The sequence below is a fragment of the Myotis yumanensis genome, unplaced genomic scaffold (assembly GCF_028538775.1).
Source record: "Myotis yumanensis isolate MYYU_CA2020_CCGP unplaced genomic scaffold, mMyoYum1.0.hap1 SCAF_17, whole genome shotgun sequence".
NCBI lineage: Eukaryota > Metazoa > Chordata > Mammalia > Chiroptera > Vespertilionidae > Myotis > Myotis yumanensis.
This window is the reverse complement of record NW_027223768.1, coordinates 4294122-4870837: the sequence shown is the minus strand read 5'-3', so window position 1 is coordinate 4870837 and position 576716 is coordinate 4294122. Positions and strand designations below refer to the sequence as shown.

The window sequence follows — 576716 nt, the reverse complement described above, 5'->3', positions numbered from 1 at the left end:
TGAACTCTACCCTGAATGTTTCCTCTCTGTTAGGAGAGCAGGACTTCCATCCAGCATGGTCTCCCTGGAGCACGCCCACAGCCGTTTAATTTGTGTTCTTTCTCTTCCAACCTCAGCTCAATGCGTTCTAATTTGCATGTATTATCAGAAACCTGGATTCCCAGCCAGGGCTTTCCTGATTTACTCTGGAGTGTTGCCACGTCTCTGCCTCATTTGCTTTTTATTAGTAAGATAAGCCCTTCCAATATTGTGTTATGAGTTCCATCTTTGCAAGTCTGAGATTGTGTTTACTGCACTCTGTTCAGATTCCAATTTTACTTGGCCTGTCTCCAGTCCCTCGTGCTTTGAAAGGGAACACCCCACCACTTTTCTTTGGTTAGGATATTACAACTCATTAGGCTTGAAGTGGCACAGTTGTATTCCGTAGGGTAAGAAATGCTGGCTGTCGAGCAAACCGCCCAACCTCAGGGGCTTCATACAGTAAAGATTCAATTCTCGCTTCCACCAAGTTCTTAGCAGAGAGTTCTGCTTGGAGGGTAGCTTTCCCTGTGGCTGTTTGGCGATCTAGTCTCCTTCACTCTGTGGCTCTGGCCTCCCCTCTGTCCTGGGAATCCTGTCCATTCAGCTGGTAGATAAGGAAAGGCAGAGGGAGGACAGAGAATCCCACAGGAAGTTTTTATGGGCCAGATCTGGAAGTGGAGTTGCACTGCTTTTGCCCTCGTTACATTGGCCAGAACTCAGTCACATAGCTACACCGAACTGCAAGGGAGTCTGGGAAATGTGGACTAGCTGTGGGTGCAGGACAGAAGTGCAGTCGAAATGGTGAACAATCACCGGTCTCTGCTATGACTAGTTACATTTATATAATCATCTCTCATATGAAAGGTCCGTGGCTGTCACGCCGTCACGACCAAAGGAGCAGTGGCTCCTGTGGGTGGGTGCGAGCTACTAGTGGCGGAGGGTAGGGCAGCGAGCTACAAGCGGTGGTGGACGGAGTGGCCAGTTGAGGCAACTGGAAGCGAGCTACTCTGGGCCTCTAATATAAACTATAAGATTGGTTAAGAGTTTTGCCTTTTGCTTTAATTTTCTAGTGGCCTTTTGTGTTTCCCCTTCATGCCTGAATTGTAGCAAAAATGTCACAATGACCTCCCCGTTTTCAGTTTATACTTTTGTAACTACATCCCCCAGTAGATTTATCTTCTTGAAATACTGTTTTCTTCATGCCCCTTTCCTGTCTTTCCTCAATGCTCATCTCTTTTTTCACCATAATTTGGTGAAAGTCAAATTTCACTGTATTTTGGCTCCATTTTACTTATCCAATATTATCTCTTATTAACTCATAGTTATAAGTTTATTTGGCCTGAGAGCCAGACACCTAAGTCCTGGGATGCTGAATCCAAGGAAAAAAGTGTATCAGTTTTTGCTGCATAACAAACAGTTCCAAAACTTAGTTAAAGCAATTAGCATTTATTATTCCTCAGGATTCTGTGGATTGGATGGTCGGTTCTTTTGCTCTTAGCTGGCTAAGCTGGAGGGAATGGTCTAGAATAGCCTTGCTCACATATCAGGGGCTTCAGCCAGGATGGCTGGGAATAGCTCAGGCTCCTCTCTACATTGTCTTTTTTTTTTAAAAAAAAAAAATATTTTTATTGATTTTAGAGAAAGGAAGGGATAGGATAGAGAGATAGAAACACCGATGAGAGAAACATTGATCGGCTGCTTCCTGCACACCCCGTACGGGGATCAATTCTGCAATTCAGACGTGTTCTGACCTGGAATCGAATTGTGACCTCCTAGTTTATAGGTTGACATTCAACCACCAAGCCACACCGGCTGGGCTAGCACAGCCTTTAGAGCAGTGGTTCTCAACCTTCTGACCCTTTAAATACAGTTCCTCATGTTGTGACCCAACCATAAAATTATTTTTGTTGCTACTTCATAACTGTAATGTTGCTACTGTTATGAATCGTCATGTAAATATCTGATATGCAGGATGGTCTTAGGCGACCCCTGTGAAAGGGTCGTTCGACCGCCAAAGGGGTCGCGACCCACAGGTTGAGAAACCCTGCTTTAGAGCCTCTCACATGTCTCATCTCCCTCATGAGGCCTCTCTACTAGTATTTAATAAGTATTGATCTTCTCTCCTTCCTCATTGCTACAGCACCCCCATTTACAATATGGTGTATTCGTTTCCTCTTGCTGTTGTAACAAATTACCGCAACTTTAGTGGCTTAAAACAACATAAATCTGTTATTTTACAATTCTGGAAGTGAAAAATAAAAAATGAGTCGGCCCTGGCCAGATGGCTGAGTTAGTTGGCGCATTGTCCCGTACACAAAGGATGGCAGGTTCGATTCCTGGTCTGGGTGCATACCTAGGTTGCAGATTCCATCTCTGGTTGGGGTACGTACAGGAGGCAACTGATTGATATTTCTCTCTCACATCGATGTTTTTCTCTCTCTCTGCCTTCCTCTCTATCTAAAAATCAATAAAAACATATCTTCAGGTAAGGATGAAAAGTAATAATACAGAAATACAATGAGTCGGCAAGGCTGTGTTCCTTCTAGAGATTCTAGGGGAGAATCATTCCTCGGCCTTTTCTAGTTTCCAGAGACAGCCTACATTTTGTGGCTTGTCACCCACATCATTCCAACCTCTGCTGCTTTGGGCGTCCCTGACTCTCCCGCCACCCTCTTGTAAGGACCCCTGTGATTGGAGCGAGCCCACCAGAACAATCCAGGCCAACCTTCAAGACCCTTCCCTTAATCACACCTACAAAGTCTCTTTGGTCATGGGAGGTGAAATAGATTCAGGTTCTGCGATTAGGACATGGGCCTCTTTGGGGGACCATGATTCTGCCTACCAGATATGCCCTATGTCTGTATATCTGTAATGCATTTTAATCTATAATTGTACTTAATTTCACTCTGGATTTTTTAAAAATTTATCTTTATTGTTGAAAGTATTATAGATGCCCTGCTTAGTTTCCCCCCTCGATCCCCGCCCCCTGTCTCCTGCCTCCCCCACCTCCCCCAGGCCTTCATTGCACATTGTCTGTGTTCGTGGTGCTCTGTGTTTTTATCATGGCTAATTATTTTGTGTGTAATTGTCTTTTTCTTGCCCAAGTATTACTCCCTTGGGGGTAGATACTGTTCACAGAGCTGGGCACATGTCTGTTGGTTTTAGACTTCCATCCTCTTCATTTGGTGTCAACACAAACACCAACTCATTTTTATATTTAATTGACTACAATATAAATTTATTCCCTCTTCTTATTTCCTAGGAGTCTGAGTTCTTATCATGTAATAAAAAATATCAACTCTTCTAATAAGTCTAAGATAGAAAGCCGTCTATATTAGTGCCTTTTAACCAAGTTTTCAAAGAGTCTTAATGATATTTGGTTCTATTGGGTACCAACTAATGGGATATTTGCATTATATTGCCTTTGTACAGTTTGTTTTAAATAGTTCTTGTTTGATTAACATTAAAAAATTGCAAAAAAGTAGAAAGAATTAACAGAAAAGTAGAAAGAATTGTCCAATGAATACCCATTCATATGCCCACAACCTAGACTGCACAACCTATACATATATACATGATATTTTGGCCAACCCACTTTAAGGAAATTACAAATAACTGATTTTTATTCAATGTCATAAAAAAGCAATAATTCATGTACATTTCCTCTGTTTCTTGAGACTCATCAAAATATAGTTGGAGTTGGAGAACAGCTTGTGGTATTGTAGGTTTTCTCTTTTTAAAAAATATATGTGATGTGCTTCAGGTCATTGTGGACTATGGCCCTTTTCTCACCCATGAGAACATCTGTAAACAATTGCTCTTCTCTTTTAAACACATGATTGATTTGAGCTAAATTTTATTTTAATAACCATAGCCTCCACATTCTTCTTAATTTCTTAGCTAGTTTTCTGGGGGAAAAAATGCTTAATTCCCATTTTTGAGGGGTCAAATCTCATTCCAACTTGTACAGCAATGACTGCATGCTAGGAGACTGAAGGGTAATTGCTTTGGTCTTGATGTTTTATGTGCTGTCACATTGGTTCCGCATTTGTACCAGTTTTTAGCGGCTTTGTTTCTTTCCCAGAAAAAAGAATTTGGACGTCATTCAAGTTAATATCCACTTAGGCAGTGCCTTTCCTCTGCCTTTTCTAAGGGAAGCGTGAGTGCTCTTCCCTGTGTCCAAGAATTGTTGGCATCAGAATTGCCCAATCTCAGCGTTAAAAGTGATGAAAGTTTAGTTTCCAAGGAAGGAAAACATTGGTGTTTTATGCTAACTCTCCCATTTCAGGTCATCTCTAACACACACACACATCTTGCACTTGAGAGTTTAAATTCAGCTGAAGTCTCAGAGATAGAGACTTTATTAGTAAGTCATATTATTGCTGGGTTGTCTGGATGAGCCAAGCATACTGCTCATGACAATACTTGGGAGATGGAACTGGGTGGTATTCTCCTCTCGCTTCCTGTTTTTCTCCATGTCTAGGTGACGACCCAGAGTGATTTCACCCCATGCCTAGGGTGATCATTATTCTGAAATAATGATTGTTGTCTTTCTACATGTAAATCTGTTTCTATGCTTCATCTAAGACATTCTCACACTCAATTCCCTCTTTCTGTCTCAAGACTTGAGCTCGGCCTGGCGTGGCTCAGTGTTTGAGCGTTGACCTATGAACTAGGAAGTCAGGGATTTGATTCCCGGTCAGAGCACATGCCCCAGTTCGGACTCAGTCCCTGGTATGGGGTGTGCAGCAGGCAGCTGATCGATGCTTCTCTCTCATCAGTGATGTTTCTATCTCTCTCCCCCTCTCCCTTCCTCTCTGAAATCAATAAAAATACATTAAAAAAAAGAAAAGACTTAAAACTATTTAACCAATGATTATAGGAAAATTCTACCAGCATGGTCACTTAGCATATTTTACACAGTAATCTGGATCTTTTATTATCGGTGGTAACCCTTCTTCTTTTTAGCATATCTGTCTTTAATTAGTCTAAAACCCTCGAGTCCTTTTTGTTTCTAAGTGTCCTTGTGTTATCTTTAAAAAACCCAACCATATACATTAGAGTTTGAATCTATATATCGTAATCCCTTCCTTACTGTTCTCGTTATTGTGCTCTGTCTCTAATACATCCTCCACATGGCAGCCAGAAAGTTAAAAACTCAAGCCGGGTCCTGTCATTCTCCTGTTGGAGGTCCTTCCCCGCCCCCGCTCTCCCGTTGCACTCAGGATAGAGCTCCAACCAGGAAGGAAGGCCCTGCATTGCCCCTCCGACAGCCCTCCCTCCATCTACACCCCCTGGGCTCCAGCCCCGCTGGCCTGCTGGCTGCTCCTTGAACTTCCTGTGCTTGTTCTGGCCTTTGTCCTGTTGTGTCCCCTCTTGGAACGTCTGCCGCGTCTCCCCATGGCCCACTCCCTCCCGTCAGCCACATCTCACCTCAAAGGACACCTCCTCAGAGAGTCTCCCCTGAACACCAACCTGAGGGACTCACCCGGCAGCTAGGAGTGGTTCGTCCTGTGTTATTTTCTTCATGGCACCATATTTCCTGTTGGTTTTTGAAATGCCATGTTTACTGTCTGTCTCCCTGGACTGGGTATTGCCCCCCCCCCCCCCCCCCCCCCGCCCCAGCAGGTGCTGTCTGTGTCCTGTCCAGCAGTTGCCCGCAGTGTCCGGAGCTGAGCCAACAACTATGAGGAACTTACGAAGGATTTGTAGCGTAAGCGAAGGAATGATTGAATGATGGTCTTGATAATGACACCCGATTCAGACACAGATCAGGTTCTATCCCGAGTTAAAAGCGCTTTGGTGGAAAAAGCACTCTGGTTAGATGGAGCACTGACGGTGGAGTTGGGAATCGATGGAATCGTATGGCCTGCCCGTTTCTGGGCTGATTGTCTTTATACTGAAAGGTTGCAGAGTGACGGGTATTCCCCTCGGACATACAGGGTCTGGAGCAACTCAAAGGCTGCCGTAGCGCACAGGGATGTCACAGATGACAACTCAGCGGAGCAAGGCAAAGGCACTGCGGTGAGACCAGTGAGCCATGGGCCACAGGCAAACCCCCCTGGAGAAAAGGACCTACTCCTTCCTCTTTCTGTGTCTGACGCACGTACACCTCGAATGTCACTTGTGAAACACGACTGTTCAGCAGCTCCAGTCCTTTCTTCCCCAGGCAGCCCGTCACCCCTTTCCTTCCGCTGGGTCATGTCGGCGCAGCCAGTCAGGATGCACTACTCCTCTGGCTGTTGCTACAACTGAATTTTCTGAATAGACACAGGCAACCAAGTTTTAACCGCAGTGATAAAATATACATACTTTTAAATTCTGCAGGCAAAGGGCCACGGCAGTGGGAGGGCTTGACACACAGATCATGCTCACCCTTTGATCATCCGCCATTCCGTTAGAAGAAAGCACATGCCCGCCTTTGCTCTGTTTTTAAAATAGACTCAGAGGAAGTGAGGAATTAATCTTACCCCTGAACACATTGAGCCCCGTATTTCCTATCCAACTGGAGAATGCGCTATCTAGTTTCCTACACCTCGCCCTGGCTAAGTTTAGGTTCTCGGGGGCCAGCTGTTAAGAAGGAAACGGAGGGGTAAGGAGCATGGCTGTCCGTGGAGAAAGCATTGCACGCTGCTCGGCCCTCACCATCCCTGGTGTGTTTCCTCCCCAGGCCACGCCCCCCTCCCCACAGGGACAGAACCAGGCAGGGCTGGAGCTGGGGACCCGGGTGATGGGTCAGACGTCTGCTGCAAACAGGATTGGCATAACTCGCTTTCTCACTGTGCTCTCCACTTGGCCGTCATGTAGTATGAACACCGGAAATCAGCCTTCCGCAGGGCAGAGCGTATCTTGCCCATCTTGGTTTTCTCCCGCAGAGCAACGTTTGCCTGGCTCTTTAGAAATTGTTGCTAAGGAAGGAGGCTAGCGTCCCGTTGACTCCCCTGCTGGGCTGCAGCAACATTTGGAGAATTTGTCTTTGAAGATTTCTCTTCATTAGGTTAACACTTCTACAATGACTGACTTTGCAGACAATTTGAATAGTCAGTGTTCTTCAGGGAGAGAGCTAGAAACATCAGTGATGAGAGAGAATCCTTGATCGGCTGCCTCCTGCATGCCGCACACTGGGGATCAAGCCCACAACCCGGGCATGTGCCCTGACCAGGAATCGAACTGTGACCTCCTGGTTCAGAGGTCAATGCTCAACCACTGAGCCACGCCAGCCGGGCAGCTCTTAAAGAGGACCAAGCTTCAGCTAGCGCGGAGAGTGGACCTTGTTTATAGTGTTGTCTGTGCTTAGCACTCAGACGCGGCTCATGATGGGTGCACAATGGAAGCGTTGTGAACTGAACTTGAGTTAGTGTCTACGTGTCCCTGGGGGTGCTGGTGGCCCCGTACTAGGTGAACTGAGCCCAGAGTGCAGACTTTTCTGTGCACGTCAGAGGAGGGGCTGCTCTGCGCTGCTTTTTTCAGCCGCTTCAGCCTGCTGCCCGGTCATTCCCTCTCCCCCTGGTGGCTGGGCACCACCCTTCTTCTGCCAGGCAGGCTTCTCCTTCCACAGAAGCTGAGAGAGTCTGAGCAGGCTGGGCAGTAAGTGCACGGCCTCTGGGTCCCATGACTGAAGGGCCCCAGGGTCGATTCTGGTCAAGGGCACATACCTCAGTTGCAGGTTCTCCCTGGTCAGGGCGCGTACAGGAGGCAACCAGTCGATGGGTTTCTCTCACATTGATATTTCTCTGTCTTTCCTTCTCTCTTCCACTCCCTGTAAAAATCAGTGGAAAAATATCCTCTGGTGAGGATTAAAAAACAAACAAAACACACAAACAAGAGTCACTATGGACTGTTTTGTGGCGATGCCCTATTTTTAGGTCCCGGGACTGGCAGTTCCAGGATGTTTCAGTTAATGTGAGGAACGGAGAAAACAGCCTTTCTCCCAAGGCCTCATGTCCCCTCCATCAGTGGCTGGCGGCCACTTCCTTCTGCTTGACTGAATTCCTAAGCGTGTCCCCTCCTGGTGGGCCGCCTGTGGACTTGTGTTGCTTGGCCGGTCTGTCTGCCTCTGGCACACACACTCTGCAACTACAAATTTCCTTGGGGCGTTTGAAACCAACCAGGTTCCAACTTCTCTTAATTGTGGCGTTTGCAGTGAATGTCCTTTTGTCCCAGTGCAATGACCCATTTTTCCCCCAGCCACGGAGCCGATGGGGTGGGCTGCCAGGTCGCGGGGAGAATGGCGCAGAGGGGGCAGCGGTGGGCAGCAGCCCGCACACCCGATGGCCCGGGCAGAGCTCGCTGTTTTGGGACTTTCATTTTGCAGATTGCTTTCTGAGACTGGTGCTGCTTTTGAGAAAGATAAGCTGATGTCATCTGTTTCGATTTACATGCAAATAAAATAAGCGAAATCAAGCGGAGTCCATAAACTTACCAGACCATCTCATGAAAATGACTTCTTGGCCAAATGTCGTCCGTGGCTCGCATGAGTAATGATGACTGTGAATGGACCAGGAGAGGATGCGCCTTGTTTTTAGGACATGCATGTGCCTGTGGCTGCAGAGGGTTCCACATGCCTCTCTTTTTCCCACTTGGATGAAAACAAACTTAACAGGAAGGGTTACATACCAAGGGTTTAACATGAAATTCATTCAGAAGAATAAGTTTCAGATGTGCATTCGAGCACGAGCTTCCCACGGGGTGGGGAAGGATTGCACGGGCCTTGGCACGCGTCCCCAGATCCTTGCCTTGCCCTCCCCTTGCTCTCCTGGCTTCTCTGCGGGGTTCACTAGTGGGGAGATGGAAGTGTGGGAAGCAGGGATAAGCCGAGTGTATTAGTTTCCTGTTGCTGCTATAACAGTGACCACAAACGTGGTGACTTAAACAACAGCAGTTTATTATCTTCCATTCTGGAGGTCAGAAGTCTGAAATCAATCTTATGGGGCTGGAACCGAGGTGTGGGCAGGGTGGCATTCCTCCCGGAGGCTCTAGGTAGAACCTGTTTCCTTCTTAGTAGCTGCCTGCATTCCTTGGCTGGTGGTCCCATCACCCTGACCTCTGCTCTGTCCTCACATTGCTCTCTCTGGCTCAGACTCTCCTGCCTCCCTCTTCTAAGGACCCTGGAGATGACACTGGTTCCATCTGAATAATCTAAGGCAGCGGTTCTCAACCTGTGGGTCGCGACCCCTTTGGCGGTCGAACGACCCTTTCACAGGGGTCGCCTAAGACCATCCTGCATATCAGATATTTACATGACGATTCATAACAGTAGCAACATTACAGTTACGAAGTAGCAAAGAAAATAATTTTATGGTTGGGTCACAACACGAGGAACTGTATTTAAAGGGCCAGAAGGTTGAGAACCACTGCTCTAAGAGAAGCTGTCAAAAGCATATGTGGGCATTTCTTCTAGTCTGAACGCTTAGCTTTATGTTCTTCCACTTATTTTCTGCCTGGTCTTGAACAAATCACCTCGTTTCTCAGCCTCAGTTGAATTTATTTTTACAAAAATTTTTATTGACCAGTTTTATTAAATTTGTTCCCATGATTGCAGCCGTGTATCCTCAGTTAGGAAAATGTGAAAGCTCATAGGGAAGAGAAGCCTCCTAGCCCCCTGCTCAGAGACCACTGTTAACACGGGGTATCTTTCCTTTCAGCCTGTCCTCTCTATACACTTCCATGTAGTTGTGATTTTATCTGTCCCATAACGTCTTATCCAGCTTTCTTTCCAATAACATTCCAACATGCTCACTTTTCTGTTATTAAAAACTCCATAAGCATATTTTGGTAAATGGTTACTCTCTAATGGAGATAAACCTTTGTTAGCATACTTTTCTCTTTTGTCTTCCTGAGCCCTTGGCCTACATCTCTTTGCCTGGGGGGATGGGGGGGTGTAGGGGGGCGGGGGGCAGGGGGGTTGTTTAGTGTCAAGAGTAAGACTGAAGTCTTCCTGAGTTTCTGACGTGCGAGTAGGACGATGCTGCAGGAGATAGGGTTTGCTGGTCCTTTGGCCGATGATGCTGGAGGACCCAGACCGGAGGGTTGTCCGTGGTGTGAAGACGCTCTGAAGGGCAAAGATGAGGCTTGCTCATCTCTGGGCACCCTCCCAGGTTTACAACTAGAGGGAGTGTGAAGGCTCCTGGAAGCCCCCCCCTGCCGGGCCCTGGGCTGTGCTCACTGGCAGCCCAGAGACCCCACATTTGATCTCTTCAGAGTACAAACGGCCAGTGCTCAGCACTCAAGTGTGTGGGGAGACCGGTTTTCCTTGAAGCATCTTGAACACTGAGACGTCGCCACATCATGTGACTCATCCACTCAGAACAGGGCTGTCAACATAGGCTGAGAATATTGCCAAGGAGAGGAGGTTACAGATTAGCCCCCAAAGAGTAAGCTTAATTTAAAAAAGGACTAAACTTCGTAAACTGCTGACACCCTTCAACAGACTTTCCGAGCCACAGTCAATTCAGATTCCTTGACTCTTGCGTTGAGCATCAAGTGTACTTGGCAGAGCAGCCTGGGAATGAAAGGCCCTGCCGGTCCTGCCAGCGGCCGTTTATCTGTCAAAAGCCTGGAGCTGGAAGTAGCCCGAGAAGCGGACTGTGGGCACCCGGAGGCCGGCATTATTGCCTCCCCTGAGGTTCTTGGGAGGATGATGACAGACCTGATTGGCAGACCGCCCTTGCCTTCCTCGAGGTGCGGATGGAAACAGTGTGTGAAGAACGGGAAAGCATGGGCCCTGGATGATGTCACTTTCAGAAATCAGAAGGTGGAGGAGATTGGAAGGGTGGGAGCCTGAAGACGGACAGAAAGCCACGATGACGCTGTAGAGCAAATATCCACGGGAAGTTGCCTTGGGCTGAGGCACCTCCAGTAGGTCAAGTTCAAAGGCGTGCTTTTCAGCTCATGAACTTCATTTCTCCTTCCCTCCTTCCTCTTACAACAATACATGTTTAGTGGATGGATTGAAGTCTTTCTGCTCTACTGTTTGTTAATGTCGTAACATTGAATCATAAGATCAGATTTCAGTGTCCACCAGAATGCCCCAGAGGCTTGTTTAGACACAGAGAGCTGGACCCCACCCCCCAGCTTGGGGCTCAGTAGGGCTGAGGTAGGCTGGAGAACGTTCTCGTCTCGCAAGTTCCCTGGTGACACGAAGGCTGCTGGTCCAGGGTCCCACTTTGAGAGCTACTCTTCGGGGAAGGAAGGCTCCCTTGCCGGGAGAAAGCCTAGAAGAGCCTCTAATTTATTAATAAACAAAAGTGAAACAAGATTTTGAAATGCGTTCAGGTGTTTAAGATACAATAAAGATAAAACAAATCTAAACCAGGGGTTGCCGTCATCATCAAATAAGATGAAGAATGGAGGTAGCACTGCGCTAAGCGCTCTCTACAAAGGACGCCCGCCAGGCACAGCTCCTGGTTCCCTACGGGAAGGCTGGGACTGGCAGCGTCCTGCAGCTTCCTTCTCCTGGGCCGTCTGCTTTTACCCCAGAAAACACTGAGAAAGCATATCTGAAGCCGAGCTAGAAGTGGCCAGACATTCTGAGGTTTTCACCACAACTATTCTGTCACGTTGGTGACATTTCAGGGCAGAGGGAGGAAGTAGGCACCATCTTACATGCGACAAAACTGCCTTATGACTAAGAATCACCTGACGATGAATCGATGAATCGGTGGAAGCGGAGAGAAAACCCAGGAGCTGAGTAACAGCAGGAGCGCCGGCAGGGTGGGGAGCCGATCCTGTAAGGAGTGTGAGAAGCGGCAGGGCGTTCCGTTTGTTCGGAAGGTGGATGTCTCCCAGGAATTCTTTCCTTGGACTCTGTTCTGGGCTGCGGTTTCCTCGTCTGGGTGATGGACAGCTGCCTCTGACCATGCCAGTGGGTTTTAGACGAGTCTTCCGGCTTCAGAGCGACTAACCCTCTCTGACCTTCAGGTTGCACCGTTCCTGCAGAGGCTGTTTCATGCAATATTGATAAAGACGATTACCCCAGAGCCACACGCAGAATGAATGGTGATGCTTCGATGTGTTAAGCCGTCTTCCTGCCTTAAAGACGGGGAGGCAGGAAATAGCCATGACAAGAAACCATTCTCAGAAGGACTGCTCACTCGATTGGCACTCCCACTTCAGTATGCAGGACGGATTGCAGACCCCTGTTCTCCCAAGTAGCACTAACCACCCCCCCCCCCCCCCCCCCCCCCCCCGCTCCCCGCCCCGTGTAACACCCCACAGCCCTGGCGCTGCTGGTTGCTCTGTCCGCTGTGAGTGAGGAGAAGACGCCTGGATGACTGCAGTCACTGGCACCTAATGTGCCTGCCCCTGGTTGTCCTTGTCTCTACTCCACTCTCTCAGATCAATTCTTTTCACCTGCTGTCTCCAGACAGAGGTGGACTTGAACCCATTACAGATAGCGAGCCAGATTTTTCCATATACGGGGTGGGGCAGAAGTAGATTTACCATTGATTGTATGGAAAATAATTCAATCATTAATACATACTAATACAGGAATAAACTCTGTTCCACATACTCAACTATATACCTACTTTTACCCCACCTGGTATGCTTTTTGAAGACATTGTAAATTTTATTTTAAATATTTTTAATTGATTTCAGAGAGGAAGGGAGGGAGGGAGAGAGAGAGAGAGAGAGAAACATCAATGATGAGAGAGAATCATTGATCGGCTGCCTCCTGCATGCCCCCTACTGGGGATCGAGCCCGCACCCAGGCCTGTGCCCTGACCGGGAATGGAACCCTGCTTGACCTGCTGGTTCATGGTTGATGCTCAGTCGCTGAGCCGTGTTGGTTGGGCTGTACATTTTTTTTAAGAGTTTATAATTTTTGAACATTTAAAATTGTATAACTGGCATCGTGCATCTTAATCCCTTCCTTTCTTTCACCCACCTTCCCAACACCCCCTCCCATCGGCAACTGTCAATTTGTTCTTGGTATTTATGAATTTATTTTGTTTGTTCATTTATTTTGTTTTTTAGATTCCACAGTAAGTGAAATCATAGGGTATTTGTCTTTCTCTTTCTGATTTATATCATTTAGCACAATACCTCTAAGTCAATCCACGTTGTCACATATGGCGACTTCATTATTTTTTATTACTACATAATATTCCATTATATATATAATATTATTGTTTATTACTACATAATATTCCATTATATATATAATATCACATATAGGCATACATATGTGTGTGTGTGTGTGTGTATATATATATATATATATACATATATATGTATATATATACACATATATATATATAAAATGATGCCTTTTGTATCCAGTTTTCTATTGATGGGCACTTAAGTTGATATAAAGCCAAATTTTGATTAGGTGAAAAAAATTGGCTACCACTAAATGTAACCATGGCAATAGCAGCACCAACTAACATTATGTAACCCTTACTAGTTGTCAGACTCCCAGGGGGTCCTGGCAACCTGTCAAGGCTGAGTCCACAGTGGGATCTTTTTTGTTGTTGTTAATCCTCACTCAAGGATATTTTTCCCATTGATGTTTTAGAGAGAGTGGAAGGGAGGGGGAGAGATATATAGAGGGAAACATGGATGTGAGAGAGACACAATAACTGGCTGCCTCCCGCATGTACCCCACCCGGGGTTGGGGATCGAGCCTGCAGTGGAGCTACGTGTCCTTGACCGGAATCAAACCTGGGACCCTTCAGTCCACAGGCCGACACTCTGTCCACTGAACCACACCAGCTAGGGCCACAGTGGGATCTTTGAGCTGGTGTCCAATAGATAACGGGCCCATCTAGGATTGTGGTTACTTGGGAGCTGGGGTTTTAGCTTGTGACCGTTTTAAGCTAGAGATTGAAATAAAAACCACACCAAATGACATAAGGAATTATAATATCCGTGTGAGGAAAAAAGAAATAAATGCCTTGCTCACATTATAGAAAGACTTGGGAGAACCCATAACACATCCCATAAAACCTTGCACATTTGTGGCAGGCTTATAATTAGGATCCTGCTCAGATCGCTCTCTGGTCTGTGTTCCAGCAAATAAAAGAGCATAATAACACGACTGTATTTTAATGAAATCTGTCACCTTTCCCTTGATAGTTGATTATTCTTTCTCATCTGATTACTCATTCATAAATGAATATTTATTGAATGTCTGCTTTGTGCTAGGCTCTACCTTTTACTGAGAAAATTATATTTTTATTGGCCAATACAACAAAGACCCTAAAAGATGGAACAATTGCTACATGAGGTGATAACTAGCTGATTTAACTTATTTTTAAAAAAATCTTGGTCCTGGTTCCTCCTTAATTGCAAGAAAAAGTCTTTAAAAATAGTGCAGCTCATGGCATTGTGTGTATTTGTGCTTCTTACTGGATAGGAGCAAGGTCTGGGAAAAGCACAAGAAATAAAAATGACATCGGGTATGGCCAAGTCCTGGAGCCAGCGATGCCCTCATTTCAGCTCTGATTAGGTTTTTAAGACGACTTCTTACTGCGAAACTGTTCCACTTAGGGATCATGGTGTGTGTGTGTGTGTGAGTGTGTGTGTGTGTGTGTGTGTGGAAGGGGGTGGGAGTGCTAAGTCCATATCAAAGCCAAGATCTGAGCGATGTGTTTTTATTTCTGTTTCTGTGGGAGAGGGACGTGTTTCCTGCTGTGAACCCCAGAGCTGGCAGCAGGCACTCAGCATCACGTTTTCTCTCCTAAGTTTAGTCTGTGAGGCTGAAAACTAGTCGGAACATTGAGTAGGTTGAGTGTACGGCCTCTGTGCCAAGTGCTGGGACGGACGGGCTTTCTAGTCACCCCAGGGAGGCCCCGGGGCGCAGGCCTCTCCTCCTCCTTTAGAATTAGGTCGTGACTCAAGAGTTCCCCATGTCGGGTGACTGCCTTTTCCACATTGGCTGAGGTGTGGCTCTGGGAAGGCAGGCAGCCCCAAGAACACCCTGCGGGCTGTTTACAGAGGAAACGGCAAACACGGGGCGAGGACCCGGCTGGCAGCTGGCTGTGCTGCGTCTGGTTGGGTTTCGTGTGGTTGGATTTTGTGCGTTTGTGGATTTGCTTAGAGGCCCGCTTTCCGAAGCTGTGTTTTCTATCTGAGGACGAGGAGGCGGCTGCAGGCCCCGAGTGGCAGCCTGTCCCCGAGGTGGAGGCAGGACTGCAATCAGAGCCGGAAAAGCCCAGCCATCTAGTGCCAGCCCCAGACAGGAAAACTGCTGCGTCTGTCCTGTCCTTCGACGTCTCTTCCGCTTCTCCCTTTTGTTCCCGCAGCGATTCAGATTCAGAGCGTGAGCGCCGCTTTCCAGCAGAGGAAGTCTAGGTCACATCCTGTGTGCACCGGGCAGATGCTCCTTCTCTTCCCCCTTATCTGAGATCCGGCCGCGGCTTCGTTGTTATTGTAACTCCCGCATTCCACTGTCCTGTGAACATCTGCTAGGTTGGCAGGCGAGGGGCATCAAGGGCGGAGCTGGGCCTGGGAGATGAATGAGCATCATCCTGTCTTCAGGAAGCTCACCGCTCCATTGAGGAGACAGGCAGACAGACCCTAGCAATCCATGGAGGAAAATGCCTCTGGATGGAGACAGACTATGAACCACGGAGGGAGCAATCCCTGTATGTAGGAGGGTTGAGCAAGGCCCCGCCCAGCGTGGAGGGGCCTCTCAGCAAATGTTGGAGGAAGAGTTGAGTTTGCCAAGCTCAACAGAATCCTTTCCTCTGTAGGTGACTCCACTATGTAGGCATCACGTCACATCAGGATGTGGTGGTGTCATGCTTTCTTTGTCTCTTAGCCAAGCGTCTCTGGTTCTGGGATAGAGACCCTGAAGCACAGGCTTGGAGTCACAGGACCGGGCACCATGGCTCTGACCCTCTAGTTCCCTGACTCTAGGGGATTTGCGTGTGCTCAGCCTCTCTTTCTCCCTTAATAAGATGGGAGAAACCTCATAGGAGTGGGCTGCGGCTTTACGGAGATAATGACTGAAGGGGAGGGAGCACCTAGAAAGGCCACATTCACGTGACCTCCTCCCTACCTGCTTCTCTGTCCACCAGGGAGTGACGCGGGGCCGCCTGTACAACAGTCTATACTTGCCTCGGATGTAGCCACTAGATGGTTGGACTCGGCTTCTAATTTCAGTTCCTTGGAGAGACGTAAACTTTAGAGTTTTCACAAACTGGATTACTTCACAGTAATTCAATTTATGCAACATGGACAAAAGCATAAATAGATTCACTAAGCAATCAAAACAAACATATGTAGCTCATTATGGTCTTATATTACCATCAACAGGCTGCATGACTGTAAGCCGAGCTTTCACCAGTCCCGCCTCACTGGGGAGCTGGTAACATTAATGGCCAAGAGTAAGAAGTCTGTGTTTTAGTCCAATTCTTTGGCCTCTTAGCCTTCGGACAGCAACAACAACAACAACAACAACAACTCCTCCTCCTTCTCCTCCTCCTTTTTCTTCTCCTTCGATATGCCATGTTATCCTTTGATTTCATTCACTGAATTGACCATCTCATAATGGTATTTTCGTCATATTAATAGGTTACTATGGCAGCAGATATTCTCTCCCATATTGCACAGTCTTCATTCGCAGCTTTATTCATTCACTCATTCATTCAACCACTCTTTAAATATTGAACATACAGAAAATACCTACTGCAGGGCTGTAAGTCTGGGCGACTCAGTTCCCAGCATCCCTTGCCAGCAGCAGGCTGCCTTAGGTCTGCCAAGGAGAGGCATTTGTGTGGGATTTGGAAGGTGGAGAGAAACAGAAGTTACTTTCCCTCTGACGATGGCAGGCACGGTGTGTGTGTGTTTATTGCCACCTCCAAACATTCTCTTGCAAATCATTACCTCCATACAGCAGGTAGATCGGCTCAAGAGTTTTTGCAATTTCTTAATTTTCCGAAAGATAGCGGTACATCTGAAGGCCACATTCCCTGTTCTCCACATTTTCTGATAGACTGTGTCAATCCCTTTGAGCTCTGCCACTGCTTTGATTTCTTTGTCAATGGAAGTAGCTTTGAATGAAGCTGAACATTGAGGGTTATCCCTGGGCTTCCTGGAAGAGACTTACTTTCCTGAGTGCAAGGGAATAATGGAGGGTCCTCAGGAAATGTGGTTGTACCTCGAGAACCGACTTCTCATACCCAACACTTTTCCCAGGAAGTGGCCTGAATTTCCACGGCATGTGGGATGCAGGCTCCTGGGTCCTCTATCTGCACTATGCAGGCTCTGATGGGCTAGTATGCAGTGACCGCCGGACTTCATGATAATTTCCCTGAGGCTCTATAAAATGTAGACGCCTCCAAAGAGATTAAAAACTCGCAGAGGCTAGATGTGAATCGAACCCCCTAAAAAGTTTGTAACTTCTCAGGTGCTCCCATGCCGGACAGAGGAAGCCACGTGGCACATGGGCGGTGTGAGAAAACAGTGATCAGCTTTCCCAGGATGGCATTTGGCTTTGTCTCTGTAGCAGGACGCTTATCTCTCTGCAGTGGTGACTCACTCGCCTTCACTGACAGCTGGGATAATGGTGGGTAGGAGAGAGAGGCCTGGCCCCCCAGCCAGAGATTAAACAGCTGGCTCAGGTGAGCTTCAGGGGATGTGTGAGCAAAGCGGATGACTGCTAAGTTTTTATCGTCGGCTCTCGTTGGACCCTCCTCTGCTGCTCCTCCGCCTGCGCTGGGACAGTGAAGCCAGCAGCTATGTCGGTTGTAGCTGTCGCCCATCGCCTTGGTCACAGTGTAGAGAGCCATTTTCTATTGGGAATGACCCCACCGTGTTTAGCAGAGTCCAGGCAGACACTTCTGCCAGAAGGTGCTATTTATTTTGGGCGTTTATCAACTTTGAGAGCCCTGGGCCTCGAGGATGTAGTGTTTCTGCCTGAAAAAGCAGAGACAGAGGACTTGGCCGAGTTGCTTTGATCCTCACATGTCACCTTCTTTTTGGATTTTCCCTTAAATCTTCTCAGCTCCCTTTCCTGGTGATGATACCTCAATCTGGCCAACCATTTTCAACATTGGATTATAGATGTGTAAATACAAGTGCAGAATCTTTGATATATAAACTTTAGGTCATGTTGCATATGTATGGTTTATCTTTGTAGCTATTTTCTTTGTGGAAGTAGTTATATGTGATTTTATTTTACCCACCTTAGAGTGAGAATGAGGATGGAGCCTATTTGTAGGCTAATCACTTGCCTTTTTTTTAAAAAAATATATTTTATTGATTTTTTACAGAGAGGAAGGGAGAGAGATAGAGAGTCAGAAACATCCATGAGAGAGAAACATCGATCAGCTGCCTCCTGCACACTCCCCACTGGGGATGTGCCCGCAACCCAGGTACATGCCCTTGACCGGAATCGAACCCGGAACCCTTCAGTTCGCAGGCCGACGCTCTATCCACTGAGCCAAACCGGTTTCGGCGTGTCTTTTTAAAAAATATATTTTTGTTGATTTCAGAGAAGAAGGGATAGGGAGAGAGATATAGAAACATTAGTGATGAGAGAGAATCACTGATTGGCTGACTCCTGCATGCCCACTACTGGGGATCAAGCCCACAACCCGGGCATGTGCCCTGACTGGGAATTGAACTGTGACCTCCTAGTTCATGGGTCGACACTCAACCACTGAGCCACATCAGCCAGCCAGACTAAGTACTTGTTTTGAAGGACTGATCCAAGAGCCTCTCTACTTGCCTATCTTTCTCCACGTTCTCCTGCACAGTGGCTGATATTCTTCAATTACTCTGAGTTTTAAATATCTTGTAAAAATGAAAGTCATTTTGGTATGGGTAGCACCCTAAGTAATTTTTTTACTGTAAGCATTCTAGAAAAAAGTCCAAGTTTGCTAAATATTTGAAACTCAACCTTTTCGATATCATGAACTATAGGGAATTGAGATGCTGGAAGCTTGGATCTTCTTGGGTGGACCAGGCAGGAAAGGAAACATCTGGAAGCACATTTCTATGGGGCTCTGGTCACAGTAGAGTCATCATGGACACATCTCATGTTCACCTGTCAGCGTCTGGTCTGGTTTGAGCAGTGTTTACTCTGATTTTGCTTAGAAAGAACCACTGCCTCTCATTGATTTATGTCTGGCAACAGTCCATGCAGGTGCCGGCTCTTCCCTGTCCAGGTCTGGGCCAGTCACATACACCCTCTCTAGATTTGGATCCCGGGAGAGATACAAAGATCCCATCATCCCAAGGGCATCTCCCTCCAGAAACCCTTAAGTAGGTCCTACCACCAGCATTCCCAGAGCTGCTCTGTTCCTGTCCATCAAAGTCCACATCTGCACCCTCCTCCAACACACGAATTAACTCAGGCCCTTCTAGTTGGTTTTTGTTTGGTCTAAGTGAGCCTGAGTTGGTTTCTGCTGGTTGCAACCACAGAATCTCATTGACATTGGGGTGCACCTCTTGGAGGGCTTGAGTCAGCAGGAGGCAGTTGACTGGCCCTGGGAGACTAAGGGCTCAGGGTGAGACACCTTGAAAAGAGGGTAACTGAGAGAAGAAGAGGGGGGCACCAGTGGTATCCGCGACCTTTGGAATTTTGCCCAGAGGTAGCCCTGGGTGACAGTCTCTTAGATACTAGGTCACACAACATCTGACCAAGACATGAGGAATCAGGGTGGGCTTCTAGAAGGTGATGGAGCTGAGATCAGAGCAGCAGGTGGAGTGCCCAGGCTGGGGCAGGGGAAAACCGTCCATATAGAGACAGCCACACATATAAGGGCCCCCAGTGGACCAAGGTCAAGCTAAAGGGCACTCATATACCTGGCTGGGCAGGGAAGGAAGGCCTTGGAAAGCTGTGTGGCCTCACGCTGTGTTTTGCAGACCAGCCCACTCTCACTTGCACGTGCTGATGATCCTGAGGGGACTATAGGACCCTTTACTTTGACATGGTAACGTGAGGGTCTGTGTGCCCAGCTTGGGAGCACTAGGTCACGGGAAAGGCATCTGCTGGATGAGAAGCCAGCGGGTTTGGGTTTGGGCAAAGTGAGAGCAGGTGGGCCCGACTGGCATGGCTCAGTGGTTGAGCATCGACCTATGAACCAGGAGGTCACAGTTCGGACACATGTCCCCCAGCAGGGGGCGTGCAGGAGGCAGCTGATCAATGATTCTCTCTTATCATTGATGTTTCTCTCTCTCCCTCTCCCTTCCTCTCTGAAATCAATAAAAATATATACATTAAAAAAAGTGAGAGCAGTGGGAATAGGAAGTGTGACTTGGAGCACTGAGGCTGCCTCCTGAAACCCAAGTAAACCACCTCTACACCTCAGCCCCTTTATACGTCAAGCCAGCTCCTTTCTCTGATCAGCACCCAAGTTAAGGAAGCTGCAAAATTTGTTTTACAAATAGTGGCTTTCTTTTTCCATTTCAGGGTTCGTTTCTTGAACCTGAGTATGCTCACTGGAGGCTCTGGGCTCATTGAACTGCTCTGCGTTATGTTTAAAGCGTTGTGCTGGTTTCCATGGAAATAAAGATGAGGAGCTCAGAACCGTCTAGCTTTGGATTAAATTATACTGCCACAAGGAAAGACTGCCTGAGAGGGAGACTCCAAGCCCCGGGAAGACCAGGGCCTGTTTGTCGGGAAAGGAAAAACTGGTACTTGTTGGGCACCTGCTCTGTCCCCATGGGTTTCATCAGCACTCGCTCTGATCGCCCCACGTCTCCCCAGGGAAAGAGGAGGGACCCCAGCCCTGTAGCTCTGCCCGGGGTGCTGGGGAGCATAGAGCTACTCAGTGGGGACACCTGTGTGTGAGTGACTGTGGATGGGAAAAGACACACGTTTTCCTCTTAGTCTGATGCCCCTTTCTGCCCCATCTCAAGTCTCCTGGGGACAGGCTTCTTGCTGTCCTCATTCCAGTTCTTGGCAGAATCCCTACACAGCACTGCATGCCTGCATGCATTTAATGTTGGTTTCGGGTCCACATGCAGAGTGACTGCATGTGGTTATTCAAGGCCCCGTCCACTGTACTTCTGCAGGACAATGAGCTCTTAGTAAGTCTTAGGGGGTAATACTTACTTTGAAGCTTTATGTTATTATAGTCTTCTCCACCGCTCAGACAGGTCTTAATAGCAGGTGTAACCATATATTCTACATTTCTGAGTCAGTCATCGATAAGGTTACTTACTTCTCAGGTTCAAGTTCTGCTATTACATTATTCATCCATGCACGTAATCCCGAGTTAAGAAATAGAAAGTACTAGTCCAGCCGTGGGCAAACTACGGCCCGTTTGAAATGAATAAAACTAAAAAAAAAAAAAAAAGACCATACCCTTTTATGTAATGATGTTTACTTTGAATTTATATTAGTTCACACAAACACTCCATCCATGCTTTTGTTCCGGCCCTCCGGTCCAGTTTAAGAACCCATTGTGGCCCTTGAGTCAAAAAGTTTGCCCACCCCTGTACTAGTCAGTTCCTTACTTCTAAAACCAAGTTTCTGGATGGTGGGGGTGGGCGTGGGGTGGATGCACCTCTGCTGGGGTAACCCGACCCCAAGGAGACCTTTGCTTGGCTCAGCTCTCTCTGTGGCTCTGGAAATCCAAGGTGAGACTTTTCCTGGCGTTTCACCAAGAATGCCTGTTACTTCTGAGGCATAAGAAATTTATAAAGTTATCCTACAAAGGGGAGAGAGGGATGCTATACATGATCCTGTAAAAGGGAAATCACTCTCTGACATGATGTTAGAAGAGCAATCATGGACGTTGCTATAGATCAAATTCTTGAGCGCACAGTACCATGAAGCTCCTAGAGTGAACAACCTGCCCGCCCCCTCCTCCACCTCCTGATTGTGCAGCGTGGCAGACCCACTTCAGGAGCCGGTGGGGTAGGACGTTCTGACGTGTGGGGGAAAGACCAGTTCAGTCTGTGCTGCGGGAGGAAGACAGCATGGGCAGCAGCTCTGTCCTTGCAGAAAATGTCCTTCTTTCCAAAGGTTGGTCAGAACTTAGGTACACTCATCCCTTTCTGGCTGACGCCAAAGGAAGCTGCTGGGGTCTTGTTTAGGGTGATTCAGCAGGAAAAATAAGCTAATTTTACTGTAAGGCGATTGGACCTGAGGGATCTATACCTGTCGTGTTCTTCAGGCATTCAAAGACGGCACTAAAGTAGAGTTAAAACATTATTCCATTGATTAAAAGAGAAGCTTCTCTGTAGCCCCTCCATCCGCACACTCCAAGTACATCCTTGAGCCGGAGCCTCGCGAGCCAGTGCTGAGTCTAGTTCTGTTTGTTGATTTCCTAGGGCACCTGGCCTGATGCATTCTGACCCTGAGCTGTGCGGGTTCACTTGGCTGCACTGGAAAGCTTGTTGAATTGTTTGGGGAGCAATGACTCTCCCTTTCTTTTCTCAGTAGAAAGTTCAGGCTTTATTTAAAGCTTGCTTCCTGTATGTGTCAGAGACCACCTGCAGTATTCAACCTCTTTTTTATTTTTTATTTTTTCTTATCCAGTATTGCTTCTCTCATTCCTTGAACAGCTGCAGATTCAGACTTAGCCCCACACAGACCCTAATTCTTGCCCTTACAGGAAATAGTATATTAGGAGCCGCTAGCCTGGATGCCCTTTGCCCTGGTGTCAGGTGGGTCTATATCTATCTTTAATATTTCACTTCCTGGATTCAAACTCCCCACCTGTTCCTAACGTGGAAAACTGCGCTCCTCTTACTAAGAACTAGCTAATTACACCGGTGTCAGTCCTATTTATAGCACTGGAATCTGCTGGGCCAAGTTCTCCAGACTGTAAGAAAGATATTGCTCTTTTTCTTTTGCTGGCTACCACATAGAATAATCTCTCCATCTGCACGTAAAGAAATTTTCCAGGAAATTACGTAACCGATGGAGTAAACATCAAGTGCTAGGTTATAGTGCTTCCATCGAATTGCGGCCATCACCCAACTGGGTTAGACATTGATGGGCAGAGCAGTTATTGTTTTATATGTCTTCGTTTTTCTGTGTCCTCTTGCTAATCAGAGTTCTTTTGATTGTTTTCATTGAATGGTCCATATGTTATGCTGGGGAATATATACACTATTATTTCTGAAACCTACTTATTTCTATTTTGTTTTTTACTTTAATTGTTGGCTCTCAATAGAAATATATAAGGAAAAAGCCAGGCCAGCCGTATTGTAAAACATTTCCCTTCTCACAGCCTTGCCAGTTGTTGAAGATGGGAAGTCTCCTTCTTTCCCTCTTAGTTCTCCTGGCTGGTAAAATTACTAGACTGAGTCGAGGTAGATTAACAGGAGAAAATCAGGTTTTAATACATGCACATGGGGACTTCACATGGGCATAAAAATTTCCAAGACAGTAAGGCAAAATGAGGTGTGCATGTCATCCTGGACCAAGGGGGAGGAAGCAGGAATCTAGGTCCTCAAAGGGAAGCCAGGCAAATTTGCAAGGGGATAAAAATAGTTAATGTTTAGTAAACAAATGTTTGCTGGGCCTCTTGAAACAATGGGAGCCAGGGAGGGCTTGCTGGGTTCCTGCCCGTCTCCCACACCTAGTTTAGATGAGACTCTGGTTATGAGGGGTGATGAGATCCCTTCTCCCCAGAGCAGGGCCCCTCTCGGCAGTTCTTTTAGGCAGTGAAGGGAAGGCCAGTTTCTCCCTGAGCTAGCTGGGCATTGATTGTTTCCAGTTTGAAATAATCTGAGTGGCAGTGGCACCCTTTAGGGAGACTCATTCTGAACCCCACCTCCCCACTCTACATGATCAAGCATGATCTGACATCCTTATGAACCGGACCACCAAGGGGTCTGGGTGCCTGTCGTTACTTGAGCCAATTCAGCAGAGACAGGGTTGAGTCATATATGAGCATTTATTCCATTAGTGCCGGTGGTATGGGAGAGCAGCAGGTCACCCACAAAAATCTGCTCTGCAGCACCCCCATAAGCCAGCTCCTTATATAGGCTGGGACAAAGATGATATGGGGAAGTAGGGTTTACAGGCTTGGGAAGTAGGCAAGGTGGGCTGGGTGGGACTCACTGTTTGGGCAACAAGGTTGTTAATCTTTCAGTGATAACAGGCAGTTCTTGAATGAGAATGGGCTGCATTCCAAGGTTGACTCCCAGGTCCCTGGGAGGGGTCGGGGTAGCATAGACTCCCAGCCAGGGTAAATGTCCTTTCTTTAACCAGAACAAGGCAATCACAGTTAACAGCCTGTTTAATATTTCCCATAACCATAGCTAGTCCCCAATATAGTGGGGCCTTGACTTACAAGTGTCCCGACTAATGAGTTTTTCGAGATACGAGCCGTCTCTCGGCCGATTTTTTGCTTTGAGCTGGGAGCTAAATTCGGGTTATGAGCCAGCTTCAGATACCCCACCGCTAGTTGGCGCAGTGAACGTCACAGTGAACGCCACAACATCAGCCCAGCATCACGTGTCTCACTCCTTCACTTCTTGATTTGACATACGAGTAATTTGAGTTATGAGCTCCGTCACAGAACGAATTAAACTCGTAAGTCAAGGCCCCACTGTATTCTATTTTTGCCCCTAACACTTATGCTGCCTGTTTTACTTATCAAATCCAAACCCGAACTGCAAAGCTTCAGTGTCACCAACGCTATAAATTATAATCTCCAGGAGAGAGGAGCCTGGTGGCTAAGGCGGTGACACTCAGAATGCCTCTGCATGTTTGGTGCAGGAAGCTGGATGGTGCTTTTTATATGCTTACCTTTTTGTATTGGATTTCTAACCAGCTAGTTTCTAAAAGGTAAAAGCAAAGGAACAGTAAAAAAACAATGAACTCATGGGGGTGAGGAACTGGAGCCGGGTAAGAGAGGGGGGAAATGTTGGAAACGCAGAAGAAAAAGCCGATAGTTGCTACCTCAGCATTTTTAGAACTCTCCAAGAATTTTATGAGCAATTTCAGGAGCAGAACGTAGCCAATTTCCATTCATAACCAGAATTCGATGGGAAAGTGTGAGGCATATAATTTCCCTAAATATTTGTTCTTCAAACCACGGGTGCTCCCGAGCAGAGCTGGTTTATGCAAATTGGGAAGTGGGCACCATTTCTGATTTCAGCTTAATCTGTGTTTTGTCTTTCAAATACCAGAGCTTTCACTTAATCTATTCCCATGCCTTGAAGCTCCTTAAAGCTTTAGAACCTCAAGTACCTTACCATTTGTAGAAACCTTCATTATCTTATACACGGTACTAGCCACTGGCCACGGGTAGCTATTTAAATTAGTTAAAATTAAAAAACATGATGTCTTCGGTCACGACAGCCACATTTCAAGTGCTTAAAAGCCACTTGAGTGGACAGTGAAGATGTAGATTATCCCGTCCTCACAGCACGTTCTGTGGGGCAGCATTGGGTACATAACAGGGGCTCCACACGCTGAGTCACTGCCCTTCCCCTTCCATGTTATTCCTCAAGGGCGTGGCTCATAGAGGGTAACACTGCTCTTGAATTAATTTTAAGTAAACTCATTGGGCTTATGTCCCAGCCTCCATGGTTCACTTTCTTTTTTAAAAAAATACATTTTTATTGATTTCAGAGAGGGAGAGGGAGAGAGATAGAAACATCAATGATGAGAGAGAATTATTGATCAGCTGCCTCCTGCACGCCCCCCACTGCGGGCCAGGGATTCGAACGGTGACCTCCTGGTTCATAGGTCGACACCCAAACACTGAGCCACGCCAGCCAGGCCCAGAGTTCATTTTCAACAACAACACCTGGATTTAATGTATCTTCCTTTGTTACCTCTTGAAAAGTTTGGAATTTGAGGTCAGGATAAGGAGGAGCCTGCTGACCCTGAGGCTGAGGAAGGGGATCTGGTGGGGGAGGTAAGGCCTCGAGGCTGCTCCTCAGGGTAGAGTCATCTCCCTAATTTCATAAACAATCTTGCAAAGCCTCAGATTCACTCACTGTACAACTGCAGAGTAACTATCTGCTCTTTCTTTCATCCATAACTGCTGTGCTCTTCCTGGCCATCCCTGCTCACGATGTAGGATGAAAAACCCAACTCACGTGTACTTTTCAATGGTTTCCAATTTAGCCTCCATCGCTGAAGCAGCCCTGTGGGGGATTTCAGTCCCTCCGGAATAGTTGCTTCCTCAGTCATGTCTCCACTCCCACATCCTCTTGGAAGGTGAACTAAGGGCAAATAGATGGCGCCTGCGCACACTGGCAGCCAGGTGTGATGTATGTAAACTCAGGCGGCACATTTCCCTACGCCTTGTATTTGCTAGATGGGACCGCTGATGTCCTAGAGGCAGGAAGGACAGAGCCAGGACCCAGACCCAGAAACTCCACCATTTGTTGTCTCCGTGCATCTATTCCCTTCCCTCCTGTGATGTTCTAACTTCATCTATTATCCATCCCTCCCTTCACTGCCGCGCTCTCTGCATGGCATCCTGAACATGTGTGCCTCCATATCTTGTAATTTAGTTATTGATAAGCTGAGTGGGACTTTGCAAAAACATTTCTACAGGTTTTCCACTTCAAATTCACCCTTTTGCAAGTTGCAAAAGGGTGAATTTGCTTTGCAAAAGGGTGAATTTGAAGTGTAAAACCTGTATAGCCTTGCAATGGGGCATTCTTCTGACTCGATACATAGCAGCCAAAAGATGGACATTCTTATGTTACAGTATGAATATAAAACACTGACCACTTTACCCCAGAGAAGCCGCAAGAAGGCCCTCACGTGATGTGGTGCCTGACCTCCTTCGAGGACAAGGTGTGGGCCCAGTCATTCGGCTCAGTCACGAGGTCAGTAGGCCAGGCCCTCCCTGCGAGTCTCCTGACCTGAGGGGCAGCGTGACTCAGCGCTGGCTGCTCTCCCTCCTCCTCCGGGGCTTCCCCAGCCTGGGGCACTGAGGCGGCTGCGACGTGGAAAAGCACAGTCTGGTGGGGCCGCTGCCAAGTCTCCCGCCTGCATGCTCGTTCCTCTTGGCTGGTGTCCAAGCAACAGGAAAACATACAACAGACCCGGAGTGAGTGATGGGTTCCTCAGGCTCTCGGAGTTTGTCTGCAGACAGACGGGGAAAGATCTGGTCTGGAGGGCTCCCTGGGAGGCCCCGGGCTTCTCAGAGGTGGGTCTGTTTCCCAGGCCACTTGGGACCCTCAGCAGGACTGCTTCACTGACTCCTAGCGGAATAGATTTAATAAGGGGATTGCCTTACCCAGGCCCTTAAAGAATGGTTCAGGTCACTTAAGGGCTCTTCACCTGCAGTGTCGCAGGCCGGCCGGCTCTCCGCGGCGAAAATGAACAGAAATGAGGGATGGCCAAAGGGGCCAGGATGCTGTTGTTGCTTTCATTCCTGATAGTAAGGCAGTGCACAGTGGGGGTGCCTGGGGAGAGGCTTCATCCAGAAATGCCCCCCCCCCCGCCCCCCGGATTTCAGTCCTGCAGCCCCAGCTATGCCAGCGCACAGTTGGCTGGCTTTTGCATCCACCACGAAGGAAACTGCTTAAGTGTTAGCACTAGGCTGCCCATTCTTTCCTGTGCTCGCTCTCTTTGCTCATTCACACAGCCTTCTAAAGTAGCTGTGGTTTAAGAGCTACCCCCGCGTGGCTGAGGCAGGGCAAGGAAAAGATGAGATCGGGCTTTAAGCGTGTGAAAGCTCTGTACTCAGCCTGGTGCTCCGACCGCGAGGCCTGCAGATGTGCATTGTCAGGAGAGTGGGAGAAAGAGGCTTCCTAAGGATGACCCGGGAGAGAGTCACTTTGGGAGAAACTCCATGCGCTTGGAGGGCGCTGAAGGGGAGGGTGAACGAACAAGTACAGGGAGGGCAGGAGTGACGGGAGAGGAGGGCTTTCCTTCCACCTTCCTGAATGCCCTGGAGAGCGGAGCTTTTCCAGTTTTGTAACTAAGGTGGAATACAGGAAACCCAGCACTTGAGATGGATGGGGGGCCCAGATAAGAAAGACTGTTTCCACAGTGACTGTGTGTGTGTGTGTGTGGGGGGGGGGGGGGGGGCGGGAGTGGGGGGGAGCGGGGTGTGTGTGAGGGGTGTGTGTGGGGGCGTTTAAATGAAATTGCCTGGCTTCAGAGTGGAAATAACAGTAAAGGTAGATTCCAAAGGCTGGATCCTATCATTTCATCAGTATCCCTGTGGGGTAAACTGATCTTTCCTCAACGTTTAGACAATAACATTGCATGGAGGAGTTATGATTTTCAAACATCTACAAAATGATGATATATGATATAATGATATTATGATTATTATATAGTATACCCTCATTGTAAATGTATACACACATATTCATGCATTTATACCTAAGATCTAATATCTTCCTTTTTTTATAAAACAAAAAAGTAGAGAGAGGGGGAGGGAGGGAGGAAGGGAGGGAAGAGAGAGAGAGAGAGAGAGAGAGAGAGAGAGAGAGAGAGGCCGGTCCAGGGAAGTTAGTAAGTAAATGATGTGGCCCAGATAGCAAACCTGGCAAAGAATGCCAGGTGCCTACAATGAGGTCACACTGTCTTGCCACAGTTCCTGGAGTGATGGCTTTTTTGGCTTCCTTTTCCAGGCCTCCTTCAAAGCATGGGAAAGAAATGTTGCTCTACTTTCCCCAACCTGCAGGACTCTGAGCAGAGCCCGTCATGAAAACTTATATGTAAACCGGAAATTCAGTTCTTGCTGAAAATGCAGGGATGAGAGGAATGAGATGCTGATTTAAATTTTCTAAAGGAATCACCCTTATAAATGATAATACCTGTAATTATTATCCCTCAAAGGAAAGAACTTAATATTTCTGGAACCTTCCAAGACAATTCTAATTTTAACCTCTGTTTTCCTGCTGTTCAGAACAGTGACCTTTCTCCATCAGGATGGTCACCTGTGAGTAATAGGAGAGGGGAACAAAGAATTCTTTTTTAAAAAATATATATTTTATTGATTTTTTACAGAGAGGAAGGGAGAGGGATAGAGAGTCAGAAACATCGATGAGAGAGAAACATCCATCAGCTGCCTCCTGCACACCCCCCAACTGGGGATGTGCCCGCAACCAAGGTACATGCCCTTGACCAGAATCGAACCCGGGACCTTTCAGTCCGCAGGCCGACGCTCTATCCACTGAGCCAAACCGGCCAGGGCCAAAGAATTCTTATAATTAACACAAACAGTCTCTAGAACCCACTTACACCTGTTGCTCCTGGTTCTCCTGAGAGGAGAATGTCCTTGGCATCTCTTAAAAGAATCATGCCTGCCAATCTGGCTGGATCCTCTGTCCTTGTCTATGAGTCATAAACTCTGTTTCCCAAAATACTAGCATTTTCTAAGCAAGTCTAATAAAAATCATGAAAGAGTAAATAAGAAACAGGACAATCATTTGATACTAAAACATGCACCTACCTATCTTTCTTGTTGTTGTTAGTCCTCACCCAAGGATATTTTCCCATTGATTTTTAGAGAGAGTGGAAGGGAGAGGGAGAGACAGAGAGAAACATCGATGTGAGAGAGACACATCGATTGGTTGCCTCCTGCATGCACTCCGACCAGGGCCGGGGAACCTGTAGCCAAGGTACGTGCCCTTGACCGGAATTGAACCCTGGACCCTTCGGTCTACAGGCCAATGCCCTATCCACTGAGCCAAACAGGCTAGGACCCTACCTGACTGTTTAAATGAAGGGAAATGTCCCCTGTGGACCCAGGAGTTCCTGAGCCCGTGAACCATCTCCATAGTATGTCTTTGGAATCTGGACAAGCTAAGTGCTCCCAGGGCTGAAGGACTATCATTCTTAGTTATATGTAATATATATATTCCTCTAAGCTTTGCAACACAATGCAAGCATAGTAGCTGCTGCACACTCTGGATAGCTAATAGAATGGACCAGCCCATATGCTAACGTCATTACCACCAGTAGTTCCCCATTATATGTTGACTAGCAAGCATTTATATGGCTCTAAGAGCCAAGCACTGTTTTAAGCATTTGCACATGTTCATACGTTGAATACTTACAACAGAACAGAGAGGTAACTTGCCTAAAGTCACATGGAGCCAGGATTCACACTCAGGAAGTCTGGCTCTTAATTGCTACTCAATATTGGGGTGAGGCTCTGTGGGTCTGGTTTCTATTTCTAACCTTGACTCTTACTAAAAAGCCCTCGAGTACCCGTGCGTATATGGCCCAAACAGATCTTGGCACAGAGTTGGCGGGGAGGCGGGGGGAGGACTTTTTGCTTCTCTTTACCCACCTGCACACACGTTGCTCTGTCACAGCCCTGTTCTTTCTGGAGAGCACAGATAAAGTCTCCTCTCTTCTTTTTTCAATATATATACACACACACATACACACACACACACATACATACATACATACATAAATATTTTTTATTGACTTCAGAGAGGAAGGGAGAGGGAGAGAGAGACAAATATCAGTGATGAGAGAGAATCATTGATCGGCTGCCTCCTCACACCCCGCACCGGGAACTGGGCATATGGCCTGACGGGGAATTGCACCGTGACCTCCTGGTTCATAGGTCAGTGCTCAACCACTGAGCCACGCCGGCCGGCCACGTCCCCTCTCTTCTGAGACGTCTTTCTGGATTCCTCAGGCACCATTAAATTTCTCCTTTGGATAGTCCCAAAGCATTGCTAGAACCGCTGGCTTGGCGCCTAGGGTAGTTGTTTATATTTCCGTCTTCCCGAGTAAGTGCGGTCAGTGGTGAGATGCTAGGGGACCAGGGACCGTTCCTTTCTGCCTCTGTAGTCCACTCATCACCAAGCACATCGTCGGCACCTGCTGTAACACATCCTGTGTGGACTGTTTGCATGGAGCCATTTGCCTCGGGTTGTGTTTAATTACTGTGCTGGGTGTATGTGTGCGTTTCACAGTGAGGATGGAAATGCAGGGGAAATAGCCAGTATAATCCCATGTCCAAGGCGGGGGCCAAGGAGTGCTCCATAGATCGTCACTGGTCTTAGTGTAACTGCTGAAAAAACGAAAGAAATTGAAAGAACTCTTGGGAAATCTGTAGGGCTTCGTGGCCCTACCAATCCTTGCTGCTTTCCTCGGTTACCTTCTGTCGTTGTGTATATGGCACATTCCCCTTGTGGGCGCCTTGGAAAGGGTGTTCCTTTGTGTTCACTGTGCCTGATAGTGTCAGGTGCTCAAAATAGCAATGTGTAATGTTGATGGTTCTGGTCATGTCAAGATGGTATCATCAAACACTGGAACATTGTGTTGATAAAAATACTGATATTTATGGAAGGAATGAATGCTTGCATGCCCACCCCGTAGATGGGGACTTAGAGATCATCTGACTCTAACTCATGATTTCGTTGATGGGGAATCGGATATCCCAAGAGGTAAGGCCCAGTCGGTGGTCCTATGGAGCCGGGATTCAAACCTTGGGCATTTTGCTTCATCACCCATCGCACTTGACCTCAGCTACATGGTAAAATGTGAGCCTCTGGAAGGACGGAATGCTTCTTTAAAAACCCATTTAATTACATAGACTGTAACCTACACAGTCAAGGAATTATATAATGGAGTTTTCTAGATAGGACCCCCGCCTGATCCCCGCCCCCCGCCAATTCTTCTAGCTTGCTGCCAAAAAACTTGGGGAAAATCATCAGTCCATTCCCTGCCTAAGTACTATGGTCTGAATTTAACTTAATCTTTCTTCAATAATTTAGAATCTGGCAATGCTGTGGGCTCATGTCAGCAAGCCCTGCTAGCCGTGTAATGGAATAGGTTTCGGAAGTTGGGTTAAATATGATCTTACCTCACAGCAGACCTCAAGGTTAAAGACAGAGGGCCCTGCTTGTTTGGTCAAGGCTCCTGCACGTTGAGAAAGTGATAGCAGCAGATAGGTCGGGATGGGAGACAAAGACCATATAATTCAAAATACTGATGAATTGGGTTCCGACTAGTCTAAATTTTGCATGTTTCTATAATTATGTATGGCTGAATAGTCCCAGGTATATATGCAAGTGATGTGACATAAACATCAGTAGGATTTGGTAATAGAAAGAATGGAGGTTTTGGAATCAGACAGCCTTGGCTTTGAATCCCAGCTCCACTCATCTCTGAGATATAGGACTGTTTTTTTCACTTCTCAGAATTTTGTTTTTTTGTGTTTTTTTATTCATAGAAGATGGAGATCATAAAAAGTATCTCATAGACTTGTGTAGGTTCCTTTCCCAAATCCTTCACCCCTTATCCTCTCAGCAAAAGAGAAGGTGAATTTGTGATGTAAATATACTACAAATCAGGGTAAAAACAGAACATGAGTTTTATATGAAACTGCTGGCTGAACTAGAGTGGTAATTAGATTAATATTGCTTGGTAAAAAAGTCTTTCAAGGAAATTAGGAAGACTCAGACATTTGTAGAGAAAAGACAAAATGTTAATGGGATATCTTCTTTGGTTCTATTGATATTTTTGACTACAAGTGATGAATATTACAGAATGGGAGATATTAAAGTTGATTCTATGTAAGTTTCCTTTTTTAACCAAATATTTTTATTGATTTCAGAGAGGAAGGGAGAGGGAGAGAAAGAGATAGAAACATCAATGATGAGAGAGAATCCTTGATTGACTGCCTCCTGCATGCCCCACACTGGGGATCCAGCCCGCAACCCCAGGCATGTGCCCTGACCAGGAATCAAACCATGACCTCCTGGTTCATAGGTCGACGCTCAACAACTAAGCCACGAGGCCGGGCTCTACTTAACTTTTCTTTAGTAAATTTGAGGAACTGCCTTTGGGGTCATGTGTCAGCTGCTAGTAGAAGTTTGAGAGCAACTACATGAAATGACAGCGATGTGTACATGTACTACCAGCACAGTGATCCCACCTTGCTGTGGCCCTCTGTCCGCTTCTCTTTGGGGAGATGTGGAAGGGGTAGGAGTCCAGCGTGGGGCAGAAGGGGCGTCCAGGGCAGAAGGGGAGTCCTGGATCAGCCGAGTGCATTTCTCTGTGGGAGAGAGGAGTCCAGTTTCTATGACGATCCACAGCTGCTGTGCCAAGACTGCCAGCCGGGGTGCCCAGCAGCGCTAATTGCCATGCGGACATCCGCTCATTAGACTGACCTAGAATGACTGTCATCTTTCACAAGGTCCACAATGAATCCTGGGCTTGGCCCTGGCTGAGTCTCCTTCATCCTGGTTTGATTTGGGTCAGACATGCAGCTTTGGCAGGTCAGTACCGACCTTGGTCGGGAAGGGTAACTTTGAAAGCAGGCGAAGGTTTTATTGGAAACAGAATATGAGCTAACAGTCCAAGAGCTTGGAGGGAACTGGTGGTAGCCCGCTCTGCCGGCAGCGACTCTGTGATCTTGGGCAAACTGCTCGGCTCCCATGAGCCAGTCGTCTCATCAGTAAAATGAGGACAAGATATTCTCATCTCAGAGTGTCGCCCTGAGGTGTGGGCAGGGCTGAGGCGGAACGGATCTCTCATACCTGTGTTGGCATCTGGAATGAGGAAGTGCAACCCAATGAATGGAGCCTCCATGGCCGGCGCCTGAGTCCCCTGACCTGCGGCCAGCCACCACCTGGACCATCGGTTCTACCTATGGAGGCTGCATCCTTAGTAACTCAATTTCTTTCCCTTCATCCTCTACCTTCCTCTGTAATCAATGAAAAGGGTTCAGTTTATGTTTTTGTGTAACTCTCATTTTATACTCTCATCTTAATTCTAGAATTGTAGACAGAGCGACAGAGGTTGAGTGCTTTACTTTGGTTAGCTTGAGATGGAGCAAGCTAGGAGGAGGGATGTTTGGGTGTATATTACCCAAAGAACTAAACATTTTTAAAATCATTGATTGGCTACCTCCTTCACGCCCCCCACCAGGGATTGAGCCCGCAACCTGGGCATGTGCCCTGACTGGGAATCAAACCGTGACCTCCTGGTTCATAGGTCGAAGCTCAACTACTGAGCCACACCAGCTGGGCAAGAACTAAACATTTATTGAGCACCTAATATATGCCAGATTCTGACACGGGGGTTGTGAAAACATGGCCTTCTATCAAGGTCACACAACAGTTGCAGAGTGAGGCCAGCTCTCCCACTTACCAGCCCAGCGTTATCTCCTTTCTGAGCCTTATATATGTAATTTGCAAAGTTAGACAGGGCTTGGCGTAGGTTCTGGGCTCCTAGGAAATAACAGCACCCATTTTTTGAGCCGGGCACCCATCGGAGGTCAAGTATGAAGTCACACAGAACGAGTGCTGAGGGTCCTCCCGGGAGCGTTTCAGAGCGAGATGGGAAGCAGCTCCACTCCCTTCCCATGGATGTTTCCAAGCAGCAGTGCGATGACAGAACAGTTTCCAAGTGGGATTTTATTGGTGTAAACACAACTGGACAGTGAGCAGGGGAAAGACTCTTGGAAGTTTTTGTATTTTAAAATTTGTAGTGCCAATACCCACGTGAGTTTAATCCTCCCCCTGGGGTTGCATCGTGACTTTGAATGAAATCAATTAATTCCCACTGTGTCCAGCTCCACACCCTGTGCCACTGATGCTGGCGCAATGCTGTGCGGGCGTGACTCACTGGGAACTCGTGGGGGAGGGGTGATGCCTCCCTGCATTGTTAGCTGTTGCAGATTCTGGGTTTGCTCTGTGCACATGGCTCCTAGTCTCCTCTGAACATGGGCATTTCCTCCTGCCGCCACACTCAGAACTCCTACATGTCAAGTGTATTCCCTCTCCCCACCTGCATTAAAAAAACAAAAAACGATGATTGTCCAGCTGGCGTGGATCAGCGATTGAGCATCAACCTATGAACCAGGAGGTCACGGTTTGATTCTCGGTCAGATCACATGCCTGGGCTGCAGGCTTGATCCCCAGTGGGGGATGTGCAGGAGGCAGCCAATCAATGATTCTCTCTCATCAACGTTTCTCTCTCTCTCTCCCCCTCTCCCTTCCTCTCTGAAATAAATAAAAATATATATTTAAAAAAAAGACAATGATTAACCCTCCCACCCCCATTTTTTCCTGCTGGTGCTGTCTGCCTCTTGAGAACTCGGCTCCCAGGAGTGCAGGGAGCGGGCAGCAAGGCCCGGGCGTGCTCCCGGTGTGGGCGGGGTTCCACGAGAGCCCTTTGGTCGGCACATCTGGGGGCGGCTGCGTGATGAAAGGTGGCAGCTGCGGTGCTGAGCGAGGAGCGTTTCCGGGAGGCAGGGCCGGGCTCCTCTCTCATTCCTTCCACCTCCATCCAAATGCCATTTGTGTGAATCAGCTGCCACTTGGCCTCCAGGGACGTTGCTGCCAGATGCTCCCTTCCCCCCTCTTGACGTGAGAGCCAACCCCCTCCCGGCTCCTCCAGCCCCAGGGTCTTCTAGGGCCGCTTGGTGGCCACACAGCTGCCCGCTTCCTTTTGAGGCAGAACGTGTACAGGGCTTTGACAGTGACTGTGAAGGGCTTGGAGCTGCTCCCAGGTGGTGCCAGCGAGCACCGGGGCTCCCCTTTCTCTGCAGGGTTGACACTGTGCATGGTCTGTGCCGCCTCACCTCTGCTCCTGGCCCCCATCTGAGAGAGAGGCCAGCGTGCTCCTGTGGGCGTCCCTGCTGGGGCAGAGGAGGCTGGCTTCAGTCAGGTCCGCTTAGTCCTCTCCTGCGTAGACATAGACTCGAGAATGGGGGCACTGGGATCCCGCTCTTGTAGGCCTGAGCGTGCAGGGTGCAGAGGAACCGAGTGTCCCGAGGTTGGTCTGTGCCTAGTGGTGGAGGTCAATGATGGTGGAATGAGTTCCTTCAGAAGGCTGCCATCCCCTGGGAAGACTGCCTGGGGTGGGGGTGCGGGGGTACCAAGTCCACCTGCCTGGCCCGCTGCGGTGGCTGCTGCGGTGGCTGCTGCTCAGGGTTCTTGGCCTCGCCCATCGGCCGCCCTGAGCGACTCCAGAGGTGAGTGCACCTGGTGGGCGGACCCCACCTCATGGCTGCTCCCCTCACCTAGTGCCAGTGGTGACTCAGCCGGTCTGCAGGACTGCCCTCACTCACCGCCACGCCTGCCCATGGTGCTGCTCCTGCCCTGGACTAGCACCCGAGATGGCCTCTATGGGAACACGCCTGCAGATTCCCATTCCACACCCCGGCTTTGCCGCCGCCGCCGCCTCCTCACACACCATCCTGAAGCAACTTGGAAATCCTGGTGATTCTGTTCAAAGCTGCACACGTGGTATCTCTGCCCAAGTCCCCCTGTTGTCTTTCCCTTGTCGTTGCCCTTCTGGTCATTAAACTGCCTTCACCAGATTTCGGAGATGCATGAACTGCGGTGCTATTTACGATTCTTTGGCCGTAAGCAAAAAGCCTGGCTAACTTCACACACTGGAGAAGGAGGGGGAGTGGGAGTGGGAGGGGGAACCATAGATGTGAGAGACACAGCGATTGGTTGCCTCCCCCACGCACCCCAAACAGGGCTGGGGAATTGAACTTGCAGCCTAGGTACGAGGTACGTGCCTTTGACCAGGAAGAGTATTTTCTATGTGCCTAGCCTTGTTCAAGGCCGAGGAGCCGGGACGTAGCAGGGGGATTATAGGGAGAAACGGGGCTCGTGGCATGGTGAGTTTTGGCATCTGACAGACGTGGGTTTGAATTCTGGTTCTGCTGCCCACTGGCTCAGTTGTGTGGTAGTGGGCAATGTATTGAATTGCTGTAAGCTTTAATAAAAAGCTTAATAAATCCACCCTCCAGCGTGGTAGTGAACACAACGCACATGCGTGTCTGGCATAAGACTCTGGTGAGCCGGGGAAGAGAACCAGGATGAGGCGTGAAATGGTCCTGGGAGGGGAAGGGAGGAAGGAAGAGGTAGTTGAAATGGACAGCAAACCATTCCCACTGGGGTTTCGAGGACCCTTGTATGCTGAAGACCTTTATTTAAATAACCTTTCACTCTTCTTTTTCTGGGGATGACTAGTACTTGTTCTTTAGTCTTTCCTATAGTAACCATCACTTTCCAACCCTTTCGTCATCATTATGGTTTTCCTCGGTAGTTTCAGACTTTTCTCTCTAGTTGTGGATGGGTACTGGGAGTTTGGACGGTACTCTGTGCCCCTGGAGAGTGGAAATCAGAGGGACATCTCTCTTGCTCGCCCTTCTCTTTAAGTCCAGTCAAGAGAAAGGGAAGTGAACGCAGATGACCATTGGAGTGTGTCTTACGGACGGAGCCTGCTGCAGGGCGCCACTGTGATGGCGAAAGCAAACGCTTCTATTCTGTCTCCTGTGTGCCAGGACCTTCCAGGAACGAATTCAGACACCCGAGGCCACGGCTGGAGATGAGGAGAAGACGTGAAAGGATTTGGTTAAGAGCAGTACCAACACGTCCTCTCCTGTTCATGCTCTGCTAAGTGATTTGACCCCTTCTCCGAATGACCTGCAATCACGTTAATGAAAAGTGCTCACAGGCTACACATGGCTGATAACCCGGGTTTTTCAGGGATGATCTCCCTAGACGGGCAACTCAGCTCCTTTCAACAGCTGGAAGGACTTCTCTCTCTCACACAAGTCATGTCGAGGTCAGACGTGATGGAGAAAACCACCCAGCTTGCACCTTGTATCAGTGAGCTGTGACGTAGGCTTATTGGAAAAGGAACTCAGACTTCTAGTACACATTTGTCTTAGGGCACATTTTTATTTGTGATAGTAATTGGTTTCTAGTAACAAGATAGACAGCATCTAACACCACAATTGCACTAGATATTTTATCTTCTTTAGCACTTTTGGAATGATTTTGTTTTTAAATGGATTGGGTCGAACCATTTCTGAATTAGAGTTGTTCCCTGTCTCCAGCCACCACTGCACCCTACACCGCTCCTTCTAGGCTGATCCTTACACTCTTCTCCAAACTTTTATTTTTTTCTTTATTTTAAAAATATATTTTTTATTTATTTTTAAAATAAGTATATTTTTATTGATTTCAGAGAGGAAGGGAGAGATAGAGAAATATCAATGATAAGAGAGAATCACTGATTGGCTGACTTCTGCACACCCCCGCCACCCGGGCATGTGCTCTGACCGGGAATGGAACTGTGACCTCTGGGTTCATAGGTCGATGCTCAACCACTGACCATGCCGGCCAGGCTCTTCTCCAAACTTCTAGAGAAAACTGTTCTAATTAGGTAAAGTCTAGGCAACAGAGGATTAAATAGGCACAAGAACGCTGGTCATGAAAAGGTTTTGTAGCTTCAGATCAGAGAGAGCATCATCTATAGTAATAGGTCTGAGAATGTTAATTCCTTTGTTCATTCATTCAATAAATATTTAGTGAGCATTTGGGAATTCCAGATCAACTAGACAACGTATTTCCTTCAAGATTCTTCTTCAGACCAATAAAAATAACTATAAGATGACCCTGGTGGGGATGGGTGGGTGGTAGTGGTGGTGGTGAGGCAAGAATGAGGTTGTTTGTTAGTCATTATTAGGGGGGGCCTACCTGAGGAGGCAGCCGTACCTGGGCTTGTGGGGCTCTACTGTGGGCAGAGGAAGACACCCGGCCTAATCGAATACTCCCATCCATTCGTCCTCTGCATCGGCTGCAGGTCTGGCTCAGTTGAGAGCTGCATTCTTTGGCTGGGAGCATAGCAAGGCTTAGGTGGCTGATGTAGGAACTGAGGCCACGGGCAACATTGATTTAACCTCTGCTCATTGGCCACAAGGTGCAACTTGAATGAAATGCCAGCTTTCTTTTTAACCCTGCTGCAAACTGACCACTGCTTAGCTCACTCCTGAAAGATCCTTTGAAAAGTGGAATTCAGGGCTTTTGCATTTTCTCCAGTTTATCTGCAGAGTATGAAAATATCGTGGCAAATTTTGGGGTGGACTATTTGGAAGAAAAGACACACAAAAAAGACAATGTATAGTTTTTATTTTAAAAAAAAAGTTTAAATTTTATTTTTTAATTATAGTTTTCATTCAGTTTTACTTTGTATTAGTTTCAGGCATACAGCACTATGGTTAGACAGTTAAGTAATTTATAAAGTGATCCCTCTGATAATTCAATTACCCACCTGACACCATGCTTAGTTATTACAATATAGAGGCCTGGTGCACGAAATTCATGCACTGGGGGAGGGGTGTCCCTCAGCCTGGCCTTCGCCCTCTTGCAGTTTGGGACCCCTCGGGGGATGTCCACCTGCCGGTTTAGGCCCGATCCCCAGGGGATCCGGGATTCCTTGCTCCTTACCACCTGCCTGCTTGCTCCTTACTGCTAGGCTTGCCGCTCCTTAGTGCTGCTGTGGAGGCAGGAGAGGCTCCCGCGCTGCACTCTCCAGCCGTGAGCCTGGCTTCTGGCTGAGTGGCCTCTCCCCCTGTGGGAGCGCACTCACCACCAGGGGGCAGCTCCTGTGTTGAACGTTTGCCCCTGGTGTCAGTGAGCATCATAGCGACCGGTTGTTCTGGGTTGTTCTGCCTTAATGGTTGCTTAGGCTTTTATTATATAGATTATTGACTACATCCCCGGGACTATTTTGTAACTGCTAATCTGTCCTTCTCAATGCCTTTACCTTTTCCGCCCGGTTCCCCAACCCTTTTCCCTTCTGGCAGCCACCACTCTGCTCTCTGTGCCTATGAGTCTGCTTTATTTCTGTTTGTTCATTTATTTTGTTCTTTCGATTCCACATTTAAGTGAAATCATATGGTGTTTGAAAAAAGACAGTATCTTTAAACCCAGATTTTCATTGGATCAGTTTTCCCAAACAGCAAAATATTATCTATGTCCTTAAATGCAGAGATGTGGAAAGGGGTCGTTCCGCTGACTTAAAAAATAATTAGATTTTTAAAAGACATAGAGTTTTTTCTTCACCGATGCTAGCTCTGGCTCTTTAGAGTTGAGAAATGCTTTTTAATCTATAATGAAACTATTGCCACCTTCATAGATACTCAGGACGTTATGAAAGAAGAGTTTAAGTTTTCATCCCTGAATATGAGACAAGTGATGAGCATGAGAAAAACAACAATTAGGCAGGTGTCTGCCCTAAAAGTCCAAACCGGATGGGGCCCTGGAGCAAGGACCTTTCCAATCATCCTCATTCTAGGGCCGGGGACCACTGGCTTTGGGTCAGCAGTATCTGTCTCCTCTTCACTGTTACTGAACATGAAACTGTGGCCTCACCGGAGTGGGGCGGGGATGGGGGGGTGGGGGTGGGGAGAAGGGGCACGGTGACCCGCCATTCACATGCAGATCACAGCAAGCAGCCGTGAAGAGAAATTTCAGCCGGCTGCCACATCTTCCCAGGCACTTGCATATAAGAGACGGATCAAAATGAAAGGCACTGATAGCCAGCCGCAGGGAAACCTCATTCACTTTGATTCAAGTAACTCGATTCCCCAGCCTGGAGATAGGCTGGGGGCCAGCAGCCCGGGCTAGTATTGATCACCTGTCTTCCCAGCAGCGGTGGCTGCCCCTCACCCATGGTGTTGTGAGGAAGCTGGACCACTTAGCAGGAGCAGGGTAGCTTGGGAGATTCGTGATGATCCTGGGAGGGGTGGGTGGGAGTTCACTGTGAATTATGCAGATGAGTCAGGATTTTCAACATTTTGGAGTTCTTTTTTAAAAATATATTTTTATTGCCCTAGCCAGTTTGGCTCAGTGGATAGAGTGTCAGCCTGCGGACCAAAGGGTCTCGGGTTCAATTTTGAGGATATTTTTCTATTGATCTTTTAGAGAAAGTGGATGAGAGAGGGAAAGCCAGAGAGAAACATCTATGTGAGAGGAACACATGGATTGCTTGTCCCCTACATGTGCCCCGACCAGGGCCCGGGCCGGGGAGGAGCCTGCAACCAAGGTATGTGTCCTTGACCAGAATCGAACCTGGGATCCTTTGGTCCACAGGCCGATGCTCTATTCACTGAGCCAAACGGGCTAGGGCAGTCCCTCCTATTTTAAAGGAAAAAGGCTGTGGCTGGCAGCTCCACAAAGCTCACTGCCATTTTTGCTGGCGCCCTGGTTTCTGACACTTGAATGGGCTCCACAGGAGCCCCCTCTGGCCACCCCCCTCCTGTTTACTTGAAGAGCCCTGCTCTTCCTTCTCTTCGGGCCTTCCATACAGCATCTTCCTCTTGCCCTCCCCTCCACTTGCTGGTTTACTGTATTGGACTAGTGTTATGTTTTGAAGTTGTCTTATGTATGTGCTATAATATAGATGAGTTGTAAGACATTCAATAGCATTTATTTGGACACTGCTGCCTTTTCGGAAACTGAAAGCGATGGGCTAATGTGAATGGAGCACTTACTAAGCGGCAGGCACCCCACATGTTACGGGTTACATAGGTGCTCCTCGGACTTTAATGCAAATCTCTGTCACCTGGGGGTCTTGTTAAAAGGTAGGTTCTGATTCATTTGCCCTGGGCAGGGCCCTGGAGCTCCTGGGCAAAAAGGCTGGGCCACAGACTGCATTCTGAATAGCAAGACATTGTATCATTCAATGCTGGCTACACTCTGAGGTAACTATTATTTTCCATTTTCCATACGTTGGGAGCTGAAGGTTAGAGGACTTAGATGATTTTCCCAAGGCCATGTTGCCAGAAACCAGCAGAGCTTGGACTCCAACCTAAGGCTGCCTCCTGGCATAGTGAATGTTACCTGGGGTTGGAAATGTCCTATAGCACCCACGGGTGTTTTGAGGCAACCCAAAACAGAATTGATATGTTTAGTTAACTGTTTCTTTTCTTTTTGTTGATCCTCACCTGAGGATATATATTTTTTTAGAGCGAGTGGAAGGGAGGGGGAGAGGTAGAGAGAGAAACATTGATGTGAGAGAGACACAGCGATTGTTTGCCTCCTGCAGGCACCAACCGGGATTGGGGATCCAGCCAGCAACTGAGGTACATGCCCTTGACCAGAATTGAACCTGCTCCCCTTAAGTCGAGGATGGACACTCAATCCACTGAGCCAAACCGGCTAGGGCAACTGTTTCTTGTTTTATGAAGCTTCTTTTCCAGTTTAATTCCTCTTTATGCAGGATCTTGGGTTACATGGTGATTCAGATGTGTTGGATTTTGTTTCTGAAGATGAGATGTAGAGTTTAGGGTGATGCGTTGGCCAGAGTTCTAGTTTAGAAAACACCATGTCACGGCGCAGTCTGGACTGAGCACAAGCGGAAATGGATGGGGAAGGTGGGGGTGGGGTGGGGGAGGAAATCCTCGGGTAACTGGCACTTGAACACCGGGGGCACTCAGTGTGCTACCTCGTCACAGGCCCGTGGAGGAGGCAGTCCCTGCCCACAGATCAGACACTTTTAAAAATAACATTTGACCTGCTTATAAAATTCATGTTTTCTAACAAAAAAATGGGAACTGCAGTCATGTAACCATAAAACATCTGAAATCCAACTAGCAGGGTTTCCTATTTTACTTTTCTCTTCATCTTTTAAAAGACCTCACCTTTAAATGTAAAAGGCGGAGGACCACATGTACACAGAACAGCAAGAGTTCAACGTGGCGATTTCTTGCCATAAATAATTTAAACACTATTTTTGGTTTTGAGGGGCAGCGGGAGTAAAAGGGGCAGCTTTAAGACTCCCCCCTCCTCGCCCCCAGGATTTAAGAGATGCCAGTGCGCAGCTTCTGGAGGCGTGTTCCAACTTCCACCGGGGGTCCCAAGCTGGGCGCACCCCCGCAGCTGGGGGCCGATGCTAATTGCTCTCCGACCAGATCCCGGGTCACCGGCGCATGCGCAGTGTGTGGCCGCCGGGCTCCTTGGGCGCCGCAGGCCTATTTCTCTGGGGCAGGTTCTGTGCGGTCAGCACAAGGGCCAGGACCGCGACCAGGAGCAGTTCTGCACCTGAGCAGGGAAACAGCATCTCTAAGTGGCAGTCACCTCGCGGCCGAATAGGCCCTGGGGCTGGGGGCGGGTTTCCGCAGGCGTGTGTACATACAGATACACATACACACATACATATATACATACACACGTTTACGGTGCCAAAAACATCCTCACGCGCTGGTAACCCCGAGGAGGAGCGATTACGGGCTGGGAGAGAAATGTAGGGGCCAGAACGAGGAGGGTGAGGGGTGCCCATCTCTCAAACTTTCAGCGCTGCGTCCTCCAGATGCTCTGCGCCCCGTTTGCGTGTGTCTGGTGGGGCGGTCCGGGTGCCCCAATTCCTCCTTTGCTCTTCGCAGACTCTTTACGGGACCGCAACCGCCTTTGGTGGGTTCCCTGTAGGAAGCCCATCGTGCCGCCGTCCCCCAATCCGGGAAGCCGCCCCGGAGACCATCCCGTGGCGCCCCGGGCTGTGCCGCTCCGCGCCCCAGGGGCCGTGCGGGGTGGGCGGAGGCGTGGGACGCCCCGATCCGCCCCCGCTCGGCCGCCGACCCCGGGCCAGGGCGGCGCGCGCTCCCACCCGCGCCTCCGGGGACTCCGCCGACAGCCGGGCGGCGCGCTGGGCATGCTCAGTGGCCGGGCGCCGGCTCGCGAGTCGGAAGCCTGTGCGCCGCCGCCGCCGCCGCCGCCGCCGAACCGGCCGGGGAGCGCGCGGGACTCGCTGCAGCGGCGGCGGGCGCGGGGCGGGGAGCGAGCCGAGCCCCGCGCGGGGCCCCGAGACGCGGCCACCGCGGCGCCGGCCCCCTCGCCGGGAAGGGGCCGGCCCTGCTGGCGTCGGCGGGGCGCGCAGGAACCAGAGCGGCGGCCGCATCCTCGCCGCCCGCCCCGGCCGGGCCGCGTCCCCTAGCCGTCGGGCATGGAGCCGTGGAGGCAGTGCGCCCAATGGCTCATCCACTGCAAGGTGCTGCCCGCCAACCACCGGGTGACCTGGGACTCGGCGCAGGTGTTCGACCTGGCGCAGACCCTGCGCGATGGAGTCCTCCTCTGCCAGCTGCTCAACAACCTCCGGGCGCGCTCCATCAACCTGAAGGAGATCAACCTGAGGCCGCAGATGTCCCAGGTGAGGAGGCCGGCGGGCGCCTCGCTCCCCGGCCCGCTGCTCCCATTTAATCACCCGGCTAATGTCTTTGTGTGGATGCAAACCTCTAGGTGCGCCCGGCTTGCCCTCCCTCCCAGCCTCCTGCTTGGGGGACCACCTCGGCTTTTCAGACCTCCGCCGGGGAAGGTTTGGCTCTTTAGCTGAACGCTAAAGCCCAGCGTCCGGAGGTGGTAGGAGGGTTTCGGAAAGGCGTTGTGTGCGGCGGGAAACAATACTACCGGAGGGGCCCCCTCACCTACTTTGGTGTCTGTGTGTGTGTGTGTGTGTGCCCTCGCGCGTGTGCAACAAAAGGACGCGAGCCAGCCCTGTATAATAGCGAAGGGGTGGGATGTACCGAGGTGATGGGCTGAGGCTGCTTTTAGTGCAAGTCTCTGGCTTGCGTCTCGTCCCCATGTTTTCTTGAAAGAGGAACCATGACTTCAATGAGGACTCGAGGAAGTGGAGGGCGTTCCGACCGTTATCTGTACCGGGATGACCCTGGGCGAAGGGAGGCAAAGGGGGCACCGCAGGGAGGCGCCCCGAGAGCCCCCGAGCGTGGGTCCGGCTGGAGCGAGCGGCTCTGTTTACAGTTCTGGTTGAGCCATGTGAGAAGGAACGAGGCCAGCCTCTCTCGGCAGGCAGCGACAGGAAGCGAGAAGTTTTGCTCGAGATTCCGCTTTCCCTTGCTCAGGGCCGCTCGCTCTGCTGCTGCGGTGCAGGCTTGGCTCCCGCGGCTGCAGGCGCCTCTGGGGGGTGCACCCTACAGTCAACTCGGAAGCCCCAGCTCAGTGGGACAGTGCCTCTGGGTCCCGGCAGAAAGTGTTTGCACAGAAAGTTGGTGAACCCGACTGGGCACACCCATTTTCTCTTTCACAGTGTAAGAAACCCACTTTCAACTTAAAAGGGAGGGGAAAGAGGCCCTCCGCGACACATCCTGAATGATAGGGAACCTCGGCTGCCTAGCAACCAGAGCAGTGCCTTTTACCGCCAAGTGACTTTATAGACTTTGCTAATTATGTAGTCATCCCTTCTTCCGGATGGCAGTGTCTTATCAGGGTCCCCCAGCACCTCCAATGCGGCTCCCTTGCCTTCAACCTGCTGGCTAGCACCCCCAAGAAAGGACAGGCTTGTCCGCAGTGAGAGGCATATGCATGTAGAAGTGAGGTCAGTTGTTTTCGACTCTCCCATAGTCCTGGGTGGTGATTGCTGATTCCTTGGACCCCTTTTGAGCTGCCCCAGTTCTGGCTGTTCTGTCCTGGGGGTCAGCAGACATCTCCATTACACTGGGAGCCCACGGATGCCCCCTCTCCCCTGGCCTCCAGCCTCGGAGGCAGAGCAGGTCAGGATGCACGGCCCACCAGCAGGAAGAGCGGTGCTGAGTGCATTTCCTGAAACTCCAGTGTCCTGGAACCCTCGGGGGCTGTTCTCTAAGCTGTTCTCTATAATCAGTTTTTCTGGACAGCTGCGGATCTCTCTCTCTCTCTTTAACGTTCTATCCCTTGTTCCAATGTCAACAATCATAGGAAATCTTTTCAAATGTGTTTTTGCTGTTCTCTTTGTAGCACATATTAGATATAATTGAATCCTTTTGAGAACTAAGGACCGTCATTATAAGCATCCCTAATGAAAATTGAGCACTTACGATGCTCTACAAAATCTGTTCCCTACGGGGGAGAAGGGGGGAACCACAGCGAGCACAGCAGGATCCGAGCCCTAAAGGAATCACTACTGTGCTATCAGATAAGCCATCAGGTTATAATGAGCTAAACAGCCCAATGGCCCTCCTTAGGTTGTTGTGCTTTTTGGTTCTCTTCAGTCTGACCCTGAACTTCCTGGTTCCAACTTCAGTGCAGTTTCCTCTCTAGTGTCTTATGGGTGAGGGCCTCTCCCAAAAGTGAACCCTGGACAGCTGGCACCTGAATATGGTGGTCAGTTTTCTTCTTGGTTCTTGGCCTCATTTCAGAGAGAGAAGGTTTCTAAACAGCTGAGTGCTGGACAGGCGAGTTGGTATTATACACGTTATCATTAAATCCTCAAATGAGACTTCATTCAGCAAGCTGACATATTTAACACGCCTGCAGGTGTCCAGCACATACTGTGTAACTTAATTGACATTCACTATTAGCAAAATGATTTGAAACATTTCCCCCCTGCTGTTGTCATAGATTATAACACAAATTTTAAAACACTTGCAAAGCTTACAGATTTTTTTTGAAGGATGACATCTCCAAATATCTTTGCCTTTAGCTACTCATATATCTTTCTTGGTAAAGGTTCTAGATGCTTCTGTCATAAGGTTCTTACTGCATCGGCTCTATTCATACTCAATAGTGAATAACCTAGAAACCCTGACATGCGTCCCAGCAGACTTACCCTTCTGAATTTAGAGATGTCAATACTAGTACTTGTAGCTTTTGCCCTAAGAGCCATTCTGTCCACCTGATTGAGGTTCCACTGAAGGTATTAATTTGAAATGGATACAGAGCCCACGATCTTCTAAGCCAGGAAATAGCTGGAAGCTCTCACTTTCTAGGTTTGTGGTATTTGAGACTGCTATGAGCAGATGTTGACAAATGAAATTTTAGTTGATTTTTAATTTATTTTTTAAAATACATTTTTTATTGATTTCAGAGAGGAATGGAGAGAGATAGAAACATCAGTGATGAGAGAGAATCATTGATCTGCTGCCTCCTGCATGCCCCCTCCTGGGGCTTGAGCCTGCAACCCATGCATGTGCCCTTGACCGGAATCGAACCTGGGACCCTTCAGTCTGCAGGCTGATGCTCTATCCACTGAGCCAAACCAGCCAGGTTGAGCCAGGGCTGAAATTTTAGTTTATTGATGTTTGGCTTGAGCTGTGGGACATGCCCATGTGTCAGGGTTAGAGAGATGAGAACCTGGAGAGGAGTGGAGATGGAGGGGGCAGGAGATAGGAGGGAAACCGGTAAAATGTGGTTCCAGGAATCCAAGTGAGTGAAGTGTTTGAGGAAGGAGTGACCAGACCTGTCAAATGCTGCCAATGGAGTGAGTAAAACGAATTGAGGATGGAGTATTGCATTAGGCAAAATAAAGTTCTTTGGTGACCTTGAAAGACAGATTTGGTAAGTGATGGTCAGACACCCAATTGGAGAGCCGGGAGGAGAGGATGGAGACAGCAAGCATAGACCTCTCCCCGGGAGGGACTTTGCTGTAAATAGAGCAGAAAAACGGGGTCATGGCCAGTAGGGGAAGAGGGATCGAGAAAGCATTATTTTCTTGTCACATAGAATTCGTACTTTATACCTATTAAAAGAGCTCTTTTAGGTTGAGACAGATTTTATCATGTCTACATGTGTGTGTATGTGGGAAAAAGACATGTGTATATAGATAAGAAAATACAGGGGAAATAAACCTACTGTGTTCCTACAACTTCCCTTCCCTCACATGCTGTTCTTCTGAAGACCATTTCCTCTCAACATTTGATTTCCATTGATTATGCTTTTTCCCCCCATATAATCTTTTATTCTGAGGACCAAGGGTTGGTGATGTAGCATTTCTAACAGAATACACTACTATTGTCCCCACCCTTCCCTTCCAAGCTGGAGTTGGGTTTTGATGCTATTACTGCTTTAAAAAAGTTAGAGAACTGTATTTCTGCTCACTGGTGACCTTGCAGACGGAGGAGGGCTCCCACCTTCCTGCTCCTGCGCCCACAGATGATGCTTCCTCTCCTGTTCTGTGGGTGAATGATCAGAGCTCCTCACTCCCTCCCCGTGCTTCCTGCATCCTCAGATCGCCCCTGGATCTGCCCACGTGCATGCAATTATGTCCATAGTCCCCTCGCTTGATTTGGGAAATGTTTCCAAGGTAGAGCCACAGACTAGCCGAACCTTGGGTGTGATGGAGAGTGACTCCTAGGAGTTACCAGAACTCCCGGGGCAGGTGTCAGAGTCAACCTTCTTATAGCTGTTTAATGGATAATGGATGTCTATGGATCATGGGATGGAGTCCAGATGCCTTTGCAAGCATGCAAGGGCCCCTGGTCTGGACCGGTTTATCCTCGAAGCTCTTTTCCCCTCTGTGCCTGACCTTTTGGTGGCTCTCCGCGTTGTTAAAAGGCTCTGAACCATTGCACATGCCTTTTTCTCTGCTTGAGATGCCCCTTCTCATTCTGCTGGTTGAAAATTTGGTTCAAGGGTCACCCTTGCAGTGAGGGCTTCCCAACTTCTCCCTGAGGCGTGGCTGGTCACGTGCTGCTTTGTCTGGGGCTCATGGGTGGAACCCAGCATTTCCCCCCCTATTTGGCAATATTTTCCTCATCTGTCTCCCTTCCAGGCTGTGACCGGCCTGAGGCTGCCCTAGACGTCCTTGTTTATATGCACCTGTAGGCACTGCCACAGGGACTCATCCATAGCGCCCGTCCATAAGCAGGCATGCACCAGTCCATTGATAGTGGGTTGCAAATGAAGACTCTGTGTACCGCCTTTTCAAATGTACAAGGTCATTAAAAACAAAAACCGCCTGTTCACTAAGTGGCCTTACTACACTGCTTACCGTCAGGTGAGTGGCCGAACCCGTCTCAGAAATAGGCACAATAAAAGAACCCACCTCCCAGCGTGCATTGAGGACAGGGCATGAGTCAGCCTGTGGCCCACACATGGACATTTGCAATACAGGTTGACTATTTGTATACAGTTATGACTACGGCTGCTGCAGAAACAAACGAGGTTGTGCGTTCACACCCACCGTGCCTGAGCGGATCGTCACACACGGTGAGAAAGCTTTGTTGTTGATCCCCATGCGTTAGGTCCTCTCCCGGGCCAAGGGGAGGAGGTGACTTGTACTAACACGCAGTTCTCGGCGGAGCCCAGATTAGCATCACAACATGCGAAGGGCAGTGTTTCCCATCAGCCGGGCACTGGCCCCTCTGCATGTGAACCGCAACGACGTTCTCTTTTTTCACTGTGTGGCGCTCTTGCCGTGTTCCCTTGGAGAATGTTCTGGTTGGTTTTGTGGCTGTTGAAAACAGCACCCCCTTGCCAGTTGGATATTGGGTCATAGTTTTGGTTCAGGGCATTGAATGTACCAACTGGGTGACTTTATATACACGGTACTGTTCCGTGTAAAGTGGGAGGTAGACCTTTGACATGCATGTGATGGTTACAGGAAATAAAACCAGAGAGAAAAACTCAGGAGAGTTAATGAGAGGGAAGGGAAAATGAGGGGAGCTGGTCCTCTTTGGCCTTTTAATACTATGTCCCTGACAGCTGGCCTCTTCTTTGTCTTCATTTAAAATTTTATTTTTCAATTACAATTTACATTCAATCTTATTTTGTATTAGTTTCAGGTGGAGAGCATAGTGGTTAGACAATCATATGCTATAAAATAATCCCCCTGATAATTCCAGCGCCCACCTGGCACCAAACATAGTTATTCCGATTTCATTGGCTCTGTTCCCTGCGCTGTACTTCACACCGTGGCTACCACTCTGGACTTCTCCGCCCCTTCACCTTTTACACCCAGTTCTTCATCCCCCACCCCCTCTGGCAACCGTCAGTCTGATCTCTGGATCCATGAGTCTGTTTTTGTTTGTTTGTTAATTCTCGCCAGAGGATATTTTCTCCATTGCTTTTCAGAGAGAGTGGAAGGGAGGGAGGGACAAGAGGAGAGAGAGAAACAATGACGTGCGAGAGACACATCCACTGGTTGCCTCCTGCTTGCACCCTGAACCTGAGTGAACCTGCTACTCAGGTTCGTGCCCTTGACCGGGAATTGGTCTAACCACTAGCCACACCAGCCAGGGCCATGAGTCTGTTTCTATTTGTTTGTTCGCTTATTTTGCTCTTTAGATTCCACAGAGGAGTGAAATCATATGGCATTTGTCTTACTCTGTCTGACATTTCACTTAGCAAATACCCTCCAGGTCCATTCCTGTTACTGCAAACAGTAAGTTTTCATTATTTTTTTTTAATGGCTGACTAATACTGCATTGGGTATATGCACCCTGGCTTTTTTATCCGCTTGTCATTGATGGGCACGTGGTTGCTTCCGGTGCATGGTTATTGTAAATCGCACCGTGACAGCGGACCTTGAGCGCATGGTGAGTGCTCTCCTGAGCTGGGTTGGGAGTGCCTGCGTTTTCCTGGGCAGCAGGGACACTGGTGTTTTAAATGAGATCCTTCAGACAGTGGTCATTTTTCTTTTCTGTATTATAACCATTCTTGTAAATCCACAGACACTTGTTACAAGCTCTTGTTTATTTACATATTTTAAACATTTTATTACATTTATTGGGGCGCCATTGGTTCATAGGACTATATACGTTTCAAGTGTACAGTTCTGTACATTCTTCTGCACATCGCAGTGTGTTCTCACCACCCACAGCCTAGTCTCCTTCTGTCACCACATTCTGACCCTCTTTACCCTCTTCTCCCCCTCCCTCCCCACCCATTTCCCTCTGCTAATCTCCATACTGTTCCTGTCTAAGTTTTCTCTTTGTTTTTGTTGCTTCATCTGTTGCTTTCAGTTTTATATCCCACATATGAGTGACATCATATGGTGCTTGTCTTTTTTCCGTCTGACTTATTTCATGTAGCATGATGCTCTCAGGATCCATCCGTGTTGCCCCAAATGGCAGCATTTCATCTTTTCTTAGGGCCGAGTAGTATTCCACAGTGTATATGCACCGCTCTTCTTTATCCAGCCATCTGTCACTTCGGTGCTTCCATGGCTTGACCACTGAGAATAATGCTACGATGAACATAGAGCTACATGCCTTTGTGAATAATGTCTTCAACTTTTTCGAGTAAGTACCCAGAAGAGGGATTGCTGGGTCGTAGGTATTATTAGCTGGCTGTTTAGGATACAGTAGGTCCTCACTTAATGCTGTTGATCGGTTCTGTGACCTTAAGTGAAATGACATATAAGGAAGGCAGTTTTACCGTAGGCTAATTGATATAAATGAGCCGAGTTTCCAAGGCATCTCATCAGTGGTATTTGAGGACCTGCTGTATTATTATATCCCTTTTCACCCCGTCAGCACAAACCCTGCATGGTGTTAAGTCCCGTCACAAGTTCACCTCCTGCCTCTCCATAGTCCCACAGTCTTGAGCATTTAGTGAAAGAACATTGAGCAGCAAAAGAGTAGCTACTTTGGACTTTTCTGGAACGTTATTTAGAATTGTACCGTGTGCTGCTATCAGAGTGTGCTTTCAAAATCTGTGATGCAAGAAGTGTAGTCAGCTTTCGAGCTGCTTGCTTAACAGGAAGTCAGCAGCACATGTCGCTCACATGGGAGTTCTCTAACGGGTCAATTAATATGGAATATTTAATGAAACACTCGATACCCACCTCCCAACTGCAAGTGCTTGTCTTAAAATAGATCTGAAGCAGCTGCTCTAACAGACGTGCATCCCGCCCTTGTGCCCGTGAATGGCAGGAGCCCTTCCCCGCAGTGCGGGCAGCGTGGGGCAGATTTCTCACCAAAAGGCACCGGAGGTCAGGAGGCTAAGCTCTGGTCCCATGCCTGCCTCTGAGTGACTCAGCCGATACCCCTTCTCTTTGTCTCCGCCTTCCATACTCACAGCTGTACCAGCAAACACTGACACACACAGCCACGTGCTAAAGAGCAGCTCATTTTTTTTTTTTTTTTACACGTGTTTAGTTCTTACTCGGGAGGCCTGTGGTTCTACCCAGAGAGCTTTGGGACAAGGCACACACGTTGGGGTCCATTTTTACTTGTGGAGTCTCAGTACCCTCACATAACAGGCGAGAAATAGTCAAACCTCGGCAGCACCGTAGGGAGAATGAGACAATACTTGTAAGATGCCTGCGGCATAGTAGAAATCACACAGGATTTTAATTTCTTCCTCCTCCCCCACTTCCTGGATCCTCACCCGTCCAAGAGGCAGGAAAAACAAGATCTTATCGCCCCTGTACAGAGGAGGAAATTGAGATGCGCACCCGGCCGAAGGACGATTCTCAAGGTCATACAGACAGGACGTGGTGAGGACAGGACTTGAGTCCAGTTGTCCTAATTCCACATGCTGCGAGGTTCCTCGTTCCTGCCACCGAGCTCAGTGGATGGATGGATGGTGAACGGCCTGAACAAATGGCTGGGAAGAGGCTTGGAAAAAGCAAGACCTGCTCAGCACCCGGACAGTGACACTGCATTATTTTGCCCTGAAATTTGCTGTTTTTAAGATAGAAACATCTGAAATAACAAAACCCGATTCACTTATTATCTGGTCCGATTATCTACTTGGTGGACGATTTGCTTTCTAGTAATTTCCTAGCTGCTGTCCTTTCTGTGTGGTTCTGTCTTCATGGGAGTCGGTGCATATGATGTGATTGATTCATTAAATCGTTCATTTGTCTACTAAGTATTAGGTGTCATAATGGATGCTGAGGATTCAAGGGTGGATCCTGTGTTGCCTTAGTCTACATGGCATGGATTTTACCTCCGACCCGTCTTTGTAAGCGGAGCTGGGCAGGGAGATTTGAGTTGGAGAGAATGGGCTTGGCGGGTGTTTGATGGGTGGGAGATGCTCTTTTGGATGCAGTTAGTTTTCTATATGGGAGGTATGACACTAATGTCACAAAATGGTGTGTGTGTGTGTGTGTGTGTGTCCTTCCCATAGACATTTATCTAGTGTATCCTCTGTGCAGGGCACTGGAGGCATAAAGGTAAATCCTATGAAGATGCTGCTTTTGGGGGGTTGGGAACCAGGCTTGACCTTGGAATCCGGCTTTTGCAAGGAAACAGAGAGAAAGTCAGTCAGTGGATGCTACAAGGCTGGTGCACAAGTGCAGGCAGCTGAGTGAGCCCGATGAAACCAGGAAGAGGACAGAGGCAGGAGTGGTTACTGGAGAGGAAGAAGGTTTGAGGAAGAACACGGACGGGGTGGGGAGAGTGTGTGTGAGATGAAGAATGTGCAAAGACCTTCAGACCTCAGCGATGTCCCCAACCAGGCAGCCATCCTGAGCAGTGATGACATTTCCTTAATAACCCGGGCCCTGGGATATGGCCGTACCGTTTGCATTTGGCAGTGAAGATGGTGAAGCAGTGTCTTTGGTGGGTGGCCTGGGGCCTTGGAGGATGGCCTGTTCCCTTGAATAAGCATTTAACTATCAGAACCGCTGTCCAGCTCCACATTTTAGAATCTACCGAGACAAAACTAATATTAACAGCAGCTGTGTCACACTCTCTCCTTACCTGTGTCTCTGGGGGGAAACCACGTCTTTCATGTTCATTCTGAGCTTCAGGGACCTCAGTTCCCGCTCCCCCCTCACTGAGGACCAGTAGCTATATTCTCCTGAATCAACGATGTTCGATGGGCAAGTGCAAGATTCCGTTTCCACGTTCTCTGCCGTCAGGAAGAATCTGAAGCCAAGCCTTTCTTGGGCGGCTGACTGTGCCCTGAGCTTACTGACTCTCTTAGCCAACAGATGCTTTCTTCTGTTTGAAGGTCCACTGAGTCTACACTCTGGATTACCAATAAGCAACAGAATCATTCTAGCTTCATTCTCCCTGTCGGCACTGCGTGCACGATTAAGTGAAAGTTGCGCTAGTTGAATGATAACATCACAAGAAACGAAAAAGAGCAGATACTGCGAGCTGGCTGCAGAGGGGACAGGCGGCCTGGGCCCTCCTGGGAACTGACAGAGGTGACTCGAGCTTCTGGTTTCTTGGTGGATGCTCGCTCAGGCGCACCAGGGGCCTCTGGAGACCACAAACCAGAAGCAGTACTGCTGGTGTGTCGCATCCAGCTTCTCAAAGTTTTCATGACACCTGGTCCTCTCTGGGACTCCAGTGGACTCAATATTCCCTTCAAGACCCCAAAATCTCTCTTGGGGATCAGAAAGCAAAAAACAAAGCAAAACAAAACCCCAAAACAACAAAAAACAAACAAACAAAACCAAACCCTGTGCATTTCCCACCGGGGCCAGCTCTTTGTCTCGTGCAGTTAACTTCTGCAAGTTCAAAACTGCACTGTGTTCACCCAGAAGTAGAGTCCCTTCTTGCCCTCCCTCCCTCATTCAGCCAGCATTTATTGAAACATCACGTCCAAAGCTCTGGCGAGGTCCTGAGTCGTAACGCGGGACTCGGGCTGGAAGAGCAGTGGGCGGTGGAGGCTGAGCTCCTCACACTTCTCCGTGCTTCCCTGTGGAGGAACTTCTAAGTGAAAGTCTTGGAGGTGACTCAGCCTCCTCCCGTCTTCTCTCAGACCTACCTACTAGCCCGGCGAATGGCGAATGGCGGCTATCTGGTCTCATCCATAAGGGAGGCCTGCAGAGTGGGTTCTGTCTTCACGGAGGAGATTCACAGCCAATTGTTTGTTTGTTTACTTGTTTTGCTGGAGTGAAGGAGAGGAGAGCCTGCGTCCTCGAAGCGACATTTTCTAGTATATGTTAGCTTTTACCAGTAAGAAGTTCCCACTTTCATCTGATTCCTGTATGTATTGTACCTATTGCTCATTGGGCTTCTCCGAGCAGTAGGAAAGGGGAGCGTTTATTACTTTGACCTTGAGGGGCTGTGAAGCATCTGCGGCCTAGCCCACAGGCAAGTGGCTTCGCCACGCACAGTTGTTTGTGTTGTTGTCTAGGCCTGAGCAAGTGCAGGATGCACCGGTCCTGGCTGGGCTTCGTGGGTGGGCAGAGGTGCTGATAATTGGGGGTTTGTGGGTTCAGCTTGGACGGGTGTTGTAGGTGAGGCTGAGGGAGGGGTTGGCCCTTTTTAGTCATTTGCGGAGGAATAGCATTTGCTGCTCTGACTGCTTTAGCCAAAGCTGCAGGCCAGGACTTCAGACTGCAAAGTCACAAAGATTTAAGGATCTTGTGTACGGTTCTTCCTTTAAATTGTGAGAATGAGGCCATGGTAGGGAATGAAACATTGGCTTCACCACATTCAGTTCATGAAATTCAGTCCAGGCCGAAGGAAGGCCCTGGAGGGAATAACCTCATGTGATTTTGTAATTTACCTAAGATTTTAATAGAACATCCATCACAGGACCCACCTCCATGGACCCACTCTGAGCAGACGGAGAAAGCTCCCTCTGTGCAGGTGGGTGGGCCTCTGGCGGGCCCTGGACTGGGCTGAGCTCCACACAACCCCGGGGACAGAGGCAAGACTCTCGTTCTCCGGCTGAGCATCCTCCACACTGAACATGAGTGATGTCTGCTCTGGATTTGTTGACTGTCAGTTCTGCCCATTGGATCATTGAACTGTGACCACTTACCAAAAAGTTGTAGATTGAAAAAAAATTTCCCTTTTCAATGACAATTTACATTCAGTAATATTTTGTGTTTGCTTCAGGTGAAGAGTTGTAAATTTTCTTAATAAGCAAATAAAAGGTAATGCAATTGTCCTGGCTGGTGTGGCTCAGTGGTTGAGCATTAGCCTGTGAACCAGGAGATCACGGTTCAATTCTCCATCCCCAGTGTGGGGTGTGCAGGTGGCAGCTGATCAGTGATTCTCTCTCATCATTGAGGTTTCAATCTCTCCCTCCTTCCTTCCTCTCTGAAATCAATACAAACATATCCTATAGAATAAAAGGCTAATATGTAAATTGTCCTCTCGACTGGAAGTTCAACTGGGAGTTCCACTTGGGGGCCAGACCCCACCTGTGCACGAATTCGTGCACCGGGCCTCTAGTATTTTTAAAAAAAGGTAATGCGACCATCCTCACCTTAAGCTGTATTCCTGGGTGGGGATAGACAATCCCCACGAGCCAGTGAAATAAATGATTGCAAACCCAAACAGGAAAGTGATGGTTATAAAGGTCTGAGCCTGAAACCCTCTGATTAAGGAGAAACTACAGTGATTGGAAACTTTGCCAGAGGGGATGGGTGGCCTGGCACTGCTGGGAACTGACAGAGGTGACTCAACAGTTTCTGGTTTCTTGGTCTTATCCGAAAAGGAGCAGGGTTAGAAGAAGATGAAGTAAGCTAGGACAAAGGTTGACACATCTGATGAGAGAAATGAAGGGAACAGTGAGCTCAGGCCAGAAGAGAGAGAGAAAGAGAGAGATCGAGATCGAGATCCCCTCCGGTGGTCCTGATAAGAGAGGGCCAGGGGCCTGGAGGAAAGGAGTGTGACAAGGTCTGAAAGGCTTCCACAAGGATCCTTGGGAGATTCAGGCAGAGGCTGAAGTAGGAAGAGCTGGAAATTGGTTTTGCATAGCTCAGGGCTGAGTGTGGGTTTGCATTTTGTGCCTTGCCTAAAGGTTTTTGCTGGTGCAGGTTGAAACGCAACTGACTTGTTTTTCCACTGTGGAAGCCACAGGGCTTATGTGTGCCCTGTGGGGACACCTTCTTCTAGCTGTGGCCCTGAGAGAGAACACTAGCATGTGAGAAGGAAAGCCCTGAGTTTATTGGGGTGACATTGGTTAATAAGATTATATACGTTTCAAGGGTACAGTTCTATAATACATCATGTATATATTGTCAGATCCCAAAGGGTCTTGTTCAGGATTTCGGACGCCACCCCCTAGTCACCATGGACAACTTTTGAGAAATGGTGTTCAGTTGAGGCCTACCGATACCGTGTAGGTCAGTGATGGTGAACCTCTGACACGCGTGCCAGAGGTGACACGCGAACTCATTTTTTTGGTTGATTTTTCTTTGTTAAATGGCATTTAAGTATATAAGATAAATATCAAAAATATAAATCTTTGTTTTACTATGGTTGCAAATATCAACAAATTTCTATATGTGACACGGCACCAGAGTTAGGTTAGGGTTTTTCAAAATGCTGACACGCCGAGCTCAAAAGGTTTGCCATCACTGGTGTAGGTGTTACAATGATATCTACGTTATATGAAAGCCTCATCCTGAGTCTTCTTGAATTTGATGAGGATGTTGGATCTTCCTCTGAAAACTGTAGGATGAATGTTCAGAGCTTTTGGCCAGTGGATCATCATATACTTTCATAGGTGTTGTGTGGACATGGTGGTCAGGAGGTAAACCGTTGTAGGCGTTCCCTACTCACTTGGCATTCAACGTACATTTCATGAGTGCTTTCTGTGTAAATGGTGGAGGACACCATCCATGTCAGTCTACGCATGACACACGTGGTCCTTGTCCCCGAGAAGCCATTGAGTCCAGCAGGAAGGAAGTGACATGTAGCTGCTGTAGTCACTCCCCACATTCCTTGTGCAAAGGCCAGAGCGCTCCCCAGTCGGCATGGAGGGACCCAGTTAGTGATACGCTGGTTTCACCCCTGCCTCCCAAAGGAGGAACACCTCCAGGTGGGGGTGGCGGCGGTTGCTTTTTTTGTTTTTGGTAAATAATCACATATATTTTGTGGCATCTGTTTTTCAGATCTCCGGACACTGTGATTGTGTGGTCACATGCCCATTAGTTATTGAACTAGAATTGTAGTGTGAATGATGGCGCTTTCTGGGGCGGGGGAAGGAGAATGGGTGTGTACAGACTCTGTGTCACCCCGGCCTGGCAGCCTGTGCCCGCCTGCTTGTGAGGCGTGACCATCAGAGCTGTCCCCATGGCCCTCGAGTTTTGCAGTGAGAGGGATGCCCTCTTGGCGTCCCTTCCTTTTAACGAATGACTGTGTACAAAGTCGCAAGATAGTTGGGGAGGGAATGCACTGGGAGGAGGTGTGTCTATTCTGGGTGGTTAGAGGGGAGCTGCCAGCCCAGATTCCATTCTGGCAGGGAAGCCTGCTCCAAGGCGTTGCTCTGGCATCCTCAGCAGCCCTTGGCCCTCTCACACCCAGCATTCTTCTTCAACTTGAAATTCAGGCTCCGTGCAGTGAGCCACAGCCAGGCTTGTGGCTACCCCAGGAGGTGGGCTGTGACTCATTCATGACTCACGTGGCCAGCTTCGGTTTCCTCCCAGTCAGTTCAGCAAATGAATGAAAGGATCAAAAGCCCAAAATGCAGAGTGAAGCTGAAGAAAAGGAGGATAGTGATTTGTACACTATCTGCTGTTTTTCTAGACCAGTGGTTCTCAACCTTCCTAATGCCGCGACCCTTTATTACAGTTCCTCATGTTGTGGTGACCCCCAATTTCATTGTTACAAATTGAACATAATTAAAGCATAGTGATTAATCACAAAAACAACATGTAATTATATATGTGTTTTCCTATGGTCTTAGGCGACCCCTGTGAAAGGGTCGTTTGACCCCCAAGGGGTCGCGACCCACAGGTTGAGAACCGCTGCACTAGACGGTGAGTCAGTAGGCCATGTTTTCTTTCTTCTCCTTGTCGTTGTAAATGCTACTCCTTCTAACCTACTGTCCTTTTACCTTTCCCTCCGGGTTTGTTGGGTAGTTAACTCCCAGGTGTTTATTATATTGGGTTAAAGAATGGCAAACTATCCCACTCTGTTCTGAGGGTTTTGGTCCAGACTCACATTTTTCATGATTATTTCTTAGCAGCTAAAGAACTTACGATTCTGAGCTAAGTAGAGGTGTATCTATTTTTTGTCCTAGAGATGACATCTGAGAAAGTCTGGAGTTGTGCAAAACTCATATCGAGCCATTTCAGAAGATAACTTCAGAGAGTTTGCTCTTACAAGTTTTCAAGGATATTCATATTTTTAAAATGAAGTACACCATAGAGTTCTTACAGTTCCAAGATAAGCATATAAGGCCCTTTGAAAATTTCCTTGAGTAAATCCAAGTTTTTCTTGGATTGGAATAAAGAAATAGAGCCTTCTGAGTATGGTTGTGATGATAATGTCAAAAACCATTTTGCACTCTCTGTCCAAACAAGGCTGCCCTGAGACCTGCGGTAGTGCTCTCAGATTTTAATCGGATCACTCTTGCGAGCCAAGCTCCGCGAAGGCCATAGAAGGATATGGAACACGTGCCCCACTTACTTAGGACTGTGAGAACATTGCTCTGTTACAGACAGTGTGCTTTATTTTTTCCACATTTTTCAAGCAACAAGATTCAAATTTTATCTTTCAATTAAAATTTAAAGCATTTGCAAATACCATGGCAGGAAATGGGCAGAGGAGCCTTCACTTTTTCCTCCCTCTAATCTCTGAACTTGCAAGTGAGCTAATGCACGTGAGTCGATTCTGAGGACGTTTGTACCCAGAATTTGACATGAACATATTTTGAGGAGAAGTGGGTCTCAGATACCCCAAACTCCTCCCAGTTGAACCGTATTACAAATGCAGGATGTTTATTTTATTTAAAATTGTTTCCAATTACAGTTTACATTTAATATTAGTTGGTATTAGTTTCAGGCATACAGCATAGTGATTAGACAATCACAGACTTTACCAAGTGGTCCGCCCCTGATATTTCAAGTACCACCTGCCACCAGTAAGCTTATTTTCAAAGGCCATCAAATGCAAACAAGAAGAGAAAGGTCATTTGCAATCTCGCCTGCTACAGATCACCCTTGTTTCCTTTCTGGGTAGAACAGGAAAGCAGAAAGCACTGTCAGTGTTTCAGCAGGAAGAGGGTTAAGTGGGGAATGACACAGGGAGCGGGTATTGGAAATACCTGATATATGACTGTTGGGAGGCCAGGAAGAGCCGGAATCACAGGAAGCCACCACCTACCAGCTCAGCGACCTGCAGCCCCAGAGTGGATGATTGCCAGGCCTGTCACCCGCAGCTGCGCAAACATCAGCCTGACATTCGTCCCCACTTCTGCCTGCCACTGTTGGGGGAGAACCCTGCTTCTCCTTTCTAGCCAGCTCACTCACAGGCGCGCCTCTCGTCCACCCAGCCCACACCGAAATCCCGCTGGCACGGAACCTGGGAGATGTAGTTCCCAGGCTTCCAGCCCCTGGGAAAAGCTGAAAGGGAGGCATGATAGTGAGGACTCAGCCAGGAAGTTGTTATGGAGACAGGGGTGTCCGGGGGCGGGGGGGGGGGGGGTAGGCCCAAGCCCTTTTCATTTTGGAGTTCCACCCCAAACCATGCAGGATACATGCACATCCACTAATGCTTCATTCATGTTCGATGCCATTTTCGAGAAATAAGGAAGCGTGGTGTGGTGGTGAAGAGCAAAATTAAGTGGAAGAGCGCTGTGAGATGAAAGGTGATGTCTGTAATGTTACAGGCTTCGTACTGAGTTTAAAGCAACAGCAAAAATAAAACTGCTAATGAAATCAGATTGCAGTCTGAGATCTCAGCATATTCTTAAGTGACGTGACCTCAGGCCAGAGGCTTAGGTTCCCTTATCTGTAAAATGAGGAAGACCTTATCTCCACCCTGACTATCAGGGAACCCGACATAAGGCACGCGGTACGCCCTCACTCAACCAAGGCGAACTAAGTAGTTCTAGATGCGATTTCTCATTCTGATTTATGCGGCACTGGCTGCATTCCCTGAGGGGCCGTGGTGGTCTGTGTTCTGCCTGGTGTTAGACAGGAAGTGGGCCAGGGTTGCCCGCTTCCTGCCCCAAAGAGATGGGGATGGCCTGAGACTCTTGGAGTGGCAGCTCTGGTGTGGGATTCTCCACTTGGTTGGGTGATAATGACAGCTTTCTGCTTTATGAATCGCATTTGAAGTCTGAATTCACAAAAGTGTCTCAGGAATGGTAATTAGAGAGCATGAAACCAGGATTTTCTCACCGTGAATGTCCTGAGAACTGCCCTGGTGCAGAGGAAGCCGTGCTGAGCCAGGTGTGTGATGAGAGGGTGTGGAGATCCACACGGCCTGTCATTTGCTCATTTGAGTGCTGGGAAGAGACAAAAGTATTGTTTAAGTCTGGAGGGGAAGGTACTTTCGGTAAGGAAAAAAATCAGATAATATCCTTTAACCGTTTGAGTCCCAGGCCTCAGGAAGCAGCCTGTGGTTGAGAAGCTCTCGCTCGATCGTGGCTGTGGCCACCATAACAAGCCTCTGCGTTTCTGGAAGTGGCTGTGATGGGCTTGATAATAGCCATTCTTAAAGGATATTATTCAGTGGCTGTGAGGGCCCTTCCTGGCCTTTCTGGGCATCATCAGTGCATCTCCTAGGAATGGGCACTTTATCAGAGGCGCTAAAACTTCAGGAATCAGAATACAATGAGCAACTTAAAAAAAATATATTTTTTTATTGATTTTTTTTTTTAAAGAGAGGGAAGAAGAGGGAGAGAAAGAGAGAAACATTGATGTGAGAGGGAAACATTGACCGGCTGCCTCCCACACACCCCCTATCAGGGATTGAGCTCTAAACCTGGGCATGTGCCCAAACCAGCAACTTTTTGGTGCATGGGATGACGCCCAACCAAACGAGCCACATGGGCTAGGACACGATGAGAAACTTTTTTTTTAAAATTAAATCTTTATTGTTCAGATTACATTTGTTCCTCTCCCCCCCCCCCCCCCAACTCCCCTTCTCCCAGTTCCTGCCCCACCCTCCGCCCTCACTCCCCACCCACTGTCCTCATCCATAGGTGCACGAATTTTGTCCAGTCTCTTCCCGCATCTCCCACTCCCCATCCCCCCCCCCCCCCCCGCCAAGAATAGTCAGTCCATTCCCTTTCTATGTCCCTGATTCATTATAATCACCAGTTCATTCTGTACATCAGATTATTTATTCACTTGATTCTTAGATTCACTTGTTGATAGATGCATGTTTGTTGTTCATAATTTGTATCTTTACCTTTTTCTTCTTCTTCCTCTTCTTAAAGGATACCTTTCAGCATTTTGTATAATACTGGTTTAGTGGTGATGAACTCCTTTAGCTTTTCCTTATCTGTGAAGCTCTTTATCTGACCTTCAATTCTGAATGATAGCTTTGCTGGATAAAGTAATCTTGGTTGTAGGTTCTTGGTATTCATCACTTTGAATATTTCTTGCCATTCCCTTCTGGCCTGCAAAGTTTCTGTTGAGAAATCAGCTGACAGTCGTATGGGTATTCCCTTGTAGGTAACTGAGTCTCTTTCTCTTGCTGCTTTTAAGATTCTCTCTTTGTCTTTTGCTCTTGGCATTTTAATTATGATGTGTCTTGGTGTGGTCCTCTTTGGATTCCTTTTGTTTGGGGTTCTCTGCGCTTCTTGGACCTGTAAGTCCATTTCTTTCACCAGGTGGGGGAAGTTTTCTGCCATTATTTCTTCAAATAGGTTTTCAATATCTTGCTGTCTCTCATCTTCTGGCACCCCTATTATTCTGATGTTTGTACGCTTGAAGCTGTCCCAGAGGCTCCTTACACTATCTTCGTATTTTCGGATTCTTTTTTCCTTTTGCTTTTCCAGTTGGGTGTTTTTTGCTTCTTTGAATTTCAAATCTTTGACTTGATTCTTGCGCTCCTCTGGTCTGCTGTTGGGTGTCTGTATAATATTCTTTATTTCAGTCAGTGTATGCTTAATTTCTAGTTGTTTCTTTATCATAGCATTGAGGGTCTCATTAGTTTTCATGAGTCTCTCATCAAGTTTATTGGCTGCTTCTAGCACATTATTGCAAGCCCTCAAAATTGCGTTTTTTAGCTCCATATCCTCCATTTCTGTCATGTTTTTTTGTCTCTGCATTTTTTATGCTTTCTTGGTGCACCCCCTTGTGGTCTTTGTGCGCAGTCTTATTATAGTTAAGCCTTAATTGTTGTCAGCAATACTAGGGGTGAATTGACTTCCAGGCTAACTGGCTATGAGAGTCAGCTCTGTCTGCAGTGGGAGAACTTCTGTGCTGAATCTCTAGGGCGGTGCTAATCTAGCCTTTGCCTGAGGCTATCCAGCAAATGCTTCCGTGCAGGGCTTGGGCGGGGCGGGTCCCAGGGGACCTACAGGGCGGGCGGAGGGAGCAGTTATGGCTGCTCTCAGTTCCGTCCCCAGCGGCTCTGCAACTGCTGCAAACCTCGGAGAGAAAGCTGCCTTCCCGCTTCTCCCGTTTGAGTCTGGGTCCCTAGAGACTCGCCCGGATCTGGAGCTCAGAGTCTGAAACTCCCTCCCGATTGAAACCAACAACCTCGCCCTCTGCCGCCGGCCCGCTCCACATGCACCTCCACACCTTAGTATTTCACCTCCGCACTGCACCTCCTCTGAGTCTCGGTATGGATTTCTCTTTACTTCTAGTTGTAGAATCTCTCCTCAGCCAGCCTTCCTGTGGTTCTGGGTGATGTCCGTTCCGTCTTTTAGTTGTATTTTTGAATTGGTTGTTTGAGGTGGCAAACTCCGGCGTTAACCTATGCCACCATCTTGGTTCCTCCGATGAGAAACTTTTGATCTGGGAATTTTCCTTTTAGGATATAGGAACAATCCTTTAATGATCTCAACATTCCAGTGGCATTTTTGTCTTCAACAAGCTCTTGACTTGTATATGAAGCAGCGTTTACAACACGAGTTTCTGTCTAGTGCAGCAGTTCTCAACCTGTGGGTTGCGACCATCGGAAAACAAAACACATATAGCATATCAGATATTTACATTACGATTCATAACAGTAGCAAAATTACAGTTATGAAGTAGCAATGAAAATAATTTTATGGTTGGGGGTCACCACAACATGAGGAACTGTATGAAAGGGTCGCGGCATTAGGAAGGTTGAGAACCACTGGTCTAGTGCTTCCTTGGGTGGCCATGCTTGACTTGAATATATTTGTTAGGTTGGATTATCACATGAATCTTTAACCTGTCCTTACAGAAGGCAAAAAAGCAAGCAAGCAAGCGAGCAAACAAAAAATCAAAAAAAAAAAAAAAAAAAAAATAAGGCAATATTTTATTTTTTAAAGAAGTGGCTTCATTTTATTAAGATTATAGATTTTCTATCTTAGAAAGCAGTATTAAAAACCAGCAGCAAGCCGTAACCGGTTTGGCTCAGTGGATAGAGCGTCGGCCTGCGGACTGAAAGGTCCCCAGGTTCGATTCCGGTCAAGGGCATGTACCTTGGTTGCAGGCACATCCCCAGTGGGGGGTGTGCAGGAGGCAGCTGGTCGATGTTTCTCTCTCATCGATGTTTCTGACTCTCTTTCTCTCTCTCCCTTCCTCTCTGTAAAAAATCAATAAAATATATTTAAAAAAACAAACAAAAAACAAACAAAAAAAAACCAGCAGCAAAACTTCAGTATTTGAAATATAAATGATGAAGTTCTTTCTTAAAATCAGTAACTTTGAATCAACTGAAAAATCAATGTGCTTTATAAATATGCCTTTGAGAGTAGTTTCCATTTCATCGTGGTGAGTATATAGGCTCAGTGGATTGCAATCTGAGTTCACAGTATACTGTTCCATTTATAAAAAGTATAAAAGTATTGAAATGTCGGAGGCCGTTAGTAGCATCCTCAGTGAACAGTTCTGAGCCTACTGTGTGAAAGCATTTTTGTTTTTAAGTTGTTAGTTCTAGACAACTTCATGGTTGTTTGGGAACGAAAAAAATATAGCCCTAGCCAGTTGGCTCAGTGGATAGAGCGTTGGCCTGCAGACTGAAGGACCAACCCCAGGTTTGATTCTGATCAAGGTCAGAGGCCTGGGTTGTGGGCTTGATCCCCAGTAGGGGAGCGTGCAGGAGGCAACCAATCAATGATTCTCTCATCGTTGATGTTTCTGTCTCCCTTCCTCTCTGAAATAATAATAAAAAATATGTATTATACATACATACAGTATATATACACACACACACATATATATATTTATACATATACATACTAGTATATGTTTTTAAAAGAATACAGACAAATTGAAAGGAAAAAGGTTTTACTTTTTATTTCCTTCTTAAATACCCATAGCTACTTACCTGTTGGGCATGGCACAACTTCCCTCATCACTCACACCCCGGCACCCCCCACTTCTGGTACTGCATTGATGGGCTCTGTATTGCTTTCTAATCACAGCAGCTGCCGTGCACCCAGCTTCACAGAGGCAGGCCGTGGTAGGAGCACCGTGCGACCTACTGGTGGAACTTCGCACTGATCTGAACCAGTGGTTTGTGTCGCGTCTGATGGGTGTGGAGTATTTCTGTGATTTTCTTGAAAATCTGAAATCCCCTGCAGTGTCCCTGGGTGTTTGCTCTGGTGTTCCAGGGCACGTTGGTGCGCAGTTTGGGAACCACACCGTGATCTTACATCTCCATCATGGGAGAGAGACTGGAGATGACTTGCCTCCTGGTCTGGGTAGTGACCCAGGTCGGTTGTCAGATGGCCCGGCTGGGTGCCCCTCCCTTGTCACAGCACCCGTGTTTATAGCTGCATTTCCCCTGCTGGTCTGACTTCTGTTTACAGCCCAGTCACCCTAGCTGAGTCCAGCATCCCGCATTTGATAGCCGGTTGTTCGGTTTTGTGTGCAAGTGGGTGACACAGTTATTCCCGAGTCTCCTGTGTGGAGCTGATGCTTTACATAAACTGTGTTCACCTAAAGCACACAGGGCCAGGGACGCTCAGACAGCACGACTGAGCGAGTCTAGGATGTGTGGACTAGTTCCCTGGGAGCCGAATCACACAACAACATACATAGTGTGTGGAAATGACGCGTCGGTCAGTGCACGGAGGCCACCAAGTCCCCGCCGTGATGTCGGAACCTCTGTTCCCTGAGGACGTTAGAGAGCAGTGAGGCCGACCTTACTTGCATCACCTCTTTCTGTCCCAAGTGACAGATGCTGAAGCCAAGGGCGGAGGGGCTGGTTCTTCTGACAGAACTGGCCCGTGTAATTGGCCCATGTGACCTGGGAGCAGCCTGGTGCTCAGACTTGGGTTTCTAAATACCATTTGCAGGTAAATGGAGACAGATCTGCTTGGAGAAATGGCTGATTCCAGAACCAGAGCAGAGGAACTGGGAGGTGGGCCTGGGACAACATGGTTGCAGGAAAGAGAGTCATGTCCAAAGGACACTGGGCGTGGTTTGAAGGCACCCCCAGTGGTCAGATTTGGGACAGTCTGAACATCAAACAGAATGACGGCAATTGATTGTTACACAAGAAAAAAAGTGCATGGAGGAGTAGAAAGGCGGAGACGGAATGAAAGAATTAGAAAAAGCACTATTTTGCAGTCCCAAAATGGAATAATGGAGGCAACAATTATCAACGAATGCTATAAATCCATGATGAAAAATAATTGGGAATAGGACTGCCACATGATTCCAAATTCTCACCCCAGGTTTTTTTTTGTTTTGGGTTTTTCTTTTTTCTTTTTACTGATATAAAGGGGGACATGTACCTTTACAACAGAGAGATATGGCAGTATCCTCTAAACCAAGTGATCAAGCTTAGCATCAGTAATAACAGGATAGCATAACATTCCGTGTGCTCTGATGTAATGAAAGAGAAAGTTCACAATAGGAGAGTATTTTGCCAAAAAGTGTTTAACTTGTGTCTAGACGTAGCTTTTGGTTCACAGGAAATACAAGGGGTGGACGAACAGATTTCAATAATAAGACTGACAGAGGACGTCGATTAAGGGGTGATCAAATCTGAGGAGCGCCTGGAAAAGCGGGAGGGTACAGTGACCTTTGTCAAACCCAGCAAATATTTGTGGGATGCAGTGGAATCGAACTAGTTAAGGGGTGAGTCAGGCGAAGACTGGTTCTAGACAGAAGGGAAGGCCTGTTTTACAATCCACTTCTCTGCCTGCAATAATGGCCACATTTCACAGTATATACAGTATTTTACTTTCAGCGGTAATACTTGCTTTCTGAATCCAGGGCCAGAGCGCTGCAGGGAAGTCCCTGTCACCTTTCCCACAGCGGGGCCTCTGGCTTGGGCGAGGGCTCTTCGGGAGGGGGCGGGTGCAATTATGTTTGGCTCCTGGGTGAGCGATGAGTCGGGCACTTAATTACGTCCAAAGAACAGTTGCAGAAGCCGCAGGAGAGTCGTTATTGTCCGTCTTGGCTGCATGCACGGCTTTTAATCTGTAAAGAAGCGCTTCTGTGCGGAAGGGCTGCGTGCAGAGCCACGCCGCGTCCTGACGGTCTCCCCGGGATGATCAGAGTGAACGCAGTCCCTGCGTCTGCCAGGGCTGCTGCCTTCCGGGCTTCAAAGGGCTGGTGCTTCCCTGTGGCTCTAGCCCCTGCGGCCTCAGCATCTGAGAGGGGTTCCTCTTAAAGGGTAACGGTCCGTGTCTGAGTTAAGCCCCTGGAAAAATCTGGATGTTTCAAGTGCAGAGGAAGTAAAATGTGCCTCTTGAGAATTCAAGGACAAACAAAGGTGAGACACAAAACAACCAAATGAAACATCCACGGCGCTGAAAGGAAAGAAACGGCGGCCGCAGTCATTAGCTCAGGGGCCTCTTACGTTCTGGAGGGGGATAAGTTTATGTCACCTGCCTCATGGCAGGGGATATTTCCACCCAGGATGCGTTCACTGAGAGGTGTGTGCACCTGCTTAGGTGGGTTGGTGCTTTTGACAATGACACTGAGTTCTGTTGGTGTTTGCAGCGTCCCTGGCATCTGCCTGCCCTCGGCGCCCCAGGGCTGTGGATGAGCCGCGTGGGCTCTTGTCCAGGCTCCGCTTTTCCACTTGGCCATTCAAGGGCTTCATTGGGGTGACTGTCCCTCTCTGCTCCCAGGCCTCCTGCCTCACTCGGAGTACAGACCTGTCCAACAGGGTCCTTCATTCTCGATCCCATTTCCCTCTGCTCACCTTCCCCCTCTGTGGTCACGCAACTGCCCTGCCATGTCGCCCCTTCCTCACACATCCTCAGTCACTGCTGCCGCGGGGCCCTGGGTAGAGGCTGCGTTAGGCAGGAGGCGCTGTCCTGGATTCTTCGTGGCCTCACCACCTCGGGTCCCTGCTTACCTGTCCTCTTCTCTCTGACACCTTCCTTCTCCAACCGTCCCATTGAAGCTCCCCACCACCACCCTGATCAGCCCTCCCAAATCCTCCTCCTGGCTTTATTTTTATTATTTTTATAAAATATATTTTCATTGATTTCAGAGAGGAAGGGAGAGGGAGAGATAGAAACATCAGTGATGAGAGAGAATCATCAACCAGTTGCCTCTTGCATGCCCCCTGCTGGGGATCAAGCCACAATCCTGGCGGGCGTGTGCCCTTGACCTGGAATTGAACCACGACCTCCTGGTTCATAGGTTGACACTCAACCACTGAGCTACGTGGGCTGGGCCCGGCTTTATTTTTTCTACTGCGCTTATCACCACATGAAAATAAAAATACTAACGTTTTTGTTGCTGGGTTTGTTCTTGTCTGTCTTCGTAGAACATGAGTTTCACGAGGACAGACATCTCGTCTGCCTTGGTCACAGCATGTCCCCTGTGCCCAGGACGGGTGGGTGCTTGGTAAATCCTGCTGCAGGCGCATTGAACAGCAGCCTTGGAGCCTGAGGGCTTCCTCCTGGTCGATTTTTAAGGCGTTCTGGTGCGACCGAGGGCAGGCAGCGTGGGCATGCACGACATATTAATAGCTATTTCTGTCCCTCAGTTTCTCTGTTTGAAGAACATACGGACCTTCCTCACGGCCTGTTGCGAGACGTTCGGAATGAGGAAAAGCGAGCTCTTCGAGGCCTTTGACCTGTTCGATGTCCGGGACTTTGGAAAGGTAATGTTGCATTTTATTTTTTCATGTATTTTTTTTTTTTTTTAATTGGAGAACCTTTAAGCAAATACTTGTTTCTTATCTTGTTGAAATAGGACACGTGACTTAAGTGGCCTACATGTCTGAGGACCAGTATCGTTTCCCTCCAGTCCTCTCTCTACCCCAAAGACTCCACATGTTTGAAGTTGGGGATGTTCTGTTGCCCCTCTCTATTTTGACTTGGGGAGGTGACTTGGGGAGGACACGAATCACTGAGATGTTTGAGATGGTTAAATAACTCCTTCACTAATAGCTATTTCCAAGGACGTTTGTTACAGGGAATGTTTAAATGTTTTGGTTCTCGTGTGTGTACGAGGTGACTGGAATCACCCTTTCAAAAGTGATGGTCACTTATTTTGTAGTCTTTGGGCATAAAGTTAAACTTCTTACGTGTAAGAAGCCATAAAAGAGACAGGCAATGACGTGAGTCTCCATCCCCCGCCTCCAGTCCTCCTGTGAGCTCTGAGGCCCCCCTTCCACCCCTCCCCCCCAAAGCCCCACATGCATCCGGCAGGACAGGGGCAACCTGTGCTGGTGTCCCCCTCCCTGTGTGTCCCCCTGGGACTCTGCCTGGCCTCCGGTCACAGGAAACTGCCCCCCACCCAAGGCTCCCCCGCTTGGCTTGTGGTGGGCGCAGGGGGCCTCGGGGGCCTCCCTAGGCCTGGCTAGTAAGATCCTTATTGGCTAGTGCCTGCCGTGGATCAGCCACTAAAACATGTCCCATCTATTTTTACTGCCCAGGATGAAGCGTTTGACATGTAAATCTCTCTTTTTATAATTATCTGTTTGAACTCCCACTCTTATTAGAAGTTTGATGTTTCTTCCTCGAAGTATTTTCCATCCTGAATTATTCAAGAGTCTCCGGGGTGTTTGTGGCCCACGGGGCCCTAATTAGCCTCACTTCCAAGCACCACGTGGCACTCCCTCTTCAGCCCAGGTCTGCCAGCCGGTGCCCTTGAAGATGGGTCCTGCGAGGTTCCTTGGACGGCTCTGACACCCCCCGCCCGGCTGCCTTCGGCGCCCGCAGCACTTTATTTAGCCTCCATGGTGACCCGCTGGGCCACATCCCCCCCGCTCTGTGGCGAGTTCTCTTCAGGGGCTCCTGGGTGCTTTCCTGCCAGCACACTTGGGTCAGGGTCTCCTTATTAACCGGCTGCCTCCTGCACACCCCCTGCTGGGGATCGAGCCTGCAAGCCAGCCATGTGCCCTTGACCAGAATCAAACCCAGGACCCTTTAGTCCACAGGCCGATGCTCTATCCACTGAGTCAAACCGGCTAGGGCGGGGTCTCCTCATTCGACCTCTATGGAGGTACCGACTCCCACTGTCCGAGCAGCATTGGGGACCTCTGGTCTCCTTCCTCCCAGAAGGCCTGGACTTCCCTGCTCATCAGCCAACTGCCAGCCTGCAGCCGGCCCGGCCCACCAGGGTCCCCAGGAGACCGCCTCTGTCTGCCCACAAAGGCCGCCTTCACGCCTCCCCTCTGACAGCCGGGGGCTTGCCTGTATTTACATAACTAAGCTCTCCAGTGATTCCCTCCGGACAAAGAAAGCTTGGTCCAGGGCCTCCTTTGTGTCTGTTCCGGGCGGAGAAGGGGCAACAGCCTCTGCCCTTCCCGAATGTGGGGAAGCTAGCGCCATTGTGGCATCGTTAGCAGGATCCTCCTTTGTTTTTGCACAGAGCGACCTTTTGAGGAGCCTCTCCATCTCTTTCACTGTCTTTGCTGGTGTATTTCACCCGGGCAGTTAACACCAGGCAGATTTTTCCATTCTCACCTCGTCTTACAGAGCCCTGGTGCTCGGGCCATGCACGGGTCATTCTTCACACTCTAGTGATTATTCAAGTGCATGTTGGGTCTGCTTTCTAGTAGTTTTTGAGCCAGTTCACAAAACCCTTCACTGTTTTCGAACCTTAATACAGTTGAAAACTTCTAGAAGGGCATTGCCCAAGGAACCTCATTGTCTTGAGAAATGTGAATGGGTAGCTTCGGAAACAACACCCTTGTTCACATGAGTTGGGTTAACACTGCAGGCCATGTCCTCCCTCTGTGGGAGGGGTCTGGCACACTAAAGGCACTGACAAGTCCTGCTTATGAGACTGAAGCAATGTGGTTGCAAACTATGCAGACCTTTCCCAGAGCAGGGGCAAGAGGGGCCCAGGGTGAGCTCTCGTTAGGGCTGGATATGACCTGTGAAAGGTAAGGAGAGAAAACGAGGAAATAACGGAGCAGGTGCAACTTAGTGCTTTTCCTCCCCCCCCCCCCCCTTTAAATGAATATAAGAAAAATCTAATGGCATTTACACTCACTTTCTGTAGATCTATTTTGCAACCCAGTCAGTATTTCGTGTTTCATTTTTTTTCGAAGGTTTTCACTATATTTGTCCATTCTTCATTTTCCCTGTATTTCATTTTTGGTGTTTTTGGCACTTGCTGATTATCAGGTGGAGACTTGGTCTCTCTGGAACACTTCAAACCTTTTTTTTGGTGTGTGTGTGTGTGTGTGTGTGTGTGTGTGTGATTATTTCTTTTAAAAATTGAAATATTTGTTGTTTTGTACTAGGAAATGTTCTAGGAATAGGTTTCTGTGTTTCCGAGGTTAAGGCAGCTTAGTACATGCGTCCTTCTTCCATCTCAGCTGTGCTCAGAGACCCTCAGCCCTGTCCTAGTCCTTTCAGTGTAGTTTATCCAGGGCGCACACATACAGAGCTCACGGAGTCTAATCTGCTGCCGTCAGTGGTGAAGGTGATGGCTGGGAAGTCCACGGGGGCTTGGTTAATTCCATTAGGTGGCATTACAGTAGCCCATGGCTTGTCTGTCCCCGCAGCGGTGATGCAAACCCTCGGCCTTCAGTCCTTCAGCTGTTGTGCGTGTGTGTTTCCTATTAAAGGGCTCCTGTGGAAAAGGAGGGTGGTGTTTTCCGTGTTTATTCTCCCGGTTATCTTTTGGACGGCTGTGCACATCTGTAGGGCCTGGGAGCCCTGGCGCTGGCCCAGTGGGCAGAACGGAGCGGGGGTGGGACTGGATGCGTGCGCTCCTCTGCGCAGGGGCGGCAGGAAGTCAGCTCAGGAGCGTTCTGACCACCGAACAGCTGCAGGAAACAATTCTTGAAGCAGCTGCAGCGGTGGGTCAGCCCCGCACGCTTCCTCCGGAGAGACGCCAGCTCTGAGTCACTTGTTTTCCACCTGAGCACCGGGTCTTTGGAGGATTGCAGTGGAGACATGTGGGTTGACTCTGGATCTTCTGCTGCTTAGACAGCCCCTGGGGCCTGAAAGGTCCCGCTGAATCAGTGTGTCTGAGGACGGAAGGTGTCAGGACCAGCTGGTGGACGGGGCCGTCGGAATCATTGGGTTAGAATGAATGGATGGCATTTGCATCTCCCAGGTGTTCTCCTGGGAACTGTGTGCGCCCAGTTGCACACTCGGTGTGCTGGGTGACCCCGGCCTCTGCTTTACCTTGCTGGTCTCCTCCGGGGTTTCTGTGTAAAGGAGCTGAGGGGTGATGCTTGCCGCTTCTGAGTGGGCAGGTGCCTTAGAGATTGCTTCCACTCTGTAGCTGCCTCTCATAATGCGTCTTAGGATGACCACCCTAGCGTGGTTGTATTGTGGTATGGGAGGTTAGAGTCCACCATTGCTACTGGTCAAGTCTAGGTTAGGTTTTTTTTGTTGTTGTTAATCCTCACCCGAGGATATTTTTCCATTGCTTTTTTAAGAGAGAGTGGAAGGGAGGGGGAGAGACAGAGAGAAACATCGATGTGAGGGAGACACATCAGTTGGTTGCCTCCCACATATGCCCTGATCAGGCCTGGGGACTGAGCCTGCAACCCAGGTATGTGCCCTTGACTGGAATTGAACCAGGGACCCTTCAGTCCACAAGCCGACGCTCCATCCACTGAGCAACTGGCCAGGGCAATCGGTCAAGTTTTGATGATGATTGATAGCATCGGGTGTGGGTTGGGTAAAGTTACAAAAATGCACTAATGGCCAGATCCAGGTCGGAATGAACTCTGTGTGTCTGCCTCTGATGTCTCTGAAGCTTAACATCGCTTTAGCAAAATCACTGCTGCTGATTTTCTAGTAGCCTTTAGGTTTTTGGGAGGAAGCAGCAGAAAAACATGGATTTATTGACTGTCAGATGATAGAGTACAATTTCTTAGAGAGCTAATAAAGTATAATTTCATGACATTGTAGATAGTGAAACTACTATGAACTGTAATAAAAAGGAGACAGTACTAATGAACATTGCTTTTTCAAAACATTTGTTTTCACTTGGAATTTGGTCAGTAGACTGCCCCAAGACTTTCATAAGTAATCAGACATTTCGGTAGATAAATAAGCAGCCAAGCACACACATCACCTTTTCTACACTGTTCTGGCTCACAGTAGACTCCCTTCTATAGTACCTGGAAGGTTCTTAGTGAGGGCACAGAAGTTTCCCACGGAGCAACAGTTCCAGTTAGTGGATGGTGACTTATTTAGAAAATCATCATTAATAATCCATTTTTCTACCCATGGACCCTGGAACAGCATGGAATTAATTCATAACTCTTCCATGGGACAGTCCCTCAAACACATGAAGATCGTTATCATGCTCCGCTGAGTCCTTTCTGAAATCTTTCCATTTTGTTTATCACCTGCCCAAATCTGAGAATAACTTGAAATATCTTATCAAGACAGCGCATATCACATGAGCAGTTAAAGATTACAACATTTCAAACCGAGGAAGTGATGAGAAGCTAAATGGAGGACAGGGCGCTGTCATCAAACCCACGCGTCTGAGGATGAAAGTTACCGCCCAGCTGTCCTGAAAAGTCAAGGAAAAAACGTAATTCAGAAAGCGAGCTTCTGAACTAGCCGCAAAGCCTTTGTGTCCCGTGGACTTTGTACAGAACAAAATAAAAAGTCTCAGAATGAAAAAAAATTACAGAAATAAACCTACAAAGTAGCTGTGAACATTAGACATCTGCTTTATCTGCCATTGTTATATGCACATACTTTGCTAAGAGGATTAAAACGGATAAACGTTGTATATAAGGTTTTCAGCATAATGCCTAACACATGAGAGGGTGCTAGAAAAATGGGAGCTGATACAATATATATGTAAACATTATTGGGCAGAGGCAGTGACTTCTTATAAACCCACTGTTCCCCTTTCCTGACACGAAACCTCTTTCACTACTGTTTGCATTGCGTAGTGTGCATCCCTTTGAGGTCAGGGTATGGACTGAATTTCTCTGCGGAAGCAAACAAGAACGAGAGGAAAATGTAGGTAAAACAACCTGCAGGAAACATTTACTGCGGAGGGCTCTGTAATAATCAGCAGCCTCGCTATCATTTGTGACCCATTAGAATTGCATTACATGCAGGCTGAACCATGTGAAATTGCTAATATTTGACACGCGTGCAGTTTTACGCGGTTTAACCCGATATTTTGGCTCTAGATGGCTTATGAAGAAGATAAGTAATTGTTTTAAAACGAGAAGAGCTTTCAGTGTGGATGATGGAATTGATATTTTCTGCATGCTTTTGTTTTTTGTGTGTCTGTGGTAAAACTAGAACCAAACGAGCATATGTTGTAGGGTGTATGTTTTTCCTTCAACATAAAAACGGGAACTTGGAAACAGCAGCGGCACTACTTCTGTTTCAGTAATGGAAAAAGTTCTTGGAATTAGTCAGGGGACCTGGCTTTGCGTCATACAGAGCCCTCCAGTTCTGTCTCCTGGATTGGCGGGCCTGTCCTTGGTTAAATCATCTCGTGGCTCGTCAACCAAAATGGAGTGTTGACTATTTATTTGAAAATCCACACGGTCACAAATCTGGCTCACTTTTAGCAGGCTGTGTGTTAATTAACATAAGGTCTTTTTTTTTCTTAAATATATTTTTATTGATTTCAGAGAGGAAGGGAGAGAGAGATAGAAACATCAATGATGAGAGAGAATCATTGATTGGTTGCCTCCTGCACACCCCCTACTGGGGATTGAGCCCACAATCCGGGCATGTGCCCTTGACCGGAATCAAACCTGGGACCCTTCAGCCCACTGACGCTCTATCCACTGAGCCAAACCAGCTAGGGCACATCTACCCGATTCTTTATGAAATTGTAATTCTATCTTGACAAATGAATACACATGAGTAGTTACTGCTTAATATTGTTATGTTTTCTTCCCAAATTTTAATTTCCTCAAGAATAGTGAGCTGTGGTGTCAAAGATAGACAGATTTAAGTTTATTTTCTAGACTCTTCTTTTGTCTGGAAAGGAAAAAGTATTCTAAGCCAGAGATTGGGCATAAGAGCTTTGGAAAACATTGGATGCTGCTTCTATGTCCACCGATGGTAGCACCCAAGGTGGTGGGTACCAGGCGCTGTTTTTAGTAGCGCATTTGGGGATTTTGCACTTGCAGTGGCTCCACCCATCTAGCGAGTCTGTTGTTTCCCAGGCAGGCACCTCCCTGCGTCACCCCAACTTTACTGCCCATGCACCCATCCCCCCTTTGTTCATCCCTTCCCCCAGTGATCTGCAGGGAATGGACCGGCGGCTCCCTGGGGAGTGTGAAGTTGCAGCTCCTGGTGAAGCTGCCCAGATGACCATGCTTATACTGTCTGGCCTCCCCTTTGCTCTGTTCCTATTATTATTACCAATAAACTGGCTAATTATGACGATAACAAAGTGAGTAAAATGGAAGCAATTTCTCTGTAGTTCTCAAAATATTACATAGCACAAGCACTGCATTGATACGGCCATGCACTTTGCTGGTGGGTAAATTCCTGTTTGTTGAAGTACCTTTAGCTGATACCGCCGAAGGTTGACATCAGATACATTTTTAAAAAACAACTTATTTGTCATCTGCTTCATTCCAGCCACATCCTGACTGGCCGGAGTTCTGTTCCAGGGCCTGCTCCCTTCAGGGGCAGCATCCTGCGGGTCCCTTCTGTTTCCCTCTCACTTCCTGTGCATTTAAAGAGCCCTCACCGAGCACAAGGACAGTGCGGGGTGACTTTTTCTTTCTCTTACAAATAAAGATGGAAGCAGTCTCCTCCCGAGCCAGGGCTCAAATGAACACAATGCTTTCCACTTAATTGGCAGCACCAGTAAAATGAAAGGTAACATGCAGTTTATCATTGAGACATAAGACTGGCTTTTGTTTTTTTTCTTAGGGTTTTCCTGGTGAAGATGGGCTCGGTATTATAATTGAACTAAAACGGAATAGGTATGGGGGAGACCATTTCAGAGAATATCCTCTCAAGGCCAGAGGAAGCCGACACAGCAAGTGCATGCAGGCCAAGAGTGAGCCCTCCTCCCCCCTCCCTCTGCCTCCTGTCTCCTGCCCCTGACTTTGGGACTGCGGGGCTGTTCAGTTTCCGGGGGGCAGCGGCTTGGCTCCATCCCAGCTGCACCTTGTGCCTTTTCTGCTGTTGCTGCGTCACCATCTGGAGTCCTAGGGACCTCTTCTCCAGGTTCCGGAGCGGATGCCAAGGGTGCGTTTGCCTTGACGAATGCTTCATTGCCTGCCTCCCAGCTACCCGAAAGGAAGCGGGCGTGATAGACTTTGTTAGAGGCTTGGACACAGCAGGGAGAGTTCACGGTTAGGAAGCAAACCCTCAAAGATGGTTGATCATTCTGATCATTTTCTAAGTTCAAAGAAAGAAAACTTTGATAACACTTAAAACTGAAAGGTTAAAGTTGGTGGTGCGCGCGGACGGCCAAATAGCCATTTCAGATGGTGGATAAAGAAAAATTGAATTTATTTAAGGAAAAGGGATGGGGGATGGGACCATTGAAAGGGAAGGGATCCACAGCACTGAGCCAAAGGGTACTGGGCCCACGATGGCAGCAAAAACATACTTAGGTCAGTGCAACAAGGAAGGGCTCAGAAGCAACAGAGAGCCGAGGCGGGCTCTGTGGCTCACTGGGCAGTCAGAGAAAAGGGGCCTTGGACACGGGCTCAGGGGCTGAGCCCGGGACGAGCTGCCGCTGCCCATTGCTCCCCTGGTTGCAAGTCTCATGGGGTCCCTTGGAGGTTAGGGGATGAGTGCCTGTGGGGGAAGAAGAGAGGGAGGGAGTGGCATTGGGCCTTTGTCCTGAGAGTACGTATCCCTTTCCTGCAGGTGGAAATCTTGGGGGAGGGTCTCCATAGAAGATTCGTCAGCTTTGCAGGCTGCTCTCTCGGCGTGGTCTCCCCTGATTGGTCAGTGCCAGGGCAGGGTCATTAGTCAGCGTAGCTCAATTTACTTTCCTATGATTTTTTTTTTTTAAATATTCTTATTGATTTTTTACAGAGAGGAAGGGAGAGGGATAGAGAGTTAGAAACATCGATGAGAGAGAAACATCGACCAGCTGCCTCCTGCACACCTCCTACTGGGGATGTGCCTGCAACCAAGGTACATGCCCTTGACCGGAATTGAACCTGGGACCTTTCAGTCCGCAGGCCGACGCTCTATCCACTGAGCCAAACCGGTTTTGGCCCTATGATATTCTTTTTAGTTTAAATGTGAACATTTAAACAATGTTCGTGGTTTAAATATGGACATGGGAGCATAAAACACCTTAGAAAACATAGTTCATTTGGGAGGTGGAGAGGGGCGAGTTGCTTCAGGTGAGGTGTTAAGACACCGATTGTGTTACATCCTGTGGTTGGTCAGTGGGAAGCGTTCATAAATGAAACGAAACACCCTTAAGTCACTAAAGCTTTGCCTTTGAAATTCTCTCACATAAACATTCAGTTAACAGTGAAAGCCATGGATTTGAGAATGCTGCCGGGAAGGTGCGGGAGGGGGTCTGTGGGATGCCTCTCGGGTCGCCATAGGCTTCCTGCTGAGGGGTGGGAGCTCATTCCCGGCCAGAGCAGCGGGCTCGGTCACCTCATGACTCACACTGCCCTGCGGATGCTGCGGTGGACACTCTATCCGTTGAATGTAGAAGCTGAAGGAGACCCGAGACAGCTCCAAGTCTAACCTTTTACTTTTCTAGAGGAGGAGACTGAGGTCCAGAGAGGACCACTGACTTCTCCCTGGCCATTCTCTTGTGTTCTTTCTGAACTGTTCTTGCTCTTAGCACCTTCTGGCATCAAATACGTGATACCAACCCCCTCCCCCCCCACCCCAACAAAGTCTCCAACTTTCTGGAAGCCAACAAGGTGTGGTACCTTCCATTCGGTTCCTGGCGTCGGTGTAGCCCCCGAGGTTCAGGGCCCAGTCCACAGGCTGCTCCCACCTCAGGTGACAGCCCCAGTGTTGGAAGCTCAGGGTACCCACCCTTCTGTCCGACGTGGCTACGAAGTCGAGCGTTTGCACAACCCGCTCCTCAAGGCCGATCGTTTGCTGGGAGGCTCCCAGGACTCAGGGAGGCACTTCAGGTGCTATGGCCGGGTTGGTCAAGAGTGCCCTGAAGGACAGGAATGAACAGGCAGATGAAGAGGTGCACCTGCGAGGTCTGGCAGGGCCCGGAGGGCAGCACCCTCTGTCCCTTGGAGTGGGGGTGCCACCCTCTGATGTGTGGATGTGTTTACCAACCTGGAAGCCCCTGTCATTGGGGAGTTTCTTTAGAAGGCTTTGTCACGTCGGCATGACTGGTACTTAACTCAGTCCCTTCTCCTCTCTGCCCCCTGAGGTTGGGGTGGGGTGAAAGTTCCTAATCAAGGTTGGGCCTTTCTGGCGACCAGCTCCCACCTGAGGCTATCGAGGGGCCCAGCAAGAGTTGCCTGTTAGCTCCCCAAATCCTCCTATGGCTTGAGAAACTCCCAGGGATTAAGGAGCTCAGCGTCAGGATGGGGGTCAAAGGCCAACTGTCACCACAGAAGATGTCCCTTTCATGCCTTTCACTCAGAACACACAGGGTTTAGGAGCTCAGCATTGGGAGCGTGGAAGGAAGACCAAATATATGTGGTTATTGTGTCACTGTGTCACCCTCCGGGACTAGAGTCAGCCTCCATGGGGGACCTGTCCTTGTCAGCCCTTCCCTCTGCTGTCAGGCTTCCTGCTTCAGACGTGGGCGCCTGCACCTGCCTCCAGCGCCTCTGGTCGGTTCAGTGACTCCTGTGACCCAGTTCCGTGAGCTCTTCGGGGCTGAGCAGGTGTTCCAGGCAAGGCTCGGGGGCAGGCCCCACGTCAGCCACCGGCCAGGCCTCTTCCAGGAGCTTTGCCAACTGGGGGCGATTTCAGGACCCAGATTCGGCAGAGCTGCCCACTGAATGGTGGATACAGTTTTGGCTGTTGCTGTGGCTACTTGAACATACTTCTAAAACCACTTTAAATCTATTCTGAGTGTACTGGCGCCTACAGTACTAGCAGGATGTTGGGAGCCGGAATACCCTGACTGTAGTGGTTTAACGTGTAAGCTGTGTTTACATTCTCATGTGGATAAAACCTGCCCATGAGTGTTCAGGGAAGAACATATCCGAGCGTGCAAATTGAATAGGTGACCAAGAGGGCTGAAAACACGAGTTTCCAGATGGAATGAAGCTGGAGATGAGCTGTGAAGGTTAGCTGTGAATGGGAAAAAGGAAAGGGAAGACCATGCTGGAGGGGAAATACTGGGAATAAACTTTGGAATAAATACAGGGGAGATAATTTTTAATTATTAGCATGCATTTGCACATGAATTCTGCTTATCTTTGTTGATGTTGCATTTCAATATTTCATAGCCATCCTTTTTATCATAGGTAGTACTAACACAGTCTCAAGTCACTCAATTCCAGTAACCGCAAATTGGTTATATCAAGTCAGTATTACTATATTGGGATCGATGTCATATATAAATTTAAAGCAGCATTTCCCACTTATTCATAAGAACAATTTTGAAAGCAACAATTTTGAAATACTGGAAAGAAGTCCTAATACTCTTAAAAAACCCCACCTAAGTTCTTTACTAAGATCTTTAGAAACATTTGTGGTCAGGCCTTGCATCTGACTTGTACTTCTTTTGGGTAAAGATTTTAAATGAAAGTTCCTGGCATTAGTTTTGAAATAAACTGGCTTTGAATGAATACAGACATGCCCTTCTATACAAAGCAAGCCTTCCTTACTTGGCCTTGTAGTTTTTCAAGAGCACTTAACCGAGTGTTTATTTAATTTGATCTTATTCACAAAACAGTTTCTCCGTCTTGGGCCGGAGAAACTCCCAGGTTCCTGTGGTTGTCCGACTTCTCCACCCCTGCGTATCAAGTCCACCAACTGTTAAAAGCTAAAAGGAATGGAAGCCCCAGAATCCATCTTATTAGATGAAAGAACATTTAATACTCAACGTAACCCACTCAAAAATAATGAACTGAGAGGTTTGAAGATGAAGATAAAATCTAGGAGTCCCCCGAAGCCTCTAATCAGTTATTGCTTCTCTTAAGTTCGAGGTGTTTTTTTTACCATCTCACTTATGGGAGAAAGCTCCTCTTTTAACTTTTTCTAGATATTCTTTGCCTTTGTCATTTTGGTGCTCGGACACCTCCCCACTCTTGATATTTGGGTACAGTTTTTCTTCCCTTTTCTTTCTCTCTTTAAATCTATTACAAATTATCTGGTTATTTTCTGGTTGATGCTAAAAACTAGTATTTTTGCATATATTTTAAAACTTATTTGCACAGTTATCTCAGCTACCTTAAAAATGACCTGGTATAGCCCTAGCCGGTTTTGCTCAATGGATAGAGTGTTAGCCTGCGGACTGAAGGATCCCAAAATCGATTCCGGTCAAAGGCACATGCCCGGGTTGTGGGCTCGATTCCCAGTAGGGGGCGTGCAGGAGGCAGCTATTCAATGATTCTCATCATTGATGTTTCTATCTCTCTCTCCCTCTCCCTTCCTCTCCGAAATAAATAAAAATATATTTTAAAAAATGACCTGGCATAATAAAATTAGAAGCCGACAGGAGCCTGCTTCTAATGCTCCCGGTGTTTACTTTGGACGTGAGAGCTGGCTGGTTTCTCCTGTTGTACCTTCCTGTCATCTAGTGATGTCCTTGGCCTTGAGTGACATTCGTCCTGAAGCCCCATCCCTGGCCCAAGAGGAAGTGTTCCCGAATGGAGGCAGTGATCTTCCGTGAAGGAGTGACAGGTAGTTTTGCTACATTCACATGGAGTGCGTCCATCTAAGTTTTACTTAAATCTTAGTTCTTTCAGTGAAATAAAATGTGTGCATGGTGTGTGAATAGCAGACCTCCAGCGGAGAGGCTGCAAGCTCATTCAAAAGGGCCATGGGGAAGGCCCCTCATTCTGAGTGAGAGGTACAGATCCCAGAGCCCAAAATAATGGCCACTGATGCCCAGGGAGAGCTAGGCAGGGAGCAGATTTCCTGGCTGGACCTCATGAGCGCGCAGGAGGTGAAATTCTTAACTCTTAGTTCACCTAGATCCTTGTTCATAACACAGTGCTGTACACACACCAATGCCAAAGATTATATTAAACTTGTATTCATTACATTCACCTATTAAAATACAGAGAAAGCCTGTAATCTATTTTGACATTCAGTACATTCCTTAATTATATTACAAAAAATTGTAAGCCATACATTGGCATTATAAAGATGTTTTTTTTAAGACTTAAAAATCAAGGTTTAAAATGTTTAATTTTGTGTTCCTATGTGCAGTCGAGGTCTCGGGTGGATGTGTTGGGCTGCAGTAAGCGGAACTAATTTTGGTAGGTTACTTGCGACTTCAGCTGCCAAATGCCTCCACTTTGAGGACAAAAAAAGATGTGGTTCTTTCACAGGAAATACTGTACAGGACTGTGGTTTATGTAAAGGAAATGCCCACCGAGAAACAAAAGTGCTGTTAGTAGTTAATGGTGTGCTTGATGCTTGAGGTAGAGCTGAGTTGGTACAAAGAACCCTCACTCCTCAACTTTATGTTCAGAATTGATTCTAACCCTTTAGGGCTCGGTAGTGATAGTGACTCTGTGTTTTCACATGGCCTGTTAACAGAATGCAGGTAGGCGAGGGGACCGCATACAGGCTATGCAGATGGGTAAGGGGCTTTGGTTTGACTTGGACAGTGTCACACTACAAGTCGACCCAGATTTAAAGCTCCAATAGTGCTGTAGAAAGATTGAGTAATGGCAGGGCCATATCCCTTAGAAAACCTAAGCCAGGGACCTCCAATATGTGTCATCTCGTGTAAGTCTGAGCGGCTGGTCAGAGCTCTCTAGACCACTGTTGAGAAGGATTTGGTGTCTGTGGTCAAGCAAAAGAAGGGCGATTTGATCATGACTAATTTGTGAGCCTGGCTCAGGGCTTCTGGCTGAGCGGCGCTCCCCCTGTGGGAGTGCACTGACTACCTGGGGGCAGCTCCTGCATTGAGCGTCTGCCCCCTGGTGGTCAGTGCACGTCATAATAACCAGTCGTTCTGCTGTTCAGTTGATTTGCATATTAGCCCTTTATTATATAGGCTTTCCCCAGAGATAGCTTCACGAGCCAGAGAGGCAACTCTCAACATGACTTCCACAGATGGTGGCGTTTCCTCCCTGCCTTTCAGGCATCGAAGTCGTCAGGCAGTTTGCCTTGTGTTCTCTCTGCTGATAGGTAGTAACGAACACTCGCCCCTCACTGTCAACGAAAAGGGATAGTGACTACTGTTTTCTAAGTGTATTGGACTGGAAAGATTTTCAAGAATCGGTCATCAGAAACATGAGGGTCAGCTATTTTTGTCTGGCAACCCCAGACGTGAGGAGAGAACCAGGCATTGTTGTTCAAACTGTTGTCATAGAGTTTAATCCTGCAGTCATCACACTCTCTGATACAGCCTGAGGAGGAAGTGCCGGACAGCGCAGCTATTCTCACAGGCCCCTCAGAGAGCTTTGTAGCAAATTCCCCCACCCTCTCTTTTTCCACTGAAAACTTAGAAGTGATATATTTCTATTATTCTGACAAGTACAATATGAGGCATCCACACACTCATCGCTAAGGTTTCAGAGATAAGCACTTAGTTAGATTTGTTTCATATCATTTTCTTTTTTTGTTTGGTATAAAAGCTAAAGCTTCCATGCTACCCATACTTTTTATTCTCTCTCTCCCCAGAGCTGAAAATTGTGGACATATATTCAATCTGTGTGCTACCAAGAGAAAAAATAGTTCCTATTTGTAAGAAGTTGCTAATAATACATTTTGAAGGAGAAAGTGAAGTTGTTAAAGACAAACTATTTGGTTTCTTTGATGAAATATGTTTTGCTATTTCAACTCCAACCCTGTGTCAAAGGTTCAGAAAATTTCATAGCCTACTTTCCTCCCCACCCTTGAGTGGAAAACACAGATCACTAATCTATAATAATAAAAGGGTAATATGCTAATTAGACCAGTCGAATGTCCTTCCGGACGAAGCCGGGACTGCAGCCTTGGAATCAAGGCAGCGGCCGCAGCTGCTAAGGCCTACTCTTGCATGAATTTCATGCATCGGGCCTCTAGTATTTAAGATAACAAACAGAAAAAAAAAAATATCTACACAGTAATAGGTGATTTCTTTCTAGCATTTCTGGTGTCATAAAATCTAGTCGAACAAAAACTCCATATATATTTTGACTAAAAGAATCAAACTCCTTGGGGAAGTCAGGCCCTTGAGTGGAGGCCTATAGAATAAACTCCTTTTTATTTTTTGCCCCAATGATGAGAATGAAATGGTAAGAGGGATCAAGAGGGAGATGAATAACAGCTGCCTGGAGATCGGGCTTCATGGGAATATCCTTAGCTTTCACCTGTGTGATTGTTTTGTGCTTTTATGACTCACTAGAGGTGTGATGCACGAATTCGTGCATGGGTGGGATCAGGCCCGGCTGGTAGGGGGGAGGGGACACAGGAGGTTGGCCGGTCGGCCCTGCCCCCTATCAGGCTGCTTGGCCGCTGCAGTGTGCCTCATAGCGACTGGTCCTTCCATCGTTCCAGTTGCTTGGCTTTTATATATATGGATTATTGTATTCATAAATGTCATTGATACTGTTTGTGTCTTTTAAATACATCTATTATTTGCAAAAATGACACAATTCAGCTTATTTAAAAAAAAATGTTTTTGAGACGAATCTCTGTTTCTATATATATGGTATCCCCCCCAAAATGGATACACACACTTTGCATAATTATAAAGGCAGTGTTTATTAAAATACATTTCATTTTCAAAAGTGAGCCATCCGCTGTTACCTTGTGTATCCATTTTTTGGGATACCCTGCAGTTCTAGTTCATTCTTTTCACTATTTTAGCTAATACCAATTTAGAATATATCGTATTTTGTTTATCTAGTCTTTCTTCCGAGGAAGCAAATACACTTGAGTCTGTGGGTTCTGAGTAGTTATTGCTGAAAGCGGGACCAGCGTTTATGGTCAGACATGCTGGGGGTGCATGTCCACTGAGGCTAATTGAGGAGAATACGCCCTCGTTCTGGATGGATCCTCATTGATTGGTTTTGGGCCCTCGGAGACTGAGATTAAACGTGGACAGATAATCTTTCCTCTGGGAGACTTGCCTTTGGGTGTGTCCCTGAGCTGCTGACTCATCACCCATTCAGAACCCCTCTGAGGAGGGACCAGCCTGCCCCGCCCCCTCATGCCCCTGAACTTGACCCAGGTGGCAACCTGGTCACAGCCCTTGCTCAGGTCAAGAGTCCCTCTGTGCCATTTAGTGACAAGTGTGGGCCTGTGATCCTTTCTGAATTAATTGCCTCCATGTGAGCGGTGCACAGAGCTTGTAGGAGTGGCCCTTGGGAATCCCGGCTCTGAAGTCTCCAGATGCCTGATGAGAGTGTGGACTTGAGTCCAGAGAGCGAGCTTGGAGCAGTAAATTGCATTTTTCCCCTTTGAAAGCCATTCACTAATACATGCATCTCCCCTTTGCCCCCTTTATTTCTCTCCCTTCTGTAGTTTTTGGCCCAGGCATAACTGCAGACTTATGGTGGCTCCGAGAGGTTCTGTCCCACCTGTGGCCACTGCCCTCTTGGGCTCTGCCCGCCACTTGAGAGCATTCTCCTCAACCTCTGCCCGTGAAGGGCGTCCTCTCCTGCTCTTTGGGCCATGCCTGTGGTCATTGCTGACCTGCCTCCTCCATTGCTTTTGTCTCCTCTCTGATCCGGCCTCTCCTCTGCTCTTCCTGTGCCTCCGGTGGCTCCTCCCGCTGCAGGGAAAGCTCTTACCCTCCTCTACACGGCCTGGCAGGCTCCTCGTAATCCGGCCCTGACCAGCTCGGCCAGCTTCATGTCTTGTCTTCTCCACCCCAGGGGCCTCGCTGTGGCCACTGTTCCTCGTTGCCCAGACCTGCCAGAGGCAGACCAGGCCCCCTGCCTCTCCTGCTGCCACCACCCTGGCCCCAGGTGCTCTTCTCTGCCTGTGGCACTCGGACAACTATTAGTGACGAGCGTTGCTGTGGGGCTTGGTGTGAGGGAGTTAATTCAGTCGCTGGACGTGTAGTGGGGAGGATTTCTTTGTGTGGCCAAATGTTTGTTAAAGGGGAGAGACTATTACGGAAAATAAGGTCTTTATACATCTATAAACTAACAACATTTCGTAATTGAAAATGTGTTGTTTTTAATATATCATGTCATTTTCTAATACCAATAAATTATGCTATAGCTTGACTGTTACAAATTTCTCAAGTGCCCAGCTGGTGTGGCTCAGTGGTTGAGTATTGACCCATGAACCAGGAGGTTGATTCCCGGTCAGAACACATGCTCAGGTTGTGGGCTCGATCCCCAGTAGGGGGCGTGCCATCATTGATGTTTCTCTCTTTCTCTCTCCCTCTCCCTTCCTCTCTCTGAAATCAATCAAAGCATATTAAAAAATATCGCAAGTAATTTTCTTCACTGTCATGTACAAAAATAACAAGGGATTTTATAAATTATTGCTGTGATGCTCACTTTCATAACGTTTGTATCTTTTGGGAATGAAGCATGTGCGTCAGGTGCGGTATTCTAAGGCGTGTGATAAAACGGGACTTGGCCTATAAAAATGGGTTGTAATCTTGATTGATTGTGTAAGCTAGTGCCGCTGTGGACTGAGTTTGCTGTCATTGCTTTGGAATGTTGTTTAAATATTTTCTCCTCATTTTCAGGGCATTTTGAATGTATTTTTCTGGATTCTTTCCCTAGTTGATAAGGTCCTTGGTTTATAAGGTTTCTCTGTTTTTCGTAATATTTAGAATGGGGTCTTGTGTGTTGCACAGGCTAATCCAGTGTGATTTGATGTGACTATAAGTTAGAGGTGTAATGGGAACCCCGAGTCCAGATGCCATGTGGAGGGTCTTAGGGGGATGGGGGTGGTCGGACACCCGCTGCTGACACAGCACCCTCCCTTCTCCCTGGAAATGGGCTCTCCCTGCTGCACGTGTTCACTGTTTGATCCACTTGTGCTCCTCTCGGGGAATGAAGTAGGTCGGTTTCCCAGAGGCTTGGGTTGTGTCTGAGCACAGTAACCTCAACACACTGCTGAGTGACAGAGGCAGTGAGTGCTAGGGAAGGAACTGCAGGCATTGCTTTAATGGGGAGAAAACCGCCCGCCCCTGGGACACTGCGGAAGGATCACAGGCACAAGCTGCTAATGCAACAGCGCCTCCTCCTGGCAGGGTCAGCTCAGCCCCAGCCGGGGGACAGCTGATTTGTAGGGAAGCTGCTCGCGTACAAAAGGAGTCCCTACAGTTTGGCGGTATCCACGGGAGCTTTAAGATGTTCCTGCCCTTTGGCCCAGACACTTCACTGTTAGGACCTTACCATCAGGAAATAAATAGACACATGGGCAAATACTTATTTATCTACTTATTTGTTTATCCATTTATTTGTTGATGGATATTGGGTTGTTTTCACCTCTTACCCTTTAGTTCAGCTACAAACATGTGTGTACAGGTATTTGAGGACCTGTTTTCAGTTCTTTTGGTACATACTTAGCAGTGAAATTGCTGGGTCATATGGTAATTCTGTTTACCTTTTTGAGGAACTGCCAAACTGCTTTCTTTCCACAGTAGCTGTCCCGTTTACATCCCAGTAGCAACATACAGGGTTCCAGTTTCTCTGCATCCTCACCAATTTCTCTGCATCCTCCCAATTTCTCTGGATCCTCACCTTTTGAAGGAATGATAGCATCCTAATGGGGGTGAAGTGATTGGCATTTATTTCCCTGATGACTAATGATGTTGAGCATCTTTCCATGTGCTCAGTGGCCATTTGTACATCTTCTTGGGAGAAGTCCCTATTCAAGTTCCTTTGCCCATTTTTTAATTGGGTGGTTTATCTTCTTGTTGTTGAGTTGTAAGAGTTCTTTATATATTCTGGAGAGTAGACCCTTATTAAATACATAATTTGCAAATATTTTCTCCCATATCATAGGTTTTCTTTTCGCTGTCCTTACAGTATCATTTGATAAAGTCCAATTTATTCTTTCTTTTCTGCTCATGTGCTTTTGTGTCAGATCTCATTGCCAAATCCCAGGGAATGACTTACCCACATGTCGTCTTCTTGGTCTTAGCTCTTCTGTTGAGGTCCTTGATCCATTTTGAGTTCATTTTTGTATATGGTGTGAGGCATCCCAGCACCATTTACTCCTTCCCTGTGGAATGGCCTTGGCATCCTTATTGAAAATCAGTTCTTTATGTGTTTAAAGGTTTATTTCTGGACTCTGAATGATATCCCAGTGGGTGTGTGTTTATTCTGGTGCCTTTACCAGTTTTGATGACTGTAATTTTGCAGTAAGTTTTGAAATCAGGACTGTGTGTCCTCCAAATTTGTTCTTCTTTTTTAAACATTGTTTGCTGGTTGGAGCCCCTTAATTTCCACATGAAGTCGAGGATCAGATTTTCCATTTTGTTCAACTTGGCTCATTGTGTTCCCCACCCCATCTCCACCCTCCCAAAGCCTGCTCCGCACTCCCACATGGGCAGATGTTTAGATACAAAAGTAATTCTTATCATTGTCATTGTGAGAAGCTGGGGAGAAGCTGAACAATAGGGTGTTAATGTAGTGCTAGCTCTGTGGAGTACTGTGACCTTGAAAATATAGCCCTAAACACCATGTTATATTGAAAAAAAAAATGCTTTGGGTCATTGGGACAACATGTGAGTCGGGACCGGATCTAGGGCCTCTCCTGGCCTGTGTATAGTGTTTTGAAATGGAGGGTGACTCGTGGGGGCAGGCGGTCATTAATGGGGGCTTGCGTCATGATGTGTGCTCACTGGGAGGCTGGAGAGCAGGGGCCAAAAGTGCCCTCCAGCCGAATTAAAAGGACAGACTATTTCTTAGTTTTCACACTGAGTATAATCTCCTTTCCCCACCTCGTAGTCATGAAAAAATTACATGTCAACAAAAATATCAGACTGCAAGAAAAGAATGTTTAGCGCTGGAGAAGCCGGTCGGAAAGGACGTGGCTGTTTGGAAGTTTGCTGTTTTATGCACGTTCACTGCTTTTGTCTCTTTTTTTCTAATCACTTTTCATAAAAGCACTTTCTTAGGCCTGCCGTGTTCTTGTCATTCCTCCCCGTGATTCCCCTGCTCACTGACGGCCCTGCGTCGCGAGCACTTTCTCAGCATTAACGTTACTTACCCCACACGAGGCCCATATTCTACCAAAGATGCACGGTTTCGCATCACAGCTTTGAGAACGCCGGTGTCAGCCAAGCCGCCCAGCACAGTGGGGAAAATATCTCTATTTGGAGACCTGATTAAATATGTATGTTGAAAGCCTTTTTCTAAACAAGCCTGTGGATTCTGAGATCAATCAGCATCGTTCAAGGGTGTGATAAAATTATGTCTTGCCCGATTGCGGGAGCCCTGCATGTCTGTAAGTGATTCAGGCCCGGCGCTGGCTCCTTATTTGGGAACGTGCGTGCTTCTTTAGGGGAACAACAGAGACCGGGCTCAGCTCTGTTCCCGCTGCTCCCGGACCCCGACCCGCCATCCTTTGCCCCGCTCACTACAAAGAGGAAAGAGAAAACCCAATGAGCACCTTCTGTTTTATTATTTTTTTATTTATCCTCACCCAAGGATATTTTTCTTTATTTTTTTAATTTTGTTTTATTGCTGAAAGTATTACAAAGAGTAGTACATATGTCTCCTCCCCCCCCACCTTCCCCCGGCCTCCCCTCCCCCCCTACCCCCCCCAGTGTCTTGTGTCCATTGGTTATGCTTATATGCGTGCATACAAGTCCTTCGGTTGATCTCTTACCCCCCTCCCCCCAACTCTCCCCTGCCTTCCCGCTGTAGTCTGACAGTCTGTTCGATGCTGCTCTGCCTCTGTATCTATTTTTGTTCATCAGTTTATAATGGTCCAAGGATATTTTTCCATTGGTTTTTAGAGAGAGTAGAAGGGAGAGGGAGAGACAGAGAGAGACATCGACGTGAGAGACATCGATTAGTTGCCTCCTGAATGCACCCTGACGAGGGCCAGGGAACCTGCAACCAAGGTATGTGCCCTTGACTGGAATCAGACCCAGGATTCTCCAGTCCTGGGGCTGACGCTCTATCCACTGAGCCATACCGGCCAGGGCACCTTCTGCTGCTTTTAAAGAAACATTTCTCTGAAGTTGAGTTCCACTCAGTGCTTCTTCAAGGCAGAGTCAAAAGACCCAGGCTGTTTCTGGGCCAGCCCCGCACTGGTGGGTCCTGCCGGACACAGGTTCAGGCAGCGGCTCTGATGGGCGACACCCGCTCACAAGGACATCAGAGGCTCCTCAGAGTTCTGGGTCAGCTATTGTCCCAGGGCTGCCTTTTGCCTCCCCCTCCCCCCGCCCCCGCCCCCCGGAACAGAGCCACTTTTCTAACTGACGCCTGGATCTCACCCTCTGGCCAGTCCTTCTGCGACACTGTGACAAGCTAGAGTCAATTCAGCAACTGAGGCAGGAGACAGAGGGTGTGGACTAAGGCAGAGGGGAGGGCGGGCGGGAGGAGTGGGATCTGAGGTTCCGAGGATGAGTTGGGAGGACTTAGACCTGGGTGTGCAGGAGAAGTCTCCCAGCGTGTAGCCTGGGAGGAGCAGGTGGCAGGGGAGATGTCCTGTGGGGTCTTCAGAGGCGGGGGGCAGGGGCGGGAAGGCAGGTGGGCAGGGGAGATGTCCTGTGGGGTCTTCAGAGGCGGAGGGCAGGGGCGGGAAGGCAGGTGGGCAGGGGAGATGCCCTGTGGGGTCTTCAGAGGCGGGGGGCAGGGGCGGGAAGGCAGGCACCGCGAGCCCTCGGTGCTGTGGAGATAAATGCCTGAGACAAGGGCACGACTGTTTGGTTTAGAAAAAACTTTGCTTAGTGACCTCATCTCCGAGAGCTTGAACACTGTCCACTGTAAACCAAGTTGGAAAATATTACTCCGGAAACGGCCACTCTGCAGCTGCTCAGGCCGAGCAGTGCCAGTAAGTCCGCCGAGTGTCCTCACGGCGCCGGAGCCGGTGGGGCTGGCGTTCTGGCCCGTCAGGCGTCTGCGGACAGACAGACATGCAGACCCACGAAGATCCGGGAAGTTCCCCATGGCCCTTGCGTATGCAGCCAAGGTTACCACTTCTAAGAAGCCACTGGAGCCTCCGGCTCTGTCCCCAGCTGAGGGGACAGCTGGCCTTGCTCTCCCCGGGCTGTGGGTGGACTCGGCAGTACTAGGTGTGGGTTTCTGCCCACCACCTGGGTCTTTCCTGGTAGATGGGGGGTTTGAGAATAGGAAGTAAAAAATCTCAATTTTGTTACTTTACTGATGATGATGATGATGATGATGATGATGATGGTGGTGGTGATGGCATTAAAGGTTGTGGGCTCGATTCTCAGGGCACATACAAGAATCAACCAATGAGCCGAAACCGGTTTAGCTCAGTGGATAGAGCGTCGGCCTGCGGACTGAAAGGTCCCGGGTTCGATTCCGGTCAAGGGCATGTACCTGGGTTGCGGACACATCCCCAGTGGGAGATGTGCAGGAGGCAGCTGGTTGATGTTTCTCTCCCATCGATGTTTCTAACTATCTATCTCTCTCCCTTCCTCTCTGTAAAAAATCAATAAAATATATTAAAAAAAAAGAATCAACCAATGAATGCATAAAGTGCAACCACACATCAATGGTAGGAGAATGGTTGAATCATTGTGTTACATACATTAAATGTTATACAACATTAAAATCAACAAAGTAGATCTATGTGTATTGACACAACTGTCTTTTTGTTGTTAAGTTTATTGATTTTAGAGAAAGAGAGAGGGAGAGAGAAACATTGATTTGTTCTACTTATTTATGCATTCATTGGTTGATTCTTGTATGTGCCCTGACCTGGGATCGAACCCATAACCTTGGTGTATGGGATGATGCTCTACCCTACTGAGCGACCCGGCCAGGGCTGTGATATATTGATAAGTGACAAAAGCACTTGGAAAAATCTGTATAATAGGAACACATTTACCTGAGCTCTGGCTCCCTGTGGGCAGCAGGTGGGAGAGGCGTGTGTAGGTGGGACTGACTCTTATGTATTACTGTGTTATTTCATTTTGACAAAATCAACAGGAGTCCATTTGAAATAGTTGAAGCAGCGAATAAAAGGTGCTAGGTGCTAGGGCAGCGTTATGTCCAGAGTCCCATGGGGACCCAAGGACCCCGATTGGAGGTGGGAGATGGTCAGAGAAGGCTCTGGAGGAGGGATTGGCCTGGCGAGTTCAGGGTGTACCTGGTCAGCACGTGGAGGGGCCCAGAGAGGCTGAGAGCATCCTGCTGGGAGCATCCTCAGGCTCTCCGGTGGCGGTGGTGGCAGGGGAGCTGGCCACCTCCCAGCTTTCACAGCCCACCCTCACCCTCCACCCCCTAACCCCCACCCCCAGTTGTCCTAGTCCTTCCCTCCCCAGGGCATCAGCCACTTGTCGCCTCTCAGTCTGTACTGCTGTGGGCTCAGCTCAGACGTCCTGTTTCTCACCTGGACGATGGCGAACACCCCTAGCGTGTCTCCTGGTGCCTTGTCTGCACCCCAGGTCCTCCTGCCCGCCCTTCACTTTGCTGAGTGGTCTTCTCAGAATGCAGCTTGGACCCTGCCGTCTTCCTTCTTAGCCGTTTCCCTCGATCCTTCCCAGGTTCCGGGGTCTCACCCCCTTTCTGGAGCCCGGAGCAGCCCTGCCCACCTCCCCTCCTGCCTCCCACACTGACTCCTATTCATATTCCCTGGAATCTTTGTCACTTCTTTACAGATGCCACCATTTTAACAAACAGGGTGTAGACGGAGGTAAAGGAAGAGCATTGTGATGTGGTTTTAGTAGTTGGTTGTTGGGCTGTTATTACCTTGAACATGTTCTGACTAGTTACCCCTTTCTTGGCGTTAATGACCACAGTTTCATCTCATTCTGAGGCAGCCTTTTAGAAGTGAATACATTTCAGGGAAAACAGCGTCGTCTTTCCTGCCTTTGGCGCTGTTTTGTTCTGTCAATATTCGTCAATATTCTGGAGTCGGCATTTCCAGCGGCAGGGACCTGAGGGTCTGGTACTTGTTTGTACAGGGGTCACTCTGCCTTCATAGCAGACATGCTGTTCTGCAAACACGACTAGGACTGAACAGTCTCTGTTTGCTTTGGCTACACTTGGAGCTAACAGGGACAGGGAGGAGGAGGTGAGGGGCAGCGGGGAGGAGGGTGCTCCGTGTATCATCAGATGGGCCCGGAACCGAGAGAGGGTCCTGGGAGGTGCTCTCTAAGGCATGCTGCATAGTCTCTTGCCATGCTCCTCTCCTCCGAATCTGTGTCTTTATTTTTATATCACTAAATAGTGGGAAATGCTCCTTTTACAGAAATAGCAGGAGTTCGGTGCAGCTTGCTGACTTTCAGAAATGCTTGTACTACTTTATAAACTCATTCACCGCAGAAGGAAAGTGATGGAGTGCTGTTGTCTGGCTCCCTCTGGTGGACAATTGTATGGAAACATCAAACTCAAGTTTTGCAGGGGGAGAGGGGGACGGGTTGTGAATAGTTCTGGTTATTGGTAGCAAAAGGAACAGAAGATGCATCTTGTGGATGCATGGTCATTCTCATAGAAAGTCTCACCAATAATAGCATAGTAAAATGCATAGCAATACTAGTTTCCTTTTGATTGCATGCTGATACTGCTGAAACCACAGTGCCAAACAGGAGATTACTAGCTACTAATGCGACAGCCATGGCTGGGTATGTCTTCTTAAGGGACCTTGAAACAGGAGGATGAGCAGGGGCACATTTTCTTAAAGTTGGAGATTTTCAAGAATGGCTACCATTGAAATATTTTGCATGTGCTATCTTTGTAATCCTTACAGTAATCTAATGACTATAATAATCTATTGTTGTATGCCGTATCCTGATGGAAAAAAACTGCAGCCCGGAGAAATTAAGTCATTTGTCCTTAAGTCATTAAGGTTATGTGACTGATAAGTGGTAAAGCCAGGATTTGAACCGTGGGGTCTGGCCCCACGTGCTCCATCACATTGCTACCCAGCAGGCGGACCGGTGGAAGTTTCTGTGATGTTGGGAAAGTTTGCTGTCTGTGTGGCTATTGAGCATTTGAAGTGGGGTCACTTCAAGAAAGGGACAAAATTATACCGAAGGTGTTTATACTGCCACTCCCAGCTCTGCCATTCTGCACCTCTTTGGCGTCTGCAAATTCACGCGTCTGCTGCCATTTTTGACGTTAGATTGCTAAACTACTATTTTGTGAAAAGAACTTATCTTTCCTGAAACAGTTTCAATGAACACGTCCCTCTGTTCTCAGGTGATAGAAACGCTATCGCGACTCTCCCGAACACCCATCGCGTTGGCCACAGGAATCAGGTAAGCGTGTTTCTCCGCGGCCCATGGTCAGTGTAACGATTGCTTATTCAGTAGTCACTGTTTGCAAAGCATGTTGCACGCGAGGACTGCTTCTCACTCATGCAGGCTGCCTGGTATGTAAGTGCCAACACGCGTTTGACACGTACTGAGCAACTAAAAACGTATTCACGGAGCTGAATGAGACCCGTTGGCCAAACATGGTTCTCATTCTACTGGTGACTATCATTGATATAGTTCTTTTTTTTTTTAAGCTTCCTTCAAGATTTCTATATATGTGATTCATCAAGGCAAACACATGCTGGTGGCATGTAAAAAAAAAAGTAAAACGTTGCCTCTGAAGTCTGATTTCTGTGACTTTGTTAGACATGGATTTAGAGCATCATGTGCATGTTATCAAATGTGTCTCAGAAGCATGAGGCAAAAAGGGTGCTCATGGCAGGAATAGGGGATCAGTGACAGTGATTTCCTTTGAACAGGGAGCAGAGAAAACATCCTATTCTCCCTGAGGGCCGATTGACTCATTTACCCAATAATTGAAAAACACACACAACTTAAACACCTTTACTAATAAGTCTAAGTAGAAAAATATATCAGAGTCAATAATCATATATACAGGGCGCAGTATTCTTGCCTTCTAATAATTTTCATTATTAGGTTGTCACCCAGTTAATTGTCAAGAGTGATTGTCACCCAGCTATTTGTTAAGGGTGATTGCTACTCATTCATTTGTCAGTCACATCAGCATCCGTAAGTGAGAAGAGCTGGTGTTGAAGGCAGGCCTGCTCTCTGCCAGGAGGTGAGCCTGCAGAGTTGTGGCTGGTGGGGGATCCATTAAGCACAGCAGCCTGTCCCCAGCTGCTCAGAGGGCTGAGTGACCAGCAGACCTGCTGCTGATGCCCTGGGGTAGCAGGTGCTTGGTCTCCCCAGGGACCCCAGACCCAGCCACACTGGGAGAAACGCCAGACGCTGTCTCAGACGTGGTGACTGACCGGCCCGCGCTGGCGGCAGGCGGGCTGACACGGTTCATGGGAGGCAGTGTCTCTCTGGATGCCGCTTGCTCACCTTGTTTTTCTCTCCCTCCTTCTCTCCCTCTCTCCCCCCAGGCCCTTCCCAACAGAAGAGAGCGTCAGCGATGAGGACATCTACAAAGCCCTCCCCGACCTGATAGAGTACGTGAGCGCTTCCTTTGTGGGCCGTAGCTGGGGGTGTTGGCAGAGCGCTGTGAAGGGGACAGTGGCCAGGGGCTGAGGTGTGTAACCATCAACCCCAGGCCCGGAAGGGAAAGCGTCCGAGACAGTGGACTTCCCTGGGCTCCTGGTTGCCTTTGAGTGGCCCACGCGTGCAGGGCTCTCTGAGGAGTAGAGAGGCAGACTGTCGCCAAGTCAAATTTGAGCCCTTCCCAGGCATGTAGAGGTGGAGGCAGAGGAGTGAGGCCGTGAAGGGACATGAAGCAGACACTGCACTCCATTCCTGGAGAGGCAGGGCAGACGGTGCCCGCTTGGCAGGCGCAAGGAAGGTGCCCTCCAAAGGAACGTGGTCTGAAACCCACTGCATGAGGTCTTGGCAATGATAAGCCTGCAGAAAGTGAAAGACTGCCTGTCAGATGCTAGGTCCCCTTCAGCTCCCCATCTCTCCGTACCCTACCCTTCGATAGTGTGATCAGCACATCCGGAGTGTGAGGCAGACTTTTCAATCCGGCCCTGCACGGACCTGTGTTGTCTGGGGCAAGTCCAATGCCTTGCTGTCCTCTCGAAGTCTTGATCGCGATGCTGGATCCACTGACAGGGCCTGCCTCACAGCACCACCGATGCTGGCCTGGGGGGCGGCCGGCTCCTGCAGAGGGGTCACGGGGGCGTTGTGCATAGTCAGCACGTGCGGAATGTTCCTGTCGCTGCCTTTGCTGTCGGGTGCTGTTGTTGTCATTGTCCCTGTAGAAGGGACGGAGCCGTCACCTGAGCCTCCGACGCCACCAGTTCCATATTATGTCCCCTCTGGATTTCCATGGGAATCCGGGAAGCTGCTTCTAGCTCCTGCGTTTCCTACCACACAGTGACCTTTCTCCCGTGCCCTTCGTTCCAGCGAGACCCACGTGGAGGATGAGGAGGGCCTGTATGACTGTGTCTACGGGGAAGACGAAGGCGGAGAGGTCTACGAGGACTTGATGAAAGCGGAGGAGGCGCAGCAACCCGTAGGCACTCGCCTTGTTCTTTTTCTTTTTAGTTACTCTGGGTATTTTATTGGGAAAGTGACCATTTTAAAGATTCAATGTAATTATTTATGGAACTTCTGCTGGGATGGCTTTTTTGTTTGTTTCTTTTTCTTACCTTTGCCCGTTATGTGTATATTTGATGCGACATCGAATGTAAAAGAATGTTTACCTGCTTTGTCACAGAAGATTTTCTTTCTTAACAGTACAATTTCATGACTCCATGAAATTAAGTCCCATTGCTCCTCTGCTGTTGTTCTGCTGGTGACATGTCACTTATCGCTCAGATTTGGTTTCCTCACCAGTAAAATGCAAGGATTAGACCAGAGACTCCCAGGGTTGTTTTGACCTGTAACACGTTTCTATGGCTCCAGATGCAATAACAGGTCATGGTTACTAGTTATAACCATGCCGATCTCTCGGTTATGTGTTTTACTAGAAATGGAAAGCTTCAGAAAACCAGCAATGATTTTGATCTCTCTCTAGCTCCCGCCAGAGAGATTAACACATGAATTTGATTAACTAATTTTAATGGGATCATTCTAATTGCAGAAATGTCCAGAGAATGACATACGGAGTTGCTGCCTCGCAGAAATTAAGCAGACGGAAGAAAAATACACAGAAACGCTGGAGTCAATAGAGAAAGTAAGTGATCAGGTGTCACTCTTGAGGCCCCTCCTGCCCGACATGGTGAATGTGTTGGGCTCAGTGTTTTCTGTGTGTGTGTGTGTGTGTGTGTGTCTATTCTAATTTTCAGTAGAACTTTGGGTTTACAGATCTCAAAGCAGATTTAATCCTTCCACAACTATTTATTGATTGATTTCAGTATCTGTGTGCAGGGATCAATCCGAATATAACAGTGAACACAATAGAACTCTGGTTCTCGGTCATGGAAGTTAGAGAATTTTATAATACTTCATCTGTCTGCTCCATTGTGTGTTCACCACCCAAAGTATTTTATGCTTTAAATGTATTAACTTGTACTTATGTCTTTCTATCTCTGTTCAAGTCTGTGATTTGTAAGGCAGAGAAAATAGTTTCTGCTGTTTCTTGGACATTCATAATACTGATAAACAACCGACTTTCAGTAAATATTTATTGTTTGTTGATGACGATCTGTTATCTAGATTAGGATGAGTTGTCCTTAATTCTTATTCTCTCTCCTCTCCGGGTAGTACTTCATGGCACCACTAAAACGATTTCTGACAGCAGCAGAATTTGATTCTGTCTTCATCAACATTCCCGTAAGTGAAACTATGCTAGCTAAACGTGGGGTACTTCTGTAAAATTCTCATTGGGGTTCCAGATCCCTGTTGTAGCATTCTCTGGTATTCTTTAACAATTTTGACTCTATTTTCTGCCTCTTGAGTTCTTATAGCTATATTCTCAAGAAATAACTGATAAGTCATATGGTTAATCAAAAGTCACTCAGAATACATGCAGAAGACACATGGATAAGATTCATGTTGAGGGAGTCTTAGTTCAACAGTCCCTGGGCTTCTGTCTGTGTCTGGGGGAGCCCCCTTCTGGCCCACTCACTGCTCCATGGTTCCTCCAGCCCCTCAACCCCGTCTTACCGACACTGTCCTACCTCCTCCGTCTCCTCTACTCCTACCATTCCTCCACTGTCTTGGTGTCTCTTTTCTGCTTCCAGTTATATCAACCTTAACTCCAATTTCTGAAATATATGGCTTCCTTATGCTTCAACAGCCTATTCTATTTATTTATTTAGAATATATTTTTTATTGATTTCAGAGAGGAAAGGAGAGGGAGAGAGATAGAAACATCAATGATGAGAGAGAATCATGGATCGGCTGCCTCCTGCACTCCCCCTACTGGGGATGGAGCCCAAAACCAGGGCATGTGCCCTGACCAGGAAGCAAACCATGACCTTCTGGTTCATAGGTCAGTGCTCAACCACTGAGCCATGCCACTGGGCTCAGTAGTCTATTTTAATAGGTTTATGTAAGCATTTCAAGTTTCAGAGCACCTTCCAATGGTTTTATAATCCTAAAAGAATATTTACTTGGAAGCATGAAGCCAGGCAAACGCTATGCCAACTGAGGTCATGCTGGGCAAGACTCATGTTCCGAGGCCTCTGGAGCTGGCTGTAGTCTTATTGCACAGCTTTCATGTGTAATATGTCAGCCTTTGTTACAGGGGTGCTTGCATCACCTGACTGGCCCAGTCTGTTTTGCTTCTTTACGTACATTGCGGACGTGCCCCAGTCGGCTAGTTGTGGCACGTTGGTCTTGTCCTTGATTTGGGCCCAATGAAGACATTCTCATTGATGGTAACATTGCAGGAAGAAAGGTCGCAACGTCAAGTGAACGGTTAGGAAATAACCAAGTGCACGTTCTAGGAAGATGAGGCTCTTGAACCACCCAAATACGGTCATTGTAATCGAGGACCCCATTGGACAGGCCTTTTCATGAGCCTCAGCCAAAGGACAGGCCCGCCCGGCCGACATGGCTCAGTGATTGAGTGTTGACCTATGAACCAGGAGGTCACGGTTCCATCCCTGGTCAGGGCACAGGCCCAGGTTGGGAACTCAATTTCCCAGTGTGGGGTGTGCAGGAGGCAATGATCCATGATCCTCTCATCATTGATGTTTCTCTCTCCCCCTCTCCCTTCTTTTCTGAAATCAATAAAAAATATATAAACAAACAAATAACACCCCCCTCTCCCCCCAGAGCCAGAAGGACAGGCCCAACATATTCCTGGTTCCTTTGGGCAGTGAGGTCAGGGAGTCCCAGGGCACAGGGGAGGGGATAGTGGGGGACCGGCCCCTTGGTTCCATGGCTGTGACTGGCAGGACCATCTGACTGGAAATTACTTGCCTGTCAGGAAACATGTGACATCCTGCCTGTGAGGAGCTTGGTAAGCCTCCTTGTCCAATGTATTTGCTCCTCTTTCTGCCCCAGTTGTCTGGTGATTCAGCCTGACTGTTGTTAGCTCAGCCCTGGGACACCACTAATTGACCAAAGTGTAAATCTACATTTCCATGCCCCCCGGACACGAGTCCTCACTTATCTTGTCAATAAAACATTAAGCACTTGGTAGTTGAATTGAAACATTTACAGCAGTTACAAAATGAAAATGAGCCGTGCATATTTCTCTACGAGGAATAAATTACCCTTTAATAACCAGTGAAATCATTTCTCTCGCACAGGACATGGGCATTTCCAGTCAGATCTGAAATTGCTGTTTCATGTGGCCTGTCACTCTCCCGTCCTCTGCCCTCCCCTTCCCTTTCCTCCTTCTCTCCACTTCCTCCCGATCCTCCCCTCCTCTCCCTCCTCTTTTTACGGATGTGGATGTGAGCAGGTTTCTGTACTGAGTGCCTTTAGCGTGTCCTTGGATGGCAATTCTAGCAGCAATAGGGATTCTGGGGTCCGGTGATTTTTTTGTTGTTGTTCTGATTTCTAACTAACTTTGACCTTGCTTTCTTTTCTAAGGAACTTGTAAAAGTTCATCGGAACCTAATGCAAGAAATCCACGATTCCATCGTAAATAAGAATGACCAGAACTTGTATCAAATTTTCATTAACTACAAGGAAAGGTAACTTCTGAATTTAAAATGTTGGGTCTGTTCGCTGGTCATGGTAGTGAGGGTCAGTGTGAACACAGCTCATAGGTAGGAATCAGCACTGTTCACGTGGACACGTGGGCGGCGGGTAGAACTCGGGACCTGGGACCTCTGGTGGCAGTGAGCTCCACATGTGTGACAGAACAGTGAGCGAAAAGGAAAAACGGCTGCAGACGGCTGCCCTGCCCGTCGGTGCGGACTCTCCCACCCTGTCCCCGAGGCCTCTGGTTTCAGGAAGTCTCGCTAACTCGCCCGCCTCCTTCTCCCCACCTGTATGTGTCGGCTGTGGGTGAGCTGCTGCCCGGTGCTTTTTCCAACTCTTAATATTTTATCCTTCTCCCTGATGGGGTATTTGATTCACGACGCACGTCAGTTTCCCTTTGTAAGTTAGAGAAGAAAAATCTCCCCACCAGCTCACATGATTGGGAATTTAGCTTAAAATTTTACACCAAGCGCCATAGTTCCTAATGCTGACTCAGAAGTGGCTCATAAATTGCTTTGCATCAACAATTAGACAAACACGAACGTATCAGTAGAGTTAAAAGAAACATTAAATCCCCAGCCTCTTTGGGAAATTTCTGTGTCCTGCCGGGGCCCCTCTGTGGAGCAGGCTGAGTCCCTGCCCGGCGACGCATCTTCTACCCGCACAGTCCAGGCCCCTCGTCCCCACTTCAGAGAATGCATTTTCTTAATTAAAAAGGAGGACGGAGTGAATGGAGTCATAGTAATTATTACAGTACACTTGTAGCGTCACATCACCTGGTTTCTGTGTGTGAGTAGACAGTGAAACGTTGATCTCTAATAGACACTTTGCAGCTGACATGCGACGTTATATTAGTTTCCGGTGGACAGCATAGTGAGTAGACATTTATATAACAGGAGCTTAACCAGAAATTTTAAATTTTGTTTTGTGTGTATATTTGTACTCAACACCTACAGTCGTCAAGCCAGTTTTTAAAATCCACCTGCTGTAAAAATGTCCGTGCAATGAGCCCCGGTCAAATGTAGAAATAAAAGGAGTCATTTTTAATACCATCCCTGTGCGTGATCCTCCTTCGCTGGCTGCCTGTGTGGTGTGTGTGAGAAAGGAGTGAGAGGCTGAGCTGAGAGACTGGGAGGGAGCCGCTTGCCGGGGTTCCTAGGCAGCGGGGGTGCCGACAGGCGGGGTTTGCTCTGTGTCTCCCCCGCTGTGGGTGTAGAGGGGGAAGTCCCGCCTCTCCCCCTCCAGGTTCGTGCTCTGCTGTCCTAGAGACTTCCTCCTTGTCTCCTCCCTTCCAGGCTGGTGATTTACGGGCAGTACTGCAGCGCCGTGGAGTCGGCCATCTCCAGCTTAGACTACATCTCTAAGACGAAAGAAGATGTCAAGCTGAAGTTAGAGGTGCCTGTTGTTTTGTCTCTTGGTTTATGAACCACCCTAAGAGCCAGATATTCCTTTTCCCGACCAGTGCGTTAATGTCCCCATGTATTCTCAGTATAATTTCATGGCCATTTTATAAAGTGTATTAGTAGCTACCTCTATACCAGCAGTTCTCAGCCTATGGGTCGCGACCCCTTTGGGGGTCGAATGACCCTTTCACAGGGGTCGCCTGAGACCATCGGAAAACACATATAATTACATATTGTTTTTGTGATTCATCACTATGGTTTAATTATGTTCAATTTGTAACCATGAAATTGGGGGTCACCACAACATGAGGAACTGTATTAAAGGTCACGGCATTAGGAAGGTTGAGAACCACTGCTCTACACAATACAATGTGGAAATAACAGCTGTGGGACAGCCTGAGGCTGTGGCTGCCTTAGGAGCTTATCTTATCAGAGCCTCAGGAGTGAGGTGGATGCGGGTAATTTTTCCGGACTTTGGGGCTGAGAAAGCCTGTGGCTTAGAACTGAAAGGAACTAGTTTCCTGAAAACAGTTTTACACTGACTTCCATCACATCACAGCGTGAATAGTAGTGTATGGTACTTCTGCTCCTGACGCTGTGTTAGATGTCATAATATAGGAAGTGTCAGATACAACCTGTTTTAAGGAGCTGAACATGCAGAGTACGGTCACTGGGTGGGACTTCACTGGGAGAGGAGACCCATCCATGACCACAGAATTAACAGTTTAACCTCCCATTTGAGACCCATGACCCAGAGCGCTCTCTAATGTGTGGAAGCAAGCAGTCAGCGCCATAGTTACCTTTCCAGTGACCTGCAGCAATTGGCCAGGCCGAGCTGGCATTTCTTGCTTAAGATCCTCAGTCAGACACACTCATTAGGCGCTGTGGTCATTAGAGCTGATGGAGTTTGCTTTATCGCTTCTGGTGATAAATCGTTTTATGTTCCAGAAGAGCTAAGTGTGGGCACAGGGAAACCAAGTCATGAGCTAAGGAGAATTTCCTTGACTATAACTCCTTTCCTGAGCTCCTTCCCAAATTCCTTGGTCTGGGATGTGCAATTGTCTGAGGATTTTGGACTTACTAAGTTGCCCACTAATAATAATATTTTTATGAACTCTGTTTTTTAAATTGATTTTTAGAGAGAGAGGCAGAGAGGGAGAGAGAAACATCTATTGGCTGCCTCCTTCACACCCCGAACTGGGCATTGAAGTCACATCCAGGGCATGTGCCCTGACCTGTAATCAAACCGGTGACCTTTTGGTGCACAGGACGATGCTCAAACAACTGAGCCATTCTTTTTGAACGACACTATAGATCTGTGAGAAACAGTAAAATACTAGTTTGAAATACACTTTAAAAAAAGAATAGTGTGATGTTAAAAAAAATAGAAACCCGAGGCTTTTGAAACATTGAATCCTGTAGTAGGTTTACACTTGAGCATATTTTTGGAGTCAATCATTTCATTCAGTTCAACAAACACTTCAGCAAATACCAGATTCTTAGAGGTATGGGAGACATCTTGGGGAAGGGATTACGTACAACAAGAATGAAAAGACCCACAGGGCACAGAGAGAGCATCGTTTTGATTGGGGTTGTTACTAAAGGCCTGGAAGTGTAGCTCTTGAGAACGCTGGATTTTGCCGGGAACTGGCCAAGCACATGGCAGCTGGAGAGAACCGGGGTGTGTTGGTGGGGAGGCCCATGTGGGTTGGACGGGCCGGGGCTTGGATGAGATTGGGGACAAGGCCGAGCTGTCAGCCTGTGAGGAGGAAGATGCTGGAGGGCCCAGAGGAAAGAATCTTCATACATAAAGAGTTTTTCTTATCGGTTCATATTTAGAGCTGAAATGCTCCAAGGTTGGTTTGTTTTTGGTTTTTAATTGTAGGTGCTTTCTATTTTTTAGAAACAAGGCTTGTTAAGGAAAAGGAGATGTTTATCATGCAGTCACAGTTCTGTGTATGGCCTTTGCATCTTTTCGTGTTGGCTCTATGACCCCCTTTGACAAAGCTAACGGTTTTTAACGCACGTTTTAAAAACCACCTTTCACTAGGAATGTTCCAAACGCGCCAACAACGGGAAGTTCACTCTCCGAGACTTGCTCGTGGTCCCAATGCAGCGAGTGTTAAAGTACCACCTTCTCCTGCAGGTACGTCACTTAAACCCCTGTTCCTTCATTCCTTCAACCAAATACTCATGAGGCACCCACTGTGTGCCCAAGCCTCCGTGTCTGGGGCCCGAGCCCCTTGCAGTTCTCAATGATCAGTGGGGCGCAACGGGAAATAACAGCTGGAAACTTGCCTTCCTTGAAGCCAGGGTGATTCCCATTTTTCACAAGGTCACACTCCCTGTCCCTCAAACAGAGCTGGCTCCAGACAGACTTAAAAATTAAATAATCAGGTCAAAACAAATATGAAGACCCCTTCGGCCAAGTGCTTTGTAGTCCGTATTAATCACTTACTAGATTCCCGATAGTGCTACGTACCCGGATTCAGCAGGTTAATTCTGGGAGAACTTTTGCCCGATAACCATAACCTGAGGAGAGTTGTGTCATATTCTGGCTTGCTTTCTGCTCTAGTAGATTATAATAAGGCTACATGTATTTTGAAGGGATTCTCGTTATTACCCCAAAGCTTGCGGTTTCCACGGTTAGTCCTCTAATGAGGGTGGAGAGTCTTATAAATTTAATTTGATGGCTGTACCAGGAGACTCATTAGTTCTGCTCCAAAGGAATGTCCTACTGCATTAGCCTATCTCCTCTGCTGACGCTTGTGAAATGTTGTTTTAAACAGGTCTCCTACCTGCATGTGAAATATGATTTGGAGTCTTCTGTGCTTTGGACCTCTTTATATTACATTTCTTGCACTGAAGCCGCAGAATTATTAGTCATCCCTATTTTTGTTCTACTGAGAAATCAGAGAAATTCAAACCCTGATTATTTCTTTAAAATGCATTAAAACATGTATGAGACCTAAACTCAGAGCAACTCTACTCAAATTGGATTTTATGAAGAAATAATAAGGAAGACGAAGGCGATCAGTTTCTGAGACATCGTGGAACTAAAAACCTGTCCAAAATAAGAGAATAATTTATTTAGTAACTTTGGTTACTAAATACCAATGGAAGAGTTTAGAAGGTGCAGTTTTTAAGACACATCTGTTTATATCTAGGTTTTAGACAGACTTCTAAAAATATCAAATGTGACTATACTTTCATGAAATTTAGCAAACTTTTTCCTAATTCCTCTTGGATTGTTTTATACTTTAAATTTTGAAAGTATGTTTAGTCCCATGATGATGGGCACTTGGGTTGCTTCCAGATCTTGGCTGTTGTAAATTACACTGTAACTGGACATAGGGGAGCATATATCCTTTCAAATTAGTGATTTGGGTATCTTCGGATGTATTTCCAGAGCGGAATTGCTGAGCCTTATAAGGCAGTTCCATTTTAATTTTTTGAGAAATTCTCTACTGTTTGTGGCTGCGCCAAACCTACATAATGGGTTAATTTTTTAAATGTTTTCTTCCTTACGTTTGGGTGTTAATTTGATGAAAATAGTACTGAACTGTGTCTTCCAAATAGGAACTGGTCAAGCATACCACCGACCCCACAGAGAAGGCGAATCTGAAGCTGGCTCTGGATGCAATGAAGGTAAAGCGATGCGCCGTGACCTTGCTTGTGTTTGTTATTCTTGCCTGAAAACAAGAGAAGACTCTGCTAATCCATATGCATGGTATGCTAATATATTATAATATACATAAGTATTTGTGTAGTTTTGTTTCTGGTGGGGAGAGTTGAATAGTTTTTAACTGAAATAAATACACTTGTATGAATTTAATTTTTAGATAAAAACACATAAAACCAACAGGCGAATTAAAATAATTAAAAAAATATATATTTTTATTGATTTCAGAAAGGAAGGGAGAGGGAGAGAGAGACAGAAACATCAATGATAAGAGAAAATCATTGATCGGCTGCTTTCTGCATGCCCCACACTAGGGATCAAGCCTGCATGTGCCTCAGCTGGGAATCGAACTGTGACCTCCTGGTTCATAGGTCAATGCTCAGCCACTGAGCCACGCTGGCTGGGCGAAAAGAATTTTTGTTATTTGTGAATGTTATGACAACTTCCATAACCTCCAGGAATGATTTCATATCGTGGTTGCCTTCGACATTCTCTGCACGGTCGCCAATAGAACACTGCGGCTGTGTAAGCACCAGGTGGGCGGGAGCTTTCTCCGGTGAGGCCTCTGCCAGGCTTCCTTTTGCGGGTGCTGAGCGTCAGTGCATGTGAGGTTCAGGTTGGGTTTCTATGTTCAGGGAAACCAGGAAGTCAAGAATGATGAGTAGATAGAGGCAGACTTTCTGAGCACATGTGGGATCTCTAAGACCCAACTTCCACGCTGTGCTGAACTGTGAAGGAAATATTCATCCCTAATTTAAAACAGAAGCAAATGTGTCCTCAGAGCAAAACTCGAGGTGACTGTGAGACGGTGGTGATGCTTCTCCGTGTCTCTGGGCCATTTCCCAGCGAGCCCAGCTGTCCGCCGGCTCTGCACCCACCCCGTCAGGGCCCGTCACCCAGTTACTTACTGTTACAAAAAGTCATACCAAGGGTCTAATTTTAAGAGATCATTTATAGATACAGGCTCTGAAAAGTCAGACTTTCATTTAGAACAAAGTTCAGAACTGCCTTTTGTCCGAGTTCTGTTCCTGCTGCTTCAGATGAACTGAAGGGAACAGAGACGATGAAAAAGACCCCAGAGCACAGAGAATGGAGAGCGCGTACAATAAAAATAGCTGGTCACCGGGTGGAAGATGAGCTACCGTTTCCTCCGAAATGAGAGCAGACATTTAAAAATAGGTAGCGCCCAGGGAGCAAGGGGGCCGTGTTCATGGCACCCCGTTTCCCCGAGTTCTCTGCTCTCTCTCGCCTCTGTCCCCTCTGCTTCCAAAGGAGACGTGATGGAAGGCTCCCAGGAGAGGGCAGAGAACAGTCCTGCAGGTTCCTGGTCTAACTTAGTTCCCTTTCCCTCCCTCGCCGAGCCCTCCTTTCTGCCCTTACTCCAACCCGCGTGACATGTCCTCCTCTCGGGGTCGTTGTTAATGTCTTCGGAACGTACATTCTCCTGACCTGGTTCCCTTTCTGTTGTTCTGCGTGGGGTCACTTGTTTTTTTTTATCCTGTTCTTCTCAAGGGTGAGGTAAGTGACACCTCTTCGGTCTTCCCAGCTGTCCTCCAGACATTAAAAAACAACATTTCTATTGATCTCAGAGAGGAAGGGAGAGGGAGAGAGAGAAGCATCAATGATGAGAGAGAATCATTGATCGGCTGCCTCCTGCACACCCTACACTGGGGATGGAGCCCGCAACCTGGCATGTGCCCTGACCTGGAATTGAACCGTGACCTCCTGGTTCATAGGTTGATGCTCAACCCCTGAGCAACACCGGCCGGGCTGTCCTCCAGACATTTTTAACTTGCTCTGGTGAGCAGCTTTGGTTGATTCGATGGCCATTGAAAAGCCACGGGTGCTTTTGCCACTCCTGAAGGGAATGATGTGTTTTCTTTCGGACCGCTCTCCTCTCTCCTCCCATCTCATGGGCCTTCTTTTTGTCCCCTTCTCTTCGCTCCGCAGGACTTGGCACAGTATGTGAACGAAGTGAAGAGAGACAACGAGACCCTGCGTGAAATCAGGCAGTTCCAGCTCTCTATAGAAAACCTGGTAGGTCATGATCACTCCGTCCAGCTTCCCTACCCCACCACGTGTGGTTTTTGAAGAAAAGACACTTTACTTTCCATTTTCTAATTCTAGTTTATTTTCCCTGTTCCTGTTTGGCAACGTCCACACGGATGGCTCTGCCCTCACTGTCCCCTCACCTTAGTCACACAGCTTCCTCCCCAGCCATTCAGATCCTAGACCTCGGCGCCCTCACCGCCGTACATACTCCTGCTGATTCCCGTGCATTTACTCATTTCATGTGTATGTGCTGGGTGACTATTGTGCGCCTGACCTTGAGCCTGGGGCTGGAACTCTGAGCCCTGCGGTCTCAGGGTGAAGGAGACAGGGAAAGGAGAGTTTAAAGATGCTATTTTGAGATAGTGCTGTGAACAGGGCGAGACAACAGGGGGTGAGATGGGGAGGCCTCGTCTAGATATGATGGTTAGAAAAGCCCTTCTGAGGTGGTGGCCCCTGGAACCTGAAGCCTAAGGAGAAGCCGCAGCACAGGGATCCGGGGGAAGGGGTTCCAGGCAGAAGCCACAGTGTTACTGGTGGAGGGGGGGCACTGGGGATGGAGCCCACAACCCCGGCATGTGCCCCCACTGGGAATGGAACCGTGACCACCGGTCCATGGGCCGACGCTCAGCCACGGAGCCGGCGGGCTAAGTCAGAACTGGTCATTCCTGAGATCTCTGAGCAGGGTCACCCTCCTTGACTCTTTAAACCAAAGTGGGTCCCCGGCCCTGCATGCTGCCCTTCATGGCAGTCACGCATTTGTAAATACAGACTTACTTGTTTCCCCGCTGGCTAGTAGCTCCATGAGGGCTGGGTATATGTCATTTCACCCTGTTACAGTGGCTGAGCCAGAGCGGATGCTCAAGAAATACTAGTTCCTGCACCTTCCTCGTGACTTGAATTCTTAGGATGAATTCTCTCTTTCGGTAGCTGCCTTCCTCATTAGGGTTATAAGTAAAATTAGTTAATGTCCTCAGCCTGCCTCCAGGAGGACCAAGGACAGGCTGTTTTTGAAAGTGTATCATGTAGACCTGAGCCTTTTAGAGTAAGGGCGCTAAAAATGTGAAATGACAAAAGCTGTCAAGTAACCGTAGTTGTTCTTAATACACATCCTCACTGAGATTTTCTCTTTTTTTTAATGTGATTATGAAACACTGAGGTGTGTACATTTTCCGTTTTAGAACCAACCAGTGCTGCTATTTGGACGGCCTCAGGGAGACGGGGAGATCCGGATCACCACTCTGGACAAGCACACGAAGCAAGAAAGGTGAGGAAGAGGGGCGAGCACTTTCAGAATAAGCCGTTCGTATCCGAGCCTGGGGAGGCCTCAGAAACAGTTCCTCCGGGCAAAGCCGGGCCTCGAAGGAAGAAACCGAGGGGCAAGCCAGCCCCCGTTCCCTAACCGTTCCTCACGTAGATGGCTTAGTGGTGTCCCCTCTGCTTGCTGTCTGTTGGTTTGTCTAAGTTCTTAAGTAGGAAGTGGCAGCTAGAGAATGTCAGCTGGGGCCAAAGAAAGTGCACATGATGCTGAGAGGAGAGGTAGAGGCACCATAGCATAGGTAACTGCCACCACACAACTGTTTCATTTTGGGGTCTACATTTTAAAATAACAAAATGATAACAAATGTCCCAAGGAAGGTGTTTGCGTGAGGATCACTGCGGGAGTGAGCCTTTCTGGAGGGGAACTGGTCGGTGGGGTCCTTGGAGATGAGTGAGCTTGGCCTGGTGTCCCAAACTATATGTGATTATCACTGGGTTGAAATGGCCCTTTTCTGGAACCTTTGCAGATGAGGAAGCCAGCCAGCAGGGGGCAGCATCAGCTCTTGCTTCCACCTGATACCCAGGCTCCACAGGTAGCTTCCAGGAGACACACATCCTTTTAGCATCTCCGGGAAAATAGGCTTTGAAAGTGATGCAGGTGTTAAGGCTGCACGAATGTACCATTATCATCATTTCAAAAGTGTGTGCGTATAAATCACAGAGAGTTTTCGAAAAGGTACAAGGGTTGGTATCGGATGATGGGATGATAGTTTTTCTCCCCAGTTATGTTGTTTTTAATAAAAAAGGAGAAATAGCAGCATGCAAATTTAACCATAATTTCCTCTAGTTTGCGCTTTGCTCCTGTATCTCAGGCGGTGGTTCAGGTGGCTCCTGCCTGTAACCACCAGGCGCAGCCTGCAGGGGAAGAGCGCAGGGCCCACCGTTGGGCCAGGTGGGCACCCGCTCAGCATCTCACTAGCAGCGTGACCTTCAGCAGATGAGCTCCCCAAGCCTCAGTTTCCTCCACAATAAGTGACAATACTAACATCTCGCTCCCCAGATGGCCATGGGGGTTTAAATGGTGTCAGTCAACCTTGTGAAAGCCATTCGGGCTGACTCCTAATAACATCAGTAGAAGCTAGTTGCCGTTGTTTTCATTCACATTATTCTGTAAATGGTTAGCTTTTAAACTAAAACAAAAGTAATGGTTCAGGGGCAACACTTTTTATGGCTAATCTCAATTGTTTCTTTTTAAAAAATATAGTTTTTACTGATTTCAGAGAGAGAAAGGGAAAGGGAGAGAGATAAAACTATCAATAATCATGAGAATCATGGATCAGCTGCCTCCTGCATGCCCCCCTACTGGGGATCGAGCCTGCATCCCCCGGGTATGTGCCCTGACTGGGAATCAAACCCTGACCTCCTGGTTCATGGGTCAATGCTCAACCACTGAACCACACTGGCCTGGCTCAGTTGTTTGTTATAGCTATGTTGAGTGTAGCTGTGGTTCTTATTAAAATTTTCCTTTTTTTTTGCCCTAGCCAGTTTGGCTCAGTGAATAGAGCCTCGACCTGCGGACCAAAGGGTCCTGGGTTCGATTCTGGTCAAGGCATGTACCTTGGTTGCAGGTTCCTCCCTGGCCCGGGCCCAGTCAGGGTCGTGCAGGAGGCAACCAATCAATGTGTTTCACATCGATGTTTCTCTCTGTCTTTCCCTCTCCCTAAAAATCTATGGGAAAATATCCTCAGGTGAGGATTAACAAAAATCAAAACAAAACAAAAAAAACAAATAAACAAAAATTTCCCCCCTGTTTTTAAATAAGGAAACTGAGGAACAGCGAGGCCACTCATTTAGTTAAGGGTAGTGAAGGGTACGATGCTCACTGTTCATTCTTTTCAAGGTGCAGCATTGCCATTGTCTTCAACTCAAAGAAAAAATGTTTGTTTGGTTTAATTCATTTTATAAGGGAAGAACTAATACGTGCTTCCAACCCATTTTAAATCAGTCTCTCTCTCCCTCTCTCTCTCTCTCTCTCTCAGGCACATCTTCTTATTTGACTTGGCAGTGATTGTATGTAAAAGAAAAGGTGACAACTATGAAATGAAGGAAATAATAGATCTCCAGCAGTACAAAATAGCCAACAATCCTACAACGGATAAAGAAAACAAAAAGGTGAATTCTTGGAGATTCATAACTGTGGTTCACTCATGACTTTGAACATTCAAGGAAAATGTGCTCATCCATTCCCGGGAGAGGTAGCGCATTGATTCAGGAGTTTCTGTTTCTGGAATTGATTAGGGGAAAGAAGGGGACAGTGTCACAGCTGATAGGCTCATCCCAAATGCTAGCGACCAAGACAGGCGCCTTTGGCATAGAAACGGTTGTAGATGTGAAGTTGACTGCGGGGATCTTGATTGGTCACAGTCTAACGTTACGAGAGGTCTGTGGAGGATGCTGGTGGTGGTGTAGTGAATTTGGGAACGTGATGTTACTCATGCATGATTCGTATTAACCTGAGGAATATTAATTTTAACAGTGGTCTTATGGCTTCTACCTCATCCATACCCAAGGACACAATGGGTTAGAATTTTATTGCAAAACAAAAGATTTAAAGAAAAAATGGCTGGAACAGTTTGAAATGGCTTTGTGAGTATTTCTACTTTTAAAAGTGCTTCTTCCCTACTGCTTCCCTCTCTTATGAATATTGTGGCCCGTGTGTAGAGGCTGCAGGGACAGAGGCAGGAGCCTTGTGCTGCTGGCTCTCTGCTTAGCGACCTCGGTCTTCGAGGACAGAGGTTTGGGTGAATTTCTTCAAGAAAAAGAAAGAGGGCGCTCTGGTCTTCGGTTTGAATTTTCCTCCTGGGCGTATTTTAATTCTTCAGCTTTCAGCACCCACGAAAAGAATTATTCTAATGATAAACTTTTAATGTTATTACCATGTTTGTAATATATATGCATTTTTTAATTGAACAGAAATCACTCCCCCCAAACACATGCACACACACATATACATCCATGCACGTATTTTGTCTGTAATAGAAAGATTGATTCCCCTCCCACCTGTTTGTTTTTAACTCATTTACTGTTTGAATCCTGGAGAAATTGCTGGGCGGATTGAATGAAGGCTTTCAGAGCTTGGCTTCTTCCAGGCTTCTTTCCTTTGATGAAAGTCGCAGCTCAACAAAGAGGTGGGAATAATTCAGACCTGTTCCCAAAGGACGGGCGTGGGGAGATGTAATTACACAAGAACATGCCGTTCGGGGCCGGGGGGAAGGTGGGGGGGAAGGGGGGGAGGGAGCTCCTTTCCGTCTTGATGCTTATGGATGATGACCTGGCTGTGGAGGCCCACAGGTCACCCTGAAATGGAAACTGTTAGTGAAGGTGGGACTAAGAAAAACACCACCACCCACAGTCTGCCACCGGCTTCATTTGTATTCTAGCATTACTTACCATTTGCAGACAAGTTCTATCAGGTTCTTTTTCTGTCTTCTTTTCCTTTGCTTTGTTTTCAGAAATGCCCCTGTTTTTATAAAATGGAGGTAGGATTAGATTGTTTTATTGTAGTTCTGCAGTGAGAAAATACAACTGGTAGGATTGTGCAGGGAAAATATTTTAAAGCTTATAGACTGCCCTGGATTCGGCGATAATCACCACCACGAGCTGGTTGCAGAGTCTCGGCCAAGTTACTTGACGCCTCAGAGCCTCGGTTTCCTCCTCCGTAAAATAGGGACAAGAGTGATTTGAGCCGCGGAGGCCGGTGAGGTGAGGGCTGGCCAGGCAGCCCCACGGGCTCGTGGTACCCCACAGTCGCAGACCTGCTGTTCCCACTGTTACTAACATTGTTTTGTATTTAGGATCCCAGGGCTCTACAGTGGGGACTTCTAACTCTAGAGGGCGCCCCCTCACACTCCTCTAGTCCTTGCCATTTACTGTCCTTGGTTGCACTAATGAAACAAGAGGTTCATAGCTCTGGGCATTCACTCAGTGGCTGTGCTGCAGACCCCTTCGGTTTGGGGCACGAGTGGTGACCTCGGGAACATCTGCCCAGGCCGAATCCCAGACCTCGCTCGTGTGCTTCCTTCGTGAGGTTTCAGGTGGCAGAGGGCACCGGCGTCAGCAGGCGGGATGGGAATGGCGGGTGCTGGGCTGGGGCTGAGGTGCAGAGGCAGCGCCGAGCTTGCGCCCTTACTTCCGTGGGGAAGACGCGAGGCTGTGTTTGCTCCGGGGTCTTGTGCAAACGTGGCATCGTTAGGCGAGCAGAGGATCTGCAGTGGAGGGCAGTTAGGTTTCTTGCCCAGAGTAGACATACGGACTTGGCCTGCATGCTAGGGCGGGGCACAAGTAGGTTTACAGTTGTTCCTGTGGACAATAGAACGATAATTAATAAATAGTAATACAAGAACAAATCCTGGGTTTTGGTACTCACTACTGTAAGCCTCCTTCGGCCCCACCCTGTATTTTGTTCAGTTGCCATAAGTCAAGCAGCTAAACACTGCATATAAGACTCGACGAGGTGGGTGGTTATGGCTTGGCAGGTGTGGCTCAGTAGTTGAGCATCAACCTATGAAACAGGAGGTCAGAGTTCGATTCCCAGTCAGGGCACAGGCCCGGGTTGAGGGCTTGATCCCCAGTGTGGGTGTGCAGGAGGCAGCTGATCAGTGATTCTCTCTCGTTGATGTTTCTATCTCTCTCCCTCTCCCTCCCTCTCTATGAAATCAACAAATATCTTTAAAAAGGAAAAAGTTATTTAAAGAATAGCCTTAAGTAACACACTACTCAGGGTTGTGTTCAGGCGTCAGGATATTCTGTTCTTTCCTTCCCGCCCCTCTTCTTGGAAGCTCGCTCGGCGGGAAAGCCACGCATCCCCTTTTGCAGGACAGTGAGACCTCGCTTGTCTTGCGCTCGGAAGAATAGAATAATCTAGTAAGTCCGGAAGCTTAAGACGTCGCCCACGGCTCACATTTTGCTATTTTAATCCCATTATCTGTAGCTCTGGTGTTCTCACTCTGTAAGAATAAAAGAAAAACAAGGCACCCTGTGGTGCTCAGGAGGCCCCATGAAAAGCAGGGAGGCTTGGGGGGCTCCCCCGCCGGCTTCTTCAGTCCCTTTAGCATTGACACGGCCCCCGAGTCCTCCGAGGACATCTTGGAGGAGCGGAGCGCGGGGAAGGAGAGGGCGGCGTCAGGGGGAGGTCGGTGGGAAACCGAGGGAGGTGATTCTTTAAGGCCAAGGCCATGCTCGCCAGTTCTATGTAGAGGAAATGGCTGTTTTGCTGTTTATAGGATGAGTGGATCGCTTTTATTTTTTTAAAAAAAATTGCAAATCACTTCTAAGGCATGACCACAGCTCTTAATTTAGGACATCGAAAAAGACGCCAGGAGAGCACGGATGCCAATACACAGGCAGGACCCAGTAACGCAGATCCTCTCCCAGAGGCGGCCTCAACCTCAGCCCCTGAACCTCAGCCCGTCTCTCCAAGGACACCCTCCCTGCTGAGGAGCCGTGGGTGGGCGCTGGCCTTCTGCGGCCATAACCACCTCCAGCGGTGAAATGTGCAGGGAGCTGCTTGGCGAAGCTCCGCAGGACAGGCTGAGCAAAGGGAGAGCAGCAGCGACCTGCTTGGATAGGGCAGGAGAGGGATGCTTTGTTTTATTTTTATTTTTAAATATATTTTTATTGATTTCAGAGAGGAAGGGAGGGGGGAGAAAGAAGCATCAGTGATGAGAGAGAATCATGGATCGGCTGCCTCCTGCACGCCCACACTGGGGATCGAGCCTGCAACCAGGAATTGAAGCGGGACCTCCTGGTTCATAGGACGATGGCCAACCACTGAGCCACGCTGGCCGGGCTGTAGTTTATTTTTGCTGTGGAGGTTGCTGGGACAGCTACTGAGCTGAACAGTGTTTGAGAGCTGCAAATGGCCGTTGGCAGAAAGAAAGTTTCCCACCAGGATTTAAGGGAAAAGAGGTCAGTGCCCCTGACTAAAGAATCAGGTATTGCATGTTTTAAAAATTCTTGCGGCACACCACTTTAAAATCGCTGACCTAGAGCATCAGACAGTTTCTTTAACTGTCCCAGAAATAAGGCAAAGTTGGGTAAAATATGAAATAAAGAAAGTGAATAATAGAATAAGAAGACTTTTTAAATAAAGATTTTTTATTGATTTTTTAAGAGAGAGAGTAGGAGAGAGAAAGAGAAGCATTGATCGGCTGTCTCCTGCACACCCCCTACTGGGGATCGAGCCCAAAATCTGGACGTGTGCCCTGACCAGGAATCGAACCATGACCTCTTGGTTCATAGGTTGATGCTCAATCACTGAGCCATGCCAGCTGGACTGTATGTCAGTCCTTTTAAATAGCAATTCTAACAAATGAAGGCAAGCACAAACTTTTGAATAGAGGTTATCGTTGGATGAAAACAAATTCCCTAACGAAAGATTTTAATATAGTGCTATCAATATCTCTATCGCAGACACAGATGATGATGGGTGGGCAGCCTACCTTCAGGGCTGTTGGAAAAAAAAATCAATGATCTTTTAAAAATTTGAGCTCTGATATTTGCAAAGTATTTCTGCTTCCAATGAGGGAAAGCATAAGAGGAAGATGCAAACAGGAAAAATCCATCAATCTATTCCGAAAAAGAAGTGGCTCCCACAAGATAAGTCACTACAAAGCAGAATTGTATTAAATTGGACTGAGGTCCTGAGGTCCTGAGGTCCGGTCCTCACACAGGCTACAAGAATTCTCCTGGTGTCTGTGCTCTGGCCCCAGGGGGCATGTTTCGTGGAGCTGTGCTGCCCACTACTGGCCACTTGGCTCATTGCCGTTTCAGCACTGTCAGATGAAGTCACTGATTTAAAGCAGTGATTTTCAGCCTTTTTCTTCTCCTGGCACAATTAACCAACTACTACAATTCTGCGGCACACCAAAAATATATGTATTTTTCCAGTATGACAGAGGATAGGTATAACTTTTTGATGTGTTGGCTGTTGTGGTTTTTTGATTTGACAATCTAAGGGAAAAGAGGTCAGTGCCCCTATCTGAACGGACAGGGATTTCGTGTTTTAAAAATTCTAGCGGCACTCCGGGTGAAAATGGCTGGATTAAAGTAATCAATCCATTCTCTACACAATAATACTTTGGCTTATTAGGTGTTTAATATCCAAAAGCCCTCCTCGGTAAAAAGCTAGTCATTGGAAAGCCTCCTGGATCACACATTCGGTGTGCTTTTTGATCGAGGGTTCTCGGCCAATTCCTTTGGCTTTGCGAGACGATATGTTCACAGATTATTCCAAAAATAAGCATTTGGTGGTAATAAGTCTTAGCTTCTCTGATAAGGAACGTATACTACACAGTGACTGAGGCTGAGTGTCTGCATTTATCTCATTGTTTTTGGTCTCTAGGATGGCTTTGTGTATTCTCCTATTACTAAAGACTCAAAAAAACAAACAAACACAAAACCCCACAAAAGATGGTATGTTCGATCACATGGGCCTAGACCAGCCATGGGCAAACTACGGCCCGCGGGCCGGATCTGGCCCGTTTGAAATGAATTAAACTAAAAAAAAAAGAGACCGTACCCTTTTATGTAATGATGTTTACTTTGAATTTATATTAGTTCACACAAACACTCCATCCATGCTTTTGTTCTGGCCCTCCGGTCCAGTTTAAGAACCCATTGTGGCCCTCGAGTCAAAAAGTTTGCCCACCCCTGGCCTAGACTATCAATATCATTTTTGTTATGATTTTGAATGTAAGTAATGCCGTCATTATAATTAACCTAATTAAGCTAATTTTCTGTGTTATTTAATCATCATTCTAGTTCCACAGATGGAATAAGGATTATTAAATTTTCCTGATGGTTTACAGAACAGGTACACAGAATTCAAAGCGGAGCAATCACCTGTAGGGCATGGAAGCCTTAATCTTCCCAGAGGGACTACACATATCCTTGTCTGGTCTGTACATCCACACACATTCTTATAAACACACACACACGGTAATAACTGTCCGATGTACTTTTGAGAACCCAAAGAGAAAAGCACAAGAGAAAAACTTCCTAACTGTTGGGTAGGGAGAAAGGAGAACAAACTTGCGCTATTATTTTTGTGTCACAATTAGCTTCTGCACCTCCTCCAACTGCACTTGCCATTCACAAGCCTCCCACACCTTCAAGAAAGAGGCTGCATGGAGTCTGACGTAAGAGCAAAATTTCTAGTGATGCAAGAAAAAAACAGATCACCAACATTTTCCAACCCCCGCCCCTTTAACTGATGAGTGAATGCCAAGTCCCAGGGAAGGACTCAGACCTGCCTGGGTCACGTGGGCAAGCCCGTGGTAGGACCGGGGCCCTTCCTGATCTGGTTTCTCCTCGTCCCCCATGCTTCGAACGCCACGAAAACGTCTTTTCCATTTGGTTCCCTGCTCTGTTTGTAGGATGATGACTAAGGTCTACGCAGTGAAACCTCAGACTCTCTAAGCTTTCGTTACTGTTCATCGTTAACGTCATCCTCGCTGCCTTCCCTTTCCTCCAGATGATTCCAACGATTCCCAACGCTTACACTAATCATTAGGCACTTAACCTCCAAACACCTCCATGAAATCGGGTTTATCGGCAATTTTACATAAGAGTGAATTCTCAGTTTCCAAATGAATTTAAAACCCAATTGCGAACAGTTTACTAATAAACACCTAAAATTAATATTTGGCTGTTTCTCCAACAGTCAGATGGTCAGCCTCCCTGGTGATATATTCAGAATGGCCAGTCGCCGTACTTTAAGTTAAACTGAAGCCCTGAGACCAGCTGTAGCTCCGCTCACTCAGACGGTGTCAGTCTCTTACGCTGAAATGCCACAAAACCAGGGGTCTCTTAAAGCAGCAGTACCCTTTCGAGCCATTTTAAACCCCCAATAAACTCGATCTAAGGGGAGTTTTATTATCATTGATTATGGAATGGCCAAGTTGGGCTGTGCAACACATTCAACAATTGAACCAGCAAGAAGTTTAATTAAATTTCTAATTTGCTTTGGATTTCACTCGATCCTGCAACTGCAAGGTTTCATGCCAGAACCGAGGATGCAGGATCAGGCGCGCCTGTGGAAATACACCCGTGAGGCCAAATGGCTGGTGGACTAGCGGCCCGACGCCTCAGACCCGCTGGGGAAGGCGGGTGGAGATGGCCTCCTCCGCCCCAAGCCCACTGGCCCCCGGACAGGGAGAGGGGAGGAAGGTAGACGCCCAGTTTTATGGGAAAGGAACCCACTCATGAGAAGTAGCCCCGAGAGGAGAGAAATCATCACTCCGCGACTTGCCCATCCTGTTCCTTTCGGTAAGTGCCTCTGTAGACAGTGTGACCCCGGACAGCACGGCTGAGATGGGCCCGTCCTTGGGCATCAATTCATAGCCTGCGAATTGACCTGTCTGTACCGGGGCCGAGGTGAGGGTTGGGCATTGCCCCGGCCCCTGCAGCCCCGAATCTAGGGTTCTCTCCGGAAGAAAACGCTGGTCAGGAGAGACATGCCTGTGAGCGTGTTTGGTTCATGTAACTGTATGGGTAGACATGTGGGCATGTGTCCAACACAGAACGTCCCCACATCAGCTGTCCTGAGGGAAAGGCTCAGCGGGGACTCCTTACCCACTGGCACAGGCTGATGCCAGAAGCAAAAAGACTGCTCAGCTGCAGAACCAGACAGAATAGTGTTCGCAAGACCAGGGATGGCAGTGCCAGCCGGGGGCCCCATGTACAGTCATCGGGGTCACCAAGCATCATTTTCATCTTTTTAAAAATAATACTTGATCGTTGAAAATATTACATGTGTTCCCCCTTTTCCCCCATTGACCCCCTCCAGCCTGCGCCCCACCCCCGGCCCCAGGCCCTCACCACCCCTTGTCTGTGTCCATAGGTTATGCATCTATGCATATAAGGTCCTTGGTTGATTACCTCTCATCCACCTTCCCTCCCCCGCCTTCCCTCTGAGATTCCACACTCTGTTCCATGCTTCCATGTCTCTGGATCCACTCTAGTCATCAGTTTATTTTGTCACTTAGATTCAACATATGAGTGAGATCATGTGATACTTGCCTTTCTCTCACTGGCTTATTTCACTTAGCATCACACTCTCCAGGTCCCTCCATGCTGTCTCAAAGGGTAAGACATTCTTTTTAACTGTTGCATAGTATTCCACGGTGTAAATGTACCACAGCTTTTTTATCCACTCATCTGCTGATGGGCACTGGGGCTGTTTCTAGTTCTTAGCTATTGTAAATTGTGCTGCTCTGAACATAGGGGTGCATACATTCTTTCTGACTGGTGTTTCAGGTTCCTAGAAGTGGGAGCACTGGGTCAAATGGCAGTTCCATATTTAATTTTTTGAGGAAACTCCGTACTGTTTTCCATAATGGCTGCACCAGTCTGCATTCCCACCAGCAGTGCACTAGGGTTCCCTTTCCTTCCCATCCTCACCAAGGCTTGTCGTTTGTGGATTTGTTGGTGGTAGTCATTCTGGCGGGTGTGAGGTGATCCCTCATTGTCATTTTAATTTGCATCTCTCTGATGATCAGTGACTTTAAGCATTTTTTCATGTCTCTTGGCCTTCTGTATGTCCACTTTGGAGAAGTGTCTGTTTAGGTCCGTTGCCCGTTTTTAAATTGGATGGTTTGTCTTCTTTTGTTAAGTTGTATGAGTTCCTTATATATTGTGGATATTAACCCTTTATCAGATGTATCATTGCCAAATGTGTTCTCCCACACAGTGGCTCCCTTTTCGTTTTGTGGATGGTTTCCTTTTCTGTGCAGAAGCTTTGTATTTTGGTGTGGCCCCATTTGTTTACTTTCTCTTTAGTTTCCTTTGCCCTAGGAGCTGTATCATTAAACATATTGCTACGAGAGATGTCTGAGATTTTTCTGCCTATAGTTTCTTCTAGGATTTTTATGGTTTCACGACTTAACATTTAAGTCTTTTATCCATTTTGAGATTATTCTTGTGTATGGTGGAAGTTGGTGGCCTCGCTGCTGCTGCTGCTGCTGCTTTTTTGCATGTATCTGTCCATGGAAAAAACACCATCGTTTTCCTCTTGATACTTCCTGGCGGGAAGGACTCACAGTAGCGTTTAGTTCATTACCCTCAGCCTCTGTGGTGTGCAGACAATCCAGGAGGTTGCTCTATGGCAGTGGTTCTCAACCTTCCTAATGGCACGACCCTTTAATACAGTTCCTCATGTTGTGGGGACCCCCGATTTCATTGTTACAAATAGAACATAATTAAAGCATAGTGATTAATCACAAAACAATATGTAATTAGATATGTGTTTTCCGATGCTCTGAGGTGACCCCTGTGAAAGGGTTGTTTTGACCCCCAAAGGGGTCGCGACCCACAGGTTGAGAACCACTGGTCAATGGCGTTTCTTCTAGTAAATCACAGCCTGCAGAACAGCTTAGCCCAGGGGTGGGCAAACTTTTTGACTCGAGGGCCACAATGGGTTCTTAAACTGGACCGGAGGGCCGGAACAAAAGCATGGATGGAGTGTTTGTGTGAACTAATATAAATTCAAAGTAAACATCATTACGTAAAAGGGTACGGTCTTTTTTTTTTTTTTTTTTTTTAGTTTTATTCATTTCAAACGGGCCGGATCCGGCCCACGGGCCGTAGTTTGCCCACGGCTGGCTTAGCTCCTGCTCAGCCTGGACGATGGTCAGGTCACCGCGGCCCTTGAGAAACCGACCCAGCCCTCACCACAATTAAACAGGCCGGGGAGAGCCCGCCGTAGTGAGCCCTTACCTCGGGGCTGTGTGTTATGCCTGCAGCCCTCTTCCCACACCATCGGCTTTTAAAATGCACCCACAGCAACCGCTTTAATTTAAAAAGCCAGGGTTCGATATGTCAGAGCTCAAATATTCTCCGAGAAGGAGCTTTAATGCGCATATATTATTAATGCGCTATCAAAGCACAGATCCCCGAGTTGATTCCCACCAGCCAGTCATTAGTCAAAGGCTACACCAAGCAGGCCCCGTGCGTGCGGTAACAGATGCATTTCATTTCTGGTGGCCCTGACTATCGGGGAGAAGGGAAGGGAGAGGCAGGAAGTCGGCCTGCAGTTTCCAGTTAGGAGAGAGAAACGGAGTTGAATAGAACATCGGTTTTATTCCTTCCTGGCCATGGGGACAAGAAACTCTTTGGGGAAAAGCAGGCCTTACCACGAGGCATCCGAAAGGGCCCTGGGTGGTGGGGGGATTGGAGGGTGGGGGGGTCTCCAGCCCATTGGGAGCTGTGTGGCCCCTTCTAAGCTTTGTGTAGATTTACTGAGACAAATAACAAAAGTGTAGCACTGTGCTTAGAAATAGGAGGTTCCTGTCCTTGAATGCCAATTCTCTTAGAGGATGAGGCAAGGAACGACTTAAAGAATAATGAAGCCCGGCTGGTGTGGCTCAGTGGTTGAGCATCAACCTATGAACCAGGAGGTCACAGTTCGATTCCTGGTCAGGGCACATGTCTGGGTTGCGGGCTCCACTCCCAGTGTGGGCGTGCAGGAGGCAGCCGATCAACGATTCTCATCACCGATGTTTCTGTCTCTCCTATTTCTCCCTCTCCGTTCCTCTCTGAAATCAATAAAAATATATATTAAAAAGAAAAAGAAGGAAAAAACAACAGATCAAAGGCTCTGGTATAAAAGCTGGGAGAGACCCACACTCATTCAGCAGAGCCATTTTCGTTTTCACCAGAGCGATGCCGATTTGCTGATGGAAGCGGACAGGTGGCCATTCTCCCTCCTGCCTGTGACTTCGCTCTCCTTAAGAGCGTGCTTGGGGATGCCAGAGAAATGTCAAATAAGCATCACCTAAACCCAGAGAGAAAGCACAGGCGTGGATCCCCACCAGGCGACCACAGAGCAAGGATACTATGTCGTATTTGCTAGTGCTTTGTCATGCATGGCTTGCTTTTGCATGTTTCTGGATCAAACCGGCGACTCGAAGGCTCCCTTTAATGACAGCTGAGATGTTCTGAGCGCTGTCCCGTGTCCTGCTTCTGTCAGCGCTGCCAGCACAGGTCCAGTTCCCTGCGCGAACCATACGTGAGATTCGGGAGAGAGCGGCCGGCTCATCGTGGGAGATTTCACGCGACCAGGTCAGCACCCCGAGACTCAGCTCAGCCCAGGGCCGCGGATGGCGTCCGCCTGGATTTCATACCCAAAAACAAATCCTTCAGATTGAAAGCTGGCAACGAAAGCCTTTCAAGGAGAAAGAATAAAAGGTGGTTTTTAGAGCAAGTCATCTCTCCAAGACACAAACGTGCGTGTGGGCAACCAGCACGGAGATACTCTGTGGATGGTACCGTAGTAGTTATGCCCAGAAGGCGAACCAGTGTCCAGACAGACCCCGGCAGGCTTGGGACACCCCGAAAATGCCCAAGCACGTGCCGCCACAGTCAGAATGTTGCCTCACATGCGCCCTTCAGGAGGGCCCACGCTCGGGCCCACTCGTGACACCAGCATCGTCTCCCGTCTCCTCTCCCAGGTCTCCAGAAGGACACGTTCAGATGAAATGAGAGGCACGAAGTTGTTACTGCCGGGAAGGGGGTGTCTCAAGAGCAGGATGAGCCGTCACTGACCGCAGAGCGGTGTGGGGATGCGGATACAGGAGAGCTGGCCGGGCTGTCGCTGGCGGCCTTGATTCCTTCCCTGTAACCACGTAATACAACTTAATGAGCCCGGCCGGCCTGGCTCGGTGGTTGGGCATCAACCTATGAACCAGGAGGTCACGTTTCTATTCCCGGTCAGGGCACATGCCCGGGTTTTGGGCTCGATCCTCAATGTGGGGTGTGCAGGAGGCAGCTGATCGATGCTTCTCTCATCATTGATGTCTCTCTCTCTCTCTCTCTCTCTCTCTCCCTCCCTTCCTCTCTGAAATCAATAAAAATATATTTTTTAGCCCTAACTGGTTTGGCTCAGTGGATAGAGCGTCAGCCTGTGGACTCAAGGGACCCAGGTTCGATTCCAGTCAAGGGCATGTACCTTGGTTGCGGGCACATCCCCAGTGGGGAGTGTGCAGGAGGCAGCTGATCGATGTTTCTCTTTCATCGATGTTTCTCTCTCTCTCTCTCCCCCTTCCTCTCTGAAATCAATAAAAATATACTTTTTAAAAACACGCAGTGAGACCAGGCCCCTGGGAGGTGCAGCCCGCTCTGGGAGCAGGTATTTGCACCCTTCAGTTGGACGGCAGGAAGCGTGCCCACGGCAGCTCCTCCGCCCGGGTCTGGTTTCCGTGGAGATGGGCGCTTTCTGCAGCTGAAGCCTCCTGAGGGCCTCCCCAGGAGTTAGTGCCGATAAAGAAATAATGAAATAAATCCCTCTGAGAAGGGCCACGCCGCTGAGACCGTGGAGGGCAGCACTGCCTCCTTCCGTTCCCCAGGCCGAAGGCACTTTCCTTGGGCTGTAAGGTGGGGATCCGCTAACATGACTCACGGGTCAGACACGGCCGGCCCACCCCGAGTGATGGGACACATGTATGTACTACCTCTGTCTGTGTCATCACTACGGTGAGAGAACTGAGGCTGACACAGACCCCAGGGTCTATGGACGCTGGGCGCTTACAGAAGAAGTATGCTGCCCCCCGCCTCTCCTCCCTTCCCCCCATTCTAAGAGAGAGAAGTTACAACTTCCACAGACGCTTATGTATATATGTGGGAAGATCCAATCAGACCTCCTGATGGAGAAGACGAGGAAGAGGAGGGAGGAGGCACAGTGCCACCACCCGCCCGCAGCCCCAGCAGCAGTGCTCTCTCTGGGTTTGCTGGAGCCCTGACTCAGCTCTGTGATGAGAGAGAGAGAGTCATTGATCGGCTGCCTCCAACCCAGGCATGTGCCCTGACCGGGAATCAAACTCCTGGTTCCTAGGTCGACGCACACCCACTGAGCCTGTCCTCAGTGTTTGCATCCCCACCGGCTGTGGACCATGCGTGTTGACACCTCCCTTCAGTAGGCCCTTGATGTGACTTGGTGTAATTCCCGGGACTTTTTCATACACGTCCTCCCCGAGTGATCGAATTTCTTGCTGTGCTTCATTTGAATAATTACACACGGCTTCGGGTACAAGGACCCTGAGTATGTAGCAGCCTTCCTAAGGGGAGTCCTCTGGGACTCAGTCCCAAGGCTACCAAGGGACCCTTTGCCTCTCTCAGAGCACAAGGCTGACAACATCGTTGCTATGTGGGTTTGGAGTCAGCAATTCCCAAATGCTAGCCAGTCCTCATCGATCGCCAGGCCTGGGCCAGGCTGAGTCCTAAGCGCTTTCACGCCTCCCTCCCTGCAGGAGTCGGCGTTGATTAGTATTCCTGGGTGCTGCTGGCCCACTGCCCGAGGTCGCACTGCCGGTTCGGGAGCTGGGATTGCAGCCCAGGTGGAATTTCGGCCTCCTGCCCTCAGCTCTGCTTGCAGATTCCGCTGTGCCCCAGGAGCCGCCCGGGGTCAGGGAGTTAACTCTCACTCTCTAGCGTTTGATTTTAAATTTTAAAAGCCATGTGCCATTAGCGTTTTCAAGCATTTCAGCCGGTGCCCCCTGCTGTCCTACCTGCCACTTCCGGTCTCATCTCCCCCAGGCCAGCCACTCCTCGCGACATTTTCAGGATTATTTTCTCTATTATCAGACTTCCCTTCTTAACCTCCCGGTGCGATTCTCCTCTCAGCTTTTTTGGCTTCTGAAAAGTCAGCTTGTTCCTCGTTAGTGGGCAGAAGTGTTAAGTAGAAATGGTCCAAGGTCAACTTGAGTTGACCCCGAGAGAAAGGGGTTCCACTGGGTCCCAGGCCGGTTTCTAAAATGAATCCAGTTCTTCCCTCTTTGGGACCCATTGACACGAGTTTCTGCCTGAAGGAGACCTACTTAGAGCCCGAAACTCCAGGCTGATGAATTTTTCAAGTTCCCAGGACTGTGGCTGTTATTTGACAGTTCATCTATGACTCTTACTTTAATGCGCACAGAGAATGAACAACCCTTCCTGGCTAAGGGAATGGGGTTAGATGCGCCTTTCAAAGCTTAGCTTTATGGACTCAAGAATCAAATGTTGCCCAGCTGGTGTGGCTCAGTGGTTGAGCGTCGACCTATGAACCAGGAGGTCACGGTTCGATTCCCTGGTCAGGGCACATGCTCGGGTGGCAGGCTTGACCCCCAGGAGGGGGCGTGCAGCAGGCAACCGATCAGTGATTCTCTCTCATTATTAATGTTTCTGCCTATCTTCTTTTCCTTCCTCTCTGAAATCAATGAGAAAAACATATTTTTAAAAGAAGAATCCAGTATTTTCTGAACAATGTGAAGAGAGCTTTGTTTCCAGAGCCCTGTCTTTTCTCTGATGTGTCATCAGCAGCACCGAATGCCTCTGTGGAGACGGCTCAGCTTCTCAGCATGCATGGGAGCCGTCTCCTACAGAGAGAGGTCGCCTGGAGCCGGAGCGGAGGAATCCCCGGTGGCACTGATGCGCGATTGCATTTGTAGCAAGCTCCCCTTCAGCCCACGGGGTGGAGGGCTGACCTCTGACCCCTCTGCCCCTGCCCGCTGCTCCGATCGTCTTGGCTCATTTTTTTCATAAGGCTCTTCCCGGCCCCTCAGAGTCTGATGCCTGGTTGCCCGCCTGCGCTCTGCTTCGTTAGGCCAAGTTTCCGCGTGGCTGAGAGCTGCGAGTCTGGAAGAGGGGACATCCCCGCTCATCCGTGTCTCACGCTGTCCCTGCAACCCCACAAATTGCTGAGACACCCCAGAGAGCATCGTCTTGGCTCTCTAAGTGTAGCTCTGCTTCATATCCATATTTAACGTACCCTTTTCTAATTTTTCTGCTTTTGTCTGTGACCTGGGTAAACTGCGGACATGTAAAAAGTCCTCTAGACATGGCTAGACTTAGCTGTTTCCACAGAGCTACTAGTCACACAAGTCGAAGGATATTAAGGTGAAATTACCTTGAGCTAGAGGTTTGGCGGTGGGAAGCACAGACCGGGCTTGGAGGTCTTGGCCCTGCCATTTTCTTTGCTTTAACAGAAGCAACTGTGTCCTAGATTGTAAACAAGTGACATCATTAGCGTCCCCCCTCCCCCCGCCCCCAGCTAGGATCGGCGTGAAGGTCAAACAAAATAATGATCAGTGTGTGGTTGTCACCGTGTCTGTAAAGAGAAAATGCACTGAGAATGTCAGTTGGCAGTAGGCTTAGTGTATTTTTGTGTATGTGCACATAAAATATAAAACAGCCTGGCCAGTGTGGCTCAGTAGTTGAGTGTCAACTCATGAACCAGGAGGTCACGGTTCGTTTCCCAGTCAGGGCACATGCCTGGGTTGTGGGCTCGATCCTCAGTGGGGCGTGCAGGAGGCAGCCGATGGATGGTTCTCTGTTATCATTGATGTTTCTATCTCTCTCTCCCTCTCCTTTCCTCTCTGAAATCAATAAAAATATATTAAAAAAACATAAATGATAGCATTTCTTTGTTTAGTTTTACCTGGATTGTAAGGAAAGTGAATTGTTTGTCGAGGAGGAAGTTTTTGTTTTGTTTGTTTGTTTGGTTAAGCCTGCACTAGCTGCCTCCCTCCCTCAGTGAACTGCTTGCCTACACTTGAGGAAGTTTTTAATGATCAGACTGGTCCCGTGTTTCAAACGTTTTGTAAAATGATTTCATTCACTTTCATAGACCATCACAGCAGCCATGTGCCTCTGCAGAGGTGGGCTCTGTGGAGGGACCCTCTTCCCCACCCTCGCCCCCTCCAGCTAGTTTATAGCTCAGAGCTGTGGCCAGAGACAAGAAATGACTGTCTAGCCAGTTTTGTGTTTTCCCCAAAGGTTGACTTCCGTGGCTATTCTGGAAAGTTCTCTGGGAGCACTCGATTCTAGGGAGGATCAGGTTCCTTAACTCCTCACAGGCTGCTGGCTCTGACACAATGTAGATGAAAATGCCCAAGCACGTGCCGCCACAGTCAGATTTCGGTGCATGTTTTAAGGCAGAACACACCCTTGGCTTTTAGAAACGTTGCATATGGAAGAGCCTTTTTGCTCGAATCAGATCTCCACCCCATGGGAAGTTGAACTCACGTTTCCAATGACTGGACTGCTCCTTCCCTGGGAGCCTTTCTTTAGGAAGTTTCTTCTTTCCCTTCTTCCAGATCCAACATAAGGCCAGACCATGCCGACTCCAATTTCCACGAGTTTAAGATGCACACCTTCAGCCGGGTGACCTCCTGCAAGGCCTGCCAGATGCTGCTCAGGTGAGCTCCTCGCGGCCAGGGTCCAGCCTAAGGGAGCCGGCCTCGTTGCTGAGCGTTGCAGGCTTCCCTGACGTCCCAGCCCAAGGTTCCTGGGGGGTGGGCGGGGGGGTGAGGAGGGGGGGACATGGGGATATTGTCTTAACGGTGTGGACCCCACAGAGCTCTCCTGGGCCTTGAACCTGGACGGGTCCCCCAGGCCCGGGAGGTCCCCTGCCTGGGCTTCGCACACAGCACTCTGTTCCCGTTTTTGTGACTGTGTAAAGGCAGAGCTCAGCGCCTGCTCACCCCTCTGTCTCCCACTTCACCTTCCAGAGGAACCTTCTACCAGGGCTATTTATGCTTCAAGTGTGGCGCCAGGGCACACAAAGAATGTCTGGGAAGAGTCGACAACTGTGGCCGAGTTAATTCCGCGGGTAAGTCATGTCTCTTGGGGTGAATCTGCTGCTCATTGGGACACAGAACTTGCTAAACGTAATTCAGGCCCCATTGACTCCTGGGATGTGTTTATAGTAGCATCTCTTCTGTGACACTCATTGATGAGCACAGGTTAGAGGATTGTTGAAAGTCATGCGACTTCTCTACACACGTGGCAGGCAGAGGGTTCAATTTCCGGAGGAGTTGGGGAGGTTTCATGTCACCCATTTCACTCACCCCAACCCCCTCATCTCACTAAGGTTGGACCCATACCACCCAAACAGACACGTGGAGCAACAAAAACAAAACAAAAAATTCTTCTTCATTTCTATCTTCAGTTCCTGAATTCCTCCCTTATTCTCTTAAATACTCAGCTCGGAAATGCTAACAACGCCAGCAGTCAGCATCACGCAGAATAATTCATGAGTGAACGAATTGAATACATTGTCATTTCCCAGCATGGAACAAAGAGCAATGTTATTTGGATTTTGTGTAAATATTTCCCCCTTGGTTTTTAAAAATAACACCCCACGATTGTTTCACGGACCCGTCTCCAGCCGTCGGCAACCCCACGTTCAGGAGCCTTTCGCCTCTCCTCCTGGGCTCTCTCTTTCTTCTCTTTCTTTCCTGGCCTCTTTATTCTTTCTCTTTCTTCTCCTTTCTCTTTGTCCTGTTCCCCTGAGTTTCTCTCTCTGCGTTTTATCAATAAGACCTTTCAAAATCAGTGAAACTTTTTGAAGAGAAGAAAGGGATCTTGAACAGCTTGAGCTCAAAAGGCAGCCATGTCAACCTTTGATTTTCCCAAAGGGAAAGGTGGACATTGAATTATTTTGGATAATCTGAGGAGAGAGAATCTGAGGAAGAGAATAATAGCTCGTTTCAGGGCTGACTTCAGAAACCGGGCCATGGGGGCAAGGGGTGAATCCTATTAGAGGTCTGAGATCACAGCACGTTACTCACTTGGCTCCTTCAGCGGACATACGGCCAGGGCCCCAGGAGCCGTTCCCCGTGCCGGAGACGGGCAGCTGCTGGGAGAAAGTCTGCCATTAGCTGAGCACTTGCGCCATGCCTGCCCCACGGGCCTCTGTGTGTGGCGCCAGCGCACACAAAGAATGTCTGTGCTGGGTCAGGGTGCTCCTGCAACTCACTCGAGCTCTGTCAAGTGAAGGCGACAAGGTTAGCACCCACTACTATGTCTGAAGGTCAAGAACAGACTACAGCCTGGCCAGTGTGGCTCAGTGGTTGAGCATTGACCTATGAACCAGGAGGTCAGGGTTTGATCCCTGGTCAGGGCACGTGTGCCTGGGTTTCGTGCTCGATCCCCAGTAGGGGGCGTGCAGGAGGCAGCCGATCAATGATTCTCTCTCATCATTGATGTTTCTATCTCTCTCCCTTCCTCTCTGAAATCAATAAAAAATACTTAAAAAAAAGAACAGTCTACAAAGTTGTAAAATACAGAAGAAATGGTATATAGTGTTATTGCTATTTTTTGTCTACCTGACAACATTGATCACTTAAACTTTGTTGTTCATGTTCACGGGCCCCATTTTTTCAGGTCTTTGGGGAGTTCACATGTTATTTGCCCATAGAGGCTGGTGTGGTTTCTAAGCTCTGCAGCCCTGTTTGCTGAGTCTGGGCGGAATATAAAGGGGTTCCATGATTGAATTGGTTGGTGTGGCTCTTCGATCCTACAGGGAATAGTAAGAGAGTAGTTGAGAGTCAAGAGGTCTCATGGTTGGTTGGCATGGTTCTTCTGTTCTATGGGTTGCAAGTGTGGGAGAGTAGTGGAGAGTCAGGCAGAGATTCTTCTTTTTTTTAAAAAAAGATATTTTTATTGATTTTAGAGAGGAAGAGAGAATCATTGACTGGCTGCCTCCTGCACACCCCCTACTGGGGATCAAGCCTGCAATCCAGGCACGGGCCCTTGACCGGAATCTAACCAGGGACCCTTCAGTCCCCAGGCCAACGCTCTATCCACTGAGCCAAACCGGCCAGGGCTCAAGCAGAGATTCTTGAAACTCTCTGCTATTTCCTAGTTACACGAGTTCGCGGAAGTTAAACATTCTGAGCTCTCTTGAGTTTGTCTGTAAGATGGAAGTCTGAGGGTTCTTGCGAGGGTCAGATAAGATAACGTGATGCTCAGTGCAGAGCCCGGCGCAGGGGGGCTCAGTATGGGAACCCAAGGGGCTGTGTTGGAAAGTCATTTTTTTAAAGGACGGGCTTCTTCTGTAATTTCCTTCTTGTTTTGGGATGTGGAGCAAATGTGGATAGAAACACGAGTGAGCACCAAACTTAGAAGTGAGACACAGGAATGACATTCACGGACTTCTCACATTTTAACTTTTTTGTTTTTTAAAAAAAAGGTCAGTAGGAAGGGAGAGGGAGAGAGAAAGAGATAGAAACATCAGTCGGCTGCCTCCTGCACGCCCCCTACTGGGGATCCAGCTCGCAACCTCGGTATGTGCCTTGACCTGAATTGAACCAGTGACCTCTCAGTGCATGGGACAGTCACTGAGCCACACCAGCCAGGACTAAAAATATTTTTTTCTTTCTTTCTTTCTTTCTTTCTTTCTTTCTTTCTTTCTTTCTTTCTTTCTCTCTTTCTCTCTTTCTCTCTTTCTCTCTTTCTCTCTTTCTTTCTCTCTCTCTCTCTCTCTCCCTCCCTCCCTCCCTTCCTCCCTTCCTCCCTTCCTCCCTTCCTCCCTTCCTCCCTTTCTCTCTCTCACTCCCTCACTCCCTCCCTAAAAAATAAATATGTATGAAGTGTCAGGCACTGTTGAAGGACTTTACCACTGTCCACTCATTTAGTCCTACCAAGGTCCCATGAAGTTGGTTTCATTGCTTTTCTTGTCTTATAGATGAGAAACTGAGGAACAGGGACATAAGTAACGTGTCTAAGTTGTTTAATAATAGAACACAGATTCCTCCCCGGGAGGGCCAGGTCCTGAGTTTATCCTGCGCCCGGGGCTGTGCTGCGAGGCTGCGGACTCGCTGTGATGACACCTGCCGCACGTGTGACGGCACAGAGAGTAACCCCAGCAGAGGCAGGTGCTGCGTCTTCTCTGGGAAAGGGGGAGATGTCCTAACAGGTGTTTGTAAGCAGTAACACTTGTGAATTGGGCAAGTTAGTAGCTACCAACTGTGTGTAGGTTTACATGTGTTGAAGGGTGAGAAATGCAGGCATCCCTGAGGGTCATGCTGCCCGCTCTCAGGGGCTGTCTCAGAGCTGGACGGTGTAAACACCTTCAGTCCTCGGCCTCTCGTGTTGAGATGAGGAAACTGAGTCATGCACATAGGAAATAAGGTAACTTAGACTGTCGGGGCCCCACAGATCATAGATAATGTCACTTACACAGCCCCCCCTCACTGAAGGGCAGCGTCGCGCTCTCAGCTTGGTTGCAGGATTTATTATAAAGCAGGAAAGGGGGGCGTTCAGACCTCTGTGAATCCATTTTTAGAATTCTTGCCTGGCTCTTCCTGTTCCCTCTCCTTGAAACACACTTTCTTTTCTCCCTCCGGTTCCAAGATCTTACTCTTCCTTTCCTTCCTCTTCTCCACGCTCTCTGCCAATCATTTAACCTTCCTCCACTGCCCAGCGCTGGTCTGATGGAAATGGTTCTCCCGTTAGTTTTTGTGTGGGTTTTATGTATTTGCCACAGTTGGGCTGTGTTGTGGCACTAAACGCCCCCAGTCCCAATGCCTTTAACACGTACCCGTTTATTTCTCACACACATGGTGCTGCGGCCCTGGCCCTCGGGGGTAGCCCCCTTCTAGTTAATGGCTCGGGATCCAAACCAGCTCCATCCTGTGGCTCTGCCTCTTCAACACACGGCCTCCATCTAGGGTTACTGCTCTTCAGACCCAGTGACTGGAAGTGAGCAATGCCGGTTAGTTTGGTCACAGTCCACTGGTTAAAACCAGTCATGTGATCTCAACTGAAGGACAAGGGCAGCTGGGCTTGTGGTGGAACCCATGGCCTGTGTGTGGTGAGCCCTGCTCTCTGACGCTTTTAATTTCCTCTAGTAGATTGCACGGTCCTTCCTGATAGGGAGTGTGTTTCTCATTTGTCTCTCCCACTTAGTACCAGGTCCAAAGTCAGGATGCCTAAGACCCAGTAGGCAATCCTTTCCCCCCAATAGGAGTGTTTCCGCCCCACCGCAATCCTTGTATGTTGGATGTGGCTGAATACCAACCTTCAAGCATTTGAAGTAGCTGAGTCACCTCTTCTTGTGGACGTTAAGCCTTCTCTGGGTGCTGTCTTTCCAGGGCTCAGAAACCCTTTATACTTCATGCTCCGTATCCCTTAAATTTACCTCGTCTTCATTCATCCTTGAAATAATCACTTGGCAAAAAATGCCGCGAATTTCTGAGTGAAGGAAGTAATGCATTCTCATGAATATTCCACTCCGACAGATTATGAGCTCAAGTGCACATGAAGTATGGGAAAGGTCTTTTGATAAATGTTGGCTATTTGTAAGACCAACTGTGCAGCTTGGAAACAGATTGGAAGGTTGTGGGGTTAGTTTGTGTCTTCACATCTGGACACTCGCATGGGTGTAAAGAGCAGGCAGTCCGATCCAAGCCTCTTTGTCGCTGAACTTGAGCGGACGCCTCCCGCTCACCATGGCAACCTCAGCGATCAACACGCAGGGACTCGGAGGTGTGCTGCCAGCACTTCGCGCTCAGTAATGACTAGGTATGGCCTCCCTTGGACGAGAGTCTCCGAACAAGTCCCTGCCAAGCTGGCGTCATTCCCGAGTGGCATTTCTTTCTCACAGTGTCCCCCCGGGAAGGCCTTCCCCGGGACTGCAACCTCTGGGGACGATTGTGCTTTTCCCCTCCCGTAGCATCTGGTCAGACACCCTTGGGTCCCCTCTCGCCCTGACGTTGCTCTATACAGCTTGCTTTGCACCCTCTCCCTTTAAATACAGAAAGGGGACGCTGCCAGTTCAAGGCATCTTCCCGGGGAGTGGGTCGCAAGCCTCAGCTGCTCTGTATTTCACCAAAGTGCTCCCCACTTGCTTATCTGTTTAAAAACTGTTCCGGCTGCAGCCACTCCTACTGGAGAGAGTGGCTTTGGTGGCCAATTGGTTTAACCCTGCAAGGTTGCTACCCCCCCCAAATTGGCATCCAAAGTGGCTCTTTTATAGAGAGTATTGTAGTATTTTAACATGACCGAAGCCGTATGAATAGAATTTTATGTCAGCCCACCACCATTAGGTATTTTAACTTTTCTATGAACCAAGCCTTGATCGTCAATTCTGTAACCCCAACCTGGCTTTGGTTCTACTTTGTATTACTTAAATCCTATCACATAAGTCAGTCCTCCTTTTTAATCAATCAAGGCAATTCTATACTCAGGCCTTGCTATGATTCCTTCCACTTGCCTGTTTGGGTCAGTTGCATGATGCAGTAGTAATTATTCAAGTGAACTGGGATCTGTTATATGGTTGGATCCTCTTAGAGTCCGGAAAAGACTTGAACTCAAAGCCTCCCCCCAAGTATTGCTTATAGTGTTTCGTTTTCCAAGATTTTGCTGTAGATCTGAGTGGCGAGCATAGTATCCACACAACTTCCCCCCAATCTGGTTCAGTTCCCACTGTCTTCTCGTGTTACTGTTTCACAGAACCGGCCTGCTCTATCTATGATGACAAGGCATCGTCCAAAGCTACACGAGTAACGACTTGTCTGTGCCCCCTTTGGAGACCAGTGATTGTACTGAGTATTGATGTGCTTGGTTGTAAGAAATAGAACTTCAGGTAAAAGACCAAGCAGATTGCATCGTGATACATGCACCGGGAGCCACTTGTAGGGGACGGACACATATAATAGGGCCGGATTTTTGTGTAAGCAAATGAATCATGGGACGTGAGTGTACAGCCTCGGTGGAAACCATTTCTCTCACACACATGCCCGTGGCGCCCCGGGCTGGCTGCAGGCTGGAGCCCTGCACGCCCCGCCCTCAGCCGCACCTCGGCTCTGAGCCACAGCGAGCTAGTTGGGACCTGATGAAAGAACGAGAGGTCTGAGCCCCTCGCGGGCCCGTGAGTCACCACCTAGAAAGGTGCTTGAAAGGGCAGGAACATTTTACAGTTTGATCAATAGGAGCCCGAGAAGTAGACTGCAGGGGAAAGACACGTTGAGGATTAAAGACTTTTGGACAAAGTGGAAGAATTGACTTATTATCCTAAGGCCGTTCCCGGGAGAAAGAGACAGAGGGGGACTGTGTCTGCAGATCTCATCCAGCAGCCGTCCCAGCAGGTCAGAGTGGATTCGATGGTGATCGGCCCTCGGTGTCTTAGTCCTGATGTGGGACCGTGACTCAGAGTTGTGTAAGGATCTAGGCGCCCATGTTGCAGTTTGGGTGAAGCAAGAGGTGGAGGACGGATTGGCAGGCTGGAAATCAGAGCAGCGTCTCCATAGCGCCTCATCCCAGGAGGTCCTTTCCTGGCTTCCCGGCCGGCAGGAACTCTGACCTGGAAAACAGCCTGCCTTTGGGTCCCCCCCTCTCTCCTCCCTGTTATTTTAGTCGACGTTAACACACTGTTGCATCAGTACGGTGGTCAGGATGGAGCTTTTGTCTCTGAGTGAGTCAGTCCGCTCAATAATTAGAAATGTGTCAGTAAAGGGTCCTGGCTGAGAATTTCTGAACTCGGAACAGCTTCTAAGCGTTACTTCCAACCTGTTGGCTTTGGCCCTGTTCTCAGAAAATGTACAGAATCCTCCCACGAAATATGAGTGTAAGGTCTGACTCCCAAGAGCCATTGTTTACGTGATCATGCAGCCTGCACAGGTCAGGGTGTGAGCGGCCTTCCGCCAGTGCCAGGGAGGGAATGAGCCTCTCTCTGGGGGAGGGGGAGGAGGTAGAGTGCAGGGGAGGGTGGGGGCCGTGAGGCCTGGGAGTGGTGGCGAGGGCCAGGGTCAGCCCCAGCGCAGGGCCCTGGCCTTGGACTTGGATTTGCACCCAGCCCAAAGCCCCTTCTCCATTTTCCTCTGCGGGTTACACGGGGAGGCCTGTGGAGAGCAATTCTTAGTGCATCCAATGAGGAGGATAAGGAAAGCGGATCCTCAAAGTGGGGGCAGCAGGAAGCGGGAGGATGAAGGAGGAGCAGTGAGTGGGGTGGTTCCCCGAGTCCAGTCTGTTCCCACTTGTGGCTGCCTGCACCTCACACCCTTTTTCTTCTTCATTTTTCATTTTTTTTTAATTTCAAAGAGAGGAAGTGAGAGAAGGATAGAAACATTAATGATGAGAATCATGGATCAGCTGCCTCCAGCACACCCCACACTGGGGACCGAGCCCTCAACCCCGGGCATGTGCCCTGATTGGCAATCAAACTGTGACCTCCTGGTTTATAGGTGAACGCTCAGCCACTGAGCCACGCCGGTCGGGCCTCACACCCTCTTGATTTCTGTGAGAGAGGCTCACTCATGCAGGCGACTGGCCAGCGGGCACTCGAACCCTATTAAGATGCAGAGAGCTGTACACGAAGGTCTTTTTTGGGGGCCCGCTTTCAGGGTGAAGAGGCGCCAGTGTTTGCACAGCAACCTGCCACCCGGGAGGCCACGGTCCCCTCTTCCCGAGGGGCTCCCAGGTGCCCTCCTGGGCGCGGTGGGTTTACTGTTACATGTAAAGCGCATTGTGAAGGGCCTGCTTCCCCAGACACAAGAACACCCCCGTGCAGAGCCAGAAACAAAGGCTCCTCTGAGGTGGACATGAAGGGGCACCTTCCATGGGAACAAGACCCGGGAGACCTGGGATTTGCGATGTCAGAGGTCATCTGGAAGCATCGAGCTCTGCTCAGTCTCCGGGAAAGGCAGACGTGGACTCGCCTCCTGTTGGCTCGCTCTGCCTCTGATTGGAGGAGAAAGTAGCTCAGAGCTATTTGGGCAGATGGCTCTTTTTGGTCAAACCAGTGGGACAGGTATTACGACTGCTGTGAGGAACCCAGTTCACCTCGCCTGGGTCCTAGTCTGGGCCCAGAATCCAGCCAGATGGTGCGTGCACAGACCCTCTCCCCAAAGCCTCCCCCCTGCAGCCGGCCTCTTTCTAGAGGGAGGACAGGAGTGGAGTCGCTTCCTGTGCAGGAACCCTGGGCAGAGGCAGCTCCCACCTGACAGTGAAGCCGGGTGATGGGGGTGGAAATTGGATCAGGGAACGCAGATGCAGCTTTTCCCAGAAAGGTGCCTTTTCGCCCATGGGTTTCCTTTCCATGAATCAGGAGCAGTCAGTCCTTCAGATGAAAACAGAACGAGAGCAACCTCCTGTTGCCTGCCCCAGGCGGTCGTTCTGTGTGCACAACCTGTGGCCGCCGGTCGGGCTCTGAAGGTCAGGGCGCCCTTGAACTCTGCTTGGTGGGGCTCCTCGGCCCACAGAGCTCGCATTTAGGCTTCCCCCCTTTCTGCTGACTTTCCCCCCTTGGTTTCTTTTTCTCTTTCTGGTCCTTCTTTAGAGGATCGTGTTGGGTGGGAAAGTACAGGCATAGGAGAGAACGGCGAGGGGTTTCCCTTCACAGCGGAGGAGTTAGAACCTGCCCAGGCACCCCTGGGTGTGGGGAAAGGAGCGAAAATAGCCCCAATGGGCCTCCCTGTGCAGCCGGAGCCGCTAATTACAGGGCAGCCCTGTGCTTTCCTGTCGCGTCGCTCACCTGAAGCTCCTGGCCCTGCATACCTGCTAGTCATTTTCAGGAACTAAAATGGAATGGACGTCATGGTTTTATATATAGATGGGTCCACTGCCGAGGAGAGGAAACGCTGATTGGAATCCGACCCGCTGCTTTTTATTTCCATCTTTAAATCGAAATGTATTCCCTACCCCCTCAAAATTAAAAATAAGTGTTGTAGCCACTTAATGCAAAAAGAATGACATGCAGTATTGTCCTGTGTTCGATCTGCGATGCTTGCAGATAGGATAGCGCCTCTGTGACTTGGTGCGTGGAGGTTCTTAAAACCAGGTGTGTTGAAAGCTCCCAGCCAGCTTTCTCTTTGCACATAAATTTAGTGCAAGCCACCGTGTCCAGGCGCTTTCTGTGGTTGGACTGACATTGCTCCACAAGCAGTTGAAAAAGGTAAGCATAACCGAGAAGTCATTCAGGACCATGAGTCACTCTCCCGACAGCCAATAGGGCCAGGGAACTGGAGTTGCAAAACAATTCCCAGCCCAGCCCGAGGGACCCCGGAAAGTTATTGCAGGTACCGGGCCAGGCGGCAGAGCTGAGGCATCTGGCCGGCTGCACCCAGCCAGCGGAGGCTGCTAACCAAACGGAAACCTGCACTGACAATGCCCATCTTTACGTTTCTTTCAGAATCGGGGACGCTCAAAGCACCGGAGGTAAGAGGAACTTTTCAACCTCTTCAGATCACGTTTGCAGGTGGGGTTGTTTGCTAACGGGCGTGAGCTTTCAGCCTGTTAAATGTGCCTCTGAAAGTGGATGGAGACAGACGGGGGAGCAAGCAAGGGCGCATGAATGAAACGCACGGTTTAGTCAGAGGTGTTTTCACGGTCACCTGCGGGAGGTCTCACTGCAGGGAAAATGTGGATATTCAGCCTAAGCCTGGTGTGTGAACTGGAACTGTCAGCGTCTTATTGGTGCAGATGCAATGCGGTGGCATTAATGAGGGGTGCGTCCCCCGCTACAGAATTCCACAAACCCGGAGGTTTAGGAAACGCAGCGCCCCAGGAGGCATTTCCTTGGGAGGAGGAGCTTTGCCCTGTCTGCGCAGAAGGAAGCGTGGCCTCCTCCCAGGAGGCTGGGGGGCCGGTCGCTGTCACGCAGCCTGTTGCCGCCTGGGGTTCACTAGCTCGGAGGTTCCAGCATTGGCCACCCAGGCCTGTGCTTCATGTGTCTAGTGCTTTTACATTGGAACACAAAGTGATTCGTATGGATCGAACCAAGATCTGATAACCGTTTCCTTTTGGTTTAATACACTCTCACATCTAATGGCTTAGTGCTCTGTGGTCCCTGTCATCCCTTGGAATAAAGCAATTTAAAAAAAGGAGAAATAATGAAAAACAGGGCCAGTTCCAGGCAACCACTGCCTTGGCCTTCAACCCAAAGTAACACATTTCTTACCCGACTTCCCCCAAATAATGTCACAGCAAAGAAAATTAAAATAGAAACTATGTCTGTGGTGATGGGAACCTGAAGCCCATTTTCAGAGAATCTATATATATAAAAGCCTGAGCAACTGTTATGACCAGTTGAGCGGTCACTATGACGTGCACTGACCACCAGGGGGCAGACGCTTAACACAGGAGCTGCCCCCTGGTGGTCAGTGCGCTCCCACAGCCAACCTTCCATGGCTGGACAACCTCCCACGGTCCCCGTCCCACCCCCCCCCCCCCCCCCCCCCCCCGGCCTGCCAGCCCTGATGGGCCCTGATAGCCCCAATTGCCGGCCAGGCTGAGGGACCCCACCCGTGCATGAATTCATGCACCAGACCTCTAGTTTCAGAATAAAAGAATGACAAAAACATCCCATGCCAAATTATTTTAACACAATTGCATCTCATTAAGAGTGGTGTCATATTAGTATGCGTTTAATAGGCTGGTGTTCATATAGTTGGTAAAAATAATGAAAAGTACTGCAAGATGTCAATAAGAGGTAAGTTATTTTCTGCTTTTCTTTTGCAAAAGCACGCATTTTTTTTTTTTTCATCCAAGATAACAAGAGTGTGACGTGGACATTCAGGTATGCCTGTTCGATGTGTGAGCTGACTGTATTTTAGACTCTGGATCGAGGGAATGTGTAACAATATAATACTGACTTTGACATAGGCCACACAGGTTGTTCTAGGGTAAAATGAGTTACTGAGGAATTCCCTGTAGTGTGTAGCCGACAGGTGAGATTGTCATCAGGACTGTGAGGATTGTTCCGGAGGCGCAATGAAGACCTTGGCAAGCCGCCCCCTTCTCTCCCTCGCAGGCTGGTGGCAGGTTATTGGCACAGGTTTCCTTGCAGACCCTGGACTTCATCTCAGGGCTAGTCTGCCTCGATCCTGTTGGACACAGACATTACTTTGCTTTCTCTGGGAAGATTATGTCACTTGATTTGATTCAAGTTATGCCAAGAAAGAAAGTGTGCAGATGAGAAGTGGTTCATAATTTTCACAGGATGCTAAACAGTTTTCTCTGGGCACTTGTGTGTGTGTGTGTGTGTTTGTGTGTGTGTGTGCGCGCACACGTGTTCTTAAAAGTTACACGTGCGCCTATCATGAAAGGAATTCATTTTCACGTTGAGTTTTTAAAAATGTAGCATCAGTGTTTCAGCGACTTGCTTATTAACTTTTGAATATAATAAGTGTAATTTTTATTTCCTGTGTGAATCTGCTAGTAATCTCTACTTTGGATGGGTAATTATAGTAAGCTCTTATACTGGCCGATTTATCTGGGAACTTGAGCTCGATTTAAGGGAGAATCGGATGTTAGGAAGTGTCTTTCACTCCGTCCTCCCCACCAAGACTGATGCTGCTATGATGTTCAGGAATCTTCCCTGAACTGAACGATGAAGGCCTCTGTAAGCTCTGGAATGTTTATTGCTTTCCCTCCTTTCTCTCCATGTACCTGTTTGTAGTCCTATGTGGTTCCCCTTTTCCAGAGCCACGATTACACTTTTTACTGTTCATGTTATACCTCATTGTCAAGATGGGCCAGTTTTCAGTAGCCACAGGCCCCACGGGTCTCCTTAGCCTCCGGTGGGATGTGCACCTCACGTCCCATTCTAGCATGGGCCTTCAGGGGCCACCTCTGGCTCCAGGAAGCGTTGCCTACCTACTTCATACACACCTACGTTAAATCTGTTCCTTCACACAGGGCTTTCTGCCTTCAAAACAGAGACAGGAACCAAAGCCAGTTCCTTATGGCAAGTGAACCTGTGCTTGTTTTGTTGGCAAAATCAACAGAATTAGGTGTGTCCCAAAAGAGGCAAGAAGAGTCTTAGATGATCAAGATATTTCTTTTAGAGAGAGACAAGGTAAAAGGTAATGCACCAAGAAATAAACATAGGTTCTTCGGTTGTTGTCCCCCCCCCCTCCTTCCTCCCCCTGTAGATGAAAGGGGATGGAGAGGGCTCTGAAGGCGGACGCTCCCGACCTCCTGGGGCTGTACCTGAGCTCCAGGGACGCCCATTACATGAGCCCACCAGTCCCTGCTGGCGACAAGGTCAACTCCAGCTCGGTGCCAGGCTTTTGAGAATTTAGGCAGGAGGAGTGGAGTGTGTTTAAACATGCTCTGCTAAACATTTCCCAATATTTCATAACAAAACACTTTTTAGGTGCTTTTAAAGTACAATAAATCTCAACCTCTTTAAATGCACTTGTTCTGAGCTGAAGTTCCCTCTTTTTTTTTTTTTTTTTTTTAATTCACCAGATCATGGTTTGTTCCATTTCCCACTCTTGTTGTAGAGAAGTTTCTGTTCTCAAGGTCACTGGTTTTCAGTGATTTTCTAGAGGAAGAACCTAAAACATAAGCAGTAGGGCAATAACTTTAGTAGAAGAATTTGTCCTTTATATGAATTTAAACATTCCAAACACCATTAAGTTAATAAGGTCAATAAAAATAATAATAATAATAATATCTCACTTAATAATCCTTGCTATGTGTCAGGAACTGTTCCAAGCACTTAACATAAATGAACTCACTTAACTTTCAGCACACATGCTATGAAGTAGGCACTATTATTACCCCCGATGGGGATATAATCCCCATTGGAAATTGGGGATCCAGACAGGCACAAAGACGTTAACTAATTCACTATCAAACAGGTGCCTGGTGGTCTGAATTTGAACTTGGGCAGTCTGATGCTACAATTCATACTCTTAAAAATTGCCCCGTGTTCCAAATTTTAATCCTAATTTCTAAGGTAATGTGGAGTTACTCTTGAAATTGAGTGTTCTTTTTCACATTCTAAGTTGATAGTTTTTAAATAGTACTGGTTTAGGGATTCTAAGAGTAAGGCCCAACGGTTGAATTCCTTTTTTGCCTTCCAAGCCCTTTGAGATTAGATGGTGTAAGAGCAGTAGAAAAACAGCTCCTATTCTACGTGTAGAAGGAGGAGGGCTATGCAGGAAGTCACTAACAATGAAATACCCATCATTATATAGAAAATATTGTCAGTGGAGCTCGTTTATAGAGAGAGCTCCAAAACTTCTACATAAAATTTCAGGCAGAGAAGTGTCTTTCTTTGAAGGCAGTTTTCGTCCAAGTGATTGCATATGAATCTGTGACTCACGATGCTTCTCCTTTGTGCCTGGTTGACCAGATGGCCAGGATTGCACTGACTTCTCACTCCCAGCGGCTCTCTTCCTGACTGGTCTGTCCAGTACAGATATCCGTCTCGTTCGCCTGAGCTTCATCCCGTGGGCCTTTTCACAAATCCGTTTCGAAAGTAGTGGGGTGAAAAAGTTATATGTAAATGATTTCTCCAATGGGCTTTCACCTGAGAACCCTGAATGTCTGCTTACCACGGCGTGGCGGAGGCCCCCTGGCATCTGTAGGAGCCCATTTCCCCCATTTAACTTGTGAAAGGAAACAACAGGAGGAACCCAAGGAGGAACCCATGGCTAGTGTGTGCTGAGCAAAGCTGGGTGCGCCCCGAATGGAGCGCAGTCCCTGACACACGTCGGAAAAACTGCGGCGGTGAAAATCTGAGTGACATGGCCGTTACCCAGATGTGTAATACAAGGCGAAAATCTACTTTTGATCAGTGGGGCTACCATAGTTATTAGGTAGCAACAAATTCAATATGGAATCGAATTTGTTCCTATGCATTTTCAAAGCTTTAAAACCTTTTGTTTTGCATCTCCTCTGTAAATTTTGCAATGCACAGGTGTTTTTTCTCACGTAAATTTTTTTCTTTATTGATGAAGGTGCACAGTTTTCCTTACGGATTCCTTTTCTCTAATCAGAGTGGGCTTTTTTGGTTCACAGGCTGCATGCCTGTTTTGTTTCTTGAAGAATTAAAATACAACCGACCCACAGTTAGAATACCTTCCTCGTTTAAGTGTTTGCTAAGGTCGGAGCTTGAGGTCTTGGGAGCTGCATCTTCTCCAGGCGCTGGTCTGTCAGGCCTCAGAAATCACCGAGTTAGGGTTTTGGAGATCATGTTTTTGCTGGGAGCATGTTCTGACCGCTCTGGGCTGCCTGGGCTTCGCTCTCATCACTCCTGTAGTCATTCTGACTTCAAAAAAAATGAGTACTAATAACCACAGGTGGCAAGTGGAAGCCTCCTTCTCTCCCACAGTGTTCCAAGTATTAACAGAGCCAATGGAGTGTTGTTCAGGTGGAAGACTCATTGGAGAAACAGAAAGGTTGAACTATAAAAACAAGCTTTAGAACCAAATGTTTGGATCCAATTTAGTCATACTTTTTCATGGGAAAAGTACAACGTTCATTGGCTTTCCAAAGTGTCACAAAGTAATATACTTTAAAAAAATCAATTTATTCGGTTAAATTTTTTTATTGAAAATTTTAAACATACTTTTGAGATATTAGCGTAACAAGCCTGTAGATATCCATCATTGAAATGCAACATAACAATTTTATTTATTTTTAACAATTTATTTTTTAAGGTTTTACATTTTATTAGATCCTTCACAAAGGAATGCACTTTACTAATAGAAACTCTTTGTTTTGTCTTTCTGCACAGAAACGGACCAATGGACTGCGAAGAACCTCCAGGCAGGTGGACGCAGGTATGTTTCTGGTTGCACGTTTCTGGTTGTGACTTAGCAAGTGACTAGGACCATCTATGGGGATTACGGTAGGAAGGCAGAGTGTTGGCCTCTGTTTCCCGCAGTTTGGTATGTAATGTGTGACCAGGAGTCAACATCTCATGTGTCAATCATTTACCTGAGGGTGCCACCTCGGACAGGGTCACATGGTGAGTAACCTTCAGGAACAATCTTTCCCCGATCGGTAGTTAATCGCTTTACTGAGCAGCCTCAGGGGGCCTGGTTAATGCCAGTGTGTCCAGCACACTCCCCTGTTCCCTCCCAAATCGGGAAAGAAAACCAACCTGCATACTGGGGCTTAAAAATTAGCATTTTCTACGGGGATGGAGGGCTCATAAACCAGAGAGCTTCGGTACCCTCCCCATTTGGAAACGTGCTTTTCTTCATCCTGTATGTAAACTCTTTTATACATGAAGACAGAATGGAAGGACTCTGGCTGCAGGGAACACGCAGTTGTTTGTTTTCCATGTCACATGGTGAGGTCTGCCCGGCATTATTTTAGGGCAATTACTTCACCGTCCATTAAGCAATGCCTTCCACAGTTTACTTACCAAAGATTAGCTACCTACGCAGCCACAGTGTCATGGGTGAAAGGTGTTCGTGGCTCAAGGATCCCAACTCCATGAACTTGATAATAAACCAAGTGGGACATGAAAGGATATCTTGCTGGGACAGAATCCGGATCATGGGTTTGGTTTTCGCCTCATCGACAGTGTTTGCCTAGTTGTCGAGTTTAGCTTTCAAAGCTTTCTCACTTTTAACTGCAGCCACACCCATGGTCGCCACACCAGCTTGCGAGCTGTGTGGAAAGATTTATGGAGCTTTGTTGCCTCCGGTTAGAAATTGCCTCACGGGCTTGCTGAGATCCGTTCCAGTCTTTTAACCCCAGAACAGAATTGAGGCCATTAAAAAAATAGGGGTTCTAGTTGACTCTTAATAGTTGTAACTTTCCCAAGACGTTACTCCTTCCAGAGGATTCTGCAGTGATGTGTAGAGGTGACTTCTGTTTAGTAGGAGTGTGTGACTGAGTGTAATTTTTTCCTTATTTTGTGTGAGTTGTAATATTTTTGTTTCAAAAAAATTATCCTTTAGAAATGTTATTTTAAAAATATTTTCTCTCTGACTTTTTCATTTAATTCACCTCCCCCCAACAAGGAAATGCATTTCTTTGTTTATTATATCTGTAGGAACACGTTTGACTATTACCAATTTATAGCCCCAAATTTTAGGAGCCCTTAGATGATTCAAAGGGAGATATAGTGAATTCACAGATTATAAATATGACAAAGTGGACCCATCATAAAATAGTTTAGCTCCCTCTTTCCTAAAGGTGATGGCTTCGTAGAGGTATCACTCTTCTGATATTCCTGTTTGTCCAGAAGTTTGTCCAAAGATCATGAAAGACTTCATGAAGAATAGACTTAGAAATACAAAAGAAGTAGTATATGTTATGCTTGTAATTTTATCTATCTATCTGTCTGTCTATCTATCTATCTATCTATCTCTCTGAGAGATCTTTCCAGTAGGTGTAATAAATATATGAGTGTTTTCTCATTTTTTGACATTTTTGAAAAGAGCAAATAGTCGATGGCCTTTCGTGTTACAGCTCCTAATGTGATGGCAACTACTCCCTGTAGGTGGCTTCTGCCGTCAGCCTTGAATTGTGTGTGTGTCGAGTCTTTGGTATCTTTGTCTCTTTGTGTTGCAAGTTGCAAAGCCTTGTTCAGAGCTAACCCCGCTCGCTAACGGCCTTGCTCCGCGTCAGTCGCCATGTGACTACTGTTTGGCAGTCCCATGACATGTCTTACTCCCAAGATGTCTAAACCAGGGGCGGGTAAACCCAAGGCTTCCTCTGTACGGACAGACCGCTTCCCAGGGCATCATTTTCTGCTCGAGCCTTTCCTGGAAGTTCCTTGAAATGTTCTCTTCCAGCTAATTTCGTTGACTCCTCCAATTGCAATACCCGGACTGTGCTCTGGGGGCTTCTGGGGGGCGGGGCGGGGGGGGGGGGGTGGTTTGTAGGAAAAAGTGATTAAACAGTTTGGGGCTCAGATGTAACCACTGCATCAGATCCCAGTTTCAGGGCCGTTTTGAAGGTAAATGGTGGATCTTCTCTGGAGACCTTTTGTGTGGACAAGAACTTCTTTGTATATAGTAGGCGCCTAATACATATTTTTCAATGAATGGAGGAATGAATATAATTTTTCTGTGTGCGTTGGCTCTCGTGCAACATGGAATATCTAGTTGTAGGAAGCGTGGCTCCAAGCCACATTGCCTGGGCTGGCGACCCACCTTAGCTGTTGATTGCAGTTGACCTGGGGCAACTTGTGTCCTCTCTGCACTGCAGCTTCCCCCTTTGTCAAAGGAGACTAATGACAGTGCCTGCCTTACAGAGCTGCTGTGAGCATGACATGTGCTGGTACGTGAAAGTGCTCGCACCGGTGCGCGTACGCAGTAAATGCTAAGAGGTGACGATTCTTACAGGTGCTGTGAGGTAGAGCATGTTATTTCACACTGGACGTTTCGCCACGTGTAGGAGAACCAGTCATACTTGCCAGTCACTTCTTTTCAAACAGGCCCAGAATGTCATGCTGAATTTCCATTGAAGCTAGAAGGTACACAATCACAGGCATTTTCAGATTGGCTCGTCTTCTCTGCGCGTCTTATGGCCTCCGTGGTATTTTGCTTTTCTTTAAGAGGATGAACCGGTAACGTGGTTGGTTCAGAGTTTTGGATGAAGTTAGTGTAGTGTTTGTGATTACAATAAAGAAGAAAAGAAAGAGAAACTGCTAAGTTCAAAAAGTGATACAGTGCCTTGTGGAGTTCTTTTCAAACGGAGAAAGATATGAATTGTAGATTTGCAGCGTGTCTCCTTAGCACATTTAAAACATTTGCTCTTTATTAATAATGGTGGTGAATCATTATAAACAATATCTGCCCATGGTTTTGCAGTTTGGTTTACATTTTCTTGTCTTCCGTGCTAAGAAGTTTACCAATTTATGATCTTGGCCGTTTTTTATAAATGTAATAATGTGGTAGATGCAAATGCTGGTAGCTCTTCTGGGTTTTTTAAATATAGCGAGGTATTTTCATCAGCTTGTACTTTTCTTCCTGAGACATCAGATGTTAGATGCAGGAAAATACCACTTAGAAGAGACAGATCAATTATTTCAGGAACACGGAGGTGCTGGGCCTTTTTCAAGAACATGAGATCATAAATCTCAAGGAAGTCTGAGCACCGGTGTGGTATTTTTCACCTAAAGTGGCACTCAAGGTCAGAGCGACCAATTAAATTTTAACTGAGCTTTAAAAATGTCCTTCTGTCTAAGTATAGGAGATGCGAGATTGAGTTTGCTTGTGGCACATCTATCTACCAGGAAATGTGTTCTTTTAATGAAGTCCATGCTTTCAGACGATTGCAAAATTATCTTATATTTGCAGGACGCGTAGCATCTTACATTTAAGTCCACAGTCACTAGCGTTTAAAAAATCCCAGCCATTGTTCTGTGTTGGGCTTCCTGGAGATTAGATGAAGCAGAGGAAATAAGTGTGCAGCTACCTCATCTCTTTCTGATCATAGGCTACGCATCAGATTGGTGATAACCTTGAATAGCAAATGGACAGATAATGGTTGCATTGATAAGCGCTCTTTCTCGGGGCTCATCCTGATTGCGAAGCGACTGGCTTGGAAACACAGTCTCGTTCACAGAGATGTCTTGTGTGTCTCAGCAGAGCCATCTGCACAGGCGGCCGCCTCTGTCAGGTGGACAGCTTTGGTAGAAATGCTATTTCTGTTTCTCGTGGGAAGAAAGGGGCGCAAGGAACCTCACTTTCATGACCAACTCTGTGTCTTATAGAACCAGCAGACCTGCAGTGCCATCAATGAGAAAACACGGCTCCTCTCCGCAGGAATTTATATTCTGCCCAAGGAAGGAGCCGCAGGCAGAGGTCTTGATTTATGTATAAGAGTGGACATGTGAAAATATTTATTTTCTTTCTTTTTTTTTTTTTGCTATTGTTAATCCTCAATCAGGATATTTTTCCATTGACTTTTAGAGAGAGTGGAAGGGAGGGGAAGAGATACAGAGAGAGAAACATGAATTTGAGAGAGACACATCGATTGGTTGCCTCTCACAGGGGCCCCAACCACGGCCGGGGATTGAGCCTGCAACTGAGGTATGTGCCGTTGGCTGGAATGGAACCTGGGACCCTTCAGTCGGAGGGACAGCGCTCTATCCACTGAGCAAAACCAGCCAGGGCTAAGATATTTTAATGTTATATTGGTTCACTACGGTGTTGCATAGTGTCATGAAAACAGCGAATGAATAGTCTGATAAACACATAAAAAGATGTAATTATGTGGTAGGCACCAAAAAGCAAAGGAATTGGAAAACAGAGAAGCAAGTGTGGGCTCCAGTGGCTTGTAAGCTGGGTTGTCTCTATATGTTTTCATTGATATAAGTAAAACTTTTGCGATGCTGGTTTATTGTATTGAATTATAATTTATTATAGTTTTTCTTAATGTTTTAATTTCAAAGGATCGAAAAACTCATTTCAGATCTAGATGGGAGCGTTGATTTCTTTTAGATGTGCTCTTAAACATGCTGGCAACTTGTGCAATAGAGAATTTCATATTTTTAGTTTCCAAATAGAAAACATTGCAGAGAAAAAATGCCAACCTGGGATTTTAAAAATCACTGATCTAAAAATATCTTTCATCCTTTCTTTTTCTTTTTTAAGGAAACAGATGTGTATTCCTGAAGGCTTTATAGTAAATGAGCTTTTGTCGATAATAAATAAGCAATAACATATCCATATGTTACACTATTTCCATATTAATCAGTCAAACCTACTTTTGTCTTTTCTGTCACCTCTAAAACTAATTTCTCATCACATGTCAATCCTAATCTAAATATTGGGATCATAATTGTAAATGTGTAAACATACATTTTACACTGAAAGAATGAACTTGGCCCGGCCGGCAAGGCTCAGTGGTTGAGTGTCGACCTATGAACCAGGAGGTCACGGTTCAATTCCCGGTCAGGGCAGATGCCTGGGTTGCGCTCGATCCCCAGTAGGGGGTGTGCAGGAGGCAGCAGATTGATGATTCTCTCTCATCATTGATGTTTCTATCTCTCTCCCTCTCCCTTCCTCTCTGAAATCAAAAAAAATGCAGCGGCTGTGACTTCTGAACTAGGGGGTTGTTCTCAGGCTCCTATTCACTACGGGCAGCAAGGCGAGTTCTGCACTGGACCCTCCTGTGGTTATTTCTGGTGCCTCCTTTCTAATTCCCTTTGCCACGATGACCGGTTTCTGAAAGGTACATCCTGGTCCCTCGCTCACATCTTTTTCAGTTTGGGGAGGATTTATTTCTCCCTCTCAAGTCTCATTCTGAGCTCGCAAACGGTCATATTTCTGCCGCCTGGCAGGTGTGCCCGTGCCTGGCCCAGCCAGCCTTTCCCGGCGCGCGCGGGCCCTCCGGCCAAGGCGCGGGGCACAGGGATGCCTTCGGAGGGAAACAGGCTGGCTCATGCGATGACCGAGGAAGGCATTGGCAGTGTTTTCCACAGAACCCACTTCTGGGTCAACTATGCATCCCTCTCACGTCCCATTTGCAGCTCTTCTGCTTGATTGCTTTCTGGCAGCAAAAGAGGAAAATCTGGAGGGTCGAACCTAGAAGGGAAGCCGCCGAATCCCACCGAAGGGCATCCCGACCCTCAGCGTTGACTTGCAGGGGCGCCAAGCAGAGGGCAGTTCCTTGCCTCGCCGTAGCTCCGGGAACCCCATCGTTGACCTCAGACACCCATTTGGGGTTCGTTGGCTTTGGCGGGCACTGTGTTTCTAGGAGGGGGTGACACATCCCACTGTTTCCCGCTCACAAGCTAGTGTAGATGGTCCATCCGATTAGAGAACTGAGGAAATAGGAGCCGACAGCATGTTTGGTGGAAGGAAGTGGGGAGAAAGGTATCCCCTCCCCCTTTGCTGGAAGTGTCAGGGCGGGGATGTAGGCGAACCAGAGAAGGTAGCCCTCGAGGCATGAAGTTTAAGCCACAGCCTGCCTCTGTGGCAGTAAAGGAGTAACGAGAAGGGAAAGCTCTCTTAGATTTTTTGTCTGTATTAGGTCCTAGCACTGATAAGGGGCCCTTTTAACCTCAGAGGCAGCCCTGTGCAGTGGGGTCGCTGAGGGCTCTGTAGTGGGGGGATCGGGGTTCGTGTCCTGCCCCTCCACTTCCCAGATATATAATCTCTTGCTTTATCATCTCTAAAATGAGGCCAGTAGTAGCAGACATACTTCCTCCCATCATTGTGAAGGTTAAATGAGTTAATAGATAGAGCATTTAGCAACAAGGTTTAGCCCACCGTGAGTGATGGTTTTATTACTACTTCGTACACACTTCTGTATTCACTTTCTATTACTGTGTAACAAGTTACTATAAATTTAGCAGCTTGAGACAGCACACATGTATTATCTCTCAGTTTCTGTGGGTCAGAAATCTGGGCCCAGTATAGCTGGGTGCCCTGCTTCTGGGTTTCTCACTAGACCTCACTGAAGGTGTTAGCCAGGGCTGTGTCTCATCCAAAGGCTCAACTGGGGAAGGATGCACTTCGCAGCTCATGCAAGTACTTGTGGGCAGGATTCGGTTCCTTTGGGTTGTGGAACGGAGGGCCTCTGGTCCAGCTCACATTGGCCCGGGGCTGTCTTCAGTTCTCAGCCACATGGGCCTCCGCAGCCTGGCTGCTGCTTCACCAAAGTGTGCCAGCCAGAAGGTGACAGTCTCCTAGCCAGATGGAACTGAGCATCTTTACAGCACAATCATGGAGTGACATCCCATCACCTTTCTGTTGACAAGAAGCACGTCACAGGTCCCGCTCACATTCAGGGGAGGGGATCAAACAAGCCCTGAATACCCGGAGGAGAGATTGCTGGGGTCGATCTTTGGGTCTGTCTGCCACAAACCTAAGAGGGGACACTGCTATTTTTCAGTTGTGACAAGCAAAGCTCTGAGAGGTTAGGTGATTGACCCAAGGCTACACAGCACCTGGCTGGTCCCAGGACTTCATCGAGTGTTTGGCTCCCTGGACCTCGTTCCTCTCGAGGTCTTCTGGGTCCCCTTCTTAGTGCCCAGGCTGTGGACAGAGGAACACTCCTTTCCTGAAGCTTGTCTGTACAGTACAGTGCGAATAGCAGTGAGTCTGGTCTGTTTTGGAGGGTTCACTGGTGGCTGATGTTATGAAACAGACTTATGGGCGATTTTATTTTATGCGTTCTTAATCTTGAAAATGTTCATCTGAAATTGCTACAGCATTTCAATTAATTTGGACGGTAAGAGCTGAGCACCAGGAGATTCCCGGCAGAAGATGAGGCAGCTAATTAGAGGTTTGAAACAAGCAACCGTAGACACCGGCCCAGAGACACGCTGGGTGGTGACAGCCAGCAGCACTCGCTCTGCTGAGCAGGCTTGAGATGGAAGGAATGATTCCTGGCAGTCCGAGCAGTAAACTCCAGTGCCGCTGAATAAAGAAAGCCCTGTTAGGGAGTTACCTGTCTGGATTAATGTATAATTTTTAGTTCTCCTGCAGTTCTGGAAACCTGCTTTCTGATTATTTTGGAAGGTTTTCTTTTAGAAAACTCGAATAGTGGCAACAGAAACACAGTAGTTAATTGTCGTTAAAGTGTTTTTTATGTCATTTATGATATTTCATAAACTTGAAAAATATTACTTTTTTACTACTTTTTTCTGAATTTAAAGGTAGGATGGCACATATTTCTTTTAAAAAATAACTTTAGTGGAGAGTCGACCAAGATGGCGGCGTAGGTAAACACCGGAGACCGCTGCCGCAAACAACCATTTCAAAAATACAACTAAAAGACTGAACGGACATCACCCAGAACCACAGGAAGGCTGGCTGAAGAGAGACTCTACAACTAGAAGGAAAGAGAACAGCAAATCGAGGCTCAGAGGCGGCGCAGTGTGGAAAATACAAAGGTACCGAGGTGCGCGCGAAAGCGGGCTGGTGGCTGAGGGCACGGTTGTCGTTTTCTGTCGGGAGTGAGTCTCAGACTCTGGGCTCCAGATCCGGGCGAGTATCTAGGGACCCAGACTCAAACGGGAGAAGCGGGATTACCCGGCATCAGTTGGAACCTGAGGGCAGCTTTCTCTCCGAGGTTTGCAGCGGCTGCCGGGGTTCTGAGAAGCAGAGCCTCTGGGAACGGGACTGAGCGTCGCCATAACTGCTCCCTCCGCCCGCCCTGTTGATCCCGCCCCGCCCAAAGCCTGCGCACAGCCATTTGCCGATCGCCTCAGGCAAAGGCTGGATTAGCGCCTCCCCAGAAGACAGACTTTTCCGCACAGCTGATTCCTATAGCCAGTCGGCCTGAGGGTCAAATCCCTCTAGTGTTAACTACAACAATTAAGGCTTGGCTAGAACAAGACTGCGCACAGAGACCACAAGGGGGTGCACCAAGAAAGCATAAAAGATGCGGAGACAAAAAAACATGACAGAAATGGAGGATATGGAGCTAAGAATCGCAATTTTGAGGGCTTGCCATAAATTTGTGCAGAACCTCACGAAAACTAATGAGACCCTCGATGCTACGATAAAGAAATTAGAAAGTAAGCATACACGGACTGAAATAAAGAATATTATACCCAATAGCAGACCAGAGGAGTACAATAATCAAACCAAAGATTCGACAAAAAACACCCAATTGGAAAAGCAAAATGAAAAAAGAATCCGAAAGTGTGAAGATAGTGTAAGGAGCCTCTGGGACAGCTTTAAGCGGTCTAATATCAGAGTCATTGGAGTGCCAGAAGATGAGAGACAGCAAGATATTGAAAACCTATTTCAAGAAATAATGGCAGAAAACTTCCCCCACCTGGTGAAAGAAATGGACTTACAGGTCCAAGAAGCGAAGAGAACCCCAAACAAAAGGAATCCAAAGAGGACCACACCAAGACACATCATCATTAAAATGCCAAGAGCAAAAGACAAAGAGAAAATCTTAAAAGCAGCAAGAGAAAGAGGCTCAATTACCTACAAGGGAATACCCATACGACTGTCAGCTGATTTCTCAACAGAAACTTTGCAGGCCAGAAGGGAATGGCAAGAAATTTTCAAAGTGCTGAATACCAAGAACCTACAACCAAGATTACTTTATCCAGCAAAGCTATCATTCAGAATTGAAGGTCAGATAAAGAGCTTCACAGATAAGGAAAAGCTAAAGGAGTTCATCACCGCCAAACCAGTATTATATGAAATGCTGAAAGGTATCCTTTAAGAAGAGGAAGAAGAAGAAAAAGGTAAAGATACAAATTATGAACAACAAACATGCATCTATCAACAAATGAATCTAAGAATCAAGTGAATAAATAACCTGATGTACAGAATGAACTGGTGATTATAATAGAATCAGGGACATAGAAAGGGAATAGACTGACTATTCTTGGGGGAAAAAGGGGTGTGGGAGATGCGGGAAGTGACTGGACAAAAATCATGCACCTATGGATGAACACAGTGGGTGGGGAGTGAGGATGGAGGGTGGGGTGGGAGCTGGAAGGAGGGGAGTTATGGGGGGAAAAAAGAGGAACAAATGTAATAATCTGAACAATAAAGATTTAATTAAAAAAAAAAAAAAAAATAACTTTAGTGATAAGTTAGAATTTTGCAGTTTGAAAAATTTATTCTAAAAATAAAATTCAGACTCTATAAGGACGTCTAGAAAAGATTTCTGGACTAATTGCCTGTAATCACTCACTGATGTAATCACCTTAACCCTTTTGTTGCACTTTTCCCCCTCGTACTGTGTGTGTGTGTGTGTGTGTGTGTGTAGGCACATGTTTATAAAACCTTTGTATTTTCAATGTGGTATCTGCTTGTGTCACTTACTGTTGTCTCATGAGCATATTTGTTTATTCAGTTGTTCACTCACCCATTTGACAAGTCTGCAGGCTCCGTGTTAAGTTTACAAGGAGAACAATGTGTTTTCCTTACACAGCGCACAGGGACATGGGCCTGAGGTCGGCTCTGAGAGCAGGGAAAACATACGGGGTCTGCTTCAAGGGGCACAGCCTTCAGATAAGTGACATCTGGAAGTGGCGTCTGCGCTGAAACCCAGCGTGTGAGTAGGGGATCCACAGGATATGAATGGAGACGAGATGATGTCAGGCAGAGGCAGCAGCCCAGCAAGGCCCTGGTTTGAGAGGGAGAGCTATGTCGGATAAGAATTTAGGGGCAGCCAAATTGATCCTTATTCATTCACATCAAGACATTCGAGCCTTAGCCTGTTTGGCTCAGTGGGTAGAGTGTCAGCTTGCGGACTGAAGGGTCCCGGATGCGATTCCAGTCAAGGGCCTATGCCCTGGTTGTGGGCTCGATCCCCAGTAGGGGGCATGCAGGAGGCAGCTGATCCATGGTTCTCATCACTGGTGTTTCTATCTTCCTCTCCCTCCCCCTTCCTCGCTGAAATAAATAAAAATATATTTTAAAAAAAGAAAAAGAAATTTGACTTTGTGCTCATGAGCAGAGGGTGCCTCTGAACCAGAGGGAGCACAAGGTCAGCCAGGTTGGCTGCAGAGGTCATCTGAGCCACCTGGGAAGGAACCCTGCATCATTCAAGTCTTCAACAAAAAGTGAAACGGGTTCAGCATACTTTATTGTTGGACGGGAGTCTTTCTAATTTCATCATTATGAATGCAACTTGGAGGGATTTCTAGGCATGAATATCCTTGCTCAGGTGGCTGATCACTATTATATAAAATGGGGTCACAGAAGTAGAATTTCTGGGTCTAAACATGAATTCCTTGATTCTAGATATATATGTTGCCACATCGCCTGTTAGAAATATTACATTGATTTCCATCCCAGCCATTGTTGCTGCATGAGACTGTCTTACTTCTTGCTTACCAAGACAGTATAATTCTTTATACTTCAAGTCATTCCATAAGTGAAGTATATTACTGTTCATATGGTGTCATAGAAGTTCATAACATAATATGAACTTGGTTTCTAGAGATACAGATTCCTTCTAATGTTTATTGACTATTTGTATTATTACTCTGTAAACTATCTGTTTATCCCTTACCCATTTTTTTTTCTGTTTAGGATTTAGTGGTTCTATATGATATCAACCTTATATTGGTTGAAAAATACTTCAGGTTAATGACTTGTTTCTATGTAAAGCTTTAAATTTGCACGTGGTCACATCCATTGGTATTTATATATGGTCTTTCCCTCCCTGCTTTGATGCTTAGAAAGTTCTCGCCTTCTGAATGTTGTTAACTACTGACTCCTAGTCTTATTGCTTAATTTATGTAGCATATTGACCCATGCCGTCTAACTTATTTTTATTTAAGTAGTAGATTAAAATTCTGTGAGCAGTTGCAACATGGACATCAAAGCATTTTTAAGGATTTACAGTACAACATTCTACAAAGTGTAAATTTACCTTTTTATATGTTTAACAACCATATTCCATGCGCACTTTTTATTTCGTACTTTATTGCATACATATTTGGCTCAGATCATAAGTTATCTTGTATAAAACATGTCACAATACATGTTCTGTAGCGATAGTAAGGGAATGCTGTTTTAAACAAATACAAGCATTTAATGTTGAGATTTCCAGGCCTTTCTGTTTGTAAATTATGACAAACTAAGATTACTTCTCCCAGGCCTTTCGGAGGTAGGAGGAGGAAATATTTTGTGACTATTCATTTGAGTTCCGACTCTCTCCATTGCTCCCTTTTTCCCTTGCAAATATACATCATCCTTAATTTTATCAATCTCTTCTCATCTTAATTTATGCAACTACTCCTGGAGCCCAGACTGGACCTCTTATTTCAAAAGATCTATAGTTTTAACAATTTTTAAAAATCAAAATAAGAAAATTTCAACTTCTACTTTATTTAAAAGATGCGGTATAGGTATGTCCTCATTTCCAAACCAGTGTGGAAATTCTGTGTTTTGCAGCTTTAATCTAGGAAGCTTTATATGTTGCCATGAAAACATTAGGAGTTCTCCCAGCCGGTATGGCGGTGTGGCTCAGTTGATTGAGCGTCGACCCATGTCCTATGCACCAGAAGGTTGCCAGTTTGATTCCAGGTCAGGAAACATGCCTGGATTGTGGGCTCGATTCCCAGTAGGTGGCATGCAGCAGGCGGCCAATTGATGTTTCTCTACACTGATGTTTCGATCTCTCTTTTCCCCTCCCTAACTCTCTCTGAAATAAAAAAAAAAAAATGTAGGTGTTTAATATATAATCTTTCTTGGGGAAGCCAGTTGCAAACAGGTAGAATAACGGCTTTGGTGTCCTACCTGTCACATTGCTCCCGGTGACCTGTCCCGGGAACGTGCCTTCTGATGTCCAGATACCAGCAGTTCTGTTGGTAGCTTCCCGTGACTTTAAATGTCCCCAAGGAGTCTTGTGATCCCTTCAATTTAGGGCAAAACTTTCCTTCTTGAGCCTGAGAATTCTCTTCTGGTCTGTTTAGGGCACATGGTTAGGATGAGATGGATGAACGAAAATATTCAGAGATTTCTCCGCCGCCACCTGCTATTATATTGCTAATAGCATAGCTTTGAACTCCCAGAGGAAGCAACTTGCCATTTAAAACCTGTAATGCTATGCGCTGGGCATCCCATATCTTACAAGTTATGTAGCTTCCATTTTAAATTCAAGCAGCATCCAAGAACAGAATCTGGCCAATGGTTTTGAAAAAAAAAAATGAAATGGCAACACCTTCTTGGAATCTGACTGTTCAAGGATGTTTTTTTCCTAGCAAAACAGGAAGAAATTGGGGAAAAGCATATGGACTCACATTGAGCATATGATGTATTTTCAACTTGAATTGGCACTTTACTCATATTTGTAGTGTGACCTAAAATTAATTCTGGTGGAGCAGCTAGATTTGAGAGAGAAAAAAGATCTCTATCTGGGACTAAATCAACATTTGGGGCATCTCATTAATCACTGCCTTATGTAACTGCTTTTCCCACCTAAAGAGAAGCTACTGGGATGAGAAAAGTTTATAATATTAATGCCAAGTGCAGATCTTGCCTCCAAAAAGAGTTCATTAATCATCATCGAAGCACAAGAACAAACAGACTTCGTGTCTCTTGCCAATTTTTATCAATAACATTTCTGAAAGGCAAAAAACTCCCCTATTTTCTTATTTTTTCTCTTCATCTGAAAAGGTTTTAATTTGGCTGTTATTTGACTTGGGATAATGTTATGTAAATTTAACAAGCTCTGACAATGCCCATGCACGCTATATTGCAGCAAAGTGTATTCGTTGAGATTAGGTGCCTGGATCAGAGGAAACTAGATACCTAGGCCAGCTACTTCCTGCCGGTGTGGTCATCACATACACCGATGTGCTTGGTACAGGGTGACTGGCCAGTGCCAGGCATTGACGGAAATGCCTATCTTTCAGGTAGAAAGCAGAATGGGCTTCAAGTTTGAAAGCACGGGTTTCATTCCAGGCTTCTGTGTAAATCTCTGGGCAAGTTAATAGCCTCAGTTTTCCCCCCTATGAAACGGAGGTAGAAATGGTCGCCTTACCTTTATCATAAGATTACCAATTATCATAAATGAACTAATGCTCTAATCAAGATAGAAAACTGGACCTCGTCATGACATACAAATTAGTGTAACGAGATAAAAATAAGCGCCAAGTTGTGGACTCTTTATTATTTTCATAAATCTCAGCCTCTCAAAGTTAGAATTATGTGATGGATTAGTTGTTTGGATGAGATTTTAGGTCAGCCATATCATTATTTCATCATCACCATTTACTGGCAATTTTACTGCATTATTTTGGTAACTGAGTCTTTACATCTTTTTTTTTCCTGTTTCCTAATTTAAAAAATTATTTACAAATAAGAAAAATGAATGAATAACATGGCACTCAGTCAGTAGATGAAAGTGATGACAATCTAAAATAAAAAAAAGAAAGGAATAATACAAACCACATGTGAGAAAACAGATGTACCAACTGAAACGATCATAAATAGAAAAGAAATGGATGTGCAGGAGGAGGTGGCTCCTGTCTCCTTTGGCCTGTGATCTGGTGGCTGCCAGGCATCACAGGTAGGGATGAATCCATGGTGGCATTTTCAGGCACTTCGGAAAACCGTGTTACTTTCTTTCTTATCCCGATGAGAAGACGCACCCTTTGTTGTTCATTTCTGTGGTCCCCGTTGTTAGAAGCATTGTCAAAGCCAAAAGAATAACAGAACATTTTAAGGTCACGGTGGAAGATGCAGCTGTGAGTTTTTGGAAAATCACAGAAGCTAGGTGACCAGCAGCAGTAGTGGGGGGCTCTTTGTGTGCCCCATAAATAAAGGATATTAGAAGTAAAACGCAAAGCAAAAAGATTTTGGCTCGGCCGGTGTGGCTCAGTGGTTGAGCGGATCGACCTGTGAACCGGGAGGTCACGATTTGATTCCCAGTCAGGGCACATACCTGGGTTTCGGGCTCCATCCCCAGTGTGGGGCGTGCAGGAGGCAGCCGATCGATGATTCTCTGTCATCATTGATGTTTCAGTCTCTCTCTCCCCCTACCTACCTCTCTGAAATCAATAAAAATATATATTTAAAGAAGAAATCGTAAGGACACAGAGCCAGGCTTAGTTCATTTTTAGGTCAAATAGTCTGGAAAGAAGAGGGTGAGCCCAGTAGACTAGAAGGAGGGTTTTGTAAGGTGAAGGAGAACTAAAGTATAAGCGAGACTTTTTCTGTCTTCGAGTTTAAATGACACGGAGCTAACTCGCCTTTCTCTGTCCCTGTGATCTTCTTGACCTTCTTATCAGCTCTTGACTCTCCCCTGGGGCTGTTCTCTGCAGAGTCAGCACTGACGCCCTCAGAATCCCGGAGCCCCACCCCCTGATTGCAAAAGAGTAGGAGAGAGTTGGAATGAACGTAAGATGTTGAGTAGCTTGGGAACTCACTGTTCCAGGCACTCCTGCAACAAGACACGGCTAGCTTCATGCGCAACCATCCCAATTGTAGGTTCACTGAAAAATAGGAAGCTAATAGGAAGCCTTGGAAACTCCTACTGAGCCACCTGCATTCCTTTGAGAGCAAATTTTTCTAGAATGGTCACTTTTCCTCTTTCTGGGACCTTGCTCTAAGCCTCTCCTCTCACTGTAATAAGGGAGAAGTTAGTGGGTGGTTCCCTTACCTCTTATGCTCTGCATTTCGCATGCATATGCCACAACTTCCAGTTCTTAGAAATGACTTAATACGTTCATTGGCATGTTGAAGCAGCCATGGGGTGACTACTAGGGGGATATTCATGATACTCACGGACTAGGATGAATCTTTTTTTTAATCCTCATGAGAAGACCTCTGAGGTAGATGTTATGCCCACTTCACAGATGAGATTGCTGCCCTGAGAGTTTAAGGCAGGAACCGAGTTCACATAAGTTATAAACACTGAAGCTGAGCTTTTAACCACAGTTTCATAAAAAACTTAACAAATATTTAACAAGTGCCAGCATGAGACCTTTAATCTGGGGGCCTTGGCAGGGTGGGCGGGGGGGGCGAGGGGGGGCACGCTCACTAAATGTGTGCACTTTATGCAGAGATTCCTGTTGGGACCAGGGTGACCTCCAATGTGGATGGAGCCAGAGGCTCAGGGGAGGAGGGAGTGAGCGGGTCGGCTCTAGGGAGATGCTTCTAGGCCAGTGATGGTGAACCTTTTGAGCTCGGCGTGTCAGCATTTTGAAAAACCCTAACTTAACTCTGGTGCCGTGTCACATATAGAAATTTTTTGATCTTTGCAACCATAGTCAAACAAAGACTTATATTTTTGATATTTATTTTATATATTTAAATGCCATTTAACAAAAAGCAACCAAAAAAATGAGTTCTCATGTCTCCTCTGACACGCATGTCATAGGTTCGCCATCACTGTTCTAGGCACTCATTCCAGAGGAAGGAGGCAGCGACCTGCATGTCGGGCTCCTGGGCCATGGGCAGCTTTGTAATTGCACGAATGTCCGGGTCCTGGAGGAGAGGGTGACCGGGAGGTGACCGGATAGCCGGGAAGGGATTTTCTGAAGGGCACCCCCCCCCCCCCCGCCCCTATCTGCAAGGGGGAGTCGTAGGCAGGTCAGTGGCCCCTGGAGGACCTGCCTCCCGCCCTGGGTCACTGCAGGTCAGCAGGGAAGGAAGCTTTGACTTTAATAGGATTAGGTGATACAGTCATAGCCGGCCATCAGGAAGCAACCCACGCTAATGGGATCAACGCTGCGCTGTTTATTCCTTGTACACACGGCCTTTCCCCTTAATGCCTTCATGAGGATTTGTGTAGGAAAGGGTTTGGCCATGGCTTTGGCATCTTAAATAGTTCATACACGTCGACTATGTTTTCCTATCTCGTGCTTTACTGTTGGTCCCGTCTGTGTGCGTGTAGTCGCAGCAAACACCATTGCCAGCCAAGGGTCCGCAGCCTCATGACGGTAGTGCCCCTGTGATAACCCGTCTACACCATTTGGGTCAGAATCGCATGCATTTCCCCAGGCAGATCTGCCGGCCTCGTTGGCTTGTCTTTCCTGCATTGTTGCCCCGGCGCAGGCCTGCTCATCGTGGAGGGTGCGGGAGGGAAGACCATCCAAGGAATCAAGGCTTTGGGCTTTGCAGCTTCTGGTCACGGTGGCGGAGTGCTCACCTCCTCCCATCACCACACAAAGTCGCAGCTAAATCATGGAGCAATCGAGCTGGAGAAGCATCTGAAGACCAGCTGAACGAACTCTTAGAACTAAGGATAGAAAGAAGCAGCCACACCGAGATTGGATTTAAATTCAAAGAGATGAGGCTTAGTGGTTGGCGTTGCCAGCTCAGTGCTGAGCTCGCCCCTCCGAGGTGCAGCCCTGGGAGCTTGTTCAGCTTGTCCTGCCTCCCTCTGTCCTCTCCCGGGTGGGGTTCACTTGGTGTCCACCTTCCAGAATTGCCATGTGAGGCTTAACGGAGAGAATGCATTTGGAGCGCTTCAGCCCACTGCCTGGCTCTGTGTATGCCCTTAAGAGACGCTCACTGCTGTCATCGCCACCATCTTCAGGATTGGGGATCTGGGCGGGGGCAGGAGGCGCGCCGGAACCTGCAGAGGCAGGGCCCAGGCTCCAGACGCCCGAGGCCCACGGCGATGCTGTGGTCCGTGCACGCGGCCGGCTCCCGCAGCTCTCGCTTATAATGCTTCTATGAAAAGTCATGGTGCGTGGATTCCAGAGCTCGGCTGCCATGGATCTCCATTCGGGCTCTACTATTCACCAGCGCTGTGACTTGGCACCAGGCACTGAGCCCCTCTGAGCCCTAACTTCCTCCCCTGGAAAATGAGGGTCTTAATAGATTCACTGGATAGGGTTGTCGTGAGGCTTAAATGAGTTAATAATATACAGGAAGCTCTCAGAACAGGGCCCGGCACATGGTAAGCGCTAGACAAGTTTTCGCTAGCGTTACTTATTTCTATTTTTTTTAAAAACATTTCTATTTACTGATCTCAGGGAGAGAGGAAAGGAGAGAGAGAAACATCAATGTGAGAGCACAGCACTGAGCGGCTGCCTCTTGCACACCCCCCACCGGGGATGGAGCCACACCCGCATGTGCCCTGACCGGGAATTGCACTGTGACCTCCTGGTTCATAGGTCGACGCTCAACCAGTGAGCCACACCAGCCAGGCCAAGCTAGTGTTGCTTTGTAAAGTGAAGTATTTCCAGTTACCCTGAGACAGTGGTAGAAGAGTGTCATCCAGAGAGGTAATTACAGCATTGAAAAGGCCATAGATAAATGTTTAAAGATGCTGACAGCGAGCGGGCGGTTGGCTCAGCAGCCTCAGGGGAGAAGCCGGGCACGGCTGGGCTCAGTCCAGCGCCTCTGAAACCACTTACACAGCAGGAGGCAGCCGGTGAGGTTTCAGCCCAGCAGTTTAGGAGCGAAAGCAAGCAAGTCATTTACATTTTTATTTTATACTTTGGAAATTAAGGAAATGGTTTGTTATTGAGGCTAGCAGTCCTATTTTTTATTATACGCTTACTTTTCAGATGAGTGTACCTAAGCAATGGAAATCACTATCTGTAAATATTGGTGAGTCTACACCAGTTTTGTTAATTTTTCCCCAGACTTCAAGAACAATGAATAAAAGATTCTCAACCCACAGCAACATAGAACACAGACATGCTTATAAAGTGATACCCTGGTACGTTTGGCAGGAATCTTCAAGTGAAAATCATTTGTCTCTCATGTCAGCTGCTCAGAGCTAAATCGAAACAATAGGAGATTCATTTAGGATCCGTAAGAGCGGAACCAAAGCATCAGCATTTGCTCGGATTCTGGAAGGGAATTTGCTGGGACAAGAAGGCAAGGCCATCCAAGTTCTCAGCCGAAGTAAAATACTAGCACACTCTTCATTTTGCACATTTTCATTTTTCTGAAACAATTTTTTGGAAACACTTTTTTTTAGAAACACTTTTTTGGGCAATTGCTTTGAATCATATTGCATGTAATTCGCCCACCTTATAACTTTAATATGTTTGCTGAAAGAGGTTATACAGTCATGGTTTTGATTTTTACTATTTTTTTCAATCTAAATCTAGAGTTCAAGAGTCTAGAGAAAGTTCAAGCTTAGGGAGGCCACAGAAGACCCAGAGGTATTTTTAAAGCCCTTCCAATGGAATATTGTGCATGTTTATTTTATTAAGAGTGATATTTTTTTTTCTGTCAGAAATACTTGAATTAGCACAATGTATTTCTTAACTTTTTTATCATTAAATTTTTTTTATAAACCAAATTTATACAATGTTGTTCAACAATGTAAAATTTACTATGTTAAAATTCCATTTGAGTACTCACACAGGGAGAGCATATTTTAAGCTGTTGAATAGACGTGGCATTGGTAATTACCACCTCCCCAGAGGTTTCCGAGTCCCCACTAACCAGATGCACTACTGTAACACAGCTCAATGATAAATGCATTCATTGGTTTAATCAATAGTTTATGCCAGCGATTCTCAACTGCAAGAATGTTTAAAACATGCGATACCCGACTAGTCAGGGCCACTGACCTCTTTTCCCTTAGATTGCCAAGTAAAAAATGACAACAGCCAACACAATAATAGCCATCCTGTGTGAATGAATCAAATCATACCTATTTTTTTGGTCAGATCGGCAAAAAATATAGTTTTTGGTGTGCCGCAGAATTTCAGCAATTTGTGTGCACCATGAGTTGAAGAAGATTGAAAATCACTCGTTTATACAGTGGCTACCACAGATAACTTGAAAAGATGAACTCCCAGCACGTATAAAACATGATTAGGTTCATAGAGAACAAGAAGTGGGAACCCCAGGGAAGCTTCGGGGGGACCTAGCAGCCTTCGAAGCCTGGGCAGCTGTGTGCAGTCGCTGCTGTACGTCCTGGCGGGGGGGGGGGGGGGGGGGGGGGGTGTCTCGTTCTGGAGGGTTCCCTGCAGCTGATTGGCGTCTGCCAGGTTCTGAGCGCGCGCCTCACTGCCAGCATTTTAGCTGGTAGTCGGATGAGTTAGAAACTTTCAGCTTCCTTTCCTGGCCCATGGCTCACATGCCACTCTGTCCTTTTCTACCGTTGGGGGCACAGATAACCCTCTTGTTAGCCCTTCTCTCTACAGCGTGGGCTTATCTCAGAGCTTTCATCGGTTAGTAAATGTTCTTGCTAGAACCTCATCACAGGACCTGTCAGTCTGGTGGATGTGGGGCATAAGAAACGTTAACACTGGTGGCCTTGAATAAAATCCTTTCAACTCTCAGTGCTTTGAGTAGATTAGGAAAGATGACTATTGGGTCCCCAAACCATGGATCATCGAGGAGCAGCCGCACCTGGGCTCTGGGTGTGCTCAGTGATAGCTTGTGGCCCGTGACCGCATCTCTCTCTGGTTCCGGCAGATACCTTTTTATCACCCTATCGAGGTTCTTTAAGGAAAAATCCAAATTGAAGAGAATAAAAATCGAGACGGTATTTTTCCGTGCATGTTTTTTGAGTGACTCTAATGTCTCAGCCTTAACTATAACTTTTTTTAAAAAACAATTTTAAAATATACTTTAAACATGTTTTATTGATTTTTAGAGAGAGAGGGAAGGAGAGGGATAGAGAGATAGAAACATTGATGAGAGAGAAACATCATTGATCCGTTGCCTCCTGCACGCCTGCTACCTGGGATGGAGCCCGCAACCCAGGCATGTGCCCTGATTGGGAATTGAACCGGTGACCTCTTGGTTCATAGGTCAACGCTCAACCACTGAGCCACACCGGCAGGGCAAAATATCCTTCTAACTGGAGGAAGGGGGCTAGATGCATGTGGGAGTATTCATTCGCAGGCAGCCTCATTTTGTTGAGTGGACTCAGTGCTGAAAACTGCAGCTCATTTTTTAAGAAAATGACACAATCACTTTAAATACAGGGCTCTGGTTTTACAATTTCAGGGCTACGCCGTGGGGGCCGTTAGTCAGATTATGAATTTAAATTTCCCTTGCTTTCCGAGCTGTTTAATTCTTTGCTTATGGGCACATAATGACTTGAAAATCGAAACAATTATTGTTCATTTCGGAGGGAAAAACACTGCTCCCAGCCTGTCTGGAGGGTGCCAGCTTTACTCTCCTTGGCAGAGGCAGCGGGGAAGTTGGTTATTTCTGAGCCCCAGAGTGTGGCAGATACAGGCGAGAGCTGCAGTTGTCAGAGCCGGGAGGGGACTTGGCCGGTGGCACCTGTACACGGCCAATGGCCCTAACAGGCCACTAGATTTGTACAAGCAGAATTAGTCAAGAAGTACATTTTAAAAAGATGTTTATAAAATTATCTTTTTAACCTTTGTTCTCTGATGGTGAACATTGACGCGGCCTTCCACGTACCCACCGGGCATTTATCGAGAGACTGTTGGGGACCCAGCACCCTGGGACCTGTGACGGTGGCCTGATTCCTGGTCCGTGGCCTGTGAAGGTTGCATTTGAGGCGGGAGGAAACAAAATAACGACATCCGACTTACGTCCAGTGCAGTCATTTCTGTGACGGTCATTCAAAGGGGCGTGGAGCACAGTGGAACGGGGAAGGTCACAGTGCCCTTAGCTGTGTGCCGTGCCAGGGATGGGCTTCCACCAGCACCCCTCAGGGCCTGGCACGGAAGAGTGTCTTCCCAGAGCGGGGGAACACAGCCTTTTCTTTTATTTTTTACAATACATTTTTTTAAATTGATTTCAGAGAGGAAGAGAGAGGGAGAGAGAGAGAGAGAAACATCAGTGAGGAGAGAGAATCATTGATCGGCTGCCTCCTGCACGCCCCGAGCCTGCAGCCCGGGCATGTGCCCCGACCAGGCATGGAACTGTGACCTCCTGGTTGACACTCAACCACGGAGCCACGCTGGCCAGGTGAGGCAGCCTTTTCTTTCACAAATGTGCCACCTGCCTGCCAAGTGTGCCCAGAGGGGTGCTCATTCTAATCACATGTAGGTGCGGGTTGATGAGGGGCAGCCCCGGTGGCCGGTGACGGGCGACCAGAATGTCACGGTAGCCGACTGCTGCGCCATGCCTGTGTTTATGGTCAGGACAAGGAGTTTTGGACTGAATTTTGTAGAAAAACCAGGGTATCATTGAAGGATTTGAACAAGAACAAAAATACTTTCACTGAAAACTAGATAAAGGAAACAGATGTTAACTGTATAAAATTTAGATAAGCCGACAGTTTTTCTAATTTTGCACACCTTAACTGAACGCCTATTCACAGCGGGGCACGTGTCCTCACAGATTCGGTCTTCGGTGCTTCTCTCCCCATTTACGAACAGGAATTCGGTTTTCCTGTGTACACCACTGCTTTGTAACCTGCCTTCCCCCTTCACAACGTATTTGAATGTGATTCCACATCGTTAGGCCGTCTTCTCTAACGTTATTTTTAAGTTTCAGCTCACTGTGCAGTTATAAGGCGGTACCCTCCATTTAATCCAACCAATTCCCTATTGCTATGCATTTCGATTGTTTCCAATTTTTTTCATATAAGCGACTGGAATGAATGTTTGAAGGATCATCCTAATTATGTTGTGTAAATTAACTTTTCATTGTTATTTAAAATTCCATAAATTTTTATAATTTTAATGAGAACACGTCTTAAAGTCCCATTTTTTATAGAAAAACAATCTCCCCCACATCATGACACAGACAGGAGTCATGTGGCCACGCTCGCTTCGTACCAGGGCTTTCTCCCATGGAGGTTCCCTCCCCTGCACCCGCGGCGAGGTTCTTCTTGCCTCTTGCTCCCATAGTTCTTGCAGCTTTGGTACCGTCACACTCATGATGCTTTATAACAACTGCCTGCATATGATTTCCTTTTTCTCTGTGTTGTTGATCACTTCCATTCTAAGCACAAAGTAAACATTTGCTAGATTTAAAAAAATATTTTTATTGATTTCAGAGAGGAAGGGAGAGAGAGAGGGAGATAGAAACATCAATGATGAAAGAGAATCATGGACTGGCTGCCTCCTGCATGCCCCACACTGGAGATCGAGCCCACAACCCAGGCATGTGCCCTAATTGGGAATTGAACTGTGACCTCCTGGTTCATAGGTCGACACTCAACCACTGAGCCACACCACCTGGGCCATTTGCAATTTTTAAAAAAAATTAAACACAGGAATACAAGGATGCCTTAGGAAAAGACGAAGGTACAGAAGCTAAAAGCCAAAGTACTAACCAATGACCCCCAGGGTCGCTTTGCAGCCCTGGTGGAGGATGTGTCTCATGGGGGAGGGGGGTGGGTTTGGGGTCAGAGGGAAGCGTGAGGACCACGTGTACCATGTGTTTCTGTCTCTCTGTGAGGAGGGACACGGCTGTCGAGGAGAATTGGCACACGAGTTCATTTTTTTCCTAGTTCCCTTGTTTCCAAGCCAAGGGAGCTACATCTTCCAAACGCCTTCCCACTCGTGATAATTAAGATGAAAATGACAGTTACACAACTCAGCCCAGCAAAAGAGCCCTCTCCACGTGTGGCCCCTCGAGAGGCGGGTTCACTGTCAGTGCTGTTGTGCCAAGAGGAGGAGCCACGTGGTCGATGAGAGAAAGGCACCCAGGGGCAGGTCTCAGGACAAAAACGTCACGAAGAATTAAGTTCCTGTGTCTAAAACTTCTGATTACCTGTGATCGCCAGAAAGGGAAAAGAAAGAAAACATAGCCGAGGAAATTTGAAATGCTGCTGGGGGCAGATTCTTATTTTTCGGCCATGACCTGATAGATGTGGAATTTGCTCATACGTGTCACCTTCGCACCCTATCGACCTAACCTTTGTTAGATGGTTTTGTTTCCTACGCTGAAGTCTTCCTTTAATCACTTGAGACACAGAAATGACCGATTTCCCTGAGAAACGGGCGGTGGGAGAGACTGAGGCTGGAGGTCAGGCCTGCATGTGGGGTGACGCTGACTCATGTCCCACTCTCTGGGGACCGTCGCTGGGGGCATCATTGAGGGACCATGCCAGGTGGCGAGAGGAGAAGGGGACAAGGCAGCCAAGGGGAGCCGGGGCGAGTTCTCTCTCAGTGGGACTCCCATTTATTAACAGGTCAGTACTTCACTGCCATTCATTGCATTTCAGTCAGCAAATCCCAGCACAGTCCAGCGATGGAGATTGAAATGAAGTTCAAAGTGGCAACAGCATGTTTCAGTGAAAACAAGTTGTCTTTGCCAGCTCACGTTCACCGCAAACACTGCTTATTCTGCGTTTCTCACGGCAGTCTTGATCAATGCAGGACACGCCTCTTTTCACGGTCATTGAAAACCCTTCAAAGTAGTATTTCCTTAGACAAAGAACCTAGAGATACAATGAACCATCCATCCATTTGTGAAAGCTGAACTTCCTCACTTCACTGGCACTGACCTTTGCACCTGCAGTGACCTCTGCCCCTGGCTGCATTTCAGGCACCCCTTGGGCCTTGTCATCTCCGGGAGAGGCTCCATTTCTACCACTTCGCATCGGAAGATCTGGTTCTCACCGGCCTTGGAGACCCTCTGCGGGTCACCCGCCCCCTCCTGTGTCCACTGACTTGTCGCATCAGCTTAGTTTTGTGGCCCAACGTGTGAGTCACTCTATTGTCCGTGTGTGAACCCACCTGCTGGGGCCCAGCCGGCTGACCTGCAGAACCTGCTGGAGAAGGTCGCTCAAGCACACAGCTCTGTGCCTCTACTGTGGGGAGGTGGATACCTCCTCCCTCTGCCTGGCTGATGCCCACTGGACTCTAGAGCCTATTTCCCATGAAGACTTCTGAGCTCCCTGGTGTAGGTGCTAGTGCTAAGCGCTTTCCTAGCGACCTGTCTGGCACTGTCCCAGCAGTGTCACCCTGGGCCTTTATAATTATTCAGTGTGTGTGTCCGTTTTTCGGGACACCCACTACTGTTCACTGGAGAAGGGGCTTATGATTTATTTGTTTGATGAACGAGTCCCTAGAGAAATCTTAGAATCGAGGAGAAATGTGTTTCGTGAGCTGCTCAGGTGGACAGCCGGGTGTGTGTAGCTGTGTTCACCAGGGCCGCGGGATGCATGATGAAATGTGATGACTGAACAGCAGAAGTTACTGCCACAGCTTAGGTTTCTTAGCGGTTAAGTCAAAGCGGTTTTAAGAACAAATGTCATACATTGTTAAATCCTTGAAGATGATAGGAAAAATGTTAATTTGGTTTTGTCACCTACATTTGTGTTAAAATGAACACTCAACTCTCATAGTCAAACTTCCCCTTGAAAATTAAATCACTCGCCATTGCCAGGGTTTCATCACACGCTGAGCCCTATGCTTGGGGCTAATCAAATGAAGATGAATGATTTAGACAGTTTCTGCTCCAAAGAAAGAGAACATTTATGTTGTGATGTTTCGTAATGGCTAAAAAATATTTTTTTCTATAAAGAGGTAAAAAAAATTACAGAAAATTAAAAAAGAACTTTGCTGCCACAAATTATTCCCTGCAGCTTCGAAGGGCAGAGTGAGATATCCTTACTGTTGTTGAACCCCGAGAGGGAAATCCTGTAGCCGGGCTTTCAGAAGAGGTATAGCTCCTAGGCAGACGGGAGCAAGGACCGCAGCCAGAGTTTATTGGATTTATTGACCAGAGAGACACTAATTGATGCTGCTCCCCTCAGCCAAGGACCAGGTACAGATTTATGTGAAGTGTGCTTTTCCCGAGAATGACGCCTGCTTTTTGTCACGCTTCGACTTAATCAGACCTTTCTGCTGGGGTCTTGTTAGTATTAGGTACTCAACACATGTAAAGGACTGTTTTGGCACCTGTTAGGTTAAACCATAGGACATGGTCCTTGTACTTTAAAAAGAGTCAACAGCAGCCCTGGCCGGGGTGGCTTTGTCGGTTGAGGGTCATCCCGTGCACTGGAAGGTCGCCGGTTCGAATCCGGTCAGGGCACATGCCCAGGTTTTGGGCTCCCAGTTGGGGGTGCCTGCAGGAGGTAGCCGATCCGTGTTTCTGTCTCACATCTATGTTTCTCTCTCTGTCCCCCTCTCCCTTCCTCTCTCTCTAAAAGCAATATATATATTGAATATATATATATATATGTATATGTGTGTGTGTGTGTGTATATATATATATCTATATATATCTCCTCAGTCAGCAGCAGTGAGCTTCTCTGACCCACGGCTGCACGCCTCACAGTGCAATGTCGGGTGGGCCCTGGCGCGGCGAGAGAGGTGGGGTTCCTCGTCCTGGAGGATTTTGTCTTAATTAACGAGCAAGAAACATGTCAATGAGATGATCAGACTCTGTCCAAGAACCAGGGCCGGGGCTTTCAGGGCCAGCGTTGTTCCTGGTATGTAAGTTAGTGAGAAGCCAGCGCTCTGGTTTTAGAATTCAGTGCCATGTTAGTTGATGATGCATGGCCTGCAGGTGTTTTTGTGATCCGTGATTGCATGTGACCCGTGGTGTCACATGTTTTGAGAAGTGAGGCAGAACCAAGGTCAGGCTCGGGGTGCCTTTTCCATGCATCGTCCTGTTTTTACCAGTGTAACTACCTTGCGGATGTTTTGTGACTTCTTGGCACAATTTCTTATTATTTTAACATTTATATTTTTCTTCCTAGTCAGCAGTTTACATTTCAGTAATCATTACTTTTATATTTTTTATTACACTGTGGGATGTAGGCTCCATTTCATTTTATTATTTTTCGGATAATTAGAAGCAACAGTATGTCTAACCATTTAAATAGCATTTGATGCTAAATTTGAACATGTTGAAACCATAGCATAATTTTTATATTTAAGGTTATGAAAGAAGTTTCTGTAGGGATGAAAGATAGGAAGTGGAAAGTTTGGGGAGAGAATAAGGCTAAGGCAAAACTTAAGGAAGAACAGAAAAATAAAAAGACCAGGAAGAGTGGGAACATTTTTTGAATTGATAAGAGATGGAGAAAAAAAAAATTAAGATTTTTTTGAAGAGCAAAAAACGATTACTATTCCTAAAGTCAATATTCAGCATGCATTTCAAGTATTTTAAATTGAGAAATTATAGAGGACAACAGCTTAATAGGCTAATACCTTATTATTATTATTATTATTATTATTATTATTATTTTAGCAATCCCAGTTAATGGATAGGAAGGAGGAGGTATACATACTCCCAGTGTGATAACAGCGGGTCTGTGTAGAGATACTTGAAACAAAATCTCTGAACTTGCTTTCGGAGTCTGAAGGGTCTGTTGTTACTTACAAAGCACTCATTCTCACTGGAAGGTCTGGGGCCTGAGTCTTCCCAGCTCCCTCGGGAAAGGGTCGGATTCCGCTAATAGATCTGAACAATCAGACGTGGCCTTTCCATAACCTCCCCTAGTTTTCCTACTCAATCCAGGATTCTGCCCTCGCTGGGTGACCGCTCGGTGCTGGGAAGAGCACCTTTCATTTACTTAGTTTTTGCTTATAGCTGGCTATAAACAACTGGGCCCGCATTGTTTCACACGGAAAGGAAATGTTTGACTAAATTACCGAAGAGCCTTCTTCGATAGAGTCGCTGTTCCACCCCGATGCGTCCACCGGCTTTCGTGGCCAGAACAGTATCATCTCAAAACCACGCGCACCTCCGTGGGGCTCCTCTCCCCGGTTACAGTGTAAGAGGGGCTGTTCCTGAGCGGAACACGGTCTTCGCTCCTGTTAATCTTAGGTGGGTTTGTTGGTTGTGGATCCGCCGTGGAGGGGATGGAAAGCAGATACGCAGCTGGCCTCCTCCTGTGAAGCATGGCTGGAGTTTAGCAATAGTGATTCACTCGCTTGATTTCAAATGGATAAATTCATACATTCACTCTGCCCACATCAAATCCGTAAGATTGTAACTGACCGGTCCTGTCTGACTTTACTTTTTATTTCAGAAAAACCTTAAGTCGGAAAACGAATCAAAGTAAACAGCAGGGGAGGGACTCGGCCTCACCGTTGCCCATGGGACCCTGTGAGGCTGGGTCCGCGGGGCTGGAAAGTGTGTGCAGTCGGCGGGTTGGAACTTCTCCATCAGTCGTGTCAGCGCCATTTGTAAAGAGGCGGCAGCTCTTCGCCGTCCCCTGGGTCCTGTTCGGAAGTTTATTCTGGAAGAATGTTCCAGGGAACGGTGACGAGGGTGTTCGGTTTACATGCGTTTTTACAGAGACACCTTGGTCCTGGGGTTCTGACCCAGGGCTGGCTCCCTGGCTTCTCAGAAAACCAGCTCGTCAACTTGATGGGCCGAGTGCGAGTGCTTGGCTTCCCGAAGCTTTGGCCAGGGGTCCCCATAGCGACTCCCCACTTCCCTGCACAGACCAGTGAGCCTCGCACAGGGAGCCTTTGGGGCGCCGCCGGAGGCTCTCAGCTGCTGTGGGTGCATTGGGGGGGGGGGGGGGTCCAGGGAAGAGAGAGTGGAGAGCGAGGCGGTGAGGGGATAGAGCAGACTGTCCGCAAAAGCATTAGCTACTCTCGTGCTGGCACTTGGGGTATTTCTTCGCCGACTCGGCCGTGGAGTGTATGGAATCAGTGTGTTCTTGCCCCCTAAATGATGTAGCTCACTTCATTTAAAGGCTGTTCAGGATGAGTGTGGATTAGTAAGAGAGCCATTCTGAAGGGCTTTTGAGAAATATATTAGCAATGGTGCACATTACAAATAATTTTATTTCCCGCAAAATTTCAGTTACATGGAGCCTATTGGTAGTTATAGGTAGAAGCACAAATAAATACAAACCGTGTGAGAGCAAGCCACAACTAATGGTGACCTGGCGGCTGTCCAATAAAACCTGAGTACTTTTATTACTGAAAGCTACATTTGGTTATGAAAGTAGTAAATGTTTAACACGCACATGTATGCAGTACTAATATATAGAAAAGGAAAGGCGAGGAGGCCAGTGGGAAGCAAACAGCTCTATGAGTTACAAGCTGAAGGTCATAACAGACTGTCTTGGCTGCCCCCCCCCCAACACACACCAGCTCAGGGCATTTAAGCGACGCCAGAGAAGTCAGAATGACGAAGGACAGTGAGCGACTGTGAGCTTGGAGTAAGATGAGATGGAGAGTTACGGGGGCTAGAAAATAGATGGCTTTGGAGGCTGTGGCCAGGAATTCAGAGTCCATTCTAAGCGCAGTAGGAAGGGTTTTAAATAGGAGAACACTATTATATAATTTATGTATTTTTAATATATTTTTTTAATTTTTCAATTACAGTTGGCATATAATAGTAGTTTCTGGCACACGCCATGGGGACTAGGCATCTATATAACTTGCGAAGAGCTGGGATCGCCTGTTAAAGGACCAGGGCCGCCTAGCAGAGTGTAAAGGAAGCTCTCGCTCTAGGCATTTGCAGTGCGCAGGCCGGATCACACTCCACGGAGAAGAGCTGTGACTGTTGTTTTTGGGCAAGACAGAGTCTGCTGTTTGTGTCAGGGGCGCCACCTTGCAACATCTGGCGGGGCAGCGTGCCAAGAAGGACGTGGGATTCCGCCCCCGGTCCAGGGGCACCTGAGGGCCCAGGCGGGTGTGGCAAGGCGAACGTGTCCCAGCAGCTCGGCAGCTGAACTGGGCTGGAGGGCGCCTGCTCTGCCCTCTGTCTCTCACTGATCGGACGGATAAGAAGGTTTTGGCAAAAACCTGCTTTCCCCCTATGGGCTGGTTGTTGGGAGGGAGTTTTGAAGACATCGTTAAATGTTTGCTGGGACTTCATGGGGATACGGGGCCTTTTTTAGGTAACTTGGCCATCGGCAACTCAATGCCAGTCATCTTCCTTTCTGTAGTCGGTGCAGCCTTTTCTGCTGGTAACACTTTTACCACGGCCCAGCATTAGAATAGAAAGTTTTGAAGTGCTGCCCGGCCGGCGTGGCTCAGTGGTTGAACGTCAACCTATGAACCAAGAGGTCATTGGTTCGATTCCCATTCAGGGCACTTGCCCGGGTTGTGGGCTTCATCCCCAGTGTGGGGCGTGCAGGAGGCAGCTGATCCATGAGTCCCTCTCATCACTGATGTTTCTAGCTCTCTCTCTCTCTTTCTCTCCCTTCCTCTCTGAAATCAATAAAAACATATTAAAGAAAAAGTTTTGGAGTGTCGTTAGCAATGGCTTAAATCCACGGAGGTTCCACAGCCACATGCTCATGACCCTGTGTGGGGGGCAGCAGTTTCACCTCCAAATGAGAAGATGGCCGTGCGGTGGCGTTGTTGGTGCAGTTAGGTCCTTGTGCGGTTGAAGCTCAGCAATGAACTGCTGCACGGAGACCTTCACCGCAGTCAGGAAACACAGAGGCCAGGAGGCAGCTGGATTCCTAGTCTCTGTGGACGCTGTTGGCTTCGACACGTCCCCTGTCCTGGCTCTGTTTTGCAAGCCTGCATTTGAGCCTGGAGAATTTCTCCACATACATGTCTCAAGTCTGGCTCCGGCACATCCATCACCGCTTTGCTTTTGAATTACAAAGTTAACCTTAAGACGCGAGCCTTACGCGGGGCACCGCGCTGCCTGCAGACGGGGAGCCGCCTGCGGTGAGATCAGGGAGTGCGGGGAGGAAGGTAATAGCAGGAAGGATCGAGTGGATGAAAAAATGGTTCTTTTCCATAAACTGGACCTGATGTGTTTTTCATGAAGCAGGCGTCAGCTGAAAGAAATATTTTCTCAACCACAGATAGGCTGAGGGCGAGGGCGAGGGGCAGTGTGGAGGGGATGGGGGCATGCGTACGTGCCTTATTGCATCAGCATCTCAAATTGTGAGAAGGTTGAAACTCACTCCATGGTGGTGACTGCAGATGTTTACGTGGACGCGGGGCCAGGAAACCCTTCTCACGTTGGTAATGGCCTGTGTGTTGTTAGAAGGCACGCTTGGCCTTCACGTGTTGTTCTCTTCTCCATCTTCAACGCTGTGCTGCTTCTTTGCAGGTTTGCCAAGGATGCAGGTCATCAAGAACTATGCCGGGACGCCACCCCCCGCTCCCCACGCAGGGCCCCCGCTGCACATCCAGGCTGGGGACACGGTGGAACTTCTGCGGGGCGACGCGCACAGCCTGTTCTGGCAGGTACGATCTAAAGGCCGCCGGGCGGACGTAAGGGGTGGCCGGTCGCCGCTTCAAGCACATGGTGCTGTCCTTTCTTTACAAGCTGCATGTTTCAGCTTCAGAAATTTTACACGATGTGGTGGAAACTAGTTCTTATTAACCTTCCTCACATCGGCCGATGCCAACTCGGCAGTGAACGTTGGCACGCGCTGGTCACGCTCCTGCCGGTAAGGCTCCGCCTCAGGCTCCCCTGCCCCGGCAGGGCGCTGGGTCTGCGGAGGTTCCCCGGTCAGCCCCTGCTCTGTGGGCCGTGACTCCGTATCCTCGCCTGGCTGCCTCTCCCGTCTCGGGGCCCCGGTTTGTCCCGTGTCCTCCCCTCTTATGACCCTGGGAGGGGTGCTGACTTTTCAGTCTGTTCGGCTTCTTACTTGTTAGGCCGGAATGATGACTTCCGATCCTCTTACACTCGGGACTGGAGGCCGCAGCCTCTTTGTACCACGTGGTGCTGCTTCCTTCTCCTTCTTCGACATTGTTACCTGTCCTTCCTCTCGGCAGACTTGGGAGCATGGAGCTTTCCTGGGCTGATGGTAGAATAATGGCTTGGAAGCTCTCAGGAGGAATGTGAGCTGGTCGATGACAGCGCGTGTGTGTCTGATGGAGGGAGGATATGTGATAGGAACAGGGCAGCTCATGTCAGGACAGAGGAAAACAATTAGCACGTTTATTTCAGGCCAGCAAGGGTGTATTGAGTGTCAGCCCTGTCTTCACCACTCAGACACGGCTCGCACTCTGTACCGACTCCCACGGCTGCTTTGACATCAGGTCTCCAGTCTTTGGAAGGACCGTTCACACTTGCTGGCGCTAGCGATGTGTTTGAATTTTCAGAGATGAGTAAAAAGTTCATGTGGCATTTCCGGCAAAGAGGTGGCAGGAGTGGGAATTGTCCTACGGGTCCCTCTAAGCCAGGGGTCCTCAAACTACGGCCCGCGGGCCACATGCAAATACAAATATTGTATTTGTTCCCGTTTTGTCTTTTTACTTCAAAATAAGATATGTGCAGTGTGCATAGGAATTTGTTCATTTTTTTTTTTTAAACTATAGTCCGGCCCTCCAACGGTCTGAGGGACAGTGAACTGGCCCCCTGTTTAAAAAGTTTGAGGACCCCTGCTCTAAGCCAGTCAGAGGAATCGGCACGAACAGATGCTCTTCTTGGCTCTTGATCGAAAGGAGCCAGGGGAGAGGAAGGACAGCTGGGTTCAGGTCAGGCCTCTGCAGCCACTCAGCCACGTCTTCATTTGCTACTCGAGGAGGCCTGGGGCCCAGCGGTGCTCACATCTCTGGCTGAACCCGGTGGGAGTCTTTGCAAAAATGTCAACACATAACCCCCCTTCCAGGGGTTAGGCTGCAGTTGGTCTGGCTGAACCCAGGCGAGAATAATTTGTATGGAACCCCAGGTACATTTAACGTGAGCCACTGACTAGATGACAAGCCCATTGATAAGGTTCCATGGTAGTTATGGACATTAGCCCCAGCTCACCAGTTAGTTAGTCATCGGTAATAAACCAGCTTATTACACATACCTACAAAACATGGTGTTACAATAAACACTTTGGCTCTGATAATTACCAGACAAAGGGTACATTTTCAAAGAACTAGCATGCAATTAAAGTGTACTTGCCTCAGCCTTCATACTGAACTTGACTTACTTGTTTCCTTTGATTCACAAGGCACTTTGAGGCCTTCCAGTGCTCCCAGGCTGTCATGATACAGAATCAGACTTGGCTTTATGGTCGGTACCTATGGCAGGCACCTGTAGGAAACGGGCCTGAGTGTGGTCTGACCAATGGAATGATCTGGAATGACAGACTCTGTCCTCCTGTGAAAGACATTGCTGGTTGGACCGTTTGGAGTCATGTGAGTCTGTAGGCACGTTCACGGTGGACCCACATGCGTCATTTTGCCAGTTTCATGCTCACAGAAGACAGGTGCCTCGTGGTCTGCATCCTGCAGGAAGTGGTCTGCATCCTACAGGAAGTGACTCCTGCCTGGGCTTTAAAACCTGCTTCTGAGCAGATGGTTTCTCAGCACCTCTCCCGGCTGCTGCCCAGTCGGTTCGTCCTCGTTTGAGGTTGCACGGAGTTTCCACCAGGGGAGCCGGTGGAGGCTTGTCTTCCGGGGCTGGAAGGTAGGAGAGTGCAGCTCACTTTGCTGAAGGTTAGTCACTGACTCTGCCATGAACTAGCAGGATAACCTTCAGGAGATGATAGAACCACTGAGGGCCTCAGTTTTATCATCTGTAAAAGGCAGAATAAAGTAAATACGTGCTCATGACTGCATATGGAATGAAAGCTATCATGTGCACAGGAGTTCTGTCGCATTGCTCTTACACGGAAGCTCCTCCCTGTCAATCTGTCTATCATCCCATCCAAATACTAATAACATGCCTACTACGTGTCCAACTCTGTGTTTCGTACTGGCAGGATTCCCAAGAAGACAACTGGTGTCTAACCTCGTGGTCTTAACGATCTAAGGAATAATCGGAGCTCACGGATGATGAGATCTGTTTCTGTTCTAAGTTTTTGGTAGGGTTTTTGTCAGTCACCTTGTCACCCGCATATCTAGCGTTAAACCGGTGGAGAAGAATCTAGATTAGTTATTGGGATGGTACAGCGGCTTGGCATTGGAATGTCAAGCATGGCTTTCGTCCTGGTCACGTGCTTTGGCTTATTGGAAATGTTTAAGAAAGGATGTTTTGCGAACTAAACTGCTCTCTCTGTTTTTTCAAGTGAGTCACTTCCCACGTTAGCTTAGAAAGTCGGATATTGTAGACTGACACGCTTTCTGAATACTCTGTCCAAAGAATGCAGATCGTCCTCTGTCTATCAGGAACTTTCTCTGAATAGCTATTAGTCTCGTCTGTCTCATTATTATAACCACAGTAATTTCCAGTGCTATTGAAGCGGGTGGGCTATCTGCGGTTTTATTGTAACTTCTGTCAAACAATGAGTTGCCAATTAGCTGTAAAAAACGGTCTCCGTGAAATCTTTGCATTGCGGAGACATATTTGGCAACGTTTTCTTTCTTCTTTGTTCTCTTCTCTTTTCTTGAAAGTTCTGTGAAACTGTCTCCAAGTGAAGTGAGTAGAGAAGAGGAAACTGGCCAGTTAGGGCGGTTGCCCCGTTCAGGCGTGAGGCATTCTCTGGACTGAGTGTGACAACAGTGACAACGTGGAGAACAATTCTCATCATGTCACTGACTGAGGCTAAACCTGTTGCTTTCAAGTCATTCACAAGGGTTTAGTAACGAAGGAGAACATGCTTCATGACGAAAGAGATTGCTCAGATTAGAAACGTTATTTTCCCAGGGAAAAAAAATACAGAGTATTGGGGGGAGAGAAAGAGAGAGAGAGAGAGAGAGAGAGAGAGAGAGAGAGAGAAACAGGCAAGTGTAAAATCATCCATGTCTTATATGGTTTCTATACAGTAGAGTGCTTCATATGTGTTTTCTTCTTAGAATTAAGCTTGTGAACAGTGAGGGGTTTTATTTGCTCCACTGTCATTTATGAATGCCCATTGTTCCACAGGGAGAATTTTGTAAGCTAATTGGAACCAAAAGGCAATTATAAGTGGTAGAACTGTAATCTGGGTGCCAAAAAATAAATTTTTGGCCACGACGAAAGTTAAACAACCTAGAAAAATAGTCGTGATACTTCGCACTTGCAGATCAGGCATCCACATGGTCTTTAATCGAAGAAGTGAGCATGTGTTTGCACACATTCTGATTAACCCACAGACATCCCCAGGCAGAGGGTAGATTCGCTCTGTGGTTTCAAGGAGCCCAGAGCATCCATCCATAGGATGGCATTTGGGAATTAGAGTCAGGCTCTCCCCAGACTTCCGGTCCCCTCCCTTCACCCCAGGCGTTAGACCATCCTCCTCTGCTTTAGGCGGGTTGTTCATGATTGTTAGCGTGTCTGAGGAAAGCACGCCTTTAAAGCAGTCTCGTCCTGTTTGGTAGAACAGTCAGGAATCAGAACCTTGCTTTATGTAGCAGTGTTTTGCTGTAAAGATTTTTGTAAGTCTTTGCCTCTAAGAAAAGAATGAAAAGTTAGGAAATAAGTTGAGCTTTTGGAGAATCTCAGGAGGAAGGACGCACCCTGCCCACTGACTGCAGAGGCGAGGAGCCTGGCTGGGGTGGGGGGGGGGGGGGGGAAGGGGGGGTACGGAGGGGGGAGGAAGGGGGTGGCTCTTGCCTTGGCCCAGGCAACAAGGTGTTAAACTCCGCTTTCCCACCTCTTCACACACCAGACACTGTGTCCCCAGTGCAGCAAGGTGACCCCTGTCTTCCGTCACCTTGTCAAGGATTCCTGCTTCCCACATGACTGTTGTATTTCGTGTTCAAACAAACAACAATCCAGACTTTTTCTTTCTTTCTTTTTTTTTTTAAATAGATGTGTTTTTCTCACTTTAACCTGGGGGGGGGGGGGAAATGAAGGGTTCAGTGGGAGGAATCTTTTTCAAAAGAGGTATGTTTTCTCAGTCCTTTAGTCATGGACGTAAATTTTACCTTCTGCCTGAAATGTCCTTCTGCCTGTATTCTCTTAGCTACGTCCTTCTTTGTCATCGAGGCTCAGCTCGATTCTGCACCTTCTCTGAGCCATGAGGGCTTCCATCAGACCCCCCACTGTGCTGTATCTGGTGGTCTATTCACCCTTCTCCCTGCCTGGTTAGAGGACTCCGGGGAGCTGAGACCCGAGCTCCCGTCTCGTCTCTCCGTCTCTAGTCCCGAGACAAAAATAGGCATCCGTCCCCGGGCTTAGAACGATAACTGTTGAGAGCTGCTATTTTCAGAACATGTTATTTACAAGTTTTCACATTCACTGTTTATTAACTCAGGTTACTCTTTATGTTGTTATTTGAGAGACCATTAAAATAGCCATTCATCTCATCAGATCTGAATGCATTTCTGTTCCCTCGGGATAGGCTTAAAGCGGTTTAACCTTGTGGCCTCAAATTCCTCACCAATAAAACGGAGACTTGAGCACTTAAATGACACACGCACAAGGTGGTGTAAAAAGTCGCAGGAAGCAAACTTGAAAGAAAATGGAAAAGGAGCAAAAGTAGATGTCTGTGTGATCGCTGGTGGTTTTGAGAGCTATGCTTCATTTTCCAGAAGTGGGAAAATGATGGCCAGGTTGGTTTTTAATTTTTTTAAAATTTCATCTTCCCATTTATAACTCAAAGAGTTTCACACATATAAGGGCTCATAGAAGACCGCTCTACCGTCCCTGTTCCTGTACTCCACTCTTGAAATTCTTTGATCAGGAATTAAACGTTCTTTTTTATCATTAGACATAGAAGCACCGCGATGCATTCTGAAGGAAACAGTTGTAAATACACAGGCTAAACTCATGAGCCCTGGCCTCCGCCCATGCGTGAGGAGGCCTGAGCCCTCACGGATCGTGAAGGAGAAAGGGCGGGGGGGTGGGGGGGGGGACAGAAGGAGAGACAGGTTTACAGGAAGCAAACTCTGCCGAGGGAATGGTCTGCTGACCTGTGGACTCAGCTGTGGGACCTGTTGGTGTTTTGTGTGGGAGCCTCACGCGGGCCCTGACCCAGCCCCTCCGGGGGGCCGGGAAGGGCGGTGCGGGGGGTGGAGTGAGCGGGTCCTTCCTCCCAGGACCTCTCTCTGCAACCTTCGTAGTCAAGTCACATCCAAGGATTCTTTGCTTTGTCCTTGATGCAGAGACCTTTCTAGTCCCTTCTGGGCCACCCAAGACTATCAGCTACAATGAAATTTTCTAAAACGATGTAATTGTTTCCTCCTGATCTAAAATCCAAGTGTCCGGCTGCGCCATAGTCAGCGGCAAATAAAAACACGAAAGAACAGCTTTGCAAAGGTCAGATCTCTCCCTGCAGAAACCGGTTCCTGACCCGGGATGCCCCTCGCTGCGGCTTTATCAGTCGGGGAGGGAGCCTCTCTGGGAACGCGCTTTCCCAGCTCGCATTCCTGCCGCAGGGCATTCCTTTGTGAAATCCTGAACTTGGTGTTTGCTGGAGCACAGTTTCAAGGTGTTCCTCAGGTGACCTTGGCTTTGCTTCTGCACTGCCTCTCACCGCTTGCCTGCCTCTTGTGTAAAATCGGAGGAGCCAGGGCAGCGCGGGGCTGGTGCTGCGGGGATGAGCAGCTCTGTGCAAGGCTTGCTTGGCATTCGCATGTGCTGTCATCATGAGACCTTCGTCTGCACAGGCGTTTACCTGAAACACTTGCGTTACATCAGGGTCCCCGGTTACAGGAAAGGAGAAGGCAGAGTGTGCCTGTGATCGGGCGGGGGGCCGGGAGGGGTGATTATGGGAGATAATGGACGGTCGGCAAGGCCTGGAGGAAACATTTTCCCTGGGCGATTGCCAACTGGCTCTGATTGAATAGATCATAAATGGAGTTGGTGGGAATGTTTCCAAGTGGACAGACGGTATGTTTTCCGGGACTTGGCTAGGCTCCCGACAAAGTGGGTGAGGTCCTAATTGTTTACCCTCAAGATGGACATTTCCGGTTAACAATTCTTCCTGGTACTTTTCCTGTGTTTGGTCCAGGGCACAGTGCAGTTCACAATGCACCCAGAGGAGTCAGACAGGGAATATTACCTCTTCGTTTCCCAATAGAGAGGAGCATTATTAAGGGGGAAGTGCTGAGAATTCTGTGGTGGTCCCCTTTCTTCCGTTATTTTATCACCACGGACGCTAGGGTCTGCCATGATGATTAACAGTTTGTGTCAATCACAGGATCCCTTCACTGGGCCATCGGTCTGCAGTTGCATCTAGCATGACTATTGATTTGACACCACGGTGGTTTCAGTAGAGTGTGCACCTACCCTGAGTGGCGTTGGACAAAATAATTGATCAAATTATGATGTCCCCTGAATTTTAGTTATTCATGGTACTTTGATTTCCTGAAGAATGAAGGAATGGATGTAATTCCTAACAAGGCAAACCCCATGTGTCCCGGAAAATAGAGGACTTCACACTGGGTTAAAATGAAGGTCATCAAGGACCGGAACTGTCCTTACCTTCCATAAAGAAGTGCAGCCAGATTAAATTACCAACATACACTGTCCCTCATTAAGAATTTGTGGGTCAGATGCTTCTTGGTAACAGTAAATGGCCTGGAGGGGTTTGGGGAAAATGCTCATATAAGCAGAGAGCTTCGGTGGTAAAAGAGACCTCAGACATCCCTGGGTGTCCAACCGTCATTTCTCAGCTGAGGATGTTGAAGCCAAGAAAAGTTAAATGGCTTTCCCAAGACCGGAGGGCCAGTATTAGAACCCTAAGCTCCCTACTCGCTATCCATATCCGATGATTCCTCATCAGGCTTTTCTGACCCCAAATTCTGGAACAAACTAAGAAGACAACCAAAGCAAAGGCCAATGAAGGAAGTGGCATTGTCTGGGTGAGATCCTTGAAGATAGTAGCCAGGCCTGTTCCCTTTTAATCCGCTAGCCTCTAGCCCAGTGCCTCAGCCATACTGGGAAGTCAGTACACTTTGCATTAAAGCACTAATTCTGTTCTTGGTAGAAAATTAAATTCTTTAACAGTGTCTGATGCAGCATGAGCGTAATGTGTGTCGAGCTGTTCCTCAGAATATTTGCTCTGTGATCACGATGATTAAAGCCACCAAATATGCCTGTCTGGCGTGGCTCAGTGGTTGAGCGTCAGCCTATGGACCAGGAGGTCATGGTTCGATTCCCGGTCAGGGCACATGCCTGGGTTGTGGGCTTTATTCCCAGTGGGGGGTGTGCAGGAGGTAGCCATCAATGGTTCTCTCTCATCATTGATTTCTCTGTATTTTTCTCCCTCTTCCTTCCTCTCTGAAATCAATAAAAACATATTTTAAAAACAAACAAACAAACAAACAAAAAGCACACCTCCAAATGTAAGAAAACATTCATTGGTTGTTTGCCAGGATTAGAATAACAAATTTCTATATCTCAGACTGTTGTGAAGCCTGGTTTACTTGGGGTTACATGGCCTCTCCCCAAATAGGATTGCTTCCAAGATGTGGTAGGACCTTGCTCTGCTTCCCAGATTTAGTGTTAAGTAACCACATGGGCTTGGGTTTACCCACATGCAGATGGGCTTGCGCTTGCTGAGTTGTTGGTTTTTTTCTCTCTGGTTAACAATCAGAGGTATTCTCACCAGGAAAACACAGTTATAAGATTGGGATTTAGGATTGCGTCCTGGACGGTATCTTACCCAGTGAGTTCCCTTCCCTGCTGGGGAAGTCCAGGAATACATTTTTGGATAATAAGGAAAATGTTCCACAAAGTTTCACTCTGCTGTTATATTCATCTCACATCTCATAAGTGTAGACATACAGCTTATGGCTTTTTAGTGTTTTTTTTCCTTAGTGTGCATTTCACAACTTTACATTTTTTTTTTTTAGTTTTTGACACTTGCGTCTGCCAAAACTTCAGAGATGTAATCAACACAAACAATTGTGTGTTCGTTGGAAAAACCTTCCAATATCATTGAGGGATTAGTCCTATATTTTGATGACTTGATATAATTATAAAACCTTGCAAATTAAGGGTACACTTAATTTCAAAGATGTTAGATGGAGATGCAAGTGCATTTTTCTCTTCATTATTCAGAATTCTAAGCCATGACAGCCCCTTAACTACAAATGAACTAGACTAGCACTATGACTTCCATACCTCATGAGTGTTTACTGTGTTATGTATTGGACAAAAGTTGAAGATCCTATTCTCTTCTGACTAAGAGACGATAAAAGCTCATGGCTTACGGCTTTGTTCTGTGTGTGCGCATGAATATTTTGAAATTCATTGTAATGACCATTCAGTGTAACCATATGCAATTGTGCTTGGCACATTTTCAAGGTAATCGCTAGTGGAAAAATGCACATCTCACTTATCACAGGAGAAGCAATTACGATGGAGGAAGGGCCGACATGCAAGGAAGCATTAGGGCATTTGAGATAAAGAAATGGGCTATTTGGAATGCAGTATTTCCTGTTCAGGTGAAAATTCTGAGAGTCTGTTACTTGTGGCTCAGCAAAGTTGCCTAAAAGTAAGGAAGATGGTGGGCCTATACACAGGACCCGGTATTTCTGTTTAGTAACACCAATAGGCCAACTAAAAAATGAAAATTCAGAAGTGAAGCAATCCCTTGAGAGTAATTGAAAAGTGTATTGTCGGAATAACGGAAAAGAGGTCTTTTTAGCGCTTACCGAGTGTTTTCACACGTTAATTCTTTGACGCTTGTTGCCCTGGTGAGGCACGCGTGGCAGATCTTGTCATTACCCTTGTCTGAGGTCCCGCCATTTTTCAGGCCGAGCTGGGGGTAGAATGAGCAATTCCGATGGACCTCCCCACCGTCTGATGCTGCCTTTCCATGCTTCCTGGGACCCAGCACTGATAGGCATCCAGCTGAGGACAGCGGGGCCATGTGGCTGCAGCTGTAGCCACACATCACTCTTTACCAACGACCCTTACACACGGGGTCTTTGTCCTGGTCCTCTCTCCTTTGCCTGTCCTTTGGTTCTGTCGCATGCACTCACAAAACCTGTGAGAGTAATTCCCAAAATAGTGCTTGCTGCAAGCTATCCATCCACCCACCCACCCAGCACCCTCCTCCCCAGTCCATCCATCCATCGCATATCATCTATCATCTATCTATCTATCTATCTATCTATCTATCTATCTATCTATCTCTACCTACCTATCTATCCAGTCAGTAAGCTCATTTGTACATCTGCCTCTGTTCCCATCATTCAGGGCCACCCTGCATGTCTTGTTCCCCACACGCTCTGACTGCGTCTCTCCGGCAGTTGGAGAGACGGCAGGGTGACAGTTGCTCTGGCCATTACCCAGGGATGATAAATTGCGCAGTAATCTCCCCAGCACCATCGTGCATACGTTGGAAGTGTTTAGGGCATTGTAACTTGGGGGAATTTCCGATCTTTCATAAATAACCATGCATCTGTCCCTTTTATCAGGCAGCTTCCGACGTCTGTTTCCAATTGCTCAGCGCTGTTCCAGGAGTGCATTAGAGCCCGGCCGGGTGGTATTATGGGGATGAATGAGCCACGGGGAAAAGCCGCCGTATTTTTCTTAAAGCAATTCTGTCCCCTTTCTACAAAGTCAGAGCGAAGCAATTTGCAATTAAGATTTCTGTAGGATATTCTCTGTCAGGAAAGCCATCCCTGTCTGCGGGTTTTAAAAGTGCAGTTTTTGTACATTAAAGCTTTTCCCTGTACAGGTGGATTGTAAATATCACTTCTACCAGCAAATTCAAAATAGTCTTAATTCATTATGATTCACCGTGGATTCTTATAGAAGAAAAATGAAAAGTAGTTATAACCTGAGTTCAGTTAGAAATAATTAAGTGTGTGATATGCATTTATATGGATGAGGTTCAGGAATTCAGGGAAAATTGTCAATAATTTTAGTTTGATGTGCTTTTCTGCAGGAAACAATTTCCTTTTCAGGGAAAAATGGCATTGTTAAATGAATTATAATTTAAGATTATTTTGTTTCCTGTCTGTTCCCATGCATTTAATGAAAATTATGAAGTCACATCTTTTCTTACCATATACAGCCCATAACCTAGTTTCTCACATTCTTTCCAGAAGAAAATATTTTCATAGGAATGACCCAACCTTTGCTGCTCGATTTTACAAAAGTGCCATCACTATAATCTAGAGAACACCCTGCAGAATAAACGCACATAAAGATAGCGCCGTAGGGGACATCAGATGACACGTCACGGCAAGGAGACGTGTGTTCAGGCTGACCTTGAAGTTTCGAAGGGACTCGCAAGAACAAACATCAGATGGGAGGGTAACTGAGAGGAGTCTCGGGCATCCGGAGTCGGCATAGGAGGAATGGCAAGTGGGTTATCAGACCCAGAACAAAATGCCCACACATTCCTGGGGGCACAGGGGAAGGAGCCTCAGCTGCCCGTCTCCCTCTGCACACTCACAGCCACGCGCTCCGGGCACACAGGGATGCTGCTTCTAGGACAATGGTTCTCAACCTTCCTAATGCCCCGACCCTTTAATACAGTTCCTCATGTTGTGGTGACCCCCAACCATAAAATTATTTTCGTTGCTACTTCATAACTGTAATGTTGCTACTGTTATGAATTGTCATGTAAATATCTGATATGCAGGATGTATTTTCATTGTTACAAAGTGAACATAATGAAAGCATAGTGATTAATCACAAAAACAATATGTAATTATATATATGTTTTCCGATGGTCTTAGGCGACCCCTGTGAAAGGGTTTCTCGACCCACAGGTTGAGAACCGCTGTTCTGGGAGCTGTTCTCTGATCACTTTGTCTTGCTTTTCTTTGTGAAAAACAATAGAGCACGTAGCCTCCAGTCATAATGTGTGACTCATCTGAGGCTCCGAGAAACAGCAGTTGTTAAATAGCAAATCCAAACAAGCCCAGTTTCTTAAGAACTTCTTGATGACCCGTTCTGACGGTTGTAGTCTGCTTTGAGTAGAGTTTGTCTTTCTGGAAAAGGGAAACAGTTTTAAGGTTAGCGCCATGAGATTATTTTAAAAGAGGAATTTGATCAACGGTCTCCAAGAATACATTCTTCAGTATTTTATTTTGTCTATGTTGTGCTTCGGTTTTCCTTATTCTGCGATTTCTCTCTTCTCTTCTCATTTACAGTGCTATTCGGGTTAAGATCCTTTCCTCCAATGTCATCACTGTTCTCTTCCCTTAATCAGCATCCTATTCCTTTTCCCTAAATCTGAAATTCTTCGAAAACATCACGTTATGCTGTGTTTTCCATTTCTGCACATCTTGAACTGTCTCTTGTCCTGGAGGAATGTTCTCATGAGTTCTGCTAGCAACACCCATAATAACCACATAAATCGAATCCCTAATTAATTACGGAGCCTGCACAAAACCAATATGATCTGCTTGAATTAATGAATATGAAATTGAAAAAGAGAATATTGCTTACTGTCCCCGGGTAGGATTGAGGAATGTAAAGTTAACAAAACCGCATGGTAGATTGGAGAGTCAAGCTTGAATTCTTAGTTTATAATCATGATCTGAAACCACGTGTAGGGTTTAACAATCCTAAACGCTCTCTGCTCTTGGCTTCCGTTCCTGAGCCAGAATGAGTTCCCTGGATAGGGTGCGCCAGTCATTGAGGACCCCGAGTAACGGCAGGTACCTAGTGTTCCGGGGTTATCATTTGTGGTAAATTTGTTCTCAAATTGGCATTTTTCTCCTAATTCAGGGTAGAAATTTAGCCTCTGGAGAGGTTGGATTTTTTCCAAGTGATGCCGTCAAGCCTTGCCCATGCGTAAGTATGAGTCTTTTCTTCTATTTTGTTTTTGATGTTGTAATTAATTGTCCAAGGATGTACCATCGATGCTGGCCTGGTTGCTCGTTAATTTTGTTAATATTTTCTAGAGCGATCATACTATGGCGTGTTTGAATGCTTTGGCCAATGTTGTTAAAATTCCCTAATCATTATGATTTGATTGTCAGAAAATATTTTTTAAAGGTAGAAGAGTATAGGCAAGAAGACAATGTAACTTAGTAGAATTTATAAAATTAAATTGTCTACAAGGCTTTAGGAGGAATCACCAAAGCTACAGATTAGATGAACTGTACCAATTTCTCTTTTTCCCACCGAGGGGAGATGGGAGTCTAATCTAGTCCCTGTCACGCTGGGTTACAGAGAGATGTTACACTTGAACTAGTGTGTTGGAAAGCATCAAAGTCGACAATTCTTCAATCAAATCTCTAAATACATTTTACTGTGCTTTAGCTTGTCATTACTGTTGATTTAATGTTATAATGACATTTTACAAAATCATCAAACACATTAGGTTGATACACGGAGAATGAATGAGTACTCAAATATTATTACAGACGACTATAACATAACACGTACTGTCTAGTGCTTTATGAGATTTATAAATTTCTGTTTAGGGGTGACATTATTTTACCATAATTTGCTGTTTAGGGTGGATTTTTCTGTGAAACATTTAAAGTTCTTGATTCTAGGTAAATAAATGTTTTTACTAAAATAATGGAGTTGATGGTTTGGGAAAAACAAAACCACCCTTAATTTGTCTTGCTTGCCATATTTCAATCCTTCCTGGATCTCTATACTGGAGCATCTTTTTTTTTTTTAATATATTTTTATTGTTTTCAGAGGGGAAGGGAGAGAGAGCGAGAGCAAGAGAGAGAGAGAGAGAGAGAAATAGCAATGATGAGAAAGAATCATTGATTGGCTACCTCCTGCATGCCCCACACTGGGGATCGAGCCTGCAACCTGGGCATGTGCCCCGACCGGAATCGAACCATGACCTCCTGGTTCATAGGTCGACGCTCAATCACTGAGCCACACCGGCTGGCTGGAGCATCTTTTTAATGTCACACGCGTGAACGGCTGCCATCTTTTTTTTTTTTTTTTTTTTTTTTTAATATATTTTATTGATTTTTTACAGAGAGGAAGGGAGAGAGATAGAGAGTTAGAAACATCGATGAGAGAGAAACATCGACCAGCTGCCTCCTGCACATCTCCTACTGGGGATGTGCCCACAACCCAGGTACATGCCCTTGACCGGAATCGAACCAGGGACCTTTCAGTCCGCAGGCCGACGCTCTATCCACTGAGCTAAACCGGTTTCGGCGGCTGCCATCTTTGATTTCAGAATGTCACCTGTAGGATCATTCACTCCACTCACTCCTGCTTAATTAATTTCAAAAGCAGAGGGAATCCGGAAGCATGTGCTGATCTGTTGATTCTGTGATCGAATGTCGCATATTTTTTATCTTCTCTATAATCTTGAAAATCTGTTGAAGTTGACTCATCTAATCAGATAAGCAAAAAGGATTGTTAGCTCGTTTTCTGTCATTTGTATAAACAGGGTTCAGGCTTCCTGTGCTGAGAGCAGTGGTGTTCCCATGATGGCAGGTAGCGGGAGATTGTATGTTCTCACATGAGGACGTTGGGAACCTAAAATCATGCTTAGGTCACAGATACTAAGCATTTCATATTCCAAGTCCACACCGTTTCATTTCATTTAATCCGTACCTGAGCGCATGCTGAGGAAATTTCCGAGGCCATGTACATCTTCCCATCGGAAGGGAAACTGTTGAAGATTGATTCCTATTTGCAAAACAAAGGGCCTAAGATAATGTTTGCAGGATTCGAAGGGGCGTAACTTACTTCCAATATTATTTGCGATGTATCGAGATTTTAGAGGCGGTAAAGTTAGAAATGGAATTCATTGGGTCACAATATTTAAATGTTGATAGCTTTAGAGATATTCTGAACAGAAAGGTAATGCTTTGATATGTAACTCTTCATCTGAAAGGACAAAAGAGTAGCAGCCTATTATGAAACCAGGCATGTTCCCATTGGCCACACCTCTGAAATATGATTGCTTTCACTGTTAAAAATGATGCTAACAATATTTTCAATCACTGGATGTAAAAAGGCCCAGGAATATTCCATGGTGCGGATATATCACAGAGTCACATGATTCATGAAAAATTTGTGAACAGGAGGCAACCTGTCTGTACTCCTGGGTTTATCAACTTTGCCCATCTACAGAGTATGTCTTTTACTTGTTATTTCACGAATATTAGCATACCTGCATTGGCTTTGTTCATTTTCTAGGTTCCATAAGCAACCAGAGGAACTTTTCTTTCTTTTTCTTTCTTTGTGAGCTTAGAAAATGTACTATTTTTCTCTTTTGCGAAAAGAGGAAAAATGAATCTTTTCCATGACTTTTCCCTGAAAATCAGAGTTTAGACTTTGCGTTACAGATGAAGAGGCTACCTGCACTACATACTGTTGCTGGGCCTGTTTCCCAATGTCTTGAGAAAGCGGGGTGCTGTTTGGTTACCCTAACATTTTCCTTTTAATTTTCCATGATAAGACGAAGCTGCCTTGATAATAAATACCCAAAGTTTCCAGTTCATATTTCTCCTGTTATCGCTCCCCTTGGAAGTACAGTGGCAGCAAAATGAATGAAAGGATGGATTAAAGCGAGATGAATTATGTTCTGTTTCCCTGACATAGACCGTGATTCACTATGTGTGAAATGGCCGGTGGATAGACCCGGGGCTGTGCTACTGAGGGGTTTCTAGCTGAGTCAGCTGAACTGAATTAGTGATTGATTTCTAAAAGCTTCCCTTAAGTAAACTTAATCTATTTTGGCTTTTTTATATCCTAGGTGCCCAAACCAGTAGATTATTCTTGCCAGCCTTGGTAAGTATTAAAAATGTTTATGCAGCTGAGCTGACATGCCATAGCCGTAGTTCAAGGGCGCCATAAAGGAGGGGGGCGGGGTGCCAAACCACATTCCATGTCCATTTGTTGGATGGAGGTGTGTTCAAAGGCAACAACAAAAAAACTTTTAAAGACATATTTTACTCACTACTGCTAGTTTCTTAAGAAAATTGCTTAGCTAATGTGTGGGCTAACAGAATTCATCTTATATCCAAAAATTAGTTTAAAAAAATAATTTAAATGGTTACTGGAGTTTTCTTGAGAAAGATGCTCAAAGTAGATTTCATTTCATAGTGTACATAGGAAAGGTGAAGTTTTGGGGTTGTGTGTGTGTGTGTGTGTTCCCTAAACTCCCTACAGCTCTCTCTAACCTGGTACCTATTGGCTCCTCTCCTTGTCTCATTCATTTATTTGATAAATATTTCCTGTGTGTTAAGCATGGTTCATTTTACTGTTGTTAGCTTTGTGGAGCACTTGTGTTTGGAAGAACTAAAGGATGTCTCTGCATTGTTCCTTTTGAAGCGATGGAATTAGTTGGCACAGAAGTCAAGAGAGCTCAGCGCTGCCACGAAGTTAAAATCGTGGCAGGTGCCTACTTGTAGCCCCTGCTCTTTTCCAGGCACATCACAGATGCCTCTCCCTGTCTCTTCCAGGTACGCCGGGGCGATGGAGAGGCTGCAGGCGGAGACTGAACTTATTAACAGGCCCAACGGCACTTACCTGGTGAGGCTCCGGACCAAAGAGTCGGGCGAATATGCAATTAGCATTAAGTAAGTAGGACAAGCAATTTCACAGAAATAGAGCTCCTGTTTGCAACTGCGCAGACCCTGCGACATGTGTAACCCCGAAGTTGAAAACCAAGGATCTAATTACAGCAGGAATAATGCTTCTATCCAGACGGCACTGCTACTTGAAAACATCCGCTAGAAAAACACAATGAAGTGGTACAGGCTGCTAATTGGCATATTAGCTTTCGTCATAACATTGTATTTGGGTGACTTGACGTGTGTATGTTTTTGGTAAATTCTAAGAGTATAAATAACTAGACTTTGTTCTATTTTGTTTTTCTATATTCTCCAGTGGAACTTACTAAACACATTGAGCATAATGATTGGTCAAATCTAATTTCCCTTCTCCCTTCAAAGATTGGTTGTATCTTCAACCGATCTAGTAAATATATTTGGTAAATTAGTTGTCGCCACTGTATTGGCAAAGGTATATATTTTGTCTTCCGAATTAATTCCTGTAGCGTTATTGGGGCATGCCCTCTGGCCATTATTGATTTCTTCTGATTAAAACCACATTTATATTCATAAGTTATTCATTGCCCACAGGTACAATAATGAAGCAAAGCACATCAAGATTGTAACGAGAGATGGCTTATTTCACATTGCAGAAAATAGAAAATTTAAAAGTTTAATGGTAAGCATTGATTAGTTCGTTTCAATCTGTGGGCCTTATTTTTCTCTAATTGGGAAGGTCAGTTTAATTCTATAGTTTTATGGAAATTCTGCTCACTGAGAAGTTGTTTGAAGAGAATCATACTATCAATTTGCAGGAGATTCTGAAAATTCTAATTTTAGAAATTCCAATTGTTTTATAGTGCGCTAGTCATGGTTTTCACTGTAAAGCAAGTTTTAGATAGTATTTCAGAGTCTACACTCCTTATGAGTCAGAGTAATAGACAAATTCAAATGCAGTGACCTTTCGGTTCTCTGTGTGAGTTTTGCCTTGTGTTGGATGAAACCCAGCAAATGTTGAATATTCACCTCTGTCCTCCCCTTCCTTCCTCCACTTCTACCTCCTCATTCAGATAGAGGAAGGTATTTTAAATTATAGCACAAAAAGTCGTCACTGTAATTGGTGAAACACGTCTCACATTTAGGGTCATTTAATATGAAATGCAATATACTATCACATAGAAACACTTTTTGTATTTTCTGCGATTTTTTAAAAATATATTTTTATTGATTTCAAAGAGGAAGGGAGAGGGAGAGAGAGAAATATCAAAGGTGAGAGAGAACCATTGATTGGCTGCCTCCTGCATGCGCCCTACGAGAGATCGAGTCCACAACCCCGGCATGTGCCCTGACCGGGAATCAATCCGTGACCTCCGGGTTTACAGGTTGACACTCAACCACTGAGCCACGCCAGCTGGGCTGTTTTCTGCTATTTTAAATGCTCTGTGCTCTCCTTCATGACCTTGCACAATTAAACATGAACAAGGTACCATTTTTACCATAGAAGGATCTCATGGGAACTTTACATTTAAATTAAAATAGTATACATGCAATAGCTGCTTTACAAGAAAAAAGATTGTTTAATAAAATATACAATTTTAAATAATTTAATACAGTTATTTAATAAAATGTCCACTTTAAATAATTACAACCTAATAATTGTATTAGTAGCTAAGAATATTATGTCTATGCCATACAGATAACGCCTGTACCTCACTGTACTGTGTATGCATTGCTGATAGTACAAGAGCTCATGTTGCCGTAAGAGTGGTCTCGGGCCTGTTTCTCGGGTTGAGGGCGTTTCCCGAGATGATGAAAATTTGGACCCAGGACGTGCGATGCGTGGGGAGTGGTCTCCCGGGCACACTGAGTAGCATCAGGAAGGACCTCTTACTGATCAGGCCATCAATCCAGTGATCCAGGCTGCGGCCTTCCGGAAAACATCTCAAAACACTTTGCAGATGTCAGCATCAAAGCTAGAGCGGAGAGTAAGAGAGCCTCCACGCAGGCACTAGCAGGCCTGCTCTAACACCTGGCCCGGCGCCAAGGCGGGAACGGGGTTTCCCAGAAAGGGCAGCATCCCGAGTCAAAGAGAAAGTCAGAAACCTCTGCAGGGAAATCTCACAGTCCCTGTCCAACCTCGCAGGCGGGCAGCGAGATCGCGTCCTGGGAAGTGGGACCTCTGTTCCAGGCCCAGGCACCCCCCGGCGGGCTGTGACTCCCGTCCTGTGGGCACCGGCAGGCTGTGCACAGAGAGGGGTGGACCTGAGGACCTGGGGAAGCACCGATGCTGCGTGACAGCCCAGCCCAGACATGATCAAAGCGTGCAGAGGGCGGGGCATCTCCTCCCTGCAGGGCACGCCAGCTCGAGTCTGCACGTGCAGGGCTCCCGGGGATGGGAACGAGGCTGCTCCACGTGTCACAGTTACTAGGAGGCTTCAAACTGCTGTGGGGCCAACGATGAGTTCCAGCCCTGCCGACTGGGAAAGTAACAACAGCAACACCACCCCCCCCACCAGAGGAGCCGAGCAGACCGAAGGAAAGCAAGAGTCACTGGAAAGGGTTGAGCAGTGCAGCTCTGTGCCACCCAGTTCTGCTCCAGAAAGTTCTTGAGCAGCTGCGGTCCGATGGGAAAAGCCAAGATACCTCAGCGACTAGGCTAGTGACAGAGGTCCTTGGCTGGAGAAAAGCAGCAGAGACCCAGGACTCCAGTAGTTTGCACCAGAGAGCAATGCCCTCTTGCGCAGTGGTCTTCTGGAAAGGGGTTAAAAGGACCTGTCCCAGAGCTAACATGAGCAGCCCTCACATGAGGGCTGAAATGCCACTGCTAGAGACACATGGGTATGATTTCCTCCACATCCTGGATGGATCTTCTGGAAGGCAGGCAGCACAGTCGGTGCAAGGGAGGGCATTAAGAATTGTAGCAAAACTACGACGAAACCACAAAACATTAGCAAAGGATATACGGTTGTACCACGGACGGAACTCTTTCATTCCGTCGGTGACAGACCGCATCTGTAACGGTGGTCCCGTAAGATTAAAATGGAGCTGAAGCCCTAGCTGGCTTGTCTCTGTGGTTAGAGCTTTGCCCACGGACTGAAGGGTCTTGGGTTCGATTCCAGTCAAGGGTACATACCTCAGTTGTAGGCTTGATCCCCAGCCCTGGTTGGGGTGGGTGTGGGAGGCAACCAATCGATGTGCCTCTCTATCACATGGATGTTTCTCTCCCCTCCTCTCTCTCTCTCCCCCTCCTTCCACTCTAAAAATCAATAGGAAAATCCTCCAGTGAGAATCAACAACAACAACAAAAAAGGTGCTGAAAAATTCCTATCTTTTGGTGACATGGTAGGGCAACACCTGAACCCCATGTCTGTGGTGGTGCTGGTGTGCAGACCTACTACGCTCCAGGCCTCTAAAAAGCATAGGACATACATAATACTCAATAAGGACAGTAAACAACTGTGTGACTAGTTTATGTATTGACGATACATTTTTAAACTATATTTTTATTGATTTCAGAGAGGAAGGGAGAGAGAGGGAGGGGGAGAGAGAAACATCAGTGATGAGAGAGGACATTGATCGGCTGCCTCCTGCACGCCCCCCACTGGGGATGGAGCCTGCAACCTGGGCATGTGCCCTTGACCGGAATCGAACCTGGGACCCTTCAGTCCTCAGGCCAACGCTCTATCCACTGAGCCAAACTGACTAGGGCTTGACTATTCTTTTCATCATTATTTTAGAGTGTGCTCTTTCTGCTTTGGAAATATAGTTGGCTGTAAAGCAGTGTGCCGGGTTACACCCTGTCCATAGAGTCTCTCTACGCATGATTTTCTCTTGTGCTTGATTCAAACTCGTGTGGTTTTGCTAATGGTGTCCCCTGCACGTTAGCGTGATGAAATCGCCTAAGGATGCCTTTCTGAGAACCATCCCGGTCATTACTCCTGACAGTAATTGTAAAAGGAATGAAAGATAAGGAGCTGATAAGTCTTAGGAAAACACTTTGGCCCAGGTTAGCACCTGCCTGTAGCAGATGATGCCGAGATAGCTGAGCGTGCCTGGAGCTGCCCCGCCTGGTGCCTCTGTTCTTGTTGAGCATTGGCATGGAGTCCTCACTGTGAAGCCGCCGTGTGTTTGCAGGATTCAGAAGGGACGCCACTGTGTTCTAAAGATGCTTTCAAATCAGGACATCCGCCTGGTACCACAGTGCTGTCCTTGGACCTGAAGTAGGAAATACTATGAGGACCCGGGATCGGAGGGGCGGCTCCTGCCAGGAACCGGCCCCTTGGGAAGGAGGGGGAGGCCCACAGGCACCATCACCCTGGCAATGTGGGGGCCTCTCTAACCCGGGACCACACAGCTTCATGGCGTTGCCTTTTATGCTGTTGGTGTCCAATAGCACAATTCCCATATGAGTGGGGTCTGTGGTTTTGAGTTGTCTCTTCAGAATAGTTCACATCCTCCCATCTTGGTGGCCGGGTTCTGTTCTCCTACTTCGGAAGCTGCTTAGGGCCTGGAATGAAATTTTAATCTGGAATCGGATGTAAAGCACCGTCAGCCTCCAGAACTGGTGTTAAAGGAGCCAGTTCCCCAAAGAGAGGCTCGGCCTGCGGGGGCTGGGACCTCACTTGTTTCCCTTGGGCTTCCGTAACTCGGTGAATCAAGATTTTTGGTGTTTTCCTCATCATTAAATTCAAATTCTAAATGAATCTCTGCCTCCAGATTACAAGGCATTAATTTTGTTCTAATTGTCATGTGCGCCAGACCTTCCAGGGCCAAATGCTGTTTATAAATCATCCCCGGTGCCTGTTGCCTTGGTAACGGGAGTGACGGGCTCATTATTTCCGAGAGAGACTGGAGTTGCCGACACCTCTGTGTGAGTGTGAGATAAGGGAAGCTTAGCCATTGCTTTTGTTTAGAGTCGTCTTATTTACTTGTAGTACCTGAAGGTCAATGACTGTAAGCAGGGGCGGATTAGACTGAAAGGCAGGAAGCAGAAAGGCAGCCCTGGGAAAAGATCCAGGCGGCACCATTTCATTCTACCTGCTTAGGAACGTGTGGGAAGGCTCGCCCCCCTAAGACTGTAAAAATGGAGCTAGGATGTATCCCATGCTTAGTGAAGTGATAAAGAAGCGTTTTGCAGCTTACTCATTCGCATGACCCTAGGGCTTGGAAAATCCATTTTTCTTCACTAAAATGTGGAGGTGGGTAGGTATGAAATGATCCCCAAGACCTTCTCAGTACAATCACTCAAGCCAACTTCGCATAAACCTAAATTCATACTAATCTATATATATAAAAGCCTAAGCAACCGTTATGGCTGAACGACTGGTCGCTATGACGCGCACTGAGCAGGCAGGCAGGCAGGCAAGCAGTTAGGGGCAAGTGGTCCCAGATTGCGAAAGGGATGTCTGACTGCCGGTTTAGGCCCTATCCCTAAACTGGCAGTCGGACATCCCCCAAGGGGTCCTGGATTGCGAGAGGGCGCAGGCCGGGCTGAGGGACCCCTCCCCGCTCTCCCTCCCTCCCTATGTACTGGGCCTCTATCCAGAATTTCATGCATTGGGCCTCTAGTTTCTAATAAAATACATAAAATCTGTATTACCTCTAACCAAATCACATTGAAGTTCAAAGTTACTGGCTTATTCCTTTCCGGTTTATTTCCGTATTTGTTACATTTTACTCAGTTTAAGGAGCCTAAAAGAACAGCCCTCTGGAGTCATTGGAATCATCCTCACAGTGTATGTGAGCACTGCTCTTCCAGAGCCCTGGCAGGATTTCCCCTTTTTATGTGAAAAAGTTACATAGTAACATCCATCTCTAGAATTTAATTTCAGACTTGGCCTTTGCAGACCATGTTAAAAATCACTGTAATGCAAATGCCATATTCTGATCATTGAAACCATTTTGAGGATATAAATTTCTGTCTGATATTTTGTCCCTCCTCCTCCTCCTCTTTCTTCTTGTCAGATTACAAATTCCTTTTCTTCATCAAGGATCCCTGTAATCTGGATCCAAGAAGGAAGAAAAAATAAATAAATAAATAAATATATGTTTTTATTGATTTCAGAGAGAGGAAGGGAGAGGGAAAGAGAGAGAAATATCGACGATGAAAGAGAATCATTGATCAGCTGCCTCCTACACACCCCACACAGGGATCAAGCCCACAACCCCGGCATGTGCTCTGACTGGGTATTGAACCTTTAATTTCTGGTTCATAGGTCGGTGCTCAACCACTGAGCACACCACCTGCGCAGATATACATATACATATACATATACATATACATATACATATACATATTTCAAGTTATAGATATAATGTGTCTAAAAGCCTAGCACCCCAGGTCTACGTAAATAAAGTTCCTGGCCCATCACGGACTCTTGGCAAGTGCTCCTTCCCTGCAGCCCCCCTTGTGTGGGCTTACCTTTGCCAGGAACTGCTTGCTCATAGTGTGATGCAGGTGGGAGCACGGCGCTGGAGGCAGACACCAGCTCTGTGACCTGCACACGTGGGAGAAGCTCGCCGGGACTTGTGCATCCCTGGGGACAAGGCCCACCTCTCGTTTCTTTTGTGAAGATTGTGAGGAACTAAGTAAGCGCCTGGTCAGGGGATGGTGGCAGCTGTCATGATCCTCATATGTGCCTGGCACTTCAGACACTCTTTGCTATCCTCTGTGAAATTCTGTTATCCCCATTTCACAGATGTGAGAGTTGGAAAATCTCCTTTGCTTTATCCAGTGCTCAGCCCCACCGCGCTGCCTGTAGTCTGTGAGTGTGGTCTTCATCACCTCGTGTCTCTTCCCAGCCCGAAGCTCTATTTAAAGCAATCCGCTCGGCCGGCGTGGCTCACTGGCTGAGCGTTAACCTATGAACCAGGAGGTCACGGTTCGATTCTCGGTCGGGGCACATGCCCGGGTTGCGGCTTGTCCATCCATGTGGGGCGTGCAGGAGGCAGCTGATCTATGATTCTCTCTCATTATTGATGTTTCTATCTCTCTCTCCCTTCCTCTTTGAAATCAATAAAAATATACTAAAAAATAAAATAAAACAATCCTTTCCTCCTTCCTGGCTTTTGAAGTTGTACATGTTCTTCAATGTAAGCCAGGCTGTATCATGAACTCCTCTCATCCTCCAAAAAGGACTCACAAAAGGAAGTTCTCTGTCTTGCCTTTGGACTCCCATAATCCCTCACTTTCCTTCGAGGGTGAGAACCCCAGGAGGGCAGGGGCCTTACCTCCATAATCTTTGTGACCCAGGAACTCTCCACCCGGTGATCTTCCACAGCTCGGAATGAGGCCATAAATGATGCACAGATCATTGACGATTCTCCTTTTCTCCTTCCGGGTGATTTTGGCCCGATTGATTTGTTTTGGGAACTTTGAACATAACTACGGGATGGAGATACTAAGTTGATATCGGTGTGATTTTTAGAAGCCATGGTAGGTTCCACACTGTTTCTCAGCGACTGTACTGCAGTAGAAGCAATAAATAATTGAGTTAAAAGGGATTTTGCTTTTATTTTCATTTCAGCTGTTTGTAAGAGATGTTATAGCTCCAGTACTCATCCAATCATAATATACATTTTTCCCGTTATGAATTCGTTACTATTTAATTTCTGTTTAAAGTCAGCGGATTTGGATTTGTGTAGAATCCATGCAACCAGCATCTCATAAGAAATTCCCTGAAATTTTAGTGTGAAAGAAGATGGGAGGTGATTACATTGGGCTTGGTGTATTTAAGGCCAATGAGGTATTAGAGAAGATTGGAAGGAGCCACGTCAGGGACCTGTGTACGCGCCAGAGGCCACGCAGAGCTGGGAGATGGGCACCTGTGGACACTTCACCGTCAGCCACACGCAACGCCTAGCAGCACCCGTGGCTTATCGACGCTGGTTCACCGCGGAGAAGTGCATCGACGATCAAGTTTGCTCTTTGTGACGTTGGAAGGAAATGCAGGAAACTAGAAATTGCTGTATATTCAGCAAACAGCTGTTCCCTTTGTTTTTGTTTAGAAAAGCAAGGATTTCATAAATAAGAGCAATAATTACTGTTCTGAGACTGACGCTGAGCATGGTTTCTCTCCATGGAGTGTGGTCCCTCCCACGTCTGGCGGAGACTCACAGGATGCTCTCCATCCAGGAGGGACAATAGGGACAACTCCCATTACAAGGGGCCGAGTAACCAAGACAGTCACCGGGCAGGTGTCCCCAACGCGCAGACGGCAGGGGGCGACTGTTGCTTACTGTTCCGTAGGCTTATGGAAAGTTTCTCGCCGAATGGCCCATCCTCATACGTATGTCAGTGTATGTGAAGGAGTCCATGCGTTTGAGAACCGACCTGGCCTTATTAACAACGATCTTTTGTTCTTCTTGCCCTCAGGAACTTGTGGAGTATTACAAGCACCACTCCCTGAAGGAAGGGTTCCGGAGCTTGGATACCACCCTCCAGTTTCCATACAAGGAGCCAGAGCCCGCAGCTGGACAGAGGGGCAGCAGGGTGGGCAGCAGCTGTGAGTACTGCCCTCTAACGGGTGGGGGCACAAGAGCGTTCAGTTCTTTCTTCCAAAGTTTGAGATCTAAACCAGTTAACACGCTAATGCCTTTAGCAAGGGCTTTCTCCAGCTAAGCAGAGTCAGACGGACCGACAGGTTTAAAACGCTTCCAGATACGGTTCTTGGTGCCAAGTTAAAAACCATGTTTGTATTCAGAGCTCCAAATGTAAAGGGTATGTTAATATGTAAGTTTTGTACTTTGCAATGACTTTTACATCAGCCAAACTTTTTTTTAAACCCCTCAACAGAGGATATGTTTATTGATTTTTTTTTTTTAGAGAGAGGGGGAGGAGGAAGAGCAAGAGAGAGAGAGAGAGAGAGAGAGAGAGAGAGAGAGAGAAATATCAATCGGTTGCCTCCCATAAATGCCCCAACCTGGAATCGAACTTGCAAACCTGGTTATGTGCCGTGACCAGGAATCGAACCTGTGACCCTTCAGTGTACGGGATGATCCTCTAACCAACCGAGCCACATGGGCCAGGGCAGCCAGCCTCTTTTTCTTTTACACGTGTCTGCGGTCATAGCGCCATTTGGGTAGCAGTATTTAAGCAAGGCGCATGCCCAGCTCTCTCATCTCCTGCGATCCTGTTTAAAGATGACTTCCGGATCATGTTTCCTCTGTCGCCAGTATTGCTGAAAGCATACAGCAGCCACTGTCTTTTGGATCGAGCACTGGTCATCAAAGATTAGCACGCAGACTGCAAGCAGGTTCTGGTTGGATGTGAGCTCAAGGCGGACACTTTTTTCTCATCACCGCTTGATGTCATATGATCTTCCTGGAGGTAGACAGAGCTTGTAGAGAGACCATCCTGATGAAAAATGTTGGGAGTAAAGTGTGATTTCATTCTCTTAGTTTGATATCTTTTTTAAAAAAAACAAACATAAAACTGTTTTGGAGGCTGAATACAATTTTATTACTCCCAGAATGCTTAGCCTCAGCAAAACTGGGATTTCCAGAGGTATTTCAAAAAAGAATTTACATCTGTGCAATAGAACTTCAACTCCCACCACCCCCCAGAAGCAGAAACTGAGGGAGAAGTAGGTGTCGTCAGGGCTCTAACAGTGTCGGTAAAGTCTTATACATGTCCCATAAGCAAACGTTCAAGTGATTTGTCACACGCACTGACAGGCTTGGTGTTTATTTGAATAACGTCATAGCTATTCTCTTCGCAAGGATTCCTGACAGATGACCAATCAAGGTAGTCACAGCACACTCGAGATTGAAACTTCCAACACCGATTAGAAGTTATCTTTCTATCTTTTAGCCCAGTGTTACCCAGGTATCTTAGATTCTCAGACAGGTGGAGGAGTTTTATGTTTTTCTGTCCGGTGATCAGAGAGGAGGTCGCTCATGAAGTGACCGGGAAGAAACGAGTTAGTACTTCATTCAGTTAGGAATGCACCATAGTCTGCACTCCACGACCATCCGACCGTTCCCATGTCACAGGATTATAACCTTCACGCAAATCTGTGATTCCGCCCCGTGCTTTGTTTATTTATTTGTTTTTGTTGTTGTTAATCCTAAATTGAGGATTAGGATTTCCCACTGATTTTTAGAGAGAGTGGAAGGGAGAGGGAGAGACGGAGAGAAACATCGATGTGAGAGAGACACCTTGATTGGTTGCCTCCCACACACACTCTGACCAGGGCAGGGAACCTCCAACCGAAGTATGTGCCCTTGACTGGAATCAAACCCAAGACCCTTCAGTGTGAGGGCTGGTGCTCTATCCACTGAGCCACACCGGCTAGGCTGCCCCAATGCTTTATTGACCTGATGCTGACTCTTTCTGCTGCAGTGGCTGTACTGGGAACACTGTGCTGGCCCTGAGGGCTGCCCCCGGTGTTGGGTATGGAGCACTCAGCGTGGCCCTGCACGTGGTCACCCTCAGGAGACGGGGCCGCTACTCTCTCTACCTCTTCAGCTTTTACTGCTACTGCCACTCCTCCTCTCACACAGAAACAGTTCCCCGTGTTTGTAAGAGTTGTGTAGAATCACTGACTTTAACTCAGCAATTTAATCTTTGCCTTTATGATTTTTTAGATAGACCTTGCTTATCCAAGTTCTACAAGGGGTCACCCTGAGTGAAAGCCCTGCCTCTGTGTAGGTGCCTAGCCTTCGGGGCTGGCCCGGCTGTGGTCGGGGGGGATGTTAGGTATCCCGTATGGAACGTGTGTGTGGGATGTGTGTGCTCACCTCTGCTCAGTAGCACCTAACAGTAGCTTTCACCAAGAAGGGTTGCCGGGGACCATGCGTCCAAAAGGCCACCGAGCAGCCAGCTGCAGCCGAGAGCCACCCTGTGTCAGGGAGGCTGGACGGAAGTTCCCAGCTGAGACCTGCTGCTGGTTACTCTTTGGTTCGGCTGTGATAGGAGAGTCCCGGGCGTGTGGCAGAGGCTGCTCGCTTCTGCACTGTCCGGGTTAGAATGCTCTTACCAACGAGATTGCCAACTCGTTTTCAAGTCAGTGAAATATGACGCGGTTAGGACAGAAGGCCCTCATACCAATGCAAAAACAGAAACACCAAAAAGCACCATGGAAACATCCATAGATTGGAATTACCCAGGAGGCCAGGGGGCATCCAGCACTTCACGTTTGCAGCCCCTTGTCCACAGGCTCTGCGACTTTGTGTCGCTGGAATGACCTGAGTGTTTCCGAGGGAGAAGGAGAGAGAAAGGAGGAGGCGAGAATAGAGGGGGGACTCGGGCAGACGAGGGAGCCGTCTGCTTCCCTGGAAACCGCAGTGACTCCGTGGGAGCCCCTCTGCCCTGTGCTGTGGGCCTGTGAGCAGTGGTCCCAGCAAGCCCGCCCGAGGCCGCGGCCTGTGCCCCCGAGGGCTGGTGTGTTTGGAGGGCACCGGGCTGCCTTTGCCCGACTTGCTCCTCCGTGAATACTTAATGCTGTTCAGGTCGGACCTTCGGCAAGTGACTTAGCCCCCAGGGGCCTCGGCGCTCTCCTCCGAGGAGGGAGGGATGAGATTAGAGATGTTATTACGCGCTTTTAAAGATAGCGTCTTAGATTGCTTTCAATGTTAATGGACCAATTACACCGGGGAAAGTTGCACCATGAGCGATTTCATAACCACCAGCAGCCCTCCGACATTTTGCAAAGTTCTTAATTAATTGGACCACAGAGTAGAGTTGGCTAATTTTAAAAAAATGTTGGTTATCGTTATTTAGATAATAGCAAAGGATCTTCTCACAAGAACGTATTAGTTGGAAAAGTTGGAAAAATAGAAACCACTTAATCAAGTGATCAGAGGTAACATCACTAATGGGACAGACAGGTGTGATGCACCCCCAGACGTGATTCCCCCAAAACACAGCCCCGCCTCAGTGGTCTGTTTCCAAGAGGCTTCACCTGAGTCTAACCGCGAGGAAGCGCCAGATAAGGCCAAACGGAACAGGCCGGTATTCTGCGCTTAGGAAGTCCACACTGAAGTACTTGAACTCAGGGAGATTGTGTGTGCAGTGTATTCTAACATGGTTTAGAAAAACCCCAAACATTGGTAAAGGAAGGTCTCAAGAAGCAAAGTCAGGACCAGCGGCCCCTGGGAGACACAGCAGCCGTTAAAGCGCTGCGGTCGCTGACGTGTGAGAAAGCGTGGGAGGAAGGTAGGCTTGCAAACGAAGTAGAGATTACCCTGGTCCCCGTGATGTGGTGACAGATATTAGAGCCATCCTTCAAGCACTGCAAAGGCGGCCATGGTGGTTGCGACCAGACCAGTGACCTTGCAGGAAAAAGTGAAGGTCGGAGCCAGGGCTGAGCACGGCCGGAGCACAGGGGACAGTGACAGCAGCAGGGAGAGGTTGGAGCCGTAAGGGGGGCCAGACCACTGAGGCCTGACGGGACTTGACTCTGGAAGCAGTGGGAAGCCTTGGAGGGACGGAAGCAAAGGAGAGATATGGTCCCACTTAAGGTTTTCCAGGCGTCCTCTGGCTTCTCTGTTGAAACCAGGACCACGGGGAGAGGAACGAGGTAGAAAGATGGAGACCAGTTGCTCCTGAGCAATCCGTGACAGATGGTGCCACCGAGGGGCCATGCAGGTGCTATACTTGGAAGGTGACCCAGCAGGTCGTTCTCACACATCCTGTGTGAGCTGGAACAGCAAGAGACCGTTTGAGAAGGACTAAGGTTTTTGGCCTGAGTGACTGGAAGGTTGGAGGTTTCTTTTTAAAAAAATGTATTTTTATTGATTTCAGAGAGGAAGGGAGAGGGAGAGAGAGATAGAAACATCCATGATGAGAGAGAATCATGGATCGGCTGCCTCCTGCACACCCCACACTGGGGATCGAGCCTACAACCCGGGCATGAGCCCTGACCGGGAATCAAACAGTGACCTCCTGGTTCACAGGTTGACGCTCAACCACTGAGCCAGGCCGGCCGGGCAGGTTGGAGGTTTTGTAGGGAGGGACTCAGCTGGAGCCCAAAGGCTCGTCGGAGTTTTCTCGAAGCAGAATGAACAGTCCCCACATCTCCGTTTCCGTTTGCCTGTCTCTTCGCTGATTTGTAAGCTCCCGTGAAGTCAGACTTGTCTCACTTGTCGTGTCTCCTGTAGCTCCTAACACAGCACTTTGCAAGTTGGTAGTTATCTAATAAACGTCTGCCGACTCTTTTCGGAGAGTAAGGATTTGGACTCCATACACTTGATGCCTCTAAGTCATCTGAAACCCCTGGAGATGTCGGGTGACCTAATTTCCATATTAATAGGGAAGGCCTCAGACCTGGTGTTTCTCGTGGGTGGCCTCCCCTGTTGAGCACTGCATACAAAGCACCTGTTCCCTTTTTCTAATGATTCCAGATCTACGTTGTTCTTGTTATATCTGAATTTCATGTGAAAGGAGATTTGACCACTTACGTCCCCATTCAATGAAATGAAACCAATCTGAATTATTCCTTTTTTTTTTTCAGTGACAATATGTAACATAGATAGTAAGCCCTGAACCAGGGGTTTTCAGTTTGTTTCATGGAGGGAGGTGGGAGCAGATACCGAATGCTGCTGGGGTCTAAGATGCAGCCCACACTCTGAAACCACGCCAGGTGAGGGGTCACGTTTCCGATGAAACATTCATCCAGCATGTTCTCTGCTGCGGGCCATCTGTAGACAGTCCTGGTACCTCCTGGATGGCACATCAGAGGGCCCACTTAGCGCCCGGTTCTCCAGAAAACCTCTTGGCTGCTGCTGGGCAGCCGACTCCCAGGGATCCCTGCGCCGATCATCGGTCCAATTGCCTGACATTTTTACGAACAGCTTTTTATTATGCAAATGAGTGGACCCAAGTGGTTGCTACAACTTGGAGCTGAGCGTTAGGCAGTGTCTATCCCAGAGAGCAATGGGCAGGTGTGTAGGGCTGTGTTCACTTACACACGTCATGGAAGGAAAGTGGCAGTTCCGGAACACAGTGGGACTTGCTCACGGGGCCCGAGGAGCAGTGCTGATTGCACTTGGTCTCCACCGTGTGCACATGTTAAGCGTCACTGAAAATTGAATAGATTTTCATTCGCTCATGAACATGAGCTGCCTGATCAAGGCAGAGCTTATTAATTAAGGCAGCGACTAATTAGCCTTGACAGCCCTAGCCAGTGGTGTTCAGTGGTTAGAGCGCCAGCCTGTGCACCCAAGGGTTGTAAGGTTCAACTCCCCCCAGTCAAGGGCAATGTACTTGGGTTGCAGGTCCAATCCCTGACCCAGTCAGGGCATGTGCGGGAGACGACGAATCGGTGTGTCTCTCTCACATCGATGTAGTTTTTTTTCCTCTCTCTCTTCCCCTCCCTCTCTCCCTCCTTCCATTTCCACTCTCTCTAAAAAAAATAAATGGAAAAAAATATATCTTCTGGTAAGGATTAACAACAAAAACAACAAAATTAGCCTTAACAACAAAGGTATAGGTATCAGGCTGTCATTCATTACGTTTCTGTTCTGTAAACACTGTGCTCTTCTTGTATCTGGAGTACGTCTGTGCTGTGTGGCTCCCTTTCTTGGTCAAGTCTCAGAACTGAATAGCATTCTATAATGATTTGCCAATCAGTCGATTATGGCTATGCTGATAGATTCGATTCCCAGTGTATTTACTCAGCAGATGACTTCCGTTTCAGTTAGAGAGTCTCAGGACTTAGGATTTCGTTTGTTTAACTTGGAGATCATATTTTATTCTATTCTTAGAGAAAATGTTGTCACTAGACAATGGGCCACTTACTTGGCAGCGCTCCGTGAACGTTAGTGCGTACAAGGCACCAGGCGTGTGGGAAGTCAGCGGAGACACCGCCTGGATGTGGGGGTCTCGCCCAGCCAGGTCCTCCTGTCTGCGAACGGGAGCGAAACATGTTTGAGGAAGGAAGGGAGGCCCCCACCAGAGCATGCAGTTTGCAAATGACGACAGAGATCTCCGCACTGACTTACGGTGGTCTCGGTGGGTCCAGTTATGAATAAGAGACTTGTTTTTCGCAAGAAGGGTCCCCAAATGACGGGATGCCCAGCAGGCAGAACGTGCGCAGTATTGGGCGGTGACGTGCATGTCAGGCCAGGAAGACAAGGGCCGGGAGATAAGAGCCCCCTCCAGGCTCCTGTTCGAACTCCTCGGCTGGTTCTGACCCTCACATCGTCACGTGTTGGTAGAGCAGGTGGGGTCTGTGTGTGTGGGAATAGGTGGATCCGTTCCTAGTGTGGGTAGAAACACGTTCTGCAGGTTGAACCATGCTGCGCAATAGCTGTATCAGAACCACATTCTGACATTGCTCACATCTAGATCTAACCCACACTTCCCCAGGAGAACGTGTTATCTGGTACTGCTGTCGCCAGAGGCGCCAGGCATTTACAGGCTGTGTCGCCAGCTCAAGAATTAAGGACCCGAAGGCAGTGGAAATGGATGTCTCGGGAGGGTGGTGACGATAAGTCACGCGACTCTGCGTCAAAAGTGGGAAGCGTCCCGACCGGCCCTTCACCAGCTGCCTGAGAGCTGTAGCTGGACGGCGGGAGAACCGGAGCAGCGCGTCCCTCTCAGGCATCCAGTGTGGTTCATGCCAGGAGACCTCCCGTCTGTAATAGCCGGTCAGCAGCTCAGAAAAAATTACAGTTATTGTAGGAACATCATTGGTAGATGCAGGCTGTCAGGGACCCTGGGGAGTAAGACCCGAGCATAACTGGCCTTCTGCCCGGGTTGTGTGCTGGGTCTTGTTGGAATCTTCATGGAGCAGGTAAAGCGAGCAGGTGAGCCAGGCGAATAGGAGGAGTTCTGGGAGCTGGCAGAATGAAAGACCCCGCTGGGAGTCTTGTCCGCTCGGCAGCTTCAGTGTGTAGCCCTGGGCCCAACCCGCATCCAGTGGCGATGCAGAAGCCAGATAAGCTGGTCCCCGCTCCTCCCAATAACGGCCCATGGGGGAGGCGATGCAGGAGCACGCGGAGTCATTAGCAGCGGAGCCAGGATGGGCCATGACATAAGCGCCCAGCAGATGGCCGGGATGGACGGGGAGGGGACAGGTGTCCGGCTAGATCAGGGAAGGCTTGAGGACGGGACCCGAGCTGGGCATCAGAGACAAGGAGTAGGGTTAGCAGAGGAGCGGTGACGGAGCAACATTCCCGAGTGAGCAGACGCTTCGAGGTGAGAATCCAGCTGAGGGCAGCTGTGGCTTGTCGTGGGTTTCACATTCAGGAGAACATGGCGAGTCTGTGTTTATGGTGTGTGGCCAAGAAGCAATATTTAGAAAGAATGGAAGGAAAGAAAGTCCAAAGCAAGAAGGCCAGCTGGGAGGCCGTACACTGGTTTGCAAGGATGGTTTGCGAAGACAATGCAGAAGTCGTATCGAAAAAAGACAGAAATGTGGGAGACTGAGCGAGATGATGGGGAGGAAATGGTGTTTCAGGATGAGTTTGGTTTCAGACGAGGAAAATCAGAGATAATGGTCGTACCTCCCAGCAGCATCATGAAGATGTTTGAGCTCACAGAGTGGGATCCAGGGGAAGGGCAAAGGTACATCCAACAGTCCGTTCCACTCGTTGGGGGAAAATTCAGATTAGAGTGAAGCTAAGGCCTAACCCTGGGGAAATAACTCCCTTAAGATTATATTTTATTTTTAAAAAAAATATGTTTCTATTGATTTCAGGGACGAAGGGAGAGGGAAAGAGAAACATCAATGGTGAGAGAGAATCATTGATTGGCTGCCTCCTGCATGCCCCCCACTGGGGATCGAGCCGGCAACTCGGGCATGTGCCCTTGACCAGAATCAAACCCGGGACCCTTTGGTCCACAGGCTGACGCTCTACCCACTGGGCCAAACCGGCCAGCGCTTAAGGTGATCATGTTGTAGATGAGGTTTAAGAAGATCCTAATTGTAGCCACTTGGCACGGATGCCAATGCTGATGGCTCTGAAAAGCCTTTCTTTTGAGCATCCAGTTGCTTAATGTTTCTCTTCCTCCCTGAAACTTTGTGGGGGATATTTCCTTTCTCTCCCAGATGTGGTAAGATTCGGAGCGGTCTCTGTCTCATTTCTGGAGAAAGCTAGCATGCGCACGCGTAGTGGGGCGGGGGAGGGGTCCTAACACACCTGGACACGTGAGAGGATTTCTTGAGTTTGCGGAAGGCCATGCACTCCACCCTGCGGGCTCTTCTTCAGAAGTTTTGGCGGGAAGGATGTTTTACACGGAGAATGTGCAGGCTCCCGTCTCCCGGAGGTGACAAGGCGGGGACCCACCACATCCAGAGGAGACGGTGGAAGGGTTCCGGGTGGCAACACGGAGTGGGGTTCTGTGCTCACCCATAATGGGACAGACAGCCCCGAGTTGCCAGTCAGCACAGAAAAGGGTCTTCATTTAGAAACAATAAGACTCAAAGTGAGTGTGAGCGAAGGTTGAGGTCCCAGCTTTGACGAGACAGTTTTCCTGTGATTATAGACAACAGGGCAGTTGTGTCAAGATGTTTTTTTTTCTTTTGCCGATACCTAAATGTTCTTTTTGCTTCTCTCTCTCTCTCAGCCCCCTCTCTGTTCTGTGGGTTTTCTCTTGTCCCTCCTCCAGACTTCAGCTTTGTCCCCCCTTCCTCAACTCCTTTCTGGTCAGGTACTGCTCCACTGCTCCTGTGTGTCGTTTCCATTTGCTTCTGTTTGCAAAGAAAACAGTTTGCCTTCTGTGTGGCTTCTCATGTAGACGCATCTCTTCCCAAACAGCCCAGGTCACATTCGCACCTGCACCTCCCTCCCCTCTGTCGCCGCGTCACTGCTTGCCATGGCATTCCACTCCTCCAGTGCGTGTGCGTGTGTGTGTGTGTGTGTGCGCGTGTGTGTGTGCGTGCGTGCGTGTGTGTGTGTGTGTGTGTGTGTGCACGCTCCCATTCTGTATTTCAGCAAGACAGTTTCTGTTCAACCCGTCGGGAGAGATGGGGGAGGGATGAGGGCCGAGCGTATAAAAAGGGCGTGGAATACCCTATAAAACCATCAGTTTCTTTAAGGATCAGAAACTTTAGTTGAGAAAAGCCAGTGTTTAGAAAATAAATAGAACACAAACCCCAACTGGGACTCCAAATGTAAGAGTGAAATTCCGCACAGATGGCCTGAGGATGACTGTGCCCTTCGTTTTGTGTCTGGGTATTTTTGTCTCGGTTTCTGTCATTAGCCAGAGAACGGAATGGTTATTCATGGGACATCAAGGAGAGTACGTTATGGCTGGATAAAGGATGTTTCCTTACAGATTTAAAAACATTAACTTCTAAGTCCCAGCAGAACCATTTAGAACTAGAAGGGCCTTAGAAGTCAGTCAGCTCGTACACACCTCTCGTTTCACAGGTGAGAAAAATGTAGCCTCCAGAACCTCAGAGATGCAGGCCAGGCCTCGCGGCTCAGTCGATAATTGGCTTTTTCCATCACAGGGGTATTTTTATGTGAGCCCATCTAAGGCGTGCCCCATAATTCAGTAAGAAAACTATTCAAGTGGGTTTGTCTGAGCAGTAAAATAAAACGACCTGTTTTTACTCCCTTTATACTTCTGAAATCTACAGCATTGCTATTTGTTTACCTTGTGATTGACAGCTGGAGACTAAAAATATTTCTATCGTTGCAATGCCACGAATGCCAGGCCAGGGAGCCCTGTGGCCACGTGTGCAGGCTCTGCCAGGCGGCCCAGGTGGCCATCACGGCCGCCCGGGCTCTGGGCACTGTTACAAACACAGGCACGTGGTGTTTCCTGTTTGTTTCTTTTTCTCCTACTTCAGTTCCTTCCATCCCAGGTGAGTGATTCTCAGAATCACTGAACATATAATTGAAAACACTTTATAACCCCAAAGAGCGACAGGTAGAGAAGTGGATATAAAAACATGTTCTGAAACACGAATTGTGAGCAAATGTGCAGCTCGAATGCGTTTTCCTTTCAAGACAGGTTTGGGCAGGGAGTCAGGGAGCTCTTGATAACACAGCAGGTTAGCGTCAACCATTACAGCGATCTGAGTATAGGAGGTGAGCACGCTGACATCATTTTGTAAAGAAATATGTTCTTATTGATTTTTAGAGAGAGAGGAAAGGAGAGGGAGCAAGAGAGGGATAGAAACGTCAATAATGAGAGAGACTCTTTGATTGGCTGCCTCCTGCACACCCCCCCCCCGCTCCCCCCCCCCCCCCCCCCACGAGATCGAGGCTGCAACTGGGCATGTGCCCTGAACAGGAATCGAACCGTGAGCCCACCGACCTAGCTGACACCATTTTTAATTACATACGTCAGTGGAGGTTTTCTGTGAGGCAGGATTCATAGGAAAGAGAAGATAAATTGTGTTTGTGGAAACCTGATTTAAGCTTCTTCACCTAAGTGAAATTATATGTAAAATAGTAACTGAGTTTAGCCCCAAATAAGTTTAGCAATAACAGCAAAGAGGCCGGCTGGGGGAGGAAGTGCCATTTAACTGGAAGCGATGAACTGGACCCCGCAGGAGACCTTCTGAGCAAAACCAAATTGGTTGTTTTGAGTCTTAGTCCTAAAAGGTTCCAGGTAAACGGAAAGCTTTCTGCCTTCGCGGTTCTGGTTAGAGGCGGAATGTGTGGCAGCGGTAGGAAGTGTATGCTGGCTCTTTCAGGTCCTTTCTCCTCAGATAGGAACCTTTTCTAAACAAAAACTAGCCCCTGTTTTGTCGTTTTGAAGAATGTGAGAACAGAACCGTGGCCTTTAGACTTTAGGCAGGGACCTTGACCCCTGATTGCCCTAAAGCCATCCTGCTGCTCGCTCCCGGGCTGCCTGCCATTGTCGCTGTCCGTCCGAAGTCACACCTCCGCATGGTGACAGCATCACTGCCGCTCACCCACTCGGCCCCTCGGGGCCCTCACCCCGCAAACCAGCGACTCCCCGTCCTGTCTCCACAGTGCTGAGCCCCAAGGTGCTGGGCATCGCCGTGGCGCGCTACGACTTCTGTGCGAGGGACATGCGCGAGCTGTCCCTGCTGAAGGGGGACGTGGTGAAGATTTACACCAAGATGAGTGGCAATGGCTGGTGGCGAGGAGAAGCGAACGGCAAGGTGAGCTCTCCCTCGCGTGCGCTCGTGCCCGTGAACGAAGGTCGTGGCAGCTGCGGGCCCCCCTCGAGCTGCTGGGGAGCGGTCCTCCCCCGGCAGCCCTCCCCTCCCAGAACTCTGGCTCCGGGCCCTGCTGGTGTTTCTTACCCCCAATAGGCCTGCAAGAAAAATGCGCGGAGGGAACGTGATGGTGGCATAAGCGCAGGTCACCTGCGCACAGGCGTGGCTCCTGGTTGGGATGAGGGTTGAGGAGCGTTCGTCCCTCGGCCTCGGAGCAGAAACTTGCTGTGCAGAACAGACGGTCTCTCGGGGCCGCTGATCTCAGTTGGGAGGAATGGGAACCAGTACCTCTGTCCTCATAGCCCGCCCCGCTCTGTAGCAGAAGGAGGACTCATTCCCTACCAGAGCCTGTGTCCTCCTTCATTTGCATATTCATTTGTGTGCCAGCCAATGGGAACTCTGTCCCGCTCTAGGAGCCCCTAAGCCCGCCTTATCCGCCTGCACCGGGTATAAAACTCCAGCTTAACGGGGTGTCAGGGAAACAGCATGCCGGGCATAGACCCCTCGAGGGGCAGGCGTGAAGTCATGGCTCACTGGTTGCTTCTCTCCTGTAGGTGGGCTGGTTTCCGTCCACGTACGTGGAGGTGGATGAGTAGGTGCCGGTCCAGCGTGGCTCCGCCCAGACCCTTCCGTGGCGGACAGACCGAAGCCTGCACGGCTGTGAACGAACCCATGTGTTTCAAAAGCTGCATTTCCGGCTATTCCACGTCCCCCTCCTGAGTCTTAATCCCGGGGTCCACGTGCTGGTGCTGACAGCTGGGCACGGGACAGCGACCACTGGGTCATTGTCGGGGGCCAGGGCAAAGCCCGAGCTTTCTTTGTCCCCCAAAGAGCCCAGCAAACACACGGTTCGTCTTTCCACTTCCTCCATCCGACCCGACCCAGGATGCCGCCATCAGGAAATGCTTCCCACCGGTGTCTTCTCACCAGAATTCCTTCATGGTCCAAAGAAGCAGAGCTCAGTGTTGCCCTTCCCAGCACAGAGCCCGTGAGAGCTCCACCGTCGGCAGCTGGAGGAGGGTCCAGTATGACTCCTCGTCTTCAAGGGCCTCGTGGGGGCTCGTTGCGAACACTTTCCTTCCGTTTCTCATCGGTTGTCCTGGCCACAGCTGCGAGTCACTGTGCACAGAGGAGGAAAGTGCATAAGCGCGAGCGTCTCCTGTGAGGCCCTCCCGCCCCGTGGCCTCCTCGGGCTGTTTTGGAGACGTGGTCTCTCACTTGGTGAAGTCACCTTGGCTGGTAGGGGACAGGCGGCTGCAGGGAGCCTGAGTGAGGACGCCTTGTTTACAGAAGCAGATTAAGGGCTATCATGTCTATGAGGTCATTGGACAGGAGCGACAGCTATTAACACGGGCCTTCTTTCTCCCCTGTCCCCCCGCCCCCCAAAAGAAAAAGACCGAGGTAGGAGGGAGTTGCCGATCTCCCTCTTCCCGGAGTATTTGCAGCACAAGCACAAACCAGTTTGCTGAGGGTTTGGGAAGGAACGCACCAGTTTGCTGAGGGTTTGGGAAGGAACGCACAGCAGGGTCCTGCCTGCATTTCTGGGCCCGGAGGGTCACGAGGCATTTCCGGGCTTCCTCGGCATGGCCCCCGGCTTCCCACCGAGGGTCTCCCCACCCACCAGCAGCCCCTGCCGGGGGGTGTGAGCCAGTGGGAAGATGAGTTTCTGCAGTGGATTGATTTGACCAAACCTTCGCTTTTTATGTGACATGTTCTCTCTGTGATACACAGAGGCCCGGCCAAGGCAGTCAGGTGAAGACACTACGCGGCCCTTTCCCGATGAAATGGTTTCTCTGTAGCACAAAGTCCCGTCCAGATGAGATCCAGGGGGTGTTTTGGGTTTGAAGAGAGCCCAGCATGAGAAGCATTAACTTAAGGAGCCAAACTGGAAGCGCCCGTCGGAGGCTCTGGATCATGTCTGACGCCAGGGAGGTGCCACCTGCTTGCCCCCCGACCCTCTTGAATTCCAGAACCTAATGTTCAATGCCCGCCTCCCCCTGTAGAGACCCCGGGGCTAGGCCTTCTCAGATAGGATAGAGTCGGGACCTTTACCTCAGAATTATGTAAACTGTGATTGTGTTTTAGAGAAATTACTATTTGCTAAAGCCAGTTAAAGTTGATGTGTGTGTGTGTGTGTGTGTGTGTGTGTGAATGACCATGGAAGGGAATTTATAGACGTCTGTGCAGTAGAGTTGTGCCCTCACGGTGTGTCCCCGTCTTACCTGCAGCTGAGAGTCGGAGAAGGTTTGTCTGTCACTGTCTGTGGTCACGGAAGCAGCAGCGTCACGCGCGGAGACACCCCTGGGCGGGGTCGGAGTGGGTGTTGCTGTTGCAGCCGCTAGACTCCCTTCCTCACCAGTGCTGTGTGGTCTTCCTGTTGCATTTCATGGGCCTGGGGGCGGCTCCTAGCAGAGGGGGTCGGAGCCCCTTCTCACGACGCTGCCCAGGCGTCTTTGTCTGCGTTTGGCGCTCTGTATGGACACGGCCAGTGCGCGGGTTTGTGTAGATTTCTAATACCAAAGACAGAAGTCAGTGTGCGTCCACATACTTGGTCTTGCCCGTATGCAGCCTTGTGTACTATGGTGGGTTAGAGTGCTATTGCATTTTGTAGTATTTTGTAAATATGTCAATACAATAAATAGTTACTACATGCAATAAATGTCTCGAGAGCTGAAGAGTCTTTCCATTGAATGATTCCCTAATTCGACTTACAGCAGCCCCCCTCCCCTTACCCATGGGGGATAGATTCCAAGTCCTCCAGACCCCTATTTCATTTTTCCTATACATACATTCCCATGATAAAGTTTAATTTGTGAATTAGGCGCAGTAAGAGATGGACACTAGTAACTAAGAGTACAACGGGACAATTGAAAGGATTCACCGAGAGAAAAGGTACGTGGCCGCAGCCTCGTTGTGCAAACTACGGGCGACTTGAACACAAGCACCGTGAGACGTGACAGTTGATCCGGTCGCCTGACGGCCACTGAGAGACTGACCCTCAGGTAGCAGCCTTCACAGTGTGAGACGCTGGGCAAAGGATGAGTCGTAGCCCGGCCCGGACGGAGCAGAGCAGCATGGGGTTTCCTCATGCTGCATGGAGTGCGTGCACTTTAAAACTTAGGAATTGAAGACTTCTGGGATTTTCCATTTATTTTCATACCTTGGGTGACTGTGGGTAAGTGCTACCATGGAAAGTGGGGGGACCGCGGAATACCAACCTCAGCGTAAACATGGGAACGAAGCCCTGATTTTGATGGGGTAGCTCCCGGGTTGTGGCCGTCCCATGGCGCTCTCCCTGTGTTTGTCCAAATTCCCTCTTTATGACGGTGCCAGTGGTATTGGACTAGGGTCCCATTCTTCCGCAGTATGATTTCATCTCAATCAGGTGCATTTGCCACAACCCTCTTTCCACAGAAGGTCACATTTTGAGGTACTGGGGATAAGGATTTCAACTTATGAATTTTGGGGTACACAAAACCTAGAACAGCTCTCTCCCTGGCACGCTCAGATTGTTAGCTTCCTAAAGACACAAAAGCTTCAGCAGTGTGGCTCAGCGCTTGAGTCGTCCCATGCACCAGGAGGTCATGGTTCGATTCTCAGTCAGGGCACGTGCCCAGGTTGCGGGCTCAATCCCCAGTAGGGGCTGTGCAGGAGGCAGCCAAGCGATGCTTCTCTCTCATCGATGTTTCTATCTCTCCTCCCTCCCTCTCCCTTCCCTTTTCTGAGATCAATAAAAATATATTTAAACAAACAAAAGACCACAAAGACCAGCAGGGATGGGGTGCAGCGTGGGAAGAGAGACGTGTGCGCGGGAGAGGCGGAGCCACACGTGTCCACAGAACGTGTCCGGGTCTGTCCAGCTCAGCCTCAGGGGTGCGGTAAGGGACAGACTTCGGTGGAAGTGAAAGGAGTTGCCAACAGAAACAGCGCTTTTCCCGCTGCATTTCACAGCCTCTCGGGCTGTCGGCCCCACGTGAATCCCCCCTCGTTTTCTCACCGTCTGTGTCGGGATCACACCTTCTCACCAGGAGAGCGAAGCGCTTAACCACCTTCCTGGGATGAGCTCATTAGGAACAAGCAACCTGCTTCGATGAATTAATGAAACGCTCCCGGGTCCTGTGCAGAGTATGGCGAAGGGAGGAACAGTGGGAAGAGGGGCCGTGCCCTCAGCACGTATCACACTTGATGGTGAGGCGTTCTTGCCGGGGTGGTTTCCACCCATGAAGTGAGATGCAGTGAATCTACGTCAGTGCAGAAGTTGTCTTCTTCACCTTTACTCAGTCCGTCGGGTCTACGCATGCTGCTCAGTTCCTTTTGCGTTTTCCTGCTGGACATAATCCTATTTTTAAGTCTTGCCTCAAAGATGATACTGAGTCGACATCAGGGGGTGGGGGTGGGGGTGGGGGAGAGGGGGTACATGAAGGCAAGTGGAGGGTAAACCCTAAATTAGCAACCCTGGGTGCCAAGTTCGAAGCCATTGAACAGAAAGACCCAAGCAAAAAGCTGATGTACTCTCTGGGGACTTCTCAGCACAGCCCCAAATACAATTAAAATTGTGCAAGAAGCCAAACTTAAACTTGTAATCACATAGCAAGTTATTTTTAAAACAATTAGCAGTTTCAAAGTTCTTACGACGTTAAAAGTATATACATTTTTTTCCAAGACAGCTTTGCAGCGCAGCTAATGGGCAAGTGGAAAGAGCCCAGAAATGGGAATAAGTCAAAGCAGATGCCAGTGTTGGCCACTTCCACTAACGAGCTAGGAGACTCTGAGGGGTCCTGCAGGCTCCCCGAGGCTCAGTTCCTCGGAGGTAGAATGAAGGCATCAAAGCCAATCCCTTCTGGGCCTACTTCCGTTTGTCACATTCTCCCAATCTGCATCAGACATTTATCTGCTAAGTGTTTAGCTAGCGAATCAAGTTTGTACACAGACCGATAGAGAACTGAGGCGCCAACAAAATTGGGGTGCCTCCGTCTTTGTTAACACCTCCTCTCCCTCTACCTCACTCCAAAGTCAGCCTCCTCGCACCTGGGCAGGAGCCCCACCGGCATCCCTACTCCCATTTCTGCTCCCGGCCACAATTTGATTATGTCATTCTCCAGAACTCTGCAACAGCTTCTGTTTATTCAATGCGTGTATGGAGGACTGACCCACGTGCACGGGCGCTGGAGACACGTGGTGGGCAAAGCAGACAGTTTTCTGCTCTGATAGAGCCTCCTTTATACAGGGAAACAGACAGACAATGAATGCACGCGGCGGAATGCAAACAGGACGTGGTAGATGCAATGGAGAAAGTGGAAGCAGAGGAAGGAGACAGTGAGAGGACGGTGCTAATTTAGACACGGCCGCCGTGGAGGGCCTCTCTGGGGAATATTTGCACGGAGCCTGGAGAAGGGCGGGAAGGAGTCATGTGACTCCGGTGCTGACCTGCCGGTGGGGGAAGGGTTTGTGCAGAATCCTGGGGCGGGTGAGCTTGGCTTGGTTCCTCTGAGCATCGGCATGTGGGTCTGTTTGCAGAGCAGAGTGAACAAGGCAGTGGCAGGTGACGAGGGAGAGAGCTAATTTTGGGATCAGATCATGTCGGTCCTTGCAGGTAATGGCAAGGACTTTAGGTTTTATTTTTGGAAAAAAAACCACTGGAGAGTTTTGAGCAGGGAAGTGACATCACCAAACTGGCGTTTTCAAAGACTCATTTTGGCTCGTTGGTGGCGTGTCACTGACGGGAGAGGAGACGGGAGCGGAGAAGCCGTAAGAGCGGGTGCACACGCAGGCGAGGAGTGAGGGTGGCCGCACTGGGATGGCATCACGGGGTGAAAAGCACTGGGATTCGGGTATATTTTGAAGCCGGTTGGCCTTGCTAACGGCTTGAATATGGAATGAGGAGGAAGAGAGAACTACGAAGGCTGATGCCAACATCTGGCGTAAATGGGAGACGCTGAGGCGTCATCTGTGGGAGGGATAGAGGGGGGTCGCTGAGACTTAGATGCCGGCTCCTCTGTGATGTGTGCCACCCTCGCTGGGAGGCCAGGAAGTCAGGGCGTGGCCACCTTCTTGGGTGAAATGGAAGAGGAGGGGCCCTGAGCGCCCGGAGCAGGTGGCTGGGGCAGGCTGGGCCATCGGCATGGGCATCTCCACAGGCTGCTTCGTGGTCCCTTTCTGTTTGTTTGTGTGTTAATCCTCACCTGAGGGTATTTTCCCATTGATTTTTAGAGAGAGTGGGGGCGGGGGCGGGGGGAGAGACAGAGACATTGCTGTGAGAGACACATGGATTGGTTGCTCCTGCACGTGCCCCGACCAGAACCAGGGAACCTGCAACCGAGGTACATGCCCTCGACGGGAATCAAACCCAGGACCCTTCAGTCTGCCGGCCGACCCTCTACTCACTGAGCCACACCAGCCAGGACTGCTTCATGGTTCTTGCTTTCTCTGTGTTTTTCTGTGTGTGTGCTTTTTGTTGTTTGTTTTTTTTCTCTGTAATTTTACATTCCTTTTGAGCTTTAGCTTTCTGGACCAGCCCAGCCCGGCTCAGCTGTGTGCAGGATGGCCAGCGCCAGAAGATTCTGTCCCCATTTGTGCCGGAGGCCTGGGGGCGGGGGGGGGGGGGGGGGCAGGTGGCAGAGGTGTTTCCTGGGAGCCGGTCCCTTGGGTCCCTGGGCGAATGACTCCGCCCTGCCTGGAGCTTCACACTCCAGGGAGAAAAGTTTGATGCTTCAACCAGGGAGGCAGTGGCAGCCACGGGGCCTAAGCCGGAGGTCTGGCCGGATGGCCCCTGAGCCACACTCAACCGCAGCCCCGAAAGCCGCCTATGTGCGCGTCATGGGGGACTGGCGTGTGACCAGGTGGGAAGACGTCTCCCAGGTGTCATTGTGAATTTGCACAGGAATGACGGTCCTCTCCTGTAGTCAGAGAAAGGCAGCTCCGCCTGCTCTCCGTGAGGTTAATTTCTTTCCGCCCTTGAATGCGCGGGGTGGGTTTTCCCCAAGCAGCGGTGCCCTGGAGTAGTCACGCCCTGCAAATGTGCTCACTCCCAGGTCAGTCGGAGCGATGGGTTGTGTGGAGCAGCCTTTGTTGTGGCTGTTGTTTCCTGCCCAAGTCCCGCCCCTGACCCGGGAGCAGGTGGGAAAAATGAACCTTCAATCACTTGCTCCTCTCCCCTCCCCTCCCCTCCCTCCCCTCCCCTCCCCTCCCCTCCCCTCTCTTCCCTTCCCCCTGCTCTGCCTTCTCTCCTCCCCTCTCCCACCTCCCTGTCCTCTCATATACAAAACCTCCGCCCAGCTGATGATGACTGACAGGAACACGAAACCATCTGCTTTATCCATCCTCTCCAAACGGGCAAGTCAGAGGGGCAGGGAAGTGGAGAAAACAGGTGGGATTTGTCTTCCCTTTAGCGGTCGGCCTGCTGCTGCACTAACTCCTCCTCTTGGGGGAAGAAGATGACTGTTCACATATTCCTCTGGCGCCCTGGCCGGTGTGGTTCAGTGGATAGAGCGTCAGCCTGTGGACTGAAGGGTCCAGGATTCAATTCCGGTCAAGGGCACATGCCCAGGTTGCAGGCTCAATCCCCAGTACGGGCCATGCAGAGGGCAGCTGATCAATGATTCTCGCTCATCACGGATGTTTCTCTCTTTCTCTCCCTCTCCCTTCCTCTCTGAAAAAAAAAATCCCTCTGGCAAGGTAGTCCGCATTGAGCGTGACCCACCTTCCCTGCCCTTTGCCTTCAGAACCACGAGGTGGAGGGCCCGGGCTGGCGTGGTGCTGCGGGACCTCTGAGTGTGTAAATGGCAGCTTGCTCCGTCTCAGGTGGAAACCGGTGGCTTCTGGCCTCAGGGAAGGGCAGGGCCAGTGCCTGGATGCTCCTCAGGACCGTGGCTTCTTCAGGGAGAGGCGCCAAGACTTGAATCAGGATCAGTTCTCCGACCTGAGAATCCAGAATAGCCCGCCCTCCTCAGTCTGACCAGTGCGGCACCCGCAGGGCAGCTGCCGGGCCCAGGGCACGAGCCAGACCACAAGGACGCCTACGGAGCAGGACAGAGGGGTCCGCACGCAGAGAGGGCCGAGGCTTCTGGAACATGCCGCTGGGGCCCGGGATGAGGGGGGATGAAAGCATGCAAGACACCGGAGGGTCCGTGCTGGGGAGGATCGCCGTCAGAGGGAGGTGTAAGCAGGGACTGACGAGGGAAGGCTGAGTTACCCTCCTCACTTTAGTGCAGACGCCAAACCAGGGCCCATTTGGCTCCAGGAACAGCTGGGCTGGCGCCAAGGGCCTGGCTCTTGACGGGCCTGGGCTGGGCCAGAGCCCAGGGAGGGAGCCACATGCAGGGCCGAGGCTGGGAGGGTCGGGCAAGTGAGGGCAGGACTGAGGCTGGAGGCTCCTGGCCAGGCAGACAGGCAGGGCGGGGAGGGGTAGCCACTGGGCCCTGGCCAGGCCCTGCTCGGCTGGGAGTGTGTGTGTGTGCATGTGTGTGTGTGTGTGTGCATATGTGTGTTGGGAGTGTGTGTGTATGTGTTAGGAGTGTGTGTGTTGGGAGTGTGTGTGTGTGCATGTGTGTGTGTGTGTGTGCATATGTGTGTTGGGAGTGTGTGTGTATGTGTTAGGAGTGTGTGTGTTGGGAGTGTGTGTGTGTGCATGTGTGTGTGTGTGTGTGCGTGCATATGTGTGTTGGGAGTGTGTGTGTATGTGTTAGGAGTGTGTGTGTTGGGAGTTTGTATGTGTGTTGGGAGTTTGTGTGTGTGTTGGGAGTGTGTGTGTGTGCAGGTGTGTGCATGCATGTGTATGTGTGCATGCGTGTGCATGTGTGTGTGTGTGTTGGGGACCAGGTTCAGGCAGAGCGATGCTGAAGAGCCAGGAGGTGAGAATGAACGGATGTGTTGGGAGGCCCTGCGGCCCACCCACCAGGGCACGTCCCTGCGTCTGCGCGATGCCAAGCTCCTCAGAGACAGTCATTCATCAGGACCAGCGGCGGCTTCCCCGGTTTCCCGGGGACTTGGCGAGAAGACGGGCCAGCGCTGTCCGGAGCTGCTCCTCTCCGTGCGTGACTACCCGTTCCGTCCGCGTGATGACGACGACACGGCCGTCTGTCTGGTAATTACACAGCACTCTCATTTTACGGCCTCTCTTAATGTCCCCAATAACCCCGAGGAATAAATGTTATTTCTCCTCTTTATAGATGGAGAACCCGAGGTTGAGAAAGGTTAACGACGCATTAAAGGCCACCCCGCTGCTCGGCGTGGCGGTGGGTTACCAGGCCGGCCGTTCTGCTTCACGTCTCATCCTGTTCCCATCTTCCAGTGGTTTTCGGGGTCTTCCCTCCCCGGCCCGGGACTGGGAGACATCTCAGGGACCTGGGTGCTAACCCAGTGGAGCTCAGTCCCCTCCCCGAGGCAATCAAGGTCCCATTTTCTTTTCTGTTTTACGTGTACAGGGTCCCCCACGCAATGTGGTTTTGAACAAAATGTTTCTAGGGCTCAACCACAGAGACCACCAGGCACACCTCTCTCCCGTGGGTGTGGAAATGGAACCTTCACCCGTCCCCCGTGCAGTACTCGGAGGATTCTCGGCTCTTCATTCCAGCAGTGCCAGCTGGACACCCTCTCTCCCAGGGGGCTGGCTGCCGGCACTCCTCCAGGTCCAGAGAGCCAAGCTCTGAGTCGGTGGGTCTTTCACAGGAGACGTGCCTAGTTGACACCAAGCCAGATGATGTGCAGCCGGGACCGAGGCCCCATCCACGCCTGCCCGTGTTCCCGCTCGCCTCGAAACAGACAAAGAAAAGGCTGGCTTCCGTTTGAATGAGATGAAATAATTGCATGTCACACATCCGCTAAGCGGGCTTGTATTTGCTCTCGCTGTAATGACCACATCAGCATTCAGAGAAGCCGCCCGGCGCCCGGTGCAGATGTTGGTCTCTGAGACTGTCATGTTCTTGGTGGCCACAAGGTGTCAGGCAAACCTGGCCGTGGGAGGCAGGTGCGGGAAGGTGCCTTGGCTCCGAAAATGCCATTGATGAGTTCATTAGCGGAGTGAAACCCTTCCAGCACACTTGCTAGAGGGCGGCTGGGGGAGGCTGTGAGAGGTGCCATGTTGTTGCCCTGCTGATGGAGGTGCCGGACACCAGGGGCTGGAAATCAGATTAAGATGAGCAAATATTGATTGTCCATGCTGGCGTGATTAAGTCCTGAATAATTAAAGGCCGCCGAGTTTCCCAGCTCTTGCTCCTGTGCGCGTTACCATCAGCAACGGGCTACACTGACGGAGTCCCCGGAGCGGCCGGGGCTGAGAGCAGAAACAGGATCGGTCAGGGAAGCTGTCTCCTCGGAACATTTGAGAACCCGAGGAGATCAGAAACGGGTCTTAGCCACTATCCTGTAACTGTGACACGTGTCCTAGATCGAAATACATGACACAAACAAAGCCGTGTGTCTGAACGTGCGCATGCAGCTAATGCAGATTTCCTTACTCGGCGATTGATTTGAGGGATCGGTAGTAATTAGCAGCGAATCTGACACCCCACCCTCACTGTTCTCTTAGTCTCCTGAGTGGCTTTCTCGGGATGGGATGGAAGGAAGCATCTTCAGGTGGTTTTGTTCTCGTGTGGACATCATAGGACATACCCACCCAATCCTACAAGGTATAGCCTACTGCTCCCAGGCCTTACACAGGATGTAGCAGCCTTAGGCAGATGTCCCAATAAAACTTTATTTGCAAGAACAGGCAACAAGCTGGATTTGGTCCATGGGTCACAGTTGGCTTACACCCCTCCCTGCTTATGTCTTTGTCCGTGAAATCTTTCTCCAAAGAGGATTCAGTACTATTGATTTTTTTTTTCCTACTAAATCTCGATGATGTTCAAGGTCACCCTCCCCGAGTCAGCAGCCAGACAGATCTCATTGGAATTTGGGGAGTTTCTAAAGCTACGAGTCACAGAGAACCTCCTGGTTCATTGCCACGGGTGCTCATCAGCAACTCAGTCTGTCTCTATTCTCAAACCCATTTTACAGAAGAGCAATCCAAGTTAAGTGGTGCCAGCCAATGGCAGAGCAGAGATGGGGGGCCACTTTTCTGGGTTTGTTCTAACTCTGTGGGTACACGGTGTAGGCAGGGAAGTAGTGAATGGGTTTAACTTCGTGTCACGACAGCAGGGACATGTGGGAGAAAATGATCGGGATTTGGGGGCGCACAAACCAAACAACACTGAACTCTGAACCCAAGGCGGCTGCCCGGCACCCTCTGTGTCCGCAGCAAACGTGACCTTGTGGAGCAGGGAGAGGCGGCGACCTGGTCCCCGGCGTGGAAGCAGGTATCCGCGTCGGTGTGGGGTCGAATCTCCACACTCCATTAAGCACACGGTCGTGAGCAGTGTCTGCTGCTCACCTGAGCGACGAGGGGGATGAGGCCAGAAATAGCCCTCAGACATCTGTGAGTGGCACCTGGCTCTGGCGGGCTTGGCAGGCAGATTCAGGAAAGGTGACTCCGAGGTCCCTGGTGGTCACGGCAGCTGTCTGATGCCGTGGAGGCCCTCCTGCGGCCGATGGCTCGCCTACGACATTCTTCTGCCCCCGAGCCCCACCCCCGTGGGGTCAACCACACCCTCTTCTCTGTAAGTCTTGCTCTAATCATGGCGCATCCATTTATGCCTCGTCCTTGGTCTCTTTTTTTTTTTTCAAATATATTTCTTTATTGATTTCAGAGGGGAAGGGCAAGGGAGAGAGAGAGAGAAACATCAATGATGAGAGAGAATCATTAATCGGCTGCCTCCCATATGCCCCCTACTGGGAATTGAGCCCACAACCCAGGCATGTGCCCTTGGCCAGAATTGAACCTGGGACCCTTCAGTCCTCAGGCCGACACTCTATCCACTGAGCCAAGCCGGCTAGGGCTCGTCCTTGGTCTCTTTGGATACAGTAATTAATTTGAATCTTTCCACGAGCACAGGGCCTGGCTCTTGACAGTCTATAAGTATTTGAAAAGGGAAAGAAAGCTTCTCAATACAACTTTTTTTGCCCCCGTCTTTGTTCTTGGTATACTCTCTCCGGGCAACCGCCGCCTCTTCTTCTCCTCTGCCCGCTTGGTCTGTGCCGTTTGTCCCTGGTGGGACCACGTCTCCGCACTGAGCCTGCCATGTGCCAGGCAATGCACACGTCCGCTCACTTCAGCCCTTTCAACCTTCTCAGCCCCGCTCTGCCCCCACCGCAGGCCAGCGCTGGAGCTAGACAGCGTGGCTGTGGACGCTGAATTCTTCACGACGGAGCTGCACGACTCTCCGTGCCTCACCTCCCTGGACCCCGAGGTCCGCAGGGAAACGATAGCATCCAGCTCATCGGCCTCAGAAACTTGAAATGAGACGACACATGGGAGGTGCCTGGCACGGAGTCAGAGCTCCGTAGGTTTTAGCTCTTCCTGTTACGCGTGAGAGACGATCGATGTTCGCAAACGAGGGTCTGTTTACCGTTCAGAGGTTTAATGCTGAAGAATTATTTATGCAGCATCCACTCCTGTCAATGGAGCCGGGAACGCATGCCACAGACGTGTTCCGGGGGAGCCACCACTAGACGGAGCCGGGACCTTGGGGGGGGAGGGAGGGCAAAGAGACCGCAAGGAAGACGGAGAGAGGAAGAACAGCAGGCCTCCCTGTGAACAAGGAGAGAGAAAGGTGCTGTTCGCGCCATTCTCACCGCCAAGCATGGGCGTGACCGGCTAAGGGTGGGGCTGGATCCTCTCTGGTGGTGGATCATGTGACCTTCCAGATGTACCGGCAGGTTACAGACGTCTTGGGTCACGCAGCTGATCGGTAGTAATTTATTGTGAGCCCAGCAAAGCGCCCTCCTGAAAGCACATGCCCCTCCCCCCAAAAAGGGTCACCCCACTTTGTTGGAACGCCAGCGGAGGCGGACTGGGACGTGATCTCCAGGCACCTCAGCAAGGGAGGGGCTCCCGCCAGCAGCGACCCCAACGTGTAGTTCATGGGCAGGAGGCGGACTGTGGAGAGGATGCTGACAAGGGTAAGGCATTTCCCCACACGGAGGCCGCCTGACACCTACCGTTCAAATGGCAGTGAAAACCGTGACCAATGAGAGGAAATGGAATCCTCCTCTCCATCCTCTCCCCAGCAGGACCCGGGCCGCGGGGCACGGCCAGCGACACCGGAAGGAAGTGACGGAGACCACCCAGCGCAGAGAGAGCCCGGCCTCTGCGCGTCCCCTCCGTCCCCTGTTGTCCCAGTTAAAGAATTCACAGCCCACAGCTCCTCCCGCACAGGCAGGAGGCAGCCCAGAAGGGCAATGGAAGCACACCAGGCGCTTTTGATTGGGAATGAGAGGAAATCTCACACTACACACACGTACGCACACACATGCACACACACGGACACATGCACATACACACGTACACATGCACGCGTGCACACATGCACACACGTCTAATGGATACATAAATGAAAAATATGTGCATTAACTGTGGTTGTTTCTCAGTAGGGGGATCGTGGGAGACTTTAACTTTCTACCTTTTAGTTCATCAGTATTTTCTCTTTTCTCCCCTCCCGGGATATATATATTGATTTCAGAGAGGAAGGGAGAGGGAGAGAGAGATAGAAACATCAATGATGAGAGAGAATCACTGATTGCCTGCCTCCTGCACATCTCCTACTGAGGATTGAGTCCGAAACCTGGGCGTGTGCCCTGACCAGGAATCGAACCATGACCTCCTGGTTCATAGGCCAGTGCTCAACCACTGAGCCACACCAGCGGGGCTCCAGTGGTATTTTTAACCTCTGTCGTTGTGTAATCAAAAAGAGTAACTTTTTTCCAAAAAGAAATACGGGGTAAACTGCTGACTTATTAGTAACTTCTGATGCATGTCCGAGTGACCCACGCCATCGTAATGAAACCCTGGAAGACTTCGGTGAGCTTGCAGGATGCCCTGTGTGCTCCCAGGCTAAGTGTATTGGCTTTAAGGTAAGCTACGCGATTCTAAGTCACGGTGATTTATGGACTAATTAATGGCGCACAACAAAAATACTTATAGAAACTGGCTCTACCCCCAACCTGAAAAACCTCCCAACAACAGGGAAATGGGTTTTGCACGTTAGGAAATTAAATTCAATATATATTTATGAGGCCATTCAAAACGCAGAGTCCTTTCCGACAAGTCCCGAGTAAGCAGAAATGTCCATGTATCAAAACCTAATTGTGCCAGAGTCCACGGCTTGGGGAATAAATTAAGTCTTAAGCTACCGAAGACATCGGACATTAATTTTCGGGCTTATTATAGCTCTGATGAGATGGGCATTAATAAATCCAGCAGGGAGGAAAAGAAGGCAAAAGCAACAAGGAAGGCATACCTATTGGTTTTCCTCGGCCAGGTGTTGATTGTTGATAATTCATTTAAAGCGACAGAGGAATTTCCACATCGAGGCTTCATTGCCCCAGCGGCTGGTTAATAGGGCCCGAACAGGGTGCCGAGTATTTCATAGACTTTGAGGGGTTCGTGGCTTGTTTCTGAGGCGGGGAGGGAATGGAAAGGATTTCCTGGGATGCAGTAAGACAGTTACCGTCCATCCCACAAACCTTTCCTGAGCACTTTACATGATAAAGCGGTGGTGCCGGCCACGGGTGGAATTGGATGGGCAGTCAGAGGAGGGAGCCAGTATTTTGGCTGGAAGAGCATCGTCTGTAGATCTGGCCTTTGAAATGTCGGTCGGACTGAAAAATACCAACGTGTGGTTAGGGAATGACATCAGGGAGGCTGGGACTTCCAGGGCATGGAGGCCGTGCAGACAGACACAGGGTGGGCAACGTGGGGCAGGTCCTGGAGATCGTAAGTCACTTGATTGTGTGGCAAAGCAGGTTCATGAGGGACGTAATGGTCGTAACAGTGGAGAGATCACAGGGGCCGGATGGTGGACGAACCAAAGAGTTTGCTCGTTGTGTGGTAGACAGCGCCATGACGGAACTGATTTTTATTGAGCACCTACTAGAAGGTGGGCCTGTGAATGAGACATAAGGTTTCAGTTTTTGGGGATAACGTCACAATGCAAAAGTAAACTTCAGTACAAAATGAAAAACGTGTGGTAATAAAATACATGCAGGATCTATGCAGATACATCACCGGGGCAGCTACTATAGTCGGGGGCGGAGGGAGCGGTCAGAAAAGGGTTATTGGACAGATGACCTGAACTCTGAGTCCTGAGAATTTAAACAAGAAAATAGGAGAGAAAGTCACCCTGAGTTTGGGAAAACCGGAATTATATCAGGAAGGCTGGGACTTGGATTGGACTCATCAACTAGTCCCTTCATGTTGAGTTTTCCATCCGACATACTTTTGCTAAGAACATCGGTGACGGGCTGGCGCGTGTTTTTCCCGTGTTTGACATTAAGTACCAGGCTCTCTCTCAGAGCCTGTGATAGATCTTAGTTCAGGATCAACGAAGAGATGTCAGTTATGCCTGTATCTTGAACAGTGTCACTCTGCATGGAAAATAGGCCAGTTTTCTTGCTAACAGAGTTAAGAGTTATAATTCTCTCGTCGATAACGCCATCCATGGATGGCCCGAGACCTGCAGCCGAATGTCTCCTTTTCCTGTGTAAGTTCACAGCTCCTTTAGGACGGAGCAATCATGTTTTTGGCGTAAATAAGAAATTCAGCAACAGCATGAAAGTGTTTAAGTTGGCCCCTTAATATATAACTATCTGCCACCTACCGACTCTAGTTCCATTAATTATTTATTCTAAAACTCAAGTGTTCTGCATGAGCTGTATTCATGTGCTACTATTCATAAGATTTCGCTTCAGTAGAATGTCTTGGGGGTGAAAGAATGAGGATTGTACCTCTTTTGTTTCATAGAGTTTAAATAGACTCGCACTTGAACAACTGAACATTTCCATTGGCCTGGCTCATTCCTTGTACGTAAGGCCCATCGGTAGGCTGGCATGCAAGAACTTGACCCTCCAATGCAAAATTAATCACTCAGCCCTAGCTGGTTTGGCTCAGTGGATAGAGTGTTGGCCTGTGGACTGAAGGGTCCCTGGTTTGATTCTGGTCAAGGGCACATACCTAGGTTGCAGGCTAGATCCCTGGCCCTGGTCAGAGTGCATGCGGGAGGCAACCAATCAATATGTCTCTCTCGCTGAAACCGGTTTGGCTCAGTGGATAGAGCGTCGGCCTGCAGACCGAAAGGTCCCAGGTTCGATTCCGGTCAAGGGCATGTACCTGGTTGTGGGCACATCCCCAGTGGGAGATGTGCAGGAAGCAGCTGATCGATGTTTCTCTCTCATCGATGTTTCTAACTCTTTATCTCTCTCCCTTCCTCTCTGTAAAAAATCAATAAAATATATTTAAAAAAAAAATATGTCTCTCTCACGTTGATGTTTTTCTCCCTCTGCCTCTCCCCCTCCCTTCCATTCTCTCTAAAAATCAATGGGAAAAATATCCTGGGGTGAGGATGAACAAAAAAACAACAGAAAACCCCAAAATGAATCACTGTACTTTCAGGCCAAACTCGAGAAGAAGTGATCGGCGACGTTGGAAGGGCAGAGGGGGAGACCGGGAAGAGCCGGGGCCCAGCAGGAAAAGGCAAGAGGAGAGGAAGCCATTTTATAATTTATCAAATATTCAAAACTATTCAAAACTCAAGCATAGATCTTTCCAGCTGCTGGAGTCTTTGTGGCCCATAAACACCACCGCCCCCCAGAATCTGCTCCTGCAGTGGGAGAGCTGAGAACGCCCTCATTTTAAGATTTTATGGTCAAATGATTCCAACTCCTGTTGACTCCCGGGAAGAGCAGGTCCCGTGCCAGGCCTGTGCTGGCTGATTCCCTTCTTGTCCAGGAGATCGGATGACCTGGAAGGCGGGCCTGCCTTTTCCTCTTGCTGGCTCTTTCTACTTGGCAAGGGGGCGGTGGTGAGATGTCACTCGGCCTAGACCGTCCAGGACCCTCTTCTCCGGCTCCCTCTGCCTCCCTGCAGGTGGGCCTGCCTCATCCGGGGAGTCTCTGCATCCGCCTTGGAGGTGAGGTGCTGAGCCTGGCCTCCCAGGCAGCTCCCTGAGAGCGCTGATGAGCTCAGGGACCCACAGCTGCTGGGGGCAGGCGGCAGGGAGAGAAGGTAGGAAAGGCACTTACTGGAGATCAAACAGAGCTCGAGGATGTTTCTGGAGGCCACGCGTGAGCAACAGGGCGCCGAAGACCCCGCCCCCAAGGGGCGCATGTGTGCGGAATAATCACCTAATTCGTGTGTTACGGTGAAACGCCCGTCCGGGAGTCTAATGAGCAAACACATTAATTAGGATTCTTGTTTACTTCTCTACTGTCAACACTGGTTTGTGTGAGCTAACCTCTTCCACCCTCATGAGAGCGAAGCGGCAGCCGCCAGCCCAGGAAAACGTGCCTGAACTTCATTAGGCCACCGAGAAACCAGGCAGAGGTCCTATTTCTCTCACGTCTCCCAACAGGGGAACCGCCTTCCTATGTCCTGTGTGTCCAAACGATGTTAGAACATTCAGCCGTGGCCCCAAGACACGCCAGACCTGCTCCCCACAGTGCCGAGTCCCCCCATTAGCCTGGCGTGGGGATCCAGCCTGTGACGGATTGTGTCCTTGAATGTGGCTCATTCCATGTGCTGATGATGTCATTGCACCAGGTGGCATTGCCAACCAGTGGCCTTACATCTGCAAACCGTTACGAGAGGCCGTTCCCAAAGAATTCAAATGTTTCTCCTCTTCATGCAAAGTGGGGACGAGCATTTCTCTTGATGTTTGTACATGGGCGGTGTATTAGTTTGCTAAGGCTGCCAGAACAAACGCCAAAGATGGGGGCAGAGCTTCGAACAACAACAAAATGATTTCCTCCCCGTTCCGGAGGCTGGGAGTCCACGCTCGAGGTGCTGGCAGGGCTGGGGTCTCCGAGGCCTCCCCTTAGCCTGCAGGTGGCCACGCTTTCGCCGTGTCCTCACGTGCCTTCTGTGTGCGTGTGACCCTGGTGTCTCTCTCTTTTCTCATACGGACAGGCGCAGGGAGTCTCGTAGGACTTGCCAGCACCTCATCACGCTTGATTCCATTCAGGTTCATCCAAACTCGCCACCGAGCCGCCGTTCCTAACCAGCACCTCCTGGTGTGATGCCTTATTGGTGACGTTAATTGTTGCGAACTATCTGAGCTGCTGTGGGCACCACACACCCCAAGGACGCTCTGTATTCCCTGCGTCACGGGCCTCGGGCTTTGTATGTTGCTGTTGGAACACTTTATTCGTGAGGGTAACTGCGACGTCCCCGGTGCCCATGATATCGTCCTCCCCGAAGCGGGGCAGGTGTCTGGAAGGCTCTCGCTTCTAGGGTCCGAGTGGCCTGGGGCTTGGGGGGGGGGTCTCCTAAGGAACCACATTTCCCCCTGAATTTACCATCTTTTTTCCTTTTCGGGGGCACAAGAGCCCTTCCCCGCCTTGAAGAGGAGACCCCACGCTCTGTATCCTCGCGGAGGCGATGTCAGAAGCGCCCGCTATGCGGCCCCTTGGAAACGCAGTGCAAGGCTCGCCGCTTAAAGCCATCACAGGTGCAGGGTCCGGGCGAGGTCGGCAAGGACGCAGGCGCGATCGCTCTCCCCGCCCTCCTCTCCCGGCGCCATCAGCTCCAGCTCGTTTAGGCCAATCCACTCCGGCCCGGAAGCCATGCCCGTATCCTGGCTCCCCGCTGGGAACCACACTGCAGGCTCCGGGGCAGGCTGAGCGCTGGGTGGTCAGCGACAGCGCCCTTCTCTCGGGATGCGTCCTGCCTGCGACACCGCGACCTCCAACCCTCCGGCAGCTCGGAGCGCTGTCACGCCCTCGGCTCGGCCAGCGCCTGCAGGCCAGCGCGCTCTCACCACCGGCTCACAGGTCATTCCTGATCACGGGTCCGTGTATTCGCGACCCCCCGCCCCCCAGCCCGTCTAGTGGTTAGAGACACAGCACAGAGCGAGGCCACAGAGTCCGCTGGCCGCGAGCAGGAGTGAGGACTGGCTGGCCTTGAACTTCGTGGGGTCCCGCGGAGGCTTTGCTTTTCCGCGTGGGAGCTGCCAGCAGGAGCCGAGGAGACACCGCGGATGGATCTCGGCTCTCTTCCTCTCGCAGTCTGGACGCGGCTCAGGGCGGCCCAAGGCCTCCATTTAGGAAAACCCACGCGTTCCAGGCGAGGGACAAAGCAGGCGACCTGCGGGCGCTCTGATGGCATCACTGCATGAAGCGGGGAAACGGGCCGGGCCATGGCCCTGTGTGCGCGGCCAGCTCTCCCTGCAGAACCCTCCGGCCAGCTCTCTCCCTGCAGAACCCCTCCGGCCAGCTCGCCCTTCCTCTGCAGAACCCTCCGGCCAGCTCGCCCTCCCTCTGCAGAACCCCTCCGGCCAGCTCTCTCCCTGCAGAACCCCTCCGGCCAGCTCTCTCCCTGCAGAACCCCTCCGGCCAGCTCTCTCCCTGCAGAACCCCTCCGGCCAGCTCTCTCCCTGCAGAACCCCTCCGAGGCCTGCGTGCACTGCAGGAGCCTGTGATCTGGCCACGTGGTCAGGGAAACCACGGAGTTTGGAGACCAGCGTGTCTGATGGGCCAGGACCGCCCGGGGGGGATCTGATGAAGCGCGTGCTTCCACCTGGGCTTCGGCCTCATGGACACCGTGGCTTTCCGCTCCCATCTCCGGGATGGGGGCCTCCGACCCAACGGCGCCATGCACGTGATCTCGTTCTGTTCTCCCCCACCCCGCAGGGGCCCGGCCCCCACCCTGTGTGAGGAAACTGCCTCCAGGCAGGGCATTTCGGGGGGAGCCCCGCGGGGGTCTGCATGAACCGCAGGAGGAGGTTTAATGAACCTAAACCGACTGCAGCATCGGCCTCACCTGGGAGCTCCTTGCAAATCCAACCCGCAAGCTCCACCCCAGACCCACGGAGTCAGAACCCCGGGGCGGGCCCGCGGGCTGTGTTACCCTCCGGGCGCCTTTGAGGCCCCGCTGGAGTCTGAGAAAGGCTCGCTCACGGTGAAGTATGACAACGATGGAGGAACACAGACGAGGAACACGGAAAAGGCGGGACCTGCAGTTAGAACAGGTAAGCGGGCTGCGTTGGTGACACATGAAGGTCTGTTTGCTTTTCAAGGAGCACACGTCACCGGTTTTCATCACAAGTGCTCCCTGCAGCGTTTAGAATGCTACTCAGCCTGTACCTGTGTTCTCTTCCGGGTCCAGGTTGTTGTAGTTCTTTATATTCTTTAACACAGCAGTTTTCTTCAAATTGCATTCTTTAGATAGAACAAGAGGTACATGCACCCGGATTTGTATTATACTCTGTTGCTCTAATTATTTAGAGCCAGGCACAGAATAGGTGTGCAATAAGTATTGGAGCACGAATGTATAGGGCCCTGTTATATGCAAGATCCAGTGTGTGTGTGTGTGTGTGTGTGTGTGTGTGTGTGTGTGAGTGATGTTAGTATTAACAAGAACAACCTGGTAGGAGAGAGAACAAGTAAATCGGAATAACTCACACCCAGGGGTGAGGCTGTGGACAGGGTTCTCCGAGAGGCGGCGCTGCTCTGGGGTAAGGTTTCTATGGTGAACAATGTGGAAAGGCATCCTGATTTTAGGAAGACCGAACTCAAGTCAAGGTGGTGGTTACCTGCAGGGCATTTTCAGGCTTCTTGGGTGGAGAGGCGTCTGGGGCCAGCGTGAAGGAGGGTCTTGGGTCCAGGGCTGTGGGGTGAGCAGTCCATCTTGACAGATGGCTGGATGGAGTGAAACAGACTTATCTTTGGAAGTCATCCTTGAGCAGGTGCAACTTCAGGTGAGGGACATCCCTTGAAGCCAACTTCAGAAGCCCTAACCCCTTCCACATTGTACACTATCCGTGGTCACACGGCCCGCCCAGACACGGCCGCCTCACCTTCCACCCTGTCCACTGAATTGCTGCTGGAAGCCACATTTTACCACCTTCCATTCAGTGTAGACACACACAACGTATCAGAAGCATCCAAGTTTACAGGCAGAAAAATACGAGTCCACCTCGTGCTCAGAGCAGTGTAGTACCGTGAAACCTCGAAATAACGGACTCATCAGGGCTAATTAGTAGGTTTCCTGAAGGTATATGTTAAAAAATGGACAAATTAGTTAGTGTACCTGTTTTGATTTATGTAGACACGTTTATATAATTGAAATTAAGTATGTATGAAAAGTTTAATTTCACCAACAGTTGTCTATATGTATTATTACCGTCATTTTAAAGCGAGACTGAGCAGGTCTAGTAAATGCAGGCATTCACCGCTCACCTGATGAGCAGAAGGGGGCGGCTGGGGCGGGGCTTAGCGCCTGGGAACATGGGCCGCACCTGTTCCCCCGGCCACAGCAAGTCCGGCCACGTGACGGCAGGGCCAGTTAACCAATTGCCGCTGGTGATGCGGCTGATCACGTGCTAGTCATTCCGCAAACATTGTTTATGAGCAGTGATTCTTGGATTTAAATATGTCGACTGGAGTAGTAGGTATGTAATAGTCATGGTGGCGAAATTACTATGGTGTTTTTTCCAACATATGGCCTGTTCGCTAACATTTGTTAAAAATAACAGTGAATTAATAACAAAAAATAACCTGTCAATTTAATTATAAGAAAATCCTGGTTAAAAGCATTTTAAAATCAGCAGGGTGTTTATTTTCACATATGACATAGGGACTGAAAATTTGTCCGTTAATCTGAAGTCTGTGAAATCGAGGTCTGCCAAGTTGAGGGCTTACTGTGTTGAGAATCAAGATGGTAAAAGCACTTAACTTACCCCGTACCTGGCCCACGGCTGCTAGTAAAGTCGACCGGTGTCTTGCTGTTACTACTATTACCTCTCAGCATCAGCGACCCCCTGGCTGACTCTGTTGCTAATGTGAGCTCCCTGGGCAGGTCCTGCCTCACATTCATCACCCGGGAGCACTTTAGAGAGAGTCATGGCAAGGCCTCTGGCTGAACATTTCCAGAAAAATCTGAAAGGGGGAGCTGGAGCTTGAGAATATTGCCACGATGATCACCATCGTGGTCATCAGCACTGTAGACTCTCTCTACACTTCATATTTTACCCAGTAACTTCATGGGCATTCGTGCGATTGGGTTTTCCCGTGAACTCTGGAGAATGCTACTCTTACCCCCATTTTACAGATGGGAACACTGGGTGTCTAGAGTGGTGTTGCTCAATGGGCAGTATATAATGTGAGCCACACGTGTAATTGAAAACAATCTCTGGGAGCATCATTAGAAAAGCAAAAGGAAATCGTTAAAATCAGTTCTGAGAATGCATTTTATTTAACCCCATATATTCAAAATATTGTCATTGCACCATATAACTAATGTGAGAATGACAGGTGATAATTCATACTCATTTCTTGTTTGTTTTGTACCAAGACTTTGACATCTTCTGGTGAATCTCTTACATTCCCAGGACTTGTCAGTCTGGATCAACCACAGTCAAGGGCTCGATAGCCATAGGTGGCCAGTGGCCACCGACTGGGACAGGGCAGGTCGAGGGGACAGACGGACATAAGTGCCCTGAATAGTAGGAACAGTGCCCAGAACACAAGGAACCAGGAAGACAATTAGAAACCTAGACCTCTTCTCTTGATCTCGTGCTTGTAACCCAGGAGACCCACACAAAGGAAACCAAGCAGCCACCCAAACGACTTGGTGCTGCTCCATCCGAGTGTGTTCCCATCACACTCTTCAGTTTTAAAAACATTTTGTGACGAGTGTGGGAAAGAAACTGTTGGAAACCTTCCTAGCAAAATGTCCGCAACCCAGGAAAACAGTGGGCGCTGCTTCTGATGGCCTTGGGAACACACTCAGAGCCCACCTGTTTCCGACTGGTCAGGGTGGGACTGTATTTAGGCGACAGGATCTAAGGGGAGGGACTGGAATCGATGTGGTCACGGCCTCTCATTGGCACGTCCCCAACCAACCCCGTGCTGTCTGCCTTGAATTGGAGGCAGCCCTCACTCCTGTTCCCTAACACGGCCATGTGACTGCAAGGGAAAATCTAGTGTGTGGAAAGTGAGAATGTACATGGACATTGGTCCATATTCAGATTGAATGAAAAAAATGACGTATTTCCAATCGGCCAAATCTCTGCTGGAATTGGAACTGATGATGAGGTCTGAGGCTTTTTTTGTTGCTGGTCAATCCTCACCTGAGGATATTTTTCCCATCGATGGATTGCCTCCCCGTGCACTCGCCCTGATCCGGGGCCGGGGATCGAACCTGCCACCCGGGTACGTGCCCTCCCCGGGGAATCGAACCCGGGACCCTTTGGTGCGTGGACCAACGCTCTAACCACTGAGGACACTGGCCAGGGCTGAGGCATGAGGCTTTTATTATCACAATATTAATGCAACTATTTACACGATTCAGAAACAGAGGTTCTCTCAAGAGCTTTATGTGGGAACGAATATCCTTCAAGCAAACCCTAAAGGAAGGTTGAGGCAGGGCCCCCGAGCAGGGAGTCTCCCGGCCCCACACGCTGCCGTGAGCAATCGCCAAAGCTGCCCAGACGTCTCTCGTCGGCGCTCACACCGGGCTCCTGGTCTGGGCCATTGCCCTTTGCTTCACGCTCGGTTTCCAGAACAAGCAGGGGCGGAGTGAGCACACATCCCCTCCCACAGGCAGGCGGTGCCCGAGCCGCCCAGGGGAGAGGAGGCCAGTAGGGGATGAGCAAGCCGGGTACTGGGAAACACGGGCTTTCAAACACCTGCGCGCTATTCTCTCACATCCCGTCCATAATTTATTATTTAAAGGGACCTCCCACAGTGGGGGTGAACCTTAATGTTAGGTTGTAGAGCAGTCATCCTTACATGTTTAGGCATTTTATAAATTAAAAAATAAATATAGAGAGGACAGCCCCGGCCGGTGTGGCTCAGTTGGTTGAGCATCATCCCGCACACCAGGAGGTCACCAGCCAGGGCACCTGCCCGGGTCTTTGGACTCGATCCCCAGTAGGGGGCGTGCAGGAGGCAGCCGAGTGGTGTTTCTCTTTCTCATGGATACTTCTCTCTCTCTCTCCTTCTCCCTGTCTCTCTAAAATCAATAAAAACATATTAAAAAATAGAGTATCATAGATCCTCTGCCCAGAAAAAAATCATCTATATCCACAGAGCCTCCCACATGACTTATAGCACTTCTCTGCTAGAATTCCCTCGGCCCTCCCCAAATCTGGTTTGAACGGTAGGCGAAGAAGTCGGGTTTTTAAGAGGCACTTGCTGCCACTGTGCTGTTGGGCCTACTTGGCAGAGCGAGAACCACCGACGAGAACGCACTTAGACCGACTGCTCTCCCCATCAGGAACTGTAACTACACAGGTGTACACGTGTGTTTAAGTGCGTGCGGAACTGCTGCAATCCTGGTCACACTGTTAGATTAATAAGCGAGCTGCGTAGCGGGGGACCTCAGAACTAGGCATCCGACGACTAAAGGCTCTCCTCGCAGCGGCATCCTCTCTCGGAGACATCTTTATTTTTTCCAAAGGGAGAGAGACAACGAGGCGGAGAGGGGTGGCGCCAATCTCAATGCCTCCAGGTGTTTATCACCCACGGGAGCCCAAACAATGATTCGGGGCTTCGTGGGGTGCGCATGGCTGGTAAGTAGCAAAATGCGATTTCCTGGGAGAGTGTTCGCTCGCCGTGTTTCCCACGGGCAGAGGGAAAACGGTTCCCGCGCAGGACGGCCTCCTGCAGAGCGCGTCCCAGTGGGTAGAAATGGCATCGCGTCCTCGCCTCCTGGGCAGAGGGAATCGCCTCTTCTTGGCGGGACTCCAGGTGTGCGATTTCCTGCCACTTCCCGTCTTTCATTAGATTAGAAGGACGCCCCTCGGAAGAGCAAAGCTATAGGCGCTACTCTCCGGGCAGGGCGGCTGGAGGGCACACGCGTGTGCAACTCGTCTTAAAGGAAATGGGCCGCATTCTTGTCACGCTGGGATCTGAGCCTATTCAGACAGGTGTAGGAGGGGCGGTCATTATTGTCTCTCTCTCTCCTGGTTTCTTTTCCCATTGAATGCATAGCTCATGCATTAAATACTAGTTGCAAGGGCCGCCTCTGAAGAAATGGGACCAGGGTAAGAAAGTGGGAGTTGTTTTTACTTCCACTTCTCTGGTGTGCTCTAGCCAGTTCACCGACATCGTTAGTGCTCACATAATTAGGCCTCGCCGAGTAACGGCCCATTTTACCAGCTAGCATTTCAGATGAATAAACACATCACCTCATTTTCGATGTTCCCACACCATTTGCGTGCATCCATCAGTTACGAAGAGCTCTTGGGTGGCGGGAGAAAATACAGGGGGGATTTCGGCATTTGTTAAATAAATGCTCAAATATATAAATCTTATCACCTCATCCTGAAATCAATGAGGTCTTCTTGTTTTAGGGCCTACGTTAAAAATGTATTGGGCCGTAACTGGTTTGGCTTAGTGGATAGAGCGTTGGCCTTCGGACTGAAAGGTCCCAGGTTCGATTCCGGTCAAGGGCATGTACTTTGGTTGCGGGCACATCTCCAGTAGGGAGTGTGCAGGAGGCAGCTGATCGATGTTTCTAACTTTCTATCTCTCTCCCTTCCTCTCTGTAAAAAATCAATAAAATATATATTTTTAAAAATGTATTGGGGGCAGAATTTTTCTGCCAAAATAGATCTTAAATAGCTGGCAGTTTTCAATGTTAATATAAGGTTTTCATAAATGTTAGTTTCTCATTTCTAGTTAAATGCAATAATGCTTTTTTGTTGTTATTAATCCTCACCTGAGGATATTTTTCCATTGATTTCAGAGAGAGTGGAAGGAAGGGAGGGAGAGGGAGAGAAACATCGGTGGGTTGCCTCTTTCATGCACCCTGACCAGGCCGGGAATCAAACCTGCAACCCAGGTACATTCCTTTGACCGGGACTCAAACCCAAGACTCTGGTGCTGGGCCAGCGCACTAACCACTTGGCAACACTGCCCAGGGCTGCAATAATGATTTATAGAAGATATATGTTTTATTTCTTAGTTATTTGATTTTTCTTAAGCAAAATGAAGAAGGTAACATGTGAGTCACACCCTACCAGGTGTTGTAAAGAGTTCGCTCTCTCCCTAAGATTGTTGGCGAAAATTTAAAATATGATAGTTGGCCTTTGTAATTCTTCCGGACATCAGGTTATGATTACGGGCAGTTTATGTGGAATTTGTTGGCATCTATGTTAGGTAACTAAAGGGAAGAACTACTTGTAGTGTAAAAAAAGTTAAAATACAGTTACAAGGGAGACGTTCTCTTACATGGAAATGGTCAGAACTGGGGTAGTATTGGTGTCTGATGAACACTGGATACTTCTCAGGAAGAGAATTGAGCAGAATCGAGTCCTGATTTCCAGAGACAAGGAATTGTTCACAACCAGATATTTGGATCAAAACTTCGGGGGGTGTTCCTTCTCTGTATTTTTCATTCCCCTGTATGACTAAGGCTGTCCCATTGAATTTGCTAAAAAAACAACAACACCCTGGAGTTTTACCTAGTGATTCATATTGCGCTAGTCATCAGCTTCATTGCTACCACTCTTGCCGTCCTTGTCGACAAAGCCTGGGGATAAAGATGGAGGGGAAAGAACTCTAGTTCAGTTTCGGGAAGTTTCGGGAACTGCAGCTTTAAATTGCGCCAGGTCGAACACACAGAGTCCCGTCTGTAAGTACAAGGAACACAGAGCTCAAAGTTCCACAGTCTGTGTCATTCTGGGAGCAGAGAAACTGCCCAACAGGGGTTTTATTTAGTAGCTGACAGTGAGTGAATGCACCAGCCTGTTTCCCATCTAACACAGAGCTTCCCGCTTCAGAATGTGGGGACTTTACATCCCAGGAAACCTGGGTTATTGACTTGATGGTGGGGAGCAAAGGCGATGAGACGAAAGACGATTTCAGGGTTTCCTCACGGCTGCCCCATTCCACTCAAAGTCCCCATATTCCACCCAGTGAGGCCCGTCTGCTTTCTCCCAACCTGTAACTTTTAAACTTTTATTTTTATACGTTTTTAATGATTTCAGAGAGGAAGGGAGGGAGAGGGAGAAACATCAATGAGAGACAATCATTGATCTGCTGCCTCCTGCACGCCCCCTACTGGGGAATTGAGCCTACAACCCAGGAATGCCAGAAAGCAGCAGACAAAACCCACTGAGATGGGGTTTTATTTACGTGAGAAGCATCAGGGAGCACCCCCGTTAGACTCTAAAGTTTAGAGGAATCTGAGGATCCAGAGGAAAAAGAGCATTTCATTTCACATTGGCTCTATATCCCAACGTGAATTTTTATTAAAAGCAGATCACATCGCTGCAGGAAATTCAGAAAGCTGTATCTCAGTACAGGGGCTGCAAGCTATTCCTCACTCACCCAGTTAGAGCGTAGAGCCTCCTAGAGATAAAATGCAGATGGAGCGATGCCGATCAGGCCTTCATTAAATTTTAGAATTAGCTCGTGGTCTCCCGGGTATGGAGACGTGCAGACTGGCCCCTGAGCCTCGTGACAAAGCCACGAGCGGGTGATGACCAAGTGCGCCGTGGCCGGAAATAGAGGGGCTGCCTGTGGTTCGTGCTAATAAACTCCAAGGGGCCTCACACTCCAATTTCCCCCCGGGAGACCCGCCTCATCAAGAGCGGCCTCCGAGCTGGGAGCTATTGGCCGTTCAGGCGGGTTCTCGGCTGAGCCTGATCTAGAATTTGCTGCTGATGCTTCTCACGTAAATTGCCAGTTTCTGACTGGCCACGCTGGCTCTAATGCATGTCCATCTTCCCTTACCCTCACATCCAGAGGGACTGTGGGTTTGAATAACAAACATTCAATCGGCTCAGACGTGGGGTGACAGGCAGGGCGGGCATTACCTGTTTACCTTTGATTGCCTTTTTCGAATTGGCTTTTTCTGGGAACAAAACCAATGAGACACACTGTTCCCTCATCTGGTGTAATTTATCAGCAGATGATCCCCTCAACCCCTTGGTGCCCACCCCGCTCCCCCCCGCCCCCCTCCCTGTGTCGCAGGGAGTCGGGGATTCGGGGTCAGGGACTCAGACAGAGAGCAGGCTTCCACCCAACACTGCCTTAGCTCATCATGCGACCAGGTCATGGAGGACTTCACTGTCCTGAGGTCTCTGGCCGGGGCTGATGCTGTTTCCGAGGGCAGCGGAGGCGGCTCCGCCACATTGGTAACCTGTGCTGGGAGTGGCACGCAGGCTGGTCCCCCGCTGGGAACCTCCGCCTTTGCTCCCACCCGCCTCCCCTCTCTGTCTCACCCAGTAATTGGCCTAATCAAAGGCAGAAACAAGAATTGATCACACCCTGGACGGTACTTAAAACAAACTTTATTCTCAGGCCCAGCAGTCATGTCTACTCGCTGCTGGATGGTTGGTAGTTCTTCTAGAGAGTTTGAATATATCCCAAGTCCAATTGCGAACACTCCACTCCCTGACACTTCCCTGGGCCCCCAGGTTGCCCCCACGACACTCCCTGTAAACACTGTGCTTGGAAAGATACATCCATCAGCATCCCTCCCTGGAGGCGCATGGTCACATCGGTCTGTGAAAATAGCATGGCTGAAAAATAAAAGTCTCTTCGTACTCTGCCAACAGGCTTTGGCATAAGCTTGGCAATCGCTCAGATTTATTTATTCTTTCCTGTTATCGTCTTCCCCAAAGCGGAAACAGTCTCAGGTTTTGCAGAAGGTGTCCAAGCTAGCGCACACCCTCCGCAGTCCCGGGCACGAAACCCGCCGGCTGAGCGTGATCGGTCCACGTTAGACGGCAGCAAGGCGAGGGTGACCCTGCTGGGCGGCTGCTCCCGGCCTCCTAAGAAAGCGCAATATGTAGGCAGGAACTTGTTACTCGTTAACTCTCCCCGTGTTAAAGCAAACAAGAAAACGGAATGTCCTTTGGTGGAATCTTATTACACTCGTTCTATATGTAAACGGATATGCTGGGACGCCGGCGCGCTCGCTGCCCTTACAGAGAAACCGCACGACAGAACGGGAGAGGACAAAGCAAAACGCCAGTCTGTGCTGCGTCGAACGGGGGAAACGCGAACAGATTGTCTGGTAACACAAATCGGCAAGAATACAAAAAATCTACATAGTACAGTATTTCAAGAAAAATAACTTCATTTGAATACAAAAGGATAGATACACTTTCTCCTTCCCCGACGGCCGCCCTTGGACAGCGGTGCGCTCCCCGGCACCGGGCCCTGGGAGGCCCGCCGAGCGCCGGAGTGGCTGTTGCACATGTGCGTTTACTGACATCAGACAAGAAACCTTCCAACCAACGAGGGTGACAGCAACGTCCATGAAGCACGGGTGGGAGGGGGCTCGGGGCCGCGGCGGGCCACGCGGCAGATGCCCGGCCAGCAAAGACCGCTCTGGCGCGGTGGGCGCAGTGGTGCTGGGGCGCACGGCGGGAGCGCACAAGCCGCTGCCGGTCGGTTCGGTTCGGTTCGTTGGATCGTTTGTGTGGTCTTTCCTGTGCGGAGGGCCGTCCCAGCCTGTCCCACGGGCGCTTCGCTCTGCAGCTGGCGGGATGGTCAGCGACGCCACCGCCGCCCGCTCCAGAGTCAGGAACGACCAGAGTTGACTCGGAGGCGCGGTCCACGGCTGAGAAATATGGCTTCGTTCAGTCGGGCCTCCCGGGGCGGGCGCTGCGTGGGCGCGGGGTCTGAGTGTGGTTCTGGGTCGGGAGCGAATGCTGGGGCGGGCGGCGGCGGCTTCCCCGGGACCCGGGCCGGCTGGTGGCTGCGGCGCCGCCTAGATGGCGAGCAGCGCGGCGGTCGGGGTCGGGGTCGCGGGTGGCAGCAGCGGCAGCAGCGGTAGCAGCAGCAGCAGCGCCGCGTGGCCGCGCGGGGGCGCCCCCTGGCCCGAGCGCGCCCCGCAGCCGCCCGCCTCCTCGCAGCGCCGCTTCTCGCACAGGACGCCCGTGTAGGCGGCGGGGCACAGGCAGCGCGCGTGGTTGTGGCAGGTGCCGCCGTTCTGGCAGTGCAGCAGCTCGTTGTCGCAGACGTTGGCTGCAGGGCGAGGGGGGAGGGGGGAAGAAGGGAGCGCGGGGCGGGGGGAGGGGGAGAAGCAGAATCAGTGTCAGTGCGTCGGGTACATCATGTTTGCAGCTTAAAAAAATCGCAATTGATGGACCGATCTCGCTTTCCCCCGCCCCCACTCCCCCCCACCCCCCGCCGCAAACGAAGCACGTGACTCCAATTTTCAAACACAAGTAGTTTGCTGCCTTCCCCCTCCCCCCCCATCCCATCGGTTCTTTTCCTATCGATTTCTGGTGCAATCTGGGACAGTATCCTTGTCCATGTCGGGCTATCCAGAGCGAGGTAGCATCGTCCTCCTGGTCTCTCAGGGGACCCGCGGTGGCCTCCCAGGCTCTTGAAGGACAAGTGCCTCATGCAAGAAGGCGGGGCTTTAAGGGCAGATGATGCTAATTAGAATGCAAAGCAGGGCGGCTAAGTGACCAGGAACCTCTAAGGGGGTGACATTCTCCCTGCAGGCGATCCCCATGCCACATGCATGAGCACAGAAGCCAAGGGAAGGGGCTGGGTGGGCCCGGGCAGGGCAGGCGGCATGCGCAGGCAGGGGCAGCCAGGTGGGGAGAGAGAAAGCTGTTTCATGGAGAGGTGTGAGGCAGAGCAGTCACTCCTGCCCGCGGCAGCCCATGGTGGTATTTATCCTCTTGTAAACTGGGAAAGTGGAGACCAAGGTTACCTTGGTTTCTGGGGGCCATAAGAAATGCAATGGTGAAACCCTGATTAGCAAAAATTTCACTATGTTCATCGATGGATCGCATCTGTTTGAGAATTCGAGACCAGCAATGCCAGAGACGGAAATCCATTCGAGGTCCCTGCCACGTGACTTTCAATCTCTAATAATTTCTTATTTCTTCGGCATTCTGGGTATTCTCGTTCAGGCCACGTGTTTCTTACTCTTTTAGATAATCAAGGTTTCACTGATTTAGCGGGATGTTCACTAGAACCTGGGAAATTAAGACAGCAGCACAGAGGACAAAGCCAAGAATACTTCCAGCAACATATGCTGCTGGAGCACTTCATCTGTAGAAACTTGGGGATGGGCGTGGGGCAGAGCAGAAAAAGGCGTGTGTTTTTTTTTTTTTTTAAATAAATTGTAACATTTTCCTTTTTTAAAAAAATGCCATGGTTAAATTTCCCCAGGGGTACCATGTGAATTACACAGACACACACATACACACACACACTCAATATCAACTGAAAAGTGTGTAAAAAAGATAACCCCACCTCCCAAGTACTAGTCAACAGAGAATGCTGCCTGGTCCTTACTCCTGGTCAGTGGTCATGTCAAAGAAGCTTCTTACGGACACGCGAATGCTCTGTGTGCAAGTGAGCTGAGAGGAACGGCTGCTGGAGGCTCTCAAGGTTAATCACGACGTGGCCCACACAGGCCCCGTGTTACCACGGCCCACCGCTCCTAGGCCACCTCCTGGCGACGCTTGCATGAGGTATTGGTGTCACTGTCCAATGTGCTCGCGCTTGCTGCCTGCAAGTGATACAGGCGACGTCTACTGCCCACTGAGCCCTTCAGCTCCAAGTCTTGATAGACAAAGGGGTGTTCCGCCTCCGCAAGAAATGGCCGAGGAGTGTGCAAGCGACCTCTCATGGGGTGACGTGGACCTCGTGAGGGCCACACCCAAATGACAGCATTTTCTGAGCCATGGTTAGAAATGCCCAGAGCTGTCATCACGAGGCCCAGGCTACCGGTGGCGAGAGAGGAGACCAGGGTCAAATTAGATTAGAGCCAAAGCCTTCACTTTTTTGGGGATTGTTGTTAATTTGGAGAGCATGTGTGGGTTTTCGGGATTTGGTTTTGCTTACACTTCAGGAAATATCTGTTTCATTGGGGAAATGTGGAATAAGCAGATCCCAATAGCTGTTTCCATTTGAAGGTAAAGATTCTCAACAGCTTTGTCCCAGGCAGCGGGTGGCTGAATGGGACACTTCCTCTCACTGTGGCCCGGGAGCTAGGGAGATATCTGTCCATCAATATCGATAATTGCTTGCCTTGAATAATTGAGAAGAAATCAATAGTTAATTAAATATCACACCCCCTTAAAAAAAGAAAAAGCGATTTTGCTTCTTCTTGGGCCTGAATGGAGTTCAGCTGTTGAAGAGAAGTATCTTTTCTCAAGAAGGTGGTGGTTAAGTTAAAATTCAGTGCCTTTCCTATGTTTACATAATCTACTGATTGATGTTGATCATTGTGAGAAATTTAATAAACATAGGAGGAACAGATGTAACCGCATGGATGGGGGATATGTTTCCTGTAAGAGAGACACAGGGGGAAAAAAGAGATGTAGAATATGTTTCCTTCCTTTAGAATTCACTGTCCGACATACTGCATTTGGTCTCTTGATTGGGCTGTTCTTCCAACAAAGACAGAACTTGATTATCCACGCAGCACACACTGTGGGGATCGTGTGCTAGGAACACATCTACACCTACTGCAGGTCTCACCTGCTAGTCATAAGCTTATGCTGCATCTTTGTGTCACTCGGAATCAAATCATGGCGCTTAATGAATAAACTAGGTGGTTAACAACTCTCCTCGAGCTCTACGCCAGCCCTGGAAACCTTGTGCTGAACACCACGAAGAAAGCAAAGGAATCTAAAGCTCTGCTCTTGAGGCGTTCGAGTCTGGTTGGGGAGATAGAATATATATGAGAAAGGATCTCATGTTAATTTCATTAAACGACCCTTATCGATTCCGTCCAGCTCAACCCGCGTACCTGCCGTGTGCCGGGCACCCTGCCAGGCTTTACAGCTGTTCCCCTACCTGCCCTAAAGGGGCTCACCGTTTGGCAGAAAAACAAATGAGCATAAACAGAAATAATTATAATTCCATATATATATATATATTCTAAAGGAAGCATTTTGCAAACTGCAGGGGACCTCAGGTGCTGGTGTGACTAATGATTTGGGGAGATTAGAGAAGAGGAAAGACAGGAGATTGTGTTTGAATGGAGGTGTGAACCAGGCAGCTGTGGGTGGGAAGAGCATCATGGGTGGGAAATGAGAAGTAAAGGCACAGAGACTGAGCAACTGTCTCTCGATTCTGAACCCACCCATCCCTGCGGAGGTCCAGGCTGGAACCCTGCAAGCTGCCTCCAGGCTCCCACCACAGGGGGCGCTGGAGGGGCAGGGAGGGAAGGGGGAGGAAGATTTCCCTTTTCCTGCGCCTGGGCTCTTCCCAACAGGATCCTTCACCCCAGCAGCAGCGGCCCCTCCTCCCCACCGATGTCAGGGCTCAGCATGGAACCTCTTCATGTCCCCCTTAGAGGTTCCCGCCCCAACCCGAAGCCTCCGGTCCCTAGAGATTTGAGCTCCAGCTGCCAGGCCCCTGCCCAGCCTGTGGGAGGCACCAGCAGCAGCCGGGCGTCACCCCTCCTCGGGCCTGCAGGTCCCGGGCTGTGGGGCCTCCTCCAGACTTTCCGCTTCTCAGAATCCGTCCTCTTTCCTGTCACCCTCAGCCCTAGCGTGGGCTGCTTCCTGCTGCCAGTCTCCATCTGGGAGGGACTTTGCTGTCTCCTCTTCTCATGTTTAAATCCTAAGACACCTGTGTGACCTTCCCTTCCCTGCCTTCTCTCTGCTAAACTACCTACTGTGGTTTCAGCGGGGCCTGGGGGGAGCCACGTGCCACGAGTGAGTGAGTGAGTGATGAGTGGGCTGGTGTGGCTGCAGAGACGATGGAGACTAGAAAGGTAAGCCGAGGCCTGGGCGAAGGTTCTGGGTAGCTCCCCAGAGAGTTCAGGTGATGGGCAGTGTGGGCGGGCGGGCGGAGACCTATGAGCAGGGCCGTGTTTTAAAGGGGGAGAAGGTGAGGCTAGACGAGAGCAAAGCCAGGCTGGAGGCCAGGAGCCCAGATACGGCTCCTCCATAGAACGGCCGGGGCTGAGTTAGAGCAACCGGAACAGAGAAGGGACAGGTCTGGAGGCGGGTCATTTGAAACGGGGAGGAGAGATTCTGAGGTTCCCGCTTTGGTATTTGGACGCATCCCAGTTTAATTGATGAAGAAACGAAGATGGGAGGCAGAGTCTGGTAAGGGAAGAAAGGGAACCGTCCTTTGGGGGGAGATCTCTGGACCTTGAGGGTGTCAGGGTCTTGTTCTTAGAGGGATCAGCTGGTTAACGGCCCAGGAGATACCGATTTGGAGCAGGGCCGAGGGTGGTCATGGTTACCAGGGGTGAAGCTGTGGGAATAGAAGACCTGATCCTGGTGGAATAGAGGTGACGTAGACATGAAGGCGGCAGGTAGGACACCGAAGAACAGCAGTGTTTAAGCCGGAGGAAGAGAAACAACGGCTATGAAGGATGCTGAGAGGAAAAGATGTTAACAAAATGCAGTGAGGGGCGCAGCCCGTGTGGCTCAGTGGTTGAGTGTCGACCTATAAGTCAGGAGGTCAATTTGATTCCTGGTCAGGGTGCCTGCCCAGATTGCAGGCTCGATCCCCGATAGATAATTCTCTCTCATCATTGATGTTTCTGTCTCTTTCTCCCTCTCCCCTCCTCTCTGAAATCAATAAAAATATGTTTTAAAAAAATGCAGCGAGGGATTGAAATGGACCACGGAAGGCCTCCTGCTGTGCTTGACTGTGTCTGGGAATAAATTGACGGACCGGAAGGGGCAGAGAGGAAGGGCACTGTGAGTTGGGTGAGGGGAATATGCAAATGAGCATGGCATGTTCTCGGCTGAATCTGACAGCAGAGGTTTTGGAATAATTAGAAGGAGGACTGGAGAAACTGGAGGCATGACCATCGAATGGAGGTCTTTGGTTGTCCATCAAGTAGTGCTTTTCCACGGAGGGTGACTGTGCCTCCCAGGGGGCACTGGGCAGTGTCTGGAGACATCTGTTTGGTTGTCACGACTCTGGGAAGGGCATGCTAGTGGGTAGAGGCCAGAGAGGCTACTGAGTATCTTGCAACGCCCAGGACCCCCCACCAGAAAGGACCGCCCCTCTGTTAACGTCAGAGATAAGGTGAGGAAGGCCTGTCGCAGGCTGTCAGCCACAGCCACGAAGAAGGACCGCTGTCCATGCCAAGAGCGGGGAGAGGAGAATGGAGACGCCTTGGCGACTCGAGATCAGAGACAGCGAGTTTTCGGGTGCAGAGCCACGGGGATTTGGGGTGACCGGAAGCACTAGATGTTGGACTGAAGGAGCTGGGTCATCTTCCTGGGGGTGCAAACACAGGAAGACTGAGATCAAAGACAGACCCTTGAGTACTGCCCACAAGGAATTGAAGGGCACGTGGAATCTGTTCTACTCGGCGCCGGTAGGAAGGGGACGACCAGAGGGTGAGGGTAGCTCAGGAACTCTACTGCCGGAAGCTGAGGGTTAGGGTAGAAGTAGGTCTAGAACCCAGGTCTCCAGATAGGAGGAAGGCGGCTGCCCAGCGCTGTACTCCGTGCTCCTCAAGACGATGGAAGTCCATCTGCAGATCCACCGTCGATTCTCAGTGGTACTGGCCGCTGCGCTGCTTCCTGTCACCGGACTGTGACGAGGCGAGGTCTTTGCGAGTGACACTCAGTGTCACACCTTCTAGAGTCCCACCACCTCCTGGCCACGCTCCAAGTACAGATCAGCCCAGACACCAGTATGACCCCGGGCAGCAAAGGTGCGGGTGGGGAACGGCGAATGCACTGTTCCCCTTCCTCTATACGTAGAAGACACAGCGCCTTAGCCACGGCGCTCCCTCACCGACCTTCACAGTCCCTCTCAACACGAGGTTCAGGCATCTACCGCCAGCGGGTGGGACCGGCCCCGGGATACACACTCACTATCCTGGCATCACCTCCATGTCATCTTGTGTGTAGATGAGGATGGAACATCTACTGGGAAGGATTTCTGTCCAACGTGCACCTAGCAGCAGCCCTCTGCACGGGTGCCTGTCTGTGTGCACCCTCCTCACGCTGAGTGCTCTGCACGCATTCTGTGATGTGTGGACGTGAAGCATGTCCTGCTCCTCTCCTCACAGCCTGGAGGGTGCCATCTCAGTAAACGCTGAGGGTTCACTTTCAAAGCCCTCTGCAGCACTCAGCCTGGTCCCAGAGGCACACTGCTGTGTGCCGGGCACAACGAGTCCTTGTATGGTGATAAAATAGGACCCCTCGGCACGCAAAGCTAATACTGCTTCGACCATAGCCTGACTGTGTTCCAAAGGACCATTTACCCGAGATAGAAAGAGTTCATTTATGGTATGACCTAGACGCCCCCTAGAACCTGCACCCCTGACGGGAGGGGTGCTCTCAGGTGGGGTGGCTGGGATGACCTTGGCCTCTGCTGGGTGTGGTGGTAGTATTCCCGTGGGGCCCAAACTCCAACGAAGGGTGTGGTCCTGACGGAAGGGCTCGGTTGGCCACGTGCTGTGAGAGCTCTGATCACAGCAGCGGTCACCCAGCGCAGCAGCCGGTAAACAACCTCCCCATCACCTCCCATGTGAGTCTCAGAAAACGCTCAGAATTTTCACAGTGAAAGGACAGGAGCAAGGATCATCTCTTCCTCCCTCTTTCACATCTTTTTTTAAAAAATATATTTTTATTGATTTCAGAGAGGAAGGGAGAGGGAGAGAGAGAAACATCAATGATGAGAATCAAGGATCGGCTGCCTCCTGCATGCCCCACACTGGGGATCATGCCTGCAACCTGGGCATGTGCCCTTGACTGGAATCGAACCCGGGACCCTCCGGTTCGCAGGCCGATGCTCTATCCACGGAGGCAAACCGGCTAGGGCCACATCTTCTTGCTTTTCCTGGAGCTTGGACGATGAGAGTCATGGGGCTGTAGCTACATGGCTCAGTTCTTTAACTTGATTTGGGTGGGTTTCTTGATTGCCGTACCCATTTCCTCTTCCCTGACCTCAATCTATCGTCAAAACGTGGATGAGGAGACTTTGATTCGTTTTCCCTCCGCCAGGACTTTCTGGAAGTTATAGAAAAGCAGCCCGAGGGAGGGGTCGCCTGTGCTCAGAGGGCACGGCGGGACTTCGTTATCGCTGCCTGTCCTCTTCTTTCCCTCTGTGACCTGCAGGGCCGCTGAGTCCCGTTATGGCCGGTGCTCCATTACATCGCCCCGAGCCCGCTTTCTTTTCCTTTTCCGTGTGGGTCTTGTTCTAAGCCGTACGTCTCGGCCCGCCTTGCCAGGGAGCCCTCTGCTTGAGCAATGCTGGGGCTGTATTTATAGACTTGAAAGTTTCTCTTTCCGGCTTTGTCTCCCGCGCTTCAAGGAACCGATGCAATGCGTTACCATGACAGCCTTCCTTGATGGTCGTATTAATACAGTGACCTCCACCTCCAGCACCTGAAACGGGCCCAGGATTGCCGCGGGAACCATGTTCCAAATTGTTCCCGTCCTTTTCAAAGACGCGGCAGAGAATGAATAACCCCCTCCACGCAGGCTAATAACAAAGGCGCCAGCGCAGCGCTGGGTCCTGATTGAGGCGTCTGAGGGAGTGTGGCCGCGAGATAAAGAGCTGGGCCGGTGACCCACTTATTCAGCCGTGGCGGCTGTTTTACTAAAGTTGAGAGATGGGAGATAGAAAACTGGGCCCACAGGTGAGCGCCTGGGGACTGGAAGAAACTTCACAGAGCCTCGTCTGATGGCCTTGCGGGGGGATTTTAGGCACACGACGTGCACGTCCCCGTCTTTTCTCACTAACGTCGGGCCATGCCTGGTGGTGATGTGGTGGGTGCAGTGGGAAAATGGCAGAGCCCAGCCGGCGTGGCTCAGTGGTTGAGCACTGACCTATGAGCCAGGAGGTCCCGCTTCAGTTCCCAGGCAGGCTGATCCCTGGCTGGAGGAGGTCGAGGGACTCGGTTATTCTGATTTCGATCTTTTTAAATGTCACCCTGTCCAAACCACCTAGAACAAATGTCCAGTCCTCCGATGCTCCCAACATGTCCATAAAAGGGACTGTTACTCGAGAAAATACAAGTGTCTTTCACTGAGATGCTAAGGTAATCTGGGTAAGGAATGAATCATGTGGCCACCTTTTGCCATATTTCAGTATTTGTGTTGTTAACTAACATATCTCTAGTCCAAGGACACATTATCCTAAATGCCTACAAACATCTCAGGAAAAGCATGATCCCCTCAGCACTCCAGGGCCTCAGACACGGGACTCCCTGCCTCGCAAAGACGCAGAGCCTCAGGCGGCCCTGGAACCAGCACAGCCTCTGAGCTGCGGGGCCTGCAGCCGAGCCCACGCTGTTCACTGGTGCAAAGTGAGGGATGCTTTTACCTGCGAACATCCAGCCACAGCGGCGACCGGGATCGGTCTTCCGCCGCCTTCCCGGCCGAGGGGCCCACAGTCAGATAGTCAGATTTCACTTAAAGAAAACGTGTCACCTGCCACTTGAGTTTGTGGGCGACTCACACCGGCCCGCGTGGACACGTCGGCACCACCCGTGACCGCTCACTGTGGTTCTGTCCTGAGTATTCCCGTTGTCCCCGGCACTGAACAGACACCCAGTCAACACGAAGCAAGTACATACAGGTTGTCTTTTGTTCTCCGCCGCTTTCTGGGGGGAGGATAGATATCTCCTGTGAGTAGATAGATGATGGATGGATAGACAGACATGGTACAGATGGGTAGGAAGCGCATAGGTTGGCGCAGGAAGTGAAAGTGCCTGAGGAAGAAGGAGAGAACTGGACCATGAATTCACATGTTTGGGTTTGATTTATTATTGTGTTGGGTTTTCTTTGTTGTTGTTTTTTTGAGACAGAATGTTTTTGAGGACTTGGTGAAGCTAAAATGTTAATTTGAGGTTCCTGTTTGTTGAGTTCTAACCCAATGTCTCCTTAGAGACTTCATCTTTCCTCTATGGACTTGGCAGGAGCATCCTAAACATGGACTAAGCCCTCTTAGGATTTTTAAATGGCAGGGACACTTAAGTATGAAAAATAACTACTAAAATCTCACACAGTCACTTTTCTTAATGGTTCTGTCCCCAGCCTCCCCTCTTCCCCCCTCCGGGATTGCTGTAATTCACTCTTGTCTGCTGTGGTCTTGCGGTCCCCATAACCACCTCCTGACAATGCCAAGCCAAGTCTTGGGAGGCAATTTTATGTCAGAATGAAACAAAACCGTTTCCTTGGCAATGCCAATGCCAAGGCAAAACGCATTGGTGTCGCTACATTCAAGGCGAGGACAACAGCATTTTGGAGTCACAAGCATGTGCAACACGATGACAGGAGGCCTGTAGGGAGGCTGAGCTCCGAGGGCAAATGACTGCTAATTTTCAAAAACGCCATTGGCTACCGGGGGCCAGATGTGTAAGGGATCTAAAGTATATTGGCGAAGTTAGGGAAGGACAGAGGGGTCACAATGATAGACAGGTCATCAGCGTACCTTCTCAATCAAGTCAGCGATGACCATTGCAACTCGCATTGTCCTTTCCCATCGATAAATTCCCGAGCCACTCAAAATACGGAGGGCAAAGTGCAGTGTCTCCTTGCTTTTCATTGTGGGGTTGACCAGAAGTCTGGGGTCTGGTGCAGGCAGCTGTCACCTGTTCACTCCGGCACATTCCTTTGTGCTGCTGATGTTGTCGGTTATCACTCTTCCTGCTTGTCTCATCTACCCACGTGTTTACATGCACGAGTGTAACAGCTAGCTAGCCTATGGCTGCCTGGCTTTAACTAGACAGAGCCGGGCCCTGCCTCACAGATCACAGAGAGACAGGATTCGCGGGGTAGGGGTGGAAGATGATACCCTGCTGATGCTGAGTGAGAAGAAGAGACACACAATTCAAAGGATGTTAAGTTGAAGGTTAGGCTCTTACTTCAAACTCGAATAGCGAAGCCTTCACCCTGTTGTAACTAATTGCCTTCCTATTTCCAATACAGTGATTAGAGGCCTTTTTTTTAGTCTAGGAAGAAGGTATATAATTTCAAAATAATCCCAAGTCTCCCCAAATCCATCAAAATGAAAATGTGTCTGAAATGAATACATTGCACTTGGTAATCTTCAGGGTTACTGAAGGTTACTAATATTTAGGGTTAAGAATGGTTAAGAACTATAACCATTATAACCAGTGGTCGCCAACCTTTCGGGCCTCACGGACCACCAGTGGTGGAAGTGACTCCTAAGGACATCGCCGGGGTCCTTACAGCGGCCAGGGAGCAAACCGTTTGAAAAATCTGGCCAAACACAAGTACATTTCAATTCTTGACAATGTTCCCATGAGATCGGTGACCCAGTCCCTAATACCGCCTTCCTCGGCCTCAGCTCAGAAGCCTCCCTCTCGCGCACATGCTTGCACCACGCTGCTTGCTCTGAACTGGCCCGGCTCCCTCCTGCCCCTGACTTGGCCAGAGGTGTCTCCTCTGGAATTCTCATCCTCCAGGACTTCCCAGGTGGGGTGGCTCCGCCCACGGTGGCTGACTGCCTTTGGGGTGGCTCCGCCCACGGTGGCTGACTGCTGGTGGGGTGGCTCCGTCCATGGTGGCTGACTGTCATTGGGGTGGCTCCGTCCATGGTGGCTGACTGCCTTTGGGGTGGCTCCGCCCACGGTGGCTGACTACCATTGGGTGGCTCCGTCCACGGTGGCTGACTGCCGGTGGGGTGGCTCCACTCACGACGGGCATGTTCCTTTGTCTCCCGTCGCCCTCTGACCAACATGTGAGCCGGACAGCAGGTCTCCCTGCGTCTTCTTGGCACCACGGGCTCGGTTCTCAGTGCCCAGAACGGCGCCTGGCCCTGACTTCATGCGCAGCACCCTTCCTTTATGGGCCCGGCAGTGGGCGGGGGTGCTAGGTTTTGTGGCCACCCTCCTGGCTGGGGTGGGTTTTCATTGTCCTTCTATCCCAGGATTAGATAAACTCTCCTGACCTTTGGGGCTCAGTGGTTGAGAGTTGACCTATGAACGAGGAGGTCACGGTTCGATTCCCAATTAGGGCACATGCCCGGGTTTGGGGCTTGATCCCCTGGGGGTAAGGAGTGGGGGGGAAGGGGTGTGTGCAGGGGGCAGTTGATCAACAATCCTTTCTCATCATTGATGTTTCTCTCTCTCCCTCCCTCTCCCTTTCTCCCCCCCCCGCCTCATCTCTGAAATCAATTAACAAATATATATGTGAAGACGGATGGTAACATAGGGCACAGTTAGTGGCTGGGCACTGGGCTGCAGACCCCAGAGCTAAACGTCCCGGGAGGGAGACCTGTTTGCAGGGTTGGTCTGTGCAGCTTTGCCCGGGGAACACCAGGCACTTGGCAACCAGCAGAAAGTCTCCCTCGGAGACCAGCCCGCTCCTCGGACGGAGGGACAGTTGCCAGCAGCGGTTCCACCGCTGGGCCGCCTCCTAATGTCCAGTTGGCAGGAAAGGGGAAGTGGAAGGATGAGCCGCTGTCCCCCAAAGAGCACGTCAGATGCTGACAGCCATTTCCCCACGGAACTCTCTCCCACCCCTCCCGGCCCTGCAGACGCTGGGAATAGAAATATTCCTATGAGTTGGTATGAGACCGCGACCATAGAGGGAAACATTTCCTTTTTTCTTTCTCTTTTTTGTGAATCCTCACCGGAGGATAATTTCCCATTGACTTCTAGGGAGAGTGGAAGAGAGAGGGAAAGACAGAGAAACATCGATGTGAGAGAAACACATCGATTGGTTGCCTCCTGAACGTGCCCGGACCAGAGCCAGGGCTGGGGAGGAGCCTGCAACCAAGGTATCTGCCCTTGACCGGAATTGAACCTGAGACCCTTCGGTCCACAGGCTGACGCTCTATCCACTGAGCCAAACGTTGGATTTCTTTATGAGATTTAATTGCCAGTTATTCCGATGGTAAAATCTGGCTGCCTGACCAGATGCTATCAGCTCAGGCTTTTGGGGGGTGTGAAGGGGCAGGGGAGCCCGTCACCCAGAGGGGCCGCTGAGGCCCGAGGGCGCGCTCAGGGGGACCCTCAGCTGTCACAGTGCAGGGGCCACCCGCGGCGGCATTAGGGCATCAGCCAGCGTGAGGAGCAGGGACTGGCCATGCCTGGCTCTGACATGGTCTCCGCCCACAGCTGTGCTTTGAGGCTTTTCTCTCCCAACAAATGGAGTTGTTTCCTCATCTTGATGTTCTCAAGGACAGAAAAGAGCAAAGAATACCATTAGGGGGGACCCGCCAAGACTGTACTTGAACTGTCTGTTGCTCTGCGTTCCTTCTGACCAGCGGCGGATGGGGGGGGCAGGGGGCGGGGGGGCGGGGGGCTGGTCTGTGATTGAAAATCGCCCCCTGGCGAACCCACCAGCCAGGCCTTCGCTCAGGGCGCACCGCTGGGCTGCCCGTGAAATGCTTTTCTCAGCCTCCACTGCAGGGCCGGGCGCGGCTCCTCTGTGCCGGGTTCTGGGTTAAAGCGCTCCATCCGGATGATGCTCTAACCGACTCGCCCGGTGGCTTCCTGGCGGCCTCGCTGCCCAATGGATTCGGGGTCAGGAGAAAGGAGGGAAGGAGAAGTGGGGGCTCAGGCCTCTCCCCGCCTGTAAGGAGCCCTCACTCTAATTCCAAAGGACCCGCCTGAATAGGAATAACCTCCCGTTGGAAATGCAGGGTTTTTCTCTGTGACTTCTTTTCTACGCCTGCCTTGCTCTGCCCAGGCGCACTGCCCCCCGTCCCCCCCCCCCCCCGCCCCCCCGTCAGGCCGACATCTATGTACACGGGTGTGTGTGTGGGGGGGTACTTTCCAAGCCGCTCTAGCCGCGGTGCATGCAGAGGGTGGAAAGTACACGTTCTGTTCTGAGGCAGAATGAATGGCATAACCCGGAGCCGGAGGCCTCGGTGCGAGGAAAACAAAACCCCACATCACAGCACCTGGGTTTCACCGAGGACTCGGGAATAGAGTCGTCCGAGGTTTAAGATCAGGCCGAATGAATTCGGTTCCTCTCTCTCTCTCCTCTTGAACATGTTCATAAGTCTTTGCAAAGTTGCCAAAGGAAAGAAAGCAACGAACCGCTCTCATTTCTTTTCCTCTCTGATACATTCCAGGTAATCATAAATAGTGTGAACCAAAGCTATATAAAAATCCAATACCCACTTTTTTTTTGCAGAGGGAAAAGAGATGGATAAGAGTAAATAGAACACATCCTATGCATGGAAAGTGACTTTAAAACAGCAATCCCTCCAACTCCCTAACTCTTTGGATGACGCCTTCTGAGGTTGAGGGAGCAGAACAAACGTAGGCAGACGCTGAACGACGTTCTTCACTAGGGAGCAGCATGGGCAGCTTGAAAAGGAAGGTCTAGCCCACAATCAGGGTTCCCCGGGGGGGGGGGGGGAACTATAGGAATTGGAAGCGTTGGGCCACCCGTTGTCGGCTGCATCACTGTCCCGCACGGTCCCCGGGTGGACGCTGGTAACCAGTGACAGGAATGGTAAGACATTCATTCCACCCTTCCTCTTGTTTCTCCGGGGGATTCAACTTCTAAAAGGCCACTGGGCTGTTCTTTTCAGTAACTGTTTCGTGGAGACTGTTAACGTGAATTAACTGAGTTTGTGGGCCTTTCCGACGGAAGCTGGGAGCACGGTGCTCATTTCGGCCCGAGTCGCAAATGATAACTATTTTTTAAAGCCAGATGGTGGGGGGTAAAGGCGGTAACCTCCGTAACAGCCAATGTAACGACCTACTTTTTTGTCCCTGAAATGGAAGCTTCATTGAAAATAATTTGGTCTCTCGGTTTATTTATGGCAAAAAGCGCTTTTCACCTTTTGAACTTAAAGACCGCTGGCCGCACAGGGCAGCTGGAGGGCTCCTGCGATGGCCTGGCGGCTTCAGAGAGGCCAGCGTGACATTGAAAAGGATGCAGGTCCTGGGGGCAGGTCCTACTTTTAGGGGACTGTCCCTGGACGGGGACAGCAGTGGAACTCTGTGTCACCCCGTTAATCTGACAGATGGAAAGTGAAGGGACTTTAAGCCACCTTTCTGATGTGTGTGTTTTTTATTAGTTGACATTAGCCGTGTGATGGAAAACATGCCCAAACTTTCAGATGAGAGCACGTCGGAACGGAATGCGTCCGCACTTGGAGTATTAGAGCACATGAGCTTCACTTTTAATGGGAAACGGAGTCTTTTCCTAGAATATTGTGGATAAAAAAGACCATCGCAAGGATGGGTTAATTTTCTAGTATCTCTAACTAAGGAGTCTGGGCTATAGAAATAAAAAAGCTTCCTTACACTACTCATAACACAAAACGCCAAGAAATGAATGTTCTGTTTCTTAGATATTCCGGCAAAGTATTAGCGTCATCATTTTCTGATACTTTAGGAGGGAGACGGCCTCGTACTACGAACTCATAAGTCTAATGATATAAATAATGTATGTCTGACTCAAACGGTAATATTTATAAAAGGATGTTGCAATTATCCTGCAACAAAAAATGTCTTAATAAAAAATAAGTTATTGCTAGATAAGCCACCAAACAGAAGGTCTGTTTGCCTCTTAGAACGTATTTCCTTCAAATAGTACAACTTAGAGGTGCCAGTTGTTAGAGTCACGCGGAACCCAAAGAAAGCCGTTCCTTAGCTGTGTGGGTGGAGCTGGCGCAGGATGTTTGTAGGAGCGTGTCCCTTCATCTGTACCTGAGTTCACGATGCTCCCAACGCGTAATTCCCTGGACGTGAGGCCTCGGGCTTCAGGGCAGCCTCACGGAGAATGGTTTCAGGGCGGCATCTCTGAGAACTAATAGCACAAACGCCATCTGACGGGGGTGGGGTGGGGATGGTGGTGGTTGAAGTCATGCATCATGTTATGTGAGCAATTGTATTGCAACGTGTAGCCAGACTGAGGTGTGGGTGGACTGATATGAAACCACATGGGACCTCAAACCCTGGGCTACAGGGCTTCTCGGTTGGTGTGAGACACAGGATTTGGGGCTGGCATTGCATGCCCTGCCTCCTTAGAATGGCAGTCCGTTCTGCCTGCTAACACCCCGGGCACGTGAAGCAGGCAGTGAGGAACGTGGGCTCCGGTTATTGGCGGGTGAGGGGACAGGGAGAGGGGTCACTGGCTTCTGCCGGTCAATGCTCGTCTCCGCCCGGAGGCTCTTTCTCTGGCGTGTGGCCTGTTTGTGTCCGGGAACACCCGAGGAATGAGCGCTGAGCTCGCTTCCCTCTCACCGAGAGCAAGCAGACCCTGTCACTGCGCTCGGCTCCAACACTAGACACGCAGGCCCCTCCTACCCTCCGGGCTCAGAGGAGGACTGAGCTACAGCGGGTCCGGTTTGGAGCCATGGCCATGAGTGTGTGTGGCCTGTGGGACGAAGAGGCAGATCTGTGTCTTGGGTTCATAACAGCTCTGTCACCCACTGGCTGTTTGCTTCGAACCCATTACACTCTCTGAGCCCCAGGTCCCGTGTCTCTAAAATGGGTGGAGCCCGGCTGGTGTGGTTCAGTGGTTGAGCATCAACCTATGAACCGGGAGGTCATGGTTCAATTCCCGGTCAGGGCACATGCCCGGGTTGCAGGCTCGATCCCCAATGTGGGGCGTGCAGGAGGCAGCAGATCAATGATTCTCTCATCACTGATGTTTCTCTCTCTCTCCCTTCCTCTCTGAAATCAGTAAAGATATATTTAAGAATAAATAAATAAATGGGTATAGTAGTGCTATTTGCAGGGTTATTGGGAAGAATCAACGTAATAATATGTGTGAAATCCCCAAGCATGCTATGGTGCCTGGCAAGTTTATTACTAAACTACATTTGAATGCAATTGAATTTATGAAATCTTGACAGGATGGGCGTCTATATTTGTAAGACACCGGCCTGTTTCCCTCGATGGTATTCATCTTTCCTGCTTATGAAAGTCACGGCCATTTGTGAAGAAAGACACAGTCAGCAGGAAAAGCTTAAGTCCATTGGAGGGAAAGAACTGGGCCGGGCCTGGACTGCAGGGACCCCTGGGGGTTAAGCCATGATCGCTGCTGTGTTTGCAAAAGCACTTGCCAGCGAGGGATGCTGGCTTTTGTGCTGGAAACCAGGTACCTGCTGAGGCCCAGAAAAGATCCCCAGGAAGCGCCCGTCTTCTTTGCAAAGAGACGTGTTTTCCCTGTCTTTTTGGACTCTCAGTACATGGCCGATGCTTTTGTCATCTGTGCTCTAAAGAAACATTATTTTCTGTGTTCCTGTTGCATTTGGAGCCAGGGACCGGCGGTGCCTCGCCTTCTTAGAGGGAAATGAAAGACTGCCTTTAATTTAGAGCGAAATAAAAGACCACCTCTCCCTTCAGGTGTGCTGACGGACTTGGAGGTTGACCCTACTGTTTCACCAAACAATACAGTTACTTCTAATTTGATTTGGACACAAGACAACTCTCCCTCCTGCTGTACCATTGGCTAATGCTGACCCCCATGTGGGGGCACTGAACTCATGTCAGGGAGACGAGCGCCGTGAAAGGGAGCTCCATCCTCTCACTCAGAGAAGCCGAGGGCAGCGGGCAGGGAGCCTGAGCCGGGCGGGGGGGCTGGGGCTGGCCTTCGTCGCCTCCCAAGGACCGGGAGCTGGCCTGAAGGCTCCCACTGAGTTTCAGAGCATCAGGCAATCCATATGAAGGTCTTCGTCCACCCCCTGAGACTCCCCACTTTCCCCCGCTGGTTCCCGGGCTCACATGATGAACTGTCTTGTCCAAGATTGCTGGAACCCCAGCGTTCATGGTTGGGACCCCCATCTGCAGCTGAACGGCTCATGGACACTCGCAGGCCCCCGAGCTCCTCTCATCCAGGCTCAGTGCTGCCTTCGAGGCTTTGCTCCGGGTGGAGCAGCCCCGGTGACGGTGACCATTCATGGCGCTCGCTGTGTCCCCTGCGCTGTGCTCTACACGCATTTCCCTCTGTTCCCCAACAGCTCCGCCCGATGCAAGCGCTCTGAGTGGGTACAGAGAAGGAACAGCTTGGGATGGGGAGGTTCTAGAACTTGCTCAACAGGATGCAGAGTCAGAGGCAAAGCCAGGATTACAACCCTCTGCTGTACGAGAGAGAGTGACAGCAAGGCAGACCCGGAAGGTTCCGGGTTCCTTTCACCACCAGAGCCTGTGGGAGAGCCTAGGGCCTCCGGACAGGAAACTCCCATTTCCGTCTGAATTCACGTGCTTTACCCCAATCTCCTCGAGTTGGGTACCGTCCGGAAGGCTCAGGCTTTGAACTGGCGTTACCTCTTCCATAGCAGCCCTCACGGTGGGTGGGTCCCAGCCAATGGCCGATACGTACGTGGTTACTTATTTTTTCTTTTTTGAAAAAATATATTTTTGTTGATTTCAGAGAGGAATGGAGAGATAGATAGAAACATCAATGATGAGAGTCATTGACTGGCTGTCTCCTGCACCCCCCCCACTGGGGACCGAGCCCCCCAACCTGGGCCTGTGCCCTGACCTGGAATCGAACCGTGACCTCCTGGTTGATAGGTTGATGCTCAACCCCTGAGCCACGCCGGCCAGGTGGTTACTTATTAATGAGTCCCTCAACCCAGGGTCTCTTGTTCCGCCCTGCTCCTTCTTACCCCGTTTCTCCTTCGATGACTCCTTCCTTGATGTGCAGTTAGAATGACATTCATGTTAGGACAGAAGATAATATGCCAGTATCGTGTGCAGAGAGAAGGCGCTTGTCAAATGCACAGGCTGGCTGCCCGTGACAATGAACCCCACGCCGGCCTGCGGCTGGTGGCCGTCACACTTCCCTCACACTCTCCTCGCTCCTTACAGGGTCTGGCTCCTCATTGTCACATTTCAGGGTGACACGGCTGGGGCTGTAGGAGTAGGAACGCCTCCTCTGGTGCTCGGGCCCTCTGGTTCACCATAAACCTCAGCCTCACTTCTTCCAGGGCAGCATGACTGGGGCCCACCTGGTACCCCTCCTCCTCCGTCTCATCCTCTGCGGGAAAAAGCAACCCCATTCCACGCAACGCGAGAGTCTCCCTCCATGGGAGTCTCTTTTTGGTATAAGAGGAGGAGTCTGGACTTTGCTGAAAAACAGCACCTAGCATGAACTTGCTAAGAATAGCCCAATAACCCCGGGGAAAGGCTCCCGAGTTATACAAAAATAAAAATAAAAAGAGGCAGCTGAAGGCGTGTCTGACATCCCAATCCCCGAGGGTGTCCACAGTCACCACCACTAGGTCTCAGGGGGACGCGATGGGTGGGAGCTGTCCAGGTCACTCCTGGGGAACTGCTTTACGTCCACATGCAGAACCTGGTCTAGCTGTTGGTTTGTTAAGGGGTCACCATAACTCAAGACCCGGCTAGCAGGCAGGGGTTTGAGTATTACGGGGTAATTTCCAAGATTTAAGACGACCCTAAAATTGATGAAGAAGTGCTGCTAAGGTTAGGGAGAATTTAATGGGTAGCAGCTCAGTGTAACAGCTTTATATTCCTGTTTGGAAGCCGGGAAACTTGAAGGCGCTGATTTTAGAGACAAAACCTTAAATTTTGCAGTTACAGATCGAAATTACACCGTGAAATAACCAGAAACTGTGATGCAATAAGTGCCCGAGCCCGTTCATTTTTAAGTCATTCTTTCAGGAAGCAGCTCTGACTTGCACTTATGTCCTGTGTGTGTAACTGGATTGCTTTCTTAAGTTCGTTGGTACAGTCTCTGCCATTTTCAATGAAACTTTGAGGGCAGGGATCATCACTTATGGTTGTATCTCACTTCATGCTCTCACTGTGTGATAGAAACTGGGCCGAGTAACAGATTATTTAATTCTCGCAGATTAAATGAGGTGGGTCCAATTCTCATTTTCACTTTACCTGAGCAAATTAAGGCTACGTAAGGGGAACCACGGTACAGGACTGTATTTGTCGCGCACTAAATATTTGGTTGAGTCTATAAGGATTAAGGTACATGACGTAGGGTGCAAATATGATATTTTGCTCCATTATCTTGAATTTTCTGTCACTGTCCATAATGTTCTTACTTTTTATCCCAAGATTCCGAAATGAACAGGTGTTCATGTTTTTTTAATAACTCCATTTATTTCTAAAAATATAATTGAGTATAAACATAGTTTTTTTGAGAGAGAGGAGGGTAAAGCTATGAACAGGAATAAAGCGGCCATATTTGTATCTTTATACATTTGCCTTCTCTCTTAGAAAATGTCTTATCAAGACAAGTGTGCAACGAGGAAGTGGATTTTAAAATATGGTAATTGGGCACCTGGTAAAATATATTTCACAGCAATGCTAATCATGTGTGTCAAGATAAAAGGAAATTAAGGAGGCTCAAGTTTTCAGCTCTCTTCAGAAAAATCAATTACAGAGCAGTTACGCTGCTGACACTAAACAACAAATCCCGGGATTTAGTTAATAAAAAAGCTTCCACTTTTTGAAGGTTTGTTTTTCCATCCAACAGAAGAGACGGGCGGCATTGATTTTTTTGAGGAAGAAAGGGCTGTTTACATCAGGTAGCTGGAAATCCAGACGGAGTCTTGATCTTAGCCTGTTTGGCTCAGAAATGGCTCCCCCTCCAGGGGATACATCTTCATAACGCTGTCCCTGGCCTGCAGTGCTCCCGGCCTTGGCTGGGTGCTCCCCCCCCACCCTCCACCTCTGACTCAAACTAGGGGAGCCACGCTGGAGCTCGGCTGGCATCTCACTTGGGGTTCAGAATATCAGGACTCAAATTTACGGTTGGATGAAATCTCTCTGATGATGTACAATGTAGTCCTCAATTTTGGCTGCGTATCATCATTGCCTGGGGAGTTGTTTTTATTGTTGTTAATCCTCACCGGAGGATATTTTTTCTTTTTTTAAATGTTTTTATTGATTTTAGAGAGAGGAAGGGAGAGCGATAGAGAGATAGAAACATTGATAAGAAACATCCATTGGCTGACTCCTTCACGCCCCACACTGGGGGTCGAGCCCGAGACCCCAGGCCTGTGCCCTGACCAGGAATCGAACTGTGACCTCCTGGTTCATGGGTCGACGCTCAACCACTGAGCCACACCAGCCGGGCCTGAGGATATTTTTCCCATTGAGTTTGAGAGACAGTGGAAGGGAGGGAGAGAAAGAGAGAGAGAAAAACACTGATGTGAGACCGACTCATGGATTGCTTGCCTCCTACACATGCCCTGACCAGGGCCAGGGATTAAATCTGCAAGTCAGGTACACGCCCTCGACCAGGAATCGAACCCGAGACCCTCTGGTCCTCGGGCCGACACTCTAACCTCTGAGGAACACCGGCTGGGCTCCTGGGGAGGTTTATACGATGCAGATGCTGGGCCCGCCCTCAGAGAACTGACGGGAGTGAGCTGGAGCGGGCACACCGATAACTAGTCCATTTCACTCTCAGCTCCCCCTTCCCCGAGATGCCCAGTCTCGCCATTGCTGCTTTTGGATGATCAGAATCTGCTGTCATCCTCTCTCCCTTTTGTCCTCGTGACACCAACGACACGAAGGTGAAAGCCACCGCGGAAGACGTCTCCCGACAAGCGCAGTGCCTGCTGCGCATCGCCTTTCAAACGAGCGATTAATAATTCATAACAATTAACTGAGTTATGAGTTCCTCTCTCAATACGTTCGCAAACATGAATAGATTAAATGGTAATTGCCATCAAAGTTTATGTTCCATTTCATGTCCCCAATAAAAGTTTATCTTGTGGAACTCACTTTGTATTTCCTTTTGATGTATTCATAACCGAATGCAATGTACTATATTAAAATATTTATTATTAACCTATCAAATATTAACCACTTTTAAATTATAGGGATGAAAGAAAACAAATAGGCAACTTGTTTAAGTTTGCACGATTCTCCTTCTTTTAATAGGATGTGGATTGGTAGACTACGTGTCAGCAGAAAACGGAAACCGGATGGTGTGGGAAACGATATGAGATCCTGCCCCTTCCAGAAATTTTTACGAGGTACGTGTATGCCCTGGGCCTCCCACCACCATTATTTTAACACTAAGTGATAAAGACAAACGCAACCCGGGAGCTTTCCATCAGCCCATCCTAGGAATCACCTGGGGGTCTTGTTAACATGCAGATCGGGCTGGGCTGGGGCTGGGGCAGGGGCTCTGCATTGCAACCCATTTCCAGGTGGTGCTGATGGCCTGAGCCCACGGGTAAGCTGCACTAGAGAAGGGGGTGCAGGTTACTTAGCCGCTCTCAGCCTTGGCTCCTTGACCTGTAAAGTGGGGATAACTGCTGTAAAGTGGGGTTTGATGCAGGTTCAACAAGGCCCTGTGGATGGCGAGCCGCAATTCCTGGCACGCAGTAGGACTCCTGTATATTTCAAACAAATGATAGCGTGAATCCTAAATGAGCAAATGGGTGAATGAACAACTGCATGGGCAAATGAATGAATCAGGCAACTCTATAGCGAGCCTCATTTGCTGGGGAGATTGAATTCAAAAGATTCAGTAAGACTCTGTCAAGAAGCCCTTCGATTAAATTGATTACCCCGTAATTGATTGGTCCTGATTAAATTGAATTTAGGACCAAAGATGAAATGAAGGGCATACATCTCCTACTGAGTATGGTGTGATCTGACCTCAGTTGTTGTAAATGGAGGAACTCAATGAACATGATTGATCGATTCAGTCATGTTTGATTAGATGCACCTGCCAATAGGTGACTCACAAACTCCCCCCTCCCACGACTCTGGACAGTCTTCATAACTTCAGAAATTTCCAGACCTGATAAAACCAGATAGAAGTTGTACGTCACCTCTATATGCAGTTTAGCATCCTGGGTGCAAAATTAGCAACTTTAATTTTTCTTTTAATTAGAAAGAAAGGGGGTGCAATATCTCAGGAGAAACCTTATAATGCATCCAAATACCTTCTAAGTGGAAACTAGTGAAGATGAGTCAGCAGCGTCATTGAAAATGCTGTGATTGCCATCTGCCATCCAGCCCCAAGCAATTGCCAAATTATCCTGGTAACAGGCCCACCTGTAAACTCCCTAACTTTGTCTTTTTGCACTTAAAATCTGCGTGGACAGTGCAGTTGTCCATATTATAGATTTTCATGATAAAGAATACAGATTAACAAGACTGAGTCCATGGGGTCAATAATACTAATTAAAAAGAGGTCTTGCTGTGATTCCTAAAAATAATTACATCAATATTTCATTATTTGGTAGCGTTTTGTCTCTGAGACATATGCCCGTTTCCCTAAAGGCGTTGTAGCTCAGAAGAAATAACTACACCACATGATATTAATCCTACGATGGGAAGGAATATCGTTAAAAATGCATCTTAGCAATGATTTCTGTTCTAAAAGATCCAGCCATGTCTGGATGAACTCGACTGCTAGCTACAGTGATGAGTTGGGATTGAGGTTGGACGCAGAGCAGATGAACTGTGCGTGAATTTCTGTGTATGTGCCTGTTTCAGATGAAATCCAATTTTAATGAATTCACACCAGTTGCTGAGTATTTAATGCCGGCCTCTTCTCCCCACTGGCAGCGATGGCTAACTGAAGGTTAACTATCCTTTTTTAAAAATAGAGAACTTGCCCGATTGGCGTGGCTCAGTGATTGACCTATGAACCAGGAGGTCACAGTGCGAATCCTTGTCAGGGCACATGCCCGGGTTGTGGGCTCGATCCCAGTAGGGGGCGCGCAGGAGGCAGCTGGTCAATGATTCTCTCTCATCATTGATGCTTCTAACTTTCTCCCCCTTCTCCCTTCCTCTCTGAAATCAATAAAAATATATTTTTAAAAAATAGAGAAATCGACAAAGATGGGGACGGAAAGCAGATGCCACTTACATAGAGCTGGGCCGTGACATTCTACTCCTGGGGGGCAGAGCCACACGACCCAGAATTTCCGGGGTTCAATAGGCTCAGCTGCACTCAAAAGGGCATCGGGACAGAAAAGGCATGGGTTCAAAGCCCGGGCCTGCCCCTGATTCAGAATAATTACCTCTGATATCAAAGGCGAGGGGAAGAAATACATTCTCAGCAGGGTCTGTGTGTTTTTCCCCCGTGCCCTCGGCGTGGCCGCCTGATGTTACTGTAATTCTCTCTTTGTAGAGCTTTTTGCTGATATTCGAGGTGACAGGCTGTTGCTGCTCACGGAGACAGATGACTCCTCACCAGCACGAGCAACCCCGGCTGCCCGGTGGCGGCCTCACGGCTCTCTCATTAGCGGCTGATTGTCCCAAATTGATGTAAATTGACTTGGCTGGCTCGGACGCCTTTAAATGGTTGGCACCGACTATGGCCTCGCCCTGGAAATTATATGGTCAAAGCCTTCATGTTCCTGGAAATCCTAGCCCTTTTCTTACTGTGAATTCGGGCCTGGTACATAGGAATTAGTTAGACACACGCCCTGTGGTACCCAGGGCCAGACAGGGCACGCTTCAATGGAATGGACGGTTTTTGTTTAAATTTAATTTTTTAAATATATTTTCATTGATTTCAGGGAGGAAGGAAGAGGGAGAGAGAGATAGAAACATCAATGATGAGAGAGAATCAACCCAGGCATGTGCCCAGATCTGGAAATGAACCGTGACCTCTTGGTTCATAGGTTGATGCTCGATCACTGAGTCACGCTGGCGGGACTAAAATATGTTTATTTGTTTGTTTGTTTAAATGTTCTCTTCTGCTCCTGCTGCTCATCCTCTCCCCTTTACTGAAAGGCCCTCTGTTTCTTCATCTCTAACTGCTGTGTAAGTTTGAAATCAATCAGACTATGACGTGCAGGCCAAGCCCAGCCTTTCTACATTTTTAAGTGATTGAAACAAAATCTAAAGAAGATTTCATGGCACGCGAAAATTGGATGAAATTCAAATTTTCAAAAGATGTTACTGGAACACAGACCACACCCGCCCATTCTTGTGTCGGGTTCAGGCCCAGCGGCTGACAGAGGTGAGCAGCCGGGACAGAGATTACATGGTCCACGGAGCCTCAGGTAATCGTAGCTGTCCCTTCACAGGAGAAGCTTGCCCGCCCCTGGGATCAATCACCAAAGCGGAAACGACAGCATCCTGTAACCTGCCACCGCGAGCTCCACGAGCCATCAATACTCACTAACGCTCGCTCGCCACTTCTCCCTAGTGGAGCTGGGGGCCCACCCGATTGCAACCTCCGGTTTTCCACCTATAAAGTGAGGAGAATAATCTTACCTCTATTGCGAAATAAGATGCTGCATTTATTTACATTCCTGACACAATGGCAAATGCACCATAAAGAACTGTTTATGGTTTGGAAATGATTAATCATTATTCCTCAGAAACGTGTTCATATGCACACAGGTCAGATCATTGGTATCTATTTTTAAAGACATAGAGCTGTGATTCCCAAAGTGGGCGCTACCGCCCCCCGGTGGGCGCTGCAGCGATCCAGGGGGGCGGTGATGGCCACAGGTGCATTTGGGGGTGATGAGCAACTGCTATTAAAATTTAAAAAAAATTAATTTCCAGGGGCTGAGTAATATTTTTTCTGGAAAGGAGGCGGTAGGCCAAATAAGTTTGGGAACCACTGACTTAGAGTCTACCTTCAGTTGTCCATTCCTGCAGGGCCCCTACCTGCATAAACACGCCTCTCTACCTGCATGAACACCCCTACCTGCATAAACACCCCTACCTGCATGGACACCCCTACCTGCATAAACACCCCTACCTGCATAAACACCCCTCCCTACCTGCATAAACACCCCTCCCTACCTGCATAAACACCCCTACCTGCATAAACACCCCTACCTGCATAAACACCCCTACCTGCATGGACACCCCTACCTGCATAAACACCCCTCCCTACCTGCATAAACACCCCTCCCTACCTGCATAAACACCCCTACCTGCATAAACACCCCTACCTGCATGAACACCCCTACCTGCATGAACACCCCTCCCTACCTGCATAAACACCCCTACCTGCATGAACACCCCTCCCTACCTGCATAAACAAACACCCAGCCATGGAGGTGAACTGCGCCCAGTGGATTTCCTCTGAAACAGGCAGGTACACAGAATTCAGACCGACAAGGAGCCTTAGCACGTCAGGCCCCGCCTGGGGTTTCCCGGGAGGGGGTGCAGAGAGAAGACCAACCAAGGTGGCCGGGGCCACAGTCCTTGGGAAGGCGGTAGCCGCCACCCCCGGAAACAGGGGCCCCGGCTTCACTAGACTTTAGTTCCCAGGTGCCCTCCCATCGGGCTCACCTGAGGCTCCTCTACCCCAGAATCCTGCTGTGATGGTGGCGGAGGACTGGCCCTTCCCTGGATTCAAAATTCTTCTCCTACAAGTTTCAAGTGCCTGGCCCTTTAGCAGTTGAGCTGGTTTGCATACTTAGACGTTATAGATGCCCTTAGAAGAGTCTGAGACTCTCTTTCTCTCTCTCTCATACACACAAACCCCCTCACTAGCAGGTAAGGAATGGCTTCAGGGCACCTCCACTCATGCTCTGCCTCAAGGAAGGAAGGAACGTCAGGTGTTGGATGTCCACGTGGCCTCCTGATGGTCTGACCCTCAGCGAGTCCTCCCTGCTGCTTCTGCTCTGGGCCAATAGCAGGTAAAACTCCGCCTGCGTTTCTCCACGAGCTCTGGCATCTCACACACCTTTCCCTGTTAAGCATGGAGGGTCCCGTGGTGTGAAATGGTAGATTCGGGAGTATTTTTCCTTCTCAATATTCCCCCCTAGTAAACGGGGAAATTAGCCTGGATTGCCAAGCACATACGGAGAGGTGCCCCCAGGGTCGGAGCCCGGGCCTCTCAGTGGAGACTGATCGCCGAGGAGCAGGCACCCTCGGGGTGGCGGGAGGCGGCCTGGCATTGCTGCTCACATGCCCTCCCTCTGGGTCTGTCTAGTCGCAGCGTCAGCGGTTCCAGAGCCTGGGGTTTTGAACACATTCAGGATCTGGTCCTACTGTGCGGGGCGCTCTGAACAACTCGCTCCTCCTGAGCTGCCCCAGCAGCCTCTGCTTCTGTGGCTCCTCCGATGGGCCATGAGGACGGGAAGCATTGAAGCCCCTTTCTCAGCCTTCGTGTAAGCCCACCGGCTCCCAGGGGCATCAGGTCTGGAAGCATTAGTGGGCTTTTGCTCTCGATCCCAAATTAAAGTGGTGTTAAGAACAGAGGGAAGCCGGCCGGCGTGGCTCAGTGGTTGAATGTCCATCTATGAACCAGGAGGTCATGGTTTGATTCCCGGTCGGGGCACATGCCCGGGTTGTGGGCTCAATCCCCAGTGGGGGGCCTGCAGGAGGCAGCCCATCCATGATTCTCTCTCATCATTGATGTTTCTAGCTCTCCCTCTCCCTTCCTCTCTGAAATCAATAAAAATAATAAAAAAAGAATGTGACTACCCAAGGGACAGCTTTTAGCATGACAGAGGGGTGTGGCCTCATCCTGACAAATCAGGAAGAATTTCACAGCGGGAGCCACCCTGGGGTTCCCTCTTCCAGGTGATCAAATGAGCCTCTCCTCCCCCCCCCGGCCCCCAGGAGGACTACCCAGCCTGTGTGGTGCCTACAAATGATCACTTCCTACCTTCGGCCTCCCTAACATTTTCCTTCCCCTGGAGCAGGGGTCCTCAAACTACGGCCCGCGGGCCACATGCAAATACAAATATTGTATTTGTTCCCGTTTTGTTTTTTTACTTCAAAATAAGATATGTGCAGTGTGCATAGGAATTTGTTCATAGTTTTTTTTTTAAACTATAGTCCAGCCCTCCAATGGTCTGAGGGACAGTGAACTGGCCCCCTGTTTAAAAAGTTTGAGGACCCCTGCCCTGGAGGCTCCCGTGGGTCTGTTTAGAGAGCACCTCCTCCCGTTAGGAGCTGAGCCACAGTGACTCAGCGCCCTTCCCAGCACTCCCTGTTGGGGCTGAGGCTCAGGAAGGGGCAGGAGGCCCAGCCCACGGTGCTGGAAAGGCAATGAAAGGCTCAGATTCAGTGGTGCCCGTGGCTTCAGCGACAGAGGTGAGCAGGCCCGATGAGTGACCCGATGCCGCACAGACGGCCTCGTCTAAGTGCCATGACGCGCCTGTCAGTGGACTCAGCCTGTGAGGTCGGCCGGTGAAATGGGAGCTGGAGGCTTTCAGACCACGCGGTGGAGAGCAGGCGACGGGGCCAGAGGGAGTGAGAGATCACAGGGAGGCGCCAGGAGGTGCCACCTTCACCTCAGAGAGGCGGTTGGGAGCGTCATCTTAATGATCACAAGTTGTCGGCGGGCGGGGCGGGCGTGTGGGAGGTAATCTCACAGCCGGGAGGTAGAGAAAGGGGAGGGGGCAGGGAGAGGAAGGAAAGAGCCTCCCGAACCAGAACCATCGCGGCTGGGGAGCCATGGTGGGAATGACTCTGAGAGGAAAGGAGGTGGAGGGATCCGAAGTCTCGCTCTGGAAACCAGCGAGGACTGAGAACCTGGCCAGTGAGACGGACGGGAGCCCTGGTGGTCAGGAGAGATCGGAGAGAAGAGCGCCGAGGGCTCAACCATGGCTCCTGCACAAAACCTCACTGCCCACAAAGGTCACCGCCCTCCCCTGGCCTCCTGTGCTGAAGGTCATTACACAAAACCTCGCCGCCCTCCCCTGGCCTCCTGGGCTGAAGGTCGGAGGGCGGGTGAGGCCCTGGGGTCTTTCACTCGACTTGCATTGAAGCAGTGCCTTTCCTGAAAGCATCCCTCCTAGCAGCCCCTCCGGCTTCTGCTGGAACTTTCCCGGAGTCTGGGGACCTCTCACTCCCCAAGGCAGCCGATGGCGGCTCTCCGGCAGCTGGGGAGGCTGCAACCTGCGCGGCTCCGTGTGCCCACGGGTCCCCCTCTGTCTACCTGAGCCAACACGTCCACTCGTTACATAATAGCCCTTCAAACCCCGCTCACATCTGCCGCAGGCCAAGCCCTGTGCTCAGCGGCCTGCTCAGCTCCCTATGGACACCCCTCCTCAGAGACCGGCCCCCCTCCATCACAGCCTGCTGCTCCCAAGGACGAGGTCTTTTTTGTTGTTGTTAATCCTCCCGTGAGGATATTTTTTCCATTGATTTCCATTGATTTTTAAAGACAGTGGAGAGGAGGGAGGGAGGGGGAGAAAGAGAGAGAAAGAGAAATATCAACGTGAGAGAGAAACATCCATCAGTTACCTCCATACACACCTGGACCAGGGATCGAACCGGCAACCTAGGTATGTGCCCTGACCGGGAATCAGGAATCAAACCTATTGGTGTACGGGCGATGCTCCAACCAACCGAGCCACCCAGCCAGGGCTAACCAAGAGCTTTTCAGAGTCTCCTAGTCAACAGTTTGATACTTACAGTAGCCAATCTTGCTGCACGTTCCGCACTACCATCGTGTATAATAAACTTAAGACATGACTTCTTGCCTAGTGCTTTCACACAGCAACCCGTGCTTGGAACTAACTAATAACCGGGTGCTGACCATCCACCACAGGGCCACATTCATCCTTTTCCTTGAATCTTCACGATTATCATGTGTTAGGTCCTAGTGTTACCCCCATTTTTAGATGAAAACTGTGCTTAGAGAGTCCAAGGAATTTCCCCTAAGCCTTGAAGGTGGTAAGGGGTGGAGATGAGATTTAAACCCAGGTCCATATCACTCCAAAGCCTATGAATACACTCACTATCATAGATATAAGCGATGGTGTCAGTAACTGGCAAGATCCAGTCCTCTCTGCCTGCTGTTCCACATGGCTCCTCCAGGGGGCCGCAGCTCCGTGTCCTGTTCCCTCCTCACCTGGCACTGCCCACCTAAAGGGCCGCTCACTGCTGCCAAGGCCACTGTGAGCCCTGCTCTCCCACTGTCTCTTCTTGGTGTTGGTTTCTTCTTGTCAGGCTAATATCACTGCCATTGACAATGAGGCTAATGCAAGGATGGGTTCAACTCAGGGCAAGCAGACGTATGCGTGGGGGTGGAGGGAAGAAAGACAGAGAGAGAGAACCATCAATCGATTGCCTCCCGTAGGCATCCTACCTGGGGATAGAGCCCACAACAACCTTTTTGGTGGACGGGATGACGCTCTAACCCACTGAGCCACCCGGCCAGGGCGGGACTGCCTGCTAATGCCATGCTCCAGATGCAGGCCCTCCGGCTCCTGGATCCACCCTAACCTTGGCCGACTCACGGCCCACTTCCTGACGCCGTGACATTAGCGTGGTGGAACATTCCACCCGGCCTTGCATTACGGAGACCTGCACCTTACAGGCGACTTCAATTCCGCGAGGAGCCAGCCACACCTTCCGCACAGCCCTGGTGCCAGGGGCTCCCGACAGGCCCTGCGTGCTGACATTTTTTTTCCAAGCGCCAAGCAAGCAAAGAGCCCTCTAGAGCCGCGCCGTCCAATATGGTAGACATATGTGGCCATCCCGCCTCGCAATATGGCCAGTCCTAATTGAGCTGTTCTGTTTAAGCACAAAACCCACGTCTGACTGCAGAGCCTGAGGGAAAATGTAAACCGTCTCCTTGATCATTTTAATGCTCATTATGTGTCGCAATGATACCATTTCAGATATTCCGGGTACGGTGAGTTGTTAGGATCAACTTGCATTTATTTTCTTAAATTTTTTTTAAGGTGGATAACAAACCGTGGAAGGTTACCTATCTGGTTTGCACGATTTTCTATTGGGCTGGGGATTTGCCTGGTGCCTCGTAAAGCCAGCCGGCCCGGGTATAGATGGGTGCAGAGTTGGTGCAGAACTAAAAAGCAGAGAAGGTTACGCAGGACGCCAGGAGGCTTCTGCTCAGATTTTGAAATTCACATTCCCCGGACACCCCACACGACGTGCCACCTCCCCTGACAAGGTTTTCAGAAGGCCTGCTGACCCTCTGAGCGTGGAGGCTGGACCGTGCGACCCCGGCATCCGTCCAGGGCTCCCTGAATGGTGCCCAACCTCAGAGGCGTAACATCAGCATTGATTTTCGCCATTTATCCTCCCCTGGCGTTTACATGCCCCTTAGATGGATTGCCGTTAGGTTTCTGGTTAAGATTCAGTGATGGGAATGATAGCCAGGGTAGCGATAGAGATGTAGATACCATTTAATTTATGGACCCCGGGGCTCCAGGGTCCCTTCTGGCTCAAGAAATATATGAACCACAGACACACCAGCCCTCATTTTGCGGTGAGGGCTTCCTGGCCGGGTCCCTATTGTGCCACTGAATTTACGGTCTGGCCAGGTACACGGATCCGCGTACCGTATTTCAATGTGAGTGGCTCTAGCCATCAGAGGGGCCGGAGCCGGGCCTCAAAGACACCTGCTGGGCAGCTGATGAATTGCTCTCTCTCCTCGCCATGGAGCGTGGCATTAGGTAGCTTTTACTTTATTATTTTAAAGGAGAAACATGGATATTTAATGCTTCTAAATGCAACTAAGAAAGGACCGTCTATTCCGAGAATATAACAGGTGATAAACAGTCTTCCATTCTTCTTCACAGTGGGCGAAGAAGAGGAAGAAAGAAAAGCAAGTGGGAAAAGGAATGACAGAGAGAAAAAAACAAAACCAAGTCTTTCCCAAAGCAGACTCTGAAAAATATCCTGACTTTAAAGAACGGATAAGATAGCTATTCTAGAACTTGTTAGGAAAATGGCATTTGGGCCCTGGCTGGTGTCACTCAGTGGTTAGAGCGTCTGCCCACACAGGAAAGGGTCTCAGGTTTGATTCCTGGTCAAGGGCATGCACTTGAGTTGCAGGTTTGATCCCTGGCCCTCGTCCGGGCTTGTGCAGGAAGCAACCAATCTATGTGTGTCTCTCATATCTATGTTTCTCTCTCCTCCCACCTCTCTTTCTCCCTCTTCCCCCCTCCCTCCATCCCTTCCACTCTTTCTAAAACTCAATGGAAAAAACACCCTCCGTGAGGATTAACCAAACATAATAAAAACAATAAAAGAAAATGGCATTTGGTTTGGAAGCAAAGGCATTCTTGAAATCCGTCTCCAACATGAGTGCCAATCGGAACTCGCTGGGTGGCGGGAAAGGCTCAGGTAGCTCTGCAGGCTTGTCAGGGGTCGGGCTGGGCCTTTTTCTGCTCTGAGCGCTGCCCGGCCGGCCAGGCAAGCAGGGGGGGCCATGCTGCAGCGGGCGAGGGCAGCGCCCCAGTTACTTACGTCGACAGCCGGCGTGCCAGGAATTGCCCGGCAGACACTCATCACACTTAGGCCCCGTGGCTCCCGCCTTACACTCACAGAATCCGGAGCCATTACAGCGCTCATGGACGGAGCCCAAGGGGTTACAAAAACACTCTGCGGAAAGGAGACAACACACAGGCTGGAGGGCAGGCCCAGGGCCGGCCGGAGGGTGCCGACACCCGCGCCCACGGCCACCAGCGCCTCGCTCCCTCGGGACGGATGCCGCTAACGAAACGCTCTGGCAAAGGCGGCCGCGGCAGGTGCACCGATTTACCTGCCCGGCCGCCCAGGATATCGTTTCCATGACACGGGAGGAAATCAACCGAAACCTTCCAGGGAGATAAGGCATCGCGCTCCCCACTGCCCACGGGGCCTGATGGAGAGGCCATTGGCGTGACCGCCGCCAGCAGGGTGGCCAGCGAGGCTCCATCACCCACCGTCAGGGCCAAAGCTGCTGAGATGATTCAAACGGGCTGACCTGTGACGCTTCGGATCCGAGAACCGCCGGACAGGTTTACAGTGCAGTACGGATGCACGTGGCTCACTCACAGGCAGGTTTTCCCTTATGACTCGGGATGGACACCCTGTAGGGACTGATCTACGAGGCTAGTGCGGCATTTGTGCCGCCGAGATGAACACTCAGGAAAAGAAATGCCGAGATCCCACGTAACTTTCTACGTTTGAGACTTTTCTCACTAGACTGTCTGAACTGTGAGTAATAAACAGAAACGGGCCATTTTCCTGACTCCGCCCAAGCCTCATGGGGGTGTTTTTATGGCCCGAGCACTGCTTGGCCTGAAGGCTGGGCCAGGTCGCCTCGGGCTTCCACGGGCCTGAGAGGTTTCAGGACCAGCTGGCTGGCGGCGTGTGGAGTTTGGGGGACAAAGTTTCTTCGCTTATCACCCCACTGTGGGATCGTGGGCAGGTTCTTGGGCTCCTCCATAACAAAGAGCCCATGAAGAGATTTTCTTGTTAAAAAAAAACCAACAAACCCCAAGTAAAATCATACCAAGCAAATAACCGAACAACCGCCATGAGCAGCCCTGGGAGTCCCAGTTTAGTATCACCCAGTTGAGCACCCGTTAGCCATGGAGACTCAGGGTTTAACACCACAGAGGGCCAGAGGCCCGCTCTCACTCTTTCTGTCATGGGAACTAATTAGCTAATTTCTTCAAAAAATGTGGAAGGCCTTAGAACTGTGATTTATTTCGTGGTGATTAAATCATTTTTTTCCTCTTTATAGTTCGGCATTCTTCTGCTGTAAACATGTAGAAGACGAATAGGTATACACAGGTAAAAATAAAACGAGGTTAACTCTAAAATGCTCTCTCCTTGGCTGGCGTGGTTTGTCCTTAATAACTAGTTTTATTTTAAATCGGCATTTCCTATTTTAATGTGTGTGTGTAGGGGGTTGTTGTTTAAAGATTTTAAAAATAGTAATTCCGTTATGGCTTTAAGATGTTTTTCTGTGCATATGTATAAGTATGCACCTATCTCCAAACTGTAAGATGTTTTTTACTGTTTAATGTGTATATGTTGACAATAAACCACCAATGTTTTGTTAGCCAGGTGGTAGAATCTTCTTTGGCCAACATGAATTCACATACTACCCTAGTCAATAGCCCATAAAATTGGTTATTATGCCCTGACCAGTTTGGCTCAGTGGATAGAGCGTCAGCCTGCGGACTGAAGGGTCCCAGGTTCTATTCCGGTCAAGGGCATGTACCTTGGTTGTGGACACATCCCCAGTAGGGAGTGTGCAAGAGGCAGCTGAATTGATGTTTCTCTCTCATCGATGTTTCTAACTATCACTCTCCTTCTCCCTTCCTCTCTGTAAAAAATCAATAAAATATATTTTAAAAAATTGATTATTATAAGGTTTTAGATGCAAAAATATGTAAACAAAGTTGTTTTATTTCTCCCTCAAAAATGTGAAACGTCTAAACCACAGAATATGCCAGTGGTTGTCTTAGGAAACGGTGTAGGAATAATGAACTTACTCAAACAGTAATGAGAATAAATAACAAGAAGAGGTGGGGCTACACTCCACCTTCCACACAAATACTTGGGTTTAAAAGTATATTACTGATGGGACTATGCTGTACGGTAGGTGCTGGGCTGAGGAGGATGGCCTTGGAGAATTTTTTTTTCTTCTATGAAACTAAAAAGAATAGGCAGCACTGCTAGGCTGAAAACACCATGAAACACGTTGGGAGGTTTGATTCCATAGTTACATTGCAATTGATTGATAGGTTCAAAGTGTTTTGTGTTTGCTTTGCTCTACAGAAGGGACCGCTGATGACCTGAACTGGGGTTTCCAGGGGAATGAAAAATAATCCAATATCAGCTGCGCTACGTTTAGTAGCAACGGCTGGGCCCTGGCAGTGACTACCCAACATCACACACCAGGCATCCGCTAGCTTCCTGCTGGAGTGTCTATGAGACAGGCGTGCAAGCCTGCCCTCTCCACGTAATCGCTGCGTCATACAGGGCAATGCCATGCATCTCTGGAGACACGGCTGTGTTTGGAATGTGTGTGAAAACCGGTAAATTCACCAGCGATCCCAAAGCAGCGATCACTGCGGCAACATGGGGATCAGCCTGCATTTTACATTTGCAGGATTATAAAACGATGCAGGCGGTGTACAGCTATTTCAACAGAGTCCACGTTTGGTCAGAGATTATGGGCTGTTCCCCAGTGGATTTGACGGCCAGCTGTTAAAGCGCCGTTTAAAAAAATATTTAGAGAAGATTTAGATGAAGTTCACATTTTTGTGAGATTACCGCCTGATTCTGTGCAAAGGCGCTGGGTAGATACCCATTCATTTCCATGAGAGCTTTCTGGAAACATGAGCCCTCAGTTCCTTGTGCTGTAGCCTCTCAAATCCAACCCTCAGTCCTGCCCTAAGCCCTCGTGGGGAGCTTAGTGTGGGGAACAGTGAGAAGGGTCCCGTGCCCGACAGGGCTAACCTTGGGCCTTGGCCATGAGCCACAGGCTGCCCGTGGCCCCCAGGAGCAACCCTCAGCCTCAGTCTCGATTCCCCTGCCCTTGGTCGCTCCTGTGGGAAAACTGGAATCTAAATGTGATTGCTTCGTTGCACATATGCATGTATGGACTAAAGACAAAAGACAAACCATTGCTGATACCAGCTGGCCACACCTTTCGGTTCATTCTCTAAAAACAATTTCCCCCCCTTAGGAAAAGGGCAACAATTTAAGGAGCTGGTGTGTGGGGGACATGGTAGCTACTGGCTATTGTAGGTAACGGCACCTCACAACACCCATCTCTGTGCTCACCAAGTCCTTCCCTTGGTTTGAAGAGTGTAAAATAGTGCTCTCCAAAGATTTCTAATTTCTAGAATTCCCCAAAGGTTTAGGGTTTTAATGAACAGACTTTCCAGAAATAGAAAAAAACAAAAAACAACGGCTCTTGATTTTTTTTAAAAGTAGAAATAAATAAAAAATGTCTACTTAAGCTTTCCATATTTTATCTGTAGCTTATGTTTTAAAAGACAAAAGCGGAATGGGCTGTCCTCTTGCCTGTGGATAATCAAGCGTGGATTTACGATACAACTATATCTCTTAGAATCGGAGGGGGAGCGCAGACTGTCCTTCATAGATGATTTTAGGACTGGAAAAAGGCCCAACTTCCTCAGAACAGAATATTACTCCAAATAGCACATATCGGGGCATTGTTACATTACCTGCAATCAGAAAGTCCCTGGGATAGAATCTTTTCTCTTGAGGCCTTTTTCTTTAATTTATTTCAAGTAATATGAAATTAAGTTATAAAACCTTGTAATTGTACGTAAATAGAAATATTTTAGGTTTCATTCCTGCGCTCCTATTTATTTTACCTTTTCTCTTGCTTCCATATTTATGGTGTGGCATTTATATATTTTTACAGGTGACATTCAGCAACATGGAACTCTGCATTCAAAATTCAGACAGCTACATGTCTTTGGGTTGTTGGTAATATCCTCAAGTCTTTGTAACCCCGGTGTTAGGAAGGCAACTGAATTTCTGTTCCTAAGGTTGGGGTGGAATTGTGGCTCTCATTCCAAAAGCATTCCAGACTGTGGAACCTCAGAGGGAAGGCAGGGGTGAGGGGGTGGGGTGGGTGGGTAGAGATCAACCAGAGACCTTGTTTGCATATATGCATAACCCATGGACACAGACAATAGGGCGGTGAAGGCCTGGGGCAGGGGCCAGGGGTGGGCTAGAAGGGGTCAATGGGGGGAAAAAGAGGACGTATGTAATACTTTCAACAATAAAGATTAATAAAAGAATTCTATAAGTAAAAGTCTGAGAAGCATAGCTTTGCTAATTGGGTCAGGGTGGTTGGGAGAATGTGTTCGAGCTTTGAAGTCACAAAAGGGACTCTTTGCTAACGCCATATGATGTGCGTCAACTTGCCTTACTTTTCTCAACTAGAAAATGGGAAATTATCAGTGGAACACTTACCCCTGACCCCCCCCCCCCCCCCCCCAGACACGGCTTTGTTATGAGGATCAAGTAATAAACACATTCACAAGTCAGCCCACAGTTCACCAAGAGCTTGCTGCGCATCCCGTGGGATCCCCATGTGACCAGGGGTTCTCAGATGACTTACCTAAGGCACACGGCTATTAAATAGCACACTGGGACTTGAACCCAGGTCTCCGGCCTCTAAGTCCCGTGATTTCTCCACTAATTCACAAATGATAAGGGAGGCAGGCTTTGAAGAATAGGACATACTGGAGACATACACAGTCGAATGTAAACTTGGCCCAACTGAATTCAAAACAAGGTGCACAGCTAGCTAAACGAGACACTTGGCAAGGACCTATATGTCCTTGACAATCCAATCGGAGAGCGATAATCCCACAATTGCATACTGATTGGGTTCCTTTTTTTGATGAAAAGACCATCTGTCATTTTTCAGCTCCTTTATTCTGTTGAAATTAGTCTCTATGTGAAATATTCTACCTTTAAAATGGGTTGCCTATATGGTTATACCCATTAGTGTGGTAACAGATAGACAGCCTTTACCATTTTAAATATATGCATTTCCCCCTAGAAAATGATGACGTGAAATTCCATTTATTGGTTCTTACTTCTCCATCAGCTCCTTTTCTTAAACACAGGTCCCACAATGCACAGGCAGGAGGGTTTTTGTTTTTGTTGTTGTTTTTTTTTGATGGGAAGGCCCCCTGATTCTCTCCAGTTGACATGGTCAACCGACATGGTGGGTGGGGACAGCGCCCCAGGGACCCAACCCAGTGGACTCAATTTTCCAGGGCTCACAAAGCTAAGAGAATTAACCATCTAGAATAATTTTGAGAAATTGCTTCTCTTTTGGGGGACTGTAAAAAAATCCAATAAATGGAATTTATTTTCTATGGATGAAAAAGGCAGGCAAGACTTCTACATTACCAACTGCATGTGGCTTTCACTTGCAAATGGCAATATTTGTAATCAACCAACATTTGTTGATTAGCGATTATGTGCAAGGGGTTGTATCCTAACTTCTCACATTGATAATTCAAGCCCCTAGAATGAGTCCCCATTTTGAATGTTGAATGCATAGCTTCACTTTAAGGTTAGGCTGAAAGGACCAGGTTTTAAGAATTCATGCAAAAGGAAAATGGAGAATTCTTTATCTCCGAAACATTTTTCAGCTCATTATCATCTTTAAAGCAACAGTCACATGAGGATTCGCCATATAGTCCCCCAACTACGATTTCAACCAGCACACGTGAATTTTAAGTCTACCACAGGGATGTTTTGAAAGTTCCTTCGAGAAAGGTCCTTCTGGCTCAGCCATGGTACAGACCCCCAGCCTCTCCGCCTTCCACAGCTCCCCATCGCGTGAAAGGCACAGAACAGTAGCTGAAATGATAAGGGGACTGACCTATGCACACATTCTCATCGTCCAGCTGTGCCGAAGCATTTCGGAAGTAGCCCAGCCTGCATAACTCACAGTGCTGCCCTCTAGTGTTGTGCTTACAGCTCACGCAAATGACTGTGTTTAGCAGATCGATATAACTGCATCGATTGGAGTGGCCGAAGCATTCGCAGTCTTGCAAGGAAGAAGAGAAATGTATACAGAGTGTATACGGCAGCGGAAGAGTCATCGCACACCACATGCTTGGATACAATGAGGGGTGGGGAGGAGATGGAGGCATGGCATTACATCTATGCGGTGCGACATGACACATGGCGGCGGCAGGTGGCTGTGGCGGGCATGGAGGGAGCATCTGTTTCGAGCAGGAGAGAAAGGCCGGACATTCAGAACATGACGGGAGGTTGTCAATTCTTGGCAGACAGGATGAACAGAAGCATTTGCAGGTGCACACCTTTTAATATCTGGGAAGGCTTGGCTTCCGTGGATGCGAAAGTCTAATTTTTGCACACGGGGAACATTGCTGTCTTTGCATCCCTTGCCCCGTTTCCTGTCCGTCTTTGCGGACTGACAAAAGAGGAGGGGCCGCGTGTGAGCACCTAAGGCCTGAATCTGTCATCACCCACGGCTCCTTGGACTAGAGCAGTGGTTCTCAACCTTCTGGCCCTTTAAATACAGTTCCTCATGTTGTGACCCAACCATAAAATTATTTTCGTTGCTACTGCATAACTGTAATGTTGCTACTGTTATGAATCGTAATGTAAATAGCTGATACTCAGGATGGTCTTAGGCGACCCCTGTGAAAGGGTCGTTCGACCACCAAAGGGGTCGCAACCCACAGGATGGGGGTAGACCTCGCTGAACTAAGGCCTGAATCTGTCATCACCCACGGCTCCTTGGACTAGAGCAGCCGTGGGCAAACTACGACCTGCGGGCCGGACCCGGCCCGTTTCAAATGAATAAAACTAAAAAAAAAAAAAAGACCGTACTCTTTTATGTAATGATGTTTACTTTGAATTTATATTAGCTCACACAAACACTCCATCCATGCTTTTGTTCCGGCCCTCCGGTCCAGTTTAAGAACCCATTGTGGCCCTCGAGTCAAAAAGTTTGCCCACTCCTGGACTAGAGTCTCTCACTACTGATGCTGTCAAGAGATGAACCCATTCAGGGGTTCACAGAAGTCATGGCCAATTTAATAGGGATCCAGACAACTAGATATTCTTTTTGTTTTGTTTTCTACCCCCAAATGTCAAGAGGAAAGATGGCCTCTGAGAGCCTCTCGCCAGGCCAGCTCCGCATGTTTGCTAACATGTAAGAGAAAGTATAAAAAGCAGGGAGGTTATTTGTGTAAAAACAGGGGTTCTTGGTATTTCTTTTCCTTCCAAGTTTCAAGCTAAGTCTTCTACAATAGAAAGACCAGGCAGCTCCTGTATCCCCAGGATTTTTTCCTCTGTCTCCTCAAAATGTTGGCGGTGCCTCTGACGCTTAGGGGTGACAAGTATAAGAACCAGACGAGGAAATGGAGCCGAGAGGACGAGAACAGGTCGGGGAGGGTGGAGAGGGACTGGATTGTTCTCTCGGTTGCATCTCAACCAAAGCAAGAGGTTGTTCATCTAATTCAGCCTTTTTAAAGGAAGTGATAGAGACCAAGCCCCCATTGGTAGCCACAACTGTCAAATCAGCCCCTTAAAAAAAGGTGAGGGATAACTAGATGGGGATCTAATTTGTCATCTCAAAAGATGGGGGTAGACCTCGCTGGACATCCAAGAGGACAGTCAACCAGGATACTGCAAACCTCGTTTACCTAAAAACACGCCTCTGACTAATGCCTGGCTTTTATATCATCTCACCAGGAAGCCAAAGACAGTCACTATTTGAGCCCATCCATCCATCCATCCATCCATTCATGCCCTCAATCAATACCTTTTGGGTTTGTCTACCATGTGCCAGGCACTATGGGAGGTGCTGAGTGAAGCTTTTGGCCTAGATAAAATTTTGGAAGTATTGCCTTTGATGACCAAAATAAAAATGAATAAGCATCATCACAAATGAATAAGAAGGGAGGAGACTAGCCATCTCCTTTTTTAAAAAAATTAACATGCTTCTACCCATCAGAATGCTCTGGATTCATGCAGTGGAGAGCCGGTTCCTACAGCAGAGCGCTGAGGTCACGGTTCTGACAGAATGACAGAAAATTCAGACAGAGGCAGAGGAGGACACTGGAAATGGTGAAGAGTGGAAGGCCTCAGGAACAGGGTCGGCATCTTGGGGACGCCAGAGGCAAGAGGGAGGGGAGGCTCCTGAGGGCGAGCCGCTTCCCCATGGAAGGCTGTCTGTGTCCCTGCAGGTGTGCTGGGTGGGGATGGAGATGGGGATCGGGGGACCCAGAGCGAGGAGAGGACAGGGAAGCCGTGGGGCTCCAATGTGGGAGGTGGGGTAAGAAGGTACTTGCATCAGTTTACTAGTTGTAGAGCCTGCCGCGTTAAAAAGATAACGCTGGAATTACAGGTCACCACGTTAATTCTCCCGGGAAACAGCAAGCACTTCGCCCCAATACACTCTATCTCCCTGAGGTACAGTTTCCTTGCGGTGGCATTTCTGACTCCCGAGGGAACCTAAAAGGCCTCGAAAACGTTCCTTGGTTGAGTGTTTGAAACAGGGAGGATCTTTTTGGTCTGGAGACGCCTCAGAGAGGTGGTAGCAGGGAGGAGACCCAAGTCTGACATCTCGTTCCCAAGGACTTCTTCCAGCTGCCTGGCCTCCTGAGGAGTGGGCTGCCCCTCCCGGATGGGGTCCTCAGCGCTGTCCTCCCTGGTCCCTACCCCAGGTTGGTCCTCGGTGCACCTAATGTAACCCATCTTGTGTCAAAAGCCTCCTTGAAGGCATACATTCATCCCAGGAGCTTTCAGGATGACCAGGAGTCCCTGTTGTTAAGAAGCTAGTTTAGTGGGCAAGACAAGCAGGTGCTCAGATAGAACACAGACTAGCTCGGGTCAGAACACCCGTGGTGCCATGTGCGGCCTCCGGAGAAACCCAGGAACTCCAGAGGAGTTAGGACAACGGACTTCACACTGGACTTAATATGAAACCTCCGGAGGGGAGGGCGAGTGTATTTAAGAAAAAAGAAAAAAAGGAGGGAATGAGCGTTTCAGGGGAAAGGAGTCGTGTGTGCAGAGGCAGGAAGTTGGGCAAGTTTCATGACCTGGTTCCTTTGTGGGTGTTGAGGGTTCGGTAACACCTGCCCCATGGCCAGACCACATCTGAGCTCCATCTGCAAAGTTTATCCAAGAAAAAAATGTAGATTTCCGAGTTCCACACTCTCGAACCCAGTCCATGAATGTCCAGAGATACATCAAACGTGACTGGCACTGAATTTTTGCATTTAAGGAATGGTATACATTTCTGGGATGACATTAACTATTTGTTTCCGGGTCCTCTTTTGAAAGCCAATATATTACTTTTGATGAGAATAAATGATATAAGTAATTATATAGCGATACACAAAATCCTATGAAGCTCAACACCCAACATTATAAACTTATTCAGAAGGTAAGGGAATGTTTTACCTGCCTTACAATCTAGGAAATGGGCTAGTGGACACTTGATTCTTTTAACACTTCTAAGACTCTTCCCAGACTTTGATAAGTTGCCTCGCTTGGCTGTGATGTAAACTTGAGAATGTAAAACGAGAAAAAGACCTTTGAAAGCGATTCGAAAAACACGAGGACACTAGATAAACGCAAGACGTTTCACATGTAATTCTGACACTGCCGAGTTCGCTTTCAGTATTCTGTGAATTCATCACTCCCCAGCAACGAGTCTTTCCAAGATGGGCACGGAATCCACGAATGATCATTCATGATCTCGTCCGAGAGGCATTAGCATCTTAAAATCCTGAAGGAATAGCTCAGTGACTCTTTGACTGTCCAGTTCACGGACCTACCATCTCCCCACTTCCCTTTTCACAAGAATGGAGTTCATGGTCCATCCTGGTAATTACTTCCTTTCACATATTCTCACTCTCTCGTCCCCTGCCCCCCCCCCGCCCCCCGCCCTTATCATCATCTCCTGGGCAAGTCTGGTCCTGGTTATGTCCAACTCTCTAGCTCTCCGTGCCTGTACACCTAACAGATGAATGTGGGGGTTTTATCCAACTGTTTTGGATAAAGTCTCACTTTAAGTTCATGACCATCACTCTTCATGGGGGCCTCGGAGCTGCCTGGAAACCGTTCCTGGACAGGGGGCTTCTCTCTCTGTTCTCTGCCTTTGCACCCACCATTGCTTCCCCTCCCTTTCTGCCCGTCTCCTCACACGTCTCAGGGCGCAGTCACTGGCCCTCTTGGCTCTTTAGGCTCGCCCTAGAGCAGTGATGGGAACCTTTTGAGCTCGGCCTGTCAGCATTTTGAAAAACCCTAACTTAACTCTGGTGCCGTGTCACATATAGAAATTTTTTGATATTTGCAACCATAGTAAAACAAAGACTTATATTCTTGATATTTATTTTATATATTTAAATGCCCTTTAACAAAGAAAAATCAACCAAAAAAATGAGTTCGAGTGTCACCTCTGACACGTGTGTCATAGGTTCGCCATCACTGCCCTAGAGCCAGGGTTGTTTTTGTTCTGCTTGTTCATCAGCCCCCGAGGATATATTTTTCCACTGAGGTTTAGAGAGAGTGGAAGGGAGAGAGACAGAAAGAGAGAAGCATGGATGTGAGAGAGACACATCGATTGGTTGCCTCCTGTACTCACCCCAACCAGGGCCAGGGATCAAGCCTGCAACTGAGGTACAAGCCTTTGACTGGGATGGAACCTGGGACCTTGGGCGGAGGCTCTATCCATTGAGGGCTGTTGCTGTTTTGTAATCCAGCTTCATGACTTCATACACCATCTACATGCTAACCTTCCCCAAACACTGTGAACCCCCGATTTTGCAGACCTCAATTTAACAGACTTTGGATTTAATGGACAACATTTCTGGTCTGTATGTTTTTAAGCAAGATTTGCTTAAATTAAATTAACAGGTTATTTTTTTTGTTATTAATTCACTGTTATTCTTAACAAACTTTAGCGAATAGGCCCTTTGTGGGGGAAAAACACTGTAGTAATTTCACTAACATAACTAAATATCACGTACCTACAACTACAGTCCACATATTTAAATCCAAGAGTTCTGAGACCTATTAGTACATGATCACATGGCATCACCAGTGTTAACTGGCCCTGCCGTCACGTGGCGGGACTTTCTGCAGCAGGTGGAACAGGTGCATGTTCCCATGGGTGCTAAGCCCCGCCCCAGTCATACCCTTCTGCTCACCAGGTGACGGGTGAGTGCCTGCATTTACTAGACCTGCTCAGTATCGATTTAACATGACAGGAATATACATAGGCAACTTTTCTGTGAAACTGAACTTTTCATACTTACTTACTTTTAATTACACAAACGTGTCTACATAAGTCAAAACAGGTAAACTAACTAATTTATCATTTGTTTTTTAACATCCAAATTTGGAAAACCAACTTGATTCTATAACAGACTTTCGGCTTTAAGGGACAAATTGTATCGAGGTTTTACTGGAGTTATTCCCAGTGGGGCCAACGCCCTGTCAGTTAGCGAGACTTCATCCGGACAGATACTCAGGTGCCTTCTTCATGTCTCCGCTTAGACCAGTGGTTCCCAACCTTGGCTGCACGTTAGAATCACCTGGGGATCTTTTTAAAATCCTGATTTCTGGGCCTCATCCTCCAGAAATTCTGTTTCTTTGTTACTAATGTTGTGGCCCCACCCTATAACAAAGAAACAGAATTTCCGGAGGATGAGGCCCAGAAATCAGGATTTTAAAAAAATTCCCAGGTGATTCTAATGTGCAGCCAAGGTTGAGAACCACTGGCTTAGACACTGAATAGACACCTCAACTTCCACCCACTCCCCTCCGAGCTCCGAGGGCACCATCCTAGTCTCGCTGCTCAGCCAGGGGCCACCCATCTCAGTGACAACGCCACTCCTCCCATCGCTCGGCTCAGCATTCCAGATCTGTTCTCCACACCTCTCCTGTTCTCCTCCCTGGCAACCAAGCCATCAGCAGACCCTCGGCTGTGCTTTGAAAACATATTCTAAATCTCTCTGCCTCGTTCTACCGCCTCCTTAGTTACAGCCACCATCCCTCCCCCCCACCCCCCCCAGAATGTTGGATTGTCCCCAAGCTGCTGTCCTGGCTTCCATCCCGTGACCGTCTCCTCTCCACACAGCAGTCAGAGCAACTCTGAAAACTTCAATGAGGCCATGACATCCTCTGCTCCTCATCCTAACGGCTGTGTCATTTGTATTCACGGGCCGAGCTCCAGCTCATTCCTTCCCCGTGGATCTGGCCCCTTGGCTTCCTGGAGGCTCACTGCTGTCACCCTCTTCCGCACTGGCTGTAAAATGCCTCCATGTTGCTCTGCCCACATGCCAAGCCCTACCCCAGGGCCTTTGCATGTGCTGGTCTCGCTATCTGGAATGCTCCTCCCCTTGCCACCCCTAGGACCTGCTTCCTCACTTTTAGCTCTCCGCTCAAAGGAAATTCGGAGACCACTCTGTCTGCAGTAACAACCCTGGACCCAAACACACGAGTCCCCCAATTTCCTAAGCCTGTTTCACTTTCCCCACAGAATTTACAGAACCGGAAAAGCATATTTAAGAAGAAATCTCCCCCCTGCACTGACTGTCAATACACGAGAACAGCCCGTGTCTGCGTGGCTCACTGGTGTAACCTCAGCGCTCAGGACGTCGCCTGGCACATCTTACACACTCACAGCTGCGGACTGGACGGTCGAGGAACCCACGAGGGTCCCGGGGCACCCTCCTTTGGGGGACAGAGGAAGATATAGAGGAAAATTATGTTTAATTCACTCCCGCACCATTCGTATTCCATAAGAGTCTGGCTATATCCTATACATTAGAGAGTTTAGAAAAACGACAGCCGCCCCGAAAGATATAGCTTTGTGATTAGTTTAGCAGACAGCTGACTGTGGGTCTACGCAGGTCCAATTCAGGCGCGAAAAACCAGATTTCTGAAAATGACTGTGGCTTTATGTAATTTCAATCTTCAAATGGCACTGTGGACCATACCTATTTTTTTTCAGACAAGTGCTAACTACTGCTGTGCAAACAGCCCTCACGGTGGTCTTGCAAACATATCTGCGTGGTACGGCCCCCAGACACTGACAATGGGTGCGCAGGAAGGACCGCCTTGGACCGGGGGACAGTGTGAACGAGGCCCAGTCCTGCCAAACGCAGCAGGGGTTCTCAGCCTTGGCATTATTGAAGTTTTGGACCAAACAATTCTCTGTTGTCCTGATTGTTCTAGGATATCCCAAACATGACAACCGACATTCCCCTGGGGGACAACCCCCTGCCTAAGACATACATGAGGTCATAACAGGCAGTTATGATGGGAGGGCGTAGTCACTGGCCAGTGAAGAGCAATGAGGCTGGCAGTCTGGAAGAAGAGCGAGTGTCCGCCATTGGCTTCTAGAACAGGAAAGACCCACACCTGTGAGGCCTAGTCTAGCGGCTCTGAGACTGGCCTGGGAGGAAGAGGGGGAGGAAGAGGGTGTCAGGAAGAGGAGGGGAGGCCTCCCTTCTCACTGTGCCCGTGGCCTTACCGCTGTCAGCATCAGACAGAGCATGTGAAGGTGAGCGGGTAGATTTCTTTCTTTGGCCCAAGGAGGAAAATGTATTCAAGGCCAGAGCTGGAGAGAATTCATTCGCTCCCTCCAAAGAAAGGATTTGGGGAAAGGACTTGAGGTGGATGGAAGGTGAGTGGATCCGAGCTCTAGCGAGGTGTCCCCTTCGCTGCGTTAACAGTCACCACGCCTCGGGGGGCCTCCGGGGGCGGAGGGGAGCAGTTTCCTGGCCCGTAGCCTCCCCCAACCCTGCTGCAGCTTCGCTCTTCCAGGCACACCCTTAGGTGGCTTCTTCCTGCCTCCGGAGGGCGTGTGGACGTTCCTAGTGCTGTGACACCAAGAAACCAGGGATTGGATGGAGGGGTCCGGGACCAGGCCAAGAGGCCTCCTGCGTATCCAGCGTGTGGACAGGACACGAGGACATGGACTTTGTGAGAGTCCCTGTGGCTCCCCTTCTCCGTCACCACCCTGGTTTCTCTGGGCAGGTCTGCCTATGGCAGAGGGGAAGGACATCCCCCGTGGTCTCACGACTGCCCATGACACTGTGACATGCGCGGGCGTGCACGCGCGCACACACACACACACACACACACACAGGCGTGATAACCCAGCCTCCGGGCCACTCGGCTCCTGAAGGAGTTAGATTCCCTGGGTTTCCAATCCATTTGGAAGCCCCTCAAAAGCTGCGTGAAAGCACATGGGGGGGGGGGGGGCCGTAAGGCGTGGCGTCAATCCTACCGTGTCTGCTCTCCCCATGTTCTGACCAGCTCCCCCCTTTCTCCCGGGGCCTCAGGAGGGCCAACTGGGTGTTGATTAAACTCGGGAAGAGGATTTGGCTACATTCGCTAAGGAATGGGGAAGCTATTGTGGTCACTTTCACCAGGTGGGGCCAAACCAAAACTGGATGTAGCTAATCAATCTATTTATGGGTAAGAGGCGTTAACTTCAAAAAAGAGAAACACACGCCCAGCAGTCAAGGGTGGAAGACAAGACACACCTGTCACATGGGATGTTTGAAGGAAAAAGGCGAACTAAGAATAGGAGTCTTTAGGTTTCCTGGGAAAAAAAAAATCTCCATTCTGTGACTGACAGATGCCACCTGGAATGGGCCATCCATGAGTCCCAGAGGAGACGCTGCTGGCTCTCACTTAAAGACTGTGGCCTGATTATTCTTCTCGGGTCACAGTCATGGCTTACGCCCAGTGTCGAGCGTCCCTCGTATTGGTTCAAATTCATTCCAACTAAGGTTTGGAACCAGAAACCCCAAGGGATGTCATTTGTTACAACATCAAGTGGGCACCGCATACAGCCCCTGCCCTTCTGTTCTCATGAAGAGCATTCTCGAAGCTCACACCGCATGGGTTTCCATGTTTTCAGTGCGAATGGACAACAGTGTTCATACTCTCACGCTCATGCTACACGGGAACCTAAGCTGCTCTGATTCTTATTCGCACACGGATCTTTCGGAAAACAAAGTTGCAGCGTTGTTGGTTTGCAGAGTGAACTTTCTGAGTGAAGCTTTTCCCCCTCCCTCTTACAGATGACATTCCCAGGACAAAGGGATGCATGGCTCAGTGTCAGGCCACATGCCTCACCAGTAAGCTGATGGGTACACCCCACAGACATTCCCGATTCATACAGTACAATGTTTCACAACACACAGCGCAGGGGACCACTGTATGAATCCCAGAACTCCTACCTCTCTTGTGGTTTGCAACTTGCACGGAAGGAACTGTTGACAAAGCTACTTTGGGAGCCACTGGACAGGTTCAAAAGAATGAACAGACATTAGAAACCATCGCGCAACGTTCCCTCGGCAACCACTTCTCACCAACCCACGGGGGAGGAGCCCTCCTAGTACATGGCGGCTACTCGTGTTTGTCCTTCCCGGGAGTCTGTTTCCTCACGGAGGGAAGTCTTATTTGTGGCTGAAGATGGCTTAACACTGTCCGAAGTAAGTCTAGAGCAGTGGTGGGCAAACTTTTTGACTCGAGGGCCACAATGGGTTCTTAAACTGGACCGAGGGCCGGAACAAAAGCATGGATGGAGTGTTTGTGTGAACTAATATAAATTCAAAATAAACATCATTACATAAAAGGATACGGTCTTTTTTAGTTTTTAGTTTTATTCATTTCAAACGGGCCGGATCCGGCCCGCGGGTCGTAGTTTGCCCACGGCTGGTCTAGAGCCTTTCTTTTCAGGGGCAAGAGTAACTACCACTCCCATCAAGAATCCCGTTATGCAAAGATCAGTCTAGGATAGTGGTTGGCAAACTCATTAGTCAGCAGAGCCAAATATCAACAGTACAACGATTGAAATTTCTTTTGAGAGCCAAATTTCTTAAACTTAAACTATATAGGTAGGTACATTCTCATTAACTTAATTAGGGTACTCCTAAGGCTTAGGAAGAGCCACACTCAAGGGGCCAAAAAGCCGCATGTGGCTCGAGAGCCGCAGTTTGCCGACTACGGGTCTAGGAGCAATATGGCTACTGTGGGACTACCCGGGGTCCCTCTCTTAAAACAGTAGTTTGCGTTGTTGAGTTAATCGGCTGTATCATTGCCTCCGTTCGCCCTGTCATTCTCTCTGTGGGACCACATGCTACCCAGACACTGGGTAGATGACCTCTGTTGAACTGATAAGACATCACAGCCCATCATGACCATGGTCCACCATTCAGTAGAACCTGGACCTGGGTCTCAGGGTCACCTTGAACCTGTCCACCTTGCAAAAACGGAGCCTCCTTCCCAACATGGATTACCTTTGTCATGAGACTGGTCGCTAACGGCAGGCGTTTTGCTCTAAGTTTGCCCGCCATTTCTTTTCTGATTATTCGTGGGGAGTTATTGCTGTGGAAACAGCCCCAACAGCATAGAGCTGGATGCTCCCTGTGGATGTTGACAAGATAAGCCGCGGCCGCACAGAACTGGCCTCCGCTGGGAAGCGCGCCTTTAGCTGAAATCTCCCGTCCCAGCACTTTACTCCACGGGGCTTCTCCCAGATACATTCACCTGAACTCATTACCCGCATCCTAGCTCGGGGCGGCCGGCACGAACCGAGGACACTGCTGGGAGCCGGGCGTCCTGCGACACTCACAGACACAGGGCAAAACAAGGGCTCGGCTCTGTCTCGGGGCCTGAATGATGCTGCTTCCGTCCATCTCCACACTCAAGGCGGGGTGTGAAGTGTGAGAGCCTGTCCTGCCTCCTCTGTTGAGTCTGAAATTCAGTGGGCAGAGCCGCTAGCCCTCGCCCGAACCTCAAAGAGCTCCTCTAACACGGGAGGATGGAACTCGATCTCTCCCACGTCTGCACGCAGGAGATCCACTCGGAGCATTTGATTATGATAATTCTGTTTACTGGTGATGCGTGTAGCTAGGACAGTCTCCATTTCAGCACTCGGGTCAAGGTCTGGTGACGCAGCCCTCCAAGTGGACGCCCCCAAGCCTGCTAACATGCCATTTTGTGTAGCAGCTATTTGGGGTCCTCCCTTTCCCCACATCCCCCGAGTCTGTACTCAATCGAGTTTAAAAGGAGCACCCGCAGGGGACGAAGGAGGGGGAAACCACACACGTGCCCTGTTCCCTTCTGAGAAGGGAGGCGGCACAGGAGTGCCACATCCTAGTAGTGAACTCCTCTTTATGTCTAGGTCACTGCGGCCTCGATGTTAGTGCGGCCTGAGGAAGGTTCTGCTGCGTCTTAGGCATTTTGGGGCCCAGTTTTTAAAAGTTCAGTTTCCTCCCGTGTCATTGCACCGCCATCTGCCAGGCTCTCTTATGTATGTATTTAGGTTTGATGTTGAACATCAGAACGTAACGAGGGCCCTCCGGGCAGACAGAACGCGGGTGGCTCTCAGGCCGGCAGAAGTGGCTGTGGATTCACAGAAGATGACAAGAGGGAGGGGAGGCCCAGCAGAGGCCATGCACTGTGATGGATGGGGCGGGGGAGAGATGGAGAGAGAGAGAGAGATGGGGGGGATCTAAATTTCTATAAGTCAATATAGAGCAACAGTCAGAGAAAGCTGGTCTCCTTAGCGGTGGCCATCCTGCCTTGACATGAGTTGTCCCCGACCCTCGATACAACGGATGTAGCAGTTTCCTGAACAAAAGCAAAGGGCAGGCAGTGGAGCAATGCCTGAGCCACTCACAAGCCTGTGAGCCTCATTGTTGGTGCCCTGCGCTGGGATGGCCGCGGCACCCTGGGACGGCCCTGGGACGGCCTGCCGTTCTGTGTAGCACAGTGCCTACAGCTCCTACCCCATCGCATTCCCCCCACTCTCTCTCACTGGAGCATTTCTGGGACACTCTCCAGATCAGAACAATTTTTCCAAGTATGATTCTTTCAAAGACATGGCACTTATGACAACGCTCTTATTTAGTGCTAAAGAAATTAGCATATGGGTTTTTCCCTCCACAGGAGGGACTGTTGTATCAGTAGGAATTGGACATGCTCCTACCTTGTTTGGGGTTAGAAACCTCAAGGGAAGAAATGTTCGGCCATATCCTATTAAACTTGGAAGGATCTGCACGCGTCGGGGAGAGATCAGGGCACGTTATTGTCAGCTCTCATGTCATTGGGTCGAAACAGAAAGTCATACGGACAGAGACACAAGCCACACATCTGCCCTTCCACTCGCCCGGGACGTGGTCCACAGAACACAACCCCACACCACACGAGGACAAGCCCTTGATGACTCCCCAAACATTGAATGGACATTAAATAGAGAGCCCCTTCGCTGGCCCAGCTCTGGCCATTTGCTTTCGCCACAGAATCTTCTTATGCGAACGGGGGGACGGCAGCAATTCAGACCCTGTAGGAAGCTGGCGCCTGGAACCAGGAGATAACACGAAAGGAATCATTTCTCCCTTGAGGATCCCGGGCTCTGCAATTTATATTTACAGATACCAACCGGCTGCATTCGTCTTCCCTGAGAGATTCTTTGGGGTATGTTTTAAGTGTGAGCCATTATCTCTGCGAAGAAATGGATTGATTTCCTGTTTTTACTTATGCAATTTCTCAGAGAAAGGAAGAGGGGTGCCCGGTAGTTGTGGCTGTAGGAGAAGGGTCCGGGGTGCCTCTGATCTTACTTAAGGTTTGAATGTTTGGGTGTGTCTACATATTTTCCTGATGTTTTTAACCTCAAAATACGTATCTGGAGTTATTGGTTCCAATCCAGAAATAATGGTAAGCGTTGCTCATTTAAGAATTGATGTAATTTATCTTAGATTCACCATATAAAAAACAATGACTCAGGCCCAGCGGTGTGGCTCAGTGGTTGAGCGCTGACCTATGAACTAGGAGGTCACGGTTCAATTCCGCGTCAGGGCACATGCCTGGATTGTGGGGGTGTGCAGGAGGCAGCCGATCCATGATTCTCATCACTGATGCTTCTATTTCTCTCTCCTTCTCTCTCCCTCTTTGAAATCAGTAACAATAAATAAAAAAAAAAACACACAATAAAAAAACCTAAACCCCAAAAAACAATGACTCAGGATCAGGACTGGACGCTTTGAAAGGATGTTTGCTAAGGAGCCGAGGCCATTACTATCAGAGCAGTCATTTCGTGAGTCAGAACTACCATCCGCTGAGCTCAGCTCCCAACCCCTCCTGAGCCCACAGGAGAGCTCTCACCTCTGACCTCGGGAATGGGGGGTGAGCTGCTCACTGCCACGTGAGAAATGCGTTTGCATATCGCTGGCTGACCTCTCCTAGGTCTAGTTCTCATCCCTGTAATTTGATCGGATCTCTGTGAGGAAGGGCAGAGCCGGGCAGAAGGCCTCCGTAAATATCTAATAACCGAGTAATTGATAGCAAGTGCCTCGGCGACTGTAAACAGGTATCATCCGATTGTTTCCTCCATAATTAGATGAGAGCAAGTAACGTTCTTGTAAGACATGGAACGTTCACTCTAATTTTGGTTTTTCAATATTTGGTAGAGAGCTGATATAGTGTTGCTGTGAGCATAGGATATACACAAGAGCTAAGGAAATCTTAATGCGGGCATTGCTATAGCTGTCGGTATTTATGAATGGGAAAAGCACATAATTTTCCACATCTGTCTCCGGGCGTTACTAAGGAAACACTCGGTAACAGGCAGGCACAATATGCAGGCTGTTGACGGCATGCTGCTATTCACCTGAGCACTTTGGTGAGTGAAAAGCATGAGTCCACTTGGACTGGGAGGATCACTTTGGAAAAATGAAAAATTTGCATTTCCAAGGAATTAGTATGATTTCTACAAATTGTTCAGAAAAAATTCCAAACCATTGTTATGGCTCTAAATAAAAATTATTTGTATTACTAGCATCAAATCAAGAGCATTTTAGTTTGTTGACATGGTTCTAACTTTTTCCTGTAGGAGAGGCAAAAACAAGTGATATGTGCAGTTTCAGTGACTGGTTTGTCTTGTTTAACATACTCTTCGTGTTTTATGATTTTCCCCGAGGATGCCAGGGTTCCATCTCAAGGGTCTTCCTATATGTATAAAAATTAATGCAGGTCATTCTACTTTTGAATTGTTCGTTTCTTGCCTGTATGGAATTACCAAGATAGACAGTTACCATCTGACTCCTACCTAGAATATAATTTTCTTCTGTGTCATGTACTTATGATAGTTTCTTGGGGGTGGGGAGTGCATAGCCCTTGTATTTCCTGGGGATATACAGTGGGGCCTTGACTTACGAGTTTAATTCGTTCCGTGACGGAGCTCGTAACTCAAATTACTCGTATGTCAAATCAAAAAGTGAACGAGTGAGACACATGATGCTGGGCTGATGTTGTGGCGTTCACTGTGACGTTTGCTGCACCAACTAGCGGTGGGGTATCTGAAGCTGGCTCGTAACCCGAATTTTAGCTCGCAACTCAAAGCAAAAATCGGCCGAGAGAAGGCTCATATCTCGAAAAACTTGTTAGTTGGGACACTTGTAAGTCAAGGCCCCACTGTAATTAGACATTTTTTTTTCAAATAAGTTTTATTATGCGGGATGCCTAACCTTCCTGAACAATGGAAAGTCAAGACCATCAGCGCTCAGACAAAAATCCTAATCTAATCTATGCCTATGTCCACTGGGACCAATTTCTACGCTATGTTTTTCCTTGGGAGGAAAAATGTCCTAAAAAAAGATAATGGAAATTTGTGGCCCCTAAATCCCTATAACATTTTACTGTCTATGCATTCATGCTTTACTATTTGGCTGTCATGAGATTTTTAATTTATTATCTCATCCTAACCTTTAAAGATTTATTTTATAATTGCAATGAAAACAACTTAAAATTAGCCAGTTATTGTCTGGTTACTATTATTACTCTAAGATCCAGAAATAGTCAATCAATATTACTAACGAATGTTTCATTCCCAGAAGTAAAAAAAAATTTAGGCACGTTGGAGGCTATATTAATAGTATAATTGAGGCAAAGTCTATATTATCCTATGCCATTCCAATAAAAAATTCTTTGCATAACATGAAGCTTCTGAGAATTTTTACCCGTGGGCCACTTAGTTTGAGGGGTTAGAAATTACAAGTAGGAAAAAATGGTAACACATCGATTTGCATCCCAGCTCTACCACCTGGACAAGTTCCTCACCTTCTCGGGGTCTAAGCTTTCTCACCTGTGGGAGGGGGATGATGATGCTACCTGCTGGTCCCAGTCAGGACTACAGAGTTAATATTTGCTTGTCACTGCAGTGAGCTTTCAGTAAATGTCAGCTCTTGTTATTCTAATTGTGGGTGCCATTGTAATAGAAATCAGATAACTGTCGCCTGAACAGTTCCTGCTGAGTGGAAGTTGAGAAAATAATGGTTGTGCCTCCTATTTTTTGCAACTTTAGCTTTTCCCAAAGCAAGTGGTTCTGATACGTTAAAAAAAAGCTTACTGTAGGGAACAACCCAGTTCCAGGGCCAACATCGATGAATACTATTCAGGGAGCAATAGAAATTATTTTTGGAATCCTGCGAAAAAGAGTTGATATTTAACATTTAAAGATCAAATGTTAATTTGTGAGTTTCTTGCAAGTTTGGAAGCACGTCAGTTTAGACTGTGCATCCACACGTATCCTGCCCGACTGACTTTTTCTTTTTCATTCACGAGCGAACTCAGGAAACGGTGATGTGACCATTTGGCTGTGACACTCGAAGTTCATTTCCATGAATCAGAAAGACGGAGATTCTGGTTCTAAGCATGGGGCTCTGGAAGGATCTGTTTTTTTCTCCTCTGCACCCCCAGGAAAACTCTCTGTGCTGCACGTTGGGGAGAACGATGTTAGAATTGCCAAACCTGACTGTCTGTTGCTGAGTCCATAGTGTGTCAAGCTGACAGCAAGCTTGCAGTGGACGGCTAAGTGGGGTTGTTCTAGAATATTACCTTGTCTTCTATCTATCATACAAGGCGTTCACTCAGCATGAACTGTAGGCAGCGTGCACCTCACTCTGTGGACACCCTTGAAATGCAGAGTAAATTGTGATCACGCTTTCCCATGTTTTTTTTCTAGAACAGCCTACTCCACCGTATTCCATGCTGAATGAGACGAGAAGGCAACAACCCAATGTCATGGTGCCATGGGAGGGGTCCTGGTTTAGAAACTGGACACTGAGCTGAGATGGGACACAGCTGACCTTTAGCCATAGTGGCCTCCTCTGTAAAATGATGTTGGAACAATGCTCTTGAAGTTGCCTAAAAACACTAACTTTTATGTGATGTTTGGGTTCTACGATGGGGCGGGTGGGGGTGGGGCTCACAGGGAGCCACCCTGGGCAGAAAAAGCCACCACGGAGAGGGGGCTGGTGAGCCCTCGTCCAATGTGCCACTTCGGGGAGCGTCTCTGGTGGAGGCAGAGTCCCAGGGCCCCTCGGGTAGGTACAGTGACTGTGGCTGATCCTCAGGGGACCCGAGACAGCATTATGGATGCCTAGACAGGAATCCATACAAAGCCCTAAAGCTTTCCAGCAGAAATCCCCAGGCCCTGGGGTAATCTTCCCATCTTCACAGCCTGCTGCCTGCTCTCAGAAACAAGCCTCGTTAAACCGGTGGGAGGATAGCGGTCAGGTGACAGCGGTGGGTCTGTCCTTGAGATGACACGCGATTTTATTTTGCTGTAAGCAACTGTCCTGGTGTTTTTTTTTTTTAAAGGTTTTTACTGTCACAGGCTATGGGCAAGCATGTTCTCTAATCTGCGTGGCTTATTTCATGAAATGTTCTGTGTTCTGCAATACATCTGACACCTACGCCTTCTCCCTCTTCCTCAGCATGCTGGGGGAGTCCGTGCCAGAGGAACACAGTCCCCGACCCCCTCTCCTCAGACGTGGTCCCTGTAACTTCTGCTGTAACAAAAATATGGCCCGGCCAGCGTGGCTCAGTGGTTGAGCATCAACCTATGAACAAGGAGGTCATGGTTCGATTCCCAGTCAGGATACATGCCCGGGTGCAGGCTCGATCCCCAGTAGGGGGTGTGCAGGAGGCAGCCAGTCCATGAACTCTCTCATCATTGATGTTTCTCTCTCTCTCTCTCTCTCTCTCCCTCTCCCTTCCTCTCTGAAATCAATAAAAATATATATTTTTAAAAAATATGGATTTCTGTGTTTCCTCAGGTCATTGAAGTTCCCTGCACAGAAATGGATCGTTCAGGGACCAAGAGGCCCCAGGTGCAGTGCCAGGGGTTGGAAGGGGTCTGTGGTAAATCAATAAATCCAGATGTCCCTTCTCATTTCTCTCTTCCCCTTGGTCTAATGTTATGAGCTTGAGCTGTGGGAGCTTGATGGGCCTTCCTGGCCTTGTTACATGGGCGAGCCCCTCGCTCACTGAGCCTCACTTTCAACCCTCGGAAATGGAGTCCTGTAGACACGAGGGAACATTCCCCTCCTTCTGAGCAGCAGCTCCGTCTCATGCTTCCCAGGAAGTGGAGCTGCTCACTGGCCAGCTCACCACTGATACCCCAGGAGGCCAATGACACCCACACTCTGAGTGTGGGGTTCACAGCTCCATGTCGGAAGATGCACCCCAGGACCACTCAGAGAACTTGGCAAATCTTGGTTTAAGCTAGAAATTTCCGGGTCCCCCCACTCCATGGAGATAAGGTACAGATAGCAGCTCACACTTAAAAAGTGGCTCAGCATTCGAAAACCACCTGGGACAAGATGAACGCCTGAAACCAAGTCAATTTGCTCAGGGTGGGCAATTGTAGCCAATAAAATTCACGAAGCCTCTCAGATTTTTTTTTTTTTTTTTTTAAGGAAGGGGTACTTCCTCCTTCTTCATTGAAATAATTGATTGAATCTTCAGGATTAAGGAAGCAGCTATGTCCTAATGTTCATTCAACTTTCGGGTAACCACCAAGGTTTCATGGACGCGAGATGCTAGTTACACAGAATGAAATGGATCTGAGATGAGGATACCGGGGACATGAGAGATCTGAGTCCCTCCGCTCTCCTCCTAGAACATCAGCAAACAGTTCCAAATGAATGCGGCTTTGTCGCAGAGCTACGCTAGCCTGATCCTTCCCCCGCCTCGTTATATAAAACCTAATTAGTTAAAGGGCAATTCAAATGAAACTTTTATTGGAGGAATTTAGAAGTATTAAAGCGAAGGGGGAAAGCAAACACGGCAACTCCCTGAGGAGCATGAACACGGTCGCTAATAACCTCGGGAGGGCACATGGCTGACCTTGTGATTCTCCTCACGACCCAGCTCTCCTCCGTAAATCGGTCGCGAACAGAAATATCTGGATGCTGCCTGGAGAACAGCTTTGACAAGGTCTCCAGCTCTAATGTCTTCCAGCATGAAAACACGCCCGGGCTTTCCCAACAGGCTGCTGGACCCTGCAGGTAACACTGCCCTTGTTTCCTCGTCCTGCCAATTACATCACATTAGAGGTGGACCTTTAACGCTGTGACAAAGGCCGTGCTCATGGTAAGAGCAAACAGGAAAATGGCATTATTTCCCTTATGTGAACGGTCGTCTCGAATTGAAAGAGTTGAAGAGGAGGGGATGGCCAAACACCTCCACCCATGGTCTAGGCCAGTGGTTCTCCACCTTGGCTGCACATTAGAATCACCTGGGAATCTTTTTAAAATCCTGATTTCTGGGGCCCCACCCCATAACAAAGAAACAGAATTTCCAGAGGATGAGGCCCAGAAATCAGGATTTTAAAAAGATTCCCAGGTGATTCTAATGTGCAGCCAAGGTGGAGAACAACTGGTCTATGCTTTTCATGCCAATCATCTGAAAGTCATTTAAGGAAATCATGTTTACTTGGGTTCACAGAATGTTCCTCTCTCTTTTGTTCCTTTTCAAAGAAATATTTGGATTTATTAAAAAAAATTGTAAGTTTTCTGAAATGGTGTTTTCGGACGTGATCTTTCATTTCAACGGATGGCCTACCTTTAACCTCCAACTCATCCCTTTTTAAAGCGATAATCACCCACACAAACCTATTTGCACATTAGGCCAATGCTTGCGGTTCTAATTATGTTCTTTATAAGATACTGTTATAAAGACATAATTAGCGAATTCACTTGCTTTTCAGGATGAAGGATCAGATAATATACGTTAGGAGGTAACAATTAGCTTGCCACCTTAACAAAGACGCCCACACCAAACCAACTATTAATTTGGATCAACAGCACCAAACAAATGTTCACTTGAATAAATAGTGAGTTTGCTTATAAGGGCATAACTACATTAAGAGAAAAAAGAAAAACCTGAATGAATTACTACTACCCCAGCAGGTAAAAAGGGCTCCTAGGGATGATCTATTTCGGGATTCATTCATTGCTGACAACATCACCAGTGTTTTTTCAGCAGTGGCCAAAGCACACAGAAATGACTGAGTTTTCAGAAATCCAGGACCTTTGGGGATGAGTGGACAACCTACTTCCTTATAGAGAGACAACAGCAGGTACCAATGACCTTAATGGGAAATTTGTATCAAAAACTTCTAGCAGATGATCGGAAAGGGTGACCACTCTGTCCATGCATTTGAACCCAACTTAATACCGACATCTATCAGGGCTCCCAAAATCTTTAGCCCTTGTATGTATGCAAACTTACGGTTACATACGTTAATAATTTACGTCGATAATAGACATCATTCGATTTCCTTGAGATGCACTTTGATGATGGGTCTCCTGAGTGATACACCTGTTGTAAGGGCAGCTTTCTATATATACTCGGTGGAACCATGTTCATTGATTCCTTCTGTGGGATAAAGGGAACAGCCCTGGCCACGGTTTGTACCTTAGAACCGCCCTTCCTGTGCCCTCTGGAACGGGCAGCGAGTAAGCTACCATGAATTCCTGAGGAAAGGAACCGGGCAGAGTGCCTTATGAGCCCACAAAGAAGGAACCGTGTGACTGGCATTAAAGCAGCCTAGAGATACAGTCATGTCTGATGGTTTTATCGCACATCTCTGGACCTGAAGGCCAGGCAACAAGCAAGCTAGTCCTGCGTGATGTTGGGTGACCCCAGAAGCTCTTATGTACTGTTTTCTGGAAAAAAAATCTAAGGAAACACCCACCGCACTCCACGGAGAACAGCCAGAGGCCCAGTGAAGGCAGGGCACAGGCGACCACGTTATCTGCTAGAGGGTTTTGGTTAGGGATGCAGGAGCTAAATTTTCCTAATAAATAATAAAGCCGAACACATTTCCCCAAGGCACAATGCAGCATCCTTTCGGGTCACCAGTGATTTCAAAATAAAAACAAAGCCCCGCACAACTGGGATTTCCCGACTGGGTGTGTAAAAGGTCAACATCTGCTGATGCTCGGAGATGAGGCATGAGGTGAAGGCGGCAGGATGAGATGTCCCGTGAGCAGTACAGTGAGAGATCCATGCAGCACGCCCGACACGCCCACACAGAAACACACCCAGCCCCCGAGAACCACTTTCCATCCGTCCATTTCTGAAACGTCAGACAGGCCGATGGCCACAGCGGCCTCAGCCCTCTACCTCCGCTTGCTTCTCGGGGTTCCCTGTCTGCTCTCAAATGCACGTGCAAATGCGACCCGCAAGGCCTGAAAGGAGCAAGTTGTGGGGGTGTCTACAGTGAGGCAGAAAAGTCAGCCTCTGAGCGCTGCGGGTCCTGAACATCTGAAGCCGCCCCCCTCCAAAGGGCGCCACGGGCAGTGCCAACGACAGGGCAAGCCAAAGCCTGGCTGCTATTATTCATAGACTTTATGGCAAAAGACATAAGCGAGGCTGGGAGATGAGTAGGAATTCCAAAGACATAAAGGATCTAGGAGTGTAATACAGGACAATTCTCTACCATCCGTGGAGCCATTTCCTAGATATTTCAGTAGGTGGAGAATTAGGTAGAAGCTGAAAAGGGAAATTTGGCTAGAAATCGGAGAATATACTAGAACTCCGTGATTTGGTTTCATCAACCAAACCGTGGGGAAGCACATACGTTTCTGTTGCACTACAGGCCAATCATCCACCCCCCAGGCTCGTCCGTGCTACTGTACCTCAAGGCCTGCAACTGGGTCGTGTCCTGCTCATCTGCAAGCGGCAGCGCTGAGGCTCTCTCAGCAGCAAGGCCGCGGGAGGAGGACGCGGCGTGGCTCATGGCTCGGGTGGGCCTCCGAGTGGCTGAGAGCACGCCCGCTGTTTACGGAGCCGCCAATTATCTCGGCACCGGCCCGGCCAGGCTTAACCAATCCGCACCCGTGCGGTCCAGGCTGGGGTAAACTGGTTGCTTTGTGAGTGGGAACACCTGACTGGCACTACAAGGCTCGGGAAGCTGTTTTACCTAAATGATCGGAGAAGGGGGATGGTCTCGCTTCGGCTGTCACCCTGCGATCACCCTGCACCGCCCGAGGCCAGGGAGGGGGAGACACTGTGAGAATTCCTCTCTTGCTCCCAGTGTGGAGCCTCGGCTTCCTCACGGCTCGCTTTCCCTTTCGTTACTCAGGAGCCAGAGGTTGGAGCCACCAGAAAGGGTGTGATGTGTAAAAATGGGTGCAATTCTGCAAAGTTCTGGGGCCTTATCAGCTTTTCAGGCTCATGTCAGGGGTCCTTGGTTTCTGTATGAGGAAGCTCCAGGCCATTCTCCCGGGACAGCTGGGAAGGGCTCTTTGCAGGGGCACCGGGCCTGACTTCCCCAGAGGGTCGAAGGGGCATTTTCTTTTCCATTACTTACATTTCCACGAAAAGATTTCCCGTGGAAATTTCTAGCAGCCTGACTCCTCCATGCTGCATGTATATATATATTTTTAAATCCCTCTTCTCTAGCAAACTTAAAGCTAAGTAATCAGGAAAACCTGGCTCTCGGTATTTTAGGAGGGAGAGGCAGACCGATTCGTTTGCCCCTCCATTCCTCCAGAAAGATGGATCAGGGTCAGAAACCTGCTCCTTTCAGGCCTTCGCCACGACACAATCCCTCCCCCGGCTTCCGGGGAGTCTCCTTGGATCCTAAGGAACACGCAAGCGTTCACTGGCATCTGTTCTCTGATTTTCTAAATGACGGTGGAAACCGTACCCCGTCCAGGGGAGAGCGTTCAATTGGGTTGTTGGTTACTAAGTTTGGGTAAATAGGACCGCTCCTCTTTTCGCTCAATGAGCTAGCAGTGGTCGGCAAACTGCGGCTGGCGAGCCACATGCGGCTCTTTGGCCCCTTGAGTGTGGCTCTTCCTAAGCCTTAGGAGTGTCCTAATTAAGTTAATAACAATGTACCTACCTATATCGTTTAAGTTTAAAAAATTTGGCTCTCAAAAGAAATTTCAATCGTTGTACTGTTGATATTTGGCTCTGCTGACTGAGTTTGCCGATCACTAAGGTGCCTTAAGTAATGGCACCTCTGTGAAGCAGGCCCTCATTGATCAAAATGAAGGACAGCTGGGCTGTGCCGGATCCACAGGCTCTACCAGAGAACCATCTCACCCGTGATCGCATCCCATCTGGGCTGAGAACAAACCCAACAATTCACTCCACTGAGAAAATACTCGTATCAGAAATGGAGGCGGGGAAAGTAGATCTGAGGAGCGGAACAACAAAGCGAAGCGAGCCTCGACTGCTTGGTGATTTTTTTTTTTTTTTTTTTTTTTTTTACTTACTACCAATACTGGAGATACTGGGGATGCCTAGGGAAAAAGAAAAAAGAGAAAGAAAAGCTGTTAGACATGTATTAGCACAAGGCGTCGTGAGCTCAATATAAAAATCTCAGAAACATAACACGCGATAACATTCAGATCACGAGGACATCAGCACAGAAAAAGCAGCGTATCCAGCCCTCCGCGGAAGCCACGTTGCTTTCCTCGTAGAACTCCAGAACTCATCCCCGTTAGGAAATCAAGGCTCGACTTGCACAGCTGGCTCAAGGCAGCTTCATATCAACCATGTTGTGTTTGCCTATAACAGTGGTTCTCAACCTTGGCTGCACATTAGAATCACCTGGGAATCTTTTTAAAATCCTGATTTCTGGGCCTCATCCTCCGGAAATTCTGTTTCTTTGTGACTAATGTTGTGGCTCCACCCCATAACAAAGAAACAGAATTTCCGGAGGATGAGGCCCAGAAATCAGGATTTTAAAAAGATTCCCAGGTGATTCTAATGTGCAGCCAAGGTTGAGAACCACTGGCCTATAAGGTGAACGGACATTTGTATGTGGTTCAAAACATATTAAAAACTATGCTTCTGTTCTGGGCACAGAGGACTAAACAGACACAGCATGGGCCTCTGCAAATAGACCCACATCATGGAATAGGTCTCTTTCTATGTGTTATGAGAAGTACCTGTTAGCGGATGCAAGTCATTTGGCCTGTTATTTGATTAATGTCACATAACCATCATTTCTTATTCCTCTTTTACTCCAGATATGTGGATTAAACTCCGTAATAGAAACTTAATTCGAGAATACACTAGGTTGTTCCCATTGATCATGGACTTCATAGATTTTTCCAAGTTGTGCGAAGGTGGTGGAACCATTTCAGAACGCACTGAACTTGGAGTAACCGTGGGCATGGATGTAGTGTGCATCCAGATGAGAACTCCTGGCCAATGCCCTAGACGGTTTGGCTCAGTGGATAGAGCGTCAGCCTGCGTACTGAAAGGTCCTGGGTTCGACTCTGGTCAAGGGCACATGCCCCGGTTGCGGGCTTGATCCCCAGTGGGGGTGGTGCAGGAGGCAGCTGATCCATGATTCTCTCTCATCATTGATGTTTCTATCTCTCCCTCTCCCTTCCTCTCTGAAATCAATAAAAATATATTAAAAAAACAACAACTCCTGGCCAAGAGCAGAGGCACCAGCTGTCCGGGTTGGGAGCCTTGCTCTTGCACTCGCTGCCTGTGTGACCTTGGGTAAGTTGCTAAGGCTCCAGGAAGCTTGGTTTCCTGCCTCATAGTGTTTGCAAAGATGACAGAAATTGGCATATGCAAAGCACTCAAAACATGGCTTGGCAGGTAGTCTGTGCTAGCTCCATCTTTGCTACGATGACGATTATTGATGCAGTTGGTTCATCAAACAAGCAACCCCATGATAGATATTGCCAATTAACAGTCAGAGATTTATATCTTCTCCACTAAATTCGGGTTGAGAGCATGAGATGGAAGTCAGACTGCACTGAGGGACAGCCCTGCTCTGCCCCCGATGAGCTGGGTGACTGCAGGCCAGCTCCCCAGCTCTACCCGTTTCCTCACTGGAGAGGAGCTAATGATGTCTACCGCAAAGGGCTGCTGTGCACATTGAATGGGATAATCCATAAAAGTGTCTGACACACGGTACACAGTCCATACAAGGCAGCTGTTAATGAGCTGTTCGGACGTGCTGGTTACATCGTGAAGTATACGAGCAGGTGGTAACTGTAGGAATCATTAAACTTCTATTTTAGTATTTATTTTTTTGAATGACTGCCCTCTGCTTATTTTAATTGATCCCTGTAGATTCCTAGCTTTGTTTTCTTTAAAACCAAGAGCTGTTTTCTTATTTCTTCAAAGGGAGGGGAGAAGGAGAAATAAAAGCTTGCCATTCCTTGTTAACACCTTGGAAGGAATGAGATCCTATGTTCCGTTATTAGATACATTAAAATTCTCTAGATTTTATTTATCTTTAGTTTTAAAATATATTTTTATTGATTTCAGAGAGGAAGGGAGAGAGAGAGAGAGAAACATCCATGATGAGAGAGAACCATTGATCGGCTGCCTCCTGCATGCCCCACACTGGGGATTGAGCCTACAACCCGGGCATGTGCCCTGACCAGGAATTGAACCATGACCTCCTGGTTCATAGGTCAACACTCAACCACTGATGCATGCTGGCTGGGCCAGAATCTTTGTTTTAAATGAACAGAGTTTATGGGGCTTCAGCTCAATTACTGATCACTGATCTACCCAAACTGGAGACCTCAATTTCCATTTCCATTTCCATGTCCGTGCAGCAGCTCAAGCTGCAGGCGCTCTCTGCAGAGGGGAGCTGAACTCCTGACCCCACACTCCGTTGGCTGCCTTGCCACAACCGACAGTGACTTGGTACTGAAATTTTCTTTCCTTTGCAAATCCCCTGTTGAGTGAGGAATGATGGCCGCATCATCATTTTAGTATCAATGGCAGGAGGCCCCAAATTTCCCCGTGATTGAAAGCCCTGCTCCACGGGGGCAGCTGCTCGCCTTTTGTAATCCGTCAGAGAGAATGGAAGCTGGGCCGCAGGAAGAGACGTCTCATGCGCTTGCAAACTCACGGGGAGCTGGAGGGCCATGCATAATGCAAAGCGAAGTTCTCAGTTCTCGGGGTGCGCGGGCCCCCCCCCGCCATGGAGAGCCAATCCCCAAGACTGATGAAACCCTTGCTGCAGTAAAGCACCTCAGACTCATGCAAAACTGTCTCCGTTCCTTCGGGGAGCCCCGTGCAGAGAGCCGTATTCGCTGCAGCGACAGATCCCCTAAGCAAGGCTATCATGCGATCCTGTTTTCCATCAGCTGACATTTGGGTGCTTAACATTCAGGCTCTTCCTCACGCCGCGGCTGGCCTTTTTGTGAGATGTCATCAGGTGAGCACGTCCTCCTCCACTGCTGTCAAATGGGAATTGCTTCGCAAAGATTTTTTTCGACTGCTGGTTGGAATAGAGCTTTTTGAAGTTGAGAACAGCTGACTGCCAAGGGAGGTCTACTGGTGTCGTTTCAAATGTTATTCTTTCCCTCATGTTTCTTATTTAATGTCCAAACACCTGGGTTTTGGTTCCCCACAGACAACTGGTGAAGAATAAACCCGTTACATCTATTAAAAGAGCTTCGAGCAAGTCACGAGGAACCTTTCAAATGTTGAAGGAACTGAGATAGGAATACAGTTCATTTCTTGAAAGTGGGCTTCTTCAGGGTGGGGGATGAGTCAATGGGTGAGATCCTATCTCACACCAGTGACAGTGCCCCTAAGCCACGGGACAGATGGTTTGAAAAAGGCCCATCGAATAAGTGACCAGACTGCGGCCATCAGGAGCTCTACCTGCAAAAGCCCCGCCAATGAAGACGCAGGTGATGAGTAAGAACACGGGTGTGTTCTGTTGCCATTACTTCCGACGCCCTCCCAGCCCTGGTCCCTGGTCCAAAGGGCTGTACAGAGCCGTCTTCCAGGAACTTGAAGGTGAAGGAAAGACCGCCTTCCCAGCATTGTGCTGTGGCATCATCATACAGGGGATCCAATCAGAGATGGCTAAAGTCACCTTATGCCAACAGAAGGGCTCTGGGGCCTGAGTGTACATGACAAACAACAGGTGGCCTTAGCGGATTGATTGCCATCTGTGAAGAATAGACGGAAGTGGGGCATCCTGAGGCACGTGGTGGGAGGGTGGCCTACCAGTGTCTCAGGAAGAGCGATGGGGAACCTCCCACCCTGACCTCTGTGCCGTTGATGCTGGGGAGGCTGGGCTGCGGTCAGAGGCATGTGTCAGGATGTTTCCGCCCGATGGTATTAGCATTCGAGTCATTTACATTTCGTGATCCCCGTGCTTGGCAAGCAGCCTTCTGATGATTATCTGGCTCCACAAGGAGACCGACTCACAGGGGAGAGACTACACTGGTCCTAAGGACTGGGGCAGTCCGGACACTGGGACAGTCCTTCCATACTGTGGGGGAGCAACTGACATGTGGACACACTCTATCTCCCCCACTGAGCTGTCATCAAAGGGAGACACTGCTGATCAGACTGGGATGGGTCCTCATGGGGGATCTCAGTGAAATTCTAATGACACTGTGCGCTGACTGTGTTCCTGCCACTCTTACAGATGCCTCACATGCATGAATTTGTTTCACTTTTATGACAACCCGATGAGGTCAACACTCGGGTGTATTTCGTGCATGGGAGAAACTCACACATGAAGAGCTTGCCCACGATCATGTGAGTACGTTGGGAAAGAGCCTGGGATTTGAATTGAGTGGTGCTACCTGCTGTTTAGCTGTGGGTGTTGTTGCCATGTAATGTAGGCACGCTGCATGACCCTTCAAAATGCTAAAGCTTTTGAGTTCCAGGGCCTATCTGGCCTCATGAGCTTCCAATAAGAGACTGCAGGCTGGTGGTTGCATGGATAATTTGGCATTCGGGGTTTTCTAGATCGGGCCCACAGGCTGGTTCATACACCTAAGGCTCTGCAAGGAAGGTCCTCTCTTATTGGGCCGACAGGCTCTGCATCTGGAAGGTTGGTGGTCCGGTCGCCGAGGCCAGGAATGCCACTTGGGGAGACCTGTGAAAACCAGCCGGGCAGTGTGTCATCTCCAGATGGCTGGATGGGCCATGAGCAGCCAGGGAAACAAAGCGAGTCTTTCTCCTACCGTGTTCCCTTCACGTTCTCAGGGGGTCTCTTCCTTAGGAGACTGGGTCCCCTGGGCCCCTTGTGTTAGAGCAGATGAGCAGCGAAAGCCACATTTTCCAGGAGACACAGGAAAGTCAACAGGAGGTCAATGTACCCACATGGGCATTATAGGGTTCTTTCGGTTCACTTATTCGTTCACCTGATAATTAATTCCATAAACACTTATAGAAAATAGATGGCCCCACTCTTAAATGGCTAGCATTTTAGCTCCTGAAGTCAAACAGAGCTGAGTTTAAATCTTGCTCTGTCATGCATTCGCTGTGGGACCTGGAGGCACCTAACTAACCTCTCTGTGCTTGTGTCTCCTTATTTGTAAAATGGGGGGGGGGGGGGGGGGGGAGGGGACAGGGAGGATTGAATGCAAGAAAGCACACAAAGCACTTCCCAAAGTCTAAAAGCCTCTGGCAAGCTTAATCAAGAGGAACTGTCATTATTATTAGAATTTTGGTGATAGATAATCAATTGTAAGTGTCCATACACTGCCAAGACTCCAGAGAGGAAAGAGCAATTGACGTGGCATGGGAGAGCCTGGCTCCACTGAGGAGCTGACATTGAAGAGCAGTCTTGAAAATGAGCAGAATTTCCATTGAGAGCAAAGAGAAAGGATGACTTCAGTATCCAGGGTGTTGACTTTGAGATTTGCACAGCTGGAAAAATTGTCTGGATTCATTAGAAAAACTCAGGCTATAATTGGTAGATTACTGTTGAACCAATAATACTAAGAACTAAAACCCAGGTATAGATCGGAATATCAAGGAAATAAAAAACACCTGTAGATCGAGAAGAGGTGGGGGGTGGGGGGGGGTGTCAGAAAATGTAAAGCAAGGGCAGAAGGGGGTTCTTTGAAGGCAAAGAAACAACAAGTAGAGATCCAGGGAGAGAAGCAGGAGAGAGTGGGGAGAGAAGCAGAGACCAGAGGAAGCCACTGAGGTCCCCTGAGAAGCAAGATGGGGTCAGGACCCAGCTGGGTTCTGACCCTGACTCGCTATGGAAACCTCCAAGGTTCCTTCCCCTCCACCGACATCCGCTTCCATGTCTACAGCGTGAGAACAGCAGCATCTTCCTATAAGGCTGTTGTGAGTTAGGAATGAGCTAACGCACTTAGAGCACTTTGGAAATTGTCTGGATGATGACACATATGTGTTAACCTGGGAAAATATAAGTCGGTCAATGCAAATGTAATACCAGAGAAAAGAAGGGCACCACCGCCAATTACTTTCCCTCACTCCGAGGGGCCCTGGCTAGTGTGCAACAACTCCAGTTGGATTTCTGAGCAAACAAATAATGTCAGTGTCAGACCAATTTAATTTTCTTTCTTGGGAGAATATCAGGCCGTGTAGGTAGAGGGAAAGGGGAAGATTGAATACAGCTCAACTAGCTGGGCTTTCTGTCTGCCTCCATGACATTTCTATCTGCAGCCTGAAGAAACGGATTAGAATAGCCTGTTCCCCAAAGAGTAGTTTAGAAATAGAAAGTTATTAGTGTCCCACGAACAAAGAATCTGGGAAACAGTAGATTAAATTGGCTACTTGACTACAGGATCCTCCAATTTTTTAAATAAGGTAATGTGAATAGCTAAGAGTTAGGATAGTGGACAGCATTTTTCAAAATTTCTTGGCCATTAAATTCTTTTCAGGGTCATAGAACACAGTATGGAAAGCAGTTTGGTAATATTATATTACTAGAGGCCTGATGCACGAAATTCATATAAGGGCTCGGCCCTTGCAGCCCTGGCTTCGTCCGGAAGGTTGTCCGGAAGTTTGTCTGGTCTAATTAGCATGTTGTGCTTTTATTATTATAGATCAGACTGATAGTTTCTAAGGTTGATTATTACGTTTGCAGCATCTCTAGGTAGAAAAGTATTGGGTGTTATTCTACGGGGATCAGAATTGAAAGAGGTGCTACTTAATACTTTTACTCATGAGCCGGTCAGTGAGTCTCAAGAGAATCTGGACAGAGTTGCTGTGGACTCAGAAGCAAGAAGAAGTAACATTCAAAACAGAATTCCCTCAGAAACAGCATGAAGATCAATAGGGAAAAGGAGAGAGATGTCTTACTGTTAAAACATCCTTTCTACCCATTTCTGTAAAGAAATAAGGGAAAGATTTCGATGCACACATCCAGGGATTACCCAGCATGGGTGTCATCCCCGAGTCACCGAGAGGATGGAGGCCGAGAGGATGGAGGCCGCGGCCACTTCTTTTTTACTTCTTAGGTTTTACATTTTTGAATTAGGATATGGCATATCCTAAGTGTCCCTCCTCGAGACCTGACTTGTCATTCACCCAATGGAGTCACAGGTCAGTGTGTGTGTGTGTGTGGGGGGGGGGGGGGGTGGAGGGAGGACTGTGCGCGCACGTGCCCGCGAGCTCATGTATGCACATGCATAAGAAAAAGCCACTATACAATGAGAATCATAACAGCGCTACAAGTCCTGTGCTTGACTTTAAATTCCCACACTACAAAAATGAGAGCGATTTCCTGGACAAGCAACCAGGTAAGAGACGTGAACATTGTACCACCTGGAAAAAGGAGTTAATGATGCTGACCTGGACAGGAAAAGAAACTGGGGCCAGTGTAAGGCTTTCTCTATTTAAAAAGAGAAAGAAGGTGGTTGGAAATGCAGAGACACTCACTATTGATGCTAAGAAATAAGTTTGATAACAATGAAAACTGTCCTCCGATAGGGACAAGTCTGCGTAGGAAAAGCAGCCAAAAGATGAACTTAGTTTGAATACCTAGTGGGTGGCCGGTGCCATGCTGCGCAGGTTGCTGCATTAGCTTATTCAGTTCTCTCGAATGCCCGGGGACAGGCGCTGCCGTGATCCCCACAGTCCAGGCGGGGAAGCCGAGGGTTGGAGAGGTTCGTTGACTTCTTCGAGGTCACACGGCTAGTGAATGGACGGACTGGTGTGGGGTCCTGGAGCCCGTGCGTGCTAGGCCACCGAAGTGCTGCCTTTCACCCATGGGCATGTTGCAGCACCGTCTGATATGGCAGAGATTTCAGGTAAGGGATTGGTTCCATTGTGAGAAGTTTCCATTGCAAGACAAGACCATTGTAGGTAAGCTCTAGGATCTTTAATCCGATTTCCTGCATGTTGAGAATTGAAACATTCGTCCAACCTCCTTGGCCATTGTGCCCACCTGTCGCCTTCCTATTTTACAGTCTCTAGAAGGACAGGAAAAGGGAGAGAGGGATGGCCAATGGAGTCGCCGAGGAAACCGGGAGGTGGTTGCCTTCCTGAGGCCAGGGAGTGGACGGATGTCCTGCAATAATCAAACGATGCGAGGTGTGCAGTCGCTCCCATGGAGAATAAAACAGGACGTTCATTTCCATGAAAAGCGTGGCTGCTACAAGGAGGTTTCCCCAGTGCGACTGTCTTGAAATAAACAGACGTGGAGGCACAGTGACAGGTAGAAGAACAGGGCCCTACTGGCATGGAAGCCAACGCCTTGGACAGCAGCGTGCCCAGCCGTCCTTCTGGTGGCCTGGACACGTTGGCCTGCCCCGCGGGCCCGCCCGGATGCCCACCAGTGATGGTGAACTTGACTTTCTTCCGTCCTGTCTCACTGAAGACGCGGCAGACGCTGAGAATGAAATCGGAGCCATTTTCACTGTGGGGAGCTTTTAAACTCAATTTGACGACCGTGGCGATGGGGATGCTTAGATAGCCGGCCACTGGGCAGCAGAACAAATAACCTCAGGGGTTCCTTCGGAATTCATGAGCGATGGCCCGAGACGACCCAGGAACGCCCGGGAGAGGCCCAGTTAATAAAATCCCCCTGAAAAATCAACATTTCTGCCCAACAGGGCTTTGTGTATTAATTTCAGGAGCTGGATGGCCATTTTTCCCTTTAACACAGATAGAAACCAAATCCCCTTACACTGAGCGATTTTTTCCTCTGCTTCCTAGAAATTTCATCATCATTTCATGCCCCCACACTCCACGGCTTGTTACTGGGCTCACTGCTCTTACGTCTACCTTGATAAGGCCCTGGGGCCGGTGGTACTGGTTTTAGGGTTTGGCTTCTCCCAGCTGTGGCCTGGAGGCTCCTGGTAACATTCCCTGCCTTGCACGGAGCAGGTGGCTTTGTGAGTTTTCCTGCTCTTGTAGCTTCTTCTCACCTGGGTGGGTGTAGGCTCAACCTCACACCTTCTTCTCTGCTTTTGAAAAATGGCAACTCTGGGCTTGTGCAAGTGGCGAAGGGGCCCATCCCTGGGATTGGGCGAATCATCTGGAAATGATGACTTCTCTCCTGGAGTGTGTCACAGCGTGGTTTCAGGGGGGCACACGTGAGTGGTCACGGGGCACCCCCCAGGGGTCCTGTAAACACAGGGAATGCCTCGCTCTTTTCACAGGGACACAAACATTTCTTTTCTCATTGTGGCCCTCGTACGCCTACAGTCACTCTTTATCTAACCAGGGGTGGGGAACATTTTCCTGCCAAGGGCCTTTTGGATATTGATCACATCATTCCCCGGCCATTCAAAATCATCAGCTTAAAAATTAGCCTGTTCTATTTGGTCAAACATTTAGTTAACTCACCTCTAATGCCTTGGCAGGGCCAGACCAAATGATTTCACCGGCCTTATACGGCCCGCGGGCCGGACATTCCCATCCCTGTTCTAAAGGGCGCCTCTGCTAACAGGACCCAGGCCTCGAGTAACATCTCAACCACGGGGGTTTGGAAAAAGCCAATTATTTCACTGGACAAAGTTGGGCTGCGGCTAAAATCGGAGAGGGAAGCATTTCTGAACAAAGCGTCTCTCGGGTCATCCAGCGTGAGAAACGGGACTGCAAATATTTAGAAACTTTCCCAGAAGTTATTTATGGTTCACATCGAGTTAGAGTTTGAATGTCTTCGTTATTTTTATAGGAAACTAACTTGGGGGAGGAAAGAAAGCACCTGTTTCACCCACTTAGAAAAAACACTCCTCCTGCGATTCCCATCGTTTCCCAGCCCACGTGATGGGGACACCGGCAGACGGACATGAACACGACCCAGCGCTGACATGTGCTTAAAAGCGGGGAGACAGGGCCGGGGGCCTCAGCTGCGTTCAGACAGGAACAGCAGCCGCTCGTCGCGCACAAAACCCAGGTGAGGAGCGAGCTACTCACAGGTGTTGGCGGTGCCCTTGGGGATGGGCAGGTACGAGCCCGGGCTCCAAGGCCGGCCCTGGTAGTTCTTCTTGCATTTCCCACAGTCGGGCCCTGTGGTGTTGTGCTCGCACTCACAGGTCAGCTTGCTGTTGTCGTACACGCACACCGTGGCGTGGAGGTTACATTTGCACCTGGGCAGAGGAGAGACAAGAGGTCATTGTCAGTGAGGCTGGCCTGGTGGTCACTGAGCCTTTTCCCACCTGTGTCGCAGGGTTGTGGCTCCAGTGCTACCTACAGGCTCCAGGAAAAAAGGCGGATTTGCAGCCTGGTCCTCAGGATCTTTCCAGCAAGTGCCCTGGGGGTGGGTAGGTGGGTGAGGCTCTGACACAGCCTGTCCTCACACCCCACTGGGAGGAATGCTAATCCCAGCAGGTTCATTGGAGGGGGGCGGAGGGGGGGGCTTGAAGCTCCCTGAGACCATCCTGCTCCGAAACCAAGAGGTTCCCCCCCCCCACCTCCCGCAGGTACCCACACTACGGCCACACCTGAGCGGTTCCGCTGTGATACCATCAAACCTATGACAACTGCGTGTGGGTTGGAACCACAGTGTTCTTGCTCTGTTCTCCCTGAAACCAGAGGACAATTCTTTTTGTTTATTTTTTTAAAGAATATATTTTTATTGATTTCAGAGAGGAAGGGAGAAGGAGAGAGAGATAGAAACATCAATGATGCCAGAGAATCATGGCTCGGCTGCCTTCTGCACGCCCCACACTGGGGACCAAGCCTGCAACCTTGGCATGTGCCCTTGACTGGAATCGAACCCGGGACCTTTCAGTCAGCAGGCCGAAGCTCTATCCACTGAGCCAGACCAGCTTGGACAATTCTTATTTGTTTAAAAAGAAAGACAACCATATGACAGTGAGCTAGTCCGATTTATGTCCTGGAGCCCCCGAGGTTCCATCAGCTGCTCTCATGCCTAAACCACATCTCCCATCAAAAGCGTTTCCCACCGAGGCCCCGAACCAGCCCGAGTGTCCGTCCTCAGGTGACCCACTCACGGCCAATGCACTCATCACAAAGGAGTCTCAGAACCGGGTCACTCGGCTCAGGGAAAAGGTGCTTGTGTCCTCGCAAGCCTAAGCCTACACGTGGCAGTGGTTTGGGGTCCTTAGCCAAGGCCTCGCCTTCGGTGCCTTTGTGTGAAGCTATGATATATGAGAGGCCACAACAGAATCTGCAATTTCCACAGAAATACATCCCTGCATCCAAAGTCTTCGACTGCAGAATTGCAAAGGCCAACCTGATGTCTGTTGAGGGAGCAGGTTATAAATGGTAACATCAGGTTTATATTCTCCAGAGCAGGGGTCCTCAAACTTTTTAAACAGGGGGCCAGTTCACTGTCCCTCAGACCGTTGGAGGGCCGGACTATAGTTAAAAACAAAAAACTATGAACAAATTCCTATGCACGCTGCACATATCTTATTTTGAAGTAAAAAAACAAAACGGGAACAAATACAATATTTGTATTTGCATGTGGCCCGCGGGCCGTAGTTTGAGGACCCCTGCTCTAGAGAGTTAAAGCCTAGGTTGATGGAATGACCTTCAGTGGAGGTCAGAGCAATGTATGCGGGAAGGAGTGTGTCACTCAAAGGAGAGAATCAGGACACCCCAGCAGGGGGGTCGAGGACCAAGAACTGTCACAGTCAGAACCTGAAAATGTTCCTCTGTGTGCGTGTATTTTTAAATATGTTTTTATTGATTTTTAGAGAAATAGGGAGAGGGATAGAGATATAGCAACATTGATGAGAGAGAGAAACATCATCAATTGGCTGCTTCTTGCACCCTCCCCTCCCTGCACTGGGGATTGAGCCCGCAACCCGGCCTTGTGCCCTGACAAGGAATTGAACCAGTGACCTCTTGGTTCATGGGTTGATGCCCAACCACTGAACCACACCAGCCGGGCTGTGTGTGTTTTTAAACTAGTCTGGTATCTTCCAGGATCCAGGATGAAAATATAGAAAGAAAGCCAAGTTTCATAAAGACAAAGAAATATGGTGGTGTTTTACATTTGCTGTCTTCTGCGGCAGATGTCATGGATTGGGCAAAGAAGCAATACTCTTTCTTAGGCAGGAAAATGAGATTCTTCAACAAGGGGTGTTGGTTTTCCTAGTGCAGGGGTGGGCAATCCCTGGCACACGTGCCAAACATGGCACGCCAGTAACTTTTGCTGGCACGTGAAACCCTCTCTTATAGTCTTCCATTTACAATTTTTTTCTTAATATCGACTTTTTTATTTTTCAGATAAATTCAGTGTAGGTGCATCTTAGATAAATAAATAATTTTACATAACAAGTTATCTTAAAGACCATAGACATAGATTGATGAGAGAGGGGAAGAGCAATTTCTATGCCTCTGCCTTAACTCTCCCTGCCTTCCTAGATCTGACCAGTGTTTTGGTTTCATCCATATACGCTTGTGAATCTTTGTTCTCAGTGATGAATTTTGTTAAGTCTCGTAATAGGAGTAGCCTGCCGGATGAAAGTAGTAGCTCGTGCATATCTCTGAAGGTCACGAAATATAAACCTGATGTAAAATCTCTGTCATCAGTGATGCAGCAGCAAAGGTCCTACTGATAATATCAAATGGAGTCATAAAGTTTTCTGTCGGACTATCAATGTACATGTATACATTAAAAAATAAATGTATTTTTTATCATCATATACTGTGTTTTTGTCGCTTGAATGAATTTTATTATTTCTTCAAGGTTCTTCACATACGTACACCTTAAGAGATATCAAGTAGGCGTAACATGTTCTCAAAATATTAGGGTTGGCACGCAGAAGAATTTTGAGTCAGAGATTTTGCTGGTTTTGGCACGCACTCACAAAAAGGTTGCCCACCCCTGCCCTAGTGTCTGTCAGTGACTGAGGCTTTCTCTTCTGCTCTGATGACCTGTTTGGAACACTGACCCACACTCACAGCAAGGAAGCAAGGGACGGCTACAACCATTCCTGACAGCGGCTGGGCTCGCTTCTGACTGACAGCCAAGGGCACCCACTTTCCCCGAGGACGAGCCTCAGTTTCCTCTGGGCTCTACTACAATTTGTGACCCTTGTAGCTACACCCTGCCGTCTGTCGAGTCATCGATGGTGATAAGCTCTAAGGCTACTATTCCAACACCTATTCAACAGACACATAAACAGAACCTCCGAAAATGGACATGAATACCATCTTTGAAAAAGAGAAGAGAAACATCGTTCAGTGAAGAGAACTAGAGGGTGTTTCATTATGAGCCGGGTCTTGTAACAACCCTCTCTGTGCAGGGAGTGGCTTGTGCTAAGCTGCCTATGAAAGGAGCTTTCTCCTCCCCACACCAGCACCTTTATTTATGGGTGTGTTCACACATGGAAGATGTTAGAGACCCAAGTGGTGGAAGCACCAGCTTTACTGACTTAGCACCCTCTCTGGTGTTAGAAATTCCAAATGAGGAAATGAACAGTGAGACCCCCCCCTCCCCCGCAAAGAATAGGCTGGTTTCATGTGTAAAGACCAAGAATGCAATAATAATAAGTTGGATGATATATCTTGTTACTGTTAATACTTTCATATGTGTAGTCACTCTGAGATGCAGGCAATTTCCATCCTAAAGACTTCATATTCACTGAGAAAATAGTCACTGAATAATAAAAGGAGGCGAAAGAAGAATAGATGAATGTTTAGTGGGTCATGTTCACCTGCCAAAAGCTTATTAATCATTCGAGTCTCAACTCAATTCATGACTCTCCCTGATCTCTTCTGCCTACTCTAGACACCCTGCTATCTACCTTTCTGATTTCCTTCAATGCTGCTGTGTGTTTAGTTTGGTTGATTGTTGCTTAAGACTCTGTGCTTTTAAAATTTTTACTCGTTGGCATAAATCTCTCCCATCTTAATATGTGCATGTCGGGTGAAACATCCACTTTGCACCTGGTCTTTCCCATTTACCTCTTCAACATTTTCCTCTCTCTTCTTGAGTTTCCTACACTTGCTGTCTCTGTTCTCTCATCTTCTCACCTCGCTCTTTCCAACTATCATAGCCTCTCTTGCCAAGTTCATCCACAGCCCTGGCCCGGGTGGCTCAGCTGGTTGGAGCATTGTCTCATACATCGCAAGGTTTCAGGATCAATTCCCTGTCAGGGCACATGCCTACGTTTCAGTTTGATCACCTATTGGGGCACAAACAGGAGGCAACCGATTGATGTTTCTCTCTCTCTCTCTCTCTCTCTCTCTCTCCCTCTCTCTCTCTCTCTTTCTTTCCTCTCTCTAAAAATCAATTAAAAAAACAAACATATCCTTGGGTGAGGATTTAAAAAAAAAAGATCATCCACAACCTCCTTGTTGAAAACCCAATGGATATTTTCCCTGCCTCAAGGGATCTTACCCACAGACCATTCCCTTTTCCCTGCTGGATTCTTGGCCTGTTTCCAGAACCCTCTTCTCCTGTGTGTTCTCTTCACAGGCCCAGTTAGGATTCTGGCAAAGCAAGGTCGGCCTAAGTGACTCTCCTTGGGCACCCGTATCCAGGTTGTCCCTTCAGTTTCCTCTGTGGTCCTTAACTGCCTTTGAGTTAGAGGCGATTAAAAGCAAACTTGCATCGATTTTTGTTCCCAGAAAAAAAAATAGACAAATGCAAAATAAGCTCACACATTTGTAAACAGTTCAGGAGATCCAGGGGCTCTGTGTTACCCGCAGAGATCCAGGGAACCCCCTCCTCACCCTCCATCATCACCAGGTGAGGACTATCTGACTGACGTGTTGGTTAAGTCCTGGGTCTCCCTCTCTGCTCTCACTCCTGGGCATCTCAGACTCCACATATCCCCCTCGCATGCTTTGGCTTCCCTCTCCCACCTCGTCCTCCTCCTGTGGGTTCCGTCTCAGCGAACGGCATCACCTTCCAATCAGTTGGTCAAGAATGACTCCTTCCCTCCCTTTCCTACCACATCTCATTGTCGTCACTCAGTCTCTCCGCAGGTTCTGAGATGCCTCCTCCTGACAGCTCTCAGGTCCACCCGGTTCTGGCCACCACCACTTCCCTAGTTGAGATCAGCAGCATCATCTTGGATCTGGTTCATCGCGATGGCTTCTAAACAGATCTTATTGCCTCCAGTCACGCTACTCTCTCACCCAATCTCAACACAACAGTCCAAACCACCGTTTACTCAAAAATATGTGGGTCAACCTGGCTTAGAACCATAGAAAGATTTCCCATTATTCTCAGAATAGAGTCCACGCTCTACAACATGGTCTCCAAGTTCCCTGGGAGTCTACGTCTTCTCCCACCGGAATGCCTTTCCCACATGCTCCCCTGGTGCGGGCAAGGCCGGTCACGTGATGAGGCCCTCATTGTCTCTACTGCAGACGTGGGTTGTATTGTCACTGTGAGCTCCTGGGAGCAGCAGTCCTGTCTGCCTGATTTCCCACAACATCCCTAGCATGTGTCAAGTGCTGGTGCATAAGTACTCGGGAAATATTTGACCAATAAACAGCTGGGCAGAGCACTGCGTGGACACCAGTGCAGACTGTAACTTCAGCAGCAAATCCGGGCCATCTGTCCTCAGTCCCTGTGTGGTCTGCTGTCCTAGGGCTGAGCACGCGAAAGTGGACATGGAGGTGCCCCCACACTGGCCCGTATTTGGAAATGACCCCCTTTCATTTTCTACAGCTCAGTTTATTCTCGTCAGCCATGCCAGTCAGACACTGAATCCTCCCTGCGGAACCCCTGCCCGAGTGGCTTTTCCTCCCCGGGGGAAAGATGGATTTCACAATGCCGGGCGATGGCTCTCCATTCCCAGGGGTCATGACCTCCAGCCTTGTGATTTCCCAGACACCTGCTGGGCTCTGACAGATTCATTATCCACTTCCACGGCCCTCCAGCTCCCACCTCTAGCAGCACCTTAGGGGGGAGGGACGATACCAGTGGAGACCTAGCGGACTTTGCTAGAGGAGAAATGCACGTCTATCTGATGCTGTGGGGAGCGCCGCCTACTCACCAACTCTGATTACACACCCAATGTGCACCAAGATGCCACCCACAGAACTCACCGCCTTGCTTATACTTGGGAGATCCACGTGTGTGTAAGTGACAAAGTGCACACGCTGTCAAATACGGGCACTGCTGAGATGGACTTAAACAAAGTGAGCCTGCCCTAGCCAGTTTGGCTCAGTGGATAGAGCACCGAACTGCAGACTGAAGGGTCCCGGGTTTGATTCTAGTCAAGGGCACATGCCTGGGTTGCAGGCTCGATCCCCAGTAGGGGGTGTGCAGGAGGCAGCCTATCCTTGATTCTCTCTCATCATTAATGTTTCTATTTCTCCCTCTCCCTTCCTCTCTGAAATCAATAAAAAAATATTGTAAACAAAGTAAGCACTAATTTGCGATGCGATGGGCTGCAGCGTGCTCCTGCCCTCCCCCAGGTCCGCACCCCTGTGCCTCAGTGACCAGCTGGCACGAGTCAGTTTAATCTCGCTTGTAAGAAGGCTCCAGCACGGAGGTCTGTGCACCTGCCAGTCGGTATGAAATTAACCGGCACCGCCTGCCTGTTGTTTTTAAATTACATAACTGAATATATTTACCCTGGGAAGCACGTGATCCGCCCGCCTCTCCTGGAGTTCCAGGTGTGCATATAGCACCTGGGAGTTGCCTTTCGAAGGCGCTGAGACAAAGGAGTTTGGAAAGGGCTTTTTCCGGAGCAGAAGCGAGGGAAGCCAGGCTTCTGCGTTGGGTCCGGGCTGGCGCTGCCCTGAGCCAGAGGAGGAGTGACATGCGGGGGTGAAGGTCACGCAGCTCAGCCCCTCCAGACCTGGAGGAGGCCCCCAGCAACGTGCTCACAGGGCATATGCTCCTCCCTAACCTCACAGATGAGATATTATTATATAGTTTCACTTAATGAAGGTTTTCCCTTAACGAGCCCTCACCCCACCCCACCCCACCCCAGGGTATACATTTCAGGTGCTACAGGACCTGAGTCAACCTCCCTTTGCCCCCCTCACCGCCCCCCCCGAATTGGATTGGCACTCGGTACACAAATGCGTTTAGAAGACAAGTCAGCACGAACATCAGGGCTTTGCAGAGGTCTTTCTACAAAGATGCTGCATTACAAGTGCCTCTCACATCCCTATTTCTGCCTTGGCATCCCCCGACCTTCCGCTTTGCACTCTGGCCCATGAGATGTAGTTTCCAGCTCAAGGCATGATTTGAAGTGGGAGACGGGCATCCCTGTCATTTGGAGATTATGAGTCGGGGATGCCGGACGCAGGCAGCCGGGGTTCAAATCCAGTTCAGATCCAGGTGGACGGTGTTAGTGAGCACAAGTGAGGGTCCTGGGCTTCGGACGACCTCCGCTGCAGGCAGGGCAGCGGGCCAGCCCGGGGGCCCCCCTCCCGGCTGCCAGCAGAGAGAATGCATTCCTGCCTTGCTTCTGGCAATCCATGCAACCCCTCTTACGCACCCCTGAGCTTACCTCTGGGACTCGGCATTGACTAAATCTAACACATTAAGCGCCCTGTCAGTCACCAGTGACTGACACTATACTTTCCGTCCAGAAGACAAAACAGGCTGGGCGCTTAACGTGTTCTAAGCTATGATCTGACACCATCTTACAGCCAAAGCCCAGATCTGCAGATGTCCAACGGGCCTGGTCTCCTCCTGACCCCACCAGGGCTCTGACCTTTCCAGGATTCCGCCACCCTTTCCTCCACTGATCGAACCCGGACTCTGACAGTAGTCGTCACTGGGAAGCAAACATTCTTTCAAAAGATGTATTTTGATAAACTCTGCAATGGCCTGAGTTCAATGGCAAATAGGTATCTGCTTATGGCATAAGTTTTGGAAAGCAGCTGCACACTCACAGACCAACCAGGAGGCTGGCCACCCTCCGTGTGTTGGGATCCTGTCTTATGAGAAGCACTCGGGAGAGAAGGGGCATCAGGGCTCTAGGCAGCCACCCCCAAATCTCGGGGCGGCGTGCCCACGCTCTTGAGTGCATGCGTCCACGGCATATGGAGAACCCAACGCGGACCCTGGTGGGCTTTCCTCTCCTGGGCTCTGCTCTTGGAAGAATTATTTTTGAAAACTGATCTAGGCCTATTTTTTTTTTTTTTTTGGAAGCAGAGAAACGTAGTTAGTTACACAGTTTTCTCTAAAAATAAAAACTGAGATCTTAATCAGTTCTCCACGGACACTGGGATCTTATGATCTTTTCTTAACTATATAAGGCCCTTGGTTTGCTCGCAAAATGGATGGAATGAGGACCAGAAAGCCTTCTTGTACAGCTGAGCAGTAAATGACCTAGAGATCCTTATGGCACTTTTAAAACCCTCTAAAAGGCCCGTTTAAACTTTACTTGAAAAACCTAAACTTGCCCAGAGCGAAGCATCAGATGGCATGATTCACTAAATGGCTGGATCTTTTAGGTAATATGAAACATAGCCCTTTTTCCATTGCTCGGCCCTGCCAGGGAGACGCGAGTACCGGGACCATAAAATACAAATGGGAGCGTATAAATCTGAGAGGACGCACGTACGAGACAGACGCAGGTCTAGGATAGCGCGCTGAACCGCTCCCCGCACTGGCCAGGAGTCTGCTTAGACAAGAGGGGTGGAGCACGGAAGACAGATTTAACGAGACACCGATCACTATCCGGACGGCCACTGCTCTCGGCCCAAGCGATCAATCTGGACATCGGGATGCAAAGAGCTTGTTGCATGAAAACGAAACGAATCCAAAGCCAATGAGCAATGACTAGATGACCCTCGATGCTCACTCTCTAGGCCCGGCGAACTGGTCTATTCTAGCTCTTTTTGAGGAGATAGGAAATGGAAGAGTTTCCAGTCCCAGAAATACTAATGATCACAGTGCATGGTTCCAGAATCTGTGAGAGAGACAGGGCACGTGGTGTTAGGAGTGTGGATTATGGGACAAAGGGCTCTCCCACCAACCTGCTGGGTGGCCCCTCGGAGCCTCTGTCTCCTCACCTATACTTTGGACCACTATTAGCACCCTAGGCTATGGGATGGCTACACAGACCGGATGAAGTAGGCCATGTAAAGGACACATCACAGAGGCGGGTAGATAGGAAGTAGGCAGTAAATGGTAGTGTTCACTATAGGGCGGTGGTTCTCAACCTTCCGGCCCTTTAAATACAGTTCCTCATGTTGTGACCCAACCATAAAATTATTTTCGTTGCTACTTCATAACTGTAATGCTGCTACTGTTATGAATCGTCATGTAAATATCTGATATGCAGGATGGTCTTAGGCGACCCCTGCGAAAGGGTTGTTTGACCGCCAAAGGGGTCGAGACCCACAGGTTGAGAACTGCTGCTATAGGGAGAGATACCGGAACTTCATGGCTTGGTTGTTTGAAAGCCCCTCCCTTCTTGCCCTCCGCTAACACATGTGGGGGCTGTGATGCTCACTCCCCCAGCCTTCCCTGCTCTAGGGTTGGCTGTGCTCTGCAGTTCTGACCACATGACCTGCACGGAGGGGTCAGGAGCAGTTGTGAACCAGGACAGCTCACACGGAATCATTCCTTTGGTCTGTGCCTTTTCCTCCTGTTTTTTTCTCTTGTCTGGGATCCAGATGGAAATGCTCACGGGACTCCAGGCTTGGCAGCCATGAGCATGGAGGCTCCGCTGAGTGACGGGTCGGCGGGAGGCTGGAGAGAACCGAGGCCTGGTGATGACCTCCTCACGGTCAGAGCCCAGCCTGCGGCCCTCCCCTGTGCCCGCGAGCTCCCACCTGTTCAAGACAGGCAGCTTTCCCGCTTTGGAAAGCCATCCATAGACTCCTGATCTAAGCAATCGCGAAAATCGTGGTGTATTCACACTCTGTTCACATGGGCTCATCCATCCCGTGGTTTACCGTAACCAACGGCGCAGTTAAATGTTTCTTCTGGTTTTTCTTTTTATAGAGAAAACCAAACCCCACTTCAGTGAAATCTTTCTTTCATCTATTTTTCTTAAAGTTTCCAGTTGGATGTGCACCCTACCATGATACTTCACTGGGTACTTCCTTGGATTAAGAAATACACCTCCCTCGGTATCCTCCGAGAAGCCGGGACAACAGAAACAGGGCAGGCACAGGCCTGGAGCTCCCTGTGCTCCGGGAAGCCGGGCCTGCGACCCAGAGTAGCTGACGCTACAGAATTCCTTCCGAGGCAAGGCTGGCGGGGGCGTTTCTGAGCTCCCATAAATATGCATACGGTCGTCTTTCACAAAGGTCTGATTCCTTCCAACGGTTGTATTAGAGTCGGATTAAAAATGAATCAGACTGAAGGTATAGCTTGATGACTGGGCTGCATGTTGAATCTGTACAAAAGCACACACGACAGCAACCTGATTCTGTACTTTGACTTTTCGCTACAAAATCTGAGAGAGACACTGAATTAGGTTCCCCTGGGCGGTATGGAACATTGCGGGAATAGCTTCCCCCTCATTCTCCCTTCTCTGAGAAGTACAATGACACCCAGTAGAGAAGAGTACACCTCGAGAAGCCTTTGTTTCCCCTCCTTATTTGGTGGCTACTTTTGTTAAGAAGCCTTGGAAAAGCTGAAGTGTGTAATTTGGACACGCTTTTAAACTTTCAGATTCTGAACCCAATTTGCAAAATGCTGTTGACCCCTACACACCACCAGAGAGGTAGGGAGCGAGGATGCATCAGCTGAAATGAAGGTGGAAGATTCTGGAAGTCTTACGGCCCACGAGGCAGGCACACAGAGATGAAGCGACTGGGGCTGGGACGGTACCTGCCCCAGGGCCATCTGGGGCCTGGAGGTGTCCCCTCCCCTGCGGTCCAGCCTGGAGACCAGATGGGTGCCGACCCCAATGGGAATGGCCTCTGGGGCGGGCGGGGCTGCAAATAGCAGATGCCGACTGCGCTGCAGCATTTAATCCTCGGGCCGGGAGGAAAGGTCAATTACCTCACTTAGAGGGATGAGAGGCCGCAGTAAAAGTCAAATAGATGCGAGTTAGACAGCGCAGCTCAGGCATGGAAATGAGGCTTCTCTGGCGGCTCACATGGATGCGCCGGGAAACGCGGGAGCTTGCAGACAAAGAGGAAGACACGAGGCTGGCAGCCAGGCTGCCCGCGGGGCGCCCCCTGTGCCCCGAGGAGCCGGTGTGGGTCCGCGCAGTCACCGCTGATGGCTGTCAGGACCCTGATCGGAGCCAGCAGGTGCCGGGCGGAGCCGGAGACACAGGTGCTGCTGCCAGCCTCCGTCTCTAGCCCGTCCTCTCCCGGAACCGGCAGCGCCTTGGCCTTTTCTCCTTGTGGTCCTGACCTTGACCCTGGCCCGGCACCCAGCTCAGCTCTCCTGTCTGGGTGCATCCGGGGTCCCAGCCTCATCCCCCGTTCCTGGGGCTGTGACTCTTCAGTGCAAAGCTGTTTGCCTGCTGTACATCCGTCAGATCCAATCTCCACTTTAACCAGGACCGACCTGCACCCACGGGCTGGTGCCTGGTGGAGGGCTGGATGAGGAGGCTGACCCTGGCTAGTTCCCCTGGTCACGTCCAGCACCGGCTGGGAGGGGCACCCTCTCCTAAAGCGACCGCCTGGCTGTGCCTCTGGAAGTGTCTTCTCCCCCAGCCACGCCCTCTCAGCACCACCCTGAGGGGGGAGGCGGAATGGAGACAGGAGAAAGGGGCAAAAAGCAACCAGGCAACAGAAAAATCCCCCAAGAACCCTGGAAGGCGTGGGGATACGGCGACAGAATACAGGGCGCCCTACACTAGGTTGGGACGATGTTTCAGCCATTTTTATTTAAAGATCTAAGTACAGGGTAACGCCAGTAGGCTAGGGACTAGTGAAAGGCCTATCTGTCCTCTATCTATCTTTCATCTATCTATCTATCTCTCTATCTATCTATCTATCTATCTATCTATTATCTATCTATCTATCTATCTATCATCTATCTATCCATCATCTATCATCTATCTATCCATCTAACTATCCACCTATCTATCATCTATCTATCCATCTATCTATCATCTATCTATCTATCTATCTACCTATCTATCTATCTATCTATCATCTATCTATTATCTATATATCTACCTATCTATCATCTTATTGTCCCCAGCACGGGTCACGTCATCTCTGTGTTCATGGATCGTGGGCCATAAGACTTCCTGAATCTTCCACCTTAGTTTCACCTGACGTATCCTTACTCCCTACCTCTCTGGTAGTGTTTAGGCATCAACAGTATTTTTCAAATTTGGTTTAAAATCTGAAAGTTTAAAATTTGAAAGTTTAAAATCATGTCATTCATATACATATATAGATAATATGCCACCAATATATATACTGGTAGTATAATTGCCTGTTTTACAAAAATGAGAAAAATTGCCATTCTCTAAGACTACCATTGCCTTTCCAGGCTCGATCCTGATGCAACAAAAAATTGACACATACCACGATAGTCTAGGGCAGTGGTTCTCAACCTTCTGGCCCTTTAAATACAGTTCCTCATGTTGTGACCCAACCATCAAATTATTTTCGTTGCCACTTCATAACTGTAATGTTGCTACTGTTATGAATCGTCATGTAAATATCTGATATGCAGGATGGTCTTAGGCGACCCCTGTGAAAGGGTCGTTCGACCGCCAAAGGGGTCGCGACCCACAGGTTGAGAACCGCTGCTCTAGGGTTTAAGAATCACACGGGGGCATGTTTCCTGGGGGTTAATCTGACCGCAGCCACGCACGGAGTTTGTTAGGCCATACGATGCCGTTCACTCAACCACAGTCCGCTGGGTGTGTGAAGTGAACTAGGCCCGCTGGCGTCCGGCCCTCAGGAGGCCTAGCGCCCCTCTTCAGGAGTCTCCAACCCACATGTTTCTACGTCCCGTCTCCATCCTTAGGGTCCTGTATGGGGAACAAAATCTATTGGGGGCAAATATGAGGATCTACACTTCCTATTAGCAGCAGACGCGGGTTCAGAATGCCCAAGTCTCCATTCAGGATGCGGCCCCATTTTCCAATTATATCTGAAAGGAGTGGTGATTTATCATATGGCTTAATGCCATTAAACATTCATTGAGCTCCCAGAGTGTGCGAGGCATTGTTCCCGCTTAGCAGCCCCACGTAAAAGAAGACTAATGAATACAGGCGTGTTCCATAGATCAAGCAAGCAATATACATTTTAGGAAATTTATAAATATTTAATCAAGATGTTCTACAGTCACTCTGACAGAGAAACCGAAGCGTCTTGGACTGCTAACATAGGAGTCTAAATCACAAGGGGAAGGTCTACAGCTTTTGTGGACAAAGTGAGTAGAAAACATCGCAAAATAAACATTTCAACATGATTCCATACCCTGTCTCCTAAATTTCTCAGAAAGGGATTAAAGATCAGAGAACATCTTCCATCCCCAATAGACGAGATGATTTAATTCTGCATCATTTAAATCTAGATAGAAAATGTGGACGATTTCATATTATCCCACTAGCTTCTATGTTAATAACTTGGAAGGGATTTGGAGTCTGACTTTATCCTTTCATCCTGAATGCCTTTAAATATGAAAACACACACACACACACACACACACACACACACACACTTACAGAAATGGGAGCCTTTGTCTACAGGTCTATAACTCTATTAGGTTGGCATTTTGTGGCTCTTTGAACATCATCCTTGACTCTAACCCCTTTTGTCCTAAAGTTAATGTTAGCTGTGCATTTCCAGGTCTCTGGGGAGACGGAGTCGTAACAAACTTTGCTTTGAGACAGATTTTGGGGTCTACATTTAAGTAAAGGTGCCCTGACATCTGCTCAGGCTCCTTCCTAAGGAAGTCCTTCTGTAATGGGAGTGGTGAACCTCAACTTCCGACTTCCGTTCTATCCAACTGGTATACCCTGCACCTGTCTCCCCACTGTGAGAGAGAACAACTTGGTGTGTGGGAGGTCTAAAGTGACAGCATGGAGGGACCTGGAGAGTATTACGCTGAGTGAAATAAGCCAGTTAGAGAAAGACAAGTATCACATGATCTCACTCATATGTGGAATCTAATGAACCAAATAAACTGATGATCAAAAACAGATCCAGAAACACAGAAGCATGAATAGACTGCTGAACCTCAAAGGGAAGGCAGGGGAGGGTGGGTGGGAAGAGATCAACCAGTGAACTTGTATGCACATATGCATAACCCTTGGACACAGACAATGGGGTGGTGAGAGGGAGGGGGCGGGGACGGGAGCGGGCTGGAAGAGGTTAATGGGGGGAAAAGGAGGACCTATGTAATACTTTCAACAATAAAGGTTGATGCCGAAACCGGTTTGGCTCAGTGGATAGAGCGTTGGCCTGCGGACTGAAAGGTCCCAGGTTCGATTCCGGTTAAGGGCATGTACCTGGGTTGCGGGCACGTCCCCAGTGGGGAGTGCACAGGAGGCAGCTGGTCGATGTTTCTCTCTCATCGATGTTTCTAACTCTCTATCTCTCTCCCTTCCTCTCTGTGAAAAAAATCAATAAAATATATTTAAAAAAACAAAAAACAAAAAAACAAACAAACAAACAAAAAAAACAATAAAGGTTGAAAAAAAGTTGCAGAGCTTAAAATACCACCTGAGTGGACATGGTTGCAATACCATTCAAAAATGTTCCTTAACTCTCCACCGCAATTGTATTTCCCCACACTAACAGAGCCACCCAGGTGAGCTGTGACAGACCTGTGCCAACTGCTGCCGTGGCAAGGAGCAGACACAAGTTACAGAGCGTTTATCTGTCACTAGCTTACTGGTCGAGGCGAAGTAGGCAAAGGTACATTGATACAGCGGAGAACATAGTACATTGATGAACGGAAAGAACATTGACTTTCTGTTGAGTTGTTTGCTGCTGCTGGAGAAACAAAAGAGGTTAATTTCACGCTGTAGAATGAAGCTTTGAAAGAAGGTAGAATACAATAAGGCTTGGGCCTTATCACAGTGGTGTGCTAAGAATCTGTCCTCCCCCAAGCAAAACAAACTCAGTGTCGCTTAAAGACCTTTAAAATAGATTTTAAATTCTTATGCATGCAGGTCCTGAGGGATTATGTTAAGTCGTTCTTACAAATTATATCTCGTGCCAAGTGGCATATAGAAAAAATATGCAAAAATATGATTATGTTTCATTGAAGATTCTGTCTATTCCGTATTATGGCTGAATTTGAATTTTTATATTTATAGACCTCATTACATCACATATGGTAAGTGACTGTAAAATATGCATATATAAAAATTATATGGGTTTACCTATATGCAAATCAGTAAATATACTCATGTGTATAATTTTTAAAATCATCATTGAACGCCTCAAAAATGGGGCTGGAATCCAGTTGTTTCTTTTGTTTATTATTGTTAATCCTCACCTGAGGATAGTTTTCCCATTGATTTTTAGAGACAGTGGAAGGGAGAGTCGGGGGGAGGGAAGGAGGGGGAGAGAGAGAGAAACATCGATGTGAGAGGGAGAGAGACATCAATTGTTGCCTCCTGCACGTGTCCTGACTGGGGCCAGGGACTGAACATGCAACCCAGGTAGTGCCCTTGACTGGGAATCGAACATGAGACCCTTCGGTGCTTGGGCTGGCGCTTTAACCATTGAGCCACACTGGCCAGTGGCAGTTGTTTCTACAAGCAATCCGAGTGCCAAGAAAGATGGCTGTGCACCAGCATCGGTGGCCCTCTGGCTATGTTTCATCGGTAGGAATCATCACTTTTTTTGGACAATTCCTAATACAATTCCATTTAAGTTATCGGCCATAACAGAAATGTTAAGAAAGGTGGAGGAATTAAAAAAAAAACACCCGAAAGATCTTGAAATCCTCAGCTGCCCTTATGCTATTTCTGCGTGAAATGAAACCAGCACCGTCTGCCTTGTGCTTGACAGTTTACTAAGTGTTTCAACAGCTATTCCGTGGTTACGCTTCACCGCAACGGGGATTTCACAGATGACGTAGGCGTCTCCGAGGCCTAGGGGACCGCACCTCCCTCCCTGAGCAGTGGGGAGGGCGCCACACCTGGGTCTTCGGCCCCCAAGTGCTCCCCTCGGCACCACCGCACCCCGTGCTGTCAGCTTGGGCTCCGCATGCGCTGGGATGACGCACAGACACGTTCATCCTCCTGCTTAGATCCTGCTTAGCCAGAATTCTGGCTACAAACAGAATTAACTTACGGCCTCCGGCCTCCGGGAACGGCAGCAGCAGAACTGCACAGTGCCTACCACAGCCAGCCAGGGTTAGGCAGTGACAGGCCCCAACAACCACACCACCTGGTCTGCGCCACTGACACCAAACGGTGGCGCTCCAAGGGGAACAAAAGGTCTCATGTCCTAACTCGCCTATGCTGCCTGCAGGTCACCTGGAATCCCACCCTTCCAGGCATTCCTTTGGGTGAGATACACCCGCCCCTCTTATTTATTATTATTGTTATTATTATCTTTAAAAATTTATTTTTATTGATTTCTGAGAGGAAGGGAGAGGGAGAGACAGAAACATCAATGATGAGAATCATTGATCGGCTGCCTCCTGCACGCCCCCTACTGGGGATCCAGCCGGCAACCAGGGGTGTGCCCCTGACCCTTCAGTCTGCAGGCCGATGCTCTATCCACTGAGCCAAATGGGCTGGGGCTACCCACCCTTTTAAAAAGCACTTCTGTGATTGTGATGGAAACATCATGGCGCACAGGCTTGGGAAACTGTCCGAGAGAGCTCTGCGGAGAGGGGGTGGAGGTCAGAGCTCTTCTGACGGGTGGGTTTCGGGGCTGGGAGCCTGTGGGGTGCCCGAGGCGCTCCTGTTGGCTGTGGGCTGGGTGGGTGAGAGGACCCTCTAACTTGTTCCTGGCTCTCCCGTCCCTGTCCTTGTCTGTCACTCTAACACAGCCTGTTCGTGCTGAGGGCTCCACAGACCCTGTCAGTCACACTCCGAGCCCAGAAGCTGCGATGCTAATTGGGGAAGTCTCAGCAGAGCGTCCTCAGCGCAGACACAGAGCCTGTCTTCCTGGGTAGCCGGGTCCATGCAGCTTTCTCCCGGGAGGAATCATGTCCCGAGTGTCAGAAGTGACACCAGCTTTCAGCAGGAAGGGAGGTGTGGCACCCAGGAAAACGTTTGCTTTCTCAGACCATTCTTTTTTGAGCTGTGAACGTCCACATGGCCATGTGCTTTCCTTTAAAGCAGTGGTTCTGAACCTTCTGGTCCTTTAAATACAGTTCCTCATGTTGTGACCCAACCATAAAATTATTTTTGTTGCTACTTCATAACTGTAATGTTGCTACTGTTATGAATTGTAATGTAAATATCTGATATGCAGGATGGTCTTAGGCGACCCCTGTGAAAGGGTCATTCGACCGCCAAAGGGGTCTCGACCCACAGGTTGAGAACCACTGCTTTAAAGTGATGTAATGCATGAGTTGAAAGAGTGACACAGAAGTCCCATTAGCCGCAGACGTCTGTGTCATAGATATTGATCAATAACAAAATAAAGGGTCTTAAGCCCGCTTTTGCATAATCATAGGAAGAAAAATGGAACCAATGTATTTTGGGCGCAAAGCAGCAAAAACTCAGTGACTGGCGAACGGATAATCGGAAGCAGTGCCTCGAAGCAGTTTGGGCCGGGCGCCATGCATTAAGGACTCTCTGTGCCGTCAACAGAGCTAGCGTAGGACTCTGCACATAGTAGGTGCTCAATTAATGTTTCCTACCCTGTGGGTTGGCTGAGCAGATGAAGGGTGCAGATTACAATCTCGAGAGTATTACTTAATTTTGCAAATATTTTAAGAAATTAAAATAAGCTAAAATATGAATGAACTACTTATGAGTTAGAATTACCTATTCATCACCATAGACATCAGATGACTTGATTTCCTTGCTGCAGGTCCCCCCGGGGCTTCCCCTCGCCCAAGCAATCTGGCACTTATTCAGGTCTCCTCCCCCAGCGTCTGTCACTTCCCCTGGAGTACCCCACACTGCTCTCCTGCCTGCTTTTCTCAGGGCCTCGCACTTGCCATTCCTCTTGGCGCGCTCTCCCTCCAGACTTCTACATGGCTCACTCCTCCCCATCACTCTACTCCTGCTCTGCTATCCTGCCCTCAGAGAAGCCTTCTCAGACACTCCCAAGGTAGCTGTCCTCTCATTCTTTTTTCCTTACCCTAATCTGTTTTTCCTCGTGGTATGTATCACTGCGCAATATGACAAAACGGCCCTCGCCGGTTTGGCTCAGTGGATAGAGCACCAGCCTGTGGACTGAAGGGTCCTGGGTCCGATTCTGGTCAAGGGCATGTACCTTGGTTGCAGGCTCTTCCCTCTGGTTAGGGTATGTGCAGGAGGCAACCAATCGATGTGTTTCTCTCACATGGTTATTTCTCTCTGTTTTTCCCCTCTCTCTTTCACTCTCTCTAAAAAACAAAAACAAAAAAAACAATGGAAAAATATCCTCGGGTGAGCATTAAAAAAAAAAAAAGACAAAATGTATTGTTTTGCTTACGTCACGTTTATCAAGAAGGTTTGATGACATAAACTTAAAAAACACAGGAAAACACTAACCAAAAGATTTCCACTCTAGATGCCTTTAAGGACATCCGTGATTCACAGGAACAGGGCAAGTTACCAACATTAAGAGGGGCTTGGAAGAGGTCGATTCCAGGCCTCGTGGAGGACTTTGGGGCTTCAGGACCTCAGTGGAGGAGAGACTGCAGATGTGGTGGGAACCCAAGACAACCAGAGTCAAGACGGGACCGAACCGCTGCATCTCGTGCTAGAACTTGAATGACGAGGAGCTGTTCCTTCTAGCTGAGCAGGAAAGTGGTTCCTGAGATGGAATCTAGTCCCGCTGCAAGTGCTGGGAAGGCTGTGGAGATGACAGCAGAGGGTTTAGAACACGACACGCACTTGCTGTGAGGCGGGGGCACGGCTGGAGAGGCTGGCCCCGGTTTTGAAAGGAGGTCGCTGGGGGTAAGATGCTCTCCAACCGCAGCACATGCTACGGAGAGGTCCTGAGTGAAAGGAAGAGTCCACCCATGAGGCAAACCTCGTGGCTGTCTTCCTTTAAGGAACTGCCACCCCTGCCTTCAGCCTTCACCCAACCCGATCAGCCGGCAGCTATCGGCATCCAGGCAAGACCAGGCTCAGATGATGGTTAGCATTGTTAAGCAATAACCTATTTTTTTAAATGAAGAGATGGACATTGTTTTTCTTAGACATTATACTGTGGCATGCTTAAGAGACTACAGGATAGTACAGACATCTCTTTTATATGCACCGGGAAACCAAAAAATATGTGTGACTGGCATTACCGTGATATGCGCTTTATTGTGGCGGTCTGGATCCTGCATCATCTCCTACGTATTCCTGTAGCTCATATTGAGGAGCTCCAGGAATCAACAGAGTATATTTTTCTCCCAAGCACCTTTTCCCCCCACGAAGATGAAAATACTCATCCCCTTGATATTTATTTTCGGATTTTGCATAATCTTGCACTTAAAAATCTCTCTCTATTGCATTCTTAGGACTTGTAACATGTTCTCAGTGTCTGAAATGGAGTTCACAATAAGAGTTCATTTTAAATTCTATATATTCAAAATCTTCGTCATGTATTTGAATGGAAGAATGAATTATTTGTGTGTAGTCAGAAATTTCAAAGGAGTCACTGGGCTTACACAGTAGAGTAAGGATATAAGGCGATGGATTCTGCAGTTGGAGTTTCTAAATGTTCCTGAGTTATGGGAAGCAGATGCAACTTCAATATTCTATCTAACGAAATGACTTCATCTATATTTCAAATGTTTCCGATCAATATTCTCCTTTATTTTGTATCAACTCACCATTATAACCGCATATAATTCAAAAGCTAAGGACCGGCTACCCCGTTAAAAATCATTTACAGTTGCCACTGTGAAAAACAAATTGTTAAATACCACCGAGAAAAGCAATATGTTTATATTTTTATGTTAAAAATACACCCCGCCCCCAGCCCCAGTTTTTCTCCTTCTCTGTTAGCTTTTAAAGGTAGACCCTCTGCTTTCTTTCAACATTAACTTTGAGATTCAGGCTTTCTGGTCATTTCTCAACTCTTTCTATCAGATCTGTCAAGGAAAGGATGAAATGACTTCACTTTTTAAGGGACTATGAAATGCCTGTGAAAGAAATAAAAATGAACACCTGGGCAAGCTTATACATCTGGAGAAAGATTCTTCAGCTCACGACTTTGCCAAACAGATATTAAGGACTAAGGTGTCCAGAAAAGATGTTATAAACTCGAATTGTTTTTAGCTTTTCTTTCCTTTCTCAGCTCACTGCAGATCTGCCCGTCTCCTCTGGCCCATTAAGACATAAATTTAGGGATTTGTTGTCGTTGATATTATGGCTCAGCGAGGTCGACCTGCTGTAATGGATGGCCCTCACGTACTGCAGGTGGTGCTCTCACCTGGAGAAGGAATCCACGCCTGCCCCTGGGGCTCCGATTCTGACTGGGGTGGGACCTGCCAGCGAAGATATTTGCAAATCCTGATCGTTGGCCTGAGAAGTGTTGTTTGGTTTGGAACCGCTAGTATCGGCCCAGATGGACTGAGGCCACGCAACACCCTCCCAGAATGAGCCGTCTCTACGTATTCCCAGAGGCCCAACATGTATTTTCTAATGACTTGACACCCTTCAAAAAACAGCCCAACTCTTCCTGGGGAGGTTTCTTCCCGATTCATTAATTGTTCAAGAAACCTCTGCTGAGAATACCCTCTCTACCAGGTATAGCAGGTCAGTGTTCCCCAATCTTGGCTGTACGCTTACATTTCCGAAAGGGCTTTTAAAAGATGCCCATGTCAGTCCCTCGCCAGGCACGTAGGTACTGGGTATGATCGTAAGTGGAACCAGGACTGGGAGACACTTTCCAGGCACCGAAAGGTGAATAGAACAAAGGTGAGTAGAACAGACTCTCTGACTTTCGTGAAGGAAATGGCCCACAGTATTTAACAGGACTCTAGTTTCTACCGCTACGACAGTCCAGAACACACGAGGACCTTCTTACAACACGAGAGCTAAAAACACTTGATCAACGCTTTGGAGACGGCAAAAGAAAGTCCAATAGGCATCAGGAATAAACCCTAAAACCACGTAAACATTGAATCTGTGTGGGAATAATAACTGAGTTTTGTGGCCTGGAGCTTGAGGGTGTGTGTGTGTGGGGGTGGGGAGGGAGTGGGGGTGGAGTTAGACTGGTACCGAGACAAGACCATGAGCCAAGTGGGTCCAAGACCAACCTAATAAAGACGGAATGCAGGAGTGGTCAGGGTCTTGTGGGAAAAGGTAAACTGATGTGTGTGTGCCCATATCCACATGCTCATACCCACACCCACACTCCCCATAAACGCTCCAGAATCAGTCAGCAAGGGACGTTCTTTTTCTTGGCTTGGCTCCAAGTAGCAGTTAAGCCAAGAAATATCTCTGGTTGTTTCTGGTCACTGCCCAGCCCTCAGGGGCCCCCGGGTTTGAATATACCTGATGTGCATGTCCTAAGAACGTTAAGGTGTATGTCATAACTTTAACTAGACTCGGGGCTATGTTGCCCCAGGTGCCTGAGGGAAAAGCATCGATTGAGGACTATCAATGATGAGAATAACCCAAAATCACAAAGCTCGCAGGAAATAAACCACCCTATAAGAGAATCAGTGGGAAAGCTAAAAGCCAATCAATCAATCAAACAAACAAAGAAACCCCCAAACATGCAAATGCTTCAGAAATCGGAATAATCAGATCAAATACAAAATAAATATGTAGCCTTAAGAAAGAAAGAGAAAACTGAAACACAAGTGGGAAATAAGAGACTATTAAAAATCATCAGGTAGATTTGAAAAAACCCCACAAAAACCAACTCGACACAACAACAGAAATAAAACTCTACTCATTGAAGTAAAAAAATTCACTGAGAGTTTGGTACCGAGAGAAACCCAGTATAACTCAGACGGAGCATTGCATAGCAACAGGAAAGGGTGCACGCGATCCACGAATTCTTCCAAGAACCCTTGAGGCCAGTTAATATTCTCACGTTACTGAGGTGGAAAATATAGCTCAGAGACACAGCCTTTGCCCAAGTGACAGAGAGAGCAGATGATGGAGAAGTGGATTTGAACCCAGTCTGGCTGCCGACAAAGATGGCCACTAGGTCATACGGAGCGCTTCCCGCTTGCTCTGTCTTATTCTTTTCCATTTCCCTCTCCCTTCCATCACTCACAGCTGCTATAGCTGCTTCTGCCCCGCTGGTTTCCTGGGTCAGTCGACCCCTAAAGAAAGGAAACTTTTATTTTCTCAAGGAAAAAAAAAAAAGAGATGATGGCAGGGATAGGGGGACCCAGGGTGAATGGCTGTGTTTTGAACTCCTACTACGTGCAGGTTCTTTGTAAGTGCAAAGGCAGGGAAACCCTGGCTGTACGGGCGCAAGATGAAAGACTTAGTGAAGCAGTGTGGACGAAGGATTAAATCAAGACTGCCTGGCAGTAACTTGCAAATGCTATTCTGGTCCCCTAAGCCTGATCGAAGCTTCTTTTTAAACCAGGCACTGAACATTTTATCTGGGATATAAATTTTTCACTTGTTTTGACATGTCTGAAGATTTTTTTCCCCAAAACTTGCCAAAAAAAAAATCTAAATATATATTTGTGAGTGCACCTTGAGAGGAATCTATTCTCGATCCTCAACAGCCACCCCAGCCCACGTGGCCGAGCTGTCACCCAGGGAAGGGCCGTGCAGGTGGCAGGTAGGGTCTGCGCCTGGACACCTTTTCGGGGGGATCCTCGGCCGGCATCTGGCTTGCTCTCAGACGAGTGCTCGTTTGCTCCAGTCTTGCAATCCTCACGGCTGCCAAAATGACTCGCTCTGGCCGCCAACGATGCTAAATTCACACTCGGAGCCAGAGCACTGTGGTCGTGGGGCCAGTGTCTAGGGAGGGATCGTCTCCGAAGCTCGATCGCCAGAGGAGAAAACCGCCAGCTGCTGCTTCTTGGCGGCCGCCCAGGGTTTCTGAGTCTCTGACACTTACTTCTCCTTCGTAAAACCCATGGAATCGCAAACCCCGGGCAGGTCAGACGGCAACGCAGTGACCACACAGGAGCCCCCGGACTCCAGCCGCGTCCGGGCTTCTCAGCTCTGCTTCCTGGTTGGCTCCTGGCTGGTACAACTGTATACTTTTTCTGATGTCTGAGGCCTGAGGATCCCCAGGAGACCCCTTCTCAGGAAACAGATCAGTAACTTCCACCGTCACTGCCAGGGGAACACGGGACATCCCGGGTCCTGGGAGGACTATTCCCACACACACTTGCTCCTCTCCTTCCCGTGTCAGATACACGGTCAAGGAATGAAACGTGTTCAATTCCGAAAGTTTTTAAAAAAATCTATTTGTATTGGTTTGAGAGAGAGAGAGAGAGAGAGAGAGAGAGAGAGAGAGAGAGAGAGATATCAATGATGAGAGAGAATCACTGATTGGTTGCCTCCTGCACGCCCCACACTGGGGATCAAGCCAGCAACCTGGGCATGTGCCATGACTGGAAATTGAACTGTCCTGGTTCATAGGTAATGCTCAACCACTGAGCCACACTGGCTGGGCCAATTCAGAAAGTTTTTAAAAGGAAAAGAAGGAAGAGCACAGATCTCAGGCAGGCAGCAAGCACCCTTTCCATGTGGGGCTTACTTTGAAGGGGGGAATGGAAGGAGTTTCTCTCCAAGGTGCTGAAAAGGCAACATTCAGACCCAGCAAGGAGGGCAGTTCTGTCTGCAAGTGGGGTTTCCAGGTCAGTGGTTCTGGGCTGCGGGATGGCCATCACGAATCAGATGAAATGCCCTCTGACAATGCCATCGCGGAAAAAAGGGCCGCTTTGAAGGAGAAAGCCAGAGTAACTCGCTTCCCCTGGTGGCTGTGTCCGTGACTTCTATGCCACGGCCAACGGCAACTGTCCAGTGAGCAGCTGGGCTCCTGCCTCCCAGTGCCATCGACGGAATCTTGAAGAGCCCCCTCTGGGCTCTGTCTTTGGGGGTGACACAAAGGAGAAGAGTCCGTTGTTCCAGACATTGCATAGCAAGAAGCGGTTCCGGCTTCCAACCCGTTTGAAAATGTGAGCTCTCCTGTATGTTGATAACGGATTCTGGCGTCAAGCAGCGTGAAGATAGCTGATACCACCTAGATTTTCCACAGAGCTTTTGAACACTGAAGATTATATATATATATGATTGATTTCAGAGAGGAAGGGAGAGGGAGAGAGAGATAGAAACATCAATGATGAGAGAGAATCATTGATGGGCTACCTCCTGCAAGAACCCTACTGGAGATTGAGCTGGCAACTGGGGCATGTGCCCTGACTAGAAATGGAACCGTGACCTCTTGGTTCACAGGTAGATGCTTAACCACTGAGCCAGGCTGGCTGGGCTTGAACACTGGATTTTCATTCCCAGTCAAGTCAATGAGACTAACTCAAACCTTGGGAACGATGTTCATGATCAGATCCACAACACTACGTGTGTGTGAACCCTCTTCTCACTTCGAACCACGGGGTCCTGCGTTTTGTAGGAAGACAGAGCTATTGTAAGCGACATTTTGGAACTACCCCAATGAATCTCCGTGTTTGAATGGTGTGGGGCTGCTTTTCCTGATAGAAAAAGAAAACATGTTGCTTTGGTCTGGTTTTTAAAAGATATGAAACATTTGACTCCCAAATCAACCTCTTCTGCTGTTTTAAAGCAGAATATTGAGTTGTGGAGGGAGGGCCAGGTTCAAGACCACTATCCTTATCACTGAGAGAAAGCAAATGCCTGCCTTCGTCTACCTCAGCGGTTCTCAACCTGTGGGTCGGACCCCTTTGGGGGTCGAACGACCCTTTCACAGGGGTCGCCTAAGACCATCGGAGAACACATATATAATTACATATTGTTTTTGCGATTAGTCACTATGCTTTAATTATGTTCAATTTGTAACAATGAAAATACATCCTGCATATCAGATATTTACGTTACGATTCATAACAGTAGCAAAATTACAGTGATGAAGTAGCAACAAAAATAATTTCATGGTTGGAGGTCACCACAACATGAGGAACCGTATTAAAGGGTCGCGGCATTAGGAAGGTTGTGAACCACTGGTCTAACTAGACAGGGTCAGCGTTGTGGTCCGGGGGAGGTTTCTGAACCTACGTGAGGTAAGTGTTTTGGAATGGAGGACCTTGCCAGTGTGTGTGTGCCTGTGTGCGTGTGTGAGTGTGTACGTGTATGTGTGTGTGTGTGTGTGTGTGTGTGTGTAGTATTAAGGGAACATGTGAAATTCTGCTTTGCATCTCTGAAATATCTTCGGGCCCAAGAACAGGGCCCAGACCTCAAAAATACAGCAGAGTGACACATTTGCAGACAAACACCTCATCAAGTGGATTTGAAAAAAAAGAAAAGAAAAAGAAAACACCAACAGATGGGATGCGTCTGCCTGCTCTCCCTGCTGGGGTGCGTGTCACTGACTATGGGCAGAGAGCAGGAGGCCCCAGAGGACCCCGCCTTCTAGAAGGGAGGCAGCAATGACCCAGACGCACCTCTCTCTACAACAGACTCAAGGTTGATGAATGCCATGTCTCAGCAGCTGGCTTTTGTCGCCTCTTCCTATTTCCCTAGGTGCCCTTGCCTCTTAAAAAAGAAAGAAAAAAAGAAAGGAAGAAAGAAAGAAAGGTCAGACCATAATTCTGCATCAAAGCCACTCTCCATTTCGATTTCCATAAAAACGTTGGTAAACCTCATCTGTGGGTTTAAAGGATCAAATCCCCCTGCTCCCTGTCATTACGGGGGACAACGGGGCAGTGTCTCCCGCCATGAGCAGGAACACCAAGAGCCAGGCTTCCAGATGAAGGCTCCCTCTGGGAGGGAAGACGTAACCAAGTCTAAATTAAATGAAGGTGGTGTCTGGGTGCCTGCGAGGCACTGCCGCTCAGTGACCAGGTGCTGCTGGACAGCCTGCGGATCTTTTCTCTGGGCTCCACATCTGAAGCCGGAGCTCTGTGAGGGCTCGGCATCGCTGTGCAAACCCAAGGCAAGAGCCCGGCTTCTCAGACGCACAGCCGGCGCCCGCCCGCCTGCCGCCCGGAAGGGGCCGAGTGTGTGATGATCAAGCCGGTCTCTCCATCTCCGAAAGGCTCTGGGGCGCGTTCAAGGGCAGCGGCCTGTCAGGAGACAGACGGACACGTGCTCGTTTTTGAAACGGAGGCGTCGGATGCCTGCGGCCTTCAGGAGGCACCTCTGTTCGTGAGAACAGACCACGGGGGATGTTTTCAGTACAAGATCCCTTTTTCCTTTTAACAAATAAAAAGCTTGTTCGGCACCGCGGGGCTGCCCACCTCCACGCAGCCCTGGCTCTGTGCGGCGGCCCCAGGAAGCGAGCTTTGCATTGTCTGGTTCACCCAGGGATGGGTCTTCTGCTGGGCTAACGAGCTCTCCCGCGGCCTCTTCTCCTGCAGGCAAATCCCCCGAAGCACAGCCTTAAATCAGATACAGTTAGAGCAAAAGAGAGGAATGGAGGAACATTAAAAAAAAGAAGAAGGGTTGAGAAAGCCACATGAGCAGTAGGCCAAGAGCCACCCATTGCACCCGGCGGCAGTGAAGCCGTGCGCTTGAAGATTTCCATCCACGCAGCTGATTCCGAAGCTCGCTCGTTCACGGCCAAGGTGCTATTCTGAGCATCGCCGTGCCGCGCACACCTCCGGTGGATATTAATGTGATAGATCTTCGTGGCAGATGGCGCTTAAATATACGGGTGGCGACCTTGACCGGGACTGATGAGAAAGGCCGGATGAAAGCGGAGCGCGCCATTGGAGACCTGGAGGCCCTGGCGCCCGTCCTGGGACTGATTTCCTCATGTGTCACCCTGTCACCGGGGAGTCCGGCAGACACTCTTGGGACGCTCTGTGACAGCAGCTAATAAAGTGTGTTCGGGGGGGTGGGGGGGGGGCGCGGATTGTGGCTCCCCATGGCACACGGATCATCTTCTGAAGAAAGACGGTGGTGTGGATGGATGACAGGAGGTGCAGGGGGCAACACTGATGATATGGGGCCATTCATCCTGGGCCCGCGCCTGGCCGGTGATGGACGGCTGCAAAGGAATAACTTGCAGGAGGGACGGATGGGGATGGAGAGTCTGTCTCATCCATGTTAGCAGAGGTGACCATCTGATTACTGACTGGCTGCTCTCAATCCCTGAGCAGAATTCGAGGGCCCCGCAGGTCTCCGTGTACAGGGAGACGCCTCTGCAAGGATTCTGCCTCCCAGAGGTGTCCAACGGCTGCATTAGAAGCAGCCCAGGCTGGCCCTGGCCAGTTTGGCTCAGTGGATAGGATGTCAGCCAATGGACTGAAGAGTCCTGGGTTTGATTCCAGCACATACCTCGGTTGCAGGCTCGATGCTGGCCCTGGTCGGATGCATACAGGAGGCAGCCAATCGATGTGTCTCTCTCACATCCATGTTTCTCTATCTCAGTCTCTCCCTCTCCCTTCCACTCTCTCTAAAAATCAATGGAAATTCAAAGGGAAGGCAGAGGTGGGTGGGTGGGAAGAGATCAACCAAAGAACTTATATGCGTAATATGCATAACCCATGGACACAGACAATAGGGTGGTGAAGGCCTGGGGTAGGGGCTGAGGGTGGGCTAGAAGGGTCAGTGTGGGACATATGTAATACTTTCAACAATAAAGATTATTTTTAAAAAATCAATGGAAAATATCCTCAGGTGAGGATGAACAACAACAAAAAAGCAGCCCAGACTGTGTTCCAAGTGGCTGAACTATGCGTGTGTAGAATTCGAAAGGCCGGGGAGGATTAGTAATGTTGGGGTTCACAGAGGCAGCTCATTTTAGAAATCTGGTATTTGAGTGGTTCAACCACATTCCTTTCAGCAAACTCCCCGGCACCGAGCAGATGGTCCCTCCATTAACAACCGTTTGCATTTAACTTACTGCAGGGATGTATGTACCGCACGCCACCGAGCACAGCGAAAACATTCGGTGGCGACTAATTAAGTGTGAAGACACATCGCTTCATGTACATTTTTCATAGCTCACGGTTTTATTTGTGAAAAGCACTTACGTCTGAACTCTAGTATCTGCCCCCCAATAATGGTGATGCTGAAATTATGTTTCTATTAATACTTCTGCCCTGCCCCCCCCCCCACCCCGGTTATCCTTTATATATCAGAATTTCCCTGATCAGTCAGCTACATTCTGCTTTTAAAAGTTAGAATGCTGGCCCTAACCGGTTTGGCTCAGTGGATAGAGCGTCGGCCTACGGACTGAAGGGTCCTAGGTTCGATTCCAGCCAAGGGCATGTACCTTGGTTGCGGGCACATCCCTAGTAGGGAGTGTGCAGGAGGCAGCTGATTGATGTTTCTCTCTCATGGATGTTTCTAACTCTCTATCCCTCTCTCTTCCTCTCTGTAAAAAATCAATAAAATATATTTTTTAAAAAAGAACTTCAAAAAAAAAAGTTAGAATGCTGTATGTTACTACCAAGCCCACCAAATGCTTATTTTAAGAAGCCTGCTTTGCCTGGAAAATAGAACATACTTAATATAAAATAGAGATGAAATAAGTCTACTCACCAAAAAAGGCTGATGTCATACAAAGAGCGACTGACTTTAATGAGGTTCGGAAAATGCAGAATTCCTCTGTATCCTGCCTTCTTCCCCCGGGGCCCCCTGGAGTGACCGCACATAATTTTCCTTCCCCTGCGAGCCCTCTGCTCCGCTCCCTCCCAGCCCCTGGATGTGTCTCTGATCCCACTGTGCTTCTCGAGCCCGTGACCCTGACCTTTCTTTCCAGAGCAGATCCCCCGGGGCCCGAGGAAAGACAGAACGCAGAGTGGCGTGCAGGACTGCGAGCCGCGGAAAAGAAGGCCCACACTCCTCCCCTGTCTCCGAGGAGCCGGAGACGCCTCTCTTCCTTTCTGCTGACCACCAGGGTCAGGGGACATTACGATTCTGTCACTGTGTGGCAAGGTGACTGCGGGATGAAGCCATGAATCTTTCATAACTACGGTTGTCTTACTCAAGAGCCCTCCGTGTGAAATGTCAGAGCAGGCCAGCCATCATGGGGGGAAGGGGGTGGCCTCACATCTGCGGCCCAGGGAGATGGGACAATAGGCCTGCCTGTCTCCAGAAAACACCCCGTCCTCATTCTCATGGAGATTTCTCCCCGTGAAGAATCCAGGAATACGGTGAGGACACAGGGGACCTGCTGGAGTCTTCAAAGGGAAGGAGAGATAGCAGCAGAACCTTCACAAGGGAGCGCTGGAGTGTGAATTATGTATCAGCATCAATATAAACGCAGCCCAGCAACATGGCAAAGAGGAGTTTGTAGAAGAAGAAAACATGTTAATGGTTCCTACTGAGCGGGCCAATAGGTTGTGGTGAGACTAATACAAACATAATTGAAAACAAAGCAAAACTGCTTTGGAAGTCATCATATGCCTTTGTAACCGCTATTCTTGGGCTCATCATCATGAACACCATTTACTTAACATGTACTCGGGTTTTGCCGACATTAATAATATTGAAACCAACTCATCAACGTGGGTCCACTTGTTGCATTGTATAGACGAGGGGATGAGCCGGAGATATTTTTAAGTCATGAAGTTTTTTCCCAGTAGCAAGCGGAGGAGCTGGGATTTGAACTCAGGTCTAGCTGCTCCAAGCCTCCCTCTGCTGCCTCTCCATGGAAACCAGAGCTGGTTAACAAATCCAGGCCTCCACTTACTATTTTCTTATTTTTGTTTGTATCAAAGATTCAGCTGAGGTATGTGCATTCCTCTGGCATCTTATTTTGGTAGGAAAATAACACTGGCATCTTTACATATGCTGTTGCTAGCAGCGAAATCTAATAGAACGGTCAATACCAAGGCAAGGAGCAAATAATCAAATTGCAAAGAAGCCTCTTGGTTTAGACTCATCAATGCTAAGCAAATATTAAATGTGTAACCCAGAGAGATACCCTTTTATCTCTGCAGGACTCTTGTTTTCCACAAATAGCATTTCTGTTTAATGAAAACAGGATTAACTTTTATTGAAAACTGAGCCTGCCTATTCGGTCTGATTAAACACCAGGCCCTCGTGCAAACCCCCATTGCACCCAGTATTTCTGTGTGTCTGGAACCAGCTCACCTGTGGATACATTTTCTGGATGTACCCACATTAGGGAAAAGAGTAAGGCAAACCTGTCTTTCTAAGTGAGTGTGAGTATTCCAATAGGGCAGGAGGTATTTCCAATCATTAGATCACATTCAACAATTCGAACGGATTAATACAAACAATTCCATGTGGTTCAGCCTGACATACGGAGGCAATTGTTCAGAAGTAACCTTGATGAAGGAGAGACCACCCGAAGGTCGTCCTCCGGAAAGCGTCCTGCATCCCAGAGGTCTTCCTCCTCCTGCACCTCCCGCTGTTGCCATAGCAACCTTGTGCCTGTCCCCATCACTCCACAGATCCCATTGCTTTATGATTTAACTTGTGAAATGCCTTCAGTCCATCCAGGTGGTAGCAACTTGAGGACAGGGGCTGCGGCTTCCCATCTCTGTAGCTCTAGCCCAGCGGTTCTCAACCTGTGGGTCGCGACCCCTTTGGGGGTCGAATGACCCTTTCACAGGGCTCACCTAAGACCATCGGAAAACACATATATAATTACATATTGTTTTTGTGATTAATCACTATGCTTTCATTATGTTCAATTTGTAACTATGAAAATACATCCTGCATATCAGATATTTACGATTCATAACAGTAGCAAAATTACAGTTATGAAGTAGCAACGAAAATAATTTTATGGTTGGGGGTCACCACAACATGAGGAACTGTATTAAAGGGTCGCGGCATTAGGAAGGTTGAGAACCACTGCTCTAGCCACTGGCATACTGCCAGGAACTAGTAAGCACTACAGGGTGTCTCGAACAATGCACACACAGGCATTTTCTGAGAGCTCTATGGCTGTTCTTCCTTCTCAGACGGAACCCACTGGGATGAATAATTACTCCAAGTGTGAATACATTTTTTGGGACACCCCATGTTCGCGTGCTTACAGTTATTTGCATGGTATTTTGCATTTTTCACAGTTCTTGAAAGGGAGGTGAGGTGGGCATAGTAGCCTCCCCATGATCCACGGTTGCGCTTTCCGCGTGGTCAACTGTGGTTGAAGCTATTAAATGGGAGATTCCAGAAATAAATCTTTCAGTTTTCAACTGCATGCCATGCTGAGTACCCTGCCCTGTTCAGCAGGACGTGAATCCCCCCTTCATGCAGTGTCTCCACGCTGTGCCCGGTCCCCACCCCTCAGCCACTTCTTAGCCAGTTCAGTTATCAAATGGGCTGCGGTGGTATCGCGATGCTTGTGTTCAAGTGACCCTGATCTTACTTAGCAACGGCCCCCAAGGGCAAGAGGAGGGATGCTGGGAATTTGGGTGTGCCGGAGAGAAGCCGTCAAGTGCTTCTTGTAAGTGAAAAGGTGGAAGCTCTCTGCTTCAGGTGCTGTATCATCTCACATCACCACAAGAAGGGTGAGGACAGCCCAAGAAGGTATTTTTTGAGAGAGAGACCGCATTCACATAACTTATATTACAGTATATTGTTATAATTGTTCCATTTTATTATTATTGTTACTGTGCCTAATTTATGAATTAAATGTGATTGCAAGTATGTATATATAGGACAAATATGGTGTATTCAGAGTTCGGTAATATCCGTGGTTCCAGGCATCCGCTAGGGGTCTCGGAACTTACCCCTCGTGGATAAGGGGGGACGATTGTATTAGTTCTCAGGTTACAGTTTGGGGATTACAACCCATGTGATTTGATTCCCAGTTCAATGATGTTCTACCCCGTTTTTTGTTTTTATGACCAATCCCCATATTCTCGCAAAGCTTATAATATCATTTCTGTTTAACTAAACATAACTGGTTATTCTTTTCTATCTTAAGCCACAACCCAATCATCCTTAAACTGGCGAGATGTTGTATTGCATTAACAAATGTAATCAAATGGCCACACTGCTCTTTCCAAAATGAACTTCTTCCCTCTTTTAGTGAGAGGATATTTCCGACACCCCCTGGCCCAGTCTCAGTCTCTGTTACAGAAGGTTCCACGGGCTCCGTGCTGAGGTTAAGAAGGTGGTTGCCATGGTCCCCTTTGCTAGTAACGCTGCATACTCTGCCGCATGCTTGACCTCCTCCTCTGTGTGGGTCCCTCTGGAACACAGGACAGACCCTATCTCATGAGCTTTGAGAAGCACAGGGCCTCTGAGTGGCTCTAGTGAGCTGCAGGTGTCCCTCTGAACCAAGAAAGGCCCCCTCCCCACCCTCTGGTCTCTCGGGTCTGGAGTCAGCCACGAGGCTGGGCAAAAACATGCCTCTGAGGCGGATGTGGACGAGATTTCTCAACTGCTCTGCGCACCCCGGGTAGGATGGCGAGAGAATGCAACCTGCCGTCCAAGACTTCTCTTGCATCTTCAAGATTTCCTGAGGAGCACCTCTTCCTTTAATGAGTTTTCTTTCTTTTAAAAAAATCTTTTCCAAAGGAAATAGATATCCCCAAGATATTTCTGTAGTATACTCTCCATCCATCACCTTATTCTCTACACTTAGATGACTAGCGCATATTCTAGTGGAGTCAGCAAACTCATCGATGGGTCAGACTATGGAGCTACAATGCCGGTTATTAACGGTCTGTGCGCATTCAGGATGACGCGTCGAGGGTAAAAATGCTTCCTAGGTATTCAGGGGTCCCTGAGAAAACCAGTGCTCCCATCAGTGAAGATAACAATGACGGCCATCTGCTTATTTCTAAAGAAATGTTTGTGCTCAGACAGAAACTCAAAATGTAAAACAGCAAGTTATGTGACCTGTAGGTCATTGGTAGGCTAACTTATTCGTCTATTCACTAACAAATAGTTATCATTCTAAGTTTCCTCTCATTCTTTTATTAGTCTCATAATTCCAACCTCCCATAGGCCATCATCACATTTAAGCTAAAATATGAGCTCATACGAATCTCGAATAGGTACCCCTCTCAATTTCTAAAATATCAATGGCACCATCACAAGTCTGGCTCCCGGAGATGGACAATGTGGCCATCCATTGCGGATACCCATAACTCTCTCTTCTGCCGTCCACTATCACGGTCCTGGCCGCCCCCCAGAAATGGGTCACTGCTCTGCACTGTGACTTTAAGGGTCTCGACCATCACAAATATAGGAACACGTTTTTTTTTCTCTTTGTGCTCATTCCCTCAGTCAATCTGTATTGATTCCTACTATGTGCCCGGTCCCGTTCTAGGCATTGGGGGCAGATCAGTGAGCGAAACACAAGTCCCATCTGGGTCCAAATTCTGCTTATGCAACAGTATCATCTCGGGCTAATTTAGTTAACCATCCTGTTTCACATAAAAAAAAAAAAAGAGGGAGTTCGATGAGATGATTCCATGGTTTCTTTCAGTGTGAAGAGAAATGATTCTGCAAGGCTACGCCGCTCTGACTGTTGGGCATACACACTGCACGTATAATTCCAATCCAGGAGCTCATGATGCGATCTATTTCCAACCTGCCAAATCGCTGACCCCTTCCCCGCCCCCTCCCATCATCTCCTGGCCCACCCTCTCCCCATCTGTTCCCTGTTCCCAGCAGCACTGGAGGAGCTATAATTACACATGGATGTCACCCGTATGTTGTAACAGCTTCGCTTCCCTGATATTCTGGCGAGACCGAAGGAGTACAAGCAGCCAGGGCAGCAGCACACCGCCTAGACGAGGCGACACCCCGTAGCCGTAGCCCAGGTTTGGTGCTGCTGGGCGCTCCTTTGTTGTTCATGAACACGCCCATGGAGCCAGAGAGCAGGCAACGTGCCTTCAACGAAAACCAGCCTGTGGTTTCCATACAACAAAAAGGAATAAATTAAATATTAGTTCATCTCATTTGCCTTTAAAGACATGATTTTAGCTTATTGGTGTCATTAGAGCGTGAAGAGATTACATTCCAGAGGAATAGCAATCCCCCGGCATCTCGATTTCTCTCTAAAACACACCAGATTGAATCACTTGGCATTTCATTTTTTTACATCTCTGCTGACTCTTCCATCACCATTTCTCCAGCTTAAAAACAAAACACAAAATATCCCCATCTATGCCAAGGCAGCATTTAATTTCCCATCATTCTTCAGTGCACAGGACTCCCAAAGGCTCAGAGAATAAGAGCAACAGTTAAAAAAAAGAAAGAAAGGTGTTCCCTATTACAGCTGGCCTTCCCCCGAGAGGGTCTCATCTTTCTCACCCAATGGAGTAACAATATAGAAAGGCTGATAGCTAACATTAGACCTCGCTGTGGGATATCAATCTGTTCTTAAGTGCAAATAATTCACACACACACACACACACACACACACACACACACACACACACGATGCTTCCATTGACTTCCTTATGTCCAGTGAAGAGTCCAGTGACACTGGGGATGCAAGGAAGCTTGTTTACCCCAGGAGAGTTCTGCTATTGCTAATTCGCTGGTGGGATTCATAGATGTCCTTGGCTAAGAAGGTTTGGGAGGCTCTGGTTAAATAAATGGAAGTGTCTCTTTACTATAGGACAGTGATGGCGAACCTGTGACACGCGTGTCAGAGGTGACATGCTAACTCATTTTTTTGGTTGATTTTTTTTTGTTAAATGGCATTTAAATATATAAAATAAATATCAAAAATGTAAGTCTTTGTTTTACTATGGCTGCAAATATCAAAAAATTTCTATATGTGACACGGCACCAGAGTTAAGTTAGGGTTTTTCAAAATGCTGACACGCCGAGCTCAAAAGGTTCGCCATCACTGCTCTAGGACATCTCGCATGCGCCTGTATGCACTGTGACTTCCGGAAGAAAACATTGCAAACCACATGTCCCCCACAGGTGTCTGCGCATGGCGGCCTTTGTCGGAAGAGCAATTCTGAGGAACGCGGATACAGTATCACCCGCTCACGGTGAAGACGGGGAGGCTGTGCTTAGGGCGGCTGGGCCTCACTCTGCGCTCACAGAGTTACCAGCGCAGCCACAGCCAGAACCGGTTTGGACTGCCAGCCAACGTTCTCTTATAAAATAGGACAAGTAGCCCTGGCTGGTGCGCTCAGTGGTTAGAGTGTCACCCACACACTGAAGAATCTAGGGCTCTGACCCTGGTTGGGGCGTGGGCGGGAGGCAACCAATTGATGTGTCTCTCTCTCACATCAATGCTTCTCTCCCTGCCTCCCTTCTACTCTATCTAAAATCAATGGGAAAACATCCTGGGGTGAGGATGAACAAAAACACACAAACAAACAAATAAGACAAATAATGATTTTGAGATCCTAATGTTTTGATCTCTGTCCTCTCTACATTCCTAGCACAAGACCAGTTGCCTTAGGCACCCGTCAGCCCGAAAGAGCTGACATAGTAGCGATGCTAATTACATAAGGTTCTGGACTGGGATCTGCAGACCAACAGGATTTACCAGGCTCCTGTGTCACATATTTAAAAACTCTATCCATCCAGTCAATGTTTTTCCAAGTGGAAGTTCAGAAACATACTCATTGGCCAAACCATACGTAATTTAAAAACTGTCCTTTCTCCCTTCGCCACTGATTGACCTTGTTTAGATACAATTCTGCTGCTGCGAGACACAGGTAGAAGCAGCAGGCCTGCGTTTACGTGCAGTGCTGTTAGTCCCGGCGAAACGAGCACATTCAGTCCTAGAGGTGGCTGTTGGAACTGGAATACAGACCTACGGTGAAATGAAATCAACCCCTCTCTCCACACGGTCAAATGATGACGGCACAACCCTTGACCTTCACTCATTTGGTCTCGTGTTTGCAGACTGAAGGGTGATGGTGTCTCTACTGACCCCTCGGTCACACAGCTCCACACAGACTCTTACAGTGAGTACCCCCCAGCGGCATCAGCTCCTCATGTGAAGGGCAATACCTCTGACCTTCGGGACAAAAACCACCAAGACCTTCCCAAGATGCCAACCACTGAATTCAGGTAAAACACAACCGCAGGCGTTAGGACTGAGGAGTGTACCCGTCTCCCCTTGCTTGGTCCCGTGGCTGTAGCTGGACTCTAGCTTCCTCTACACGTGTGAAGGGAGGAAGGAAATTATTTCGTTTTTCTGTGATGTGGTATTTGGCCCAAGGATCGTGATGCTTCTTAAGAAGGAGACATCTTTCCTTTTTGATGACCCACTCGTTTAAAAATATCCGTGGCACCGGGGAAGCGAGGATAAAGAGACAAGCTCTTGAACTGGGTTGTTTTTCTGCACGCTAACGAAGTTGCTAATTTAATTGGAGGGGTTATTAGATGCGTTCTCTCCTTACAATGGTGCAAACCTCGGAGGGAAATGAGCTGCTTATGCATAGTTTCTCTTTTTAATTCAAGCAATCCTTAAGGACGGAAAATCTACGCTCCAAATCAGGATGGTGCTCGCTCGTCCACTTAAAATGGGTTCCTGCCACAAATCTTCATTTTAAGTGTTTCCATGGGAGTTAAATAGCAATGTTTGTGTTTGTTAATTTTTATTTATGGTTGCTAAGCTTTTCATCTGAATACTCTTATTTACTGAACTTCATTCTCCTTTTAAAAGAAGAGCAGATTAAATTTAAAAATCTTAGATGGTAGGATAGTTAAATATTCATTTAGCTTGGAAAGAGAAAGACTTGGGGATAGGATCATTGACTTCAAATTTACATAATTTTGTTGTATGAAAGAGGCAGACACTTATGTTCAATGTGGTTCCAGAAAAGAGAATATACCCTAATAGGTGGAAGTTAAAAGAAAAAGCAGATTGCCTTCAATTGAAAGATACACTTTCTTAAAATAAGCCGAGGTAGTTGGCCATTTCCAAGTTGATCCAGGAATATGTGTGGCTTGTTTTACAATTGGATGATGCCCATGAGGCAAAAGTAGTTGTTGGTATTAAACGTTTATGGGGAAATATGAGAACAAATTAATACTGAGAAAATTCAGCTCATTAATTTTTTTCTCCCTTTCTAAAATGAGACACTATCATCACAATTTTATTTTCACAGTAAGACACCAGGACCTAACACAATACGACAAATTAGCCTAATAATACATATAAAGTGAATGAAAATGAGGGAGGGAGCTCCGATAAACACACAGCCACTTTTACGGTGGCGCAGTAGAATCCCGAGCCCAAAGGCAGGGGGAGGGCCACTCCCAGGACGTTCTGAGAGGAACAGAGACCCAAGACCTATTGGCTAAGGATGCAATTGAAAGATGGCTCCTTCGGGAATCTCCTGAGTTTCCTGCATGTGCTGAGCTCACACCAGGCTGGGGTGGCTAACATAATGACAAAACACACGGTTTCTAGTTAGCAGCCTGATGTTGTCACCTTACTGAGTGTGGGATGCTTTTAACATCACGGAACTTACGGGTCCTCAGTTTCCCCACCTGTAAAATGAAGCTAAGCAACACCTCCCTCCCGAGTCTCTAATGAGGATGCATGGAAAGAGGGTACCTGGCCAGAGCCTTGTAAGCTGAGTGCTACACAGACGTGAAGGGTTACTACGTCAGTATTAATCCAGTGGGTAGATTTGGTAGAATGTCCTTAACTCATCCCCCTCTCATTCTGATTTCCTTCTCTTTCCTGGATTATTTCTCAATTTCCTTCAGAAATCACCACTTTAATGACAGTATTGCACAGAGTTCTGCAAGTGTTCCATAAATGACCAGCCATTCATAGTTACATGGGGAAAGGACCCTATTATATCGATGTCATTCATTCTCTACACGTCAGCCATCACATGCCAGGAGATACTATCCAAACGTGTATATTTCCAGCTCAGACCTCTTTCTGCAACACCAGAGTGTTTTCAAATCCTTATGTGGACCCTCCACTCGGATTCCTACTAACATCTTTCCTTCAGCCCTTCTTTCCTTCCAATCTGATTGGCCCACGAAGTCCTAATGACAGGGCGAGCAAACCTCAAAGCCGCATGTTATGGTGGCTTCTGTGGAATGTGGGGCGCTCTCTGGACTCTCCATTTGCGCATCAGGACTTGGAGTTCCAGTTGCTCCACAACTAAGCAATGGCCTAGTCCTCCTGGTCTCTCCCTGCATCTCCCTGTTCAACACAGCCATGTGGGACCAGCCTTTCATTCCGTGGCTCTGGAAAGTTCCTCACTTGCACGTAGTAGACATTGAAGAACCCAGAGAACTTTATATTTCTATGGCATGGGGGGCTCAAGGCCCAAGGTAAGAGTCCGTCAGTGCTTCTTGGAGATGCCGGAACCCATCTCCCAGGATCTGTCCAACGACTTGGAGTTCCTTACCAGGTGTGCTGTTCTTAAGCACAGTGAGTCACCTAAAAGATCCGTTGGGCCCTGGCTGCTCCACATCCTAAAGTACATATTTCAAGACACCGTGCAAATATCACATCCTCATCAAAGCATTCGCTAGGCTTCCTGCATTAAATGAGCCACTTTTCTGTTGCCAGGGCACTTTCCACACCCATGTGGCAAAAGCACTGAACCCACACGGCCCTCCTTTTCTGTTTACATGTCTGTGTCCTTGTGGGCATCGGCTTCTTGCGAGCACTGACTACGCCGTGTGCTTCTCCATATGTCCACCGTCTAAGCCGGCGTCTGGCCCGGATGGAGGATGAGTAGTTATCGGTGACAGGAGGAAGGCGTTATAAAAGCAGAGTCTGTTGGGTGGTGGTAAAACCCAGCTTCAATGATTAAGACTCATTGGGAAGAATGAATGAAGGCCAGACCCCGGGCTTTGGCGCCTCTCACCTGACAGGTGAAGAGTAAATATTTTGGCAGATTTGTTCAAATTGCGGCTGAGAGAAGGACTCAGTGAACTTGCAGGAGGACCGGAAGCCTTTTGTCCTCCCCAGATCACTTGTGTGCTACATGGTTTTCCCTAAATTGTCTGAGGAAGCATGGGGATGCCTGACTGTGTTCATACTCTGCAGCTCCCCGCAGTGTTCTTGCTTACTTTCCCATGATCGCACACTTTCCCATGAACCATTTGAAAGCCTTGATTCAAGAAAGTGAATTTCCTGATTATAGCAAACACTAAGGTGGTGACATTCAAACAGTGAGGCTTTACGACGATATCTGGTTCCTTCTGAGGGTGACAGGGAAGGGCCTTTCTCACGCCTGACACCCAGCCCAAGGGGCTCTGTCCCTGGGCCTTTCCCCGTCCTGGGATCAGAGAGGGACAGTGGGTTCCAGCTGGGGCAGCACCAAAAAGTGTGTAGAAGTGGAGCTTTCATGCTAGCGGTGCCCGGCTCCTTTCTCAGAGATGAACGACAGAGGCTCAGAAGGCAAAGTCCTTTCTGCCAGTAGAGGCTGATGGCCAACTACCTGTAAAGAGCTTAGGTAGCTGCCAAGGGTAAGACATGGGTGAACACCACTGTGGGCAATTATTGGCGATTATGTTTAGGGGTACTCTCTAACAAGACAAGTACTAGAGATGCTGGTTCGAGTTTTCTAGGCCACTGAGAAAAGGTCTTACAATTCTATCCTAAAGATCTTGAAGTTGAAAAGGAATTTCTATCAGCTTGTGACTGAATCCAGTACTTGAGCCATTGCTGACAGCACACCTCACAAACAGGTGAGCGTGTCATCAAATGTTCACTTGTCTGTCCAGTTTTACAATGATTACTTCCTTGAAACTGGGCACCTCAAACAAACAATACGTCAGGCTGAGTTTGTGTTCTCTAAAATCAATGCATCTGACAAATATAATGTTCAACTTTTCAATTTAATTAGCAAATGCTTAGGCGGAAACAAAACACTTCAAAATCAAAACTTTCCGTGTGTAACTAAGAAAACATTTTGTACCTTAGATTTCCCAGCCCATGGGCTCGGCTCCCTGTCGGTATAAAAAGATGTTCGGAACAAACATCTCCTCCCCATTCCTCCCCTCACCTCTCATTTGGGGAGATTTTATTTATGCATTAGACGACCTTTTTGGCCATTAGAACCATCTTGCTTCGGCAGTTAATTAACACAAGTACCATAATTTAATACAGTTAATGCTACTTGATGTCCTTTAATGTACCTTCCATTAGTGATATTATTGTAGTATTACCCTGTAAATTAAAATGAGATGAAGACGAAGAGAGGCACTCTTTAATTAAGGTGCTGGCACACTGCACTCGTCTATTATTCATCAGGGAAAAGCAGCCTGATTTACGGAAGGAGGACGTCCACAAGTCAGAATTAGTCCCGGGAGATTATGAGGCTGATCGAACAAGGTAAGGACGGCGGAGCGGCCGAGAGCGCCAACAGCCACCTTCCTCCTCTGCGACGACGGGAAGAAGCGCACAGCTGGAGGGAGGAAGTGGCGGCAGCAGAAACGTGTAGCCAAAGAGGGCTGCAATGTTTACGGTGGGAGTTTAGGTTTTGTCACCAGTAAAAGAGGTCTCAGATGTGTCCCATGCTAAAAGGAACCTAAATGCAACCTTCGTCTTATGATCATCACAACATTAATTTTTTTTTTACACCAAACAATGCCAGCCAGTACAATACATAACCACCAAGTGCATTTGTGCACAAGAAATAAAGACCTGGAGCTCATGGTCAGCCAGCTCCAAGATCCCCCACCTGCTTTCGTTGCCTCGCTTAACATTTCAAGGAGAAAAAAATCTTGTATTCTCTGTCCACTATTCTATGGCCATTTCCCTACTGTCCCCAAATAACTCACTCCAGTTCCCACATTATTTGTGGCGTGACAGGCAGAAAAAAATATCATGATAATGACCATTACAGACATGGAAAGGCACGTTAAATATTGCAACCATCCCACGAACGGAGGGAGGAGTAGTGATGGAAACAACTTTTTGGGAAAGTTTCCGTGTATGATATTCTCGAAAAGGAACCTTCAGAACTTGCTTTCCGAGATCACCAATTCCCCTTCAAGGCTCCTCTAGATGGTGCGCTCAGAGACAGACAGACGAGGCCGAGACGTTCAAGGGTGAAGCGTCTACCAGCTTCCACGCTGACAGGTCTGCCGCCCAGGCAGCAGCTCCCTCGAGGGGCTCCACGCTCCTTATATAACTTAGGAGCTGGAGACACGCCTGGCCGCGGGCCTGGCTTCTTTAGTCCCTCCCCCAAGACTAAAAATACCCCAGCCATCTGGCGCCCAGCACAGCACACGCCAACATCGGCTTTGCCCTGAGGAATTTGGGCAGGAGTTTGGAGGTGACAGAAGGGGACCAGATGGGAGGGGCTCACCTCTATTACACCTTTGTCTCCTGCCCAGCTGCTTCCTCACCAGCTTACAGGTGACTGGTGACCAGGAAAAGGCAGTGGGTGAGTCCCAGGGAAGGGAGGTGGGAGCCCCCTCCAAACTCCTCGGAACCATTGCAGTGCAGTGGGAGGGTTCTACCAGGGTGAGGGGTAAAAGGAAAGTAGTAAATCTGGTGGGATTTTGCCTGGCCGGTGTGGCTCAGTGGTTGAACATTGACCGCAGAACTAGGACCGTGGTCGGCAAACTCATGAGTCAACAGAGCCAAATATCAACAGTACAACGACTGAAATTTCTTTTGAGAGCCAAATTTTTTAAACTTAAACTATACAGGTAGGTACATTGTTATTAACTTAATTAGGGTACTCCTAAGGCTTAGGAAGAGCCACACTCAAGGGGCCAAGGAGCCGCATGTGGCTCGCGAGCCGCAGTTTGCCGACCACGGAACTAGGAGATTAAGGTTCAATTCCCGGTCAGGGCACATGCCTGGGTTGCAGGCTCGATCCCTAGAGTGGGGCGTGCAGGAGGCAGCTGATCAATGATTCTCACTCATCACTGTTGTTTCAATCTCTCTCTCCCTCTCCCGTCCTCTCTGAAATCAATAAAAATATATTTTTTAAAAATCCTGCCTTATTTTGTTAAAATTTTATGATTACTTAATTAAACGTAGATGATTTATGCATTGTTTATATTCTTATGTCCGTATATTCTGATTTAGAGCTATCCTGACATTTTTAGAATGATTACTGCCTTGGTTTGCTTTCTTATTCCCATTTTTGCTGTACAGTCCACTCATCTTTAGTTTTCCCAACTCATCATCTCACGCTCCAACCTCCACCCGTTGGTGACTTTGGTGACATCCCACACTTAAAAAATCGGGTTGAAAATCTCTGCTTTGGTGGTCCTGGTTCTAATGAGTGAAGCTTTCCATGTAAACACCTCAACGTTCTTAGTAACTTGCTCAATTGTGTGTCAGGTACATTATCAAAACCTAAGGTAAGCCTGACCGGGACCGATACTGCCTAAACTCTTCCACCTGTGCCTGCCCCACAGCAAGAAGGGGCCTGACTCAGGGACACATGGCAGCATAGCTTTTAAAGCAACAGCATCAGAAGAACCGGAAAACACAGCTTGCCCCTTCTAAACAAATGTGTTGTTTTCCCTAAATGCGTGTGGCTCTGATTTAACCCATTTCAAGAAACTCAGCTTCCGTTTCAGAGATTTTTGCTCGACAGAACAAAACCACAGGAAGCCTCCCATGGTGCAGGCCCTCTCTGGCATTTGGAAACAACAGGAAGATGCATTGCTTGTTTTCTAGTCCCTTTTGTAAGACGCGCATCCCCCCATTTGTTTAAATTCTACGCAACCCTGCCAGGTTCAGGCCTGAGGACAGCAATTCTGGGCTCACCAATCACTGCTCAGTGAGAAGGGCCGCAGGTGCCTCAGGACCCACCTCCAGGCTGGGGCTCCTGAGAATCCGCTGCAGTAGAAATTGACAAGCATTCTCCAGCTGCAAGGACACCCCCCCCCCCCCCGCATTTCCTGTGAACACCCCTGTCCTCGCTCACGAGGGAGGGACGCGCGCTTACCTGCCGTGGACCTTGATGTCCGAGATGGCGTAGAAGTAGCGCGCCAAGTGCAGCTCGTCCACGAAAATCTCCCCGACGGCCGGCCTCAGCAGCCGGATCCTCAGGTCCGTGACCGTGAAGAAATCTCTGAGCTTCTTGGTCGTGTCCAGCTGGCCGTAGAGGGAGGCCATGTTGCGCAGCCAGGGCCCGGCGAAGAAGGCGAACCTGTCTTTGATTTCAAAGTGGATGATTTTGCTGTTGGTCATGTAGCCCGTGGAGTACTCTTCGGTGCAGATGATCTCCAGGACCGTGTGCTGGGACAAGTCCTTCACGGACTTGGGGTCCATGTGGAAGGCGTCCAGGCAGTCCGTGGCGTAGTACTGGTAGGGCTGCCATGTGCGCCCGTAATCCAGGGATTTCTCCAGGATCATCTGGTCCGGGCGCCCCGACTCGAAGGTGATGACGATGTTGTCCGTGAGCTCGATGGTTTTGCTCCAGGACAGAGTGATGTTCACCTGGAGAGGCTTGGGGTAGTCCTTCCAGGTGGCCGACTGCCAGAAGGTGGACGGGTGTCTCCCCTCGAAGTCGAACATCAGCTCCGGGGGGTGCGCCAGCTCGGGGGTGCTCGCGTCACACTCGTTGTTGCACATGTAGGGGTTGCCCTGGGGAAGAGGAACACAAGAGGGTGCGTCAAACATGGGCTGGGCACATGGCTTGCCTTGCCATCCTGCTGCTGCTAAGAGGCCAGGAGAGGAAGGAAGGAAGGAAGGAAGGAAGGAAGGAAGGAAGGGAGGGAGGAAGGAAGGGAGGGAGGGAGCAAGGAAGGAGAAAAGGAAGAAAGAAAGAAAAGGAGGAAGAAAAGAAGAAAGGAAGAAAAAAAACCTGTTTGCAGTAATCATTTTTTAAAAACATACTTTCACTAATTTCAGAGAGAAAGGGAGAGGGAGAGAGAGAAACATCAATGATGAGAGAGAATCATGGATCGGCTGCCTCCTGCACGCCCCACACTGGAATCAAGCTGTGACCTGGGCCTATGCCCTGACCGGGAATCGAACCGTGACCTCTAACTGTGACCTCCTGGTTCATAGGTTGACACTCAACCACTGAGCCATGCCAGCTGGGCTGCAGTAATCACTTTTATTTGCCCTAATTGGAGTCTCCTATTTGATTGCTTAAGAAAAAAAAGTATGCTAATTTTCTTGCCTGGTTTCTTTCCAAGGGCGTTAGGAAGTGGAAACCGTTTACTTATCCCGTATGTGTTAGACCAACCGTGGGCAAACTACGACCTGCGGGCCGGATGCGGCCCGTTTGAAATGAATAAAACTAAAAAAAAAAGACCGTACCCTTTTATGTAATGATGTTTACTTTGAATTTATATTAGTTCACACAAACACTCCATCCATGCTTTTGTTCCGGCCCTCGGTCCAGTTTAAGAACCCATTGTGGCCCTCGAGTCAAAAAGTTTGCCCACCCCTGGGTTAGACCCATAACGTGGTCCCAGAAGCACCAGAGACACCGAGTCTGCCGGCTCCATACCGCCGCGGCCGCTCACAGAGATGTTTTAGGAAAAGCAAGGAAATTCCTCCAAGCCTCAAGGACGAGCCTTCAGAGCCCCGTTCCTCAAACAGCCAGATTCCAGGCAAAGCTTTGGGATGAGCAATGAACCGAGATACCTGCGTCCTGTTTGGGAAACCACACCCCCGTGGGACACTATTCGCGTGGCCTCCAATCCATCATCCTCAACGGGGTCTCCGCTCCACAGAGCCTGCGATGAAAGCATTTACTTTGCTGGCCGCAAATCATTAGCATGCGGTCTGCTGCAGGCTCTGGGGCTTGGCCCAGACATCTGCCACCCCATTAGCCGGAGGCCCGGGGATCGCTCAGGAAGACGGGGGGGCGGGCCTATGCTCCCAGGAATCAGACCAGAAAATGCCAGTACTTAACTGGGAGGGTGTGGCAAAGAGCCAGGGGACCACTGCTTTGCGCTCTGTGCCGGGGCCACCGTCGGCTGTCCATGGACGTGAACCGCTACCATTGTTTTCCGCCACACGAAGGCTACTTCCTTCACAGTCCCATCAAATAAGAAGCTGAACAGCGGGCCCCTCGTCCCACCGCCACCGGTGGTGACACAGTCTATGCTGCACCAAGGGCTGCTCTCAGCCCTCACCTGGAGCTTCTCAGACAGTCAACCGGCTTCCTGCTTTCTCTTTCTCTTGTGTTTAAGAAAACAGGGGGTGTCATTGGGAGCCAAGCCTGCAGGTATTTCTGGCTGATCCTGACCCAGGAATGCTAAGCAGAGGCTGGAGCAAGAATCCACCCTGGGACACTGCCCTGAGGCTGTGGAGTTGCAATTAGACTTTCTTTATCCCCCTTTCCCCTGAGCTGAGAGCTTGTCCCGCCAGACCTGCGGTGCATGAGCTGGGGCTCCGATGATGCATTTGCACTTTAGACGTGGATGTTCAGTTTCCGCTGACGCCTGTGAAATGGGAGGTGAGCATCGGAGACCTGCTCGGGCCCCAGAGGCCACCTTCTCCTACGTCAGCGACTCTTCCCCTCGCTCTCCCCCATTAATGCAACCGGATCCCAACTCGGGCAACAGGTTCGGGCCTCGCGTGTAACTGAGACGGGGCCGGAGAAAGAAGAGAAGGCGCGTTATTGGGGGAACAGGGCTGTTTCAGAAATACAGGCAGGGCACCCGCGATAATGGAGATGTTTCTGCACTTCCCTCTCGCATTTCCATTCCCCACTCCTGATCCCGGCGTCTGCGGCGCTATTTATAGTGTCCCCTTCAGAATGAGCCAGGAGGGGAGAATAAGTTTCTGTTCCAGGTGGAATAAATCACCAAATTTATTATTATTTAAACTCTCTTCAGCATACCGGGGAGCCAAATGCAAAACTCCTCGAACCGGGCGCGGGCTTCTTACGGAGGGCTATAAATACGGCGGAATCTGTCGGGATTTATAAATTCTAAATAGATGGAAATGCACACTTAACTGGAAGGGGTCAGATTTACACAGATCACACCTTCCTTTGAAATGTACTGAAAATAATAGGGTCCCTTCCGAATCTAGCAGCTCGTAGCCATCTGCACCATCATCAGGGTGGATGCGCCCCTCCTCCTGACACAGGCGGCTCCCCCGGAGGTCCAGGGGATGGGACACAGGATGGCGACTCGGCAGGGCACCCTGAGGGAGGCCCACGCAGCATCTCCTTGACTTCAGCAGAGATGCGCAGAGCTTCTCAGAGGGCAGAGGGCACCGAGGCAGAGCAGGAGGCGCGGCAGAGTGGCTCTGGGAAAGGGTCAAGGCTAGCAAGCCTGGCTTAGGAAATATCCGTGACCATGTCTGTCTAAACAGCACGCACTCCTACATTCAATCAAAGGCGTCGACGATCATCACCAGTGATTTAGCACTTCAGGGTCAGACCCTTCACCCACATTATCCTGGGTCGTCCTTTTCAGCCCCACCTCACACCACAGGAAACGGAGACGCAGGGAGTGTCGAGGAAAGTGCCGGAGGTCACAGAACAAGGTCAGGAAGGTGGCAGAGCCAGGCCCCTCTTCTCCTGCCCCTGCCCCTGCCCCAGCCGGCTTGTTCAACTCCCAAGTCAATGGACTTCCTATGAGGCAACCCAGCCTTGGAGGAGGGTGGCTGGTACAAAAAGAAGGGTCGAAGGTCAAATGAGTTTGGGAAACACGGCCTAACACAGTCTTGCGTTCGAGAGCTATAATGAGCATGATCGCACATGAAGTTAAACTTTCCTTAGCTTCCTGCACTACCTAGTTTCAGAAGCTTATCAGACCATGGACCCCTGTTTGTTTTAGTAACCCCTATTTCTATAGCACATAGCTAGTGCACGGAAGAGCATCCTTGGAGAGTCTCTGCTCTTTATGACTTTCAGAGAGGAAGGGAGAGGAAGAGATAGAAACATCAATGATGAGAGAGAATCATTGATCAGCTGCCTCCTGCACATCCCCCACTGAGGATGGAGCCTACAACCTGGGCATGTGCCCTGACTGAGAATCAAACCGTGACCTCCTGGTTCATAGGTCTACGCTCAACCACTGACCCACGCCGGCCGGGCTAAACTGCTCTTAAAATGGTAAACATGTGGATGCCAAACAGGAACCGCACAACCCGAAGATTTAGCCTTTTAATGAAGACTCGCCGGGTGAAGCACCCAGTCTCTGCTTCTGCCCACAGGGCCATTCCGCTGGGGCTCAGCTGGACGTGGGCTCAGGATAAACGCTCACATTCCCATCACGTGGTCAGCCATCGAGATGCTGGCCAGCACAAGGAGGAAAGGTCCCTGTTCTGCCCCGATCTGCTGCTTCAGGCACCAAGTAAAACTGAGAAGAGCTTCATGCATCGGATAAGTGCCTGCTACATTGGATAATTATTGGTTGCCTATGATATCACTATCGTTAAGGCCCTTCCTTGTCTTGGCTCCCAAGACACAGCAGTGAACACATCTGAGTCCTTGCTTCTGGCAGCTCGTCCGTCTTTGTTGGGGGTTGGGAGGAGATGCACCAAGGAAACAAATATATAAGGTTTTATAATATTCTGTGCTGCAGAGAAAGAGGCAGCCTATTGAAGGGAAGAAGGGCAGTGAGGAGGGATTCTGAGGGCGATTTTATATTGGGAGGTGATGGGAAGTCTCTCCTGGGTAACGTGATATTTAATCAGATTCAGATCAATTCCCAGTTTACACTGGAGATGATCAGAGGTTGACCAGAAGGACAGTTTTGTCCTTCATCTACTTTTCTCACTTTTGTGGTAATTTTAACAGCATAACAATTTATTGAAATTGATGGGTAAACAAATCATTTCACGTGAGAATCTAAACCAAATGACTGTAGATACAAAAAAAAAGGAAAGAAAGAAAGAAAAGAAAAGAAAGAAATCAATAGAACTGTTCTTGTTTCCTACTCACACTCTTTTTAGGAGATTAATGATTTACTGGCCATTAACATAATGACTGAGAGACACTGACATTGAGAGAAAATTAGCAGGATTAAAAAAATATATATTATTCTGGCCCCCTGAGAAGAAAGCTCCCATTTTAGGTGAGAAAGAAAGAAAAGAAGGCCAAAGAAGCCGAAAATGTTACCATTCTATAGAAAAAGAGAACTGGGGAGAGATTTTTTATGCTAAAATATTTAGTGTCAATATTTCACAAGGTTGTGATCTGTAATGCTGTTGTTACAGAGAATTATCAATATGAAAACAATTGCTGTTAAAGGGATTAGATTAATTGCATTTTCAAGTACTTCAACCCCACCCTAATCCTCTCTAATACCACCAACAAAGAAATTTCTGTAAGAAAAATAACTTCCCCCTACTTGTGAAAACAAAGAATTTCTTGCTGCTAAATCCAACCGATTCAGGCATTAGCAAGTATCAGTAATTATTTTGTAGCCAGCAGGCATCCTAAAATAGATCGTAAGTCCCACTAGCAACAGATCCTTCACTGTCTATGGACAACGCAGAAAATATTTTATGACTGTGCTGATAATACCGACACCCTTAAGAGAGGCCTGCATCATCACACAGACTCGGCTGCTAAATATTTTTATAACAATGAAAAGAGGAAGAAGGTTGTGATGCTTAATTTCATTTTAAAAATAACACTAATATTTTACCTCTGGGAGCACTGAAGTTCGTTTTTAATTAGCACTTTGCCGCCGAAGTGGAATGTGTTGTTATTCTTCCCTAATGTGCTTTCAGAACTTCGAGGGATAAGTACAATTCGAGATGCACTTTTATAGTTTCTACAGATGGGAGGGCCTGCCTTCTGACAAGGGACGCTTTGAAAACAACCACCTTTCACCTAACCCAGCCGTGGGCAAACTACGGCCCTCTGGCCGGATCCGGCCGTTTGAAATGAGTAATACTAAAAAAAAAAAAGACCATACCCTTTTATGTAATGATGTTTACTTTGAATTTATATTAGTTCACACAAACACTCCATCCATGCTTTTGTTCCCTCCGGGCCAGTTTAAGAACCCATTGTGGCCCTCGAGTCAAAAAGTTTGCCCACCCCTGAACCTCTGCTAGACCTTCAGAGTTAAAAAAGGAAGAAAGGAAGAAAATCCCCGATAGGCAGTATTCAGGCAATGCCTGTGGTTCCTGCTATTTTGAACTTGCCCTTCCTATCTTTACTCATTGGCAAGCTACCGGGAAAACAGTTGGAGATGTAGGGAATTCTCCCGGGGGGTTTGGCGACTGCACTGTGAGTCAGGTGCCAAGCAGGCACGCGTGTACATACAAGTGTCTGTGCGAAGCGCCCGGGGTCACACTTACTCTGATTGTGAAGAACAGTGAGACAGAGCTAGCTCACACCCATGTGCGTCTGGCTGGTCCTTGCCTGTTTGGTTGGGAAGAGGCATGCTGGGATAGCACCCCCCTGCTCTCACTGTGGCCTGGAAGCAGACCCCAGGAGAGCTGTGTCAGTGTTTCCCGACGGGGCCCGGCCGGGCCCGGAGTGCCTCTGCCTCAGGCTGGCCTGCAGTGGGTGGGTTCTTGACTTGGTGCAGGAAAGATGTCACAGGATGAGTCCAGGTGATTTGAGAGCACGTTTATTAAAGCTGGGACAGGGACACAAAGGAAGGACTTAAGGTAGACGAAGCTACCGGACAGAGCCTAGGCAGGGCGCTTTGGTGCCCTAGAAACGGTGTGGGGCCCAGCCGGTGTGGTTCTGTGGTTAGACATCGACCTAGGAACCAGGAGGTCACAGTTCGATTCCTGGTCAGGGCACATGCCCGGGTTTTGGGCTTGATCCCCAGTGTAGGGCATGCTGGAAGCAGCCAATCAGTGATTCTCTCTCATCATTGATGCTTCTCTTTCTCTGTCCCCCACCCCTCCTCTCTGAAATAAATATAAACATATAAATACACACACACAACATAACCTACATATTACAGGACTGTCTCAGCTTTAGATATTCTAAACCTGCTATGACAGAAGTAGTTATGTATTTGTCAGAGCGCAAATCCCCAATTTCAGTTTGGGAACTATGGCCGCCCTGAGAACCGTGGAGGAGAGGGAGCTCTGTGTTTGAACTCTGGCTGCTCCGTCTTCTAATGAGACCCCGGCGCCTGCCCGTCGAAGCCACGCTCGCTGCAAGGCCGAGGGAAGCCGCTGCTTGGTTCCGTCCTGCCCAGCGGTAGGTACTACCACCACGCGGGCCTTTTCCTCGGGAATGAAGAGCCGGCAGAGCCTTTCTGCAGCCGGAATGCTGGGAGCCACGTCGCAGGTCATGGCCATCACAGACACCGTGCAGATCCCCCTGGGGGACCACGGTGAGGACTTCCAAACCCAGGCAGCCTCCGAGGTCAAGACAGGCCAAGTTTCTAGAAGGAGCCAAATCCATTCTCCAGCCACAGGCCACAGAAATGGATCCCATAGAACAGCCTGAGTCATTACTTCGTGTAACAGAAGAAAAGAGTAAATATGAATGGAATCAGGGGGTTTGAAAGTGAACGTCGACAGAAAAGCACTGGAGTAAGAGGACAGGATTTACAATCGGTAGGAAAATGGCTTTTTAAAACCCGTGGTCTTAAAAAAAAATAGCACTTAGAAATCTTTGGTACAAGATGTGGACTTAGAGTCTCAAAAGTGATCAGGAAACAAACCCTTAAGTGTTAACAACGCGCAGCGGAAGCGAGCCGCAGGGTTTAGGCTACAGTGACGCGAGGGGAGAGGCCCTATCAGGAGGGTGGGGAGGTGGGGGTCCCGAGATCGCCCCTCGGTGTGGGCGGGTGGGAGCATCCTGAATCTGCACGTTCTCACTCGAGTCTCAGAAACTGCTGCCTTCCTCTCTCCCACGAGAAAGCAGGTCCGAGACCCACGTGAAGCCCATTTCGGAAAGCCACCGGCTCCCGGAGAGGAGAGAAACCCCACGCAGCCGCGGCGGAGTGGTGCCTCCATCAGGAGAAGCACCAGGACCTGAGGCGACCTGAATAGGACCTTTTCTAAAGCGATGCTTTCCTGGGAGTCCCTGCAGCTCCCTCGTACTCCTCCCCCATCCCGTCCGACTCCTCCCTTCCCAACCCACTAGCTGTTTATCGGGCGCCCACCACGTTAAAAAGTCGTCGTGAAGAACACAGAAATAACGCAGCCAAATGTCCCCAAGTTAGTAGCGGAGAGTAGACCCACACGAGCAACAACCTCCTGCTCCTCAAATTAGTTGCTTGTGCTGCTAGAGAGAACGCACTGGGTGTTCTTGTGGGTAAACAGAGTCAGCAGCCGCACTGTACAACTGTCGGGAGCGCATTCTACCCCTCGGTACATAATTAACCAGATACTTACATTACAAACAGACACACTGCCTGGAGTGCAATGCCCCCAAAATGTGCAAGACGTTTTAGGAAAAATCCCAAAGGCGTTGCTGGCCTGGGACAGGTTTGGAGGCACGTGTCAAATCCCACTGAGCAGAGTATGAAGAAGCAGAGTCCGGAGGGCTTGGCTGGGTGATGATTCCCCCATTCCCCAGCCTTCCTGCCCAGCAGACTTCCCCCGACTTCCCTGGGGTGGTTGTAGCAACGCTGGCCTCGCCACGCCTGAGACGGTAAGTTACACCATCCCAGCATCCAATTCAGCTGGAACATGTTTGCTGTCCCCCACCCCCGTGGGGGCAATCTGGGTGGCATTCTCCTTCCACTAACATCTCCATCTTTTAAGATAAGTGAATTTGGCCTGGCCGGCTGTGGCTTAGCGGTTGAGCGTCAACCTATGAACCAGGTGGTCAAGGTTCAATTCCTGGTCAGGGCACATGCCCATGTTGCATGCCCGATCCCCAGTAGGGGGCGTGCAGGAGGCAGCGGATCGATGATTTTTTTCTCATCATTGATATTTCTCTCTCTCCCTCTCCTTTCCTCTCTGAAATCAATAAAAAAAAAAATAAACAAAAGTGAATTGGCCATCCTCCTGCCACCCAGTTATGATACGGAATATGTGCTGCAGTGGTGTGTAAAGTTTAAGGTACATAAGAAATACCTGGTGAGTCCAGTCCCCACCCATCAGGAATCCTGGTTCAGTAGATTGGGTTGGGCCCGGGAACCTAATTTCACAAGCACCCTACATGATTCTGATGCAGACAGCCCCGGGACCACACTTTGATAAACACGGTGTATTGTTAGGAACCAAGGCTCTGGGTTAGAACTGCCTACATCTGGGGAATCCCTGCCCTATCACTTAGCTATTACATCACTTTGGACAAGTTGCTTTTTTTTGAGCCATGATTTTGTCCTTTAAATTCAATGTAATAATATGTACTTCATGACATTAACATGAGATAAAATTACATAATACATGGTAAGAGTTTAGCATCTCCTAGGCATGTAGTAAGTGCTCAATAATTAGTAGCTGCATTAAACACAGGCCACCTGCATTCCTTGACTTTTAGAATGACAGTGAGTGTTTCCACTTTCCAAGCAGGAACCCTGGGCATCATCTGACATTCCTTCTTTTTCCTCAATCTGTTCACCAACCAAGTTCCCTAGATGCAACCCATCACCACAGCTTCATTCACACTGCCTACGCTTTCTTTAGTTTTCAAAATATTTACAATATTAAGAATGCTTTCTCCAGCATTACTGTAATAGCCTCTTCAGTGGTCTCTCTCCATATAATATCGTCCTCTTATAGCCTGTTTCCTAAGAGCTGCTACAGCGGTCTTTCTAAAATCCAAATCTGTCTGTATCATGCCCCCACTTAAAGCTCTTTAAGGGATTTCTCATTACCTTCAAGAGTACAATTCAAATTCCTTAGCATAGCTTGTAAGATCCTTCAAGATCTGGTCTCTGTATTTTTTATTTTTTACTAACTCATGTTCATACCTAATAATTTAGTCATACATATATATGTATATATATATATACACACACAAACATATATATATACACATTCATATATATATATATGAATATATAAATACATGCACATATACTCTATACAGTGCCATATAGATTATCACGCAACTCAGCACATTAAGTTCCAATTGTTTATTTTTATGTCTCCATCACTAGAATTCTGTGAGGAGAGAGAGAATTGGCACATAATAAGTGCAACAAAAATTTATGGATTTAAAGAAAGTAAGGAAAGTAGAAAGACAGGACAGCAGGGAGGAAATAGGATAAATAGGATCAATTAAGTAGAGCTGAAAGTATGGGAGGGCTGGGAGGGGTTTGCCCACAGGTCTGTGATTGGGGATCGAGTAGATAATCAAGCTTCGAGAACTACCCAGTCCCCTAAGTTGTAGATGGAATGTGTATGACGTCATATACGGTATAACACAAATGAGAACCAAACAAAACCTAACACTCCAAGTCCAAGTGCAGAGCGCAGTGTGAGTGGCTGATGGGGTTCCTGGGGCCTGGGGGAGGCTGGAGGGCAAACACGAATGGCGTGAGCTGCAATGGCACCCCAGTCCCTTCCTGGGGGTCATTTTATCTTTGTTTTTCTCTCCGCCCTTCACAGCAGTATTTCTCCTGGTGGCTTTAGAGCTGGAGATCTCTTTGCCTCACCCCATCTTGCCTTGTTTATCCAACCCACAGCATCTTTCTGAGTTGACAGGAGTAGCTGAACGCCAAGAGTTTGACTTGTCCTTGGGTGATTATGGAGAACTGAATAAAATCGAGAGAAGCAGCAAGTCAGCTGGTTGCAATTTTACTTGCCCCGGCATGGACATGCCTCCGTGGTGCAAATCCCTGAAAGATGTAGGATGTGATCCATGGAAATGGGTGGGGGACAAAGGCCAACAGGCAATTGAGGTCCTTGATGTGTTTGCTTTGGACAGAAATGCAGGAATGGGGATAAGCACTCCCACACAGATGAAAAAGGTCGAGGAGGAGGAGGAGGAGGAGGAGGAGGAGGAGGAGGAGGAGGAGGAGGAGCGGCAGCAGCAGCAGCTATACAAGTACTGACTGGATAGAAAACATAACCTGACCCGCTGGTGAAAACAAAGCCCAAGAGGAGCAGCGGAGTGATGAGGGGTTTTGGAAGAATTGTCTGAGTCTTACGCTTTTCGTGGTTGAAAAAGCCAAAGGCAGATCAGTCAGAAGGACTAAAAATTCTTTAAAAATTACATTTAAAAGAATGTGAAATGGATGGCCAAAAACCCAACTACAAAGATGCATATAGTACATATCTCCAGAAAGGTGATTAGAAATTCCTCAATTCCATTATTCTCGAGCTATTCCAGAACTTGGGGTAGAGGATGAAGTGACTCTTTCTGGAGTGACCTCTTGTGGGCCAACACGTAGAGAGCGATTGGGTCAACTCCCCTAGAAGAAGGAAGAGTCCACAGATGTGGTCGCAAAGTGAAAAATACCATTTAGTTAGAGCTGGTTATCCTGGTGGCTGACAATCCATATTTGAGTTAATGTATAGGGTATAGAGAAATCTATATATTTGAATGTGTATATAAGAAGAGAAATAAAAATTTAATCTGACCTCCAAGAAAATGAAAAGGCAATTCCTATCCTAAAGAATAAAAAACAAACATATTTTTAAAAAATACCAGAAGGAGAAGAAAAAGTACAAGATCAATAATGCCAGATACTTGAGAGAAGATAAGAAGTAAGAAAAATCTTTGTGATTTGTCATGAAAGTGGTTGTCAATGAGCTTAGAAATACTCTGTACAATAGTGTTGAGGCAGAAGCCATTGTACTAGAGAATGGTGGAATGATTAAAAAGGGGGGTGGCTGGGTGGGTGGCGCTTCTTTTGAGCATTGTAACAAAAGAACTATCAAACAAATATCAAGCAGGAATTCCAAACACACATCGAGAAGTCGGAGAATAAAAGAGGAAATGGGATAGTAGTTTCGTGGGGAAGAGGATCAAGCAGTGAGCTTTTAAGACTGATCCGTCTTTGACGACAGAATGCAAAACAATGCAGTGGGAAAAGAAACATTACAGCTACTCATGAAAGCAGGGTGAAGGGTGGGAATGAGCTGCTAGTATCTACTTCATAATTCTGGAAACAAAACATGGATTCCCAATGCAAAAAGCTCTCCTTTTGATTGGCTAAGTCTTTCCAGTTAGTCGCCAGGATGCTCGAAGACTAAAATTATTGGAGAAATGTCTCCTTGCATCCCTCACCTTCTAATTGCATTAATCTGCTGTGGTTAACGCTCACGAACAGCAACCAATATGAGGATTGATTTGAGGCAATTTCAGATCTTCCTCGATATTAGTTCAGGCCCGAATCCGCGGAAAATCTATTTGTCCTGAATGGATTGCGCTAGTCTACTCAAGTGATTTCAGAACGGGGAAGTCAGAAGAGATTGGATTTTAAATATTAGATTATTTTATATTGGACTTGGGATCTAATATTAGATATTAAAGTGTAAAATCACATTGTCCTTATTGCGAGCCTTCTTCTCTCCCCTGCTGCAGGATCAGTATTGTTTTACAGGGCAGCATGTGAGGGCTCGGGAGCCTCCGGGTGAGGAAAGATGTGTACAGAGCTCACGGAAGGGTGGGTGGGCAGCCCACGCTCTCAGATGAATGTCGCCAACGTTAAGTGCAGTCATTTATTAGCATAGGATGGCCAGATCATATTTGACTGTTGCAACAAAAGAAATGCCACGCACAAGGGAACAAATACCAAGCCAACCTAAAGAAGTGACGAACCTGTTTTGAGTTGTTTGTGCTGCTGCCCTTCAGAGAAACATTCTGTTGGCCGTGGCACGGCCTGGTATGTCGACACCACAGGAAAGGCAGTGAAGAAACACAAATGGAGACCATAACTGAGGATCGAAACTTATAAGAGCAAAGCCGGTTGACACTGCTTTCCGGCGGCGCTATTGTGACATATGCTAAGAATAATCAGTATTGAGGCATGCTTTAAAAAAATATTAAGACCAGAAACAAAACGTGCAATGTCGAACCCTCACAGGAAACAAGTATTTGATTTTTATTGGACGACGAAAAGGCCCAAGTTCTTCAGAAAAGTAACTAGTAAATTTGTTTAAAACAACAACAATAATAAAAGTGAATATTTATTGTGGATCTACTACGTGCTAGGACTGTTCTGAGTACTCTATTCCAAACAAAGAAACCAGCAAACCAAACCTATGGGGAGTGTCCTGCTATTATTCCAATTTTGCATCTGAGGAGCCTGGGACTTACATGACCTGGCAGAATGTGGAAAGAACCAAATCTAAGTTGTTTTGTTTTGTTTTTAATGGTGAGATAACACAGGTAGGAACAGACGCTCCAATATTTGCTTCAGCTCCCTGATTGGGCTACGTTGTACCCTCCGGTCAATGGTGTTCATCCCAGTGCTTCCCAGTCTCTTCTATGAGACACCAGTTCAATGTCATTGTAATAAGAACGAGACAGAGTATAATTGTCAAGTAAGTCTGGGAAATGTTGGGCTAATTTGACAGGTCTCCTTGCTGTGTGACTTCTCATTTTTATTTTTATTTTTGGTGCTGAAACCCAGGATTGAATGAGGGACCTGACTTATCATTAAAATATGTGTGTGTGTGTGTGTGTGTGTGTGTATTTGATTTTAAAGCAAAAGGGAGAGGGAGAGAGAGACAGAAACATCAATGATGAGAGAGAATCACTGACTGGCTGCCTCCTGCATGCCCCCTACTGGGGATCAAGCCCACAACCTGGCATGTGCCTTGACTGGGACTCAAACCAGTGACCTCTTGTTTCATGGGTCAATGGCTCAACCAACGGAGCCACACCTGCCGGGCAAGACCACCTGTTCTGATAACCTCCTATGCCCAGGACCCCATCCCCACTGGTACTCCATTGGTGATAAGCAGGTGACGGTCAACCTGCCTGGCACTTGGCAATTCTAAGAAAAACATTTTAAATTCGCACAAAGCAGAGAATATGCTTATCAGGGAGTCGAAGCAAATAAATTGATCAGTTGGGGCTCGTTCAGGAATATTGAGGGGCTGCCCATGTTCAGTCAAGTCATGGAACCCCAGCCAGGCCGGTGCAGGCGACACCCCGTCCAGCTGCCACCCATCAGTCAGCAACTGTCAGACCCCACTGACGGGAATACGCATCCTGACCTCAGCGGTGCTACAATGACAGGGACAAAGTGCAACTTAGGATCGATGGAAAATGACCGCAACTCATGTGCCAGGGCCTAGAAGACCCTTTTCTTCATTTCTTGTCAATGATCTTATTGGTGAATAACTTTGGCGAAATGGGTTCTGGGGTGACATATTCGCCACTATTTGCATACCTGAGGGTGTCTCCTTATATGAATGGCACAATTTCCTTCCAGAAACACTAGAATTGCTCCATGGTCTTCAGGCCTATGAAAAGGCCCTTGTAGACTACGATGAACGGTAACTTTAACTCCTGCTGAAGGAACCTAACGTTTCTACTCTGCAACTTAAGAAATTCATCATCACCATCTTCTATAATTTAAGAATTTTAACAAGCAAGAGTTTGTGTCATTCACCTGATTATCCAGCACCTGGGCCATGATAAACTCCTTTAACTGCTATTTCGGGGTCCCTTTTCTCCCCAGAATTCTAAACTACAGGTTATTATATCTTCAATGATGCATTTTGCTCCGTTGCTTGAGTCTATAGGTTTTATCTCCACCACTGACCTCCCTGCCCATTATATTCTGGGCTCATTTTTTAAGCCCGTGATTTCATTTTCGAAGTATTCTGGGTTTGGCTGATTTGATTACCCGCAATGTCAGGTCTGCTTTTTACTACTTTCAAATAAGATTTTTATTTCAGTTATTGTCATTTTCATTATGTACCACGCTCTTCTTACCCAGGCCTGCTTTGGCTCAATAGAGACAATGTCCTCTTTTATTTCATTAGGAATAAAAAGTGGGTAATTTCGAAAACCATAGCCTCTATTTCATGGAATAGATCAGATTTATTCCTGAACCCTGAGGACTCGACTCTGTCTGTGGGGCCGACTGGGTGCTCGGGCGCTTCATCTTTGAGACCAGCGTGTGGCTGTTTTCAACCTTGAAGGTAAGGTTTTGCTTGGGTGTCTTCAGCAGCAGCCACTGTTATGGGAAGTGATGACTATGGTCCCGCCACCTTCACCCTCAACCAGTGGAGCTCACGTTCCAGAGCACAGAGACATCCCCTGGGCAGCTGTCAAGAATGCAGATTCCAGGGCTCCACCCCCAGTGACCTCAATGCAGCACAGCTCGAGGGGCGTGCCAGGCACCGATACTGGTTAAATGTTTAGTATGGGGTTTGCAACTGTACAATCACAAGAAGAACAATACAGCGAGCCACTCTGTACCGGTCACCCAGCTTCTGACAATTATCAGATGCCACTTGGCTCTCGGGGCACTGTGACGTGAAAACACATGAGGGCAACCTCCTACTGCCGTGGAGCTCATGGTGCTGGCTCCCGTGTCTGAGTAAAGGGTGATACCACTCACCAGGGCGATTAGGTGAAGCAGCAGCTGCATGGACACTCGATGGGCTTTCGCTCGGGGTGTTGCTATAGGACTCTAGGGTGAAACTTAGTTAGCAACTGGCTGTGTGAATCTGGTGATCACCAGTGGCCAGCGGTCAGACCCAGGGGAGGTTAAATCAAGTGAAAAGATCAACAGGTTGAAAACGGAGCCCGGATGATACCACCCTGGAGGGTAAATAGAGCCAGATGCGAACAGAAAGGAGCGAAGGTGGATGAGCCAAAGGCGTCAGAAGTAAAGAAGAGTGGGTTGAGAGAATGTGAAAGTGGGACAAAGATGGCAAGAAAGTGAAGGAAAGAGGTTAAAATGTCTTCTGATTCAGGAGCCCACCTTGGGAAGCTAAATCAAATACTGTATCTTTATATTTAGTACTAGAGGCCCAGTGCACGAAATTTGTGCAAGGGGCTCGGCACCTGCCACTGCGGCGGCTGCCTCTGCCTTGGCCTCTGCCCACTGCAGCTTCATCCGGAAGGTCGTTTGGAAGGACATCCGGTCTAATTAGCATATTACACTTTTATTATTATAGATTTGTTGAACAATTTTGAATCTCCCTTCTGTCTTCTCTTATAATAGTGTCCTTTATACACTTTATTGTGTATATGTACTTTATATACAGTCACAATAACAGATACGATTTATTCAGTGCCTACGATGGCTCTGGTTCTTCATAAACATATCATTAATTTACAAGCAAACCTGTCAAATCCTTATTATCGTCTCCATTTTAAAGATGAAGAAACACAGTGTTCCCATAACTGATTCAAAGAGGAGAGTGGAGCTAAGTTGGGCAGATGTCAAGGTCTGACTCTCTGTACTTGCAGCACAAACCCATCATTCCCTTCAGGTTTCAACCGTCTAAGCTCAATGCCTTCAGACGCATCTTCATGAAGGCACCGGGAAGCCAATGATTAACAGCAAGGATATGTGCTATTTCCAAACCCATGGGAGAAACTGGATTATTTTATCCCCTGGAGAAGCAGAAGCAGGCAGATCTGCTAATAGGAAGCAAAGTGAAGAGGGAGAGATCGGCAACGAATAAACCAAAAGAATGGACCAAAGGTTTAGGTAATGAGGCTTAAAATAATCACCTCTAAAGGGAACCAGAAGCAAAGAAAGGAGGTTGAGTGAGACCTCCAGGAGAATCAAAGGGACAGAAGTTGCTCCACTGGGCTCCATTTTCAAAAGGGAAGAGCACAATGATTCCTCCTGCACATCGCGTCCAACCCTCACGTAATTACACAGCCCCTCTCTGACACTGAAAACCGAACACGCTGTAAAATCCACGGGATGCCTTTAATTAAACGTTATTCTCAAAAGCAAACAGGAATGGATTTTGCAAAAGGGCAAGTGAAAATCAGGCGTCTGCGTGCTGCAGAGATGTCCCTTATGGGGTGCACGTTGGTGGATAGGATGCTGGATGAAAACACTCCCATCGGGTCAGCTCACGGTATGCGCTGGAACACTCTGAACTTGAGATGAACTCAGACCCACAGCACATGATGTTCTGAGGAAATGCCACACACTCGTGGATAAATAAATGCCAACGAAAGCGTGGGGGAAATGCTGAGGTATTCCCCACGGACAATGAAGAACTGTTAATGCACTAATCTCTATCACTCCACTGGGAAAGCAAAAAGACCCCGCCCTCCTAGCCATGGATTCCATGAAACCGATGACTTTTTCAGATCACCTGCTTCATCTGATCTTCATCGCTCTACTGTCTAGCCCAAGTGTGACTACTGACAGCTGAGGTGTGACTACTGCTGCCGTACCCTTTTATGTAATGATGTTTACTTTGAATTTATATTAGTTCACACATACACTCCATCCATGCTTTTGTTCCGGCCCTCCGGTCCAGTTTAAGAACCCATTGTGGCCCTCGAGTCAAAAAGTTTGCCCACCCCTGCACTACTGACTCACCAATAACAAGACAGATGTTTGGGTTATCTGGGTTCTTTTTTTCAATGTTTCGATTACAGTGGACATACAATATTATATAGTTTCAAGTGTATAATATAGTGATTAGACATTTATATAACTGAAGAAGTGATCACCCAGGCAAGTCTAGCAACCATCTGGCACCATACATAGATATTACAAAATTCTTCTTTAAAAAAATATTTTTTTTATTGATTTCAATGCCTACAATGTGAATCTGGTAGTCACCAGTGGATGAGAGGGGGAGAGAGATAGAAACAAAATGATGAAAGAGAATCATTGATTGGCTGTCTCCTGCACACCCCCTATTGGGGATTGAGCCCACAACTTGGGCATGTGCCCTGACTGGGAATCGAACTGTGACCTTCTGGTTCATAGGTTGATGCTCAACGACCGAGCCACGCCGCAGGGCCAACAATATTCTTAGTTATACTCCCTATGCTGTATTTTACATCCCTGTGACCATTTCCATAACTGGCAATTTGTCTATCTTGATCCCTTCCGCCTTTTCACCCATTCTCCCAGCACCCCTCCCATATGGCAACCAACACTTTGTTCTCTGTGTTTATGAGTCTGTTTCTGTTTTGTTCGTTCATTGCTTTTGTCTTTTTAGATTCTCCAAGGAAATGAAATCATACAGTATTTGTCTGTCTGACTTATGTCACTGAGCATAAAACCCCCTTGGTCTACCCAGGTTGTTGCAAAAGGCAAGATTTCATTCTTTTTTCTGTGGCTAAAGGGGTTTTCTGTCTGATAGTGTGGGGAGGTGGTGGAGCGGAGAGAAGGGAGGAGATAATTCACTCCTTCCCAGTCATGCTCAGAGCTGGCCCGGCTTTGGTTAGACATATGGCAACCCATGGGCATGCGGCCTGCAGGCACACAGAACAGCTAGCTCCGACGTCCCTGGGGATGCAGGCTGGAACTCTGGCCTCATGAATGCCCAGCTCTCGCCCAACGGTTCTCAGATGTTACTGTGAGTCAGAATCACAGGTGAAGTCATTATTACACATTCAAGCGCTTGGACCACCTCAGTGCTACCACGTTCAGTCTCTGGAGGTGGAACCCTGGCATCACTGGTCTCCTCGGGCTCCACAGAGGATTCAGCTGGACCTCACAAATGAGGAGTCACCGGTCTGGCCAGGGGGCCACACCGCATGGGCCAGGATGCTACCTACTCCCTGCGCAACAGATGGTGCTGGCGGACGCCGGCTCTGCCCTGGTGGCCAAGGTCCTGGTTGGCACTGCTGCCTGTCGGATTTACTCTTTCTTTGCAGAATCCCTTGTCTGCTTCCTACCAGGTGGAAACAAAAGGAAACGAGCAAAGAAACAAAGCCAATATACTGTAAACATTACAAAAGTGGAAATGTCTGAAAAATACATAGAAGAAAAAAATCATGTATCATTCCAAGATCACCACTGTTAAGGCGGCAGGGAATTATTTGCACTGTATATCCAGATAGTTACAACTACCCTTTTATGGAATTGTGTGCCCCATTAAAAATCATCATAGTTTTCCTTGACTGGTATGTGCCTTGTGCAAAGTGCTTTATATTCATTATTTCATGGAGTCCTCACAGCATCCCTTCAAGGAATTCAAAACTATGCCCTCACTGTGTCATAGATTTAAAAATTGAAGCTTATGCCCTAGTAAGTTTGGCTCAGTAGACAGAGCATCCTGGGTCGATTCCAGTCAAGGGCACATACCTCGGTTGGGTTGCAGGCTCTTCCCTGGCCTGAGCCCTGGTTGGGGTGTGTGCAAGAGGCAACCAATCGATGTGTTTCTCTCACATCGATGCTTCTCTCTGTCTTTCCCTCTCTCCTCCAGTGTCTCTAAACATCAATGGAAAAACATCATCAGGTGAGGATTAAAACAAAACAAAAAATTAAAGCTTAGAGAAGTCATAGTAGAGAGTGGCAAAGCACTGGCAAAACAGTCTCCTTTCTCACTTCAGTATTTGATATGCATACTCCCAAGATATTGGGAACATTTTATAAATAACATCGCTAATGGCCGCCTACTTTTCTCTTCTTGGACTCTACCGGCCGCCCCTGACCTCACCCATGCAGGAATTTGTGCACCGGGCCTCTAGTCGATTATAAATTGCTATAATGTTGCACTCACTATCTTCATGAATTTAGTTTTCTTTCTGTTTCCAATTATTTCCTTAGGAGAAATTCCTAGAAAGTGAGTCAATATGTCAAAGAGTATGGATATTAAAAAAATATAACTCTTGATGCACATCGCCAAGTTGCTTTAACAAAAGACCATAAAAATTTCTGCACACATTTTTCATCTGCTCTGGCCAAAATGCTTATAAAGCCATTTCTCATTTTCCCTAACTATATATAAATCCTAGGTGACCACCTTGGTACATTTATCTTTCCCTAAGTTCCTGATTATTTAAGCTCAGTTTCTAAAGATGGAATGGCTGGATCAATGGGCACTCACGTTTTAGAGCTGTAACACCCATGTTGCTTCTAAATTGTCTGCCAGAGGATCACAATTATATTCCGAGCAGGAAATGTGGGTGACCACTTCTTCACACCCTTGTCAACACCAAACATTTTGTTTCTTTCTGAATATTTTAATCCTCACCTGAGGATATTCCCCATTGATTTTAGAGAGAGAAAGAGAAGAGAGACAGACACAGAAAGAGAAACATAATGTGAGAGAGAAACATCGTTCAGTTGCTTCCATATGTGCCCCGGCTGGGGATTGAACCCTCAACCTTTTGGTGTATAGATGACGCTCCAACCAACCGATGCCACCCGGTCAGGGCTCTGTCTAAATTTTTAAGAACTAATGAAATAGAAAAGCTTTTCACACATTTATTGACTTATTGTTCTTCCTTTCTTCCAAGCTTTTAAAAATTTGTGTCCTTTGTTTTTACTTTAAAAAAACTCTTTGGGCCCTAACCTGTTTGGCTCAGTGGATAGAGCGTTGGCCTGTGAACTCAGGGGTCACAGGTTCGATTCCGGTCAAGGGCATGTACCTTGGTAATGGGCAGCTGATCGATGTTTCTCTCTCATCGATGTTTCTAACTCTCTATCCCACTCTCTTCTTCTCTGTAAAAAATCAATAAAATATATTTAAAAAACTCTTTGGGTTGCAAGTCTCCTTTTATTATTTATTTGAAAGAGTTATTTATATTAAGACCATTAGCTCTGTAGAATACATTGCAAAGTACCCTCGGTTTTTCAATTGCATATTTCTTGCAAATGTTTTTGATGGAGTAGAGTTTAAATTTTAATATGATCACATATGTCAGTATAGTCCTTTATGGTACAGAGAAATGTGTTTTCACACCACTAAATGTAAATATTCACATCTAATTTCCTTCTTATGGCATTATTTAATCTTTAAATCATTTGAAACATTTTGCTGTGGGGTATAATAAAAAACCTTAATATATTTTAAGTAGTGAATAAATTTAATCCACAGCATTCCTTGAAAAATTAATTTTCCCCTTATGTGAAATGTTACCTTTACATTTATGAAAAAGACTCATACACATATAGACACAGACACATAAACATTGTGTATATATGTATGTTTATATGTATGCACACACAACATATAGATACATACATACATACACACACACACACACATATATATACACACACACACACACACACACACATACATACAGATGTATGTATTTGTATGAAATACTTTGAAATATTTCTGCAGGTATAACCAAGATGTGAAATATTGTAATTCATTGATTTATTTGTAACTGTCATTCATTTATTCAATGCATATTCATAAGTAGATTCTACATACAAGCATAATTAGATGATTTATACTCAATCTTATTATTATACCAGAGGCCTGGTGCATGAAATCATGCACGGGTGGGGTCCAGCTGGCAGGCCCCGATTAGGGTGGGAGAGACGAACTGAGGGTGGGGCTACCTGAGGGAAGGGGCTGAGGGCTGTTGGCCGGCCAGCCCCCCCACCCCCCACCCCCAGTCGAACTCCCAGTTGAACTCCTGGTCAAGGGGACAATTTGCATATTAGCCTTTTATTATATAGGATTGACAGGGAAGAGGTCTCACTATTGAATAAGAAGTTCTTTCCTCTAAACTTTATGGCACAAATGGTCCCTTTTGGTCATTAAGCACTTCATCATCTCAAGTACCGTAGCATGTTTTTATGTAATTTTAGACAGTTTTTGTTTGGATCCATATGAAGAAGATAAGCTATTTGTGGAAAAGAACTGTCTGTCTTCTAAGTACCCCTCCCAATGCTTGGAAAATGTAAGCTTATATGCACAATACACATTTGAGATACATTTATTCTCTTTATTCAAAGTTAATTGTAATTCATTTACACTAATTTTGTAAATGAAGCAGACTCAGGAAGATCAAATCATTTATCCAAGATCACACATCCAATCAATGACCCAGGTCTCTTAGCTTTCATGCCAGGGAACTTTCTATCCACATACCCTTTATTTTTTTCTAGCATTTTAAAAAAATACATTTCTATTGATTTCAAAGAGGAAGGAAGATGGAGAGAGAGAGATGGAAACATCAAGGATGACAGAGGATCATTGATCGGCTGCCTCCTGCATGCCCTGCACTGGGGATTGAGCCCACAACCTGGGCATGTGCCCCAACTGGGAATCAAATTGTGACTTCCTGGTTCATGGTTCGATACTCAATGACTGAGCAACACTGGCCGAGCTTATTCTAGCATTTTGATGGCTCTTCTAGCTGTGCTGCTCTGTGAAAAATCTTGGCACAAAGGCAGGGTGGGGAGGCTCTCAAGCCATGACTAAGTGTGCTATCAAATCATAAGGGAACTCGTATGGATTGTGAAATTCTATAGTTTAATATGTGTATAAATAAACATTATGTTTCGGGTTGACTAAGTTATTAGTGGTATAGGAATTAAATACATATACTGGAAAATTAAATACACATGGCAAAGAGATAATGCTTGTTGAAGTAAAGAGAGAAATGTTAAAGATGGTTCTATCATATGTTGAGGTCAACACTTTTTCAGTGGAAACATATTTGAAATTATAATTATGCTTAGCAAAAAAATATAATTTATATAAAAATATTCCTTGCTTTACTCCCCAAATCAATGAATAAAAGTCAATTAATATAAAAAAAATAAATTTAGCTCTGATAGATTACATTCTAATATATGCACTGGGGAATCTATGAACAAAAATCTGCAATAAATATTCAACAAATTTTTTTCTGAATGCTTCTTCAATGCCAAACTGTATGCAGTATCTATAATAACAAAAGTGTAATATGTTAATGAGACTGGACAGCCGAACGACCTTCCAGATGTCCTTCCAGATGAAGCCACCACGGCAGTGGCTGAAGCAGAGGTGGTTAGGGGCGATCGGGTAGGCTGGCGAGCGGTTAGGGGCGATCAGGCAGGCAGGTGAGTGGTTAGGGGCAATCAGGCAGGCAGGCAGAGGTGGTTAGGGGCGATCAGGTAGGCAGGCGAGCGGTTAGGGGCGATCAGGCAGGCAGGTGAGTGGTTAGGGGCAATCAGGTAGGCAGGCGAGCGGTTAGGGGCGATCAGGCAGCCAGGTGAGTGGTTAGGAGCGATCAGGCAGGCAGGGAGGTGAGGGTTAGCAGCCAGTGGTCCCAGATTGTGAGAGGGATGTCTGGCGGGATCAGGCCTAAACTGGCAGTTGGACATCACCCGAGGGGTCCTGGATTGCGAGAGGGTGCAGGCCAGGCTTCGGGGCCCCCACCCCCCATGTACATATTTTGTGCTCCAGGCCTCCAGTTCATTATAAAACAATGAACAGGACACATCATCCCTCCCTTGTGGGACTTACAATCTCTTGGGAAAGAATGGCAAGCAGTGACTAGAAGCATAGTCGCTATAACAAAGAAAAGCTCCTAGGCTAGAATTGAGAAAAGACTAATTCTAAATAAGTGGTATTTATGTTGAGAATCAAAAGATGAGTATAAAGAAGCTTGGGGAGGAAGAGGGGAGTTGCAAGGAGGGAAAGAACATTTCAAGGCAAGGAGAAGTGTTAGAGGAGAAAAGTTGGCCGCAGTTTATGAAGCTATAGCATTCACATCAACCTCTTTATAAAAGGAGGTTAGGATCAGGCCTAAACCGGCAGTCGGACATCCCCTCGAGGGATCCTGGATTGGAGATAAGGGAGGGAGAGAGATAAGGTGTAAAGGTAGGGCTTTAAAAATATTTGGTTGAGCCCGGCCAACGTGGTTCAGAGGTTGAATGTCGACCTATGAACTAGGAGGTCACGGTTTGGTTCCCGGTCAGGGCATATGCCTGGGTTGCAGGTTCGATCCCCAGTGCGGGGTGTACAGGAGGTAGCTGATCAATGATTCTCTCTACCTCTCCCTTCCTCTCTGAAATCAATAAAAAATATATTTAAAAAAATAAATTAAAATGTTTGGTTGTGACCGAGCCTGGTTGATGACTGATAGGAAGGAGTCAACTGAAGCTGCATAGACGTGAGGCGAGGACATGACCAATAGCAGAAGTGCTTAGGGGGAGAGGAGAGAAACCCAGTGTAGCAGGTGGCGGGGTCGGCCAGCTCCCTGGTGGCAGGAGAGGAACGCCTGGAGCTGCAGAGGCACCCTAGCGCTGAGATGTGAGGGTAGGAAGCTGAAAGAACCCACTTCCCATGGCCCCTGTCTTCTCACGGAGGCAGACTGTGTGGTGGGATGGAGGGAAGGACGGGGTCTGGAGGAGGCACAGATTCTGAAACAGTCCTCGGCGCCAAAGGGAGGGACGCCTGACCAGAGAAAATCATATTTTATGACAGTGAGACTCTGTGTAGACTTGCATTACATGGAGTTTCTCCTGACTTTGGTATAGGAAGTCGTCTGAGAAAATTGGGGAGAAAGGAAAGAAAATCATTGAACCCTGATTCAAAAAAGACTTCAGAACGATTCATTCAAGGAGACCCTGAATGTATAGCCTTTCAATAAAGCTCAGGTCTCAAACCGCCTCAGAATAGAAATGGTCTTTGATGTCCATTTGCCACCAAACTTCCTGAGAGGATGGTTCACACGCATTCCTTTCCTTCGCCCCCTCCTCCTTCCTCAGTCCCTGGCACTCGTGACTGAAGTGCTCAGAGATACGGATGGATTAATTGCAAACTCTCTGGCTTCTTCCTAGATCACCTCCCCTCAAAATTTGACATTCTTTAAAATATGTGTTTATTGATTTTAGAAGAGATGAAGAAAGAGGGGGAGAGAGACAGAAACATCAATGAATAGTGTATTATCTCTACCCTTTTTATTTGGGTAGAGAGGAGATACGTTAAAAGAAGGAAATTTATTCTAATACTTTATATAAAGTCATATATGCACTATGCACATTTTATTAGGTTTCTGGGTCCACAGCTGGTAGCGATTATTCTTCCTTTTATAAATGAATACGCCCATTATTCTTTTGTATCAATAAGAGTCCTACATGTGCAGGAGGAAGGAGTCTCCAAAATGCCTCAAAAACCCCCACATAAAAACAACCAAAAACAAAAACACAAAAGCTGCTGTAAGTAGCTATATAACTCTTCACAGATTTTAAGTTTTTATAAATGTCTAAACATCATTGTACATAAGGGTGAAGGATATGCCAAATTTTGTTGGCCTGAAAAAGTGTACTCATAATTTGCATAACTTTGGATGATGAGATTTATACTGTTCCTTGCAAAATCTTTGGAATTGAAATAAGAGAGGTTATGGATGTCACAACGAATCACATCAATAACCAATAATTAATACTTATCTATAAGCCATTCTATTAAAAAAAAAACCAACACCCCGCAACCAGCAGACAATAGAAAGCACATTGACAAAGGCACTTGCTCTTGAAATATTCACCCTAAGGGAGAAACTTCAACAATGCACTTCTCTCTTCTTACTCCCATCCTTTTATTATAAAATCTTTTTGCTTCTCAAAATGTGCAGCTACAACAAATATTCATACACCATGCCCGCATTATGTGTGGGAAAGCAGGTATAGATCACAGCAAGACAATTACGGCGTGCAGGCCTCCATGGCTTCGCTAATGGGTGCTGCGACAAGTTTCAGCTTGCTAATTTTTCCATGGATGGTTCCTATGTCCTCAGCAGAAGGCCGAGGCATTACTGCGACAGCTCCCCATCAGTGGCAGGCGTACAATGAATTTCTTTTTCTTTTTAAAATATATTTTTATTGATTTCATAGAGGAAGGGAAAGGGAGAGAGAGAGAGAAACATCAATGATGAGAGAGAATCATGGATCGGCTGCCTCCTACACACCATTGCACGTAAGGGTGAAACCCGCAACCTGAGCATGTGCCCTTGACTGGAATCGAACCCGGGACCCTTCAGTCCGCAGGCTGATGCTCTTTCCACTGAGACAGACCGGCCAGGGCGACAATAAAAGTCTTGAAACACTCTACAGAGCCTGGGGCTGTGACTGAGGGATGCCAATGAGGTCCTCAGGGCTTCCCCAGTTAGCAAGTGGGGGGAGAAAAGTTCATGATCCCCTTCCACCCTCAGCCACTCCTACACCAAGGGGTGCTCTTCGTTTTCCCACAAGCACCTGAATAATTAGGGACGATGCCTGGAAGGTGGGGCTCCTGGATAATCCCAGACACAGAGGCTAAAACAAAAGCAGTTCCATGCCTGACACACCTGCTAAGGGAGTCTGCAGCGAACACCTTCGAAATGACAAGTGACTGCAGGCAGGTCTGTCTTCACAGGCTCCCGGACGCGCCTCCTTCTCTTGGGAGGAGAAGCTGACATTTATTCTTTATTGTTAATTCTATTGCTAACGCCACTGGGGGGCGGGGGCGGAGGGCTCCCCACACCTGATGGAAAGGACAGCAAAGGCAACAGCAACAAAGGAAGGCTCTTTGCCTCCACGTGGGGCCTTTGAGACGCAGTGCTGGGCTGATCTGCAATCGCCAGCATTGTCCTGGCTATCGATTCGGCACCTGTGGATTCCAGGCACCCGTTGGATTTCTAAAATAACCCCCGTTTCACGGCGGGTCTTAAAGCTCTCCTCGTTTCTGACAATTTCTGACCTGCGTCGACGCTGCCAATGTGTCTGCCACCGTTTCTAATAAGCCTGGAGGCTGGTGGATTAACTCTGAATGTCAAGCGCCACAATTAGAATGGATGATTGCACGCAGACACACAGTTTTCATATGTGAACACACGGCCTCGGTCCTGCCATGAAGTGCAGCACCCTGCCTCTGTCGCATCTGATCATGGCTGCGCGTGCGTGTGAGCTCTCCGTGACCCTGTGTGCATGGGAGCCTTTGAGTGGGGGAGAGCCAACATAAATAACCATGACAACAGAAGTGGAACCTATTTCCTTTCATTTTCCTAAAAAAGTGCATGGATCATTCAGCTGCACCTTTTCCCTGGGATCCATCATCAATAAGCATGTAATCCAAAACTCGGGAAAGAGCCAACTGTTTTTAATCCTCACCTGAGGATATGTTTTTATTAATTTTAGAGAGAGAGGGAGGGGGAGGGGGAAAGAGAGAGAGAGGATAGATTAATGGGAGAGAGAAACATCGATTGATTGGTTGCCTCCTGTACGTGCCCCGACCAGGGATGGAACCCACAACCTAGGTATGAGCCTTGACTCTCGGAATCGAACCTGCAACCTTGTGGCATACAGGACGATGCTCCCACTCACCGAGCCACCTGACCAGGGCATGAAAGAGGAAGTTTGAAAGCTGGACCGCCACAGAGAAATGTCTACCTCCTCAGCACAGGCTGGAGGTAAGCTTTCCTTGATTGGCAAAGTATAGAGCATAGTTCTTTAGAAACACGTGGTATTCCTTATCCACCCTACTGCAAATTATTCTACATAGTTATGCAAATTATTTCTGAATTTCATCCGTATTTTTCTACAGCATCAAGTGGTATAAACTCAATTTTGGGGAGAACTCAGTATTTCCCAACTATTCCACAAAAACTTAACAGATGTCAAAATATTTTTTATATGAGTGGCAATCAATGAGAGATAAATTACCCCTGAGATGCAGCCATGACGAACCTAATAAAATATGGATTTAAGGCGGAGAGTGCTGTACTCCTCCCTGAGGGACATAATTCTGTGCTCTTACCTCCAAGTCAGTGGATTAATGGACCTAACAGTAGCTATAAAGGGACTTCCATTCTATCCTATAGTTTCCTTCCTTTTTTAACCTATCACTTTCTATCATAGTAAAGTCTAGTATATTCATTAATAAAAACTTAGAATATGCAAAACTCTATAAAAGAGCAAAAAGCACCCATAAGTATGCCATCACATTTAATCCTTAATGTTTTAGATGTTTCTCTTTCTCTCAAATCTTTTTTCATGACTTTTTTTAAAACACAGTCAAAATTATACTATATATAATTTTTATCCTACTTTTTTTACTTGTATTGTGTAAACATTTTCCATGTTATTGCAAACAATGACATACAATTTTTAATGGTTAGAAAATTTCCCATGAAGTGAATCTATTCTTAAGTCAATTTTCTTAAGTAGAGATTTGCTAAAGACCTGATAGGTGTGCCTACCCTCCTTCAGTCCACATGCCGTCGTCTGTGCACATATAATGAAGGTTTCTGAAAGGCATCTATCAGTCAATACTTGGAGATAAGGCATTGGGAGGAGGGATGGTCAAGCCTGCAGCTCGGTATCGTAAGAAACAGGCGAGTTCTTTTTGCCTCTGTTCAACGTTTGCAAACCCGCTGCATTAAGGGCGCATCACATGGTTACTCTCCTGATTCTTCCTTGTTTCTAACGATCAATCACGTATCCACTCACTGTGCGTTTACAGAGTTTCTTCCATGTGAAGGGGCCTGCGTTGTCCTCTGTGAGTGAACAATGAGGCCTGAAGGAGGAGCACCTGCCCTCTGAGAGCTGACACCAAAAAGGGAGGAGAGACGTTTACCCATAAATAAAAGGAAGTGACGGTAAATACCAGAGGCGTTGAAAACAGGGGAAGACCACATTGGGCTGAGATACTCCATAAGGTTGTCCTCAAAAGAGAGAGCATTTGAACGGAGCTTCCAGAGGAGGCATGCAAGTGGAATCAGCAGAAAGGGAGAATCCGGATAGAATCATTTGAGCAGAATTCGATGCAATCATGAAGGGCATGTGACTGGATAATTGAAAGACAGCCTGGAGTGTAGGAGTCGGTGGCTGAGTTAATGACGTGGCTTAATCACCAGGCGACGGTGCTTGGACTCCATCTGCTATGCCCCCGGGAGCCACGGAGCGCCGCAGCACAGAGATGAGGGTGCACAGCAGAGGCAGACAGTGGGTACGGCAGTCGTGTGCGAATTGGGGTGAGCAGAGAAGGAGCAACCAGCAAGGTCTTTGGATCAGATCTATTGACGCAGGCTAGGCCGGAGGAGGCTAACTCATTGGAAATAGTGAGACAGCCAACGATTTGACTTGCTAATTCCAAGGCAACCATTGAATACAAAGGAATAATGTTATCACATGTACTTAGAAACGGAGAGTGAATACGTGACAAGCTAAAGGGGTCATCTGCACTAACACCGCCCTATGTCTCTGACACTCCTTACTCAGGACTGGGCAAGGGGGAGCTTGCAGGTTGAGGTTGAGCGGGGCTGGAGCCGGCTCTGTGAGGAGTTACCCTGGACCATCACGGCATCCTGGGAAAGAAGAGAAGGTAAGTCCTCAGAGGGAACAGAGCGCTGGTGCCTGAGCAAGGTCACAGGGACTCCCACAAAGTAAGACGAGGTGTAGCCTGTTGAATCTCCTGCGAACTGAGTGGTGGAAGTCGGAGGGAAGATGGTCTCTGTAGAGAGGGACTGCGTGCTGTTCCGGGAGTGGAGTGCAAGGATGGTGTGAGCCTCATTTAGAAACGAGGCCGTCCCAGGATGCTCTGGCATGAGACCGGAGGATCGGGACCTACCATGAGGTTGGCAATCTGGAGCTGGCTGGACCCAAGGTGGACTGGCACCAGACCGTGAGGTAGGGCTTGGGTGGACTTCCTCCTTCAGCAAAAGTCCTCGGGGAGAGAACCGGGGAGCCCCGAGTGCCTGCAGAAGGGGGCTGACCCGGGCCTGGCCTGCCGCACTGCACTCTCAGGAGCTAGCACTTGCTCAGAAGCATTGCCGAAGTGTCTTCTTGCCTTTCATCGGCGAGCAGCGATGGAGAGACTATCTCTAACCTCTGGGGGGACATGTGACGGAAGACAGATGTTGATACATTAACTCGCTACCCATCTCACTAGCAAAATACACCCAGCGCCTGCAGATTCCAGAGCATTAATGAGGACCAGCTGGCACGCAGTCTCAGGATGGGGGCTCAAAGTGGGGGAGCCAGGACAGCCCGGCAGTGTTGGCAGCACGTGGGGCTCGGCACCGTTTTGGCAACTGACTCATTGGCAGCATCGATGAGTGTTTTCTATTGAATACACCAAAGGGGTGTATGGGGTTGTGCCAAACTGAAGAATAACAAAACTTCCATGGTGAGAAATCAGCAAAGTTCCCTTTGTTGTTTTATGAAAGAGATGAGCAGCTAAGCACGCTATCTGTGAAGGATCCTGGGAGTTGGCAGATTTCATTCCAAGGAAAGCATGTGTCAGTCTCCGCTAACGTTTATTCCATGCGTGCTCTGCCAGGCATGGTTCCGAGTGCTTTCTACCACCTTCTCAAAGTGTAGGTCCAGGGACAGGAGCTGACCAGCAAATGGCTGCCTGTCTGTGATAGGATAGGGAGCGTTTGCCAAAATGGTCACTGATTTGCTACTTTTTTCATTGGAAAGTCTTTCCAGGAAAAAAGTGTCAGCCCACTACATAATGTGCTTAGAAACCTCAGTGATTCACCTTCTGATGCAAGTTCCTGGTCTTGTCCTGGGCAGGTAACAAGGAACTCTCAGACCTGCAACGGTCCACAGACCACATTTTGGGTCAGCTTGACTTAAACACATAACCCCATTTAACCAAGTAAATGAGTCAAACCTAATTGAGAAAAGTGGAGGGCATTTGCTTTTAATTTTAGAATTGGTCCATTTCCTCAGTCCTATGCCAATGACATGAAAATTTCATATTTTGTAACAGGGGGTCAGTAGATAATGTCGAACGAAGGCAGAGAGGTATATGCATATTACTTATGGAGGTCAGCGAGCCATAAGAATAAAAACGGAAATGGTTAAAAGAAGTTGTCTCTCTGGGCAGTGAGACTGAATGCATGAAAGACCCTCCATCTTGGGTTTTCATATCATAAGTTCTTACTCTGATGTTAAAAAGGTAGTAGAGCAAGCACACTCGCAAAAGCATTTGGTGAAGATCTACTGTATGAATGGGGATGTTACAGAAACAAATGAGTGCTTTATTTCCTTGAAGAACTGCTGACCTAATCGGTGAAATGAGACAGGAAAACACCTAAGGGAAAGGCAGCACGCAGTAGGTGCTCCCTTAGCCCAGATAAAAGTTACTTGAATGGGAGCGGAGGGAAAGCCCATGCCCAGGGACAGTGTTTCATCGTATGTTTTGTAGCTTCTACAAGGAAACTGGGAGCATCATTCTGTTTGGGAAGGACTTCTTGGAAGAGGGTGGTCTTGACCAGTTCAAGGAATCCACAGGAAGCCGTGGGTTCCCACGGGTGAAGAGGACATGGAAAGACATTTGCAACAAGATGGAGCCCATGACAAAATATCCAAAATATCCAGAGACAGGAATGAGTGGTGAGCAGGTGGCCGAGTGCAGGGGGCGTTAAGTAGAGTCGATCCTGAGCAGAGAATCCAGATCATGAAGTTTTAATGGCACTGCTTTCTATACATTCTGCCACATTTTATCTTGAGTCATGTCTTCCTGGCATGCAAAAGTGTCATGTGAACTAGCGGGGGGTTCTATTAGACTTCGGGTTGCTTCTGAGAGAGACTGGCTTATTCAGAAGAATGCACATTTTAACAGCCTTCTGGAATTTAGAAAAGGCTTGTCATTTAAAACCCCTATAAATTAGATACGCTCTAGTCTACACAACAGACTTTTCCTGTGTTCTTTCTCACAAGATATGCGGCATCAACACTTTGTTCAACGTGATTCTTTGGAGGAAGCCGTTCGACTTTGACCTCTGCAATCCAGAGAGCGATAACCTTAGGTAAACGTCTACTCCTCAGAAACTGTGTGTGAAAAAAAAAAAACCTCCTTTGGTTTTTCTCTGAATCGTGCTCAAAATTTCCTGTAGTATTTTACGTTTTACTCAGTGAAATATTTCATTTTTCTCCAAAAGCCAAGCTTGCCCAAGACTAAGTAACTTCAATGGACGTAAGATTCCAGGTCCATTGCTTCATTCCTTAGAGCAGGTTTCCTGGATTGAAAGTACATTTAGGGGCATTTCTGTAGAAGCACTGCCTCAGGGGCTTCAAGCCACTGTGGTTGCCATGGAAATGTGGCCTCTCTGTATCTCCAGTAGCAGGGGTGTGACTGACCAGGGCCTAGGGCAGCCGTGGGCAAACTACGGCCCGCGGGCCGGATCTGGCCCGTTTGAAATGAATAAAACTAAAAAAAAAAAGAAAAAAGACCGTACCCTTTTATGTAATGATGTTTACTTTGAATTTATATTAGTTCACACAAACACTCCATCCATGCTTTTGTTCCGGCCCTCCGGTCCAGTTTAAGAACCCATTGTGGCCTCAAGTCAAAAAGTTTGCCCACCCCTAGCCTAGGGGCTGGGTTCTGCAGGATTCCTCCTTCTCCCTGAATGGGCCCTGGGCTGGAACCCCAAGCCTCGGTGCCCTCACTTGTGAGCTGTGAACGATCATGGTGCCCACCTGGGTGGGTCCTTGTACAAACCAAGTGGCAACACGTCCATAAGCCTATCAGGAAGGCTGGCGCCTCGGAGCCGGCTGAACGTTTGATGTTAATAACGGGTCAGTTCCCAGTGCACAGAGCTGTGCCTTCATTCTCCAACTCCCAGCACCTGGTCCCGTTATAGCAGGGGTGGGGAACGTCCAGCCCGCGGGCCTTGAAATCATTGGGTCTGGCCCTGCCAAGGCATGAGGGGTGAGTTCACTAAATGTTTGACCAAATAGAGCAGGCTGGTTTTTAAGTGGATAACTGTGTATGGCCTGCGGATGACGTTATAAATATCCAAATGGCCCCTGGCGGTAAAAAGGTTCCCCTCCCCGGGTTACAGGATAAAATGGTTATAACGGTGAAATTCAGGAGCGAGGGAGAAAGCACTGTCAGGAAAAACAGTCACTGAGAAGCGAGGTGACAACGAGGGGTGGGTGTGCACCACGTGCTCAGCTCATTGCATCGTCAGAGAGCACGGGGCGCTGCGGGCTGCCCTGCTGCGTGGTCGTGAGCCCCACAGTTCACAGAGGAGGTGACATGTATCAACATTACAGGGAAGCACGTAATTCCTATTCCAAATTGGAAAAAAAATCAGATTGTGAGGAAAAAAATCTCCACTCATTTCTCAAATATTCATTTAGCACCTACTGGGTGTAAAGCACCCCCGGGGCACTCGGGGGCAGACACACGGAAAGAGGCCAAGGACAGAGGGCAGCGATGGTGTGATTACCGTTCCCTGGGCCTTGTATTCAAAAACAACCACCACAAAACGAAATCAAAGCAAACTAGTCCCCTCTGTCCTCCCCAAATCAAAGCAAAACAACAAACAAAACCCCCCAATACACACACACACACACACACACACACACACACACAAAACCACCATACTGTGTTGGCTTTATATTTTACACTTCGAAAGGCCTATCTCAGGTAACCCCTGAGTCATCCTTAGGGGGGTGTTTCATAACTGTAGAGCGCGTCCCTTGCTCTAATTCACCAGCCAAGACCTTCTTCCTCCAGGACCCAAACACTCTAAGGTCTGAGGCCAAGTTCGTAGCCCCAGTTCTAAGCATCCTCATCCACGCCCCACGGCTGCCCCTCCCCCATGGCTCTCCCATCAGGCATCCTTCCCAGGGCCCTTCTGTCTGGGCCTCTGTCAGCTTCTGGGTCACCCACACCATTTAGCAAAGCCTGGCATTGTCTCAAACCAACAAACAAGCATAGGAAGCAAGAACGTGTACAGAAGGGGGGCGGGGGGAACAGCGACCCATTCCGTGCCTTTACTAAGAAATGGGAAATTATTGATCGTTGCTTCTTGTCATCATGCAAAAAGCAAGCTGCTTGGAAACAAGGGAGGAAGGAATAGCTCAGCGATCTTTAAGTATTTATGACGCGTTGCGCTCGTCGTGTCCTACAGACAGTTTTACTAGAGCGTCTAAGTGCTTCCGATGTCGGCGCTCGGGCGCTCATCCTTCACGGGGAGCCGCGTTCATTTCATTCGTAGGGGCCGCTTTCAGGAGTCGCTTTTCAAGCGACTTGGGGAGCGGCCTGCAGCCTCAACATGAAGACCTGGGGTGGGTGGGGAGCAGGGGCTGGGAGGAGGGAGGGGAGATGGGAGATATCTGTAATACTACCAACAATAAGAAATATATTTCAACAAAGAAAAGGAATTGTCTCACTTAAGCACAAGCATGAAGTCCAAAAAGAAAAAAAAATGTACAAAGTCACAGGGCTGCTGCAAGAGTAAATTACACTCTCCTTAAAATAAAAATGTTTAAAAACCCCCACAAAAATGCTCCACATCCCCCCTTGACAACTTGCTTGAAATCCACATCACCTTTCACTTGCTCAACGGTGTCCAGATCGGGGACAGGGCTCCCCCGGGGGCGCGGCTGCCTCTGAGGGTTTCAGGTCCACAGAGCAGGCACATAACCTTCCCAAGGGCGAGCTCCCTCCTCCCGCCCCAAGCACCTGCGGGACTTCACCGCAGCAAAACGCCCTGGAGGGCTCATTGGAACACATCCACCTGGCGGGGTTCTTTGTCAAACGCTCATCTCTCAGCCACCGAGGACTCTGTGCGCCCATCAGCCCGGCAGAGAGTGACAACCTTGTGGAGCAGATGTAGCGAGTCGTCAGTTTGTGATAGAAACTCCTCCATGGCAGACACCAAGCCCATCGTTCCGTTCTACCTTCTGAAAGCAGCTACTGAGAAGGAACACTCTGCCACGTGAAAAAGAAATCCTCAAAAAACACATCGAGCAACCTATTTTGGGTCTCTTGCAGAAGATGAGTTGTATCTATAATAATGAAAATGTAATATGCTAATTAGACCAAACGGCCGACCGTCTGGATGACCTTCTAGACATCCTTCTGGACGAAGCCGGGCGCTGCGGCTGCGAGGGCCGAGCCCCTTGCACGACTTTTGTGCATCAGGCCTCTAGTTTAATAATATTATGATTCAAAATGCTAAATACTATTATTGATGGTGTTAAGGAAGCCGGGCCTGTGGGAGGGCAGGGTGTGTGTGGACAGGGGCAGGCGCTGCATAAACATGTGTGGCCGAGTCGCTGGAAACACCAGGGCTATTTTCCCGAAGCTGATTCCCATTTGATTTTTAAAAGCTCCCGGCATCGCTCCTTGGTCAGGAGGGAATTTTAACTGGAAGAGACGGTTTTCGCTGGAAACTCTGCATCATTGTTTTTAGAACGGGTACTAAACATGACAGAACAGGTCTTACCTCCCCGTAATTCCCTCTTTTTATTAATGCCATTTTTTCAATGCATTTAAAAGACAGTGCCTGGCCTCGATTCTGAGGTTACTAATATATATGCATGAGCCAAACATGATTGGAGTTGAGCCTGCAAAGCTCTATATCTTATCAGGCTCTTGGCTCAGATGGTAGCACTGATTGGACCCAAAGATGGAGAAATATCTGTTTAGCCACAGACTCAGAGAGCCCGCACTGCTGTGTCAGACTGTGCGTTTTCCTACCTATTGCTTCTTTTATTTTTTTTTAATTTTATTTTTCAATTACAGTTTACATTCCTCTATTACCTATTTTTAATTAAATATCAATCCATACCAAACTGTTACAAAAATGGATAGCATAATTAGGTTATTTGGGACTCATATTCACAGAGGCTTGGTGTCTGTCAGTTACCAGCATGCTTTTGTTGCTTTATATACAAGCTTCTGAGTGTATGCTATTAATGACTCATAAGCTGAATCTGTAAAAAAAAATGGAAAAGGAAAACTTGGAAATTGTAAACTAAACTAACAAATGCATGAAGAGGATAAATTTGTTTAGAACACACTTGTTGAGCTCTGACTGCTTTTGTCTGACCACCATTCTTATAATTTCAATTAAAAATATTTTTAAATATATTTTTTATTATTGATTTCAGAGGGGAAGGGAGAGGGAGAGAGAGATAGAAACATCAATGATGAGAGAGATTCACTGATCAGCTGCCTCCTGCACACCCCACACTGGGGATCGAACCTGCAACCTGGACATGTGCTCTGACTAAGAATTGAACCATGACTCCCTGGTTCATAGGTCGATGCTCAACCACTGAGCCACACCAGCCGGGCCTAACTCATCTTCTTTACAGAACATAACTTTCACTGAAAAACTTAATTTTTAAGTTCAAAGAAATATGTCAGGTTTTGACAAGGACGAAGGAGGGAACTGTTCTTTGAGGAGTGAAGTTCATACGCTCTACAGCGAGAAAGTGAGCAAAACGTTGGTATTCTGGAGATGAATGGAGCTTTCGTGAGCCTTTCTGACGGTGTAGTTGATCATAACAGAAATACGAGTAAAGGCCTACTGAACGCTACATGCTGTTTACTTCCATCCCCATAATGAACATATTCTTCCCATTTCATAAGCGAGGAAACTGAGTCTTGGCGGTGTTGTATAGTTTTATGACTTTGCTGAGATGAGAATTCGAAGAGCTTCGTTTCAGGTTGAAATCTGCCTGATCACACAGCCTGAGCTTTGCGGGGAACGATAGTCAAGGAGCAAACAAGCCGACCACAGCAACCTGCAGTGGGACTTGCAGATCTTACAGGAACTGTGTCGCAGAAGTGATAACACGGTTTTGATCAAAGCACGACAAACTCCACACAAGTGACAGGTCAGACAATATTGAAACATGAATACACCACTGTGTGGCTCTAATTGGGCAAACGCACTGAGCTTGTTTTCTGTTTTAAAAAGCCACTCACTGTTCTACGCCTGCCTTTCAGCTCAAGGTGACTTGTTTTGGGTTTTCACCAAATTTGGAGCAATTTATTGTGCAGAGGCACAGCTTGGAGTAACACAGCGGCTGAATAGTATTTTTCATATCGGCGTACGGCGTGTCATACTCTGTGGCTTTTCAATGGCAGCTGAGCGTGAATAGAAATGACCACGCCAGCAACACAATCGCAGGGACCACCGTTGGGAAGACATCAATACAGAACTGCCTTCCAGCTGCTGATGGCTACCTGCTTAGTTAAACTTCTGATATTTCAAGGCAGACGTGTGAACAAGGGAAGAAAAACGATCTCTAACAAGAACTCAGAGAAACCGCTACGTAGTTTAAGGACATGATACAAGACACAAGCAGGCGTGTTACTCCACCGAGGATTTGACTCTGTGACAGTGGCTTCTCCCGCTGGCACTCTGGGTTGCATTTTTAAAAAATATATTTTATTGATTTTTTTTACAGAGAGGAAGGGAGAGGGATAGAGAGTTAGAAACATCGATGAGAGAGAAACATCGAACAGCTGCCTCCTACACACTCCCCACTGGGGATGTGCCCGCAACCAAGGTACATGCCCTTGACCGGAATCGAACCCGGGGACCCTTGAGTCCACAGGCCGATGCTCTATCCACTGAGCCAAACCGGTTAGGGCTGGGTTGCATTTTTAATGGAGAAATCTCTGTCATGAGCGGCCCCTTCAGCCCTCACAAGGAAAAGAAAAATGGCCGGGACTGGGTCAACCTCCAATGAACTGTGAGGGAGGTAAGAAGACCAATAAGAAGTCTCTCTCCCTGTCACCTTATGGAGCAACTGGGTGGTAAAATGGTGGTGGGGTGTGGGTAAGAATTCTGGGAAACAGGAGGGTGTGTGAGTGTGAGTGTGTGAGTGTGTGTGTGTGCTGTGGGTGTGTGTGTATTCTATAGACAAAATGGAAAGATGTCGGCATAGATCTGTTCAATAGAATGACTAGAGAGCTAGGATTCTAGATTAATCTCCTGCCATCTCTGACATCCATCAACAAAGATCACTTAGTTCCTTACAATGTTTCAATAGACTGATAAGAAGACTCCTAAGAGAAACAGCATAATATATTTTTTAAAGAGAATGTGGAGTTTTAAAATATTTAATTAAGATGTGTTTGGGTCACGATTGATTGTCATTATACCTTATTTCTATTTTTTTTTAAAAATAATAACAATACTTACCAATGCAACCCCCAAATCCTTGAATGCTCAAGCATTAAAATGAATGTTAAAATGGATTTGCCCCCTCATAAAATTAATAAAGGCAAGTGCCGTAAGCATAACTCTGAAAGACATCTTTCCCGTGGGGAAGCTCTGTGATTGCCTCGGGTTATAGGCCTGGAAGGAGACAAATGCTAAGTGGGAAGTCACGCTGTACAAAACCTGGGAAGAACGTCTCTAACCTGCCTTGCTCGGGATAATTACCCCCGAAGACAAGAGGTGGGTAACAGGAAGCCTTCATTAGCAACCTCACTCCACTGAGCAGCCATCCCCATGGTGCTCGCCCTTCCTACTACATCCTTACAACGGCTCCTATTCACCTCTCATGATTGGAAGAGACCAACTTCGCGATGAACGCCTCAATGGAAAGAGTATCAAATGGGCCTCAAAAATGAGTAGAGGCCTCAAAGGGATAAGCCGGCCTATCTTACAGGTTTTAGGGAAATTAAGAAAAAAAAAAGAGAGAGAGTGAAAGAAAGAAAGCCGGCTAATTTGGAAGTGTTATTAACTTTCCTATACCCACACTCACTCTCAGGTCCACGTAGCCATTCTCCCAGAAGCCCTGGCCCTGAGCCATGAACAGGGGAACACGAATTGGGATTCGCCATGTGTCAAAGCTTTGGGTGCTGTGGACTCCCATTCCCCTTCACAACAAAGGCGGCGACTCCTGGTCTCTCCTTCTCCTTCATCAGAACTGTCTACAGCAGCAATTCCCACCTGAGCGAATGCGCGGTTTGTGTGAGAAAATGGTTTGCGGTCCTTTGCCACCAGATGGTCTAATGGGCTGCTTCTCACTCCACTCCATTCTGCACCACAGTGTCTCCCTGCTCAGGAACACTCATGGTGAGGAATAAAGTTGTGCACCGGGGCAGTGTCTCCACTATGCCCACCACCATCTGATGGACTTTTATCTTTTTGCCCCCCCCCCACCCCCCCCCCCCGCCGTTAACCTGTTAAAAGAACGCAAATATGTTCCCGGGAACTGTGGGTTCCACATGCTCCAATCAACAAAAGAGATTTCTAAGATCTTCTCATTCATGTATTTATTTAACTCCCAGCTACCACCTTGAGTAATTAAAATGCACTACGTCACTCCTAATACGTGAATAAGCATTTAAAGGAGAAAAATAGGGCCCTGACAAAAAAGAAATCAGGCTGCAAAAACCTCTGGCATCGAGAGCACGCACGTCACACACCGGAGAGGAGTTGCTGACTGCCGTTTGGATGAAGCCAATAGTCAGGCTGAGGTGTTTATCTGGTAGGGGAGGAACAGACCATGAGGGTAACACAGGCGGAGCAAACGTGAATTATTCATTACCAGCAGAATAATATTTTAGGAAAGAAAATAAAGAGTAGAGCGTGAAGGAAAAGGCCTGGGAATGAGAGCTAGAAGGTTCTGGATTCCTATCTATGAAAATCATCCAAAACAAGGACTTCAGAGTTAAACTCGGTGACTTTGAAGGTCTTTGCTGTGCTAACTGCCTTACGTTTCATGCCTTACACGGGATGATGCGTGACACCGCCCATGACCCTCCCAGGGGCCCTGTACACGGGATGATGCCTGGCACCGCCCAGCGACCCTCCCAGGGGCCCTCGTCGGTGTGTCCCTGTGACGTACGACACTGAGGTTTTCCCAATGGTCACTGTTTGCTCCCTTGATCTGGTGATGACTTTGTGTGAAAGGACCGAAATGCAAATGGAAACAACTGGAGATTTGTAAATTGCAGACTGCTTTGGAGCTTTGATGGAGTAGAAATATACCAGAAAAAAACAAAACAGAAAAGCAAATATAAGGGAAGAAAACGGAAACAATAAGTGTAGCATTAAAAAACATTGGTATTTGAGGAGCGCATGCTTATAGTTTTAACGGCTTCCGGGCTTTTAAAACCCAATCATTTCCATAGTGCCTTTTTTAAGACCAGCTTTTCCTAAGTGTTTTTTATTTCTTGTCTCCAGTTCCAATCAAAGTTTGGTCATCACGATCAGAGAGCTGGCTGGTTTTTAGGGCTTCCTTGGGGTTCTCACCATTCTCACTCTGGGCTTTTCTGGGGAAACATTTTGGCTTCTTTGTAATGCCTCCCCCCCTCCTTCTTCTTCCATCCCAAGGATTAAAACAAACAACAGACAGGAACAGCAGCAGCAATCAAATGGCTTTATTCTCTGTGTGAGCGAAGATGGTCACACTTTCAGACTAAAGTCTCTCCCTCCAGAGGTCAGAGGTCAGAGGCCAGAGGTCAAGCATGCCGCTGTGCGCTCACTGCAGGAACCCTGGCGCCCCCTCTGGTTAAGAGAAGCATCCAGGGATGTTGCCTTGTGGACCCTGGAGACGGGCCCTGAGTTCCAATCCCGCTCTGCCACGTCCTTGTCTGTGAACGTAAGTGAGTTCTTTAATTTCTGTGCCTCGGTTTCCTCATTTGGGAAATCAGGGCCTACACAGGGTGTTTAGTGAGGAAGGAAGTGTTTGGACTGGATTGTGGTGCATTAAAATTGCCACCGAGTGTCGGCTGTTATTATGAACTGTTTAAGCATGGCCCCCAATCTAAGTGGACACTCCAATTGCTTTTCTTTTATAAATAATATACAATGCAGGGAGTCTGTTCTCTGTTGTTTTTGTTCTCATTAGATTTTTTTTTTTGGATCATTTCACTTAGGGAGTAGATGAAACAACAGGCTTTAATTCAGGGAGATGAACCTGCATTTTTAAACGTGCAGTGACAATGACAATTTCTCCAGTAACATCATGGGGATTTTTTTTTTCTCAGCTACTATTAAAGTGAAAAAAAAAATCCAAAACTTCGTAGGGCCATTACATACTTATTAAGAGCAGCCCTGGGCAAAACATTAAATAAAAAAGCACATAATCCCAGCAAGAGCATTCAACGTAATGAAATTCATCGTATAAACCCAGATGCGGCTGATCCCACCTGTTCAGGGCAACACGGACGTGGCAGGTGGAGCTAGGATTAACCTGGCCGTGTCTTCGTGTGATGCTTTAATCCCAGGGCCTGGAATTGGAAAATAGGAGAGGAGGGCCGATAATCACTGACAATGTCCTAAATAACAAAATATTCTTGGCGAAAAGGCTCCTCGGGTTACGAAAGGCCTGAGGCCACTGCACCGGAGAGAAAGCCTGGGAAAGAATGTTGGGTTACGACTGTGGCCTGTGCGGCCCTTGCTCCTTGCCGGGGTCATAGGGGGATAAGATCATTGGTTCTGGGAAATTCCAGCAGGTCCATTGGCACCTTTGTTCTGCACCCCTTGGCCTGCATCCCCCCCATGAACATGTCAGGAGGGTTCTTTCAGCTGGGCCCACAGAAAGAGGGCTCTAACCCCCCCCGGCCTGACTCCGTCACCATCCTCAGAGCATGGCACTGTGTAGCATTCACACTGACTGTGTTATCCGGCCAGTGTGGCTCAGTGGTTGAGTGTTGACATATGATCCAGGAGGTCACGGTTTGATTCCCAGTCAGGGCACGGGTTGCAGGCTCAATCCCCAGTATGGGGCATGCAGGAGGCAGCCGATCGATGATTCTCTCTCATCATTGATGTTTTCTATCTCTCTCTCCCTCTCCCTTCCTCTCTGACATCAATAAAAATATATTTAAAAAGAAATAAAAACTAGCCCCAACGGGTTTGGCTCAGTGGATAGAGTGTTGGTCTGTGAACTGAAAGGTCCCAGGGTCGATTCTGGTCAAGGGCATGTACCTTGGTTGTGGGCTCGATCCCCAGCAGGGGCGTGCAGGAGGCAGTTGATAGATGTTTTTCTCTCATCTATGTTTCTAACTCTCTATCCCTCTCCTTCCTCTCTGCAAAATCAATTAAAACAAAAACAAAAAGAAGTATAAAAAATAATAAAAACTGGCTGTGTAGAGCTAAGCTGGTATATTTGGATACAAGTAAGTGACTTGGGCAGCTGGGTAGCAATTCAGCGTATTCATAATGATGTCCAAAATGACTGCATTGGTGGGTTTCGGCCCTTTCATTGTCTTAGGTAAAAAGGGGGCAACTTCTCTATTTCTGAAGAGCTGACTGGGACATGGAGAGAAAGTATTGAAGAGACAGGTGCATTCTATCACACATAGTCTTATTTCCCCATTTATATTTCAACTATAGGAGAAATATTTAAAACGAACACATGTCACAAGGCTGACTTTTCTCAAATATTTCCCTAGATCAGGCTGTGCTCTAGTCTTGAAAAGATTTTTAACAAAAGTGAAATTCAGTGATATTCTCACAGCAATGAAAATATTTTCGATTTTCAATTGTATAAATTATGACCCAAAGTGATTTCTAAACTGGTGTATTCAGTCCAACACTAATTATACAGGCAGATAGAAAATGAATAGCATATCATCTTTTTTTAAAAAAAAACAAAAAAAACCCCCTGTATATTTTGAAGTCGATTTGCCGTTCTAATTTAGCGTGGGGGAAGACCTCAAGCAGGTAGCTGAGGAAGGAAGAGAGAAGTGGGAAATTCTGACCAGAAATAGAATTCTCCCTATCTTTCAGGGAAGCAAAAACATTTCAAAGTCAAATCTGTCAGAAATGGAAACCAGCTCAGTTTGGACAAAAAAAAAAAAAACAACAACACCCAAAAGCATTAAAAAAAAGCAGAACCAGTTTGGACATTTTGACAGGTAAAGTGAAGGCATAAAGGATGGCTGATTAATTCAGCTCCGATGCGATACTAATAGGACACAAGACCTCCTCTCATTAAACCCTCCACGTGCTCTCCGGCCAAACGCACGGCTTGCAAAGACCTTCCGAGCCTTGCCTGACCTTCATCGCCTGCCTCCCTTCGCTGTCTCCTCCTCCTTCAGGCATCAGCGACGTCTTGAGCAGGTGCTCGCTGCAGCTTCAGCAGATGAAGCGCCCTCTGCCTGGACCACCTGGCTGACAGGTGGTCCTCCCTGGGTGCTCCAGGTAACCTCTCTGGGCTGGTAGGCTCGTTAGGTTAACCTTGCAGGTCCTCCCACGAAGCCCTGACCTCTCTGAAGGCCGGGATCATGACTTGCATGCATGCAGAGAACAGAAGCATCGGGTCTGAAATCTCGTAAGTATGCAATACCTTTAACTCTTTGGCTGACTGATGGAATGAATGAATGAATGAATGCTGCTCCAGAAAGCACCCCATGCTCCTCACCTTGGTTCGTGTCTCCAGAGAGATATCTTTGGTGACACGAGAACATTGCTGAGAGGCCCGTGGAAAAGGCAATTAAACTAACCTGAGGGCTGGGAATAACAATGGATCGATACTGTCATTTCTGTGTGAAAAGGACAGCCATATTTAGCCATCAAATAATTACAGGGACCTTTAGATGCTGGAGGTGTGACCATAAAGTAATGAAATGACTTCAGTAAACAATAGACGAAACCCGTTTCATTAACTTAAAGTTGCACTCTTACAGACACATTTAACATGTCCCCTTTAAGAAGACTACAGCTGTAAACCACCCAATGAGCTTCCCAATACACATTGTTTTAAAGTATATTTTTATTTATTTCAGAGAGGAAGGGAAAGGAAGGGGAGATAGAAACATCAATGATGAGAGAGAATCATTGACTGGCTGCCTCCTACATGCCCCCCACTGGGGATCGAGCCCGCAACCTGAGCCTGTGCCCTTGACCGGAATCAAACCTGGGACCGCTCAGTCCACTGGCCGACGCTCTATCCACCGAACCACACCGGCTAGGGCCCCAATACACGTTTTCAATTTCCTCAGAGTTTAAGAGTTCAACAATGTAAGAAACTTATCTATTAGAATAGGTCTGAGCTGGAAAAGATATAATAATGTGTGAAAGAGCACTGGAGGAGGGTATCAGGTGCCGAGAAAAACACCCTATTTTTCAGGATTTTGAGCGATTTCTAAATATGCTGAATGTACAGTTTTCAAACCCTGGAAAACTTATTTTATAGGCAACTTTATTCCCATAATAGTCTCAGCTCCACTTCCCAAGATAGCAAACTCAGTTTTTCAGAACTGAAGGCTTTTTTGGGGGGGGCGGGGGGGTTGGGGGGTAGTGGTACAGGGACGGGGGCTGCTAAAAAACTTGAATTACTAGAATTTCCGCCTGGACTTGAACTTAGGTACCCACACAGAAACAACAAGAGAGTCGATGACAAAGGGAAATGTGTAAACAATTAATTCCCCATCTAGTTCCAACTTTTTAAGTCACGCAGGAAAAGAATTTCATCAAAATGGCCCTAGAGAGATTTAGAGTGTGGTGGATGCATTTGCTTTTTTTATTTCTAGTCTTTGAACCGCTGGAGAAAGCCACCCAACTCCACCACAACTGCTGTGCCGCATCTTCTCATTCATCAGCGTCCTGCACCTACGCTCCAGGCTGCTTCTCTCCCTGGGCAATGAAGGCACTTGTACGGAGCAGAATTACCTCTGCCGTCATGACATAATGGTTGGTTGAGACGTCAAACCATCTTACATCCACAGTGGATTGAAATGCCGAGAAGCAGGTCATGTTTGTCAATGGCGGACCTTCTGAAGTTTCCAGCCAGACAGGGAAAGCTGTGACTCAACCCCGAGGTGGGTTTCATTTCATTTTCATTATTTCCCCATTCACTGGGCTGGTTATTCGTGAACAGGCCTGCTTAATTTTAACCCATCATATGAAAAGCCCTGAGCATCTTCAGTGCCCCATGGCTAAGTATTTACTGTTACTGTTGTAGCTGTTTATGACGATGATTAATAGACCTAAATAATAAGGTCAAAAACGGAAGGAAAAGAGAGAAATATTCTTTAGCTTTTCTCTTCGGGGCGAAGGGACAGCATACTTGGCAGGGACACACGAAGTCTCTTTCAGTCCTAACTGCCCGTCTAATGCAGCCACAGGCATTCAGTCACAGAGGGATGGAACACACACGCATGCTTAACCCATGCATTCTTCCGTCCCCAGAGGGACAGATTAGGCCAGCCTTTCGCCAAACAAAAGGCTGTTCTCTTTTTTTCATCTTAGCTCATTGTTTCTTTCAAGAGTACTTCTCTATTTAAATGTGTTCTGCCCCCATTGCAACATAATCCTATTAATAATATAAGTCCTTCCCGGGTGCTGGGGGTCACCTCTTGAACGCAGCAGAGAACTGGTGTTTTCTGGCCTCACACAACCCCACGAGGCTTCCCCGAGGGAATGCACTGTGGATTCTTTCCAAGGAATGGGGGCTCGCGAGCGCCACGGGGAGGGCAGACTCAAGCAGCAGCGGCCGCAGCCACCACCACGTGGCTGCCACGGGGAAGTGGGGTCCGGACAGTCAGGAGGTCCAGAGATCACCAAGCCTCCCTTTGCTATTTCAGCTTCTTCTCCTCCTCAATCCCACAATCCAACAGGTGGGCTGCGTTTCCAGGCTGCACGGTGGGCATGAGCTCAATCGCATCCCCAAGGGCTGCTCCTCCCCACGGGAAACAGCCCCCTGGCCACTCCGGCAGCCGCGCTGCAGGTGTTTATGTAAAGAACACGCTTCGCGCAGCCTGGCCTCCACGTCACAGCTTTCCTGGAGCATTCGCGTGTCAACCGGGCCCCCTGGGCTTTCAGAAGTGATGAATCCTGAAGGATGTTTTCCCCACAGAAACCACACGGCAAATGGAACAAGTAATCAATCTTCGGGGCAGCAATCCGGCAACCATTTAACGAACATAATACACAAACAAAATAATTAATCTGCGCCCCGTCCCGAATGGTAATTCATCTCCTCGGCTCCCGGTGACGCGAAGGCTCAGTGTGCGCGATCCTGTGGCACAGCCGGCACAGTTTAAGGCGGCCGGGGCGGGGCCCCTGTGCCAACCAGTTTAGAAGGATGCTGACTTCAAGAACAACGTGTGACACCATGTTTACGTGGTATCCATTGTCTGCGGAGACATGTCACTGTCGGGCTAAACCGAAAGGAACAAATGCGTTCAAAGGGGAGGAAACAGGCAGGACGTCTGCAAGCATGGGCGATTATAATACCATCTAGTAGACCACCCCCTGCCTCCCGGGGGAGGGCAGGCACACTTCATGATCAGTGCTCCAGGGGATGAAGAGGAAAGGAAGCGGAATGAAAAATACAGGAGGGCCCCTAAGATCTGGCACACACGGGCAGGGGAGAGGAACTGGTTGATCTTCCCGGAGGAAATGGTTTGCATGGGAGCTAATTCTGATAACGTCGGATGGACGGGGAAATATAAAAATAGCTGCTTCCTTCCTGGGGATCTTGAATTTAATGATTTCAGATTTCAGCTACGTCACCTGGTGTCCTGAACTTCACTTTGTGTCCTGCGGACCAAACCTTCCTTGCAGGTTGGCTACTGCAAGAGTGAAAAGGAGCCACCGGCTGCATCTCAGGGGACACTTGGTCCAGGAGGGCAGAACAGACTGGTATTCAGCCTCACCTGACATAGTAGGCAGATCCTACCGAGGAACGGGCTTCCTCAAGACGGTGTTTTTAACCCATGGAATCTGAGTGAAGCACCTTTAGACTGTATTACCGCCCCCCTTCCGCCCCCCGTAGGCCGGTATTGAGAAATTTCCATGAAATTAAGACGGTGGGTTTCAAATGCTTGGTTACAACACAGTTTCCCTGGCATCTTTTGGTTCTTCTTGGGTGGGAAAAGGAAGTAGAAACAACAGGCGTTCTAGAAGAAAATGCTAAGAGATCTCTCCCTACTGCGGAGATGGTGACCCTTCGTGGTGTTGGCACCACACATGCCCATCTCTAGTACTGGGAGTGCTCTCCACCCACCACCCCTACAGCAGGGCTGCTCTAAGTGGTCATGATTGGGCCAGTTGATGCTCTGACTTAGACTTTAGTTAACAGAAATAGGAGTGGACAGTTGAGCCAGGGACCCAAACCACAGTCTGGTCTGATAATTCTTTCCTAGGAATTTGGAACTCAGGTGCTGAGAGATGGAGTTTGTTAGTTGTGGGAGCCCTGATGCAAAGCCAAGTGATACTGGCCTTAGCAAGTAGAACCTACCCATGAGCAAGAACATATGGGAAAGCAGCAAAACTGAGCAAACAGAGCGAGTCGGTCTGCTAGGAGAGCGAGGGGAAGGGCCCCAGAAGAGAGCAAAACAGCACAAAATGCCCCAGAACTGAAAGAAGTCTCGTCTCAGGCCAACCCCAGATGGCCTCGCTACCTGCAATTTCCTGTTTTCGGATGTGGGTGTGATTGCTGTGGGATTTATTCAGTAAACGCTGTGTTCACAGCATTGGTTTCTCTGACATTCAATATAACATTCCTTGAACTAGAACTGGAAAGAATCACCAAATAGAAAATCTGGGCGCAGCATACAATTAGCAAGTAGCGTATCAGTTACTGGGTTTAAAAAGAACTACCTGTGATGGGGCTTTGGGAAAAGATTCCATGCAGAAGGGGGTGTCAATGAAGATTTGAACTTAGCCTGGAAAAAAAACAAACCCACAATAATAAAAGGCAACCCTTATAAAATGCTTGCCATAAGCCAGGCACTCCTCAAAGCATTTAGAAATATAAATCATTGGATTTTCATAATATTCTCTGACATGGATGTTATTATCCTCATTGTCCAGACGAGGAAATGATGCAGAGAAAAATTAAATAACACGCTCAAAATCACAGAACTAATCAGTAGGCAGAAGTGAGCCATGGGGGCATGTGAACCCGAAGTGTCTGTTGTTAAAAGTAGGTAATGCAAAAATACCCCCAAAAAACCACAATAGAGGGACACGTATTATGGCAACATTTTCCAAAGTGGATCTCTTAATACACTGTAGTTATAAGGTGTAATTATTAGCTTATAGTTCTTATAGACAGGGTGTAGCTTATATACAGGGTGTCCCCCCCAAATGTATTTATCCTTTGAATAATTATTACTTCCAATGGATTAAATCTGAAAAGAAACATCAATTGAGCTATCAGCAATAAGTATGTATACATACATTTTTGAGGACACCATATATATTATATACATACGTACATATATCATCTGATAATACATATGAACTAATATATAGTGTAGATGTTCAAGAACTTATTTTTTGTCGTTTTCATCAAACCTGCCTAACCACAGAACTCTGTTTTAGGGTGGTCTCATCCAAATAACACATTTTGAAAACCTCTACCTCAGGGAATAATTAAAAGAGTAATTTCTTATGAGACAAAGTCCAAATGAATGCATAGCTCCACAAACTAACCTTCTAATTTCAATCAGTAGAATATCTAAACTTTGGATGAAGTAAACCAGGAGTATCCTCACAATTTTAGAAGCAGTTAGATACCTGCACAGCCACCCCCTTTCTCATTCATGAAAGGAAAATATGAAACTCAGCACATTGAATATGAAAAAACACTGCCTGCAATTTTGCACACCCTTCTTGACTTGGGATGCAACTGGAATAAGAAAGCTGAATAATAATTGACAGGTTAATAAAATTGCTTATATTGTGATTGTCATTATAGATGCAGTGAACTCACTTTGATAGCCACAAGCAATGAAAAATGCTTAAGTCACAGAAGACTTGAGGACAAGTGGATAGCGAATATGCATATATAATCTTCTTTTTTAAAAAAATATATTTTTATTGATTTCCAAGAAGAAGGGAAAGGGAGAGATAGAAACATCAATGATGAGAAAGAATCACTGATCAGCTGCATCCTGCACGCCCCCTCCTGGGGATTGAAACCACAACCAGGGCATGTGCCCCAACAGGGAATTGAACCGTGACCTCCTGGTTCATAGATTGATGCTCGACCACTGAGCCACACCGCCCAGGGCGAATATGCATATACATAATCTTAGCTCCATGGTAAGATTAACTCCTCGTTGCCCTCATGTCTGCTGTAACAACAGGTTTTTAACAGCATCTAACCCTCCCCCTCAGACTTCCTCAAACCAAATACTAGTTCTACCATCTGCTTTTCCCCTTGAGCAATTGAAGAAGACATTCTATTATATATGTGACCATCTGGTGTGTACTTGATGCTGCCATTGACCACCACAGGTGAGCATGACTGAATCCTCACTTTTTTTTTATGGATTCAAAGCCTGAAACAGAAGTATCTGATTGGCCAAGTCATGTCACATTGAAACCCGGCTGCCAAAAGGCCTTGGAAATGCTTCCTTATCTTTCTAGACTTCTGTATTCCAAGACAGGGGACTATATTCTAATAATAGTACACAGAGTGGGGTTGTCCCTTTAAATAGAGAGGCCCATGGCCAGTAAGAGAGCTAAAAAATGATCAAAGTCCACTACAGTGACAAGAGACCATTTAGAGTGACAACCCCAAGTTCTGCAGGAACCTATAACATGGACCTAAATGAATAGATGTGATTGGTGAGGTTGGGCCTCTGCATCCACGCTCGACCTCACCCTCAGAACTCCAGCCTCCGACTTCCTTGTTTAGGTTGCACTTGAGAAGGTGGGCGCCAGACACAGATTGATGGAGCAGAGAACAGCGGAGCTCCTCAAGGCCTGGGCACTGGGATTGGCCCTCACAGGAGAATTCCTTTGCTGGGAGAAATGAAGACCTGCTGCTTCAATGGCTGATGGATGGCATTGCAACACAGACATGCAGGAAGCCAAGAAAGAGAGGCTGACCATGGGAAGGGGGAAGGTCAAGTACTAACACTAGGACTCAACCCATGTTGCCTGGGCAGAAATTAGAAGAGAAGGTCATCAACACACAGCGAAAGACGCCATGCTTACAACTAAACGTATCATCTCATGTATTCTTCCCAACAATTGGAAGAGGTGGATACTATTGTTATACCCACTTTACAGAAGAAGAAACTGAGTCTTAGGTAGCTGAAGTCCCTTTTCCAACTCCAAACCCTCAGCTCCCAATGAACGGCCCCCTTAGCTGGATTTCTCTCCCACCCGTGGCTCTGTGACCTCCTGTTTACTGTAGGACTAGAAGAGAAAGAGAGAAGGACAAAGAAAAGACCAGCTAATGAAGCAATGATTATTTCAGGGAGCGTTGAGGGTGCTATTGTGGGGTGCCTCATGGAGCAGCACCTCCCATTCAGCATTCAGGAGGCAACCAGGGGTGTGTGTGCCGATGGAAACCCTCGGAGATCTAAGATTATTCTTGTGGACAATTACCCTTCCGGCTTTTCCTGCCGAACCAGGCAGCAGGCTCCTGAAATGTACCTCCGTGAAAAGCCAAGCAGAAAGGCAACCGCATCTCTGAATTCACTGGGTTTCTAGGGTGACAGTCATATCAATAAGCCACGGAGACGTAGCAAAAAAAAAAAAGTGACATGCCTCTCTAGGAATAACCCCGTCAGCGCCTGGCTCAGAGCTGCGGTTCTCGCCAGGAGAGAAACATACAAGGAGTTTCACCATTTACGTGCGGGTGTTGTGTGTTGTGAGAAATTACCTTCTGGTACTCAGACAATTACCTCCTTCGTGAAAGGGATTGTGGATTTTATCAGGTTTATTGCAACGCGCCTTTCGGTAGCCAGTTTCTCTACCTCACTCTTCCATGTTGTTTTTAATAACTTACCACACAGAGGCTCTGAGTTAGCGACATTCAAGATCCCAGCATGAGCAGCTACTGCGATCACATTTTTAGCATACGTAAAAATACGGTTAAAATTATAATGTGTCTATTTCAGGAAATAGGAGGAGATGAGAAAAGTCAACACTAAACTTCGCTTCTGAAGACTATGCCGACAAATGAAACGAGACTGAGATAAATTTCCATACTGCCAGACTGGGGTTAATAAATTCATAGTGTTCCTTTATGAACAATTGCATTTAAGCTTTTATTTCCCACAAGGGCCCTTTTGGCTTAAACAAAAAGAATAAAACCCTCATGTAGGCATTATGCCAGAAGCAGGTAGAACACGCCTCACATGCCCCTAGTTACTGCCTACACACAAACGTGTCTACATTTGCCGTAAAGCCATCGGTAGACACCATTGTGCACACAGTACATCTAAACCCTTTGCAGCCTGGACTATTAAGCACTGAATAAATTCTCATATGGAAGTAAACGCTTTCAACTACTAATTTACAGATTCAGACTTTACCATTAGGTACCTAAAATAAACATTTTTATTTTATTTTTAATCTTTACTGTTGAAAGTATAACACATGTACCCCCCCCTTGACCTCCTCTAGCCACCACCCTCCCCCTCCCCCCCCACACACCTCCCCCCCAGGCCTTCACCACCCTATTGTCTGTGTCCATGCGTCATGCATATATGCGTTCACGTTCTTTGGTTGATCTCTTCCCACCCACCCACCCACCCACCCACCCTTGTTTTAATAAGATAGTAACAAAAATAAATATCATTTATTAAGCACCTAGTACATGCCCAGCTCTAAGTCAGCTCTTTACTACACTCATGATAACACCGCACACAACCACTTGCGGGAGAGGCATTATAATTGCCATTTTATAAATGAAACGTAGTCGTATTAATGGCTAATTTGCCCCAAAGCACCTGCTAATAACCCGAGGAGGCACTGGAACCCCGTTGAGCTTGAGTGAGTGCCGTTTCCGACGCGAGCGCCCCGGCCTTTGTCCGCCTCACGGAGCTAACTGTGCTGAGAGCCCTTGCCTAGACGAACAGTTTCTAAATCACTCAACTACAGTGGCATCAAACTAGACCGAGAAAATAGTATTGATTATAAGCACGGGTGAAAATCAACACAATGAATGCGAATGAAAAGAGATGTATATAAATGGAGAAAAGCAAATTGCACTTGAAAAATCATTTCAATTTAAAAACTAGGCAGTGGCAGCAAGAGCAGAGATTTTTTCCTTCTTCTGAGAACGGAATAGGCTGATGGCGCATTTCATCGAGGGCGAGACTCTGATGTTTCTCCTGAAGCTGGAGATGCCCCTTTGCCAGGATGAGAAAAAGACCCGCCCAGATGCAAACTGGGGGTGCATTATGCTCAGTTCACCCACGAGCACAGACAGCCTTGGCTTTGCTTACGGCTCCTGAGGCGTAAGATGGAGGTGCCACCATCATAATTCATCGAACCCTGCATTTCCGGTCGGTCATCTATTCGGATTAGGCTGATTGTGCAAGAAATGTTCACCACTGAGAACAAACTGCTCAGCTCACTTCCTCCCCGCTGTCCCCCTGGTGCCCCCTGGAGGTGGGGGTGAGCCCTCTGATACAGGTCTGAGGACTGGCTGTGAGCTCACAAACCCAGTCCCTAGTAAATCTCCTTTATTCACGGCCACCTGGCGCCGGCTCCAGCCGTGTCTGCAGGAGGAAGATACAATCTTATCAGCAAAGGGCTCTGACACCAGACGAGGTTTCCCTCTCAGTGCTGTGCTCCGGCTGTGAGTAGCATGGTAGTTACAGCAGCTCCTGAGTGACAGGGGCAGTCTCCAGGGGGAGGGAGCCTGGCCGGTGCCACACCAGGACCCAGGCTGCTGCCTGCTCACCCCCTTCACCTGGGGCAGGTGTGTGTCTGAGAGAGAGAGAAAGGCAAAGAAAGAGAGGAAGAAAAAAAAGAGAGACAGAGAGAGAGAAGAGAGAGAGAAGAGAGAGAGAAGGAGAGAGAGACAGACAGACAGACAGAGAGAGTGAGAGAGCCAGCAAGCAGGGGGTGGAAGAAGAGAAGAAAGAGAGAGGGAAGAGAGAGATCCAGGAGAAAGGAGCTCAGAGCCATAACAATATACACAATTACTGAAATAATGGGGCACTTATCCCATAAGAGGAGCTGAAAACAGAAACCCCGAGTGGAAACACTGACAGCTCTAACGCAAGCTCAGATAATGGCAGTGTCCATGTTGGAGAATAAAAGGGGGCCCATTATTTCTCGACGGCGGCTGGTTTAGATGGAGCAGCAGATGTGGGGACACAATGCAGGACACCCCACGTGGCCCCCACTGCAGAACAAGTCACAATGCGGGGGGCGTGGCGAGGAAACCAAACAGTCAACACTTTAAGTTTTCAGGCGCGTGAGTTTCAAAAGTTACAGGCACCAGAAAGGGAAAAAGAAATACTTCAAAATTCTAAAGTTTGATCTATGTAACTCGAACTTTTATCTCCACAGGATAACTTGTTGCAGATAACAGGAACACTCTCATTTATCAGCTTTTAGCTACACTAGAGGCCTGGTGCACCAAAATCCGTGCACTTCAGAGGGTACCTCAGCCCGGCCTGCACCCTCGCACAGTCTGGGGGTCCTCAGGGGATGTCTGACTAATGGCTTAGGCCCTCTCCTCTGCAGGAAGCCACTGGTGGGCAATCTGGGGATGGCGCCGTCCGGTCGGTGAGCAGCCAGCCCTGTCCCCTTGATTGCCCCTCGGCTGCCGCTGGTCGCCACCGCTCCCCCGCCCCCATCACTGTCCCCTCCCTCTGCCTGCTGGCACGCGTGTTGGCTGGCCTGGCGCCGCCTGCTCGCCACCCCACCCCACCCCCCTCTGAACGGTCATTCTACCATTTGGTCGATTTTCATATTACGCTTTTATTATAGAGGATAGAGCAGGTGATCTCATGTAGAAAGTTATTAGCACTATATCTTCCCTGTAATAAGAGGTGTATATTCAAGTGTATGTATTTTGTCTTCTGGAAGTTACTGTCATGGGTTGAAACAAGGCTTCATCACTGCATGGTGAATTTACCTCCAACGTATTTCCAAAGAGGGAGCTGGTACTTTTCCGTTTTTCATTTCGAAATAAAACAAAACCTTCATAACGTGTTACCTGGACACACCCCCACTTCACCGGACAAAATGAGGAGTTCTGATGAACTCTAGACTCTAAGTAACTCATGGGAAGAGTGGGGGTGTAAGGAACCTTCTTTCACTCATCCTGTCTCTCCATCTTCACAGTAAAATGACTCAAGTGCAAAGGCCCACAGGGTGAGAAATAAATCTCCCCAAATCCGACCCTGGAATGTGTGCCTCGCTCAAAAGCAATATTACTAACTTACTAGGCAAATCTTCCTCGTGGATCCTAGGCATATATGTAGAGGGACAGACTGAGTGGGAAACACCAAGGTACACTTTGCTTGTTTTCCTTCAATGTGCCTCAGAGACTGTTGGGACCTTTTAAACTGGTCAATAAAGTTCTCTTTTATGAATGCACCACCCATAAAACTTACATGATCCCAGTGTATGTTCATTTAGGTTGTTCTCGGTCTTTTTAGGAGCTTAAACATTTTTAGAGCCAACTGATAGGGGTCACTTTTCCATTTCCAACACGTCCTCTTTTTTCCTAGAAATGCTCAAATTCCATTCTGATGTTACGACAAGTCAAAACTTGTGCAAGGCCCAGCCAGTGTGGCTCAGTGGTTGAGCACTGAGCTATGAACTAAGGTCAGGGTTCTATTCACTGTTGGGGCACATGCCCTGTTTGTGGGCTCCATCCCCGGTAGGGGGCGTGCGGGAGGCAGCCGATCTATGATTCTCTCTCATCGTTGATGTTTCTCTCTCTCCCTCTCCCTTCCTCTCTCTGAAATAAATAAAAAAAATATATTAATAGGAACAAAAAACCTGAGCAATAGCTGCGGAGCTCCAAGGAGAAACACACCACATGGCATATAAGTGTGAGCAAAAAATACTTTGTATAATTTTTCAAAGGAATGAAAGTCAAGTTCACAAGGTGTGAAGATTTCCAACAAACCCCTTGATGCTCTGATGCAGCCTCAGAACTTTTAATCAGGAAGCCGCTGGCAGCCTTCCCTCCGAGTAATCAGAAGCTCGCTCTCCTGTACCTGACATGCGCTCACCTCTTATTCCAAAGCGTGGTTCCTTCTCAAATACGGCTTTTCATTATGTTGCTCCCTGGTGGCACTTAATCCTTCCGTATTAAAAAAAAATGTCCCCTTTAAAATTTGGAAATTCAGCCCTGGCTGGTGTTGCTCAGTGGTTAGAACGTTGTCCCTTGGCTAGAAGGGTCGCGGTTTTGATTCCCAGGCAACCAACTGATGTGGCTCTTTCACATCGATGTTTCTCTCTCTTTTTCTCTACCCCTCCGTCCCTCCCTTCCACTCTCTCTAAAAACAAATGGGAAAAAAAGTTAAAAACTTAGAAACTCAACAAAACAAAGGTTATTTTCGTAGCCCAAAAGTCCTAGGCAGCTAAGCGAGACCCAGCCATGACATGAAGTGGATGAGATGGTCAAATGACTGAAGGAAAACGGTTGTTTTGTTTGCTGGGGCAACCAAGTCCTACTTCTATTTATTTTCAATACAGAAATGGCAGCAACAACCTTATACGTACAGAGCAAGGTGAGGGTCAGAGTGGGCCCACAGCTTACCCTATCCTCACTCTGCAGATCACAACCACAGGCAACATGAACCCACTGCTGGGCTTTGTTTGTTTGTTTTTTCCTTAATTATTGACTTCAGAGAGGAAGGGAGAGGGAGAGAGAGAGAGAAATATCAAGGATGAGAGAGAATCATGGATCAGCTGCCTCCTGCACGCCCCCCCACTGGGGATGGAGCCTGCAACCCGGGCCTGTGGCCTGACTGGGAATCAAACCGTGACCTCCTGGTTCTCGGGAGCTGGGCCTATTTGCTGTTTTATTTGAAACGTCTCACAGGATGTTACCCTGCATTCTGCTAAGCGCCGACACTGGTCTGCACCTGTCAGACTGTTCAATACAACTGTGCGGTGGGAAGGCTGTCTCTTGCCACCCTTTTCTGAAGCCCTTGAGTTAGGTGGCATTGGGATCTGCTTCGTAGTATTTTTGCTTTACGCCCCATGTACACAGACATATATACTCCATGGGCACTGTGGTGCTGCTGGCCGATGTTTCAGATTTTTAAAGACAATGATATAAACCTCCTTCCCACTTTAAAAAAGATATATACTTTTATTGATTTCAGAGAGGAAGGGAGAGGGAGAGAGAGACAGAAACATCAATGATGAGAGAGAATCGTTGACTGGCTGCCTCTTGCACACCTCCTACTGGGGATCGAGCCTGCAACCTGAGCATGTGCCCTTGACTGGAATGCAACCTGGGACCCTTCAGTCCACAGGCTGATGCTCTATCCACTGAGCCAAACCAGCAAGGGCTCCTTCCCACTTTTTATGCCCTAAAATACGTTCACGGCACCAATCTCCCAAATCAACTCAAGCAGTGGGTCAGACTGTGAAGATGTGGTATAACCATGATGCCCTCGAGCCAAAGACTGCACGCCTTGGGGCTATGCCCTGGGCCCTCCAGGCAGGACTGTGGTACCACCCTGACACTGTGTGGCTTCGGCGGCTGCCATGCTCTGCCTCATTGGAGCTGCTGTACCTACACAGTGTAGGGTCTGCTTAGGGTCGGGGGTCTCCCAACAACGGTTAGCAGGGCTCAGCGATGGAGGCTGACGGTTTGCCTATTCTTGCCTCTTTCCTGATATCCTTTGTGTAGCCCTTCACTGAAGGCCATTGTTTCCTGGACAATAAACATCACCGCTTCCATTTACCCCCAGGCTCACTGTTCCAGGCGGCCTCCTGTCCCAGAACCCATTCGTGATTTATCAAAAGAGCAAAGGCCAGCGTGCAGGCAGCCCAGGAACTATTTTGCATTTGATTTCTGGTTCTAATAACATCACTATCGATTCAGTGTGCTCCGGCCTGGCCTGGGCCAGACACAACAGATCATTGTGTTTTTGAACTGTCAGTCACAGATGAGCCAAGGCCTTCTGAAACATGTGAGCGCCTGAGAGCCGAAGGTCCCTCACGCAGCCTGGGATCCATTAAACTTTATCTGAAACCCCCCAGCTTCCGAAAGGGGTTGTGAGGAGCTGCCTTCTGCACTGTTCACAGAGAAAGGCGATTTTTGTAAATGAAGAAACCTCGACAGCTATGTCCAAAAATCGCTGACGTCAACGAAGAGCAAAAGAAGAAAAAGGTGCCGAATAATTAGCTATTTTTAAAAAAAAAACAAACTTAAAACCCACAGTAACCTTAAAAGACACTCATATTGAGCCTCTCATCTTCCCAAAGAAGAAACTAAAAACACAGAGGGCTGGTGAGATGAAGGCATGTCACCTCATTTCAAAACAACTGAGAGATGGAGGGATTTTTTTTCCAGTAGAGAAGAGCAAATTTACCTTTTTTAACCCTTTATTTAACTGGTCAAGTATACATTCACTTCAGTTCCTTTTTAAAAGTGTTCACACATTGCACATAAAAAGTTCTCTCGCTTTTTGTCACGAACTCCACAAGGAAAAGCAAATTGGACGCAGGAGCCACAGGGTTAGCTGGGTGGTAACGAGGAGCATTAAATGCATGGAACTTTTTACGAAGACCAAGGTGCACATGACTGCACACATTAGGGTAAAAGTGATCTTACAAAATATCTAAAACCTGGCTGTGGGCAGCCAGAGGTGCCCACAGCCGCGCCCACTGGAGACCCCCGAGGTCCAGTGCAAAGGCCTAGTGGACAGGCTCTGGGCTAAACAGCCTGACTTCATTCCTGGCTCACTGACTAGTTAGTGAAGGGACCTGACTTCACTTGGTCTCCGATCTGGGAAAATGAGGAGGTTTCATTCCACCTGAAAGGGGAACCTCCCCCCCCCGCCCCCAATGCTGTGGGTAAAGATGGAGGATTAGGCTGCAAGAGCCCCACTATCTTCACTTCTAACATTAAACGTAAAAGAAAAGAAACGTTTCAAAAGCTGCTTTGCAATCCTTTCTGAAGGCACTAGCTGCATGTCCCTCTGGTGTCACCGGGTCCCTCCCACTTCAGAGCACGGCTGTCTGTCTCGAAAGACAGGGGTGTGACTCCCAAACTCCTTTTATTTTTTTCTAAATATATTTTTATTGATTTCAGAGAGGAAGGGGGAAGGAGAGAGAGAAACATCAATGATGAGAGAGAGTCATGGACTGACTGCCTCCGCACACCCCGGAGTGGGGAGTGAGCCTGACACCTGGTCATGTGACCTGACCAGGAATCAAATTGCCTCCTGAACTCCCGGTCTGAGTTCAGGAGGTGGGCACGAGACTGTGGTTTAGCTCAGACACGTCAAGAGTTTGGGAGTCAAGAGCGTGGCCCTATAAACCAGGAGGTCACCGGTTCAATTCCCCGCCAGGCCACATGCCAGGGTTGCAGGTCTGATCCCCAGTAGGGGGCGTGCAGGAGGCAGACGATCACTGATTCTCTTTCATCATTGATGTTTCTGTCCCTCTCTACCTTCCTCCCTCTGAAATCAATAAAAAAATATATTAAAAATAGAAAAAAACATATTAAAAAAAACCAGACGGGGGGGAAGGGGGGGGGGTGGTGTCCAAATACAGATGCTCATATCCACCAGCCATCCTGAACGGGCAACAGACAATGAGGTAAGCAATTCATAATCAAAACCCACAGGTGAGGTCTGTGTCTGGGGACACTCGGAGTAATCGCCCTGTCGGCGAGCTGTCTGGGAGGGACTCTGGCTTCCAGGTGCGGGGAACAGTAAGGACCCTGCTTGTCAGGAAACTCACTAAAAGGACTCGACTCCCCGGCCGAACGCTTTCCAAGACGCCCGGAGCACATTTCTCCCCCAATAGAGGATGCAATTCATCACCTGTTAGGGCCGATTTCCTCAGAGGGGCTCCTTTCTGGACAGGGCCTGGACTGTGCACACCACGCTTCTTCTTTTTTTAACAACAGCCTCATCAAAGATGCTTGCTTCGGGACCTCAAATTCTGAATACCAATGAGCGGTCCAAAGGCCACTCCCTCCCAGTGGGATGCCTGCATTTAACAGACTTCATAGGAAACAGCAGTCATTTTAGAAACAGTCGAGCTCGATGGAATGATTTTCCGAGACCCATGAAGCACAGCGGAGCAGTCGCCTGTCTCCCCGAGCCTGGGAACACTTCCTAACTTCCATCCTCAGGGTGCTGCTGACTTACAGGAACCTGGCATTGAGAGCTGTCATTCCGAGCACAGGTTTATAGGCTGTAATGTCTCCGTGACGTCAGATTGATGGGTTTTAGGCAAATGCATCAGTCGTATCTGAGACAGTCTTAAAACAAAGGCACAACAGGGCTAGGTGTCACGGGAAGGAAATGCAATTAAAACGATAAAAAGTTAATACGCATTACATTGTCCATAAACCAGAAAAAAACACGTTCTGATAGAATCTGTGCGTCAGCTTCGTCCTACATGAAACAAAGTTCCACATTCGAGCTTCCAACTTCCGTTTGCTCCTCTGCAGCCTGAGCTATAGGCACTGTCATCACCAGATAATGTCGACGCAGCGGAAAGCTATTAGGACCCTCCGTTTGGACTAGACTATTATATTATCAAACGTGAGATTGGGCAATTTTACATCCACTCCTTTTATTGATTCTGACTAGTAAGTAGGCAATCAATGGTGATTACAAGATGCAAAGCATTCCAGAATGGAAAGGAAATTAAATTTGGCTCATCGCTTCTGTTAACTGTACAAGTATAATACCTTTAAGATGAACAGCAGGCCGGCTTTAATATAAATAAATATATCGTTTAAGATCCCAAATCAGCAACAGAATTTATGAGGCCACTTCAAAATGATGATGCATTTAAAAGAAAATTATATTTTCAAAGGAACTGCTCTCTTTACACTGTTAGCAATAGAGGCACATGGGGACACAATTAGTGGGAGAGAGAACACGAAGAAGATTGATTAAAAGAAAAGGGGGAGCCCGGCTGGTGTGGCTCACGGATGGAGCACTGACCCACGAACCAAGAGGTCACCAGTTCGATGCCAGTCAGGGCACACCCCCGGGTTGCAGGCTCGAGCCCCAGTAGGGGGTGTGCAGGAGGTAGCCGATGGATGATGTTTCTCATCGAGGTTTCTATCCCTCTCCCTTCCTCTCTCAATTAAAAAAAAAAAGTCTTAAAAGAAGAGGAAAGGGGAAACCAGGGAAGGCAAGAGATCCCAAGTTTCTGGTTTCCATGGAAGTAGGCAAAGATGTGCAGACCAGAGTAGGTTTAAGCAGCCATGTGGGGATCTCTCTAGGCCTGGGGTACAACTGGTGTTTGGTTGAATTTTTTTCACCTATAAGACCATTTTGCATTACATGTCGTTTCTACATTGTTTTTCTGGAGCCAGACTTGCCTTCCCTTGAGGAGATATTATTGCGGGGAAAAGGAGGTGATCTGGGGATGTTTTCCTAACCAGGAAACCAAGGAGGTTCCACAGGGTGGCCCTGTGTTCCGTTCACCTGGACTTAAGGGTGAAATGGGCCCAGGAGCTTGGTTCACACAATATCAGGCTGCTACCCAGAGTGTCGGAGTCAAGAGGCCTTTATGGGAAACGCCTGGAAAGTCCCTAGACTGGTTTCATTGGAGGCTTCGTGATGGAGTGGTCGGTCTAGGGGCCAAACGAGTTTCTTCTGTTACAGCCGTATGTAAATTTCACTTCATCTGATATGATGAAGAAGGAACAGAGGACATGGAGGGCCAACTAATAGATACCAGGGGTTTGCCCTCCTTCAACCTGTGCCCCTCACTGGCCTGAGAGGGACAGGTACCACCCAGGGGTTGATCTATCTATTCGTCTACGCCTCTGTGGAAAGCCCTGTAATTTAGCAAGAGGCAGAGTTCTCAGGATTATAATTAATGCACGATATCTTAATGAACTAATCTCACAAGGAGCAAATGATGAGCCATGTGAGATGAATTAACTGCAAGATACAACCAAGGGTCCTAGAATAAAGTATGCAATCTGTTGGAAAGACACACGGAAATATATTGGTTTAGCTAATACCTGCAGAGTTAGAATTCAAATTCTACTCTCTGGGCTGTCTCTCGAGAACCCTTACAATGCACAGCCCCAGCTGCTCTCTACCCGGCTCAGCTACAGACTTTCTTGGAGCCTCTGGTCTTCCCCAGGGAACAATTCTTGCAAGAACCGCAGGCATCCCAGGGGTCTGCCTGGTGCAGACAGTCTGTCAGTGGATGGACCGGGGCCTGCAGGGAAGGGCACCATGGTTACCTTGTCTTCCCACCAAGATACAGGCCCCGTACATCCCTTTAGGCCCAGGGAAGTCCAGAGTGAAAATGTGACGTCACTATTTCTTAAGGACGTGAGCATCCGTGGCTCTTCGATACGTGCCTGTAAGACTAGAACTACAAGCAGATGAACTCGTCTGGCAAAGAGCGATAGGAAATGAAACTTTACATTTTAGGGTTAGTGCTGGTACCTTTTAGGGTTAGTATCCTCATATTTCATAACTTGGTTTCCTCCATTTCTAGTCTGTATTTTGACTTAATGAAGAATTCTAGGACTAGTCTTGGCCATCTTTCATATATATATGGATGTTTTCACCGACTTCAGAGAGGAAGAGGGACAGAGAGAGAGAGATCAATGATGAGTTTCCTGCACACCCCACACTGGGGTTCAAGCCCGCAACCTGGGCTTGTGCCCTGACTGGAAATCGAACCCTGACCTACTGGTTCATAGGCCGAAACGCAACCACTGAGCCACACCGGCTGGGCCCATATTTACAAATAAAACAGATTTCCTGAAGACAAGGTAACCATGGTGCCCTTCCCTGCAGGTCCCAATCCATCCACTGACGGACTGTGGACCAGGCAGACCCCTGGGATGCCTGCGGTTCTTGTAAGAATCATTCCCTGGGGAAAGACCAGAGGCTGCAGGAAAGCCTGTAGCTGAGGGGAGGGGACGGGGAGAGGGCAGCTGGGGCTGCGGATTGTTAGGGTTCTGGAGAGACAGCCCAGAGAGGAGATTTGGATTCTGACTCTGCAGGTATTTGTTCTTTAGACACAAATTCACTTTCGGGGTCATTAGCATATCCCAGTGGGTCTAAGAGCCGAGCAGCTCTGAGGGAAAATGCATTTCCTTCCGGGAGGAGAGAAATCACCACGTTTTCCATCTCCTTCTCACACGACCCTTTGCAATAGAATTCACAGTAAATGCAGAAATATGCCTCCATGTGACTTAAGTGAAGGAATCACCTGGGACTAAAAAGAATATTTCTAAGCCCCCAAAATATATTGAAAAGTTTCTGAAGCTGTCGTGGCACTGCACACGTTCTAGGGGTGGGACATGGAAGATACTCGGGATCAGCTCCCCCCGCCCCACAGGCAGGCGGACAGGACACAGCAGCAGCTCAGCCTCTAAGCCTCTTCCCGATTGTGTCCGCTTTCAGAGCAGAATCCTTCTAGAAGTTCTCATTGAAAAAGGAATGAACACAGCCTCGGAGAGCACCAGAGGAGTCGTAAATCCTCACAGCATAAAAAGAAGTCCTGGGACAGCCTGGAGGACCAGCCCGAGGGGGCAGCGAGGGACCCCTCCCTCCAGCTTCACGTTGCTGGCTGCCTTTGGTTTGCGGAGGAGGCGCAGTTAGTGACGAGAAAATGACTGGAGTGTGTACAGATGCGGCTGGAAGGCCAAGGCTGGGCCAGCCGGGGACACGCCCGTCTGCCGCACAGAACTCATGTCCTTCAACAGTTAGTAAGTCGGGCCGCCGTCCTGAGAGCCCGTCTCCACTTGTGACATTCCTGCTGTTTTAGACTCACTGCCGGCTGGAGGCTTTGCTCAGAGGAGCAGCTCTAGCCGGTCTGTACCTGCTGGTCTGGCCTCGCAGCTGTCTGTCCTTCCTTGAGAAGACCCAGCATGGAGGCGGCCCTGGGCTGTATCCTCAAGGGGTCTTCCCGTCTCCAGCTGGGGAGGCGCTCCTCGCTCCTCGCTCCACGGAGAATAGTTACTTGGCTGTCAGAGCCCTGATCAGCCCGACAGAGATGCCCTTGGGGGTGGGGGGTGCTTCCCTGCCTGGAGGGCTGATCATGACCTAGGACTCATTCCTTACAGCCTTGTCCAGCCACTAAGGTCACCTACCCCGGACACCACATGGGGCTCCTCGCTGGCTGCGGTGATGTTTTTGGTTGGTCCAGGCTTACGGCCTCATCCAAATTAGAAAACACGATTGACATCTGGACTGAAGCCACGGCAGTTCCCACTTTAGCTTCTCGGGGCCTCGGTGTTCTCCCTACGTCGGGGTGGTGACGCGGCCCCCTCAGTGTGCTGTGCGGTTCCTGTCAGTACTTTCCCCGGTGGATGGCACGTCACAGTCCCTCGGTCAATAACAGTAATGATTACCATTGTTGTTTCCCAGCTTCTCAGAAGATGTGCTGACTCCAAGGGTCTGGGATAACCTAACGTGGGAATGATGGCCAGGCCTCCGCAGGAGTGAGCGCTGACTTTCTGTGAACACGCCAGGAGTCTGGAATGTTCCTGATGCGTCAGGTCCAAGGCGATTGTCTGGATGGATCCGATCGCTCACAGAACAGCAGTGGAGTCTGAGCTCACACATTTACGTTTTCCTGGCATGCACACAACAAGCGCTGAACAACGCTCTCAATATTAAGGAAGATCCACAAAGTGAGAAAGAGGAAAGGGAGAGAGATTGGTCCCCGGGTTCCGGTGCGTTGTCGGTAAAAGGGTTAACGCTGTTTCTGTATTAGAAGTGTGTTTCCACTTTGCTTGAGGAAGGAATCCCTGTGACTCAAGTCCTCACCGACCACAAAAATGTAATGTTTTAAAGTCGATGCAAGAGCAGCTTATGCTGATTACTTGGCACTTGCGTAGTACGTACTTGAAGAAGAACAAAGGCAGCACGGGGATCTGCCATCTAGAAGCCAGATACTAGCGACTAGGCATTGCTTACTAAGCGACTGACAGGGATGTTCCCATTAGTCTTGAGGTTTGGCGCGGAGAGAACCCATTTGTGCCGCTGGAAGATGGTTGGGAGGTTTCGCATCCAAGACCACCCTCTCACCGTGATGTGCGTTGCGGTGACAAGGTGTCTTTGAGAGAGAGCTTCCAGTACGCCAAGGCCAGCTTTGTAAGTAAATTATACTGGAAGGTTTCTGCTGCTGCTGAAAAAATGGAAGCCCGTGTGTGTGTGTGTGTGTGTGTGTGTGTGTGTGTGTGTGTGTGAGAGAGAGAGAGAGAGAGAGAGAGCTGCTTGCTTTCCAATGTGAGCCAAAAGTAACTTTAGCCAAGAATTCAAAATAACAGACATTGCTGGTCTATCTGGATGTCAGCTGGAACCGTCCCAACAGGACTGACTTGCTCAAGGGACCCAGTGAGGCAAGAGCAAGTCCCAAGGAAGGAACGGAAAGGCACCCAAACGTAGGTCAATGGTGAACGCCACGGAGCTGGCTGGCGAGCAGGGCATTTGTGACTGAAGCCAAGTGCTTCCTGCCCCAGCATCCTCCAGCTCCTGGCCAAGTCCCAGGGAGAGGGGGCACAAAGCACCCACAAAAAGAGCAAATGAAAATCTCTGCCCTTGCCTGGCAGCCTGAGCCCGTTGGCCAGTCACTGTAGCAGCGGCCAGCACTCGCTGGGCCCCACGCCGGACGCACACAGCCACGCGGTCAGTGCTAGAGTGAGTGCCATCCTGTCGGTGGGCGAAGGAACCCCGGCAGAGAGAGGCGAAGTCACTGCCCATGGTCACACGGCAACCTGACCGAAGGCTGAACTTCAGGCCCGTGAGGAGGGAATTGCACCCTCAGGCCTGCTCTGATCCAGCACAGCCTGGGGAGCCAAGTCTTCAGGTGGAGAACGCCCCCCCCCCCCCCCCGATCCCCCCGTTATCCAAAACAGCCAGAAGTCTCTGGAGACTTCAGGAATTCAGGGCACACAGCCGACCATTGGTGTGCCCCAGTTTTGAGCCAATCAAGGCGCTTGAGACTCCCCCATCTGCTTGGAGGCATCCCAGACCCCCAGGGCGGCATCACTTCGGGAAACTGGACCATGTGAGGAGGAAGCCAGAGGACAGACTGAGCAAATCTCCCTGGAATAACTGAGGAACCCACCGTAGGGGGTAGAGGACACGGCATGCTGAGCGGGTCGATGGTCAAAGAAATACTGTTGGTTGCTAGGACCCCAACACTCATTTCCCCCCTAGGCTGATGCGGCTGAGAAACCACGTGACTGACCAGGAGAGGGAGGTCGCTAGCAGCAGAGCAGGGAGGAAGCTGCGTGCTGGGTGCCGAGCTCCAGGTCTGCGCCCCAGCGCCCCGAGGCGTGTGAACCTGCGCGCGCTTTCTTCCTGGGAAATAAAACCCGTGTCATGTTAATGGCCAAATCCTTCTCTCCCACAACAAGGGGGGTTGGGGGGACACGAGGGTGGCATTTATCTCCGATGCAGCATTTTTCTTCCTGGCTGTGATCATGATTGTGTTTGAATAGCATAGGGAGGGAGGGAGACAAAAGACCCCAAACAGTGCGTCACGGGGAGCGTGGAACACCTGGGACATGGTGGGGTTCCGACAGGGTTCTACGAGGTGGTCATTGTTGGGGGCACTTGTCTGTGCCACACAGTTGACACCGGATAGAGAGCGGCTTGAAAGACAGGCTGACTCCAGTTTGAATCCCGCCTGCTCCCACTCGCTGCGTAACTGTGGGCCACCAGGTGAGGTCTGTGCGCCTCCTTAAACAAAGAGGGTGCTGACCGAGCCCGTGGCGCCAACATGAGCGAGGTCTGCTTCAGACCCGCGCCGGGGGCACGGGGCGCGGCCTCCACACGCCTTCTCATGCACTGCTTTAGTCGGTGGCTGTCCCTCGTGGTTATTCGATTAACTAAAATGGTAATTACTTGGAAGGGCTTCTATTGAAAAAAAAAGAAAATCTCTGGATTATTCAAATTTCTATACCAGTAGAGTTAACCGAGGATTAGAAAAATGAATTCTCAATTTTATCGGGACACACATGGGCACTTGGGTGGGATAGAAAGATTGTTCGCCTGCATACACACCGATAAACCCCGCGCAACACCGCAGAACACGTGGACAGGAACCCAGTGGGGAGCTCTTTAAAAAATCGCAGTATTCCACAGGAAAGCTGGATCTCATGCTAGTTAGTACAATCTGTAAGGACCAACAAAAACATCTGACCCCGGAAGCTACCCAAACAGAGGCTCCTCGGGGGACAGTGCTCGGGGGTCCTCCCCGTAAGTCCTCTGCATGGTGACAGGGGAGAGGATGCGACCAGCCTCAACATCCGGGAACTTGACCTCAAAGACCATTCTCTCCACCGTCATGCCCAGCGTATTCTGGAAGCCAACATCAGAGATAAAGGATATATTTTAATATATTTTTAGTGATTGCAGAGAGGAAGGGAGAGGGAGAGAGACAGAAACATCCATGATGAGAGAGAATCGTTGATTGGCTGCCTCCTGCACGCCCCACACTGGGGATCGAGCCCAAAACCCAGGCATGTGCCCTGACCGGGAATCAAACTGTGACTTCCTGGTCCATAAGTCGATGCTCAACCCCTGAGCCACACCGGCCCGGCTAGCCGAGTCTTAATACTAGGCCCCTGAACGTGATTTCTGGCGGCAGACAGTCTCCTCAGACAGGCTCCTACGCTTCCAGATGTGAGAGCCATGATGCAAAAAATTGGAACAAGTAAAATGGGCTTGATGGGGCAAAATCAGATCCATTCGAATTAGTGCACGGGCCCACTAAACATGAACGGCCGATGGGTTTACACGAGATTAAGATGGGAAATGGCACTAACTACAGTACTTTGCGGCAGAGTAAGGGGTTCCGCAGCTCAAATGAACGTTTTCATTTTGTTTTTATGTACGCGATGTTCTAGTCACCCCAGCACATGGTGGGCTCCGCAGCCTGGCATTTGCCACTGTGCCTTTTAAAGGCAGAATAATTCCAAAGTCAGAGGGGTCACTGCCTTGGGGTGCTCCCAGTGGGGCCTGACTCTGCTCACCCCCATCACCCAGAGGGCACACGGAATGCTGAGCACACAGTAGGTACCCAATAAGCGATGTTTCCTCTTCCCTTCCCCTCCAGCACAGAAGCAAGGGAGTCCCTTTCTGGTTGTTGTGGGAACAACCAGACACAGGCAATTAAACAGGGCGGGGCAAAAGTAGGTTGACCGTTGTTCCTATGGAAAAGACAATAATTATACATCATAATAAAAAAATGAACCGTGTTTAGAGCACTCACAGGGTAAGCCTACTTTTGCCTCACCCTGTAGTTCAGGTGAAATGGACTCAGAAGCCGCTGGACTTTTCCTTGTGTAAATTCTTGGGGAGGCGAATTGTTTGGGCCCAGGCTGGAAGCTCCAATGAATAATTCACTACTCGGCGCTCAATAATGTCAAGATTCTTTTAAGGAAACAAGCTGTGTCGATGGACTTTTCATATGTTCGGTGACACCGAGTTAACAAGGTGGAAAATGGCTGGGCACTGCTGTTCGCGTAACCCAATGTAATGAGCACAGAGTTTGGACCCAAAGGGCCTTGGGCTTAAAGATAAGTTTCCACGTTTACTAGCTTGTGTGACCTTGACGAGGTCCCTTGCTCTGGGAGTCCTTTCGACAGGGGCCGTCTTTTCCTTGGAGTGTTGTGCTGAGGATTCAAAATAAAATTTGTAAAGTTCTTGTGTAGTTTCTAACAAATAGCACTTACTAAGTGATAGACTACCATTATAATAGGCATTCAAGCAAACTCATTACTATTAAATTTGCAATTGATAAAAAAAAAACCAGCAATATCACAGATTTAAAGATTGAACGAACATGTGGGGTGAGGTGACTGCAATAGAGAGCAATTAGATGACTTGTCTAAGGGTCTGGCCATCCCCTAAGCCTTCTAATTCTATAGAACGCTTTCCTCCGGGAAAACAATAACATCGCAGAGATTTATGAGTCTTAAATATATTTTAATATATCCATAAAGAGATTTAAGCTCTTTTTGGAAATAAGACTGAGGGAGCCATTGATCAGATTTTGACGGGGGAATAATTTCACTGCTCGGCTGCAGTTTTCCAGACACATTTCTCCCCATCAACCGATGGAAAATTCGGTATTTCATTTCCCGAATGTTGCCCAAATGAATTGTGGGAGTCCAGCAGAAGTGCCTGATTGTACTTTCATTAGACTTCTTTGCCTTCAGGCCATACAGGTGCAATGAAAGAAGAAAGAAAATTAATTAAATTTATGGGCATGTTTATACCCTCCAGGTGTCATAAAATGCACTGGCTCAGACATTTTTCAAGTAATTAAGCAGACATCTCTGTGTTTCCTAATGAGTTGCTGCCCTTCCCTTTTCAATCTGGAGAGAGATCTCATCACCTGCCTTCTGTCCGCTGATGGGCTTATTCCCCCGACAAGTCAACCCTCCCCTCGCTCTGCAGTGTGCTAAGGGGACTCCATGGACACAAACATGAGGTCCTCTTGTCCACAAAAACCTTTCCCAGGGCCAAGTAGTAATGGCGCTGGGAGTGGTGGTTTGAGGATATTAAAATAGACCTGTTTGCCTCTTATGTGTGTTACTGAAGATGCTGGTTTATATTAAGAAATAATGTAAGTGAGCCCTGGCCAGGTGGCTCAGGTGCTAAGAGCATCATCCTGTACACCAGAAGGTTGTGGGTTCAATTCCTGGGCAGGGCACACACCTAAGTTGCGGGTTCCATCCCTAGTCAGGGCAATGGATGCATGTTTTTCTCTCATATTGATATTTCTCTCTCTCTCCACACACACACACACACACACACACATACACACACACACATGCATGCATATACTAGTATATTTGACTAGTATCTCAATTACAATATTTTTTATACTCACCTGAGGATATGCTTATTGATTTCGAGAGAGAGAGAGGGAGGGAGGGAGGGAGAGGGGGGGGGGGAGAGAGAGAGAGAGAGAGAGAGAGAGAGAGAGAGAATGAGAATGGATTACAGGCATTAATTTAGTCTGGGACTTACATGAGATAAAGTTGACCTGCATCTTAAAGAAGGTGTTAATGTAATTTTTTTAAAATATATTTTTTTATTGATGTCAGAGAGGAAGGAGAGGGAGAGAGATATAGAAACATCAATGATAAGAGAGAATCTTTGATCAGCTGCCTCCTGCATGCCCTCTACTGGGGATCGAGCCCACAACCTGGGCATGTGCCCTGACCAGGAATAGAACCACGACCTCCTGGTTCATACGTTGATGCTCACACCAGCTGGAACTTTGACAGAGTGGGCGTGGGCAGGCTCCCAGCAGACCAGCAGAGGTGAAGGCCACGTGTAACTGGTTGACAGGATGTTCCCACAATGCACCCAGCACTGCTCAGGACACCGAAAGCCTTGAGGAGCACTAGCTTAGTTAACCAAGCAAACCAGCTTACATAACACCATTAGGCTTCTACATAATAGAGCACACGTGTAATTGACTGCATTCCAGAGGAGGAGGTGAGCACGGGCGGCTGGTCAGGGAAGATACGCAAGGCTGGGGTCCAGAGGACGGTGTGGGGAGGGAGGCCCCCAAAGGAAGGCTGGGCCAGCCTGGCTAAGCCGATGGTCGATGGTCAGATGAAGGAGTGGGAGGGAGGGTTCCCAATTGGGGGCATGATGAACTCAGCATCTACCCGGGCCCAGAGGAAGGCACCGGTCTCCCCAGAGTGCAGTGTGGAGTATGGCTGGGAAGCAGCATAAACAAGATCCCAGAGGCGCAGGGGGCCGGATTAAAACGGAAGGCTTAAAGCCAGGGAGAGAGATTAGAATGTGAACCTTTTGTGTAGATTCCTAGGCAGTGACAGGTAATCAATTCTTTGCTTAAAAAATCACTTGAAGAAATCTTCAAGACCAATTCATCTAAACCCATCTTCCCCGCACAACCTTTTCACAGGGAAGAAATGTATGAAGAGTGTTTTACGACGATTCACCCAGCAGCGACGCAGGATGCCCTGGGTCCCAGGGGAGCACCCGGCCTTGGTCTCCGCCTCCTGCATCTGCATCTCAGCTGCAGGCCACCTCCCTGCAGGGCGAGCCCCGGCCGCCTTCTCCATCTGCCCAGTGACCCGACCCCGGCAGGGTCGCCTCTTTATTCTCTCCCTGTCCCTTCTGTCCATCCCCAGAGACACTGCCTTCAGTCAAGTCTTCATCATTTGCAACGGGAGCACCAAGGGAGTTGTTGTTACTTTTCTCCTTGCCTTCAACTGTGTCCCATTCCAGGTCATTCTCCAAAGGATGCAAGTGGAACAAGATTAGGGCCCTAAGCCATGTTCTCACACACACTCACACACACAGAGTATATAATTAAGGTGTACAAAATGCTGATTTGATATATGTATACATAGTAAAATGATGACTACTGTCAAGCTAATTAACATGTTCCCCATAATTACCATTTGGGGTGTGATGAATGCACCTGAGACGCACCCTCTTTGCGTATTGCTGGCGTTCGAGGCGGTGTTATTAAGTCTAGTCATCAAACATCTTTAGAAAAGTGCATTATTTCCTTACTGTCCTCAGAGCAGAGCCCAAGCTCCTCTGCTGGATCTACTGCTGAGCGCTCCTCCGACATCCTCCCCCCACCCCCCTTTCTGGAATGCTCCTCTCCTCCTCCCTCAGCACTCGGCTCCAGCATCATCTCCTTCGGGAGATACTTCATCACACCAGTTGCAAAGGACTAGCATCCTGACCTAGACCAACTTAAACAAAAATGAGTGTATTGGCAGACAGGACTGCTGTGGAGCTGGGCTTAGACATGGCCTGATCTAAGGACACGCCTGCTGTCCAATCTCTCTCTGGACCCTACTCCCCCCTCCCCCCAATATAATGGCTTCATTTCTTCTTCCTCCGGACACCACACACTGCTGTTCGGGTCCATGAGGTATAGTTTAACTCCCTACTTCTGCATGAGTCACAGTATGGCCTTAACGCTTTGGGTCTCTGGAGAGCCCAGGGCGCCGTGGCTCCTGGAGGCCAGAGCACCGTTCTGTCTCCACAGCGGTGGCGAGGAGGTGGGCGTGGGGCGCCCTGCAGATCCATTCTCCCGCCAACAGCAGAGGCAATGGCAATGCAGTCCCTGGAACCTGGATTATCCTCACTGTTGATGCACCTGTCACCTCATCTTCAATAGGCAAAAAGTGTTCAACCATTTCCACTGTTACAGACATGAAAGCAGGCCAGGCCGGGGTGGCTCAGTGGTTGAGCATCAACTCACGAACGAGGAGGTCACGCACGGTTCGACCCAGTCGGGGCACATGCCCGGGTTACGAGCTTAATCTCCAGTGTGGGGCCTGCAGGAGGCAGCCGATCGATGATTCTCTCTCATCATTGACATTTCTCTCTCTCTCCTTCTCCCTTCCCCTATCTGAAATCAATAAGAAGATACAAGAAAATGTTTTCTCACAAAAGAAAGAGTGGAGATAATGGATTTCATAAGGACATTCCATAATGGCATCCACCGATATAGTCACTTCACTTTCCGAGGGCCGGAGCTGGGACTCTGCATTAATTATGGTAATTCTGAAGTATCTGTGCAGGAGGACTGTGTGTATGAATAAGTAAGTGTCTCTTGGTAACATTTTTCTGATTAATAAATCAGCTTAAAATTGGAAATCTGTGTCCTCTGGTAATTTGGGCCGAGCCTCCTTTCCTGTGCAATCCCTCTTCAAAATGCACACACCTGGGAGACACTCCTTAAACATTGGTTGGATGGCTGAATTCTGATGTGACAGTGAGATAACGCTTTTAGCAGCGCTCTAAAGTAGTACCCGTCGCATATTTTTTCATAAGCAGAGAAGTGCAGTGATTACAGGACTGCAGTGAAATTGAATCCTTTGGTAGAAGTCACAAACACTTACGCCTGCAGTGAGTTAGGGTTGTACTTCACATATTCAAGTCTCACCTTTGTTTTTAAAAATGGAGCTCTGGCTGGTGTGGCTCAGTTGGTTCCAACTATTGTCCCATGCACCAAAAGGTCACTGGTTCAATTCCTGGTCAGGACACATGCCCGAGTTGCCGGCTCAATCCTCAGTAGGGGGCGTGCAGGAGGCAGCCGATGGATGTTCCTCTCTCACATTGATGTTTCTCCTTCTCTCTCCCTCTCCTCTCCCTCTAAAATAAATGCATTGATAGTGTAGTTTTAAAAATATGTTTTAAAAAATGGCATAAGGACAACATGCATAATATATGTTAAACTATGGAACCAGAGACGGTTACAAAAGAGAATAAAATTGGTGAAGAGGACGCTGTCCTGTTACCTGAGAATATAGAAATGATTTCATTAAGAAGGCGGGGGGCATAACTGAATGGAGTAAAATCATACAATGATATATGGAGAGTAAATATGGTTTTATCAAGAAAATCCTGGAATCCTAAAATGAGGGTGTGCTCTTTGAGTCTTCAAAGAGTTTATCTTAGCACCACACCAAAAACATTGTTCAACTTTTCAAAGTGGGACATCGTTTCTGTAACTCTTTGATTAGGTAATAGTGATTTAAAAAAAAAAAATCAACTAATTCCAGGAGGGTTTAAATAACAAATTCATGTACAGGAGACACATGGGAAGCATACGATATTTTGGTGTCATAGTCCTAATATCTTGAAGTTAAAATCAGTTATTCCCAGAATGTGGCCCTGCACTATTAAAAAGGACAGAATAAAAATTAAACGCACCATGAGCCACCTGAATGGTGGGCCTGGAAATTGTCAAGTCAGACAATTTTAGATCTGAAGCCTTAGGAGACCACAGTACAAGTTCGCATTTTCCGTAATGAGAGAATGGAGGCCTAACGGGTTGAAGTAGCTTGCCTGAGGCCTAACAACCAACAAAAGGCAGAGATTTGCTGGAATTAGACTCTTGAGTCTCCAGCTGTAAGTTTCTTCTAGGATATGTGACTCTCCCAGTGACTGCAAAGGGTGGGGAGAAAAGAGAAGCGAGCAAGTGTTGGATTTTAAGGCAACTGTTATTCCTGTCCCCTAAATATGAGCATTAGAATCTTAGATTGTGTGCATTTAAGCTCAGTATATTCAGACTAGAGTTTGGGAGTCAAAAATTACAGTTTCAACTTTGCGTTATTGAAAAATTTCAAGCATATGTAAAAGCAGACAGAATCTATATTATAAAAGGCCTGTGGCCCTAATACCCTAACGACCAAAGACCGGCGTGGGTGGGTGGGGCCGAGCGATTTCAGGCGCTGAGCTTCTAGTAGTATAATGAAACCTCCATCCTTCAACCATGACCTCACAGCCAATTTGGCTTGCTCTATCCCCTACCTCATCCTGCCTCCTCTCACACTACAATCCTGAAGTAAATCAAAGAACACACCCATAAGTATACCAGTGTGTGTCTCCAAATGTAACTAAATACCATTATCACGAGTAAAGAATCACGAATAATTCCTTAACATCACTTTAAAGCCAATGTTCAAATGTTCAATTGTCGATAGATGTCAGTTTTAGAATTTGTTTTGAGCCAAGAATAATTCAAATTATACTAAGTTATTAAAAAAAAAATAACCAAATAAACTCTAGGGATGAAAGTCACGATCGAGTCTACCTTTAATAACAACAATATATCACTGCACCTTGAAGAACGGGAAAGAGTGTGTGTTATTACAAGGGTCTGGAAATAAGGTCATTATGTTTGTATAATCACAAAATAAGTGGCCCAACTTAATGCACAGAAGAGTATGTTAACGGGGATGAGTTTATGACTGAAAATGCAGTGGCCAGGAGGCAGGCAGGGTTTATACGCGGCGGTGCCCCCCACTGTTGATCATGTCCACACATCCCAACGATGCTGGGCCAGGTGCCGCGCAGAGAAGATGGAACGGACCCTCCCCTGTCACTGCGCGAACATATGCTAATACATCATGGCAGGGATTAGAGGGCGAGCACTGATATACTCAGGGCAGGAGGAACCAGGAGAAAACCCAGCCGAGGTTGCATGCAGTCGTGTGCAAACCTACTAATCTCTCTGGGGCCTCCTTATTGGTACAGAAAGGAGTAGGCGAGATGTCCTGAAGTCTCTCGCATAGCCAATGATCGGGATTATAAGCAGTGCCCACCGTTCTTATTCATTATGGGCAACTTCAAAGCTATCGTGGTATGATTCGATTAGACGGTGAGACATCGCTTCAGCTGTCACAGTGTGTGAGGAAGAAAAGCCCAAAGTGGCAACTACTGGTGTCTCATCAGGTTATGAAGCCATCTAGTCACAATCTAGTAAGTTCTTTCTGTCTCACACAGCCATGGGTATCACACTGAGATATACTAGCGCCCCCTGTAGGTCTGCCAGAGTTAGGAAAGGAAACCACAGCTTGCTCAGTTAAACTTGAGTTTCAGATCAACAATGAATAATTTCATGCGAAAGTTTTATATACTAAACATTTTCATTATTTGCATGGGACACAAGTTGAACTGGATGCTCTGTATTTTAATGGGCAACCCTAACCCTCTGACATACAAACGTGGAAGGAGTTACGTTCATGTTACAGACCAGGAAACGGAGGATTAGGTAAACGATCTATTAACGCAGGAAAGATATATGGCGGCAGTGGAATTCGAACACAGATCTGTCCAACTCTAAAACATACGCATTTTTCACTACATTTTTTATTGGTCCCTAAGCACATATAGGAAACAATTGAAGGTTTCTTTCAATATGAAAAGAAACCTCAACCAATTCCAGAGAGGTCAGAAAAAAAGCCAGGAGAAGAGAGGAACCCTCCCTTCGGGAGAGAAAGATATCCTAGTGACCAGAGGAAAAGGCAGTCCGGCCAACTCCCAGATTCATTTTTGAATCTAACCCTGAAACACTTAGTGTCTACTTAAGGGCATTGGTTGTAGGTATAATGCCAGTCTATTGTGAATTATCCTCCTCCGATTTCTTCTCTCCTGTTACCTATTAGTCTCTGTTTACCTTGTTTAGGACACACACGGAATTTACAAGAAGGAGAATTCAATTCTTTTTAAAAACATAGTCAGTGCTTCTCATTTTACAGGAAGCCACTGCGGTCTCCATTCCATTATTCACAATTAGTCAGATGCTGTTGTCGAGTGGGAGCCACTGAACTAAAGCGAACGTGAGGGTCAAACCCCCGGCGTCACCGGTGACTTCCAAGCGGCAGGATGAGCTCGCACACGTGGCTCAGCAACTGTCACGGCCGCCGCTGCGCCCATCCCGGCGTTGCCGTTGCGTCTCCACTTTCACAACCGAAGGCACACGTTGGAAATACAAGAAAAATAAGAGAAAGGGAGCTGTCCCCCCAAACAGCAAATGCAGGCAAAGAGGGGGAGGTTCCTGTGTCTCTAGGGCCCCGGGAGTTGCGAGGAGGAAGGCAGTGGCCAAGCTCCAGACGCTGGCACTTTGGGGCTGACGCTGGACTCTGGGCCCTGGAGGTGATAAGACTCCTGGGGAAAACCCAGTGAAACACACGGGACCTGAGGTCATGCCTTCGGATAAGGCTTTTGAACAAGGCCCACCCACTCTCCTCCTGGGAACCCTGAGCGAGCTTTTCCCCCAGGATGGACGTGTGGAAGGAAGGGGGCCAGAGGCAGGAAGTGGGAGTCGGACAGGTGGGCGCACACCCCAAGAAGAGAGTGAGAGAGCACTCACAGATGCTCACGGCTCTGGGCTCCTCCCAATTATTTTATATGCTGCATAAACTAATTTTTCTATATTGTTACTGTTGTGATTTTCAATTGTGGCAAAAAACACGCAATACAAAATTTATCATTTTGACCACTTTCAAGAGGACAGTTCAATGGAATTAAGTACATTCACACTGTTGTGCAACCATCACCCCCATCCGTCCCCAAAACATTGTTACGTTCCCAACGGGAAACTCTCCATCCACTAACAATTGCTCCCCTTCATCCAGGTCCTGGCGACCACCATTCTACTTCCTGTCTCTATGAACCTGACTATGTCTCTAATGAACTTTGACTATTGATGTCAGAGAAGAAGGGAGAGGGAGAGAGTGATAGAAACATCAATGATGAGAGAGACTCATCGATTGGCTGACTCCTGCATGTCCCCCAATGGGGAAAGAGCCAGCAACCCGGGCATGTGCCTGGGAATCTAACCGTGACCTCCTGCTTCACAGGTCGATGCTCAACCACTGAGCCATGCCCGTGGGGCTGACCTTGACTATTCTTGACACCTCACACCAGTGGAATGATACAGTGTTTGTCCTGTGGGTCTGGCTTATCTGACTTGGCATCATCTCTTCAAGGTGCACCCATGTTGCACCCCGGATCAGAATTTCATTCCTTGTTTAGTCTGAGTGATGCTCCATTGTGTATATGAACACCGCCTTTTGTGGATCTGGGTTAAGGTCAGTGGACATGTGAGCTGTTTCCACCTTTAGACTATTGTGAATAACGCTGCTGTGAACATTGCTGTACAAACAGCTGTTCCAATGAGGCATGAGAAAAACAACAACACGCCGAAACCAGTTTGGCTCAGTGGATGGAGCGTCGGCCTGTGGACTGAAGGGTCCCGGGTTCGATTCCGGTCAAGGGCATGTACCTGGGTTGCGGGCACATCCCCAGTGGGAGATATGCAGGAGGCAGCTGATCGATGTTTCTCTCTCAGTGATGTTTCCAACTCTCTATCTCTCTCTCTTCCTCTCTGTGGAAAATCAATAAAATATATTTTAAAAACAACAACACATTTGACTCACATTTGCCTACCAGGACACAGGTGTTCTAGATAACTGTTATGAGTCTTCAGGACTTTCTATTTTTATATGCATTCAAACCAGAACTGTCTATCTGTCCAGGGTGATGTATGGGGGATTCTTGTACCAGAGAAGAGGCTGGGCAGCTGGTGAACTGTACCCTGTAAGGGTCCTTTCTGAGAGACCAGAGCACTGAGACATCCCATGAAGCTACCTCCACTATAGGAGTTCGATGCTCAAGCTGCGGAGGGAACACGGAGTCAATGCTATTTGAGCAGCGAAGAGTGACTCTGACCGCGCGGGGAGTTTTGACGCCCTGTAGAGACTACCAGTTTTCTTTTGTAAAGAAAGAAACGAAGAATGAGTCACAAATGTGTCCCCAGACTTCATTTGCACTTCTACATTCACGCAAACTCCTAGACACCCCAAATCGGATGAACATCAATGCCTACTTTGCATTAGGAAGGCTCTCGAATGGGATGGAGTTAATACTCTAAAAATGGCATTGATTAGTATAGCACTAACCAACGTGAGGTTACCAGGAGGGACCGTTTTCCATGTAAATGAATGCCGCCTTCACTGGAGAACTTACTCCTTATCCTCACATCTATAACCACAGGGGACTCTCCGGCTGCATCTGAATTTCCCCATTTTTTTTCAGCTAAGTCAGGAATCCTGATGCCAAAATCCGCCCTGTTATGTGGATTTGTGAATGTCTAGAGGGTTCTGGGTCCATTAACCAACAGATAGATTACCCTGAGACACAGATAGAACGTTTTCGTCTTCAACCGAGTTGGTCTCGCTCCAACCCTACCCATGTGATTTCAGGAAGAGTGTTGGCGTTTTCTTTAGACTCACACCTGGCAATCCCTAAAGAGGAAGGCACAGCTCTTGGTTATCAATTCCAAGCTTTAAAGCAGCATTAACTACACGTGCACTTTTCAAAACCCTGGATCCTGATGCCAGCAAGGAGAGAGCATGTTGGAATGTATTCATTCCAGACCCCACAGCGATGGTGCTTAACAGGAGGTATTACTCAGGCGGAGCGAGAAGGGGCTGCAGCACATGGGGCCACGGTGGAGGGAGACCTGCCCGTTAAGAGACAATGACACCCTGGCTGTGGCGGAGACAAGGCATCTGAGCATCACCCCTTGTCTTACCACCGGGTGTTGCAACCGGCCGACGTGAGGTCCAGACTCTCCCAGCCGATGTGATCCATTCAATCCCAGCCAATGCCACACACTCACTCCGCTCTATTACCGCCTCACACCCGTGTGCCACTCCTGAGCAGAAAAATCCATGGCTCATTTTGTAATTAAGAACTGTCCAGATATTGTCATCAACGCCTAGCGGCACATAAGGATTTAAAAAAACAATGCCTACGTCATACTGCATACCGAGGAATATCACCGGGCCCACCCCGAATCAGTCTTTCGTAGGATCCGTCAGCATGAACATCTAACCAATATTCTCTGGGAAGTGTCTCGTCCTAGCCAGAGCTGAACCTGAGCATTTTTACACCCACCGTGAAAAATGAATGGTTTCTTCCCCCTTCTCCTTCCTTGTCACTGCCTCCTGCTCACATCCCTCATCCCTTCCCCGTAAAGGAGAAAGTAAAGTCATCCTGCCCTTGCTTCTGAATCATACATGTCCCCGCCAACACCCGAGGCAGTGAAAAAGGATGAAGAAGTGACAGTCCCTGGTCTCAGTGTGTCTCGCTACTTTGTGGTGGAGACAGAAATTCAGACACAGGGTTAACTCGCTCTTGTCCGTCTACAGCTTTCGTAAGAACTGCGCTCTGAGCCCTCACCACGGTGTGGGGTCTGTTTGGAGCTAAAGCCGCAAGTGCTTATGGAAAGAGGGTAGACCCCACCCCCTTGAAAAGCAGTTACGGTGGGTGAGCTGCTCTGTTCTTTGCTGTATTTGTTTGTTCGTTCTTTCGTTCGTTCACTCATTCACTCATTCACTCAGTGCTCTGAACCCTAGTTTTCAGGAATCCTGTGAGTCATGTGTTAAACTGCTTGCAGCATGAAGGGGGCCCTGTGGTGATCACATGGAAGTTTAAAGCAGCTGTGTCAGCCCATCTCCCGCCCCAAACTGGTGGTTAAACGTCAACCAACACACCACTGCCCGTGTTCCTCAAATATTAGGTCTCTACTCTGCGCCAGGCACGGAGTGGGTGCTGGGATGCAGCCCTGAGTAACAGATTCTGTTTGGTTGTTGTAAATCCTCACATGAGGAAATTCTTCCAGTGATTCTCAGAGAGAAAAGAAGAGAGGGAAAGAGGGAGGAAGGGGAGAGAAGGGGGGAGAAAAGGGGAGAGGGAGGGAGGGAGGGAGGGAGGGAGAGGGAGAGGGAGAGGGAGAGGGAGAGGGAGAGGGAGAGAGAGAGAGAGAGAGAGAGAGATATGAAAGAGACACATCCATTGGTTACCTCCCACATGCGTCCGACCGGGGCCAGGGATCAGACTTTTGACCCTTCGGTACATGGGCTGATGCTCTAACAAACACTGAGCCACACCGGCCAGGGCACAACAAAGATTCTTCAATACCAGTGGGAAGGATAGGAAATAAACAAGTGAATTCATAATTTTAAAAAAACCTTCAGAGTGTGGCCAACAAGACCAAGAAACGAAATAGGTGCTGACTGAGAACAAAAGAAAGGACGCATCTCTCTCTAGAAACAGCAGGGTCCAGTGGCCGAGGGGCAGTCTCCAGAGGCAGACAGTCCTGGGTGTGATTCTAAACTCTACAGTAGGAGGTCCATGTATGCATACAGCACTCGGCAGGATGACTAGGGAGCATTGCTTAGAATTGCTAAGCCTAAGATGCTAGAACCTCTTTCACAGGGTGTTCCAGGCCAAGGAAATAAGAAAGATGTTTTATTCTCTTCCCTACCACAGAAACTCCCGAGGCCAATACAGAGCTCTACCCACAGTAGGACATGGATGAGTATTTTATTTTTTATGATGATGGGGCTAAAGCTCACCAGACATGATCACCCTAATTGGTCATTGCTTCAGAAAAGGCGAAGCAACATTCCATGGCGTGGCTTGGTCCATCCAGGAGGAAGGACTCGCCACCGCAGTCCCTGCTGATCGGGGGCATGTTTCTGGGGCTGGGAAATGCCTCTGAAATGAGATGCAGGGAGACTTAAATGCTAAACGGGCGCCCAGGCGTGCTTTTATTGCCCACCCCCTCCTCCCTGCCATTCCTAATGTTAGATACGGATCATAAATAAATGTCTCGGCTTGCATTTCAATAAAATATATGTATGTATTCAGATCTTTCATCAGATGTTAGAGTTTTAAATATTTTAAACACAGAAGGGAAAACCTACATTGGTTTGGGGACCTGCGGATGCTTAGGGTATTTTTTTTTTTTAAGAGAAATTGCAAATAGTGCAGGACAAAATCTAGGACAGCCACCAAGCCCGATTCCCCTAATAATTATTATTAATATAAAAAATGGGGGGTTCTATGGAGAGTTCTCCACCTAAAGGAGACGACCGGAATGAGATGCAAATCAGGGCTCTTAGATAATGAATAATGCAAATGAATGTTCTGCATATATTGCAAGTCAGTCTGCAGGAATTCTCTCTGCCTCACCTCACATTTCTCATGGATTTAAGCACCCTGTGTCACAAGAAATGAGACAAAGGAATTGCCAAGCAGTGACAGAGGCCTGGCGCCTCAAGCCAGCACAGACAGCAGGGACAGTAAGATGCAGGATACAGCCCTAGCTGGTGTGGCTCAGTAGATAGAGGGTCAGCCTGCAGACTGAAGGGTCCCGGGTTCGATTCCGGTCAAGGGCATGTACCTCGGCTGCAGGCTCCTCCCCAGCCCGGGCCCTGGTCGGGGCTCATACAGGAGGCAACCAATGGATGTGTTTCTCTCACCTGGATATTTCTATCTGTCTTTCCTTCTCTCTTCCACTCTCTCTAAAAATCAATGGAAAAATATCCTCGGGTGAGGATTAATGACAACAAAAAAGATGCAGGATACAGCGAGGAGGGGTCTAGTTCTCACTGCAGGGAAAACGATGCTGGGTTCCCTTCACCCGGTTCCCTACGCTGTATGACACCGTAAACTGTGATGATCTGTGTGGCGATACTTAAAGGAACCCTCAACAGTACTTTTTTTGGAAGGGCACTGGGAAACTTTACAAAGCCATGGCCTCCCCGCCCCCCCACTGGGGGAGAAATAAATTACCTAGGTTGGTTCTTTTTTTTCCCCAATGAACCAACGCTGGAAGTTTTTCAGCAGCCCCGGCAGAATCCACTTAACACTGCACTTTATGCAACGTTCTGGCTGCTTGAAAGGCACTCAGTTCCCTAAGTAACCTTTGAAAGCGGACCCTCACTGACTCAGCACATAATCCATTGATGTGAACTGTGGGTGTGCGCACAGCTAGTTTTCTGTCCTGGGCTATTTCACCGCGATGTGTTTTTACATAGAATTCACTGCTATGGTCTCCAGTTTTCTGAGAAGGCGGCTCTGAAAGCAGAATTATTTTGCTTGTGGAACATAACTGTACCTGCCTCATGTTTTTTGTTGAATCCCTTTCTCTGCTAATCTCAGATTTTAACCACCTTAAAGAGTGTTCCACTAATCCTGTGCACGTGCGATACACAATTTTCCATCAGAGCATTTAGGAGAGCCCCAGCTGGTTTGGACAGAGCGTCGGCCTGCGGACTGAAGGGTCCCCGGTTTGATTCCAATCGGGGGCACATGCCCTGGTTGTGGGCTCGATCCCTAGTAGGGGGCGTGCAGGAGGCAGCCGATCAATGATACTCTCTCATCATTGATGTTTCTATCTCTCTCTCCCTCTCCCTTCCTCTCTGAAATCAATAAAAATATATTTTAAAAAATGTTTAGGAGAGCTTCTAGCATGAGCAGCCACTGAGCTCTTTGTTTCAAGCTACGCTTGGGGGACCTCAAAACACAGAAGTGGACCAAAATGAAGCAACAACGCTGGCATCTTGTTGATGAAATTGAAATACGTTGGAAATTCCATGTTCTAAAGAAATAGGCCAGACCAACCACACAATACCCTCATTAGGACAATGACCATGTGTGTCTATTGTTATACGAGGCAAACACTGAGTGACTTCTGCGTTTTCGTTTTGTGGGTTTTCCTCTAAGTTTGAATTTCAGAGAAAAATACCCAGGCAACAAAGCTTGCTAAGAATTGTTATGTTAAATGCACAAAATAAGACTGTGAGTTTTCAAGTAACAGTAAGAAATAAAGAACCCCGGCTGGCGTGGCTCAGTGGTTGAGCTTCGAGCTATGAACCAAGGGGTCACAGTTTGATTCCCGGTCAGGGCACAGGCCTGGGTTGTGGGCTTGATCCCCAGTGTGGGGCGTGCAGGAGGCAGCCAATCAATGATTCTCTCTCATCACTGATGTTTCTATCTCTCTCTCCCTCTCCCTTCCTCTCTGAAATCAATAAAATATATATATTTTTTAAAAAAGAAATAAAGAAAATGCCTTTAGGGACTTTGTAACATTTATTTGAAAGCTCAGAGGACATTTGCGTTGACACCCAGGGGCCACTGGACAACATCGGGGGGTGTGTGTTGGTCACGTCTGAGGGTGTGTGCTACGAGGGCCTGGTGGGTAGAGGCCAGGGATGCTGCTCGCACTTCACGGGCCAGCCACCGACAACAAGGACTCATCCGGCCCCTCATGCACGGTGCCCAGGCCGGAAAACCCGCTCAGGCCATGCGCATCTGCTCAAATGACAGGTCAAACCCGCGCCCCCCCCCCCCCCCCCCCCCCCCCCGGACCAGGAGCAGGAAGGACCAAATGAAAGCTGGCGTTTGTGGGTAAACCTGGGTGAGGCCAATGGAAAGGAGAAACCTCTGCAAATGGAGATGGTGAAAAATTAGCTGCTGCCGATCCCTTCTAGTCAATTCCCTAACGGGGTGCGGCGCAGCATCTCCCTGCGAATCTCCACTCGACTCCAGTTCAGGCCGCCCCGTGGCGTCCTCGCGCCGCCCTGTAAGAGCCTGGGCGAATGCTCTTAATGGTGCTGCCTCGATGTGTAAGCTGCTAAACAAGTGAGTGCAGGCGATCCTTGGCTTCCTTAGCTGAGGATCAATACAACTGAGTTATTTATAAGGGTTAATTCAGTGAAATGCTTTCTCTAGCGCATCTTGGATCCAGATACTTAAGGAAGTATCTGCTTTCCATGTCTATGAAAATGCATAGCGACTTTCAGTTTGGTTTCAGAAACAAACAATGTGTATATCATGTCCTTTCCCAACAGCTCCCGACTCCAGTGAGTTGCTGACGGCAGTCGAACGGGGAGAAAAGGCTGTCCGCTTAACTTACCCTAAATCCAGCTCCCCTACCCCAGGGCTCCCCTGTGTGCCATTAGCTTCCCCGAAGCTTTCCTACCTAAAAGCAGGTTCCTTGAGGGGAGGAACTTTGTTTTACTCAACTCCATTTCCCTCTAAGGCAGTGATGGCGAACCTTTTGAGCTCGGCCTGTCGGCGTTTTGAAAAACCCTAACTTGACTCTGGTGCCGTGTCACACATAGAAATTTTTTTATCTTTGCAACCATAGTAAAACAAAGATTTATATTTTTGATATTTATTTTATATATTTAAATGCCATTTAACAAAGAAAAAAATCAACCAAAAAAATGAGTTCGCGTGTCACCTCTGACACGCGTGTCATAGGTTCGCCATCACTGCTCTAAGTGTCCTGCCTTGAAAAGAGTGGGCCCTCCACAGGTAGCTATTGATCTGCACTGAATCGCTGAATTCAATTCCAACCTGGCCCCCAGCAAGAGGCTGTGCTTGTCGACACAAAATTACCTGTGCTCCTCGGCAGACAGAACCATCCTGTGGTCCTCCCCGGGCGCGCGGGAAATGCCTTTGGAATTTGCATGGCAAGTTGGACGAGGGTGCCCGGGAGCTGCTATGATTGATCTCATTCCTGCAGATTTCCTCCTTGTCCCCAAACGCCCCACTATTATTAGAGACCGGCTTTTTGTTTCAAATTGTGTAATGGCTTTTCATAGAAGACATCTGTCTTATAACTTGCCTTTCTTAGGAAAAAAAAAACAAAAAAACACACCAACAAAACCCAGCAGAAAGCAAAGGGGAAAACAATACCTCAGTGATATTAATTATCCCGGTATGCTGTTCAGAGCTTTGAAAGGGGGACTGTAAGCACTGATTGCCATTGAAATGAGACCTGAAGGATGCCTTGCAGCCCTGAAACCCCACTTGCTGTTCTTAGGGCTCTGAGAAAGCTAGTAACACCCTGATGGCTACCTGGGGTAACAATCAATTTCTCCTATGAAGTTGCCTGGGGCGAAAGCCTGCTGTGTGCTGCTGCCAGGCTCCCTCAGCAGGCAGGTCGCTGAATTCTAGACGCCTCTTGCTTTCCAGCACCAAACTGGAGCAGGATATAACCTCCCAGTGTGAGCTTCAAACCCAGGAGAGACTTGTGAAGAAACCTCCCATTCTCACTGCATTCTCATGGCAAGCATGCACCCTAAGCCAGCCGTGGGCAAACTACGGCCCGCGGGCCAGATCCGCCCGTTTGAAATGAATAAAACTAAAAAAAAAAAAAAGACCGTACCCTTTTATGTAATGATGTTTACTTTGAATTTATATTAGTTCACACAAACACTCCATCCATGCTTTTGTTCCGGCCCTCGGGTCCAGTTTAAGAACCCATTGTGGCCCTCGAGTCAAAAAGTTTGCTCACCCCTGATCCTAACCCACTGCCTCTTCCTGAGCTTGGGGTTCGAATGAAGCATCTGCAAAGAACCACTGGGCCCGGCCGGTGTGGCTCAGCAGTTGAGCGTCGACCTATGAACCAGGAGGTCATGGTTCGATTCCCGGTTGGGGGCACATACCTGGGTTGAGGGCTCGATCCACAGTGGGGGGCGTGCAGGAGGCAGGCAATCCATGATTCTCTCTCATGATTGATGTTTCTGTCTCTCCCTCTCCCCTCCTCTCTGAAATCAATACAAATATATTAAAGAAACAAAAAAGAACACCGGGCAGAGGTCTGCTAGGCAGGCAGCCTAGTTGTGAAAATCAGAAAGCACCGGCTAAACGTGAAGCTAGTATTGATGACAACTGCTCTTGGATACGTAACGGGATCCGAGCATTCACGCATTCATCAGCAATACATTACAAATCAGTAAAATATTTATATTGCAAAACCATGGCAAGCCAGCATTTCAAATTCATTCATTCATTTCACTAAACAACAGCTATTATTTGGGAATATCTGTTATGTATCAGCAACGGTACTAAATTCTGAAAATATGGTTGAATCATGATTGCCCTTGAAGAATCTATGGGCGGATAGATAGCTCCCAACCCTGACCTTGCATTACAATTACCTGGACAATTTTTTTTTTTAATATCTGTGAACTTCATCCCCAAACATAGGTCCAGACATTGCCATTTTGTAAACCCCCCCAGGAGGTTGGGACCTGGGGCAGGGGATGAGATCCTCGCTCAGACAGGTGAGTGAACTACACAGCCAATCGGATCGCAGTGCATGTGGGAAATGCTGGCACATACATGGACAGGATGTGAGGGGAGCACCTTGGAGAGTCATACACATCAGCCTGGATGGGGTGGGGGGCGGTCAGAGAAGCTTTACCCATAAAAAAGGCTTATGGTTTCTACAGAAGAACTGCCGGAAGCCAGTCCATCCTTGCTGCTTGACACAGTCGCTGCAGGAAAGAAACATCTGCACAGCATATGTTTCAAGGGACCTGGCATATATAGCATATTGTTCTTAATATGTTTGCTCTCCTTAGTGCCATGTGTTTTAACCAAGGTCACCTCTCTGAGAAAGGTTGTTTCCCCAGGTGGGGATTTTTCCCTGAGGTTAGGGAGGGGATACAACCCCTTAATTGTCAGGTGGGTAGTTAAGCTACATAATCTTTACTCCCTGGAATGGAGATAAGAAACACCCTAACCTTTGTAATAGAAATTGACAGGATTAAAATCGGCTGGTATAAATACAGATGTAACAAGACAATAATCATCAGATCCTAACCAGAACCTAGCCAGAGAACATGGCAAAAGATCCTGGACAGAACCTGGCTACAGAACTTCACTGGAGAACCTAGACAGAACATGGCAAAAGAACCTGGATAGAAACTTGCTAAAGAACCTGGTGACTGAACCTGGCTGGAGAACCTGGAGAACCTGGCTGGAGAACCTAGCGAGAGAACATGGCACCAGAACTTGGTTGGAGATCCTGACCAGAACTTCGCTGGAGATCCTGGAGGGAGAACCTTGCTATGCTGATGAACTGAACCCAGTCTCCATGTCATTCATTCTTCGCCTAACTGAAACCAGTTTCCATGTCATTCATTCTTCGCCGACTCCGTCCACACCTTTGGGGATCCCTGGACCCGTTGGGGTTGGACCCCAACAAAGAACGGAAGACCTCCTCACAAAGGTCAGAGAAGAAGGAGGGGGACGAGAAGCAAAGAATTAAGAAAGTGAACAAGAAGATGAGAGCAGTCCAGAGCCCCATGAGACGTGGCTCGGGACAGCCAGGATGACCCTGAGCCCCAGGCTGGGACACTCAGTGTCCAACCATCACCGCAAGCCACCGACACCAAAGAAGAACCCAGCGTCTTTGACAAAGACCTTGAGGGAAGAAAATCCTTAATCCCAGTTTTTAAAAATCCTTCGAGAGTCACCGACCGTGGCTTTGAGGGGGTCAGACAGCAGGGGGCGGGACAAGGCTTTGCTGAGAGATGGAAGGCATCGAAGCCCCGAGCTCGGAGCTGGTGCGGAGGCCGAGAGGACATGAGAACGTGTTGTAGTTAAGCACATACACAATATGAAAAAAATAAAAATTGTTACTGGACATTTTGAAGCATCAATAACTCAGCCATTCATATTTTTAAATATTAAAAAGGGCACAGAGTTGGGTATTGACTTGAAATACAGAAAATGTCATGCAAAAAAAAAAATGTATCTGGTTTAGAACTGACAAAATAAGGCCATGGGCCTGCTTTCATAACATAGGGTTAGATTCCAACACAATGAAACTGTGTCTTATTAAAATGGGGGTCGGGACACTAAATATTAGTACATTGTGACACGTAATAAGGGTCCCATTATTAATCTCCTGTTCTTATTAAGGAATTCAAAAAATAGAAAAGGGAATTACGGGCCTACATATAATCTTTAATGTGAAAAATGGCTGCCTGAATTGGATGTGGGGGTCAGCAATGGTAGCCTGATAAATTATAATGAGTTTTCTAAACCGGACCTATATAATAGTTGCTTTTAACACAAAACAAATGATACCAAATGCCACATCCAATTAATTCATTTGCCACTGGTTTTGATTATCAGCATCAATAATTATGTTCAGTGTGCATCTGGCCATTAACCTTAATGATACTATAGCTGCCACTTAAATAATTAGTTTTTTGGTAGTAACATCAGCAACAATAATTTTTTGCCTATAATTGGTTGATTTGTCATTAAGACTGCTAATTACAATTATCCTATGAAATCATCATCCACCAGCAGACCACAAAGATAAATAAAATATTTCCTGGGTACCAACACTTGTCAACCCCTTTAATTTTGAAGTATGACATAGACATGGCCCAAGAAAAACAGAAATAATTTATTCGTCTTCCTTTGGCTCCAACACACTTGTAGTTTCACTCCCTCGGGGTCTGAAACTAAACCTTTACATAAAAAAACCTAAATAGCCAATCCATTTTGAAAATGGTTTTCTTAGACTTCCCAAAGAACAGATACGATAGTCTTTTTGGTGTATCAACTCACTTGGCTACAGCCATTCGATACTCAAACACTAATCTAGGTGTAGGTATTTTACAGATGTGATTAAAGTCCATAATCAGTTGAGTCTTAAGTAAGAAAGGTTCTCCTGGGTAATCTAGGTGGACCTGACTTAATCAGGGGAAAGGTCTCAAGAGCAGAGCCAAGGCTTCCCTAAAGAAGAAGTTCTGTGGAGAGCAGTTTGAGGTCATGCCTAAGGGATCCAGTCTGCCCTTGACAGCCCCCCTTACCATTTTGGACCTGCCTAGCCAGAATCCAGAATCCCAGAAGCGACTTCCATGACATACATCTCTTAATATACATCTCCTGCTATTGCTGCTTCTCTGGTAGAACCATATATGATACAGCAGGCTGCAAGGTGGCTTGGGTGTTGTATCAGAGACAATGGAACATAGAAAGTATGCCTTGTTCTCATACAGGTAACTCACCATTTAAACTTGCATCATCAGATAGCCATTCACTTCTTTGTGAGAGGCTATAAGACCGCAGATATCTATGGAAGAGGTCACAGCATACACGATTCCTACCAAGGCCTTCACCATTAGAGGTGCCCTCCTCCTGCTGGAGCCCCCGAGAGGGTGGGAGCTGGAAGAAGAGCTGTGAAGGCTGGGGATGAGTAAGCAGCAGATGGAAGGGTTGCTGCCTCACAGCTTGGCAAGGGCCAGTCGGGCAGAACTGGCACTTTCCATCCTAATCTCTCTGGATTCCTGCTCAGTTAGGAGCGTGTCTTCTCCCTGGCGATGCACAGCCATAGGATTTCCTTGGCTGAAGGACAGTTCCCACCATGCATCAGGCAGCTCTGAATAGGCCCTAGCAGGTTTGGCTCGGTGGAAAGAGTGTCAGCCTGCACCCTGAAGGGTCCCGGGTTCCATTCCAGTCAAGGGCATGTACCTCGGTCACAGGCTCCATGGCCACCAATTGATGTGTCTCTCACATCAATGTTTCTCTGTCTCTCCCTCTCCCTTCCACTCTCTCTAAAAGTCAATGGAAAAATGTCCTCAGGGGAGGATTAACACACACAAAAAAGAAGCTCTGAAATACTTTCTTGCTGCTCTTTTAAAAACATTTCTTGCCACTCCTTATGTTACACTCAAGAAACAGAATTTAAGAGAGTGATTGCAGGGCCTGACGGGGATGGGTGGAGGTGGGAGGGAGCATAGAGGGGCTACGGTGATGGAAAAAATAAAAGTAATTTTAAAACAAATAAGCAAACGAAAAGAAAACAGAGTTTGATACATAGACTACAGAGTCGAGTGATTCATGCGCAGGGTAACTGTTGGAAATGGCTAGTTTTATTGTCACTGTACCAATAAAAGCAGGTACAGTTTGGGCAGGAAAAGGAGGCTAGCCAGCCTTTAGAGGACGTAGTGATGGTTTGGGCAAATTTCAGTGTCAAAAACATGGTGCGTATCTGAAATGGGTCAATTTGATCCATTTTTTAGAATGTCATGCGATCACAGAAAATATCCAGTAACCTCACGATATTGCTGTAGATTTTGTTGCTGGTGGTTTCTCTGAGTCAGCCCTCTATGGTCTAGAGCAGGGGTGGGGAACACCCGGCCCCAGGGCCATAGAAGGCCCCTGAAATCATTCGGGCTGGCCCTGCCAAGGCATTAGGGGTGAGTTCATTAAATGTTTGACCAGCTGATAATTTTCTATGGCCCAGGAATGATGTTATAAATACCCACATGGCCCCTGGCAGAAGGAAGGTTCCCCACCCCTGGTCTAGAGACAGACAGACCTGTTCTGAGATTGGAGGATTCCGCCAAACAGCAGAGAGATCAAAGTCATTGCCATAGACATGAAAACAAAGTTTTTGTGTTCGTCCTGGATGCGATTCAAAAGACACTTATTTTAAAATAGATTTACTACTGGGCTTATTGTGTTGACCTTCGCAAGTGTCACCCCAGAGTCATTCCCCTAATAGTCTCCTCCGGGGAGCGGAGATGCCCAGGAGCAGGCACAAACCAGAAGCACGCTGTCAAGTGAAAGATATTGCACATTTCTACGGAGACAGAGAAAAAAATCTCCAGAATATTAAAAAGAGAAATAATAAGATCTGCACCTCAGCAAAAGACTCTCCTGGACAAGGTGCCTCATTTCACAGATTAGCAACTACTTAATCATAAACATTCAGGTATAGCTCCTGGGAATGACTGCCATCAGCATCTCCCTGGGCATTCTTCTGAAATGGGAACGACAGTGCTACCCAGGGCTTCCTAGGACCATCGTGGCCGCCCCTTAAGGAAAAGCTGGAAGGAAAAGGCGGAGGAGGCCCCCCATGAGAACCGCCTTGCCCATTCCAGACCTCAGCCACATGATTACCTCCCAGTTTCACCACAGAACCCCCATTAGTCACACTCGGGATTGCAGGCTGCTTTTCCTCCGAAGATCTCCCAGGTTCTTTCTACTCTCAATTTGCCAACAGCTCGATGCCTCTGATCCTACGAGCCCCGAGGAGTCTGTGCCGGGTCATTTCTGTGGGAACCTCTCATAGCCTGGTGACAGCCCGAGCTAAGGGATCAATGATGTTCCTAACTAACGGAAGACATACACAGGGAAAGAGAAGAGGGTAGCTCTGAAAACGATTGTAAAATCAAGGACTCGATACGTGTTTACTGAATCTCCAGGTCATCTGTTAAGGACCTGTGGCCGGTGGTCACCGAGCTCACAAGCAAAGAGGTAATGAGAATCTTAGTACCTTTACACAGCCCCTCCCCACCTGCACAGAACTCTGCCGTTTCTCAAGGACCTTCACCCAATGCTATGCTTACTGATGGAGGGGCCGGCGATGGGAGACCAGGCCTCCTCTGAGAAGTGATGTTCCGGGGAAACAGACAGCTGAGCAGAATTCAGATGAACCCACGAGGGCACAGTCATCACACTGATGACCGCCGAGCTGGGTCCCCCAGAGGGAATTCTTTTCTAAGGAAAGTGAAAGACGATGATGGTCCCTTAAGCTGGGACGTCCTTGTCTTTCTTCCTGAATCTCAGGGCAGTTCCCTCTTCCCCCAGAGCTCAGCTCAAAGGCCGCTCCAGTGGCACCGCCATCGGTCCTCTGAGTTTGCAGTGACTCCCTCCCCTCTGCGCCCCCGTCTCTGCCTATGGAGCCCGGGCAGCGAGTTAATTTCCTCTTCTTTGTACACGGTTTACTTTACAAAGCTCCTTGAGGGCAGGGGCTCGCCGGGCATGCTCACCTCCCATGAAGCTCGCAGAGCAGGGCTCCATGGAGCGAGGCATTACATAAGCGCCCCCGGAACTGGACTAACCGAGGGAGCACCACCAAGTTAAAGGACTACATACTCCCAGGAACTAACTACCCCCAGGGTCACCTTCCGCCAGGTTCTGCCGGCGGTTACTCTGCTATCTCAGATGATGGCAGAGACAGTGCGAAGGAGAACTCAGGTGGCAGGAGAGGTCAGTGAGGGACAGTTATGCAAATAAGAGAGCAAAAGTGGAGACAGCAGAGATGCAGGAAAGCGGACTTCTAGAAAGATCCTTCACTCCACACTGGCACCCAGGGCTCACTGTGTGCCAGGTGTGACACTACTGCTGCGGATGTAACAGCGGACCAGGCTCTGCCCCTGCCTCCAGCAGCTCCTTCAGCAGCTCCTCCTCAGCCTGGGAGGCAGACAGGTGACTGACAATTCCCCGCTGGAGTGCCTCCTGTATGGTGAAGGGCAGCTTCCAACCATGGCTGGGCAGTTGCCGTCTAAGAAATCTTGTTTTGCGGTCACATCCCCAGTAGGAGGTGTGCAGGAAGCAGCTGATTGATGTTTCTCTCTCATCAATGTTTCTAACTCTCTATCCCTCTCTCTTCATCTCTGTAAAAAATCAATAAAATATATTTAAAAAACAAAACAAATCTTGTTTCTTTTTTCAAAATTGCATTGAAAAAGCTGTGGGGCTAGACACAGTGGAATAGTACTCAGCCATACAAAAGAATGAATCTTACCACTTTCAACAGCCTGGCTGGGCCTAGGGGGCATTATGCTAAGGGAAATAAGCCCACCGAGAAAGACAGGTACTGAGAGATCTTATTTATATGTGGAATCTAAAGAACAAAATAAAGGAACAGACAAAACAGAAACAGAATCACAGAGAGTAGACTGATGGTTGCCAGAGGGGCAGGGGGTTAGAGAGAGTGAGTGAGAAAGGCATGGGGATTGAGAAGGATAGACTGGCAGTTACAGAATAGTCACAGGATGTACAGTACAGCCCAGGGAATACAGTCAATGATGTTGTGATAATTATGCACAGTGCCAGCTGGGTATTGGAAGTATCAGGGGGATCTCTGTGTGAAGCGGTCCAGCCTGCTGTCTCCTCTCCCAGCTCTGACGCAAGGCTACCCTTCTGGGAGGGAAACGGAGTCTCTTGCTAACTCTCTCAGTCGCCCTGAGGAGACAACTTGTACGCTGCCTTCATGGAACACACTGTATCCAAATATCACGTGAACGAAAAAATGGGAGCGAGTCAGGCCTGTGGATGGGAGGGTTCACCTGCAGGGCTCTGCTGTGCGGATCAGAAGGCCTGGATGCCTTTGAGAAAAGGGATAATATTGCGGCCAGAGAACTCGATTTCAGACCCAGGCTTTCCATTTCCCACACCTGAACTTCCCTCCCACTTCTAAGCCTCCACGAGAGCCAAGCCATGGAGCCCATTACGATATTTGCTTAACAAAATGAGCTTTTACTCATTTTCGTATAGGCATTCATTTTGTTAGCATTTGTTTTGGAGTCAAGATGTTGTTGTCATGCAGCTGTCGAAACACTGACCCGTGCATTATCATCTCGGTGCGAATGCCACTGTGGCCAGGAATCCTTTCAATCCTGTGCTATTTAGAAGACATTTCATTTCCTTTAAAACAGCCAATGTGGGATGATTTTGATGTTAAATGCTGGCTTGAAGCCAGAGCCTCCTCAGCACTTAGTCATTAGCTATTAGGGAGGGGCAGACAGTCCACAGAACGGACAACTAAAGGGAAAACATGAAGAGGGTCCCTTCAAAGCAGAACTTGAGACTCAGAAGGACTACAGCTTCTTAGCAACGAAGATGATGTTCACAGAGATGAAGGCGATTCCTATCCACTGAGCCCTGCCTGGGGGCCAGGCCCTGTGCCAGGGTAGCATTGCCTTATTTTTCCTGGGAGGAAAGAAGTGACATCACTTCAGTTGGAACTCCAACCTTCCAATTTGTTGGAATCCAAATCTCATATCCCTAACGGCATGCCCTTTCCCAGTTAGACAAATCCACTTCTGACGGACCCAGTCCCAGTATCCTGGAAATTTCCTACCAAGAAGGGGCGATGAATTGGCCCTTTTTGAGGAGGGTATAAAGAGGTGGATGCCTAGTGTTGCTACTCCTAAAACAGTCCTAATTTGCCCGAACTAACAAGCCAGTGTACACGATGTGTACTGCTCTGCCTACCCTGTCGGTCTCAATGGGAAGTTCCCGGCTCTGGTTTTCATCGGGAAGGGAACCCACCGCTCACTGTCTAAGGTTATCCCAGCTACTCAGCACCCGCAGGTCCCATCACAGGGCCGAGCCACTCCGCTGATGGATGAGGCAATATTTCGGTGTCACCTTGCAAAGTAAGCAAGGAGACTCCAGTTTATAAGCGCCATTGGGCGATTGTCATAGTCCGGTAAGGAAGACAGCGGTTTGCGGGGAGGGAAATTACATACAACTAAATACTAAAGACAAGACAATTTGGAAAGCTGTGGCTTTTGTGTAAGTTGTGCAGGTCAAAGCATATCTTTCAATCCAGGTGGCCAGAGGCAAGATGCCGCTCTTAAAATGTGTCGCCCTCCGTGCAAAGGGCTAGTTTTAGCTCAAGATCTCTTTCTCTGAATTCCGTGTTTCTTCCTGTTGATTCACCGTGATGAGCTTTTACTAGTGATGCTCAAACAATTTCCAAGTGACTTACTATTAAATAACTAAAACAGAGGTGAGTGAGATTTAATTAAAGAAAGAGTTACGGAGAATTCCTAGATTTTTCATCTTGAGCAACTAAGTAAATATAAACGAATGTTTACAGAAATGAAAAAGACTAAGAGTTGAGGCAAAGAAATGAAAGAGTTTCATAATAAACGTGAAAAGTTAAAAATGCCCACTGGCCCTCCCAGGGGAGATAGCTGGGGGGGCAGGTGGCTGTATGGTTCACAGTGGTTATTGATATGGGAAAACTAAAAAAATCGCAAGTACCCCACTAATGACCTTTTGCAGCACCTCCCCACAGGAACATAATTTTTTAAAATATATTTTATTGATTTTTTACAGAGAGGAAGGGAGAGGGATAGAGAGTTAGAAACATCGATGAGAGAGAAACATCGATCCGCTGCCTCCTGCACATCTCCCACTGGGGATGTGCCCGCAACCAAGGTACATGCCCTTGACTGGAATCGAACCTGGGACCCTTCAGTCCGCAGGCCGACGCTCTGTCCACTGAGCCGAACCGGTTAGGGCCATAATTTTTTTTTAGCTAGCCAACAGTCGCTGACTTCCTGTTCTGGCTTGCGCTGGTGAGCACAATATGCATTCCGGTCTCTGTGAGTTCTAACAGCTTATTTCCATTTATGTGAGCACGTTAATGGGAAAGAAAGCAGGAGTGGAAACAAACACTGCTGATTGGCTCTCTTTCCCGGAATGAAGATTCATCACAGAATGTGGATTCCCAACATTCCCGGCCCTCTGTTTACAGAATCCAATTTCCCGGAGTTATTTCAGATAAAAGGCTTTTTAAATAACAAAATCACAGCATTGCAGCTCAGAGTCCAAATCATGACTGTGATTTTTTTAAAAAGGTTTTCTTGCGATGGTTTTAGCCCACATGCAACAAATTGAATTAGGGGAGAGTTTACCGCACAGGGACACGCGTGTCAGACGGCTTTACAGCCTGTTCCCCCCAGTTAGTGGGAAAAGTTACTTCATCTCATGCCTCCATTGCTTCGCCCCTCATTAAATGGGATCATGACAGGACCGAGGATTAGATCAACCAACGAAGGCCAAGCATTTAGTACAGTGCATGGCACCATGCAAGGTCTTGAGAAATATCAGCTACAAATGTGCTTTGTAAAAAAATACTGCCTGCCCTGGCTGGTTTGGCTCAATGGATAGAGCACTGGCCTGTGGACTGAAGGGTCCCAGGTTCGATTCCAGTCAAGGGCACATGCCCGGGTTGTGGGTTTAATCCCCAGTTGGGGGCGAGAAGGAGGCAGCCAAGCAATGATTCTCTCATTATTGACATTTCTATCTCTCTCCCACTGGCCTTCCTTTCTGAAATCAATAAAAATATAGTTTTAAAAAGTATGTCCCAAGTTCAATTCAACAACACGCAGTGAGTTCCGCTTCCCACTTGCTCCGCACTATTGAGGCCGCCACCCCTGTGGGTGGGTGGGGCACAGAGCACAATTCTGCACTACATGGAGGAGGCATTGGTGAGAGAACTCCAGGCGTCACCCACCTCCAGTGAACTCACCGGCCACCAGCTCGGTTTCTACGTCTCGCACTCACCCCCTTCCGCGCCTTGTGCTGGCCACACACATGGGCCTGTCCTCTCCCTGGAGAGAGTTGCCTGGGAGTGAATTAGATTTCCTCAGTTTACCTTTCCCAAGAAGGAAAGGGAGCAACAGGAATGAAACAGGAAGTTCCCGGTGAGGGTGAGAAATCACTGTTCAGATATGACCTGATGACCATGCCAGCCGCTGGGCCTCTGGGGACACCCACCACCTGGAACCAGAGGGCTGTTTGTTTGTCCCGAAGCCGCATGCAGCTCAATCCTCCATGTCATGTCTCGACATCAGTGTCAAGGTAGGTCAAGGGTGAACACCGATCGTGGTGTCTTCCTCAACTCACATCGCTAATGTTCACAGGATGGACACTGTGAATGTCTCTGCTCCCAGAAAGACGGGAAGAAACTTACAAGCTGCCAACCTCTTAGTCCTTTCCCGTCATCATGCGTGTGAAACAGCCTTCTTCATGTTCTCCTCTGGCGAGGAAAGGAGTTCTGAAATCTAAACATGGCACATGAACACCAGCCTGCCCCTTGGGCTGGTGAAGTAAAGCCGATGCAGGCAGATGCGCACCTGCTGCTGTAGACAGGTCGCACACTGTTAAAAAACATGTACTTTTTTTCACATATATAGATTCATAAACAGCATCTAGTTTTGACATGTTTTTCAGTGTGCAACTGCTTCCAAAGACTGATTCTATAATACATCATCTGTATATCGCCCACCACCCCAAGTCAGGTCTTCTGTCACCATGTATTTGCCCCCCTTTACCCTTTCCTACCCCCCACCGTCTTCCCTCGAATAACCATCATACTGTTGCCTGTGTCTATGAGGACTGGTTTCTTGTTTGTTCACTTGTAACTTTCAGTTTAATATCCCACATGTGAGTGGAATCATATGGTTCTTGACTTTTTCTTTCTGATTTATTTTGCTTAACGTGATATCCTCAAGATCCATTCGTGCTGTCGCAGATGGATAAATATTTTTTTAAATTTTTTTAAATATATTTTATTGATTTTTTTACAGAGAGGAAGGGAGAGGGATAGAGAGTTAGAAACATCGATGAGAGAGAAACATCGATTAGCTGCCTCCTGAATACCCCCTATTGGGGATGTGCCCGCAACCAAGGTACATGCCCTTGACCAGAATCGAACCTGGGACCCTTCAGTCCGCAGGCCGACACTCTATCCACTGAGCCAAACTGGTTAGGGCGGATAAATATTTTTAAAGCCTTCCATTAGAAAAGAAGGAAGTCCCTCTTATCTGCTCACAGTGCCAGAGCTCGGCGTACCTGCCTCTCCCATCTGTCTTTGGGGAACATCATCCTAAGCTGCCCCCGTGCATAGCTACATGTTTCTAGCCATCCCTTCATGTACAGAGGAAACCAACAAGCTTAGGTTCCTGATCACAGTTCTCAGGAAGGGAACAACACTCTGGAAAATCAATACTGTGTTCAATCACTTGCTCAATTAAAAACATGTTATTATTTATTTGTTGCCTGGGAGTGTGATACGTGCTCAGAGGTAGAAGAGCAACATAAGGTTTAGTCTGAGTTGTGTTCTCTGCATCAGAGACCTACATAACAGTGTGTCTCCAAAACAGAATGTTGAGATAAAAAGAGCAAGTTACACACGGATGTATACGGTATGCTTTGTCACATATTATCTCACTTAAAGAGTAGTGATCTAGTGAAAGAGTTTATCTACTCAGCATACTCCAGCATGTCCTACATTAAGAAAATATATATATATGTGTGTGTGTGTGTGTGTATGTATATGTATGTGTGTATATATATATATATATATATATATATATATATAATCAGGCTCTATGATTTTTTGCTCCTCTTTGGTCCTGCCAGATATAAGAAGTCATTCTACCATTAAACAGGCCACTTCACTGTCATTTAAATACTGTGTCCTGCCCACCTTGTTGTCTTTTTCAGACCCTGTTTAACATAAGACACTTGACTACCAGAGAGTATTTCCCAAGTGGCCCTTTGTTATGCAGCAAAATGATGTTCCGCCTTTAGGTTCTGAGAGCTGGTCTTCCTTCTGGCACACTCTGTTTTGTATTCATTTTGCTTCCGACTCTCCTGTACTTCCTTTGACTTCATTGGACTTGGATTCTCACCGCCGCCGCCAGGTTTTGCATGTGCTATATGCTCTGCGCACAGCACTGTGCACGCAGTCGTCTGGAATAACATCTGTGAGGCATGAGCCCAACCGGGAGAGACAAGGGCACTTGTGCACGTCGAGAACACTGTCTGGGAACAAGGTATCACATGGGTTGTTCCAGGTTTTGTTAGCACAGCCATTAGCTGTCTTTTTTTAATCAATAGTTTATTGATTTTTTTAGAGAGAGAAGAAGGGAGAAGAGAGAACTACCCATGTGACAGCACAACATCTATGGGCTGCCTCCTGCACGCCCCTACTGGGGGATCAAGCCCGCAATCCGGGCATGTGCTCTGACCAGGAATCGAACCAGCAACCTCTTGGTGCATGGGATGATGCCCAACCAACTGAGCCACACCAGCCAGGGCAGCACAGCCATAATCTTTATCAGCTCCCAAGGCCTTTCCCAGAAACCACACATTGTTATGCCAACGCAGCTTCAAGCCAAATCCAATGGTCCCCTTCCAATCACATCGCCAGGCCTAAGTCCCCTAGACATGCCATAGGGTCCTGATGGGAAGTAATGGGAAGAAAGGTTGCACACACCCAGAGTTAAAGATCAGGTGGGGTCCTTTGTACTTGATTCAATAGAGACTAAGGCGCTATTGCAGGCTCCTCACCAAGGAAATGCTTCAGATAGTGATAAATCAGAAAGATTGATCTCCACGGAACTTAATTCGCTGCAAACACGAATTAAACTTTTCTAAGAAAAAAGTCTAAATAATGAACTAATAACAATGGAGTGTTAATAATGAAAGAACTGAAGGTTTTTAAAAATTCCATTCTGGCATAATTAAGGGATAAATCAGTTCGAATGAAATATGTCGCTGTTATTAAAACTTCATTCATTTATTGAATTATGTTTCATGCGGACGGAGTGCATTTTTAAGATTATTCGATTATTATATAAGTCAATGTCATTTCCCCGTTTTGGGAAAATTGATATTAATGCCTTGTCATTGAAAATGTAACCGAGTTTATCAAATTAACTTCTCAAAGGCCACCTGATAGCCACCAGATGGCTTTCCTGAGCTGATGTCAAGCCATAAATGTAAGTTATGGAGACCCCTGAGACTCCACGCCCCCACTCCCTCATCCCACCGGGTTCCTTCGGAATCATAAAACTCGAAGGCTTGCCACCACTTTCATAAATCCCATTTAAACGTAATGAAATAGGCTCTATTCACCATGCTTACAATAATTAAAGCTTTTCCCCCCTTCTTAATAGGAGTCTATATAGAAACGGCACAATATAAAATGATCGTTCATACATGTGCAATGGCACTTGGATAAATGCCTATCAAGGTCCCCATTAGTAAATTTCCTAAAGAAAATCCATTTCCATTTCAAATCCTGACATTTTATTTAGAAAAATTATACCCCTTCTTTTCATTATTTCAGTAAACATAATGAGGGCATTGCTAACTACCCCTCCGAGTACCTTCTTTTCTGCATTTTTTTAGTAATCTGAGCCTCCTTGTAATTAAAGGCATGCTACATTAATGATGCCTAGCGTCTCCAAGGGGGATGCTTAATGTCCACCTCATAATATTATGCCAAAATTACACGCACAGAAGACTTCTTAATAATCTTTTGTTTCCTAATTTGGTTTTGATTGGCTCTGAAATCCATCGCCGCACCCAAAGGCCCTCGTTTCTCCAGGCCTCAGCACTTCTGAGCGGTAGATGGCACGGACGCCCAGGCCTCCTTCCGCCTGCAGCCCTCTTTTCAAAGCCTCTGTTGAACTTACCCAGGAATGAGCTGCAGGCTGGAGATCAGTGCAGATCATCTGGCCTGTGTGTGTAAGTCGCAGGGCTGTGGCGTGGTGCTCTGGCAGCTACATCTGTCCCAGCACAAAGAACAGCTCCGGGTTGTCCCTCAGCTTGGCTCCCAGGTTCATGCATGCCATTTGCTCTTTATGCACAAGGAATGAATGGCAGCGGCCGGAGGGGCGCCACCTGAAGCTTTTACGTGGCTCAGAGAAGGCTGTGACACAGACCAACATGGTAGCCCAGCCCGAGACAGGACGCTCAACCCTCTTCTGCCTTCAGATCCTTCCCCCTGAACAGAAACAGCTATTTTTTAGCCACCACCAACTTAAAAGAAATGTGTAATATTAAATTAAAAAGAAAATGTATGACCTCATCATGTACAATTCGTACATATAGGGTGTCCCAAGAAATGATACACATTTTGAATAATCATTCATTCCAATGGGTTAAATCCAAAACGAAAGCAACATCAATTAAGCTATCAGCTGTGAAGTGTGTATACATTTTGGGGGGACACCCTGTATATTCGTTTATACCTATATCTATGTACATCCCCCTATTCCATTATCCTGAGTAGAAATGGCAGAATTCTCCCATAAAACTAATGTTGAAAATGCTGGTCTTATAAATATACAACAACTTAAAATCACCAGACACCGAAGAGCGATTAAGTAGGTCAGCCAGGCTAATAAGCAGAGATCTGTTGTCCAATGGAATTACATGGTCCCTTTCTTCTTAAATGTCCCCTCTAAAGTAAGTGTGGCGTTCATGGATGACACAGGACGATGAAGCAAGTGCAAACAGCAGGTGCACAGACCCTTAATGCATTGCCAGTGAACTTGAGCCTCATAAAAAATAAATGGGCCATGGGAACGCTAGGGCACTTCTCTGACCGAACGTCCCCTTGGTGCTCAGCACTGCTGTGGTCACAGCTAATAGGGGTGTCACCGGCTGAGCAGGTGATTGCTGAAACCATTTTGCAGCAAACATTTGCATATAAGGGCTAAGCGGGCCTGTGGGCAGGTGGCAGGTCCCCTGATGTAATGGGCCATAATGACTCGGAGGGAGCAGGTAGGATGCGTGTGTCAAGGAGGGGAGAGCGTGACAGTTGAGACACAAATGACTCCGGAGTCCATCAGACCTGGGGCTAAGGAGCCCTCAGCGGGTCTGAGGTGACAGCATCCGGAGGCAGCCTGAGCGCCTGGGGTGGGGAGCCCGGACCTGCCCAGAGAACGCGCTTCCACACTGGGCCGTTGTCGCCGGCTTGGCTTACCACAGGCACACACACAGTCCCAAAGTCTGCATTCACAGGACGGGTGATTACATCCGTTATGCCAATCAAATGCATATTAAGGAGTCCAAACGCAGCCCCGATGGGTACAGTCTCACACGCCTTGCACTCTCCCTTGGAAATCGGTTCGGCTCATTGACAACCCACCAAGGCGTCCATGCAATGGCATCTAGTCCAATGTGGCCTTTTTAAGAGGCTGTCCTGTGGGGTTTCGTATGAGCATACAGAGCACACAGGCAAGTCCAGGGGATGACGTTCAGGGGCATCATTTGAATTCTGTTTTCCCCTTTGGTCTCTGACATCCCTTAGCCCAGGGGTCCTCAAACTACGGCCCGCGGGCCACATGCAAATACAAATATTGTATTTGTTCACGTTTTGTTTTTTTACTTCAAATAAGATATGTGCAGTGTGCATAGGAATGTGTTCATAGTTTTTTTAAACTATAGTCCGGCCCTCCAACGGTCTGAAGGGCAGTGAACTGGCCCCCCGTTTAAAAAGTTTGAGGACCCCTGCCTTAGCCAGTAGGCTGGTAAGCACTGGCTCGTTCAGGGCCGTAGACCCGTGGTTTCGCAAACCGCAGCTCGGGAGCCACATGCGGCTCTTTGACCCCTTGAGTGTGGCTCTTCCACAAAATACCACGTGTGGGCGCGCACATACAGTGCAATTGAAACTTCGTGGCCCATGCGCAGAAGTCAGTATTTTGTGGAAGAGCCGGTATTTTGTGGAAGAGCCACACTCAAGGGGTCAAGGAGCCACATGTGGCTCGCGAGCCGCGATTTGCCAAGCCGCAGTTTGCCGACCACTGCCGTAGACCATGTCCCTGTAGAAGGCAGGGAGAGAAGTTCTGTAACGTCCCCTTTCCCACCCGTGATGGGGGGAAGGGGCGTGCGGCAGACCCCCAAGCACACCTTTGGGCACAGGGACAGGAACAGGGCTGAGCAGGCATTCTCTGGCCAGAGGCTGAGAAGGGGAAGCCGCACATCACACAACCCATTGAACACATCACTCAGGGCCCGTGCACGTGGAAATACTCTCTGAACAAGGAGATGCGCTATTTTACTGAGACGTGTAAATTACTGAACGCGTCCAGAAGTGGCATGTTGTTACAAGGGCAGGAGAACCTATATACAGCGCTGGAGTGTTCTTAGTAATATGAAGAGCCTGGCCGGTATGGCTGAGTGGTGGAGAGTCGACCTATGAACCAGGACTCAATCCCCAGTAGGGAGCGTGCAGAAGACAGCCGATCAATGATTCTCTCTCATCATTGATGTTCCTATCTCTCCCTCCCTCAACCCTTCCTCTCTCTGAAATCAATTAAAAAAATACATTAAAAAATAAAAAATAATAATATGAAGAGCTGGCCCGGAACTCCTCTGTTCTGTAAGGAGTAAAAGATCATACAACCTATTACCTGCCTGCAATTTCCCCGCAGATTCGTGACCTTTCCTGAGAGATGATTAAAGGCCTTATATAAAGCCCACCACTCCCCTGCCCTTTTCACAGACTTACTGTAGTTTTGCAAATCTGTTTGAATGAACTCCTCTCCTGGAGGTCTCTGGTACCCAAGGGGAGACTTCTTTGCAAAGCGCATGCCTGCCCGCCTCCCAGGGAGCCAGGTCCTCCCTTTAAAATACTTAGTCTTCCTGGGGGACTTTAGTCATCTTGACACCTAATCGCCAAGCTCTTTCTCTCACTCCCCACAGAATCAGGTTTAGGTGATAATTCAAACCAGTCCCCAAAGGCACTTCTGAAAAATGGCAAGCCCTTAGCTTTTAGGTGCAAACACTCTTTATTGCTCATAATCCGTTTCCTGTTGCAAAACCTCTTCTGCTAGGTCTGGGATGATCTTATGCTAACCGGGGACTGTTAACAGATGCTCCTTTGATGAATCGTTTCACTCTCCTGAAAATGCCCGGCCAGGTTCCAGATAATAAAGCCAGGTAAGAACACTATTAAAATCTGCCATACACTTCTATCTGCTCCGTGAAAAATGGGATCGCGGTCCCTGGATGGAATGAAGACCACCTATGACACAAAAGCAATGGCCTCCACCGAATGAACAGGCTGCCTGAATTCCTTAGCACATTCACGTACATCACCGCAATCACCAAGCTCTTCTACTCATACCTTAGAGGTGTGTTGTCAGCAATGTCCCTGTGAAAATTCAGTGTGTCACACTCCAGGGTTACCTTTCCCATAGCATTTCCCTTCCCATCCAGAAAAGGTGTCCTACCCACCACGAAAACAATGAACTCTGTGACTCTGCTTATCCAAAGGACAGCCCGGGAGCTCCCCCAATAACATAGTTTCATCCAAAGCTGTCGACTTATAATGTTGGTGAGATGCCGGCGGAATTTGACTCTTGTTTCTACCAATTAGCCTTCGGGACACCTGGTTTTGTTACACGTTGTGTCTCTTAAAGTCGCAGAACCTAGCAACAAAGTTAAGTGAGGACTTGCTGTACCTCCAGCAGATATATTCCCTACATCCCAACGTTCAACTCTAAAACATCCATGGCAAACTGCAGCCCTTGAAGACAAGGGGCTGCAGGAACTGACAAGTAAGACTCCTCTGACTGGCTTATTTCGCTCAGCGTAATACTCTCTGGGTCCATCCATGCTGTTGCAAATGGTAAGATAAGTATCACATGATCTCACTCAGAGTTGGAATCTAATGAACAAAATAAACTGATGATCAAAATAGACCCAGAGACAGAAGCATGAACAGACTCTTGAACCTCAGAGGGAAGGCAGGGAGGGTGGGTGGGAAGAGATCAACCGATGAACTTGTATACATATATGCATAACCGATGGGCACAGGCAATGGGGTGGTGAGGGCCTGAGGGGGGGGGGGGGCGTGTAACAGGAGCGGGCTGGAAGAGGTTAATAGGGGGAAAAGGAGGACTTATGTAACACTTTCAACAATAAAAAGATAATAATAATAATAATAATAATAATAATAAAGATGCTGCTGGCAAAGCTCCCACAACACATTAGCCCCTCTCTCTGCCCCTGCTTCTCTTCTCTCTGGTCTCCTAACCAAAGAGTTCCACATTCCAGCAGTTTCCTGAGAAGGAAAAACATGACATCCACTCTAGCCTTGAGTTGTGAAAGCTGGGACTGGCCTGAAGTCCCCACAGGGAGGAACCTCTGCGGTGGAGGGTGGTTTGCCCATAGGTTTTCTCTGGACCCTATCATACCACATACAGCCTGATCAGATCCCCCCTCCAATCCGAAACTCAACTGCAGCTGGACGTGTCCTTTGACAACTTGTATGCAGTGGCCTTGTCTCCGTGAAACCTCTGGAAAGCGGAAGGTCATGTCCAGAGGCTCCAGCACACTGTCCCTGGTGGTCCCAGATGGGACTAGCCTGTACTGGGATGCAGCAAGCCTGCTGCCCTAATGGACCCCACCCACAGATCCAGCTTATCGATGGGTTGAGTCTTTGACTCACCACATTGGTAGTCACGCACCACAAGCCCCCACTGACTAGGAAACCTTCTATTCGAAGGGGTGGCCTCACTCACCATCGCACAGAATGTCTCGGGAGGGTCTCCGCATGTGATGTCGGGAGGGTCCAGCTTCACTTTCAGGTACTTGGTCATGTCCGTGGATTCCGGCTGACAGGCCATGTAATCCCACACTTTGCCTTCTTCCGTGTAGATCTGGGTCTTGCACACATCGTAATGTCCCCACACCAGGGGGTAGGGCTGCATCACCGACGACACTGTAACCCAGAGGGCGTGAATGGACAGGAATCTTGACAAATACATCTCTAAATTCTTGGCAATCTTGGCGGGAATTGGCGCAGGGTTGGCTTATCTGTGGCCCGTGTCTATTTTACACACACATGGATGTCTCCACGTAGGTAGGGCTGGATATATATATATAAAAAAAAGAGCATGAGACCTCAAAGTCAATGCCAAAACTGACCGTGAAGGGTTGAGATACTGGGCGCGCTCAGGGATCTGGAGGACTTTGGTGGAAAGCTAACATACTGGTGCAGTGGGTGTTAACAGCAGCCTGTGGGCTTGTTGATGTCCTAGAACATATCTACTCGATGGGTTCCAGTTGGTTTTTGTAAAAGATGTCCGGTTGATTCAGCAAAGGGGTGGCTCTCTGGCTGAGCACCCGATCACCCTTAGAGATCCCGGGTGTTCGCGGCCCACCAGGACTGCTGGGACACACTCAGGTGTCAATATCGGAAGCAAGAGGGTGAGTGTCTCTCACTGGTGTCTGTGTCCCGTCGATCATTCTCTTCTTCTGGCATCAACACCCCTGTAGAAACAATAATAAGAAGAGTTACTGCCCTTGAATCAATGAATTGCCAACTACAGGAAAGGTTGATAGTTGGGAGGTTGGATGCAACATAAAGCAAATGGGTGGGCTATGGGTCACCTTGACTCAGCTGCTGTGATGAAGTGAGCAGACCAGAGAAATCATTCCCACTGGGGGGGGGGGGGGGGGGGGGGGGGGATTTCAAACTCCTGCATGTCACCAAGACATGTGTGTAATGTGTGGTGTGTGTGTGTGTGTGTGTGTTCTGGGGGAGTTACAGGTTTTCACTTCAAAAACTTTATTTTCATCTTCACCAAACTGAGAGCAAGGAGCTGGCCTGAAGCATGTCTCACATGTGGGAGGGCTAGAAAATCTCCCAGAACAATGGGGGAAATGAGCACTTTTACCACAAAGACATGGAAGCTACCTGTATGCCTTTTATCTCTTGGCAAAGAGCCCCTAGAAATCTCCCAGTGCCTGCCTGGCAACCCACTTGGGTCCCCTCCCTGCAGCATGGAGCTTTGCTGAAAGAAACCTTTACTTTCTCTCATCTCTTTGTCCATGAACTCATTCTTCCATTTCACGAGACAACAGACTTGGACCCGAACAGAAATTTTGGATATCATCTTTGGAGGCCCCAGCGAGATCCTATGGAACGAATCCATCAAGCTGCAAGTGGTCATGAAAATGGAACCCCGAATGACAGCCCTTATGGTCTGTGGTTCCCTAGATCGCCCACCTCCGATGGAGCCCTAACAACTGTTGCCATCAACAAGGCCCCTTCCCAGTCAGAAGCAGAGTGGTCCTAGCCCAGCCGTGGGCAAACTACGGCCTGTTTGACATGAATAAAACTAAAAAAAAAAAGACCATACCCTTTTATGTAATGATGTTTACTTTGAATTTATATTAGTTCACACAAACACTCCATCCATGCTTTTGTTCCGGCCCTCCGGTCCAGTTTAAGAACCCATTGTGGCCCTCAAGTCAAAAAGTTTGCCCACCCCTGTTAGCCCCTCTTCCCTAACAGCAGTTAGGGATTCATAGCAGAAACCAGTAGATCAGCCACACCCTGTCCCTTATGAAATCACGAGAACAAAGGGCCTCCATCCCAGGATGAACACACAGGGCAGGGAAAATGAGCAGGAACTCAGGAATCCTGAAGTCTAAAATGTATGAATGTTGCTAGGGCCAAATTTTTTGAACCAACTAATGGGAAGTTAGCAGGGCACATATTGACCCCTAGTCAAAAGAACTGTCCCAGCAGCCCGTGTGGGTCCCCTCCCTGTAGCAGGGAGCTTTTCTGTAATAAACCTTTACTTTCACTCAAAGGGGGAAAAAAATATTTTATACACACACACACACACACATACACACACCAATTGCTTGTACATTTCTCAGCTTTTGTGAGCTGGAGTGAAAACTGGCTTTGTTCACACTAGCCTGCCCCTTTAGAGTTGCCCATGAGGTTGAGAGAATTTAGCATCTTCTTGTTCAGTTGCATTTAGTCATAAAGATAATAACTCTGAAAAAAAAAAAAAAGATTCAAAATAAAACCAAAGGAGAAAATTTTCCTTTCCTCAGAATTCTCTATTCTCTCGCATCTTTTTACAGACATGACATCCGCATCTGTAGTTACTTTCTGCGACAGAGAGAATTTGTCCCAAAGGCGAATATTATACGCTGCTTTAAAACAAAAAAGCTCGGTAGTAAAACGCACAATTTAAAATGCACATTTAAAAATAGCTGAGGGTGACTTAACAGGCCGTGAAGCAGAATAATATGGCACTAATTCTAAGAGAAAATAAAAATGACTGTTGCAAAATACTCTTGCTTAACTGATCTTGCAGCCTCCATAGCTACGGGTATAAGTCATTGGTGGGTTGAACTGGCAACTTTTCTCTTTGCGGATCACGGCCCATATGTAAACAAATGATAAAAGTTGGATTCCAGGTTTCAAAGCATGTATTTGCTTAATTAGTTGGTCCATGTTGTCAGAGTCCCAATCATTATTTTCGAAATCACTGAAAAAGGGCAAAAAGCCCAGAGTTCCAGAAAACAGCCTCGGAGACCCTCGGAGTGACATGGAGCAGGTTCACTATGGGCGTTGCCTATCTTCAAACAACCTCATAAAAGGAACCCGCTGTATTTTAATAACGCACCATCTTAAAATGAACGGAGCCACAGAAACCATGAAATGCCAGCAGATGGCTGAATTGTGTTTCCATAGCAAAGTAATTTATAATAATTGCTTTATGGATGCAAGCACCATTTTCATTATATCCCATTCATAAAATGTTATCATACAGCTGCAAATTGTGATATTTCCTATTAGGAAAAGTTGAACAGTGGAGTTCCTGGGAAGCAATAATTAGCAGTTTGTCTAAGCATGGATCAACTACCCATTTGAATCTGCCTCCTCCTTGTAACGGAAAGACTACACTGTGTGTTGAGCACGATTGGAAATCTTAAGCTGAAAAGGAAAACATCCCTGAGGAACATGTGGTGTGGCTACTACAGTTTTCTATTTTGTGTGTGTGTGTGTGTGTGTGTGTGTGTGTGTGTGTCAGATTCACTAGTAGATGTGAAGTTGATATTTTTGAAAACATCCACCACTGTGACAAGTAATGATCTGAAGAGGTGTTAAAATAGTATAAATGCACATTTTCCAGATGATGTTTCAACAGTGTTTGCTGGTTTATTATAACCAGAACCAACACTTTCATGGTGTGTGTGTGTGGAGTGTTACAACAGAAGCACTACGGTAGAAAATCCACTCGACCAGAAATTCACTGCAATTCTTAGTGTCAAATGCACAGCAACTTATTTATCAAGGACCATATGTTCTTGAAAACCTGACCTGGGTGGCAATGACTCTGAAGTGACTAAGCACTAGGAGCTAATTCTTAATATTCTTTCAAAAATATGACCCCACCAAAATAAAAAAAGGGGGGGGGGGGACATATGTAATACTTTCAACAATAAAGATTTTAAAAAAACGATGACCCCCAAGTACATATTTGAATTCTCCCTGAGTCTACTGCACTTTTTTTTTTTTAAACCAATGGAAGTTACCCCCCGAAACCACTTCTTCTGGATTACTGTCTTTATCCACATGTGGCCCTCCTGCCACCACAAAATAAAGGGTGACTGTACACAGCAGTGATGGCGAACCTATGACACGCGTGTCAGAGGTGACACGCGAACTCATTTTTTTGGTTGATTTTTCTTTGTTAAATGGCACTTAAATATATAAAATAAATATCAGAAATATAAGTCTTTGTTTTACTATGGTTGCAAATATCAAAAAATTTCTATGTGTGACATGGCACCAGAGTTAAGTTAGGGTTTTTCAAAATGCTGACACGCCGAGCTCCAAAGGTTCGCCATCACTGGTATCCAGGCACATGGGAAATGTGGACACGAAGGAAATGTATGTGAACCTATTTCTATTTCCTGACCCGATAGCCATCCACTGTGACAGACTCTCATTAAACTCTACGGGAATGATAATGATGGTCATTACACAGAATTATGGACTAGTCCATTGATCGGATTTAGAGAACTGACAAGGGAAAATGCAGAGGAGTGCAAGATATTTGAATACGAGGCCCTTGCTGGCCTGTGCGACAGCCGTCCCTGACAAGAGGCAGCCAATTATAGCTTCCATTTCTGGCACATAACCAGTTGTGATTAATAGTTTTCCATTCCATTACAGACGTACTATTAATGTATTAAAAATGTCAGGCCTTGGCAAGCACTAATACAGCATGGCCCGGGCGGGCTGCGGATTTACATTTAATGAGCTCCCATTGACATGGAGAGGGATACCAGACACGGCAGGGTATAGGTCAGGAGAGGAGGGTCGCCAGAATTCTTTGATTCCATCCTCATTTTCTAGATGCGAACATGCCTCACCCAGCACGCATCCTTCATATTAGGGTTCCCTTAGTTCAGTGGTTCTCAACCTTCTGGCCCTTTAAATACAGTTCCTCATGTTGTGACCCAACCATAAAATTATTTGCGTTGCTACTTCATAACTGTAATGTTGCTACTGTTATGAATCGTCATGTAAATATCTGATATGCAGGATGGTCTTAGGCGACCCCTGTGAAAGGGTCGTTCGACCGCCAAAGGGGTCGCGACCCACAGGTTGAGAACCGCTGCCTTAGTTGCTGGTGCAACATACACAGGTGCAAAAATCCTCTTGCTATAAGATTAATAGGAAATCAAAGCTATGAACTTCCGTGGCACACAGAAACCTCCGTCAACGTCAGGAATTCTGCATTAGTTGTGGAGTTTTCAAAGAAAATAAAACCATGTGAAAACATCGCTTTTAACGTCTATTATTACCTGATGGCACCGGTCCCCATCTGGCTATGCTTGCAAGCAGGTTAAAATCACCAATAGCTTCTTAAAACCTAGGTTGTGGCGGTAAATGGCTAGGCAACCCAATTAGGAGAAGGGCAGTCAATGACATCTTTGGGGATTTAATGATCTGAAAGAACCCCTTCTGGCCCAGGACAGAACTGCTTGCTACCTGATGTGGGCTTTGAATTGTCCCAGGTGTGCACATCACCTCCCTCCCGGCAGCTCCAGAAGTGCCCTGGGCAGCCCCTATTCTAGCTCTTGACTTTGCAAACCTTGGGAACTCACCACGAATCCGATAAAGCCAGCATCTCTCTATCTGGGCACCGAGAAGTCCTCTCGGATAAAAATGCCCATTAACATGCTGGGAGCTCTCCCTGGCTCTCTGACTGGTGTATAAATTTGCAGCGCCCACATAAAAATGTAAAATTGTGTTATGCCCTCAAGTTGATGGGTGCTATTGATCTGGACTAAAACAGCCTATCACATGGCCTCGCACACATGGAACATGATCTTTCTCCAGGATTCTGTAGCTAATCCCCCTCCTCCTTGGATCAACTCTGCCCCCCGTAGTCCTCCCTTGCAGCAGACAAGGAGCCTTCCCCAAAGGCGACATGCAGGTAACGAAGACCAAAATGATGAGCAGTTACAGTCCAAAAACCAATCGCCACTTTCATCAACGGAGAGGAAAATACTGCGAGTGAATCCACAGACTCTAGCTGGCTTTCCCCACTCGTTCCGTTATATAATCTCCCCCAGAGGTGGGGGTGTTGGTAGTAGGCTATTTATGCCATAAATACTCAGCTCTTGGGGCACCTGAAATAGACAGCGATTGACTCATTCCTCATAGATGTGAAGGGTTTTATAAATACACTTGCTTTTGAATGGGAAGGAACAAAAAGACGATCATCATAGTCCATTGACTGAAGCATATAAATAATTCTATCACCTGTCAAAATTAGCAGCTTCCAACATTGCCCTGATGAGCTTGACTAGATTAGGCGGTTAAGTATAATGAATGTTCTTCGCATTTATTTAGTGGCTGCGGAGTGAGCCTTTTCTTGTCCTCCCCAGAAATGTTTGCTTCTCTCCTTTTGTTAACTGTCTCTCAAAATATAAGGGATTTAACATGTTCTGCAACGTGATTGGCATTTTTTTCTACTCAGACTTGATTGGCTCTTAGGAGCAATTGCCTATCATGAGATTCTTAACAAAAGCAAACAGCACACCTTTGTATGGGAAAGAGCTCGGCTTGCCCGAGAGAAGGCTGCTGAGAGAATTCGTCAGCATCTACTTGGCAGGATGCAGGAAGGTGGGATCTTTCACACCATCATTTCAGAAGCGGTGAAGCCTAAAGAAACCCGTTGCTCCATGATCGCAGGACAGCAAGCCTTGCCTTCTCCTGCAGGGAAGTCCGGAGAGCCAAGGGTTAAAGAGCACAGAGGAGGAAATCTACACCCACCTGAAGTTTGGGAACAAAACTCTGGGGTCTGAAGATTAAATTACTTTTAAAGTATGCTAAAGCTCTTACTGAACTACAATACAACGCAGTTCACACACACACACACACACACACACACACACACACTCATCTTTCTGTGAACATACAATTGACTTTTTGAGTTGAATGCAATTTTATTTCTTCCTGAGCGACTTGGGGCTTTTGCAACTAAAACTCTCTCACGAAATCTTCCAACACTTAGACAACATAGCAACTAAATAGGTAACCGCTTAATTTTTGAAGTATGTTACTTGATTATTTTCCCCTGGACAATAATAGAAGCAAAGACAGGTATTTGCTCCAGTTACAAATATACCAGAGGACACTGCAAAAGACATTATTTGCCTCTTCTTATAAAATAAATAAAGGTCGTCTGCATCACTTCCACGCACATGCCCAGGGAAAGCGGGCAAAACAAACATCTCAATCGAAAGACAGTTTTCTGTGCCAATAAAGCCTTTTCCTACAAAATTTTAAGATCATCCCATATAATTTCCACTAAAGGAAATATTACCAAATTAACAGACAAGCATATGGAATTCCGAATGCCCTCATGTTGGTCTTTCACTTCATGACACCCAGAAAGGGACAGAAATGCACCCGGTGCACGGGAGCTGGGACAGCATGACATGAAACGCCTGATGAGTTATGTTCTTTGTACTGTGATCCACATGCACGGATTCAAATTTTCTCCTCATGCAACACGGAAAGTGCGTACCTCCCCCCAAAGTCGTGGGCAGCTATGGAGCTGCTTTTTTTTTTGTTCTTTCTTTTTGCCAAAGACAAGGGGGTGGGGGACTATTAGGCAAAGTGACACCGTTCAAATACTTGCTGAAACCAGGGCTTGCTAATTCCCGGGGTTAGACATGCTTTCCCAGGGCTAGACAAATCCCCCCGAGCCTTGCCCCTCCTCCGACAAAGAGAATGTCGGGAAAACTTTTTCTAATCAGCCTCACTGGTAAGTATATTTGAATCAAAGGTTTTGGTTGTCAGATATTTCTGGTGTTCCCCACCACCACCATTTCTGAAAGATAAGAAAACTCAGTCTTTTCAGTCATAAACCAGGGCCTTATTTCTAGAGCAAAGCTACTGCCAGATACACCATATGTTGAGTGAAATGTTGAATCCTACTCAGAATTTTCCATTCCGAAGATCGACAGAGTGTGGTAGCCAGTGGGTCCAGTACCCGTGCCTGAGCCAGGAGAAGACCGGGGAAGGGGACCCGGAACAAAAGCCTTTCTCTCTGGAAATCTATACGATGGGGAACGCACCCTCCGGCTTTTCCAAATGAAGCTGCTTTAAAATCCCCCGCTGGGAGTTGTTCTCCCTTGCCCTGTAAAATGACAACCTCCTAAGTGGATTTCTGGAAAAAGAAAGAAAAGAAAAAAGAAAAAAAAAAGTCCCCAGGTGAGGCTAGTAAGATAAACAGCAGAGGGCGCAGTTTCTTTTTTTATCCAAGTTTGCCTGTGTATGCATCACTTAATTGGTTATTTTGGGCCCAATAATAGTCAGTATTATTCGTATTATATATAGATATCCACAGATCCATACGAGAGAGCAACTCATTGTCCCTAGCCGGATCCATCCACCGATAATGCAATGCCAGTAAAGAAGCCGAGAAACCATTCCAAACTGCATCCCTACACCAAGTGCTCCCCTCTGCATCGCCCCCGCCCCCCCTGCACAACCTGGGGTAGCCAGGCTTTCATCTCGCACCAATAAAAGGGATTAAATGCAGGGAACTTCAAATGCAATCAGTGGGATCCCTGGCTGCAAAGGGCCCGCAAGAGGGCAACCCCGCCCCCCGTCCCCCCCCCCCCCCCCCCAGCAAAGACAATTGGTAAAAGAAAAAAAGGGGACCCTTCAGTGCGTGGTGTGTGCTCAGGTGTGTGGAGGGAGAGCGCGCTGTGTGCCCGTCCGTCTGTCTGTCCAGCGAGGCACAACCCAGCATCCGGCTCTGGATACAACACCCCGGCATCCCCTGCTGGGGCGCACTGGGGCGCACACCCCGAGCCCCAGCAGAGCGTGGGGTGGGAGTGCACGGGGTGTGCGCGCACAGGGGCTCCCGCCGCCTCCTCCCCTCGCTCCGCAAACTTCCTCGCCCACCCGGAACCTCGCCTCCCGCCAGCGGCTGGCCCTGGGGGCGGGAGGGAGGGGCAGCCCGGGGGGCAGAGGGGCTGAAGGAGGGGGACGCGGCGGCACTCACCATGTGGCCCAGTGGCCCGGGCGCCCGCGGGAGCCGAGCTGACGGCACCCGGTGCACCCCCGGCGGCGGCTGCAGTGGCGGAGCCCCCGGGGGGCGCTCGGAGGGCGGAGAAGGTTCCCGCCGAGCCTCCCGAGGGCTCGGGGCGCAGCGGGAGGGACGGGGTGTGGACCCAGCACCTCCGCAGCCGCCACCGCAGCCCCGGGGTCCCCATGGCGCCCAGCCCGCCGCGGGAGGGGACTCGGAGCGCCCCCAGCCTGCGCCCGCCCGCCCGCCACTCCCTGCCGCTCGGTTACCTTCGCCTCCGGGCCCCTGGGGGAGCCTCCGGCGTCGCCCCCTCTCGGAGCCCCGGCCCAGAGCGGGGAATTCCTTCCCGCGGACGTCCTCTTCCCAAATGCAAACGATCAGGGACTTGGGCAGGTAGACGAGCAGGGAGCGGTGGGTGGAGAGGAAGCGAGGACGGAGAGGCGCCTCTCCCTCCAAAACCGGCGAAATTAACCAGGACTCGCAGCCTCCGGGAGGTCGCCCGCGTCCCGCCCGCCGGCTCCGCGCTGCGCCGCCTCGCGCCACTGGCTCTGCCACTTCTTGCCTTAAACTTTTACGGAGGGATTTTTTTTCCCTATTTATAATTTTTTTTTTCCCCTCGCCCTTTAAAAAAATGTTGAGCTGCAGGACGATTTCCTGATTCCCCGGGGCTCAGCACCAGCAGCCGGGTGGTTCTACCCCGCGGGGCTCAGCTTTCATTTTATTTCCGAGGAGGACGTGGAGCTTCGTCCGAAGGGACCTAGATCGGGACCATGATTAGCGTTGGCGCCAAGATCCTCCGGTGCCGACGCCGCCCGGCCTCCCTGCGCGCATTCCTCCACTCAAGTCAGAAATGTCACTGCACATCGCGGTGATGGCTGCGAGACACGACGCACCCCAAGTCCCTTTGATGAAACAGACATGGCCCGGCCCGCGACGCGGCTGGATTGCGGTGCCCGGCTCCCCGCCCTGCCCGCTGCGCCCGCCCGGCTGGACCCCGCTCCCAGCGGCCAGCAGCTCCGGGCAAACTTCGGGGCGCGTGCAAACGCGGGAGTGCGCGCGGGGGGAGCCGCAGGGGGGGACCGCCGGGGAGGCAGCCGGGAGCCCGGGGAAGCCACAGCCCTCCGAGGGGTGGCCTGCACGCTTCACTTAGAAGCGGATCTTCGTCTGCAACTGGCAGCAAGTGGAAGGATTGCAAACCTTATACTCCCCGAGACCCGCGCGCTCCGAGCGGTCCTAACTCCCTCGCGCTCGCTCGCTGCGGCGGTGGCTGCTGCTGCCGCGGCCGCCACTCCAGAACCTCAGGCTGCGGAGGCTGGGGACCACCTGCCCGCCCTTCCCCCGCCCTGCGACTGTCCGCCAGAGCCTGGCTTCCTGGGACTCCTCCTGTGCCTGTCACTTACGCCCTTGCCCATCCCATGGCTCACTCGTGGTTGCCCCTCCAAGCCTTGCCTGAGAGCATCCCTAGCCCCTAGCAGGGATGGCAACTGTGTTTCAACCAACAATTCCCCTGCCCAGCCAGCGCCCCTACAGCGCACGCCTAGAACCTCCTCACTTAGAAATTCATGCTCCTTGGAGAAAGTTGAAGTTTGAGAGAGAGAGGGGGAGGGGTGCATTTCAGGCCTCGCTGCCTTTCCCAAGACAGGACAAATGCCCCCAAGACTTTATTCACGCCAGCTGGGGGAGGGGGCGGGGGAGGAGTGAGGGCTTGGACCTACCTGGGATCACTCTTAGCCAAACACTAAGCCAGCAACAACATCAAGACTTAGAGAGGAAGATATTGTGATTAGAAATAAGACGATTGCCTAGGCTAGGGGAACGCGTGGGTCTCAGACCTCCATAGGCATCGGAGCTTATACTATTTCTACTCCAAGGACAGTGAGCAGGAAGGGAAATTGGGCAGATGAGAGGGAGAACACCAAGGCACGCATGCGTGGACGCATGCATGTGTCCCTGTGGGCCGGGATCTGGGGGAATACATTGTGGAGGGAGCTGTTCTGCATGTCAGTGGTGCATAGACCTGGGGGCAGCTCCCTGTCCAGGGTCCAGTGGGGATACCCAAGGCGCAACAGGGGGTAAGCAATGGGCAGCCAAACGTGAACACCTGGTCACTAATTTGGGGCCCGCATGAAGGAACCCAGCTAAGAGCAGAGGCAGCTTTTTTGCTTCGATGACTGGGGGGTGAGGGGGGGGGGCGTGATAACAGAAGGTGCCTGGGGAGAAGGTGCCTGGGGGAGAAGGTCTGAGCCTATAGCCAGACCCTCCTTGGCCCTGAGCAGCCAGGGAGGAGGCAGGGATTCTGGGCACCTGGGCCTGAGAGGTCCACATCTGAGAAGCCCAGTGAGTCCTCCCTCGCTGACTCCCCAGGACAGGAAGCTGGAATTCCCCTGCTTCTCCCCCCACCCCGCACCCCACCCTCCACCTCTGTGCTTAAGGACCCACAGCACACAGTTCCTTGCAGGGCTGAAACTAGAAGGCATCCTTTGCCTTGGCCATTCCTGGCTCCTCACCTGGTCACCACCCAGCCTCCTCTAGGGTTGAAATACACTGATTAGATGGAGGTGTCACTCAGCCCTAACCCTCCCTTACAGCTCCTCTTCCCCAGCCAGTCTGTTCTGGGGAACCAATGGGATTTGAGAAGCAACGCCCACTTCCCATTGGCCCCTGGCCTGAAGCAAAGCGCACTCTCACACGGCAGCCACCCAGCCCTCAGCCTGACCCCTCCCTCCTGCCCTTGTCCCTCAAGGCAAGAAAACCCCTTCTGAATTTTCATTCTCAGCTTTATCTAATCTTTTTAGGTCTTTCTCCAGGAAAAAGCAAAGAAATGGATTCCAGGTCTGGAGACTCCCTTCTGGGATATACCAAGGTCGTGGTGATACTGGTTCCTACCTGGAGAGATGTCCCCTTTCTTCCGCCAGAATCTTGGCCTGCCCCTCCTCCTCCTCCTGCACTAAACAGGCCTCATTCCAGGGCCCTCCACTGGGGTCAGGGGGCAGACATGGGCCCCCAGGAGCCTGACCTGTGAATGGGGTCCCTCTCCAGTTAGGTAATTTATCACATCTGCTCTGCTATTTTCAGACTCAGCAAATCACCAACTAAACGTGTGGATCTCAACTCTGGGCAGGAGATCAGAATCCCCAGAAGAGAATTCTCAACATTGACCTCCCTTCCCCTCTGAACCTGAGCCCTCCACCAGGGAGGATGCGCGGGAAGGACTCTGGGTGGATCCAACATTCTTCCTTAAACCGAGGCCCTGTGGACTCGCATTCACATATCAAACCGGCTGTCTGCAGTTGACTTTGGCACATTCGTTTCTATCATCCACACCCATCAGGAATTTACTGTAGATATTTTCTGGGCATCAGGGAAAACAAGGTAGGACAGACTCACTTTTCCTATCATCCTTTGCTTTGTCCATCTCTATGTACTAGACTTTCTTTGGAAAGAATGATTTGTCTGGTTTTACTTAACCTTTCCACTCTACTCTCCCCCTCCCCCTTCAGAGGAGAACTGCTTGACCTTTGGCTGCTGAGCTTTAGCTGGCTGGTGTCCATGTGTTCCTCATTCTTCTTCAACTTACATGCTCATTTATTTGTAATCCTGTTAGGTCTCTAACTGTTGTTCATTTTTCTGAGTTATTAGCTGCTTAAAAACCTTCTTTGTGGAGATTTGGCAGGGTCCTGGAAATACTTGTAACGTCAATCTGCCAAACTGGTAGTGGCGGCATATTTGCAATATATCTGGTCCAAAAAGATGTGAGCCTTCTTGTGAAGACTGTAAGGGACTTGATGTAAAGTAAGCAGGAGATCAATGTTCATTGCAGGTGGGAGTAATTTTTGTCCATTCCCAGGATTCGGGTCTGGCCTCCTTGGTAACAGGAACCAACTCCCATGACATTAAATGAAGACCCAGATTCGGAAATACCCAACCCAGGGACAAGTTCTCTTTGGCCAATTATATACAGTGTGATAGATGCTTCTTATGCCTGCTGCCTGTGCCCAGTAGAAACATCCTTGCAGGCAGTTGTTAAAACTTTTAGCTTGTTCTTGTCTCCATTCTGTGCTTGGGGACATGTTTTATCACAGCGCCACTAGCGGCATAGTTTTGACAGGCTTTTGAAGTCCTTCCCTAACAGGATTTCTTCATGCTTCAATATTTTGACACTTAAACCTCTTACAAGCCCTAAGCATCTGGTCTGGGCTCGATCCCTGGGCTACCAAGTAGTCTTACCTTGACATTTTAAATTTATGCAAGTATCAACCATGCCCAAGCGAGGTATAGCCACAGCCTCATTTAGTTCTTCCGTGGGCCACTAGCGGATCAAAGGACATATTGTTGAATAGAAGAACATCCACATATTGACTGTTACTGATTCTAGAACATGAAGAACAGCAGATGGTCTAAGCCACTGATAGCTGATGACTGATGAAGGCAACGTGACTATTAGCAGCCATATATGCACTGTGTAAAACAGTCTGAAAATAATAAAATTGACTGCTTGGTTACGATAATATATTTAAAAAGCGGAAATGTGGGTTTGCGTTTTCTTTTAGGAGAACGCATGCTAACCTCAAAGATAACCTTGTTTAGTCCAATAGTTCATGTCTCTTTGCTATTCCAACGTTACGACCCTAGAAGTGTTTGTGAGAGGATATGTTTTTTTTAATTTTTTGTTTATCCTATCTCAGCCAGAAGAAGTTACTTTTTAATTTTTATGCTTCCAGAACATGTGATGCTTTTATTTTATTTTTAGATATCTTTATCCAACCAGTGAAATTGGTCAAAATGATGACACCCTGGGCTTTTTCTTTTTAACCTATTTTAGTTTTTTTTTAGACTCAAAACCACAACATGAATTCAGCAAGCTTCTACAAACTTACATTTTGTTGTGCTTACTCTGTCTAAGATCATTAACATTCTCCTTGGGAACATAAAAAAGAGATCTACAACCTAACGAGTATGCGGCTGAAAACTTCAGTCTTTGCAAATCAACAGCTGTGTAGATCTCCTCACATGTAATTTTCATATTTTCAGTTCCTCTCCACCAACAAAATCAGCAGCCTTTTCAGACTGAGACGGGAAAAATATGAGGGAAGATTGAGTAATACCCCTTGCCTGACTTTTAAATCTTTCCATCAATTCCATCCAGTGGTTCTTCAACTCAAGTCAGGATGGACCCCACGTAATCTGCCGGGATCTGTCCGAGGTGCTGGAGGCCATGCAAGCACTGGAGTCAGAATGAGCACCAGCAGGCTGGGAGAAGAGAGTGGCAATGACCGTCCTGTGCATTTTTAACGTTGTAGTCGAGACTGCTATAGGCAAATGCAGCCGCAATGGCCAAGCTGGAGACTCCTCTTGTACCCAAGATGAGGCGAAAAGGCACAAGCTCAGAGGACGGCTCAGGGCTGCAAAGATCTCCATCGGCCATTGATCCAAACGACAGTCGAGGGCAGCCCCTGCCACAGGTCCTCGCACTGTGTGATAAATGTGGCCAGGATGCAACAATGCAGAGCTGAAACTCGGTGAACCACCTCAATGACAACATCTGTGATGAAAGATATTCCAATAACAGAAACGTGGCAGATAGAGAAGAAATATCTAAGGTCACCACGGTGCCACTGGTGTGACGTGTACTCTACACAGGCGTTTCTCTCTGCTTTTCTGGACGTCCTGCTTCTGGGGTTAGGTTGAAGCCTGCTGTTCTGACATCATTACCGTTTTCCTGATACCTGTGTAAAGTGAGACTTAGGAAACTGCCTCTCTCCTCAGCCACTTCCCTGAAACTCTATCTGCCCCACGGGTCTGAAGGCTGAGTTTGCCATAAAGGAACAGAGCTAGACAGTCAGTGCCCATGTGCCACAGTGTATATAGTATCAAGATGCTGCAGCTGTCCTCATATTAAGAAGTAATGGAGAGAGAGGGGAGCTGAGTGCTCCTTGCTCAGTGAAGGGTGGAGAGGCAGAGGCCCAGACTTCAGCCATGAAAACATCTAAGACCGTGAGAAGTTTAGCCCCTTCGAACGATGTTCTTTAGAAAATCCAGTGAGGGAGTAGAGTTCCAATAGCCCTGGGCTCCCAGCTAAGACGCCTCCTTGCTGTGTGAATGTGTGTCGGTTACTGTGCTTCTCTGGGCCTCAGCTACCTCATCTGTAAAATGAGGACGGCCTTAGGGTTTGATGTCAGCTGGCATTATCATTGTACTAACAGCATCGATTTTTGTATGTAGATTTCATTTCTATGCTTTGCTGGGAAGTGTACTTAAAACTCCTTTGCCCGTTTTAAACTTTGTGCTACCCCCATATTTCAGAAAAGATTTCAGAGCACTTACAGGAGACCATAATATTAACCAATGTCACCCCAATAAATTTAATTTAAAAAAACAGAACATAAAATATGACACCCCCCCCCCACCCCCCCACCCCCCCACCCCCTGAAAGCAGCAGAAACAAAGTACAACAAGAAATAAGGCTTAAAACACTTTTCATAATGTCCATGCACACTTTCCCCCTAAGCGGCCTAGCAGACAATAAAAGAGAACAAATCTCACCATTTAATTACAGCATCTCCGAGATGCTGTATAAGCCAGGTATATAGAAAATGTATAACTGCTCTTTGTAATAAGACCAGCCACGCATTTTTCCTGGGAGTCCTCACCAAAGAATACGATGTGATGAAATAACTTTTTTTTACAGCCTTCTTGCCAAAGATATGAATAAACAGGGAAAAAATGTTTCAGAGGAAAGGCAGTTGAATTGGAGACTTCAGCTGATTATCCTGGGCACCTCTGGGAAAGGCATGGATACACATGAAATAATATTTGTTTTAAGAAAGAAGAATCTCATTTTCTCACTTCGGATGTCACATAACTGCATATTTACAAACTCTCCAAATTACATCTCTGTCCCTTGTTCCAGAGTCAGGCACGAAATCGAAGCCAGGGAATCTGGGAAGACGGTCCTAGTTTTGTCGCACATCTTTGTAAGAATTCTAAAGAATAAGAGACTGGCCCTGGCTGGTGTTGCTCAGGGGTTAGAGCACCAGCCCCTGCACCCAATGGTTGTGGGCTCGATTCCCGGTCAAGGGCACTTACCTGGGTTGCAAGTTGTTGTTGTTTTCAAACATATTTTTATTGTTTTCAGAGAGGAAGGGAGAGGGAGAGAGATAGAAACATCAATAATGAGAGACAATCATTGACTGGCTGCATCCTGCATGTCCCTCACTGGGATCTAGCCCACAACTGGGGCATGTCCCCTGACTGGGAATCAAGCCCTGACCTCCTGGTTCATAGGTTCGATCCCTGGCCCTGGTGTGGCACATGCGGGAGGCAACCAAATGATGTGTCTCTCATATGTACATTGATGTTTCGCTCCCTCTCCTTTCCCCCACCCCTTCCACTCTCTGAAAATCAGTGGAAAAAATAAATACCCTCCCATGAGGATTAACAACAATAGCAAAGAGAATAAGCGACTGGAACATTCTGCCTGGTGCTGGGGAGCCTCAGAGCCAGGACATCACCACCAAGGTCACTCTGGGAGGCTTCACTGTCCCCTGGTCCCGCTTTACCAAACCTGTTCAACGTGAGGCTGTGTGAAATAGTAAGTTCCCTCCTTGGATGGGCCTGAGAGGCACAACTCGTGAACACTTCAGGGTAATCAGAAAACAATACAGGTCAAGCTCTGCAAGGCAGCCCGCTGATAAAAATCACAATGGAAGATCCGCCCACCTGCTGGCAGTGCTCTTTACCATTGTTTGGGGATAGCAAAAAAAAAAATGTTTCCAATGGAATTAGAGTATGCATTTGATGGGATGCCCATGACACAGTTATCATGATTTGTGTTTGCCTGACTCTCATCTCTCTTTTTTAAAAAAATATTTTTATTGATTTCAAAGAGGAAGGGAGAGTGAGAGAGAGAGAAACATCAATGATGAGAGAGAACCATTAACCAGCTGCCTCCTGCACGGCCGCTACTGGGGATGGAGCCCGAAATCTGGGCATGTGCCCTTGACTGGAATCAAACCCAGGATCCTTCAGTCGGCAGGCAAACGCTCTATCCACTGAGCCAAACCGGCTAGGGCTCTCATCTCTTAATTATGGCTTGTGTTAGATTTCTGTGAAAATCTCTACTCCCTGACCGTAATGAGCTTTGTGTGCATCAGGTCTTCGGGGACCACCTGGAATACCTAAGGTAATAGTGAAAAAACACATGGGAAATTCTCATGGCCCTGATTTCAAGTGGGGGTACAAAGACTCATAATGAATAGGACACAGCTCTGTGCGCCCCAGGAGGGAGCCTTATTCAGATGGCCCTCTGGCCGATGGGCACCAGCGTGTGTTATGTGGAACAGGGTATGGCGTGGAGCTCCTCAGCCTTTGACAGCTAACCAGGACTTATGACTTGCGGTGTTATTGCAAGCCAGTAAAGGGCAGCCACCGCCCGGGGCTTGGCAACACGGAACAATAAAGCCTAATTGTTATTTCGGGTTGTGACTAAAAATGATTGTCTTTGCTAGATGTAAAGGTATTGGCTGCAAATTAATGATATTTTGCTCATAGTTCCGACTGGCTACCTTTAAATAATAGAATCTCAACACAAACCCAGAATTTATAATTAACGTGACCATTTGTCATGTCAGAATCATCTGATTCTGATGGAACTTAGAGAGAAGCAGACATCAAAGTTTCTTCTGCAGCTGTTCTGAGAACACCTAAATGAAATATTTTCTCACCCTCTGGTCTGCCAGCCAGAAATAGATGACTGAATAGCACAAACATCCAAAGACCTCACTGATCTGCAATTGAAAGGAAAGGAGTAATCACATTCAGTGGAACACCCATGGATAGAGTTCTAAATTCAATGCACTCATTTTTAAAATATAGTTTTCTTGATTTCAGAGAGAGGAAGGGAGAGGAAGAGAGAGACAGAAACATCAAATGACGAGAGAGAACCATTGATCAGCTGCGATCAAGCCCTCAAGCCCGGGCATGTGCCCTGACCAGGAATTGAAACGTGATCTCCTGGTTCATAGGTCAATGCTCAACCACGGAGTCACGTCAGCTGGGCTAAATTCAATATCTTCTTTTTCAGAACTCACTTGAACTCCCAATGTTTTGCCATTGGCGGGGGTGGGGTGGGGGTGGGGGGGCGGGATCCTTGCAACAAATCCTACACCTGGCCAGAGCTTTCTGACTAAGTTAATTTGTCAGCACGATATGTTGGAAGGTGGGGGGAGGGGGTATCCTAAGTGATTGAAATGAGTCAGGAGAAGGAAAGGAGGAGGTGACAGCCCCATACGCGGAGCCTCATCTCACTCTAATGTTCTATCACTGGTTACGAGCTTAATGGAAGGATTCTGAATGGCTTTAAGCCTTCCAGGATGGCCATTAGTAGTATGTCCAGATTTGGGGCTTTTGTAGAGAGGACATCATAGCCCTTGGGTGCAAAGTGCTTGGATGTGACTCTGACTCTTGTATGACCTTGACAAGTGACTTCGTCCTCTCTGGGCCTCAGTTTTTCTAGTGGGTAAAATGGGATAATACACAACTCATACAGTCCCTGAAAGGATTAAGTTAAATGGTCTCTGCTGGTAATAATGTGTTTGTTTGTTTTAACATAAATATATCAGGCAAATCAATTAGAGGATAGATTATATGATGTGTGTTGCTTTGGATTGTTTGAAAACATTTGAAACATGTAATATTTACACTTATAATGGAACATTTATATAGTATAATAAGACTATATAAACCTTCAATATGACTAATGCAAAATAAGTATTGCATGTACTTATCAATTATATCAAGATAAAAATTTGTCATGAGTACTTGTTTTCTTCTTAGAAAGCATCACGACATACATATATATTTTTTAATGACAATCTGATTTATTGGGGAATCTTTACAACTCAGTGGGTGGATCAGGTTCCAAGGCAAAGGGCACAGCTCACTTGCAGGGTCCACGAGAAGCGCCGTCTGTCTGCTCTGGGCCTGCCTGGCCTTGGCCCATCTCTCTTTCCGTGGGCGCGTCTGGGGCTGTCCCCTCACATTTGTAAAGTGCACACAACCTGAACTAGTTCTGACAGAGCAGTTTCACCTGCCCTGAAGCTCCGCCCCATCACAGCAGGCCGGGCCTCTGTGGGAGCTGCCCCTCAGTTCACCTGCCTCTGGTCCCAGCAATGACCTGTGAGAACCTCTCCCAGCCCCACGTCAATGCTGTAAAACTTCCAGGAAACCTTCAAGGGAAGGAGCCTTCCTACTCCCCCCTTTTCTCCTTCCTCCTGGAAGGTAGACGTGAAGGTCAGAGCTGGAATAACCACCTGGAACCCTGACACAGGAGCCAGGTGTGGAGGATGGGAGCGAAAGATAGAGGACACTGGCCTCCTGACATAACAGGCCACCCTGTGAGCCCGCCCTGCTGCGCTTAGAGCAGTGGTTCTCAACCTTGGCTGCACATTAGAATCACCTGGGGATCTTATCAAAATCCTGATTTCTGGGCCTCATCCTCCAGAAATTCTGTTTCTTTGTTATGGGGTGGGGCCACAACATTAGTACCAAAGAAACAGAATTTCCGGATGATGAGGCCCAGAAATCAGGATTTTGAAAAGATTCCCAGGTGATTTTAATGTGCAGCCAAGGTTGAGAACCACTGGCTAGAGCAGCCGTGGGCAAACTATGGCCCGAGGGCCGTATCCGGCCCGTTTGAAATGAATAAAACTAAAAAAAAAAAAAAAGACCATACTCTTTTATGTAATGATGTTTACTTTGAATTTATATTAGTTCACACAAACACTCCATCCATGCTTTTGTTCCGGCCCTCCGGTCCAGTTTAAGAACCCATTGTGGCCCTCGAGTCAAAAAGTTTGCCCACCCCTGGTAGAGGGTGAGGTTCTTTGGGGTCTTCTTACGAAATCCCAAACATCCCTTAATAAACAGCTTCTATTCATGGCCCAGCAGAACCAGCCCCACACTCCTGAACTACCCTAATTGTAGTTCAGTTCTTGTAGTAAAATGATATATAATAACTCAGAGGAAAGGTGGGGGAGGTTAGGTGGGTGGGAGGTAATCAACCAAAGACCTTGTATGCATATATGCATAACCCATGCACACAGACAATAGGGTGGTGAAGGCCGGGGGTGGGGGCGGGCTGGGGCTGGAGGGGGTCATTGGGGGGAAATAGGAGGACATATGCAATACTTTCAACAATAAAGCTTAAAAAAATAAACATAACAACTTGTCGAAAATTTTGAGATTGTTCCTATTGTTTCAATCTTCTAACTTGGAAGCATTTAATCAGTTCTTTTTCTTTCCAAATGCTTTTAAAAATCCCGAGTTTCTCACTGATTTAACGTTACTTATTTAGTGTCACAGGGGAAAGAATGAAGGGGAAAACCAATGTTATACCTTTTCATAGCAAACATATTCTAGACTCTCTGACCAGTGCCTTTTTTGTTTTTTGTGTGTTTTTTAAAAATATTTTTATTGATTTCAGAGAGGAAGGGAGAGGGAGAGAGAGATAGAAACATCATTGATGAGAGAGAATCATGGATAGGCTGCCTCCTGCACGCCCCACACTGGGGATCGAGCCTGCAACCCAGGCATGTGCCCTGACCAAGAATCAAACCCTGACCTCCTGGGTCAATGCTCAACCACTGAGCCACGCCGGCTGGGCTGACCAGTGGGGTTTCCAAAACCGACCAGAAAACATGTTTTCCTATGAAACGTAATTAGCAAAGGCTCCTTACCTGCTGGCTTGCCGTGTTGTCCTTCCTTCCTGGCGAGCGGGGAGCCCACGGGACGGGTTATGGGATACAGTCTGAGCAGCTCGTCTTCAAAGACAGCGTCCAGCCTCGCTGGTTTACGATCTGACTCCTATAACCCAACTGCTCCTACCGGAGGCCTCATCCGAGCAGGTGTAGCCAATGTGTGTTGGAGTGAAGCATTCTGGGAGGGCGTGAGTGCGTGGAACCAGCTGCAGCTGGAACCCTGGCTTTGACACTGGCTGCCCCCTCTCCTCGGGTCATTTCCTTGACTTCCGAGGCCAGGTGTGCGGGGGGGGGGGGGGGGGGGGGGGGGGTAGGAACACCTCCTTCTCCTTCCCAGTCTCGTTGGAAGCAGCACTTATTCCTGTAGGTCAGTGGTTCTCAACCTGTGGGTTGTGATCCTTTGGGGGTAGAACGACCCTTTCACAGGGGTCACCTAAGACCACCGGAAAACACATATATAATTACATATTGTTTTTGTGATTAATCACTATGCTTTAATTATGTTCAATTTGTAACAATGAAATCGGGGGTCACCACAACATGAGGAACTGTATTAAAGGGTCGCGGCATTAGGAAGGTTGAGAACCGCTGCTGTAGGTGCTGCCCGGATACGGGTTAACCCCTCCCCTGCCACAGCGCTCTGATGCACTGCCCATCGCCAGCAGGAAGGCTCTGACCCTGTTTCTGACCCTGTGCCAGGGTGTTGACCTATTTCTGGCGCCCAGAGACAGGACTGGCCTCGCCCAGGAGCGCCGCCGCCGGCAGAGTTCTGGCAGGGCTGTGCCGAACATCCGCTAGAATGCCCTTCGAGGGGCCAATTCCCTTTCACGTGGAATGGATGCTTCTGCCTTAGACCCGACCGGAAGCCCCTTCAGAGCGAGCATGGAATGCTGCCTTTGGCTGGGAGTTATGCTTCTGCCCTTTGCTTTTAGTGTATCCACGGGAGGAGGCCACCCTTGCCTCCCCTTGTACTAGGGCCCAGCCTGTGCTTGAGGGAAACGCACTAGAAGTGCACGTTGCTGTGTTTGTGGTCTGGCAACGCCGCAGGCGGCCGGGCACGAATGGCCTTTGAGAGAGAGACAGCGCTGGTCTCCATCGCTCAGGAAGCAGGAGCAGGCCCCTGGGGGCGGGCGTTCAGGTGAGGTGACCGGGTGTGCGTGTGTGTGTGTGTGTGTGTGTGTGTGTGTGTGTGTGATAGCTTCCTGGCAGTTGCTCTGTGAACCTGTAACACAGCCCTTCGCACTGTAGCTCCGTTAACAGGGCTATTTCCAACATATCTTGCTGACTCTCTTTATGGACTGCACTCAGTGTTCAGGATGAGACCTTAGCGAGATGATTGCAGAGCTATCATTGCGGGGGCTGTGCTTTCTTCTGGGGGTCGGGGGGGGGGGGTGTGAGTGAGGGTGGAGGACTCTACACCAGGGCAGGTCCCAGTCAGGAGGGGACCTGTGTGCATCCTGTTAGTTCAGATAAGGGCGTGGAGACCCGATTTCACTCTCCCTGACATCCCCTGTCAAAACCACCACAGCAACCAGCCGGCCCCCCACACACAGCCGTCCGCGGAGGAAAATCCCTTCTATACAACCAGCTGTCCCTTTACCCTTTCCCTTTAAAACCATGATCCAATCACTGCAACCCGAACTTGAAAATTATCCTGTTACAAGTGTGACCGACACGCAGGCATATGACTTGTTCCATGGATCCCCATTCTAACTCATTCGTCACGCTGCTTTCAAATTTACCAAGAATTTCTTTATAACAACCACAACAATAGGTAACATGTAATGAAGCCTGACTCCAGGCCGAGCATGATCCTAAGCATTTTATTTAGTTTTTACATGTACTTTTATCCATTTCAGAGAGGCAGGGAGAGGGAGAGAGAGAAACATCAATGATGAGAGTCACTGAGCAGCTGCCTCCTGCACTCCCTCTACTGGGGATCAAGCCCACAAGACGGGCCTGTGCCCTGACCGGGAATCAAACTGTGACCTCCAGGTTCCTAGGTCAAAGCTCAACCACTGAGCCACATCGGCCAGGCACGCAGCGGATTCCAAAAAGGGAAAAATTCACCTTGAGGTAAACGACCATGATAATTTCTACAAGAAACATCATATTCACACAGCTTCTGGTCAAGATGGCCGAGTAGGTAAATGCTGTGCTCCCCTCCTCTCCAAAAATATCAAAATCCTATGTCTCATACTTACACTTTTTAAAAATATATATATTATTTTATTTCAGAGAGGAAGGGAGAGAGAGAGAGAGACAGAAACATCAATGATGAGAGAGGATCACCGATCAACTGCCTCATGCAAACCCCCTACTAGGGATCGAGCCCAGAGCCTGGGCATGTGCCCTGACCAGGAATTGAACCCTGACCTCCTGGTTCATAGGTTGATGTTCAACCACTGAGCACACTGACCAGGCCTACTTATTATTTTAACATTAGTAGGATAGCAGTTTCAGTTTTGGTAACAAAGCGTGATTGTGAAGGGTTTTATTTTTGCTCCCTATTTCATACTTTGAAAACCAGTATATAACATGTATATGAAATATTTTATATTTATACATCCTATATAATAAAAGGCTAATATGCAAATTGTCCCATCAGGTGGGACTTTGACCAGGAATTCGACCGCTCGCTATGACAGGCGCTGACCACCAGGGGGTGGCACGGAACAAAGGAAGGCCCCGGCCGGTGGCCGGCAGCCAAGGGAAAGAAAGCCCCGATCAGCCCTTATTGCTGGCTAGGCCTAGGGACCTACCAGTGCACTAATTTTGTGCACTGGGCCATATACATACATATATATATATATATATATATATATATATATTTCCTAGTTAAGCATTCAATGCCTGTTTCTCAGCCTTGGCAAATTCTCCTGTAACTTTACAACACAACAGGCCCTGCTGTGAGTTGATGGACATTTGGCTTCTGCCTGTTCAATCCTGTGGTAAGAGACCCACCCTCCTGACCTGCTCGTGCAGTGATTTCTGTTGATGTCTGACTAGGAGTGAAACAGCACACGTGTAGTCCTGCACCCACTGCACGCACAGTCAACTTTGACCCCACTCGGGACACAGTCTCCAGAAATGCATACAAATAACAGGCCTGAGATGTCTTGCAATTGTCTCAGGGGTGGGGAACCTCCGGCCCACGGGCCAGCTAAGGCCCTCAAAATCATTGGGTCTGGCCCTGCCAAGGCGTTAGGGGTGAGTTCATTAAATGTTTGACCCAATAGAGGAGGCTGGTTTTTAAGTTGCTGATTCTGTATGGCCTGGGAATGATGTGATAAATATCCAAATGGCCCTTGGCAGTGAGAGGTTCCCCACCCTGGGCCTACTTCCTTCTTCTATGAGTAGGAACTGCCCCCTACAGTGTGGTGCTCAGTCTCTGTTTAACTTTTTATTTTCTAAAAGCTTACTCAGATTCTGCATGTTTCAAAAGACCAGATCGCAAGTGATTAATATTTGAGCAACTGCAAAAAATTAAGCTGAAATTCCAGTCAGCACCCCTGACTCATTTTCATCTGCTGCCTTTGTTGTTTCACACTTTGGGGACTATTTTTTTGGGGGGAGGGTCTCTTTGATTTGGGCGAATTATTAAAAAGTGTTTTTATTGCCGACAATGATCTTTCAATAATAGGTCAGCAAATGAAGGGATTTAAATATATGTTTTATTGAGGGCTTCAAACTATCTTGGCAAAAACAGAATTGTTGATTAGTTGTGAACTAATGCAGCTGAGGTGGGTAGCTAAGCATTGTTTGTGTATTTGATATTCTCAACAGAGACTGTAACCAGGGACCCTGTTATCCATTTTTTCGTTCCATCCCTGACCCACTGTTTTGGAACATGGTGGCCGCCATACCATTCTGATGTACTTTCCCTTCAAGTGAATATTGTAAATGGATCATAATACAAAAAAGAAGGATGTTACATGATTTTAGAAATAGAGTTGATACATACAAACACACGTAATATATGTAATAAAAGGAATATTTATACATTTTCCTCACAACTTCATAATGAGCTTCATACTCTTAAAATTATAAAAATGCTAAGTAGCCATGATGGCTCAGGCCCCAACCAAACACAACCAACATGGGCTTCTGTTTAATGCTGTGCCAACAACTCAAGCTTTGTTGTGGGGAGAGGGGACGCTGGCAGGGGGCAGCTACAGAGCGCTGACTGCAACTAGAGCGGACCAACTCTACCATGCTGCCCACTGGCTCCCACAGGCCCTGGTCTCAGAGTGCGATCTGGAGTCATCAACAGCCTGGGAAATCCGCCACACCCGAATGTACGGCTTTAAGATGCCATCTTTGCACTTACCTTCCCATTTCCACGTCCCCATAATCTATACTCTGCGCCATCTTATCTGTAGCTTCTTAAACAGTTTTTACTTTTTCTCTTTGGGCTTCGCACAGATGTGTTCCTCTCTTATCTTCTACCATGTCTTCTCCTAATTCCAGAAATGTCCTTCAGGCTCCCTTCCTCTGGAAAGCGTTCCTGACCCACCAAGCTTGGTCAGGTGTCCCTACTATGTGCCACCCTGGCTCCCTGTGATTCCTGACTTCATGGAAGTTAGCTGCCTCTTTATTTTCCTGTTCCTTACTCTCCACCTGCCCCAGAAGGACATGATGTCGTGTGATGGCGGTAGGTACATGGTAGAACTCCCCACTTTCACGTTTTGGAAGGTTAAATCAATAAGCCACATAAAAATGTTTCAGTAAATGCTTGTTATTATTCTAGTTGGAGTTAGAGGAACAGTTCAGGTGAGTGAGGGGAAAGAAAATGCCACGTGCAACTGGCAACTTCTAAGTGGGAAGTGCATGACTGGGACAGTATCTATCATGGTTATTCTCTCCATCCAAAATGCAAGGGATGTAGACAATTTAATTTTTTAAAACGAATTTTATATCCTAATGTCATTAGTAAAGATATTAGGAGCATAAAAACATTTCCATTTTCTAATCTACCATGGAAATGAAAACCATAAATAATACTGCGGGAGCATCATAATCCAGCCAGAATTAGTGTTCATTTATTTTTCAATTATTATTTAGTTAGACTTAATGATTGATTCCACTCTCAAGTATTGATATAACACTGAGCGATTCTATGTTTAATAAACTCATCAATTCTATGATTTATAGAGAAGCCTATTATTGTTTTTGCAAATAAAAGAAGAGTTATGTGGGAACAGCTCAAAGGAGTGAAAGAAATCAACATCTAAATATTTTACCTCGGGAGTCACATAGCCCACCTACATCTACTTTCCAAGAGAAAAAGAAAACTTCACCGGAATCCAAGGGAAATAAGCAACTCACAGCATTTGGGTAAGAGATCAATAAAGGAACCCAGGAGCCAGGGTAGTATAATGAGGTGCATACGTTCGTGATGAGACTCGGGAGCCTCTTACACCGTTTCCTTTCTCCATTAAAGATATTTGCTTTTCGCTGTTATTTTTTCTTAGTCACTCAGCTCTGCTTTACACCCTCTACTTCCTATCCTCTGTCAAACATTTCCAGAAAGTTTCTGACTGAGCAGTCCTCAGGGTGAAGGAGGGCTTTGTAATGTGTCAAACTGGTAAAGCTGAACTACATTTCCCAGAATTCCCTTTCCTATGTGTTTCCTGCCACAAGGAGCCCAAGAGAGAGTCTTTTGCAAGAGCTGGAGGATGTAAATGAAAGGGCAGCCATTCTGTAGTTCAACACTCACCCTGTGGGCTCAATGCAGCAGCTGGGCCTGCAACGGCCCCAACGTTCCCGGGTCTTCCTCCGGCTTCTCTGACTCCTGGGGCAAGTGTGTGAGTCAAATTTCACAAGGAAGCATTCTGGTTCTGGCTTCTGCAGGCCACCCACACTGCCAGTTGGACGCCACGAGAACCGGACATGAAACTCATCCTCGTGAATTCAGCTGATGCTTATGGCTCCAGCTTATTCTTGTTCCTCCCCACTCTGACTCCCCATCATCCCTTCCTGACTCTACTTGGCCCGTGGACTTAAGGTTCCACCCCAAATGTGAAGAATAAAGCCTCACAGAGATTGCTTAAGCACACCAGCCCCCACAATCAAATGAGATCAATTCCCTGTAGCAAATCTATTTCTCTCTCTTTTTCTGATATGATTAAATTTGCAGACATGAAAGGCATGTATCCCATGATAAAGGCAACATTGCTAATCTATGGCATGCATAGACAACATAGGCAACACAGTGACTCAATTAATGACCTTTAGTTCCCTGTAATCAAGTGCCTTTAGAAGGCAAGGTTCTGAGTGACCAAGTATTTGCAGGCTTATGATTTTATAGTAAAAATACAGATTATAATGGGGCTGGTTGGTGCTGGAGAACTTGAGGCCATGAGCCCCCGGTGCTTTCAATTCCCATCTCCAGGACTGCATAAAGGACGTGAAAGCTTATAAGACGACCCTGAGGAAAACTCTTATTTCCTATGACAGTGGGACCAAGATTTCTGAAAACCAAACCCAAAGCCTAATCCTGTATGTGGCTGGACTATACGGCAAATTGAATTCCCAACCTTGAAAAGCCTCTTAAAGTTATGACAGTGATTGGTGACCCAAGATCTTCAAATCTTTGGAGCCTTGTTGGCCCGTGGAAGCAGCCTGTTCTCTGCCTGGCCAGGTTAGTCTTCCTTTTCCTGAAGACCCTGTCGTGACCTCCCCTGACAGTGTTGCCTTGCAAGGCACTGCTGATCATCCTCTGGACCTACTCTTGTCACTGTTCCCGATCGATAGCCAGACGTAAGTGTCAATGGGTCCCAGGGGTTAAGGTAAAATCATGACCTGTGATAAGGTGCAATACTCACCAAGAGAATTGCATGATCCGCTAATTGAGTTTGATAGAAACCTGGAGGACACGAGTAGGAGCAGATCTGACAGGTGTGGGATCAAGGTTCAAGGAATCTAAAGTTGTATCGAGCCTAGAATATTGCTATAGGCACACTAAGGAGAGATTCTAATTTTAAGAGGAGGAGCTAGAAATGGCCCTGACTTTTTTTTTTTTTTTTTTTTTGGTAGGTTGATTGCAGTCTTGAGTCTTTATCAAAGAAGTGAAAATGTCACACTTTCTTGGAATACTGTAGAGGAAGGCATCCAAAGGGTTTTGAGTGTTTGGAATATTCAAATGTGTGTGTGTGTTTTTTTATTGAAGACCTGCTCTCCCACATCAGGGAGGTTCAGAGGATATCCTTTTCATGATGGTATGAGAAAGAAATTTGTGGGGGCAATCCCGAGCCTCCTAGAAGAGCTTTGTGGTAGAGCTTTTAAAACTATTTGATTCCGCAGCAAACCAACACATCCCGGGCACCTGGAATGCAGCCATAGACCAGGAAGGGCCACGATAGGAGCTCTAGGCCAATTGAGTACATATTGGGGTTTGCCTATGGGAGGCAATTTATGGAAGGAACCAAAAAAAAAAACACAAACAAACAGAAAAGTGAGCATAGGATAGAAGGGGTAAACCAGAATGGAATTTTTGAAGGAATGTTTCTCTCTCTCTCTGTTTGTAGTATCCTTCAACTTTGGAGAAGTGGTTTAAGAGGCAATTTTTTCAAGACCTAGTTAAGACCAAATTTTAAATCTGTAAACAATAATAAGGAAGTGACCTACTTTGTGATATCACGTGATCACCATGATGAGGCAGACATTTATCTGTGATTATGGGAAATAAATGAGGCCACCTATCATTATCTCAGCTTCACACTCACCTCCCAAATAGCCTAATTTTATCTCCGCATTCTGGAAAACAACTTCTTCTTGTCATGTAACACTTGAAAGTTCAAATTTCCAGACACCTTCTTTTACGGGTTTCTAGAACTTTCTGTCCTCAACCCGGGAGCAGCTGTATTCCATGTTCTGCATCTCTATACCGAAGGACCACGAAATAAGATACTCAGCCCCTTCTTCCTCACTGTCTTCTTGAATCAACCAGACTGTCGAAGCTCAATGGCATCTGGAAGATTCTATCATGTAGGTATTCACTGTTAGAGAATGCCAGAATGACCTCCGTCCTGGGGGAAGCCCACTAGGCTGTGTTTCCACCAAGGCACCTGGAATTATTTCTCCAGCCTCCTCACCATATTCCTCTGAATTATAATATCCCCAGGTATTTTCCTTCCCGCTTCTATTCTGAGGGACAAAAGGTGTTTTTATGTGGTTGGTTGGTTGGTTGGTTTTCACTCTGAGTTACTGTCACAGCGGTGAGCGGCAGTGCCTGCTGACAAAGGTGGCTGCTGCTCTGAGAGAGGCATGGACGATTCTATTTGCTGAAAGAGAGAGCAAGAGTGTGCGTGTGTGTGGACTCGGTAATGATGCTCGAGGGAAGGGATGCAGAGGACAGTGAGCGGGAGCCTGCAGCGCTCTGGTCCTTGGGGCGGCCACGATCTGCTCCTCTAACCTTCACTTTCCACTGGCCATCTCCTCTGCCGAATCCTGTGTTAGGAACAGAGCATTCACTCAGGAGGCCACGGAGACTGAGCCCCTGGTAGACACAATGTGCGGAAGGGGCTTGGGTCAGGGAGCAAGTCCAGTTCTGAAGGCTCCCCATCCCTCTGGAGATTTCAGAAGTGATTACAGGAGAATTCTAAGCATTCCGTTCATCTCAGCAGTTTACGAATTCACGGGGTAACCTGCTCAGCATGGAAAATCTGAAACCTATTTTGAAATAAAAATCATTAGGAACATTGTTTTCTAATACATTTCACAGCTTACCCATGCTGAGAGGAAATGCAACAGAATGGTATGTTGTTCCTCCGCACACTGGGACTGGAATATTAGGAGGACTAGTCACGAATTTCAGGGTGAGTGGCAAGCTCTAACGGGGTCTAGCACATGTTTATCAGTCAGTTGCCACTGCATTTATTTAAGCTACTAATTACCATTGTAACCATTGCCAGATAAAAAACATATAGCCCGGTGGTGGCTCCATAGCTGACATGCTTATATTAAAGAAGTAGAAGAGCCCTAACTTGTTTGGCTCAGTGGATAGAGTGTCAGCCTGCAGACAGAAGGGCCCTGCATTCAATTCCTGTCAAGGGCACATGCCCGGGTTGCAAGCTTGATCCCCAGTGCCGGGTGTGCAACAGGCAGCCGATCAATAATTCTCTCTCATCATTGATGTTTCTATCTCCCTCTCCCTCTCCCTTCCTCTCTGAAATCAATAAAAAATATTTTTAAAAAAAGTAGAAGAAGAAATGTTAGAGAAAGGTTTCTGTTGTCTTTTCATGTAGAATGAAAAAAAAATGAGTAAGAGACAGATGATATTGGCATAAAATAAAAAAAAGGGGCAATTCTGTCTCCTTGAAATCCATTTGTTTGTTTATGATCTCAGCATTCATTTGGGAATTTACCAAATCATAAGAGATGCCTGAGTGACAAAATGCTCTTTTCTGTTCTATGTTGTAAACTAAAGGAAAGCTTGGTTCTGAATTTACACAGCTCACTGATTTGACAAGTGAATTGTGGTAAATTCCTCTTTAATAGCCAGGAATAATAAGGGCTATTTAGTGTGGTCCTTCTGAACATAAGCCTTGATGGCAAATACAACTGACTTGTGAACTTCAACTCTGCTACTCACTAAACGTGATCTTGGGACAATGTCTCGGCCTCTCCGAATCTTAGTTTTCTTATCTAAAAAAGTGGGGCTAAAAGAATAGTCCCTATTCATAAGGTTATAGGAAAAGAAAATGAAGTGACATATAGAAAATGCTGAGCGTTGTGTCTGGCCATAATAAAAGTTCAATAAATATTTGCTATTTTTAAAGCTGCAAGCTTATATAACCTCGCAATATTCACAGTGTGCCTATAGAAGTTAGAGCCATAATCGGTGGGTCTTTTAATGGAGCAGGACCCACAATTTTAGATTCAGTATGACTACACAAAGGAATTTAAGATCGGGTCACATGGGTTTATGTTCCCTGAAGGTCCAAACGAGATGGACAGAAACATCCAAAGCAGCATAAAGATAATCAGCTGATAACCGAACAGCCTGAAACCAGGTAAAGTAGTGAAGAGCATCTAGGCAGGAATTCCTCTCCTGAGTAGGCCAGGAGGTAGCGAGGTTGCAATGGGGCACAGGTCAAGGACGGATGCAGGATATTCAAGGGCATATTACACGGAGGGATGCTACATCAAGCCATAGACAGAATCAAAAGTCAGAATCAAATGCCTGGAAGGGGAATCATCCTATATAATAAAAGCCCAGTGACCAAACAGTGGAACTACCAGTCGCCACTGACCACCAGGGGGCAGACGCTCAATGCAGAAGCTGCTCCCTGGTGGTCAGTGTGCTCGGCTGACTGGGATGAGCAGCTGCTCTTGCAGCGGGCTGATCCCCGCAGACCACGCCCCCCACCAGTGCACGAATCCCATGCACCAGGCCTCTAGTCAAGTAATAATTGAGGAATGAAAACAAATGCTGTAAATGGACCAAAGAATTAGCTGATAGCCTTAGACAGTTTGGCTCAGTGGATAGAGCATTGGCCTATGGACTAAAGGGTTCCAGGTTCGATTCCAGTCAAGGGCACATGCCTGGGTTGTGGGCTCAATCCCCAGTAGGGAGCATGCGAGAGACAGCCTATCAATGATTCTCATGATTGATGTTTCTATCTCCCTCTTCCTTTCTCTCTGAAATCAATAAAAATATATTTTTTAAAAAAGAATTAGCTGATAGATCACATTGGGGTATAGTTACAGCCAGGAATTGGTTTTGTTTACACGAGTGCTGTGTATCGAACCTCGGTGTTCAACTTTGATAACGACGATGGATATTGAGAAGGAGACCATTGGCACTGGGTCGGAGCTCTGATAAGAAGAGGTTGATGGCACAGTGGCTCACATGGGGATGGTCAGATGTTGATTGCTTTGAAGGTCTATGTCCTCAACGTATCAATAACCTTTCAGGGGGAAATAAGTGTTCTCCTGGGGACCAGAATGCCTGAATGGGGAGGAATATCTCTCTGATAACAGACTTCAATACTGTGGGCTGTGGATGAAGATCTCAGGGAAGATGGGGAAGGCACACTGCAGGGGGTGGGCGTAAGTGAGATGACAACAACCTACAGATTGCCCACATGAACCTTCGTCCAAGTCTGCTCTTGGGAGCTGGAGTTGAGGATTCACTTATTCCCAAGCTGCTGGTGGGAGTCACAAGGTTCTTTCTTAACTTCATTCGATTGGATTGAAACCTTGGAAACCTCAGAAGACAACAGATACCAGGCTTTGGCGTAGGTTGTGGCACTGCAATCAATTAGGTACAAACTGTACTGCAATCAATTCTGCTGCTGGGATTGTAAGAAGGAGACAGATAGACACGCTTTCTTCTGTGTTGCCCGTGACCTCCAAGACATTCAGGAGAGAACAAAGTGTCTACGGTCACATCAGAGCCAGTCAGCAGAACTAATGTTTATTTCAGGACTTCCTTCTTCTTTGATTTTTATTTTTTTGCTAATTATATCAACAAATTTAAGGAATATTTTTTGCTCCTGTATCAGCAATGCATTTCAAGTGCAGCTCTTATTAAATATTTATAAAACACAAACATTTTATTTTTCTGTACAGTTATTAGGCATTTTTTTTCTTAGTGTATAGTTAAATAATATATATATTTTTAAATTATGAGAGTATAGACTTAAATGTACACGAATGCTCTTGAAGGAGAGAGATTAAAGCTCCTATTCTGACTAGGTTCGAGAAGACTGACATATTTTATGTTTCTTAATTATCTTTAAAGTTCCCCATTGCATTCCTGTTGAAAAGACTCAATTTACTACGTGCTGGGGAAAGAATAAAGAGAACCTCCCAGACAACTGCTATTTCAGATGAGAAAGTATTTCATCCCTGGGAGCTGTCAGAATACAAAACTTTCATGCAAAGGACATTTCTCACCTCCCTTTGTCCCCTCTCGAAGTGGTGGCATCGTTCAGGTCACCGTTGACATTCAACACGAGTATGAAATATTAATTTAATAACATGTTCCACCACATAGATTTTTCTGTATTTATTAATTGGCAGTGCCTTTCGGTCTTTGCCTCACAAAACTATTTGATGATCTATGAACGCAATCTCAGACCTGGCTTGACGAAATTGATCAACCTCTTGAGGTTTTGGCTAGCCTACTGCGATTTCTTTAACCTTTCTCCCACATTTCCTGTTCTCCCGCCAAAGGGGCACTTCATTCAGCACCGCATGTTGGACCCTCCCTAACCCTTAGCACTGTGTACTTTTGGGACCTGCCCGCGAGTTTGATGAATCGACAGTAGCCTGCAGGGCTGGCTGGCTGCTGAAGTTTTCCTTTGTCGGAAACGGCTCAGTAGAAGAAAGCCTACCCTCTCGTAAATGTACATTTGGGAAGCTTTCCGTCTGCTGCAAACCTCATTCACTGTAAACCTACCTGCATAGTCACTGTACAATCTTCGGCATTTGTTTTTGGTTGTACTGTCTTTAACTTTTTTGGGGGGGGCAGTGCGGAGACTTGTATGAATGACAAGTCCAAGTTCATGGCACACGCCTGTCACCAGTCCGAGTTGTATTTTAATTAATTATCCTTTTCCTCAGCACTCACTGTTCCCTTCCTCTCCCTCCCCTCCTTCCCCAAAGATGCTGGCTCTATTTTGTTTAAAATGTGTCCATTTGTCTATCTAATCCGAGTGGAATAGTGTTTTGAATCTTTTCTAAAACTGTATGTAAATGACATTGTACTTTACATTAGAATTCTATTTTTCTTTCTCACACTTAAAAAAGAAATGCTCACCCGAGGATATGCTTTTTATTGATTTGAAAAGGCCTTCAAATGGCGCCATGGTCCCTAGGACACCGTCCTGCTCTCCCTGGATTAGGTCCTGCCTGTCTCACTCCTGTTTCTGCTGCTGCCTCTCTTGGCGGCCACCACACTCAGGGCATTTCCGTTCCTTGCGCTCTCCCTCATACCCGCCTGTCATTGTGACTTCCCTGTGCCCGGAGCGCCTTCCTACCTCACAATCCCCCATGTCACCCCAACAACCGCCTCACCATCAGCACCGGGTTTACACTTGACTTCCCCAGATGAGGCGAGGATGCCTTGCTGAGGAGTTTGTGTAGACCTGGTCCCTCTCCTTCGTGACCTCTCCACGCTTTGCTTCAAGTAGTAGTAACATAATTCTTATTCTGCTGGCCGGTGCCTGGTACCAGGGGCACTCGGGAATACTTGAAGAGGAATGAATTAGTGACTGAATGAACGCTTGAAGGAAGAAATCTATCCTTTGAAATTCATTCACGTATAATCTCCCCGAGAAACCTGTGCCCTTCCCTCTCTAGTCCTTGCACCCTGTGCATGACCAATAGTGACCTTGACTAAACTGGGGTGAAAACTGCACTGTCTCAGAACTTGTGGCCTCAGTGGGAACTGGGCTGCCTGAGCTTGGACCCCAGCTCTGCTACCAAACAGCTATATCATCTTGGATAAACGCTGCCTCAGTTTTCCCCTCCATAAAAAGGAGATAATAATGCTTACATGGTGGCTAGTTGTTAGGATTCAATGACACACATAATTAGTGTTCAATGAATGGCGGTTCCCATTATCACTAACATTGCGTATTATTTTGTGTGTCCTGTATCGTTTTGCTGTGAATGATAAGGCAGATTGCCTAAGGCAGTAGAGAAAGAGGGAGAAACGAAATCACCATTTAAATTAATCCATTTATTCTCTAATAAAAACACAGTATGTATCTGAGTACCTATTTCTAAATTCAGCCCAATTCATCTTTCCTATTGCAACCAGAAATATACAGTAAAAATACCAGCTTTCTTTTGCTACTTCCCCATCAAAATTTCTCCAGTGATTCCTTATCACTTACAGGAAAAAAAAAAACACCCCAAAAATACCATGGAATAAAACGGTGTGTGCTACCCCTTCCAGACTTCCTCCTCAGTTTTATTGATTTTTGTTAGCTAGGTCACGTGGTAGAAAAGCAAGTGGGATGGGGGCCAGGGCTGGTATCTCATCACCACGTTCAGCGGAGTGCCACTCAATCAATACTCCGCTGTCTTTGGAAAATGCAGCCCCCACCCTACCATCCGAGCCTAGCAGAGTGCCAGAGACTCCACCGGTGCTCCAAGAAAGGGTGCATGAGATTCCAGGGGAAGAAAAGTAGAACCAAACCCTATCCTCGCCAGCTGCTGAGAATCAGAGACAGTCACTCAGAGTCTGGGCCCCTGCGAAAGGGAACAAATGGCTTCCATTCTTTTTCTCTTTCTCTTTCTCTTCTAAAAAAACCTCAGTGCATAATGTTCTGAAGCTGGATATGAAACAAAACTTGTTCTCATACCCATATTCCCAGTGCTCACCTTCCCCCCAGCCCCCACACACATCTACCACATGTTTAAATTTTAAAAAGTGTTGTATCCATCGTCTTTCTAGTTCAACACAAACAGATCAAGTCTTTTTCTCCTAGGGGGGAAATTATAGGGAGCTTTATGGTAAAGTATTTACTACTTAATGATCTCTATGAGTGTGAATTACAATTTTAAGATAATAAACTGGTAAGAAGCATAAAATGATTCAGAGTCCAAAATTATTTTTAAGCGAATTAAAACTAAAAAACAAAAAAAAAATCAACTGACCTAGAAGTCTCTGAGCAAATTGTTGGTGCCCCTCTACACCTGCCTCCTCCCCCCCCCCCCCCCAAAAAAGAAAAAAATCTTGTGCCCATTTCTGGACTCACCTGCCCATATGCCCAGGTGAGCCTTAAGCTCTACTCCCCCCACCCCCAAATTTATATTTTTATTGAGTTCAGAGAGGAAGAGAGAGATAGAAACATCAATGATGAGAGAGAATCATTGATCGCCTGCCTCCTGCACACCCACACTGGGGATCAAACCCACAACTCAGGGATGTGCCCTGACTGGGAATCGAACCGCTACCTCCTGGTTCATAGGTCAATGCTCAACCGCTGAGCCACGCTGGTAGGGCTAAGCTCTACTTTCTGATGGCGATACAACTAATAATTAAACTTCCAGAGAGTATATGACATTTTCTCAGTTCATAGTTATTACACAAAATATCAGTGACTCTAAAATTAACAGGTTTAAAATTACAGCAGCACCAATAAGAAATACTTATCCAAAGATAGATTGGACATGATAAAAGGCATGTCGTTAAGCAACAGCACAACAATCTGAAATCTAACTAGACAAAAACAGCGTTATTTCTCAAACTGTGTATGGAGTCGCATCCTCAATGAAACAGTTCTCCTTTCGTTATTTACATGTACTGGTAGCTGCATCTTCTTTAACATTTGGAATGTCTTGCTGAGCTGCGGATAAAAGCCTCAACTCTAAATTCAAGATTTTCCTTTTTCCTGGATGCCAGCCCAGCTCACTGAAGTAGAGAGTCGCATTTATTACCATTCAACAGCACCAAAGGGACTTGGACGAAGAATACGCATTGATTTACTGTGACTATTGGCTGCTGTGATTTGGCAGAAAACAGGGGCACAGAAAATTTTACTTCCTTAACATCGACTCAGGCAAACGGAGGGGGAAGCTGACGAGTTCAGCCGTTGATGTTTAGAGGTGTGTTTTGGTTGGTAATTTGTTTGGCTGTTTAATCTTTGCATTTTTTATTTAAACTGAACATGGATGACGATATACATGCTGGACCTTTCTCTTGCTTGTATCTAATTATGGCAAACTACAGATGAGTATAGCAATCCCTGGATGAGATGTAGGCAAACAATAAACATAAATAGAGCGAGTTCTGAGTGAGATGTAGGCAACCACTACCAAGTCCTCAAGATTTACGCAGTAGATGTAACTCTTCAGTAGAGATTCTAAAGCAACCCAAACAGGTATCTGCTTACTAGAAGTACTGGCCATGCAATAATTGTAGGAGAAATACCTGTATCTACTAATTTTTTGTTGAACTTTCCTCCAAGGTTGACTTATACAGTGGGGCCTTGACTTATGAGTTTAATTCGTTCTGTGACGAAGCTTGTACCTCAAATTACTCGTATGTCAAATCAAAAGTGAACGAGTGAGACACGTGATGCTGGGCTGATGTTGTGGCATTCACTGTGACGTTCGCTGCGCCAACTAGCGGTGGGGTATCTGAAGCTGGCTCGTAACCCGAATTTTAGCTCGCAACTCAAAGCAAAATATCGGCCGAGAGACAGCTCTTATCTCGAAAAACTCGTTAGTCGGGACACTCCTAAGTCAAGGCCCCACTGTACATGAAATCCCCACCTGCCCCCTTTTCTTGAAATAAACAGCTAGTATCTGTCAGACATTTCACTAGTAAATCTGAGGAGCAATGGGCATTGGTTCGATCTCACAAATCAAATATTCATTCATTTTTCTCTCTTTTAAAAAATATATTTTTATTGATTTCAAAGAGGAAGGCAGAGGGAGAGAGAGATAGAAACATCAATGATGATAGAGAATCATTGATCGGCTGCCTCCTTCATGCCCCACACTGGGGATTGAACCCGAAACCCGGGCATGTGCCCTGGCTGGGAATTGAACCATGACCTCCTGGTTCATAGGTTGATGCCCAAGCACTGAGCCATGCTGGCCAGACTCTTTCTTTTTATTAGTTGTTTAGTTTTTCCAAGATAGAAAGAACTATTCATTATTTCATGAGTGCATTAATTTGACTGTGAAATCAGTGAACATTACTGAACTCAGTACGTGCCAGGCACTCTGTCAGGTAGCATCGTTATTCTGAATGTCAATTTATAAACAAAAGTCATTGAACTTCAGTTGCTCACATGTGGGGGCAGCAGGTGATTACAAGTAATTTTGCTGTGTTGTATATGATAAATACATTATATATATATATATATACATACACACACACACACACACACACACATATACCACATACACACATGGAAGCCCATGGGGGAGGGACACTCACTTGCTGGAGGGTTATAGATGTCTTCCTGGAGAAGGTGATATTCCTGGGGCAGAAGTCTTAGGCAGGATCAGAATATGCTTTGTTGTTATTTTCTATTTCTTTTTAAGTGAGATGGTATGCATTACTAAACGGAAATGGTCTTCATTTTTCCATTTTTTTTCACCTAAAGTGTTAACATTAGGCTGCAAACATCCCACCTCCTCCTCAGCACCATTGGAAGAAAATGTGCACAAATTATACAGGGCATCTGTCTGCCAAGCAACACAACTTGATTTTTGACAGTTTAGATGTTTGTTACTTGCGGCTGAGACAAAGGTGAGACAACAGGAGGATCCCGTTTAAGGAAATCATAATGGCTTTTAAAAAAAAATCACCATGTAACTCACTGGTTGACAGAACAGGAAACAAGGTCATTTGACACCATTTATTTTATCGACACGGTCTTTACAGGCAGTCCCTCAGGTGGCCCTTCTTTCAGTGACGCCGTCCCCCAGGCGCTATGACGGCATGGACCATCTAGCAGCTCTGACACTGAGCCTGACTCTACAGCTTTCCATCTTTGGATCTAGAATTGACGTGACCAGTAACTCTCATTTTTCTGGACCACTTTGCATATAAAGCAAACACCCAATTAATTAAATTTTGAGAATGTTCTGACCATAAATCTACAAAGAACAGAAACTTTGCCTACTTTGCTTTCCATCGTCTCCTCCACAAGTTGATACTAGCGGCTCCATGAATAAGTGTGGATCAAACAAATACACGCCTGGGTAAGTGTAAAGAGAAACTTGGAATTTGTATTTTTTTAATATAGCCTTCGGCTGAGAATTTCTTAATGATAATGAAATACTTCTTTGATGTTTTTATGTTTTTATTAAATTTTCTAATGTGATTAGAATATTATAAAAACATAAAATTGATACCGACACGGTAACTATTTTCTACGGCTGCTGTAACAAAATTCCAACCACTCACTATTTGAAAACAATACAAAAATGTACGAAATTATAGTTCTGGAGTCCAGAAGGTTAGACTAGGTTTCACTGGGCCAAAATAAAGGTGTCAGTGTTTAGAAACGCTAGGGGGAACTTCTGTTTTCTTGCATTTTCAGGCTTCTCCGGGCTGCCTGTATTCCTGGTTATTCTTTGGTTTGCTGCCCCCTCGAGCAATGGCTGGTTGAGACCTTCCCTGGTCACACCACTTTGAAACGCTCCTCTGCATCCCTCATCCACAGGTAAGGACTTGTCATTTCAGCGGGCTTGCCTGGGTAAGTCAGGATCATCTCCCCGTCTCAAGGCCATCTGATTAGCAACCTTAATTCCACCCGAAACCTTAGTTCCCCGTTGCCTGTCACCTAACACATGGACAGGTTCAGGGCATTCAGATGTGGGCATCTTTGTAGGGCTACGATTGTACCTACCAAGACACCAAACACTGGGATGGAAATCACTGTTCTGTCATCAGCACAGGTGAAACTCAGTCGTGGCTCACTGTCCTTCATGAACTCATCCATTCAATGAAACTGTTACAGAGCTGGAGGGGCCTGAGTTACACGGAGTTGGGCTTCAGTCGCAGCTCTGCCTCTTCTAGTTCTGTGACCTTGGGCAAGACAGCCAGAGAGTCTCAGGATCATTCCGCGTCCGTGAAATGGCACTGTGTCTTTCAAGAGTTTTGTGAGGAATGAAGAAATATGGATAGAGGCAGTATATATAATTTACAGGCCTATTAAAACATTGATTTATTCTCACTGTTCGGAGAGAACAGAAATAATGGAAGAGGAGCTAAACCTCTGGTTCTGGCTTCTCTTGCCACAGTGGTAATTACGAGCTACTTGAAAGATCTGTCTGAAGCCATCTTGAAACTTTTGTGAGAGAAGGAGATGGGGCTGCTTAGGATGGGGGTGGGGAGGGGGGCGGGATGGAAGTGAGCATCCGAGAGGATGACAAGAGGTGGCCAGACCCTGAGCCCAGGAGGACACAGGCACTGCTGGGCCAGTAAAGAAATTGTGTTGCCCGGCCAGCATGGCTCAGTGGTTGAGCAACCACCTATGAACCAGGAGGTCACAGTTTTCCATTCCTGGTCAGGGCATATGCCCAGGTTGTGTGCTTGATCCCCAGTGTGGGGCATGCAGGAGGCAGCCGATCAATGATTCATCATTGATGTTTCTATCTCTCTCTCCCTCTCCCTTCTTCTCTGAAATAAATAAATTAATAATTAATAATAAAGGCCCTTGAAAACCAAATGGCAACAGGTTTTGAATTTTCACTCTTCATCAATGAAGTGACACTCCCTTCTTATTTGAAGTCTTCACTCCTATTCCTGGCAGTTGCTCGCTCTACTGGCCTATTTGCTATTGACTATAAAATGCAAAAACAACATTTTCTGAAAGGCTCATTCAGTCTGATGAATTTATTTTAATGACTCAAAAGACACTTACTCTATTTAACCCAAGTGTGTATGCATTTTGATATTATTTTGTTTTAATTTTTTTAAATGTATATTACTTATCCAGCCAATTGAAACAGTTCTAGTCTGTGCTTATTTATGAAGGCCTTTAAAATTCCAAATGGCTCTTGATGGCATATTTGCACGACTCGAGTCGATGCCGTAAGTGAATATTAAGACTCATAACTCAGATAAAGAGCTGTTACTGCAGAAATCTCGGGTCGCTTTCTAGAGCATAATATCTCAGCGATTTGAAAGACATTTATTCCAAATACCAGAAAAAATTAGACAATATGATGACAATCCCTTTGCAAACTTCAACCGCTAAAATCATTCTTGAGCTATGCTACCAGAAAAGATCAACTAAACCCACAGACATCTATGAACATTACAATAAATAAACACTGACTATGGCAATGGAAAATGCCATAAGAATTTTCATAGCCAAGAAGAAAAATCTTCCAAATTAAGAAAACACTCCAGATACGTAGTTAGAGTAGTCTGTGGCAGGGGAGGTATAAATCTCCTTTGTGGGCTTGAGGTAGACAGGCCTATGGTTACTATGGTTGGAGTGGTTTCCCACCAGAGTGTCTGGAGCATGACACTTTTCATTGGTTTTGTTCTACATCGTAAGTATCTCCTTCATTAACTTGTCTATTCTGTGAACCATCTTGTTCCATTTTTACTATGGTGCACCCTTTTCTGGCTGGAATGTATTTTTCTAGTAATTCTTAAAGACCAGCTGTAGAGACATTTGTCCACAACCTTCACTCAGTTTGAATTCTTTTTAGAGGGCTACGAAGTGCCAAGAGTGTGCTCTAACTCAGTGATTCTCAAACTGGGGGCATTTTAGGAACATGTAGCAATGCCTGGAGACAATGTTGGTTGTCAAAACCAGCTCGGAGGGGGTGCTAGTGGGACCTAGTGGGGGTAGAAACTAGAAACGCAGCTGAACAGCTCACAATGCACAGGACAGCCCCACAGCAAAGATCGTCCTGCCCAGGATGTGTGAACAGCACCAGGGTGGAGCAGCCCCTCGCTAAATTAAACAACAGTAACCGAGCCCATGTCTATAGTCCTTTTGTTGGTAAAAATGGTTGGTCAGTAAACATCTATATATGTAAATGGCTAATATGCTAAGTGTCCGTCCGGGTAATGATGTCACATAGCAATGCCCAGCTTCCTCTCCTTAGCAACGACTAGCCTCCTTGCAGTTTCTTCAGCCCAGGAACACGACTTGCTTCATAGCTGGGTGGAAATGTTTCACACTTTAACCAAATATCTGTGAAGTGTTTTCCCGTGCCTCATCTCATTTGATCCTCACAGAAGTCCTGGAGTAGGTAGATAGGAGACTCGGTGGAATCCTTTTTTTTTTTCATTAGTCGGAAAATGGAGATTTACAAAGTTTAGAAACTTGACCCGACTGAAAGAAGTAAATATGGTAGACCTTGGCAATAACTTCAGGCTTTCTGATTGTGCAGAATATAATCAAACACTGCTGCAGTTAAATATTTTACCCTTTGTTCTGCCTGCATGATCTACAATAACAATCTGCTTTGTATTGATATTTACTGTTGTGTTGCTGACAGTTACCTGAAAGAGAAGGTGGGGTGCTTCACTGGGCTGGAAAAAGTATAGCTAAATTAGAAAGCAGGTCTAATTAAGCAAGTTTATCTCCATATATAAAGCTCTTTCTTGCTGGTGCCAATTACACATGTGTGTTTCGATCTGTCATTGTTGATCGTGAATTTGGTTGACGCTTCTATTATAGAAAAAGGGCAAATAGTGATATTAAAATATTTCTTCTAATTAATTTCCTTTCAATGTGCACGAATTCATGCACCGGGCCACTAGCTACTAATAAAATGTCCCCTTTGGCAAGGGGAGGTGTTGAAAAATAAATGCCCTCTTCCCTTGAAGGTTTTAATAAAATAGTTGGTCTAAATTGTATTTGGTTTATCTAACATTTCATCTTAAAATGTTAGTGAAAAGTATAAACACCAGAGATAGAAAGCATGCATTCTCTACCACGCTGTACCTGGTAGATGCTCCATAAATAATCCTCTAGCTTCATGCTGTGACCATTGTGTTCTTGGCAGAATCAAAGTGAAATACGTGAGAATCCCTTACATTAAGGGGCTTATAGTTTAGAAGGAGAAGTCCGACAGTCAGACACATGAGTGCAATTAGAGGAGAGAAAATATGGGGTAGCAAGGCAGGTGGGGGCTAGAATGCAAACCCCACTGTGTGACCTAGAAGCTTGTACAGTGTCTTAGAGGCGGCCGTGTTGAGTTGTTTGATAGAGGAGTGGAGAATGGCCTGGAAGGATGCTGGCACACCAGTAGGATATTCTCAGCTAGGAGAGGGATGTGGTGAAGTCATAACCAGTCAGTAATTTTTATTGAAAGATGGGTATTGTTAAGCAGGGCTTGGAAGAGGGGTGAACACCTTTCCAGGACAAAGAATGGCATCAGCACAAATACAAATTTTTTTAAAAAGGTGGTTATTTTGCAAAGAATGGTGAATAACCTGGACCTCTAGTGATTCTATTGGTAGCAACTAAGATATTGTTTTAGTCATTTGAGGACTAATTATATCACGTAGAAGGAAATTACTGATTTAACTGCTGCAGTGCCATGTTTTGGCTTCGGGTGTCCCTGAGGGCAGATGGAGGAAATGAATTTAGGGTCTTCTGAGGCTTAGCTGCTGCAAGTGCCAAATGTTAAAAGGTTAACAAACACTCTATCACTGTAGGGCTACTCCCCAAACAGAAAACGAAACTGAAACAAATTCATAATAAAGGCAAGAATATGTAGTTGGTAAATATTTCCAGAAGAAAAAATAATTCCTTTATGGGGAAAAAAAGTTATGTAAAAAGTAAGTATTTTAACCCAGCTGGCATGTTGAGCGTCGGCCTATGAACCAGGAGGTCACGGTTCGATTCCTGGTCAGGGCACATGCCCAGGTGTGGGCTCGATCCCCAGGAGGGGGTGTGCAAGTGGCAGCCAATCAATGATTCTCTGTCATCATTGATGTTTCTATCTCCCCTTCTTTTCCCTTCCTCTCTGAAATCAACAAAAAAATATTTTTTAAAAAGTATTTTAACAAATAACGTTATAGTTTCCCAAGCAAATGCTTTCCACGAAAGTACACATACATCTTCTACATAGTTCCATGATCATATGGAGCTCATCTTCCAGATGCCATCTGCGAACCCGGAGCAACACTTGCGTATGCAGGCCCTGCCTGTTCTGAGCTTAGACCCTCTGCACACTATGGCCTAAGCAGGCTTGCGATTAGAACTCTGCCTGTTGCAAAAATATGGACTCACTGTTCCTGCAAATGCATGTCTGGATAAAAGCTGTCAATAATTACTCATCGATATGTTTTACTGCCCAGTTTTTTTTATCCAGCATATGCAGTTCTTGTAATGTGTTCTGATAATGCTGGTTTAAAATAGCTACGATTCCAGTCAGCTCACATTAATAGTCAACACACAGCTCACCCAAGGATGGGTCTTCTTGTGCAACAACCCAACTATGCCACAGAACCCACTTGTATAAACACGAACACCTATAAACATTATCTTCTGGGATGGTTAATTTTATGTGTCAACTTGGCTGGGCCACAGTGGCCGGATATTTGGCTCAGCGTGATTCTGGATAATTTCTGCGAAGGTGGTTTTTGATAAGATTAACTGTTTCATGGGTGGACTGTGGGGAAAGTAGATTTCCTTCCTTAATGTGAGTGGGCCTCATGCAATCAGTTGGAAGTCTTCATAGAACAGAGACTGACCTTCCGCCAGTAAGAAGGTGGACTGCAGGTGGAATGACTTGGGACTAGAATTTCAATCCTTCCCTGCATCTCCAACCTGCTGGCTTACCCCGTCAGATTCTGGACTTGCCAAGCTTCCACAATTACATGAGCCAACTCCTTAAAATAATCCATCTCTCCATAGATGATAGACAGATAGATAGAGAGATAGATGATAGATAGATAGGTAGATAGATAGATAGATAGATGATAGACAGATACATAGATAGAAAAATAGATAGATGGTTGGTAGATAGATAGATAGATAGAGATATAAACACATAGCCTGCTGGTTCTGTTTCTCTGGAGGCTCAGGACTAATAATACATCTTAAGATTACTCTAGAAAAGTCAATCTGCATAAAGAAAAATTTGTTTAACTGGGAGTTCTTAGAATGTTTACAGTAAATACAAGATTAAAAATCTCTTGTCTGTTAACTGATAGATTAAGGTGAAAGAAAAGGGATGGCATACTATGTTGAATAACCGTGAACACCAGGCAAGTATTTATTCATGCAGCAATCCAGGGTTAATTTTTTTGGGTAAATTCCCCTATGTAATTAGTTTTATTAAATGCATACAGCTGGCATACTGGTATATCCTATCCTCGAAAGGGGACTGTCTGAAGGAAATAAAGCAAGCCCTCTGATCATTAAGATGTTTAATAAACCACACACTAAGTAGCTTGCAGATCAAGCATAACGTGAAGAAATTTTCAGGAAATGTGTAGGAATAAGAAGAGAAGGCTTATGTGGCTCAGCCCACACTGAAGTGTACCAAAAATGAACAAAACAGGCGAGACACTTAAAACTAGGGACTGGTTTCAAACATATGCTATAAACTTCCTGAAACATCTTTCAGAAACAGTATGAGCTGAACAAAATGGAAAGTAGACACTGTAAACTGACATGAAATAATCCTTCCAAAGGGAGTAATTTGGCGTTTTAGAAAGTAAGTGAAGCAAATCTGAAAAATCCCCAGTAACGTTTGCCACTCGGGAAGGGGGTCTGGAGGCAGGGGCTAGGTTTGAGAGTGACAGAGAAAGTTTGCATTACAAGTTGAACGTCATGAGATTTAGTGCTCACCATGTGCACCGTAAAGAAAAACAATCTCCAAGTACTTAGGGAAAACAAGCAGGTTTACTTGCAAAGACTGAAAAAATAGTTTGTTCCGATTTTTCCTTAGCGATAATAGGGTAACGGAAAAGCAATTTCTCTGGTAAGGAAATGTCGGAGAACAGCTGGATACGTGGTCTATCGCTTCCAAAGGACACCTGGCCTGGAAGTGGAAATGCCTGCCACTCAGCTGCACCTGATGGCTGTCAAGAGGAATTCTAGGCCAGCACTGAGGGTCACCCAAGTCCAGATTCCAGAGCTTTAACGTCAAATCTCCTGATCCTTAACTATTTGAATTAAAGACTGTTTGCATTTAGAAAGACACAGGGTTGAGGCTAAGAAAGCACAGGGGCCATTAATTTGAAAACTTTGAAGTAGAAGAAAAGGGGAAAATAAGCCTGAGCATCAGATTGTTATAGCTTCAGTGCAATCCAAATCCAAATTGCAGGGGGTTATTTTGTGGATATCAACACACTGATCGATATTGATAAGGAGAGGAGGCAAAAGACCCACAATAGCCAACACAATATTGAAGAACACAATTGAAAGACTGACAACACCCAACTTCAATACTTACTATGAAGCTACAGTAATCAAGACAGCATGGCATTGGCAAAAACAAACAAACAACAACAAACACAAGTAGATCAATGGAATAGGATAGAAATAGACCCGCATAGAGTCAACCAACCTTCGATAAAGGAGCAAAGACATGGTACAATGGAGCAAAGACAATCTTTTCAACAAACGGCGCTGTATCACCTAAACACCCACATGAAAGAAAATAAAAAAAGGGATCTAGACACAGACCTTCCGACCCTTCACAGAATTAACTTACAATGTACCATAGACCTAAATGTAAAACATAAAACTATAAAACTCCTAGAAAATAACCTAAGGGGAAACTTAGATGGCTTTTTGGATACAACAAAGGCACAATCCATGAAAGAAATAATTGATAACCTAGACTTCATTAAAATTTAAAACTTCTGCTCTGCAAAAGGCATTACCAAGGATGAGAAGACACGCCATGGGCTGGGGAACAGAGTTGCAAGAGATCCCTCTGATAAGGGACTGTTACCCAAAATAGGCAGAGGATGCTTTAAAAACATCTGCTTTAAAAATGGGCCAAACACCTTTGCAGGGACCTCACCAAAGAAGACACACAGATGGCGCATAAGCATATGAAAAGATGCTCTGCAGCCCATGTCCTCCGGGAGATGCAAATGAAACCGCCAGGAGACACCACTGTTCCAATGGCTACCTTGCCGCTGGGATGCAGGAATGTGCTGCCACTTTGAGACAATCTGGTGTTTCTTTAAAAAGTAAACACTTCTCCCACATCATCCAGCCATTGTGCTGCTTGGTGTTTATTTCCCTGAGGAGTTAAAAGTGTGTGCCCAGCAAAAACCCTGGACACGGATGTGGATGGCCACTTTATTAATAACTGCTGGAGCTTCGAAGCAACTAAGAGGTCCTTCAGTAGGTGAAGGGATAAGTCAGCATTAGTACATTCAGACCATGGAATGTTATTCAGCGCTAAAGAGAAATGAGCTGTGGAGCCATGAAGGAACCTGAAACACACACTGCTAAGTGAAAGAGGCCTATCTGAGAAGGCTCCATCCTGTTCGAGTCCAACCACATACCATTCTGGAAAAGGCAAAACTATGGAGACGGTGAAACGGTTAATTGCGGGTGGAGGCTGAGAGGAGGGGACAGAATGAAGAGGCAGAGCATAGAGGACTTTTAGGAGAGTGAAGATACTCTGCCTCATATTATAATGAGGGGTGCATGTCAGTATCCACCTGTCCAAACCCACAGAGCGTACACCACTGAGAGAGAACTAGAACCTGTGGGCGCTGGTTATGACTTCTCAACATAGGTTCATCAATTATCACGGATGTACCACTTTGGTGAGTGATGTTGATAATGGGGGAGACGATGTATATGTGGGAGCATATGTACCTTCCTCTCATTTTGCTCTGAACTTAAAAAATACAGTTCTTTTTAAAAAAATAAAATCGTGTCAGGCTGCACTTATTGTCTATTTCGTTCAAGTGTTATCCTTGGCCCCAACCAAGCACTTAACTCTGCTTAGCACGTAGTAGAAGCTCAAAGCAATAAAGGTATTTCCACTGAAAATTATGAGTTCGATCTTACATAGACTCAGAACACGTGTGTAGCCTTAGTGTGTAGGACCTGCACTCTGAGGCTACAGTAGCTTCCTGTTGGGCAGCATGTGCTTAAGGCCCAGTCATCTCCTGAGCAGGTGAGTGCCTCTGTGGTCTGTCCCCCCTTGAATTGTCACCTCTTCTCCCAGGGGTCACTGTTCTGGTTGCTCAGCCAATGACCTTGATGTTCTGGGTTTCTGGAAAGCATCGCTTTGCGCAGGAAAGGTTACCCTGTAGGCCTATTTTCCGCCAAAAGCACAACCCTCTCTAGACTGCAAGAGGATGTGCAATCCAACTATTTTCTCTTAATGTGATCATTTTACTTTTTTCTTTTTTTCCCTTCAACTGTCTTGTTCAGAAAATCACGTCCAATCTCCATGGAGTCCTTAAATGGCTTAATTGCCTACTCCATCATCCAAACTCATCCCTCTTCATATAACATTCCCGTAATTCAGAAGGGTTAGAGTTAAGCAACTTAAAATCAATCAATATTTGTTGGATGCCTGGAACTGTGTTAAGTAATTAGGGGCCATACCAAAGTAACCTACGAATAAGCAGCGCTCCTCAATTAGCAACTCTATAGTTGAACATTTATCCAGACAGAAGCAGCTGTACCGAGTATCACAGGAGGAGATCCCCCATTGGGAAGGCAATGGCTGTGACTACCCAATTTAGAGTCAAATATGAAACATGTCGTTTTGTTTTGTTTTCTTGAATGAAACAAGAATTTGGAACAATTCTGTCTGTTTAACTGAAAGTCGGCGAAGTAGAAATCCAGCCATTGGGATATCATCTGTCCACGGCTTGGGAGAGGGCGGGGGGGGGGGGGGGGGGGGGGGGAATAATATTCATGTTGCAAAGCGAGGCTGTGGAAATGACTGCCCTGTTTAACTTGGGATGAAACAGCTATTTTTATGGGACTGTGATCTGATGTCAAGGCCTAGGGGCAAATGCTCACCTGGAGCTACAGAGAGAGTCTGTGTTTTTACAAACCTTTACGTCTCCTTCTCCGCCACTCATTACAGGATGTTGGACATTTCAATCCCTTCTGCACATGAACTTCAAGCCGCCACCATACACCCACGGCATCACCACAAAGGAAACACTCCCTTCTAATCTATGAGTAAGTTATATGTGACTGTAACCTGATGATCACTCCAGAATAATGGGCTTGTAAGAGTCAGATTTAGGAAACGGGCCGCCCATATCCATCTCACCCCAAGCGGGAGGCTTTCTCTCACCCTACCCCACCCCACCCTATCCTATCCCACTCCTTATTCCCAGGGGCAAAATGGCCCCTTGAAAGGGATTTTGGCCCAGCTGGCGTGGCTCAGGGGAGAATTTTACAACGAAGGAACCAGGCTGGCATGCTCAGAATCCATCAGCTGCAGCAATCGCTAACAGTGGCAAGTCAGTTCCTCTATGACCATGAACCACTCCCCTCCTGGCTTAGCAACTGTGGATGGTCATTGCAGAGATCCACGATTCCATCATGAGTCACAACATGATTTTCCAATCCCACCATTCCTCCTGTTTGTTATACATACAAACTGGTCTTCACCGACTATCGTTGACCCTGAAATGCAAGTCTTGGCCAGGGCTTGGGTGGCATGGGCTAAGGTGATAGCAGTGATGATAAAGAATAAGTAGTTTCAAAAATATATTTGGCAGTAAAGCCCCCAGGATTTGCGACCAGTCAGATATGGCGAAGAAGTAACTGGGCTGACCTCTGATGTTCTTGCTTGAGTAACTGGTGGACGGAGGTGCAATCCCCGGAGATGGGACAGCTCTGTGAAAACCAGGCCTGGGGGAAGACAGGCGACTGAGGAAGCCTCAGACAAAGCATTAGACACGGGAGAGAACGAGGCCTTCCGACCTGTCTGTCACAATAACTTCTGACAGAGAAGGACTTTCCAAAACAAGCAATGAGTTTCCTAACAGGTTAGACACAGGAAAATGTGTGAGCAAGTACTCAGCCCGGCAGCCTGGTCGTGTGGCGGACTGACTGAGGCAGCACCCGCGAGCGTGAGTTCAGCAGCACGTCCGTCCTCCTGAAAGTAAAGGCTCTGTCGGGATTGCCATTATAAACTCCAATTTTCAGGGGTTTATAACTTGGCTATTCTAAAATCGCATCAGGCTGAAACTTGCAAGTAATAAAACATTTTTAAAAAGAGGCCTAATGCATTTTTGTCAAGATCGAGTTAAAATATTGCCTATTTTTCTGAGATTAAAGTGACGGGCAGTTAATATACGGCCAGGCAAATGTTTAATTAAAAACACTTTTTATTTTCAAGTGCCTGGAAGTAATTACACTTGATAATAACGTCACATCTCATATGTGTCGATTAGATATGGATGGACCTCAAACACAGGCTGAAGCAATTTTAACACATTTTAGCAAAATGTGGCATATGGGTCGCCGTTTTAAATACATTTCTTTCCAATAAACGTTGTAAGTCGGTTAAGGATTTTTTTGAGGAACAGTAACATGTTCAACTTAATTTTATTATTATTTTGCCAGGCAGGACTTAGTCTCAAAGTTATCGTTCAATTAAAAATATTCCCCGTGTCATAGAAATGTACACTGGAAACCTATGTGATCTTGATAACCAATGCTGCCCCTATAAATATAATAAAATGTAAGTAAAAATACATACCCTCTTCTCTTTGGAATACAGTGTTTTCATTTTCTTTTAGTAACACGACTTTCTCACATGTGGATGCCAAGGTCATCTAAGGCCTTTTGTCAGATCAGGTCAGCCGGGAATTCTACCTTAAAGTATGAAAGCTCCCTCTTCCCTTACGGGGAATAGGAAGAAAGATAGACGGTGTGTGGAGTTGAAACAAGCCAACACTCCATGTGATGTGCCAGGCGAGAGAGAGCGGCCATGCCCTTTGCTCCAGCCCCGTCCAGCCACCTTCTGACCTGTGGTCTGATCACAGCCGCCTGAGTCATTCCAGCCAAGATCAGCTTGGCAACCAGCAGCCCATTTGCAGAAGGCAACCCAAGCTGAACGTGTGATCTGGGAGAATTAAGTGGATTCTATGCTTTTACACAGACAACAAAAGAATTCCTACCGCAAATTGTAAAAAAAAAAAAAAAGACATTACACAGGGGTTCAGTGTCTAAGTTTAAACATTAAATACCAAAAGTGAAAGATAATTTGGGAGTATTTTTTTCAACTTTCGATTGGGAAAAGTCTGATTTCATCAGAAAACAAACTCAGAAGCAGTTACAAACAAAACAAGAAGGTTTGTATTCATTAAAATGACCCAAAGTTAATGAAGTAAAAAAATATTAAATGAACGTATTACAGCATATGATAGACTACTCCTAATTAACAAAGAGCCCCCCAACTGCCATAAAATCTAATATAAAATGTGTAAAATCAACAGTAACTTCACAGAAAATGAAATGCAAAGGGCCAATGAATATAAGGAAAGATGTTCAACCGCTAGGAATTAGGGTAATAAAATTGAAAATAAAAAGCTAGCATGTTTTTTACCATAAGATTTTTAAAAATAAGATTAAAAAAATCTAAGTGAGAGAATATAAAGAAACAGGCTTTCTCATATATCTTTGTTGGAAATATATATTTTGACAACCTTCCAGAAGGCATTCTAGTGGACTTTATTAAAATTTAAAATAAGCAAAATACTTAAAGAAACCAACCCTAAAGGTATGAAAATACCAGTATGTAAGGTAGCATGTATGACCATATTAATTTAACATTTATTCATTAAGTAACTAATTTCTTATGTGCAGCAGAGAGAAGAGGATTCTGTGCTCCATAAAATGTAGATTTTCTTTGGAGAAAGTCAGGATAGAAATAAAGAAATGAACAAAATAATTTCAGGTGGTAAGAGGTGCTGCTTGGAATATAAAACATGGGGTGTTATAATGACATAAATTAAGGTTGTAGAAGACAGCATGATATACTTTTTGTGAAGTTCAAAAACAAGCATACATAGAAGTTGGAATAGAAAATACTTGAGGGGTGAAACTATGGGTGATCTATTATTTATTCTCCCATGTTTCTGTCATCTGAAATTTGCTATAATCAGTGTGCATTGCTTTCCTAATGTAAAATGTACTATTAAAATAAATGGATTTTCAAAATATTTTCAGTAAAATTCTGGGAGAACATGTTTGAAGCCTCAGTCTGGCTGTTGCCCTGTACTGTAGCCCTTCATAAAGCATGCCTTTGGTGAGCGTTAGCCTTTCAGAACACTGATTTAGAGAGAACAGCCTGTCTGCTTCCCACCCCAATGGAAGACATGCAGACTCGTGCTAACCCCACAGGGACGAGCCCAGGGATGCTCTCCTGGCGTAGACTGGAGAGCGCACGGGTTTGTAATTTCTTCAGTGGCTTGTTGGCAATGTTGTGGATGTTGTCCACTCAGGTCTGATGGGGGAAGAGCAGATTGGTGGACACCTACTTGTCGAACAGTCGATGGGTTGACATCTAAGTAAACTGGTCGGCTTTGTGCTTAGTTAGGTCCAGGATTCTTTGTTTCAAACATTTTTTTTCCTACGAACACGCACCATAGTTTGAGACTTAGTCTCCTTGCATTGTCTTCCTCCTTATCATCACTTCAAAGGATTCTGACACATTTTTGGAACAGGCTTGGCAATCTCCCATGTTCATTCCTGTTGTGGTTAAGATCCGATCAGGGTTTATTCTAGGCTTAGAAAGATGCTGCAGAACATTCTAAGTTTCCTCAACGTGGTCTATATGTCTCAGAATTCTTCACACGTTCAGAAATCTTGATTCTACAAACATGAAATGCTGTGGGTTGGCTAAAAGGATGGGATCCAATCAGCCACCCATCCATCTGAGCAATCGGAGACACCACATTCCATAGGGCACGAAGGGACATATCTCAGAATCCTCTCTCTCACCTCCTTGTCCTCAGAACTTCTGCAGATATTCCGGAAAGTAAGATCATATTTTAATGCCAAAAAGTATTAGAAGAGAACAAAGACACATAAATCCCAACAAAACATGCAATATTTATTATAAGTGAGAAGGGCAATAAATCAGGGAAAAAAACCCAGGGGTATGGAAGTGGAGCCAGATATAAAGCTAAAAAAGAGCACAAGCCAGTCATAAATTTGGCTCAGCTCTCTAGGAGCCAATGGGAGAGGAACCACCTACCCAAAGGACTGCGTCCATTAGCTGAAATAAACCAGTTATTTACAGGACACAGATTTATTTCTGGAACCATCACCATAGAGGAATTTTCCTCTGAGGTCTCATAATCTATGCAATGATAGGTAATATTTTTTTTGCACCTGGGAGAAATTTTAAGGATGGAATTGACATGAGGGCTGGCTTCTGGACCCTGCTTCACAGAGGTTAAGGTTTAGTTGGAAGGAGGTCTTTCCGGGCTAAAGGATGTATGCAAATTATTGATGCAGGTCATTTTGTTCCCTTACTGTATCCCAGCTCTTCGAGGTCAGGATTGACTTACTTGTCATAGGACTGAAATGCTAGAGAGTTGGTGTTTATTAAGTGATTAACTGAACGAATGCCTCGCGGATGCCTCTCTGCCCTCCAGCACCAGGTATGTGCAGCCGGAATGGCAGAGTTCACTTACTTTGGTCCTGTGCTGAGGATTCAGTTGCCTGAGGGCCTCTAAAGTGCCCCATTTCATCAGGTCTGTTAGGGAAGCAGGCCCAGGGCTTGTTTCAATGAGTGCTTACTATCTGTCAATCTTGAGATTCTATACACTGAAGGTGGATCTCTGATGAGACTCTTCAACTAAGGACTTCCCCTCTTTCATTCGTCACGAGATAAAAAACACACACAACATCCCAGAGATATGTATTTTTTAAAAATATATTTTTTATTGATTTCAGAGAGGAAGGGAGAGGGAGAGAGAGAAACATCAATGATGAGACAGAATCATTGATCAGCTGCCTCCTGCACCCCCTACACTGTGATGGAGCCTGCAATCTGGGCATGTGCCTGACTTCCTGGTTCACAGGTCAACCAACACTCAATCACTGAGCCATGCTGGTCGGGCAGTATGTACTTATTTTTTAAAAAATTAAAGCACACACGGATTAACCGAAAATTTTGTTTAGGGTAAGGAATTGAAAGACTTGTTTCACTGCCAAGAATTAGCTATGTGACCTTCAGCTAATTCAGTATCTGTGACGTTTGGCTAGCATGTAAACTGAAGATAAATACCTGTCCCCCCAACACCCACCCCACCCCACTATTTACCCCATTAGCCTTTGTTTATTTAATTGTCTGGCTGATCCTCTGAACATACCTCATTGGAGGCAGAAACTAGGTTTCATGGGCTGGTATCCTGAGTGCTTGTTACAGGGACCGTGACAGTGTGAATTGGAGGAAACCTTTGGAAAGTTTCAGTGCTGAGGTGGACCTTCACCCTGTGCCCATCCTTGGGGCTGGTAGCTCCTTCCGTGGCTCCCAGGGCCCTAGGCCATCAGTAGCAGTTCCTACAAAGACTGGACAGCGCCTGGGGGCGGATGCATCTCCCACACGCCTCCTCCTGCAAATGTCCCGGCCAAAGGGCTCGTGCTTCGTTTGGGTCCGCTGGAGTCCGGTCACACATTGCGTGTCATAGACAGCCTCGTGGAAGCTGTCAACCGAGACCTGTACAAACACCATGTTCGGTACTTATTCGGCAGCCAGTTTCGTCTGTGTCCAACTGCTCCAGCCTGTATATTACATCCCATAATGACAGCAGCCAGGAGGTACTGAGGTCTTATTCCAGACGCTGTGTGCTTGTATTTTAATGTGTTCCCTCACCTTCCAATTGTTCTCCCCAATTTGCGTGAGAGCACCAGAGAAGGGCAGGTAGGTATTTTGCTGGAGGTCACACCGTGTGGAGCTGAGGCTGCAGCAGGAGCTGTCTGGCTCCAGGGTCCAGGCCTTTAACCGCTGGCCTGAGCTGCCTCCTGACTAATTGCGTTAGTAACTGTATTTTTATGCTAACTCATTTTTCTTTGGGGGAAACAGCGACAGTAGGGATTTTAAAGCCTACTTTGCCTAATTATGAAATAGCTTTTACTTCTAGAGTTATCCAAAGGTTTAACTAGTGTTCGCTTTGTGTGCTTATACTGGTAATAAGAACTTTGTAGGACTCATCTATCCAGAAAACCGTATGTTTAAAAGTGAACTTGGAAGGTGCTTTCATTGGCCTATACAGCAAAGGAATTATTCTAACAAGTTAAAAACAACAAACACACACACAAACAAACAAAAAACACACACACCAGAACTTGATTCAAAACTGTACACTAAATCCTAAATAAATGTTGGGCTTAAAATACAGCTGACCCTAAAAGAAGCAGCTGCGTATGCCCTAGCTTCAACCACACCTGGCTTGCTATGGCCGCACCATTCACCTAGGTCCTAGGCTGTTAACTACCTGCACATCGAAGACAGCAGCTAGAACTGTATTGCTTGCTATTGGAGGATCTTGTCAAGACTATGGTTGTGTACATTTGTTTCCCTTCATAATGACAGATAGTCCTGTGGTCACCAAATTAGTTGATACGTAAGTGCTTTAACATGCGTTGAATCAGGGGCAGAAAACGCATTATAAACAGAACTGGTGGAGTACTTCAGGGACCCGTTTTTCACATGTGTTTTCTGCTGGCACAAAATCCTACACTCAGCATGACCCTGAAGCTATACTCTGAAGGGGCTTTCACACTTTCCGTAAGAGCTGACCATACTACCAGGCCAAAGCCGTATCACTCAGACAGTACACGAGACTTCTTAGTTCATCTCTCAAGACAGAATGCCAATGTTTTATTTGCCACAGGGATGGGGGCGGGGGGGGTGGGGGGACATCGGCGAAATAAATTTGATGACATGACTCACACTTCATTACAAATGACTTCCCTGAATTCACAACTTTCACAGTTGGCTGAGCTAAGAAGAAAAAAGGGAACTTTCGTGTTAAAAAGGGAACTTGCGCTTGATTTATGTAGGCCAAGTCAGATGATCCACCTAAATGAGGGAGTTTAAAGGAGGACTGGACCCTTCTAGCTGGGAAAATATGCCTTTAATTTAGTGAGCTGAGCTGATTTACCCATGGGGAGGAAGAGGCCCTGAGCCAGGCTCTGAAACGACCTTCTCAGCCTGCTCATAAAATTATGCAGTCAAATGCTCTACCCCTGAGCTATACCCCCAGGTATGTGCTCATAAAATTATGGAAAATACATGGGACAGTTTCTTGATGAAATCTTAATAGTAAAGACAAGAATTTAAAAAAATCTCTACCACTTCACTTTCCCGTCTTTTTCTTGATTTCTTAGATCGGCTGCACAATTACGTATAAAGTCTATTTTACTTAACGGTGTGTTCATCACCTTGAGCACCTATGGAAGTAGTTACTAGTAAGTGTAAGAACAGGGTTATTGAAACTACTTCCTCCCCTCCTCCCTCTGCAGCCAGTAGGGTAAGTGCTGTAGCCTAGAGGCCCTGGGAAGGGAGGGAATTCAGGGAATGAAGGGATATGGCTCTGGGCAGACAGCAAAGCCAGACGGGAAATGTATGGCGTCTAACTATACACCCTTTTACCTGTCTCCGCGGCTTCAGGCTTAAATAAGGTGTGAGGGGTCAGGGCGTGCATGGAACTTTCATAAACTGACATTTTATTACGTGTTTTTTCTTTCGTGAAACAAACAAACAAAAAATAGAAATACAAGTGCTTGGGACCACATACTTTTGAGGCTCAAAAGCCTATTAACAAACACGCCGTTTTCATCGTTGGGGGCATCGGGGTCATTTTTAAAATAAATGTCGCCAGAACAGTCTCCTCCAAGGGAGAGTGAAGTCACTCTCTCCCCCCAGGAGCCTGGAGGGGAAAGGCAGACAGAACATAAAGCCCCCTGTCGGGAGTGGCAGGCGGGATCTCCCTTTCCTCTGCGACCCCCCTTCGCTTCTACCGGGAAAGCCTGGCCTCCTCGGGAGGCAGCTGCTGGGAGGGAAGCCACTGCTCATCCTCCATGGCGAAGTCTTTGGCCTTTTCCTCCTGGTCGCCCACTTTGTAGCGCAGCTGCACGCGCAGGAGCCGGTGGTTGGCGCGGCAGGGCAGCAGCCTGATCTCCCCGGAGATGTCCGTGTCCTGCTCCACCTGCACGGGCTCGTTCAGATACAGCAGGGCCTGCTTCCAGTGCGTGACCGGGTGGAAGGGCGAGGTGGACAGCACCAGGGGCTTCCCCGAGTCCCCTCCCGGGAAGGTCACCTGGAACCAGAAGGCAAAGCCGTGCATGGCCGCCGCGCCGTAGCAGCTGAAGCGGAAGCGCCCCGCCACCCCGGCCTGCAGCTCCTGCTCCAGCCCCGCGCGGGCCAGGTCCAGGTGGGCGACGCGCTGCGGCCGGGCCAGCACGTCCTCGCCGCACAGGTCCTGCAGCACGATCTCCGACGGGCCCATGAGGCAGCGCGTGGCGAAGGCCTCCAGGCAGCTCATGTCCACGTCGTAGAGCTGCTTCACGTGGGCCCAGAAACCCAGGCGCTGCTCCAGCGTCGGGTCGCTGACCGGCGCCAGGAAGAGCTCGGCGGACGCCGGCAGCAGCAGCCCGCCCTCCTTCAGCCACTTGGCCCGCGCGTGCAGCACGGAGCTCAGCATGGACTCGTGCAGGAGGCCGTAGCCCATCCACTCGCTCACGATGGCGTCCACCTGCTCCGGCAGCTCCACCGTCTCCACCTGCCCCGGCAGGACGTGCACCCGGTCCTCCAGCCCGTTGAGCCGCACCACCTCCCGGGCCTGTTGCCAGATGGCGCTGGCCTCCACCGCGTACACGCGCCGGGCGCCGGCCTGGACGCAGAAGATGCTGAGGATGCCGGTGCCCGCGCCCACGTCCAGCACCGTCTTGCCCCGCAGCGCCGCGCAGTTGCGCATGATGCCCAGGCGGTAGGCTTCGGTGCGGATGCGGTCGGCCAGCATCTCCTCGTGCACCGAGATGTCCGAGTAGCACTCGTAGTACTGCTGGTCCCGCTCCTGCCGGCACCACGCGCGTCGCGGCCGGGCCACCTCCCGCTCTCCGCCATCTTCCTGCTCCGCTCCCTCCCCTCCTCCTTCTCCGCCACCGCCGCCCCCCGACTCAATCTTTCTCTTCTTGGGCAGCGACATCTTGGCGGCTCCGGCCGACTCCCAGCGGGCGTTGCGCGGCGCGGCGCCGGCGCTAGGAAGCGGGGGCTTCTGGGACTTGTAGTTCGCGCTGGCCTTTTCCTCTTCCTGCGGGTTCCCGAGGCCAGTGGGTCCGCTGCTCCGAGCTGGGCTCAGCTCTTTCATTTGGTGACCCGGTTCCCTGGGATTCTCTACGCCCTCTGCCTTTCCCTAGCCCTCCGTTCTCTGTTGCTTTCTCTCTCTCTCTTCCTGCAGTGGGCACGCCTACTCAAAACTCAAAGCCCACGTTTTTGCTAGATTCCCAGATTTTATCCCAGCGAATCTTCCGGGCGGCACCCTTCCCCTGTGAGCACCCCTCCGGGCAGTGGGAACTCCTAAACTCTCCAGAGGTGGGATTTAGAAATCGCACCACACGTTTCTCTTTGCTGCTTTGAATGGAGTTAGGGTGCAAAGCAGGTGGAGTGGAACAAAGAAAAGGACATAACGGTGTTAAACGCTGGTTCTGCTTCCAGGGAGACCGCAAATGAATGGAATGATTAGGGCCGGTGATACAGCTGCTCTTGTTTTTTCCTAGTCTTGTTTTCTTTCTCTCCCTTCCTTCTCTTTTCTTTTTTCTCTCTTGTTTTCAATTACCCATTCACCCAGCAGCAACAAGGAATCTTCATTGCCGTCCAAGAATTATGTTTTTGGTCTCTTTTTTTCAGGGGAATAGTTGCTTGGCGTTTAGTCCTGCCCTGTTCATTCTGTGGTTCATTCAAGAGTTCAGTCTTGGGAGGATTCAGCCATGTGGTACAGTGAAGCCAAATGCCAAGTGTAAGTGGTCGCCAGTTACAATACCCGCCCCTCTCCCATCCGCCAATAATAACTGGATCCCTCATCCCCTGTGACCACTTTCCACTGCCACTCCTTAATTTTCCCTGTGTCTGGGCAAGACTGGGACTCCCTTCTTCCTCTTCTTTCAGTCAGGCATCACCTCTTAGAAGTAAAATATATTTTTAAATACGTGTGATTTCTATATGAGTGTCTGTATTCCTAAGAAGTGAGGTGAGAATAACATTTGTCTCTGCTAAAAAATAAAAAAATCACATAGAAGAAAAAAAAAATCACAGAAGAAAAAAAAAATCACAGAAGAAAATTGACTGTTTTCTTGTAGTCAGGAACTATCTCTGTTTAACCAGTGGGCCTTTGATTCCTTATCTGGGGGGAAGGTCCTTCACCCCATTCTCGCTATTAATTGTCTTTAATGGATTAGGTTTATTGACCTCACATCCTCAGCTGTACTTCTGAGGGCTCTCAGTCCTAGCTGCTCATTACAATCCTCTGTGGAATTAAAACAAACAAACAAACAAAACCCCTAGGCCCCTGTCCCACCTCAAACTAATGAAATCAGAACCACTTCAGTAGAGGAGGGGGGCGGGGCATCTAGTTTTTAAAAGCTCCCCAGGGGTTTGAATGTGCATCCAGAGTGAGAACTGCTGTTTCTCACATAAATGATCTCAGTTCAATCTTGCTTCCTTATTTTCATTGGGTAAATTACTTCTTCCTCAGCGGCCTAGGCTCACCCAGTTATGGTTAAAAACCCTCTGAGTGGTGCCTGGTTTACTGTCTTGTTTTAAGGAAATAGAGGCCCAGAGCAGGGGATGGGTTTCCAGTTGTAAATACGACCACTTTAATATATGCCTTCTAGGCTGTTCCGTCATCTGTACTTCTTCCATTCTGTTCTTCCTCAAAAATATTTTCCTCCCCTTTTAAATCTATTCACTTTTCTACCCAATTCTCAAATCACTTACTCATGGTCGCTTTTTAGAAACTACTGAATATGTGTTTTTCCCCCAGATATTTTAAATGTTTATTGTTGAAAGTATTACATGCGTTCCCTTCTTTTCCCCACTGACCCCTTCTAGTCAACCCCCACCCCCACCCAGGTCTTCACCACACTATTGTCTGTGTCCCACCCACCCCCGACCTTCCTCTAAGAATCCACAGTCTCTTCCATGTTTCTGTGTCTCTGGATCTATTTTATTCATCCGTTTATTTTGTTCATTAGATTCCACATAGGAGTGAGATCATGTGATACTTGTCTTTCTCTGACTAGCTTATTTCACTCAGCGTAATACTTGGTAAGGTTTGTTGGTTCTACCTCCAGTATACCTGAGTCATTTTCTTTACACCCACGTCTACTCAGCCATCTCTGCTTGCCTGGACATCAATCAGTCTCCTAAGCGATCTCTCAGCTTCTAATCATAACTCCATCTAATCCATTCTCCACGCAGTTAGGAGAATGAGCTTGTTAAAACCCAACTGAACCATGCCATTCTTCAGTAACTTTCCCTTCCAGTTACTGAAACAATCCTATAACGACATCAAGTAACTTCCCAACTCACCTTATACTACTTTCCCAGCTCCTCCAAGCTCCTCACTGGGCCTTTATTTAATCACAGGCCTCTTCCCTGGCTCAGGTGTTCACTTATACTCTTCCAGGGCCTGGGCAATTGTTCTTCTCCTTAGCGATTCATTTCATGACTTTCCCCCCATGTTGTAATTTACATCCCCTTTTTATTCTGTACTGTTTTCATTATAGCAGCCTGATTTATAGTAGGCATTGTTAAAATGCCATAACCTGTATTTATACTTGAAATTGTTCAAATGCCATATTCAATACTCTAAGAGGGCCCTATAAATTTCGACTAAGTTCATAGTAGCCCTGTTGTCACTACCTAAACAATTCAATACCAACATTTTTAAAGAATTACAACTACTCATAATAATACCGCCAAGGAACTATGAGTTGCCATTCATCTGTTTAAGTATGAGGTTTAATAGCTGGGCCCTACACCATGGATCTGAAAGACACTACACACATCAAGAGCATGCCGCACGCCTCGGCTTTTTATGTTTGATGTTCCAATTTGTTTAAATAAAAAAGATCACCGCCTTTTAGCTTCGTTTTCTAGGAGGGATTTTCAGATTCTTTTGCTCTGCAGTATGTGTGTAGAAATTAATCCAGGTGGCTGCTTGTCACAGTAGTTCCTGCACTGACCTTGCTGTAGGGGATTCAGTTCTCAGCTATGTCGAAGCCACTACGCCACACACCACACTCAACCTGCCAACGACTCTGCATAAAGAAAGTAGCCCAGCTCCTCATTTCTCCCATCTCTGTTCTGTACCATTCGTTCCCAAAGCTCGGCAACGCGCTAGGTGTGCAGAAGGCCAAACCAACCAACCGAGATTCTTAAATACAGTCAGTCTGTACAGCTTCTCGAATGATTCCAGCACCAAGCTCTTCCGAGTAAAGCACATGTCAAGACTAGACAAGAACACTGTCTAATGTGCTTTTCTTCCGACAGAATAAAAAGGGAATGTAAATTACAGCATGGGGGTGGGGGGGCGGTGGGGGGCGGGGAGTCATGAAGTGAATCGCTAAGGAAAAGAACAATGTCCCAGGCCCTGGAAGAGTAAGAGTGAAGACATGAGGCAGGAGAGCGGCCTGTGATTAAATAAAGTCCCGTCTCTCTCGATCCTGGTGAGGAGCTGGGAAGACAGTATAAGACGAGTTGGGAAGTCACATGCCTGACAGGCCTTGCACAGGTCTTGACGCGTCATAACATCAGAATCGAATTTGAGCATTTCTAGGAAAAAAGAGGACATTTTGGAAATGGAAAAGTGATCCATTTTTTAAGTCAATACACCACTGGCTTTGTAGCCTTGTAGGTTTTGGGACCAGGTTAAAGCCTCCTTGTGCTGCATTATTTACTCTGCAGCTACATTCACGAATACAATGAATACACTGAAATTAACTCGAGAAGGGTGCAGGGTGAGAGCATTCACACTCAACTATGGAGATATCTATGACGTTAATATAATAGTGATGCTGGTTGGATACAACAGGGTGAATAACAATAAAGTGGCAGGCTAACTGAATTTCAGCTTCTGAGTTTAGGAAAAAAATTGGGGGTGGGGGTGGGGGAGAGGAGATAAATGGTTACCAGGCACGGTTACAGCTCAAATGCACGTGCTTATTTCAGTGTCAACTCTTAGCAAAGGACACCACTTGAATATCCTTTTGATTAACTAGCTTCTTACACGTTGAAATGCGCTTTTATATACCTTGGAAAGAATTCGTAGCAAAGAGGATAAGAGGGTGGGTTTAAATAGAAGTAATCCTCTAAGAAATTACTCCTTAGCAGGGAGACAGATAGAAAAGCAAGAGAGACTTGAAATCAGCCTGCGATTTCATGTAATAGGTACTTAGGGTGAGGATTAAACTGCGCTCGGAAGTCACCCTGAGAAACCCTGTCCTTTATGGATTCTCCGCCCATCCCTCTTCTTACTGAACTAATGATTGCTTTTCCACCTACAAGTGATGAATGAAGCCACTGAATGCAATTATTGGGCCGGGTCCCAGTAGTTCTTGGATTAAAATCATGGATCTCTAATGAGCCTGTGTGTGATCTATAAATGGTGATTCTCAGACCTGCCTGGGCATCAGACTCACCGGGGGAGAATGTTAGAAACATGCCTGCCTGGGTCTCTCTCCCTTAGATTTTGATGCTATGGGTCTGGGAGGAGCTAAGACATTTCGTTTATGATACCCACACAGGATTGAAAATTCTGTGCCGTTGTTGGTTCGAAGTACGTTTCACGGAGGAGAGACTTTTAACAATTAAGTATATTTCAGCATTTTGATTTGAATTTATTTTATGTATTTTTATGTATAGGAACATGCAATGTATTTTAATAAACACTGCCTTTATAATTAATCAAAGCGCGTGTATACATTCTTGGAGGACACTCGATATTTTGAAACTCTCTTCTCCCTGCATAGTTTCTGTTTCTTCTGAGAAGCTTTGCCACATTGGCTTGTTTTGGTCCCTGTCTTTCAAGGTAGAGGTCAGATTCCTCTGAGCAAGCCCTCCAGTCTCCTGCCCGACCACTGATACACAGGCCTGGCCATCAACCTCCGTGAAACCCAGGCTGAGAAGGTAGGGTTACGGCGTTCAGGGGGACGTGTTCCCCAGAAGGGACAGTCACCCGGATGATCTGGTTTCATATTGGTGGGATAACCATTCTTAGAAAGGCTTTTCAGCAACCGTTGGCGTTTGGCTTTATGCTCACCTACACCTCGGGCAGGGCGTGTGTGGTTGTGGGGTTCTCGGGTGCAAAGTAAGGTTGCCCCTCATGAGCCTCGTGGTTACCTGCTTAGCAGGTGCCTTCCTGGGTCTGCTCTCAGTGACCACTAGTCAGTTATTGGCTTTCTGGCTTCAAAACATCTGTTCCTTGCCCTAACCGGTTTGGCTCAGTGGATAGAGCGGCGGCCTGCGGACTGAAAGGTCCCAGGTTCGATTCCGATCAAGGGCATGTACCTTGGTTGCAGGCACATCCCCAGTGGGGGGTGTGCTGGAGGCAGCTGATCGATGTTTCTCTCATCGATGTTTCTAACTGTCTATCCCTCTCCCTTCCTCTCTGTAAAAAATCAATAAAATATATTTAAAAGACACACACACACACAAAAGCATCTGTTCCTTCTCTCTAACCCCACTATTCTCTATATCCTTGTGGCCTTGTGCTTTCAAACAAAGCGAAACACCTCCCTTATGAGGATTCCAGTCGTAATAATCCCAGGAAGCCGGCGTTATTTTTGTATGGCTTTTGCAGATTTGGGAACTGAATTTCAGAGAGACTCAGTGGCCCAAGAGCCGGCAAGTGGTAGAGGCTGGACGTAGACTCTCCGATGGGCAGTGTTTCCCAGAGGTTATGAGGCCTCGGGGGCTCACGCTGCTATCAGACAAGCTGGCTCTTGTCCTCACTGACCAGGGAGAAGCCTGATTCCAGACGCAGCTCCGGGCCCACGAAGACCTGCTCGGGGAAGGCTGGGCACAGACCCAGAGCCCTGCTCTGTGGAGCCCTCACGTGAGTGCCACCGGCTCTGCCACCGGCACGGGGCGGACTGTCCTGCAGCGCATCTTCTTTCTCTGAAGAGCTCGACAAAGTTGCATTTTGATGATCTATTTTAGCATTTCGCTAGTTCTGAAAGGCAAGCCACCTGCTTTCAAAAGGAAGGAGCCGGAATGGCGAAGAATAGAGATGGAAATATGGTGACTTTTATGGGCAAAAGCAGGTTTTTAGCAGCATGGTTTTAAAATGTAAGTATTTCACAGCTGTTTTGGAAAATAAGTGAAATGCTTCCGTGTTGTTCAGGAATATGCACAGGTAATTAATGTTAAAGTAAAACTTGTGACCTCATTTGACTGTACTTAGCATCATTACATTAATTAACTAGCTAATTTTATCTAGCAAATGATCGACTAGTTTCTAAATCTCTGCTCCCTAAAAATACTGATTTTTTTTTTCATGACAGGTGAACATCAATTAACAAGAACAATGTTCTCATGTCGTTTGTGAAATTGAGCCACCTCATGGCTTTATGAGCATAACTGGTATGCCATGGAACGCACATCGCCTATTTATTCTAAAAATGAGGATCGGAAGACGAGGAGTTAGATGACATGTTTTGCGGTGTGATATTTGCACTTTAGAAGGCAAAAGTAGAGAAATATTCTTAAGTACACCAAATTTATAAAGCAAAAGAGCAAAAAAGAGAGATCACTGAAAAATTAAATCTCCTCCAGCAAGACTCCTGCAACATGCCCACTTCTCACCCAGCCAGAGGCTCAGCGTGGCCCCCGGTCTGTCCTTTCTCCAGATTTGGATGTTGAGCCCCAACCCTCAATGCGATGGCGTTTGGAGATGGGGCCTTCGGGGAGTACTTAGGGTGAGAGGAGGTCAGGAATGGGGCGCTCGCTAATGGTGGCATTAGTAGCCTTCTAGGAAAGGGAGAGAGAAAGAGACGGATGTTGCTCCCTGCATGGGAGCTGGTCTGCAAGACAGGACGAGAGCTGTCCCGAGAGCCTGGCCATGCCGGCTCCCTGCCCTCAGACTCCTGCCTCCAGGATTGTCAGAAAGATTTCTCATGTGAGCCCCCCAGTCCACAGGTTTTGTTATCACCAGCCACGCTGACTCATGTACTTCTCAGCATTGTATTTTCTTATTCTGTACTTCCTCTGGTCTGAGTGTAAAACACATCGGATGGTACCTGAGGAACCTAATCTCAACACCTGCCAATACTCTACGTCCCAGTTCTTGAAGAGAAAATCCAGATTTTTATATGACATTTCTTAATCTTTTTAATATTGACGCATCATTCTCTATATAACACATTTCCATGCTGGATCTACCCACAACTCACAAGTCTATAAATGTTGTTTTTGTTTGCTTGCTTGTTTTTTGGCTATTCTTTTTATTTTTCAATTACAGTTTAATGTTATTTTGTATTGGTTTCAGTGTGTAGCACAGTGGTTAGACAACCATACACTTTACACAGTCACCCCACCCCCACCCCCCCGGTATTGCCAGGGCCCACCTGGCTCTGTGCATAGTTACTACAATCTCACAGACCATAGTCCCCGTGCTGTACTTCACATCCCAGGACTACTGTGTGACTGCCAATCTGTTCTTCTCATACTCCTCAGTCTTTTCACCTTTTTCACTCAGTCCCACAACCCCCCATCCCTCTAGCAACCATGGTCTGTTCTTTATAAGTCTGTTTCTGCTTTGTACAAATGTTATTTTATTTTTTAAAACATGTCTTTATTGATTTTAGCAAGAGAGGAAAGGGAAGGGAGAGATAGAAACGTCAATGAGAGAGAAACATTGATCAGCTGCCTCCCACATGGCCCCACCTGGGAATCAAACCAGCGACCTCCCCGTGCACCCACCACTGAGCCACACCCACCAGGCCTGGATAAACGTTGCTTTACTATGTATGTCCTATCTCCTAACCTATGGAAGAGAGTGTTTATTTTTATTCTCTGATTCCCAAGATCTAAAATGGTGGGTAAGAAAACAATACATGGTCCTGCTGATGCTCTTTCTACTTGCTCCTTCCCTGACCCTTCGCTTCTTTAGGCAAAATATTCCCCATGACATCGATGCTTCCATTTCCCTTCAGCTATATTTTTAGGTCATTCCGTGTCATCCCGTTGCTGTTTCAGATTTTGGTTAAGGCTCTTGTCAGGAGCCATCCTGGTAAAAACCTACTTGTCTAAACTCACCACTTTTTAACTGTCTATTTTTAGGTCCAGAGGACCTTGAACTCTACATAGACAGGAATTGACGGATGCAAAGTGGAAGGAGGATGTCCTACGGTGTCTCTGCTTTCCTCCTGTTTTCGTCACCCACTGCCTTGACTGTCTTTTCAGCAGCGGTGCCGTTACTGCTCTGTGGTCCAATTTCTCCGAGTCTCGGTGGGAAGGCTTCTCTTTTATTTGTCTATCTGTTCCTATTCGTGGGAATTAATCTTTAAGTGGCTATACAGCTGTTTATTCATTCTGCGAGGGACACTGCTCACTGCCAGTGGTTGTTTTTGATGCTAACACTGCTTCTTCACTTGTTTTGTTTGGATTCCTGACATGTTTGCAGGCCTACGGGACCTAATAAATAATAGTAATGAATTCCTCACCAGTTCCTGTTCTGCCTTCATCACAGTCTTCCCAGAGTCAGAACGGGGAAATGCTCTTTTTCTCTGGCTTCATATTTGGTATATAGAAAGTGGTATATATCAAGGTGCTTATAAAACGAAGTTAGTTGACCTTTCAATATTGTAGTGCTGATAAAAATGTTTTATGAGCTATTTTTCTGCAGCTGGTTTTCATCATTTGATTTTCAGGATAGGAATACATTTTCATAGTTCAGAAATAATAGAAAAAGTACAAAAAACATACACAATGAAAAGTCTTACTCCCACCTTTTCTCTCATTTGCCGTCCCTACCACCTAACTCCACAGATAACTACTTCTTTATATTAGTATTTATCCATTTTTTTAAAACACAAGATGTCATTATTCTGCTTCTCTCAGTTTTCACTTAACATTACATCTGGGAGCTTCTGCCATATCAGAATATAGAGCACCACAGTCTTTTATATAGTTTGATCGTATTTCATTTGATGGAGGTACCATTTATTTCACCAAAGCCTTACTGATGAGGATTTGTTTCCTCACATTTTTCTAGGATATCCCATATTACAATAAATAGCTGCCTATAGACCTCTTGTCACACATATACAAACACTCATAGTTATGTGCCAGTTTTTGAGCACCTTAATAGATATTTGGTATTGTGCTATGGGTTTTAATAGTGAACATTTAAAACAATAAGGAATTCTTATTTTGGCTTTACAGAAGAGGGGACTAAGGCTTAGGGAAGTTGAGTAACTCAGGTCACACAGCTGGTAAGGGGCAGAGCCGGGGTTATACAATGTCTGGGTACTTCTCTTAAGAAAAAAAATTTAGTTCTCTTCTCACTGTACTGCTAAATATTGTTTAGATCAGTTATATGGTAGACAACATTTCATATAAGATTTACCTTCAGAGCAAATATTATAAGAACACCTTAATTATTTTGGTTTTGCGTAAGTAATTATCATTCCTAGTTAATGTGTTTATAAAGTTAATGCATACATATTTTTAACTATCTACTAATATTTATCCATCCATCCATCCATTCATCCATCATCTACCCATCTTTCCACCCCCTGTGGCAGAATAATTTGTATTAGTGATTATAAAGAAAGCCAGCATTATCTAAAGTGAAATATATTTTAAAAGTTTTAAAAAATAGTTATTTTTTAATCTCATAAAATCTAGGATTATGGAAATCCTAATTTCAAAATATATATATTTGAGCACCTTTTATCTGGTTATTACAAAACACATCCCTCAAGAGGAAGCATGTTATTAATAACGCTAAAGGGAGTTTAACGATGAACGTTCAGTTTTATCAGATTGTGAGGCCTGTATGCTAATTTCCCACAAGTCATGAGTGAATTTTTAAGCACTTTTTTCACTTTCACATTGAAGTTAACTTAGATGTTGCTTTTTCAGAGAAATGTAATTAAATAATTTTCCAAGGCATCAGAAAAAGGAACAAAACAACCGTGCCTTTGTGTTTGTTTTATAAATCACAATAGTGGTTTTTTTCCCCCTTAACATAAATGTGGTCTACATATTGATCACATTATTGATTTTACTCAATGTGTTTATGCATTTTGTTCAAAGGCTTTCTCTTTTTGCCTTGTGTTGGACAGTAGGCACTTTAAACTAGTGTGTAGAAACCTAAGTCACTAGAACAAGAATTCTAATTACAGATGGATTTGCTGTGGGGGTCTAGCTACAGGTACCCCGATTCTGTTCCTTGCATATGCTGAGCACTCTGCTGCCTCCTGGAATTTTCATTAGTTTCCTGTGGGCTCTCTTCCTCTCCTTCTCTTTTTCCAGAATATCTGATCTATGGAGCACAGCTTTTGATTTCTTTCTTTTTCTTCTTTAAATGAAAGTAATAATATATTGTACCTTCCTTGGATGCTATGATTCCTATAACACTGAGTATCTTTCATAACAGTTTCCTTCTGTAGCAATATATGGAAACAAATGATTTCCTTTAGATAAAAATTATCACAATTTCCACCAATTTTTAAACTCTACCCAATTTGTAAAAAGCTGTAAAAATATTCATGAAAAAGAAACATAAAGAGAATATTTATTTCTACATAAAAAATCTTTAGAGCCTCAATATCCCATCAGTATTAAAACATTTAAAATCCATTAGTATGAGTAATGTGTATGAATGCACTTGGAAGTGCTTTTCAGGTATATCATTAGTTAACATTTTGACTGGAGTGATTTGGAAAATACCTCCTGAACCAACATTAGACATTTAGTATCTTTATTTTTAACAGAGCACATTTACTTGTATTGCTGAAAATTCACTTCTAAATATTTAAACTTAAAATTATGCAAAGTATGTTCTTCAGATATTTGGAGTTCCACTATTCATGTAGTTTGCTTGTAATGGTGAAAACGCAACACTAAATATGTGAACTTCAAATCATGGGGCAAACATTCCGAGATAGTAGTCTTGTGGTTGATAGGCGGTCTGCCTCTGTTTGGATTGGTCTTGGTGGGAAGTCATTTAGACCATTAGCAAGAGAGCAAACCCATTACAAATATGCAAGCTCTCAGGAAACAAAATCCAGTGCACTAATTAGCCCTATTAAGGCAATTACGGAGCGCTATAAATGATGCGAAAGTGACGTTGGGCTCCTCCTGGTACCAATGACAGAAAGCCAAGGAGTCCCTATTTTTCTAAATAGAGATAAAGAGTCTGGGTGATTAATTTCAGCACCATTGAGTTAACCTGCAATGAGGCCACTGCAGAAAACATTTCCCGGGCACAGAATAATGGTAGAAGACTCCTGTTTGACCACTGGATGCTAATACAGCTATTTGTCAGGGAATGCGTCAGTAATGGGAGGAATGTACAGCCACCTCTTAAAAAAAAATATATATATATATATATATACACACATACACCTACACACACACACACACACACACACACATACTAGTGGCCCATGCACAAAAATTTGTGCACGGGGCAGAGGGGGAGTCCCTCAGCCCGGCCTGTGCCCTCTCGCAGTCTGGGACCCCTCGGGGGATGTCCACCTGCTGGCCAGCACAAACGGGGACATAGCATCCAGTCCCCCTGAGCCAGAAGACCCAGAGTCAAGTCCCCACCCACCTGCGTGTGCCCCCTGGACGCAGCATTCAGCCTCATGGAGGGGGTGACAGGCCCAGACACTGCAGCGGCGGTGGCAGCAGTGGCAGCAGAGTGGCGAGGCTGCATCGGCCCGCCGGAGTGGGCGGATCATGCCTTCCTGCTCGCCCAGCAGCCCCTGGCCTGGTGCACAGGCCCGGACACTGCCGCGATTGGCCCGCCGGAGTGGTGACAGGTCTTGACATTTCAGCGGCGGGGCTGAGGGAACTGGGCACCGCCATCTTTGTGACAGAGTGACGGAGTGACTAAGTGACGTTTAATTTCCGAACTACTCCTTTATTAGATAGGAGATATATATATAAAATTGATTTCAGAGAGGAAAGGAGAGGGAGAGATAAAACCATCAATGATGAGAGAGAATCATTGATCGGCTGCCTCCTGCACGCCCCCCACTGGGGATTGAGACCACAACCTGGGCATGTGCTCAGACCAGGAACCTAATGGTGACCTCTTGGTTCATAGGCCGATGCTCAACCAGTGAGCCACACCGGCCAGACAGTACAATCACCTCTTGATAAGAAAGAAGAACTATCAAAGTTTCCTGACACAGTTTGTGGTCTTCAGTGGCAGCCAAACCTCTGATGAGCACGAACATTTGAGAAGATTCTTAATTGCTGCCTTTACCTGAATATCTTGGATGGGCGATCACAGTGTTTTGACTTCTGTTTCAGAAGACAACCCCAGGCTTATAAACTAGTCACAGGAATTTCAAACGTGGTCCCTGAAAGGCACTGGTTATTGTGTGTTGGTGTGGAAAACCATCTCATTTCCAAAATATGTGGTCAAGGCACATCTTGGGGTGGCTTATTGTGAACCCCCACAGGATCAAAGCGTACAAATGGTCTGGTTTGGTTTTATTTCATGAGAATAGCTTTTTAAAAAACAAAAATCTGATAATAACACGAATGCATCAAAGTTACCCAGTGGCTATCCAGTTAACTACCAGTTACAAAATTACTAGTGATTAATTATCTCAGGGTTTGGGGAGTTATGAGGGATACTTGACTCACTGTTTTAAATTTTTATAATAAAATAAAAACATGTAAAATATGTGTGAGACTTTTTTAAAAAACTGATTTCAGAGAGGAAATGAGAGGGAGAGAGAGAGAGAGAAATATCAATGATGAGAAAGAATCATGGATCAGCTGCCTCCTGCACGCCCCCTACTGGGGACTGAACCTACAACCTGGGCATGTGCCCTGACCTGGAATCAAACCATGACCTCCTGGTTCATAAGGTTGGTGCTCGACCATTGAGCCACACTAGTCTGTAGGACTTTTGTAAGCACTTAAAAAATAACCTCGATGAATGTTCTGAACCCCTCTGAAGCAACTGAAACAAATATAATGATCTGCACTCTTCAGATGAGCGACGGAGGCAAAAAGAAAGCGAAGGAATTGACCGAGGCAAAAAGAAAGCGAAGAAATTTCCCGAAGACCTTTCAGGGAGGGAGGAGACAGCCTCGCTCAGGACCTCGCCTTCCTCACCCCTTGTCTGGCACCAGGTGGTCCCTGACCCCACGTCATCATGTCTAATGGAGTTTCAGGTGCTTGTACTTTGCAACATCACACATCGCAGAAGTGCATTTATCATTATTCACCCCAATGTGACAGGTGTGCCAAGTCAGCGAGGGCAGAATAAGCCGGAAGGAAAGACAACCAGCAGCCTCTGAGCAGATGCATTACCTGTTAGAGGCGTCCGCTGTGGGAATGGAAGCCATCAACAGAAATGCCTGAGGCTGCAGAATCTCCAGTGTCCACCGCCAGAGCTCATCCCCACAGAACAACCTGGTTATTTGTCTTGGCATTGGTGATCGCCATTCCCAGGTGATGTGTTTTCAAAAGCAACATGTACGCATTTTATTTATTTACTTTTATTATTATTATTGTTATTTAATCCTCACCCCAGGATATTTTCCCATTGATTTTTAGAGAGAGTGCAAGAGAGAGGGAAAGACAAAGAGAAATATCAATATGAGAGAAACACATCGATTGATTGCCTCCTGCACGAGCCCTGACCAGGGCCCAGACCGGGAAGGAGCCTGCTACCGAGGTATGTGCCTTTGACTGGAATCAAACCCAGGACCCTTTGGTCCACAGGCTGACGCTCTATCCACTGAGCCAAACCAGCTGGGGCCAATATGTATGCATTTTAATTGGTATCTGTCCCCTGACAGAACAGAGTGGTATAGAAAGATGAACCCAAACTAGACAATGGCCTGTTTTAACCTCTTAAGATCCGTGACGTAGGAATCCCAGTTGCAAAGACATAGATAGTTGAGTTGGTTTGACTCAGTTCCTGCAACATATCTTTTTTTTTTTTTTTTTTTTTTTTTTTAATATATTTTATTGATTTTCTACAGAGAGGAAGGGAGAGGGACAGAGAGCCAGAAACATCGATGAGAGAGAAACATCGATCAGCTGCCTCCTGCACATCTCCCACCGGGGATGTGCCCGCAACCCAGGCACACGCCCCTGACCGGAATCGAACCCGGGACCCCCCAGTCCGCAGGCCGACGCCCTACCCACCGAGCCAAACCGGTTTCGGCTCCTGCAACATATCTTATTTTCTTTTACTATAATTTGTGGAGATTAGAAATCAGTAATTAAAAAATATCAAAATGTTCTCATATTTAGAAACGAACAGCACGCAAAAGTCAAACAACCCCTAAAAACTAAAATCATAGTTATCAGCATGAAACACAGAACTCTAAATCTGCTGGGAAGTGATCGAGGAGAAGCTTTAGGTTACCTTGACTCTGGCGATCACTTTTTAGTACAAAAACACACACCAGATCCCTACAAAAAATATGTAAGTTGGTTGCTAGAGGAAGTCAGTGTTTTCCTAGAGAATGGTGTAAGATTACCAAAATGATGAGCCCGTGATGGGGACAAAATGCTGTCAGTGTCCTTGCCCATCTCCATTGAACACACAGAGTTCCTGCGATGCAGACCCAAGAGCTTCCTGCTGTAAACAGCTACCTCTCTTTGCCTGAGATCCGCCCCCCGCCCCCTGGAGGGTGGCAAGTTCTAAGCCCGCAAGGGGCAGCCCAGACATGTTCTTAGAATTGGCGTCTTTGGTAGAAGCTCCTACTCATGTTGACAGGAGTGCGCATAATGAGTCAGCTTCCTGGGCCCTCTGAGGTGGGCTCTACGCAGTGTCCCAGGATCCTCAGCAGGACTGAGCCTCTGTTGTACATGGGGATGACCTGCTTTTTTAAAAATTTAAATATATTTTTATTGATTTCAGAGAAGAAGGGAAGAGAGAGAGACAGAAACATCAATGATGAGAACCATTGATCGGCTGCCTCCTGCACGCCCTGCACTGGGGATCAAGCCCACAACCCAAGCCTGTGCCCGGACCTGGAATCGAACCATGACCTCCTGGTTCATAGGTTGAAGCTCAACCACTGAGCCAAGCCAGCTGGGCTGTGTCCTGTTTTTTAACACACTTTGCATTGAGTTACTTCCCTTTCCTGTCTCATTTACTTCATCTTCTATGGGTGCTTCCTAGGATGACCTTGCATTCCCCCCCCCCCAATATATTTTTATTGATTTCAGAGAGAAAGGGAAAGAGAGAGAGAGAGATAGAAACATTGGTTGCCTCCTACACATCCCACACCACTGGGAATCAAGCCCTGACCAAGAATCAAACCATAATCTGGATGATAGGTTGACGACGCTCAACCACTGAGCCACACCAGCCAGCCTGATCTTGTACTCTTAACCTTGCTCAAGGTCTTCTGATGGAAGCCAACCTAAGGCGGATGTTCTTAGATTGGACTGACTTTTTAAAAAATTCTTTTTAATTTTTTAATTACAGTTGATCTGTAATATTATATTAGTTTCAGGTGTACAACCCAATGATTAGACATTTACATAACTTACAAATTGATCACCCCATTAAATCTAGTACCCATCTGACACCATACACAGTTAATACAATACTAGAGGCCCAGTGCATGGATTCGTGCACCAGTGGGGTCCCTTGGTCTGGGCTATGGGATCAGGCTGAAACTGGGGAGGGACCGTGGGAGGGCTCCAAGGCGTGTCTGGCCTGACTCGCCCAATCCCGATCAGCTGGACCCCAGCAGCAAGCTAACCTACTGGTAGGAGTGTCTGCCCTCTGGTGGTCAGTGTGCATCATAGCTACCAGTCGAATGGTCGCTTAGGCTTTTATATATATAGATTATTGGCTATATTCCCTATGCTGTACATTACATTCCGATGACTGTCCTGTAACTACCAATTTGTACTTGCGAATCTCTTCACCTTTTTTCACCAGGGAAAAACTGAAATCAGGGTATTTCAAAATGCACTCCTTTTAATTATTTTGAGACTTGTTTTTTAAAGGTAGCTATGTCCATTTAGTTAAGACTCCTTGTGCTACCATTTTTTTTGTGTGTGAGATAAAAAGCAGGTCTGTGGCTTACTATATATTTCTAACTTTTTTCATTATTTCAAGTCTATGACAGTCAGGATTACAAGTGCTGTGACCAAATTGTTTGGCAATTGATGGGAAGAATTCTGAGACTTTTTCACCCTTACAGGTCCAGGTAAACCAGAACAAAGAACCCACACAGCCTCCAAAGATTTACAATTTCATTTGACAAATGCTTGCAAACGATTCTTTCCACGATTCACTTTACAATCCTGTCCAGGTGCATTAGGGGGAATACTATAATCAATAAACTATCTTTGCACTTATTGAAAATATCGATTATATGTATCCTTACATATTTATTATGATTCTTCCCAGATTTCTGAGCAGTTAGTAGCTTTACGTTTCCTGCAACATAATTTATCTGAAGCAAGATATTCAAATAGCTTGGACAGCTGAACATCTCAGAAACTGCATAGAGGACAATTCGGAGCGGCAAGGAGGTAGGGCTACTAGGCACCAACTCTTGTCAATCATTAGTTAAAGGTTTTCCCCAAAGAGATAGGCTCTCAAATAGGTCTGACCTGCCCCTTTGTAGCCTGAGAAATCTCCACCGCTCCAAGGAATTAGGGTTCCCATTTCCTTTCAATGACATCTGTTCTTCCTTCTTATTAAAAGGTAAACATAACTTTTCTTAACAGAGAAGATAGAAGCGCTTTGGGTTCTGTGCTTTCAGCATTGGAACATACGTATGAATCTTCACCATTCTTCCTTCCGTTCCCATGACAGCCATTTAGATGGTCTATAGCGGTTTTCATAAGCCTTCATTTGTGCTGGTTGGTACAGTCCTTTGGTTGATTCATATCCATCCTTATCTGCCTGGCCCTAAGATCTTGTTTTGCCACATTCTTTCAAAATATGACCCATCTGGCTTCAGGCCAAGAAGGCACCTCCGTAAACACTGTGCTCGCCTCCTCCCACAACCACATCTCAAAATTACAACCAACCTGCAGGACAGCCATCCTTCAGAGCCGCCTGAAATCTAACAGAATGAAAGTCCTACGACTAAGGAGTCAAAAAGCCACACTGAGACTGGTAGGAGGGGTGGTGATGCAGAATGAGCTGGTTCCACACCCACGTGTGGTGGATAAAAACCGGGAGGGCCCTGGCCGGTGTGGTTCAGTGGATACAGTGTCAGCCTACAGACTGAAGGGTCCTGGGTTCGATTCTGGTCAAGGGTACATACCTCGGTTGCAGGTTCCCCAGCCCTGGTTGGGGTGCATGCAGGAGGCAACCAATTGATGTGTCTCTCTCACATCAATGTTTCTCTCTGTCTCTCTCTTCCACTTTCTCTAAAAATCAATGGAAAAATATCCTCAGGTGAGGATTCACAGACAAAACAAAACAAAAAAGATAGAAGACAGTTCCCTCCTAATCTCAGCCCAGTACACCCCTGGTACCTCAGTTCAGAGGCTCAGATTCCCATGCATGTCAACTGACATGTGGAAAAGATGAGCTTGGAAAGAATTTTTCTGAACTTTAATCAAATAAATTCAAGGCAACTACATATCGATGTGGTTACAATTTGCCTAAGAAAAATATGTCCTCCTCATGAGTGAAAGATTTATCTTGATATTTTTACAATGTGAATTTTTGAACAATAGAATCTGTTATAGACACAGTATTCTACTTAGAGTCGTGCACACTGTGAGCTATGATATCCTACGGCAGTATGGCCAAAAGTAACTCTTCTGACAATAACGCACTTGACCAAACGTATGACAATATGTCACGGAGATTAGGCGATGCTGGCTATTTATAGCCATTACTTTAGAACTTGGAAATTAGAGGCAATCAGGCAGAAATTCACGACAGTAACAATAGAGAGAAACGCCAAATTTATGAAAACGCTCCGACCAATCACACTAAGTCAACAGTGATTAACAATCAGTCAGTTCCACTGGCTGCACTTAGAGCTTTGTTATCATCTATTGTTTTGTCTCTTGAACTGACTTTGGTTAAATCCATCAAGCCCCAGGTATGTGTATAAAATGACATTTCTGCAACAGAAGCCTGGGAAGCTGGATGTCTCTATATGCAGAACTTGTCTTATTGAAACGCAAGAATCAGGAGAGGTTTTTTGTGGTATGTGGGAGATCAAAGAATCAAAAGACTGGAAGAAATCATCTAGTCAGGCGGTTCTCGGCGAGGGTTGCTTGTAGCCCCTCTAAGGGGAATTTGGAAATGTAATTGGGCACTTTTTACTGTCACGTGACTGAATGGAAGGGGCCCTACTGGAACTTAGTTGGGTGGGGTGAGGTGGGGGGGAGGGGGCAGAGATGATAGATGTCTTACAATGCTTTCCGGATGGTTTGGGATCAGGAGGAATTCTCTCTCAGTTCCTGATCAGGTCAGGCATCGTCTGGTGCTTGAATGCTTCCCACATTGTGGGCTCACTGTGGGAATGACGAACAGGAGATTCAACGTTAGACACCAGTGCAATTCGGAGAAGCTGGGGAATAGCTGTCCCAGTGGAGAGTAGCACAGATTCCCTGGACATGGAAGGTTGCATAGCAGAAACCTATCTGTCCATCAGTCTATCATCTATATCACCTATGTCTTCCACTGAAAAATTTTTTGGAATAAAAAAATTGTAATATACCTGTCTGTGAAAGTCATCGAAGAGAATCACAATTTCATAGTCACAATTTCATCATCAGTGATGGCCTTTTGTGTCTATTTTGGTTTAACTCTGTACCTGTGGACTAGGCATAACTTAAAACAATGATTTTTTTCCTCTTGTTACCTACAGATTAACCTTCACTCTTTATGAATGTCATGTTAAGAAATTAAAAACAAACAAATACAGTTTTGCAACATTTTATTTTATACTCAGTTGGGGCTCGTTTTTTTCAACGTTGTTGCCACACTTTTAATGTAATTACAGCTGAAAATTGAGCTAACATGCTAGTTTCTTTAAGTTTTTTCTTGTTTTTGTTTGTTTGCTTTTTTCCAGAGGGTTCACTGCTGTTGTAGCACTTGATTCCACTACTTACAGGGATGGTTAGAAAACTGGAAGATATCTTCATTTTGACCTTCTTAAACAAACAAACCAACCAACCATATCTTAAATGTTTCCAAAGTTACAAGAAGAAAGGCTTCCCCTATATTGTCCTCCTCAAAAGATGGCAGAAAGAACTGGCAAATGAATTAAATCCCAGACGAAGGCCATGTGGCTGTGTACCTTAGACGAAAAGGAGGACGTCAGCCAGAGGTGCTCGCCTTCCGGGCCCCGTGGTGGCAGGAGGGGTCTCGAGTCGGCAAAGTCAGGGAGGATAAGAGGCTGGACTCTAGCCTAGATCCACACCCAAGTGGGAGAGCTCACTTTCACACGAAAATGGAGCAGAGGCTTAGGGGAAGCTTCACACTTTAGAAAATGTCAATGGAGTTTCGGATTTCAGACAAGAGCCTCGAAGCAGAAGCAGAGCCTTGGCAATGATGGTGACTGGCTGGTAAGGCTGCTGCCAGCCGGGGCCACCCAGGTAGCACGATGCTCTCCCATCGCTGGCTCGGTCCATCAGGCGGGGGCACGGGTGTAATTTGTGAAGGTCTGAAGCTCTGTGGGAGTTCTTCATGTTGGAAAGAAAGAATCCATTAGCGATTTAACAAACAGAGAGGAAATCAAAAGCTTTTAAGAAAGCATCTGCTGCAGTTATCCATTTCTTGTATTCAATACCTTGCCCTCCACAGGCACACGAATAGTTAAAGATGCCCTCAGCCCTTGGCCGTTGGCTATCCTACCTTTTCCTTGTGACAGCTGTGTCACAATAGGGTGAAATGGCCAAGGAAGGACGTGTTTCTGGGGCAATGGGCAGAGGTGTTAAATACAAGAATAGGCCAAAGAGGTTTTGACGGTCTGGTTGATGCTTCTGTATCTCTGGATCTATTTTTGTTTATGTTGTTCATTATATTCTTCAGACGGAAGGCAGGGGAGGGTGGATGGAGTAAGAGATCAACCAAAGAACTTGTATGCATATAAGCATCACCAATGGACACAGACAACAGTGGGGTGAAGGCCTGGGCTGGGGGGTGGGGGCGGGCTGGGAGGGGACAATGGGGGAGAAAGGGGACAATAAGGAATTAAAAATAAATAAATACATTAAAAAATAGGTCAAAGAGTCGGGTAGGCAGAGAAAAGTCAAAGGACAGGCCGGCCAGCAGATCTATGGAGAGAGGGCCCCCCATCTGTAAGAGGGAGGAAGGGTTTCCAGACTGAACTCCTGTGTTTGGCAGAACCTTCACGAATACACTGGCAAACAGGGTCCTGCTTAGCTTCAAAAATACTTGATATTTATAGCTTTTGAGCCCCCCTGGTTTCTCCCCCGCCCTCCAGGATGGTCTCTAAGACAAAGTAAAAGGCAAGAAATCATTGGCTTATAAGATTCTAATGGATTTTGCCTCATTTTTCGAGTTGGCTAGAGTGAGGTGCTGCTCTTAGTGGAATGAAACATCTGTCTTCATAGTTTAGTGATGAGTTCCAGTGTTTTTGAGGCTCCGGTGTGTAAGAGTCATGTGTGGAGCCTTCTGTTTAGCAGACACACAAATACTGGCTGTTGTGTAGGTTTCTCAGGGGGGTACTCCTCATGGGGGAACTCCTCCTCCTCCTCGTGCCCTAACATGTGAAATGCTCTGTCCACGGGTTATGTCTCCCCCTTCAGGGTTTTACTTAAAAACAGTGCAAGTCACCCTCGCCGGTTTGGCCCAGTGGATAGAGCATTAGCCTGTGGACTGAAGGGTCCCGGGTTTGATTCCAGTCAAGGGCACATGCCTGGGTTGCGGGCTCGATCCCCAGTAGGGGGCGTGCAGGAGGCAATCAATCAATGATTCTCTCTGATCATTGATGTTTCTCTCTCTTTCTCCCTTCCTCTCTGAAATCAATACAAATATATTTTTTAAAAAATAGAGTTGTGGCACTCAGTATCTTTCATGGTGGCTATGGGGCACCTTCTAAAAGAAAACAAAACCAGTGCAAGTCTGGCTCTCTACAGATTCATGAGGCCAAGTGACAGCTTGCTACACCCGAGCCCTCTCTGTCTGCGCTGCTGTTGGGATGGGTCGCACACCCACCTTCAAACTTCTCCAGGAGGGAGGCCGGTGCCACCAGCATTGTGATCTCTGACCTCCAAGGAGTACAAGTCATTTCCCAGTGTGTCTCTGAGCGTCCCCCCATTCCACCTCACCTGGCGTGGTGGAGATGGGGCAACGAGAAAGTGAACAGCTCCCACAAAGACAACATCTCCCAGCGAGCTTTCAACTCTAACCTGCCCCCAGGGAATCCTCTCCTTCCCCCACGGCCTGGTCATAGCCTAGGAGACAGCACATGCTTTTGGTCACCAACTTTGCAAATTCCTCATAAATGATCTAACAGATTGGTTTGTTGTTGTTTAAATATATTCTTATTGATTTCAGAGAGAAAGGAAAAGGGAGAGAGAAAAACATCAATGATGAGAGAGAATCATTGATTGGCTGCTTCCTGCTCACCCCCTACTGGGGATCAAGCCCACAACCCAGGCATGTGCCCTTGACCAGAATTGAACCTGAGACCCTTCGGTCCGCAGGCCGACGCTCTATCCACTGAGCCAAACCGGTGAGGGCTAACATATTGTTTTTGAATATGGAGGTTACCTGCATCTATTGTTGTGATTCTGGGGTCTCAGCTGAAACCCCAGGAGAGGAAGAGTCTATTGGAACAATCACCATTGAAATTTCTCTTAGCAAAGTCACAACTGTCTTCATTTCTAAATGTAATGGATGGGGTTCTCTCCTTACCTTGATCTCTTTGTGATATTTAAAACTATCGATTAATTCCTCCTTCTGAAAAGCCTGGCCTTGCTGAATTTCTAAAATACCACAATTATGTTTTGGCTCCCTCTGGGTTCTGCCATTATCTGCTCTAAATGGTCGTGTTTTCTGGATTCTGTCTTCTGTTTCCTTCACTTTTTCTCAGCCTCTGTTGGGTGACTTCCCTGTTCTCCCTCACTCCCCTTGGTTTTTAACTTTAATAACCTCTAAGATCACTTTTATCTTAATCCTTCTCCCTGTGTTCAGATCTCTCTATTAAAGTACCATTCTGAATGTCTCCATCTGAATGCCCAATATTTCAGCGTTGACACATCCCACTATGAAATAAGCATTTATTTTCTACCCTGAACACCCTACACCGATCTGTTCTTGTATTTCTCTCCCTCTGAAAGACTCTCCTAGGCATCCATCACACAAATCATAAACCTCAACATTTCATTTCTCTTCTTTCTAGTCATCAAACTGGTCACTATGTCTTTTAGTTCAGTAACATCTGGAAAGTGTGCTTGCTGCTCTCCAACCCACTACCACTAACTTGTCTCCCACGGCTCTTAAGTCTGTGGTTCACAGATGTCAGTGTGTGTCATCACACCTGGAAGGCTCGCTGTCGCGCACATCACTGGGAGCGAGCCTGTGTTTAATGGGCCATGACAGTGTGCATTGCTAATTGCCACGTGACTTGGATTTTTCTGATTGAGAGAACACACTGTGATAGTCATTGTCCTAAATTACTACAGAAGCCCCCTTCCTTCCTCCCTTCCTTTCTTTCCCTGACCAGGGCCCGGGCCGGGGAGGAGCCTACAACCGAGGTAAGTGCCCTTGACCGGAATCGAACCCGGGACCCTTTGGTCCACAGGCCGACGCTCTATCCACTGAGCCAAGGCATGAATATCCTTGTTTCTACCCAAGGTGTCTTCTGAGTCACATTCCCCAGTGAAAACACACATCTGCTTAAAACCCATCATTGCCCTGCATGGCCTTCTGGGGCCCAGCACATGCCTAGCACCTGCTAAAGGTTCAGTGTTTGTGTGAACAAAACAGGCATTGGAGAACGAGTGGGGTTTGCATGGGAGTCGAGATTCATGTTATGTTGGCATGGGGCCAGGGCGCGGGGGGGGGGGGGGGGGGGGGGGAGGGGAGAGCCTTAGTTGCAATTACACGGTAAGGAAAGGAAGCCTTTCATGGAAACCAGTTGTGGAAGAAGTCGGTATATATACACAGGCCAGTGGGGAGATCCGCTGGGCCGGAACCAAATGATACTATTAGGCCGATCTCCTTAGGGACAGAGAGGAGCTTAAACCGTTTATTTTGCCTCCTCAGTGTTGAAGGAATCAGGTTTACTTTTATACCTCCGCCCATCTTACACAGCTTGAGTATGTTTGAGCATTCCTCCCTGCAGTTTCCTTTTAGAGCTCCAGAAATATATATTTATAGATTCAGTTTGTAGATAAGACACTTTTCCCATTAAAATTAGCTCAAGGACTTTGTTGAGCTTGCCACCGCCATCAAGAATATATTGGTTCATACCCGTAGAGTCTTAATATTATGATTCTTTATGAAAAGAATCATTGTTTGCTTGAAGCTGCTTCTTCAAAGATCTTTTGTACGTGGAGCATAGAAACTTGTTTCCTGAAATATTATTTGTCTTATTCAGGAAAAGCCATTGGAAATGACGCGTCACCTGTTCGCAGGGGTGAATGAATACATTCAAGAAAAATACAAAAGCAAAGAAGATATGGGTCTCCCAAGGATGGTAGCTGCTCATTCTCCCTGGGAACTATGATGCCAATTAGGGCCTGAATCAGAATCTTATATAAAAATACACAGCCCCCCCCCCCCCCCCCCCCAACGTTCCTTCTGCGAGCTCTCCATGGCGGCGGGGGGGGGGGGGGGGGGCGGGACGACAGTGTCTGCTTTGAAAATGCTGCCAAGGTCACTCTGATCTACCCTCTGAAAGAGAGCTGCCTGGGGTTGGTGGGTCTCAGACTTCCGTTTGTTCACAAATCAGAACTTATTTTTTAAAAAATATCTATTTTCATTGATTTTAGAGAGGAAGGGAGAGGGAGAGAGAGAGATAGAGACATCAATGATGAGAGAGGACCATTGATTGGCTGCCTCCTGCTCGCCCCCTACTGGGGATCGAGGCCACAACCTGAGTATGTGCCCTTGACCAGAATCAAGCCCAGGGCCCTTCAGTCCAAAGGCCCACACTCTATCCACTGAGCCAAACCAGCTAGGGCCACACTCGTGTTTTTATGATTGGGGGTGGGGATGAAGTGTTTGACCTATAATTTTGATCAGTAAGGGCACTGAAATGAAAAAAACAAACAAACAAACTACCTTGTATTATCACCATCTCTTCTAAAGAAAGGACATTTTCATATGAAAATGTGGGCAGACCACACTCCCGGAGTAAGGAATAACCCTTTAAATAATGACAGTGAGTGATAAAACTTGCCCCCATGTCTTCCTTTGTAGGGGACCATGGAAACCATCCTTATGGACCAGAGCTTTTTCTACAATCCGGAGCCATTGCCTTAGAAGAGTTAACAGCCTCCAGGAAAGACAGATAACACCGCTTTGCTTCCTTTACTCCTTATTTAATTTGTCATTTGAAAGCTTTGATTCCCCGTATGTCAGAGTAGCCCACTTCGGTTCAATTAGGCCTCGCCACTCCTGTTTCCCTCTGTTCCGCTCCAGGGGACCAGCCGTGCTGCTGGGAGCTCTTGGCATTAGATCAGATGCTACTTTCTCTCGGCCCTCTATCCAGTGTCAGGTTTCAAACTCTTTGATGACTCAGCTCCATAATGTCTAAAGTTCTATTTCAAATCCTTCAAACTTGGGGTTTTAGGGGAGAGTGAGTTGCATGGCTGGAGGAGAGAAGAGTCTGTTAAAACCTAAAGCCCTTGCCGGTTTGGCTCAGTGGCTAGAGCAACGGCCCGTGGGCCAAAGGGTCCTGGGTTTGATTCCGGTCAAGGGCACATACCTCGGTTGCAGGCTCCTTCCCGGCCCGGGCCTTGGTCAGGGCTCCTGCAGGAGGCAACCAATCGATATGTTTCTCTCACATCGATATTTCTCTCTGTCTTTTCTTCTCTCTTCCACTCTCTCTAAAAATTAATGGGAAAATATCCTTGGGTGAGGACTAAGAAAAAAAAAAAAGAAATCTACAGTCTTCTCAGTGAGCCATCCCCTGGGTCTCTCAACAAACCTGTCCTAGTGATTCCTTCTGTTCGGTGTTATCTGTCTTTCCTGGAGCAAAGCGGTGTTATCTGTCTTTCCTGGAGGCTGTTAACTCTTCTAAAAGGGAGGAAAAGGCTGAGGGGAGACTGAGATGCCACCAGGACAAGCCGAAGAAGAGCCCACTCGGAAGCAAGCCTTGTCGAGAGGGAGTTCTGCGAGTGCTACTGCTGGACACTCTGACCTCCAGAATGTCAAATCTAACCGCCCAGAGGGGTCCAACCCGTTTAGACAACTTCCTTTCCAAGACCCGAAGGGACTTTTTCACTAGGATTCCACGAATAGAGGACAACATGGTGCACTAAGCGCTGGGTACTCTTTACACAATACAGCACATTCCCAAGGCTCTACAAGGCTCCTGAGGTCAGGTTCCTTTCCCTCTCTGCTCATGAATCAGCGGAAGCATTGAACAGGTGCAGCCACGGAGATGCCTCTGTCCCAGATCCCACCCCCCTCTGTGCATGGCATCGCTCTCGGCCATCAGGGCAGCTGGACTCAGCCACTGCGCTCCAGATCTCTGCTGTTGTACTTGCTCAGGGACTAGGCATTAGACCCAACTCCCTAACAGCTGGTTTCTGTGGGAGGCTTTGCCTGCTTTCAACGTTCTTGTGTGTTGTTGGGCCTTTGTCATCCCCAGCTGTCAGTCTATATCTCTTCAATGAGCATTTTATTTTTATATTTTTACTAGAGACCCAGTGCACATATTCATGCACTGGTGGGGTCCCTCAGCCTGGCCTGTGGGGATTGGGCCAAAACCAGCTCTCCTACCTTCCCCGAGGGGTCCCAGATTGCGAGAGGGTGGTTCTTGGGTGACGGACCCCAGAATCGGGCTCCCTCCTCTCTGGTTCCAGACACTCCTGTTCTTGTGACGTAGACAGATTCCAGCTGAGTCACTGCATCCCCCCGAATTAAAAATCCTGCCTCTGATTTCGGATTCTCCCTGTTGACGATGCTCTTTCCCTTCTGTCCTACATGGTTATTCACTGCATTTCACCGCCGCTACATTCTTTTCTGCCTTCTCCCCGGAGGCGTGGTGCACGGTGATGGATAAAAGAATTCCATACGTGAAGTAGGCGGGGAATGTGTCAAGATTGGCACCTTAACGCTGGAGCACATCTAAATTGAAATGAATACATCTATCGTTTTCAAAGGCCTCATCCAGTCAAAACTCCCTTTGTATACACGTCGAAGATTGGCCACATGGCTGTAATGATTTATTTATCTCACATTTAATATTCCCCAGGCTGCCATCATAGTGTCTGAGGAGACGTGCTGCTAAGAATAACTTGCTCAGCACTGCAGTGCCACGCAGACAATTTTCCATAGGGAAAGAAAGAAAGGAAAAAGAAACGTATCTTTTCACCTATTGCCAAGCCAATTGCTAACGGTTCTGCCCATTGGAGCCGAGAAGTAATTAGCGGCATGGGACGGAGGCCAAGCGTACCAGGAAGTTGGAAATGTGTTTCTACTTAGGTACTGATATGCCCATTCTGCACTTAGCTGTAATTTCTGTACATTTTATGAATTCCCCTTACTCCTGCCACAACCTTAATAGGGATACCTTGCTTTTCTGAAATAGTAATTTACAAATAATGGCCATATTTTCTATAGAGGCAAATCGTAATTGTATGAATAATAATAAGAAAGCCTAAGCCAATTAGGTGCACATGTTATTATTATTATTCGTTTTGGGATGACAGCTCCATCTGACTTTTTTTTCCCCACAGTAACTGAACCCTGAGCAGTAGAGCGGCTCCTACCAGCCTCAGCGGGTCATAGTGTTATAGCCAGTGGCAATGGCTTCATGGGTTCACCCCTGGCATCAAAACTTTGGGATTATTTTGAGGCTCCACGTGGCTTCACGGTCACCTGATTTTGTTTCCTGATGCGATACAGAAGCATTGAAACGGCGGCCGAATTCAATCTCTCAGACCTCAAAGACAGACCTCCGAAACGTTTTTCTGAAGGTTAGTTCCCCCCCAAGGGTGGAATGAATATCTGGTCACATGTGTCAACTTGTCTTTGTTTCAGGAAGGATGGCAAGTTCGCTCGTGTTGCTTCTGTGTCTTTGTGTTGGGTGTTAAAGGCGTGGGCCATTGGATGAGCTCAGCATCTGGGAACTGAGGGTGTGTAGAGATCAGCCATTCTGGACACTTGCAAGGCAGCCATCCGGCCTGGAGGGAGAGGGACAGGGACGTGATGGAAAGAAACGGCCACAGTCTCACAGCCCGTCAGTCTTGTGATGGTTGCCATTTTGTAAGTGTACGTTCTTGGCCCTCTCTGCTGCTCAGGGTGAGTCATTCTAGAAATGAAAGAAGCTACACGTTTATACCGACAAAGTGTGTGCCAACACATACGTGGCACGCCAAGAAACGGCGAGTTTGGAAAACAAAGTAAGTCATTCAACTGGCAACTGTAATATGTGATTCTAAGCCGGGCTGTTGCCTGGTGAGGCTATCCCTATAGCACGGTGCCCTAATTCACTTCCCACTGTTGGCCTATTTATTTATCTCACATTTAATATTCCCCCTTCACTTTTCCTGGATGGTCAGGGAGTCACGGAATCATCACAGTGACTTTCATTTACAACCGTCATTCAGTCCCTGACCGGGGCCCAGGGCGTGCTGCTGCCTCGGACCTGGTTCTGCGATTGCACGAGGGTGATGATGTTTGCTATCACTTCCCGCTGTTGGCCTATTCTCCATAGGCCACAGTCCTGTTGGATACGCTAACAGAGGACGTGAAGAGAGCAAGAGATGTGAATGCTTTGTGGAATCCTTTAAATCAGCGGTTCTCAACCTGTGGGTCGCGACTCCTTTGGTGGTCGAACGACCCTTTCACAAGACCATCCTGCATATCAGATATTTACATTACAATTCATAACAGTAGCAAGATTACAGTGATGAAGTAGCAATGAAAATAATTTTATGGTTGGGTCACAACATGAGGAACTGTATTTAAAGGGCCAGAAGGTTGAGAACCACTGCTCTAAATGAAACCAGAAATAAATGTAAAATTTGAACTAGCAAAAGCAATATTGATTTCAGTGTCAAAACCAACATCAGAGCAAGGAGAAAAAAACAGTTGCGTCCTTAAAAAAGGGAAATGAGCGTCTATAAAACAACATATACTCAGTGCCCACCCTGAAGGCGCTTTTGGAACCACTTGTGACAACTCAATGGAGGAAAACCCCAGACAAAAGGGGTGCTATGCCTGGGATTGTGTTTAGGAAACAAAGACGAATGCTATCAAGGAGTTAATGCTTTGCGTATTTAAAATGTTCATTTTAAGAATAATTTAAAGAAGGAAGGTGACATCATCAACATGATAACATAGGTGACCCCTAACGACAGTTCCCCTACCAAGAAGCCCACGGACACCCTCGTGCAATCGCAGAACCAGGCCCGAGGCAGCAGCACGCCCTGGGCCCCGGTCGGGGACTAAATGACGGTTGTAAATGAAAGTCGCTGTGATGATTCCGTGACTCCCTGACCATCCAGGAAAAGTGAAGGGAGAGCTGTTCACGTGTGGCTTTCCTAGTTGAAGAACTTCACTCACATTCAAACGTACTCGTAGGTCACGTCCCTCGCAGAGAGAGTTCATGTTCAGGTATGTCGGTCCTCACATTGCAACTAGAACAGGCAGACCTTCTGGTAATGGTTCGATTCCTTTTAATCAAGCCACAGAATTTCAGTAAACTTTCGAAGTTCATTATGTTGGATGTGAAACCTCTGACATCATTTTCAACATTGTTGTTAATTCACTTGTAAAGGTGAACTCTGAAGATGTATTTGTTTTCATGGTGGCACTATGACTGTACATTTTGCATTACCATATAAAATATGGTAAAAACATGGTTTCCTCCTAAATTAAGAAAACTCATGATGCAGACATGTACAGGAAATGTGATAGGGTACACCCATGCTTTATAATCCAAACAAGTTACAGTATTTTTTTGTTTTAATTTATTTATTGATTAAGGTATTATATATGTGTCCTTATTTTTTGAAATATAAGCTGTAATTATCCAAATCTACACAGGGAACGAAACTACACAATTTTTGTGAAAGAGCTGCTATTGAGGACACACAAATATCATCATGGCAGTATTTATTTCCTCTTTGTGTGGGCCATCACCAGATGAGATACACAATATAGGATTTTAAAACTAAGTCATGTACAAAACAGTCACATGCGCATCATTTAATTTGTCAAACTGTCTGTTTTGTAGGGATTTCAGTGTCTACCTGTGCTGTGTGTTTTGTTTTCATAATTGAATTTCTTTCCAAAGTTTCAAAAGTTGAAATCCCACTTTTACACTGTGATTAAATACTTCCAATTGTTTCATAACAACATAAAATATTAGAGAACTTGGTTATAACAAAAGATCAATGGAATTATAGGACAATTAGAATGATTTGAAAATTGTTTCTTCCAGACTCAAACATATCTAAAATTGAATTTGATGCAGCTTTGGTTTTACTTATATAAAGTTATGTTCTGTAGCATAATAAAATGAAATTGAGAGGAGCTATGATTTTGGAGAGTCCAAATTTGTTGAAACATTCTAAAGGATGAAAGACAGTCAACATATTGACAAGTTGTAATTGTAAAGATATTTGTTGAACACTGTTCCTTTAAGTGGGCACAAAAGATAGTATCTGTGAAAACATTTGAGCTGAGATGTTTCCATAAAATCTAGATTATCCTGCATTTAGCAGAAAATTTTCTGAACACACCATAGTTCTCAGCACAGACAGACAGAATATTTCATGTATGTTCTCAAATATAATGTCCTACATAGAAAAGTCAATTGGAGGTATCAAGAATAAGTGGAAAATTAAAGTTGTACTTCTGCTCTGTTTGTCCAAAGGCTTAAAATTTGGAGCAATCTAATGTAAAGAATATTGGGCATGAGAATCTAAAGATCTGTCATCTGACTTGCAATGTGAATTTCAGCAGGTCTCTTGTCTTTCTAAGCCACAGCTGCATTATCTACTAATGAAACTGATGTTTGGGAGTTCAAATGCAGGAATACAAAATGAAGACACTTTGTAAATGGGAGGACTTTATGTAAATTCAGATATTATATAATACGCATGGACAATATTATATATAATATCATCACAAAGGCTAAATAGCTTAATCTGTTGAGCTTGGTAGCAAGGAACTTTTACTCATCTAGTTCAGGTACTCATGCATGTTGAACCCTGGCTACGAACCAGAGAGTATGTTACAGTGGCAAATAAAACAGAAAATGTCCCTACTTCATGGAGGTTACCATTTACTAGAGGAGTTGGACATAAACATGCATAGTTATATAATTAAACACTGTGATGACTTCTATGAAGTACATTAACTAGAGTCTATGAGAGAGGATAACAGCTGGGAAGTGGGCGCTAACTTAGATGGGAGCGTGGGTGGATATAAGATTTGAATTGAACCCTAATAGATGAGTTGGTTTTAGCCAAGTTAACAGTGTTCGCTGATGGGTGGGCAGAAGCGAAGCTTTCTAGGCAGAAGAAATAACACAGGCAAGTCCCAAGGCAGGCAAGAGGGTGGTGTTCTCCAGGAACTGAAATTGGGTCCATGAGGTTGCCATGCGGAAGCATGAGATGAGTTTGAAGATCTGGACAACAGTCACGCAGAGCCTTGGGACCATGTTCACGAGATTGGTTTGTATTCTGAGTGAAATGGGGAGCCACGGAGCGGGATCGTGTAAGAGAAGATGGATAAGGGTTCCATACTGGACAAGTTGGTTTGCAATGGCCCGAAACAGCATTGAATGAAACGATGTTGTTTGAGGACCTGCTGTCATTCATTAGATATGAGTCTGTCATTCTGGGGGTCAGGACTGGCAAAATCAGTTTGGGCATCATTAGCATAGACAGTATTTAAAATCATAGAAATGGATGAAACCACTCAGGAAGAGAGTCTAAGGAAAGAAGTACAAAGTCTGAACCCAAGGAACTCTAACATTTGAGAGGGTGAAAAAAAGAGTAACTAGCAAAGGAGATTTAGAGAGAATTAACAAAGGAGTCAACCATTCATTAAAAATAAGCATGTTACTGGTAGAAATCTGCAAGCAATTCAGTATTTTTTACACACATACATATATTTTCATTTTACCTTCCCCCTCCCCCTCTCCTCACCCCCGCAACCTGCTTGTGGAAAATGTATAACACAAAGTCTAGGCAAGGTTCTTGAAAAGCACTAAGTAAATGATTCTTTGAGGAATACTGTATATTATACCCATAAGTTATCTCATGTAATTCTCCTACTAACCCTTGAGAAATGGGTGTATCATCATCATAATTTATCCCTAGGATACACATGAGAACATGGAGGTAGGAAGAGGTTAGGGCCTTAAGTAACCAGCCCACAGTGACGGAGGTTTTTAAGCAATACAGGCAGGACTTAAGCCCAGGACTTCGTATTCTAATTTCTATGTTGTTGTTGTTGTCTCTTTTTCCCCCTATTATTTGCACTGTAGGGGCTGGACAAGTCAGATGACTGGATTCAGATGGAAATAGAAAGACAGGTATAGCTCATGGCATGTGCTTTCTTTTGAAAATTACTTTTGGTTCTGCTAAGCAAAATAAGTCAGTCAGAGAAAGACAAGTATCAGATAATCTCACTCATATGTGGAATCAAATGAACAAAATAAACTTAGATGCACAAAATAGATCCAGAGACATAGAAGCATGAACAGACTGACAAATTTCAGAGGGAAGGCGGGGGTGGGAGGGGAGAGAGAATAACCAAAGAACTTATATGCACATATGCATAAGCCATGGACACAGACAATAGTGCAGTGAAGGCCTGGGCGGGGGTTGCAGGGTGGAGAGGGTCAATGTGGGGAAAAAGAGGGACATCTGTAATACTTTCAACAATAAATATAAATTAAAAAATTACTTTTGGAAGAACTAGTTCTTTATGCCAAATTCAAGTGCAATATTTGAGCCACATCTGCCAGCCTCTGGGCATAGCCTTGCTTTCCCTGTCATTCCTTTTCAGGACCTTCTGAGATTTTAACAACATAGTATGTTTAATAACGCATCACAAAGAAAGCCGGCTGTGACGAAAGGGGATTACAATGTGGTTTAGTCCTAAATTAATAACCAGTAATTATACATGTTAATGCCATTTCCAAGACTGTCTTCTTCACCCGAGGAGAAGTATTTGTGCTTGTCATATAAACATGTGCGATGTACACAGTTAGTAAAACTGATAGTATTAATAAAAATCTTAATAGACTTCATGATTAGAATAAGATGATATTTTGATCCAAATCCCTAATTAGAACAGTACATTTACCAACTGTTCTCTGGGGAAACAGAGCCAGAATTCATCATTTAAAGTAATACCTAATTAATCCTTCTTTGTAACAGATGTCAGCCTTATTTTCAAAGTTCTTGCAGAAATGACTCGCAGTATGAATCTTTTCATTGTCTATCTTGGGGTATTTATTTTTGATGCTATGATATATGGTTAAATAGAGGAGAGATAGATAATCAGTTTAGCTTTCATTCGCATCTGGCTAATTACAGTAGAGATACGGAATTTTGAATACAACAAGCATATTCATATTCCATCAGTATCGATTACTGTAGAGTGCAGTAGTGAACCTGCTCATTGGGCGTAGAGGAGAAACATTGGGCTGGGAGTTTGAAGACCAGCATTCTCTCATGATTCCACCACATATCACTGCATGAGCTCCGGCAACTCATTCCTTCCCCTCCCCTCCCCTCCCTCCCTCCTTTCTTTTTCTTTTTTTTAAAAAATAAATATTTAATAATTTCAGATAGGAAGATAGAGGGAGAGAGAGATGGAAACATCAGTGATGAGAGAGAATCACTGATTGGCTGCCTCCTGCACGCCCCACACTGGGGATTGAGCCCGCAGCCTGGGCATGTGCCCTGACCGGGAATCAAACCAGTGACCTCCTGGTTCATAGGTCGATGCTCAACAACTGAGCTATACAGGCCAGGTTTATCCCATCTCTTTTGACTCCAAATACTGCATCCGTGTGATGAGGCTGTTGGATAATGTGATTGTAGGGGTCACATGTTACAAACTATTCTGTGTCTGTAATTCACATTCCATTATAGTTTACTCTGTGCATATGGATATAGGTATGTGCATGAGAATATGTGTCTGTGTGTATACATACACATACGTGCACGCGCACACACGTGCGCGCACACACACACACACACACACACATCCCTGTCTCTCCTTAGTGTCTCAGTTCCTTTCCACAGTGTCTTTTGATGAAGGAGACGAGCAAGATAATGACAGCTGATCAAGTTACTTATGCTTTTAGACATATGTCATCTATTACAGGTAGAAAGGGAACCGCTTACTCAGTGGCAAGTTTCAGCAAAGGCCTCAGGGAAGCATCATATTACAATTTGAATGCTTTTTCATTGATTAGTCAGGAAAAATAATTACGACAGAATTTAGGAGAAGTAGCTTTAATTCCTATCAGGGCTTCCTTACTAGTACAATGCATATGTATGTTCCAGTAACTACTAAGCAAAGATCACTGAACGATAATCTGCCAACCAGGATAAACAAGGACTAGAATGTGTAAAAAAATGGTGTCAGTACTTGCTATAACAATCAAAGGCATCGACCTGCAAATAGGAGCTAAGGTATCACAGTTGCTGAAGATCGAACTCTATGATCTATGCTTGGATGACCATAGAGCACAAATGTAACCTGTGAGAATCTGTTGGCTCTGCATCATCCCTTTGTTTAACAACAATCCACGAATTTGGTGGCCTTTATGAAATGCCCAAATGGCTAATTATTATTGTCTTCTATTAAGAGCTTACTCTACACCAGGCCATGTTTTATGCATATTACCTCCTTTGTCTCATCTCACCTTCAAAGCCATCCTGCAAGGTGGGTCCTTTTATTAACTTTATTTTGCAGATGAGAAAACTACAGGTGACAAGTAATGTGGCCAAGATCACTCAACAAAAGTGGAGGGGACCCAGGATTTAAATTTAGGCAGTTCGACTCCAGAGTCTTCTCAATATACAGTGACAACAAAACCAACGAAGCAACCATAACCAACAGAAGTGCAGATCCCTCCTCAATGTGTTTACCTCTAGCCTAACTACCTAAGCTGTAGACATGTATGCCCATCTGCCCAGTAGACTTACCCACTGGAAAGTCTGAGTCCTCTCCGGTCCATACTGTCACTGAACTGTCACCCGGTACAGCGAATGTGATCTCTGTCTTCTGTGATTTCCTTGTGTAAGCAATGGCTCCATCATCCATCTATGGCTCAAGGCTGGAATCAACACTGTTTTCTCTCTCTTCACTTGCTATATCCAATTATCCATGACGTCACCTCAGTGATATCACTCAAGTACTTTTAAAATCCAATTGCTCTTCTCTATTGCCATGGCCTCCACCCTGTCCAAGAGACTGTCATTTCTCATATGGACAACTGTGAAATTCTTCAATACGGGCTACTCTTCTTCCAGTTTTGATCCTCAATCCATTCTCTACACTCCAGCTAGAACAGTGTTTTCAAATCACATATTGGATGGTATAACACAGCTGCTTAAAGGCTTATTCCTTTTCATTACTTTTGGATAAAGCCCAACCTTCCTTTACATGCTTCACAGTTCTGCTCTCTGCTTACCCACCTGGCCACAACCCCTATTTATTTTACAACATTATCTCCTTCCATCTCATGTCACAGCCCTAGTGCTTTTACCTTGGCTGCTTCAAGGTCTCCACACATCCATTTAAAAGTCATGTAATCCTCAATGACAGCCCCAGTTCTAAGCACTCAGATGTAGTGGTAGCAGGGCTGACGGAGTTCACTCTCATGGAACTTTCTTTTAATGGTTTATAGGAACAGACTATACACAAAGAAAACAATGCATTTTCAGATGGTTGCGAGTTCCATTAAGAGAACAGGGAGATGGGACTGAGAGTGAATGGAGTGGAGGATATTCATGAGTGTACAGACACCTGTGGGGTATGTGATCCAGGACAGGGAAGAGGAACCTCAAGTTCAGTGTCCAGCATAGACCATGGACAAGGCATCTATCACCGTGGGCAGAACCATGCTCATATCTGCACACTCTTCCTTTCCAGCTTCTAAGACATGAGCCTAAGTGAGGAGGACAGATTAGACTCAGGGAAGTTGTGCTAGTAGAGAATTTAGCACTTTGAGCAGCTTTTTTTTTTCAGTCAAGATAAACTGAACAGTTTCAGGCACAGATAATTAATGATAATTTCTCCTTGCTGATATTCATGAAACATCAAAGATCTATGAAGAGCTTGTCTACAAATCTACAAATGCCCTAATTATGGATTGAACATCAAAATATAAATCATCCCAAATCTAAATTGATTCATGAATACAAAGACTGTAAAAGACATAAAAGTATTTTTGAATTATTTGTGCATAATTTTCTCACAAATAATTTACTTGAAAAACCGTGATATCAGTTGGGGGATGAGGAGAGAAAATTCAGAATGCAAGGAGGCTGTATCTACCTCAATTCTGCTTTGTCCAAACTTTCAGCTTGAAATGAAAGTAAAGAGTGCTCAAAATACAGTCTTGGATCCAGTACCCTTTTCCATTTAGAAAAAGAATATTAAAGGGAAAATATGAAGCCCATATTTTCATTCAGCAAATTATTGTAAACACATTGAAAAACAAAGGACAACCACCACCACCACAGACTCATGTCATTCTGCAGGAAAAATGTTTTTGCTGTTTCAAAGACTCCTCCCTGGGCAGGGTTTTCCTCTGGTTTTTCGAGCCACCTTCATTTTCCGTCCCTGCCCAGTACATTTTGAGAAGGCCAGGTTGACAGGGGTCCTTTCTGGGTGTGCTGACATGGCTGGACACCCAGAGCCAATGAGCAGCGTCTGCGCACTCTGGTTTGCTGTCCATCCTGTCCTTCGAGCAAGGAGCCTGAGTGCAGCTTGCCAAGGGCGCTCTGTTGGTGGTCTTGGCTCCAAAGTCAGAGCCATGTCAGACTGAATCGTTCCACCTCTGATCACAGAGCTCCTCCTCGTCCTGCGGGCTGCTGTGTCTCCTCTCTGCCCTACAAGGTGAGTCCTTCACACTGGCTCGTTGGAAACATTTTTCTTGCCTGCGGCACCCCAAGCCAAAACTCCTTCAGTTTCCTCCGGTTTTTCTTCTGATCACCTGGAATATTCCACCCTTCTCCTGGGAGAGGAAGCTCAACTTTTAAAACACTGTGAGTCACGATGGAACCCTGCCACTTGGAGACAGATATTCAGCTTTTACGAAGGGAGCCAGCGTGTAAGAGCACTTCTCCTTCATTGACCTCCCCATTATTGGGAGGGCATACATCACTCCACTAGGAAGCTTATGGCCTGATCGACTTGGTGTGGGGGTTAATTTCTCCCAGGTGCTTTCTGAGGACGGCCTACGCCTCCCGCCTGTGGACTTGGTGCATTCATAATGCATACTCGCGAGCATGTAAGAAAGGGCATTCTTCGTTGGCAACGTGGAACGGAAGTCTGATCGGGCACTTCCATTCACCCCCCTCCGCTCCTGTGATGTAGGCCCTTTCAACCTCTTAGAGAAAGCATCAGCTTCCACTGGAGTTTTTTTTGGCTCCTTAAGCACAATATACATAAATGTCAAATGCCCACCCAACTGCCTGGTAGACAATGCATGCTGGTTAAATGGCCACTTGATCTCATTTCTTCTAATTCAGTGGTTGCCAACTGTTTGGACCTCACGGATCACCAGTGGCCCACGGACCACCTGTTGGCGACCACTGTCTAATTCACTCATCTTTTAAGGTAATTAGCATAAGTTTTCTCTGAAGAATTTTCATACTATATCCGTCACCGTCCAAATTATTTTCAACCGATGGAATTAAAAGAGCATGTTTGATAGAGAAAGATGGACAGTTCATCCAAGGACAGATTCAGGACTGGCTTTCTTTGTTTACAATTTTTTTTTGTTTTTTTGTTTTTTACAAGGATGGAGCAAGAAACATTCCTAAAGAAGAAATTTATCTTTTTGTTGTTAATACCATTTGTTTGCTTTCAAGGAAGGGACTTTCGAGTTCAATGGATCTTCAGAGTTTTTAAGATCTTCATAAAGTGACAGCTTATAAGAAGCAAATGATATCTAAAGATGTGTGACCTTAGAAGGGCTTTATCGAAAGAAATCACTGTAAGAATAGGTTTGTAACTCCTGTACCTGAAATATACATCCATCCTTCTGACCCATTACTTCATCTCCCCCAAAGGGAGAAGATGTTTTTTTCCATCGAAATCAGCCACACCAACTCTTTTTTAAAAAATATATATTTTTATTGATTTCAGAGAGGGAGAGAGAGAGATAGAAACATCAATGATGAGAATCATCTATTGGCTGCCTCCTGCATGCTCCATATCCTTGATTGGAATCAAACCCAGGACCCTTCAGTCTGTAGGCTGATACTCTATCTGCTGAGCCAAACTGGCTAAGGCCCAATTCTTTGGATCAATGGCCTTTGAGGCACCAATCACATTGCCCTTCTTACCACAGATTCTTCTCGAGACGATTTATTAAAAATGAGAACTCTCTTTCATTTCCAACAAGAATAGATATTGCCACTTCCCTGGAAGCGTTGCAGGTGTTTTTTTAAATTTAATTTTATTTTTTTTTAAAGAATTCTTGAGAAACCCAAGGAAGAAATTAGTCTTGACTTATCAATCATGTGCAGAAGGAAGTAGGGGAAGTAAGTAGGTATCGGCAGGGAAACTTCATGGAAAAAAGTGACTGGATCTGTTGCCCCCTTGTGCTTTCTTCCAACTCAAATTCTGTCAAGCCCCAATACTTGCATCAAAAACGTCTACTGAGAGACAGGAAGAGGTACAAAAAGAAATATTGTAGAGCTTTAAATATCATCAATTATTGAAATTCAGTAAGCGCATGGAGAATCTATATATATAAAAGCCTAAGCAACCATCCAACCATTCGACCATCCAACTGGTAGCTATGACACACACTGACTACCAGGGGGCAGATGCTCAATGCAGGTACTGCTGAGCTATGGTGACTTGGCAGCTGTGGTTCTCGGGTGATACACCCGGAACCAAAGAGGAAGGAGCCCGATTCTGGAGTGCATCACCTGAGAACCATCCTCTCGAAATCCAGGACCCCTCAGGGGATGTTGGAGAGCTGGTTTCGGCTAGATCCCCACAGGCCAGGCCGAGGGACCCCACCAGTGCACAAATCCATGCACCGGGCCTCTAGTTTGTATATAAAGCAGATTTATTTGCATTTGGTGAGCATGAAAACTAAAAAAAAAAGTCTCTGTAACCTCAAAAGAGCTGATATGATTTTCTGTACAAATATTGTGTTCCCAAGTTTCATTGCCTCCTGCCAGCTCTCAGCTGAGAGTGAATTTTTATGGTTGAGTCATAAACCTCTGAAAATCCCAGCACTAGTTTCTAGTGGAGGGCTCACACCACGTTAATTACAGCAGCAGAGGCTGGGGGGACGCATGGCGGTGACCCCTTCACTCACACGATTTCACACGCCCGTGGGCGCTGCCATTCCTTCCCGAGAATGTGTACTTCACAGTCATATAGTTTGTGTTCTGGATTCTGTTTTATTTCGGTTTCTTTGCCCCTTCCAAGAAATACTATCTTTAGAGTGATAATGAATAGTTTCATTCCTACAATTTGATCCAAGCAATCTGCCATCTCCGAAGAATCCATCCTTGCGAGGCTGTTTGGGGGAACATCCTGCAGACTTGGATTTGAGAGGCGCTTTCGATGACTACGTATTATCCCTGGAAACTTTCTTTGGCCAACAGATGAGAAAGAAGGGGTGTTGTCTCCTAAGTGGCAACTGAGAAATGATTTCAAAACTCAGCCCCCACGAAAGGAAGATCCAAGGCTTCTGGCTACATCTGTTCTTTGGCGACATGGGCCCGATTCTGATGAATAAGGAAGTGATGGAGCAGCTGCGTAAGAGGTCAATGGACCATCAGTGCCCTGAAGTAACTGACTCGGGAAAGCAGCAAAGCTTTCCACGGGCATGTCAGGGACCAAGGATGGAGGCCGTTTCCTTGTTCACCGGGAGGCATATTTACGGTATGACGTGCTGAGGGATTACAGCCATGGATTAGCTAGTGCTTAGGGCCTTGTGAGCCCTTAAAAAAACCTGAATCAATTTCAATGATATGCTGAAAAAAAGGATAAAAGGAAGACAGGCATTTCTTATTTTTATTTATTTATTTATTTGGTAGTAAGGTACCTCGGAAATTTCATCCTAAAATGGCCCAGGAAGCAGCCCTAATGAAATCAGCTGAGCTGGGACAGATCCATCAAGTCAATAACTACATTAGCAATTACATCCTTTTAGTGAAAAAGCAATCCTGGGCCATGTCTCCACAGCTATTGAGGGGCTGTCTCCTCAGGCAGGCCCGAGAGGCCGATACCTTTGGCTGCCTCAGCTCTCCAGGGCTTGCAGTTAAAGCATTTGATGGATTAAGTTGGCAGCTAACAAGGGCCCAGCCAACTGAGTGAGCTGGGACTGTGTCTGGGAGCTCATGGAAAATTCTGAGAGACTCTGTATCCAATCAAGGTATAAGAATGGATTTGATGGCCCAGGAGAAATGATTTCCTTCCTTCCTCCCTCCCTCCCTCCCTCCCTTCCTTCTTATTGTTATAAACTGGTCATTCTGTTTTCTGTGAGTTACTGACAAAGTAAAAGGCTACCTGCTACCATAGATGGAGATGCTGATAAACCACATTTTCAAGGGATTCCTCACAGAATTATTAAAGTTGCAAGGGATCTTAGAGAAACACCTCGTCCAGCAACTTGCCCAAAGTACTCCTTTACTCTTGCATAGACTAGCAATTCTTTAAAAACGAACCTTATACAATGGGTGTGTTGCCCACTATCTGTCCTGATTTTATTGTCCACTTCCTATTCTGTGCTGTGTATGTAGCCCATTATTATTATTATTATTATTATTATTATTATTATTTTGTATTTTTAAAATCCACAAGCATTACTGGATCCAATGTTGGTCCCAGATTGCCTGTCTCCTGGGTGTATAATTTCCTAAATTAGAGAAGATATAGGCATTGAGTTTAAAGTCAATGTAACCCACTGGTGTTGAAAAACCTTTTGTTTACTGGTTTGGTTGATGGCTGTTATGAAAACTAGATCAGTCAGTCCTGGCTAAAAGTGGTTCCAGCAGGTCCCAGGCAGTGAGTCCTGCTTAGAATCGCTATTACACAACGTAAACTGTGGAATTCGCAACCCTTTGAATGCCAGGCTCTGCCTTCCCCTGATCACCCGCAGGCTGCCTGATCGGCACTGGTTTCATGCTCTTCTGGACACTTTTGCTTTAATTAATCTCGACAGCTTTTTTTGGCTGGGAACCTCACAAAGCACGCACCCCAGGATCACTTATGCCCTTACCATTTATAAAAGCCAGCTCCTGGATTCCATGGATAAAATAGGTCAGAACTGGAAAAGTTAAAAGCATCATAGAAATACAAAGTGCTGATCTTTTCTCATTTGGGAAAGTAACCTTGGTGAAGTGGGTTTGGTACAGCAAGGCAGTTCAACTTTCATTCTAGATCTTTCTTTTTTCCCCTTCTGTTCCTTTGAAGCCCTCTGAGAGCTTTCTATTTTGGGTCCCCGAGGCCCTGAAGTCGCTTTTCCACCAGCATAAGGAATAAACAAAGGAACCCACACTATTTCAGAGCTAGCGAGCATCTGGGGGACAACAACCTACTGACATCCACCTGCTTCTGGAAATAGATCAACGTTAGGGTACTGAGCCTGGGGGTCATGGGGTTATTGAATGCAGGAGTGCAGATGGGGGCAATGCCATTGGCCAGGATACTCCCGGACACTGATTTGAGAGGCAGGTAATGTCACAGGTCAGTGGCTTGATGCGATCCTGTTAAGCTCACCCATAGGTTTACTTCTATTGACTTCATTTTTGCTTTTACTTCCCTTGCCTTTAAGGTCAAATTCATGCTAAGCAAAATAAATCAGACAGAAAGGCACAAGAATCATGTGATTTCACTCATATGTGGAACAGTAAACAGAAAGCAACAAATGAACAAATAAAACAAAGAAACTCACAGACACAGACAAGAGTATGGTGGTTACCAGGGGTGCCGGCGGTTGGGGGAAGGATGCAGAAGGGACAGGGGTCAAATCCATGGGTATGGATGGAGACTTCGGGTGGTGAGCACACAATGCAATCTACAGATGATGTGTGATGGGACTGAACATTTGAAACTTAGATAACCTTATTAACCAATGTCATCCCATTAAATTTAATTTAACAATTCATAGGCCCACGTGCAAATACAGGCACCCTTTTAAAATGTACATTAACTAGTTTTCTATTTCTGGCTTCTATGGTTCTCTAGTGCTGCTCTTCCACAATCAGGAAGAGATGTGAAGAGCTATTATGAACAGCCCACCCCAAAGATTCAACGATAGCTCTAGCTCAGGGTTGGGCAAACTTTTTGACTCGAGGGCCACAATGGGTTCTTAAACTGGACCGGAGGGCCGGAACAAAAGCATGGATGGAGTGTTTGTGTGAACTCATATAAATTCAAAGTAAACATCATTACATAAAAGGGTACGGTCTTTTTTTTTTTTTTTTTTTTTTTTAGTTTTATTCATTTCAAACGGGCCGGATCCGGCCCACGGGCCGTGGTTTGCCCACGGCTGCTCTAGCTGGATTTGGTAACGCTGGGTGAAAGGACTGGTGGAAAGGGAAAGTGACCTGAGAGAAGATGGCAGAGGAAAGGAAACAAGGTCCGAAGCCTCAGTGAAAGTGGATGCCACGCTGACTAATGCAAACACAGCTTCAATTTCCGTTAATTAGTTCAGAGTTAGGTGACAACATATTTAATCAGTGCGCTAACAAGTGCGGCCGCTGATTGCTCTCACCGCCTGTGTGTATGTGTTGACTGGGAAAGTAAATAAGATTACTTTCAGAGCCATAATCAAGTGGCCCCCTAATTCTATTACAGTAGCGACCTTCTAGAAGTACCATGCGGTGGTGAAGAGTCGGTATTTCCCAGCATCCTTCCCCCTCCCCCTTTACGTGTCACTGTGCTTTAACCCTTTGGGGATGCGATGGCTCCATGGGCGTCCAGCTGTCAAGGAGGCTCACCCCGTCGCCCCCATGTTCTGTGACGTCTGCGCGGCACTGACGTGCTCTGAGTGCCCTGCTGGAATCCACAGCAGCAGCTGTGTTCCCAGGTGGCAAAGCGTGGCCTGCGGCAGACAGAGGGATCTGCTCAAAATTCAGTGTTTTTCCAATTAGTTAAACACACCTAGAAGCCAGCAGAGTGTCTGCGTGGTTTGTGTGTGTCTTTGTCAGTGAGATAGCAAATAGGCGTCACTTTTCTCATCCTCTTCGTGACCTACATAGGGATGTTCATTTGTTTCTTTTACATCAATTAGTGTGGATTTTGCTGTGATGTCCTAGGTCAGCAAAAGCAATGCTACACACTCAGACAATATTTCCCCCCTGTATCCTTGGTCCTTTGGGAGGCTACAGTATTTAGAGTCACTGTTCCTTAAACAGTTGTACAGTTTAAACCAATAGGGTGTAGGAAAACAGCCAATAGTAACCGGCCCCTTTGACCATCCTTCCCGACATAACCTGAAGGACTCAGTTTATCTTCAATAGGTTTTCTCACCTCTAGCCCTCACCCCAAATCAGGAGATAAAAATCGCACTGGAAAGACGTTGGCTACCCCCTTACAGAGACTCCTGAACCAAACACGATGAGGAATTTTAACTCCAAGAAAACAGCATCCACATGCAAGGACCCAGGGACTTCTGTTTACCTCAGTGGGAGCTCATCTCCTTCATCACCAGCTGTATGTGAAGCAAATATGCCAGGCAGCCTCGCTACATGATCTCATTTCATCCTCACACCCATTTTTCAGAGGAGGAAACAGAGACACAAGGAAGAGTATGTTGCTGTCACATCCGAACCCAGGTCTACACTGGGTGGGCCCCAAGATGACCTTGGCCACATTGCTCAACTCCTTCCTGCCCTGCCTGCATTAGGGGTACTCCAGCTCGTTTGGGGTATCCTGGATGTTACAGGAAAGATGCAGAGTTCTCTTCCTGATCCATGAGCCCAGAGGGGCTCAGAGTCTTTCTTGAAGGACAGGTCTGCACGAAGCCCTCCATCTCACAGACCCACTTCCTCTCAGGGCCAGAGGTTCATTGAGAGGGAACATCACTGGTTTTCTTTCCAGAAAGAGTACATCTCTTTTTAAAATTTTTATTTTTATTTTTAGCTCATTTCAAAAGATAGGATAAGAACAGGTCTTAGAGCTGGGTAGGTGTAGGTTCAATCCCTGACTCTGTCTCTTATTATCTATGTGACTCTTAACTTTTGAACCAAATTTTCTCTTCTGTAACATGGAGATACCAATCCCAATTATATAGACTTGTGAGAATTAAATGAGGTCATAGAGCTATTTTTATGCAATTCAAGATGGATAGGAAGCCAAACAAAAAACCTTGAACAACCACCTGGAATTCAACAATTAAATAGAGCCAACAAAATGTTATGTAGCACAGGCTTACTTCTCATGTTTATGGTTTACTCACCATTTGTGTTACCAATATCTGGAAGACTGGAAACACATTTTAATGAGAAGTTAATAATGTCTGTACTACCGCTGTAGGCATATCCTGGCTTTTGAAATGTCTTTCTATATTTCTAAGGGGTAACTTGAGTGGTCTCCGCTTCTCTTAGTCTCTCTTGCCCCGTGTTTCTGCTACCATTGAATTCACATGCTTGTGGATTATCTCGCCATTGCAAATATGTCTGTCTGTTTTCCAATGGCTCCTCACAACTGGACAACTGTCTGATTCTTCTTGTCCAGGGTATCAGGACCCAAGGCTGTGTGATTGGCTATCATTTACTGAAGTTTGTGAACAATGGATTACTTAGCTGTTCATATGCAAACCATTGAACACTGAGATTTTTAATGATGTTAATTCTTCCAATCCAGGAGCACGGGGGTATATACTTCCACTTATTTGTATCTCCTTCAATTTCTTTCTTCAGTGTTTATAATTTTCTAAGTACAGGCTTTTAAATCCTTGGTTAAATTTATTGCTAGGTGTTTCTTTTTTTATGCAATTGTAAATGGGATTGTTTTCTTAGTTTCCCTCTCAGATATTCATTATTGGTATATAAAAATGCAACTGCTTTCTGGATATTTATTTTATATCCTGCTGCTTTATTGAATTGTGATTACCAGAGGAAAAGGGGAGTAGGGGGAGATAAAAGAGGGTAAAGGGGGTATAAATGGTGATGGAAGGAGTCTTGCCTTGGGGTGGTGAACACACAATGCAATATACAGTTGATGTATTATAGAATGTACACCTGAAACCTATGTGAGTTTATTAGCCAATGCTACCCTAATAAATACAATAATAATTTAAAAAAAGAAAAAGAAAATTCAGATTTTACTACATTCTTAGAAATCCTTGGGCCATTCCCAATGGCTCCCCTATAAAGGGCTGCCAAGGCCTTCTAAGCTTCTCTCTTCCTCTCTACAAACTTATTCCACTTTCCCTCCCAGAACCAAATGGCTCATCCAAAAGTTTTGTTGCGGTCCAGAGAGAATTTGTGCCTCTCTCTCGGGAGGCAGGAGCTGCCTTGGTCAGTTCCAGTTTCAGATTACCTTCTCCCTCCTCCCCCCACTTGTGCTCATTCATTCACTTAATCTTTATTAAGTACCTACTGTATGCCTAGTCATGGCCATCAAACATGGCAAAGCATGTCGCTGCACCTGAACTGCTTACCTGGGTGACCGCTGTCATTCTTGTCTACTAACGACTATTGTGACTTTAGGGGACATCAATAGAGTGAAAACAGGATAAAACATATTCTTTCCTTGGAGTGCAATCATCAGAATGTTGCTTCTAAGACATTGCCGTCACGATCAGAGGGCCAAACTACTATATCAGCATCGACATTCCGGGTAGTAAGAAAATAAAGAAAAACAATGTAGACGTCACAGCATAACCTAAGAAAAGCCAAATCCCAAGGGTTAAAAGTGTAATAGCCAAAGAAAGAAGCAACAGAATCTGGGTTAGAATTTAGATTCTTCTCTTTTTCACATCTGGATCCACAACCCTCCTTCCCCTGCCACCAGTGTAACAATGTCTCTGTATTTCCTTGTCCCCCTGGGATATTCCTTTAGAAGTCACCAAGGGAGAGCAGGCAGGTGTGCCCTTATTTCATGTAGGGTTTTAAAAAGGAGCCGGAGTGGTCCACAGTGTTGAAATGCAGGTAGGATGGGGGTATGAAAAGGTCTACCAGATGGCCCATTGATTTATTCACCGGTGGCTCTAAGATGATCAATTCTGTAATCACCAAAAGTTAGCATTTTAATAGGGCACACAGGAACCCTCCAAATCCTGTTTTGTTTTTTATGCAGCCGCGTTGAAAGTGATGTCATCTGAAAGAGGCTGTTAAAACCTCAACTGTGATCTGAAAGCCTTAATTTAGAAAGCTCACCCATGGGCCAGGTGTGCTCCTGCCGAAGACACTCCATCAGATAACGCAGGGTGCTCAGAACAATGGCCCAAATAAACATTCGGGGTTAGAATATTTTGTTTGCCTCCTGATAATTCCTGTAAAAAAATATCAAGTAGCTTTAGGTGGATGGCAGTTGTGTTTTTCTGCTCCTGTGGACTAGGCTATTTTATCATCGGCAGGAAATCGGAGAAAAATTATTGTACTGTAAAAATGACTTTGGCTCGCTTCAGTTTTTAATTGCCTTATTTTTTCCCCCCACAAAATGCCTGGTATTTAATAGGAAGAAAAATGCTCACCGAGAATAAATATTTTTATAAATAAACACCGAAGAGTATTGTTGCCGCAGTTGAAACCTCCCACAAAAATAGGTTAAAAGAAAAACTACGCTCTCTTCCACAGACGGCTGGCCAGGGGGAGCTGTCTGCAGGTTCTCTCTGGGGCTGCGAAATACTGTCACCTCAGTGATGAGCGCAGGAGAAGTAAAGTGTACTCACTAGTGACATTTCTGCCCAGAATCCAGACATGGGCCGGACCCAGCCCAAATGGACAAGAACATAGAAATATTTTCTCCAGAGCAACTCTGCTGGCATTTTCTTGAGATTTTAGCATAGAAGGGGGCTTTTCCCTGCTGACAATCAAGTTCCATTTCCCCATCCCTGTGGATGCGTCCTGTTTTCAATGCCGCGAAGGCCTTTCTTTAGACTGAAGTCACCCCGGTGTGACATCAGAAAGGGATCCATCAGTTGTCACCCAGGGAACAGACGTGTTCCCAAGGGAACAGTTTTTGAGGGAGGGGGGGACAGAGACCTGAAGGTGCATTATAAGAGAGAGGAGCTGGCTATTTCCAGGATTTTTAATGGTTCAGGCTGCAGCTTCAGATAATCCTATGGCTGGAGACTTGGCTGCCCTTTTAAAAAAACTAATTAAACAACGCTGTCCACCATTTTGATTAAAGTCAAACTAGGGTCTATTTACTTTTCCTTGGAAATACCGATTTTCTTTCCCCCGGTGTGAATCCTGCCACATGCACACTGCTCTTTCTGTCACCCCAATCTCTGGCCAGCAGGATGCCAAGTAGGGAAACCAGGACTGAGGGCAATAAAGGAGAAATGCTATGTGTTCATATTCCAAACAAATTCAAACAGATGTAAGACACAGGCTGCAGTTCATTCTTATTGTGGCTTAATATCAACCTGAAACCGGAAACACATTCCCCCCCTCCATGTGGTATGGTCAGAGTAACTGTCGATGGCAGTGACAGATACAGGGAAAAACTGTGTCCTTGGGTCAGTGAGAAGCCGTCACAACTTTTTTTATTTTTAATATATTTTCATTTATTTCAGAGAGAGGAAGGGAGAGGGAGAGAGAGATAGAAACATCAATGATGAGAAAGAATCATGGATCGGCTGCCTTCTGCACGCCCCACACTGGGGATCGAGCTGGCAACCTGGGTGTGTGCCCTGAACGGGAATCAAACCATGACCTCCTGGTTCATAGGAATGACGCTCAACCACTGAGCCACACCGGCTGGGCAGACAGTCCTACTTTTAACAAAACACATGCTTCCCCATCTGTCCCCCCACCCCACAGAGTTTAACTGATCTCGGGCAAGGAGCCGTGTGGTAAATTGTCTAAGAATAAGGGCCAGGGCAGCCGGGAAGGCTTGGCTTGGCATCTCTGCTTCACTACCTGTGACCTTGAGCGGCTCAGCTTCCTATTTGTAAAGTGGGGGTGAGCACTGCATTCCACTACAGGTTGCCATCACGATCAGGGACGTGCCCCGCTTCCCACAGTGCGTGGGGCAAGGCAAGCGCTCAGGAAACTGTAGCCATTGGTTAGGACAGCGGCATCACCGTGTGGGCTGTAGCTGCTGGATTAAGGAGGGGCGAAGGGACTTCACTAATGAATGAATTCCGCCAAGCAAGCCAAGCACGGATGCTGTGTGCGGATGCTCTGCTAGGCCTGGGGACACAATGGCAAGCAAAGGAGCCAGGCTCCGCCCTAGTGGTGCTTCTGTGGTGGACACAGGCATTATAATATCACTCAATAATCACACAAACAGCTGCATGTAATTGTACTTAGTGCCTTGAAGGAAATAGTGGCCTCACCCCATAACAAAGAAACAGAATTTCCGGAGGATGAGGCCCAGAAATCAGGATTTTGAAAAGATTCCCAGGTGATTCTAATGTGCAACCAAGGTTGAGAACCACTGCCCTAGGAGAATATAACAGGGACCCCAAACTAGACTCTGGGGTCCACACGGGCCTCCCCTGAGGAGGTCACATTCAAGCCAAAACTTGAAGGACCGGCGGGAGGTCGCCAGGTAAAAGGGACCAGGACCTGGCGGGCGAGTCCTGGTGAGAGGTGATGGGCCAGGCACGCCTTGTCAGGAGCATGTAGCCTGCAGGGCAGCGCTCAGAGGCTAGAGAGGGAGGGAGGGTGTGATTCACTGCAGAGGTGATTGCCAGCACCGAGGGGGGGTGCCCACACCCTGCAGGGGAGGCAGCCCTGAGGAAGACCCAGGCCAGATTGAAGGGCCTGGCATCGATCCCATCCCAGCTCCCCGCAGCATGGCACGTGGCTCAGCTCAGCACTGAGGTCTGCGAGCTGCTTGTTCAAGTCCCCAATGCTAAGCATATAGAATGTTCTGGAAGGAGAAGCAGTGCGGCCAAACGATGCAAAGTTCATGTTGGGTTTCTGGTGCAAATAAGACTCAATTCTAGGTATTCTGTGTTTCTCCTTTGGTTTGGATGAACAAGAGCTCTGTGTTCTGCACAGCCGATGATAAATTAGGCATGCTTTCTGTCAGGAAAATTGACAAGATGAAGTGCCCGGTGGTCATCGCGTGTGCGATTATGGAAGGATCATTAACAAGCAAACATCTGGCCGTTCCTCCTGATGAATCTGTTCCCTGATAGCGCTTGACAGGGAGAGAGGGCGGGGTCAGCGGATGCAAGCAGGACAGGCCGCCTGGCCAGGACCCCGGCAACCGACTCTCGTCGTCATTGTTAATGAAGCATTCTGCAAAATTGATTACCTGATAGGGAGAGATATATCCGTCACGATGTGCCATAGGGCGCTTGCACTGGCTCGGAAGCAGAAAACCACTCAGAAGGACGTGTGCTTGGAGCTCCGGTTGGTGGCTGGGCACAGTGAGTCCAGAAGACGTGTGGGGGCTGCGTGTAGAGCATCCATCCGTCCCCAGCTCCTGGCACTGAGTGTGGCTAACGGAGTGAAAAGGGAAAGGTCTCCTCCAATGCCAGAAAGCCCCGGCTCAGGGCGGTGTCCTCCCGACACCCTGTTCCTGGGGGCCGAGGACACCTCCCGGTGACCAGCTGCCTGGGCCGGTGACCCTCAGGGACCTGCTGCGGGGACTGTCAGGAAGGGCGGGCCCAGGGCAGCCTCCTGCTCGGGCTGGGCTATTTCTGGGCCCTGCTGCATCCAGGCAAGCTGCTGGGTGACATCTTTCTAGAGCCTCCTCCTCCTTCACCTCCTCAGGTCACGTGTTCAACTTCAGAGTTCAGGGAGGGAGAGGGGGACGAACAACCAAGGAGGACTCTCCCTGAGCTCAGACAGGAGAGCCAATTGGTCCTCCAAGCTGTGCCTCCAATCTCAGATATGTTCCGGGCAGAAGCATCGTTCCAGCTGCTGCCTTCACGCCTTCCCCCCACAGGCCCCGGCCATGCCGTTTCTCATGCTTGAGGATTAGAACCTCTGTCCTGAGAGTCAGAAGGGGTGTCAGTCAGCCCCCAGGCAAGGCTGGAATTCCAGGAGGGGCCAGTGAGGGCTGAGAAGGGACTTGCTAGGGGCAAGAACTGGGATGGTCCAGCGGGCATGGCTCAGTGGTTGAGCGTTGACCTATGAACCAGGAGGTCACGGTTCGATTCCCGGTCAGGGCACATGCCCAGGTTGCAGGCTAGATCACCAGGTTGCAGGGGGCGTGCAGGAGGCAGCTGATCAATGATTCTCTCATCATTGATGTTTCTCTCTCTCTCCCTGTCCCTTCTTCTCTGAAATCAATAAAAATATATTTTAAAAAGAACTGGGATGAAGTCCAGAGTCCTTTCTCCTCCACTGTCTTCTGTGTTCACAAGGTAAGGGGTGAGGTGTGCGGTGATGTAATAGTGAAAACAGTCAGGGCCCCATTCAAAGGGGGCACCATGAGCTTCAACAACCGCCCAGAGGCGCACAGTAGGGGGGTCGCCCTCCCCTCTCTCATGTCTCTCTGGTTCTCCATCTGGTGGTCTGCTCTCCTTTCACAGTAACCCTCTCATGGGTCCCATCTGAGGTGCTCCCAGCGCCACCACGCTGGTTCGGCCCGGCCGCGATGGAAGCCTGTCCCTTGCCCCAGCCTCCTCCCTCTTCAGTTCCCGGGTCACAGCGCTGCTTAAGTCCCATGTTTACGTCCCCGATGAGGCCATTCTGCTGCTCAAACTGTTTCAGCTCCCAGGCACTTTTTCTAGAGGAAAACCAAGAAGCCGGGAGTGGTATTCAATTTCATCCATTATCGGTCCCAACGATGAGGTAATGGAACGTGAGCCCGCCTGGGAGGCTGGGCTGAGCGGCATCTCAGCATCTCAGCTCGGCCATTGGCTGTGGGGCCCGGAGAAGGTGCCCCGTCTCCGTGGCCCACTTTCCTCCTGGGCAAGAGGTGAGGACGGGTGGACGCTCAGGTTTCCAGGCCGTTCTAATTCTAGCCTCTGTCTCAATCCCTGTGCTTGGGTTGGTTAGACCTCTGACTGTTTCCTAACACAAACCATTCTTCTCTATATTTTTTTTATTGACTTCAGAGAGGAAGGGAGAGGGAAAGAGAGAAACATCAATGAGAGAAAAATCATCGATCAGCTGCCTTCTTCACGACCCCCACTAGGGATCAAGCCTGCAACCCAGGCATGTGCCCTGACTGGGAATTGAACCGTGACTTCCTGGTTCATAGGTCAATGCTCAACCACTGAGCCACATTCTTCTTATATTTCATTTCATCCTGTTGAAATGCTATGCAGTCCCAGTCCTAGAAGTTGTCGGACAGTGGGTTCCATGTGGCACATAGGTCTTCAAAACAAGCAGAGCCCTAGCTTTTTGCCTCGACATCAAGCATGTCAAGGCTTTAAATAAACAAGGCCCGTGTCCCGCCGGCCACGAGTTTGACATGCTTGCTCTCCATCCATGATTTTCAACCGTGAGCCACAGAATTTTTAAAACATGCAATACCTGATTCTTTAGTCAGGGGTACTGACCTCTTTTCCCTTAGATTGTCAAATTAAAAAAGTGACAGCAGCCAGCACAATAGCCATCCGCTGTGAATGACTCCTGTCTATTTATTAGCCACATCCTGGATTTTCAGCCAGGGCTTCAAACAGTATTTCCATACCTGCATCTATTTGCCCTTCACTTGCTTAATGAATTTTTGGATTTTCTCTTCTCCATTATCATTATAATTATTTTTTGAATTCGAGCTACTGCGGGATTTCCGGTATATTCTGATCATAAACACCTTGTCAGTTTGAGGCACTGCAACTCTCTGCCCTGCCTATCATCTCCTTCTTTACTTGGTACATAGGCTTCTTGTTGGGCAGAAATCTTTCATTTCAGTGCAATCCTGCCAGGAGAGGCATTCTCTGGAATTTAAAAAAAATTGTGAACTTCGGGATAATAAGGCTGAGTTGATTTTCGAGATGCATCAATGACAGCATGAGCTGCTACTGAAATTTCATGTCTGGTTCCGTCCCTTACTTTTCAGAGGCCTGCTTTTTTTTTTTTTTTAACTCTTCCTTTCACTCTGTGAAATAGCTTAATATCCTTTCAGTAAATTCTCTCTTTGTTGAAGTAAGCCGGTTGCTTTTCATTGCTTACACTCATAGGAACCTTCACTAATATAGTGGGTGAGAGAACCAAAGGACGAAATGATGTTCTCAGGGTCACAGTCACGCAAGCAAACCTTTGTAACCTACAAATATCCAACCACCAAAATGCTTCCCTCACAACCGGTTCAAAGGAACGAAGAACAAAATGCCTGTATTCTCACACAGCGACGGTTCTATCATTGATAGATGAATATATTTCTTAGCCGGTGCCGTAGTTGCATTTTGCTATAAATATATCCACCAATAAAAACATGACGCTTGGATCCTTCAGGAGCACTAAATACATTTTCACAGATGGACCTTTCAGTAAAAATCCAAAGGTCTTTTTTAAGAGAACGCCGGAGAAGCGAAGTCTTTGCATTTTTGGGTGACCTATTAATTTGGGCAGCATTTGCCTCCTCAGCTGCCTCCTTCCAAATATGGGAATGTTCAGACAGTAAGTACATCCTCTTCCCAGCACCGGCCTTGTGTCCTATCGGAGGATCAATGATGCTCTGTTAGGGGCCATGCATTACTAAATAATGTCAAAAAAAGGACTGCCTCAGAGAACAGAGATGGAACGATGTTTATGTAAGATGTGCTGGTCCCAGGGATGCAACGTTGGTGTGTTGTTTTGAGTGTTTGTTCTTTAACTGGCAGCTGAAACATACCTGGATCCTAAAATAGAGACTCCAGAGAACAGATGTGATGATAATTCTGCCAAGGACAACAGTTTGGATGTTGTTACATTGCAGGAAATGCATCTTTCAGGTCAGTGAGGGTGGAAGTTCGTTGACTCTTTTATTCTGCTACTTCTTGATCTTGGTTGTCATATGATTTTGATTCAAGAGTTGTGGGCGGGGCTCTGGGATCTATAGGCTTCACTAGCACCCCGCGTGGTTCTTAGGAAGCTGGTCTATATGGTGCCCCGGGGGAATTCAGGTCCAGTCTATCAGAATAACACGAGGAAGAATTGATTCACGTGACTGTCTCGGGGAAGTTCATGATATGTGCTATTGTGGATTTATTGTCACGTAGAATTTTAGAAAGTAGACTTTGCTGATGAGTGGCAAAATTATCAGATGCCTCATCTAAAAATAGAACACCGGGTTGCAGGGGAAATTAGACGCAAGGGTATATGGAATGCACTGGTTTTTATTCACTTAGGGAAAATGTATTGAGTTCCCACCATGTTAAAGTCGGTTTAGAAGATACAAGGCATACAGGGGTTGTAAAATGCAATTCCTGACTTGAAGGAGTTTATGACGGTTTACCAGAGGTTCTCAACCTATGGGTCGCGACCCCTTTGGCGGTCGAACAACCCTTTCACAGGGGTCGCCTAAGACCATCCTGCATATCAGATATTTACATTACGATTCATAACAGTAGCAACATTACAGTTATGAAGTAGCAACGAAAATAATTTTATGGTTGGGTCATAACATGAGGAACTGTATTTAAACGGCCAGAAGGTTGAGAACCACTGGTTTAGACAAATATATCACAAATAATTGAAATTCTGTGGAGATGAGGATAATAATACTACATATGACAGGGTTCTTTGGTAGAAAAAAGCAGTGTTCAATTGCATTAAAATGTAAGCCTTTTCATTAGTTCAATAAATATTAATTATTTGCTATGTCTGAGGTACTGCTAGGCTTTAGTAATACAATTGTGAATTTGATAAAGATAACCCCATTCTTATGACAATTACAGGCTAGTAGGTGACAGGAATTTCAGAAGTAACAGGAAATGAAAATGTAATATGGCAAGTGCTATGATTGCAGAAATATAGTGTGCTATGAAAGCACATCATAGGAATGTCAGATCGATACGCTGGGGTGTAAGGAGAGATGTCTAAGTTGATCATTGAAAAATGAAGAGGTTTTAGGCAGATGAAGAGGGAAGAGAACCTAGAAGACCTAGTTGGGGGCGGGGGGGGGGGGTCGAGGGGAAGACGCATAGCTGATGATCTGAGCCTGTGACTAAAGCTAGCATGGGAGGGAAGTCCTACTGAGAGAATGCTGGGGAGGTGAGTGCGTAGGAGTCAGGAGTCATGGGTCTCGATGAGTAATTTGGACTTTATTCTTCATGCTGTGAGAAACCACTGAACGGTGTTTTGTAAGAAACAGACATGATCAGATTGATGTTTTAGAAAACCTCTCAAGCTCCAAAATAGAGAATAGATTTATAGACTTATAGGTGGTTGAAACTGCAGGTGAGGGGGCTCGTAGACTGATAAATGGATTGTGTTGAGGGGAGATTGAGACCTGAATTAGGATAATTTTTGGGGGGGGGATAAAGAGAGTTGGGCAGACCAGAGAGATATGAATCAAGTAGAGACAATAGTATTTAGATACTTATAGTCTGGGTGTAGTGATAAAAGCACATGGATGGTACTCAGATAAATGTTGATTGAATGAGTCAGGAAAGTACTTCACGAAGAAGATGGAGCAGGATTGTAATGAGTCTTAATCTATTTATTAGCCACATCTTGGATTTTTCACCAGGTCTTCAAACTCAGTATTTCCATATCTGCATCTATTTGTTCTTGAAATATCTCCTCATCTTGATTTTTTCCCCTCTAGACCTTGCATTAATCCCCTTCCATTCACCCAATCAAAATGGTACAAGGAAACCAATTTTAGCCTAGCTAATTGATGTAAATGAGCGTTAAGTTCCTACAGCATTTTTCTGATAACAAAAAACATCACCTAACTTCTCAATAAAGACCCCAAACACTTATAATGTTAAATGTTGAAAGAAGCATGAACTATACATACATTTAGGAAAGATTACCGAAAAAAAAAAAGATTTTTCCAACTGGCTTATTCTAGTCAGGGTCATGGATGTGTAGAGCTTCTCCCAGTAGCTCAGGGCTCAATGAGAGACTTCACCTTGGACAGATACCCCGTTCCATTACAGAGCCATTCACAGCCACACCCACACTCACTGAGACAGGGACAATGTAGAGACGACAATTTCCCTCATGTACACACCTTTGGGATGTGGGAGGAAACTGGAGAAAATCCACGAGGACATGGGGAGGACCTGCCAACTGCACACAGACAGCGGCCTGCCCAGGAATTGATTTTTCTTACCTCATCCAAGTTATAAGGAAACGACCTTGAACAAAATGACAATATTCAAGGACGGGCTGTAGTTCAAAACTCCCCAAGTTCTCACATGGCTGGTTAATAAATACCATTTCTAGTGTTGATTCCCTGGAAGGTGGGCTCATTGTGATTTGAGTCCCAGGATGTCTAAGGAGAGATTTCCCTGGCAGCAGTTTTAGGGGCAAGATAGGAAAGCCTGAGCCAGGGCCATTTGTAGCTAACTAGTCATTTAAAAAAATCTATTAACCACAAGTCTATGGCGATGTGTTTCCTATTTTTGGTTAGGACTTAGAAAAAGGATAATAGAATTTCTCTGGGGAAAAATTAATATCTATTTTCCCTTTCACTAACTCAAATAATGGTGACCTTCTGAGAAAAGAATCATTGTGGACCAAATTCGCTCACCAATTATTTTCAATTATTCAAAACACACATTAGAATTTCAATAAAGATTTTAATGATTCTGATTAAAGCAGGTAAAAGGAAAACTTATATAAATGAGTTATTCTTGGCCAAGCTAGTATAAAAATTTAACACACCCCCTCTGTGAGATGAGCAGTTTTCAAACGTTTTATGCAAACTGTTTTTTAATTTGTTTCAGAGATGAAATTTTGCATTTAATATATTTGCATAGTTCCCCATTTCATCAATATTTCATATTTGTGATGGTTTTCTAAATAAAGTTGATTATTTGGCTTTATCTTCCAGTAGTATCACTTCTATGTGCCTTTTTGTTACTTTAATTTTAAAAAAATCTAAAGGAAAGAGGAGTTATAGCTGTTATTTGTGACTGGATGGCATTAAATGAATATTTTAAAAGCAAGTTATAGAAATCTCTTAGAAGCTCACGCAACAGGTGTATGTTTATTATTCAGTGCCTTCATGAAAAAATAGATTTTTCAACTCCCGAGGTTATACGGTGAACATAATTTAAAATAAAACCTGAGAAAAGTAAAAGAGATTAAATAAATATTCATGAAAATGCCCTCTTCAGGAAATAGGGTCATTTGTACAGTCTATTCCATTAAAAATCGCTTTATTTCACTTAAATTGGTTACTCGCAGGGAAGGAAGACATGAGAAGACTAAGGGATTGGTTCTGGTATCTGGACAAAGGAAATGGGTTTGAAATCTCTCCATTGCACTAGCCAGATGGAATTTATCACACACACACACACACACACCCCTAGAACTGATCAGTTGTTTTAACTTGTATCCTTGGAGGAGTGTCAAGAATCCACTCTGAGTGCTCTGCCAAAACCTGACCAAAATTAGTATTTTTATTAATATGTAAATACTGATTTCCTGAACTTGAACACTAGAATGGTCTCGGTTTTAGCTAGTGGAGAATTATGATCATTCCTGGAAAGACTTCTTTATCAGAAGTGCCTCATTACTTTGTTTTTTCAAACAAGATATTATCTAATTCCATCTGAGGATTGACATAGATTTAGAAGGAAGACCTGACCTTGAGGGATTCCTAGATTTCACCACGATTTCACTGGCATCCAGCTCGTAACATGAGGGTGGGGATGGCTTAACTATTTCTTACCCATGTGCTGTGTTCAGCAGACACCTCCGGAATGCTCGGAAGCTGAACAGATATAGAATAGATAGAGCTTTTTCATCCTCACCTGAGGCTATGTTTTTATTGATTTTAGAGAAAGAGGAAGAAGGAGAGGGATGGAGGGAGATAGAGACAGAGAGAAACATTGACGTGAGAGAGAAACATCAATGGGTTGCCTCCCGCAACCTTTCAGAGTATGGGGCAACACTAAAGAACTGAGCCCCCCAGCCAGGGCTGAAGTTGAATATTTTAACACTTAGGGTTGTCCAGAGCTTTTGGACTATATGGGCTGTTTGCTTTGAATGGAATCTTCATTTTTTTTTTTGGAAATAGAGACCTTTGAATGCATTGCTACTTCATTCTCTGCATTTTGTCAAGATGGGGAGAAAGGGAATGAATATATTTTTGAAACTTTAGAAGCAGAAACATCATGACTGGCTAGGATGGTGAATGCAATAGGGGTTGAAGGGACAGTTACTTCTGGGGGCCAGACCGGGCATGCAGGAGGGGGCACGCCCAGGTATAGGGACAGCCACCACCCACTCCGGCTGACTGCGGTTAGGGCTGCGGGGTCCCTGCTGAATTTGCACGTGGCTGCTCTCAGTGTGTTAAAATGCAGTGCAAGCAAAGCGGGATGTGTCGAGTGGCTGGATTTGGTCCACAGGCCACCAGTTTGCCCCTCCGGGGACACACATTTCCATAAAACATTCTAATATTTATCATCCGCTGTTTCTCTAAGGAAGTGATGCCTTTTAGATGGTATAAAACTGTTGTGTTAATTCTTACCCCATTTTCGTTCCGTTTTGTCCTTAAGGAGAAGAACAATGAGTGTCATCTATTTTCTGCATGAAAATGCAATGCCTTGAAAAACTGCAGCCACCCCACAGAGAACTTATTAATCTCCCAGGGAAATGGTACCAAAATATGCTTATAACAGCTCACATCCAACTCTTCCCAGGATCGCGGCTGAGGGGATTTGACGGGACCGTGTTTGAGTGGGAAACAGAGGGTTTTGTCTCGTCTCCGTGGGGTGTCTCTCAGCTACCACAGGGACTCCTGGTGGATGGGAAGCTTTCGGGATGCTTAAATTTGCTTAATGATCCCAAACAGTGAAGGCTGAGTCAAAACATATTGTCATACAGCGCACAGCCTCATACACAGCTCCTAATAATGGCCGTTGCTTTGGGTAACGAATGACCCGAGATTGCCATGTCTTCTGTATCCCCTATCTGAGTCCACAGTGGCAGGAACAGAGGTCTTCAGGAAAGGAATTTCGGTGTTTGCAAGCTGATGGGACTCGAACCTGGTGTTGCCTTGCGTGACGTATTGTATCTCTGCAAACTGGCTTCTCTGTTCAATGACAATGACCTTACTAACCAGAATCTTTTAGACCTTCTCACTCTCCTACCTGTAACAGCAATTTGAAAGCTTATACAGACAACCAAATAAAAATGATTATTATTTCAAGATATCAGGCCCGGCCGGTGTGGCTCAGTTGGTTGCGTGTTGTCCAGTGCACCAAGAGGTCACCGGTTCAATTCCTGGTCAGGGCACATGCCCAGGTTGCAGGCTCCATCCCCAGTAGGGGGTGTGCAGCAGATCAATATTTCTCTCTCCCTCTCTCTTTCTCTCTCATATCAATAAAAAACGTATTTTTTAAAAAAGACAACAGGACAAGTTTCAATATGCACTCTGTTCAACAAGAGTGTTTGGAACTTATATTTGAACCCAAAGCCCTCACTTGCATTATTATTTGTATTTAAAAAAAATTTTTTTAAGGAGAAATGAATTTTTTAGGATTTTCCATAAACTGGGAGAGTACAATGATTCCTGTTGGGAGAGAAGGCTGCTAGGTCATCAGGGACAAGGGGACGTGTTCTTTATTCCTGCTCTGGTTGGAAGAAGCTGGAATACACTGGCCAGCACTTTGCAGTGCCCCAGTGAAGAGCTGAGCCAGTAATGGGAGCCCGGCCGCCCCCTAAGGAGGCTCCTGCCAAGCCTGGCTGGACCTCAGATGAGGGTGAGAATCTGTCAGCAAAGGCTGCCTTGCCAGCAGGGAGCACCCTCAGACCGACCTTTCCACTTCCGGTGCAAGTGGGAGAGGGGGACCAGGCCGGCGTGGCTCAGGGGTTGAGCATCGACCTAGGAACCAGGAGGTCACCCTTTGATTCCCCGTCAGGGCATATGCCAGGGTTGCAGGCTGGATCCCCAGTGCGGGGCGTGCAGGAGGCAGCCAATCAATGATTCTCTCTCATCATTGATGTTTCTATCTCGCTCTCCTTCCCCCTTCCTCTCTGAAATAAATTATATATATATATATATATATATATATATATATATATATACATATACACACACACACACACACACACACACACACACTAGTATATTAAAAAAAGTGGGAGATCGGTGAGTTTTGGTGAGATTATGAGTGGGGAACATCTGCATTCAAAGATCCCATATTTTATATTCTTGTGGGAGTTGCTTTTAAAGGACACATTCAAACCCACTCACACATTTATATGAAAAGTTATGTTAATTGCCAAGCAAATCCTATTTCAAACTTAGAAATCCTACTCGTTCCTAATTATGGCTGTCGGAGTGCAGGGCGTGGTGAACCAGCAACCAGGGAAATGCCTCCCTAGTAAATCGAGAAAGTGGGGCATTTTGAGAGGATGTGTGATTAATTCTTTAGCACAAGGAAACATTATGCAGCTAGCACTGTGTCTATGTACAATTCTGCAGTTTCTTTTTCTTTCTAAATAGAAAGCTAATTGTTCTTTTCCAATACCGGGGATACAAATCACTTGATTTCTAAGTGGTATGTCAAACTAACTCCCAGAGGCAGCAGCTACATTGTAAATATGGCTGTGGAAATAAATGGAATGGACCATTTACAGCCTTCTTTATAATCCCTCACAGGCATCTATTATGTAGGCAAGCATTTTGGATTAACAATTTTTGACCCTTCATACAGAGAGAGGCTTGTTAAAAAAATAGCCCATTCAGAACACTCTGCTCATTCAGTAGTGATTTCTGATAGTTTACAGGAGACTGGAGGGAACTGTAATGACAATGATGTATTGCAAGTTATTTAAAGTAATTGCAAATGTGACATTAATGAAATTAATTATTTTCTTAAAATTTCAACATAGGAGAGAAAAAGTTGGAGACAGAAATGTAGAATGGTGTGGATGCTATTATGGGCTCCTTAAAGGAAATTATCTGGGTTCAATTTTTGCTCCCACCATCTATTAAGTTTGAATGATGAGTTTGATCCCTTTGCTCACATGTCTGGGCTATAGTTTCCTCCGCTGGAATACGGGTCTGATAATAATCCCTGTGCTCATTGGATGGTGTGAGGATCAGATGTAACAAGGCATGTGAAACACTTTGATGGTACCAAGCACGTAGTATACACTCAATTATTGTTTCCAAATTAAACCAGAAGTGGGGAGTCTTTTTCTTCATTCCAGAAAATATTTAATAGTCATTTGAAAACCAATGGTTCATATCAGCCTTTATAAATAGTCACAATAAATACTGTAAACACTATCCTGTTGGATAATGAAAAGCGAATGTGTACAGAGACTTTCTTTTTCCCTGAAGAAATGTACATTATAAGAACATCCTAGTCTCCTACCTATTAGTCCCTTTTTTGGATCTTTGTCCTTGAATGACATCCTTCATGGATATGAGGCTAATATTTTAGCTGCCTAAAAATTCATCTCTCTGACAGTCCCCTCTCTGAAGATGACTCTGCCAGGAAATAAACAGGCCACTCTAAGCAGGAAAATAGATGTCACAAAATGTATGTCCCAAATTCTCACTCTTTACTGATAGAGGTGTCTTTCAGGCTTTCACTCAAAGTTTGTTTGTCCTTATGTACACATAGTTCTTTAAGAAAAAGACCTTACCTGGATTCCTACAAAGGAGATTAATAAGCAATACCTCAGACATGGTCATGCCTATGTCATCAAGCATTTACAAATGGCTTGATGAGAACAAGATAGAAAAATGACAGAAGGCAGAACTGATGTAAAATAATAAGTCCTAAACCCTTGGGGGCTACTATGGATTGAGACAGATCTTTTGGAAATCAATACATTCTGGTGACACCCAAGATTGTAATGACACAGAATATAATTGATATTGATAAACAGTCTAAGTCATTGGGAAGTAGTTGGATCTGTTTAGATTACTCTGTTTAAGAAGTTGGAGAAGTAGACAGTTACATTAGAATTTTCCAGTTGGTGGCCTGCAAGGAAGAATCTGGCTGGTGAATGTGTTCTGATGGGTCAGTTTATTTAATTGTTTGTTTGTTCATTTGTTTATGTTGAATTTATTGAGGTGACATTGGTTCACAATACCATACAGGTTTCAAGTGTACAACTCAACAAAACATCATGTGCACCCAGCGCCCGAAGCAAAGTCTCTTTCTGTCCCCATCTCCCTGCCTTTACCCACCCCACCCCCTACCTAGCCCACATCCCCTTTCTCTCTGGCTAACACTACACTGCTATCTGTATCTATGTTATATGAATATATATATATTCATATATATATTTGTTGTTGTTGCTGTTTGTTTGTTTAATCCCTTCACCTTCTTTCAGCCATCCCCTCATCCCCTCTCCACTCTGACATCATCAGTCTGTTCCATGTATCCATGCCTTTGTTTATATTTTGTTCATAAGTTTACTTTGCTCATTAGATTCCACATACAAGTGAGATCATATGGTATTTATCTTTCTCTGACTTAGCATAATGCTCTCCCGGTCTAATTATTTGCCAATATTTAAAAATCAGAAACTTCTCACCTAAATATTGGCATCTCTCAATTTCTTGGGGGGAAAAAAAGATGTGGTGATAATGAACCCCCATTCTCACTTTTCAACAACCAACTGTACAGGAACTCTCATATATTGCCAATGGGATGAACCGTATTGTCTCCACTCTGGAACACTGTGAACGTTTTCATAAAGTTAACACTATATCTAAAATATGACCCAGAAATTCTGCTCCTAATTTAGCCAAGAGAAATAAAGGTGTGTGCCCACAAAAAGACTTATATAAGAATGGTCATAGCAACTTTCATCATAATGGCCTCAAACTGGAAACTGTTAACCAACTGTGGAAGACACACAGTAGAATGCTACTCAACAACATTAGATACAAAAACAAATTATTGGTGCACAACAACACGGGTGAATCTCAAAAAAAACTCAGTGGAGCAAAACAAGCCAGGCATAAAAAGTACATCTTGTATGATTCCATATAGAATGAAGTTCAAGAATAGGAAAAAATAGCTTATGACGCTAGAAATCAGAGGAGCAATTGGTTCTTGGGGGGTGGGGAGTAGCAGAGGAATGGAATGGAAAGGGGAATGTGTGGGGTGCAGGAAATATTTTTTTGATCTTGGTATTGATCATATGCATTTTCCAATATTTAGTTACATACTTCTGATACGTGCATTTGACTGTATACACCTTATGCTTCAACAAATACTATTAGCACAAGGATAAGCAAAACAAAGGAACCAATCATTGGAGCTGCGTAGCTGCTATCTCCTTTAGCCACACTCTACGGCATAGTTCCTGCTGGCATTGTTTGTAACTCTTCAGAAAAGGAGTACATTGCTTTTTCATTATCTAGTTGCTTCATGTGCACAAGTAGTTTTCATGTTCTCAGAACTATAAGCCCCTTGGAGGACTCAACCATGTCTTAGATGTGTGTTTTTCCCCATATATTTTCTACAGGGTATTTTTTTTTCATGATTGGGTTTGAATTGAAGGAGAAATATTTTATTTGGTGAAAAATATCATAGATGCACTTCCAACATTCCCTTTCAAAAAACGCATGACAGTATGGACACTTGTGATGACTTTATTCTTTTCTTAAAAAGCCACCAACCAGTGTGGGCAATGACTTTCTTTTGGTACCAGTATAGCCAATTAGAATCTGTCATCAAGTGGTAAAAGATTTGGGGGAAATTTGTTCCTTACAGAAGAAATCCTTCTTTGATAACCACTGAACATGAGAGAAAATGAAGGCAGGCAAGGTCAAGCTCTCTAAGGGTTTCCATTGTCATAATACAAAATTCTAAAAGAAATAGAGAAGTCAGCTTGTCCCTGTCTGTGAGTGTGAGACTCGGTATATGCATAAAATATTGATAACTTCTGGGACTGAGTATTCAGTTGCTTGATGGATGGATCGTCTCTCTGGATCTCTAATCCCCCATCCTTAGGACCGAGCGAAGGACTTTCCAGAAGCGGTGATGATAGAGGTAGTATCTAATCACAAAACACAAATCCGAAGAAGCCAGGCTGCTAGTGACTCGTGATAATAGGGTTTGAAAGGGAGGATAAGGGTGGCGTGTGTTTCTGCCCTCACCTCGGTAGACATCGACGCCCCGGCACTCTCTGTGCTAATTCAGACATGAGACAGAGATACAAATCAGCTTAGATGTTTGACAGCTTCACCACAGCCGGCTGCAGATCCATCTCTTTTTTCTGCCCTTGGGACTTGACAAGGGAAACGCATTGTGGAGTGGATTGTAATGCAAGAAAACCATCGCCCATTAGCGGTTGACAGCTGTAGGCTTCTGTCATCTTAAAGAAGGAAAGGTGTCTGGTAATGAAAGAGCTCATCCATAAATCTGCGCATGATGGGGAGACGTCCTGCTAGAATCCCGCACGGATGGGGACATTTCTGCACACAGCAGGCAAAGTTCTCCCTCTGACTCTTCCTCTTAAATACAGTTCCTGACTCCTAAGGGCTTCAGAATGTTGTGTAGCATTAAAAAAAAATCAATCACATGCTGTGACCGCAAAGATGATGCAATTACGGGGCATCTTCAGGATGTGTTCTTCTCTTGCAACATTCGTGAGTCTATCCCTCGGGTTTTCCCATGAATCAAAAGCAGGCTCTTCTCGGGGCCGGGTGGTTCAGTTGGCTGGAGTGTCATCTGGACACCAAAAGGTTGCAGGTTCAATCCCTGGTCAGGGCACATATGGGAGGCAACCGATTGATGTTTCTCTTTCACGTTGATGTTTCTCTCTCCCTCTCCCCTCTCCCCTCTCTCTGAAGTCAATAAAAATATATCCTCCGATGAGGATTTAAAAAATAAAAAGCACTCGCTTCTGAAATGGCTGTTTGGGATCGCAGTTACCATCTGGAATGGGAACAGGGAGGAGGGACTGACTTCCCTGCTTGACACTTGAGACACTTAGCGTCTTTCCGTCTTTTAAGGCCAAATGCTGAGTGGGGACTATTCATTGCCTCTGTTTGCTGCCATCTGACGATTTCTTTCACCAGCACCATAAGATTGCTCTCCGAAATGGCTTCTGATGACGTCTTCATTTGTCAAATTCAACGGTCCTTTCTTGGTCCTCATTTTTCTTGACGTTTTGGTACATTGAACACATTTGACCACTTCCTCTATCACAAAACTCTTCCCCTGGCATCTAGGCCAATATTACGGATGTTTTGTAACTTGTTGTCTGTTTCCTATTCTGCTTTATTTCCTCCCTTCTCTAGAAGATCTAAAGAATGTGATAATTTTCTCCACCTTTTCTCTTATCGCTTAACATCAGCCTTCAGAGATTTTACCCATTTGCATCTTCAAACACTATTGTTAAGAAAACAGAGTCCAAGAAAGAAAGAAAGAAAGAAAGAAAGAAAGAAAGAAAGCCACAAACCTCCTATGGAATTTATCTACTGAACTTTCATTTGAATATCTGAATGCATTTAAAACAAGAACACTATTTCCTCTTGAAATTCAGCATTTTCACATTTAATAGTCTCTACTTCTTATCATTTTTTTTTCAATATTTGTCAAATATTTCTTTCTGTTTTCACTGAATCTAGTCTAATCCCTAATTTCTCCCTATTACTTTTGAGTCACTGCAATAGCATTCCACAAGCAAACTCTAGTCCCTACATGCTTCTGTTTCTTCTAATTACAGCCATCTAATTAATATTTCTAAAATATAAATGGTATATTATGTCCTTGTTCAGAGCCATTAATATCTTTCCTTTGCTCACTGAAAGCCCCATGAAGATAGAAACTTTATGTCATTTATTATTATACTAGAGGCCCAATGGATGAAATGCATGCATGGGTAGGGTCCCTAGGCCTGGCTGGCGATCAGGGCCGATTGGGGCCTTCTGGCCACTGGCCGGGGCCTTCCTTCCCCATTTACTGGCTGCTGACTGGGGCCTTGCTTTGTTCTGTGCTGCCCACTGGTGGTCAGTGCATGTCATAGCGAGCAAACGAACTCCTGGTCTCCTGGTCAAACTACTGAGGGGACACTTTGCATATTAGCCTTTTATATATATAGATCCTAGTTATTAGGTGACTGTCTGGGAAATAGTAGGTTTTCAATAAAATCATTGAGTGAATAATGAATCATTCACTCTAAATGTAGCCTGAATTCAATGTTTCCCACAATTTGACCCTAATCTACTTCTTTACACCCATCTTTCTTTGCCCCTTTCTGTGGATCCTGAGTTCCATGTAAGTTACTCTACTCCTTCCTCTCCACATATACTGTGTTCATCCCTTCAATAGCTCCTTTCTGAGAATTCTCAAAAACGATTTTCCCTTCCTAGATTTCCACCTTCTAAATCTTGTCTTGACTTACAATGCTGAAGTCGGACTTCCTTCATTAATCCCACCTGAAAACTGCCACTCATATTTCCCTTGGCCCCTGATGGAAGGCTTTCACGGTGCTAGGAGCTTAGCGGGGTGCTTTCTATGGGTCACCATTGCCTTTTCCCAGCTACCCTGTGAGGTAGGCATCCTCTATTTCATCACTGGGGACATCGCAGCTCCAAGAAGCGAAGTCATGGAGCAGTTCAATGGCAGAGGGGAGATCTGAGCCTTGAACTTTCTGAGGGCCCAGCCTCTCAGGCCTGGGGCCTTCCCAGCCATGATGGCCTCCCCTGGCCTGGCCGGTGTGGTGGGCACTGCTCACTTGGCACTATTTCCATTTCCTGGCATGATGGTTAGTATTTCACAGGTATTCTAGTGCACAGAATACATACTACACTTTCTCCTTCACCCTCACCGTTCATAGATCTGAATAGAGACACGCACCATAATTACTTACCACCTGGTGGGGTTTCTCTTGGGTCAAAACCTACCCTTCTGGCCTGGTGGACGAACAACCCAATGGGGCTTACCTATTCAGGGCTTTCTATTACCATCAGCATTAAATCCACTTGGTAAAAAATATATATATTCAGAACCGCAGTAGGTATAAAGTGAGAACACCTCCTTATTGATGTAAATAATTAACAATAAATGTCAGGCATGCCCGTTCCTACTCATTTTAGTCATCTTAATGATCCGGGACTCAGACAAGGAGGCTTTCTGAGAGGTCTCTGAGGAGAAAGGGCACCCCTGCTAAATAAAGAAGGATGACCGTGCCGGGCGAACTTGAAAGGAGATGGCATTTGTACCAAATGCGATTGACTCGGACGGTAATGTCCTGAATTTCCCTGGTTATTATTGAAGATCTATGTGCGTTTGACGAGGAGAGCGCCTCTCCCTCCTCAGCCAGCTGCTCCCCGGGTCCCGCAGTGAAGTCACCATCCTGTGTGAATGGCTCCACAGTTTGTTCCCGGGGGCGGGGGGGGGGGGGGGTGACGATGATGATGTCACAGATCTGTCATTTTGACTTCACTGCGGGGTCGGGTTGGGGGAGAAAATGGATTGCAAGGGATGGAATCTTTTAGGCGGAAACGTTTTTCTCCTTGTGACGAGAAACAGCATTAGGACACATAACCTGGAAGGTGGAAGGGTGCGTGCCTTTAAATGCTCCCAAGTATCACCTTAGATATTGGAAATTCTCTGACTTTTAAATATACATATATATTTGTTGATGAGAGAGAGAGAGAGAGAGAAACATCAATGATGACAGAGAATCATGGATTGACGCCTCATACACGTCACATTGGGAATCGAGCCCATAACCCTGGCATGTGCCCTGACCAGAACTGAACCCAGGACCCTTCAGTCCTGAGGCCGAGACTCTATCTACTGATCCAAACCGACGAGGGCAATTCTCTTACTTTTGCTGATGCCAGGATCACTCTGTCCCACTGTGCCCAGGCCAGTCTTTCTCTTTGCTTTTCCATACACACCCTAAAGTTCTCGATTGCCAATGGAAGAGCTCCCTGTTCTGGAGCTGCAGCTTTTTCCCGGCTTCTACGCTCCTTGAGGCATCACACTAACACATCATCCCTTTGCATTGCTATCCAAGTGCCGCACTGACTCCGGACTTTCAAATGAATGCACATGAGCTTCTGGTTTAGGCGGGCGGGGGTGAGGCAGTTTTATTCTTCCTTCTCAAATCCATCAGAAACAATGACCAGTGATTAAAACCAACCAACCAACCAACCAACCAACCAACATTCTAGCTAAAATGAAAGGCGAAATGGCTACAATCTCAAACTATGAACTACCGGCACAGCCTCAAAATGATGTCAAATTGGGCCCAAAACAGGGGCTGGATGCTGAGAGCCAACACCTGCCCTCTGGAACATGCATGGATATTGATTTTTCTAAAAGCAAATGTTACCAGCCCGAAAGGCAGAGCCAATGATGCTCTGATTAAAGATGACAAGGTCCGGGAGGTAGAGTGGCTGCAGAAAAGTAGAGAACCTCCCTGTGGAACAGAAGCGTAACAGTGTAGAGTGCGGGGGAGGTAGCCCGGAACTGGGAACCCCACTGACACTCGCCATCACTACAGCCTCGCTGGTGTCCACGGCAGGGCAGTGCTCCCGGTGGGCAGGTGGTGAGGCAGCAGCAAGGGCACATCCGACACAGCGGTGACTGCTGGCACAGGCAGGAGCCCCGACTTGGACAAAGAAATCACTGGGTTGCTGGGAGAGTGTTGGAGACCAGAGATTTCCGCTGAGGCTCCAGGCTTCCCTGTCTTCTACCCAC

The 576716-nt window shown here is 47.4% G+C and overlaps 3 protein-coding genes across 11 annotated transcripts; 1 reads left to right on the top strand and 2 right to left on the bottom strand.

The window, feature by feature from the left end:
• Positions 1 to 43515: 43515 nt before the first annotated feature.
• VAV3 (vav guanine nucleotide exchange factor 3) lies at positions 43516 to 209663 on the top strand. Of its 3 annotated transcripts, XM_070396983.1 has the most exons (27): positions 43521 to 43780; positions 68037 to 68153; positions 92799 to 92857; positions 93961 to 94026; positions 94937 to 95045; positions 95616 to 95708; positions 96239 to 96307; positions 98522 to 98625; positions 99931 to 100030; positions 102089 to 102184; positions 103618 to 103686; positions 105671 to 105757; positions 106951 to 107036; positions 109069 to 109201; positions 109566 to 109675; positions 125155 to 125256; positions 125569 to 125669; positions 134973 to 134998; positions 140313 to 140358; positions 170764 to 170900; positions 183160 to 183225; positions 186119 to 186153; positions 186828 to 186944; positions 187509 to 187596; positions 195292 to 195421; positions 206796 to 206947; positions 207559 to 209663. In XM_070396983.1, exons 1-27 carry the CDS (start codon positions 43577 to 43579, stop codon positions 207598 to 207600), a joined length of 2544 nt encoding a protein of 847 aa, XP_070253084.1. In that variant the 5' UTR covers positions 43521 to 43576; the 3' UTR covers positions 207601 to 209663. The 3 variants fall into 3 exon arrangements, with proteins under 3 accessions (XP_070253086.1, XP_070253083.1, XP_070253084.1); XM_070396982.1 differs by lacking the exons at positions 206796 to 206947; positions 207559 to 209663 and adding an exon at positions 204430 to 206787 and having other exon boundaries at positions 43518 to 43780; XM_070396985.1 differs by lacking the exons at positions 195292 to 195421; positions 206796 to 206947; positions 207559 to 209663 and having other exon boundaries at positions 43516 to 43780; positions 186828 to 186897; positions 187509 to 187595.
• A 25655-nt stretch (positions 209664 to 235318) lies between these two features.
• NTNG1 (netrin G1) lies at positions 235319 to 462189 on the bottom strand. Of its 7 annotated transcripts, XM_070396685.1 has the most exons (8): positions 461458 to 462189; positions 452342 to 453092; positions 349315 to 349955; positions 306465 to 306637; positions 296603 to 296629; positions 286018 to 286083; positions 283262 to 283321; positions 235319 to 237016 (listed from the first exon to the last, which is right to left on the bottom strand). In XM_070396685.1, the coding sequence occupies exons 2-8, from the start codon at positions 452585 to 452587 to the stop codon at positions 236760 to 236762; spliced, it is 1470 nt and encodes a 489-aa protein (XP_070252786.1). In that variant the 5' UTR covers positions 452588 to 453092; positions 461458 to 462189; the 3' UTR covers positions 235319 to 236759. The 7 variants fall into 7 exon arrangements, with proteins under 7 accessions (XP_070252786.1, XP_070252787.1, XP_070252783.1 ...); XM_070396686.1 differs by lacking the exon at positions 283262 to 283321; XM_070396682.1 differs by lacking the exons at positions 283262 to 283321; positions 286018 to 286083 and adding an exon at positions 273901 to 274068.
• Positions 462190 to 508010: 45821 nt separating this feature from the next.
• PRMT6 (protein arginine methyltransferase 6) lies at positions 508011 to 509531 on the bottom strand. Its single transcript, XM_070395772.1, has one exon. It carries the CDS (start codon positions 509516 to 509518, stop codon positions 508328 to 508330), a length of 1191 nt encoding a protein of 396 aa, XP_070251873.1. The 5' UTR covers positions 509519 to 509531; the 3' UTR covers positions 508011 to 508327.
• Between the last annotated feature and the right edge of the window lie 67185 nt (positions 509532 to 576716).

Excerpts from the sequence above, each read along its gene's own strand:
- PRMT6 (XM_070395772.1), bottom strand. The coding sequence starts at position 509,518 with ATGTCGCTGCCCAAGAAGAGAAAGATTGAGTCGGGGGGCGGCGGTGGC.
- NTNG1 (XM_070396682.1), bottom strand. The coding sequence starts at position 452,587 with ATGTATTTGTCAAGATTCCTGTCCATTCACGCCCTCTGGGTTACAGTG. Across the intron at positions 349,956-452,341 it reads CCGAGACATTCTGTGCGATG|GGCAACCCCTACATGTGCAA; the intron begins GTGAGTGAGGCC and ends CCTCTTCCCCAG. Across the intron at positions 306,638-349,314 it reads GACATCAAGGTCCACGGCAG|GTGCAAATGTAACCTCCACG; the intron begins GTAAGCGCGCGT and ends TCCTCTGCCCAG.
- VAV3 (XM_070396982.1), top strand. The coding sequence starts at position 43,577 with ATGGAGCCGTGGAGGCAGTGCGCCCAATGGCTCATCCACTGCAAGGTG. Across the intron at positions 43,781-68,036 it reads TGAGGCCGCAGATGTCCCAG|TTTCTCTGTTTGAAGAACAT; the intron begins GTGAGGAGGCCG and ends TCTGTCCCTCAG. Across the intron at positions 95,046-95,615 it reads CGGAGGAGGCGCAGCAACCC|AAATGTCCAGAGAATGACAT; the intron begins GTAGGCACTCGC and ends TTCTAATTGCAG.